The sequence below is a fragment of the Zalophus californianus genome, chromosome X (genome assembly GCF_009762305.2).
Source record: "Zalophus californianus isolate mZalCal1 chromosome X, mZalCal1.pri.v2, whole genome shotgun sequence".
Lineage (NCBI taxonomy): Eukaryota > Metazoa > Chordata > Mammalia > Carnivora > Otariidae > Zalophus > Zalophus californianus.
In genome coordinates this window covers 18,443,014-18,972,788 of record NC_045612.1, presented here as the reverse complement: position 1 = coordinate 18,972,788, position 529,775 = coordinate 18,443,014, and the positions used below count along the sequence as shown (strand labels likewise).

The 529,775-nt window shown below is 43.6% G+C and overlaps 3 protein-coding genes across 4 annotated transcripts; all 3 read right to left on the bottom strand.

Annotated features, from left to right (window-relative positions):
- Positions 1 to 137,113: 137,113 nt before the first annotated feature.
- HS6ST2 (heparan sulfate 6-O-sulfotransferase 2) lies at positions 137,114 to 420,888 on the bottom strand. Of its 2 annotated transcripts, XM_027609504.2 has the most exons (4): positions 420,330 to 420,888; positions 418,953 to 419,471; positions 218,539 to 218,571; positions 137,114 to 140,259 (listed from the first exon to the last, which is right to left on the bottom strand). In XM_027609504.2, exons 1-4 carry the CDS (start codon positions 420,755 to 420,757, stop codon positions 139,374 to 139,376), a joined length of 1,866 nt encoding a protein of 621 aa, XP_027465305.1. In that variant the 5' UTR covers positions 420,758 to 420,888; the 3' UTR covers positions 137,114 to 139,373. The 2 variants fall into 2 exon arrangements, with proteins under 2 accessions (XP_027465305.1, XP_027465306.1); XM_027609505.2 differs by lacking the exon at positions 218,539 to 218,571 and having other exon boundaries at positions 420,330 to 420,885.
- LOC113931482 (cytochrome c oxidase subunit 7C, mitochondrial-like) lies at positions 289,542 to 289,733 on the bottom strand. The gene has a single exon (XM_035725846.1). It carries the CDS (start codon positions 289,731 to 289,733, stop codon positions 289,542 to 289,544), a length of 192 nt encoding a protein of 63 aa, XP_035581739.1.
- Positions 420,889 to 475,554: 54,666 nt separating the features above from the next.
- On the bottom strand, positions 475,555 to 528,823 carry USP26 (ubiquitin specific peptidase 26). Its single transcript, XM_027608714.1, has 3 exons — positions 528,735 to 528,823; positions 521,740 to 521,802; positions 475,555 to 479,121 (listed from the first exon to the last, which is right to left on the bottom strand). Exon 3 carries the CDS (start codon positions 478,855 to 478,857, stop codon positions 476,083 to 476,085), a length of 2,775 nt encoding a protein of 924 aa, XP_027464515.1. The 5' UTR covers positions 478,858 to 479,121; positions 521,740 to 521,802; positions 528,735 to 528,823; the 3' UTR covers positions 475,555 to 476,082.
- Positions 528,824 to 529,775: the final 952 nt, after the last annotated feature.

The window sequence follows — 529,775 nt, the reverse complement described above, 5'->3', positions numbered from 1 at the left end:
AGCATTGTGAAAGTTATCAGGACAATGTGCAGGGACAGCGCCTGATACTTGGGGTAGTCATGGGTAGAATCCTAGCCTAAGTCGAACAGAAGGCAGGAGTTTCTAGTAATTTGGGGGGGGGAAGGGAAAAAAAGAAAAACTGATTTCTAATCCCCTCTGCCCACCTCCTTTTGAGCTTGCCAAATTACCTGCACTACTCTAAACGTCAAACTGGGCTGACCTGTAAGGAGTGGCTTTGGCAGTCCAGGAACTACCATAACTAAAAGCAGGAGGTGTTGGAAAGGCAGGGCTGACTTATATAACTTTATACCCAATGATCTAACAAATGAGGAACTGTTATCACAGTGAGTCAACAAAGGAGTCTTTATACTAAACATAACTCGTGTCAACACCAGTGCGTTTACCTCTGTCCACCACTGCAAACCACATCTCCTGTGGGGCACTCTAGGTTTCCTTAATCCCACACAAACTGGCTCAATTTTATTGTTACTGCGTTGGTGAAATAATTGTTTTATTATAAATGTAAGGTCATAAATAGGTCAATTTGCTAGCTCTCGGGATAGCATAGCTTCAACGTATTCTTTTGCTGGCAGCGTCTGACCAGCGCAAGTTGCAAATGAGACTTTATTATTCTCTCTTGTTCACGTTGGAGAGGAAGACAGCCTTATAAACAAATTTTAGCCCCGTAAATTGTCCTCCTTGTACCCAGGCTGGTACGGCCTCCACAAATGAAGCTAGGCAAATTTCCATGCCACCGGGTCCCTGGGGAGTGTTCTCAAAGACAGTGGGAAATTGCTATCGCCTCCCCTCAGCACTGTAAAAGGGCTTATTTGCTCTTTAGGGTGGCCTCACCTTGGAATTACTTTCCACTTTAGTAGTTAGAGCTACCCAACATTTTCTTTTCTTCCCCCTTAGGCATGATTGGGGGCAGGACCTGGGAAAAATCGAGTTGTGCACTGACTGAGCACAAGATGAGTTCTTAATGTATATACATTATAGTCTCTGAATTCTTTTTTTTTAAAGATTTTATTTATTCATTTGTCAGAAAGAGAGAGAGAGCACAAGGAGGGAGAACGGCAGGCTGAGGGAGAAGCAGGCAGAGGGAGAAGCAGGCTCCCTGATTCCAGGAGCCCTGATGCTGGCCTTAATCCCAGGACCCTGGGATCATGACCTGAGCTGAAGGCAGTTGCTCAACTGACTGAGCCACCCAGGCGTCCCTACTCTCTGCATTCTTACACTTGTTCCCCCATTGCATTTTGGGCTAGTCTCAGAACCACTATTCCTGAGGGATCTTCAACGGTAAGTACCTCCCAACACCTGGATTTAAATTTTCAGTCCTGTCGCTCTGCCCCAGCCAAACAGAGGTGTACAAAGCATACATTTAAATACACTCAGGGAACACGCTCCCGTACTCTCACTCTGTCTTAATGCTTGAGCATTAAGTAATGGACATTTACACAGACAGATGTAAGGCTAAAACTCTAGATAAGGATATAGCAGCCTCTCAAGTGACACATTCTTCCAATACATATAATTAACTTTGAGGTGGGAAAAGAATTCTCAAAGTTACATAATGGTTTAGTAATAGAAGGATTGTTATAATGTACAACCTAACGAATGTTGCTGTGTTTTCAAAGATGCTGGATGGGTGGGGATCTTGAACTCTCAATATATCCTACCAAAATTATCCTTTTACTCCTGTCAAGGCATATAACTCATTTATTCCCTTTATTTTATTTTATTTTTTAATTTTTTATTGTTATGTTAATCACCATACATTACATCATTAGTTCTTGATGTAGTGTTCCATGATTCATTGTTTGTGCATAACACCCAGTGCTCCACGCAGAACGTGCCCTCCTTAATACCCATCACCAGGCTAACCCATCCCCCCACCCCCCTCCCCTCTAGAACCCTCAGTTTGTTTTTCAGAGTCTATCGTCTCTCATGGTTCGTCTCCCCCTCCGACTTACTCCCCTTCATTCTTATTATTCCCTTTAAAAGACTGTCAACGGATACCATTGGCCATCCGGGCAGGGTCATGCTATGCCCAGAAGGTGAAGGATCTCCCTCCTCTTTAGAACCTGTAGAATTATTCTCACAGCCTAGCACTATTAGCAAATAGTTAAGTACCCTTTGCTGCTGCTCTGTTCTTGCAATGTCCCCACAGGCTGAAGCCCCACACCAGCATTTGTGGTCATTCCACACAGAACGCTTGGCCATTTAAGGGTGGTTGAATAGCTACAAGACATTGATTATTCATCCATTTCTGAAGTCTTTTTCATTCGGAGTTGGGAATTGGGGGTTTGGGATTCACACAAAGGTTCTGACTAATAAACGGGGTAGGGGGAGCAGAATTGGGTTGTCAAAAAGGTTTAGACGATCAAAGAAATGTTGGCTTCCAAGGTAAGCCCTTTGTACAATGATACAGCCTCTGTTTCTTACAGAAGAGAGAAGGCAGTGTGCTAACTGGTTGCACACCAAAATCATTGCAAGCCTAGGTAATAAGTTGATGAACAGTTCTCAGGTTGTAAAGAAAATTCCTGAAATTCGGATTTTTCTTTCACTTGGGCAAAATTTTCAGAATTCTCTGGACATGTTCTAATAAACACAGAAGACAACAGGAAAAACAATTATTGAAGAGTCTCATCCTCCAAACCACACTTAGGCCTGGTGGATTTGTAAAACAATTTTCCCCTCAAGTCTTTGAAGAACTTATCATACAAATTATCCCTGAGTATTGAAAAGTATGGTTTGATTCTTAAAATTCTCCTTAGAGGGAAATGTGGTAAGAAGGAGACAGACAAAATTATACAAAAATCTAAGGATAATACAAAAAGTCAGAATGATATACAGAAGAAAAACATAGCCTCTTATCACTTAGGAATATGACAGTTATAATAGCAACAGTTTAATGTGGAAATACTCCATGCCAGGCACTGTACTAAGCATTTTTGTAAGGTAGCTCATTTGATCCTCACAACAATTTCTATAAAATAAATATTATGCTTCCTTGTTAATAACAGAAAAATGAGGCTCATCCAAAGTAGCAAAGTAACAAAGCGATTAAGTGGCTGAACCAGGATTCAAAGTTAGTTGTCTCTGATGATAGGGCTCATGCTTTCAACTACTACAAAGTACCTGATAAAGCTCTTATAGGGCCCAGTTGGACTTGAACTCAGACACTTGCTCCTCTCATTGATGTGGTCATTTTTTTTTAATGTGGGCATTTTAATCAAAATGCTACTGATAAACTACAGCAACTTATTAAAATAAGTTTAAGCCTTGATCAAGTATTGTTTATCCCAGAAATGTACAGATGACTTCCGCCAAAAATCAGTATTATCGGGGCACCTAGGCAGCTCAGTTGGTTGAGCATCAGACTCTTGGTTTTAGCTCGGGTCATGAACTCAGGGTCCTGAGATCAAGAGGGCATGAGGCTCTGCACTTAGTGGGCAGTCTGCTTGAGGTTCTCGCTCCCTCTCCATCTAGCCCTCCCCCCCAAATAAATAAATAAATCTTTAAAAATCAATATTATGGCAACAATGCAGGACCATCTCAGTAAATGCAAAAAAGGCATTTGGTAAAAATCCAACTCCTTTTTATGGTCAACATCTTTTAAATATAACAATAGTGAACTACCTCTTTAACGTGATAAAGAATGTAAATTCAAAAAACCAAAGAACTAATCTACCAATTGGAAAAACAAAGTCACTTCCCATAAAAACAGGAGCAAAACAAGGGAGATTTTATTCATTTGTAAGTTCAGTGTTTCTGAGAAATTCTTATTTTGGTAATAAAGTATGAAAATAAATTTAGAGGTGAATATTGGAAAGGAAGACATTAAAGACAGAGAATATTTTAGACAACATTAGAATATACCTAGAAAAGCCACAGAATTAACTTGAAGTGTTTAGACAGAGCTACAGAGTTCACAAAATACAAGTTAAGTAATCTTGGAAAGCCAAGTAAATAATCTATCAATAAGCCAACAAAAAGGAGAAGTAACACATTTATAATAAAGCAAAAACATTAAAGTATTGGGGGGGAAGTCAGTATACACAAGAGTGTGAGAAAAAGAAATAATATGACACCATCATGGCAGAAATCAGGAAAAACTTGAGTAAGTAAAGTTACACTACATTTCTGAATGGGAAGCCAAGAGTATGGAGCTGATACTTCTTCACTGGTTGATTTATAGACGTAAACAATTCAAATAAAGACATCTCTTATTTCAAAAATGATACCACATCAATTTTCAGTAACAACTGTACATGACTATCCTAGGGAAACAGATGTCTAGCAGAAGTAGCAAATAGTAGAATGTATTATAAACTAACACCGGTTAAAATGGCAGAATTCTGACACAGATCAGAAAGATCAATCAGTAAATGCCCTAGTGAGACTAGGAAGAGGCTGTAACACATGCAAGAATTGAATGTTTGATGAACAAAACAATGGGGAGAGAACTAAACTACATACAGAGATGCTATAATTTCAAGACCGTTACCAGATCCCCAAGGGACAAAGGGTCAAAGAGTATCATCTCCCTAGAAGAAAGATATATATTTCCAGCTAGGAGGCACCATTTGATACTTGAGGTAATTGCCAAAAGTAATTTACAGAACCCAATACTATACAGGCTCTGGAAGAACAGGCTCATTCAGGTTGCTGATGGCATTGTAAAATGGGTCAAGAATCATAACAATGTTCATAGTCCTTGAACCAAAGAGCCCAATTCTGGGAAATTATCCTAACATAATAATTCAAAAGAAGAAGAAAAAAGCAGCCTTTGTTTTAATATCAAAAGCCTTAAAACAACCTAAATATCCAATAATAAGGGGAATGATTGAGCTATTTATTACATATTAATGCAGCGAAATTATTTGAACACTGTAGAAAAACAGAAAATTGTACAGGAAATAACATTAATGAAAGGTTAGGATGCAAAATTATATTTTCCCGTTGAGTGCATCCATGAGTATTCATAAGGATAATGATCTGGAGAGCCCAAAGATTTGTATCTAGGTTTTTTTTTTTAAGCTAATATTGGGGATATTTAAAGTTTTTTTTTTATTTTGGCAATCTTTCTAATAAAACACTATTAAATTGGAGAAATAATTATTTTGATGTGAGAATTAGACTTCTCAAATAAACTACTTCTATTTCTCTCACCTGCTGCCATTTCTTTCTATCTCCCTCTGCATTTCTCAACAACTGCTCTTTTATGGTCTACGAATATTTCTGTGGCCCTTTGTCTCTCTTTCAGCTATCTCTCTTTCTTCTCTTTCCTCAGCCCCCTTACTCCACCTTTCTTCTTTTTATGCTGAGCTCGTTTTGTGCTTCTGTTCTTGGAATGGTTAAAATATCAGACAGAAATGTATTTATCTGTTGAAGAAAACACTGCTTTTGTTCCTTTTAGAGTGGATGAGCTGAATTCATTATTTTAAAAAGGCACCTGGATTGGATTGTATTTTAATTATTTATGCATGGCCAAGGCCAAATCAAACGCTTCTGCAAGGCCCTAAACTATGTCAAGTGGAAAGCACTTCATATCCTAATTCCATTAGATTTGTCATCACAGAAAGAACAACGAACGTTTAATGTGAAAGATACATATTTGCATGTATAGGAAACCCTTGCGTTTCCAATTTTTGCATTTTCAAATATCTGACTTTTAGTCATGCCAAAACATGCTCTAACCTCCATGCAACACGCTGACACAATAATTATGATCTCACTGTATTTTGCATTCGCGATATTGTGAATGTAATATGGGTAGTGAACGGGGTACCCTTAATCATGGAACCAGAGAAGAAACTGAAGGGTAATGAACCAATGCTGAGAATGGGCGAGAAGTTAAAAAGTGTCCATTGGTAGTACAGTGACCTTGGGCAAGTTATTTAATCTCTCTCAATTTCTTCCTATATAAAATGCAGGTAATTCTAGAATCTTCCTTGTAGCATATATGGTAGGATTAAATATGACAAGGTTTTGAAAGCACTTACAGTGCCTGGCACATAGTGAGTGCCCCATTAGTGAGAGAAGGTAAAGGGCATTGCAGATTTGGAGGCACAGTGTGCACATTGGCTTAGAGGCAGGAATTCAGAGGGCATATTGGGGACAGAGAAGAGACTGGCTTGTCTGTAGTCTTGTGGAAGCCTTAATTTGGCAAATTTTCCTTTTCCTTTTAGAGAATAGGATTAGTCACACTTCAGGTGTTCCTCCTCAAACGCATTCCTTCCCATTTTGGAGTAGGGGGGACAAGGGAGGGTTTTCGAGGCAGTTCCTCGTCAATCTTGTGCAACACAGATTGCTATCTGGAAGAAGGAAGAAGGTGATACCAGCCCATGAGTAACTTAGACTCCTATTAGCAAGGTAAGAGTGCCAGGGCAGTGGCCTGTCTCTGCCCTGCTAAACGGGGGTATGGCCCCAACATCCTGGATGTGGGACGAGAGTGTGTGCCTCGCTGCTGAGTATATTGTGCTGATGGTTGGGTCTGGTCTATCTGCTGACGCTCTGTGGGAAGAGAGGACTTGAACCTGAGATACCGAGGGCTATAGTATAACGATTAAGGGCACAGATCCTAGAGCCACGCTGCCTGTGTTCACTTACTATGAGCGTGACATTGAGCAAGTTACTTGCCCTCTCTGTGCCCTGGTTCTTCGTTTGAAAAGGGATGATGATGGTACCTACTTCATGGGGTTTGTGGTGAGTATTACATAAGAACGCTACCTACCAGATCATGAGTGCTGGCTATTTTCATCACTGTCCGAATAGCCCATTTCTCAGCTTCTCTTGAGATCAGGAGAATTTTCTTCCTGTGTCCAGGGAGGACGTAGAAGGAGAACCATGCATTTTCTCTTTAAGCCAAGCTTGGGTGGGTGGGACATAATAAAAGCCATAAGACAGTGGCTTTGGCACCAAGGAGACTTTGCAAATGACCATCGAAACCAGAATGAAGCTAATCCTGAAAGCCTGGGTTGTGGGAGGCACTCTCTTCCTCTCTGGGCTGCAACGAGACCTGAAATTTTCTGCCATCATGCTTAATGTCTTCAAAAAACCCCTCTCGAAATGAACAAATTACCCAGGAAGAATAACACATTAACCTGCTGGCTGAATGAACACTTTAGCACAGATTACTTTTATCAGGTTACTTAGCTTCCGGAAGCTGGCCCCAAAAGCCAGCAGATGAGGGATGGGTAAATGGTATTGAGAGGGAAGGAAGAGAGAAGGGGCATCTAGGGGCAGCCTGATGGCTACTGAGGACTAAAGCTGAGCAAAGCCAGGGTCTGCACGGGCCCCTGGATGGAGCATAAAACTCCCTTACCCCTACTGGCCTCCCTACCCTCTCTATCCTGTTTCATTCTCCCTGTCTTTTCAGCTGTCATACATCACATAGCGCCGGGCCAGGCGCACAATAAACAGACATTTGTGAAGTACCCGCTGGGTAAATAAGTGCCTAGAGTGGACAGAAGTCTCCAACTGCTTCACAGATATACTATCTTGAACACAGCTAGGTATGGCTCTATGACTGCCGACCAGGAGGGGTCATATTGACCTCCTCCATAGGGTGAGGCACACACTTGAGGCTGGGGACATAACATGTCCTAAGAAAGTACTCAAAAAAGTACTCAAAAAATAAGTGGAATATAGTGATGGGCACTCAAGAATCAAAGCAGGGATAGAAGATCTGAGGCAGGATTCATTTCAAGAGCCAGGAAAAAACTGAATTTCGAAGGGAGAGGAAATTAAGAAAAGGAGCGGCTCTTTATCAAGTGCCTTCTGTATGCTGGCCACTTTTACTGACCTTTTCTATTTTTTTTTTTTTTTTTGCTCATGATAAGGCCAAAAGGAATGATTGTCTCTATTTTTTCATAAATGAGAAAACTGATCATCAGAAAATCTGGGCAGATTGTAGCATAGTGCAGTGGCTGAGTGTATAGACTTGGATCTGAACTACCTAGGTTTGGAGCCTGACTCTGCCCCTTATTAGCTGTGTGGTCTTGGGCAAGTTACTTAACCTCCCTGTTCCTGTTTCCTCCACAGTAAAAATGAGGGTAACAGAGACTACTTCGTAGAATTATTATAAGGTTTAAATGAGTTAGTATTTACGAAGCACTTAGAACAATGTCTGCTACCCAGGGAATGTTTTATGAGTGTTTGTGAAGTAAACAAAATAAACTTGCCCAAGGTTATGCAGCGAGAGGTTATGAGAAAGAGGCAGAATTTGAGGCTAAGGCCAAATCCATCAGTCCTAACATAATTCCTAACTCCTCCATGGAGGAGTCCCAATTTTCCTTGGGACTGCAAGGACTCTTGAAGTCCTCAGTCCCCCACGGAACTTTCTTTGACCCCTCCCTACTTTAATTCGCAGCTTCATAGCCAGTCACAGACTGCTGGCCTAATGATTTAAATTGTTTTCCTGCACATTATTTCGTTTCCCAAACCAGCTTGTAGGCCTCTTCTTAAGGACTTCACTTAACTTGTTTTCACCCTCCAGAGTGCCTAGCAATTCTCTGTGTTCTGAGCTGCAATTCTGCCCACAGCTCTTAAACGGACTGGTGGTCTTACAGACTTCTGAGTGGGACAAGCATCCTGCAGGTCATAATGGTTCAGGATGTAGCCCACATTTTCCACATCTGTCCATTCATTTTCACAGCTTCGGTTTCTCACTAACCAATGGCTGAAAGTCATGATATTACGGTTTTTGATTCGTTCTATATAAAGTTTTAGCCTGTCTTTTTGCTAGATTTTTTTATATGATTCTCTCAGCTGTCGTCATTTTAAAGCAGTTGCTGAAGCATCATTAATAAGAGATGGAGTCAGAGAGAGAAGCAATATGGCACCGCCAAAGTTCCCGTAAAAACATAATTTTCTACGTTATCCCTTTCCAGGCATATGGCACTGAGTCAGAAGAAATAATAGCAATGGAAAATGGCCAAATGCACAATGGTGTACTTGAGCTAAGTACAAAAGGCAATGTAGAGTTATTTTTAAGATACGATCTATTTCTAAAGTGCTTTCTGAGTCTTAAATATGCTGTACAGTCATATCTCTGAAGGGAAAGAGAAATGTACCTAAGTTCTAAAAACACTTGCTGAGACAGTAAATGAATATGCTCGGTTTCCCTGATCAGAGACCTTCATTCCAATTCGATGCAAGCCATAAATGAAATGACTTGGCTGATTAGAAGTCAGTCCCCCATGAACATTTGTTTACCTCTGAAAAGCACGACACATAATTGCTGTCTGCTCAGGGGAGGCCCAGCTGGGATTACAAGAAGTGTTGCAAGGTTCTACTGAGGTGTGATCACCAGTTACGGCATGAACCTGGCACTGCGTGTCCACACTCTGCCTTGGCAACTGGATCCATCAGTCTTTCCCCCTTCACACAACTCAAATTAGCCAAAACGACAGCAGAAGTATTGAGACCCCAGGTTCACTTTGTTCCTGAGTCATAGTCTGTAATTATGTGGCAGTTACCATGTTCCTTCAATAAGCCAATGATGATATATTTTCATGGTCATACAGAAGGACAGGGTTGAGGATAAGTCAGGATCGCGGACCATAGATACTGATTTCCCAGAAAAATGGAAATGGGCAATTTTTCTTAATCAGTTTCTTTTACCTGTTATTATTGTGAAAGTAATATAGGTTTGTTTTTTAAAAGATTTCTGGGGACGCCTGGGTGGCTCAGTCGGTTAAGTGTCTTCCTTCAGCTCAGGTCATGATCCCAGAGTCCTGGGATCGCGTCCCTAATCGGACTTCTTCCTCAGGGGAGCCTGCTTCTCCCTCTGCCTGCCCCTCCCCACTGCTTGTGCGCGTGCGCGCTCTCTCTGACAAATGAATAAATACAATCTTTAAAAAAATAAAAGAATTCTGGAGTTACGATTGCCATAAAAAACTGTACATATTTGATTGTACAGAGCTTGAGGAGTTTGGGGATAAGTATACGTCTGTGAAACCCTCACTACCATCACGGTCATAAACATATACATCAATTCCCGAAGTTTCCTCTTTATTATTATTGCTGTTGTTGTTGCTGTTTGGCGATAAGAACACTTAATATAAAATCTACCGTTTTGGCAAATTTTAAGTATAGGGGATTGGTAGCGCTAGACACTATGTGGATCTGCAAAACTGAAACTTTGTACGCTTTTAACCATCACCTCCCCATTTCCTTCTGCCCCTGAAAAACCACCACCATTCTACTCTTTGCTTCAGTGAGTTTGACTATTTTCGATTCCTTATATAGGTGGTATCACATAGCGCTTGTCTGTGTGTGGCTTACTTCATTTCAGCGTAATGCCTCCAGGGTCATCCATCTTGTTGCAAATGGCAGTATTTCCTTCCTTTTTCTTTTTTTTTTTTTTAAAGTTGAATAATATTCCATTGAATGTATACACCACATTTTCTTCATCCATTCATTTGTCGATGGACAAGTAGGTTGTTTCCATGTCTTGGCTTTTGTGAATAATGCTGCAATGAACATGGGGATGCGTGTATTTCTTTGAGATGCTAGTTTTATTTCCTTTGGATCTATACCCAGACATGACTTTGCTGGATCGTGGGGTAGTTCTATTTTTAATTTTTTGAGGAACCTCCATACTGCTTTCCATGATGTCTGTACCGATTTACATTCCCACCAATAGTGCACAAGGATTCCCTTTTCTCCACAGCCTCGTGCAACACTTGTTATCTTTTCTTGTTGTTGTTTTCAATAATAGCACACCCCGGCAGGTGGAGGTTTTGATTTTCAGTACCCTGATGATGAGTGAGGTTGAACACCTTTTCACATTTCTGTTGGACATCTGTATTGTCTTCTTTAGAGAAATGTCTGTTCAGGTTTTGACCATTTTTCACTCGGGTTATTTGGTTTTTGTTTGTTTGCTGTTGAGTTGTATGAATTCCTTGTGTACTTTGGATATTAACCTCTTATCAGATATATGGTTTGCAAATGTTTTCTCCCATTCCATAGATTGTTTTTCATTTGATTGATTAACCATGCAGAAGCTTTTTAATGTGATGCAATCCCACTTGTTTATTTTTGTTTTTTGGTTTTTTTGCTTTTGGTGTTACAGCTAAAAAGCATTGCCAACACCAATGCCAAAGAACTTCCTCCTTTTGTTTGCTTCTAGGGGTTTCATGGTTTCAGGTCTTAAGTTTAAGTCTTTAATTCAATTGCAGTTGATTTTCATATATGGTATTAGATAAGGGTCCAATTTTACTCTTTTGCATGTGGATATCTAATTTTCCCAAAAACATTTACTGAAGACACTATCCTTTCCCCATTGTGTGTTCTTGGTTCCTTGTTTTAAATTAGTTAACCATATTTGTGGGGTCTATTTCTGGGCTGTCTATTCCGTTTCACTGGTCTCTGTGTCTGTTTTTAATGACAGTGCCATATTGTTTTGATTATTGTAGCTTTGAAACATAATTTAAAATCAGGAATATATGATGCCTGCAGCTTCGTTCTTCTTGCTCAAAATTGCTTTGGCTACTCAGGAACTATTGTGGTTCCATGCAAATTTTATTTTTTCTATTTCTGTGAAAATTGCTGTTGGAATTTTGATAGGGATTGATTGAATCCATAGAACGCTTTGGGTAGTATGGACATTTTAATGGTATTAATTCATCCATTCCAGGAGCATGGGATATCTTTCCATTTATTTGTGTCTATTTTAATTTCTTTCATCAACATTTTATAATTTTAAGTGTACAGATCTTTTACATCCTTGGTTAAATTTTTTCCTAAATATTTTATTGTTTTGGTGCTTTTGCAAATGGGATTGTTTTCTTTATTTTTTAGATAGTTCATTGTTAGTATATAGAAATACAGCTGATTTTTGTGCATTGACTTTGTATCCTGCAATTTTACTGAATTCATTTATTAGTTCTAATAGCTTTTGGTAGAGTCTTTAGGGTTTTCTTTATATAAAATAATATCTACGAACGGAGACAATTTTATTTCTTCCTTTCCGATTTGGATGCCTTGTATTTCTTTCTTTTTTTTTCCCCCCTAATTGCTCTGGCTAGGACTTCTAATACTATGTTGAATAGAAGTATTGAGAGTGAGCATCTTTATGTTGTTCCTGATCTTAGAGGAAAAAAGTTTTTACCTTTTCACCACTGAGTATAATGTTAGAGAGTTGAGAGTTAACTCTCATCATTGAGAGATTTTTTTTTTAACTATGAAAGGGTGTTGAATTTTGTCAATACTTTTTCTGCATCTCTTGAGATAGTCATATGATTTTTAACCTTTATTCTATTAATGCTATGTATCACATTGATTTATTTGTGGATTTGATCCATCCTTAGGATTTCAAGCATCCTAAGAATCAATCCAACTTGACCATAATGTATAATACTCTTAATACATTGTTGAATTTGGTTTCCTGGTATTCTGCTGAGGATTTTTGCATCTATGTTCATTAAAGATATTGGTCTGAAATTTTGTAGTCTTTTTTTAAAGATTTTATTTATTTATTTGACAGAGAGGGAGAGGAAGAAGCAGGCTCTCCGCTGAGCTGAGAGCCTGATGTGAGGCTCTATCCCAGGACCCTGGGATCATGACCTGAGCTGAAGGCAGATGCCCAACTGACTGAGCCACCCAAGTGCCCCTGAAATTTCATATTCTTGCAGTGTCTTTATCTAGCTTTGGTACCAGGGTACCAGAGGGTAATGATGGCCTCGTAAAATGCGTTTGGAAGTGTTCCCTCCTCTTCAATTTTTTGGAAAACTCTGAGAAGGATTGGTATTAATTATTTTTTAAATGTTTGGTAGAATTCACTAGTGAAGCTATCTCGTCCTGGGCTTTGTTGGAAGGTTTTGGATGTCTGATTCAGTCTTTGTACTTTTTATGTTATTGGTCTGTTCAGATTTCCTATTTCTTCATGATTCAATCTTGTTAGGTCATATGTTTCTAGAAATTTATCCATTTCTTCTAGATTGTCTGCTTTGTGGGCATATGATTGTTCGTAGTAGTCTCTTATGATCCCTTGTATTTCTGTGTCTCTTCTTGTGTTTATAATTTCATTTGAGTCTTATTTCTTTTTTTTTAGTCTAGTTAAAGATTTGACAATTTTGCTTATCTTTTGAAAAAAAACTCTTAGTTTCATTGATCTTTTCCCATTATTTTTCTTTATTTTGAAGATTTTATTTACTTGTTTGAGAGAGAGTGAGAAAGAGCATGAGAGGGGAGAGGATCAGAGGGAGAAGCAGACTCCCCGCTGAGCCAGGACCCCGATGCGGGACTTGATCCCAGGACTCAGGGATCATGACCTGAGCCGAAGGCAGTGGCTTAATCAACTGAGCCACCCAGGCGCCCCTATCATTTTTCTAATTTGCACTTCATTTATTTCTGCCCTAAAATTATTATTTCCCTCCTAACGCTAACTTTGGGCTTAATTTGTTCTTCTTTTTCTAGTTCCTTGAGGTATAAAGTTAGGTTGTTTATTTGAGATCTTCCTTTTTTCTTAATGTAGGTGTTTATTGCTATTAACTTCCCTTTTAGAACTATTTTTGCTGCATTCCATAAGTCTTGGTATATTGTGTTTACATTTTCATTTGTCTCATGATTTTTTTTTATTTCCCTTTTGATTTCTTCTTTGACCCCTTGATTGTTCAAAAATGAGTTGCTTGCTTTCCACATGTTCTTGAATCTAACCATTTTTATTGGAAGAAATGAGTCTACTCCATTTGAATACTTATGGGAAATAAATGTATAACTGTTTCTTTCCTTTATTAACAAATTTGAATTTTAAGTAAACTTGTTTAATGTCTGTAGATTGGGGACATAATGTTATGTACCTCAGAAGGTAGCTATAAGGATTCAATGAGTTTACAACTTTTAGAAGTTTTAGAAAACTGTAAGTACATAGGAAGCCCTATAAAAGTGTTTGCCATATAAATTTTAAAAATGAGAAGAAAACCTTATAAATACCATCACAATCTCCTTTTATTTTCTACTGCTAGCATTCCCATGTAAGTGACAGTATGTAAAAAGAGACTTTTGTACAGTATTCCTCTCATTGGCCTCCTATAAAATGTAGACTCATGACACATTTATTTCCATATCTTTTTTTAAAGATTTATTTATTTATATTTGAGGGGGAGGGAGAGAGAGAGAATGTAGTGGGGAGCAGAGGGAGAGGGAGGGAGAGAATCTTTAAGCAGACTCCCCGCCAATCGTGGAGCCCCATGTGGGGCTCGATCCCATGACCCTGAGAAAATGACCTGAGCTGAAATCAAGAGTCTGATGCTTAAACGACTGAGTCATCCAGGTGCCCTGCATTTCCATATCTTATACACACACTTTTACTTTCTATTTGTATAATGTGACCCAAAGAAGTTAAACCCTGGCTTGAGAGTTTGTATCATTGCCTCCCCCACTACCAATTTATTGCATATTCTTAGATAAATCATTCACCATCTTATTCCCTCTGATATTCATATTTTACCTCTCAAAGGGATATGGGCCTATTTCATAAATATGCTTTAAATGTTCAAGGAAAGAGGTGAGCTAATTATTTCTTACCCTCGCCTTTATTATTAGCTAATAATGATAAAAGCAGATTACCAGATTGGGTCTGTTGTTGTTGTTTCTCTTAATGTTCAAGCCTTTGTGATATAAAACCTCTGATGAAGGCTTAGAAAAGGAGCCCTTGGAAATTGGTCATGTAAGTAACTCCAGTAACATTTCCAGAAGGTGGCATGGTTGCGGAATGAGGCATTCAGATTAATGGGGGACAAGGGAAGATTTTTTTCCCCTATATGCAATAAAATTGGTCCTTCCTGTTGCTGCCCCAGCAGAGTAGATTCTTTTTTACTCCCCGATGAGGGTGACATGTGCACCAACTGATCTAAGCTCTCAGTTAGGGATGTTTAGAAATCCAATTCTTTGCCGTCAATCCTGGTGACAACTCACTTAGAAAGAGGCTAATGAAGACTCAAAGTCCAGGCTGTCTTGGGTGACTCTGGCTGAGTAGAAGAAGCCTGAGGAAAGGGGACGGAGCACTGAATCTTTCTCTCTGATCATTCTCTCTAGCGTCCCACGCTCCACAGGAGAGGGTGATTTTGTTTCTATGGAGTTCTTTGAGTAAGTGGTTCAGGTATTTTTAAGTATTTACAGGGGCAAGGCCAACTTGTCACTACTGTGCTGAGGTGTGACTCCAAATTCCTTTATGACGATGGGAAGACGGTGTCAAATTCTGCTTCCACACAGACTGTGGGCAGCTCACGTCCGCTCTCCAGGCCTCGTTTTCTTCATCAAGAATGCTGTCACCTGCTCTTTGGATTATTATTATTTAAACTTACTCTGGCAAAAGTGACCATCCTCCCTTTTGGTGCGCTCACTGTACACTGGACACAACTCAGTCCCTTTACTTTCTACTCTGTCTGCTAATGCACTGTTCCATCTCTGCCTTCCCCACTCGGGTGTGAACTCTTTCACAAAAGGGACCATGTCTTACTTATGTTTGTATCACAAGCACCTTGAGTGTAGTGAGCATTCAAAAATGTTTGATGAATAAATGAGTGAAGGAAAGAACAAATGAAAGAATAAAACAATAGGGAAAAGGGTTAGACTAGATGTCTTTGGAGCGCTCCCCCACTATAGGCTGAATCGATACCTCCCATCCCAATGAAAACAGAATTTTGTATAGATTCAAGAATAGATAATGGAATGCTTCAGAAGAACCTAGGAAATTATAGGTGAATGTATTAAATCTCTCGTATTTCATATGCTGCCCCTCCCCATTTCCCCTGTCTTTGTCTCCTTTATCTCGTGGGCTAAGATCGGCTTTTCTGCTTCCTAAGACAAAGAGAGAAAAATTTGACATTGACAGTTCTCCAGCAGCCTATGCCGCTGTTTATTCTAAACAACAACAACCAACTAAACAGACAAACAAAACTTCCCAAAACCTTTCTAGTTCCTTCAAGACAGCTGGTGATTGGTGCAGTATTTCTTTGGTAAACGCAGCTCTTTTAAACTAACCTTGCAATCTGCATCCTTTCCAGATGCACAAAAACCAACAATGGGCCCCAACCAGCAGAGCAGAGCCACAGAATCCCATCACTTTAAAATACCACTGACGGCTACAATTAGCATACGTGAAATTTTTCTCAGCAACTTCAACCTCTTTCCCACTATGTGGGAAAACCTAGGTGGCCAGCTTTGGCGTGCAGGCCTCCTGGGTAGTGTAGACTCCCCCAGACTCCCCCTGCAACTGCAACTTCTGCCAATTGCTTGTAGCTTCTGGTTGCCTTGGTGACAATTAGGCAGGAGTGTGACTATAATCTGTTAAAACCTTTACATTTTACATAAGGCCAGAAGAAAAAGCAACTTTAAAAACAAATTATACTTAAGTGGTACATTATCAAACTTGCTTTTCTTAAGTAGGTCTGGACCTATGTGAAAGTTGAGAGGTCCAAACAGTCAGGCCCAAATAGAAGGCTTCGTAATGCAAGTGATTTTACAAAAAAGAGAGACAGTGAGTGCGAGTGAGAGACAGAGAGAAGAGAGGGTGGAGAAAGAGGAAAATAGGGAAATATAGAAGGACCGTTTGTTTCTCTTAGTACTGTTTTCTATCAAATAATTCCTTTAAAGAACGTAGAAAGGAGACAAGGAGAACGGTGTGAGGAAAGGCAGTGGAATTGAAATTGATGGTTCGTAATGATGCGTGATGAATGACTGAAGCTTAGATCAAAGCCCAAAAGGAGAAAAGCAGTCCAGCCTTGGCTGTAAAAGTCAAAAGTCAAAGCACCCAGTAAGGGCGGCCCTCTCTGGCCAGTACCATCCTTCTGCAGGGCTCTCTGTCTTTTAAGGAAATGTACACTGCAGCAGCGAACTCTGGTCACAAGTGGTCATCCTTTGAGATGTGCCTGTGTGCTCCTTACTGCATAAGGGTCCAAGAACTGAACTCCTGACTGTGTCACTGCATTACGCAATGGAAAAACCCAAAGCTGGTGGCCTGGGGTTTGTAGCTTCCACGAATCCTAACCAAAGTCAATTTTCGGACGCTCGCTCTTGCCAGACAACACATTATGAGAAGAGGCATCAGGGTTTCTCCACAAGACTATGGAAATCTGGTGACCCTCTGGAAAGGCATCGACCGTTCCCCTCCTTCTCTCTGTCCCACTCTTGCTGTGCCCTGTGCTGTGTGCAAGTGGGCTGTGTGTCCTGCCACCGAGAGTTGGCTGCATTTCAGTAGCAAAGAAGAAAGACACCACAGAACCATGACTACTCCTTGATACTCCCGAGTATGGTTTCTCCTGAATTAATTCCATTATGTATTTTCCAGCATGGTTCTGTTACTGGATCCTTGTTTCAAAGTCCCTTTTAACACTGTGGTCAGCCGGAATTAAAAGGATGTTGAATGTTGCCAATGACATGTGTTTCTTGGTCCTGAACTGAGCCACCATCCCTACCTGCACGCAACCAGGTTCTTTACGTTTGGAAGAGTTAAGGTAATTCACCTAACTTTTAAGATTCCTCAGTCCCAACAACAGAGGTACTTGTCTTCATGAAGATACTTCCTACATCAGCAGGACATTCAATTCATTCATTTTGATCCTAAAGGAATGCCTACTACGGGGACTGAGAAGCTAAGTGTTATTTAAGTAGGTGGGGCCTAGAGTTTTCGAAACGAGGGACCCCTGCCTAGTGGCTGAAGGCTCCATCGTGCCAAAGATGTGGTCAATGCAAGTACAACGATACTTAAATCTTCAGGGAACAGGCTGGTCCTCTACCCTCTAATAACCTCTGCCTGCCTAACAAGCAACAAGACTATTTTGATTCTACAAAACTCTCAACATGTACAGTATCCAAGTGACTTTTATCTTTCAAAGGCAGCCTCTCCACTGCCAGTATGTCACATTTTGGAATTCCTCCTGGGGAAATGCCTTTAAAGCCAGTGTCTGAGTCATACAAGAAAAGCACACCCATTCCTTCAGATCCACACCTAGTCATTGAACAAAAACAGTGTCATCTAGTTTGGTCCACCCCCCGTTGCTCATCAGACTTGGCTCTTGGAGATTATATGCCCTTCCCCCAAATTAAATCCACTCTCAAAGTACCACAGTTTCATACCACTGAGAGTCATAAGAATGGGTTGTGAAGGCAGTTCCCAAAGAGGATGGTCAAAGTGTTGGAAGCCCCCAAATCCCACTGGAATAAATGTGTAGCCCCCAAAGGGACAACACCTATCTATGTTTAATATATGGAGAGTTATTTAAAGAGTGGGGAAGGGTAAGAAAACTGAGTTTCAAGTGGATATAAAATCTAGGCTTTCTCATTTCTAAAGATAAAAATGGGGATAAAACCACTCATTTCAAAGGGCTGTTGGGATAAATAAATGAGATAGATGGATATATTTTATAGGTCCCAAAGTGGACATTCAAGAGTAAGACATCTGGGTATGTAGAAAAGTAAGCACAAGTATTTGCATATCTACACACTACATAAAATTAATGCTATTGTAGTCCTGTCTTTTATGTATAAGGCAAACATGAGGAAGAGCTAAAGAAGATGGAAATGAAAGGGATGAATAGTTGAGCTCAGATGGATTAAAAGAGCAGAAAGGTGAATGCAGAATTATAAGTAGAATAAGGGGGCTTGAATTTTCCTAATTATTCACTTTTTCTTTCTTAATACCAAATGACGCTATTTAAAAAAGGTTAAACCCTCTGAAGACAGGACTACATTTAAATACAAAGAAAGAGGCATTCTCAGTAACTGCTAATGGTGCCTAATTACTCCCAAATTGACTTAAGATTTATTCTTATTATTCTTATACTGGAATTTCAACACAAAACACATTTAATCAAAGGAAGTTAATGAACGAATTGAGAAGCTTAATTTTAGTTCACTTGAACAAAATTCTCCTAGATGAGTTTCTTTTTCAGAAATATAATACTGGATGCCACTCAAGACCCTTAAAATAAGGTTAAATATGGAATTTATCACTGACCTTTGAGTGAGTGATTAGTTTCAATGCTTCTCTTTTCCTTTCAAAATTATGTACTCAAAAGATCATGAGGCTATTTCTCTAGTTTAACTCGACACTCAGTTATTGATGGTAGGTAAAAACTCAGTTAACTGAAACTCAAACGACTAGAACTCTCACGTTACTGGAATGTTGCTGTCATTAACTTTTACTCAGAGAGAAGCAAATAACCAAAAAAGCAAATGAAAGGCAGCCAATTTAGTCAACAAATACTACCAAATGTTCTGGAAAAGAGGGTGTCTTCGTTTTATATTGAGCCCCGTTTCCTACAATTTTCCTCTGACAGCTGTATAAGGAAACAGGGAAAGCATTGAAGGTTTATGAAACACTTTCTATGTGCCCATATCTGTGATCTGCCCCCAGCTAACATTTTACACTTATTCCTTCACATATCCTCTGTTTTAGCCTTCCTAAGCATCTGCCATTTTTAAAATCCTGACAACAACCTTATAAAAGATACCGTATGTTTTAATTTTACAGATGAGGAAACTGAGGATTAGTGATGTTAAGTAACTTGTCCAAGGACATGAAGTTAAGCCACTTGTCCAAGGTAACATAGTTAGTAGCTCTAGGACTATATTTGGATCCAGATCCATTTGACATCAAAGCACATATCTGAACGATGACCCTTGAACCTTGCAAAATCTTCGGCCAACATAGAAATTTTCCACCACATGCATTAGTGTCTATGTCCTGAGTGGTCCACGAAAGTTGTTAGTTCATATACATAGGAAATATTTTCAGCAAGAAATGAAAAGGGGCTTCCATTTAAACTTCAGTTAACTACGGTTTCTTCTAATTCTAAAATACCAAGTTAAAAGAAAAACTTCTATCAATTAGCAGAATAAACTTATTCATATGGAGCAGGTGCTCAGATCATAATGCAATGATGTCAGAAATTAATAACAAAATTCTCTCAAAACTTGATACTTAGGGAAAAATTTAAATGTCTTCACAGAATGAATCAAGAAGTGACATCAGCAAAAATGACAGAGTGGGAAACTCTGAAATGGTTTTCCTAAAAGCAGTGAAAAAAACTAGCAAAAACTTTAAGAACAAAATTTTCAGAACTCTGGATTGTTGAAAGCCTTGTGTTAATTTCCAGAGTTCTGTAAAAAGATATACCATGCAAATGATAACAAAAACAGAGCCAGAATGGCTATCTTATATCAGACAAAATGGACTTTAACACGAAAATTGTTACTGGATAAAAAGAGGGACATTCCGTAATGATATATGAGGGCTAATTCCTCAATAAGATGTAATAATTATAAACATATAGGCACCTAAAAACAGAGGCCTAAGATACATAAAGCAAAATTGACAGAACTGAAGGGAGGAGTAATTCAATAACAGTTGAAGGCTTCAATGCCCCTTTGGCAATCATGGATATAACAACTAGAATAGATCAATAGAACAATAGTGGATAGATCAACAAGCAAGTAGGGGAGGACAACACTGTAAACCAACTGGACACCTATAGAACATGCCACCCAATTACAGCAGAATATACATTCTTCTCAAGAACACAGGGAACATTCTCCAGGATATACCATATGCTAGACCATAAAACAAGTCTCAATAAGTTAGAAAAAGATCGAAATCACACAAAGCACATTCTCCAACAAAAACGAAAAAAGTAGAAATTAATAATAGAACATTTGGGAAAACCACAAATATATGAAAAATAAGTAATGCACACTGAATAAACAGTGGGTCAAAGAAGAAATTAGAAATCCAAGTATTTTGAGATGAATGGAAATGATAACACAACAAGCAAAAACTTAATGGAACAGAACGCAGGCTCCGGGCTCAGCAGGGAGTCTGCCTCCCCTCCTTCTTCCTCTGCCCCTCCTCCTGCTTGCCCCCTCTCTCTCACTCTAAAATAAATAAACAAATCTTTAAAAAACGGGAAAGAACAAAAACAAATAACCTAAACTTCCAACTTAAGAACTTGTAAAAAGAAGAGAAAACTTAAACCCAAAGCATGCAAAAGAAATGAAATTTTAAAAATTAGAGCAGACGCTAATGAAATGGAGAAAAGAAAAATAATAGAGAAAATTAATAAAGCCAAAAATTGGTTTGTGCAATGACAGAGAAAACGGACAAACTGTTAGCTAGATTGACCAAGATAAAAAGGAAGACTAAAGTTACTAAGCTCAGGATTAAAAGAGGGATATTAACTACCATCCTTAAGAAACAAAAAGGATTATACAAGGATACTATGGACAATGGTAGACCAACAAATTAAATAACATAGATGAAGTAGACAAATTCCTTAAGAACACCAACTATAGAAACTGACTCAAGGCAAAATAGAGAATCTGAATTGATCTATAGCAGGTAAATAGATTGAATTAGTAATAAAGAAATACCACAAAGAAAAGCCCAGTCCCAAATAGCTTCACCAGTGTAATCTCCCAAATGTTTAAATAAGAGCTAATAGCAATACTTCACAACGATTTTCAAAATATCATAGAAGAGTGTACACTTCTCAAGTCATTCCATGAAGCCAGTGATATCAAAGCCAGACAAACACATCCTGACAAAAGAAAACTACATCATGACAAAAGAAATCTTTGTGAAGTATTGCTATTAGCTCTTATTTAAACATTTGGGAGATTACACTGGTGAAGCTATTTGGGACTGGGCTTTTCTTTGTGGTATTTTTTATTACTAATTCAATCTATTTACCAGCTATAGATCAATTCAGATTCTCTCAAAAGTTTGTTTTCTCAGGGTGCCTGGGTGGCTCAGTTGGTTAGGCGTCCGACTCTTGATCTCAGCTCAGGTCCTGATCTTAAGGTCGTGAGCTCAAGCCCTGTGTTGGGCTCCACGTTGAGTGTGAAGCCTACATTAAATAATTAATTAATTATTTTTAAAAAGCTTGTTTGCAATTTGAGTAAGCAAGAAAGGGAGAAAGGTGGGAAGGTGGGGGGCTCCTGCATACAACGGACAAGCTCCACACTAAACCCCTCCCCACCCATCCCACTCTCATGAGACTTCTATGCTCCAAAATTACAACAATTTGATTCAAAATAGCTTGCGTGTATTAAACATCCAATAGGAGCTAGGCCTGGAGCAACAAGAGTGAATACAGCCTTTTCTGGCCTCTGGGAATTCATGGTTCAGTGTGGGTGACAAGCCCATGAATGGAGAATTACCCAACAGTGTAATTAGGGCTCTAATAGATGTGTGAACAAAGTGTTGTAGGTTGGGGCCAGAAAGTACAGGGACATGACTACATCACAGAGGGCTGGTACTTTGTCCAGTACAAAGTCCTTGAAGCTTTATGAGCAGGGAAGTGACATGGTCAAAGGAGCTTAAGAGAAAATCTGGTAACTTTGTGTAGTCACAAGGATATGGGAGAAATTACAGGAAAGAACGTAAGTAGGAGACCACTTGATTAATCCTGGCATATTACAACAAAGATTTGAATGAAAATAGTACTGGTAGTAACGAAAATCAAAGAAGTCCATTCATTTAATGGAAGAATTGAAGTCAACATGGCTTGGTAGCTGAGTGGTCAGGAAGGACAAAGCAAAGAACGGTTCTGTGTCTCTAAAACTGACAGTGTGGTGGAGCCATAAATAGAAATGGAAAGCTTCTAAGAGGGGCACATTTTGATGGAGAGAAGCTATCTTGTGTTTTCAGCACTTGTGTAATTTTTTTTAAGATTTTATTTATTTATTTGACAGAGAGAGACACAGCGAGAGAGGGAACACAAGCAGGGGGAGTGGGAGAGGGAGAAGCAGGCTTCCCACTGAGCAGGGTTCCCGATGCGGGGCTCGATCCCAGGACCCTGGGATCATGACCAGAGCTGAAGGCAGACGCTTAATGACTGAGCCACCCACGTGCCCCAGCATGTGTGTTTTGAGCAGCAGTTGAACATCTAAGTGGAAATGTGCAGCACACAGCTGGATACATAGGTTTGAGCATAGAAATGAAGTGGTTATGAATTATACATGTATAGTAACAGCGTCACAATATGCATTATAATTGCATATCCCAAGCTCAAGAGAAGAAGGGAGGGGGAAAAGTTGGGGAGTATAACTATAATTTTTCAGTGATATTTTATTTCTTAAAGAGGAAGAGAGTCTGGAGCAAACTCGGCCAAATGTTAACATTTGTTAAATCTAGACAGTAGATACATAGGTGGTTATGTTCTTTTCTTTATTTTTTGTGTTTAAAATTTTTCATAATTAACTAAACAAAATAAAATAAAACTGAAAATCCTAGTAATCAAAATGTATAATCCCCAAATTTCAAGTACATTGATATTTTAACCCAGAAAGGCAGAATCTAATCGTTTGATTGTTACAATGTACAGCGAATCCAAAGTGTTATTGAAGTCAATCTATTGCCTCCAATAAATTACCACAGATTTAGTGGCTTAAAAGAATACAAATCTATTCTTTTATAATTCTGGGTGTCAGAAGTCTGAAATGCTTCTTGCTATGCTAAAATCAGTATGTCAACAGGACTGGTTCCTTCTGGAAGGTATAGGGGAGAAGCCCTTTCCTGCCTTCTCTAGTTTCTGGAGGTCACCTGAATTCCTTGCCTCTTGGTCCCTTCCTTCATCTTCAAAGCCAACAGAGTAGCTCCTCTCTCTCTCTCTCTCTCTCTCTCCCTCTTCCCCTCCCTCTCCCTCTCTCTCTTTCTGCTACCATAGTCATGTAACCTTTCCTCTTATAAGGACCCCTATAGTTGGGCCTACCCAGATAATTCAGAATAATTTTCCAATCTCAAGATCCTTAACTTAATCACATCTTCAAAGTTTGTTGCTATGTGAGGCAACATATTCTCTAGTTCTAAGGATTAGGATGCGGAGCTCTTTGGGTGAGAGGAGGGGTGCCTATTTTGTCTACTACATAACCTCTTATTTTTAAGCTTAAAATAATTATTAATGACATTTAATACAAAACAATAGGAACCTTTTTAACATAATGATTTTTATAGGTTATAATATTTACTTGTAAAATCAACAAATGGAAATAATAATGTTTTTCTGATCGACACAAAATGAGAAATAAAAATCTTACATTGGCTTCAACCTTAAATTTTAGATTTTAAAATTTTGGTTACACATTATCAAGGCCGTTCTTTTTTTTTTTTTTTTTTACAGCTTTACTGAGATATAATTGACATGTAACATTGTGTAAGTTACACAACTAATTTGATACACTTAGAGACTACAATCTGATTACAGCCATGGTAGGCTAATACCTCCATCACATCACATAATTATCATTTCCCCTTTGCTGTGAGAACATTTAAGATCTCCTCTCTTAGCAATGTTCAAGTATATAATACAGTATTAACTATAAACACAATGCTATACATTAGATTCCCCAGAACTTAGTCATTTTCTAACAGCAAGTTAGAAGTACTGTTTGACCTACTTCTGTTTATTTCCCTCATCCTCCAGCCCTTGGTAACTACCATTCTACTATCTGTGTCTACGAGTTCGGCTTTTGGAGATGCCACATAAAAGTGAGATCATACAGTATTTTTTTTTTTACTTTAAATTTTTTAAGAGATCATACAGTATTTGTATTTCTTTGTGTGAGTTGTTGCAGTTAGTATAACGCCCTCCAGGTCCATCCACGTTGTTGCACATGCCAGGATTTCCCTCTTTCTCATGGCTCAATAATATTCCAGTGTGTGTGTCTCTCTCTCTATAAAACATTTTCTTTATCTATTCTTCCACCGATGGACACTTAGGTTGTTTCCATATCTTGGCTATTGTGACTAATGCTGCAATAAACATGGGGGTGCAGATATCTCTTCAATATCCTGTTTTCATGTCCTTTGGATATATACCCAGAAGTGAGACTGCTGGATCATGGGGTAGTTCTATTTTTAATTGTTTGAGGCACTTCCATATCGTTTTCCACAGTGGCTGCACCATTTTATATACCCACCCACAGTACACGAGGGTTCCCTTTCTTCACATCCTCGCCAACACTTGTTATCTCTTGTCTTTTTGATGATAACCATTCTGGCAGGTGTGAGGTCATATCTCGTTGTGGTTTTGATTTTCATTTCCCTAATAGTTAGTGATGTTGAGCATCTTTTCATGTACCTGTTGGTCATTTGTGTATCTTCTTTGGAAAAATGTCTATTTAGGCTCTCTGCTTATTTTTTAATTGATTATTTCGTGGTGGTGGTGGTTGTTGGTATTGAATTGGATGAGTTCTTCGTATATTTTAGATCTTAACCCCTCATCTGATCTATGGTTTGCCAGTGTTTCCTCCCATTCCAGAGAGTTGTTTGTTTCCTTTGCTGTGCAGAAAGTTTTTAGTTAGGTCTGCGGTTTTCTTTCCCTGTAATGGCTTTATCTGGCTTGGGTATGAGGGTAATGCTGGCCTTGGAAAATGAATTTGGGAGTGTTCCCTAATAGGAAATGATTAGAATGTTACCTAATTGCTGCCTTCTGTTCTAATGATGGTGCTGAAGAAAAAGAACTGGTAGATAGGCACTATAGGGATTCATTAAGTTCTAGGAGAAGTCAGATCTAAGAAATCAACTTTGTAACCAAGCGGGGACCATGCTGAATTGATTATTATTATTTTGTTCTCAGTAGTAAAATATTCAAATTACTTTTTAAAGGTTTTTAAAAAATCTAATCAGAAAATGAAAGAATTGATTTATTTATATTGAAGGGAAAAGAGCTAGTCCTCTCAGACCGAAGGAGAAATACTTATTTGGAAAGCTATAGCTGAGTTGCTACCTATGATCATGTGTTCTGGAGGCAAAGACAATGATAGTGATTGGTAATAATGATCATAGTAATGAGCATTTATTGATTTATTGCCACGGGAAGGATGCTGCCAAAGGCTTTTATTTAACCTTTACAATAATCCAATGCAGTAATTAGTAGGGAAGGCCTTGCTTTTACAGAGGCGGAAAATAAATCTTAAGCAAATCAAGTGACATATCCAAGGTCACATCACTTACAAGTGGCAGAGCTGGGTCAAGAACCCAGGAAGTCCGCTTGCGACCACACGGACGGACCCTGAGGGCATTATGCGAAGTGAAATAAATCAGACAAAGAAAGACACATACAAAAGGCTACCAGAGGCAAGGGGTGGCAGCAACAGGAATTGGAGCAAGGTGGTCCAAAGGCACAGACTTCCGGTTATAAGACAAATAAAGTACTAGGATGGATGTGATGTACAACTTGATGACTATAGTCCCCACTGCTGTATGATCGATATGAAAGTTGTTAAAAGAGCAAATGCTGAGAGTTCTCATCACTCATCACAATATATATATATATACACACACACACATACACACACACACATATATAAATATATATATTTATATTCTTTTTCCTTTTTTGTATTTATGTAAGATGATGGACGTTAATAAAACTTACTGTGGAAAACATTTAACGATATATGTACGTCAAAGCATTACACTGTACACCCTAAACTTACACAGTGCTGTATGTTAATTCTATCTCACCAAAACTGGGCGGGGGGAACCCAGGAAGTCGACCCTAGAGTCCACACTGGATATGCACTTGTGAGCCGAATCTGCCATGGTCCCTGCTCTCGTGGGACACGCACTGGGAAACGTCCTGAGAAGAAAGTATGGAATGCCTGGGTGGCTCAGTCGGTTGAACGTCTGCCTTCGGCTCAGGTCATGATCCCAGGGTCCTGGGATTGAGTCCTGCATCGGGCTCCCTGCTCAGTGGGGAGCTTGCTTCTCCCCCTGCTTGTGGGCTCTCTCTCTCTGACAAATAAATAAAATCTTAAAAAAAAAAAAAGAAAGTGTGCCAGTCGCCTGAGACTGTACATAAGAGGAACTTGGCCGGTCTAGGGGATCAAGAAATACTTCGCTGCATTAAAATCTGAAGCATGAGCAAATGTTAAGCAAAGGTGGTACAAGACAGGGCCACATTTAGAGAAAGCCCTTCAAAAGGAAGGCAAGGTCTGGAATAATTTTTGGTTGTCACAGCTGGGGGTGGGCTGCTGCTGACATCTTGTGAGTAGAGGTTCAGGGACGCTGCTAAACCCCTTACCATGCACAAGACAGTGCCCCCGCTGCAAAGAATTTTGGACCTGAAATGTCAACAGTGCCAGGGTGAGAATAACCCTGTTCTAAGTGTAATGGGAAACTATTGAAGGGTTCTAAGTAGGTAAGTGGTCGAATCTTATGAGTATTTTAAGACTGATGTCTTATGTCTGATGTCAGTGTGGAGAACTGATGGTGGAGAGATAGAACTGGATATAGGTAAGCTACTTAAAAGACTTTTGTAGATGTCCAGGCAAAAGATGAGTATGGAATTGCCTAGGGTTGTAGCAATGTTAGCAGAGAAAAGTGAAAGGGTTCAACCTCTACTTTAAAAGTAGAGACTAGACGGGCTTGCCTGAGGATAGAATGGAGGTGAGTGCCGAAACAAAGAATAATCAAAGATGGCACCCACGTTTCTGGCTTTAGTTGTTGGGTGGATGGATGGAGGTACGATTAACTGAGAAAAAGATGGAGGGAAGCAAAATGTGGAGGGAGGCATCACTTAAGATTGCTCACAGTAGTTAGGAAGTGCCTGCTTGGTATATAAATGAAAACATCAAGAAAATAGGTATATGCGTTTAGAGCTCAGAGAAACTACACTGAAGAGATATATTCATGAATTTTCCATCTAGAATTGCAAATGGAAATGTATAGAATGTCTGGGGGCAAGTCTTTATCTTCTGAAATGAGTATCATGAAAGATACTCAAAGCTGTATCCTCTCCTCAAAGCTGTGTTTTGGTGTCACTACCAGAGACACTTGCTGTTGGTTGGGACACAGCCTCACATGGCTTATATTCTGTAAACCACCACTCATGATGCCTAAGTGGAAACCAAGCAGTTTTTGTTTTCGGAAACTACAAAGTGTCAAAGATGAACACGATTGTATGAGTTTTCCCTTTCATACTTGAAGATGATGATAAAGTTCTTTCACATCTGGTATCTTCCGTTCGTCTCTCACTCTAGAGCTCAATTCAATTCCGCTAGAAGCAGCTAGAAGAAATGCTGGGGCGTGATGCACTATTTAGCAAGGCAAAGCAGCCCCATGTTGCTCCAGATTTTGCTACATTAAATGATCGGTGAATCTGTCTATCGCTCTCCACCTCCACTGCCATTATGCTAGTGCAAACTACCTCCAGTTCTCTCTTGGACCTCTGCAGTGGGCTCATACTGGGGCTCCCCGTTCTCAGTCCATTCCTCAGACAGCTGCCAACACTGGTTATTTAAAAACGTTAACTAGAGCTTACTTCCTAAGTCTTTAAAACTTTCCAGAAATTTTCCATGACACAGCACAATCAAAATCCTCGCCAAGACTTGACATCATGTATAACTTGCCTGCTTCACCATCATCTCAGACACTCTCCCCTTCCTCACTGCTCTCCAGACACGCGATCCTTCTCTCTGGGCCAACTTGGCCCTTGCCTCAGGCTCTTAGTACCTGCTATTATCCCTGCTGGGCTGGTCTCCTCCCAACATTTCCGCAGCAGTAGCCCTCCCACCGTGGAGAGGGCCATCTCTGTCTCCACTCACTAGCTGTGTAGCACTGGGTAAGTTGCTCGACTTTTCTAAGCCTCAGTGTTCTCATCAAGGAAATGAAGGTAAAGAGAGTTCTTAACAAGAAAGAAATTTTAATAAATGGTTCTGAGAAAACTGGTTGGCCATTTGGAAGAAGTTAAACTAGGTCTGTTTTTTGTTTTTGTTTTTGTTTTTTTATTTTTATTTATTTATTTTTTTTACTGTGTGTAAGGATAAACTCTATATGCATCAGAGAAGGAAACTTGGGTGAATTCTTCTTTAAGCTGGGTGTAGGGAAAGGCTTGTAGACTGGCTTAAGATGCAGAGGCAGTAAAAGAAAAGGTTGATAAATTTGACTGCACTGAAAAAAACAATTTATGTATGTAACCTACCCTCACCACAAATAAGATCAAAAAACAATTGAGGGAAACTGGGAGAAAATATTTGCAATACATACCATAAAGAAAAGGCTGATATCCCTTAAATATAAGAAATTCTTAAAAATTGAAAGAAAAGCCTACAAAACGTGAAAGAAAAATGACACACAACATATTCCCTCCAATTTTTTTAAATGACCCTTAAACATATGAAGAGATATTCAATTTCCTTCATGATAAGAGTAATGTAAAGTAAAACTATTCAGGAATACCATTCCTTATGTGCCAGAGTGGCAAAAACTAAAAAGTATATAAAAAAAAAGACTGTGCCTCTTGTGTTGTTCATTTGAGCTATTCTGACAAGTGTGAGGTGGTATCTCACTGTGGCTTTGATTTATATTTCCCTGGTGATGAGTGATGTTGAGCATCTTTTCATGTGTCTTTTGGCCACCTGGCTATCTTTGGAGAAATGTCTGTTCATGTCTTCTGCCCATTTTTCAATTGGATTATGTTTTTTGGGTGTTGAGTTGTATCAGTTCTTTATATATTTTGGATACTAGCCCTTCATCAGCAATGTCATTTGCAAATATCTTCTCCCATTCAGGAGGCTGTCTTCTAGGTTTTTTTTTTATTTTTTTTTAATTTTTTTTTAATTTTTTTATTGTTATGTTAATCACCATATATTACATCATTAGTTTTTGGTGCAGTGTTCCATGATTCATTGTTTGTTCATAACACCCAGTGCTCCATGCAGAACGTGCCCTCCTCAATGCCCATCACCAGGCTAACCCATCCCCCTACCCCCCTCCCCTCTAGAACCCTCAGTTTGTTTTTCAGAGTCCATCATCTCTCATGGTTCGTCTTCTAGTTTTGTGTACTGTTTCCTTCACTGTGCAGAAACTTTTTCTTTTGAGGCAGTCCCAATAGTTTATTTTTGCTTTTGTTTCCCTCGCTTCAGGAGACATTTCTAGAAATATGTTGCTATGCCAATGTCAGAGAAATTATTGCCTGTGTTCTCTTCTAGGATTTTTATGGTTTCAGGTCTCCCATTTAGGTCTTTAATCCATTTTGAGTTTCTTTTTGTGTGTGGTGTGGAAAGTGGTCCAGTTTCATCCTTTTTCATGTAGCTGTCCACTTTTCCCAGCACCAGTTATCGAAGAGACTGTCTCTTTCCTCCTTTGTCAAAGATTAATTGACCATATAATTGTAGGTTTATTTCTGGGTTTTCTATTCTGTTCCATTGATCTATGTGTCTCTTTTTGTGCCAGTACCATACTGTTTTGATTACCACAGTTTCGTAATATAACCTGAAGTCTGAAATTGGGATACCTCCGGTTTTGTTTGTCTTTCTGAAGATTGCTTTGGCTATTCGGGGTCTTTGTGGTTCCACACAAATTTTAGGGTGGTTTGTTCTAGTTCGGTAAAGAGCGCTATTGATATTTTGATAGGGATTGCCTTAAGTCTATAGTTCTGGTGAGGATGTGGAGACAAAGGAACCTTCATGTACTGTTGGTGGGAATGCAAACTGGTGCAGCCACCGTGGAGAACAGTATGGAGGTTCCTCAAAAACTTAAAAAGAGAACTACCTTCGTATCCAGTAATTGCATAACTTGGTATTTGCCCCCAAAATATGGAAACACTAATTCAAAGAGATACATGTGCCCCTATGTTTATGGCAGCATTATTTACAAAAGCCAAGTTATGGAAGCAGCCCAAGTGTCCGTCAATAGATGAATGGATAAAGAAGAGGTATATGGAATATTACCCAGCCATAAAAAGAATGAAATCTTGCCATTTGCAACAACATGGATGGGGCTAGAGACTGTAATTCTAAGCAGAATGGGTCAGTCAGAGAAAGATAAATACCATATGATTCTACTCATATGTGGAATTTAAGAAAACAAATGAGCAAAGGGGAAAAGAGAGAGAGAGAAAGCAAGAAACCAACTGTTTACTATAGAGAACAAACTGATGGTTACCAGAGGGGAGGTGGGTGGGGGATGGGTGGACTACGTGACGGCGAGTAAAGAGCACACTTATGATGCTCACTGAGTCATGTATAGACTTGCTGAATCACTATATTGTACACCTGAAACTCATATAACACTGTCTGTTAACTACACTGGAATTAAAATAAAAAAACTTAATAAAAAAATGACTCTGCTGTTGAAGAGTGAGTGAGCAGGCACTCATACATTGCCGGTCAGAATGCAAATTGGAGCAACTCTTAGGGCAGGGAACTGTGCAGGACCTAACAAAACTACATATGCGGTGGCTTTTTGCCCTAACCATGCCACTCTACTGTGAAGGTTCACCTCCACCAGTACAAAAATAGGTAGGCACAAGGGACTTCATCACAGCATTGGTTGTAACTGCAAAATGTTGTAGTGGTTGAATAAACCATAGTCCATCCATATAGTGGAATACCATGCAGCTTTGTAATTTTTTTTTTAAAGGGAAAGATGTCTGTGGACTGATGTGGAGGGATTGCCAGGATACAGTGTTAGGTGAAAAAAGGCAAAGTGAAAAATAGCATGTGTAGTAGGCTTCATTTTGTTTAAGAAAAAAAGGGGAAATAAGAACATGTGCAGGCATCTGCTCATTTGTGCAAAAATAAAACACACAGGAAACACACACTAGGTACCAATGAGATCTGTTTCCTATGGGGCATGGGTGGGAACCTGGTGTGAATGATAGACAGCAATGAAGTGGGCGAGACACTTCTCTGAGAATTCCTCTTTGAACATTTCTAACTCTTGGAACCATGTTAATGTTTCACATACTCAAAAAAAGAAAATCAATAAAACCAACAAGGATTGGGGAAAACCCTAAAAGGGAATGACAATTAAAAAAAGAAACAAAACACAAATGAACTACACTTCATTTTTAAGTGCCGAACACAACAGCACTGAAGAGTAGAAAAAGAGAACTCATTCAAATAACTCTTTTCTTTCCCTCTTGAGACTTTATTGGTTGTTTGAGGATCGCTACATGGATATGATGAACAATTAGTTCAAATTTTAACATATGTACCCCAAATCTAAAAAGCCATGTAGCTATCAGTCGTTTCTAAACAATATCTCAGTGACTTTGCCGCTTAGAATTTGGAAGGGACCTTCCCTAAGATGATATGATTTGATAAGCTGCTACGTTGTAAGTTGCACTAATTTGCAATTTACTATCATGCATGCTGCGTGCATGAATTTTCAATCTTTTATAGCATAAAACAAAGTTATTAGGAAAACAAGACTACCACAACCAAATACACATCACAAAGTGCACAGAATTCTGACAGGCAAAGTCAAGGTGGGAGTGTTTTTTGTTTTTGTTTTGTTTCTTTTTAACTTTATTTATTTGTCGGAGAAAGAGAGAGCACAAGCAGGGAAGCTGCAGGCAGAGGGAGAAGTAGGCTCCCCGCCAGGCAAGGAGCCTGATGTGGGGCTTGATCCCAGGACCCTGGGATCATGACCCTAGCAGGAGACGCTTAACCGACTGAGCCACCCAGGTGTCCCAGGAGTGGTTTTCTTTAAGAAACAATTCTACTAAAAACCACCATGGAATAGAAATCATTGGAAGTGCTAAAGACTTAGTAAATGCACGACCATGACTCCAAATTACCGTTTCGCATGCTTTGTATTATAGGATATCAAAACAAAACAAGAGGGGAGGGCGCCTGGGTGGCTCAGTCAGTTAAGCGGCTGCCTTCGGCTCAGGTCATGATCCCAGGGTCCTGGGATCGAGCCCCACGTCTGGCTCCCTGCTCGGCGGAGAGCCTGCTTCTCCCTCTCACTCTGCCTGCCCCTCTGCTTGCTTGTGCTGTCTTTCTGTCGAATAAATAAATAAAAAATCTTAAAAAAAAAAACAACAAAAACAAAACAAGAAACCCAAACAGCAAATGATTTCCCCTCTGGAATGAAAGCATTTACACTTAACACATGAGGTAAAGTACATTCCCTTCTTAAAAATATTTCTGCAGCTACTAACTGGACAGCGTGCTTTTACGAAGTCGCTGATGAAGATGCTCCTGTGACCTGTGCAGGGATTCAGGGACCACTAAGACACGGTACACATCTTAATTAGACTTCGCTGCTTCTTTCTTGCATCATTAGAGGCTGGATTCCATGTATTTTCAGTTCTCCGTTGTCTGCCGGTCAGTGTTTCCTTTTGTCGTTAGCCACGTTGGCCTGTTTGCCCTTTGCTCCCCTTTTCGCTTTTGTTTGCACTTGTTTTGCCCAAGGATTTAGCCTTCCCTGCTCTCTTTTTGGGCTTCGTTTCTACCTTTGCAGGAGCAGGTTTCACAGACAACCTCGCAGATCCCTTGGGCTCTCCCTTCACCACCCCTTTGACTGCATTGACCTTCTTTGGGGGCATCTTGGCAGTGGGGAGCATGAGAGCCAGGCGCCTGCAGGCTGCTTGGTGCAGAGAAGCTTTGAGAAGCTGGGCTGCAGGGCTGCTGCCCCTCCTCCTGTCCTCTGATGACGTTCCAACACATATTTGGACAGTATGACCTGGGGCTGAAGACAAGAAGAACTCTAAAAACTATTGAACTCTGATTTGTAAGCTGCTTTTTCTCAGAGGCAGGGGTTGGGAGTACTGAACAACTTTCTATGTATTCTAGGATTCACCAAATATGTTGAGATACTGTGGATCAAGCCAGCCAGGTTTCTCATTGCCAGAGAAGGGAGTCGCAAATTTGGAAAATGGGAAAAATAGAATGAACTTGGTAGCACTGGATTGGATTTGAAGGTATCGGTGCTACCTGAGGGATGTGTATAGAGACAGAGATATGTGAATAGATAGAGAAGAATATGGATGAATATGTGGGTCTGCTTTCTCGCTTTGTTGGCGGAGGGGGCTTAGAAGCAATGACACCCAAGGTACAATGGGCACACCTAGTGTCAGATCTTGGTTTCTAAACACTCCGAGGAACCCGAGCTCCTTGAAGAAATGGCTGCTTTTAAGGCTGGGGCAGGAAAAGAACATGACGAGTCTGTAATATCTTGGTGTGTCAGAAAGTAACCATTCAAAGCACAAAAGAGGAGCCGTTGTAAGGGGCTTCTACTGAGCAAATGAAGGCTAGCTTAAGCATCTAAATAAATGACAGTAAAATATTTTATCCCATTAAATTAAATAAGAACCCGTGAGTCCATATTGATACAATAAAGAAAGAAAGAAGAAATAAAAGAAGGGGAAGGTCCTTCTTGGATACAATATACATGTATATTACATGTATACATGTAATATGATGTCTATATATTTTATACATATATGTTACATATACATATGTAGGAAGGTCCCTACCTTGCAGAGATATTGTACTAATAGAGGTACAAGCAATGACAGAGTTAGAAAAAATTATCAGCTGGCAACCCTAAGAGTATTAATATTTGCAGGTAAGAATCAACTAAATCTGGCATGTAAAATTTTGAGGATATTTACATAATTGCAAAGTATTTCCCCACATGCAGCTGATTAATGACAAAAATAGGTTTTGGTGAGAAAACCGTGGTGGTATCACCTTAGCCAATGACCAAAGTTAACATCACCAGTAATGAGCCTGATTTGTCTCCTGATCTAATGCACAGAGAAGAACCCGGCTGCACCTCAGGGTTACCCCTGCCCCAAAATGCATGACCTAAATATAATCAGGAGTCCACATCAGACAAACACAAACACATCTCTTTTCACTTATCTATCTATATCTATATGAGAATCCATTATGTTGCACTGATACCTCCAAATCCCAAAAGTACTGTTGAAATAAAAACATTAAAAAAAATGTCAGTGTCATGGGGCGCCTGGGTGGCTCAGTCGGTTAAGCGTCTGCCGTTGGCTCAGGTCCTGATCTCAGGGTCCCAGGATAGAGTCCCGCATTGGACTCCCTGCTCAGCGGGGAGCCTGCTTCTCCCTCCCCCTCTGCCTCTCCTCTGGCTCATGTTCTCGCGATCTCTCAAATAAACAAATAAAATCTTTAAAAAAGTAAAAAAATAAAAAAAAGTCAATGTCTTGAAACATAAAGGAAGATTGTGTTTCAGGATAAATGGACGCGACAATTGAATGCACCCCGTGTTTCTGTATTTTATTGCTATAGAGGACATTATTGGAACAATTGGCAAAATCCAAATGAGATCTGTAGATGGATAAATAATACTGTGTCAATGTTAATTTACTGATTTTGATCACAGTGCTGTTATGTCAGAGAATGCCTTTGCTTTTAGGAAATGCACACTGAAGTATTTAGGGATAATCAAGGGCCATCATGTCTACAGCTTACTCTCAAATGATTCCCCCAAATGGCATAATAATAGGATATGAAAATAATAAGCATGTGTATATTATATGTATACATGTAGTATGATGTCTATATATTTTATACATATATGTTACATATACATATGTAGCAAGGTCCCTACTTTGCAGAGATATTTTAAGGATTAAAGAGAACTGTGCTCCCCCCCTCCGCTTGTGCTTGCTCTCTCGCGCGCACACGTGCGCGCTTTCTCTCGAGTAATAAAAATAAATTCTTTAAAGAGAACTGTGCTTGGCACATTAGAGATGCTGGATACATGTTAGTGGTTGGTGTCATTATTGCAATTAGAACTTAGTTTCTTCACCTCTGAAATGGGATTACTTATGCATCCCCTAGAGCGTATTAACCAAGATAATGTTTGTAATAGAGATATGTGAACCTTTAATGTTCTCTGAAGAAGTAAAGATGTAATGACTAAAATTATTTTAAAATTTTCTGAATACGTCGGTAGTGTTTATCGTGTAGCACTGTTGACCCACTTCATCTTCGTAGCAACCGTATTGAGGTAAATACTATTATTAGCTCAGGTTCTAGGTGAGGAAGCTGTGGCCAGAGACAGGCACTAACTTGCCCACGGTCATACAGCTAGTAAGCTGTAGATCCACGCTTTGAGACAAGGCGGTGTGACTCTGGAGTTGGTATTTGTAACTCCTATGCTATGTGGATTGTCACTTCTTTTGCTATTCTACGTTAATGTTGTTCCCCAGGTTTTAAGAAGAGGCAATGGACTGGTAACATTCCAGGGTTTGGTGACCATCCCATGGTGGCCCTCTGTATACTACTTAACACAGTGTCATGTGGGGTCGTCTATAATTTTTATACCCTCTCTTTCTTTTCATACTGAAGGAGCCTTTTCTCTTTTGTGTATCATGCTTCTACTCTCCCTTATGTAAAACTACGAGGAAACTTTCTCATTTCACTTGTGTTTTTTTTTTTTTCTGACTCTTCCCCAGATCCACACATAGTGGTCCACGTGTGACAGAATAATGATTTTATACAAGAAATGGAGCATAATGTTTTCCATTTTGTTTCCAGTCCCATTTCTGAAAATGACCAGCCTTTGGTCAGTAATTTGAGAGGCTGAGCTATTAGGCCTAATAGTTTTGTCAGACCAAACTGGCACTCTCAATTCCTGTCTCTGGGCAAACTATTAAAATAGGACTCCGAAAGTGATTTAGGGGAGAGTCTAGAAATATTTGTTTCTCTTTGGTTTTACTTTTTGCTTTCTTTGGTTGGAGCTGGATGATTATTCTAACCATTCTCTGTTTTATATGTTTTTTAAAAGATTTATTTATTCATTTGAGAGAGGGGGAGAGAGAGAGAATGGGGGGAGGGGCAGAGGGAGAGAATCCCTAAGCAAACCCCCACGGAGTGTAAAGACCAATATGGGGCTCGATCCCACGACCCATGAGATCATGACCTGAGCTGAAACCAAGAGTTGGTCGCCCAACCGACTGAGCGAGCCAGGCGTCTCTCTCTGTTTTATATGTTTAAACATGATTTAATACCTTCTGGAAAGGTGATAGTAGATACATAATAGCTACTGGAGTTTGTTTTTTTTTAAGATTTTATTTATTTATTTGACAGAGAGAGACACAGCGAGAGAGGGAACACAAGTAGGGGGAGCAGGAGAGGGAGAAGCAGGCTTCCCGCGGAGCAGGGAGCCCGATGCAAGGGCTCGATCCCAGGACCCCGGGATCACGACCCGAGCCGACGGCAGATGCTTAACGACTGAGCCACCCAGGCGCCCCTAGCTACTGGAGTTTTAAAGGGACGCTGTAAGAGTGACATTTCTGACTCACCTACGATTCTAAAATGTGAATTAAATTTTGGCAAATTCGCTTCCAAATGCGAGCTTTAGAAATCTATAGCTTAGCTCTGCTCCCAAGGGATTGCTCCTTTAGTTCACAAATTGGCAAATAGACGAGGCAATCATGGCTGCAAGTAACAAACAAATCCTCTCTTGTTCTTTTAAGCCTGTCGTGAAGCAGTTGTGTTTGAACTCTTTCTCTTGTAGGAAATTGGGAAGTGTGACTATTTGTGTATTTTCATCCTCTCTCTTAAAGAAATAACCAGCATAAAATGAGAGCAGTGGGGAGACAATTAAAAACAACAACAACAACAACCGTAGTGGTTCGATGGACTGAATGAGGCTCCACACTTCTCTGAAGATCTGTTCGATTTTCTTCATTTTGAATTTCTCTCTGTTCAGACTGCATGCTGTGGTCCGAATGTTTGTGTTCTCCCCAAATTCACGTGTTCAAATCCTAACCCCCGATGTGATAATGTTAGGAGGTGGGAAGGGATTAGGTCAGGATAGTGGAGCCCTCGTGAATGGGATGAGTGCCCTTGTAAGCGAGAGCCGAGAGCGCTCTCCCACCCCCTCCACCATGTGAGGACACAGTAAAAAGATGGTGGTCTATGAACCAGGGTGTAGGCCGTCACCAGACACCAAATCTACTGGCACCTGGATTTGAACTTTCCGGCCTCCAGAACTGTGAGAAACAAATTTCTGTTGTTTATAAGCTACCCAGTCTATGGCATTTGGTTATAGTAACCCGAACAGACTAAGACATTGCACCGTAGTTATTGATCCCTATTCAAGTTCACTGACTCTTTCTTCTGGTATCTCAGACCTGCTATTGTATCCCTCTAGTGAATTTTCCATTTCTATTACTATAGTTTGCAACTCCAGAATTTCCGTTTGGTTCTTTCAAATAATTTCTGTCTCTTTACATTCGTTACTTGATGAGTCATTGTCATCATAACTTCCTTTAATTCTTTAAGCACGGTTTCCCTTCTTTGAACATATTTATAATAGCTGCTCTGGTATCTCTTTCTGCTGAGGCCAACACCTGGGCCCCTTCGGAGGTGATTTATATGGCCTGTTTTTTCTCCTGTGTATCGGTCACAATTTTCTGTTTCCTTGCATGGCTTGCGATTTTTTTGGTTGGTAACTGAACATTTAGGAGAATATTGCAGCAACTCTGGACCCAGGAGGTTGTTTTGTTGTTGTTACTGCTTGATCATTTGTGTATTTGTTTAGTAACTTGACAAGATCTGCAAAGTCTATTTCCCCTACAGCCTCTGATGTCCCTGCTCAGATTTTTCCCCTTCGTTTTTTTTTTTTTTTTTCTTTTAGCCTGGCCACCTGGTCCTCACCCTTGGTGGAGCTTAAACCACTTATAGGTCAAAGGTTGTGCTTAAGCACACTCAGCCAGTTACACCTTTTTTTTCAACCATTGGATGTGTGTGTGTGTGTGTTTGTGTGTGTGTGTGTGTGTGTGTGTGTGTGTGTGTGTGTGTGTGTGTGTGTGATTGGTTGCTACTCTCACAGTTCAGGGAGTTTACATTTTTTGGTCCATGGTCTACCAGGGACTAGTTGCTTAGAGTTTCCCTCTGATGGCTTCTGAGAAAGCACAGCCTTGGACATGCAAATCGTCTTACAGACTGTCAGGGATGACTGTGATATTATTTTTAGGACTGGCTTCCTAGGAGTCATGCCTGGGTCAGAGTAGTTTGCTGTTCAGTGTCTGGTCAGAGGTGTGTTTAAGGCCCTTGCACCAGTGAGGCTTCTGCCCTGTGTTGGGACATCTGTGTGTGGCTGGGGGATGCTTTCAAGTCTGCCTTACGTTCTGCTCGGATTGGTCTGAATGGGGGCAGCCCAACACCCACTTGCAGCCTTCCCAACCCACCAGATTTAACTATGAGGCTGGGAGGGCTTTTTTTTAACTGTTTCTCCAATTTTCTCTCTTAAACTTCTGGCTGCTCTGCTTTTTGCTTATACCATGGAGTTAGCCAGTCTCCTCTTATTCACCGCCAAGATTTCTATGGTTTTCAGTAGGGGTCTCCGTACTCCAGTCCAAGTAAAGGTAGTGCCCTGCAGCGGAGCTGTGGAGCTCTCTACCCTCCTGGCCTGCTTTCCCCCTGGGCAGAAACCCTATGGAGCTGGAGCCAGGGATCGACTTTTCCTGGAGGGACACCTCACCATATGAGATTGGGACTGCGCAGGGGCGGCAACCTCTGATGTTCTTCCTTTGCTGCTCCAGGCTTGGAACCTTTGTCCTGTAAGTGAGGTGGGGCAGGGATGATTCAGGCCAGTCTTCTTGGCTTGCTGTACCTGGGGTAGAGTTTCTACTCTATGAGTGTGGGCTTGGTGAGGGAAGAAGGACCCAGTCCTTTGGGCCACGCCAACCTGGAATAGGGCTTCTGTGTCAAGATGCTGGGGAGATGAGAACCACTACCATCTTGACCCTCCCAGGGTGAAACCATAGCCCCACACTGGAAACTGGGGAGAGAGGGAGCTCTTGCCTTTTGGGGTGCACATGCCCAAGTTAGAGCTTCTATAACAGAGCCAGGAAGGGTGGGCAAGTCTTTTGTTGTTCTAACAGAGCTTTAGTAAATTTCCTTAAGTGAATGTTCCTCCATTAGCTCCTTGTTCCATCGCTCCTCCCCTCCCTTTTTGAACAGGATGAAACTGGAACAGAAGTGGAAACAGAGAAATTTTGAATGGCTTACACAGTGATGAGGCTGAGACCAGAACCCAAATCCAGTGTTTTTTCCTCTATTCCAGGTGTTTCAAGCAAAATGGCCAGTGGTTTACATTTCTGCTTGTGTCATAATTGAGTAGATGTGATCCAAGGAAAGGCTCAAAATCACAGCTAGATCGAATTACCCAAGTTCAAAATTGGTTCATTGACGTAATGTGTTGTCAATGACCTTACTGTTTCCCTGATGCGTTTTCTTTGGATTCTTTTGTGCCTCATCGATCCTCCTTCTCCCCACCTTATCTCCCACCCACCCCTTGCATATACTACAGGCGGTCCTTGGGTAGTTGTGAAATTTCTAGAACAATTATGCTACTGAGAAGGCATACACATACCTTTGAGTCTTTCTGGTGAGTATTGGCTCATCAGTCACAAATTTTGAACTGGTGGGATGGTGTAGTAAATAGAATCCAGGTTTTGACATAAAACTCAGATTCAGAGCCCAGCTCGGCACATCCTGGTTGGGGTGTTCTCAGGCATGTTGGCCAATCTTTCTGAAGCTCGGTTTCTGCCTCTGAAAACTGGGAATAATAATGCGCTACAGAATGTTGTGAGGAATCAACGTAGTCAAGTGTGTGTACAGCCTGGTAGGGAACAGGGACTCTGTCTTGTGGTGGCTTCTTTCCATCCTCACTGTCACTGCTGTTGTTAAAGAGAAGTTGGTGTTGGGGTTTTCACTCACTACTTCTTTTCTGCAGATTGTTGCTTAATTTCTTGTTCTCCATGGTATCTCCTTTGGGCGTTAGGTTGTTCAATTGATGCACGTCCTTAGTACCTTACATAATGTTGTGCTTTACCTAATATTAAATTCAGTACTTCGCATATTATTAGAAGGGCAGAACTGCCATGGAGATAGATAGAGTCCGGATTTCTGGTCATTTTGTCCTAGTTTCTGATTTTGGGGTTCCCACTTCCATCCAGCTTCTTGCCTGCTGGCGTGGCTGTCCCATTAACCTTGGTTATCAGAGCATCTAGAAAGAGAGAAGTCATGCATTAAATTAGTAGTTTGGAGTTCAAAGGCTAAGTGTTTTATGTAAGTATTTTAAAAAATTCATATCTTTCCAAACGTAAGCAATTCAGTAAATCTGTCCAGTCTAAGTATGTTATGATTGGGCTGGATTAACCTCTTTCCCTTCCTCTTCCATGCAGAACTCTGGGTTGCAGCCAAGGGGACCTGGTTAATGTCCATCAGGGATCAACAAAGTAGTTAGTTCTAGACTGACATTTCGTTTCCTTTGGAGTTTGTTCGTGAAATTGGTAGGAGCCTGAGAGTGGATCAAAGGTGTGTGTGTGTGTGTGTGTGTGTGTGTGTGTGTGTGTGTATTTGCTTCGGGAGGAGGGGTCTGAATGAAGCCTTGGAGGTTCATAGAGAAGTCATGACAAGTCACCATGAATCACAATAATAATTAGAAATTACATTGTGTTTGTAATGCCGAAGCCCTAGTCTAAGTGCTTCATAAGTATTAATTCATTTAAGGCTCACACCAACCCTATGAGGTAGTTATGAAGATTATTCCCAATTCAGAGATGAGGATACTGAGGCCCAGAAAAGTGACTTGCCCACGGTCAAACAGAGTTGACTTAGAAACTAAGATGGCCAGCCGCGAAATCAATACTATCAATTACTTCGCCGCCTCTTGTATAATGACCTGGGCTAAGAAGCAGTCAGACGGCTTTTCGTTCTTCTTAAAGCTACATTCTTACATTCTTCTTTTTTTAAAAATGTTTTATTGTGGTAGAATCCACATACTGTAAAATTTACCATCCTAACATTCTGAGGTTCAATAGTATAAAGTCCTGCTTTCCTTTTTAAATTTCTTTTTGTTTCCCCCTCACTTTATTTAGTTATAATTGACAAATAAGACTGGTATATATTGAAGGTGTACATTCTTCATGCAAGTAGCGTAGGTAGAAGCTCCCTGGTAAGCAAACAGCAAGGTGTCCTCCTCCGGAGACTTGCCACTGGCAGTCAGAGCCTGGCTCGACAGGGGCCATCCTGGGAGGGTTCTGCCGGCAGTCCGAGTGGGAGAACACACATGTGCTGGACTCCCACACTCCCACGCCTCACCCCGTCAGCCCCTGAGATCAGAGCAGAGGCCACCATGAGGGAGGCTGGTGGTGCAGTTGACTGTGGAGAGTTCTCTGGGGAGCTTTTGAGTGAATTTTTCAGGGCAAGGAGCAGAGGTCAGGCTGATAATTTAAAAGTTTCCCAGAGCGGTGCTGAAGTGACATGGATGGGAAGGGGAGAGGGGGGCAGAGAGAGTGGGGCAGGCCAGGGCCCACCCCCAGGATCACGCCGAGGCCAGGTCAGTGGGAGAGCAGCTATCTCTCTTACGAGAACCTGGGAAGGTGTTATAGGGAAAGCAGCGGGATGCTGGAGCAACTCTTTCATCCAAACTGGACCTTAGGTAGGTCCACGTGCCAAGAGCTAGCCCAACTCTGGGCTGCCAATTTGACAGTCCCATGTGCTCTCCAACACGCAAGATATGGCTGTTTCCCTATTTAAATGGTGTCTGTAAGCATAAGATGCATGCTATGTGGGTTGAATCTTTTGTTCCTGTGGTGAGTTGCTTGTCTGTGGTACAGCCACTTTGGAAAACAGTGTGGAGGTGCCTCAAAAAGTTAAAAATAGAGCTACCCTATGACCCAGCAATTGCACTACTGGGTATTGACCCCAAAGACACAGATGTAGTGAAAAGAAGGGCCATATGCACCCCAGTGTTCATAGCAGCAATGTCTGCAATAGCCGAACTGTGGAAAGAGCAGAGATGCCCTTCAACAGATGAATGGATAAAGAAGATGTGGTCCAGGGGCACTTGGGTGGCTCAGTTGTTAAGTGTCTGCCTTCAGCTCAGGTCATGGTCCCAGGGTCCTGGGATCGAGCCCCGCATCGGGCTCCCTGCTTGGCGGGAAGCCTGCTTCTCCCTCTCCCACTCCCTCTGCTTGTGTTCCTGCTCTCACTATGTCTCTCTCTGTCAAATAAATAAATAAAATATTAAAAAAAAGATGTGATCCATATATCCAATGGACTATTACTCGGCATCAGAAAGGATGAATACCCACCATTTGGATTGACATGGATGGGTCTGGAGGGGATAATGCTACGTGAAATAAGTCAAGCAGAGAAAGACAATTACCACAATTTTTCACTTATTTGTGGAACGTAAGGAATAGCGTGGAGGACATTAGGAGAAGGAAGGGAAAAGTGAGGGGCGGGGGGAATTGGAGGGAGGGATGAACCGTGAGAGACGATGGACTCTGAGAAACAAACTGAGGGTTCTAGAGGGGAGGGGGGTGGGGGGATGGGTTAGCCCAGTGATGGGTATTAAGGAGGGCATGTACTGCCTGGAACACTGGGTGTTATACACAAACAATGAATCATGGAGCACTACATCAAAAACTAATGATGTACTGTATGGTGACTAACATAACATAATAAAATTAGAATAAAATAAAATAAAAAAGTATTTCTTTGCTACGATGTAGGCTCCCAAAGAAAACAGCTAAAAGAAACCAGTCACTGCAGACCTCAGAGTCAACACAAGTACATGGTGATAATTTGTTGACCATCAGTGAAAGATTTTTGTCGGCCATTTGCCCTACTGGGGGCAGGCTGGAGAGGAAGACCCCTCTGAAGATCCATCCTAAATTCAACAATCAGTAATTGTACCAAAACAAATGCAAGGAGAGGTATTTTCTACTCCTAACTTGGGCCTCATGAGAGACTTTCGCTCCCTTGTCTCCCCCTTAGGGAGTGTCTTTCTTGAAAGGATATTGTATCCTATGCCTTTAAGAGGAAAGGAGAAAAAAAAAGGTGTAATAAGCTAGAGTTACACGCATCTAGGATGCCATTCTCAGTGGTCAGTTCAAGCAGGGGGCTTATCTAGCTCTTTGTCTAATCGAATGAAGGCATTTGATACCTTGTCTATATCCAAATTGATTTTCTCTTACAAAATAACCAGTGCAAATGACTGCTCAACACAGATTGATTGATACCATACCCCAGAGGCCGCTGACTGAAGGTCCCAGTCATTGAGAAGCTCAAAACCCATTTTGGCCCATTGGCCCTCAGTGCAGTCCCAGCTGGGGGACACGGGAACACAGGAACGGGAGCACAGGAGCCCGCTCAACTCTCACTCTTCAGAAGGAAAACATTAGAGCGTGTTTGTGCTCCCTGATGTGTTGCTGGGACCCCACCTGACCCTGTGCTGATCGGGCTTTCTATTGTCCTGCTGCCATTGCCTATGTGCTCCCCCCTTCTCCTCTCACTCCTTTCTTGACCTTTGCCTCACTGTCTCCTTTTCTCCTCCCAGCTTCTTCTTTTCCCTTCAAGTTTTCTCTCATTGTCATGACAGAGCTTCATTTGCATTTTCCTCGTGGGTAACAATGTTGAACATGATTTCATGGCTTATTTGCCATTCGTGTATCTTCTTTGCCTATCTTCTAATTCGGTTGTTTTTTCTTTTGGTGGGGTTTGAGAATTCTCTCTCTCTCTGTCTCTCCCTCTCTCCCTCCCTCCATATCTATCCATAGTTAGATAGATAGTTAGATAGATATCTAGATCTGTAAATAGGTATTTAGATAGATATAGGTATCTAGAGATACATATACTGGATATAAGTTCCTTGGCAAATACTTGATTTAAAAATATCATGTTCTCCCATTTTTGTATTTTCATTTTCTTAACATTTTTCTTTCAAGGAACAGAAGTTTTAAATTTTGATGAAGCGAGATTTATCCCTTTGTTATTTTATGGCTTGTGCTTTTTGGTGTCATATCCAGAGCTCTTTGCCTCACCAAGATCCCACTGGTTTTCTCCTATATTTCCTATTAGAAGTTCTTATAGTTTTACATTTCACATTCTTGCTAATAATTTTGAGTTAATTTTTATGTATGGCACAAGGAATGGACAAAAGTTGATTTTTTTTTTTTTTTTTTGCGTGTGGCTATCTAATTTTTCCAGAACTATTTGTTGAATAGTCTATCTTTTCTCCACTGAACTGCCTTTGCACCTGTGTCAAAATCAGTCCAGTCTATGCGGGTAGGTTTATCTCTAGATTCCCTACTCTGTTTTCTCAGTCTATTTGTCTGTCTTTATGCCAATACCACACTGTTTTCATTGCTATAGCTTTATATTAAGACTTTAAAAACAGGTAGTGTTAGCTCTCCAACTTCTTTTTCAAAGTCATTTTGGCTATTCTAGGTCATGTGAATTGTAAAGCAGCTTCTCACACTCTGCAAAAAGCCTGCTGGGAGTTTGAGTGGGATCACCTGAAATCCATACATTGGTTTTAAGAAATTTGACATCTTAATAAACTCAAATCTTCTAACTCATGAACATATCTCACCATGTATCTAGGTGTTCTAAATGTTTTATAGTTTCAGCGTTAGATTTATTCCCAAGTATTTCATATTTTTGATGCTGTTGTGATATTTGAAATTTTTGATTTCATATTATCTGTTGCTAATTTATAGAAAGATAATTGTTTTGTATATTGATTTTATACTTTGCAGTCTTACTAACCTCACTTACAGTTCCAATAGCTTGTGTGGACGCCACATAAATGATTATGCCATCTGCAAGTGAAGACCGTTTTGCTTTCTCCTTTTCTAATCTGTGTACATTTTGTGTTTTTCTTGCTTAGTGTACTGAACAGAACTTCTAGTACAAATTGAATAGAAACATGAGGGTATACATCCTGCCTTTGAAGTAGTCTGTTACCATCAGTTATAATGTTAGCTATAGGTTTTTGGGATATGCTCTTTTTTTTTTTCCAGCTTACAATAATAGTTTTATTTTGGTCTTTTTGATTTTCTGTTTATAGCAAAACAGAATTGCATGATTATCTTGCCCAACAAACAAATTTATGGAAGTAAAACAGGTAATTTACTGGCAGATAAACCCATATTTCTGAAAATGTTGATAATTCTTTCTAGCTCTAAAATTCTATGAATTATCAAAGAAGTAAAATATATGAAATATGTTTCAGATGTGAATTAAATATAGAAAACTTCAGAATAAGGTATATTCAGTGGGAAATGGTATATGCTCTTTATCAAGTTGAGGAATTTCCCTTGTATTCCTCAGTTTGTTCAATATTTCTATCAAGAATGGATGTTGGCTTTTGGCAAATTGTTTTACTGCATATGTTAAAAGGAGCACGTGGTACTCATTTTTGGTTTAAGAGGGTGAATTACATTGATCGTCTTTCAAAGATAAAACCAAGCTTGCTTTTCTGAGACAAATCCCACTTGGTCATGATATGCTATCCTTTTTATATATCATTGGATTCAACCAGCTGAAGATTTGGAAATGATGTTTCTATTTATGCTTATGAGAGACATCCGTCTTTACTGTTCTTCTCTTATAATGCCTTTGTCTTTCAATATCAGGGTAATGCTGCTCGTGTAGAATCAGTTGAGAAGGATTTTCTCTCTTCCATTCCCTGGAGGAGGCTGGGTATCATTGCTATTATTTCGTCCTTAAATGTTTGGTAAAATTCAGTAGTGAAGCCATCTGGGCCTGGAGTTTTCTTCATGGGAAGGTTTTTAACTACAAGTTCCATACCTTTTATAGATACAGGGCTATTGCAGTAATCTGTGTAGACTTGAAGGAGCTTTGGTAGTTGGTGTCTTTCAAGGGATTTGTTTATTTCATCTCACCTGTCAAATGTATTGACATAAAGCTCTTCATGGCATGTCCTTGTTATCTCTTTAATATCTGTAGAATCTAGAGTGATGTCATCTCTCTCACTTTCGATATTAATCATTTATGTCTTTTCTTTTTTGCCTGATCGGTCTGGCTAGAGATTTACCTATTTTGTTTCTTTTCTCAAAGAACCAGCTTTTGGTTGCATTCATTATCTTCTCTATTGTTTTTCTGTTTTCTGTTTTAATTGATTGATGCCCTGATCCTTATTACTCTCTTTAGTCCCTTAACTTTGCTTTCATTTGCTTTGTTTTTTCCTACTCTCTTAGAACCGGAGGTCATTGATTTGAAGTCTGCTTTCTTTTCCAATGTAGGCATTTTGTGCAAGAATTTTCTCCTGAAATCCTTCTTTAGTGGCATCCCATACATTCTGACCTGTAGCGTGTTTATTTTCATCAATGAGATTGAATCTGTAGATGGCTTTGGGTAGTACCGCCACCTTAAAAATACGAAGTCTTACAGTCCACGAGCACAGATGTCTTTCTGTCTGTTGATTTACATTTTTAAAGAGATTAAGCATTTCCAAAGAGTATTTTCTGTGGGGAAATGCTTTAAAATTTTAGCTCGCTACTACAAAATGCACTGTATAATTGCATGTAAGAAAATGTAGATACATGAATGCAAAACCAAAATGTCCTCTGGTGCCATGACATATAGAAAGCCGCTGTTAATCTTTTGGGATAGGTATGGGTCCAAAATATTTTCTATGCATTTACACCACTAGGCATATGTTCCATTTTAAGAACTGGAGTCACTTCTAAATGCTGTCTGTATAACCTGGTCCATTACTTAACAAAGATCCATTAGTATATCTGCATATCAGTGAATACACATTTATGCCATTATTGGCAATAGCTGCAGTGTATATTCCATGTCACTGTCTCACCATGCATCTTTGATTCAGCCTTTATTTGGGGCATTTAACATTATTCCAATTGTTCATTTCCAAACAAATCTGCTGAAAACATTTTTAAAATAGATTTGACTTTACCTACTAATAATAGAGAACAGGACCCCAAATGCATTTGCATCTCGGAACCACAACCAGACACACACACATGTTATCAAATGCACCACATAATTGTGTGCCTCTTTTCTGGCATTTAGCTCTACTCTGCCCAGGTTCAGAGAATCTCCCCAATCAGTAAGATGTAAGCACAGCGCCAAGTCTCTGAAAAAAGAGATTCTAATGCCCTCCACTCCAGTGGAAAATAAGTAAATACAAAGCATAGATAATCCTACTATCATTCATGCAATCCTGAAACATACAGTATAGAGAAGAATTATATAAGAATAAAAACATATGTGACTTTTACTATTTTATTTTTTAAAAACCCTCTCTTAGTTCTTCCATGGGTTTGATTCTATTTCAACCTATGTTCCATTATTAACATTTTGTATGACCCCATCTCATAATGTTTAAAAGGGGGATTTCCGATCCAGGTTAAAATCATGACATTAATGTTCTTCCAAAGCACAGAAAATACAGAGATTTACCTTGGGAATATAAGGGGAATATAAGGTTAGTTTATCGCTTAAAAACCAATCATTATAATTCACCATCTTAATAGAGTTAAGGAGACATTTGTACAAACCTAATAGATGCAGCAACATTACTTAACAAAATTCAAACCCATTCATGAGTTAAAAAAAAAAACACAACTCTGAAAACTGGGAATAGAAGGGAACTTCTGGAACTTGTGGGAGATTTATGCAAGACCTCAGCTAACATCCTACTCAGTAGTAAAAGACTAAATGCTTCCTCCTAAGATTAGGAGCCAGGCAAGGATGTCCACTCTCAACACCTCTGTTCAACATTGTACTTGAAGTTCTAGCAAGTATAACAAAGCAAGAAAAAAATGAAAAAGCATCTCAACTGGGACCCCTGGGTGGCTCAGTCAGTCGAGGGGCCAACTCTTGATTTAGGCTCAGGTCATGATCTCTGGGCCTGGGGACTGAGCCCTGCGTCAGGCTCCACACTCAGCAGGGAGTTTGCTTGAGGGTTCTCTCTCCCTCTGCCCCCCCGCCCCCGCGTGCGCTATCTCTCCCTCAAATAAATAAATGAATCTTTAAAAAAAAAGGATCCCAACTGATAATAAATTAAACCATCTTTATTCATACAGAACATAATCATTTGCATAAAAATCCCAACTAACCTACAGAAAAAATTATAAGAGCAATAGTGAGTTAGCAAAGTCTCCATACAAGGTCAGTATACAAAAATCAATTGTAGTTCTGTATACTGGCAATGAAGCACTGGAAATAAATAAATAAAATAAAATTTAAAGTGCCATTGGTCTTACCTTCAACAGTGGCATAATTAGGAATAAATTTAACAAAATAAGTGCAGGACTGTGTGCTGAAAACAGTAAAACATTGCTGAGAGAAATTTAAAAAGATCAAAATAAATGGACAGATGGGAAGACTCACTAGTTTCAAGAAGTCAGTTCTCCCCAGATTTATCTCTAGATTTCAGACAATCCCAAAAAGTCCTAGAAGGTTTTTTTTTTTTTTTTGGTACAAATTTACAAACTGATAACTAAAATTTTTATAGTAATCAAAGGATCTAGAATAGCCAAAACAATTTCAATAAAGAAGAACAAAATGTGAAGCTTCACACTCCCTGATTTCAAGACTTACAGGAAATAAGTAAATAAGAGAGCAGACATTCAGATCACTGGGATGGAATAGGGAGTCCAGAAAAGGCTCAGACTTACACGATCAATTGATTTTTCACAAAAGTACCAATGTGATTCAGTGGGGACAAGATCATCTTTTCAGCCATTGGGGCTGAAACAATTGGTCATCCAGATGCCAAAAGGAGAGAGAGCGAGCCTCAAACCTTATTTCACGCCCTGTATAAAAATTAACACGAACTAGGGCGCCTGGGTGACTCAGTTGGTTAAGCGACTGCCTTCAGCTCAGGTCATGATCCTGGAGTCCCGGCATCGAGTCCCACATCGGGCTCCCTGCTCGGTGGGGAGTCTGCTTCTCCCTCTGACCCTCTTCCCTCTAGTGCTCTCTATCTCTCATTCTCTTGCTCTCGAATAAATAAATAAAATCTTTAAAAAAAAATTAACACGAACTATATCATGACCTAAATGTAGGAGCTAAGACTATAAAAACCCCATAAGAAAACATAGGAGAGATTTTTTTGTGACTTTGAATTAGGTGAATAATTTCCTAGGCCACAAAAACCAAAACCGTAAAAGGCTATCAAAAGACACATTGAACTTCATCAAAATTAAAGACAGCTGTCCTGCAAAAGTCCCCGCTAAAGAAAAGGCAAAACCACAGACAGGGAGAAAATATTTGCAATATATATACGGTCAAGGACTTGCATCCAGAACACCTATAAAACTCTTATAATTAACAGTGGGAAGACAACCTTAAAATTTAAAAATAGGTAAAATTTTTGAATAGACACTGAACCAGAGAAGATATACAGAGATGATCAATAAGCACATAAAAAGATGTTCACCTTCATTAGTCAATAGGGAAGTGCAAATGAAAACCCCTACTGCCACAGTGAAAAAACACTGCCGGTACGGATGCACAACAGCTGGAACTTTCTCAAACACTGTTGATGGGACTGCAAAATAGTAAGCCATTGAAATAAAAGCAATTTGGCAGTTTCTCATTAAGTTAAGCATAGAGCTGGGGCGCCTGGGTGGCTCCGTCGGTGAAGCATCTGACTCTTGATTTCAGCTCAGGTCCTGATCTCAGGGTCCTGAGATGGAGCCCCGCGTCGGGCTCCCCGCTGGGCGTGGAGCCTGCTTAAGATTCTCTCTCTCTCTCTCCCTCTGCCCCTCCTCCCACTTGCGTGCACAAGCTCTCTCTCTCTCAAATAAATAAATAAAATATTTTTAAAAAGCATATAGCTGTGACATATACATACACACATGCATATATATATATATATATATATATATATATATATATATATATATAATCAATCCAACTCCGAGGTAATTACCCAAGAGAAATGAAAACATATCTCAAAACAAAGACCCGTGTGCAATTCTCGCAGCAGCTTTATTCATAAAAACGACAAATTTGGAACAAATCAAATGTCCATCGGTTGGGAATGGGTGAACGATGGAATACTACTCAGCAATAAAAAGGAATGAACTATTAATAGGACAAAAGAAAAAGAGATCAAAAGCTTAGTGAGTAAAAGAACTCAGAAACAGAAGACTACATGTTATGGGATTCCTTTTATACAGTGTTCTAGAAAAGGCAAAGCTTTGGGACAGAAAACAAATCAGTGTTTGCCAGGGGCTTATGTTGTGAGGAGGGGCTGGATTTCAAAGGAGTCCAGACGAACTCTGGTGGGATGAAAATATGTTGTATCTTGGTTGTGGTGGTACTTCCATGATTGTGCATTTGTTTCTCAAAACCCACTGGTCTGGGTACTTTAAAAGAATGAATTTTACTTTGTGTAAATTATTCCTCAAACAAACAGATTAGGGCGCCTGGGTGGCTCAGTGGTTTAAGCGTCTGCCTTCGGCTCAGGTCATGGTCCCGGGGTCCTGGGATCGAGCCTGGCATCGGGCTCCCTGCTCCGCGGGAAGCCTGCTTCTCCCTCTCCCACTCCCCCTGCTTGTGTTCCTGCTCTTGCTGTGTCTCTGTCTGTCAAATAAATAAAATCTTAAAAAAAAAAAAACCCAAAAAACAAATAGATTAAAAAAAAAAACCACCTGTAAAGTACATAGGTTTGGTTTGGGATCCTGCTCTCCATCTCAGGCCTCTCCTATCGGTCCATTGTACCTGACTGTCGAAGGCTCACCGGGTGAGACTCCCATCATCGTGCTGACCAAGCCCAAGCCTATCCTGTGGAGCGCTCTGACCCTCTCTCTATCAGCCTCAGTATCCAAACTTACTTGCCTCACGTCTGCTTCCCACATTCCCTGGTTCTTAGCTAGCTGTTAAGGTGGAGATTTTTACCTCTGTTTATTTTTCAGAAAGGGATCCCCTAGTGAGCCCCTGGTGGTAGCTGCTTCTTCCACATTAAGGGAGGTCAGTGGACCCTTCTGAAGAACACACCTTCAGAGAAGATACTGGCTCTGATACAGGCAAAAGAGTAAGTTGTGGGATGGTCTCAGGACTCCTTTGAATACGTCATTCCGAAGACGATACTCTAGGTGCATTTTCCGTAAAATATGAGTAAACGGTCTCTGACTTTAGATGTGGAACGTACACGTGAGGAACACCCGAGACGGGCTATGTGTGGAATGTCATTTTCCACTTGACATGTAAACAAGTTCTTGCTTTCAGTGCATCGTTTCACCTAATGATGGATAACTGCAGCCCTGCTTCTCTCTTAAATTCCCAGCGGAAAGTTTGCGGTCCCACAATTCTTTACCCACCTTCCACGGACCTGTAGTAGCTTGGGTAGGAGCTAAAACTTCTATTTTAGGGGGTAGAATGCTAGCCTCCATGTGAAAGTTTAAAGGACATCTCTAGCAAATAATGGAACTTCCATTACAAAAATTTCAAATCTTTAGCCTTTAAGGATACAATACGGTGTATTATTAATGACAGGCGCTATACTGGAAGTACAAGAGCGCTCTGGGACTTCCTCATCTTGCATAACTGAAACTTTGCACCCTTTGACCAAGAGCAACCCATTTTCCCCTCCCCAGAGCCCCTGACAACCATTTTGCTTTCTGCTTTGAAGAGTTTGACTATTTTAGGTGGCTAATAATACTGTATTCTCTACTTCAAACTTTGCTAAGAGAATGACCCTTATGTTAAGTGTCCTCATCAGCTAAAGAAATAAATAAGTAGGGTGGGAGGAAACTTCCGGAGGGGATGGAGATGCTTATGGCATAGATCGTGGTGATGGTTCCATGGATGTATATGTATATCCAAACTCGTCAAGTTGTATATACATGGTGTATGTACGGCTTGTTGGGTGTCAATTATATCTCAATAAAGTTTGTTTTTAAAAGCTCCAGCTAGAGCTTATTTATTCCAAACAACAGTGGACAATAAAAAGACTAGACCCTCTGATTTCATTATCATTAGATTTGACCTGCGTGGTTTTTTTTTAAGATTTTATTTATTTATTTGACAGAGAAAGAGATAGCGAGAGCAGGAACACAAGCAGGGAGAGTGGGAGAGGGAGAAGCAGGCTTCCCGCTGGGCAGGGAGCCCGATGCGGGGCTCGATCCCAGGACCCTGGGATCATGACCTGAGCCGAAGGCAGCCGCTTGACCGACTGAGCCACCCTAGGCACCCTGACCTGCGTGTTTTCAGGACTGCTCTGAGAGAAAGGAGACTATTCCTGAATAAATTACTGGATTTCTCTGGAATGCAAGGAAAAATCCTAAAGGGAATATAACTATTTTCTCTGAAATTAAGATTTCCAATAAGAGTGATTCCGTGCTAAAAATATCAAAGATTATTATGTTCGTTAAAAAATTTTAAAATATGTACATATATAATATACATACTATCTATATAACATAATATATGCACATATATATGTGTGTACATACATATATATTAGATTAGGATTAACATACTAAAAAGCAAAACAAAATCCAGGCTACTTAACATACCTTAACAATTCCAGCAGCATTAAGCACCAAAACGTTCAGTGAACATAATACAGAGGATATTTATGTTCCATTTTATTTGATGTCACCTCATCCTGTTTACATTATTCTTTGATGTATTCATAGGATATATATTGCCTTCAAACATTCTTGTCAATAACATTTTCTAAAGAGAAGCCAGCGTTTTAGGAAATCACTATTGTACCTCGAGTTGCAGGAATGTTTTAATCTCTTATGACTGTTCGCCTCTGATCAGAAACTCCCATATCTTATGGAAGCAGACTCTGTGCAGATTCTTCTTTTATATTAAGATTTTATTTATTTATTTATTTGAGAGAGAGAGAGAGAGAGAGAGAGAGAGAGAGAGAGAGAGAGAATGAGCGGTGGGGGGACAAGGGGCAGAGGGAGAGAGAGAAGCAGACTCTCCGCTGAGCAGGGAGCCTGACTCAGCGCTCCATCCTAGGACCCCAGCATCAACACCCGGTCCGAAGGCCGCTGAACAGGGAGCCCTACTCAGGCAGGATCCCAGGACCCTGGGATCATGACCTGAGCCGAAGGCAGATGCTTAACCAGCTGAGCCACCCAGACGCCCCCTGTGCAGATTTTTCTTATGCCATTGTTCAGCTTGCACAATCCTCCAGCCATAAAAAGTTTGTTTTTTAGGGTAAGTGAATAAACATGTATTTCTGCTTAATTTACTCAGCAGTTCTACAAAAAGTCCAAACGTATCCCAGTTGCAGTTTTACAACCTTATCGATTTTTGTTCAATTTATAAAATTAGTATAAATAATTATAAACATATAATATAGCTTCAGAAATGATACATTTAGTATTTGTCAGTTGTTTACTATGCGAAAGGCACTGTGCTCTGTGCTGAGATGGGTGTCACAGAGGGGCATATACCATCCTCCTTGGGATCAAAGAGTCGTAGGAGAGAGAACATGTATGCAAATACGTGTAATAAAAACCCTGAATTGTAGGTATAGCTCCAGTGAAGTACGACCGAGGTTCAGAGAAGGGATCAGGAAATGCCTACTGCAGGAGGTGGCCTTTGTTTAGGGAATGGTAGCAGCACACTGAGGCTGATGTGGAGGTCGTTTGAAGGTGAATGGATGGCAGGCAGGCTAGAAATTTAGGTTGGTATCCGAATATGAAAAATCTGGGATACCACAATAAGGAATTTGGCACTTCAAGAAATGAGATGCCTTGCAGGAGGGGAGATACTCAACCCCTTCTGCTGCCATTGGCCACGGTCTTCCTTGTTCACTGGAGACTTACACTTACAGCTGCCTTCTCCATTCCAAGCCCTGTCACCGTCATCCTTGGTGATTTCAAGTGTCCACAATGGACGACCTTTCCAATACCCCGGTCTCTCTATTTCTTAATCTTTGTCCAATCTCCACTTCGGCTACCCACTGGCATGTCAACACTTTGGACTCTGCCATTACCCAAAAACGGTTTCCTCTTCGAAATCTTAAATTCAGATTTCCCATTCTAACAATGGCCGCTCATTTTTCCAGTTCTTTTATTCTGTTGCTCTCATTACACCTCTACTTTGGCAGCAACAAATCCTCTGTCAGTCCTCTCTCATTACTTCCACTTCAATGTAGCTTTGATCCTATCATCCATAACTTTTATATTCTTTTAGTATCCTCAGTTACTTGCACTGTAATTTTTTATTCACACCTCTTGTCAAAAATTCGACTTTTAAGTCAATCTATCTATCTGCTCTCTCTAGATCTATACAAAGGCTGATGAAAAAAAATCTCTCCAAAATACAAAATTACATGACACCTTCCTAATTTTCAGTCTCAACTGGGGCTTCCACACTATTCAACAGACCTGTATTTCACTGATCCGCTGCTTTTCTCATTTCTGTTCCAACCTTGTGCTCTCATTTTCAGAATATGACCTCAACTTCTGCTTTACAACACAGAAAAACTAGAAGCCATCTCAAAGAAATTTTCTCGACTTCCTTGTATGCCAACTATAAACTCACCAGCCTCCATAGCCACTACATAGCTGGTACCTGAAGCCATAGGAAAGATTGACATAGTTCAATAGATAGTGCGTATATAGAACATTGATTTTCAGTATTTAGAGTCTATCTGGATCACCTAGGATGCTGAATTAAAATGTAGAATCGTGGGTGCTGTGAGGTTCTGAGACAAAAGGGGCAATGACATTTACATTTTTACTGAGTGCTTTAGGTGGTGATGACGCATGACCCACATGTGTTCCCAGAACCAGACTTTGGAAAAATAATGATGTAGAGTGAGAATAGAAGAGGGCTGAGAGCAGAACCTTGGGGCATACCACCACTTAAAGAGGAATCCATATGGGTGATCAAGAAGGGGAGGGGAGGGGGGAGACCCGGGAAAACATTATACCACAATAAAAGGGGGGAGAAGAGGGAATATCAAGTGGGCAGGTGAGATCAATAATACCAACTATCCCAGAGATGTCAACAAATAAAACCAAATAGGTCTATTGGATTTATACTTAAGAAAGTGGGGGAGATAGCTGGGGGAGATTTCACTATGAGGGAAATGGTAGACCGCAGTGGCTTATGGATGGACTGGGAGATAAGGTTCAATAGACTTTTCAAGAAATGTAACTACAAAGGTGGAAACATTAGGGCAGAAGTTGGAAGAGATGATATTCTAGACTGAAGACTCTTGGAGGGTAGAGGCTGCATATTTGCTTTTATCCTTAGGACCCAGTCCAGTCCCACTAAATGTTTGTTGAATGAAATAATTCCTCCAATTGTATGTGCTTATGTGTTTCTCTCCACAGTAACAGTTTGATTTAAATAGTTCTCAAAGACTCCTAGTGGCAAAGTCTGAGGAGGCAATTGGTGGGTGCTCCCTAACTGCTTAAGCTTACTAGAGGTCGGGGAAGGAAGAAGAAGGAAGGTGTTTTGTTTTCAACAACTGAGAGGCTAACTGGTCGAGCCCCGACTGCTTTTTTTGTTGTTGTTCAATTAATAATTGAGTCAGAAACTATGTGAGAGTTGAAAGAAATGAGTCTAGAAATGTGGCTGGGGCCAGATCATATAGGGTTTTGAATTCCAGGTAAGAAATTTGTTATGCCAGGCAATTAAAAGTTTTTGAGTAGCGAAATGACAACATTCGTAGGTATTTAAGTGGATGTTTCTGACTTAATTATTTTAAAGCCTACCTGCCTGATAGGAAGTATACCTCTCTCTTTTGACTCATGGTATCTCTAGCCATTTGCTGAGATGCAGGGGAACGGACTGGTTAGTAGTCTTGTAATAAATTTGTATAGTGACAGGTGGTGACTAGACTTATGGAGGTGAGCATTTCATAAGGGTATACACATATTGAGCCGATATGTTATACACGTGAAACTGACATTGTCAATTATAATTCAATTAAAAAAACCCAGAAGCTTTCAAATCTGCTTACTCGTGGTGTGTCTTAGCTGTGTCTTGATTTTCTCATCTGTAAAGGCAGGTCGTGAGGATTTGGGGAGCTAATGTTAGCAAAGCATTTGACACAGGTTAAGCACAAAATACGTGTTGGCCATTATTACTGTTATTATGGAGAATTATGGGGAAGTCTTACTGGTGTTCTCTCTCTCCGACCAAAAACAAAGATTTTCTTTTCTTGGAGCTTTACACCTTTGGAGATGGCAATAGTCAGATCCTTTTCACTGTTACATTAAATGCTTTATGGAAATAGAAACCCAGGCAGCGTTGGCCACTGTTACTGTCCCTATCTCTGCAGACACAGACGTGCCCAAACTAAGAAAGTTCTAATGCCATCTTGAGTAATTTTGTTGATTGTTGAATAAAAAAAAAATACTCCCCTGCAGATGGTCTGTGCACTCCGCAGCTTGAGATTGCAAGGTAAGAATCCCTAGTGCCTTGCTTCCGTATTAGCGACAGAAAAGGAGGCTGGATCTATCTTTGCATTCAGTAGGACTTTAAAGAATCTGCTAGTTATCCATTGCCTGTCACCAAATTTTATGTAATTTTTCAAAGGATTGAGCTATAAAATGCCTTTTGGGGGTACACAGCACTTAAAGTGAGCATCTTGTTAATGATTTGTTTAGCTGATTGCCTTTAGCTAAGATGACATTACCCATCAGGCTTTGTTTCAAGCCCTTGGACATCAAATGGGAATTTTTCAGCAATTAGAATAGTAGCACCTCTTGCTTTTGAGATCCCTGAAGCAACAAATTGATGTTTAAACTATTTATAATTCAGTAGTGGCTGAGAGGACAATTTGCTGTGTATTTCTTGTAACACAACTACAGCAAGTTTTTTCTTTAGAAATTCTTCAGTTGTGTTAGGGTGGCTCCAACCATTTCTATTCCTGGTGTGGACTCTAAATCCTCAAATAGTACTTAATGAAAGAATTGATAGAGGTCTTTTATTGTAAATCCATTTTCAGTACCAAAATATTAGAAACTGGATTTTATGATGTGACTCATAAAAACAAACAAAACAAAACCTCCTAACAGTGAGGGAATGGGGAAATCTCAGACTAAGGTCTTTTCTCTGGGATGACTTTTCTAACACATGGACCATTAGTTTCAAGAACCGATACAGAAACCAGAACATAGGAATTAGAGCAACTTCCCATCACTTTTGTACTTATTAGGCTGTGTTTTTCTCCTTTGCTTCTCCTTTTCCCCATTCTCAAAAATTCCTTGGGTATGGACTTAGCCAGGACAGCTCTCTAATTTGTGTGGCCCAGTGCAAAATGAAAACGTGAGCTCACTTGTTCAAAAATTATTAAGAATTTCAAGATGGCGGGGCGCCTGGGTGGCTCAGTCGTTAAGCGTCTGCCTTCGGCTCAGGTCATGATCTCAGGGTCCTGGGATGGAGCCCCACATCGGGCTCCCTGCTCAGTAGGGAGTCTGCTTCTCCCTCTCACTCCCCCTCTGTGCTCTCAATCTCTCTCTCTCTCTCTCTCAAATAAATAAAATCTTTTTAATTTCAAGATGGCAACAGGCAAACATTAAACCAAGTGCATGGCTCTCCCAAGTGTGAAGCCCTGTGTGACTGCACAAATCACACACCCATAAGGCCAGTCCTGTTCCCAGCTTTATAGAATCCCAGACGGGAACCTTTGCGGGTAAAATATCACCTTTGTCTTGAGTCAGTGGTACAATGGTCTTCAAAATTTTACAATGTCTAGGACTTTTGTCACCTCTTTCATTTCCTGTCTTTTTCTTAATATCTTTCATGCTGTATCTTGAAATAGAGCAATGTGCTTATTTTGGTATTGTAAGAATCCTCCATGCTTTACTTCCTTTCAGATTTTGTCTTTGATCCTTGCTAAAATATCCCTTGGGTGTGCATTGAACATTGATGATAAAACACCCGCTCAGTGTTTACTCTCATTGGGACTGGTCTTCCCCCGAGTTGCAAGGTTTGTGCTGATCAATTTGATATTAGAGTGCATATATGTTTTTTCTGTTTGTTTTTATAATCAAGAAATATGCACAACTCTTCCTTTGTTTACGATTGTGGGGTTTTAAATTTGAATCTTAGAGCTACTTCTCTCACTTTTAACCTAGGAACTTCCTTTTTTTTTTTTTTTTTAAAGATTTTGCTTTTAAGTAATCTCTACATCCAACGTGGGGCTCAAACTCACAACCCCAAGATCAAGAGTCACACTACTGACTGAGCCATCCAGGCACCCCAGTTAGGAACTTCCTTTTGATACTAATCCTATCTCCATACCTAGCTTGATTTGCTCTCATTGTTACAGCCCAAAGCTTTGAGTTGATTTTCATCAATTATTTAATTGCTGGATTGAGGATCTGCTCAACTTTTCATATAACAGATTGGCTTAGCTGAGTATCTTTTTAAGGTTGTGTTCATTATCTCGTGAGGAGCTCTTGAAATTTGCAGGTTTGTCCACATTGGTATATTCATTTGGAGAAGACTTTGACTGCATTGCTTATCAAGAAAATAGGAGTGTTCTTCATTTCCCTACTAACGTGTTTTCCTCATGGACTTTTTATTTTTTACACATTTGTTTTAGAACTTTATTTACTACTTTTCTATTCCATTGTTATCTTCACACACACTACCTTATCATGTGTCTCAAGGTCCCTGAAACTTTTCTTTTTTATTAAGTCTCATTTATAGAAGTGCCTAGTACAAAGCTACACCTATAGAGAGTCATCTGGGAAGATTTCTCTTAAGGTATCCTCAAATTATGCAGTGATGCTCTCAAGACAGTCCTTTTGTGGGGACACTACTTATGAGAAGATGGGGTTTCTTGTTCTTCTTGGATTTCATAGCAAAGAACCCAGACTCCACCTTTGCTTCAAGTCTGAGACCAGACTCTGTAGGTAGTTAAGAATTCGTCATGCCTCTGAAGTAAAATCTTACTCACTGGTTTTTCTGAGATGAACTCCATCACTTTCACTTCCCAGTACCACATTTCTTCCTACCAACAGAAGAAACTCACTCGTAGTAGAGGTAGTAGAGCTTGGGCTGCTGGTCACAAGGGTGGAATACAAAGCCCAGCAGAAGTGGTGAGGTCTACAAATAAATCAGCCAGGGATTGGAGCTCCCTGTAAATGTTATGTGGCCCTAATTGATTGCTTACCAAACTCTTACAGTACACTTGAGGTTGTTTGCTCCCTTGCTGGCTGTCAGTTCAGCTCAGGTTCTGCAAGGTTCACCATACTTTTGGGAAGCAAGTGGGTCACAGCACATCGTAGAGCGAGTCTGATATTCCTCTAAGGCTGAATATATATTTGGCAGAAGCCATGTATTGGTGTCATCTAATAGCAAAGAAGCAAGGGCTCCAAGTTGCCCTTTGAAGATGGTCCACCCACCACACCTTCTTGTTTTCCCTGCCTGCTAAGCTCAGGGCTTGGGGTGAATGTTCGGGTGAAGATTGATTACACAGGAATTCCATCCATCGAATTGATAGCAAGAGCAGTCACCGAAGGTCAGGGAATTTCAAATAGGTATGAAAGATTCTGGGAACTGTTTACTACTCTGATTTCAAGGCAAAGCTACTGGAAAATGTCTAATTCTTATGACACTAAGTGAGATGCAGCATTTATGGTTCTACCTAATGCAATTTGTGGGATAAGCTGTCTGAGAGGGCTCCCAAGCTTGGCTCAACAGCTGTTGCTGATCATCCAGTGAAGCAGAGATGTCTCCATGGTGATCTTCCTGTTTCAGCCAGAACAGGGATTCCCATAGGGTTTAATGGCCTGGTATAGTTCTAGCATCCTTAATAAATAAAATACCGTATCACATAAGGGAAAATGTGAAACCTCCTTTCAGAGAGAGGGTGACAGTAGTGATTTTTGTTATTTTATGTCAGTAGGAGGTAGATAGTGAGAAGAGATTCAAATTGGAGGTTATTAAAACACCTCTATTCTTTGAAGTGTCTCATTTTCTCCATTCTTCAATCATGTAAATGACCAATGAACAACCTTCCCGGGGGTATGCAATTGATTGCACATTACAGATGATGAGAAGGATGCTATGTTGAGGGAGACAAATAGTAAAATAAGCAAATTTTATGGAGAGACATTTTCTCATTTAATGTCCTGTTAGTTTGGGAACATTTAGGGGAGGGGGAAAAATGACAAACATGTGACAATTTAGAGAACATCTGTAGCTGGGTATGGGTGACTGTAGGCCAGGGATTTGATGATTTAAAACATAATGAGAAAGATATTAAATCTTTCTCTCCCTCCCTTTCTCATCTATTCTATGATCTATTTCCCAGATGAAGCAACCAAAGTGGTACTGGTTTTGAGAAAGAGAAAGAGAGAGATCCTAAATAAAAGGCATGGTCATTGGAAGCCTCTGCAAAAGGAACATGTCCCATGGGGGCAGAGGGGCAACCTATTGGTACATCTCGGTGACAGGTTGTCTAATTGCTATCTTGAAGAGTGCGGAGGCTTAGCTCCAGAGAAGGGAACAAGAGACACTGCATTGGGGTAGTAACAAGACAAGTCAAAGATGGCAGTGGAGAGCAATGGGCAGCGGGCACGGAAGAGGGAGCCCAGACTGATGGAGTGCTAGAAGCCCCAGAAATGCAGTAGAACCGCAGTGAAATAAAATAGTCACATCCATGGCCAATAAAGAAGAGGACAGAGGCTCCTTGGAAGGGCATTAGACCCCAAGACAACAAAAGAATGTTGATGATGTCCATGAGCCATTCTAGTCAGGGCCTGTGGATCAAACAGAAGCAGTGCTTCCCCACCCTGGAGTTTTCGAGTTTTCGATTTAGCGGCCACGGATGGGAATCAGCAGTCCAGATTTTTTAAGGTCTTTAGGAGATTCTGACACTTGTCCAGGCTTGGCAACCACTGTTTCTAGAAGAAAGTAATTACTAAAATGACCTGAATTCTATCTAGGATATATTATCCTGCTGTTTTGAAAACAGAATTATATAATAGATAAAGAAGTTACAGATAATTCATATTTTATTATTTATTTTCAAAGATTTCATTTATTTATTTGAGAGAGAGAGAGAACGAGTGGTGGGGAGTGGCAGAGAGAGAGAGAGAGAGAGAGAGAGAGAGAGAAGCAGGCTCCCCGCTGAGCAGGAAGCCTGATGTGGGGCTCAATCCCAGGACCCGGAGATCATGACTTGAGCCGAAGGCAGATGCTTAACTGACTGAACCACCCAGGAGCCCCGAGGATTCATATTTTAAAATCTGTGTTACTTTAAAATAAATAAATAAATAAAACCTGTGCTATTTGAACATAAAGTCCCCTCTCTTTTCAAGACAAAGCATAACTTTAAGACCTTATAGTTTAACAGGTACCCACTGGGTCTATTCCTGTTTGGTGATAGAACACTCAAATATTCAGGGTTGTTTTTGCTTGCTTGTTTGTTTCTGTTGGCTGCTAGTGGTGGGATTGCGTGTGTGCGTGTGCATGTGTGTGTGTGTGTGTGTCTGTGTATGGGTTGTTTACTTAAGAGGGGAAAAAACCAGTTTTGAACAGTTAATCCTCTATCCCTTGAGTTCAGAAAGAATAGCAAACGTTGTATGTGTTTATATAAATGGATTAAGCTTCAGACGAAGAATACAAGTCAAAAACATTGACAGGCTCTACTCACAATATCTACCTAAGAGGTGGAAGCAGCCCAAATGCTCACCCTTGCATGAATGGATGAACAAAATGTGGCATATACAATGGAAGATTATACAGCCTGGAAAAGGAAGGCAATCCTGTCACATGCTATGATATGGATGAACTTTGAAAACCTTATGCGAAATAAAATTAGCCAGTCACAAAAAGACAACACTGTGTGATTCTACTTATATAAAGTATCTAACGTAGTCAAATTCATAGAAACCGAAAGTAGAATGGTGGCCGCCAGGGGTTGTGGGGCAGAGGAAAAGGGGAGTTAGAGTTTCAGATATGCAAGAGGAGGAAGTTCTGGAGATTTTTTACTCAACCATGTGAGTATACTTAACACTACGGAACTGTTCCCTTAAAAATGGTGAAGTTGATAAATATTATGTTATGCCCCCTTTTAAAACACAATTAAAACAAAACAAAACAAAACAAAACAAAACAAAACAAAACACTGGCAGTCTCTCACAACAAGCCAGCCCGGGCTTTCTTTCCAAGCATGTGATAATTTTGAACTCTGGCATACATTTGTTCTGAGCTTCCAATAAGTTGTTTTAAAATAGTCTTCAGACATCCTGTAAGTTATTACATGTACAAACTCCATTCAGTTTTTCCCTTGACGTCCACAGTTTTTCCATGGCTCCCCTTTCCAAATATTGAATGCACAATGGATTTATTTTTTTGCTTTTTCTATTCTGAATTTCATGGTGTCGTGATTGCTATGAAATAGGAAGTACCTGTGGGAAATGCAAATTTCCTGCTTTTCCCTACTCTAATCCCAGATCGGCCACTTCCAGCTCGTATGCAGCAAAATAATACTTCTGTATTCTTGGCACTTACATCTCCTAGGTAATCATGGAGCTCTCAGCCCCTCCCTGTTTCTCCCCTGTTGGTGCTTATTCAAACTCGTGTCCACTTCCATTTTCTTTGTAAGAAATCTCTATAATCCATCTCTTATTTAATCATGCCATCGCGCTTTTCAGAACTCTCTCTCTGATGTGTTCTGTCGTTCTGAACCTGAAGATCCCTGAACAATTTATTTGGTATTTCAGGGGTGGGAGTGGCTCCTGTAAAATTATTCCGGAATGCATTTCTGAGTGAGAGAATATTGTTTCGCATAAGGAAATGTTGTGTGACCGTCTAGTCCAGAGGTCAGTGGCCTTTTAGAGTGTGAGCATAAGGAAAGTTGTCACTCTCCATAATAACACTTTGAATGTGGGCTATCTGTTAAATGAGAAAATGCCCAATGACAAAAAAAACAAAAAACAAAAAACACCTACTATAAATTCAGTAACTACTGTTGAATCAGTCACAACATGTAGATATATTTGAAGAAGGGGAGTATACATATGCGAGAGACGTATTGTTTATTCAATCTCCAGACAACAATTACTGGGCATAGAACTCCAGGCAATTTCCCTACCACCATCCCGCCCACCACCCTCCAAGAGCTCTGTGATCTGAACTTCCCAGAGCTGCGGCGTGGACTAATTCCAGGTACATTTCACTTGAGCAACTCCGGAGAGAGGCTTATGTAACTGAGCCTAAGCACCTCCAACCAAGGAGATCGCGCGGGCTTGCACTTCCCATTCCACAAGCTAATGGGGCAGCACTTCATAACTCCTCTGTTTTAGGTTCCCTGCCAGCCTCACACATTTGTGTCAGCCAAAGGCAGTGACTTGTGGCAGTTCTTCATTTTTCCTGATCTGCGGCTACTCCCCAGCTAATCTATGCACTCAGGTCAGGGCATGGCCGAGGAGTCCCGCCCCCGTGTTGCAGAGGTAAACAGCAGGGAGCCAGTTACAGGGGTATGGATTTAGAGACACGCGGTCTCATGTCAAATGCTATTTATTATCACTTCACGTGTTAATCTTGGACAAGTTAGTTAAGCTCCCTGAATTTCTTTTTTTTTTAATTTTATGTATCTGATAGAGAGAGAGCGTGCGCACAAGCAGGGGGAGTGGCAGAGGGACGGGGAGAAGCAGGCTCCCCGCTAAGCAGGGAGCCTGCCGAGATCACGACCCAAGCCTAAGGCAGACGCTAACCCGACTGAGCCACCCAGGTGTCCCAAACTCCCCGAATTCCTATAACCTTTTTGAGTAAATGGAGGCAAAAGCAGTTGACAGGCTACTGTGGGCTTAGCTAATTAAAATAATCGCTCTGGATCTATGTTTTCTAAAGGCTTCAAAGCTGAGGAATAGCTGCCCTCCTCTTTAAAATCATTAATAAAGCTATTAAAGAAATTGTGCTCAGTGCCGACCCCTTGGTGGATAGCTTATACCCAGGTTAGAACCAAAGTGTGTAGCTATTAACTATGCTTATAGTCTCTGAGGAACTTCAAGACTCAGAGTCATTTTCTTTATTCAAGTATTTTGATTTAAAAAGTACTGTATTATGATGTGTGTGTGTGTGTGTGTGTGAAGGAAAATGTAGCAAGTAGCACCAGATCATGAAGATAGCACTGGACAATGCTTATGGCCACATTATTTACAAGAGCCAAATTATGGAAGCAGCCCAAGTGTCCAGTATCCATTGAATGGATAAAGAAGACGTGGCATACACACACACACACACACACACACACACACACACACACACACAATGTTAGAATATTATTCCACCATTAAAAAGAATGAAATTTTGCCATTTGCAACTACATGGATGGAACTAGACTACAATAATGCTAAATAAGTCAGAGAAAAACAAATGCCATATGATTTCACTCATATATGTAATTTAAGAAACAAAACAAACGAGCAGAGGGGAAAAAAAAGAGAGAGAGAGACAAATCAAGAAACAGACTCTTAACTGTAGAGAACAAATTGATGGTTAGCAGAGCGGGATGTGGGGGGATGGGGGAAATAGGTGAAGGGGATTCAGAGCACACTTATCACGATGAACATTAAGTAAGGTGTAGAATTGTTAAATCACTATGTTGTACATCTGAAACTAATATAACACTGTGTGTTAACTATACCAGAATTAAAAGAAAAAAATTTAATAAAATAAAAAAACATAACACTGGACAGCAATCAGATGATATCTACTATTGGCTGATTTTATGATCTTAGATAACACTCTTACCTTGTCTGGGCTTCAATTTCTTCAGCTATAAAATGAGGCGATGGAGGAGCTAGTCACAAAGGGCCCTTGTAGCTCTGCTTTCTCAGATTCTGTGTGTAGGTCCTCTTGCAGTCAGTTGAGATTAATGGCATGATTTTAGAAAACGTGTGTTAAAAATATAGTTTGTGGTAAAAACTATACAATCATATTAGGCAGTCACTCTCCAAACAGATATTTTAGACTGAGCATCTAGAAACTAATGATTTGTGAGATAATAAATACTGGAGGGGCGCCTGGGTGGCTCAGTTGGTTAAGCGTCTGACTCCTGGTTCCAGCTCGGGTCATGATCTCAGGGTCATGAAATCGAGCCCCATGTCGGGCTCTGCGTCGGGTGTGGAGCTTGCTTAAGATTCTCTACCTCTCCCTCTGCCCCTCCCCCTGATCAAACTCTCTCTCTCTCAAATAAATAAATCCTTTAAAAATGTGTTTAAAAATAAATACTGGAAATTTTTAAAAATCTGAGCCAAAACCCTGGTATATAACATCATTCTCCACCTAAAGGCACTAGGGAAACATGGAGAAATGGCTGATTCCAGCCAGGGCTAGGACAGGGAAGGGACAAGATGAGCCTGGGACATCTTGTCATGTCAGAAAGCAATGAATTGCTCAGAATATAACTGGGCTGGGGGAAACTGTCATAAAGACACACGCGCTAGCTTGGAGGAGCTCCCACCAGCCAAGGGACAATTTGAGCCTCAAGATAATTAAGTAATAATTATAAAATGTTGGGGGGAAAAGTGGAAAATTATGAGGCCGTATCCATAATAAAGAACTCGGGAGGAGGCAAAGCTCTTGCCTACGTTGGAATGCTGAATGCTGACTGCTAAATGTGGAGGAGGCACTGGAATTGAAAAGTCCTCACAATTAAGATTGGATAAAATGAAAATCAATGGATGTTAAATCTAGGTGGAAATTTTGGCAAGGAGCAGGATATTTGCATGGAATTAAAGTGTCCCCCTAGAGGCTGCTTATTAGCTGCAGGGGGAGAATCGTAATTATGTAGTGGAGAAATTGGACAACTATTTGGCCAGGGGATCAATATTAACATCACTAATGATGGACAGATCATTGTGTACTTTTCATATGATGCCCCAAGAAGATCACAATGCCTATGTAGTATTCCAGCCTAGAATGCATCATGGGTCAGACAAACCCCCAAAAAAGGAACACTGAACACGTCAATGTCCTAAAAAAATGAAGAAAGCTTGTGGAATGTTCCAGATTAAAGGAGGCTAAAGAAACAGCACAACTAAATGCAATACCTGATCTTAGACTAAAGTCTGTACTAGAGGGAAGGAAATGTTATAAGGATGTTGTTAGAGAAACTGGAAAAAGTGCAATGTGGGTATATGGATGGTAGATTGGATAAAAATAGTATATCTACTATATCAATGTAAATTTATGAAGTTGATAACTCCCGATAGAAGCATACACTGAAGTATTTGGGGTTAAAGGAACATGACGTATGTAACTGACCTCCAAGTGGTTCAGGAAAAGAGGGGGCAGGGTGGAGAGAGAGAAGTAAATGATAAAGTAAATGAGGTAAAATGTTGACAAGAGGTGAAGCCAGGTAAAGGTTGTTATACACATACACTTTACACTATATTTTGCAACATTTCTGTATATCTAAAATTATTGCCAAATAATAAGGTAAAAAAAACTTTACATAGTCAAAGATTTCTTGGATACAATCCCCAAAACCTGATCCATAAAGATATTGGGAAATTGGACTTCACCAAACATAAAAACTTCTGCTTTGGAAAGACACTGTAAAGAGAACGAAAGGACCAGCCATAGACTAGGAGAAAATCTTTGCAAACCATATGAAGGACTTTGAGCCAAATAAAAGACTCACATCCAGAATCCAGAAAGATTTGCAAGGTAATAAATGTTGAAAATGTTTAAAAAGCTGAGCCTCGATCTTGTTCTCTAACACTTAAAGGAATGAAGGTAAGGCAGGAATGGCAGAAAATACAGAACGATGGAGATATGGGCGAAGAAATTCTCAGAACGAAATAATGAAACCAAAACCCCAATAAAAATGGCAAAAATGCTTGAGCAGATACTTCACCAAAGAACATATACACATAGCAAATAAGTACATGAAAAGATGACCAATCCCGTTGGTCGTTAGGGAAATGCAAATGAAAATCATAATAAGACACCATATCAAGGGGAGCCTGGGTGCCTCAGTTGGTTAAGTGTCTGCCTTTGGCTCAGGTCATGATCCCGGGGTCCTGGGATCGAGCCCCCCATCGGGCTCCCTGCTCCCCGGGGAGCCTGCTCTCTCTCTCCCCCTGCTTGTGCACGCTGTCTCTCAAACAAATAAATACATCTTAAAAAAAAAAAAAAAGACACCATATCAACTGTTGGTGAGGATGTGGAAGAACTAGACCTCTTACATACATTGGCGGGAATTGAAAATGGTCTAACCACTTTGGAAAATGTCTTGACATTAAAAGTCAAACCTGAACTTATCATAGGATCCAGTCCCTCTACTCCTAGGTATTTCCCCAAGAGAAGCAAAAGCGTATTTCCACATAAAGACTTGCATGGGAACGTTCATAGCGGCTTTATTTATAGAGCCAAGACCGGGAAACTACTCACATGTCCACGATCGGCTTAAGGGATGAACAGAGTGTGGTAGCGAAACACTCAGCAGTGAAAAGTAATGAAGTGGGGATAGAGGCACCAAGTTAGATCATTTCAAAATAATTATGTGGAGTGAGAGAAGCCAGACGAATGCGAGTTCAGACTGCATGATTCCATTTATATAAAATTCTCGAAAATGCAAACTAATCATCGGAGACAGAAAGCAGAAGAGTAATTGCCTGGAGCAGGAGGAGAGGGGGAGGGTGGGAGGGAGGCGTTCAAAAGGTGCTTGGAGAAACTTGGGAAGGTGGCTAATAGGGAATATTAGCTCGATTGTGTTGATGGTTTCATGAGTGTAGGCATGTGCCAAAACTCATCAGAACGCATGCTTTAATTACGAACGGTTTATTGTGTGTCAGTTGTGTCTCAATAAAGTTGTCTGGAAAAGGGGCTGGCAGCATGGCTGGTCCCCAGGCTGCGTTCACTACAGGCAGGTTCTCCTCTCTTTCTTCTAGGAAGCCCTGCCCCCTGCTCACTGTAGTTCCTGGTGCCAAATAACATCAGTTTTTGTTATAGTAGGTTTTTTCCCCAAAAGTTTAAAGACAAAAATTAAAACAACAAAACACATACACAAAAGCCGAGCATCAGTCAATTCTGTACACAAAGGGGAGTGACAATTGACCACTTTTTTTAGACTTTAAGGTAGGTAGATTGATAAGAGAGAGATGCCTTCTCCTTCCTCCTTCTTCCGACAACTAGGCTTTGCAAAGATTTAATAGGAACAATGGTCACAACCTTGGGATAAGAGCTTCTGGGGCGATTAAAGAGCAAAAGCAAACACAAACACAAACCACTCAGATTCCGTCTCAAAGCACCAGCAACTCAAAAACTCCTGGGAATATAGGCAGCGACGTGTCTAGTAACAACAACCACGCATCGAAAAGGAGCTGTTTCTTATTTCTTCTTCACACAGACGGAGATTCAAGGAGGCAGCAAGTTATCTCTCCTTCTTTAGGGAATGTATTCTCACATGCTCATTTGAAATCCCATTCTCAGGTGAAGAATGGGATTGGGCAAGATGGGTTTGAGGTAGGAGATCAGAGAGGGGTTCCCCTTCAAGTCTTGACTTGAAATGAAAATAATGTCCTTGCTCCCAGACTTGGAAATTTGCTTTAAAACCCGGGCATTTATGATTTATTAGGTTTTAGGCTCAATAAAATATTTGCTCTCTGCAAATATTGACTCTCTTCTGAGTAGGAACTGACATTTGTACTGAGGAAGAGTTCCTGTCTGCACAGGTTCATCAGATACCACTGAGCAGATCCGAAGATGGATTACTGTCAACATTTCTTCTAACGCCTTAGATGGGTCCCCGAAGTTGTCATAGTAATGTGTTTTGTTAATGAGCAGCAGAAGAAAGGCAAAGGACTGAAAGATAAATGAATGAGCAAAAATTGTAAGGCAAATATTAAATCTAAGCTTTAACTTAATTCCATCCAACCAGTGGGTCAGGTACCCGTGAGCAGAATGATGTAGGCCTGTTGTGCAGATATTCTCTAGAAAATATGGTTTAAAACATTTTGGTGTGTTCAAGTAATCCTTTTAAAGATTTTATCTATTTATTTGACAAAGAGAGAGAGAGAGAGCATGAGCAGGGGGAGAAAGAGAGGGAGAAGGAGAAGCAGGCTCCCCGCTGAGCAGGGAGCCCAATTTGGGACTCGATTCCAGGACCCTGAGATCATGACCCCAGCCGAAGGCAGACGCTTAACCGACTGAGCCACCTAGGCGCCCTGGTTTGTTCAAGTAATTTAAAAGGCCTGAAAAACAAAATTAAAAGGATAAGCTCTTTTACAGCTTATATGATTTCTCATAACAGAGACAAGTTTTAAAATGTTCATGTAGTACAGATCAGTAAACCAGGCCTTTCTCTCAAAATTCCTGTAACTCTTTGGATATTGAGTGGAATTAAGAGGGAATATTATGACAGCATGAAATCAGAGGGCCCGAAAGGAGTACACAGTAGATCCATGGAAAGACTAGAGTAAGGCAATTTAAGGAATGGCACCCTGAGTAAGACAAAGTAGGCATTTACCAGATGTGGATATTCCTAAAGCAGGCAAGGTGTTTTCTCCAGGTGAATAGGAACACTTAGAGTTGGGATTAACCGTGGTAGGGCTCTGAGGCTATCCTGAGTGTAAGACCAAGGTGAGTCTAAGGAGGCTGTTGCTTAGCCAGGGAAGGGAACCCAGGGTGGGATTAATGCAGTATTTGGGACTAAAGAAAAACTCTACTATTTACCTATGGATTTTGTATCTTAAAATTCAGGTTCCTATTTTTATATTTATCTTCTGAAGGTAACAGCCACATCGTTAGTTTTTGGTCAATGGTTTTAGAGAAACAAAGAAAAGAAAAGGAGCAACATTTGATTACATTGCATCTTTTTAATTTGCTTCTCAATTCTCTCAAGCCTATAGGCTCCACTGACAAGTGGCACTAACAGGACAGTGACCTAAATAACAAATGGGGTACCAAGGAGACGCTAACCTGGCTCTAGAGTGTTGAGTGTTCCGTACGTGTCGCCCAATTCAGCGAGGTCTTACCAGAATGAAGATTTGCAATTCATGGAATCCAGACTTGAAAAATGCCTACTTAATCTTCAATGTAATTACCCGGTGTTTTAGTTCATCGCTGTATCATGTTTCTCCACGAGTGTCTATCTAGAAAAGAAAAGAAACAAAAAAAGCAAATAAAGACATACAAATAGAAAAAAAAAAAAAAAAGGAGGCTAAGAAGTTAACCAGGCAATTTCTTTTGGCCATAACAACAAGGCGTTGGAAGCCTGGCTAGGAAATTTAAAACACCTCCGAGATTCCAAAAAAAAAAAACCAAAAAAAAAAAAAAAAAAAAAAACCAAACCAGCGCAACACATTCTTTTTCACACACGCAAAGCCTTTCAGATCCTGTGACAAAATAAAGCCTTCTTTTTAAAAATTTTTTTAAAAAGATTTTATTTATTTATTTGAGAGAAAGAGCACCAGCAGGGGGAGTGGGAGAGGGAGAAGCAGGCTTCCCGCTGAGCAGGGAGCCCGATGCGGGGCTCGATCCCAGGACCCCGGGACCATGACCTGAGCAGAAGGCAGCCGCTTAAACCACTGAGCCACCCAGGCGCCCCAATACAGCCTTCGTTTTAAACTCAATTTTGAAATTTGAAAATAAAGGCGGAAATGTGATGTCATAATGCAGAAAAGAGAGTTTAAGTTTAGTAGATTTTTCTTTTTTTTTTTACCTGCTAAACGGCTCATCCACTTTTCAAAGGCCAGAGTCCACACCAAGACCCTCAGAGAATCCTTCCACCATTGGCCCCCGCGGTCTCCATCCCCATCTTTTTACCTCATGCCTTTGTTACCGTGCAAATATCCATCTCTTTGTGTTTCTCCCCCAATCCCTGTTCTAGTGTCACCTTCTCTGTTCCCTCCTTTGCCCGCCTTCCGTTCATTGGCTATCACACAGAACAAGGTTGAGGAAAAAAAGGTCATATGCAACCTTTTCATTTAAAAACCAGATGAATAGAAAATTCTACATTTGGTCCTCTTGGGGAAGAAAAAGATCGCTTTTTATTTAGGCGACTTTGAATTTTTTTTTTTTTCTCCTGTGGGTCAAGGGTTGGAAGAAAAAGCTCTCCGCCCTTGATTTATGGAGGCAGTGCTGGGCCCTGACAAGGAGAGCAGGATGAGGAAGCAGCAGGAGTCCAGGAAAACTTCTGTTCCATTCCCCGTTGCGAAGGCTGTTTCTTTATTAAACTCCTGCCTTCAACACACTTCCGGCACCGTGAAGAAACCTGTCCTTGGAATCGTGATGCCGCTGTTGCTAGGGAGAGCACTCACTGCTGTCTTGGTGGGAGGGCTTGGGCCCCTCGTGACTGCAGCGCGCTTTGGAGATGGAGCAAGACGGAGCCTTTACATGTCAAAAACAAAACAAAACAAAACAAAAAACAAAGAAAAGACAATCCAGCAAGCCTGGTGGGACTGGCTGTGGGATTTCCTATCCAGCAGCATCTGGGAGAGTTGCTAACCCTCCTGTTGTTTTCCTGGTCTCTCCACCTAATCCTCTGGCTTCCCCGCATCCTGTTGCCGTGTTGCCAACAATTCTACAGGCCCCGGGACACTGACCTTGACTGAAACGCCGTCCTCCTTGTGCTTGTTTGGGCTTTGAAGGCAATGAATGTCACATGGGCCTTTGCGATCAGGAGACGCCCGGTGGATGCTGGACATGTGAAAAGCCAACATTCCGTATCTATGCGGTTCTTTCTACAGGTGCCTGCGCTCATACTCCCCTGGCACCCCGGCTTCCTCGCTCTCATAAGGCTTATCCTAGAGGCTGACTCACTACTTGAACTGAGTGTTCTTAGATTTAGCTTATACTTGCTCCACTTAGAATTCTAACCAGCGCCCCACACTGCCCTTTTAACACTTCGTCATCATACGCGGTGAACAAAAGAAAGAGCATTAGTTCAATGGAAACCTAAGGCTTTGATAATCAGAGAGTCTCCAGGTTACACGAGACCTGGTGATGGTTGCCGGGCAAGGTTTTTGAAGAGACCTCAGAGCAACAGCCATAGGGCAGCCGATGGCCTGTGTGAAATGGCCACGGGGTGAAAGATGCCTTGTTTGTTTCTCCTGGCTTCTTCATCCTCAATTCTGATTTTTGGGAGGTATCCCCTCAGTTTGTACCGTGGCCTCTCCCGGCGACCTCTGGATATGGACCCTGGGTCGCTTTCCAACCCATCCTCCTAGACCACGGACTGCGCCTGAAGCCTGCTCATCCCTTGCTGGTACAGAGCCCTCTGCTCCGGATTTTGAGGCTGCCTGAGGGGCCCCCGGGGTCTCAGGTGGGTACCACCATTTAAAATGCATGCATCCTAGACCCCACCTGTAATCTCGTAGGTCTGGGTGGAGCTCAGAAATTGGCATTTTAACTCCTCCTTCAGGTGATCCCGTTAGAGTTAGATCTCACTTTGAGAAACCACAGTCGGCTGACACTGCGCTCGCATTTCTCCCCTCTCCCTCAGTCTTCCCTCTGACCTTTCCTTTTTGTATCCACTCTAGAAATAAGGAGTCCTCAAAAATATAGCTTATAATCTCGAGGGTGGGCCTGGAAGTCTGCCTTTGAAGACTACCCCTCAGGTAATTCTGATGCATGTTTTCTAACAGACCACATCTTTACAAAGATTGCATTAAAATGTCTTAAGCAGGGAAAGGGTGGGATTATATTTGGATTTTGAAAAACCACCCTGGTAGCAGTGTGGGGAGCACAAGGCAGAGCCGAAGTCTGAGCTTTGTCGCCTCTGCCTCTGTTACCCCTCTCTTTCACTGCCTTTTCCCTTCCCTCCCCTTCCTAGAGGAATGAATTCTGAGAGGCTCTGCCCGCAGCCTTTCTCTTGTCTGAGGATGAGGTAGCCAACTTCATGACTTCCAATATTAGTGGCATAAGGATGGTTCCAAAATCTCGACAGCTATCCTTTTTGCCATGCTAGAGGCCCTCATTTCTGGATGCCCTGCCAGGAACTCAGATGCAGAACATCCCCACATTAATTCAACATCTTTTCCCTGGAAGGCGCTCATCATCCTGTTGGCTCTCTCCGAATGCTCTTGCAGTTACCCCGAGTCCTTTCTTATCCCTTCCTGTCTCTTGTCCTTCACATTCAAATCTTCTCACTTCTACCTTCTCAAAATCCCCGGTTTTGATTCCTTTCTCTCTGCTTGCCATTTCCTAGTGCTAGTTCATTCCTGTGTTTCAGACACTTCCATGACTGTTGATTTTCTTCATCCGCTACATTTGGTAGATAAGCATTCAAGACCTTCCTTTATTTGGCCTCAATCTACTTTTCCGACCGCATCCTACTACTCTGCTTTAGGACTCTTTAATGACAATCCAATGGGATTACTCCTCCTTCTCCCACACAAACCTTGCCCCATCCCTAGGAGATGCTTTGGCTTATGCATTTCACCTGGATCATCCTTCCCTCCATTTCCAAGTCCTTTCACAACCAGCTCCATAGACACCCAACAAAAACTTTCCCAACCAGGGCACTTGATCCATTCCCATTCTCTGCTATTTAATGCATTCAACCATAAGTTGTCAGTAATTTACCCTACGTGGCTTATCCGCCGTGGAATACTTTAAGTTCCCTAAGGACAATACTTGGGTCTGATTTTTCTTTTCTTTTCTTTCTTTTTATTGTGGTAAGATATACATCCATGAAGCTTACCATGTTAACCATGTTTAAGCATACGATTCAGTGGCATTCAGTACATTCACACAGTTGTGTGACCACCGCCGCCACCACCATCCATCTCCAGAACTTTCATCAACCCAGACTGAAACTCTTAAACTCCTCCTTAAACACTAATTGCCCATTTCCTCTTCCCTCCAGCCCCTAGAAATCAACATTCTACTCTCTGTCTATGAATTTGACTATTCTAAGCACTCATACAAGTGGAAGTATACAGTAATTGTCTTTTGTGTCTGGTTTATTTCACTTACAATAATTTCTACAAGGTTTATCCATGTTGTAGCATGTGTCAGAATTTCATTTCTTTTTAAGGCTAAGTAATATCTGTGTGTGTGTATGTGTATAAAATACATATAATATATGTATATCTATATGATATATAGATATACATACCACATTTTGTTTATTCATTCATCTGTGAATGGGCTGTCTGAATTTTTAACTCCTATGCCCTCAGTACTTACACCAGTGCCTGTGCCCAATAGACGCTTGATGTTTGTAAATGAGATGACCAATCTTTGTTAAGTTTCTTCCCTTCTCTAGGCCTTAGTTTATCTATGAAATGAGGAATATGGATTACAATACCGTTAAGGGACACTCAGTCTCTAACATTTAGTCAAAACGTGTTTTGACTAGGAAGGCATTGGAACTCTAATCATTCTGGAGAGTACAATTAGGAGATACATTTTGGCCCCATATTTATTTAGATTAGAAGTTCATTTAAGGGGGATGCTTGGGTGGCTCAGTTGGTTAAGCATCCTGCCTCAGGATCTCAGGGTCTTGGGATCAAACCCCTCATCAGGCTCCCTGCTCAGCGGTGTGTCCGCCTCTTCCTCTAGATCTGCCTCTCCCCCTGTTCATGCTCTCACTCTTTCTCTCAAATAAATAAATCTTTAAAAAAAAGAAATTCATTTAAGTAAAAAATGAATTAATGGAATGGTATAAAATAACTCATGGTATCAGTGGAGAACCAAGCTTTCAAAAAAAAAAAAAAACCCACTAAGAAGCTTCAGGGGTAGGAATCAGGAACTACTGGATAGTCTTGTCAAAATAAGCACACTGAAATAACTGAATTTCCACCATTTTCCCACCATTAGGCATTTCTTCTCAAGATTAATATTCTTGGGACAGTCCAATTGACTCAACTTGGGTTACACGCCAACCCGTTGGGCAGAGGACACCAGGATAGCAGATCACAGGGTAAGAGATAATTCTCCATAAGAATATCAAGACCCTAGGTAGCCAAAACTCAACAATACCTTTTAATCACAGGGACTGAAGAGCCTACTAAAGGAAAATAATTTAACCTGTGTCCACCTTCTGGGTGGTCTCAAAGACCAGAATGGTCCTAAGTGAGGCCATATTGCAGGGAGAAATAAAACAGATTCCCAGAGAGATCGTAGAATTAAAAAGTAAAGAATCTCTAATGATGAGCAGGTCCCCAAAAGGTGCCTGCTTTTCAAGAAGAGGGACCATTGAAGATACTGCCCTGACAGAATCTGTGTGCCCTAGGGGAGTGGAAATTTGCTGTGGGTAGCTTCTCTGATTGAACTTAATAATGGAGAGAATGTTCTCATGTTGCAAGAGTAGTGATAGGAATCTTTAGTGTCAGGCTGCCATATTGTATTTCAGCATTGCCCACATCTGGTGTAGTAGATCTCCATCCCACCAATATCTTGGGGGGGGGGTGAGGTAGTGATGACGGTGATTATAACAAACAAGACTAGCTTGTCATCAGCTGTCAGCACTCGTGGGGATTCTCAGAAGAATTTGAGGTATCTGTCAAAGACTATTGGATGGATGGTCAAGTAAGTGGGATCTGGGAGAGCTCGCAAGATTTTTGATACTAATGATACAATCTCAGGACAATCTAGTTGGTGAAATCTGGGGAAAATAGCCTATATTTCAGTGAATCTTTTGAATCTAGGAGGGTTACAGAGTCTGTTAACAGTAAAGATGTAGGGGCGCCTGGGTGGCTCAGTCGGTTAAGTGTTTGCCTTCGGCCCGGGTCATGATCTCAGGGTCCTGGAATGGAGCCCTGCATCGGGCTCCTTGCTCAGTGGGGAGCCTGCTTCTCCCTCTGCCTCTGCCAGTCACTCCCCCTACTTGTGCTTGTTCTCTCTCTCTCTGTCAAATAAATAAAATAAAATAAAATAAAAAACAGTAAAGATGTAGAGCAGAGTGAGAAAAGGAAACCGTTTTTAGTCCATTCTCCTTTTTTTAGGGTGATGGAACCAAAATATAGCTGATATGTAGGGTTCACACCTTTCTCACCCAGCCTGAGAAGGAGCTTGCCAATTTTTCTCAGATGAGTTTCTCTGTCTATGAGTTTCTCATAACTCAGATATGTCACATCCCTATCTGAGATTTTCCTTGTTTATTTATCTATTTGATTTATTGTTTATCTCCCCCTGCTAGAAGGTAAGCTCTAGAAGAACAGGAATTTTTGTTACTATTGTTCACTGCTTTATCCCCAACACCACGGACAGTATGTGGCACATGGTAAGCCCTTGATAAAAATTTGTTCCATGAGGGTATAAATGAATATAGTGCACTCTTTGAAAGTTTGAACAACATTCAGAAAAAATAATTTAAATATTTGATGGGTGGCCAAAATATGTCCCCCAAATTCAAAGTAGTGGGTTTTTTGGGGGGCAGGGATACAATGAATTCTACAAGTATTATTTTACACTCATCTGACATTTGTGTGGGGTTCTTCCTTTCTTTTTTCCTTTCTTTCTTTCTTTCTTTCTTTCTTTCTTTCTTTCTTTCTTTCTTTCTTTCTTTCTTTCTTTCTTTCTTTCTTTCTTCTTTTTTGTATCTCAGCAACTAATGCTTCATAAAAGTATCACATAATCTGGATTTCAGAGAATAGGTCTTCTGAAGCATGAATCACCCTAAGCCTGACAAACTTTAATTAAATTTGTGTGTCTCTTGTTTCCACAAGGGTATTTAATAGTTTTTTTAGAACATTAACAGGAATTAGCCTTGTATTAAATTTCCTCGTACCTTCTATAGCATCTTGTTATGCATAGAGAAATCAACAGTAAATAATTGTAGAATGAATGAAGGAAGGAATGAATTGAACCTACCCTAGCACCAAGTGAATTCAGATTATTGTGAACCCTACATATCAGCTATATTTTGGTTCCATCACCCTAAAAAAAGGAGAATGGACTAAAAACGGTTTCCTTTTCTCACTCTGCTCTACATCTTTACTGTTTTTTATTTTATTTTATTTTATTTATTTGACAGAGAGAGAGAGAACAAGCACAAGCAGGGGGAGTGACTGGCAGAGGCAGAGGGAGAAGCAGGCTCCCCACTGAGCAAGGAGCCCGATGCAGGGCTCCATCCCAGGACCCTGAGATCATGACCCGGGCCGAAGGCAAACACTTAACCGACTGAGCCACCCAGGCGCCCCTACATCTTTACTGTTAACAGACTCTGTAACCCTCCTAGATTCAAAAGATTCACTGAAATATAGGCTATTTTCCCCAGATTTCACCAACTAGATTGTCCTGAGATTGTATCATTAGTATCAAAAATCTTGCGAGCTCTCCCAGATCCCACTTACTTGACCATCCATCCAATAGTCTTTGACAGATACCTCAAAATTGTTCTATTTTTAACTTTTTGAGGAACCTCCATACTGTTTTCCACAGTGGCTGCACCAGTTTGCATTCCCACCAACAGTCTGAGAAGATTGGAAGAACAAATATTGTTAAAATGTCCATACTACCCAAGGCAATCTACATCCCAACAGAGGGTTCCTTTTTCTCCACATCCTCATCAGCTCTTGTCCTTTCTTGTGTTTTTGATTTTAGCCATTCTGACAAGTGTGAGATGATATTTCATTGTTGTTTTGATTTGCATTTCCCTGATGATGAGTGATGTTGAGCATCTTTCCACTTGTCTGTTGGCTATCTGAATGTCTACTTTGAGAAATGTCTGTTCATGTCTTCTGCCCATTTTTAATGGGTTGTTTGTTTTTTGGTGTTGGGTTGTACAAGTTATTTATATATTTTGGCTACTAACCCGTCATCAGATATGTCATTTGCAAATTTCTTCTCCCATTCAGTAACTTGTCTTTTAGTTTTGTTGATTGTTTCCTTTTCTGTACAGAAACCTTTTATTTTGATGTAGTCCCAATAGTTTATTTTTGCTTCTGTTTCCCTTGCCTTGGGAGACACATCTAGAAAAATATTGCTATGGCCGATGTCAGAGAAATTACTGCCTGTCTTTTCTTCTAGGATTTTTATGTTTTAGGTCTCACATTTAGCTTGTTAATCCATTTTGAATTTCTTTTTGTGTATGGTGTAAGAAAGTGGTCCAGTTTCATTCTTTTGCCTGTAGCTGTCCAGTTTTCCCAGCGATATTTGTTGAAGAGACTGTCTTTTTCCCATTGCATATTCTTGCTTCCTTTGTCAAAGATTAATTGACCATATAATTGTGGGTTTGTTTCTGAGCTTTCTACCCTGTTCCATTGATCGGTGTGTGTATTTTTGTGCCAGTATCATACTGTTTTGATTACTACAGCTTTGTAGTATAACTTGAAATCTGGAATTGTATTATCTTCAGCTTTGTTTTTCTTTTTCAAGATTGTTTTGGCTATTCAGGGTCTTTTGTGGTTCCATACAAAGTTTGAGGATTATTTATTCTAGTTCTGTGAAAAATGCTGCTGGTATTTTGATAAGGATTGCATTAAATCTGTAGATTGTTTTAACAGTATTTGTTCTTCCAATCTTCCAGGACTTTTTGAAGGCTGTGCTGGTTTCCAGGATACTTTATTGGGAGAAAGTAGTTTGTAAACACTATTGAATATTTTCCTTTTAGAATTAAAAAAATCACAGCTATTATCTTAGAACCCTTAGTGATTTCATTAAGTCACTGGACCAGGTACCTTAAAGAAAAAAAATAAAAAGACAAGATCACACCTGTCACTAATAACATCAGAATTCTTTTCTTTACATCAAGAAGAACATCTGGTGCGGAGGAAGATGATTTCAATAGGAAGACGTTTGATGTACATGGTGGCATTCTTATTTTTGGAAAAAAAAGAAAAAGAAATAATTGAATTGGAATGGAAAATCAAGTACCCGTTTTCCTAATGTTTTTTATTGAGAGCCAGGGACAGAGACATAGAAAAAGAGGGAGGGAATGGGGGGGAACTAAGAGCAAAAGTTGGTAACATGTATTATATGAAAAGGAAAATGATAAGAATAATAGTTTTCCAAAATTAGTGTTCATGAAGAAACTACCACATAATTACATTGTCGATCTGATCTCAGATGGGTTTTGGTACTGAGAGTGGTTTTAGATGAACAGAATATTAAGGATGAGTTTTCTGAATTGGTTCTGGGGTTTCTGGAATTCACTCTCTAATCTGATTTGATTTAAAGATGTTAATGACTCTATTTCCAGTAGCAGAACACAGTCCGTGGTGTTATCTGGAGAGAGAGATACGCCAAATATTACCACTGGATACTCCTTATCAACCACTTAGAAGAAGCACAGAGCTAGGTGACTGTGTATATAACACTTCTAAACAATTTTTGAGAACTGAAAAGTATAATAATGTTGGTTGGTTGCTCCTAATGTCCCTGGACAAAGTGGTGAAAGAAAAGGATGAACTCAGGGATTCGAATTTCCAGCTCAAGTGCCTTGTAAATGACCTCCAGTCTTCAGTGTGTGCCCTGAAGGAGCACCCTTCACCTCCCCTAGCTGCAGGGCTGGAATTGCTGACAATCAAATACAGAACTTCATTGCGCAAATGGCTGAATGACAGCACGAGTTGAACTCTCAGTCTCTTGGGGTGTCTACTGTTAAAGTGAGGGCGCGGATTGGGAAAGCATGGCCTCCTAAAAGTTGAGATGAGAATGTGTGGAAGGACCTTGATGATGCTGGAGCTATTGGGCCCCTAAGCTCTGGCGAGTCTTTTTTGCACCAGCGGGCTAGATCTCTGCCCGCCCCCCGCCCCAGCGGCAATGGCCTCCCCCTGCTCTACCTGAGGAAACCTCAATGGCATCCCCTGAGGCATTGTCCTGCCCCTCATGAACTGGGTGCTCACCAAGCCATACAGCTGATGGCACACAGCAGTACTCTGTCATCAAATAGAAGTTGTATATATGTGATTGGGCCTGAGTAGGCCCTTGAAGGTACAAGTAGGAATAAATAAATCTTTAAAAAAAGGGGGGGGTGCCTGGATGGCTCAGTCGTTTAAGTGTCTGACTCTTGATTTTGGCTTAGGTCATGATCTCAGGTTCCTGAGACTGAGCCCCGTGTCAGGCTCCGTGATCAGTGGGGAGTCAGCTTCTCTCTCCCTCTGCTCCTCCCCCCATCCATGCTCTCTCTCTCTCTCTCTCTCTCTCTCACTTTAAAATAAATAAATAAATCTTTAAAAAAAAAGGCACAAGTAGGTTGTATGAAGAAGTGGACCCCACTCCTGCTATACTACTTTCCTTCTCCCAGCCTGCACCTATGGTCTCCTGGGGAGTTCTCTACGATCAGTTGCCAGAGGAAGAGAAGACTCAGGTCTGGTTTACAGATGGTTCTTTTTTTTTTTTTTTTAAGTTTTATTTATTTGTTTGTCAGAGAGAGACACAGTGAGAGAGGGAACACAAGCAGGGGGAGCGGCAGGCAGAGGGAGAAGCAGGTTCCTCACTGAGCAAGGAGCCTGATGCGGCACTCAATCCCAGAACCCTGGGATCATGACCTGAGCCGAAGGCAGACGCTTAACCTACTGAGCCACCCAGGCGCCCCTGGTTTACAGATGGTTCTGCATGATAGGCAGACACCACCAAAAAGCAGGCAGCTGTAGTACTACAGCCTCTCTCTGGGACATCCCTGAAGGACAGTATAAAGAGAAATCCTCCCAGTGGGCACAACTCTGAGCAATGTACTTGTTTGTTCACTTTGCTTAGTAAGAGAAAAGGCCTGATGTGCAATTACATGCCTCTTCATGGCTGTATCCAATGGTTTGGTTGAATGGTCAAGAATTTGAAAGGAGCATGATTGGAAAATTGGCGACAAAGAAATATGGGGAAGAGGTATGTGGATATATGTCTCTGGATGAGCAAAACGTGAAGATACTGATGTCCCATGTCAATGCTCACCAAAGGCTGACTTCAGCAGAGGATTTGAAAAATCAAGTGGATACCAGTGAGCCTCTCTCCCCACCCATCCCTGTCATTGTCCAATGAGCTCTTTAATAAAATGGCCATCATGGCTGGGACAGAGGTTAGGCATGGGCATAGCTGGCTTAAAGATGGAGGGTGGCCTCTGGAAGCTGAGAATGACTTCTGGCCAGCAGCCAGCAAGGAAATAAAGACCTAACTCCTTGTGAACACTTGGAAATGAATTCTGCCAACAACCTGAATGAGTCTGGAAATGGTTTCTTCCCAGAACCTCCGGAAAGGAGCACAGATTTGCTGGTGCTTTGGTTTAGGAGCAGGGAAATGAGTTCAGCCCATCAGGACTTTTGATTTACATGAGTGTGAGATAGTAGATAAGTGTGGCTTTAAGCTACTAATTTTGCGACAGTGTGTTACACAGCAACAGAAAACTAACACAGGTTGGGAATCTGAAGGCTGACTCAGCCTCAGTTGGGTGGAGGATGGAGGAGACAGAGTTATTATAGGCCGATTGGGTAGCATGCACAGCCCTGGGAAGGAAGAAGGTTGGAAAGGTTAGGACTGAAAGCAAACCAAAGTGAGTGGATCATAGGGAGAGGCAGGTGACTGGGACATGAGGTCGGGGAGAGAGGCAGAAGCCAAATCATGGGGGGCTTTGTGGGCCATGGTAAAAAGTTCAATCTGTTTTCTAAAACAGTGGTGATTCTCAAATTTTCAGCCTCACAGCCCGTTTATGCTCTTAAAAATTATTGAGAACCCCCACCACCACCAGAGCTTTTGTTTTTATATCTACAAGTATTTATTTTTTTAGAATTGAAAGCTGGAAAATGTTTAAAAAATATTTACTTACGGGGTCACCTGGGTGGCTCAGTAGGTTAAGTGTCCGATTTCGGCTCAGGTCATGATCTCGGGGTCCTGGGATCGAGTCCCGCATTGGGACTCCCCACTCAGCAGGGAGTCTGCCTGTCTCTCTCCCTTCGCCCCTCCCCCCTGCTGGTGCTCTGTCTCTCTCTCTCAAATAAATGAATAAAAAATCCTTTAAAAAATATTTACTTACTAATTCATTTTATAACAACAGTAAATCCAGTACACGATAACATTTAACTTGCTGTATTTTCTAGAACAAAATAAGAATAGTGAGAACAGTGGCATTGTTTTACACTTTTCACACCTCTCTTTAATGTCTGGCCAAGTAGAAGAGAGCTGGTTTCTCTTCTCTCCTTCTGCATTCAGTGTTTTGTGCTCTGTTGTCTTGGCGGAAGTATATGAAGAAAACTTGCTTCACAAAGATACATAGTTGGAAAACGGAGACGTATTTTAATAGCCATCTCAGATCATTGTGGATATTCTTCTTTGACATTACACCAGATCTCAGTTTCTAAAAAGTTAGCTGCGATGTGAAATCTGAAACCATGTCAACGAAATTTTTATACTTACTTAAAAAAATATGTCTACCTTGCACTTTGAATGGGTCATTGACCCACGCATGATTTGCAACACATTGCCTTGGTCATTTGAAAGATATTGGTTCAGTGATTTATGCAGAGCTTGCAAATGTTGACCTCATATAATATCAGAAAATCACATTCGTTGATATGGCTACCAATCTCATTGGAAAAGTCTTATGTATTGGAAATCTTTCATGCTCACAGTGGCAGATGTAAGTTTTCCAAAGTTCTAATTTCCACTTGAAAGCAGGAAGTTGTTATCATTGGCAAAAAAAAAAAAAAAAAAGAAAAGAAAAAGACTGTCTTTTCCTTGAAGTGACAGGCTCATTTATTTCATTTTTGAAAGAATGTCTGCAATACCCAAGCCTGAATAACCATAGTGTTCTGCCAGTAACTCTTTGATGTACAAATGGCGTTCCATGGGCAGGAGTGGCTAGGTCAGCTCACGACTCAGTTACACAGGTGCTTTTCCTCAAGGCAACCATCATACTTGAGGATAGAACAGAAATGCATTTTGCATATTTTTCATTTTCTAACACTGAATATTAAAAAGACATGTACTCAGGGTCAATACTTAATAAGAGTAATAATATTTACTGATTTAGCAAAGGCACTCTTACGTGAAAATGGCTCTGTTTTTTAAACAGACGTGTGTGGTGCTACAATTCCTAGGTAGCATAGTTTGATGCTCCTGCCTTGATTTCCGCTTCTGTCGCTTTGGCACCTTCAGTGAAAATGTCAACAAGTGAAAAAGGCTAATATGCCTTAGTGTTACTATGAATATAGTTTTGACCTAGTCAGCCCCATGAAAGGGTCTCAGGGATGCCCAGGCCTCCAACAACAACACTTTGAGAATGCCTGTTTACAAAAAAAAAAACAAAAAAACATTGTCTATTGTCTTTTAAGCAAGACAGAGATGTCATTAGAATCAACTATGACATAGAATTGACATCATTAGACTCGCCCAAGTTGACCCAAGCACCCAAGATTGTACAGTAGTAGGACATATACCATAAAGAGTACAATGGCATCGAGTTCTCAGAACCCTTGATTTCAACGGCATGTGTGCTTGCCAAACACCTTCTGTTATTTGTGTTTGGAAAAACAAAGGTGTAAAAAAGAAATGCAAGACTGAGTAGGGGTTTAAGACCGAAAAATAACCATAATGCTAGGTGAAGAAAGGCAAATTCTACTAAGAAAGGTACACAGTAATTTGCGTGTTCTGAAGAAGGAGAGAGAGCGATCATATCTAGCTAGGATTGCCAGGACAGGCATCATCAAGTAGCTGTCCCTTGAGATGAACCTCGAGATGTGTAGACCGGACACAGGTGGAGGAATGGGGTGTGGGGAGAGTCTAAGCTAAGGAAACATTATCAGCGAGGAGGGACTGTATGACAAGTACGGGGAATAACAGGAGGCTGGGGTCAGTAGAAAGGAAGCATGGGACAGAGGACTTGAAGGGGAATGAGGTCAGACTGTGGAGGCCCTTGAACTCTAGGCTAAGGCGTTGGCGTTTAAGTTGGCTGTCAAAGAGACCCATCGTATTTTCTTGTTGTGTCTTGTTTTGTGTGGTAGACAGCAAGAGATGTGATTTCTGTACCATGCAAAGTATCTCAGGACTTGGCTGACATGCTTCATTACCAGGCAAGGGTACAGTGAAAGACTTGCAGATGTGGAGTGGTTTTGTAACTATCAGGAAGTCAAGGGGAGGGTAAGGATCTTTACTAGGGTTACTTAGAGTTATGTGTAAACTAAGACAGGTAGCAAGTTATTTAACGACTAGCTCCTTCGTTAAATGAATGAATCCTGCCAATGCCTGCTACCTCGTATTCTTTGAAGAGAACGTTCTGGATGGATTCTGATTTTCCCGGCTTCCCTGGAAGGTAGTTATAGTGAGAGTAAAGTCTTTGAAGTGAGACCTAGATTGGAATCCCAGCTCTGCTGTTCTGTGGCTATTAGAGATCTGAGAAGCTGCTTTAAACGTTCGAGTCTCCGTTATCTCATCTATGAACTGAGGATGATAGTAGTACCGACGCTATGTGCTGATTGTGAAGAGCAAATGTAATAATGCAGGAAAACATGCTTAGAATAGTGCCTGGCTCATAGCAAGCACTCAATAAATGTCAACCATTATCATTATCCCTGGTTGAAAGTTCTAGGTCTTATCAGACTGAAAAGCCCGTTGAAGTGCACTTTATTCATTGGTGAGATATTAATTGTGCACTCACCATGTGAAAAATCATGCACAGGTGGCTAAATGCAAATGATAAGATGTTGTTGTCTCCTAGAACTTTGTTTAAGATGAGGAAGAACGCTCCCAAGTATCTGAGCCGACTCTTCCCCTCCTGTGCGCCCAGACTTCTGAGTACGGTACACAGTTTCGTGGATACATCCATTTTCTTCCCATCGGAGAAGAGATTCTGCAAGTCTTTATGAAAGGCATAGTTTATATATGCATGTCATGGCTTGTGATGTAAAATATATTTCTTACTGGAAAACCATGAAGAGATTTTGAAAGCTACTGGAGTAAAGCACGAGCTTCCTGAAGACAAGGACAGTGTCCTTTTTTAGGGCTATAGCCCCAGGGTCTAGACCATTGCATCAATATATGTATGGACTCGATTAGTGTTTGTTGACTGTGAAAACAAAATAAAACAAAACAAGCATATTTTAAGAGATTATATCATAGCTACATGTCGAATCCTGAAGCAGAGGGCATGAGTTCAACAGACCTGGGTTATAAATTCCCGCCATCTTACTTCCTAGTTGATTTATTCTGGACAAGCGATGTAACCTAGCTGAACCCCAGGGCTTTTTTCACCTGTAAAATAGGAATAATACTACATACCTAATAGAGCTGTTGTGAAAGCTAAATAGGATAGAGCTGATTTGGCAGAGGAAACGGCTAAATGTGTCAGCTCATTCTGTCACCAACTGGATTCATGAATACTAAGAAATTAAGAAGCAAGGCAGTTTCCTGAGGTTCATAAAATCTCTAGTTCAAATCCACTTTGCTTTCCATTTCCGCATAGTTAGGGACAGGTACATTTTGGCCTGATTTCGCTGGCAAATGGTGATAGTTCTCTGCAAACCCAGAGACACCCAGACTTTGCTAGAAACTTCACTGTCCCGTGTTTGGCCTCACAAAATAAGCAGTGTTCTCAATGTGTTGGCCAGGAGCAGATATGAAAATAGCATCTGACTTAAATTCTACAGCCCAGAGTTCTTTCCAAGGGACTCTCGTTGAAGGTTACGTATTCTGGAGTCACAAAACTGGTACTTTGATTTATCAGGAAGGATCTAATTAGAGCTTAATACATAAGTCTTCAATTTATAAAACTAATGATCTAATATTATTTGTAACCTCCTAGAATTGCTCTTTGCTTTGTGAGTTAATTATGGACATTTCATCATGCAGGATTGTGCAAGGCAGGAAGTACAATACGGAGAAGTTGAAAACGTGGAGACAGAGACATTCAATCTTGCTTGCTTAGCCCTGTTCGGTCCCGGGTCATTCCTCAAGCCTCCTACCCAGCACTCTTTTTCCAGAGAAAGTAAATAATCAAGTGAGTCAATCTTCTCCTTTTATTTTTGTTCATTTTAATAGAAACTATAGATTCTTCTATTAATGCATAGTTCATCTGCCAAAAAATTTTAATATCTTGAAATTAGGTCTAAAAAAATTTAAGTTTTTTTTTTGAAGCGTTGGTTTTGTTGATTTAATATCACGGTCAAGATTCTATCTAAAAATCACTTTATGGCTTTTCATAAGTCAGTTGGACATATGCCTGGTGCCATAGGGTGCAGCCTGTACTTTGTGCACTTTTAAAGCAAAAGGAGAGCCAAGCCTTTTGGGAATTTCCTTGGCTCACTTTGTGCAGGGCTGCCAAACTCTGTAACAATTAAACAACCATTGGTTCATTGATAGGAAGAGTTGTGTACTGCCCATGAAGTCACGTTTGGGCATGCTAGAACACGATCCCAATCTATGAGTGCTCGCTCCACCCCACATGCATGGCAAAACCTGCCCGCTTCTACCTGTAGGCAGTTTCTGCCAAGAAATACACTTTTGCAACTGTGTCAGTGAACTTAAAATATAGACTTTTAAAACTGAGAGAAATCTTAAACTCACATAAGCAACCTCTTCGTTTTGCAGATGAAAAACAGTGAGGCCCAAAGATGACGCTGAGTTGCCCAAGGACACAGAATGATCTAGAAAGAAGTAAAGCATCCTCCTAGCTCAGTGCTCATTCTTTTTTTTTTTTTAAAGGTTTTATTTATTTATTTTAGAGAGAGAGAAAGTGCGCAAGCAGGGGGAGGGAGAGGAACAAGCCGACTCTGAGCTGTGCACAGAGCCAGATGTGGAGCTTGATCCCACAGCACTGAGATCATGACCTGAGCTGAAATGAGGAGTCAAGCGCTTAACTGACTGAGGCATCCAGGTGCCCCAGTGCTCATGCTTATATGTAGGCTCCGTGAATGGGCCACGTCATGACACAATATTCAAAGTCAATAAAGGACAAGAGTTTTATAACCAGTAGTATTCCAAAGAAATACTAGTATTCCATGGAAATAAAAAGTAGAAGCATTGTTATGGCATATTTGCCAAGAAACAAGCTAAAAAATGTCAATAAGGAACTTGAGGAAAAAGGGAAAATGTCTTTGGATAGTTTTTTTTTTTTTTTTTACAAGAGCTGACCAGTTTGGTTACTACTTACTTAACAGGCGCAGTTGAGTTTTCTGAATCATATAGCATGCTAGACTACATTCTTCAAATTGGTCATTGAGTTCTTAGTCTTATTTTCTTGATTACTAAGTAAAGAAAAAATTAAACCTAGAAAGATAGTACGGATTATTCGGCCAAATGATTTATAACTTCCTGGTCACTGTATTTCTTTTGAGAAATAGATAAAGCCACATTGCTGGCTATTTTCCCAGGATGAGGTTTCATGGCATTTGGGCACATCAAATATTATATAATGATTTATATATTGTCAATTTAATTAAACATCATATTCTGTAGTTGATGGTATGGTAGCCTGTGGGCTGATGAAAAATCTTGAAATAGTATTGAAAAAAAATCTTGAAAAGTTATTGCACAGAGATTCTGAGTGTACTATAATATCCACATGTCTGAGTGCAAACAGAATTTTCAATAACATTCAAGTGACTTGCCAAAACAATTTTAATATGGGTGTGATCTAATGTAAATCTGAAATTATTTTGCATAAAAAGTTCGAATTCGGTTTATATGTATACCAATGTTAGAAGAGGAGCTAAATATTAGACATGCCAATTACAAAGTTAAATTTTGTTTGGGACAGAAATTACCATTGAACCTATACATAGGGGTTAAGTTAAGTCCATACACATCAGAATGCTGAAGGTAAAGGAAAAGGAAGAATTTTTCAATAAATAATATGGAAACAAATAGCTAGTCATTAGGGGGAGCAATTGAGTTAAATTCTACCTGATGCCTCAGGGCAAAATAAACGCCACATAATTTAAAGATTTAAATGTAAAAAGAAACACCGAAAGTACTTGAAGAATTTATAGGTGAGTATTTTTATACATAATCTTGTAGTGGACAATACTTTTCCAAAGATGACATGAAAGGCAGAAGCTATAAAAGATTAATAGATGTGAATACATAAAAATGAAAAACATTTATATATAGTAAAAACACCACAGTCAAGCTAAATGTCAAACTTGGGGAAAATTATCATCACATAAAACAAAGGGTTGCAAAAAGCTCTAACACGTAAATGACAAATGAATATCCCCACAGAAAGTAAGGAGACAATGTAAATCGCAATTCCGAAAAGAAGATACTATCCTGTTTCATGCATGAAAAGACAATCCCACTAGTACCTAAGACTTGGCAGAGAAAGTGAGGTTTTGGGGTTTTTTTTTTTTGGCATGCCAGAAACTTTAGTTTGTTTTTTATTTTGAAACACTCGTGTTTGCGAAAGGGAGTGTATTATTTGGGTTCCATTGTCATAGATGTCATCATTGTCATTTCATTTTCCATAAATAACCAGTTATCAGACTCCTTGAAGCCTGTTGTTAGGTGTTTGAAAAACTAAAGGCTGTGATTATTTTGCCAAAGCAACTTCTCTAACTCCTCTGAGTCCTGTGATATCGTGTAGAGCTGAGGAGGAGATGTTTCCAAAGTCTGGACCTTCATTTGGCCTACGCTCTGCATACCCATGGAACGATGTGCTCATTGGGGAATGAGAGAGCTGGCATGAAATTGTGAAATTTCCCCCACTAGTAGTTGGAGAGGCTGACATTGATAGTTCTACAAGAATACTCGAGACTTTCCCAACACAGTTGGGAATGTGATCAGTCTCCTCACAAATCAGCCGACCCTGTGATGGCACATATACCCCGCACCAAATCTGAGTCATCCGAGTCAATGTTTTTCTTTTTAATTTTTTTGTTAGGTTTTTCAAACATACAACAAATTTGAAAGCACCACGAACATCTACCACTTCCATTCAACAATTGAGACCACCATATTTTGAACACATTGGAGGCCTATTTCTAAACACCTTTCTAGATCTAAACACATACAAATATGTGGATACAAAAGTGAGATCATACTTTCCATGTTGTTCTGCAGTATGTTTTGGAATTTTCATTTAAAATATACCTTAAATATTTTCTCAAGTTTCACTGAATATTCTTCTACAAACTCATGTCTAATGGCCCCTTAGTATCGGTTATATGGCTTGATTATAATTTTCATAACTAATTCCCTATGATTGGACAGTGGTATATAGTTTCCAATTTCTCAGTATAATGAAAGAAAAGATTGGTGAAATTCATGTGTCTTTTTGCTTTTGGGTGAAAATCTGGTGGGGCGCCTGGGTGGCTCAGTCGTTAGGTGTCTGCCTTCAGCTCAGGTCATGATCCCAGGGTCCTGGGATGGAGCCCCGCATTGGGCTCCCTGCTCAGAGGGGGAGCCTGCTTCTCCCTCTCCCACTCCCCCTGCTTGTGTTCCCTCTCTCACTGTGTCTCTCTCTGTCAAATAAATATATAAAATTAAAAAAAGAAAGAAAGAAAGAAAATCTTCTGGTGTAATTCCTGGACTGGGATTTGAGGTATCAAAGGACATATGCATTTTACATTTTGCTTAGTCTACTATTGAGGCAAAATTGATGACAGACAACTCTAAAGGTCTGTTTGAGATTTGATAGTATCATTTAAATGCTACCATTGAGGAATCAGTAGTTCCCTGTAAATAAATAAAATTTACAAGTACCTGAAGCATACCTCTTTTGATACCAAATAATTTTTAGCTATTTGGGCTAAAACACATCTTTTAAAAATGTTTTGCATATCCCCCTGATTTCTTTTTCTTTTCTTTTCTTTTCTTTTCTTTTCTTTTCTTTTCTTTTTTAGAGAGAGAACACGTGTGCGAGCGGGAGTGGGGAGGAGCAGAGGGAGAGGGTGAGAGAGTATCTCAAGCAGGCTCCACACTGAGCGCAGAGCCCAACGCGGGGCTCCATCTCTTGACCCTAGATCATGACCTGAGCCAAAATCAAAAGTCAGACCCCCAACCGACTGAGCCACCCAGGTGCCCCTATCCCCCTGATTCCTTGCAAAAAATATGCTCAATAGAGTTTAGTCCATATTTGGTTATGTGAAGATTCAAGTCATGGGGAGTTTTTCTGGACTTTTGCTCCCACACTAAATGGCCCCAGATTCTCCTATCTTCCTCGCATTATCATATCTTCATGCGTGGGATACAACAACCCCCCTTCCCTTCTTTCCTCTGTCCCTCTCCTTACATCAATAATCAAATATAATATTGCAAGAACTGAAGAAAAAACAATAATCAAACTCAGTAAGCCATAACTTAAATCCAATTCTAAGTCAATAGAATCTGATCCGAGGCCTCTCTCACTCCGATATTGTACATCATTTCTCAGAATCCTTTGACATTGACTTCCTTGTTGACATCTATGTACAGCTGGTTGAGATTGGTAAGAATCTGACCTGAAGATTATCAAGGTGTTTTCTCCACAATGCAATAAGTTCTTATCGATATAATTATTCAGTCAAGGCCAGGTTTACAAGTTTATATTATTTGTCTTAACTCAACTTTGTCCCCAAGCCTAGCCTTTCCAGCAAAAAGAGGAAACTATTATTAGAGGCAGAAATGTCCACTCCTGAACAGAAGGTTTCATTAAGCCATTTCTTTCCAGTAACTGTTTCCCATTATATATTAAACAGCCAGTTCTACATTTTTGTTCTATAAAGTGGTGGTTTTATCATTGAAATTAACTTACAAACATCATGTGCAGGGCACATTTTATAGGAGGAAAAGCAAGATGTAAGGAATTATCTGAACCAGCAGCAATAATGGTTGCTTAAATTCGCTCACACTCAAGCATGAGCTGGGTCTACATAATCAAAGTGAAGTGGAGAATTAAAGTAATTTGAGATAATTCAGACCAGAAAAATCTACCCCAAACCTTTCACCTAATTGCATCAATTACCTAATTGAGGTAAACCTTGGGGAATTGGGGCTTGAATTATTCTGATAATTGATTTAATTTTCGTTTAGTTTTGTGTATGAAAATACACCCACATACACTCTACCTTGAAGCTTTCTATTTAGTGACAAGCTAATGCAGTCTTCATCGCTGCAACTGACATCATTTGTCACTTGTCATTTCCTCACACTGGCATATCCCCACCATCAGATTTCATTGACATGGTCATAATACAGCTCTAGGGGGAAAGTTTCAACTTTCTACCACGTACACTATGCCACTGGATGTTGTGGTTTTGGAAGTGAGGAATGGAAAATTCCTACATTTCTGATATGGGCTTGTTTATCAATTTTTGTTCTATTTTTGTTTTTTACAACATGATTTCTTACTTTTTTGGTCTGACATGTTGCTGGAAAACTTTAGTTGGAAAGAAGAGGACCAGGGGAGATTTTCACTGCTCAGTTCTGCTAATTCAACATGAAAGTATTGATATACTATGCTCATACAGAACTCAAAAGATAACACATAACACCAAATGTACAACTCCCCACATTAACTAAACCCTCTGAACTGGCATAGGGGCTCACTAGTTAGTCCCTTAGCTCTTGAAAGCAAAACACTCTCCTTCTGTTTCCTTGCCCAATCACTAGCAACTTCGGGCATTTCAGAAACATCAACCGTTTGCCTCTTCAGACTTTGCCACTGATGGATACCTAAAGACTATTCTATCCAAACCAGTATCACAAACAGAAACACACAGGGGTACAGAAAATTGTAGGAGTTACTTCACTCAACAAACATTTAGTGAAACTGAGCGGGCCCTAAAGATAAATATAGTCCCTGCCCTCTGAAAATGTTCAGCGTAGTCAAGGACAGAGACAGGTACAATGGCAAATTTCAGTCCAAACTGAAAAAGTGTTCTGAGAAGGTAACTGATCACAGGGTGCTAAAAACACACACACAGGGAGGCCCCGGGGGTCAGGAAAGACATTCCAGGCCATAGAGTTGGGCTTTTGTTTTAGGGCAATAAAATGCCACTCATGGGTTATAAACGGGGAAATGAAATGATGAGATCACTCTGGCTGTGTGTCAAAGGAATGGGTGGGGGGGTGAAAGAGATGGCAAAAGCAGAATCAAGAAGACCAATCACCAGGGCACCTCAGTGGTTCAGGTAAGAGAGGATGCAATAGAAGATGGAGATGAGTCGAGAAGGGTATTAGGAGTCAGAACCAATAGGATTTGGTGATTGACAGAGATGTGGGCCGGGGGAAGGAGGAGAGGTAGGGACCCACTAAAGACTCTGGTTTCTGGCCGGGGCAACCGGGTGGATGGTGGCACCATTCACGGAGTCAGAAAATACAGAAAGAGAGGATTTGGGGTTGTTTTTTAAGATTGTTCAATGGAACATTGCTTTTTAGCAGAAAAATCTTTAATATGACCTTAGGCTCACACAAACTTTTAGATGTCAATGAAGACTCACAAGAATCAGAGATTTTATCCTGTATCAGATTTAACTAATACTTCAAAGGATGGCAGGTTATCTAAAGGATAGAGGCAAATATACTAGCAAAGCGGAGACAAACATGAGGTCAGCAACCCTCTAGTGTAAGTGAATAATATTTCTCTCATACAAATAACTGCTGACTCTGATTTATCCATTTCATAAATCCAGATTTTATCACCTCAAATTTTTCTTAAATCGGGGTCCACTTCTAGTTATATCCACAGCTATTGTTAAAATACATGAGAGAGTATTATTGATGCCATCTTTCTTTTAAAGATTTTATTTATTTACTTGAGAGAGAGAGAACGAGCACAGGGAGAGGGAGAGGCAGACTCCCCGCTGAGCAGGGAGCCCAATTCGGGGCTCGATCCCAGGACCCTGGGATCACGACCTGAGCCAAAGGCAGATGCTTAACCAACAGAGCCACCCAGGTGCCCTGATGCCTTCTTTTTATTACCACTTTTAGGTAGATTTGTGGTAAAATGGATGTTTAAACTAATTACTATAAATATTGCTTGCTAGTGATAAGGTAATTGAACCTTTTTCTCTCTCCCTTTTCTACAAACATTTACAAATTTAGCCTGTCATGACTGAACCCTTAAAAATTAGCTAGAAGCCCCGAGGAAATCTCGCCTGCAGTGTTGTCAGTATTTTTGGAGTTGCAGATGATCACACTGGCTAATGTTTAATAAAAGGTAAAACATGAATGTAGCTTCCTGAGAGCCCTTCATCGTTGTGGGCAATCGGTTCACCTGCTGGTCAGGATACCCTGACCACTCTTTGGCAGTCTTGCTTGGTGACAGAACATGTATGGGGTCAGGTGGAGAGCAATTGGGTGTGCCAGAACAAGGCAGGCTAAAAAAATGCACAACAAACTGGAATACTGAAATCTGAAGGTTTGATTTCAATTTGAGAAAGCAAGAGAGGGAGAAAGGTGGGAAAGGGGGGCTCTTTCATACAAAGAACAAACACCGTACTGAACCCCTCACCACCCACCCCACTCTCATGTGACTTCTGTGATCCCAAATCACAACAATTTCATTCAAGTTAGCTTGTATGTATTGAACATCCAATACGAGCTAGGCCTAGAGCAACAAGAGTGAATACAGCCATTTTTGGCCTCTGGGAACTCATAGTTCAGTGTGGGTGACAAGCCCATGAATGGATAATTACCCAACAGTGTAATTAGGGCTCTAATAGATGTGTGAACAAAGTGTTGTAGGTTGGGGCCAGAAAGTACAGGGACATGACTACTTCGCAGAGGGTTGGTACTTTGTCCAATAGAAAGTCCCTGAAGCTTTATGAGCAGGGAAGTGACATTGTCAAAGGAGCTTAAGAGGAAATTTGGTAACTTTGTGTAGTCACGACAAGAATGTGGGAGAAATTACAGGAAAGAAAGTAAGTAGGAGACTATTTGATTAATCCTGGCATTTTACAACAAAGATTGAATGAAAATAGTACTATAGTTATGAAAATCAAAGAAGTCCCTTAATTTAACGGAAGAATTGAAATCAACATGGCTTGGTAGCTGAGTGGTCAGGAAGGACAAAGCAAAGAACGGATTTGTGTCTCTATAACTGACAGTGTAGTGAAGCCATAAATAGAAATGGAAAGCTTCTAAGAGGGGCACATTTTGATGGAGAGAAGCTATCTTGTGTTTTCAGCATGTGTGTTTTGGGCAGTAATTGAGAATCTAAATGGAAACATCCAGTACATAGCTGGTTGTGTAGGCTTAAGCACAGGAAGGAGGGCAGGAGTAAGGAGGGAGAATTATAAATAGTCCACAACCAGGGGACAATTGAGATGGGGGAAAGGATATATACTCTGAGGAAGTGAGTGGAATAAGAGATATACGGAGAGCCATAAGACAGAACTTTGGGAAATGCTTATATTTATGGGGTGAGAGTAAGAAAAAATGGCAAAGGGGAAAGAATAGTTTTTTCAAAAAGTGGTTCTGGGACAATTGGATATCCACCTGCACCAGAATGAAGTTGCAGCCTTACCTACCACTATCGTAAAAAATTAACTCAAAATGGACCAAACACCTAAATGTAAGAGCTAAAACTCGAAGACTCCTAAAGGAAAACATACAGCAAATGTTCAAGGCCTTGAATTGGCCATTTTTTTCTTCCACATGACACCCAACGCATAAACCAAAAAAGGTAAAATAGATAAGTGGAATACTATCAAGATGAAAACATTTTGTGCTTCAAAGAACAAACACCATCAAGACAATGACAAGACCACCCACAGAATGGCAGAAAATAGGGGCGCAGTCAGTGAAGTGACTGCCTTCAACTCAGGTCATGATCCCAGGGTCCTGGGATCGAGCCCCGCATCGGGCTCCCTGCTCGGCCGGAAGCCGGCTTCTCCCTCTCTCTCTTTCACCCCCCCCCAATTGTGCTCTCACTCTCTCACTCTCTTTCAAATAAATAAATAGAATCTTAAAAAAATAATGGCAGAAAATATATGCAAGTCATACAGCTGATAAGGGACTTATATCCAGAAGACATAAAGAACTTATGACTCAACAATAAAATTATAAATAACCCAATTAAAAGTGGGAAAAGGATTTGGATAGGCATTTCTCCAAAGATGAAAAACACATGCTTGCTAAGCACAGAAATAAAGCTCAACATGATTAGTCATTAAGGAAATGCAACTCGAAACCACAATAAGATACCAGTTCATTTCCACCAGAACGACGAGAATCAAAAAGACAGACAATAACAAGTGTTGTCAAGGATGTGGAGACATCGGAACCATCATACGTTGCTGGTGGCAATGTCGAATTGTGCAACTCTTTTGGAAAACAGTTTGGCTGTTTCTCAACAAGTTAAACGTAGAATTACCAAATAACCCAGCAATTCCACTTTCTAGTATGTACCCTAAAGAATTGAAAACAGGTATTCAAACAAGTCCTTGCACATGAATATTTATGGCAGTGTTACTCAAAATCGTCAAGAAGGAGAAACAATCCAAATGTCCATCAACTGATGAATGTATAAGTAGATTGTGGTATACCCATGCAATGGAATAATACACAGAATTAAAAAGGAATGAGGTACTGATTTATGATGTAATATGGAGGAATCTTAAAAACAGGCTAGCGAAAGAAACCAGCCACAAAAGGCAACCTATTACATGATTCCAGTAATATGAACAGTCCAGAGCCGACAAATCTCCAGAGCTAAAGTAGCTTAGTTGTTGCCTGGGTTGGGAGAGGGGCAAAGAACAGCCATTTAATGAGATTTCCTTTGGGGGTAATGAAAATATTCTGAAAATAGATTATTGTACTAAAAACTGCATAGTAGGGGCGCCTGGGTGGCTCAGTCGTTAGGCGTCTGCCTTCGGCTCGGGTCATGATCCCAGGGTCCTAGGATCGAGCCCCGCATCGGGCTCCCTGCTCAGCAGGAAGCCTGCTTCTCCCTCTCCCACTCCCCCTGCTTGAGTTGCCTCTCTAGCTATCTCTCTGTCAAATAAATAAATAAAATCTTGAAAAAAAACTTCATTGTATGCTTTAAAACAGGTGAAGTTTATGATATATAAATTATACACCAATAAAAAAACAAATAGCATAAGTAAAACCTGCATTCAGAAGAGAATCAGAGGTAATCCTAAATCTCAACGTCCTCTCCCACTGTGAACACACACACACACACACACACACACACACACACACACACACACACAACCACGCCCCTGTGGTTTCAGTTAGCACAAGCCAGGGAAGGGAAGAGGCGAGTAAAATGTCCGGACAGGACGGGAATTGGCACACGAGGGGGCAGGAATCCCACCCCAGAGGGCAATGCTGGCAGAAAGGCTCCCTTGCAGAAGGTGGAAGAGAACAGGTTAGGCTGCCGGCTTAGGGAGGCACTCCCAGGAGGCAAGCAGACTGGGTGGGGGGAGGGGAGCAGAGATGAGGTCTTGACAGGAGGCACATGGCCAGGGCTAAGAGAAAGAAAGTACCAGCCATGTAGGTAGAATAAGAACCCAGGGCAGGAGAGGGGAGAGAAAAGCAGCACGCACTCCCAGAAGTCAGCGGAAGACATGTAGCAATCGCCGATCTGAAGCTGAAAGAATAGGGCTGGAGATTGCAGAGGCAAATAGGGGAGCCCGGGGGGAAACTGCCCAGAAAGCATGGCACGGGACCAGGAAGGGCAACTTCTGAATTTTGCCGTGAGAATTTCTAACAGAATTCCTAGCAGCCATCTCAAGGCTTGCTATACCTGTTTCAGAGCGTGAGAAAAAATAAATAAATAAAAGTATGATCAAGTATCTGCTCATATAAGAAGTTCAGTCACAACACAGGAAAGATTCTAAGTGTCTGAAAAATCTAGTTTAAGCTATTTCCCTCATCAGCTCCAATAGGAGTTTGAGTTGTCATCGCCTTTGGCTATGGGCACTTCTGCTTAAAAGACATATTTCTTTCTGCCTAGAGGTCATTTTGAGATAACATCATCCATAAGGGAGGTAGCCTTCTAGATAGTTGAGATTTTTGTAATTACAAACGTGGGCATAAAGCAACTCAACATACGTAAATAGGGACAAAGGCACTGATTGCTTTAATGCAGTAGTATGTTTTGAGTTTTCTATCTGGATGGAAATTCGATATGTTTTGCCCTTTTCCTGGCTCTTCCTTCTGCTTGAACTCTTCTTTCCCCAGATATCTGGATGGCTAACTCCCATCCTTCTTTCAGATCTTTGTCCAAGTGTCACTTTCTCAGTAAGGTCTACCCCTGTTATCCTGTTCTGTAGAGCAACCCACCCAACACACCCCTGCATTACCAATCCCCTTAAACCCTGCCCAACCTTTTGTTAAAATTTCCAGATCCTTTATAATCTTCTTTTTTAAATTTTATTTTATTTCAAATCAATTAATTAACATATAGTGTATTATTAGTTTCAGAGGTAGAGTTTAGTGATTCATCGGTTGCATATAACACCTGGTGCTCATTACATCAAGTGTCCTCCTTAATGCCCATCATTTATAATCTTTTAAGATACTACATAATTTAGTTGATTTTATGCGTATTGCTCATTGTCTCTCCTTCCCTGCTAGAAGATAAGCTCCATGGGAGCAGGGATCTCTGTCATTGTTTGTTCCCTGATGTATTTCCAGCATCTAAAATAGAGCTTGACGGATAGCAGATGCTTGATAAATATTTGTTGAACAAATTAATGTATCACAAGTTATATAGCTGGTTTCATATCCTTTTGACAGTTATGTGATGTTTACAATCATCACATCATTTTTTCCATCATTTGGGAGTTTGAAATGTCGAAATCCCTCCTCCCTTTTCCTTGACAGCCATCCCCATCCTACACCTGTAACTCCAAGCTCTTTATTTGAAAAGAGACGAATCTGATTCTAGGTAGTGAGTGGAGAATTAAATACAGATCAAAAATCAAAAGAAAATGAACTCTCTGCTTCAGTGCAGGAAGATACAGCCAAGGCTGGATAAGACCAGATCAAGAATGATAGCACAGAACAGTCATAGATGCTTGAAGAAGGGAATAAGGTGTTAGTGTTCCTTTCTCAAAGATACATTGACAGTTAAACAGGAAGGCTTCTATGTAATTAGTGAGAAGCTAGAGGTAGAATCCCATGTGATTATCCTATCCCAGGAGCCTTCAAGAAAACAAAGTGATTAATGCAAATACCTTATTGCTGTGGTTAGCAGAATGACCTTATTCTGAATGACATAACCAACTCTTCCTGCTAAAGAAAAGCATGGAAAGTAAAAATACTTGGAATGAAGGGACCACACAGAAGAGGGGTTTGGACACTGAAATGTTAAAATGTGCGGAACATTTCCATTGGTTTGGGAAGACAACAGACTTGAACTTGGGAGGCAGCTTGATGTAGCGGACAGAACATGGGCCCTGGGGGTCTGATGAGGCATTAAATTCTGGCTCTGCCAATTATGTTTCTACCTTGAACGCAGTCTGAGGAAGAAAATGGAAGAGTGGCTTTTAGTAAGTTAAAGGAACACAGTTCCATGGTTTATAACAATGGACGTGGCCTAAGATGACTTCTTATTTTGATAGGGAAAAAAAGCTGAGGTTGTGCTAAGTGAGTGCAATATTCTACGTCAATATAAACTATTTAGAACCAAGCTGATGGTATCCAGTGATGCTTCAGAGATCATAAACCAGTTCCATTACTGCTTGATAGAATCAGGTGGAGATGTTCAGTGGCATCAGAAAGGGAGTATAAGAGATGTTTAAATGCTTTATCTAAGCATTAACAAGGACTTCTAAAAGCCTCTGGGCCTTTCCAATAGCCCTTGCTTACCAACTGGATGATGCAATTAGATTCTGGGTGAATTAAGGGATATTAAGTTCTTTAACTAAAACTAATCTTATAAAAGTATTGACAGTAAAGGGTAAATCACCCATGGATCTCTACTGCTATCTTTTGCTACATTCCTAGGCGTTGCTTTCCATGCTGGTAAGGAGTAGAAAGTAATCTCTTCTTGTCTTTGACATACACAGTGAGGCGATCAGTCTCGGTCTGAGACACTCAAAGATAGAGCTTCATAAAGAATGAGGTCTTGACTTCTAGCTAAATGTCCGTGACCATATTCATAAAAATACCAAATAAAAGTCAGGATATGCTATATGACAGAGGTGTTGTGAGCTACATCTAACTGTGAGAGAACATATAAGAGAAATAACTTGTACCTGGGAATGTTGGAACTTGGGGACCATTTTCATGATATATGGCCACAGAGAACAGGTCTTTGAAATCCAGAGTCTGTTTTCTATGGTAGGAGACAGTAAGGGTACATGGACAGAGCCAGACTTTGGAGTCATTGAGGGCTGGGTTTGAATCCCAGCCCTGCCACTTCCTAGCTAAGTAATCAGTACTTCCTTCACCTATCAGCAGTGACATATAAGTACATATCTTACAAGTTTGTTTTGAGGACTAAACAGATTGATATTTGTTAAGGGGCCTGGCCTATAATTGGTGCTCCACAAATATGAGTTCATTGATTCATTCAGCAAACACTGATTGGATACTTGCTGTGCTGGCCATCATTGTGCCAGGTATTGGGACTACAGAGACAAGCGAGATGGAGTGCCCATTGTTACGGACATCACCATTGAGACAAGGAAGCCCCTTCTTCCCTTCTTGAAAAAATCCAGAACATGTGTCTACCTTAGCTATCACTAGAGAACCAGAATCGTATTCCTTTCCAAGCTATCTATATGGTACATCTGGTAAACAGAAGGGCCATTTTGAGACCCCAGCCTCCATTATCACTTGGCAATTGGAGTGTTTGGAGGAAAAAAAAAAAACAAACCTCTAAGGCTCTTGGGTGGGGCTAGAAGACTCTAGCTGTGGAGTTAGGCCCTCATTGCAGTAGAGCTTTGGGGTTGAGTGTGGGCTCTAGATTCAGGCAGACCTGGGTTTTGAATTTTACTTGTTTTTTTTTTTGTTTGTTTTTGCTTTTTTTTTAGATTTTTTATTTATTTATCTGAGAGAGCGAGAGAATGAGAGAGAGAGAGAGAGCATGAGAAGGGGGGAGGGTCAGAGGGAGAAGCAGACTCCCTGCCGAGCAGGGAGCCTGATGTGGGACTCGATCCTGGGAGTCCAGGATCATGACCTGAGCTGAAGGCAGTCGCTTAACCAACTGAGCCACCCAGGCGCCCTTGAATTTTACTTGTTTTAAGTGTTACCTTGAGTTAGCTACTTAACCTCTGGGCCTTAGATTCCCCAGCTGTAAAATGGGTTTAATGAAATGATGGACATAAAGCACTTAGCACAGTGCCAGGCACATACAAATGGGTTACATAAATATGCTAGTGCTATTGTCTGAATACCAGCCACCAAAATTGGCATAAAAGAGCGATGAGCCTGAAATTTGGCCCCATTTTTCCCCAGTGATTATTTTCACCGCCCCCCCTTACCACTATTGCTTTGACTTCATTCCATTTGAATCTGACTTGACTACACTTCAGCGGGGCCCCCAAGCTCCAATATTGTCACACCTGTGACCATAACGACCAGGAACGTAGCAGATTACTCAGCTGTCAAATGGGAGAAGATAGTTTCTTCTTCCCTCTTCCCCAGGCTAATTCATGTTAAGGGAAGAACATCCAGGGAATCATCAAATTATCCCATGCCTTATCACGCAAATAATGGTCTTGTCTTATAGACAATGTATCTGCATATGATATTAAAATGTACAGATAGGAGCAATCATTTAATCTGGAGGCAAATTGGAGGATTCATATTTTTATATGAACTTGCTTTGAGTTTTAAATTAAACTTCACAAATGGTATCAAGAAAAAACTTAGCCTTGGTAGCATATTCATCTACAATCTCTTTAAATTCAAATAAACTTAAAAAAGAATGCTAAAAACCATGGCTTAAGAACTCATTGGCCAAAATGTTAAACATAGAGTTACCAAATGAGCCAGCAATTACAATTCTGGGTATATATATCCAAGAAAAAATGAAGACATATGTCTACACAAAAACTTGTACACAAATGTTCATAGCAGCACTATTCACAATAACCAAAAAGTAGTGATAACTCAAATGCCCATCAACTAATGAATGGATAAATAAAATGTGGTATATCCATACACTAGGCTACTATCCATCCATTAAAAGGAATAAAGTGCTGATATAACATGGATGAACCTTGAAGATATTATGCTAAATGAAAGAAGCTCGACACAAAAGATCACCCGTCATATGATTCCATTTATCTGAAATAGGCAGAATAGGTAAATCTATAGACACGAAAAGTAGATTAGTGGTTGCCAGGGGCTGATAGGAGAGGAGGTAGGGAAGTTACTGCTTTATAGGTATGGCATTTTCAATTGGAATGATACAAAGGTTCTGTAATTAGATAGTGGTGATGATTGTACAACTCAGTGAATATACCCCAAACCGAATTGTACACTTTGATGGTGAACTATATTGTATGTATGTAGTATGAACTATATTCTATCTCAGTAAAGCTGTGAGAAAACCCCACTGACACATTTCATGTTTACCATGGACCATCTGGGGATTTAGAATGTTTATTTTGTTCCTGAACAGCTCCCTTCTCTACCACTTCTGCTAACCATGTACGATAACATAACCAATCGAGCAAATGAAGGCAGAAAGGCTAATCATTGTTATTATGCTTGTAGGCTATAAAAACAATCCCTTTGCCTTCTGTTCAAAGGGCTTTCAGAATAAGTTTCTTACGATTTGTCTTTAGCTAGGTTAATTAATCTCCTGCATATTCCTGAGTGCTAGCTCACCCCAAGTGCCTTCCTGCCCAGTTTATAATTATGCCTAGATCTGTTGCCACAGCCTATCATTACTTCTGCAGTCAAGTATTAATGCCACTTTTCCTCCATTTAGTAGTTGAAGAATTTCAAATTGTTACTAATTACCACTGTAACCATTCCCTAAATGGGTATAAATAAAAGGCATGTGCTTTAATGTTAAATGAGAAATTAGGAGAATGAGGTATCTGGCTCAGGCAAGCACTTACCATTTCCAAGTTGGGGCTCAAAAATATTTTTCTCTCCCAAAGCTAGGTTTCAGAAAGTTCTGCCAGATCACTGTGGGACTGAGAACATCGGAATACAGTAAATGAAGTGAGAAAGGTCCATTCGTGGCTCTTAACTTTAAATGTCAAGCAAGGTCATGGTCGCCGAAAAATTTCTTCTCCCTTCTGATGAAAAGACTACCTGTTGGTGTTATGTAGGACATGACTTAACAGTTTGCAAATAATTTATCAGCCGATAAATTATAAAAAAGTAAATTATGACAGGAAGGGAAAGAAGCGAAAGCTAACATTCTTAAAACCTAGGCTGCCAGTTTAAAGGGCTCACATTTTGACACTTGGAGCTGTCCAACGGCCATGCCCTGTGTTTCGCATCAGATAATTAAGAGCAAAATCCTAACTTTAATTAAGCCCTTTTATAGGAGAGGGGTAGATTATACATTATTTCATACATTAGCCTGAACCAAAAGAGCTGCCTAAAAGCTCTGTTATCTCCAGATCGAATCCAATGAGATTATTTTAAGAAAAGAGACGTTCTTTCTGGATTCAGAGGTAAAGGCATGTTTTTAGCAGAGGGAAGAGCAGCTCACTCCTTCACTCCATGAGTCAGGACTTGTCAGCCTACCACCATTATGCTACAACATTCGCAGGCTGACACAGGCACGTGCCAAAGGGGTGAGACTTCACAGTCTGGAACTCATACCTGGGAATCTTCAGGAACTGGGTAGAAACTCAGATAGGTCCCAAGTATCTTAATAATGACAATGCCTATTAGGAACTCTCAAAGTCAGGTTTTTAAAAGATGCTTTGAACAAGGAGGTAGGGGAAGGATAAAGCAAGGGATCCTTGTAAATGAGTAATCCTCTGGTGTGTGGAGAGCAAGGTCCTTTTTTTTCGCCCAAGATTTTATTTTTAAGTAATCTCTGCACCCAATATGGGTCTTGAACTCACAACTCTGAGATCAAGAGTCACATGCTCTACTGACCAAGCTGGCCAGGCACCTCACAGCCAGGTCCTTAAAATAAGGACCAGCAGGAGAATCTAGAGAGATCAATGCTTCACCTTTTATAAATGGGTCTGTCTCTTCCACTGGACTGTGGGCTCCTTGAGAGCAGTCTATTTCCATTTGATCAATTGGTGAGTTCCTCAGTATATACCACGTTGGAGGTGCTCTTTAGATTCTTCTGACCCTTAATGCATCAGCAGAAAAGAAGCTTGAGAAGGGTTAGGAGTCTGTGTACCTGTGCTGTGAGTAGGTACCTGTGCTTGAGTAGCCCCCTTGCATCCCAAGGGGAAGTAGGGGAGCGGGCCCTACATCAGGGTTCCCAACCCCGACTGAACACCTAAAATCACCAGAAGAAGCTTTAAAAATGCAGATGCCAGGGTCTCATGCCCAGAAAACCTCATTTAATTGGTCTGGGGTAAGGCTGGCCATAGGTGTTTTTATTAGTCCTCCAGGTGATTCTAGTGTGTGCTGGCAGCTGAGAACCACTGCCCTGTAGTAATACAGGCATGGGATCCACGGGTGATTGTGGGTCACATATGTTAGTATGCTAGAGAGTCATCTTTTTGTTTAATATATGGCTTTCTCAGTCATACCCCAAGAGATCCTGAATCAGTGGGTTTGGCAAGATGCTTCGGCCAAGAATCTGCATTTGTAATAAGCATGTGATTCTGATGCGGTAGGTCCAAAGACCACACCTCCAGAAACAGTACCACGGAGCCCCTGAAGGCACCTGGGTTATCTCTGAGACTAGAAACCAAGTAAAGAGCATGTGTTCTATTCTTAAAACAAAGTGGAACTGTTTCCGTCCTCCAGCCATCAAGCATAAGCGTATTCATTTCTCTGGGGAGTGGTTCTATGGTGCCAAATTTTCACCTGCTGGAGCGTTGCTTAGCTCAAGACCTATCTGAAATACAGGCTAAAAACAACTAGTTGCTTTTTCTGCGATACCATTGGTCCTGTTAAGGTAATTGTCTCAAATATTTTTGGTCCAATGACATTAGGAGAAACACAGTTGTTTCCTTTGTACCTGGCAGCCTTGCAAGGAAGTATGAGAGTACAGTATTCCCATTTTGAAAAATAGACAGTTTGAGCCAGAAACTGACCCTAAGGCAGATCTATATTAGACTGGGGAAAAATCAAAGCCTTGGTTTGATTTGTGTCAAAAGCACTTTAACATCTGTGACCTAAGTTTTCCTTATTAATCCCCTTATGAAGCAAGGTGGGGCAGGTGTCATTCTCTTCCACCTTGAAGCCTCAGGTTCCAGCTTGAGCAATTATTCCTTTTGGCCTAAGTTTTGTCCTCTCCGTGGGTTCTTTCATGTGAAGATACTCTAGCAACAGGTTACATGGCGTTGGATTTTTTTTTTTTTTTTAAGATTCACCTATTTATTTGAGAGAGAGAAAGAGAGAACAAGCTGGAGGGGCAGAAGGAGAGGGAGAGAGAATCACAAGCAGACTCCCCGCTGAGCACAGAGCCGGATGCAGGGCTCGATCCCACAACCCTGAGACCATGACCTGAGCCAAAAGCAAGAGTCAGATGCCCAACTGACTGAGCCACGCAGGCACCCTGGCATTGGATATTTTAGCGGGTTTGTTTGCTAGGGGAGAAATCAGGCAGGGAAAGAGCAGTGAGAACCAGGTAAAAGGGGATCATTACTCAAAGGGGCAGGAGCCCCAAAAGAAGTAACTATGGAAGAAGGATGTTCTAGATCAGCTTTACTTATTTCTCAAGTCACCTGGAGCAGGCCTTGGTACCCCAGGGCAGATGAGGCGACTTGGAGACTTGACCATGTTTGTTAGGGCTGTGTTCAGGGACACATTTCTCATTGATAGCAAAAATATTGAGATGTGAGAGAAAATAAATTGCCTTCAAATTAAGATCCTATCCACCTACCATCTTCTCTTTTAAAAATGTTGACCTTTGGGGAATCTAAAGTTTTTTAATACTAAATCAATCTGGATGATATTGAATTATGCCCTTAACATAGGGAAGAGGCCCTCTTATTTTCCTCTTGGGAAAAGGAAAGCTGTTCTCTATAACTACCTCCTTTGTTAATTTGAAGATTTATCTTTGCTTTCCAGACTTTCTTCTCCTTATCACTATGATTTGTATATTCTCTGAAAAAAAAATAAAAAAAGAGAGAGAGAATGGTCAGGATCCAACCTTAGTAATGTGAGATGGAGCCTGGATAGAACCAAACAGAAAAATCTAGACTCAGAGTCCAGAGCTCGTGTAGTTTCTAGACTCTGGAAAAGTCTAAATATGGGAACTCCACTGTGGAATCTGCTCTATGGGGGATGTTTACGTGGAGACATGAGTTCACATGCCTAGTTCAAAGCAAACAACTGGACAATATGTGCTCTTCATGGAGGTCAAGGTAAGATACTATCTTCTTGTCCCTCCCTCTCCCCACTCTGTCAGTATTGACCCCAGATATCAGGCTTTGATGTGTCTGCTGGTGGGGCAAGTAGGTGTGGCACTAAGAGGACGATTGCCCCAGTCAGACCCCATATGCCAGTCCACCTGATGGTGTGCTGTATGCAACGTGTGTCAGTAGTCCTGATTCTGGGTTCAATGATCTCACTAGCTCTTGGCTTTGGTGGCGTTCCTTGCTCCATCAAATTGGTGGGTAGGGTTGCCAGTGACATCCACTCTAGAGAAATTCATGGGGTAGGGGAACCTGTTTTCATCGGGGAAGCAGGCCCTTAAAAGAAGAGAAAGAAACACTACTGGGGAGAAAGGATGGTCAATCCATTCGGGAAATTTTTCCAAGATTTCTAGCATGAAAATATCCATCTCACTTTACCTTCATGGTTTCATGAATAACCACTTTCTGTCTTAGACAGTGAGCCCTCCTTGTTCAGCACTGTATACCCAGGGCCTGCCACAGCACATGGCACAGAGTGGGTGTTCAGTGAATATGTGTTGAATGTATGACTGAATGAATGAACCAAGCAGTCAGAGCTACAGTTTGCTTAAAGGAAACTTATGGGGAATTCAGCAGGAGGAGCACCAGACCAGCGGGAGGCAGAGAGCAGGGAAGCAGGCACTGATTCAGTGTCCTTGTAGTCTCCTTTGTTGTTCTGTAATACACAACAGGATGCACCTGCCCAGGCACGGGAACTCTAGCTGGGTCACTAGGAAAGCTGATACAAAACCCCCGTTAATTAAAAAGCCTTTGCAAATGGAATTGTCTTCTGGCAAACACGAGTGCCCTGCCTCCTGATGGATTTAATGTCTACATGTGTTGAGAATATACAAGGGACAGTCTCAGCATCATCTCCTAATCCTGAAGCCAGCAAAGGAAGCAAGATGCAGCAAAGTCACCCACCCCTCTGCTCTTTATCATGTCAAAACAAAAAAATTAACTTAATGAACGGCCAGATGGTCAAGGAAATCAGGTATGATTTTTCTGTGGGTTTATTAATGAGACTAATGTATAAGCTTTTCAGCCTAATTTCCTCTGGTTTCTTATTCCTTGGTCCTACCTACCTCTGAATTTCTAACCAAGTATTAGCGCCAATGCCCATGCTAGAACTTTCAGAATGAGGTACTCAAGCAATTTACACCAAGCTTTGCAAACTCTAGGGGGCTTTCCATTTTGGAAGACGACACTAATTAAACCAGTGGAATGGATAGAAGGGAAGATGGGTGGGGACAAAGTGGAGTGGGGCGGGAGGGAATGCTCACGGATCATACCTAGAAGTCATGTGGGTAAGCCACCACACTTCTCTGCCTCATCCTGTTTACTAGGACCCGTCTAGCCCCACTATGCAGATTTGCCATCAGGAGATGAAACCGACGTGCCACGGCCAACCCAAATCCAAACGTTCTACAGTTGCTTTTTGGAATTAGCCTTGGAAAATCTCTCCGGCTGAAATACGGAGACAGACGAGAGCTGGTGGCTGTCTGGCTTACAGGAGGGTGCCTCTGTGGCCTTCTGGGCGCACTACGTGACCTAGCCCTCAAGTCAGACAGACCGAGGTCCAAAACGATCAGAGAGGCCCGCAAGTGTTTGGTGAACTTTCCACTGAGAGCTCAGTGTGCTCCCCTGTGACCAAAGACCGTATTGCAGCCACAGGGGAGGAGCTCCAGAGCTGTGGTTCTTCCTGTTAAAGCCTTCCCATAATTACCATGAGGCTCTTTCGTTGTCCAGGGCAGAGGCGAAAGGGGAGGATATTTAGAAGAGCTTCACAGGAAAATCTAAATTCTGCTCCCAGCATTACTAAGCTTCCCTTTTGAAAATTAGCAACTCTTTAGTAAAACCCTTGATAGAGCTCCATTAGGGTTTATGTGTGACAAAGAGTAGCTACTAATGGCCCTTAATGATGAGTAAGTGGATTGCTCAGAATATTACTTACTTAATGAAAAGTAATGGCTGTCTCACTGCAATGAGGAGAGAGATGCTAAGTGGCCTCTTCACATGTATGTTCCTTTTAGTGCTAGGCTTTGTCAGAGCATACACACTTGAGAGACTCTAAACAAAAAGGACTCATCTTCACCTGGGAACAGCCACTACAGATCACTCCCAGAAATTGCTTTCAGTCCATTTTCCAAATGCTCCTTGGTGCTTCCAACCAATTCTCCACCTCTTTGTGGTTCTAAAGGTTGGACACCATTGATCTAATGGAAATGGACCAGAGAGTGAGGAAGTCTGAGTTTTTTTCCCCCCCTCTGAATCAAATCTCCGCTAATAGCAGGATGATGTCAATGATGACATCTGTATCCTCATCCAGAGAATGAGAGGCTTGGGCTCAAGGGCCTTAGAGCCAGTCCTTGCAAATTCGGTGTGGCATGTTCATGAGCTTCTGCACAGTTTGTAAATGGCAAGGTGAGATTACTGAAGCACACACTTGAAATCTGAAAGCAATTGGCTGATTGAAGGTAAAAAACACTTGAGAGGCCGGCTGGCTCCTGCATGGATTCAGCAGGCCAGGGTGAGGGAATAGCGCCCTGGTGCTCTTCTTGCCCAAGAAGGATTTGTGAGCTGCTACCCCTCCATTATCTTATTGGATGATTCATGTCCTCATAACATAGCTTTCCTCAGCTTGGTGATATATGAGCAAACACGTTTTATCAAAGTATAATAGGAAGACTACTGAAATGGCTTCAAAGTCCAACAATAGGGAAATTATTAAGCAAATTATAATATATCAGCTTGGTAGAATAGTGGGCAGCCATTGAAAATGGCAGACAAGAAATTGTGTAGCAACAAGAAGGAGTATTTATGAAACATCAGAAGCTTTCAAAGGGAAAAGGCAGCATTGTGGATTTACCATGATTATCAGCATAAATTATGAAAGTATATAGATAAAGTTTGAAAGGGAATGGGGAAATGAAAATAATTATATTTAGTGGGTAGAGGTCAACAACATTTTATTTTAAAATGTCCTTTACTGTGGTTTTAACATTATTTTAACAATTTTTTTAAAAGCCAAATTATAAGTGTATCCTATCTTAAAAACAGATTACAAGCCTGAGATTCATTTGTAAGTCAGATGTTGGGCCCACCAAAATGTTATTCATAGTGGTTGTAGGCAGTCTCCAAGGATTGAAAAATATCCTACTGGAGCTAACCAAAATCTAACCCAAACACTATGAGTTTTCAGTTGAAAAATTTATATAAAACTACACTGTTGCAATAAAATGAAAAGGAGACATTTTTACTTCTCTTGAATACTGATGGCACTTAAGAAAAAGGAGGTTTAATTAAAGGAAGATGAGAAAGGTAGGCAGGTGCTTCTGTTGACATTCTGAAGGGGTCTTGGGATAGTTTCAAGGACATTAACAGCTTAAGGCTCTGGTTCTTCGTATAATTTCATATCATAATTTATAAATTTCTCTTTGATTCAAGTGCATCACTATCATTACACTTAAGCATTTTAGACCTGATGAAGGTCTTTTCTTTTTCTTTTTGACACACAAATGAGATGAGTATGGAAGGAGACCAAAAAAAAAAAAAAAAGAGAGAGAGAGAGAGAGAGAAAGAAAAGAGAGTTTCCTGAGATAAACTCAGAGTTGAGAAAGAAAGAAGTAACTAAAAGCACCTAAAAAGGTGGTTAGGCGGTTGAAGCAGATGTACCCAAAAATTCAAGTAAGAGACCGAAATGAAATTGCATAGATAAAGACAAGGCCAAGTTTATTTCTGGTGATCTAGCAGAGTGGAATAACTATCTTGACCAATCCTCCTGCCTTAAAAAAAAAAAAAAAAAAAATATATATATATATATATATATATATATACATACTAAACTAAAAATGTTAAATTAAATATTCTAAACATCTTAAAAGCATCAAGGAGCTGGAAAAAGAGTCAGTCATTACCAGCCCCAAATGTGAGTGAAGGTTGGAACACAAAGTTGTGGAGGGAGCATCCTTTGTAATTCTGAACTAAGGACATTTGTGCTCGCTTCGGCAGCACATATACTGAACTAAGGACATTTACTGAACTTGGAGACTCTCAGTGTGACTTTTCATGGCCTCCTGAGGTGTGGGTGACAGAAGATTAAGCTCAGAGCCATCCAGGGTGGGGAGTCTAATACTGATTATATAATTACAATACCCTGTGGAGTGAAAAGAACAGGACAGAACTAAAAAAATGTATACAGCAAATATTTCTTGATTACTCTCCATCAGAAGGAGAAATGTAGTTAGTGTTAGGAGGTCTAGCAATTGTCCACGAGAGTAAGAAAATGATCAAAGTGTTTTTGGTAGGTTAAACTTGCACATAGCCACTTCAAAGATAACCATTAAAAGCATCAATTAGAGCCCATAACTTCTAAATTAGTAGAAGAGAAAATGGAATGATAAAATATATTAAATCCATCTAAGATAATGGAAAAAGAAACAGAACAGGTGTATAATAAAAGAAACAGAAGATCTGAGACCATTGGAAAGCACAAAACAATGTGGTAGATAGAAATCCAAAAACATCATTAATTATATCAAATGTAAGTGGGCTAAAAGCTCTAGCTAATAAGAAAGATGTTCAGGTTAGATTAGTAAAACGATCAACTAAATGTTGTTTATAAGAGCCACATCAGAAACATAGAGACAGAAAAGTTGAAAGTAAAATATGGAAAGCTCTGCCACGAACGTGCTAAGACAAAGAAATTTGGTGTAGCTAGCTTAATATCTGTTAAAATAGACTTTGAGGCACAAAGTATTTCTAAAGATGGAGAGGGTCACTTTGTAATGACAATAAGCTTAATTCACAAGAATGAAATGACAGTTGTAGATTTGGATCTCTTAATGTCTCAAAAATATAAATGACCTATAAAAACAAATCGAGAAAAATCCACAATAGTGGAAGATTTTTAAACACATCTCTCTCAGTAATACATTGAACAAGCAGACCAAAAAGCAAAGGAATATAGAAGATTTAAATAATACACATAACAAATAGTCCCAAAAGACGGATAGAGATTGTAACACCCCCAAAACCGCAAAATACACATTTTCCCAAGCATACGTAGAACATTTATATAAAATCATACCCTCGACACATTTTCAATCTTCAAAGTCACACAGTTCACTTTATCTCATGGCAAGGCAATCAAGCTGGAAATCAATAACCAAAAGATCATTGGAAAATACATTTGTAAAGGAAGAAACACGTTAAGTGGGTGAAATCGTAAGTTACAATGAAACTGAGAAATTAATTTGAACTGAAGGATAATGAAAGCCACAATGAGACACATATGCATGAGATTGGCAAGAAGGGAGTAAGTAGTCTGACAACACCAAATGCTGGTGAGTCCCGGGGGAGCCCTGGGAACCCTCCTACGCTGCTGATGGAAATGTCAATCGGTACACCAGTGAAAAATGAAACAGTCACCTACTTGGACACGGTCTGGGTCCCGGTGATTCCACTCCTGGGTATGTACCCTGGAGACCTGAGGATCTCATGTGTCCCAGGAGATGAGCACAGGAATGTGCTTAGCGCTATGGTTCGTAATAGCTCAAAACTGGAAGTAGCCCAAATGTTGTTCATAATGACGTCGACAGTGATGCTGCTGATAATAATAATAACGGGGATGAGGACATTGTGGAATATTCTTAAAATGGAATGTCGCACAGCCAGGAAAGGGAATGAACTCCCTGTACGTGCAGCAACGTGGATCAATCTCACAAACAGAAAGAGGGAACCATGCCATTCATAAATGCATACTGTATCATTCCATTTACATAGTTTTTTTTTTTTTTAAGCAGGCACACTAAACTTTAGAGATGCATACCCAAGGGATACTACTAGAAACATAAGCAAGGGAATAATTAGCACAAAGTCAGCATGGTGGCTCTCTCTGTGAAGAAGGAATGTGACTGAAGCAGAGGGAGCTTCTGAAACATTGGCACTATTCTGACGTTCGGTTAGGAGATCCAAATCTACGACTGTCATTTCATTCTTGCGAATTAAGCTTATTGTCATTACAAAGTGACCCTCTCCATCGTTAGAAATACTTTGTGCCTCACAGTCTATTTTAACAGGTAGGAAGCTAGCTACACCAAATTTCTTTGTTTTAGCACGTTCGTGGCGTATCTTTCCATGTCTTACTTTCAACATTTCTGTCTCCATCTTTCTGATGCAGCTCCGAATAAACAACATTTAGTTGATTGTTTTTACTAACTTAACCCGAACATCTTTCTTATTAGCTAGAGCTTTTAGCCCACTTACATTGGATATAATTAATGATCTTTTTTGGATTTCCTATCTACTATATTGTTTTGTGCTTTCCAATGGTCTCAGCTCTTCTGTTTTTTATTTTTTTATACACCTGTTCTGTGTTTCTTTCTCCGTTATTTTAGACAGACTTAATATATTTTATCATTCCATTTTAACTGGGGTGAAAGTTGCATGGGTGTTCTCTAGGATATTATTCTTTAAAATATGCTGTTTCACATGAACTTCTGCAGGTGTGAGATACTTCATAAAAATTACATCTAAACAAATATATAAATTTTTAAAAGCATCAAGAAGGGGTCATTTCGTCTTTAACTTCCCTTTTCTCTCATCCATCAAGGACTCTCTGAACGAATATGGAGTTCCGACTCCATGTCAGGTGTTGTTCTAGAGAAAACACGGGAGATACAATAAAGAAGACGAAATCTCTGCCTGAAACATTTGTGTTGCAAATGGCAGATAAATCTACCTCAAACCGGCCACGTAGCTGAAATGCTTAGAGGCAGATTTGGTCTCCAGTAGGGCTTGATCTAGCAATTCAACGATGTCACCGAGGTTCTTTCTGTCCCTCTGTTCTATCCTCTGCAGTATCCATTTTATCTTTGGACGTCCCCCTCCTGGCCATAAATGGCCTCTTCACCGTCACGGAAGAGCAAATGTCCTGAGGTTTACCATAAGTGGACTAGTTGAAGCCTGGGTTATATTCCCATTTCTGAAACAATCAGAAGAACTTCAGGAGGGGGAGCAAAGTGTGCTGATGGGCTTGCAGTAGGTAATGGGGTTCAACGTAAGTCCAGGCACATCGCCGAAAATCATACCTGCGCTGTTCCCCAAATCGTGAATCAGAAGCTCTTGCCAGCAGAATGGAAGTTAGAAAGGCCCCTGAAATCATTCTCGATGGTGCCTGGATCGTGGAGCACACATTCTTTTTTTTTTTTTTTTTCCTTAAGATTTTATTTGTTTGACAGAGAGAGAGAGACACAGCGAGAGAGGAAACACAAGCAGGGGGAGTGGGAGAGGGAGAAGCAGGCTTCCCGCGGAGCAGGGAGCCCGATGTGGGCCTCGATCCCAGGACCCTGGGATCATGACCTGAGCCGAAGGCAGATACCTAATGACTGAGCCACCCAGGTGCCCCAGGAGCACACATTCTTGGGAGGGGTGGGGAATCAGAGAAGAAATAAGTAAACAAATAAACAAGATAAAAACAGTGATAAATGCTATGACGGTAATATAAAAGAATGTGGTCTCCAAGAAAACAGAGATTTGTATCTGCTTTGCTCATTGCACTATCCCACCTGCCCAGTCCGGGGCCTCGCACACGTGGGCCCAAAGTAAATACTTGTCGAGTTGGATCGAATTGAATCATAAGCAGGGTACAATGATAATCATTGCTCTGTATCACACCCTTGCTGCTCCCAGCCACATGCTCTCCTTGGGTTCCTTGTTGTTCTTCCCCCCAGAGCCCTCCCCCTTTTTCCCTCTGTGTGTCCAGGTCCTAAACATCTCTCCACACTTTGTTGAAATTCCATCTTCTTCAAGGAGTCCTCCGTGCCATACCTTCTGCTCTTTACCTGCCTCCTGACCATCCCCGATTCCAGCACGGCATGGACCAGTGCCTTTTAGCCCTAGGTTTTCTCATGCTTGGTCATTTGCCAAATGTTCTTTCATAACGTTGGCTGAAACAATTTCATCTTTACGTGTTTGTAAACCCCAAACAGAGGAAGATTTATCTGTAGATAGGCATGGGCTTTGTTTGTTTGTTTCCCCTCGCTTAGCTATTTACTAGTTATACATGAACTTGGGTAAATGGTTCGCTGCTCTGAGAATCATTTTCCTGATCTGTAACACGGGGGTACAGCCTCCCTCCTGAGGCTGCTCTGAATACCGAGGTTATGTACGCCGCTACCATGGGGTGGGTATTTGATAAACAGGAGTGATGATGAGGAAGGGGAGGTGGAGGAGGAGGAAGATGAAAGCGGCAGGCTTGCCCCCTCTTGCTGGTTTGTCACTGGTGGGGATGGAGAGCCAGCGCAAGCCCACGCTGACCTCGGCGTCAGCAAGAGGGAGCTCGCTGAGGCAGGCCCCGCTAAGTCACCGCGCTGCGGAAATAAAGAAGCGGGGAAGGAAGGGAGCAGCGGGGGCGGAGCAGCCCGTGCCCTGACACAGGCATCCCCTTAGGGCCACGGTGCTCACGCCGAGCTAACAAGCACCCAGCATCAGCGGGGGCTGGGCGGCTGAGGACACCCTCCGCCGTTGTTTCCTAATTGACTCAAAGGAGGGTATGTGCGTGCCTGGGTGCAGGCGGAGCTGCCGCCCGGGGGGCGGAGGCGCTGCTGTTATGCTAATTCTTGTGCACCCCATGGGTCAGAAAAGAGCAGATATTTCATCTGCCACGGGAGGAACGGCAGCGATTAAGGCAGTCACGATGCCATGAGGTGGTATTAGCGAAACAAATGAGGACTCTGTCTCTGGTTTTTTTGGGGGGGGAAGCCCTGCCTAAATAATTTCTGTTTACTTTTTTGCGTGTAGCTCATGACTGCTCAATTAGATCATTCATGAGCACGGGGTCCCCAAATGTAAAGAGCAAAATGGACAGGATTTCCTCTAATCCCAGCTTCTCTACCAGCTGGCTCGTCGGGCTTAGAGTACACCTGCTGCCTTCTCAGCTACAGACTTTCCAACCCCTCAGCCAAGTCCACCCCATCCAGCTCTGCTTCCCACCCCAGACGAGATCTGGGGTTAGGGGAGGTCACTACAGAGCAATCAGGTCAAGTGAGTTCATGCCTGAGGTCCTGATCTGCACCTATCCCTGGCTGGAAGAGCTTTCCTGAACGTGTTCCTGGTGTGCTCATTCTAGTAGTTAAGAGCATAGATTGTGAAATGACATTGACCCGATTTTAAGTTTTCCCATTTAGGAGTTATGTGGCTTTCAGCAAACACTTTACTTCTATGGTGGAAAAAAAAAATTAGACCTACCTTACAGAGGAGTTGTGAGAACCAAATAAGATAATGCATGCATGGTGTTTGGCACGGTGCTTGGTGTAAATTAAGCATCAGTAAATGTTAGCTTTTATTATAATTATTGGCAGGGGCAGTGGTGACATGGAGAGCAATGTCTTTGACCAAAGAGCTGGATGGACTGATGTTATCATCCAGGTAGGACTGTGGCTCCTCCATCAGGCTGGCCTTCGAGGAGAATCGGCTAGCTTCATGGACCACAAGTGCACCAGGACACCTGCAATTTAAAAGAAAAAAATTTACTGCAAAGCCTTAGTTGTCAGCATGGGAGAAGTAGACTTGGTTCCTGGCAGCCCCAGGAGGTTAGCTGGACCACACGGCTCTGACCAGGTATAGGTGGATCAGCACCCAGCGTAGTTCAGGAGCAGCGCGGGTCGGCATTCTGGTCCGACGGCTCGGGGGTGACTTTCAGGGGGATTGCTCACATGTAGAGTAGGCCTCTGACCCCAGCCCTCACCTGCTCCCCTGTTAATCTGTTTGTTAGTCGGGTCCTGCAAGAAACAGATACCAAGATGGGATTCAACATGCCAAGATTGCATCAGAGGAAACACCTGTGAGAGAAAATGGGTGGAGGGGGTCGGGGGAGTGGAGCCGAAGAGGCTGGGAGCAGCCTCAGGTGGCGATGTGAGTCTGACCCCACCAAGCGACGGAGAGAGGGCAAACTGGACAAAGGATTTCAGAACACCGCAGCCAGGGCCCTGGGCCAGTTATGTTTTCTGTGGTTGGAGGTCTGCGATGTGCATGATCGTGGCTGCCACGGTCAACAAGAGGAACAGTATCTCAAAGGCAAAATGATCAGATTGCAGATGACACAGGTGCAATGCTCGGAATCCTGCCCTCCCTGGGTTTGAATGCATCGTTTTTTCGAAGTGAGCATATTCACGAGCTCCCCACAGGAATGCACTCGTTTCTTGGGGTGCCTCTCTCTCCTTTCTCGTCACCACCATTTGTGGTTGTACGATCAGAATGACATTCTGACAAGGTACAAGAAACTATATTGTGGAGGAATACGCACTAACATGAAAAGCTAGTCAAGGTGTATTTTTCATTTAAGAAAAACAGATTATAAAACCTGCATTTACAGCATGATTTCCATTTTGTTCAAAGAACATACCGGCATCAGAAAGAACATCGAAAGAGATAAGCATAAGAATATTAATGGTGGTGGGGCGCCTGGGTGGCTCAGTTGGTTAAGCGACTGCCTTCGGCTCGGGTCATGATCCTGGAGTCCCGGGATCGAGTCCCACATCGGGCTCCCTGCTCAGCAGGGAGTCTGCTTCTCCCTCTGACCCTCTTCCCTCTTGTGCTCTCTGTCTCTCATTCTCTCTCTCTCAAATAAATAAATAAAATCTTTATAAAAAAAGAATATTAATGGTGGTTATATATTTGTGTTTTTTGTTAAACTTCTTTTTGTGTCTCCGTGTTTTCTGTTTTCCCGCGGTGAAGGTATCTTACTTCTGAGGCATCCCCAGTGCTTTGGAACTATCTTCTGAAGGCCGGGACACACCTCTCACCGGCTTGGCCTCTTTGTAAAGCATGAAATGATAAAGTGGTTTCTCTCAAGACTTGTCACCATTTTTGACTACCTTCTTGGCTTTTGGACTTTTTACCTGCTGGGACCTCTGAGGACTGCTAACACCCAGCCTCAGTCCCAGGGCCCTCCTATAGCAGCCAAATCTCTCGCCTGACTTAACTCGAAGCTACTGTGGGATGATTCCCCATTGGAATGATTAGCAGTAATAATATTATTAATAAGTTTGCCCCCACTTCCTCTGTTTCCTAAAAACAACAGCAAACATGTATTGAGTGCTTACTATGTGCCAGGTACTATAAGAAATATTTTAAATGGATTGACTGAATTCATTTTCTTGATAATTCCATGAGGTTGGTACTATTCCTACCCACAGTTTGCAGAGGAGGGAACGCGGCAACAGAGGTGAGTCAGGCGGGCCAATGCACGCAGTCAGTGAGGATATTTGCCCACCTTTGCTGATGTTTCTTGGTCCTGCCTCCAAATGGCTAATCCTTATCAACTGCCACTGACCCACACGCGAGTGTGAAAGATGTATATATACAACTTTTCTTCAGGCAGGGCACGACCTAAAGCATCCAGCTGGGACTTGGGACAACTCATTAAATCCTGTGAGCCTCAGTTTCCCCATCTGTAAAGAGGACTCATATACTTTTGCAGAGTTCTTAAGAAGGTTGACTAGTAGAGGGAGAGCAAGTGCAGAGAGGGAGGTAAAGAAGAAGTAGGAATTCTTACGTTCAGTTAATGGAAAAGAGGGGACTCTAATATGAGCACTTTGAAACATTCATTTTTTGAAAAAGAAAAAAAAAAGAAAGATTGTGTTCAGAATGAGTTTTTAGAGCAGTGGTCTCCAGAGTTCAGGCCTTTGAGAATTTAGTGGAGGAACCATAGGACTAACCCCTTGACAGGAAAGGTAGGGTTGCTCCGGTCAGCCCAGGGTGCGATGGAAGTGCGAAGGAGCTTCCACGAAGGAGGGGACTAGGAGACAGGACCTAGAAAATGCTGTGGGAGAGGTGGTGTTTACACTGCCCAAGAAAGGGGGTGAGGGCACGCCATGTGGAAGGAACAGCATGCACGATGGCCCAGCGACCAAAAGGCCATCACCATCATCATCGTCGTCACACCATTCTTTCAAGTATCTGCTGGGGTGGACGCATACAGTAGGTGCTTTCTATGTGTTATTTCAAATCCCCACACAACCCCGTAAAGGAGACATCCTTATACACATTTTCGAGATAAGCAAACTGAGCCTTTAGAGGTTCAGTGGAGTCGGGCAAGGGGTCAAGCGGGACCCGGAGAGCCCGGGCATGCGGACTCCAAAGCCCAGGCTCATTCTGCTGCCCTGAGGCTCTCCTTTGAGATCCTAAAAGCCAAGCCGAGTTCGGGGAACCATGGAATATTCAGTGGGGCAGAGAACTCTCTGGGGAGTTGGAGAAATGAGGCTGGAGGAAGAAGCAGGGCCCAAGTCCCACAAGGCTCTGAAGGCCCTGCTCAGACATCCCCACTTCATCCTGAGGGAACGGGGGATCACCAAAGCGCTTATGGTGTTGGGGCTGGGTGATGAGACTGGTTCTGTGGTATGAAAAGACCGCTTTGGCCGAAGCGGGGGGCACTGAATGAGAAGATCGATTTCGGAGGTAGGGATGCCCGTGGAGAAGCTGTTGCAGCAGCTCCGTGATGGCGCCCTAGGAAGCGGGGGGCATATGGCATTGATACACCTGCTGCTTTGCTGAAAGGGTTCACTAGAAAAGTTTCAGAAGTCTGAGTCACTTGTCTCCAGAATCTTCCCTGAGTCTCTCCTGTTTCCCTTTTCCTTTCTTCTTCGTACCCGTTCCTCAGGATGATTCTAGATTCCCAAAGCAGGAAGCTGTCTAGGAAGCAGATCATAAAGAGAAAGCTATTACTCATTCACGTTTGGAGGCCAGCCCCCACCATGCCGTGGCAAGAAGGAAATGTCTGTTGACGACACGGTGGGGACGGGAGAGCCGTGGCCGCCAGCAGCAATTCTGCAGTGCCACAGATGAGGCCATGGGGCCCGTCCGGCCCGGGGACCGGGGGGGCGCCTCTCGGCCCCGCCCAGCTCTCTGACTCAGAAGCTTGCGTGCTGACGAGGAAGCCGTGGGTGACACAGGGATCCACGTCACTTTAACAGGAAAGATGCACGTTTTGGTTGGTTACCTGCCAGCACTTTGATTCCACTTAGCTACTTGAATGCTCCAAAGGGCACAGATACGATGAGAAGAAGGGAAAGCTCACTCACGTGGATGTTAATAACAACTCTGTTCATTTCCTTGTTTCCGGGCCCGGACTTGCTCACTCGCAGGCAAGGAGCACCGTGTGGGCATGACTGCTTGGGTTCAAACGCCACGGTGGCATTTAACGTGGTGTGTGACCCCGGGCTAGTTAGCCGATCTCCCCTTGTCGGAGTTTCCCCACCTGTAAAATGGGGATCGTGATCACAGGGTTGTGATAAAGATGAAACAATTTAATATCTGTAAAGGACTTAGGATAGTGCTTGCTTAGTTTTACTGAGTCAGTGAGGCGCATGGACCAGATGTTGTCAAGTGTTTCTAGGGTCCTCTTTCCCTCTAACCCGAGCGTCTCCCTGACCATGGCTGGGTCCTCACCATAGGGCCACCCAAACCCTCTTAACGTAACTAAAGGGAGAAGGCCTCCTCCCTTTCAGCCCATCCTCACCCTGCCCATCCGTTAAAGGTTCGTTCTCCTCAACTCCTATGCAGAACTTTCTCCACCTACCCCCACCGTAAAATTTTCTTATAATTATTCATTATAATTATTTATGGTATGCATTCTGACATCTCTGTAATTTTGTCATGAATACAATTCTTGCTTTCTCCACTCCACTGTTAGACCTCCGAGGGCCGAACGGTTTTCTATTTCTCAGATGCCCACAGTAAGCCCATGAAAAGAACCCAGTGACTGCCTGACGTCAGCAGAGGAAAGCTAGAACCCTCTCTGAATACAGTCATCCCTGTGTGTTGGCAGGGTGGTGGCAGGCTACGTGGAGGAACCGGCCATGACCAAGAATTCTTCCTTGTCCAAAATAGTTCCCTCAGCAGGGCCAGGTACTCACCATCAATGATCCCTGTCTGTGTCTTAGGCTTTCCCTCTTCCATAACCCTTCGAAACATGTAAATACTCGTGGGATCCCTGTAAGATGCAAATGGTGGCAGGATTCAGCACGGGAGCACAGGGAACGGTGGTGGAAAAAAAACATGTAACTGGGAAGTCAAGTGCCCCTGTTTCAATTTCTGGCTCTCCTTGTAACTCCCATGGAGAACTTTCCCAAACCACAACCTCTTTGTGTTTCTGTCTATACAAAGAAATATTGTAATATATCGTTCTCAACATCCTTTTGGGCTTTAACCTTGTGTAATTCTACAAAATCAAGCAGTGAAAATTCAGACACACCTTCAGGCAACTAGGGAAATATCTCTTGCTTGAAACACATTGCTCATGCGCTGAGATTGTTGACTGGCGAAACCAGCTCAGAAATCCATCGTGACAGCATTTATCAAACACTTTAAAGAGGTTCACATTCTTTGATCCGGTCATTTCATTTCTGTGAAATCATTCAAAGTACAGCAGAGCCTTATGAACAAGGACTTTAAATGCAGTGATATTTATAATAATAAAAACAGAAACAGCCTAAATGCTACCTCATATGGAAAAGGCTAAGTACACCGTGCATTCCATTCGTTTGGGTTGATTGATTCTTGGATTACCAAATAGCCTTTAAAAAAGAATACGGCAGGGACAATGTTTATGCTATAAAGATAAAAATTTTAAGGTAGTAAAAACTGCATGTAGAATATTCTCACAACCGTGTAAAATAAACAAATCATTAAAAATTATGAACAAAAGAAAGATCAAAAGGGAATATATACAAAAACAATGGGACTCAGGTGTGAGTTTTTTCCCTAATTTTCTAATATGAGCATATAGTTTTTTAAATAACAGAAATGACAATGTTTTTTTAAAATACTTTAACAGAATTTAATATGCCATAAATTGTACCATGGATGGTGATTTCAAGGACAATAAAGTGTCACAAAAGTTATCTAAGATCCTTAGACTACCCAACTACAGTCCTACTAAAGGGTAGCCAACTCTGTGACTCCTTACCTGTGTGACTTTGGGCAAGTTGCTTAACTTTTCTGAACGTCCATTTACTCCAAGTATAAAAAAGGGACTATTTGCGTAAAACAGCTTAGTGCAAACCTCGGTTCATAGTAAGCACTCAATTAAAGTTAGATATTATTGGTTATAACAGTATTATTACATTTTTCCATCTAATTCTGATAGAGAGCAAAAATGAGTAGAGAAACCTTCCAGCAAGATTTATGGGGTTTGCTGGGCTTGGGGTTTTTTGTGTGGTTTTTTTTGTTTGTTTGTTTTGTCTGCCAAAATATGAAGATGGATTGAAGGTATACATGCATGCACGAAATTACTTCTCTAGTTTTTACACTTTACTTGCATTAATGAAAACGCAATCATAATACAAAGGAGGGGAAAATCTGAACAGCAAAGGCCAGACAACAGGCTCCTATTATATCTTTATGTTAAAAACCTTATTGTACCTGTAGAGAGAAAGCATGGGGTTTATGTAACTGAGGATTTGTCATTTAAACTCTGAATGCCAAGCCCCACTGTAGGATTAGAAGGGGCTTTCTCGGGCATTATCCCCTCCTCAGCACTATTTCCAGGAGCTAACAGTTGCAGTCATTGGCATAAGTGGATTGTAACAAAACTACCTATGTGAACATTTAGGAAGTAGATTTATTTCTTAATACCTTTCTCCTGCCCACAAAAGATGTGAAACAGCTACATTTAAAGATAAAATGGGGAGAGCCAAAGTGAGGAACAATAAGATCCTGCTAGCACCAGATGAATAGGAAAATATTATATATTGTATGAAAGGAAGAGAAGATAGGGTGGTTCTTTGATCGTGTAGGAAGGTAGTTGAAAACATGACACTAAAGTAAAAGGAAACTTTAATGTGCACACATGCGCGTGTGCGTGCACACACACACACACACACACACAGGCAACATGGACTCCCTAAATCTCCAAGTGCATAGAACAGATACTGAGTAATCTGAATTGATACTAAACATTAAAAACAGTCTCCTAGGACATTCATCTTAAAATGTTTAAAGAGGGGCACCTGGGTGGCTCAGTCGGTTGAGCGTCTGCCTTCGGCACGGGTCATGATCCCAGGGTCCTGGGATCGAGTCCCGCGTCGGGCTCTGCTTCGCCCTTTCCCCCTGCTCCTGTGCACGCTCTCTCTCTCTCAAATAAATAAATAAAATATTTTAAAAAAAAATAAAGCATTTAAGGAATCATCTCGAATCCTTGAAGAGCTACTGTACCACACTGGGAAATTCTTGGAAGCCAGAGTTCCGGGTGGTCAACGAAAGGACAAGGACCACATACCTTTTATGAAATGGTACAGGATCCACATACACATGAAAGGTAAGATAAACCCATTTTTCCTTGCGGGACAACATTTAAACAAAATAGTTCGATAATAAAACGGAAGGCGAGAACAGCACAGGATGATGAGTAACAATCAACACTACATTATGAAGAAGCAAATCCTGCTGACCCAATGTCATTTTTGTTGGTAACAGATGACAAGCCTAATGGATCTGGGGTAGCAAAAAACATAATATGTATTGACCTTAGAAAGGCTTTTGATTCTGCTTCTGGCCATGACCTGCTCATTAACTAGCTTGAAAACTACGGTTCAGACCATATACAATTGGCGCTGGAGGATGATATCGACAGACTGGTTTTGATAGTTCAGTAAGAGTAAGAGGGGGGAAGCACACTGTGTTGGTTTCTCAAGGAGCTGACCTAAGGCTGACACTACTTAATATTTTCATCAATACTTCCGTGGGTAGAAGACAAAATCTGCCTGCTAATGACAGGAAAATGCAGTAATGAAGAGTTTTAACCCAGAGATAAGATAGATGATAGGTGGGAAGCTGTTTTTCATCTCTACCTCCAACAGCCAAAGAAAACAGATCTAGAAAAGTGTATGAAAGACAGGCAGAGAAAACACAAAACACTAGATCGTTGACAAACGCTATCTTTGAGGATAAGACAAAAAGGAGGTCATAGAGAGTTAAGGTGGGGGTGCAAATAAATGAGGAGGATCGTTGAGAATGAGTTATTTATAGATATACAGAACAGGGAAGACAGTGGAAAAGGCTGAAAAGTCATTTACAAATATAACTGCAGGTCAGAATCTGATGGTGATGTGTGACTAGCAATCTATATGCCTGTTGGAAAAAAGTACGCCAGGGCACAAATAGCTCAATATGCCTTAGGAGTGTGTTTAAGGCAACCACTCAGCAAAGAAGGTGAAATAATCGGCTCAAATGGGTATCATTCATCACGGCAATTTTTCCTCTGAGGGTAAATAGTTAAGGAGGTGAATGTAGATAGAGCCTTGATGGATGCAAGAGCATATAGGATACTCCGAAATCAAGAACATTAAACAAAATGCAGTCTAAGAAGGCAAATGTTTTTAACAAACCAAAACCAGTATAGAAGGCCCCAGGTGGTGCAGAGGGAAGTGGGAGGTAATTCTCTGGGTCCAGGAACGGATTACATCATTATCAGTCCCTGGGAAGAAGGGAGAAGGGGGAGAGCGAGAGGTAGAGTTGGCTGGAGTAAGAACTCCCCAAAGCCCTGAAAAGCAAATTGGAATGCTTTTGACAAAAAAAAAAAAAATCCTTTTACAAAAGTCCCAGTCTAACCAGATCACGAAACTCTAATGACAAATAGTAAAAGTGTATGATTGTGTATAAGTGTGATTTGGAGAGCCCTAAAATAAAAAAAGGATACAAAAGGTAAAGAGGAAAACATTCTTCAATTAGTTAAAGCAACAAAGGAGGCCAAAGGAAAGAAAGCCCCCAGCCCCTCACATCATCCATTTGAGAGTTCCTGCCTCATGACAGCCAGGAGAAACTTGTGAGAAAAGCGAATTCTGGGGGCCTGCAAAGAACAAAATTAAGGGGTATTAGGACCACGCAGTTGTTAATCCCCATCTCATGTAGGTCTTAGCTTTTTGATTTGTTACTGAGGATTATCTGGGCACCTGCGAAGCTTTGAGAAGAGAAATTATAACTTTTCTAATCCGAGGAATATCTTTTAAAATAAATTTATTTTAAAATTTCATAATACGTTAATACCTGCTCATTATTAAAAATACAGAGGGGGTATAGAAAGCAAAATCTGGTAGCATTCCTTCACATCGCCTACCCAAATCCCCTCCACAGAGCTAGAGCTAATTAGTATGTCAGGTTGGATTACGTCCTTCCAGATCTGTTTCTGTATATTTGCACGTGTGCGCGCACACGCACACACACCCACACACCCACACCCACTCCTTAAATACATAGACTAGAGATTGGCTCACGGCAGAACATGTAGTTCTGCCTCATTCCTGGTAGTGGGAATGTAGTTTCTCATACCCCATAGTGTTGAGATGCCAGCTTACTGTTTTCCATCTTTTCTAGCATAAACAGTCCTGTGACGGTGTCTCTATATACATAAATTGGAGCACTTATGGAGTCTTTCTACAGAAGAGAAGGCAATATCCTAAAAGTGTAATTTCTTGGGATACACTTTAGAAGTTTTGATAGAAGCTGCCACATTGCCGCCCAGAATTGCTGTCACAATTTCCTCTCTCTGGAGTATTTGAGGGTATGTCATTCCCTACACCATCAGAGACCCCGGATGCTATCGCCTCCACTCCGCATTTCAGAGGCCAAAAACAAAAACAAAAACAAAAGCTATGTTTTGTTTGGATTTGCATTTCCCCATTACCATCCCCTAGGGCCTATTGTCTATTACCCAATGAGATCGAGCACCTTTTCATATGTTAATTATCCATGTAACATTTCTTCTGTAAATTGCTTGTTCAAAGACTTTCACTCATTTAGCTATTGGTTTATCTTTTCCTTATTGGTTTATACGAGTTCTTTGTACGTTATGGATATTAACCCTTTGTCATGTAGGGTATAGCTATTTTCTTCTAAACTGTCACTGGTCTTTTATCTTTTGTTACAACTTAAAACTAACTTTATATAGGGGTTTAGTGAAGATTACCAATACTTTTTAAAAATTATATCATTAAATTAAGTTTTTTTATTTTTATTTCTTTAAAGATTTATTTATTTATTTTGAGAGAGAGAGAGAGAGAGAGAGAGAAAGAGAGCACGTGAACAGGAGGAAGGACAGGGGGAGAGTGAGAATCCCCAAGCAGACTCCCTGCTGAGCATGGAGCCCCGACACAGGGCTCGATCCCAGGACCCTGAGATCGTGACCTGAGCTGGAATCAAGAGTCGGATGCTCAACCAACTGAGCCGCCCAGGCGCCCCTAAGTTTTACTTTTTAATCCAATAAAATTTACCCCATTTTACAATCTCTGTTGTTTACATGTAGTTGATCTTTCTGCTCAGTGTATAAACTAAAGCCCAGTCAGGCTTTACCTGTTGGATTGTGCTTTCTTTTCTAAAGCATTTAAAGCTAATGTGCAATCACTTGGAAATCCTATCTTCTATTACGTTTTAGCCAGGCCCTCCAGGTCACATGCCAACTCTTAGGAATCAAGCTGTTAACAGTACTAGGAACCCATCCACGTTCCTTAAGCCCCAGACAGACGAGAAAACAACACTTGGTTGAACTGAGACTCTTAAGCCAACTCGGACTGCTATTATTTTACTGCCTTGTACATGACATAAATGGCATACACTAAATGAATCTCATAATTCAGACCTGAAGAGAAAAGTCCATGGTTAGAGGGCTACAGACTCTTATACCCCATTCTACCCCACAGCCCATTGAGCGCATCTAGTGGCAACAGAATCTGTTCTATAAAAAAGTGCCAATTTATGCCCCAGTTTATTAGCTTGCTGTAGAACTGACAGAGCAAAGAGCTCATGATTAGCTGACAGATTTACAGATTGCATACCCGGTACCCATCTCTAGGATTTCAGAGCCAAGTATGGTTGTAAATAGGTTTTCCTCATTCTCAAACACAGAGGATAATATTTGGGAAAACATTCAAATTCCCTGGCTCCCTTCCACGTTTGCTCTCTTCCCAATGCTTAGGCCCCACATGAAAAAACAAGAAAGCTGAGTATCTGTAGGGCCTTGAGTCTCTCCTCCCCGCTCCCTCCCGCTCCCGGTGCACACCATGTGTGGTCACTACACCATCTCGTGGCCATTCGTGTAAACTGCACGTTCCCCGCCGGGAGGCAACTTGCCAAGATCCTCTTTGCTGCCTTGCAAAAGGTTCATCACCATCCTGTCTTCTCATTTCCTTCTTTCCCGCCACCAAATTGGAAAGGAAAGCCCATGCGAGCAGGGCTCACCCTCTGTGTTTCCTTCTGTCTGCCTGCGTGCGTGCGTGCGTGGGCGCTCATACACACGTCCTGCAAAGACCACCTCCATGCATCAACTAGCTCTCAGGTTTCTATCAGAAATCCCGAAAGTCAGATAAAGGGCCTGCCAGAAGAAATTCTTCCCCAAGGTGCTGTTCCTTTCCGTCACCGATATCACCTACTCCAAATAGCAAGTCCGTGTTTGAGTTTTGAACAAACAATACTGTAAACAATACCGTAATACTAAATCTCTGATGAACTATTAAAAGGTACAGGCGGCCAGATACATTTTGCTTCATCAGTAAAACCACCCAAGAAAGGGTCTCATTAAAAGCAACAGCAAGAAATCAATTAAAATCAGCTTGGACACTGTGGAAGGAAATGACTTTGTCAGGTTAGTAAAGTGACATCTCTCCGAAGGAAGTGATAATGTGACATATTTAAAGGAGTACCAGTGTTTGGACCAAAGTCCACGGGGGCTGAGTGAGTCAAAGGGGTAACTCTGGCACACACCAGCAGGGTTGACGGAGACAGGCGTTGGTTTTCTGCGGTAAGGGAGTCAAGAGCATTCGATAGCCTATAGGATGTGAAGACTGAGGGCGAAATCGAGGCTTCTGTGTTGGCTTTATAATGAGTCCACTTGCCTACGTTTCCCACTATTCCCTTTCTCACATTTCAGTTAGAGTGGTCTGTGAGATATTCTTGTGGGAGATTCGGAGGGCAGAAGGGAATCCGAAATTGTGGCGCAGTTAACGCGTCTTGTTGCTTATCTGCTGGCTCCCCTCGTTGGCGTGAGGGTGTGGCCGGGCCTGCGATGGCTTCACAGTCCTTGTGTCCTTCTTCAGCTTCTTCAACTTCTGGACCAGACATGTGTGTGTTTAGCTCTGTGACAAAGTGTTTTGGCCTCTGCAGGACCCTCGAGGACCCTCGTGACATCAAGGTCAAGGCAACAGGTATTGATAGGGGTTTCAGTTCATCCTCATGGGGTCCACAGCGTTCCTGTCCTCCCCCGCTTCACATGCGTCTTCCCTTCCCGACTGCTCACCCTGAGGACCTCAAGCTTCAGCATCAGGCACAAAGACAACTACCTTTCAGAGGCAGCTTAACCAGTGCCCACAATTGTGTGACGTCAGATCCTGGGAACAAATCTCTTTATGGATATTTATATGTCCTTATGGATCTGCTTCTCTGTTTGAACCCATGACTGATACAGCCGCATACAGATGGGCAGCACACAAGGAAAACCTACGACACCACAAACTGCCCTTGGACTTTAGTGAGGTTTTTCCAGGGATATAATTCAATGATGAACACCCCAAATTTCCTCACAGGAAAAATTTCATCCAAACATGCAGGCCTTGAGTGTCCATCGTGGGCAAGTCTAGAACGGAAGACAGAGAATGTCTAAAAAGCCTGCTTTCCCCTAAAGAATATATTTATAGTTCAGTAAGGGAGATAAGGCAGGCATGCAAAAAATAAAATTCAAGGCAATCTGTGATAAGCTTTGCAAGAGAGGTTCAAAGTGTTATCAGAGTATCTTCCGCACCAGGGATCCAATATCTAACTGTGTATAGAAATGACCACAAGCATCCTAGTTTATCACCTCCATGGACATGTCTACTGCTCTCAAGTTTTCTAAAGTGTGTATAAATCAGATAAAACAACATCTTAACTAGTCACACCCAAGGCTATTCATTGCTGGCGTAGCGCTGCTAAGAGAAGGGTTGCCAGGTTGGGAGGCTGCCCAAGGCCAGGGGCCAGGACACTGTGTCATGTGCATTGGGGCATGGTAAGCGGGCTGAGTCAGGGCCCTCCCTGCCATAAGCATGTGTCCTCTAATCCCAAAGGCTACCAGCCCAAGGACTGATGTGAGACCCCTGGTAGTCCAGGGCTACCTATAAAGGAAAATCCAATATAAAGAGCATGGGGTGATTCTTTCCACGACAAGTGGCCCTTTGTGACAAAAGCCTTTGCAGCAGAACGCAATTAAATATTCATCAGTCATTCATTCATTTAACAAACATTTACTGAGTAACTAATATGTGCTTCCTCTCTCTCCACACCCTGCCACTTCTCACCCTTCACGTTGAAATGTCACCTCTCAGAGTAGCCCTTGTTGTTGACCCTGAATACTTCCTCTTTATCACTTTCCTCTATATGTTTCCTTCATGGCACTCAGCACGGTTTGGCCTTCCCATTGACTGGTAAGATATTTTGAGTCATGTTGAGTCTCCGATAGTAGACCAGAAGCTCTACAAAAGCGGCTCTCCTATCTCTTTTATTCATATTCGCTATCCATCATGAGCATAGACCCTGGCACGTAGTAGGTTAGGTATTCGGTAAATATTGGCCAAACGAATGACGACCAAGACGCTGGAACTATGAAGATGACAGGGACAGGCCACATCCCCACTGTCCTGGAGCTCACAGTAAACCGGGGGAGGTAAGCAGGCAACCAAAAGAAGGAGAGATGGCAATGACCTCAGACAGCCTACCTTGTCACCTCCCAAAGAAACATCTCCCCCTATATCAAGTTTTGGGAAGTATGTATAAAATCAAAGAGGACAAGATCCTAAGTCGTCACCTGAAGGGCTATTTACTGTTCTGAGCTGAGCACTGGGATGGGGGTGGACACAGGGGCTGAGGTGAGCGCAGAAGAGAGGTTAACAATCCAGTTTGGAGAGGGTAAGGGAAGACTCACCGGAAGTGGTGACACTGAGTCTGAAAAAAGAACAGGACATGTGTTATTGGGTGGCAAGCATGCAGTGCTAACAGAGAAGGTCAGAATGAGGGGGATAAGCAGCAGTAGCATTTAAAGCAAAGAAAACAGCATGTGCAAATGCCCAGAGGTGAAAGGAGAGTCATGGGGAGGACTCGGATCACCCCACCTGGCTGGTGCATGGGGTGTGCTGAGAGCTGACCCAGGCAGATCGGCAGGGGCCAAATCACGAAAGGTCGTGAATGTCAGACTCAAGACTTTGGAATGACACTCAAAGGCCTTCACTGAGTGTGCTTTATTTACAAAGATACCATTTCGTTGGTTATACACCAGGGGTTACAATGAAATGCATGAAATCATGCTAACATGCAGTACTACTAGTGAAGCTAACCATAGTTTTCAGTTACGAAACTGGAACAGAGCCAGAACATATAGACTGACAATGGAATAAAATTGTAGAAATCATGATCGCCATGGAAAATGCAGAACATTTGGCTGATGTGTGGTTTTCCTGTACAGTATTCAACACACAAGGAATTCTGAGTACCAAGCGGAGTATGTCACATATGTCTGCTACATAGTGGTTCCTAGTATTGTTGAGAATAAATAGACATTGTTCTTATCTATTAAAGCAAAGGATATCTGCCAACTTTAGACAGATGTTACTATGTTCAGTGAAGTGCCCGCTATGTGTCAAATCCAGCACTGGACCCCATGAGGAGAGAATGGAAGAAAAGTATAAAGAAAAAAAAATCTAGTTTCTGTAGGGATGGAAATATTTCCATTTAGGATTGTTTATCCAATTACCAAGTAACTTACCAGAATACAATGGATGGGACGGGGGGAGAACATAAAACATTACCAAGGAAAACAGTGCCGGTGTTTCATAAAAATTTACTGAACGTATTAGTCACAAATAATAATCAAGTGCTTCAGTGCTAGACATGTTTCCCTGTATTAATCCAATCAAATCGTAAAACACCAGAACTCTGTTCTAAAACACTTGGCGTGATTTAACTCATTGACTCATTACCACAAATCTGTGGAGTAAGTACTGTTATAATTGCAATTTTAGAAATGGGGAGAGCTAGGCTCAGAAAGATGAAGTCATTGGCCCTAGGTCACATGGCTTATAAGGGGTCATGCCAGGATCATGAACCCAGAGAGTCTGATTATTACAGTAGGAATCCCAGAAAAGATTCTGCTTTGGGTTGAACGCCCATAGGCAATAGAACCAAGAACAGTAGAAAAGGAAAGTGGACGTTCTCAAAGTTTCTTATGAAAACATTAGGGTATTGCTGGCTACGCCAGACCCAGACAAACCTGAGATGGAATCTCAGCTCTGCCACAAATTACCTGTGTGACCTTTGGGAAGACACTTGCCCTCTCTGGGCCTCAAGGTAAACCTGTAAAATGGGGGAAGGAGGAATAGAAATGTGATATGGGCTTGCCCTGGTGGTGTTAGAGCTGGGACAAGTTTTTAAAAAGGCTTTCAGATGATTTCAAAAGCAGTTTTGCTCTTCCAGATGCATCTTACCCACCAAGTATGGAAACCACATGCTTTCTTCAATGTACACAAGTGCTGTGTATGTGTAGATTGCGTGCGGTGATGGTCTTCGACAAGAAATGCAGTCTATGAAATAGAGAGGGCCCAACGTGGACAGGAGGCCAAAACCATTTTGTTGGACATCGAAAACATTTTCTAATGCCCCAGAGTGGAATCGGGAATTATGCCTATGGAAATCAAAGCACAGAACTCATGGTCAAAAGACCTAAGACCAAGGGCCAAGTTTGGCCGCTTCCATCTGTGAGATTTAGATTTATGGGTCTAGTAATACTGAGTTCAAGGGTGAGGGGATCTCAGGCTGCCTCTCCAAGGGTAAAGGTACCAGGCTGTGAACTGGGTGTCTGTGGGTCCAGGGACAAGTGCTGAGCAGAGTGCAATCCGAAGAACCAGAAGGAAGCCAGTTGCTTTGTGAGTACTGCTAACAGGAAAAGAAACCATTGTTAATTAAGTTTCAGAGAAGCCAGAAATGGCTTCCTAGCTTATCTGTATCAGGAGCTCAAGGCCCTCGATTCCCAGCTGCTGTTCTGGAGGAAGCTTCTGCTAGAGTAGTTGTGTGGCCAGGGACCCACCTCTCGGAACCTCAGTTTGCTTCTCTCTATAATAGGGAACTAATAAAACGCACTTGTCTGTGTTTTTGGAAAAATGAGATGAAGCTTCTTTTATGGATGATGTCTGGGAATTGCTTCAAAATATCACAGATTGTAGGGCAAGTGAGTGAGGACATGGATGAAACAAGATTGGCCGAGACTTGATAACTGCTGTAGCTGAGTGATAGGGAAATGGGGCTTCATGATGCTGTTCTATTTTTGTAAAGGTTTGGATCTTCCCATAATTAAATGTTTTAAATAATGAATAAAGCAGAGAGATTGAGCCCTGGAGTTCCAACAAGGTTTGGTTTGGGCTCCTGCCTCTAAGTATTGAGCATGTGAATTAAGCTCTCCTGAGCCTCAGCCTATTCCTCTATAAAATGTGGGAAGTAATTATTCCTGCCTCACAGGGTAGCCGTGAAGATTAAGTGAGGTTGTGCATATAAGCGACTTAGTACGGCATCTGAGATATAATACAGTCCCAAAGATACTAGCTACTAGTTCTGCCATGCTTGTTGTTCTTGGTGTTACTATTATTTTACTGTACGAAGGACCAGGAAGAGCTGTAGGCATGCAATAGGTGTTTAACAAATGGTGTGGTTCATCATGGTTATCCTCACCATCATTAGGAGTTGAACTCTTCCCACCTGGTCGGAATGTACCGTTAAGCTGTGCTCCTAATCCGGCGGGGAGATGGGTCCGATGTGGGCATTGAGGTCTCTGGGCTGAATAAGAGCTCTTTTCTCTTAGTGGAGTGGAGCTGTTATGTAATAGTTCAGAAATTTCCACCCAAGAGCAGGACCAGCTAAGTAGCCTCAAGCTGAGCTGTCAGAACCTGCCTCTGCAGAGCTTCTGGAAACAGCAGGCGGTTGGAGATTAAAGACAGCTGGAGACAGGCAGCTCTACCAGGGGTTTCATTCATTCAGGGGCTTAGAGCAGGCTCTCGGTCCTGGGAAAGGGACTCAGCTGGGAATCATTTTCTTTTCTTAAATTTTTAAAAGTAATCTCTATCCTCAACATGGGGCTCTAACTCACGACCCTGAGATCAAGGCGCATGCTCCCCCGACTGAGCCAGCCAGGCGCCCTAGGAATCATTCTCTTGGTAACAGCCTTCCCTGACCTCCCCTGCTGGTTTCCTAACTCACAGCAAAGTGCTCAACGCAGGTTAGTCAGATGAATGGGCTCTAGGACAGAAATCAAGTTGCCAGAAGCTGGACATTGGGTCAGCAAAGCCAAAGCTGGTTAATCAAATGCATCCAGACTCAGGACCGGCTTACTTCCAGAGCCTGGGGCTGGCCTGGCCATGACGTGGGGCACCGTGACCCAAAGTAGGGGAAGCAAGTAGGCAATAAGAGAGTGAAGCTTGCAGCGTGACCCAAATGACCCATTTATCTTTATGCCTCACAGAGGCCCCACTGGCTTGAACCGGTGCCTATCTGGGGTTGGCTTCCTCTGCTCTGGACAGACGCTTTCAGGGTGGAAACGCTCACCTGCTCAACTTGCTTGCTCTAATTGGTTTCCACATGCTCTTGACCCTAGGCTTATTAGAGTTCATTAAAACTCTATTAAGATGGCAATCAGCCGACATAAGATTTTATATATATAGCTTTTTAGAGTCAATGATACTTGAAAAACTCCTATTCACATTCGTTTTGGAAATCTCCTGCCCAGGACAAGGAGTAAAGAACTTTAGCCTGAAGCAAAGGTTCAGATCCAAGTAGGGTGGCATTCAACGGTGAGCCTCGTGAGCCTCGGAAGAGTGGAGGTCAGATTATCGAGCGCGTTGTGCATTTAGCTGAGTGTGGACTCAATCTGCAGATAGTGGGGAGCCGCCAGTGCTTTCTGAGAAGGGCGGTACATTGATCAGACCTGTGGTTTAGGACGGTAGCTCCCGCATTTACCTAACCATCTTCGAATCCCCTTTGAATCATCTTCGAATCTCACCAAAAGGCAGAATCCCTTGCTTTGCACCCGAGATTCTGATTCAGAAACTTGGCAGTGGGGCCAGGGAATCTGCATCTTTAAAGAAACACATCACAAACACATTGTGAGACCACAAGTCCATGGAGGATGTTTTGAGACGCAGTTTTAGGAAGATGAGCGTGGTGGTCAAGAAAGAGGCTCAGGACGGGAGAACAGTATGGAAACCTAACCTTGAGTGGGAGTGGTGGAAATCAAAACAATGACCCATCCTGCCAGGTTCCTGGGGGCTTGGGGGAGAGCGTGTTTTCAACTCCAGTGGACTCTGGGGAGCCTTGGGAAACTACTGATGCCTGTTAGAGAGGTCAAGCTCACTCTTGATCCATCCTATTCATCTTGACTAGTCAGTGCTGAGGCTCCTTCCTTTAACTTCCTTCCTACCTGTTCAGGGTTGCAAAGCCTAACTCTGCCTCTTTGATCAAATGCATGGAGTCTTTACCATATAACCCCAAGGACCTTGATGGGCACATGAGCCTGCTCGAACTAGTTTCAGGTACAGAAGGCCTCTCTCGGGCTTGAGACAAAACCACTCTTGCGTTAGAATTAAGCCACAAAAAGGCCGGTTAGGGTTGGCTCCAGCTGGCTGGTCAGGCCGCATCAAGTTATGGTATAGCCTTCTCTTTGAAGACTTGACCGTTCCCCTCAGGTCCTCTTGAGTCACGTGAAATCCAGGAGAGCATTTTCAAGTCACAAAAACTGTTAAAGTTTTCTTAGGTCCAGTTAGGCATCATTAAATCCTACCCAGATTAGTGAAGTCACAAGATCTCACCAGGCATAATGAGAATAGAATTTATAAAACTTAATGAGAATTGATGAGGATTATTGAACCTTGTCCTGCCCTTAAGGCAACAAGATCAAAATTTAGAAATTCAAATGGGAATCGAAGCAAAGTATTCTTTTGCTTTTCTTTTTTTTAAAGCCAGGCGAGCTACCTGAAGTTACAAGACTTGCGTGGGCCCTTTGTGACCGCTAATCTTATAAACTAGTATGAGCCAACTTTTAATGGGTTCCTCTCCCTCCTCCCTCCCAGGTGGCATATATGCAGTTTAATAGGGTCTTCTGAACAGGCTGCTTCCACCCCGAGTAGAGACTTGGAGTGTGGAAATTCCAGGTGCCAACCCAGACCCGTGAGACCGGCAGCTGAACTTTTGGGACCCTCTCATATGTCATGCAAATAGGCCCACGCAGTGGCAATGTCGGGTGGACCGGTGGGTGGGAGAAGAAGAGGGCTGGTGAGCGAGTCATCCTTGCTCAAGTGCAATAAGGTAGGTCCCAAATCAGCCAGGGACGTCAGATAAATCAGCCAGGGACGTCAGATAATGTATTTTCGTTGCTGGAGAGAGTTATCAGTGACTCACTTGGCATTTTGTGGATTAGATCTTTCAGAATACTTCTGTCAGTGGTTGCACTTACTCAAAAGCAAACCTCAGGATAGGTCTTTATATATTTAATGATGTGACTATTGTAATATATATACATATATATTATAGTCTCAGGGAAGTTTTGAAAAATGAGTCACAGTGGGACATCACACTACTTTTTGCTTAGTTTCTTGCCAATAGTTTCAATTCTTGATCTCGGAAATCAGTGTAGAGCTATTAAAGACATGGGCATTCTCACACAACCGGCCCTTCATCCTAATGGCAATGATCGTGATCATGATAATACTATCCAACACATGTAAGGCTTATTCTGTGTCAGGCACTGTTCTAAGTGCTTTACAAATATGACCTCGTTGAATGCCGACAACAACCCTCTGAAATGGGAGCTGTTATTTCCTCCACTTCCAGGGTGGGAGGCGGGAACTGAGGCACGGAGAGGTTTGTAACTTCCCCAAGGTCACAGAGCTGGTAAGTGGTGGGGCTGGGATACAGACCCAGCCAGTGTGGACCCAGTTTGGGGGCCTAGGGTTAACCATCCAGTGCCAGTTGTGCAGGGAAAACCATGATATGCCACTGAGCTTTCAAAAAAAAGGGAAATTGAATAACGAGAATGACGTAGTTTCATTTTTGTTGTCAGTATTATGTGTGTGTTGGAGACACACACACACACACACACACACAGACACACACACAGCTGGAGAGACAGAGGGAGATTAGATCTGAATGGGAATAAGACAAGGAGGTCTGGAAGAAATCACGTAATTATACTAGTTACTTGGAGGGAGAGTTGTGTAGGTAATTTCACTTTTTCCTTCACATGCGTCTATTGTTTTAGATCGAACACACACACGGAGGAACTAATTAAGCTTTTAACTTAATGCTGCTGTCTGACACAGCACTTGCTTTAGATTCCCGTACTCCTGAGAGAAAAGATCAGTGTTCGCTGTTCTCAGGCTTAATGCAGTGACTTTCATGTAGTAAGTAGTCAATAAATGCTGTTTGCAGTGTTGTTTCATTGGGCAGTGTGTCGTTTGTATCATACCCCTGTATTCTCTCCGACGCTGGGCTCATTATAAACTCTGCCAGGATTTCACGCCTTAGGACGTTTGGACTGTTCTTTAGCTCAGGGGTTGCCCGATGTTTTCTCTCAAGGGCAAGGAGAGAAGTATTTCAGGCTCTTGGGGTCATCGGATCTCTGTTGCAATTTCTGCCTCCGTCGTGTGACAGCAGCCAGAGGAGATATGTAAAGAAACGGGCATGACTGAGTTCCAGTAAAATTTGATTTACAAAAGCAGGTGGAGGGCTGCCTTTGGCCGCAGGTTCGCAGTGTTCGGATGCCGGCTCTAGCTGGTCAGAACAGGGTCACTGGCCCCGAGAAACAAGTTGATTTACTTTGTTCTCAAGATAGTTTTCTCCTGCAGTTCTGAGGGCTTTGCACATATGCGAAGGTCTGATTGGGATGGATTATAAATCTACTTTAGAATTTTTCACGTGTTGATGTAATTGCTGTCGGGTTGCCTCATTCTTGCCATGTGAGAGATTAGGATGGCCCGATTCCAATATCCCATGGGACTACTCTTGGAGTCGGCATCCACTGTGTCTTGTTATATTTCGTACAAAACACCCGGGTTTTGTTTGTTTACTTAGTTGAATCCCTAGCGAAGATGAGAGAGAAGGAAGTCTTCTTTAGGACAGGGCAGGAGAACTGTGGGTCCCACGCCACCACCCCCGCACCACTTTGTCGCTCTTCTGTGTCTCAGGAGTGGGGAGACTAGGCTTTTTCAGAGCCTCTACTCACTGCCTCCCCCTGCCCCCAAAGATAGCTCCATTCTTACTTGGTTGTAACTCCTACTGAGAATTCGAAGTCCTTAGGAACTGGGACAACTAGTCTTTTCTTCAGTACAGTTCCTCTCTGGGCAACCACGATAGTTCATTTCCTACGAAGCCAACCCTGATCTTGTGCCCTGAGCATAGCACAGGGCTCCTATGGTTTACTCCCTTCAGTAAGACTGCCGGGCTCCCCAAGAGTACCCTTCTCAAGGGCAAAGGGAAACAACTTTTATTTCCTAACTATTTCAAGTTCTTGGCCTCTATGTTCCTGTTCACAATTCCTCCCAAGGAACTTATACAATTAGGACCGTTGGCCACCCAATTCTTGCTCAATAAATGGTTGATGGGCAACATTTTCTTCGTTTGCAGACCACGTAATAATTAAACCCTACAGACTGATAGCTTTCTTTCCCTCTAATCCATGCAACCAATATCTAAATTCTCTTTAGGAAATGGCAAGGGCAAATCATCCCCATCTATAGTCCTAACCATAGGTTTGTTGGGCAAACTACGTACCTCACACCTAACTAGATCACGGTATGCTCGTGACTTTAAAAGCCAGTATTTAAAAGCTTACCTTTAACCTCTATCCTGTGGACAGAGGGGATAGAGAAGAAACAAAGAGCCCCATTTTTCCTTCCTGCCTGCTTTTAGGCATGCAAATATCTATTTCAATAACTGTTAAATTAAAACTCACACACATTTCATTTGCATTGAGTAATGGACTGAATGTTTGGGTTCTCCCTACATCCCATCCATATGTTGAAACCTTAACCCCAAGGTGATGGCATCCGGAGATGGGGCCTTGGGGAGGTAATTGGGTCAGGAGAGTGGAGCCCTAGAAATGGACTGATCCCATTCTAAGAAGAGCATCCTTGTAAGAAGAGCAACCCTTGTCTTTCCTTGACAACTTTGTCTTAACCCGAAAGAGGAGACAGTGTGGGCCCCCAGAAGGAAGCCCCCAAAGCAACGGCCATTTTAGCCTGGTAGATTAGAAAGGGGTCATCTCATTTCCACACCCGGTGGCCATGAGTTCAAAAGGAAACTCCTTGAGAGAGGAGAACTCGTCTTCGGTGTCATGATGCCTAGCAGCTGCAACGCTTGAAATCACGAAATTACTCAGAGTCTGTAATTTAAACTTTATTTCATATCTGTTGTTAAATTACACAAAATCAGTGAATTGTAAAGCCACACCATTGAACGGATGTTTACAGTTGAAATCATGGGATTTATAGGATGATGACAAAAACGCGTATTTATAACATCCCTTATATACAATAATCAGTATAGACAGAGAAAATGCACGTAATCTCTGCAAGCCATGCACACCACAGCAATAACACAAAAGGTTTTCCTTTTTTTCCCCTGTAACAGACATTTCCACTGGCTCGGGCTCCATCCTGCTTTCCAAAGGTACTTAACCCTTTTAAGAGCAAACGTGTCAATTAAAATGAAACAAAACTGAGATACCACAGTGATCTACAGGATCTTTATTTTAAAAACACAATGTACACAAAATAGTTTCACTCTAAAACACGTGGACTTCAAGGTGTGTTTGAGTTAAAAAAAAAAAAATTCCTTTCAGTTCTTCAGTTCTCAGATTTCCCAGGACTGCAATACTGTCAGATAAAACACACTTCAGACAATAGTGATACAAGCTCAGCATCAAGAAAATTTATTTTTAAACCCAAATATGCAGCTTCTTGTCCGGCTTGTGGCCATAAGTATTACAGATGAGACTAGATCATGCAGATAAGCAACGGATTGTACAAGATGTGACTTTATCGTCATACTTCTAAGCATGTCGCTCCTGAAAACATCAATGCTATTTCCAGTTGTCTTGTCGGCTCGACAGCCAGGGGGTTAGCGTAGGTCCCTACAAAGTATAGCAAAACCCATAAAATGGAAACTGCCCAGAATCACGATGCTTGCTAGCACAGCGGGTGCTAGCATCTTTCTTCTCGCCCTGCTCGATTCTATAACTGATCGCCTACAAGTGTTTGTGCAGAGACTTAACATGAAATCACTGTCCTCAATGCATATGCTCCTGAGACTCAACCTCACTGCAGAACACTCTTTCTCTTTGTTCTTTCTTCAAACAAAACCGGGTAGAGGGTTAGCCCAAAGTATCGAGATATAGCTTTTGGTGTTACCGAATAACTGGCTATCCTAATGCTTATTCTATCATTTTCTTTTTTTCATATCGTAATTGTCTACAATCTGTCAACACAAAAAACAAATGGGCTAGAAGCAGCCAGCCCAACTGGAAATGGCACAATAAGAATGTACAAAAAGTCAATAACAATTCATTCACATTCAGGTTCAATTCTATCTGATCAAGAATAACTTCAGCAATATTTTTAGACACGTTATCCTGTTCAAGAGTTTCTTGATAAGGACCTCACTACACAAACATTGATAAGACAATTCTATAGAAAGAAAGTCCTGACTTTAATCCAGGATTATATATCACAAGAAACTCAGCAACACACCATTTAGATGATGAAGAAAGATTCTATAAATGGGTTATTTTGGAATGAGCACAACTCGGAGAAGCCTTCAAATGAATGAGAAGCAGCGCCAACAAGATTCCAGAACTGTTGAAATTACAGTGCCCAGAGAGCGTCTGAAAATTAGATCTCTACACTGGTATTTCATTTGGGAGAAAAGTGTTTTTGTTTACTATGAGATACACCCTGTTTAAAACCTTTAAACAGTAGAAGGTAGAAAAAGTTGAAAATTCTAAACATCTCTTAAATAAGATATGAATCCTGTTCTACTTGAAAAGCCAATATTTCTTACATAAAACTGCCCATGTTTGGGAGAGAAAAATCTTCATTTCTACAGTTTGGTAAGATTTACCATCAGTTCTTATTCCATTTAAATAGATTCCTGGTTAAAATCAGAAGGAAATAAAAGGTTTTGTGGTTAATTTTGGTTTTTTAAATGTGTATATTCCTGCTTACCCCTGGGAACAACTGTTTGCTTCCAAGAGCAAGTTTTAACAGTGTATCATGAATAATTTGGAGACGTTTCTTAGCCATAAGTTGAATGGCCACATTTTATGCTTTCATTTTGTCTCTATAGCTAATTTAAGAATTTCTTAAAATATCGAAACAGCAATTTCTGGCGAGTCTGGTTTGGCTTTTGGATTTTATAAATACTCCAACAAACCAAAAAGAGGCAATTTAATTACATGCTTAAAGTTGTTTTACCCACGCACAGTATAACATTTAATTGAAAGGCAACTGTAAAGGCAACATCTTAACTTTTTTTTAACTTCCAAACTTAAGGAAGCAGGATGTGTTTGGAAACTCTCATGTTTTAAGACTTGCCGTATCTCTACTGGCGCTTTGGGACAAGTGTGCAAAGGCCTCTGGGAGCCACTTAACGCCATTTCTCTACGCTGCCTATGTAATCATTGGTGCCATTGCTGGCGCTGCCATCGCTCGGCTCTTGACCTGGGTTCTGCTTCTGGCTTTCACGGTTCTCCTTCTGGCTCGAATTCTGGGTCAGATTCTGAATCAGATTCTGAGTCACATTCTGATTGGCATTCAGATTTGGGTTCTGACTCGGATTCTGACTCGGATTCTGGCTCTGGCTTTGGCTCTGGCTCTGGCCCTGACTCTGGAAATGGGTCTGAAGGAACCTCCCCTTCAGAAATTTGCGTTGTTCCTGACGCTTCTGCCTAGCTTCCTGATGCTCCTTCTGCCTCATAAACTGGTACCTTTGCAAAAAGAGGTCTTTTGCATAGCTGTACAATTCCATATCCAGAAAATTCAGTCCCTCAATCCGCTTTTGGATTTCCTCATTGATCTCTACGCTAGAGGCCCTAGTGGTATTGTATTGGGTAAATGGCGAAATAAAGTTCATGTTGAAGGTTTTCTCAAACAGGTACTGGGTCTTCCGCTGAAACTCAGTGAGGCCAAAGAATGCCATGTGCTTCAGATTCGATTTGGCACTTTCCAGGAGGACCTTGTTTCTTTGCTTTTCAGGCATGACGGAGAGGTTGTAGCAGCCGACCAGGGTCAGGTCGGAGAGCATGCGCACCTGGCGGTTATTGGCTAGATTATAGGGACAGTCCATGAACTCTTTTAGGGGGCAGCCAGACCAGTCATCCCCAGTGTAGCAGCTGGGCAGCTCTTCGGAGGTTGGGGGCCTTCCGTCACAGACGTGCAGGGATGCTTTCCATGTTGCCCCTCTCTGGACGTGCCTCCACTCACTCAAGTACCGGGACACTGGGTCTCGGAGGATGGTGATGTAGTGGAAGTTCCTATGGGCAAAGCACAAAGACCAACAGTCAGCGCTGTGGTGACATGAGTGCAGTCAGCGAGGTACATGGCGTATGTGATGTTCACTGATCAGTAAGGAGGGCAAAGGGGGAATGATGGTGATCTGGTAGCATTTGTCCTGTGAACTGCATTGTAGACTGCTGTCCGAGTCCTACGAGCCCATCTGGGAAGCTAACCCTTTCCCCCAATTTGCTGGTACCGCAGCGAACGAAAGTAGGCCAAGTGTAGGCCCAGCACATGGTCCTTGTCATTCTTCACTTCCTCTTCCCGCTCCTCCTGTTTCTCTTTCTCCAGCCAGTGACAAAACCCTCCCGACGACCTCAGGCGCTTAAGCAGGCAGCCATGTTATTTCATATCCCCCCTAATTATGTCATATCCCCATTAACTGATCACAAAATTCTAACCTTTCTTACTAAATATACGAAAGCATTTTCCCAATATCCAGCCTAATCAGGATACCTTATTAAAAAATAAAACCTCATTGAAAGAGTGTCGATATGATGCTTTGATTCTGCCTGTTGTCCTAACATCATGGCTCATTGGTTCTGGAAGCGGCGGGCAGAGATCGGCAGAGCAACCCGGGGCCTCCAGAAATAAACATTGTGGTTAGTCACCGACTGAAATAGACATGGTAACTGCCAATGGCACATATGCAGGCTACCACCTCGGTTTCAGCCTTAGCTCGCGTGATATTCCCGGCCCAGCAAAGTTAACTCTATCAGCTCCAAAATGCTCCCTTTCTTTACCTACTGAAAGGATACCCGGGTGTCAACAAGTGTGAAGGTTCTGCCATATGGCTATCTTCATTTTAAAGCTGCAAACTGAAAAAGTTCTTTGTTCAAGTAGTGGACTAACGAACACTGAACCCATACGTGCACGCACGCACAGCAGGTGAACACGCACGCACCGCACCCCAGAAATGTCAAAGCCTAAGATGTGATCAGACGTACTCAAGGGGAGAAACGACCCTGGGGTTGTGCTTTTTAATTAAGAAATGATTTTTTCCCCCACTGAGATTCAGTAGATGAAGGCTGAGGTCAAGGAAGGGCATATTGTGGGAGGAAAACAATAATGAACACTATTAGCATTTCGCTTCTTACAGAAAACCTGAGGAATGGCTGGCGGCTTTTGTGAAATCTATTCATTCCCATCTGAGAGAGTGGTGGTTCTGTACGCCTGCCAAAGGGAACCAACTCAACCACCGACGGGCTGAGTCTGTTGGCGGCAACGTTTCAGACGCAACCACCGACGGGCTGAGTCTGAAACGCGGTAACGTTTCGGGCTTCGAGCAACTCAGGCACCCCGGGGTCTATCCTGTATGCCTCTATTCTCTGCATGGTGTTTCTTCTGCTGGGCATGACCTTCCTTCTGTGACTGGAAAATTCGAAACCTCCTTCAAGTTGTAGTCCAAGTACAATCTCTCCTCTGAGAAAACGTAACCCCACCGCCTGCTGTCAGCCCTCCCCTCTTCCTCTGTGGCACCATAGTACGTCCACAGTTACTTAGCCTTTGTGAAAACCCTTTTGATACTGAACTGTGACTGCTTGTTTGTATTTCTGCTTAAACGGTGTTTTCCTGGACAGGGACTCTGTGCTCCTCTTCTAGAACTTCTAGGGAAGAGGAGGGAGAGAGCTGGGGACCGGGAAGGCCATGCCCCATCCTACAAAAACTCTGGAGAATCTTCTAAGTGCCTTGCAAATATCACAGAAAGTTTTCTTTTTTTTTTAAATTACTTTATATATTTTTTTCCGGACTAAACAAGCATGGGGCACAGGAGGCGCCTCTGGGAGTGAGGATGGAGAGGGCAGAGCGCCCACCTCACTGCTTTTCCTAGGACCTGACCTTGCTAGGGCCACGAAAACTCATATGTCTGCGAAGACCCCTTGCTTAAGGGCTGGCAGCTTCTGGTGCCCGGTAGCCTTTACCAACAAAGGTGACTACTATTCCCACGGGCTTCCTCCTTCCGCCCCTTGCTGTGGTATTCATTCACTCCTTCGTTCAGCACATTTTTATCGAGTCTTTATGAGAGGCCGGAGGCGATAGCTTAGTGGCAATTAGTCTGATTATTTGGAAAAAAAAGAAATTTATGAAGTCCAGTGACACATTTGGATTAACCTTTCAACCAGCTTTAGCAGGCATGCATTATAATGGGGGCTGTTGGGTAGCTGAAACCCCCATAATAAAGTCACCTTCATGCTTAGCTGACAGTCCTCCTGCCCCGCCTTGTCGAACTGGTTTAAGCCGACAGTGACATCTTCTGGTAAATCCTAGAGTGCAGCCCTGTGCCGGTCGGAGGCTCTCCTTCCTCAACACGCTCCCTTGTCTTTGGGAACAGATAGATCTCCACCACCAGGGTGAATGTCATGACCAATGTTTTGGAAGCACCATCCTCACGTGGAAAGAGGAGGCACCCCAGGGAGGCAGAGACAGACGCTGTAGGGATGGTCACGGCCACAGAGAAATGAGAGGCACCCACATGCACACATGTGCACACCCTGCCTGCCCTGGTGACCGCAGCTGTCCTACCCTCTGAAGATAACAGGTCCAGGGATTGCCCACAGCCCACGTCTTCCAGGGAAGACAGGCCTGGGCTCCCAGGTTGCCTCAACGGGAAACACTCGATGCTGCCGGAAAGAACGATCCCGGAGGTGGAAAGGCTTAAAGGTTGGTGTCCGGGAGTGTCGTCCAGTGGCCTCCCAGATACCATAGTGTGCTGGAGGTGGGAAGGCAGGTAAGGATAACACGTGGGAGGTTTGGTTGGGCAAAGGATCCAGAAGGCTCGTTACTCTGAGGAGAGTTGTTAGGGAACTGTCAGAGAAGCAGTCTCCCCAGCCAGGCCACCTGAAGATGTGACAGCCCAGCCCGACGGGAACGTGCAGGGGGTGGCGCTCCTCCCGTGGCCAGTTCAGTGCAAGCACCTCACCTGTGCCTGGCACGGGGTGCCTGCAGCGCCAAGACATGGTGTTTCGATAGAAGGTGTTCTTTTTTTAAAGATTATTTATTTATTTGACAGAGAGAGAGAGAGAGAGAGAGAGCACAAGCAGGGGAAGCGGAAGGCAGGGGGCAGAGGGAGAAGCAGACTCCCCGTTGAGCAGGGAGCCTGATTCGGGGCTCGATTCCAGGACCCTGGGATCATGACCCGAACCGAAGGCAGGCGCTTAACCCACTGAGCCACCCAGGCGCCCCAACAGAATGTGTTCCTAATGGTTGGAGCAAGCACAAGGTATGATGAAAGCACCTTGCTAGCCTAACAATATGGGCAACAGCTTCTGCTGCTTTATTTTGAAAACAAATAAGAATGAGAGGAGGCAGGAAGAGAGGAATGGAGTATGAGGCAGAAAGATGAGCATGAGCAAAGTCACAGGATACAGACTAGCCTGTTGTGTGTGGAAGAAGTGCACTGAAAACCTCTTACGGGGGTGGGGGGTGTGTGCCTGGGTGACTCAGTTGGTTAAGCATCTGCCTTCGGCTCAGGTCATGATCCCAGGGTCCTGGGATCGAGCCCCTGCTCAGCGGGGAGCCTGCTTACCCCTCTCCCTCTGCCTGCCGCTCCCCCTGCTTGTGCTCTCTCCCTCTGTCTGACAAATAAATAAATAAATAAATAAAATCCTTAAAAAAAAAAAAATGAAAACCTCTTACTGGGAATGAAGGGGAGTGGCAGGGGTTGTGGATGGAGGGGTAGCCACAGACCTGGCTGTGGAAGGCCTTAGGACCCCCCAAGAAAGGGTTTAGACTTCTGTAGCTGACAGGGAGGCCTCTGAAGGGGTTTCAGCAGGGGAGCGACATGATGAACTCGGTGTTTTGGCAAGCTCACAGGGTATGCGGTGCGGAGATGGAATTAGGGAAATTCGCCTAAGGTTACTGCAGAAAACAAGGCAGAAGAAGGAGGGAAGCCTAGAGACAGTTTTAGGAGGCAGCATTAACAGACTTGGTGTCAAAATGAACACAGAGGAGAGGAAGGAGGAGAGTTAAGGATGCCTCTAGTTTCTGGAGGAAGGCCTCCGGTCTGCTGGGACACCCAAAAGAGAGTTGAATGGACAGATACAGCACTCAGGGGGTGATCTGGCCTGAAGATAAAGATGTGGCGTTAACAGCAAAAAGTAGTCATTTCAAACCATGACAGCCTACTTGCAGATCAAAGTTTAATTCCACACGTGTGGCTTCAGCGCTTTGAAGACCGACTTTAAGTACCCTGGGGTAGCCCAAGGTTTCCCTTCTTAATGCTAAATATGGTTTTCAACTATTCTGGACACTGCTTCAAGTTCCCTCACTGTCCTCTTGTTGCCCCTGAATATATTCCACTTTACTGGAACGTGTCCTCCAGGCACAGTCTGACAAGTGACAAGTAGGGACAGTCTGTCACCTCCCTCATTCTCGACACCACTGCTCAGTGTGGCCTCGTATATCACATTGGCCTTTTAGGCAGACATGCCACACCACTGACGCACAGTCAACTAAACTCTTTCATTCTTTTACACATACACCATTTTGAAACCCAATCTACTTTATCCTGGACCTGGATGTAGTTTACTTGTGGCCCTGTTTAATTTCTTCTTGTTAGAGTAAGTCCGAGCCTGTCAAAACACATCTGGATTCTGATTATATCCCCCAGTATCTTCACCATATCTCCTTATTCCTTTTGGCAATGCTTGTATCCAGGCATTGATAAAATAGAACAAGATGCAGGCAAGAGCTGCTGGAAATCTACCTTCAGGTGGACATTACTCCGAAGGGTGCTGCTGAATGGATTGATTTAATTTTAAATGAGTGAGCCATTTAAAATGGCTCAGCCCCAAGAAAAACACACTCAGCCTGTTTTGCTTAGTGGTAATGGGACAGGAATATCTTAGGACAAAACTTGTCACTTAATTAAGATGAACAGGTGTCGCATCTTTAAAATGGAGTCATGACTCCCCATCAGTTACCTAGGTGAATTTAATGACCATTGTTCAGTGTGTCTGTATACCCCTGGCCCCTTACAGGCAGAACAACATGAAAGGTCAAGTCCGGACCAACTTTTTCCTGTCATTGCTAAGTAATTGTAGAAACAACAATAGCAACCAACGAAGAGTTGTCCAAGCATGAAAACTGGGGGCCACCCTAGACTCCTCGATCTTGCTCACCGCCACTATGTGAACTTCCCCCAAGACCCTTGCTAATTCTAGATCCTAGGAGCACTCAGGTCCATCCTTTCTACCACTGCCTGGGGCCAGGCCCTTATCATTTCTCTACCAGGTCACTGCGGCGGAGTCCTGGACTGCCTCCCAGCCTCTGGTCTCATGCCTAGCCGCACCCCGCACCCCGCCGCCCATATGGCCCACATCTGACCTGTCATTCCCTAGTTAAGACCTCTTAATCCCTATCAACTAGGACATGAAGTCAAAGCTCCTTCACACGCTAGACACAGCCTCGTGGGACCTGGTAACCACCACCTTTCTTTCCCTCCAGCCTCATCTCTATCAAGCTCCTTCTACACAAGCCTTCCTCAATCACGAGGGATTTTGCATCTCCCCCTCTGCTCCCCTGACTCTAGCTCATGTGGCAATCTCTGAAGACATTCTGCTTGTCATGGGGGGGGGGGCAGGGGGCAAAGGGGATGGGCAGCACGTGCGACCCGCATCTAGTGGATGGCGTCTAGTGGTGCTGCGACACATCCTACCGTGCAAAGAATTATCCAGCTCCAAATGTCAATAGTTGAAAAACCCTGCTCTATTCTGTATGCTCCAGGTATAGAGAAGTAATTTCTATTTCCAAATCCGTCCCAGGCAATGACCCTACAGGCCCCTTTCCTTCGGATACAGAATGCCCACTCTTTTTAATGGCTTGCATATTTTGTAGGTTACTTGGAAAACTTTAAAACTCTAAGATTGCTTCCTCCATGAAACCTTCCTTGACCTTCCTGGGCAGAGCAAAGGGCCGGTATTCCTCTGTTCCAGCTGTGCTGGAATCCTGCTATGTGCTGCGACTGTCTAGTGATCCGTCTGCTTCCTACACTGGACTCTGAGCTCTGGGAGGGCAGGGACCGCGTATCATCGATCAGTGTAAGCTCCTCTGGGCCTGGCACAATGTTTGACAGAAAATTAGTGTTTAATAAAGGACTGTTGAATGAACGTCTGCAGCAGGAGCCGCAGAGCTTAGGATAAGCTAATAGGAAAGGCATCTTTTTCTTTGATAAGGAAAAGCCACTAGATGTCAGTATTAAATAACAGATATACCACTTTATCCCCATGATGGAACATTTTAAGGAGATCTAGTTATACTTAGCAGTTGTCCCTGACTTTCTGTGCATTAGCCCCACATGAAAGAAGGCTGGAAAATTTAAGGATATTACAAGTAAGTAAATGGAGGAAAATGAGTACCATATTTTCATTTTTAACAGTTTATCCTGCAATAAGGACCCGAGTTCTAAACCACAGCATCCTAGGCTCATTAGAGCAAGAAGAAGCCTTTGAGATGGCAAATCACCTTGGTCAAACGCTTCTCTTTAGAGGGGGGAAAATCAAGGCCCTGAGAGAAACACGGATTTGCTCATAAGACCCACTTTGCTAACAGCCCTTGGGAATGGATCTAACTGCAAGGAGTATTCCTGGGCTGAAGGCCGATGTTTTAGCCGACCCTGCTTTGTGTCTGTTAGTTCCCTCCGATGGCACAATAAACCAGGACAGAGAGAACCCTCATGAAGAGGAGACGTTTGCTGCCGAGAAAGGGCACGGCCAGGAGCTGGGGGCACTCGGGCCTGGTGCTTACACATGAACTCCCATCCCCACCATGGAGCTGAGAGAGAGAGATGATTTGGCCCAGTGTCACATGGCAAGTGAAGTAGGGGTGCTGTGACTGAACACATTTCTTTCTAGAACCTGTGCTCTTCCCGTCCTCGGGCCGGGACCCAAACCCAGGACTTCCCCTTCTGGGAACAAACTAACATCGTGGCTCCAGAACCAGCAGCATCAGCACCACTTAGGAACTTGTTAGAAATGTGCATTCTGGGGTCCACTCACTGAAGAGAAACCCGGGGGCTGGGACATGGCCATCTGTATCTTAGGAAGCCCTCCAGGAAATTCTGTGGCACAGGCACACTTGAGTCTTGAGAACCACTGTCCAAGAGCAAACCCGAGCTCCCTGCAGCACTCCACAGATAAGCCAAAGGATGCCCACTGCTGTCCAGGAAAAGCCCAGGGCACTTTGCCTGAGCAAAGCTAGGAGGACCAGGCTGTAAACATTTACTTCCCTTTTAGGCCCCTGGTTCGCGAATAAGGTTTTTCCTGCACTACTCAAAGGAAAAATAAATATCAAAGCCATTTCTTCTATGGAAGAAGGCCAACAAAACCGTACAAGTGAAGGTCACAGGAGTGATCAATAAAAAGTTAATTTAAGAAAGGAAACAAATTCTTAGCCCAAATCAATGAGTGAACATATTATTATACCTGTAGCTTAATTTTGTACTTTTTTTTTTTAAGTTCAGCCTTTGAACATCTTGTTCTTGGAGGAATGATGAGTGGCGGAAAAATAGGAACCATGACTGGTGGTCCTACGCAAACTCTGCAAACAGGGGAAGGCATATGGGACAGTGAGTCATTAATGCCGAAGGTCTGGTCTCCTTCCCCGGTTAATGATGCCTAAACCAACGGCACAGACCCTCCCGTTGCACTTAAGTGGCTCTGGCAAAGTGAGGAGGACGGCGCTCAGATCAAACGACATTAACATGTGAGTGCAGACTAAAAGTCGAGTTAACTGAATCAAAGGCAAATACGCCTCCGACGGGACTGGATCCCTCAAGCCCCGGAGTTGTCATTTTAACTGCTTCTCTTGGGTGACTCAGACGCTGGCAGTCCCCACAGAGAAGCTCCATCAACGTTGTGATCAGCGGTGGCAGCAGCCTCGTAAGGAGATGTGGGATTTCCACAGGGGGCGACTTTGAAGTGGGTGGGTGCTCACTGAAACGTGTTGTGTCTGGTAGGTTTCTCAAGACCCCCTTGTGGCTCAGCAGTCGTGCGTTAGCTGGTGAGCAGAGGGAGCCCTCACATTTGTGTAGAGTGACTTCTTACAGCAGTGGCACCCGGGACTTTATCTGATTGTCCTCCCAGCATGAGGGAGACCTAAGCGATCTGGACGCGAAACATCTCCCTTTGCCCTTCAGATCGATGCCGTGGGCTTGTGACAAGGCCAGGCTCTTCTGGGCAACGCATGAGAGGTAGGGAGCAGGCCCAATCCCTGGGAGCCCGCTGATGGATAAGACCACCAAGACGCGGACAGAAGCATTCCAGGAAAAGCACCTGCTGGATGTAAAAACAACTCAGAAGAGACTGAAGATCTCACCTGCCAGACAAGCCATTCAGTTCCCCGTGCACAGACGTTCCTGCTGTTCTTCACACCTCACCCAAAGGAGCAGTGCTATGTATATAAAGTAATACCTTAATTAACACCTTAATTAATTATGCTTTTTCCTTTGGCTAACTGAAGGCTTTTTTTTTTTAACGTGTCTTCCTTGCGTTTATTTTTAAAAAAATAAATCTCTTCTTTTCTGCTCTGTGGCTCTCCCTCTGCCCCCAGTTCTCCCGCCTTCCAGAAGGGTCAGCCCGGTGAGGGGGAGCTGGCCTGGCTAGCAGAGGAGGACCTTCTGCCCAGTGGCCCCAGGCTCGGGCTGGGCCTGCAGCTGTGTGTGTGTGTGTGTGTGTGTGTGTGTGTGTGTGTGTCTTCTGAGGGCACACTGGAGTGATGGACTTTCGTTAAGCAGAAGGATGTTTTTCTAAGCCATTCTCCTCTTTCTTTCACCAAACAGCAAAATGATGTTTCCTTCTTTGTTGAAAAGGAAGAAAAGAAGATTTCTCATGCCTGTAAATTCAAACCCAACGTGAAATTCTTCACATAATCAGTCCTGGTGATATTTACTTTTTTTAAAGAAATCTAGCGCCCTTCCTTCCCAAAGCCCAGTTGGCTCCCAAGTACGTAAATCTAAGGACTTCTGCAAACAGTGAGAAAACAGAGTTCTTTAACAAGATGTGAAATTCCAGGCTTTATGACCCGTAGTCACCAGCCTTCACCCAGGGTCCACTCAATTGCTGGGTGGCATGAAAATCTCTGCAGCTTACACTGCCCCCCCTCCCCGACATGTTTTGCATTCTCAAATTATTCTGTGAGTCTCGGCTCATTAGTACTCAGTGTGTTTTTGAGGTGTAAAGAAGTTTCAGAGAAAAACCCCTTCAGTGTGTAGATGAGGGAGTGGGGCCCCATGAAGGGATATGCTCTGCCCACGTCACAGAAAGACCCATTCTGCCACTGGCTATAAAAAGCTCCAACCCTGAAGGTGAGGAGCTTGGCCTTGCATTGCAAGATGTGCATTTACTCAATCCACAATCAGTGTACCATCTCTGGGTGACCTGGAAGTTGCCATAATTAAAGCTGTGGGCAGAGTAGTGAGGAGGCCATATGTATAAGGGCCTCTGCTCTCCAAGAGCGTAAACTTTAGTTGGGGAGACAGAAGCACAGTTCGGTGGGGGGCGGTGTAAAGGTTGAACATAGTGAAGCGTAATTGTGTCATACAGGGGCTAAGTGCTCAATGAGTCGAAGAGGAGAGAGGTTATCGTGTGCTAGAGTCATCAAGGAAGGCTTCGTGGAGGAGGAGGAGGAGGAGAAAGCTGACCAAGCCCTAAGGGATAGAAAGGATTTAAGCAGGTGTGTGGTGTGGAGGGTTGGAGGCATTCTGACAGGAGCAAACAGCATAGCAGGGGGGATGCTCATCAGTGTCTGAATCAGTGGGTGCGGACAACGTGTGCCAGGCACTGTGCTGGCTGATTTCTCACAGAACCCCACTACGTAGGCAACAATGCCTTCCTTCATTTTAGGCCCGGTGTATGTACTGATGAAGAGGGTCCATTCTCGAGCTGGACCGTCCAAGATAGCCACTGGCCCCCTGTGACTGTTGAGCCTCTTGAAATGTGGCTAATCCAAAAGAAGTTGGACACTAAGATTTCCAAGCCTGGGGGGAAGAGAAAATATCCCATTAATTAATTAGGATTTATACAACTTACACGGTTGAGATGATACCATTTTTGATACATTGGGTTCAATACAATTTATTATTAAATTTAATTTCACTGTATCTTTTCACTTTTAATGTGGTTACTAGAAGATTTAAAATGACAAATGGGTCTTCCGTTGAATTTCTGTGGGACAGTGCTATTCTATCTATAGCCAGACTGCCTGGGTTCAAATTCTGGCTCTGGTGGGCCTGGGCAAATAACTTAACCTCTCTGCACTTCTGTTTTTCTCAAGTATGGCCTGGGGGAAAACCACAGGGTCTCACTGAAGATAAAAATTAGACACACACACACACACACACACACACACACACAAAGTTGTCAGAACCATGCTTGGAATATAACACTCTGCAGATGTTAATTAATAGGATTATTGTTGTTGTTATACAGGTAAGGGTATTCAGCTAAAAGGTATTAATTGAACCTTCCTAAAGTCACAGAGCTAGGTAGTGACCGTCTGTCAGGTCTGTACGACTCCTGAGCCCAAACTCTTGCCCACTGCCCTGGTTGATGCCCTGTTTTGTGTCTGCACCTTCACTAGCAGGGCAGTCTGAGTCTCCCGCTTGCGGACTCTCACTGTGCTGTCCAGCCTCCCGTGGGCCCGGGCACTGAGCTCAGCCTCCAGAGCCATCGGACAAGGGCACCACTGGCCTGTCTGGAGCAGAAGTTCAAACCAGGAGGTACCAGGGGCGCCTGGGTGGCTCAATCGGTTAAGCATCTGGTCTGCCTTCGGCTCAGGTCATGATCCCAGGGTCCTGGGATCAAGTCCCGCGTTGGGCTCCCTGCTCAGCGGGGAGCCTGCTTCTCCCTCTCCCTCTGCCTGCTGCTCCCCCTGCTTGTGCTCTCTCTCTCTCTCTCTGTCAAATAAATAAATAAAATCTTTAAAAAAAATTTATAAACCAGGAGGTAGCTGAATATGCCAGGATGTGAAGGGAGGTGCGGATTTCGTGGGTTCTGGTAGGGCTGTTACTGAGCCTTCGGGATGGAAATGGCCACATGAGACACGGAGGCCGGGGCGGGGGGTCCAGGTGGTGACCATTCTGGCCCCAAATTCCCATTGCGCAGACGAGGAAACCAGATAGCCAGCTCCCTTGCCATCCCCAGATGGTGAGAAATCCGGAGACACATGCAATCATTCCTTTAGGGACCTCCACGAAGAGAAGGAATCAAATAACAGGGCTTTTCCACATGGTAGACAGTCAATAAATATCACCGAAGGGAATTCTGAGCAGACGGTAACCAGTTGCACTCACTCACCTGGGCCTGCTGGACATGTGCTGTCTGGGAGGCGGCCACCTCAAGCGTGCTTTGGAGAAATCGTTAGAGGAAAACGAGTCAAGACAAATGCCGGCTCTCAGCATTGTGCGATTTTCCAGAACAGCGCGGAGGGAAAGTTTCCCCCTAAATGAAAGCTGCCCTTCTCGAGCCCCGGGTTGATTTTAACGAGCTCTAATATTGTTTTAAGGCGCTGAGAGAGATGAAGTGTAAACCCTGGCTTTTGGGGTGGGGGGGAAGGAGATCTCGTTTACCATTTCAACTGGAAAGAATTGGAGCCATTCAGAATTTCACGGGCTGGCAGGGTTGTGCCTCCTTTCCCCTGGGAGAGGTTTTGCTGCAGGTATTCAGGCTGCAAAAGGCACAATTATTGGATAACATCGCCGTGCTGTATGTGTGTGGAAATAAGCATTACAGCCTTGTTTCTTTATCATGATCACACTGGGAATGGAAAAATAACGCACTAATCCCACCCTCCCCAAACCCCTCTACCCGCAGAAGAATCTGGTGTCATGTTGGAGTGACTACAAGAAGGGGCAGCGAAGCCACGAAGATCCTGCCTGAGCAGAAGGAACTTTTTTGAAGGTTAGGTTGGCGCTAAGAGCTTACAAGAGTTCTCTTAAGTTCTGGGTGTCACTGGGCTTGTTTGTCATGTGTCGATGAGAGACTTTGGAGAGCCGTATTTCCCCTTTCGGGCAAAAAAAGAACCTACTATGGAATTGGTGGTGTGGCACTGGGGAGCCCGGGGGCCAAGTGTCGTCCCTATCCCCTCCCAGCTCCTACAGGTCGCCAGTGAGTATCAGATGGCAATGTCCTGAGTCCTAGAGAAAGAGATTTTTGTACTTGCCCACAATGTGACAGAGTGGGAAAACATAGTACGGGAAACCCAACAACTATGCATGTTGTCAAATTTACGCCACGGTTCCAGTTTGGCTGGTGAAAGTGGAAACATCCCACCATTTCTGACGGAGCAGAAGCTCTTTTTTAAAAATGGCGCTTCACAAGCACCGTCTTGGGCAAAATGGGGCCCGATTTTCTGAGAAGGAAAAGAACCATCTTCGAGTCACGGTGGGGAGCAGGTCACAGAGTAGGGAGCCATGTCCCATATGTGTAAACCGGCCCACCTGCTAGAAGGCAAGGCCCCTGTAAAGGGAACTGATGGAGGCCATGTGCAGACGAAAGCAACAGACCCATATTTGGAACAGAGTAGTCCAATCGCTTTACCAAAGAGAACGCCCAAGCCCAGAGATAAATATGGGCTTGTCTGGGGTCCCCTGGCCAGCCTGTGGCAGAGCTGAGATCCAAAACTAAGTCTCTGATTCCTTCCCCAGGTTTCAAAATATCATGTTCAAGGTGACTGACAAACAAGAATCAGCTTCAGGAAAAGGCAACCCCTCTGGGTGACACTCACTGATGTTCCACTGCAAGATCCGAAAGCCATAAACAAGGACTAAAAGTCAGGAGAGATGTCTGACTCGGATTTTCCAACTTAAGGTAAACTCTTGGGGATGACACCACCCTCTGACTCTTCCGTTAATCATTCACTCTGAAGACATGTCACTGGGGAGTCAGACTCACTAACGTGCTGCATGGGTCACCTCCACAGCCTTCCCTCCTGGCTTGGCTTTTCTCCCCGGAAATGAGGTTAATTCTCTGAGATAGTGACCCACGGTAAGTTGGATTTAAGGCCACAGATGATTACTCTAAATGACATTCGCCTTCCCACAGTGACTTTTCAGAAAGGTCATCTGAAGAAAAGCACTGGTATCACCGGGACAAGGAGAGAGGGAGGGAGGGCTAATAACAATTGGAAGTTTCATGGGACATGACGAATGGCTCACTGTCCTTATATTTTTAGTTCCTCACACAATCCCTCTAAGTATACAGGACAAAAAATAGAACTACCATTTTACAGAGGAGGAACCTGACCTTCAAACAAAGGAAGTGACTTGCCCAAGGATACGCACCTCGTCGGCAGTGGGTCTACGTAGGACCAGAACCCGGGTCTCCTAACTCCGGATTCAATCTTTTCCTCATGATTCTCTGCTGCCCGTTAAGCCCCCAAAGGATATCTGAACGTCCATTTCTCTTGTTTTATCTTTCTAACCCGGCTGTACACTCCTTGAAGGTCAATACTACCTCTCGTCTCTCTCGGCACTGGGCCCAGCTCCTGATGGGTCAGCTGATGTGCTTTCTGCTCCAAATCTTCAATCTAGAAAGAAAGCGCTTAGAGAGACTCCTTTTCATCAAGGGGTCTGCTACTTGGCACCACCAGAAGGATTTCCATTTTGGAGAGGCTTTCCCTGAGGAGCAAGGCGAGTCCTCTTCACTTATGGGAGGATTCCCGGCAGTAGCCCGGCCAGCACTAAGGGGCAGGTGCCTTCCTGAAATCCCAGCGGCTAGGCGACTGGCCACTGGGGTTCGGGGAAAGTCACAACCAGGATGCCTGATCGTTTCTGCTCAAAGAAAGTACAGGAATTGAAAATGAGGCCATTGGGTGACAGTTTTGATCAAACTGCTTTTCCTTTTCAGAATCATGAATCAGTCAGGAACACACTAAGTTAAAACAAGGTTCGATCTCCCTAAAGCTATTTTTGAAATCCTGTTGTTCCCCTAACACACCTCCTTCCATTGAGCGTTTCACGAGTCACGGTGTTACTAGAAACGGGTGCGGGCGAACACACTGACCTTCGCCTTGTGCGTGGTGGGAAGAATGTGTTGACAGTTGAAATATGGGCAGGTACCTTTCGGAGAGGCCAGTGGGGCTGCATTTCGGTGAAAAAGCACCCTGCAGGTGACAAGCGAGTCACCTCCGAGGCTCTCCAATAATGCGGAATATTTAGATTTCTCAGTTCGTTCTCAAGGATTAAAGAGCTACTATTCCAAGCCTTTTTGAAGGCATAACACCTCTGTCTTCTTCTAAAAAGTTCTCTGTGGCAAAGATTCTTTTTACAAAGCACATTTTCTCCCTCTCTTGTTAGAGCCTGCCAGTGTGCCAGTCCATTTCATAGATGCAGATATTACTGCTCAGAGGGGACACAGCTAGTAGGTGATCGAGTTACATATGTCTGAGACTCACGTCTAGACATCCAGACTCGTTTTGCTACCCCATGCCACTTTGCTCATTTATTCGAGAATGAAAGGAATGTTGCTCGCAGCAGTGCAGGGCTTTCTGCAACGTCCTGCGCGGTGTGCAACAGGGACCAGCCGTGTGGGGTGGCAAGATTTTCAGGGGTGCTGGGGAGCACAGCCCCTCCCTCTCACAGTTGGCCAGGAAACCACAACGTAAAGTTTACTCCTTTGGCTTAAGGATCTGCCCTCTTTGTGTGTGGCGGGGAGAGGGGGAGAGGGTCCTAAGTCGTGAAGACTTAGCGGTCATTTAGATGGGGGCGGCTTTAATAATCAGCTCCCGCACTGCGGAGGTGGAAGAGGGTGTGCAGAGACAGGCACCGGGTCCTGAGGAAGGATAAGGAGGCGGAGAACAAAAAGGGAGGACACCAAAGACAGATTTGGCTGCCTTCTAATTTTGCTGGGGCTGAGGACCTGTCAAGAGTCTCTGGTTTAAAAGTCAGTGTGAAGCAAAAATAGAAAGGGTAAAGCACAAGGCTTTGCAGAGAAAATTAGCAGACTGAGTATTAGGTGAATAATGGCCATGATTTATGGCTCAGTTACTGGTCCGGTTGTATCTTCCATCCTGGCACTGGCCCCCTGCGCACTGACTCCCCCACTCTGCACACCAGACTCCTCCCCTCTGGGCGTCACGCCTTTGCTTCTGCCGCCCCCACCAGGCACAACATCACCTGTTCCTCACTACTGGGCTCTCCAGACAGGGCTGGAGAGCTGTCTTCTCGAGGCTTCCTTCCTCCTGATGCCCACAGCTGAGGCAGCCATGCCTTCCTCTGAACCTCCAGAGAGGATTGTCTGGACTCTCAGGGGACCCCGTTCGTGTAATGTATTCGTGTTTAAGGGTTCTCTTCCCTCCAAGGCTGTGGGTGCCTCTTTGTATCTCTTCTCCTCTCCCGCTGGACCAGCTTAGTTGGCCCCGAGTCTCGAGAAACAGCCAGCCATTGATAAACGCTTTGTAGTTAAGAGCTCCGTCTCTGGAGCCAGAGAGTTCTGGAAGCCATCCCCAGCTTCTGTACCTTAGTGCAAATGAGTTAAGCTCTCTAAATCTTGGTTTCCTCATCTGCAAGCACCCACTTCCCAGTGGTGTGCTTTTCCAATGAGATGGCCCATGCCGAGAGAGGGCTTAGCACCGTGCAGGACGCTTGGGTCTGCATCCCACAATGAGTGGCTGTTAATATTATTTTTTTCTCTTACTGAAATGTGCAATCCTCTCAGGCTCCCTTTATCAATAACCCCAGAGAGCCGTTTTCCCAGAAGGAAAGGGAATCGTGTGTGTGTGTGGGGGGGGGGGGGGGTTGTTAAAAGCGCTGACTCCCACTATTTTTACAGTGACATCTACCCCCTCCCATCACCATGCAGGGAAAGACAGTAACTGGTTTCAGCCTGAATCCAATATTTCTGTGGCCTGCACACCGAATGCCGCCAAAGCCTCCGTTCCCTGAGCAGTGGTTTGTGGAGATGGAATAGCGGCAGTTTTTCATTTTCCAGAGTCCATTCACCCTTCCAAGAATCTCAATGCCTCATTGATTCATAATACAGTGCATAAAGATTTCATTTTTCCTGCCCACAGTGATACATTATGGAGGCAATCTGTTTTGCCACTGAAAAGTTTGCTTAGTAGAAAAATTTGGAGTTTTGACATTCAGGAAATTACAGTCATCTGTAAAACACGATTGATATGCCAAGGCTAACATTTTCATTGCACTTGCGGAGCCAGAATAACTATGGTAAAATATGTGTTGCCCCACACACATTTTGAGATCTTTTACAGAAACATTAGCACCGAGAAGCCCTCCCCAGGCTCCAGGACTGTAATGGCTGTGCGATCCACAAGGATTACCACCATTGACCAAACCAAGACTCTGGTTCTCAGACAAAGCAATGGCCCGACTTTGTGACCCCCCAAAGCTTCTGACCCGGGCTTGGGTTGGAGGCTGGAGCTATGGTTTTGCGTGCCACCGTGTTAGGCGTGAGAAAAACCCGAGAAAAATGAGTTCAAAAGTTCCACCTCCTTTGTGGAAATCAGTGTTCTATGTCTGCTTACATTGTAAATGTGCTCTCTCTATTTTTTATGCTCTTTGTCTCTTCCTAGGTACACTTTTCAGCGTTCAATGGCCTCAGCAGACCAAACCTCTGGAGCTATCCACCTGTTAAAAACTGATTGCATTTATCATTCTGAAATCAAATGTCGAAATCAATTGAGCTGGGGAGTGCGGATGATCTTTATGACCATATTGAGGGAGCTGTCCATCCAGAGTCAGGTTTGGCTAGGTTATGGGCAGTTTTTCCTTGGTCCTCGTCCACTGAGACCCATGAGAAGTACACACGCAAATCGTGTGGTTCGGGGGGCAAGGAGCCAGACGCCCATTGCCCTTGACGTTGGAAATGGCTTAGAGTGGTTCCCTACCCAACCTTGGGTCAGCTTCTTTAGGTGTTGGGAAAAGCATTCTGCACAAAACAGGTAAGTCTGACTCATGTATCAAGCACCCATAATTAATTACAGCAAGGGCACACTGACCCTTTACTATGTGGCAGGCACGAGTCTCAGTGAATAACCTGGGGTACTTCATTTAACGATTATCACCACTTATGGGGCAGGTGACAGTATTATCTTCCTCTTTTTATGGATGAAGACACTCAGTGGACAACTCTCCCAAAGTCACACAGCTCCTAGGAGGTAGAGCTGGGATTCAAACCTCCCAACACGGTGACTTCAGAGCTCATGCTCTTAACCTCTGTGCTACATAATGCCCTGCTTCAATGTTTTTTTTGGGGAGGGGGGGCAAGGGGAAGCCATCTCCTGTCAGACACATGGCCTGGATTCTTCAAGTGTCCCATGCCTGTCCCAAGCCTGTGGCTTTCTTGTCCTCTTGGAGCTCTTGGCAAAAGTTGATTTTCATATTTACAAAGCACTCTCCTCCTGTCTCCCGGGCCTCCTTAAGCTTCTTGCAGCTAACGGATTAGCTTCATTTCCTAACAGTGGTTGAACAGATGTGAGAGGGGCAAAGCTAAGGTCAAGGGTGGGGGGAGGTGGAAAGATGGGTGCCAAAGACACAGTTTGGCAGAGAGCATGCCTGCCTTGGAGCATTTGGACCCTCCAGCAGGGGAATCCAAAGGAAAAGTGACTTCTCAAAGGGGTGTTGAGGATTCACTTGTCCCCCACAGGGCTTAAGTTTGAGGTATCCCATATTCAGTGTTCCTGGGTCCTATTGCTCCCCTCTAGGCCTTATTTAAGCTGATCGGGCAGCTTAACTGAGGGAGACTGAGAGATAGCAGAGCAAAGAGAACTCCTCAGAAAAACAGAATGAGGAGAAGTAGAAGTAGGGAAGAAAGGGGAGTCCAGGGGTCAGTAAGGACAAGAAAGCATGAAGGGCGTGTGGGGCACCACCCAAAGGCTCTTACATTGCATGGGGCTCCATCTAGATGACCTCGCTCTTTCCCTTCTCTGAGCCCCAAATACACTTAGAGTGCGTACTTGACTCTTTTCCTTGAATTTTTACACGTGTGGTTTTTTGTTTGTTTGTTTTTAGTCTGGAACTAGGCTGTATGCTCTTAGGGGCTGGGGCTGACTTTTACAGCGTGATTTCTGTCCCCAAATCTCTCTCCACCATTTTAGGAAATCCTCTGTGCGTTAAGGTAACTGACATATTAAGCCTCTTACAGTCACTAGTTCTTATTTATTAGCCCGTATTCTTTTAGAAAGTAAATAAATATCCTTACAGGTATGGGAAGTCTTCCATGGGAGGAAGGGCACTGTTTGGAGAGAGCAGATGCTGGGGGAGGGAACCCAAAGGACACCCAGGGAAGAGCGGAATAAGTGCCCCAACACTTCACCCACCTAAGGATTCCCCCAGAGTTTTAACCTATTGTATAAACCAAGAGATCCCGGATATATTCATGTCCTTATATAATCATTTGTCTCTATTTATATGATACACATGCACTCAACTGTAAGAAATAGTGCTTAAATACTCCTAGGCATGAGTTAAGAAAGCCTTTTGGAAGTCACTTCAAATCCTTTCTGGAAGTAGGCGGGATATTTAAAAAAAAAAAAAGTGGTGCAAAAATAGAAAGCCTTTCCCCCTTTGTTTATCTTCAGGATGTCTTACAAATTGATTGAGAGGGCTCTATGACTCTGTGACTCACACATTTGGCTTACAGCAGGTTCTGAAATCCAGAATCCATAAAAGGACCTCACATATTATGAGAAAATGGCAGGGGCCCTCTCCCCCAGAGGGTTCCCGTGCTCACCACTGGGCTTGCCAGCCTGCTGATTCCACCAGAAGCATCGAGGATGCTGCCCCCCATTCCAGTGCCCGCTTCCCGCAGGGTGAGGCACGAGACTGTCACCCCCCACGGGGCCATTTTCAGATAAGACTCTCACAACTGCTATGGGTCATCCAGAGGGGGAAGGATTTGGAAGACAGGCAAAAAGATACGCATCCGTAGTGCCATGATCCCACTTAATTAAGTCGGGCTTTCCTTTTCAGTCCCTCCTGCCCCAAACCTACACTGACTGGGCCCATTGCTCTTTCATGGAAGACCTCAAGAAAGCAAGGCCTTTGGAGGGCTCTCTAGGTGCAAGCCAGGGGGCTGCTCCAACACGCCTCTCCCAGGAGCTTCCAGGCTGTTCTTTCTATCCCATCCGCCTCCACAGAGTCTCTAGCTTCATAGCTTCAATCCCTCCCTTACGCACTTAGCCATTTTCTTCATCCGGGTCCCTAGATAGTTTCTTTCACACCTCCTCCCCTTATTGGTCCGTTTTTTTCCTCCACCCCCAGGGTGATCCATGACCCAATAGGCATTTACATTTACAAAGCAATTGCATTTACATAAGATAACTCTTATTTACAGCCAAAGAGGCAAAAGTGAAATACATATATAATAGAGAGAACGCCTATTCATCACCCACATTTACAGTACCTTGCAACAGGATAGACTTGTAGGAACTGGTGGATGAGGGGAGAGGGCCCTGTAAAATTTATCACTAAAGGTAATCAATGACTTCCAACTAATGCGCTCCACGCCTCAAGGTGGGAAAATATACCACGAGTATGGGGAAAGCATATTTACTCCTTAAAGTTTGCTGAATTTCATTTGAGCTTTCATTGATTTCATTTAATACAGGATTATATACTCAGGAAGTCGGTAGCCACTGAAAATACCACGTCTAGTCTTCACCCATCAGGGTATTTTGGTAATATCTAGTAATGGCAGGAGACTCTAATTGAATTGAATTGGAAATGCAACATATATTAGCTTACAGAAACTTAATCAGTGTGATCAAATTGAAATGGGCCACTCAGACATACCATCCTGATTAAGGCACTTGCAAACACTCCACAATTACCAGAGATTTGTGGTGTTAATGATTTAAACTCGGGTTTTTTTCCTCTGGGGATTCAGCCTTGGAACTTTTTTTTACTAGACAATTAGAAAACTCCATCCTTTATTTTGAAAAATGTTACAATAACATTATTGACATTAATTCTCACAGAATGCAGAATAGTAAATAGCATGTGTTGGGAATTTTTTTTTTCTTTTAACATTCGTTGCCTTCTCTTTGGGATGAGGATCGTTAATCTCAAAGCTTTAGCTCTTAGGAGTGATAATGAAGTTTGGCAATGGTGAAGTGACCATTTTTAAATGTATTAGGGGAAAACTCCGCCTTTCTGCTTTGTGCAAAGCAGCTCTGGGTTTCCCTGAAAGGGGTTTGCTTATGGCCCTATTTGAAAAACCACTTTGGTTGAACTGGCCTGTTGTCCTGGTGGAAGACTACAGAATTAGGCTATTTCTTTTAAATGTGTTCTTAATAGACCATTATAAACACTAGCTTGGGAGATGTGAATTACCGCCGCCCCCCCCAAAAAAAAACTCATCTCCCCAGCCCACCGCCCTTAAAATGTTGCAGTAGTAAATTACCTGGGAAGGATCTCGTGTTTCCAGCTCCATTATTTGTGCGGATAGTGGTGATGGGGCGTTGCCCAACTACTTGTTTCTACTTTAGTCAGCAAAATCAGTCCCTTCATTGAAGGGCACAGAAAACGGAGCTTCAAAGGGTGACTTTCTCAAGGTGGCAGAGTTAGGGAGGATCAGTTCTGAGGCTAGACCCCCAGTCTTTCGACTCTCTGGGTTTTATTCCCCACTGCTGCTTGTCAAGTCCAGTTCAGTCTCGATGAGGACAAATTTCAAGTCACTGGACTCTGCCTTAAAAGGATGGTATACTATTGACTAAGAGACTCAGTTAATGAAGCTCAGGGCTACTTTGGGGTGAGGGGGAGAGGAAGATAAAGAGGAGGATGGGGATCGTGTGCTGAGATGGGGTGCGGGGATCTGACTCCCCACTGGCCTGGCAGCAGTCTGCTATGGCAAGATGGTCAGAAACGAGATGGTTCTGACATTCACCAAAAGCACAGTTTCCCAGAAACTAGATTTGGAAAGGCAGAGACAAGCGGTGGGTTAAAATAAAGAGGCTTGTGGGGTTAGGAGCTTTCTGGAAATGCTCCCTACACCTGTCTGTAATATCATGGGCTGGGGGTGGGGGGTGGTATGTAATGAGCCCTATGCTCGGTTCAATACTAAAATCCCCAACACAATGCTCTTTGTTTAAAATAAGCTCAGTGATCTTTAAGCCTCAAGGAGAAGAATTTCTTTATTTTTTATCTATTTATTTAAAAGTTGGGCTAAGTCATTTTAAGGTCTTCACCTCTTGAGTTACAGTGCATTCACTTTCTGCTCTTGCAATTCCATGAAACACAAGAATAGGTGGTCTTTCCTGAGGTGTGTTGAAGACACTTTATTCTGTTTGCTATGAACAATTTACAGAAGTGTCTCACATCAGTGCATATGCTGAGAGCCCATGATGTACTCTGGTACGCTCTGTGGAAGATAAAAGAATGACGCCCACTCTTCCCTAAGGAGCCATAGCGGTAAGTTAGCTGGAGAGATGAGCCAACGGGGAAAGGTAATAGTAAGAAAGCTGCTGTTTCCAGAACTTTCTCCTTCATTGCCCAGCAGCCACAGTGCTCCAGCCACGTCTCCAGTAGCCCCTTCCTTGAAGAGCATTCCACTTTGTTCCCTGGATTCTAGTTATCTGTGTACATGAGCGTTTTCTCTACTAAAAATAAGATGCTTAAGAGCAGTGACTGAATTTGTGCCTGTTTCAGCCCCCTCTCTCCCCTGCCTCCTCCTCTCGTGTGTACCTCGGCTCCCACCCCACCCCAGCATCTGGATCTCTGCCCATTGCAGACTAGACACGCAACAAGCACTTGCTGACTGACTTAATGAACACATATCAGTACCTGATTAAATGCTAAATGGATACTGTTCGAGAAAATGTCGAGGGGGGGGTGGCGCCTGGGTGGCTCAGTCCGTTGAGCATCTGACTCTTGATTTTGGCTCGGGTCATGATCTCAGGGTCCTGGGATTGAGCCCTGCATCAGGCTCCCCACTCAGCAGGGAGTGTGCTTGAGGAGTCTCCCTCTCTGTCTGCCCCTCCCCCTCAAATAAATACATAAATTTTATATGAAAAAAAGAAAAGAGAGGATGCTCTCAGGCTGCATCAGGAGAGACACAAAGGAAGGAATGGCATATTAATGGTGTTTTGTGATATGAGGAGTAACAATAATGCCATTTAATGAGCTTCAATAGGGACCAGAAGATTTGCTTAAGTTACCTCACCCAATCTCCAGTAGAGAGGGAGGTCCGATTATTATCCCCATTTTCCAGGTGAGGGAACTGAGGCTTGAAGAAGTTAAGTAACTTGTCCAAGGCGCGAGAGCTTGGCTATAAACCCATGCTGATCTAATTCGAAAGATTGAGTTCTTTCCAATAAACTAAGATTGAGACAGGTGTAGTTGAAGGATGGAGGTCACTGCAGATGGGCACAATAGTATCAACTAAAGGGCAGATGGCAGACAAAGAGAAGAGCATAACCAAGGGTGGGGGGTAGGGGCTGACGGTGACACAATACAGTTGGTGATAGGGTTGAATCTGTGAACATAAGACACTAGAGAGGGAGCTGTAAAATCAGAACAAAATTGGGTATAGGATTATATAAAACACCCACAATGAAGAAATATTAGGAAACCCATGCCTTTCTAATGGCATTCAAATGAGCGATATGGACTTTTCTGGAACACCCCACCTATTTTCCACGAGAGGATGGCTTATGCAACTAAAATAATCTCCCCAAGCTCATGGTCTTTTCTTTTTCAACAGGTTTCATTACCGCCTAGTGCAGAGGCCAGTTTAAGAAAATGGAGTGGAAATAGTGTGTGTTCATTCAGCCTTCAGAGCAGAAGCCAGTTGGGGGGCATCACTCAAAACCTGTGCACTATTTGCCCTCTGAGTATTTGAGGATGGGCCTGGGTTTAGGCTGTAGAGTCAGGGAACAATCACCTGTCGGTCTGACTCCTTTCATCTGCTCAGAGCAACGTGGCCACACAAGGGAAAATATTTCGATTTTTCTTGACTTCTCCTTCTTCTCCCCCATCCCCTTCCTCTTCTTCCTCCCTCTTTTTTGTTTTTAAGAGCTTGCAGAATTGAGAAGGGGGGGCTGCCAGACTACCCAACAGTCAGAGCTGCTTTGCCTCGCCTTGGGGAGCCGGGCCATGGTGCCTAAAGTCTGCTGTCCCACACTATGCACCCTGAGTATTCTCAGGCTGGGTCTCTCTCAGTGGTTATCAAACTCATGCTGAACATCAGCGTTTTGAAAAATGCACTCTAGCCAGACCTCAGTATATATAACAGACAAAAATGGAGTCACTCCGAAAGACATGGAAAGGAGGCTTGGCGTCCCATTATTTACCACTTCAGACTCCCCATCACCTTTATTTTCAGCAGGCTCTGAGGTCCTGCTGCAGAACCTAGATGGAAAAACCACTGATCTCCACAAAGGACGGGCATGGTGAGTCCACTGCAATGGCTCTGTGAGCCCAGGTAGCTCCCTTAGCCCTCTTTTAGCTTTTTTTCCCATCTGGTAGAAGCCAGAATAGGAATGGAGAATGGTGCTGGGCAGGCAGACCCCAGGAAACATTTGCGGGGTGGGGAGGGAGGAAGGAGGGAGGTTTTTTTCCTTGGTACTCCGATGCCAGTGCAAAATGCCTCGTCAGCCTTGTAGGCATTTGGAAATAAATGGTAACGCGGACTTCCATATCACAAGAAAGAAGAAAAAATAAACAGCCATCCACAATACTATGCATCTCTTCCTTGCCAGCAGGTGGGAGATAGAGAACCGGATACTCAGGTAAAGAAACCCACAGGCTCCAAACTGAACATGTTTACAAGGACAAAGCTGGTTATGTCTAATTAGTCCCTGAAATATGAATGCCCAAGGAGACTGGAGAAATGAATATCAGGGGCAACCACTGCAGACTTGGCGACTTTCTCAGGGAAAGACACAAGCTCGTCGACTTCCTTTACGTGGACTCACACTTTCTCCTCAAATTCCTGAAAACCACTAGAAAGTGTATGTGTGCCTAGTTATTTTTTGCAAGGCCTGCAGAGGGAGGATATTGCTTGTTTTCCTACCCTCCTGGCAATGCTGGGAGAGATGACAAGGATGATCTGCACTTCACAGAAGGAGGAGGAGCGGTGCAGGGAGAGTCATGTGCGTGGGGTTCCAGAGGCATGAGGAGGGGAAATGGAGGTAAACATGCAGAGGCTGGACAGAGCATCCCATTAAAGCCCAGGGAGCACACGTCTCTTCCCCAACACTGATGAGAAAGAGAGCTTGTCTCTGCCGAGGAGCCCGGACATCCACCCTGAGGGGAACCTGCCAAATCGGGTGTGACCCATGCCATGTAAGCCCGTGATCAGTTCCTGAACCAAGGTCATGGGGCAGTTTCCAGATTAAATGAGAAAATGCCTGCATTTAAAGCACTTCAAATAGGGCCTGATGCATAGAAAGCACCCAATAAATGGTCCTGCTTGTCTTCCCATTCCTGGCCCTTGTTACAGTTGGCAGTGTTTACTCATTCCTTTTGTCGGGAAAGAATTCTGTAAGTTTGCTACCTGCACATAAAGTATGTTTTGCCGGTTTTTTTCTTTTTCGTTCTTTTTTTTTTGGTCAGGTACCTCAAATTATTTGACTCTAATTTCCGAGTAGCCTGCTCTTGAGCTCTATGGAGGAGGGAAAATAATTTAGGATTTAGAGAAAAATGGGCCCTGGGTTCAATCATGTCTCCGCTACTTACTATCTCCGTGGTTTGGGGCAAAATATGTCATTTCTCTTAGCCTTAGTTTTCCCATCTGTAAGCTGTAGATATAATTTGTGCCTCATAGGGTTGCTGTTGAATTACATGAGGTAATGGATGAGAACGCTCTTAGTGCACTACGAAATGCTATACAAGTAATGATTTTTTTTTTTTTATTATGAGGCATTTCAGGCTTACTCAGACTGTCTTCCCTCCTCCCTCATATGTATCCCCCAGTTCAATCTGAGCTTGTGCAGACAGTCATGGCCAAACATCTATCAGGTCAGCCAGACTGTGCAGGACTAGCCAATTGATCATTTTGATTAAATTATCCAGTCAATTCAAATAGCCAGTTTTCTCAATTGTCCCGATCTCCTGCCACATTCCACCCCACTAAAGTGACCCACACAGTGGCTTGGGACATCATACACACATATCCTCCGAGCCACATGATGTTCCTCTTGGACCATCTTCCCCACCCGCAATCCTTCCAGGGATTCGAGGTACCGCACACTGAGAATTTGTGCTTCAAACGTATCTGACATCTTACTCATCTGGTCCAAATGCTACTTCAAGCAAGCACTGACAGATGGTGGTCTGGATCTTTCAGCATCACCAGCATTTTCCAGACAAAATTTACAGTTCCATCATCAGTGAGCTGAGTTCTGGCTGCCTCATTTTTCTTTGTCGTTTAATCTTTAGTAAGCAACCATCCTGAAAACCCAAGACATGTTGGGTAATGAAGTAATGGCCATTGACCAATGATGTAGTTTTACATTTGCCTTCCCCACTCATGATACAGAGCACAGAGTCATGGAAGGGTCAGCGCCAGGTGCTGGTGGTGGGGTCCCAGGCAAACTCATCCTTATCTTCAAGTTGGAATGCTGAGGAGGTGAGATTTCACCACATTTCATAGCCCCTGCAGAACCTTCTACCTGCTCAATACCCTTACCTCTGACTAACGCTCCAGCAGCAGGACCAGTCTTCCCATCTTTGTGAACTGGGGTCTACTGCAGTCTCTAAGTACACAGGGCATCTCCAGAAAAGATGGACAAGTGCAGACATGGTCAGAGTCTTGGCCCCATCACCTATAAACTATGTGACCTGGAACAATCCAATGTCATCTCAGATTCCTTGTCAGTAAAAGGAGCTAATAATAACCTTTGTTTTGTAGGCCTATTGTAATGATTAAACAATATAATGTTATGTAAAGAACCTTGCACAGTGTCTGAAACATTGAGAGCCCTCAATAAATTGTAGCTAATAAAAACATTATTACATGTTTGCAATATGTGAGGAATGGTTCTAATTCCTTTACATGGGTTACCTTATCAAATAAGTTAAATCTTTCCTCAAATGTCTCCTTCTGGTGAGGTCTTCCCCAACCACTTTATTTAAATTTACACATTTCCTGCCTGCACCACTCCCTACCCCCCTGCCATGTCCCTTTCCCGACTTATGACTTATTCCCTTCTAAAATACTGTGTATTTTATTTGTTCGTTTAATGACAGTCTTCCTCTACTAGAATGGGTAAAGGCAGGGACTGCTGTCTGTTTTATTTGCTGTATCCTCAGAGCCTATAACAGTACCTGGTACCTAGTAAGCACACAAAAAATATTTGAATGAATGGAGAAGTTCATCCTCTAGGAAATCCTGTGAAGCAGGCACTCTTAGTAACCTCTTTTTACAAGTGAAGAAAGTGATACACAGAGAGATTAATTTGTCCAGGGAAGTGTTGGGATTTTAAAGCAGCAACTGGGCTCCAGAGTGTGCCATCTTAACCATGATACTATACTGTTGTTTTTCAAGAACTCATGAAGGGAGAGAGGGGGCAGAGGGGAGAGAGAAGAGAGAGAGAAGGGAGAGGGGAAGAAAGCACAAATGAGAGAATGAGAATAATGGGAAGAGTGTGTGAGATTCTATGAACTTTAGGGTTTATTTTTCACTGTGTTTTTTGCTTTTTGTTCTGGACCTCCATGAATAGGATCTACTCTTTTGCTGATGCAATTTCTGTGCAGTAGTGTGGGAAGCTAGTTTTGGTCATGTGATAAAGGCAGCAATCGATCATTTGTCCCCAAAATAGCATCTTTAGAGAACACTATCATTGTTCAACTGTCTCTCCATTGTTAGATGTGTCTCTTTACAATGTTAAATTGGTGGAAATTATTTGCACAACAACAAAAAAATCATACCCAGTCAACACTGTACTAGAGGTTCTAGCAAGTGCAATAAGGCCAGAAAAAAAGGCATCCATATTGGAAAAGAAGAATCAAACTGTTTTTATTTACAGATGCCATGATTGTCTATGTAGGAAATTCAAAGGAATCTATAAAAAGCTCCTGGAACTAGTAAGTGAGCTTAGCAAGTTCATTGGACATAAGATTAATATAAAAGAATCAATTGTACTTGTATATATGAAAAATGAGCAATTAGAAATATAAAAAACAATACTATTTACCACAGCATCAAAAGTATGAAATATTTAGGGATACATGCAACAAAACATATGAAAGACATGTACACTGAAAACTATAAAACATTGCTGAGTGAAATAAAAGAAGATCCAAATAAATGGAGAAATACCCTGTGTTCGTGGCTGGGAAGACTCAATATTGTTAAGATGTCAGTTCTTCCCCAATTATTTTAATTGAGGTATAACTGACATATAACACTATGTTAGTTTCAGACCTACACCACAATGATTTGATATTTGTATACACTCCAAAATGATCACCACAATAATTCTAGATCCCCACATTACCACGTGAAGTTACATAATATATAATACAATATTATTGACTATAGTCACCATACTGTACATTACATACCCATGTCGCATTTATTTTATGATTGGAAGTTTGTACCTCTTGAACCCCTTCTCCCATTTTGCGTGCCTCCAAAACCTCCTTTGCTCTAGCAACAGTCAATATGTTCTCTGCCTCTGTGAGTTTTATTTTGTTTTGTTTGTTTCTTTCTTTTGTTTTTTTGATTCCACATTTAAGTACAATCATATGGTATTGGTCTTTCTCTGACTTATTTCACTTAGCATCATGCCCTCAAGCTCCATCCATGGCATTGTAAATAGCAAAATTTCATTCTTTTTGATGCCTACTAGGTAGTATTCCTTTATACAGACATAGATAGCACATCTTTTTTATCCATTCATCCATTAATGGACAGTTTGTTTCCATATCATGGCTACTGTGAATAATACTGCAATGAACATAGGGGTGCGTGTATCTTTTCAAATTAGTGCTTTTGTTTTCTTCAGATAGAGACACAGAGGTGGAATTGCGGGATCATATGATAGTTTTATTTTTAGTTTTTAAAGGAATCTCCATACTGTCTTCCACGGTGGCTGCACCAACTTACATTCCCACCAACAGTGCATGACAGTTCCCTTTCCTCCACATTCTTGCCAACACTTGTTATTTCTTGTCTTTTTGATAATAGCCATTCTGACAGGTGTGAAATGATATCCTGAGCATCTTTTCACGTGCCTGGTGGCAATTGAATATCTTCTTTGGAAAAACGTCCATTCAGATCTTCTGCTCATTATTTAATTGGATTTTCTTTGTAGTTGAGTTGTATGAATTCTTTGTATATTTTGAATATTAACCCCTTATCAGATGTATGACTTGCAAATACCTTCTCCATTCAGTAGGTTGCTTTTTCATTTTGTTGATGGCTTTCTTCACTGTGCAGAAACGTTTCAGTTTGATGTAGTCCCATTTGTTTATTTTTGCATTTGTTTCCATTGCCTTTGGAGTCGGATCCAAAATATATATATATATATATACATCACCAAAAGCAATGTCAAGAAGCTTACTATGTTTTCCTTCTAGGAGTTTTGTGGTTTCTAGTCTCATATTCAAGTCTTTAATCCATTTTGATTTAATTTCTGTGTGTGGTGTTAAGATAGTGGTCCAATTTCCATACTTTTGCATGTAGCTGTCCAGGTTTCCCCAGCACCATTTATAGAAAAGAATATCCTTTTCCAATTGTATATTGCCTCTTTTGTTGTAAATTAATTGACAATGTATGCACGGGTGTATATCTGGGCTCTCTATTCTGTTCTATTGATCTAGGTCCTGTTTTTATGCCAATATACTATCTTGATTACTATAGCTCTGTAACATAGTTGGAGATCAGGGGGTATGATGCTTCCAGCCATATTGTTCTTTCCCAAGATTGTTTTGGCTATTTGGGATCTTTTATGGTTTCATAAAAATTTAAGGATTGTTTGTTCTATCTCTGTGAAAAATGCCATTGAGATTTTCATAGACATTGCATTGAATCTACACATTGCTTTGGGTAATATGGATACTTTGACAATATTAATTCTTCTTTTCCATTAGCATGGAATATATTTCCATTTATCTGTGTCTTCTTCAAATTCTTTTATCAGTTTTCAGGGTACAGGTCTTTCACCTCCTTGGTTAAATTTATTTTTAGGTATTTTATTCTTTTTGATGTGATTGTAAATGGGATTGTTTTCTTAATTTCTCTTTTGATAGTTTATTGTTAGTATATCAAAATGCAACAGATTTTCATATATTAATTTTGAATCCTGCCATGTTACCAAATTCATTTATTAGTTCTAGCAGTTTCTGGGTGGAGACTTTAGGGTTTTCCATATATAAAATTATGTTGTCTCCCAATAGTGACAGTTTTACCTCTTCCTTTCCGATTTTGGTGTCTTTTATTTCTTTTGCTTGACTAATTGCCCCAGCCAGGATTTCCAATATTGTGTTGAATAAAAGCGGTAAGAATGGGCATCCTTGTCTTGTTCCTGATCTTAGAGTTAAAGCTTTCAGCTTTTCCCCATTGAGTATGATGTTATCTGTGGCCTTGTAATATATGGCTCTTATTATGTTGAGGTATATTTCCTTTATACCCACTTTGTTCAGAGTTTTTTCTTAACATAAATGGATGTTGAATTTTGTCAGATGCTTTTTCTGCATCTATGGGATGATCATATGATTTTAATCTTTCATTTTGTTAATGTGGTATATCTCATTGATTGCTTTGTTGATGTTGAACCATCCTTCATTCCTAGAATAAATCCCATTTGATCATGGTGTATGTTTTTAATGTATTGAATTTGGTTTGCTAATATTTTGTTGGGGATTTTTGCATCTATGTTCATCAGGGATACTGGCCTGTAATTTTCTCTGTTTTGTGGTGTTCTTGTCTGGTTTCAGTATCAGGGTAAGGCTGGCCTCCTAAAATATTTGGAAGCATTTCTTCTTCTTCAGTTTTTTGGAAGAGTTTGAGAATAGGTGTTAAGTCTTCTTGAATGTTTGGTATAAGTCACCAGTGAAGCCATCTGGTTGTACACTTTCGGGTCTCCTTGCTAGTAATAGATCTATTCAGATTTTCCTTCTTCATGATTCAGTCTTGGAATAGTATTTGTTTCTAGGAATTTATCCATTTCTTTTAGGTTGTCCAATTTGTTGGCATATAATTGTTCAGAGTAGCCTTTTATGATCCTTTGTATTTTTTGGTTATCAGTTACAACTTCCCCTCTTTCATTTCTGATTTTATTTATTTCAGCCCTCTCTCTTTTTTCTTAGTGAGTCAGCTAAAGTTTTATCAATTTTATCAAGAGCCAGTTCTCAGTTTCATTGATCTTTCCTATTGTCTTTTTATTCTCTATTTCATTTATTTCTGCTCAGGTCTTTATTATTTCCTTCCTTTTACTAACTCTGTGCTTTGTTCCTTTTTTCTAGTTCCATTAGATTGAGATTTTTCATGTTTCTTGAGGTAGGCCTGTATCTCTATGAACTTCCCTCTTAGAACAGTTTTTCCTGCATCCCATTAATTCTGGTATGTTGCGTTTTCATTTTTCTCAGCGTATTTTTTGGTTTCTCCTTTGACTTCTTTGTTGATCCATTGGTTGTTCAGTACCATGTTTAATCTCTACATATTTGTGATTTTTTTTCCAGTTTTCTTTTTGTGACTGATTCATACCATTGTGGTCTGAAAAGATGTTTGATATAATTTTAATCTTCTTGAACTTATGGAGACTTGTTTTATCGCATAACATATGTTCTATCCTGGAGAATGTTTCATGGGCACTTGAGAAGAATGTGTATTCTGCTGTGTTTGGATGGAAAGTTCTATATATATCTATTAACTCCATCTGGTCTAATGTGTCTTATGTATCCTTTAAGGTTGAAGTTTCTTTACTGATTTTCTGTCTGGATGATCTATCCATTGATACAAGCGGGGTGTTACCTTCCACTACTACTATTGTATTGCTGTTGATTTCTCCCTTTAGGTCTGTTAATATTTGTTTTATACAGTTAGGTGCTCCCATGTTGGGTGCATAAATATTTACAACTGTTATATCTTCTTGCTGGATTGACCCTTTATCATTATACCATGCCCATCTTTGTCTTTTATTACATTTTTTATTTTAAAGCCTATTTTGTCTGGTATGAGAATAGCTACTCCAGTTTTCTTTCCATTTGTTTGAAACATCTTTCTCTACCTCTTCACTTTCAGTCTGTGTGACCTTCTATCTGAGGTAGGCAGGATGTAGGTGGGTCTTGTTTTTTTATTCATTCAGCCACTCTATGTCTTTTGATTATAGAATTTAGTCCATTTACATTTAAATTAATTATAGATAGGTAGGTGCTCCCTGCCATCTTGTTAATTGTTTACTGGCTATTTTGTAGTTCCTCTCTGTTCCTTTCTTCTTCTCTTGCTCTCCTTCCTTGTAGTTGACAACTTTCTTTAGTGTTATGTTTAGATTCCATTCTCATTATCTTTTGTGTATCTACTATAGGTTTTTGCTTTGTCATTATCACGAAGCTTACGTATATCAGCCTTTATATGTATCAACATAGACTGATGGTAAGTTAAATTTGAACACATTCTAAGACTACATTTTTACTCCCCCATACACATGTGACACAATGATGTCACATTTCACATCTTTTATTTTGTCTATCCCTTAATTAATTGTTGTAGTTTAGTTATTTTTACTAGTTTTACTAGTTTTGTCTTTTAATCTTCATCTAGCTTTATAAGTGATTAGTCTACTACCTTTAATACATATTTACTTTTGCCAGTTAGATTTTTATATGTTTTTTTGTAAAGATTTTATTTACTTATTTGACAGAGAGAGACAGCCAGAGAGGGAACACAAGCAGGGGGAGTAGGAGAGGGAGAAGCAGGCTTCCCGCTGAGCAGGGAGCCCGATGTGGGGCTCGATCCCAGGACCCTGGGACCATGACCTGAGCCGAAGGCAGATGCTTAACAACTGAGCCACCTAGGCCCCCTGTATGTTTTCTTGTTACTAATTAACACCTTTCTTTTCAACTTAAAGAAATCTTTTTACATTTCTGGTAAGTCTGGTTTAGTGGTGGTGAACTCCTTTAGTTTTTTTTTTTTTTTTTTTGTCTGGAGAACTTTCTTTCTCCTTCAATTGTGAATGATAACCTTGCCAGGTAGAATATTCTTGGTTGGAAGTTTTTTGCTTTCACCTCTTTGAATATATCATGCCACTCATTTCTGACCTGCAAAGTTTCTGCTGAAAAAAAATCAGCTGACAGTCTTATGGAGGGGGGTGCGTTCCTTGTACATAACAGGTTCTTTTTCTCTTGCTGCTTTTAAGACTCTCTCTTTAGCTTTAACTTTGGAGTTAAATTTTAATTTATAAATTTTAATTTATAAAATGTCTTGGTGTGGCTCTCTTGGGCTTCATCTTATTTGGAGTTCTCTAAGCTTCCTGGATCTGGATATCTGTTTCTTTCCCTAAGTTGGGGAAGTTTTTAGCCATTATTTCTTCAAATAAGTTTTCTGTCCCTTTGTCTCTCTCTTCCTTCTGGGACCCCTATTATGTGAATATTGTTCCAGTTGATGTTGTCCCATAGGTCACTTAAGCTATCTTCATTTTTTAAAAATTCTTTTTTTTTCTTTTTTTCTTTTATTTATTTGACAGAGAGAGAACACGAGAGAGGGAACACAAGCAGGGGGAGTGGGAGAGGGAGAAGCAGGTTCCCCGCTGAGCAGGGAGCCCGATGTGGGGCTCAATTGCAGGACCCTGGGATGATGACCTGAGCCGAAGGCAGACGCTTAATGAGTGAGCCACCCAGGCACCCCTTCTTTTTTCTTTTTGTTGCTCTGTTTGAGTGACTTCTACTCCCCTGTCTTCCAGCTCCTAACCCTTTCTTCTGCTTCATTTAGTCCATTGTTGAATCCCTCTAATGTACTTTTCAGTTCAGTTATTATATTCTTCAGCTCCATGACTTCTGTTTGGTGCTTTCTTATATTTTTCTGTCTCTTTGTTGATGTTCTATCTGTGCTCATTCATTCTTCTCCTGAGATCAGCAAGCATCTTTATAACCATTTCTTTCAACTCTTTATTAAGTAAATTACTTATCTCCCCTTCATTAAGTTTTTTTTTTTTCCCTCTGGGATTTTATCTTCTTTCATTTGGAACATACCCCTTTGTTTCCTCATTTTGCTGGACTCTCCGTGTTTGTCCTATGTTAGGCAAAACACCCATCTCTCCCAGTCTTGAAGGAGTGGTCATAGGAAAACAAGGAGTGTGTCTCAGTCTGTTGTCTGCAGTTCCCTGGAGGCAGTAGCCTGCCAAGAACTGTCTCTTCAGTTGCTTCAGTTCTGTGGGGCTTAGAAATGTAAGCATCCTCCCCGGCCACCAGAGCCAGGTGTTCAAAGGGTATTCCCTATATGGACTGCATGCATCTACTGGGTTTGGCTGGGCCACGGGGGAGCACATGGCTGTGGAGAGCCCACCCAACAGGTCTGGTGAGGCAGGGTCATGGGGCACAATAGTCCAGGGCATGCAGCCCTAGCAAGGCAGAAAGAGAGTGCAGATATGGCATCTTCAAGTGACTCCATCCCCAGAGAGAGTTCCAACACATCCCTGTGCCTTTAGCAGACACTTTAAAATTAGCCAGTAAATCTCCTTCACACATGGTCTAGGCATTTTTCAATCTGCTGCTTTTGTCATGAGTCTCAGGGCAAGTGAGTCTATACCTGAACCTGTTAAGAGCAGCCTCAGTTTCCTCTAGCCCTTTGGGTCTCCTGGACATAAGCCATGTTGGTTTTCAACAACCCAATGGCTCCTGGACATAAGCCATGTTGGTTTTCAAAGCCAGATGCTTTGGAGGCTTGTCTCACTGGTGCAGGTCCCAAGGGTTAGGGTTGTCACATGTGGGGCTTGAACCACTCACTCCTCGGGGATATACCCGATATTTGTGAGATCCCACCTGCCCATGGGTTGCCATGCCAGGGGTGGGGTTTTGGGCAAGGTCATGTCTCTGTCTCACTCATCTCAATCTGGTCTTTTTACCCTTTGCTGTGGATGAGCTATTCAGTGTTTTCAGGTCTTTTTCAAAGAATTTTTCTATATGTAGCTGTAGATTTGGTGTGTCCGTGGGAGGAGGTAAGTTCAGGGTTTTCCCATACTGCCATCTTAAACCACCTTCTGCTAAGATTTGATACATAAATTCAACACAATCCTTTCCAAAATCCCAGCAGACTTTTTTTCTTTTCCTGTAAATGTATAGGCTGATTCTAAAATTCATATGAAAATGCAAAGGACCTAGAATATCCAAAACAACTTTGAAAAGAAGAATGAAGTTGGGGGACTCACACCATCTGATTTCAAGACTTATTATAAAGCTAAAGTAGTCAAGACAATGTGGAATTGGCATATGGATAAACATATCAATCAATTAAGAATCTAGAAGTAGACCCATATATATGTAGACATATATATAAATGTAGACATATATATATATATAGAGAGAGAGAGACCCATATATATATGTAGATCTATATATATAACATATATAACTGATTTTATGGATATAGATCCATATATATATATATATATAACTGATTTTCAACAAATATACCAAAGTAGGCCAATGGAAAAAATACTCTTCTAGTGAAATAGTACTGGAATGACTGGATATCCATATGTAAAACAAAACAAAATTTGATCTCAACCTTGCACCATATACAAAATTTAACTCAAATTGAATAATTGCCCTAAATGTAACACTTAAAACTATATAAAACATCTAGAAGAAAACAGGTAAAAACCTTTGCAACTTTGGGTTAGGCAAAGATTTTTTAGATATGATATCAAAAACATAATCCAGAAAAGAAAAAAATGATAAACTGAATTTAATCAATTTAAAAAGTTCTACTCTACACTCCAGATTTTTAGCCACTGATGGGTTCATAATAATAATTTAGATAGCACATCGGTTTTGCCCCATGTTCTCGTACTTTCTTAGTACTGGAAACCATAGTGGGCCACGTTTAATAGGTTAGTTTTCTGAAAAACACAGATTTGGCCTGGAGGCATTAGAAGATGCCATTTATTTAGCCTCTGTAATTCCCTCAGCTCAGAAAGAACTGGTACGAGGACTAACAATATTGGGGTGAAAGGCCAGATGTAGCATTGACGGATGGATGGACAGACAGACAAGAGGAGGAAGGGAAGGAGAGCAGAAGAAAGAGAGATAGAGACAGAGATTTATTACTTGGAGGAAAATAGGGGAGTCCTGTTTAACATCACTCTTCCTTGCTTGCCTGGGCTTTCTTGAGTGGGAGAGCAAGAGTGGAATTCTAGCCAGTACCTGGGAACTGGACATAACTCAGCTGTGCCAGAACAATGCAAGGGAGAGTTCTCAATCTTGTATATTTCAGAGGGGAAAAAAGTTATCAAGGACCTGTGTTCTAGGGAGCAACATGGTGGCTCCATGATTTTGTATGGCAGGCAAGAAGGTAGAAAGATGGCTCTTACTTTCCAAAGCTTGATTAGCAGAATCCCTCTTCCTGATGAAGCTGTAGAACCATGACCAGCAGGGACAGTCAGATATTTGGGGGGCATCTATTATGTTAATAAGTATACTCTTCATCATAACCATCACAGAGATGCATGCGGACCTGCTAGAAAATGTTTCCATGGCTGAACTATTTCTTTGTGGATCTACTACTAATTTCTTGTCTAACCTAATCTGCAGGAATTATTTAGGTGATGCTGGTGGTGCTGGGGCTTCTGCTTTCCCATTTCCAGAGCTGGCAAAGCAGATAACCAGGCAAGCTGCACCACCCAGAGCTCTCATTTGGTCAGAATCATACTGGCCAGGTCACAGTGTTCCCAGCTGCAATAGATTGGCAGCTGAAGCAAACATAATCACTAAGTGACATTATTAAGCACTTATCCTGTGCCAGGTACTGGGAGACCCTCACTTAGATTACAGCATTTCATCATCACAATGGCCCAATGAGGTTGGTACAAAATTAATCAGTGGTGGAGCCAAGATTCAAATCCAGGTCTCTCTGATTCCAAAGCTGATGTCTTTTAGAATACGCACAAGGTTACATGGTTAATTTATTTCAAGCGATCTTTGAACAGCCCTGTGCTGCAGCCATTACCTCTGGGTTAAACCTCAAAGTGTACAGCCTGTGTGCTATTTACCCCTTGTTATTGGAAGTCTTTTTCAAATGTCTTAGGCTACTTTCCTGCCTTATTAATGAATGCACTCTCTGGAACAGATCTGACTTTTTTTGTTATGACCAAAAGTCTCACACTATTCCGGACGGGGAATATTGGAGGAAAAGGCAATTAGGCTACAAACGACTCTCAAAGCCATTTTTAGGAATACATTCTGACATTAGTTTACGTTTTTGTGATTTGTCTTTTTCTAAAAAGGAGCAATTGCAGATACAGACAGAGACGGAGAGAGATAGAAGTCAGTTCAACGCTTTGGTTTGTCACAGGCCTTTGTGATATTAGACTTAGCCTCATAGCTAAATTAAGGCACTACTGACATCAGCACGTAAAACTACAGGGAATACTTGACAAGTTGAATACTTGGCCACCTGATGGTTACATCCATATCATACACAAACATTTTGAAATGAATGCACACACACACACACACACACACACACACACACACTTTCATATCAGAGACAAAACTGGGGGTGTTAGCAATAGGCACAGACTACTGTCTTAAAAGAGATGCATGGCTCTCAACTAGAGGAAAGGACATAACCATGAGATCATGGCACGCAGGCTTCGACCCCAGGAACGCATGTGTAAACAGCTGAATTTGCACCATATGCCGAGTCCATATAGAACAAGCAAGACTTCACTTCTTTTTAAAGCAGGAAAGGTTTACATTTGGCTCCTGCCAACCAAAACCAAGAGAGTGTTGGTGTGTTTATTTATGAAGCTATGTGCTCCTAACTGCTCTCATCTAGAGACTGCTGAATAGATAAACAGGTCTGCTCATCATGAGACAATTTTGGCCAAGACAGGTTGGAGTCCGTCTTCCTGGGGCATCTGCTACTAGGGTTGGCTCCGGGCAGATTTGTGAAGTGAGCAAGGTCGACTTGGTCCTCATATTTCCCTTCTGTCCTCCTTTTTCTCCATTTTAGCATCCCTGGCTTAATTCATTTAAGCCAACATTTATGGTACTGAATTTAACATTTACGGCAGCATTTACCAGGCACTGTGCTTGGGGTTCTCTGCCCTGGTCCTATAATATTCACGGCCTTCACTAGTATTTGAAAATGGAGCTTGGTTCCTGTCCTTCCATAGTCTGAGCCTATGTGGAAAACATTTCAGGCTGAGGGGGTGATTAATTTCCATCATCGTCTGCAACTGCCTACGATCTAATTTTTAAATTGGTGCCTCTGAATATTACACACACACACACACACACACACACACACACACACACACACACACCCTCAACCTTGGTTGGCTGATTTGAGGGAGATCTATGAGTTCTCTTTATTGCTTCCTTGAGGAAGGGGTGTTAAAGACTTGAGATCGCTCAAAAATAATGTTGAGAATGGGTGACTGCCCAAACACAACCAGAATGGTTAGTTTAGAGCAAAAGGAGAGTATTTGAAAAGTGCACACTATTTCCCTTCATCATCACTACATTTTTTTTAAAAAGTGGAATGATTTGAATTTCTCCCCAAAGTCTCCATTTTCACCGGGCTGACAGAACCCACCCACACGGGTGTCATGGTAAATGGAGGGCAGAGCACTCAGCTGGACATCCTGAGACCGGGCTCCGAGGCTCGTTTCGTGTGATTAGCTGAAGTACCTTGCTATCTGGGGGAAGAACTGTAACATACATTGTAGTAAAAAGAGCAGGGGACAAATGTCAGAAGACCGGGATTCTAGGCTGAAGTCTGCTACTAACCTAGATGCATGTCTTTGGGAAAGTGGCTGACCCTTCTTGAGTCATAGTGTCCTTATCTGTTCAGCAAAAGAGTTGGTCTCCTATAAAATGTGTTTTGATACAACATGAAAATTCATAACGGCTCCTTGCCACTGCCATCTATGCTCAGCCTTGACAGTTTAAGTGCCGGCTAGGAACAACCCAATGGTGTCAGCAAATGGGTTGATTCCGGCGTGATGTGTTCAACCGAGTAACAGATTCATGTTGCCAAAGGGAACCAAATCTGTGGTTAAATGGAGTGGCCCGGCCTGGCTAGTCACAGGTCAACCTCTGCAAAACCTATGCTTCCTGATACCAGAGTTATGGCTCTATGCTGAGTTTTTCTTTCTGCCTTGTCAATTTGGCTCACTGTTGGCATGGAAGAAAGTGCATGTATTTCCCTGAAAGTCATTGCCAGGGTAGTCTGGCTCTGCTGCTCAGATATATCCCATTCCATCTGTTCCTGCCTGAAACACAGGGCTGGCTACCCAGCTTCAGATCCAGGCAATGAAACAGAGTGAGCAGAAGCGACACAACTTTCAAGCTATAGGTTTCTTCAGCTACTCCGCATGCTTCCCTCCATCTCAGTTGGCCCCCGATACATTGAAGTCCCCCCAAAAGGGCAGAATTGGCCATGTGGTTTTAGTTTTGACCTAAGTCATAGCTTCAACTTGTTCTTATCAACTTTAGGGGATTCTGTCTACCTTTGTGACTACTTTGCATTTTCCTCTTCTGATCTATCCTGGCTACCTGAGGGGTAAGTGGGCAAATGAAAGGAGTCACTTCTCAGAAGCCTTCATTGATATCCCCACATGACGTCTTTCCCACCGCAACCCTGGAACTGGTTAGGGGTGACTATTTGGGCTCCAACAGTAGTAGCCTGTGACCGCTTGTCATCCTGTCTCCTCTTTTCTCCACAAGGAGACTGTGAGCTCCTTGAAGGCACATATTGTATCTTGTATTTGTCTATGAGACCCCAGGGTTTGGCACAATGGCACAAAATAAACGTTCAATGTTTTTCAGTTGTCTTAAAGTAATTAAATTTTAAAAATGAATTTACCAAAATTGTCCACCTGGAGACTCCCATGGAGTCACATACTATCCTCTCCAATTTCCTCATGTATAAAACAGAAATAATAATAATAGTGCCTATTTCATAAGCTTCTGGTGGTTGAGGATTAATGAGACAAAACTGTCAAGTGCTTGGTACAGAGGTTGGCTCAGAGCACTCAACACATATTAATTATGATTTCACATAACCAAGATATGTATCGGAGGCAGCTTGAATTCCGTATTTTTTGTTTCTTCAAAAAAACAGGAGACCTAATTTCTTTTCAGAGAAGAAAAAGCCCTGCCTTCTATCTCCCAGCTTGTTTCTGGCCTCAAAATAAAAACTGTTCCACATCACACTGTCATTAGGTCAAGTAACATGAGAAACCCAGCAGAAGAGCAGGCCGGATGCTGCCTGTTGTGACAGTGCATCATGGGAAAAGCTCGTTGTGACAGTGCATCATGGGAAAAGCTCCAAGGTGCAGAAATCTACCTCCCCACAGCGCACACCGCCTCATACTCCCAAACTAAGGAAGTACCGAGGGAATAACTACACTCTCTGAATTACAAGGCATAGCCTAATAGCGATACACTGGTGTAGAAAGTGTGGAAAAGGCCCCCAAACAGTCTCACCATATTGAGACTGCTCTCTACTGCTCCTGTTAACACAGACAGCCTGAGATGGGAGAAAATGTGCAGAGAAATCATTTTTAAAACCTCCTGAAACTGATGGCACCTAAGTCGGATCAAGGGACCCGACACACATATCCACGAAGAGGATATTGGAGAATTTTTTAATAATCAACAAAAATAACGAAGAATTACAAAGAACTACCTCAATCCATGAGTCACGTACATGGCCAATAAAAGGCACCTAGCTCAGAAAGTGCAAAGAGGGAGGCCATCATGGTGGCAGAAGCGTGGGATGTGTCCAAATACAGCAAGTGTGCTAGAAGATCACATTTATCTACTTAAGAATGTATTTATGTGGGCCTCCTACTGTTCACAACCTGGGTATGGTATCAGGTATGCATTCTCTGTGTCATCTGAACTCAAATTCGACCAACGCTCCCTTTGCGACTCACGCTGAGATTCTTCACTCAAAAGATAAGAGACTAGGTCCCCACAAAGCCAAAAGAAACCAAATAGTGCCCCTTTCAAAGTGTAAGAGCAATCACAAGGATCCATCACGATACATCAGGGTCTAGAAATGGAGACTGTGACCTGCAGTTGTCAGGGAGACAGGTGCGTACAAGGGCCCCAGACTTGGCCTGCATTTCTGCAAGCATGGCGCTAAAAGCGATTCTCCAATGTCCTATCTGCTCACTGAGAGTGCACGCTGACGATGAATCGGGACTAATTTGGAAACATTCATCTGCTTGGGACTGTGGGCATCAATTACCTTCCTTCATAATTTATGCAGCATTTTGATTGTGGTGTGTGGTGATAAATAACTGAAATGAGTTATAAATGCTTGGAGATTTGGTCTTATGTCTTCACCACCGCTTTTTATGTTCTCCAAGATAGCCCCCATTCAACTTTATATGCAAACCTGAAATGGTATTCAGGAGGAGAAGAAAAGGAAAAAAAAAAAAAAAAAGGCAGCCAGTAGATCTTTCACTTTGGGAACTGAATATAAGATCATATTCAAAGTGCAGCATTTATGGTCCAACGCTGAATACATAAAATACATGACCATTACAAATTCACCTTTCATTGCAAAGCCATGCTTTGCAATGTGGTATGTATATGTATATAAGACATATCGTATTGCTAGATTAGAGCTTTTAGCATGATGAAGGCATCTTTCATCTTCTCCTAGATGCAGGCTGGTACTCCTTCTGGGCTGTATTTCTACCTGTCGCAATGCCCCAAGCCCCTGAGAGATGTAGCCTACAGAGAACCCAAGTCATTCTCCAAAGCCTGCAGCCACTTTGGAGGGGAAGCACCTAATCGGAGGCATGTCCTCTGCATGGGACCACATTATTTCAGCCATGCTCTGCTGAATCCAATTGGCTGGATCAGCCAATACTGTTTTCTGGAATTAACCCAGAGGTCAATCTAACATCACAAATACTCAGCCAGTACAAATTTTGGCAATACCACAAAGACAGTTGCATGTAGGACATGGTACATGCTGGTTACTAGGAAAAGAATATACATACCACATAAATCAGTGATATGGTTACAGTGGAAATGTACTTAAACCAGGACATTCATGGAATGGCTTTCCAGGTTTTTCCAATTCAATCCTAAACTTTAACATATAGGTCAAAGACAGATTTTCATGGATTTTGCAACTCATATAATGATGAATCAGTGCTGCTGCTTCTTTCTTTAATTTTTGAAACACATAGTCCAAATCGTGCATTGCTTTAACTCCTTGACCTTCACACTTAGCCTGACTTTCCCGTCCCTCTCCTCCCGCATCTTTCATCCTTCATATACCCAATATTCTTGACACATGCTTCACTCATTTACCTTTCTCAGTGACTAGCCCAGTGCGAGGCACACGGAAGGCATTCCACAAATCTTTGTTGAATGAGTATGAATGAATGACAAAATGAGGACAGCACAAGTCTTGGTGATATGTTAAATGCACAGGGACACTTTTCACTTACTTCCCACTCTTAGATGCATTCCGGGCCTTTGTGGATGATGGAGAGTTGGCGCCTGGATTAGTGTTTGGAGAACCCCGTCTATCCTTACTATACCCACAGAAAGAATAGAAAAAAATATATACAGCAATGACCACAGAGACAAAAAGCAATTAGTCATTTAATTTAAATACTTTCAAGCTCGGTCTCTCTCTCTCTCTTTCTCCTGTCAAAATAGAGCAATGATCTTATCCAGTGGTGAGCCCTTCAAAGGTAAAGAGAGTGGGAACCACTGGTCAAGTTCAAAGAAAGCTATCCTTTTGGCATTCAAAGCTTGAGCTGGTGGATTCCATTAATGATAACACCATAGCCCAGGCCCCAAGGGAGGCTCCAGTAGGAAAAAAAAAAGTGTAAAAATAACTAGTCTTTAACATAAAATCCTTTCTTTTCAGTCTCTGGAGTGTCTGTATTACAAGTTCAGTTCTGAAGCTGCTGACTTTTAGTGAAGTATGTGGATGCCAAATGACTTCTAAAAGTCTTTGGGAGATACTATCAGATGAATTAATAATTTTCGCTCATAATGTTAACATGGGAAGGCCGTGAATTCAGATATTCTTTCAGGAAAAGCACCACCTGCTTCATGAGTAATTGAATTTAAACCTCCACCTTCAATAACTCCACAGCTTATGTCAAACCTTGGAAACAATTACGAAATAAATCACTTAGGAAGGTCTGCTTAATCTCATCAGGTTAATAAACGCAGACAAATTAATCACTCGAAGGTAAACAAAAAGGAATAATTGATTGGAGTCTTCTTGATTACTTTATTCTATTTTCTTTATCAAACTATTTTTACCATTATCTTCAATTCAGCTACTCTGCCTTGAAATTATTACTTTACTCCATCTTCAGATTTCCATGGAAACCAGTTCAAAGCCTTTCTTTCCACTTGATGATGTGTGGAATTATTTATCCCGATTTCATCAGAAAGATTTTTTTTTTTGTTAGTCAGATCTACGTCAGCATAACCTTTTATGAAAAGTGAAGGTAAAAAGAAAAATGCATATCTTGGCTTTCAATGGCGGTAATAGAGCCTTCCAAAGGCACAGAATATTGTCTCAGAGAATGTCAAAGAGCTTTCCAGACACTTACGAATCTTTTTAGTCCCTCAGAAATAAGTACCTGCAAGTCACTGTATTTATATGTGGGGTGCCATGGGGGTCACAAAAGACTGTCTGCCCTGCACTCATCAGCTTTAAATGGCGACACGGACGTGACTGGAACAAGAGAGAATCATAGGGATTCGGCAAGGTAACGCAGAAGGGTGTGGGCACAGACGAGGGCTAACCAGACAGATAGCAAAAGCTCCAACAGTTCTTTGGAGTGGGAGACACCAAGGTAAGCTCTGATCCTTCTGCTGGAGGGGGCAGACCTTCTAGAAAGAGCGAGCACACATTCCATCCTGGGGGAGATATCAGAAGCCTGCCAAGACAGAGTGCTGGGATTCCTGCACAGTGCAGGGACCACTTCATTGTGCTGCTCATGGATTCACCAGACTGTGGCTACATTCTGAGTGGGGTCTGTGGACTCCAATATGCCCCGGCCTATCTATTTATTATGACTTTCCAGCAAAAAAACTCCTTAGCCACACCTGGGACCATACCAGCTGCCTTCCTCATCCAGAGCCAAGCTCAGAAACTAAGAGATAATAACCAATGGGGCAAGAGACTGTAACTCAGAAGAATTCAAAACGGCCTCCTCCAGCAGGCTGGGGCAGTCCAATGCAAAGCACACAATATGCTATGGGTTGCAAAATTCAAGCCGGGCTCAATTTCCTCACTTCCACATCTTGGTCCCTGGCCACCGCACCTTCCTCCGCCTCGCCCCTCACTCAGACAGGAGGGAGTGGGAAACTTCAGGGGACGCATTCTGAAACAAGGGCTCTTTTGATCTTGCAAGTTACGGGCTCGGCTCGGACTAGGTGGTCATTTAAAGGTCCCTGAGTCACTAAGTTCAGGCATCCGCGTCCTTTTCAATGCAAGAACACCCATTCTCACTGCTCAATTCCCATGCCTGTGCCTTAGACACAAGAGTCCTTTATCATCTGCAGGACAAGTGACCCCATCTAAACTCCATGCAGGGCGCGGCAGGACGTCAGGGAAAGCCAGGAGCCGGCAGCTTTCTTATTGTCAACTGCTGCTCTAGGTGGGGGGCAGTCTGCAAGCAGTAGTCCTTTAAAAAGATAGGAATAAGGACCCCTCTGACCTCCTGCCAAATCCTGGACATGGAGATGTGCAGGGAATAAAAACAAAAACTTTCTCAGAGAAAAATCACATACGGAAGGTATGGCACCATGACTGGGGGTGAAAGTAATCAAAGAACTCAGAATGTTTCTTCTGGACAAATGGCTGATCCATTGGCAGTGATGAAGTGTATCCGAGAGTGGTGCAGGGACCAAGCACAGTTTTGTGGCAGGCTTGGATCCCAGGAGTTTCATCCTGTAGATCCACCAAGGACTGTCGTATCAAAAGGCTTGGTGGACACTGAGGGAAAAGAGTCACCAGTCTGCCCCGAAGTCCCAGCCTCAGTAGCTAAGTCTGAACAAGATGCTCTAATTCTGAAACCTCGAGACTTCAGGACCCTGAGCTTTCCAGAAGTGTCCCGCGAGCCAGAAAGAGAAAATCCTGCAGCCACTGGAACATCCAGCGATCTCAGGGGCGTACAGGAATAAGCCCTATCTGCTTGGGGTATACGGAGGATAATGTGGGGGCATATGAGATGGGAGGGGAGCTGCGTTGACTCTGAGCTGGTTTCCAACCCACACATCCGAAACAGACCTACTCCTGTTGTCATTATTTTGTCTCTAGACCGCTTGTCAGATCTCTTTACTCTGAATCATCTCGTTGGGTTGCGATCTTAAGGGCTGTGGCCTGGAATCCCTGAAGAGTGTGAATCCGGGCTTCCTCCACTCCTCCCGAGGAGTTATCCTCCACTGAGAAGATTCTTCCCGCCCTCCTCACACCCAGCCTCATCAAAGGCCTATGCAAACTCTTCCAGGTGAGCTCCTGATACGGAAAGTTAATGAGTGCCAGCACTCCTGTCCGCCTGGCCGGCTGTCCGGCTCCATCCATCAAGGAAGCCATTTTCCACAGGCTCCACAAATAATGCCTCCAACACCAGAAACTTGGGGAAAAACCTGCAGTATTACGCACATTGTATTCAGGTGGGAAAACTCTGACTAACCCAACTCTCCAGCATTTTCAAAGTGTTTCTGATTGAATAATTTGATGCTGAAACAGCATCCAGTGTACTTAACCCAAGATGGCAATCAGATCCACTCCAATCTGGATTTTTCTCTTAGATCAGAGAGGTACTTGAGGGAGGAGAACCTAGCAGTTTCAAACACACTCAACTCACTTTCTTGATGGGCAGCATACAGAAACTTCTGCATTTCCTATAGTACTTTGTGGGCTCTTTTTAGAATTAATTCATCTCAGACCCACGAAAATGAGTCACGCTGCTCTACCTACAACAGCACTGAAATTAAAAAAATTAATTGTCAGGGTCTTAGGAAATTGAATTTCAGGAGCGTCGGGCTGTCATACTGACTACCTACGTATCTTTTATTTGGCGCTGAGCATATGGTGCTTGTAGTGTTGTTTATATTTTATTGTTTTTCTATCCAGCTCTTAAGAGGGCACTCAGAAAAATGTTTGTTAAACAAACAAATGGAAAGCGCTGCGTCTGGGCTCCGGAGAAAGGAGTGCCGCGATCGCTGATCAATGTCTGGCACTGGTGGGAGAGAAGAGGTGCTGACGCACACGTCACACATTTTCCATTCCTAGAGAAGAATGGCCTGGGCGGACTGTATTCCAGTCGGATTCTGGTCTGGTTAGAATTGGCTTGATGGCTGATCATCACGTGGATCACAAGGAAAGGGTGCTCCAGCAAGCTTGCCTGAGTAGCTGGCTAGTGCCTGTGCATAACGAGAACGCTACTGCATTTGTACAGCTCTTCATCTTTTCCCGTGTGTGTTCTCGTAAGTGGTAACTGAGATGAAACTATCTCAGTTAAGTGGTATCTGAGATGAAGCTATCTCTAAGGGGTTACTTCAAATCTATCTGGGGAAATGGTAGCTAACTGCTCCCTAGGGATGACTCCAGGCTCCTTGAAGCTCACATGATGAGGAAATGCCCTTAAAATATATAGATTCTAACCAGGGATAGAAGCTCGTCTGATCTGCTTCCCCAACAGGTGCTTGAGCTCCCTGTATAACAGATCCACCCAGTGGTTGTCTTTTGAAGGGCTTTGAAATCATGGTCGCTTCCCCATCATGATTGCTTCCCTATGCAAACCGGCCTTCCTATTTTCTAAGAGGCTCACATTTCTGAAGTATTTTTGCCCTTGTTCTGTTACTGAGCAAGACATCTCTTCAAATATTGATTTCCTTCAATTAGAGCTGATGAGGCTTCTATATTTCATTTTTCTATCTTGCTAGGTTATGTCCTGAGTGCTTTTCTTTCTTTGCTCCAACCTTCTTTCATTTTCTTCCACCCAAAGTGTCTCAATTACTGTCCAGACCCCTTGAAGGGTCCCGTTCCTATTATCTATATTTCTGTGAATCATCAAGCAAAGAAAGTTCAGTTCGCTAACCTGTGCTTTCGGTTAGCTTCCTTCCCTAGCTTTTCTTTGCTTAACTGCGGATAATGACAGGTTTTCAGGGACGAGAACAGCTCATCTGTATTGCTAGGAAGTGCAGTGTTAACTGTGATGTCTCCAGAGCAACCTCATCTGTGCAAAGCATGTATTCAAAAATCTCAAGGTCTAATCCTGGCTGCCAACAAGGCACATAACTTCTTGCTGTCTTAGGATTCTCATCCACAGAGCAGAGGGAATTAAATTGATCGGGTAAACCATTCACACATACGCTCACAATTACTTTGTAATTGCAGAGCTCTTGGAAAAGGCAGCCGGGATGCTCACATTATCTTGCCCTCTCCCCTTGCATTAACTTTTCACTCTTACAACTCCCCACAGGGAGATGGGGGCCTGGAGCAATATGCTTATTGATTATTGTTGCTGTTTTGCTCTCTTCACCTCTTGGCGCACGCTGTTCCTGTCCAGGGAAGCCAGTCACAACACTGAATGCCTCGCTGGGATCAAGAAAGAACATGAATCGGTTCCTAAATTATATTATTTTCTCATTTAAATTGGCTATTCACTTATATCTTTCCCAAGAGCTTGGACCTGGGTTACAGACCACTGGAGGTCACTGGAACTATGTCTTACAGCGGTCGCATTCACATCTAGCTCTGGTACTGTGAGGTTTGGGGTGATGGAGCCCTGAAATATGATGGGAGCCTGGACCGGAACAGTAGTTATGGGAGAAGGAAGAAGGAAACCAGGCAGGGCATGGCAAAAAAAAAAAAAAAAAAATGACAGAACCTGGAGACTGACTACATCTGGAGAATGAGAATAAAGTCTACGCGAAAGCTGCTGAGAAGGTCTGGAAGTTGAATGGCTAGGAAAACAAAGGTGCCAGTGAAAGAGACAGATTGGCTGGGAGGGAATCTGGATGAGAGAAGATGATGGGTTCGGTTTGGAGCATACTGAGTTGGGGTGTTGATGGATAATGTCCAGCAGGTGATTAGAGAGATGGCACCGCAGCTTAAGGAGAAAGACAGAGTCAGATGTGTAGTCATTGCTCCGAAGTGGAAGTCAAAGCTACGAGGCTGGGGAGCAAGGCCTGACGGGACAGCACACCATCGTGGTTAATGAGCAGATGTTCTGGGGGGCCTGCTGGGGGACGGTCTATGCCATCATCTGCTTACATCCACCCTAGTTTATGGGGATTTACAAGTGTGTTACAAAGTCTTGTATCCCACGGGTCCAAACAAAAGAGCCCGAGCCAGTTGATTTAGTTATGTAGAGTTCAATGCTAAGCTTAACGTGGGAAAACGCAGACCTTGTCCCTTGTGCGGCCCAGTGACTTTCCTCATCCCATGACCGTAGCTTGCTTCTCCCCATCCTCCTAGCCCAGCCAGATGGCTTACAGATGATAAGGTGAGCTGGGCGCCAAGAGGTGAGGTGGGTGACAATCGCTGTCAACACATTCCCATGACAAAAACAGCTCACAAAGTACGGTCCATGCTGGTGGCAACGAGCAAAACTGAGCTTGAAACCTTGGTTTCAGGGCGTCTGGGTGGCTTGGTCGGTTAAGCATCTGCCTTTGGCTCAGGTCATGATCTCAGGGTCCTGAGATCGAGCCCGGCGTCGGGCTTCCTGCTCAGTGGGGAGCCTGCTTCTCCCTCTGCCTCTGCCGCTCCCCCTGCTCATGTGTGCTCTCCCACACCACCCCTGCTCATAAATAAGTAAAATCTTAAAAAAAAAAAAAAAAGAAAGAAAGAGAAACCTTGGTTTCACTCGCAGCTCACATCTTTTCCTTTTGGTTCCCCTTTACTGAGGACTAACCAAACGTCAGGGACTGGACCTCCGATAATGCTACAGTCTATTCCTATTTTTCGCCACAACTCCCTTTCCCGTGTTCAGTCTCTGCACTGTGCCTCACTAACTGGCACCGTCACCCACCGGGGGGGTGCAAGGATGTCCCAGCTAGGAGCATCACCACAGCGTGGGGTAGGAGTGGCCTGTCTGGGAGCAAATCAAGGACTTTGCCCTTGAAGAGCCAAGGTATCCCAGGCTTCATAAGTTGGGTTCACGAGGGCAATATTTAGGGGCTCTGACCATTACCTTTCCCAAACTGAGGCAAGCTGTCGCCTTTAGCTTTGGGTCTGTAACCCACCCACCGAATCACTTAACTTCTCTGGATCTCAGTTCCCTTGTCTGCCAGTGCCACTTCTTAAATCCCATGGTTTTGAAAATTCTAAAACGCTGCACAGTCTGTTGACTAAAACCCATTTACTGTGTGTGTGTTTTCTGTGTGCCCTTCATCGTGCTGGGCCTTGGGGAGACAATGATGCCTGTGACAAGGTCCCTGGCCTCAAGGGGCCCAAAGGCTAGTGGAGAAGGTGAGCATGTTAACAGGTGTGTGACCCAATGTATCCGCTCAGATGAAGCCAGTGTGAAAGAGTGCTAGGGAAACAGATCACGGAGGAAAACCACCAATGTTTGGGACAATCGGGGAAGAAAAAAGCTGAGTTACCACTAGGAAAATTATGATTTTCGGCGTGTGTTTAAAACACATACCTATGCAAAGCAGAGCGAAGTTATGCCTCTCCTTACTTTGAAACACCTCCCAACAGTGGCCTGTAGACTGCATCACAGCAGAATCACCTGGAGAACTTGTAAAACGTCGATGGCCGCGCCCCAGCCCCAGAGTTCCTGATTCAGCAGGTCTGGGCTAGAGGCTGAGAACTCACACTTCTAACAAGTTTCCAGGTGCCGGGGAGGCTGCCGGTCTATAGGGCTCACTTTGGGACCCACTGCCTGACAAGAAGCATGAGACAGCCCCACTTAGTTGCCACTAAGTGAGAGATAATAGTCGGCCGTATCCATTGTCCCTGCTTTCCAGACAACACGTCTGCTCGAATGAAGTGCCCCCTCCCCCCCCCCCCAGGCTACTGCTCCTGAGTCAGGAAAGCAGAGGACGCAAAAGGGCTGCAGACGTCCACCTCTGGAGAAGCTCCCCTTTCCTGAGGAAGTGGCAATTACTCCACAGAGTGGAGCCCGTTAGCAGGTGAGACAAAAATTGGATCTGACAGCATTAATTGAGCTTGAGGTTCTATTTACTGAAAATGATCTGGCATAATTAAAAATTCACAACTGGAGCCTACTTGGTGAACATTATACGTTAGGGAGTCCCCAGAGTAGGCCAGAAAAGTCTCAGTGAACTTTTTAGGAAAAGCCAGAGGCCAACTGCTATGGCAAGAATTCATACACAGAGAAGGAAAAAAAAAAGGAAAGTCGGTGAGCTCATTTATTTGGAAGTGAGATTCTGTCTTTCTACTGCAGAATGATATGAACCAAGGGCGTTGGCGAGGGAAGGGCCAATCATTTATTCATTTCCTTTTCTCTCGTGAATAATCACTTTGTTTTCACTTCCCGCTAAGTCTGTTCTTACAGATTTTCAAGAATGTCCACTCTGCATGCACATGATATGTTAAATTCTTTGAGGAGACAAGCAAATTGTATTCATATCTGTTCATGAAGGTTCTTGTAACATCTGTCATATAGAAGGTTATCAATAAAGAGGCATCTGGACGGCTCAGTCGGTTAAGCATCCAACTCTTGATTTCAGCTCAGGTCATGATCTCAGGGTTGTGAGACTGAGCCCCACATCAGGCTCCATGCTGAGCGTGGAGCCTGCTTGGGATTCTCTCTCTCTCCCTCTCCTCTGCTCCTTCTCCACTCTCACACTCTCTCTCTCTCTCTCAAAAAGTATTTAAAAAAAAAGGTTATCAATACCCATTGACCAACCACCATCCTGGTAAATCTGACTTCTAACATATGTTTGTTGAACTGAACTGACAGACAGACAGACATGTGGCTTTGGTTTTTGGGTCAAATTTTTGTATGCCTAGAAACATGGCAGTGGTAACTGTGATTTCTGAGCTCCAGTGCCCCCAGATATGAAACTCCAACAGGGTAAAAGCAGTGGGAATCATCAGCGCGGGAGAATGGCATTGCCAAACTAACGGAGGGCAACTCCGAAGTTGTGCAAAGAGCATGGGCGCTGGAATCAGGCAGAGCCAGGTCGTCTTCTGTCTCTGTAATAGCTGGAGGATCTGGGACAAGTTGGGTCATTGGGCCAGGGATGGTCCTGCCCAACCAAGGCCTCAGATCTAAACTCTAACTCAGAGCTTTGGGACCCAATTCTCTAGCTACATGTTGGTGTCCAAAGGCAGCAGCATTCACAGATATTCTTGTTGCTGAACTGGGCATCTTAAGAGCTTTCTAAGGGAGTGAATATATTCAAGATTTAAAAGTGTGGCTGTCTCCTTAGACAGCAGGTAGAAGGACCATGGCAACAATGGTGCTGATCATGCTTTGTGGGCTAGTGCAGAAAGAAAAGTTCTCTCAACTGTGCTCCAGTGTGTCTCTTAATAGTACCAAGCCTGTAAACCGAAGGTTCTTACACTTTTCATTTATATTTAGAGGTACAGTTAAAAACTTGAGAACATTTTCATTTTTAAACTGCTCAAATATCACTCATTTAGATATTTGTTTGAGTGCATGCTATTTCTAAATAGTATCTCCTTTTCAAACATTATCCGTTCTATGACGTGGAGAGACCATTAAGTTCCTTTCTTTTTTTTTTTTAAGATTTTATATATTTATTTGTCAGAGAGAGAGCACAAGCAGGGAGAGCGGCAGGCAGAGCAGGCAGAGAGAGAAGCAGGCTCCCCACTGAGTAGGGAGCCCGATGCGGGGCTCGATCCCAGGACCCTGGGATCATGACCTGAGCCAAAGGCAGATGCCCAAGCGACCGAGCCACCCAGGTGCCCCAAGACATTTGTGTGTCTTAAGTTTCCAGCTGCTACCTGTTGCTTTCCTTTAGAGCACTTTTCTGATGAGTTGTGGTATTTCATCAGTCATGCCATCCTTATAATGCCAAGAGTATTTGATAGAGAATAAACCTTCTTGATCACATGCAACCTGTTTTCATCAGTTCCTGGAAAAGATGATCAGCAGTATGCTGAAGGAAGCATCTTGTGCCAAACAAATCCATAGGTATAGGCTTTAGACATATTTTTTTTCCCAGTCTGGCCTTATTTGTTGCAACAAAGATCAACAAAATAAGAAATCGTTTTAGTTCCTGAACTAGATAAAGCAACTGTACTCAAGTTTATGCAAATACACCTCCCAAAGAAAGAGTTCGTTGTAATCTCCCAAAGAAACCATTAGTCTGCTTTTCGTCAGTGTTCCTGTTGTTTACTTCCTCTATTACAGACAAAACCAGAAATGGGACTTACTGTTCTCCTCTTAGCTTCGAAACTTCGAGAAAACCCTGGCTCTGTAATCATCAGAATTTGGGTCAGCCATATGCCAAACCCGCTTGTTTTGCACTTGGGAAAGACCGAGGCTTCCTGAGAGTCATGCTCTCATCTCTGCCACCTCTTTGTCAGACAGGCTCTGTGCTTTGAATTAACCGCCCTCTGGTTCTCCCTAGCCACTATCAACCTTCCTATTTGACAAATTCTTCAAGCCTGTATGAACTGAGTGTCCATACATTGCTCTACAGCAAACACTGGAACCACAGTGTGAGGTCTCACTGTTTGGGAGTACTTCTTGACTTAGGGGAAATGGAGAAATGGCTGAGGGACATAAAGAAGAGGGCAGACTCTCCCTGTAGGATCTGCTCCCGGCCACTGTGAAAGCCTAAATGAAGGAAAGAATAAAGTCCTTGTGCAAAATGTCCTCATCAGTGGCTGCGAGCACAGCCCGTGGGAAGAGCCTGCCTTCTTCCTTATGTCCCCCAACCTTTGGGAGAAAATGGCTGCCTTCACTCTGTTATTAACACTGTCTGTGAAGGGACGCCATTAATGTTAAACCACATTAAACCGTTTCCAGATCCCTCTCAGTGGGGGATATATGTGTGAGGACACCCCATTGATAAGGTGTCAAGAATGACTCTATGTGAGATGGATAACTTAAGCTGGGAAGGGCTAGAACCTTCACTGGGGCTCAAGAATGTCAGTTAATCATCATGCCCATGGGAAGAAGACCAGTCCTTCCGACTGCATCTGGAAAGGGAGGGTCCTGGAAGTGGCACAGAAGATTCCAACCAGGGAAAGCAGAGTTGACAAAGGGAAAGAAGACAGCATTTACTTCACAGAAACCTAGCATTTAGAAGAGAGGCACCCAGCTAGCTGCCTAAAAGGGTTATGAACAAATCATTTGTGGGTTAGGGAAAGAAGAAATGTTGAAAAACTTTTTGAAAAACTGTTCAGTGTTTCCCTTGGGATTCTTAGAATTACGGATTTGTGACCCTGTCTACTCTATGCTAATTATGTTTTCTTTCTTTGTTTTCTGTGTGTTTTATGAAATTTACCTTCGACATTCTTAGCTTGTCTAGGGCGCAGGGGAGGGCAGTTAACATTAAAGTTCCAGAAACTCAAGAGGGAGAGGAAACCCCGGAGGGAGAGTGTGACCCTCTTACTCTCAAAAAGCTTGGTCATTGTTGTTTTCTTTGAATTTCTCTTAGGAGCTTTGGCTCTACTCGTCCCTTGCAGGCCTGTGTGGGAGTTTTGTTTAAAGTAAGGGGACGTGTCCTTTACTGCCTCCTTGCCAGGATGTCAGAACTCAGCCAGGCCTTGTCGAGGCACATTGTCCAACTGCCCATGGTTCTAGAGAAAGGTCACCCATGGCCTATGCCCTACCATGGACTGCAGGGAGCCACCTGCTTGCAGGCCTGGGCCCTGACCCACCCAGTTATGGTTTCTGGGCACAGTACAGAGTCTTTGTTTTCTGGAAAACGCCTCCTCTGGGACAGGCTGTCCCTTTCAAAAAATGAGCAGACAGAGCAGAGTCAAGTTTTCATTCTGTCAAGTGACGGCCATAAGCTGAAAGTCAAGTAAGGCACCAACTAAAGCGATCCTAGCATCGGTCATCGCCACAGGTCAGCTGTCCCCATGCTGGAAGGTTCTGGTTTAAGTGGAAATTTCCTTCTCGCAGTTTTATACAACTGGCTCCAGAGATAAGGAAAAAAAGAAAAAAAAAAAAACCAAACCAACCGGCAACAGGAAGGTGCATGCTGCTCTGTGCATCCCCCTGTTTTCTGATACTTGGGGGCATATAGAAATGATGATTACAGATTTATATAGGGGGAAAAGCTTCCAATCTAGTGTGAGAAGGGAGGCTGTGACTAACAGAAACAGAATTAATTCCAGGGAGCACAAAGTCAGAGCCAGGAGCATGGGCCACGCAGAACGCGGGTTGGTGTTCGGCCATCACAGACGAGGCCACAGCAGTATTTCTTGTAATTGATGACCCACCACTACCCCAAATTCAAGGTAGCTTGTCCTAAAGGACACCTATAATATGACCCTGGGGGAAAAAAACAGGATCAATATAAAATACTTCAAAAAGATGAGACTCATTCTCAAAATCTTGGACAGCGGGGTTCCCAAAATTGAGTGCTAGCGTTCGCTCTGAGTTTCCTAGCAACCAAGGCCAGAAGGGGAACATGCTGGGTAAATAACCTTCTCAACGTGTGATAAAAAGGAAGGTATCATTTTGTCAGGAGAGTCAAACTTATTCCTGGTGCCGAGTCTAACACAGATTTTCCTGGAAATCCAGAAGCCTTTTCCACAGGCCGGTGTCTTATATAGACTTTTTAAAAAAGTCAGGTTGAATGGAGCGTAATTTCCATACTGTCAAGTTCACCCATGTTTAGCAGCTGAGGATACCACATTAGAAGGGAAGCCAGTGACGGCTACCTGCAGGCAGTTAAGTTAGGTGCAGCCTTCCTGGTGATCTAAGCTGATACTAGAGAAAAGCGTGGAAAACCTAGATAGAGGCATGCCTTTGGACGTGGGCCTTAGATCGGTGGTTCTCCAGACCACCCGCTCACTGGACAGCCGGAAGGACTGCTCCCGTTGAGTTGTCTTGAGTGAGTGGGCTTGGGGCTTTCCATGACTTTCCTTCCCTAGCGTGCCTCATCTGCTTGGATCTTTCCCCCGTATCAGCAGTTGTATCTGCCGCTGACATTCTTTTGGGAGCTACGGAGACTTGGCCAAGGGCTGCAGAGAAGCACTTCTCCTGATTTCCCTGAGGCCTCTTTCTAATTGTTTGTTCAGGATTCCTGGGGCATTGCTCTCTTGTCAAGCTCAATCACCAGTGATGGTTATCACTGTCTGCTCCTTCTGTGGGCAATTCTCCCTCTCCGCCTCCTGTCAGTTCCTCAGGGCAGGGCACTGGCTCATCACCTGAACTGCAAATCCAATGATTTGATGCTCTTTGCAGGCTCGGAGGCCACATTTTTCTTTCCTGCTCATAGGTTACCAAAGAAGAGGGGAAGGAAATAGATATCTTTTCCCAGTGGCATATTCACTTGTAATCAAAGAGGACATTAAAAAAAGGCATCAGGGTGAACAAGAAGGCTCCCTCTTCTAAGACCTTAACAAGTTAAACCCCACATTAATTAATTCTTTAGTTCTTTAATTGTTCCTGGATTAAACGTACTGGGGTGATTTTTCATTCCAGCCCAGGTTGTCACAAGCTCAATAATTCACTTAGAGAATTCTGACATCACATATTTGGCCCTCCTTGTCTATGGAGTCAAAAGGAGCAACTCATTACCGAGTAAGAGGTATCGGCTAGATTTTCATAAAATTACACTCATGAAAGATGGTAACTCCATCCAGACTGCTGGAAGGAGAACCAGGATCAAAGTTACTTGGCAAATGAGAAGTCAGTGTAGACGGTGTGACAGAGTCTTGAAACAGATCTTTAGCAAGCCAGCTAGGCCTGTATCATACCCAGTGCATGCTGGTCCTCTTAAAGTTGTCACCTGAAGACACTGTATAGAGATTCCAAGGGTGCTACTCGCATTCACATTTCCAGAGCTCTCCCCTGGGAACTCTGTCCACAGACAGCTAGGAAACACACGGGAAGCACAGTCACACCTCACTTTCGACCCCAACCAGAGGGCCCAGCTTGATCGTGCAATTAAGACCGCATAATTACCTTCTGACAACATTTGATGGATTCCAAAAACCGAAAGCACCCTCAGAGGACAAAGATGTCTCCCCACCAAGCAGGGTCAAGAACACATGCTACAGGTGTCAGACGTAGCAACATGGAAAGCTCGACTATGTTGAAGAAATGAGCCCCATTTTCCCATATATTTGTTCTGCTATGTTTGTTAAAAAACAAATGTGTTCCTTTCATGTATTCACTACAGTGTTTTGGCATCATTCTCCTTTTGATTAGAAATGATGCAGAAGGAAATAGATTCATATGTCAGTGCCTTCAAAGGTCCATTAAACATAATGTTATTTAAAAGCACATTAACTATCCTAACCGGAGTCAGACACCAACCAGGGCAGTGCGGGAGTTTGAAGACGAATGCAGAGTTTTAGGATGCCAAATGAGAATGTAAATCACAAGTCTCACTAATTAAAACTTTAGCCCTTTGATTGCTCCTGGATTAAGTTCACCGGGGTGATTTTTCATCCCGGCCTGGGTTGACACAGGCCTAATAATTCACTTGTTTGGCTCTGCTTGTCTACAGAGTCAGGAGAAGCATCTCATTAGGGAGTGAAGGGTATTAATTAGGCTTTTGTAAATAGTGGCCGTGAATGATGCTAGCTCCTGATTTCATCCAGGTTGTTGAGAGGAGCGCCACATGGAGAGTTGGAGAACTGGGGTTCTTGTCCCACGCCATCACACCGGCAGGCGCCTCCACTAACTCGTATGCCTCGATTCCCGTAAATGAAAAGTAGGGTAACAGCAAGGCAGTCCCGCTACCTGACTTCATGGAATAATGATGGCGAGAAATGGGAAATGACAGATTGTAAGAATTCAATTATTTTATAATTAATCTGTAATGATGATTCTGATCTTCTACTCATCATAGCAGTCTAGGCCTTAATGTCCAAGTTCAGAGCTCTAATCTACTAGTGATTCAACAACGAGCCACTGACCACCGGCTCGGGGCAAAGCTCTAGGTGATACAAAAGTATCTGTCACGTGCTCCCTACTCCCAAAGAAATTACTGAGTTGTCATATGGAATTCTAGGACACTCAAATGAGCCCTCTTCCTTACCCCTGGCAGCTCAGTCACGGTACATTTAGGAGCAATAAAGGACTCATTAATTCACAAAAAGCTGGCTCTCTGCATCCCTTATATGCCAAAACAAGTGGTCTGTTGTACCCACCGTATTGGAGGTTCTCCCTTCTCTTCCAGTCTTGGGCTTCTTTGCCCTGCCTCCTGGATGCTCTCTCTCCACCCGTCCTCTCTCCTTGCACGTCATCTGGAATAGGAGTTGAGGACAGGTCTCTTGGGGGCACTCAGCATTAGGGAATGGGAGAAGAGGGTGGCATGAGCCCCTGGACTTACTGCTTTCTCCCGAGAAGAAGCAGGATAATGCAAAGGGAGAGCCAGGGAGCCAGGGCTCATTTGGATGCAGAAGTTCCACTATGTTAAAGCAAGCCTCATTCCCTCATAGTGTTGCTTGGTTTAATGAAGGCCTTTGCTGGATAAACAATCGTACCTAGAGGCAGCATGAACATTCCCGGCCCATGAAGGACACTCTTCTGTTGGGGGAGGCAGGAATCGATGTAGTGTGATGGCTGAGGGATCAATACTTCTCAGAATGAATTTCATCCTAAGTGACACTCCTTGGGGATAAGGAACAGCCGACTGGAAATCATTCAAGGTTATCAACTGAACAACGGTATCTAGAGTATTCAGGCGAAAACATTTGGAATTTAAACTGGTGGTCACACAAAGCACCACGACAAAAGCTGCATTGTGTGTAATGTGCCCAAACGAAGACACCTGCTGGCCTTCCCGCTGATCCTCACGCAAGTCTCTAGTCTAGCAACCAGACCATCAGCAGATGGCTCTGTTTGGATTTTAGACAAGCCTCCCGAAACACAAATTCAAGCTGGCTCTGATGACTTTAGCGGAGCCTAAGAAGCAAGGGATGGGGAGGGGGAAAACTTTCTCCCCGACTTCACGAGAACCCGAAGCAAGAGAGCCACAGAAACCTGAGCAAAATGGCCAGATCTCCAGAACACAATGTAATCGGAAATGTTAAGGTCATAATTGTATGAAACTACAGACTACAACTCTAAGAAGCGAACGGGGAAATGCTAAGGTATGATCCTCATTAAAGAAATCTCGTTTCAAGGGGCAGTGGAGGGAAAGCGAAGCTGAAAGGCCTCTGACCCTCTTAGCTGGGAGAAGACATCATTTTCTCTTAGATCTAAGCTGCAGCGAATACAGGTGCTCAGGAAAGAGGCAGAAAGCCGAAAACTGCCTTCACTGTGCAGGCTTCAATGACAGCTAGTCAATGCAAAATATGTCTTTAAACTGCATGAGAAATGATGCGTAGGTCGAATGTCCCAATGTGAAAAATGTGCCTTCCTGACCTTCCAGGGCTGATCCTCAGCCTTTTCATTTATCTCCTGAGCCTCTGTTTCAAGCCAAGATCAGCCCCCCTCCATCCTCAGTGATGAGATCCAGAACAAAAGCTCTAGGTGAGTATTTAAATTCCTGCTTGAATGCCATTATTCCAAAACGTGCTTGGAAAGCCTGGCTCTGTATGGCATTTTGGTGAAAGATGCCACAATGAGTAAATGAGGAGTTAGCCAGAAATTGGTACAAGCAAATAACGGCCCGTCCCCACAATCTGCCCAATAGCAAAGCTGTTGTTATAGAGGCATTAGAATCTACAGCTTTCTTTCTTTCTTCTTTCTTTCTTTCTTTCTTTCTTCTTTCTTCTTTCTTTCTTTCTTTCTTTTCTTTCTTTCTTCCTTCCTTCCTTCCTTCCTTCCTTCCTTCCTTCCTTCCTTTCTTTCTTTCTTTCTTTCTTTCAGACTCAAATCGCTGACTTAACCATTCAGGCTTGAGCTACAGCTAATCAATACAAAATGTGTCCTCAAACAGCCTGCAGACCCCAAATTGCCTGCTGCTGGTTATACGAAGCAGGTCATTACAAAGGGCAAATGAAAAAATGTCCTGTTAATCTCATTTGGAATTATCAGAAAACTTAATATTACATTTTAGAAAATTTAAACATCTGATGTACCTCCACAACATACAATTTCTCGTTCGATTGGAAGCCTAAGATTCCATTTTTCTAATTTGATTCTAAAATATGGTGATTAAGAGTTCAAGTCATTGAATTAAGTCGTATTGAACTAGAATATCCCAGTGTCTGAACTCCCTTCTGGTTAAGAGCTGGGGACCAGAAGCAGTTATTTAACTCTTTCAGATCATGAAGCTACTTCCATTTAAAGTAGGAGGTGGGGGCACCTGGGTGGCTCAGTCGGTTAAGTAGCTGCCTCTTGATTTCAGCTCAGGTCATGATCTCACAGTCCTGGGATTGAGCCCATCAGGCTCCACGCTCAGCAGGGAGTCTGCTTGAGGATTCTCTCTCTCCCTTTCCCACTGCCCCTCCTCCCCCCTCTCTCTCAAATAAATAAATCTTAAAAAAATATAAAGCAGGAGGTGACTCTTCTTACATAAAGGGCCAGACAGTAGCATTTTCGATTCGCAGATTCTGCCACTGAATCTCCAAACCAGCCACAAGCAACATGTAAATAAATGTGCGGCCGAGTTCCAACGAAACTTCCTTTACAGACATTGAAATCTGAATTTCACATGATTCTGAAGCGTCACAAAATATTGTTTGTAATTTTTTTCAGCCATTTGAAATAAAAACCATTTTTAGCTCGCAGGCCATGCAAAAACATGCAATGAACTGGATTTGTCCCAGGGGCTGTAATTTGCTGACTCCCGATGTAAAACCCCAAATCAACAAGTTCCCAAAGAAATGGAAAGAGTCTTCAGTTTCCCAAGACACTAACTTCCAAGCAGCAAGCGCTGAGAGATTCAGGTGCTTTATTGTTCAGATATCAGCTGTTTCCCTGAGTGAATGCACGAGTCGGGGAAAAAAGAGACGCAACTTTTGTTAGTTCCAATCTCCAACAAAGGTTTCTCCTCTGACGCTTCCTTTTTCACCCTCTCACCTTCACCTTCTCTGTCTTTTTTTCAAGGTTTTATTTATTTATTTGTTTGTTTGTTTGTTTGTTTATTTAAGAGAGAGAGAGAGTGCACACACGTGTGTGCACACAGGGGAAGGGGGCAGAGGGAGAGGGAGAGAGAGAGAATCCTCAAGTGGACTCCGTGCTGAGTACGGAGCCTGACACGGGGCTCAATCGCATGACCCCAAGATCATGGCCTGAGCTAAAATCAAGAGTCGGGGGGCGCCTGGGTGGCTCAGATGGTTAAGCGTCTGCCTTCGGCTCAGGTCATGATCCCAGGGTCCTGGGATCGAGTCCCGCATCGGGCTCCCTGCTCAGCAGGGAGTCTGCTTCTCCCTCTCCCTCTGCCTCTCCCCCTGCTTGTGCTCTTTCTGTCTCTCTCGCAAATGAATAAAAAAAAAAAAAAAGAGTCAGACGCTTAACTGACTGAGCCACTCAGGTGCCCCTGTATTTCTTTCTTCCATTTTGCTCAGTGACCACAGTTTCTTCTCACGTTGTTCTGAGAGTTTAAGAGAAATATCTGGAAATCTTTTAGCAGCATTTATTCCTGACCTAGACTCTTCCACCGCCTTGTTTCCTAGAACGACTCCCTATACCTTCAGTCCATTCCAATCCTGAGGTAATTTGGTCTCACACACAGACTATTTTAATTTTTATTCACAGATCCTGTTGGAAATGACAATAACATAAATGAAAACCTTCTCCAGTCCTCTTTTTTTGTTTTTAAAGCAATTTAAACTCCTCTTCAGAAAAAGGATCCCAGTCTACAACATACTATCACTTAAAATGGTACCAGCAAAGCCATTGATAACACTAGCAGTCACGCTCCAGAGGTGATGGTGAAAAGCACTGTCCAAACTGTAATGTCCTCTGCCAGTGTTAGCTCTAGTTGGTGGGATAGTTAAAGTGAGTTTTTATGCCAACTTGTCCAAGTGAACTTTTGGGAAAGAGCCAGTGTTAGTAATTACTGGGCTACTGGGGCTGTTCCCAAGGAGCAGATGAAGGCCTGCTCTCACCTAACAAAGCAAACCCCTGGGTTGTGGACCCGACTGTAGCTCCATCTCGGTGGAGGACAAAGTGGAAGTCGCCGGACTTCTGAGTCCTTGTTTTGTAAAATGGAAGGGTTTGGAGAGATCCTTAAAGACCGTTCCCTGTTACGACTTCTAAGTGTTTTGAGCTGGAAATGATGGCAAAGGAGAAAAGGGAAGCTTGCTAGCTCTTGATGTCAGAAAAATGATCAGAGAAACACCTCAGGCTGCTCCTGTCTGGTGGTCTCTGCGCATCATGGAGAGAGGACAGTCGTGGCAATTTTCCCGCACAGCTTCATGGGACATCACGGCCTCGTTGCTGCCAGTCTTTCCAAACTGAAATCTAGATCTTACTTATAATTTACAACAACTTATTCCATGTCTGGAAGGTTAAGCATGGTGCAGTCCCAGACAAGAAAACGTCAATAAGTCCTAAGGTTGTTTTACAGAAAGACGCATCTCTACGGGCTCTAGTGTTGGAATGCCTTTAGCCTAGAATAAAACCCTTCAGGACAAAAATGACTTTCAACAAATCATTCGAACAGCAACTGTCTCAGAGGATTTTTCTCTTTAACTGTTCTTCATCTTGAACTCCAGGCATTTTCTCTCCTCGGTTCCTTTAAAAGTAAACCTCTTCCCCTTCACTAAACGAATCTTAATAAGTTGCCTCTTTTTTTAACAGCTCACTCTCCCTGGGTGTCTTGTCTCAGTCTGACAAGGTAGAACATGAGTGGTCCATATGTGAGGGGAGAGGGGGCACCGTGGCCCGCAGGCCTGGCTCTCTGACTTGTGTGTGGCTCAAAAACACCGGCTAAAACCCCCGGGAGGTCAAACAACAGGAAAAGCATCTGTTTTCAGGTTTGTTACTTGGGCTGAGGGAGGCAGGGGAGGCAGGGGAAGCTGGTTGTTTATAGAACAATTTATGGTTACAATTTCAGGGGTTGATTACTTGATTTCTTAATCCAGCTCCTCGTCACAGATCAAACACAGGTTCCAATAATGAAGTAATTTTAGGCGTGATTACAAGCAGTCTCCTACTGAGGGCTTTCTGCCTTGGAACAGGGAGCTCCCGTCCCATACTCGGTGTCACAGGCAGCGAGGGGGACAAGTGATGGGATGGCAGGCTCTTCTGCCCAGGCACGACGTCCCCTTTCCCTGCTCATGGTTGTCTCGGGGTGGTCAGCGTGCGGGTGGTGGGAGGGTGTAAGAACCGTCGCGGCCCTGAGCCACCCCCTCCCGTCTTCCGTGGGCGCCATTATTATCTGTGGACAAAACGGCCATTTTAGCCCTCCCTGCTGGCTCACTTTTGATGGCTTCTGATGGCCGACCAAATCAGGTCTGCATCTCGGCCTGGCATCCGAGACCCTTCATGACGAAACCCCAGCCTCACACATTCTCTACAGGGCACCGCACTGCCCTTCCCAGACCCCTCTGTGCTTGTCCTGCCTTCCGGGCCTTCACAAAGGCTCCCTCTCTGCCTGGGCTGCGCTTCTCCAGCTTCTCCTCCTTGCAAACTCCTGCTTCTCTTTGAAAACCGACAGTTGGGGTGCCTGGGTGGCTCAGTTGGTTAAGCGACTGCCTTCGGCTCAGGTCATGATCCTGGAGTCCCGGGATCGAGTCCCACATCGGGCTCCCTGCTCAGCGGGGAGTCTGCTTCTCCCTCTGACCCTCCCCTCTCTCATGCTCTCTCTCTCTCTCATTCTCTCTCTCTCAAATAAATAAATAAATAAAATCTTTAAAAATAAATAAATAAAAATATTAAAAAAAAAAAAAAGAAAGAAAACCGACAGTTGTTGCCTTTTGTGTCCTGTCGGCTGCTCTCCAGACCCAGGCAAAATCAATCTTTTCCTCGTGGCTCCACTTTGTTCAGATCTGATTTTATCACATTGAATCATAAGATCTGTCCACATGTTTATCTTTATTTCCACCTTTTGCGGATTATGGGCGCTTTGTGGGTGTGTGGACTGGGTTTCATCTGCATTTCCCCCATCTCCTTCCCATCCAGGCCGATGGACACTCGGCAAATGTTTGTTGAATGCATCCGGATGGCATACAACTGTTTAGTATGCATTTTTTGTTTGCTTTTTTAAAAATGATTTTATTTATTTAAGAGAGAGAGAGAGAGACAGAGAGAGCATGAGCCGGGGGAGGCACATGAAGGGGGAGAAAGACAAGCAGACTCCCCACCTCCCGCACTGAGCAGGGAGCCCGATGCAGGGCTCGATCCCAGGACCCTGAGATCATGGCCTGAGCTGAAGGCAGATGCTTAAACGAATGAGCCATCCAGGTGCTGCTAGTATGCATTTGAATTAGAGCAGAGGGAGTCACAGAATAATCCTCTTTCGTAGGGGTATGAAATGACCTCAAAGGGTGGTAGAGTGACTACCTATTCTTGGCCACACTCACGATCCCGTCTTTCCTCCCCTTAAAGGTAAAAAGACTTCCCAGCCACTGACCCGGAGGGCTCTGTCAGCCCATGCTGCAGGAGGAACCCTACACAATTCTCAGACAGCAAAGGAAAGCAAGGCTCTAGGAACAAAGCTTTGGTTTCGGGAAAGGCCAACCCTCTTTAACTGGTGTTTAGGGAAGGATCTCAGAGGTCAAAGCCTGAAAGAGGGAGTAGCATGTGAGAAGAAAAGCCATTCCCATGCTCCTTTTGAACTTCAGCACTGCTGCTAAATAGAGGAGGGAAGATAAAGGAAATGAACTTTGAACTCGGTTTAAATTATTGGGAGAATGTATTTAAATGTTGTTTTTTTTTTTTTTTTTTTTTTTTTTACCACCAGCTGAGTGTTAACTATACGAATGCCCCAAAGTCATTAAGATTTTGCTTAACCCCTGAGGATAGCTTAGGAACCTAAACAATCCTTCCAGTGTGTCTAAAAGGGGAATTTTCAGGGGCACCTGGCTAGCTCAATCGGTTAAGCATCCGACTCTTGATTTCGGTTCAGGTCATGATCTCAGCGTCCTGGGATCGAGCCCCGTGTCGTCAGGCTCTGTGCTCAGTGGGGAGTCTGCTTGAGATTCCCTCTCTCCCTCTCTCTCTGCCCCTGCCGCCCCCCTCCCACTAAAATAAATAAATATATAAACAAACAAATAAATAAACAATAAAATAAAAGAGGGGATTTTCAAAGGGAAGTGAGCTAGTTAATACACAAGCAGAGACTGATCTCTCTTAGCTCCCTAAGAGACCTAGGATGGTCTCAGCCTCCACTTCCCCAGCCCCGTGTGCACTGACCACCTCTAAATCATGGGCTTAGCACCACGTCACGTGTCAGGGCTTGGGGAACGGGGTCTGCAGTGAAGGCGCAGGTCTTCCTTTACAACCACATTCCCTGAAACAAACTGAGGCAGCCGTCACAACATTCAGCAGTGTAGTGTGTTTTCATCGAACCAGTTGTTTCAAAATAAGACTTGTGCCCTCCTTCCACAAATGCTGGCTGAAAACCTACTGGGTGCCAGGCACTGTGCCTGATGCTGGAGATGCCAAGGTGAATGAGACAATGGCAGGGAACTCAAGAAGCACCCAGTCTAATAAGAGACGCAGATGGTTAGAGAGCAGCCTGTCTCCTCTTCCAGCACCGGATGCAGCTGTTCTCTTCCAGATCAGCAGTGGCTGCCGGCTGGCCAAGTCCAGTGACCTCTTTTTAAGAATCAAACTTCTTGCCAGTCTTAGTCCTGTGACATCTGAGAAAAGACTTGATTCAGTTTAAGGCGTGAGCCCTGCCGATATCTAGGGGAAGAGCTCTCCAGGCCAAGGGAGAGGAGGAAAGGCCCTGAGGTAGCAGCCCATCTGGTATACGTGAAGGAAACCAAGGAGACCGGTGTGAGTGATAAAATACGAGGTCTGACCGGGAACAGGGGCCAGACTGGGCAGGGTCTTGCAGGCCTTGGGGAGGCCTCCATCTTGGACGGGTATCACCACCATAGGGTTTTGAACAGAGGAGTGACAAGATCTGAATTAACATTTTCAAAGGACCGTCAGCTTGGTTGTTGGGAAGAGAAGAGCCTGCAGTGAACCAGTGGGGGAAGCAGGGGAACCAGCCAGGAGCCTTTTACAGCAACCCACGTAAGAAATGACGGCATCTTGGACGGGGACAACAGAGGGGGTCAGACCCCAGCCGTACCATGAAAGCAGAGGAGACAGACTTTGCTAATGGATTACATGTGGCCTGGGAGAGAAAAATGTGAACGATCCCAAGGAACGTGACCAGAGCAACTGGAAGGACAGAGGTGCCATTTACTGAGATGGGAAAGATCAAGAGAGGGACACGTTTTCGGGAAAAGTCAGGAGTTTGCTTTGGGGCAGGTGAAGTGTCAGATCCTGATTAAGCTTCCCAGTGGAGGTATGGAGGAGGATGTCGGTCAGACGAGTCTGGAGCCCGGGGAAGAGGGGAGGCCGGAGACGCACACGGGACGCACAAGGTTGTCCCCAGCCTGTCAGCATCCCGGCCAAGCAGGTTCCACATGGCTCAACCGACACTGTCACCCAGATGGTGTAAGAGTCTGCAGCCGGCCTGGCCTCTTCACCACCGTCCTTTGTTCTTAGGACTCCCTTGACCTGCGAAAGTGGTGGTTCTTGTCATGGCAAAAGCTGGGTAAGAAAATACTATAGTGCTGGGTATGATATAGATTTCGTTATCCTGATAAGCTACCTTTCACCGAGGGAACACATTTTTGATGGAGTTGCTTTCCTTCTAACGTTGGCTAGAATCGGAATGTGAAGATCGGCATAAATACAAAATGGCGTCCTAGATGCCACAGAAGCTTCTCAAGAGATCAACATCGAATCAGATTCACCTGGAGGGGGACCTACTGTCAGGCCATGCACCCTCAAGCTAAATTCTTGGGCTGTTATTTTAGGGGGAGGTGGTAAATAAATTGTAAGCAAAGCAAGAGAATCACAGTGTTTTGTTTCTTGCAGAAACTAATGGAAGTAGAAAAAAAAAAAAAAAAAAGACCAGATACTAAAACCTGCCCGAAACCTCACCTTTTAGCTGCAGTCCGTTTGTCTACTCGGTACATTGTTAGCTCCTTACTAAAGTCATTCGCTGGCTGGAAGCCTGACAAGTACTAATTATTCTCATTGCTTCCCTAACCCTGCAAGTAAAATTCACAGAAGTTTAAAAGCAGTACAATTTCAAAGCCTGGGGAACACAGTGTGCTCAAAAATTATCCGTCGAGCTTTAGAAACATAGACAGGTATCCAGCCAGAATGCATGGTGGGTTACTCGGGTTTCCTCATCCTGAAGCCACTTTCTACCCTTCCCTCTGACAGAAGGTTCGCTGGGAAAGCTGAGGTAATGGTCACAATGTACAAAGCCTTGACATCCGAGGCCTCCTTCCATTTGGGCATCAGGGGTCATTTACAGAGCCTCAAAGGAGGAAAGAGGTGGCCAAACCAGTCAGAAAATGACTGTGGTGGGCCCCAGAAAGCGAGGCCGGCGCCACGCAAGGGAAAGCTGCCAAGTCCTCAGATGGCCATAGCGATAGCAAAAGCCATGGGACGATTTTGTGGCACTGGTCGGTGCTCTTCGTGATTCAAGGTCCTCTGGTCCCCCATAAGTTTTGGTCTGCTTCTAGTCTTAAGGTAGCCTATGCATGTAGTCTGTCTGTCTGTCTGTCTGTCTGCATGCCTGCCTGCCTCTGCATATTTGCTGCCTACCCACCTGCCCACACTTTCATTTCCCTAGCACTCCCCGGGGTAGAACTAGAGATTTGGTAAGTTCTCCAGAATGATCTCCTAACACACCCCTTATATGACAGCTGGAGAAACCGAGGCCCAGACAGAAGTGACTCATCTGGGGTCTCACAGTGAATTTAACAGCAGAGTCGAAATGTGATCCTCGCTTGGCTGATTTTTCAGCTCTTGGTCTCCGTCCATCTCTGGCTCAGCCTCTTGCTACTTCATTGGTCTTTATCTCTACATTTCTGCTCCTCTCTCAGTCTGTCTCTCACGCCTACACACAAGTTTGGGGAAATTAATCTTAGTTTGGCACATGTCCTACTTTTTTAAAAGATTTACTTGTTCATTTCGGGGAGGGGGGTTGGTGAGAAGCTGAGGAAGAGGGAGAGAGAAACTCAAGCAGACTCCGTGCTGAGTGCAGAACCCAACGTGGGGCTCAACCTCACAACCCATGAGATCACGACCTGAGCCGAAACCAAGAGTTGGACGCTTAACCGACTGCACCACCCAGGCGCCCTGACATGTGTCCTACTTTTGCACCATTTTCTCACAACTGATCACATCCTCATAACATAAAGACTTAGCTCCTGTTACTTCACTGCATCACCTCAGCTCCAAGCTTCGGTCATGTTTTGGTAATATCTCCTTTTGCTAAAAAGGTCAGACTAAGCGCCTTTATTATTCTACAGATGCTGCTTTCACCTGTGGGATTATTACAACTAGGAAATATCTCAAGGCTAGTTCCTTAAATTAATTTTTATGATACCTCTTCTACCTCCACGTTGACCCTGACCTTAGAGTATTTGAAATACAGCACATATTTCCCCACAGCAAATTGAGAATCCACTTTTAATTTGATCCATACTTTCCAGTGTAACTTGTTGATAGTAAAAAAAAAAAAAGAAAGAAAGAAAATAAGAAGAAACTGCTTGCTTGCTCATCCCCAATTTAAAAAAATAACCCTATAATCTATTATGTATTATATACTAAATAGCTTTCAACTTGCAAAGTCGCAAAAAGAGAGAGAATACTCTCCAGAGGCTTTACAAATCCTGCAGAACACGACATGCCACTTTCTGTTTTCTTTGAATTTATATTAGAAGGGAAATGAGCATATCAGGTGTGATGGATATTCTTTCCAGTTTGTTGTCTGTTTCAGATTATAAGCTCCCAGAAGACAGGGCTATCTTAATCCTCTGCTCAGGGCCTATTTACTGTCTTAGGTAAACAGGCAATGAACCTGTGCTTTCGGTGGCAGTTGCTGCTAGAAATGGAGATGGTGTTGCAAAAAGAAAAAAAAAAAAAAGAAAAGAAATGAAAATCAAGGCTGGCTCCTCACCACAGGTCAGCTGAGAGTTATTCTGACCCAGCTTGATTCCACATTCAAGGAGAAACCCTAGAATATTCCCTCTAACACCTACCTATTTTGAAGCTAGGTCACACCATTCTATCTGCCTTTGAAAAAATGGCAAATAGATTTAATACAGATGCACGTGAATGATGCCAAGGCTGCAAAAAGATTTATTGGAGGCAAAGAAAATGAGCGTCCCTGCTCCATCACTTGCTATAGCAACTCAGAGACGAGTTCCCCCACTAGCCCCTGACCCAACAACCTCAATCTAGGGCAGACTCTCCGAGGAAGCAACCGCGTACCTTTGGATTAGCATGCACCGGATTCCATCATGTTTATTTGTCTCCCCAATTCAGCTGTGAGTACCACAGAGGCAGGGTCTCTCTCTGATTCACCTCCGTACCCCCAGGGCCTGGCGCAATGTCTGGCAGTGCAGTTGTTCAAGTAAACACCCAAGGAGCAGATCAGTGCTTCTTGAAGTAGGGGACTAAAATCACACGAAAGATGCAATTAAACAGCAATCACTGGCTTCCTCCCATCTTACAAGACCGTCTTTGCTAGCTCTCCTTTCTGGGGGACACACTGTTGCTTATAAACATCTTCTGTTTTCGTACACTCAAATCGACTGCATCTCATCCAAATGGTGTATTAGCGCTCTACGGATTTATTTGATACAAAATGGCATAAATGAAGTGTCACTTTATGTGGACGAATAAAATGAAGGGACTAAACTACAAGCTGTCATCATCAAATTTCGTCTATTACAGCCATATTACATAGTTTGGGATATCTCTAAATGTTTATTTTATGCCCTGCTCCTAATCCTATGATAATTCTACCAACATAATAGTTAAAGCACATTTGCCCGTGCTGACAAGGATTGGCCGGGTTTAAAGAGAGTCAGGGTAGTAGTGCTGTGAATAGCTACAGATGTCTAAATGTTCATTGAAGGACATCACCCACTGTCCCGATCATTCCGCTGCATTTAAGAACACAAAAGTGCTCGTGACTACTCAGCATAGTATACATTTCATCGGCACTCAGAAATATTACATTAATTACATGTAACCCTCATTTGGCCCAAATCATTATCAATCAATTTGATCTTCTACTTTATTTATGAGACCTGGCTCCGTATCATTCTTGATGATTCCAAAAACCACATACCCCCACAAAGGACAAACTTTGTCCCCACCGAGTTTATTCCAAAGGCTACACATTCTCCTTGTAACACTCTGCTTATTTCCTTCATAACATCGATCACAATCTGGACATGCTTTTCTGACTTGCTTGTTTTGGATGGTCTATAGGCTACCACTAGACTGTAAGCTAAGAAGAAAATGAACATCCTTGCTCCATCACTTAGCGCTAAGAATAGTGCTGGGTTATGGTAGCTGCTCAATAAATAATCTATCTGTAATGACTGCATGGATTAATCAATTAATAGTAAATCTTCAACCACAGATAATCACCCAAGTTGGAGGTTCCCTCCTGGTGTCCCCAAATCTACTGAAGGCCATCACCTGTTTCCTTCGGTCTCGCTATGATTCAGTGCCAACCAACCTATGATTGCAGGCTATGAACAACCATGAACAAGAGTTCTCATTGCCAAGATGTGAAACTCCTCCTCCATAAGAAGAGGAAATCAGAGTTCTTGTGCTTTCGATTGTTGTAGGATGGAAGGTTGGGATAGGGGACCATCCCCTAGTTATTCTGCCTTCACTTTGCATTCAGATTAGAAATGCAATGCTCAGGTACTCACATTAAACTGTAGTTCATGTGGATTGAATTTCAAATCAACCTCAAGAGTATTCTTTTATTTATAAATATTTTACTAGCATTGTGAAAGAGACACTGAAGGTGCTCATATAAAAAGAATCAATGAAGCTTGCAGAACGTTCCTGGTGGATGGTTTAACGTTAGATTTTATGATCACTGAGTGTGAAATCACATGGCTCTTCAATGGTAGAGCACTGTATCCTTTTCAGAGGGTCTTCACTGTATAGCTCCCATCCTCCCATCCTATTTCATTTTCTCATAAAAGATACCAGCATTCACAGTTATCAGCAATTACTTTTTTGAGCTCTCTTAGTTTATTTCACCCTTATGGATTTCAGAAAATCCTCTGTGTTTCCTATGTACCCAGAAAGTAACTCCCATTAATTAGCCAAGAAAGGCTATTTGTGCAAAAGAATACCACAGTGACCCCTCTCCTCTGCATAGGTTCAGAAAGGAGGCTATCATATGAAAGGTGTGCGTGAGTCAGAAGACGGCTTCTGCCTAATGCATCACATAATGTTCATTTCTTCTCTGTAGCTTGTATTCCTTTTCATTCAAACAAGCTGCAATGGGCTTAAGAGACTCTTTATTTTGCTTCATGCATCATCTATGACATTGTCAGATCAATTCATACGGGAAAACATGAGGGAAAGACTACGTACAGGCTCTTCATAAAGTCTGTGCATTTCCATTTTAATATAGAAACAATCAGTAAAGGCCATTTAAAGGCCCATTCCTGCCAGTTTAGGATGACTCTGACATTCCACGGCTGTCCATGAGCAGCCTCCTTTTAGGGCTCCTGACAAATGAACAAGAGCTCCCAGAAATGAGAAGGGAAACCGTGCCCTGTGGCGAGCAGAAATCAAGTCGAAAATTGTAGAAGCCGTGAGAAGAAAGACCAATGTGCTGTCAAATGCCATTTACACACGGTCTCTAGCATACCTACAGCCCAAAGTATAAAAGTTTGAAAAGTTTTCAAACCACATAAGGCCTTGATGAAGCCCCTTATAATTCCAGTGTCTGGCTGATGAGGCAATTCTGAGTGTCTGGAAAATCAATGGAGTAAATTGGATGATAAGCCAATGAAAGTGAAGGGACAGGGAGCCCCATGGTGCCACGGTGACAGTCATTTTTTTTCCTAGTGCAATTTTAGGATTTCGAAGAAGGGCCATTTGCCAAGTAGGAAATATTTCAACTCTGGAAGGGGAAAGAAATAATCTAGTAATTTCTAACTTGTGAAATAGTGTTCTCCATTTTACGTGCACACAGGATCGCCAGTGATACATAGCTATAGTACAAATGCCCTGGGTAAGACATTGAGACGAAACTCATGGAAAATATTGCAGACAAAAAAATTCTAGAATAGTGAAATAGAAAGATAAGGCAGGGGCAACAAATATACCTGGAAAAAGGATTTAAGGAACCAAGAATCTAAAATCAAAGGCTTTTGCGTCTTTTGATGGAGAAATGAGCTCCAGCTGTAATCAAGAATGGGCGTTAAAGCAGTGATGTATACGTTTAATTGCAGATCCCCAGCCTATAGCCACAATCTCCCCTTCTGCATTTGTTTCTAGTGAATCTCGAGTCTTCGGCTCCATTTGCAACCCAGCCACTCTTTCCTCGATGGCACCTTCTACTACCAGCTGACCCCAAACCCTCCAAAGCGAAACGTGCTTTACCTATCGCTAAGGGATTTTACTCAACTTCATTGATAAAGTTCTTTGAGAATAACGAATTACAAGTGCTGTGAACAGAAGTAGCACCAAGGATTAAACAGCAGAAGCAAGCAAACAAGTAAGCAACCAAGAATAGTGAGCATAGGCAATTGCCAATCAAGGGGCCCGGCAAGATGCAGTTGACCGGTGTTCTTGTCTCGAGTCTGCTGCTAACCGTGTATACTTAGGTGAGTCCTTGTCTTGGGGGGCATCTGTGTCCTCACCTGCACAACATTACAGCCTTTTAGATTGGAGCCATATGGGAACTCCCTGCACTGTGTTCCTCGCCTTTTTCCATAAGCCCTTTTTCCTCTTCTGTGTCCAAATCCTGTGACTGGAAATCACACAGGTGCTTCCCGGAGTTTCTAAACCCTCTTGGATCCTCTTCTCCTTCAGACTCCCTTGCGAGTGCAAAATCACGGCCAGCTTCTCTCCAGAGTTTTAAGAGATGGCACTCCCCGCATCGCACTGTGTTTAGAACATGGCGGAGTGTCAGAATCCTAAGTGGGAGAGTGACAACAGAGAAGGGCGTTCCAAGGGTACTTTAGACGGTGGTGACTTTGTATTTGGTCTGCCTTCTCTGCAGCCACCCTTCCTGCTTCCCCATCCTCACTCACAAAGTCCAGGGCAGCAGATGCACGCAGATGTGGGGAAGTCCGGGAAGGCAAGCCTCCCAACTTGTACCTCAGTTCCTCACTGAGCCTCACCGGGAAGACAGCCCAGTGATGGCTGGAACCATCCCGAGTGGCTCCTTAAGAGTTAACATGCTTTTCTTGGCACCTAACTCACCAGTGGGCAACACCTGCGTCATGTCATTTTGAAGACAATTTAGCACGCTTTCCTTCATTTTAGTGGTATTTGGTTCTTTTTGAAGATTTCCTGTGGGCAAGCTGAAAAGACAGTGAACTTTCAGATATTCACATTTAAGAAGCTGACAGTTGCATCTGTGGTGTTAAATTGCTGCCCTAGCTGGCAGAGGTTAAAACAAGAAGCAATGTTTTAACTTCTTGTGACATTTACAAGAATTGTAAAGCTGCCTTTTGCCGGAAAACTTATGCTTAATCTAAGCAATTCTGATTATACTAGAAAATGTTCCTACATATCCACTTTACAAAATTACACAGAATGTTGGAAAGAAATCTTGGCCCGTGTCTCTGAAAACAACTAATTGTACCACTTTAGAGCTAGAAACAACCTTAGGGACCATCGACTTTGAACAGTGGTTTTATAGATGAAAAAACAGAGAGAGAGGAAGTCATCTGTCTTGGGTCGTAGAGATCATTTGTAGTGGTCCTTCCCATTCCCAGTCCAGGGCTCTTCCCTCTGCAGAAGTGGACAAAGCCAAATGCCATCACAGTTACTAACTTTCTTTTTTTTTTTTTAAGATTTTATTTATTTATTTGAGAGAGAGAGAGAGAATGAGAGATAGAAAGCACTAGAGGGAAGAGGGTCAGAGGGAGAAGCAGACCCCCCGCTGAGCAGGGAGCCCGATGCGGGACTCGATCCCGGGACTCCAGGATCATGACCTGAGCCGAAGGCAGTCGCTTAATCAACTGAGCCACCCAGGCGCCCACAGTTACTAACTTTCAATGCTTGCGTTTTTCTTTCGACGGGTAGTTTGCCTTGAGTAACAAAAATGCTTTGAGTGATCAAGCGAAATATCCCTGAGGGATTAGTAGGCCCACCGATGTTCTATGACAGAGGAGAGGGTGAACCTGCAGGATTCTAATGCTGACAAGGACAAGAAAAGTATGGGACAGAAGTCTAATAAGAGGGTATATTGGGTTATATTTCAGGACTAGCTAAGGGAAGGTGGTCCCAAGGATAGAGTAACCAGAAGCAGCAAAATGAGAATTAGTACCCAATCCACTATGAAATAGAGGAAACCAAAGGGCCCGGACCAAGTATTAGTGAGGTCTGTACAAAACAGATACAAGCAAAGCGCAAAATTCACCCTGATCGCTCCCCACCCATCCCATCATCGTTCATCCACTTTTTTTTTTATTTTCTTCATTGCACCTCTCTCTCTCTGAGACTACCTTGTTCATTTTCAGTTTCCCTCCAACATATGTGCATATACCCCTTAAGGAACACAAGAAAGTGGGGCGCCTGGGTAGCTCAGTCGGTTAAGCATCCAACTCTCGATCTCAGCTCAGGTCTTGATCTCGGGGTCGTGAGTTCGAGCCGCACATTGGGCTCCACGCTGGCCATGGAGCCTACTTAAAAAAAAAAAAACCAAAACACAAGAACAGGGACAGTGTCTGTCTTATTGTCCCCAGTGCCTAGAACAGTGCCTAAAATATGTAAGTACTCAGTAGATGCATACTGAATGAATAAATCTGATCAAGGTAAAAGAAGTCAGACTATGGCTGATGCAAACCATGAGAACAAAGACATCCGACTATAAATTCAAGTATGGTTTTATTATTCTTACTTCTAATCACAACAAGAGAAGTATACCAATGCCTTTAACTAATTTAGGTCAAAAAAACCCCACAAAAACACCAGTCAATATATGCATCATTATTACGAGAGCTTTCATGCCACGAGAGTCCTGAAGGCGGGAGGTGCTGACATAATGAAAGACAGTGGTGCCATCTACATATTCATAGCAGGAGGTCTGGGGGCATCAAAGTAGGTTTTTGGGATAACAAATGCCACAAGGATCTTTGAGAATTAAGAATGATCATGAAGGGGACTTTGAAATTGAAAACTGGGACCAAGAACGCTTGGATTTAAGACTTGCAAACAAAGGGTCATGCTAAATTTCAGAAGAGGAGGCTGGGGTACACCAATGAAGGCCAAGATCTCAGCCGATGTCAGAGGCCATTACAATTTGGAGGCTAAGATGGCCTCTGAAGATGCCATAGGGCAGTAACTCAACTGGAAGGATGTCAGTAATTTTGGGAATGGGGTCACCCTTCTTCAAAAGGAATACTGTTCCCTGTGCTGAAGCTACAAGCTGGGTCAGTAGTTGCTGTGAGAAAAGTTCATTTACAAAGAATTCTCTTACAAAGAATTACAAAGAATACTATATGTACTAACCAGGATCTGTCTATCCCTTTGCTCTAATTAAATTTTAGAGTTGGACATAATCATTCTTACTCTGCTGTGAAACACTGAAAGCTGGCTACAAATGTAAAATCCCAAAGTAATTCAATATTTGCTAAATTTGAAGGAAGTAATCAGTTTCTAATTCAAATTTATGCACATTCTTTTCCCACTTTAGCATTGTCGTATTTCCCTTAAGTTCCTCTTTGGTCATTAAGATTGTCTGCAAGGTTATAGTCATTGAACAGTTTGTCACATGCTGCAGATATTTCTAGACCAAATTAAACTCTCAGTGTACTTGCATATAACTAAAGAAAAATGTATTAGGCACTTAAGGACAGATACTTTATATGTTCTACATTCACAGCCCCATTGGTCCACAGAGAATGGCATCTCCACTAGGTATTCAGTAAATATTTGCCAAACGAATCAAAGAAAAAAAATTATCTACCCTCTGATAGAATTATGCTCACATATTCCAAAATCTCAGGCCCATCTGACCCAGCATGTGCGTATGTATCTATGCATGCACGTGCTCTTCAAATTCCCACGTGCTCATCCGTCGAGTTGAATACATTATTCTTCCTCCTGGCATGCGTGTCTATGGAACAAAACACCGAAGCAAGATTCACCATGAAAATCATCCCTAGGAAGATACTTTAACATTTCCCTCAAACATGCCATCCTTCCAGCACCTAAAAATTGAACTCAATTTTCATGAGGGAAGCTGTTCCCGTCTCCCTAGAAAACATATACTTTTAAAGTTTGAGCTCCAATTTACATCTCCAAGTTCATCATAACAGAAAGGCACAGTTTACTTGTCCCTGGAAAATTCATTTTGAACCACTTTTCCTAACACAGCCTCCTTTCATGTCTGCTTAGACTAATGCCCAGCACTTCTTCCATGTTTTCAACTCTTACTACTTCTTGAAGTCAGATTCCCCCATCTGTATTCCTGAGGCAGGATGACAAAAGCCAGACTACACTTCAGCCTCCTAGGATATCCTGCCCTGGAGATGCTCAGCAGGCAACTGGAAATTGGAGTTAGCCTGGAGCTCCGGAACGAGTTAAGGATTGGAGAGGTCAGTTTGGGAATCATTAGTGTAGAGGTGAAAGGTGAAGCTATGTGGGGAGATGAAGTTACCCAGAATGAGAACATAGCAAGAGAAGAGAAGCAGATCAATGACAGGACCTTGGGAATTGCTCCATTTAAATGTGTGGAGTGGGAGGGAGAGGCTGTGTGAGTGTGTGTGTGTGTGTGTGTGTGTGAGTGTGTGTGCACACGCATGCGCTTAAAAGAGATCCCAACAAAGGAAACTTAAGAAGCATTGAGAAGAAGAGAGGAGGTGAACCAAGATAAAGGATGAATGCTTTCAAGCTAGAGAAGATGTGCAAAACACCAGAACCTCCAAAGAGTTCAAGAAGACTGAGGCCACAGAAGCAGCCAATGGATTTTGAAACCTGGCAGTCATAAATAACCTTTAGGAAAACAGCCTTCCTCTGTCATTTTTGTGGACTTTCGGTGCCCACATGCGGATGTGGTTAAGTGTATATGCATGTACCCCAAACTACCATAAGATTAAATATTGGACATGAGTAAGACTGTACTGGGTGTGTCAGATAACAGTAGTAATAACCACTACCACGTACTGATGGCTTATAACGTGCCAGGAACAGTGCCAAGCACTTGATAGGCCTGATCTCAATTTAATTTTCGCAGCAAGTCTATAAAGTGGCTACATTTTACATGTGAAGAAACTGACAGCCCACAGAAGTTAAATAAGTTACTCAAGGTTGCGCTGTGAGAAAGTGGCAGCACCAGGACTGGACTGGAGGACGGACTGACAGTAACACTTGAGCCATAGTGACGTGAGCTGGGTCCTCTGTGCGCGGGGAGGAAAGAAAGAGCTGATAGTGGTTGACGGTCTCCCATTGCCAAGTGCTTTGCTTAGGACATCCCCCTTCACACATATACCATCAACACAATGGCTATGTTTAGGGTAACCTTACAAAGGCATATTTTTAAAAACTCTGATTCAGCTTTTTAGAAAAGAAGCTGAAGCCATAGGATTCTAAAGCATCCCGTTATAATTCAAATGTATTTACTATAATAGCTCCCAATGGTTTGAACGTTAAAAAAAAAAAAGTGTGGCATCATTGATTTGGTGGTTGTTCCTGACACCCAAATGACTGACAGTCCAACTCATTTGAAAAGTGAAGGAATTTGACAGGTGATCTAAAGGCCTCCTCCAGCCTTGAGCTTCTCTGATTCTCATGGGCGTGTCTCGTGCCAATAATTTTAAAGATATGGAGTATGGAGTGGAATGTCAAGTGCAGCAGCAGAACTGGCTGGTACATCAGCACCCTTTCCTTCCTTAAATGTATAGAGGCCTACGGTTAAAATCTTACAAAAACAGCCTTTGGTTGTTCAAACCATTGATTGCTAACTTAAGCAGAAACTTGGAAACTCCATCACAAAATGATACACTGAAAATCCAGCCAAATCATTTGCTTACAAGCAACTGCAGACCTTATAATATGGCTGGCGGTAGGAAAAAGAGAGAGAGAGTGACACTCCGGCAATTAATGTTTTTGCTGTCTATAGAAAAACAAATGAGGTTCTGGTCTGAAACAATTAGTATCACTGTTAATTGTGCATGTGCGTAGCAATAATACAAGGCATTTGGGATGGCTTCCACTGATTGTTCCCTTCTTTCTCTGGATTACAGAATCCATTCAGACAACTAAATAATAGCAAGCATTTATGCAAATTGTTAATTATGAGGCAGAGATCATCATAATCTTGTATATTTCTCAAACTGCATGCACAGTGGGGATTACCAAATGAATCGTTACTTTATTATTTTACTAGTGGATGAAAAATATACTAGCCTTGCAAATGGTTTTCATGTATCATTCAGCCCACCAGCATTAAAAATGGCCCCAGCGACATTTTCCAAAGCTGTTTCTTCTCCATCTCCCCATCTGTACCTCTCTTCCTTTCTCACAAACGAAGAGCAGGTATAAATTTCTCTGAGAATAACTTCTAGTCAAACTGATCAGTGCCATAATCAAAATAGAGCACGTCAAGATCCACTCTGTGATGCACCAAGACTGGTATAGATACATGCTTCTATTGTGCAGTAAATTTTAAAACAAAACGAAAACAAAATTCTCAACATTTCCTGTTAAAGCAATTCCTGGGATAATAGCCTGTATGTTATTGGCCATTGTCTTAATGGTCATTTACTATTTTATTTTACAGACGAGGAAATCAAGGCTCACAGCAGATGGGGCTTGAGCAGAGTCACTCCACTCGTAGTGGCACAATCTCATACTCTCGCCACCAAGCTACATCCAGTCTATGATCTTTAAATGCCCTTCCATACTCATATTGTGTGATTAGGGGTCTATGTGGCTCTATACCATTTGTCCCAAGGAACTGTAATCTGACCACAGAATTAAAGACTGAATTTACTATTCTCAGCTGTCGACTCCACTGAGGCCCTAATGAGAAAATGGAAGCCCAGCTACTGAAAGCCAAACTGGGCATTTAAGAAGTGGCCCATCTATTCTATTTGAATGAGAATCTGCCCCTGGTGAAGGAATCCCAAGTCTACCACCTTTGCTGCCTAACCCTTTTGGCCAGGGAGTATAGGATGGGGGCGAGGTGGACTAGAAGAGAAAGCAAAGACAACAGTAAATATTTCTGGTGCCAATAAGCCTGTAATAGTCCAAATACAGTGCTGGTGAGTATCGTGATCTTAGAAAACCACGTGCCAAGCAACTAGTGCACACATTTACAAATAGCTAATGATTCTCATTAGCCTCTTCAGCCCTGGTTGCAATATGAGGGTACTGCAAAGGTGCTGTTCTGGAGCATTCTCGATACCCCTCTACCCCCACAGTTAGGAACTTTCCTGTGTTTGGTTAGATTTGCTCTGCTGCAGAGTTCCTGTCATAAAGGCCCCTCACCTATGGGATTATTCTACCTTGCAAGACTCCATATTTACACACTTTAAAAGCCCTGATATTTTCAAATAATTGATTTTCCCTCAATGAAATGCTGGCCTTGTTCTTCCCTAAACTACCAACCAGCCTAAGTGACAGGCAGGCATGCCGGAAGCACTGAAAAACACTTTGTCAATGGTGACAGGTTCTTCGCAAAACACTCTACTAATGACCAACTGCCCAACTGTCTGGGATGCTGGCCCTGAACATCCATCCCACTTCTGCACTGGGTCAGCTTTACAGACCTGAGACAACATGCCTGGGCAGTTTCAGCTGTTTTAGACTTAAAAAAAAAAAAAAAAAAAAAAAAAAGAGCCCGAGAAAGAATGTGTCCAAGCCAAAATCTAACTATTCATTGTACTGAAATCAAACCAATAGGTGACTGTAGAGTCTGTTTATTCTAGCTTACTTGGGTTCAGTTGAACTGAAAATACATTGTCACTTACCTTGCTGCATCTAGAATCTGAAAAATCCTCCACCTGTTAAAGGAACAGTAAAACCAGGTGCTAGCAAGAGCTTGGTAAGAGATGAGTTAAAATAATAAAAGTCTTCCATTTTGCTTTGCTAGTGTGTATTTTTCCAGTTTCCCAAACCACAAGGAAACAACTCATGGATGGCTCCTCCACATTGCTCCCTATTTGCTCCTCTCCAGGAGTGGGGGATTATGAATCAGGGGGCTCAGATGGGCAAGGCAATGTGAGAGCCAGACCTCTGGCGAGGCTATCAGCTGAGAATGATAGATCCATCACTCGGTCATGCTCGTTCCTTGCCCTTCCCTAAAGTGATGGCAATCTAAGCAAAACACAAATGTCAATAAACCAAAAACCAAACCAAACCAAATGCTATGGCGTCACTAATATGGAAGCACCTGGTGGAAAAGATCTAGGAGGAATTTCCAGGATTTTTTAAAATATTATCAGTAATACATGAAACACGAACAGCAAAAGGAAAAGAAAAGAATGATTAGACTTTGCTGATGCTCTTCAAAAAGATGAAAACTCAAAGCGCACACACAGTCATCCATAAATTGTCACTCCAGTCCCTTCCACACAAACACAAGACATCCACCAAAGTAAGCAATGTTTCTCCATGCAAAAACAAAACAAAACAAAACAAGGCTTAGCTGTTTTCTTAATATATGTCTTAAGAGTCACAAACACTAATTCCATTACATGAATTTCTGATATTAGCAGGGACTGGGAATTTGTGCACACGTCAATTGCTAATTTGAGGGTTCAAGTGGACTCAAATTAGCTTTTCATTGTGTATTAAGCCAGAACAAGGGATATCACAATGTAATAACACATTTGTGCCCAAAGTGAGTTATACAGCCTGTACATTTTCTTGGGACAAGTGCTTCTTCATATCGGATATGTCTGGATGCTCCAGAAGTGAGTTAAGAGAGACTTTTAATTGCTTGGCCAGCAGCAGAGCCTTTGCCTCATCATTTGAGAAACAGTGTAAGACTCTTATCATCAGTTCCTGGCTAAGCACCCCCTTCCCTGGTTCTGTGAGTTAAGACTGTGGGAGAAGCTAATGTTATGAGAAACAAAAGTGATGTACTTGGTGAGCTTGACAAAAGCTCTGTTGGACAAGATACCCCCATTAGCTGACTTACCATCCAGGGCCCAATGTGCTCTTCTTCCATTCCAGCCGCAAGAAAGAAGTAATCTAGAATGTTCTGACCTACCCCATGACCTAGTTTCCCTACACGGTGAAGAGAGGCTAGAACCTCTTCCACTGCACTCAGCCTCATGAACAAAAAATAACACAACTTTGGGTGAAAAATTAAGAAAAAAAAAACAAGGAAACACAGAGCTATATGTTGATTCTCAGTACTAGAAAATTCCAAAGTCAAATATGTAGCACATTCCAGAACCATAATTTTCATTCTACTGCAGTAATAGAAATCCTCAAATAATAGAAGTATGTACATAAATGATTTATTATATGGGGACTAGACCAAATTTAACTCTGATCAGGGGAACTATTATCTCTTGATATTTTTAAAAAATTTCTATGTAAATTTCTCAACTGCCTATGAAAGTTTGCCTGATGGTTGCACTGAGACTTTTGGGAGTTCATTGCCTTACCTGGAAATCCAGGTTGCCAGAAGTGGAATATTCAATGGTGATCCAGGAAGATGTTACAGGTGCATCAATCAAAATGGTGGGCAGTCATCAGAAGTGAATCAAAGGCCATGGAGAGAAAAGGCAAAAAAAAAGGAAAGGCATACCGGTTAGAAAAAATGAATTAACTTTATGAACCCATTTTACCCGTGAGCGCGCGCGCGCCCGCGCGCGCGCACACACACACACACACACACACACACACACACACACACACACACACTTTGGGAATGTTCTTAAATGGAATCTTTTAAAAGGGCTCTTTTTTAAAAAGAAAAGATTTATTCATTTGCGGGGGAGGGAGAGAGAGAAAGAGAAAAAGCAGAGAGCGTGAGTTGGGGGAGAGGCAAAGGGAGAGGGAGAAAGAGAGAATCTCAAGCACACTACGCTCAGCGTAGAGCTCAAGGACTTGGGGCTCGATCCCAGGACCCTGAGAGCATGACCTGAGCCGAAATCAAGAGACAGATGCTTAACTGACTAAGCCATGCAGGCGTCCCTAAAAGGGCTCTTTAATAAAAAGAAGGGGTAATTATAAGATGTGACAGAGATGCTAGATATCACTACAATGGCAATCATATTACAATATATATAAATGTATTAAATAAACACAGTATACCTCAAATGTGGGAATGCATGGAGCACTGGGTGTTATGCACAAACAACGAATCATGGAACACTACATCAAAAACTAATGATGTAATGTATGGTGATTAACATAACAATAAAAATTATTAAAAAAAACTAATGATGTAATGTATGGTGATTAACATAACATAATAAAATTAAATTTAAAAAAATCTTCCACAAGATTGTAAATTTCCTCAAGGCAGGGATTTGTGTCTGTTCTAGTCAATGTTGTTGTCATTGTTGTATGTTGTATGTCAACAATGTTGTATGTCAAATACATTTACTAAAATATTACCCCACAAACAAGTTTGGTATTTCGTATGTGCCAAGCATTATTATAGGTATTGAGGATGCAGCAGTGACTAGAACAGACACAAATCCCTGCCTCGAGGAAATTTACAATCTTGTGGAAGATTTTTTTTAATTTAATTTTATTATGCCATGTTAATCACCATACATTACATCATTAGTTTTTGATGTAGTGTTCCATGATTCATTGTTTGCGTATAACACCCAGTGCTCCATGCATTCCCACGTACGTGCCCTCTTTAATACCCCTCACCAGGCTAACCCATGCCCCCACCCCCTCCCCTCTAGAACCCTCAGTTTGTTTCTCAGAGTCCATCGTCTCTCATGGTTCGTCTCCCCCTCCGATTGCTCCCCCTTCATTTTTCCCTTCCTACTATCTTTTTTTTTTTTTAACATATAATGTATTATTTGTTTCAGAGGTACAGGTCTGTGATTCATCAGTCTTACACAATTCACAGGGCTCACCATAGCACATACCCTCCCCAATGTCTATCACCCAGCCACCCCATCCCTTCCACCCCCACCACTCCAGCTACACTCAGTTTGTTTCCTGAGATTAAGAATTCCTCATATCAGTGAGATCATATGACACATGTCTTTCTCTGATTGACTTATTTAGCTTAGCATAATACCCTCTAGGTCCATCCACGTTGTTGCAAATGGCAAGATTTCTTTTTTATTTGATGCCTGCATACTACTCCATTGTATATATATACCACTTCTTTATCCATTCATCTGTTGATGGACATCTTGGTTCTTTCCATAGTTTGGCTATTGTGGATATCGCTGCTATAAACTTTGGGGTGCACGTACCCCTTCAATCACTACATTTGTATCTTTGGGGTAAATACCCAGTAGAGCAATTGCTGGGTCGTAGGGTAGCTCTATTTTCAACTTTTCGAGGAACCTTCATACTGTTTTCCAGAGTGGCTGCACCAGCTTGCATTCCCACCAACAGTGTGGGAGGGTTTCCCTTTCTCCACATCCTTGCCAACATCTGTCGTTTCCTGACTTGTTAATTTTATCCATTCTGACTGGTGTGAGGTGGTATCTCATTGAGGTTTTGATTTGGATTTCCCTGACGCCGAGCGATGCTGAGCACATTTTCATGTGTCTGATGGCCATTTGGATGTCTTCTTTGGAAAAATGTCTGTTCACGTCTTCTGCCCATTTCTTCATTGGATCATTTGTTCTTTGGGTGTTGAGTTTGATAAGTTCTTTATAGATTTTGGATATTAGCCCTTTATCTGATATGTCATTTGCAAATATCTTCTCCCGTTCTGTCGGCTGTCTTTTGGTTTTGTTGACTGTTTCCTTTGCTGTGCAAAAGCTTTTTATCTTGATGAAGTCCCAATAGTTCATTTTTGCCCTTGCTTCCCTTGCCTTTGGCCATGTTTCTAGGAAGAAGTTGCTGCAGCTGAGGTCGAAGAGGTTGCTGCCTGTGTTAACCTCTAGGATTTTGATGGATGCCTGTCTCACATTTAGGTCTTTCATCCATTTTGAGTCTATTTTTGTGTGTGGTGTAAGGAAATGGTCCAGTTTCATTCTTCTACATGTGGCTGTCCAATGTTCCCAAGACCATTTGTTGAAGAGACTGTCTTTTTTCCACTGGACATTCTTTCCTGCTTTGTCAAAGATTAGTTGACCATAGAATTGAGGGTCCATTTCTGGTTTCTCTATTCTGTTCCACTGATCTATGGGTCTGTTTTTGTGCCAGTACCAGACTGTCTTGATGATGACAACTTTGTAATAGAGCTTGAAGTCCGGAATTGTGATGCCAGTGGCTTTGCTTTTCTTTTTCAACATTCCTCTGGCTATTCGGGGTCTTTTCTGGTACCATACAAATTTTAGGATTATTTGTTCCATTTCTTTGAAAAAAGTGGATGGTATTTTGATAGGGATTGCATTAAATGTGTAGATTGCTCTAGGTAGCATTGACATCTTCACAATGTTTGTTCTTCCAGTCCATGAGCATGGAACGTTTTTCCATTTCTTTGTGTCTTCCTCAATTTCTTTCATGAGTATTTTATAGTTTTCTGAGTACAGTTCCTTTGCCTCTTTGGTTAGATTTATTCCTAGGTATCTTATGGTTTTGGGTGCAATTGTTAATGGGATTGACTCCTTAATTTCTCTTTCTTCTCTCTTGTTGTTGGTGTATAGGAATGCCACTGATTTCTGTGCATCGATTTTATATCCTGTCACTTGACTGAATTCCTGTATGAGTTCTAGCACTTTTGGGGTGGAGTCTTTTGGGTTTTCCACATGAAGTATCATAGCATCTGCAAAGAGTGAGAGTTTGACTTCTTCTTTGCCGATTCGGATGCCTTTTATTTCTTTTTGTTGTCTAATTGCTGAGGCTAGGACTTGTAGTACTATGTTGAATAGCAGTGGTGAGAGTGGACATCCCTGCCGCGTTCCTGACCTTAAGGGGGAAAGCTCTCAGTTTTTCCCCATTAAGAATGATATTCGCTGTGGGTTTTTCATAGATGGCTTTTATGATATTGAGGTATGTACCCTCTATCCCTACACTCTGAGGAGTTTTGATCAAGAAAGGATGCTGTACTTTGTCAAATGCTTTTGCTGCATCTATTGAGAGGATCATATGATTCTTGTTCTTTCTTTTCTTAATGTAGTGTATCACGTTGATTGATTTGCGGATGTTGAACCAACCTTGCAGCCCAGGAATAAATCCCACTTCTCATGGTGAATAATCCTTTTAATGTACTGTTGGATCCTATTGGCTAGTATTTTGGTGAGAATTTTTGCATCTATGTTCATCAGGGATATTGGTCTGTAACTCTCCTTTTTGATGGGGTTTTTGTCTGATTTTGGGATCAAGGTAATGCTGGCCTCATAAAATTAGTTTGGAATTTTCCTTCCATTTCTATTTTCTGGAACAGTTTCAGAAGAATAGGTATTAATTCTTCTTTAAATGTTTGGTAGAATTCCCCTGGGAAGCCACCCGGCCCTGGGCTCTTGTTTGTTGGGAGATTTTTGATGACTGCTTCAATTTCCTTAGTGGTTATGTGTCTGTTCAGGTTTTCTATTTCTTCCTGGTTCAGTTTTGATAGTTGATACATCTCTAGGAATGCACCCATTTCTTCCAGGTTATTTGATTTGCTGGCATAGAGTTGCTCATAATATGTTCTTAAAATTGTTTGTATTTCTTTGGTGTTGGTTGTGATCTCTTCTCTTTCATTCATTATTTTACTTATTTGGGCCATTTCTCTTTTATTTTTGATAAGTCTGGCCAGGGGTTTATCAATCTTATTAATTCTTTCAAAGAACCAGCTCCTAGTTTCATTGATCTGTTCTACTGTTCTTTTGGTTTCTATTTCATTGATTTCTGCTCTGATCTTTATTATTTCTCTTCTCCTGCTGGGTTTGGGCTTTATTTGCTGTTCTTTCTCCAGCTCCGTTAGGTGTAGAGTTAAGTTGTGTATTTGAGACCTTTCTTGTTTCTTGAGAAAGGTTTGTATTGCTATATACTTTCCTCTTAGGACCACCTTTGCTGCATCCCAAAGATTTTTCTTTAATTTCCTGGTTGACCCATTCATTCTTTAGTAGGATGCTCTTTAGCCTCCATATATTTCAGTTCTTTCTGACTTTCCTCTTGTGATTGAGTTCTAGTTTCAAAGCACTGTGGTCCAGAAATATGCAGGGAATGATCCCAATCTTTTGGTACCGGTTGAGATCTGATTTGTGGCCTAGGATGTGATCTATTCTGGGGAATGTTCCATGGGCATTAGAGAAGACTGTGTATTCCGTTGCTTTGGGATGGAATGGTCTGAATACATCTGTGAAGTCCATTTGGTCCAGTGTGTCATTTAAAGTCTTTATGTCCTTGTCGATCTTTTGCTTAGATGATCTGTCCATTTCGGTGAGGGGGGTGTTAAAGTCCCCTACTATTATTGTATGTTGTCAATGTGTTTCTTTGATTTTGTTATTAATTGGCTTATATAACTGGCTGCTCCCATGTTAGGGGCATAGATATTTACAATTGTTAGATCTTCTTGTTGGATAGACCCTTTAAGTAGGATATACTGTCCTTCCTCATCGCTTATTATAGTCTTTGGTTTAAAATCTAATTTGTCTGATATAAGAATTGCCACCCCAGCTTTCTTTTGGTGTCCATGAGCATGGTAAATGGTTTTCTACCCCCTCACTTTCAATCTGGAGGTGTCTTTGGGTCTAAAATGAGTCTCTTGCAGACAGCATACTGATGGGTCTTGTTTTTTATCCAATCTGATACCCTGTGTCTTTTGATTGGGGCATTTAGCCCATTTACATTCAGGGTAACTATTGAAAGATATGAATTTTTTTTTAAATTTTTCAAAAAGATTTTATTTATCTGACAGATAGAGAGACAGTGAGAGAGGGAACACAAGCAGGGGGAGTGGGAGAGGGAGAAGCAGGCCCCCCGCTGAGCCCAATGCGGGGCTCGATCCCAGGACCTGGGATCATGACCTGAGCCGAAGGCAGATGCTTAACGACTGAGCCTTATCTTTCAGGCATCCCGAAAGATATGAATTTAGTGCCATTGTATTGCCTGTAAAGGGACTGTTACTGTATATTGTCTCTGTTCCTTTGTGGTCTATGTTACTTTTAGGCTCTCTCTTTGCTTAGAGGACCCCTTTCATTATTTCTTGTAGGGCTGGTTTCGTGTTTGCAAATTCTTTTAGTTTTTGTTTGTCCTGGAAGCTTTTTATCCCAACTTGTATTTTCAGTAGCCTAGCTGGATATAGTATTCTTGGCCGCATATTTTTCTCGTTTAGTGCTCTGAATATATCATGCCAGTCCTTTCTGGCCTGCCAGGTCTCTGTGGATAGGTCTGTTGCCAATCTAATGTTTCTACCATTGTAGGTTACAGACCTCTTGTCCCGAGCTGCTTTCAGGATTTTCTCTTTGTCTCTGAGACTCGTAAGTTTTACTATTAGATGTCGCAGCGTTGACCTATTTTTATTGATTTTGAGGGGGGTTCTCTGTGCCTCCTGGATTTTGATGCTTGTTTCCTTCCCCAAATTAGGGAAGTTCTCTGCTATAATTTGCTCCAATATGCCTTCTGCCCCTCTCTCTCTTTCTTCTTCTTCTGGGATCCCAATTATTCTAATATTGTTTCGTCTTATGGTATCACTTATCTCTTGAATTCTGCCCTCGTGATCCAGTAGTGGTTTATCTCTCCTTTTCTCAGCTTCTTTATTCTCCAACATTTGGTCTTCTATATCACTAATTCTCTCTTCTGCCTCATTTATCCTAGCAGTTAGAGCCTCCATTCTTTATTGCACCTCATTAATAGCCTTTTCGATTTCAACTTGGTTAGATTTTAGTTCTTTTATTTCTCCAGAAAGGGTTTCTCTAGTATCTTTCATGCTTTTTTCAAGCCCAGCTAGTATCTTTATAATCGTCATTCTGAACCCTAGTTCTGACATCTTACTAATGTCCGTATTGATTAGGTCCCCGGCAGTCGGTATTGCCGACTTTTTCTTTTTGTTGAGGTGACTTTTTTTCATCTTGTCATTTTGTCCAGAGGAGAATAGATGAATGAGAGAACAAAATGCTAACAGGGTAACAACAACCCCAGAAAAATATACACTAAACAAATCAGAAGAGACCTTCCAGAAAGTGGTCACTTTTCTGTTCAGAGTTGCTGCTATTCTTTTCTTTGATCTCCTGTTGAGTTCGCAGGTGTTCGGAATGGTTTGATACCTATCTAGCTGAATTCCTGGGACCAGAGGAAATTTAGGTCTCCTACTCCTCCACCATCTTGCTCCTCCTCCGGAAGATTTTTTTTAAGCCATCTTCGTGGAAAAGAGTTTCACAGAAATATACTGTATGTTATTAGCCTAAGAGAAGAGCTTCTCCCCCATTTTATTTATGTACAGAGAACATATCCAATGGCATCGGATTCAACAATTGTATTAGAATGGATTCTCTTTTTGATTGGAGGGGCCGCCGATATTTGCATTTGCAAATTCTCCTTGTGGGAGGACCCCCTAAATGCTGTAAGACAGACTTCGTTTCAGCTAGGCCATTTGCTGTCCACAGAACTACACGTGCTTGCACTTTGCAATGCTGTAAGAACAAGAAGGCTCTAAATGGCAGCTTTGTAATACTGCAGTGTTATAGAGTTTTTCTCACTGGATGCTATAGCGTTCTGTGAAAGCTAGCCTGGGTGACACTCTGAGATCGGACTCATCACCCCTCAGCAGGTCACATCCTGGGAAAGCAACAGCGGTTGGTGGACAAAAGGAACTGTGGTTCTCATGCCTGTAACCCAGACACTGGATGGAGAAGAAGCAATAAAGAGTAACCATCCTCTGGGCTGGGGTTGGAGAAGATGCGACTAAATATTACTCAAGTGACAGCTACGGCCTAAATGTCAAATTAGCAAGGAAAGGAAAAGACAAAAATGAAGGGAATACATATATGTCATTGGAAAAATGGGAACTGGGGGAGACGTGGGGGCCCCGGAAACCCAGATGGTGATTCATGTTAACCAGAAACCTCCAATGATAACACCAAACCCCCTGGGATTTATATTCTCAGGGTAGGTGCCTAGGGCTTCAGAAATTAAAAAAAAAAAAGCTATCTATTCACTTTGATCTTAACGATCCGAATGAAGACCTAGAAAACCTGGAAAGCTGCAAAAATCTGAGATCCCTGGCCTGAACATCAGGATCCCTGGTTTCTAAATCCTGGTTTTACCAAAGACCCATTTGATCGTGGGCAAAGTCTCTTCTGTAATTCTCTAATAGTTTTACCATTTATTTTGGTGCCAAGTTCATTAAGAGTACAGCAATTTCTAGTCGCTTTCTCAGTGCAACATGCCATTAGGAGTTCAGAGAGCCCAGAGCCCAGCATTCTGAGGTGATGCATAAATGAGAATATGGCCAAAACAATAATAGCTGTGTTGAAATGCAGCTGATCATCATTCTGTCCAGGGAAACAGCTTTGTTTATGTGAAATATAGAATGGCTGCTTCCTTAGGATGGAAAAGTTGCACAAGGAAACTTAATTGAAAATGTAATTGATGCACAGTTGACCCCCCATTTCTCTTTCTGCTCATGTAGCTTCTTCATCTGCCAGGAGCCTGGGCTGTTGGTGATTGCTGTCAATCTCAGCAGAAAGATCCACACACTCCCAGATAAAGGCTACACAGATGCTCCGAGTTTGCAAAGGGTGGTTTGAAAAAAATACCAAACACACATACCGACATTGTTTTGGTCTGATTGCAAATCTGTGGCAGATAATACACTCTGTGGGAACCAATTACCTATCACTGTTCCAGAGCTGCCAAGCAAATGGTCCATTCACCCATTCCAATTTCTCACACTGGGTTGGTTTTCTCACCCTCTCACCAACTCCCACACCTGGAGTTGCTGGGCCCTTGATTTGCCACCTTCTCCCCACTTAGGGTGCCCCTCTGCCCTCAGCCTGGTGGGATCTAGTATACTGTTGCTCAGTTACCCACCACCTCCATGCGAACCTCAGGCCACATCCTCATTTGGTCTTTGAAGGCCAAATACAGTATATCCTAGTGAAAAAAGCTTATTCTGCATCCTAAATTGGGTCCCCTAAATGGGAAGAAGGCCCATGGCCACAAAGCCCCAGGCAAAGGATTCCTGTTCAAACCTGCCAGAAGCCCTACATATTCCAAGCAAGGGAGCTCTCCGGGTCTGCTTGAGGATACCGGAATCCAGGACATCCTTTCCAACTCTGATTTTAGGAGTCTTTGTTTCACCCCTGAAAGTCAGCCCTTGCCACAGCCGTGAGGTTTCCTGGGTTTGTCTTGACTGCTCCTTCCACAGTGTCCCCTTCCCCCAAGATACTAAACCTGGCTTCCAGGCCCATTTTCCACGCTGCGCCCACCTGAGAACCACTGCCTGGAGGCAGCCGGCAAGCAGGCATCCACACCGCGCTCCAGACACAAGCACACAACCATAAAACCCCTCAAGGTTGTTAAATTCTTCTCTTTCAGTAGCTGTTAAATTGTAAACACATTTTCCTAAGCCACTCTCTCGCGTTCTGTTCTCTGCCCCGAGGCGCTTTTACCGCATCACGTGGTGACAATCAGTGATTCTTAACATTCTTTTCATTTGAGAAATAATGCCTAATACCTGGGTCTGGCATTGCCAAAAACACCGACCACTTTTGGGAAACGAAGTGGATCTGATGAGGAAGATTGCTAAAACAAGGTTTTTTCAAAATAGTGTTTTCTCGTCTGTTGGTGAGCCTGTCCGCCCTCTGGTAGGATGCTTTCTCGTTTGTTCCTTGTCTGCAGCTCCTTACTGAACTGACCCCCTCACCCCACCCCCACCTCCGCCCACCAGTCTGTAGTAAAAATTCTCCAATTTTGGCATCATAAGAGTGCCCTCTAGTGCTGATCTAATTAAGAATCTGGAGACCCAGGGATTCCTGTTTGGGTGGGAAATGGGTTTAACTATTCATTTGTCCTTAGCTATGTCAGGATATATTCTTTCTGAAGGAATCTCTAAAGCACCTACTTGGCAATTTAGTCTTATAAAAAGCAGTGAAAGGAGTGTTTTGCCATTGAACAAACAAAACAAAATACCCCTCCCCCCCCCCCATGGAAGGCCATAAAAGAAAATCTGGCTTGTTCTCCCTCCTGAAAAGCATTCCTACTCATGATGTGGGGGCGCTGTCTGAATTATAAAATAAGGTGCACAAAGGCCAACTCCAACAATTGAAAGTTGACAGCAATTTTCCAATGTGTTTTAGAGTTCCCGGGATGGAAACACCGGCATTTGTATGGAAGGTTCCAGGAATATATTTCCTCAATTTGATCATATATATATATATATATATACTTTTCCTTTGAAGGAAAGATAGACCATTAAGAATCTCTTAGAGATTTTGGGGGGTATAATGGGGCTTGCTTTCTTGTTAATAAGGGCCTGAAAAAGTTTCACTTCTAATATAAATATAAATGTATGTGTGTGTTGTTCATTTTATCTCATTTTGCTTCCATTTTTCAGATTTTGGGGTCTAGAAGGTCCACAGTGAAAGCTAGTTCAGCACTGGTTCAAATCGGCAGGGAAGATTTCCACTCTACCTTTTACATTCAGCTCCATAAGGGGCTACTGCTCTATTGACCCCCGCGTATTTTATGCTGACACAGCGGATGGCAAGCTGCCAACGCGAGATATAACGGCTTTGTTCACATTGTAACATGTTTAAAACACACAGCATGAAAAAGTCCCCAACAAGTAATGCTTTAACAAGTGCGAAACTAAGGATCGAGATTATTCTTCGGAAATATTCAACCAAGTCCCTAATGGGATCAGACGAGATGGTAGAGACAGGTGGAATGGCATATCCTGGATCATTCTGGACCAACATGTCACCTACTCTCAGCAAGGAGTTTCCATCTCTGCTGAAGTCAAAGTATGGCAGGAGCCACTGGATTTAGCCTGAAACTTCCCTGGAGCCAGCCCCAAACAAAGAGTGAAATGGCAGGTCGGTGGAGGGGGGATGTGCCAGAGCGGAGGGATGCACAGGCTCTGGACTCAACAGAATTGTCTGCAAAGCCCAACTTCTCCACTTTCCTTGGGTCATTTCTAACCTGTCCATTTCATTTTGCTCAACAAAACTGTGATCTCCAATCACACCTCACAGAGGGCACAAACCAGGCGCTCGATTAAACCTGCTGAATGGAATATAACCAACAGTTTTGGTGAAAAATGCCCCTCATTATCCAGATGTGCCCAAAGATCTAAGTGTCTGGGGCCTAGCAAATGAAACATCCGTAAAATGGACTTCATTGTTAAAAGTCAGTGCTAAGTAAGCAAAATAAGTCAGAGAAAGACAAATATCGTATAATTTCACTCATATGTGGATTTTAAGAAGCAAAACAAATGAGCTAAGGGGAAAAGAGGGAGAGAGAAAGAGACAAAGCAAGGAACCGACTCAACTCTAGAGAACACACTGCGGGTTACCAGAGGGGAGGACGGTGAGGAGATGGTGCAAACAGGGGGTGGGGATGAAGGAGGGCAAGCACAGGGTGTGGAGGAAAGTACTAGATCACTCTACGGTACTCCCGAAACTGACATAACACTGTATGTTAACTAACTGGAATGAAAATTTAAAAATTAAAAAAAGTAAAAATAAAAAGTAAGCATAGCTTTTAACCTATCAATGGATATGCTGCTTTTTGAAACGTCATGACCCACTCAACATTTTCGTGGGCTGTGAACATCTTTCAAGGTGAAGGCCGAGACCCGCTGTTAGGGCAAATCCTTTGTTTTCAAGAGGACACCGATCTCCTTTTATTGCAGGATTCTTAGTTTCATGTCTTACCTGAAGTGGCAAAACCAGGTACCAAAAAAGACCCTGTGTGCTTCTGCCCCAAAGATTACAAAATACAGACAAGTTGGCCAAATCGTCAGGAGGAGCACACGGAGTATCTTTTCTAGAATTATTGGAAATGATTCCTAAGTGGCACACCATAACAATCTATTTAATGAGAGCTTTCTATATACCAGACACCATGCACTTGACAGCAATTGTCTCATTTTATCCTGAACGAAAGTCCACACTCATTGCATAGATAATGGAGCCTCCCTGGGGCTCACCCAACTCCTAACTCAAATCCAGAGCTGTCGGATGCCAGCACCCAAGCTCATTAGCCGCTAAAATGTACTGTGCCTGTGACAGAGGCATCCTTCTTCTCATTTTACAGGTAATCTGGTGCGGCCCAGAGAATGCTCAGTCTGCCCTGATTCTGCATCTTAGGCCTTCCCCACTGCCCTGCACGCTGCCCCTCCGCGAAGCACTGATGAAGGAAGGGTGACTATATAGAAGCTCTCCGTCCCACGAGCCGGGTGGCACTCCAGTTCCTGCACCAGCCTCTCAACTGCCCGGAAGTGATTCCTTGCATGCCTCTTTTTAAGCTTCTCATGGGACCGTTTTTCATTTTGAATTCCAGGATAGACTTGCAGGCTGTGAGTGCCAAGCACTTGAGTACACAAGGAAGAGAGGTCATAGCTCATTTGAAGATGAAACCCCGCTGTAAGTCTTCACCGTGGCTCTGCTGTGCCCCTCGTACATAAATCAGGTGGCGGTGGGTGGGCCGGGGGCCCGCGGGGAAAAGGAAGTTGGCAGGCAGATTAGGCCTCTCGCTCTAGAGCAGAAGTGAGGACTCTTTCTTGCTCTTATACATATATATATATATATATATTTATCTATAAGGAAATGTGGTTAAATTAGATGTAAACAGAATCCAGAAAGTCCAAGATGACCAACGCTGGGGGGAGGGGGTGGAACCAGGAAGACGCTACAGTACATGCCTCATTCCAAGAAGGCCCATGTAATTTTGGTGGTAAGAGGAGAGTTGTTGCCTTGGGAAAGAATCATGTTCCCTGAACAATGGAGTCCATCCTCAGGCATGGTGAGCCAGGCTGTTCATAATATGACCCTGACATAGCTGAAAGACCTATCAAAGTTGGAAGGTACTCTTAGAGAACATCAAACCCAACCTCTGCATTTTATAGGCCCTGAGAGAGAAAGGACTTATCCAAGGTCACACAGTTCCTACGGCCGTGGTGTTGCTGCTCCCCTCGGACATGGAACAGGTGGCGATGGGTGGGCTGGAGGGATGCGAGTTAAAAAAGATAGTTGGGAACCAGCAGCAGGAGATCCAGGCATGAGGACTGGGCTTTTTGTTTAATGAGAACAATAATCATGCAAGATGCTCTTTGCTCTCTCCTTGTACAGGTGAGGAAACTGAGCCTCAGAGACAGGAAGCCACTTGCCGAAGATCTTGCCGCTCTTTAGATGATGGAACTTGGTTGATCTGACTCCAAAGCCTATGTGCTTTTCACCCTATGTTTTGGCTCCCTCTTTCTCTGTAGCCATCTGCCAAACAGAAAGGAGGTCCCTCCGAGTTCCAAGTGAGTTGTGATGTGCTCATTTTTTTGCAACTGTAAGTGAAGTGGGGTGGCTCCCATCTGCAAACCCACATCCAATAGAACTTTGTCCAGTGCCTGATTCTTGGCTTCCCAGGAGCACCTTTGGACTGTTCTTGGCCTTGGGACCCAAGGCACAGAGGAAGCTATCAGAATAACCTATCAATTTCCTCATAATCACTGGCAGTTTCACAATCCCTATGCATGCATGCACGCGCGCGCGCACACACACACACACACACACACGAACTGGTGGTCCCACCTCAGGCTAACTGAGGCTCCCTGCCTGGGATCTAAGGAGCCATGGACTATGGCCTCCAAGCTGTCAGCTAAGTGGGATGATGCTGTGGGAGTTTCTGGGTGCCTAAGGGCAAGGGAAACAGTGAAGTCTGAACGTAGCCCTAGGCATTGCTCTTCTCCACACACAACTCCCCTCAGTCCCACTATGGGAGCCCTATAGCAGCAGATTGGTGTCTCTTCCTTCAAGAAAGCTGATAGGCACTGAAATAGTAGGGATAGACCCCAGGAGTAGGAGGAAGAATCTGGAACAACTTATTTGAAGCTGGGCTTGCTGAATTGTTAATTGTCCACATGGCCCATCATTAGGCTGCTTGCTCATTCCTCCTGATCAGAATGGGGGTGGGGAGGTGGGCAGTGTCTATCCTAGAGGCAGTGGAGAAATCACCAGGCCACTGGGTTCCTGTAAACTGAATCCTGGTTTGCCACCGACATAAATTCTGATCAATCTCTAACTGCCAACAGTTGGCAGTTGCCCTTCACACTCTGGTTTTAAGCTACTCTGCTCTCGGCCCCTCATCAGGTAGGTAATGATCTGGAAACCCCCATGAGTTGCTGCTGTAAGGGAAGCCCAATGTAAAGGAATCGTTCTTGGGAGAAACCCTCTGAATGCATCAGGGAAGTTATTCTAGGTCTTGGATGGAGATCTCTTCCCCAAATAAGAGCACATCTGTCTTGGATTCACATTTTATTCTTCACTCCTCCAACATATATCTAAATTTTTGACAGCTTTGTTGAGATGCAATTCACATACCACACAACCTCCTTCAAGTGGACAGACAAATCAGTGGCCGTCAGTGTATTCACAGATTTGTGCAGTCATCACCACAATTTTAGAACATTTTCATCCCCTCTAAAAGAAAGCCAGCACCCTGTGACTATCACCGCCATATCCCCCTCTCCCTTCTAGGCCCTGGCTGCCACTGATCTACTTTGTCTCTATGGATTTTCCTATTTGGGACCTTTCAAGTAAACAAAATCATATAATATGTTGTTTCATATGCCTGGTTTCTTTGACTTTAGCAGAATGTTCTCAAGGTTCATCCTTGTTACAACATGGATCAGTACTGCATTCCTTTTCATGGCCAAATAGCATCCCATTGCATGGATATCCAAACTTTAAAAAAAATGCATCAAAACAATTTCATCCCCACACACTAGACAAGTCTACCGATCTGTCCTGGGCACCGGCTGTGGTGGATCTATTATCAGCATCATGGGGGTACATGGAGATGAATGAAAAGATGCAACAGACACATCCAATCATTTGATCGACAAACATCTACTGAATGTCTCTGGCGTGCCAGGAATGTGTTAAGGCACTTGGAACGCAAGGATGAGCAAGACATGGCCGCTGCCCTCCATGAGCCAACAGTGGGAGCAGCGGTGTGGAAGGCCATGCATCATATAGAGTACCTCCACAAGTAGGACCTACAAGTTCTGCTAAGCCCATTTTCCACTCAGGAGGAGTTCATGGCCCAAGATTGGGTTCCTGATCCCACAAACATTTGGGAGTGAAACCAGCCCAAGAGAGGGCAGCACCAGGGATCCAGGTGGGGTTTTTTTTGTTTTGTTTTGTTTTGCATTGTTGTTATTGGCATGAAATTCACATAACGTAAAATTAACCATTTGAAAGTCCACAAGTCAGTGGCATTTGGTGCATTCACAAGTTGTGCCACCACCACTTCTATCTAGTTCCAATACATTTTCATCACCTTAAAAGGAAATCCAGACCCTTTAAGTGGTCATTCCTTCTTCCCCACTTCCCTCAGTTCTGCTTTTTGTCTCTCTGGATTCACTTATTTGGATAGTTCATAGGAGTGGAATCATACAATACGTGGTCTTTGTAGTCTGGCTTCTTTTACTTAGCATAAAGTGTTTGCGGTTCATCCGTACCGTAGCATGGATCGACACTTCAAAACTTTTTATGGCTGAACAATAGCCCATTGTACAAATACATCACAATTTGTTTATCCATTCAACTGCTGATGAGTATTTGTGTTGACTCCATTTTTCATTACCATGATTAATGTTGCCGTGAACATTCATTTACAAGCGTTTGTGTGGACATATGTTTTCATTTCTCTTAGGTATATACCTAAGAGTGGAATTGCTGTATCATGTAGTAATTCTATGTTTAACTTTTTGCGGAACGACCAAACCATTTTCCACAGCAGCTGCACCATTTTACATTCCCACCAGCAAATTGCAAGGGTTCCAATTTCCTCCAGAGATTCAGTTTTATTTCTTACTCCAGAGAAGAGTTCCCTTAAATTGGAGGCACCCAATTAGCCCAAATGATTGACCCTAATGCTGGGCATTTGGGGCTGGGCTTCTTAATTAATGCTTAGGCTGGTGGAAGAAATAAAGCAAATGAGGACAGAGAGCAGAGCCCCCCTCTGCCCTCCCCCTCCGGCTCTGGGAGTGCCTCTGTGCATGCTCACAGCCTAAAGGGAAAGTGGGCAGGTTGGCAGGATCGCTGTAGAACTGTCCTCTGACCCACATCAGTGGGATTCACAGCATCTTGACCAGCACAGAAGTGGGAGGAGAACATTCTCAGCTATAAGCCAAACCCAGCAAAACTCGGGAGATGATTTTATGAAATAAATGACATGAAATCAATAATGATTCTGACAGTAAGGGAAAGAATAGCACAGCCTTCTCTATTAGACAAGAAATTGGGAGAAGTGTCAATGGGTTGTGAGGGCACTTAGATCCTGCGATATTTGGCTTTGTCCCCTGGAATAAAGATCTGACATAAATCTAGGAAATAAATAATGATGATGAATGTCTAGCTCTAAAGATGACAACATATAAGTATATCACTGAAATTTGCCCTTAGGGCCTCTCTCCCCTCAGTGATCAGACAGTTCAGCAAACAGTGAATCCACTCTTCCTTCAGCCTGTATCACTCCCTGGGCAGGTCAGCTCCATGCTGAGGTGGCATTAAATCCCTCAAGCCATCTGATGCCATTTTCCTGAGCTGAGACTATCAGTATCAAGATGACATGCTACTGTGTGGTAAGAGCTGAAGCATGATCTCAAAGCCCCCTCCTCAAAGTCTGGGGGTTCGCAATCTCAGGGAAGAGGAAGCCCAGGGAAAGGATCTCAAAGACCCCAATCACCTCCCAAATCCTTGGGTCTTCAGTAACCTAAGATTGAGGTGGGTGGGTTTCAAACACTTTTAGAAACAGAACCCTCTTTTCAAACAAAGTCCTCTAATACCTCCATCGTATAAAACAGATAAAAACCAAGAGGCTCTGTTTGAAGAGGGGATGGGGTGAAGGCAGAGGGGGAAGAGCAGAGCCGCCATGTACCGCTCCACAGGATGGGCACTGCACAAATCCAGAAGACACCATTCATGCAGAGCAGCAGTTCTCAAAGTGTGGCATGAGGACACTGGTGGTCTCCAAGACCCATCCCCAGGGGTCCCCGAGGTCCTCCACTTTTCCAAATATATGTTCATGTGAGGCTGGATCTTCTTCACATAGTTCAACCAGAATAATATATTTAAAACAGCTCGAATGCAGACGCTGGTATGAGAACCCGTCTGTCTTCGATGAAGCCAGATATCAAAAAGATTTACAAAATATAAAATATTCCCACTAATCTTTTTTTTTTTTTTTTTGCTTTGGAAATCAGTGATTTTTCATAAAATATGTTACTCGTATTACTATGTAGTAGGTGCCTTCTTGTTATTTTAAATGAGTTAGTACCTGGTTTTGACATTTTCTCCGTTTTAAATCCAAATACAGTAAATAGCAATAGCTAGATCCCACATAAGTCAAAGCTCTTCGGGGTCCCCAGTGGTTTTTAAGAGCATCAAGGAGACCTGATACCGCAACGTTTGGGAACCAGTGACCTCGAGTAAGACGTGAATGGGAGGCGTGCAAAGCCCTGAGACCCTGAGGGCTGCCTTACAGGGGCTGTGTGCTACCTTCGTGGTGTCAACTCGCCTCCTCCCACACCTCCCCCGCCCCCGAGGCAGCTCTCCGGCCACCTCCTCAGAGCCCTGCAGGTGCAGGTGGTCAGTCCAGCCCCCTCAGCCTCAGAGACCAGGAAACTTAGGGAAGGCAGGGTGAGGGGTGCCAGCCGCGTCTTCGGCCCGCAGCTCAGGGTTCAGATTCTCTTCCCTGACGCCGGGCTGCCACTAACTGAAGGACAAACAGCTAGCACTTTATTAAAGTGCCGGGCACTTTATAAAATCCAGTCCGGGCCACCCCCCGGGCTGCGCTTCCACGCTGCAAGCACGGTTGGCCTGTCGGGCTCCAGGGTTGCTGAAGCAACAGAGAGAAAAGCAGGCACCAGGCGGCCCTCCGTCCTCCACCGTCCTCACCTCTGAAACCGGCCGGCCCGGGCCCCCTCAGTACGAAGAATTCAAGTTGGCACCGCTTTCCTCGGCACATCTTGAGAAGCAGCATGCAACCCACTGGCGGGGGGATGTTTGAAAAGTCAGGAATCAATTTAATCAGGTTCCTATACAGTTCGAGAAAGACCCACATGGCAATGACCGAGAATTTCAGAGCAGCGTCCTGGCGGCTTGCCACGTGGGGACCCCACAGAGTGTGTCTTGGGGCCCCTCGCCCTCCTGCCCCAAGGGAAATCCTGCTTGAGTCAGTCAGGGCTGGATGGTGAGGGTGCATGGCTGGCGGCGAGCCAGTGAGGGCCACAATCTCTCACTTAGCAGATGGGGAAACTGAGAAACAGAGAGGGAAAGAGCATTACCTAGAACACACAGAGCTCAAGAAACAGCTGGGATGAGAATCCAGATATCCTGACCCCTAGCCCGTGCTTTTCCCCCAATTCCAGGCTATGCTCAATCAAAGGGGAAAACTACTGTGCGTGTGTGTGTGGGGGGGGGGGTTAAGGAGCATTTAGAAATAACCCAGCCATTTTTATTTGATTCATGCTTTGCATTTCACATTCTCTCCCTCTTCTTCCAATTTGATCACTGGATCCAAGCCTCTCACTATATTTATAGATGAGGAACCTGAGGGTCAGAGTGGCTTAGCGTTTGATTCTGCCCTGGGTCAGATTTAGGACATGTATCTCTGTGCTTTCTGGCCTGTGTTCCTTCCCACTACGTTTTGACCCCTAAGTCCCACCCAAAGAGAAATATATTATCGTAGATTGTATCTCATTATCATTCCTCCTACGGAGAGGCAGACTTTGTTAGAAGCCAACATACTCCTTTCACTCTATATCGTTACCCTGCCCTGGGAGCTGCTCTCACTGCTTATTTCCAATCTAAGCTCATATTTCAGGGCCGCCCTGGAAATATTGGTAAAGCCAGCTCTGCTAATTTAGACAAATGACAGCAAAACTAAAGGGTAGTATTGCAATTAAATAAATTATTTGCATAGGTGGGACTTCTCTTTCAATTTTACTATTTTAAGATTACAAGTTGTTTTCTGGCCTTTATGTATAATTAAATATAGATGTTCTCTGAGCTTAATGTCAGTTTAAATTTCAGCCCTTGGAAAGTAATTTGTTTGCATGTTCAGTGAATAAACCATTTCTTATCGGTTTCAAAGACCCGGGCTCATGCATCATGAATCAAGGGTGTCTCTATCAAAGCTATAAAGGTCAGGCAAAGTGGGCTTGCAACTCCAGCTTAGCCACTCTTTCAAAGAGAAAAATCAAGCTTTTGGTTCTCTGTCTTAAATACACAAATGTCTTCATTTCATTAGGCATGCGAATGTCTCACCTGTGCCCTCTCCACACGCAAAAGCCGGGACGTAGTGTTCATATGCCTTTATGGCCTGGGCCATTGAGAGGAGACTGAACAATTCCCTCTACTCTCTGGGCCTCAGTTTCCTCTTACGTATCAGAGTCTCTCTTCTCCTGTCAGCTCTAGCCATTGACAGGCAATCCCTAGAGGTGATTTCAAAGGACACTGATTTGACCTAGAAAGCAGTTGATAAGCCTGGAGGTCCTTTAGGTTAAGAAATCATCAGGGAAATTAGATCCATGGGTCCTTAGGCGATCTTTTCCCTCTGGCTTTCCTGCCTCTGTCCTCTGCCTTTCTCCTCATCCAGAAACATGGCAGCCCTTCCAGCCCCTTTCTCAATAGCTGCAAGACGCTCCCCACTCCTTTAGACACCCCTGTAGTTCCAGAAATCTATTCTCTTAGTGTTCCTCTAGTAAATCTGCACATAGACTAGGGCTCATGAAGGGAACCCTGCTCATTGACAATACATGACCAAGATCTTTTATTTATTGGAAATCAGAGCAGGTCGTTAAATAGAAAATGTGGGATGATGCTAGTGCCCCGATCCCTGTAAGTAAACCAGTCAGCCCTCACTTTCTGATAGGGCAGAAGTCTAGACTAACTAGGCTCTGTTGTACTTCCCTGTCAAAGCTACCAAAGGAGAATTCTGGAAGTTATCCTATAAGTACTTACTAATGGGTTCTCTGTTTTATCTTTCTTTGCTCTAATCCAAGGTATTAACATCGACAGAAACTCTCTTTTTGAAACTGTGTTGAAACTTCGATTCGATTTGCCTGAATCCCCATAACTATATGCACGTACCCCATACTAACATTTCAATATGGGAATTCTGAACCAGAAAACACAATGAATGAGAAATATTCAGAGTCCAAAGCTTTCCTTATCTTCATAGTTGGCTCTTCCTACCTTTACCTGAACTCTTAAACTAGTGCTTGGTTTATAATTAAGTGCTGGACACATCTGTCTCCCCAACTCAGTTGTAAGTTCCTTGAAAACAAATTGTTTCTTTTTCATCTTGTATCCCTTAAATTGCTCTAATTATTAAAGGCCCCCAAACAAACAAACAAAACCCTAGTTAGATATGAATTCCTTAAATGATCAAGATAATAGGACTCAGAGCAGGAAAAGAACTTTGCTTCTAAAGGTTCCATATTAGAAAGACTAGATAAGATTTAACGGAGTGTGAAGACTTCCAGAAGAGTGTCAACCAACAGTGGTTCTGGAATCGAGGTGACAGACTCAAGCCAATACTAAGTGCTTTATGATATATTTCTCATTTAATTCTAACAATACCTTAAGATAAAGTCTTATTATTTCCATTTTACCAATGAGGCACAGAGAGCTTTAACTATTTGTGCAAGGTCAAATCTAGCGAATGGCATAGCTGAGTGGAGATTTGAACCCAGTCATTGGTTTCTAGAACCGATGACCTTTAGGTAATATGTCAAAAAAGCCGAAGTCTAGGAATCTTTAAAACTGGGTTCTAGGGGGGCCTGGGTGGCTCAGTCGTTAAGCGTCTGCCTTCGGCTCAGGTCATGATCCCAGGGTCCTGGGATCCAGCCCCACATCAGGCTCCCTGCTCTGCAGGAAGCCTGCTTCTCCCTGTCCCACTCCCCCTGCTTGTGTTCCCTCTCTCTCTCTCTCTCTCTGTCAAAATAAATAAATAAAACCTTAAAAATAAATAAATAAATAAAACTGGGTTCTAGTCCCTGCCTTACTCTTGACCCTTTAACTCTGCCAACTGATTAGATACGCAGACGGCAGAGAGGTGGTGGTGATGGAGAGTCCAAGATGACATGGAGGTTTCTATCTTGAAAAAAATGGGGGCACTCCTTTAACAAAAAGAAAGGACATGATGATGAGTTTGGTTTGAGATTGGTGGGTGGTATTGGAAGGCTGGCAACGCACGCTTATGGGAATGTCCATGTGGCCTTTGAACCAGAACTTGGGACCCGGGTCTAGGCTGGAGGCACTGAGGCTTTCCTCATAGCAGCGGTGGTTAAGGCGACCTTGAAATGAATGTAGACAGAAAGGCAGAGGGCACAGAACTGTGCCTCTGAGAAATCCCAGTTAGACGTATGGGCATGGAAAACCTTCAAACAAACAAACAAGAAAAAAACAGAGAAAATAGCACAATGTCAATCTAGCCAAGAGAAGACAAGATTTAAACATGGGAGGAGCAGTGAGGTGACCGGAGGTGGTGAAAAGCAGCTGAAAGACAAGTCACTCCCTCTTTTGAACCCTCAGGCTCTTCCCCCTTCTCTGAAGACACCTCTTTCCCTACACGGGCTCCCAGGGTGAGGGGGAGGCTCCGCTTTGCCCCGGATGCCCTGCATGTAGTAGACATTGCAAGTAGACTTGCGCTGGACTGCATCATACTGCCATGACCCGTTTAAGTGACCGCAGTCCTACAGACTGTCTCTCCACAGGCCAAGGCGACAGGCTGCCCGAAAAGCATAGCAACAGGAGCAAAAGCAGCTGCAAACCAAAGCACAATTTTTCTGAAGGAATATGCCATGTTGGCCCTTTCAACCAACCTGGATACCATCGTTAGCTGTGTCTTCTATGAATGAGAACAGAAAGAGTAGTGACAGAAAGACCTGGAAAGATACAGTATGTGGGTGATTTCTTTTCCAGAGAGAACGTTGGTGGGGAGATGGCGAGGGGTGGGGGAAATGAGGAGAGGCCTGAGAAAATATGAGAACAACAAAAAAGTAACTAAAGAAAAAGGCAATTTCATTATCATTTCAATTCGGGAAACCAAATTGTATTGTTTTCTTGCTTTTTCTCAAACACACTTGAAAGATGTAAATACAAGAGCAAAAAATAATGAGATCTTGTCAATGTCTTGAATCAGTTGTCAACTGAGCCACTCCTCATACACGGCTGTCATTGGTGCTTCAGTTTCCCAGGAGGGAGGCCTGGATGTGCCCAGAATGGTCACTGTCACACGGAAGGGGGATGGTATCAAGACAGCAGAAGTAAGGCAGACTAGGAGGTGGGCTCCATAAGCAAGACAGCTGTTTGAGAGCCTGTTGGGCAAGATGTCAAAGCAGAGGTCAGGAACATGTAAAGACTCCAGGAAGTTCCAAAGGAACGGGTAAGATATCAAGTGGCAGAATCCAGTCTGCGACAAGGAATTCAGGCAGTTAATCCTGCCTTCGAGGTCGGGCAGGTTGAAAAGGTCCGAGCACACGAGCAATCTGGAATAAAAGTATGTGAGGAGAGTTCTGGACACAATCATCAGAGCTTAAAGAGGAAGCCTCCTGCCATGGTTTCTTCCTCTGTTGATGCATTCTATGGACGTCCAAATGGAATTGGGGTATGGCTGGGCTTAGGCCTGAGGACACGGCCTAGAAGGAGCAGTTGGAGCTGGGCAGTGAGGGTCCCGTGGCTCTTCCTGATAATTCAGGACTGAACACTACTTGCCATCTCCCTAAAAAGAAGGCTTTGAAGCACTTCAACCATGTTCCGAGCAACCACACACCACATTAAAAATCACATATGGTCTCATTTTCCCTTCTGTGAAACGGGTAAGGGAGTAGGAATTAGAGGAGAAGGTCATTGACAGTGTCTGACTCCACGTTTGATCTATTGAATCCAAAGACAGGAGAATAACCCTATTAATACCAGGTCCGATACTTAAAATCTCCTAAGTGAGATAGATACATGGCATCAGATTTCACCATGGAAATGAAAACACACCCAGGTAGCTTCTATTAGCTTATTTGCACACCTTTTCATATGTTTTAGGTTAAACATTCTTCGAGTAATCTCTACTCCAGTTTGCTTAGGCTATAAATTAAATATTAAGAGTATTTGCAGTACTCTTAAATAAAGTAGCTGACTGTATTCCTAATGATATACTGTAGATTACAGGGTCTCCCGATTACAGACTCCAGCAGCGTTCATGGAAAATCACCTCCCATCTGACAATACTAACGGTGTTGCACGTTCTTTTTTTTTTTTTTAAAGATTTTATTTATTTATTTGAGAGAGAGAGAGAAACAGTATGAGAGGGGAGAAGGTCAGAGGGAGAAGCAGGCTCCCCGCTGAGCCGGGAGCCTGATGTGGGACTCGATCCCAGGACTCTGGGATCATGACCTGAGCCGAAGGCAGTTGCTTAACCAACTGAGCCAGCCACCCAGGCGCCCGGTGTTGCATGTTCTTATGCATACACATTGCCCAGCCCAGCTCCGGCCACAAAGTAGGCACACCATTGATATTGCTGAGTGAGAGAATGAATAAATGAATATACAAATGAATGAATGGCCAAGCAAACCTAAGATGGAAGATTGGTATCAGGTGATGGGTCTGAGTATCTTAGATAAATACAAGAATCCTCCTCGCCCTTCTTGAAAGTAAAAGCAGAAGACTCACTTTGTGAAAGAAACAAAAAGGGACCCCTATGTCCAGATTGGTAGGGGGTAAGGAACACAGAAAGAGTTAAGTTTAAGAATATGAGGAACAAAGACACTTGAAATACAGTTTGGACCAGAGGAGGACAAATCTCAACCCACAGAGTGAATATCTGAGCTGGAAGCCACCACCGAGCTCATTTGACTTGACTCCCTCATTTTCTGGATAAACACTGAGGCCCAGAACGGAGATGCCACTTGGCAAAGGTCAAGTAGCTGGACTCTGAGGGCGGCCACGGAAAAGCATCAGACTGAGGATAAGCTGGGCTCCAGGAAGCTGGATAAACTGATGGAACAGAATGAAAAACAAAAACAAAAACAAAAACATGGCTCCAGAGCTCATCTCTCGGTCCACACCTGGGCCTGAGAGGCCCTTCTCCTCAAGTCACTTGGCCCCTCGCAGACCCTGACATCTGCTAGAAAACCGTTGCTGGCGCTTTCAAGAAGAGACACGCATTACTGTCATGACAACTTGTTGAGCAAGGTTGGGGCTCATGGGGAGTGAGACAACAGCTAGCAGCTGGGTGCTTGCAAACGTTCTCAAAGCTCTTTCCGTCTCCACTTTTCATCGGGCGCCCTCCCTGTGGCTCCCGGCCCCTTCCACCTTTAGCAGCACGATGGGCGAGGCGGTGGTCAGGACTCTGGCATGGGCTCAGCCCTCCGAGCCGACCTTCCATCGTCAGTTCCGCCCAAACACCACTGTGAGGAACTTTCTAATTGAATCAACCAATCGCTTCTCTGAATCATGTCAGCGAGTCCCTGGTGTCAGTTCTGGGAAGAGAGTCAAAGCGGTGGAAGGGGCGGGCGCAGGTGTTTGGGCATTTCTCTGGCTAGAACATGCCCTTGCCCCTGGGGGAGAGTGGCGGCCCCAGACCCGGGCCAGGGCAGTGCCAGCTGTGGCGGCCAGCAGATGAGGTACCGGAGGGCGGCCGGGGCCGCCTGCCGAGTCCCAAGATGGAGGTCCTGGAAGGAGGCCCCGCTGCACCTGGCAAGAGGCCAGCAGGGTCGGAGCCGGACCTCAGCGTTGGCTCCCACGGCCGGTGCCTGTCCTGTTCTCAGACCCACTGAGCGAGTTCTGCGCGGACTCGAGCCGGCAGCCTCGGTGACTTAGCTCTCTCGGAACTCTCATTGCATACTGAGGAGTCGGTCTATACCGTCTCTTCCGGCTTGTTCTTCCCTCCTTGCACCTGCCTGATGGCCCCTGGGAAGGGAGGGGATGGGGACCACCTGTGCATGGGATAACCTAAAACGGACCTACTCGGCGTGCTTTGCCCGAGTCACAGGCACCCTCCCAAGGTCAAGGAAAGTTGTCTTCCTGCCTGTTGCTTTCTGGTGACCTTGACAAATCCGGACGGGTCTGTGACCAGACCTTGCCGTGCAAGCGTACAAATGCTTGCCCAGGGCAGGATGCGGGGCTGCGAGGAGAGAATGGAATCAGCCCGATGACAGCAATAAGGGGACCTCTGCATTTGGATCTCAACAGTTAATCTACTGTGTCACGTCTCTTAGGAAACGAAACGAAATGCGGTTACTGCCATGACATTGAAGCCGTGTTGCAAAAACGATTTTGTAGAGCAAATAACTATCTTATACTGGCTACTTGATGCCTTATTGAACAACCAGCAGTTTATGAAAACAACGTTTTCATAAATATGGTCGCAGGTTCCTGAGTGGGGATGCAGCAAGGACAGGTCACTGGTGTCCCCAACCTCCCTCTGAGCTCGTGCCACCTTTGCCCTACGCCGGGCCGGAGGGTAGCACGGAGCTGGCACCCAAGCGCATCTTCCCGAGGTAGCACGGGGAAGGGTTTGGGTTCTAGCAAGGCCGACAGAAGTTCAGCCAAAGGAGACACTTATATGAAACGAAACACCTGATCCTGCGGAGGGATGGAAACAGCCTCCCATTGGGGAGGCAAGACACCCGGTTTTCTGTCTGGTCTTTGCTACTGACCTGCGAGGAAACAAGTCACTTTATCACGGGGAGTCACTGTGACTCAAGATGCTCCTCTGGAAAATGCAATGCGGGTAATTGCATTTGCCTCTCCCACCTCCCCCAGTGGCGAGATAAAACGGTAACTGTGAGAGTTACTAGATGCACAAAAGGGATTATCACCATTGTTCGACCCTGAAGAAGCAGCTGCCAGAGGCAGTGGACGGGGTTTTCTCAAGCACTTTTTTTTAAAATATTTTATTTATTTATTTGAGAGAGCGAGAATGAGAGAGAGAGAGAGCACATGAGAGGGTGGAGGGTCAGAGGGAGAAGCAGACTCCCCGCTGAGCGGGGAGCCCGATGTGGGACTCAATCCCGGGACTCCAGGATCATGACCTGAGCCGAAGGCAGTCGCTTAACCAACTGAGCCACCCAGGCGCCCCTCTCAAGCACGTTTGAGGCAAGGCTGCCTAATAGGTGTGCCAGGATGTCCCGGAGGGGCTTTTGGGGTCATTGGTGGGGCTGACACTGGATGCACTCCAAGATCCTCTGAAGCTCCAACTGTGAGTGGGGAACGTACAGGCTTCTCATGAGCTCCTTGTGGTGACCAGGTGTTTCAGCTGAACGATCATTCTCCAAGCTTCGGGTTTTTTTTTTTTCCTACCAGTTTCTTTTTTCTTTTTTTTTTTTTTTTTGAAGATTTTATTTATTTATTTGACAGAGAGAGACACAAAGACAGAGGGAACACAAGCTGGGGGAGTGGGAGAGAGAGAAGCAGGCTTCCCGCTGAGCAGGGAGCCTGAAGCGGGGCTCGAACTCAGGACCCCGGGATCATGACCTGAGCAGAAGGCAGATGCTTAACAGTTGAGCCACCCAGGCGGCCCTCTACCTGCTTTTTCTAATTATAAAATTAACACACACTCTTTGTAGAAAACTTGGGTCATATAGGAAAGAGTAGAGAAGGAAAAAAATTCACAGATAACCCTCTGTCTTACAGATGATTGCTATTTATGTGGTATATTTATATCCAGTCATTTTTCTGTGCATTTTTTTCTTTTTCAAAATTGAGATAGTTTACAAAATGAGGCTAGGATTAGTTTTGTATCCTGAGGATTTTTAAAAAATATTATACCTAATAAGCACTGTTCTATAACCTAAAGTCCTTAATTATTCCCTAAGAACAGGGTTTTTGATAAATAGCTAAGTAAAATTCTAGCCGATGATTTAATTAACAAACACTTTTTAGACATTCCGAGTCCTATAGTTTTTTCTATTAGAAGTAATGCTTCAAAATAGATCCTGATACATAAATATTTGTATCTGATTGTTATTTTGGTGAAATTCCTAGTCGCAAAGCTATAGAGCCAATGCATATAAACGCTTTTAATGCTCTTGATCACATCACCAGCATGTTCTCCAGAAAGGCTGTGAGTAATCTGTGACTCCTACCAGCAGTGTATTTGGAAACATTCATTCCGCTGCGTCCTCTTCAACCCTGGGAAGTTTTATTTTAACATTTCTCACCCAACTTTACGTAAAAATAATTTCCATTGTTAGATTTAATTTGCAATTCATTGACTACTAGGCGAAGTTGATTTTTTTGCCTTTTGTTTATTAGCTATTATTTGTACATAATCCATTGCGAACTGTCTTTTATATTAGTCCCGTTTAGAACCTACAGTCCACATTGCTCTGCAGATGTAATCATTTCTGAGTCATCGGTACCAAAGGAGAACAGGGGTGTTTTGAATGAGCCCAACCCCATCAGGAGCTCCTAGAGCTTCTCTGCCTGCAAACCACTTACAATGGGGTGGGGGGGGGGCTGTGCCTAAGAGGGGGTGGGCACTGAAATCCATCAGTGATTTGTGTTCCCCTGCCTTTGTTTCTCCTGCTCTGCTTCTTGTATAAGAGCTAATGAGTAGCAAAACTGACAAAAGACTAGGAAAAAAGAGAAGAAAGGGCATGGTTAATCCCTTAAGTAGGACTGAGGAATGGAAGGGGTTTGCCTTTAGAAAGGGGGAAAAAAATACAAGACTTTTTTCTAACCCATGCAGTTCCCAGTTTGTACCACTTGATGGCAATCCTCCATTGGTTAGGCAAAAAGGTAAGCCTTACCAAGGCTAGGGAAACTGAGGAAGCCACTGTTGAAAGTGAGAGGCCCGTCAAAGCAGTTAACAGTTAAATACAGGTGGCCTTTAGACACCCCTGGGAACTTGGACCACTGGGGTGCAAGGGGATGAAAAGCAAAAATTCTGTATTATAAACAATGAGACTTTGGGGACATTGGCTAAGGAGGATCAGAACAGGGGATGGGGTGGGGGAATGCATTTCTTCCTACTTTGCTTCTTCTTTCTTTTCCTGTGCTCTATTTTAAGTATTGTTTGATTTACTTCCTTGTGCCTGAGAAGGCAAAATTATCTGCTTTGGCCTTGTAAATGTCAGTAAGTACTGCATGCTTGTTGGGGGTCGTAGGGGTAGGATGCTGCTCAGTAGAGACTCAAGCTGGGCTGCTAAGGGTGTTGACCAAAGCAGGGAACTAAAATTCCTTGGAGCAGAGAATGGGAAGTGAATTCACAAGACCCTTTAAGACTTGTTCCAACCCCAAAGGCAGCCTAGTAGAGTGAGAAACGGCGCAGGTATGGAAGCAGGGAGCCTCTGGTTCATTTCGGCTCGGATGCTTATAGGTGTGTGATCTTTTTTTTTTTAAGATTTTATTTATTTATTTGACAGAGAGAGAGCACAAGCAGGGGCAGCGACAGGCAGAGGGTGAGGGAGAAGCAGTCTCTCCACCGATCCAGGACCCTGGGATCATGACCCGAGCTGAAGGAGGACACCCAACTGACTAAGCCACCCAGGCGCCCCTAGGTGTGTGATCTTGAGCAAGTGCCCACACCTCTCTGAGCCTCCGTGTCTTCCTCTATGAAATGGAAGACAACTCACAGCATACAAGAAAAACTATTACAGTTATGATGATGATGATGATGACGATGTCCCAGTTCCACCCAGGATGCAAAAAACAGAATATGTAATAGTCGTGGAGAGCCTCAGATTTGAGTCCAACAGTCCTAGATCCTAACATGGGCCCACAACCTATCAGCTGTGAGTTACGACTCCCACATCCAGTGCTAAGATGGAATAGTCTAGGAGCTAGTACGGGACCCAATCCTGAGATGGAATCTATTTCAAACCATGTGCCATTAGCTACAGCGTGCTTTGTTTTGTTTTGCTTTGTTTTCAAAGGCTCAGGTTGAGATGTAAGTTTGCCCATGGATGCAGCTGTTTCTCCTGAAGTCACTAGAATAGCCAAGGATCAAATCTGAAGGGGAACCTTTGAAGCCAAACTCCTCTGGAAACTGAGACCCAGACATAGGCAATGGCTTGCCCCAAGTCACAGAGAGTTGTTTGCATTGTAGGAAATGGGTTCCAGGCTCCAAGGCTATCAAGAGGGGCTCTTCTCATGGCAGGCCACCATATGGCTGGTCCTTTACAGATCCCATCACATAAAGGCCAAACAAGGATCCTCCCAAATTGGGGTGAGCTACTGTTATGTAGCCTCATCTAGTTTCAAAGTCACCAGCCAAAATTTGCTCCCATGGCAGGTGCAAACATGGGTTTTGTCTGTGCTTCTGTTCATCCAAAACTTGACTTTCATCTGGTTAGGCACCAATTTAAGGAAACAATTACATGGTTAATCCAAACATCACACATGGACATCAGGTTTTCCACGACACTAAATAATTTTCCAACTGTATGAAGCCTGGGTCAATATTGAAAATCACCCACATTTCTCACATTCCTCAACACTTAAAAGATTCAGGGGTTCAAGGCAAGCCCTCTGGAGTCCTGTCTAGACACCATGGTAGCATTTCAGGTAAATGCCTGTCTGGGGGTAGAGATCCAGGTTTAAGTAGAAGCCGGGGAAGACCTGGCTTCAAAGCAGTCCCTGCGGTAGGATCTCGGAGCTACTGCTGACAGGAAGCTCAGCATCAGCGCGGGGATGCATGGGCTGGTGTCACAAGGAGGCCAGGCTCCGGGGCAGTGCAGTTCTAGAGTCCATTTTGTATCCCACACTCTCCGTGGGAGAAAATGACACGCTGAAGCATGACTGAATAGAAGGGACTAGAATGGTGAGGAGTGGCTAAAGAAGTAGGGCAATTTCTTAGCAACGATCCAGATGACAGTGGTGACTGATAATCATCATAACCATCACTTATTGCCCACTTATGTACCAGGCACAGTGCGAAATGCTCACATCACCTCACCCTGTGGCTGTGACAGAGGGCGAGGGAAGTGGAACCCGCCGATAGATTTTAACCTGATTTGCTCAAGCTGCTTCGTCAGGAAGTGGTAGAACCCGGGCCATCTGGCACCAAAGCTTGGGTCCTGTCCGCTGCACTCACTGCAGCATTATTTTTAGTAAAAATCATCAAGGCTTCCACCTGTTAGATGCTTTCGATGCATATGCACCAAGTGTTTTTCCTAAGCATTTTCCATGCCTAGTGTCATCGAACCCTCCCAATGGCCATATGAAGCTTATAACACGGATAGAGGAAGCAACCGAGGCTCAGAGAGGTTAAGCTAAGAAGCTGCAGAGCCTGATTCCAGAGCTGTGCTTCCCCTCTCCTTTGCTCAAGAGGAAATGTTGGGGGTAATGAGCTGCAGAGCCCCACAGATTTAAAGGACTGCAGTATGATGGGGGAGAAGATTCATCCATTCTCATGGTGCCCCAGGGCATTGGATGTCGCTCCTCCAATCTGGTTCCCATGGCTTGAGCCAACCAGGCTCCAAAATAATTGTTAAGCAGATGCTTTCAGCATCAGCTGGGCGTCTGGCTTCCCCAGCTACAGTGCTTTGGTTCAGCCTTCCTGAGTGACTCCAGCAGCTCAGCCAATCAAATAACCTATCCGTCAGACACTTGGTTGGCTGGATTGTTTTTTCACTCCCCTGACCTGTTGGACTGCACAGAATACACTGATGGGCTGCCTCAGGGTTATGTAAACACCACCCCCTCGCCCCACCCTGACCAAGAGCTCTCTCTGTAAGTCCCAAACCTCAAAAGTCCCAAAGTCAAAGATCTGCTTCTACCATGTGCCCACCACACATTCAGATCAAAGAGATGAGTGAATGGAGGGCAGGCAACAAAGAGAAATTCACCCACAGTTTAAAATCACTTAAAACTGGCCAGAAAACTGCTTTGGCCATGCTATTCTGAACGTAGTTTGGAAACAGTTTTCAAGTACACATGAGGTTCTGTAATCTGTGAGGACGAGCCAGATGCTCTGACGAACCCATGGAGTCAAAGACAAAATCATTAGTGCCTGGTGGCCTTACCTGGCATGACGAGAAGAGAATTGCCTCAGCCAGATACCTTTACCTTTACTCACATGCTTGATGCTGACTCAGACAAAACTCAGACTGAAGCAAAGCTCCAGGTGAGAGCAGACTTGGCATCTCTTTCAAACTCTGTAGTGTCTCAAACCTTCACAGAGTTGGGGGAAATCCTGAGAGTCCTAGTGTAAAGGATGACCTCTTTTTAGAACCCTCTAGAAAGTAACTGAGAATAAGGAGTGAACGCATTATCACCTTCTACTTAGGCGGGTGGTTCTCAAATCTGGCTGCACATTAGAATCACCTGGAGAGTTTTTCAAGAACTGATGCCCAGGCCTGACCCACAAGATTCCAATGTCACTGGTCTGAGTAGGGCCCGAGCACCATTTTTTCCTATTAACTCTGGTATCAGTTTTTAATATTTCTTGATAGAAATATTAAAATATTCTTAATAGAATCTTAGCTTAACTCCTGATTTTTTTTTAAATAAAAGGCTCCGAACGTGCAGTTAAGTGTTAAGGATGACAGGCACAGATGAGTAAGAATTTGAAAGCAAGCTACTTGTCTCCTGTGGCCCATCATCAGCTGTCCCTCCTCCTACAGCTTTGGCTACAGTGCAAAAAGGAGATGCTTCGCCCATTTCCCTGAAGCAAGTGAATCTAAGCCAAAAACACTGCCTCCGATGACCCAGCGTCCTGTAGGTACATGGCTTTTAGGAATAGCAATACCATTAAATGCAAACCTGTAGAGCTCACTAGAAGATCAGAGAACTCATACCTCATGTAGTTAAAAGACAGAATATGTTCTGACCTAAAGCTCTGGCCTCCTCATAACCAAGCCACCCCCTGCCCCACCACCTCTGCCTTGGAAGATGCCCCTCTCTCCTGGACTGTTTGGTGAAGGATGAGAGAATTCAGCCATTATGAACCAGCCCTATCCCGTTTCCTGAAGTCTGCAATCACAGGCACCCAAAAGAAACACTCCGTAAGACTGTACTGGGGTGCCCCTAGCAGGCACCGCCACAGAGAAAGCTATTCAGGATTTGAGCTAGAAGCGTCCCAGGAAATTATCATGGCCAATGAGTAACAAAGAGCTCATTTGGATTTCCTATTTCTCCCCCTGGAGTGCTTGGTTTTCTAACTCACCGGGGAGGAAACAAGAGTCAACCTTGGTAACCATGGGCAGCTAAGTCCTTGGTCATTCAAGAAACACTGATGGTCTACTTTGGGCCAGACCGTGCGCTATGCACTGGAGACATGCGGAGGACACAGTCCCTGTCTTCAAGAAGCTCACAGTCCAGTGAGGGAGACAGCTTTGTAAACCAGGACACACCGTGGAATAAGGGCAAAGGTGGGGAAGAGGTCGTGCTGCTCAGTCTCGGAAATCAGGAAATGCTTCCTGGAGGAGGTGATGCCTAAACTGAGCAGCCCCTTTCCTCCCACAAGGGAGGTTTGAGGACAAAACCTGTGCCACAGGAAGGCTTAGCTCAATAATAGGACTTTGTCCACCTGCCTCTCCTCTGTAACTGAGGTAGTTCACTGATGCTCTACTTAGAAAGCAGAAGAAAGAGGCAGCCATCTCCTGGGTAGGGAACGTGCCTAGAAAGAACCGAGGCAGTGTACCCGGGGGAGGGGAGCGGCAAGAAGGCCTGCCACTTCTCTCCACACCTTTCCCTACTGGTGGCAATTCCGGCACTGGCCTGCCCGTCCGGGAGAAGAATCCGAGGCTCCTGGCCGCGTCTGCGAGGGCCTGCAGCACTGGAATGAGAGAGCCCCAACTTCTCCTCGGATTGGAGGCTGACGCTCTGTCGCCAGTACCACGAGGCTGAGGAACCAGCAGGCCTGCCGGGTTTGGAAAATAAAGCCTCGTGACAGTCCTGCCATCCGTGACCAAGGTCCTAAAGTATTTTCATTAGTCTAAAACAAATCGGGGAGGGAGAAAAGGTTGACAGTTTTCAAAATAAAGCTGCTTCTCTGCCACGCTGCACGGGCCGGTCAGCATGGCTGTGGATCGGACATCAAATATTTCCTTTCTTCCCCCACGCGGCCCCCTCTGGGGCGAGCAGAGTCCCGCGTCAATAACGGCATTATGGGGGGCGACCCGACGACACAGCTAAGCTGCAGTTGCAAGCTGCCAATCAGAAAAAAAGCGACTCCAAATCCCCTAGCCATGACTGTCTCCCTCTTTTCTTTGGAGGCACCCTTGGATTTCTTTCTTCCTTTTCAACTTCTTTGGCTTTTCAAGCCAGCCCTGAACATGTCGGTGATACTCAGGAGTTCGTTAGGAGCCTGCCTCTTGTTAAGCCTCACTCAGAAAAGGAGCGCCGGTAATGGGACCAAAATAAAGCTTCTCGGGCTGAACTCCTCTCTCCCACAAAGCTGCTGTCCTTGGCTGCCACCACTGTTGCCACCATGTCAGGGAAGGTGGCTCCGTACCAGCCTTTGGCGCCCAAGGAGGTGCCGTCCACGCCTACACGCCCTCAACTACCCACAAATGCCGACCAGGGCGGGCGCTGGGTCCCAGCGGATCACGTCAGTGGGGACGAACCTTTCGACAGCCGGCGGCCCCGCATTCAGTCCATTCCCCGGGAAACCACCATCCACGGAGTGAGGGGGCTCTCGTCTCTCACCTCAGGCTCCCCCAGTACACCAAACGTGTGCGGGCCTTTCCTGACACACTTCTCCCGGCTTGGAACAGCTTTCCCATCTGACCCAGCTTAAATATCGCCTCCTCTGAGCAGCCTTTCCTGACCCTCTCCCTCCCAAGCACCAGTGATGCTTCTTCCTTTGGGTTCCCGTGGCACCCTTGGTTCTTGCCGCTATCACGGGACTTCTTGCATCAGAGCCCCCTGGTGACCTGCCTGTCACTCCTGAGAGACTGTGAGCTTCTTGAGGGCAGGGCCTACAGCTGATAGTGGGCCACTTCACTCTGGGCTCAGCCCATAGGAAGTTTTAGAACGTGAATCGAAATGGGGGGCGGGGGAGGGTAAAAGCAGTCTTCAGCAGTGAAGTCATAAAAGCTGTAAAATCCTATGCCTCTAAAAATGAAATGCGGACCCACAGGCACGCTTGATCTTGGGGCTTGGGAAGGTACGTGTTCGGGCCACATGAGACCATTAGATGGACAGGGGACCGGGCGTAAAAAGAACGAGTCCCTTAACCCACCGGATGCTCGAGCACGCGTTAGTTCAGGTGGACCGGCGGGGTGCGTCCATGCTAGGCAGACAGTTGACACAGGGACAGTTTGGAACTGGGCGATTCTCTATCATCACGGCAGCCCGGTGCAGGGAGTGCCCCGAGTTACAGTTGCTTGCCTGTAAATAAAATATCCCCTGGAACGAAGCATCTTAATTTGAAATGACTCTATGAGGAGAGCTGACAAACCTCTCAAGGAAAGCGGCAGTGTTAAGGGGAACCTCTACACTAATAGGAAAGGGGCCTAGAAAGGAGCTAATAAAGTTTTAGCAGTAGCCCTGAACATGAGCGAGGCCCGTTAGGATCCTGGTCAGTGGGTTTCAGCAACAAAGCAAATTAACCAGGGTAGGGGCTTAGGAGGCCACACTGCCCGGCTCCCTTCTTGAAGTTTCCTGTGAGACGCCAGCGGTCAACGGCCTCTTCCCTGCCAGCCCCCCACCACAGTCCGTGGGGACCGGGCCTTACGTCCAGACTGGACATGTATCCCATCTGGGCCTGTGTTCTTATAACACCCTCCTCCAATCCCGGGGCCTCGTCCAGGCCCCTGAAACTGGTAGGTTCTCAAGAGATGCTGACTGACTTGAATTTTTAGAGGAGGTGTTTTGTTCCTTGGAAGGAAAGATGCCACTCACCAAAAAGAGCCGAAGAAAGCCTGCAAGCCACCTTGCTTGGTGGGTATCAAGCCAACGGGAAACAGGGTAAGCAGTAAGCTAGTAAACCAAAAGCCACAGAATCTATTTTTAGAACTGTAACACTATGTGGGCTGCACAGTAGTACTGCAAGATTTGTTTTTATATACAGACATCTGTTTGGGGTTTCTTTGGCTCTGGTACTTGATTTCTGTGGCATGAGGGGCTGAGGGGCTGAGAATTGGGTAGAATAACTTGAATGTGTAGGCACAGTTCCCCAAACAGGCATAGCACTGCGGAAGGAAAAGGGAGCTCTCAAAATGCTGTGATTTAATAAGAACCCGAGAAAACTCCCGTCCCCAAATTCCCACCCCAACCTGCATCTGGTACCTAAAATTATACCATTAATGCATCAAGCCTTTGGCTTTAGGTATTCCTCCATGTGTTTGGAGGCTTCATACAGATCTCTTGAATTGTTATTCAGTGACGACAGAGAGTATATAATAAGCCACAGACACCAGGTTGCATGATCTTTTGCTACTCAGCTCCTGGAGGGCATGGCAACCAGCTCCGAGCAGGCTGTGGAAGAGACGGTGGGTTGGCCGGAGGATGAGGGCCACGACAGACACTGATCTGCAAGTGGAAAGGAGACAAATTGCAGGTACACGGGGTCCTCGTCGGGCAAGGCAGATGGAGCTTTCAAAGGCCAAGGATTTGTCTTGGAAATGCTCTACATGGTATGTCTCTCCCTCCCTCCCTTCCTTCCTTTTTCTTTTCCTTCCTTCCTTCCTTCCTTCCTTCCTTCCTTCCTTCCTTCCTTCCTTCCTTCCTTCCTTTCTTTCTTTTTCTTTCTCTCTCTCTCTCTTTCCTTTCTTCCATCCTTCATTTCTTTCTTCTTTCTTTCGTTCTTTTGTTCTTTCTGTTCTTTCTTTTCTTTCCCTCTACATGGTTTCTTAAATCACGGTCTACTCACCCACAGCTCAGCCCACCCTCGGGGCACACAAAGAAAAGATCTGGGTGGAGGGCAGCTGCCAACCTGGATCCATCCCATCCCCAAAGAACCGTTAAGAGGAGTGTGCCCCACAAAGTGGGGGGCTTGTTTCCAGTGGCAACAGATGCTTCTATCCCCCACTTTTCAATGAGGTCATTGGATCTTCAGCTGCACAATCCAAAAAAGTAAGCCCCTTGAGTTACGACTGTTATTAAAACGAAACTCCCATCAGCACACTCTCAGGACTGCACCTGGGAAGGCAGATGCAGGATGCCGCCCGCTCTCAGGGCTGCCCCTGACTCCTAGGGACCAGAGTGCAAAGCCCAGACTGGGGTCATCACACATTCCGAATGCAAAGAATGCAATATACAGCCTGACCGGGCCGGGGAGAAAGAGGGGCCCCGGGGGGGCTCCTCTCCTGTGTCATCCCCTTCGTGACCAAGGAGCCCTCCCTCCCTCTTATGGGCCCGGAAAAGGCAGGACAGCAACCGAGCTCCTGTGGGATACCGGCTTGGAATACCAGTATTTCCGCTTTCTGTCTCTTCCAGGATTGTCCCAAGAGCAAGATTCTGTTCCTGAGCTATTTCTCATTTACGACTCAGCAAGAAGGAAAGAGCCCTCCTGCAACATGTCTCCAGAGTACCTCCTGGGTCCGAACGCTAGCGGAGGTGCCCCCTCCCTCTGCCCCAAGCAACAGAGTTTGGGTGACGGTGACCACCCTCCACGAGGCACCTCTCCTGCACCAGGCCCTGGCTCAGCACTTGAAGGAGCTCCTTGAACCTCGCGGCAACTCTGCTGCTGTCACCATCTGACAGAGGAAGAAACGGAGGCTTCGCGGAGCCGCGTGACTTGGCCAGATCACACCGTTAAGAAATTCTGGAGCTGGGATCCAAACCCGAGTGTGTCTGAAAGCAGAGCCAGGGTTCTTGCACATGACACCGGATGGGGCGTCTGGCAGCCGCTTTCTAGCACTTGCCCCGCTAACCCCCCCGGCGGCAGAGCCGCTAAAGAACAGACAGCAGATCCAGGCCCTCATTCCACCGGGGATCACGCTGCCTGGCTCTGCAGGATCTTCTTACCGAGATGCCCACTGGAGTGGAGACGGGGCGCTGCTTTAGCGGCCGAGCCACTGGCTCGCCGATCCCCATTCCCCTCAAAACAAATCTTTCCACCAAAGTCAAGGCAGCTCAACATCGGGCTTTCATTGGTGCGGTTTCCGCCGAGGAAATAAAGGGAAAGCAGCGTCTCTGCCCAGCTCCCTGCCCCTGGCTGGCAGGCTCTCCGTCGCCCGGGAACTGGCTGGGGGCGGAGGGGAGGTGTGGGGAGAGGGCTATACTTAAGACAGCATGTCCTAAATGGATGCGTGTCCTCTCTTCTTGGTACTGAGGTGCAAAAGGAGAAGAGGAAAGACAGGGACAGGAAGGACGAGACCTTCTGGAACACGGGGCCCAGGCTTCCAGAGCTGTATGTGAGGGGCGGACCCAGGCAGCGAAGACGGGCTATACCTTTTTTTGAGGACAGCTTTCCTTGGTGGAAAGAAAGCAGCCATGGGAGAAAGGCTCTGGCTAACTGGCCACAAAACGACCACCTTTCTTGGACTACACGCTGTCTCTGTGGCTTATGCTTCCAGCCACTGCCCATCCTCGTCAAGGGGCCGCATGGCTGCAACCTTTGGAGGTGCACACTCAGCTTTTTCTAAAGCTGGTCCTTGTCAGAAGCGAAGGGATGGAATTCATTTTCCTCTAAGGAGAAGTTTCTGGAGGGAAGAGTACTATGGTTTTATTAGTATACAAATAAAGAGAATGTAGGCCAAGAGGGCAGTGAGCAGGGCTCGGACCCAGGAAACCGAGCACCAGGAAGTGTGTTTTGCACTCGAGAGCCGGGCAGGACTAGGGTGAGGTGAGTGAGGTGCTCACCTTGGGGGTATGATTTGAGGGGGTGTCAAAATAGCGAGTAATCAAGATACTTTTTAAAAATAAATGATTGTATTTTAGAATAGTTTCCGATTTACAGAAAAATTGTCATGAGAGTACAGAAAGTCCCCACACCACACACCCAGTTTCCCCTTAGATCCGTAAGGTACCTCTGTCACAGCCCATGAGCTAATACCGATATGCCATTATTAACCGAAGTCTATACTTCATTCAGATTTCCCTTAGTGTTGCCTCTTTTCTATTCCAGGATCCCACGTTACGCTGAGTTGTCAGTCTCCCTAGGCTCCTCTTGGCTGTGACAGTTTCTCAAACTTTCCTCATGTTCGATGGCCTTGACCATTTTGAAGGGTACTGGCCAGGTATTTTGGAGGATACTCCTCTATTTGACTTTTCCTGATGTTTTACTCATGCTTAGACTGGGGCTATGGATTAATGGGAGGAAGACCACAGAGGTCAAGTGCCATTCTTATCCCATCATAGCAGGGGTACGTGCTATCAACATGATTTATGACTACTGGATTTGGTCTTGATCCCCTGGCCGAGGTAGTGTTTGCTAAGTTCCTCTACGGTAAGATTGTTCTCCTTCCTCTTTCCACACTGTACGCTTTGGGAGGAACTCACTCTTCACCACTCCTACCTAAGGAGCTCAGAGTTAGGCTCCATCTCCTTAAGGGCAGGGAATCTACACAAATTATTTGGAATCTTCCTGCACTGCAGATTTATCCCTTCTTATCCATTTACTTAATCGTGTATTTATATCAATCTGGACTCGGATAATTATAATATTCTTTGGGTTATACTCCAATACCACTTTATTTATTTTGTTTCTCAAAATTTTCCGGTTTTGCCCATTGGTAGCTCTTTCAGCTGGTTCCTGTGCCATAGCCCCCTCAGAGTTTTGCTTTTTGTTTTGTTTGTTTGGTTTTTAGCCCTTCTTTACTTTCTGGCACTAGAAGATGCTCCAGACTCTTGTATATTTTCTGCCCCAGATCAAGAGTCAGCCATTTCTCCAAGGAACCCTGGTTGCTTTCGCCGGGGAACAGTATTGGCAACTAAGATATGGGTGCTGGTCGGATCACTAATGTTTTAATGCAATATTTTAAAAAATCAAATCGGCAAACTCTGGCCTGCAGGTCTGTCTGCCTGTTTGTTTGTTTGTTTTTCCCAAAAACAAATAATACACCCTTTATTCCAAAGCAATTCACTATCTTATTCATTTAGGGAATATTCTTACGATATGTGCAAATATTGGGGTATGATAGGAAATCTATAAAACAAAATCTTCTTTCTCTTGAAAACACATATTTAAGAACCCCAAAGCATATTATTTGTTGATATATTACTGATGTAGAAATAACTGCACTGTTGTACATTTGTTGTAAGAATCAAGAAACATTCCATCTTGAAGGGTACAAGTAAACAGAAAATTTCAAGTGCAGAAGAGAGAAAAACGTTTATTCCTTAGATTTGCTTTTGCTGCTGGCTTTCCTATTTTCACCGGCAGAACGTTATATCTGGTCACATGGGGAAAGCAGAAGTAAGGAAGGAGATGGTATGCACCTAGCAGGTGCAGAATCATCTTTGACTCTTGGTGGCAGCTTCTGGAAAGAAAATGCAATGGTGGGATGGGTTTCTCTTGGAATTATTCTTCAATATGTGTGAGGAAAAACTGGTTGGATTTTTCATTTCTGTATAAACATTGACTGTTTGCCTTCCTGTATCTAAATGAGAGAGGAAGAATGAGGAAAGAATGGATGTGAGGAATTAGCATCATCTGTCTGCCTGTTTTTGTAAATAAAGGTTAACTGGACCAAGGGGTAACACTGAGGTAGAGCGAGTGAGGCAGGGGTGGGCAAACGCAGGGTTGGGGATCGTCTTTATTTAAACACTTGACATTTTGCTCATCATGGACTTCTCTGCATTCATTTTGAGTCTTGAAAACAGATCCTTAAAATAGTCTTCATTTGGATTCCTGAGATTCTTGGCAAACCCTTCAAGTTTTGTACCCAAGGCGAGTGCCTCACTCACCTCACCTTAGTCGGGGCCCTGCTAGCGAACAATCAGGCTTAAGGTCAGTGACCCAGCTGAACTTGTGATTGCTTCTTGGTAAAGGGTACAGCTTAAGGCCTACGTCTGGCTGCCCACCAGAATCTCCAGTGGAGATGTGTATCAAAACTACAGATTTCCAGACCCCAGTTTAGCCTTCCTCAATCATACTTTCTGGGAGAGGGTTTAGGAACCTGCGATTTTCACAAAGAGTCTGTGACAATCATCCATTGCCATACCAGTTCTGATGCTTGGGAACCACTCAAGTTTAGCCATCTAACACAGGTCTGTGGGCGGGAAGGTGGTGTGACAGAAGCATACTCTAAAATTCTCATGCTCACCTTTGTGTTTAATGATGACATTTGTTTTATCATTTCACATAATAGGAATGAAGTGGGGAGGGTGTGTACGTGTGCCTCCACTTGCGATCTGGGTTTTTAAAGTGGTTGTCCCATATTGATCTTGAGCGCGTACGTCTGGACGTCCCAGAAGTTCCATTTTGGGTTTCTGGAAGCTGGACCAAGCCTGGGGCCTGAGCGTCTTCTCTTCCTCTCTCACTTACTTACCACGTTGAGGGGAATGGCTGCTCACTTTGGACTTTCTCTTCAGCAGCCCACGAATATGTGCTCAACTCTCTCGCTGACTCACGTGTCCCTGGAGCACTCACTCTGCCTTCCCTCCCGCCTCCTTTTGCAACCCCCCCGCCCCCCGCCTTGCTCCGCTCTGTGCTGCTTGCCCCTGTTTCTCTCTTTGCTCTTGCAGGCCCTCTTTTCTCGAGGTTGCTCGCCCTCCCAGGTGTGCTCCTGCCTGGGCTTCTTCTACCTTTCCAGTGCTCTTTCTCTGCCTCTCCCACGGCTAGCTAGCTTCCAGCTCTGTGCATGCACGACTATGATGTCGCTTTCTTCCTCGCTCTCTTGTGCTCTCCTCTTCCTCCCCTCCCTTCCACGTGGCTCTCTCGCGCACACTCTTGCTCTCCCATTCCCTTTTGCTTGTGTACCTGTGTCTCTTTTCAGAGCCAAAGAGTCATTTCCCTAAACACACAGGGTGCCCCAGAGCAGAAGGATTAGAGCAGCTCCACGGGTGGGGGCGGGGGGGACAAGAAAGGTTTTTGGGTTGTTTTGTTTCGTTTTGTTTTTCATCCACAACAGGAAAAATGCCACTGGGTCCCAGGCTCTTAAGAATGATCTCAGAAAAGTCTTAAAACCCTCGGGGCAAAAGGTGCTGTTAGGGATGTTAGATGCGCAAGCTAGCATTGTCTGTGATAGACAAAACAGGCAGCCTCATTAGAAGCAATCAAAATTACCAAAGGGGAAAACCACTTCACAAGGAGTGTCCCCTGGGAAGCCCTAACAGCTGGGGCTATGTGAGACTAATTGTCAAACTCACCCTTAGGAGCAGGAAGCTGAGGCTGCGGGGCGGAAGATGTTTAACTCACCTCAGATGTGTTAGCAGCAAAAGAACTTCCTCCAGTAGAAAAGCCAGAGTCTCTGAGAAGCAGCCAGCAGAGAGGAGATCCCTGAGTTGCTAGAGGATTTCAGAAACAAGCCTCAAGGATGGAGTCACTGGATAAGGCTTTGATTTCTGGCAACAAGACAGGCTGGGAGGCTTGCTTAATTACCTCTGGGAACTTCTCTCAGAGGCCACTCTCTGCCAGGAAGCAGAGAAGCATGGTTTGTGGCACTTGGGCAGATGCTGGGTGGAGTATGGGTGGGAAGAGACTGCAGAATGGGGTGGGGACATTCCTGGACAGCAAAATGGGGACGAGGGGGAGGGAGCCCCAGGTGGAGGCTGGCCTACTTGGGATGTGTGCAAAGGGGTGTGTGTGTGTGTGTGTGTGTGTGTGTGTGTGTGTGTGTGTGTGTGTGTGTGTGTGTGTGTGTCTTCGTCTTCCCTTCTCCCCTCCATAAATGAAAAGTTAGCTAACGACCCAGGTGGAGGCTGGCCTACTTGGGATGTGTGCAAAGGGGTGTGTGTGTGTGTGTGTGTGTGTGTGTGTGTGTGTGTGTGTGTGTGTGTGTGTGTGTGTGTCTTCGTCTTCCCTTCTCCCCTCCATAAATGAAAAGTTAGCTAACGACCCAGTTTTAGAAAGGGGAGATTTAGGCCATGCTCCAGTGTTTTTATGATACTTCTAAAAATCTTTTTGAGACAAATACACGCCAGGGGCCAAAATAGGACGTGGGCTGTTCAGAAACTTTCCCCTTTGTTTGGAATATTTGCCTTTTAAGAGAGATTTAACCAGTATGTTTGTGGCTCATTTATAGGAATCTATCTAACTGTAGCAACATAAAAAAATCATTCAATTTCCAAAATGCAGTCTGATTTATATTAAGCTCTTTCCTCCAGGACCAGAAAGGACTGATTCAGTGGGAGTCACTAAAATCTCCTGCCCTGTAAATAGGAGGCAAAATTCATTCCTCCCCAAATGAACGACAGGAGAAAACAAAAGTGAAACCTTCAGCAACTTCTATTTATTAAGACGGGTCTTCAAAAACACATTTCAAATTTAATCTTGTGGACACAGTTAAAACTAAAAAATGTTAAAGCTAGTCCTACAACTTGTTATTTTCAATAAAAAATAATGGCCACTTACTTAAAACCGTCTCAGTAAAGCAGGAACTACGTATGCATAAACAGAAATGCATGTGAAGCCCTATCTCGGGGTCACTCCTTCTCAGTGTAGCTTCCTGATACAACTTCAGTGAATAATCGGGTTAATCCTGATCCCTCCTCCCAACACAGGACTCCTGAGGTCGGTGTTTCTCCAAGTTTGGTTCAGAGACCAAGCACATGAGAACCACTTGAGCTGCTTGTTCAAGAGGTGTTTCTCTGGTTCCACCATCATTCTGATTCTGGAGGAGTGGGCCCCAGGAATCTGATTTTTGAACAGACACCCCGGGCGATTCTAATGCAAGGTAAAGTGTGAGGATCACTGACGTAGAGCAAGACCTGACAGAGAAAGCACATTCGATTTACAGGCATCTCTTAGGTGTCTACTTCTAGAATTAATATGAAAGGTTGCCAAAATATGTTTGTTTCCCTACTGCCTTTTCTGGTCTTATAAAAGCTATGGCAAAGTTGCTCAAGGCAGGGACATGTTCTCTTAGAAAAGATGATATAAGTGTCCTTCCACAGATGAATGGAAAAAGAAAATGTGATGTATATAACCCCCACACATACACACTGGAATACTAGTCAGCCATAAAAAATAAGGAAGTCCTGCCATTTGCAACCACATGGATGGACCCTGAGGGCATTAAGCTAAGTGAAGTAAATCAGACAGAGAAAGACAAGTACCGCAGGATCTCACTTACGTGTAGAATCTTTAAAAAAACAAAAAACTCACAGAGATCAGATTTTTGGCTGCCAGAGGTGAGGGCTGGGGGTGAGGGGAAGGGGGTGAAGGTGGCCCCGAAGTACAAACTTCCAGTTAGAAGATGAATAAGTTGTGGGAACATAATGTACGGTATGGTGACCACAGTTCATAATACTGTATTGTATATTTGCAAGGTGCTAAGAGAGTAGATCTTAAAAGTTCTCATCACAAGAAAAAAGATCATAACCATGCAAGGTGACAGATGTTAACTTATTGTGATTACACACACACACACACACACACACACACACACACACACATAAAATTCTTATGTACACCTTCTATGTCGATTGTATCTCCAATAAGACTGGAGAAAAATTTAAGAGTATAGCAACCAAACAGACCCGCCTAGAAGTCCTGAACCCCACACAAGGAGAAAACCCATCTCAGTGGTGACTGTGTCAAAAGCTTGCTGAGCAAAGGGCTCGCTCCTTTGGCTCTCACGGCCCTGTAAGGCAAAGTGGCCGACATACAGGGCCTTCACATACACTCACCATATCCAAGAGCCTTTCTGCCAATGTGCCTTCCTAAATGTTTGTCCTTCTTCCCACTTCTTGCTTGAGTACTGAGCCAACTGCAGCCCCCCTCTGTCGTCCTTGGCAGCTGACTTGCCAGTGCTGTCCCCTCCTCACACAGCCTGGTATGGGGGGGGGGCTCAGTACTGTCCCAATGCAAGGCAGCAGCTGGTCAGGCTGCACCTCAGTGCTGACAAACTGGGCCTCTCCAGCTGCAGAAACAACCAGAAACTTCAAAGGGTCGCGTTGTCCCTGAGGGTTATCTGGAACATAACTCCCAAGACTAAAGTTCCTCTCTTGGAATGGGGCAGGATGGAAAGTAAATGCAAAGAGGCTGACCTGCTAACCCTCTTCCTGGGCTTCTCCCATAATTTGTTTACGGGCTTTAGAAAGTCAAGCCCTCCCGTCATTCCGAGTCTCGAGCCCCTTTTCTCTTGCAGTCACCAGACAAAGAAAATAACGTGAAGTATGATGGACATGCATCAAAGGGACAATTTCTATGCTGGCCACAGTGAGAATAGAGTTCTTTCCGGCTTTCACACTGTTCTCTAAGAAGTCAGTCCTACAATAATCGAGTATATTTCTCCTATTTGGGAATGCATTTCTGATGGACTTTTGGCAAACTCTCACTTTCCAGAATTCACCTTCCTGAACTCCTCAGATTTCTGGAACGGCTTATGATCTGAAAGAAACACACTGACAAGCAAATAATTTGGCTGGCAGGGGTGGGATGGGGAATGAGGCATGATTGCTTAATGGGTATGGGGCTTCCTTTGGGGTGATACAAAAGCTTTGAACTAGACGGTGCTGATAATTTCGCAAAATTGTAAGCGTACCAAATGCTACTGAATAGTACAATTTAAAATGGTGACTTTTATGTTATGTGGATTTCCCCGCAATACAAATAGCAAATGATCTGGTAAAGGAGAAGCTCGTTCTGAGTCCTGAGCAGCACAGAAACAGAACCAACACAATGCAAAATCTTCAACAACAAAAACAGCCAAGACCCCAAAGCCCTGTGATGACAAGCCCACATTTATGGATTACTACGGGCTGGGGACTATGCTAAGTTAGCTGCCATATTTTATCGAATCTTCACACACCAGTCTTCTGAGGGAGGTTCTGTGAGAAAACTGAGGCCCAGAGAAGTGGAGTGATAAGCTCAAGGTCACACAGCTAGTAAGGAAAGACTTGGCTCCAACTCATGGCTATCTGCCGCCAGAGAGCACACTTGTCAAAGGAGCATGGGACCCGAGGGTTTGCGCACAGGAGGGAGCGTGTTCTCTCTACTCATAAAAATTATTTTTTTTTAAATTGAAGCATAGTGACACACAATATTACACTAGTTTCAGGTGTACAACATAGTGACTGGACGAGTCTATACATTACGCTGTGCTCCCCACACAGCGTCATTACAGTGCCATTGACTCTAGTCCCTATAAAGCTCAGGTTCTTCAGATGAAAACTGAGGAGTGTAGGGTGAGTGCCTTGAAACGGCGCACACCACAAAAGGCAGTGGGGTGGGTGGCGGGGGGTGAGGAAGAAATGAGAATGTGTACTCTAAGTGAAGAAAAGTTTTAGAAAGGAAAGCGTGTGTGTGTGTGTGTGTGTGTGTGTGGAGAGAGAGAGAGAGAGAGAGAGAGAGAGCGCATGAGTGTGAGAGAGGATGACATCTGTTGGATTCCAAGGAGTGGGGCAGAGTTGGTAAATGGCCACTTTCCCACTCTGCTCTCAACACATACAACTCACTCGCTCTTGAAGCCTGGACATCCCTCACTTCTAAGTGTGTCTGTGTGAGGGAAAAGGCAATTTGAGGCCCAGGCCGAAGGCAATGGCTTTTTAACAAAACGTTCCACATGTAACCAATAGAAATAAAATAATAAAACTTTGATAACTAACAAGACTTGCAATTATTCCATTTGGGGTGATGTGGCTGGTATTCAATTCAGCTTAACTAATAAACAAATAAATAAAATAAAATAAAATAAGGACACTTTTTCCTGGAGTAAGATCTGAGGGGGGGAAACCCCCATTTTCTAGCTAAGAATCCTCCATCTTATACAAGAAATAAGGGGAGAAAAAAACCCTTTGCCTCTGCTTTGGAGCTGGGAAGCCGGCAGAGCCCAGGCTAACTGACCCTAGAAACTTCGGGAAAGATGCAGGAAAAGAAGCACAATTACCCTTTACCTGTCTGAGCACAATGCACTAAATTAAAGCCCTCCACAGGGAAAGTACATCTGTTCTCCCTGGTGCGGCGTGGTCTGCAGACTTCCAGAGTGAAAAGAACTTGTGCTTCTTTGGACTGAAAAGACCCCGGGAAGTGAGTGGCCGGAAGTCCATAGGCCTGCTGCTGCTGTGAGAGGGGACAGGCTGCCACCGAGAGAGAAGCCCCGGGAACCAGCTCCGGCAGGGGGCAGGGGGCGAGCCAGCACCAGAGCATTCTGGAAAGCCAATCCTAGAAGTGGGCATGGAGTTCTCTGACCCCGAAAGTGTGGCTCTGCCACTTCCCAGGCCAATCATCCTTCAGCGGTGTCTCTACCTCCCCACGGGCAGAGGCAGGTAATGAAGTGCCCGTTCGGGCTCCCACTGCCGCTCGACAAAGGGAGTGTTCCGGTAATTGGTGCACGCAAGCACAGTTACTGCATCTTCTGAACCGCTGGGCCCCGGATGGCAATCCCGAAGCACAATGGCTACAGCCACCACCTTTGGAGACAGTATATTCATTACTACTTCCTGCAGAATGGCAGGGAAGCCAGAAATGGCAGAGCGATGCGGGCACCGGACTTAATGAAAGGCGCGTCTGAATCTTCTGCAGAAAATCCATTAAACATACCACTGCTTTTACTGCCTTTGAGTCCACACAGTAATTCCACCTAACCTTAATTTCCCGGTCTGTACAATGGGGGTCATTATCCATACATCATGGGGCTATCGGCGAGGACTGAAGAGAAGAGTGAATGCAAAGTGCTTAACACGGTGGCTGGCACATGGGGAGCTCTCCAGGAACATGAGCAGTTATGGACATAACATGATAATTTTATGTCAGTGACTATGCGGCATTTTATTTTATTTATTTATTAAAGATTTTATGTATTTATTTGACAGAGAGAGAAGGGGAGACACAGCGAGGGAGGGAACACAAGCAGGGGGAGTGGGAGAGGGAGAAGCAGGCCTCCTGCCGAGCAGGAAGCCCGATGCAGGGCTCGATCCCAGGACCCCGGGACCACGACCCGAGCCGAAGGCAGACGCCTACCGAATGAGCCACCCAGGTGCCCCGACTGTGCGGCATTTTAAACAAGCTTGCCTCTTCTCAAGAACGGGCATAACCCTATTTCTCAGATGAGCACTCACCACAGAATCCATCAAGTAACTTAATAGACAGTTTTTATTGGGAGTCCCCTCGGGTCCCTTTTAGAAGTAAGCACCACAGCCCTCTGCATCTCACCTAAAAGGGATAAGGGTGCCTGTCCCGAGAGGGGCGACAGTGTTCCTGAGGATCCAGAGGAATAGCACCAGGGAGAGTCAGGGAGGGGGGCCAGAGTGGTGGAGGCCACAAAGGACCCAGAAATGGGCCTGTGGACATCCTGGTCAATACTGGGATCGTGTCAGCTCCTGGTGGCTCTTTCCAGAAGACTGGCGTGAAACAGCATATCCCTGGGCCCCTGTTGCAGATATAACCCAGGAAATAAAGAGAAAAGGTTCTGATTCTTGATCTTTTTGGAAAGGGCAGGGCACACGGAGTTGCCCACGCCATCGTGGTTAAGAACCCGAAGTCGGACTGACCAGGTTTGAGTCTGAGGTCTGTCACTCACTCTCATGGAACCCTGAGCAGGTGTCTTAACCTTAACCACTCTGAGCCTCCTTTTCCTCCTCTATAAAAGGAGGATTACAGTAGTAATGTCCTCAGAAGGTTGTCGGGAAGACTCTGTGAGAATTCAGTAAAGCGGCTCTGGTTACTGGGTCTGCGGGCATTAGCTCGAGGCTTGGACGCGTGAACGGCCCCAAAAAGCAGAAAGAACCCTGGACTAGGAGCTGTGTGCTCAAATCTTGACAAGTGGGGGTGGGGTGGGGCCAAGGGTCAGAGATGACAGCGAATGGCTAATTCCTCAATCAGTAACATGGTAAAAGCATAGCTTCTATTTCCCATGATTAAAGTTCTAAGAATCAAATGAGCTGATGCACGTCAAAGTACCTGCTGAAAGGCAAGCATTCTGTGCAAATGTAAATGGTATTCTCCCTGGGCATTCCCAGAGCGAGGGAAACATAGCTCATCAATACTTGGGTTTTAATCCTTCTGGGGCTCCTCGGCTCTCACGCTGGGGTGCGGAGAAGCAGCACCCGGTCCGACCCCAGATGTCCTCTCTGCGAGGAGCTGCGCTCCGCTCGCAAATCTTTCTGGGTCCCACCCTGTACAGATGCTTTTAGAGGAGCCTGCTGCGTTGAAAGATTCTTGCCACCAAGCCATCAGTTCAGGAATCAGCTCGCAGCTGTGACACATCTAATCTCGCTTGCTGTGAACCATGCCTGGGCCACGACAGTGTGACGGAGGGTGCAGAGCTGACTGTCACAGCTAATGTCTCAGCCCACAGGACTTGGAAGCTGCCTGTGTCACCCCCTGTCCTCTCGGCAGATGAAGTGCTATAGAGAGTTGTCATCCATCACCAAATAGAAAGCAATCTCTCCAGATAGAGATAAAACAATCAATACGTTTGGATTTCAGTCAGAGAGAATATGTTTTCTTGGACCAGGTCTTAATCAGTGTATGCTCTGCCAGACAGCGTATTGGTGTGGAATGTGAGCTGGGCAGGAACCCATGTCACTTGTCACCAAAACAGATTTAATAGGGGAACATACTTCGGACTGCATCCTCCCTTCCTACCTCCTCACAAGACTCTGTGACACAGTTCTTTAGCACGGGTCCCCTGACTCGCCGGACTGCCAGCATTTCAACGTGAGGAAAGACTGGATTTTCCCAAAAAAGGGGTAGCACAATTCTATTTGTGGTAGAACCTCCTGAATTCAGAGCTAAAAAGGACCTAAAGATCTTCCAACCCAGTTTGCTCCTTTTAGAAAAGGAACTGTGGCCACAAGAGGGTAAGTGACACACCCAAGGTCACACGGCCTGTCGATGGCGGCAGAACTGGGGCTTAAACCCAAGAAATACTCACCATTTTGGAACAGGACGTGATGCAGGAAACCAGCCATTAAAGGCACTTGGGCAATGACTGAGGTTCTTGTAGACACGGTAAAAGAACACGGCGTGCGCTCTCTGCCTCTTATTCTAGATGATTGCTAAACTCTCTTCACGGACGGCAGTCCAAGAGTTGATGATGTGACATTTGCATTCCCTCTCTCAGACACCAAATCCCTGTTCTGTGAAGTGTTGGATCTGGAGGCACACGTTGTCCACAAACCCTGAAGCAGCCAGTTGAAAAGTAGAAAACTCAACTGACCTCCCGTTTCATGTGTCCTGAAGGAAAACATCCTTCCTTATTTAATTACCTGTTGAATTCTGCCGGTACAGAAATTCCCCCCCCCCCCACTAACAAGCCAAGCTGTCTCCCCGACCCACCAAGTATGGGCTTTTTCCTTCCTTGGGAAAACCAGACGTGCAATTTCAGGAAATGTGCTCTGCCTGTGATTTAAAAAAAAAAAAACAAACAGTAATTGTTGGGATGCTTTTAAGTGACGTTGATGCCAATTCGACTTCTTGTGGGCGTTTCCTCCCAATCCTAGTGCAGAAGAAACAAGCCAGAGAAGACCCAACATCTCCCAATCCTATTCTGCCAGCCCTGATTTGCTCCGGCCTTGAAGAGGAAAGAGGTTTCTGGTCTGGTCTCTTTCTGTTCAGGATCCTCTCACTTCAAGAACTTCAGCAAATGTGTTCTTGAGAACTCCTGAGTACTGAGCACTGCGCAGGAGCTGTGGCCGCCCATACTGGGAGTCCACAGCACCTCTGTCCTAAAGGAGCTTGCAGGCTGGGGAGGGGCGGATGCGTACTTCTTACTAGAATCTTCTGCAAAGCACAACGTCTTCTGTGGGAGGTACAAATGGGAGGGGTACTAAAGGAACGATGATTCTAGTTGGGGGGAAATCGGAAACACCTCAAGGACAACAGAGTGTCATCACTAAGCTTCAAAGGGTGACTCAGTTTACTTGGGGATGTTAATGCAGGGGCGATCTTCCTTTAGTACTAGTTACCATTTATTAAGCAACAAACCACCTCGTAGATTTTAAAATAATGCTAGCTAACATTTCTTGAGTGCTGCACGCTCAGCACTACACTAAGCGTCTCACACGGTCTCCTGTCACCATCACAGCAGCCTCGTGTTGCCTGGCAGTACTGTTATTCCCTTGGTAAAGTCGAGGAAACCAAAGGCCCCCGGATGTCCAGCAAGTCAGTGGCACAGGAGTTAGCCTGACTCTAGAGCTAAGCAGTTTCCCGACAGCGTGCTCTGCATACTCTTAGAATCGCCTAGAATCACTTGGTAAAAGCATGGATCCTGAGCCCCAGCCTGGACCCAGGATCCAGAATCCCGGTATGTCAGGCCCAGGGATCTGTATTTTAAACACGATTCCTCAGGTGAAACAGGCGCAACTGAAGCTTGAAAACCACCGCCACAGAGCATCTGTTGGTACCAAGAGAGCTGGGATCGAAGACCCAAGCACACCAATGGCAGTCACTACTATGGCTAAATGAATTGTTTCCTCATTAATTCACTGAGTTCTTCAGATTTCGCCCTGAGATGCTTGATGTCACGTCAAAGAAAGGCAGCACGAAGAGGCCGACCATCTGGAACTTGAGGGGGAAATGAGAGTGATAAATGGATGGCAGCCACTAGAAAAGAACGGATCGGGTTGCAGAGGCAGGGGCTCCGGAGGACGGTGTCAGGAAGTGGAATGCGGGGGCCTCAGTAGTCTAATCCCGGCCCTGCCACGAAGCAGGCCATCCGACCCAGAGCAAAATGCAGCTTTTCGAGGGCTCACTCCCCTCTTGGAAAAGAACATTACATGGTAATATATAACCCCAGAAACTGGAGCAGTGTAGCAATCGGTTAATAGTGATGTGGACATGGTGCCAATAAACACTGTAGCAATGACAGCCTAGGATGCGAAGCCGATCACTTAGGGATCCTATCTGGTTCAGGGGAACTGGGGTGGGGCCTTGGACCCTGCCTTTCTCCCTCGGTCTCACGTGATGCTCATGTGGTTGGCATATGGACCACACTTTGAGTAGCAAGGGTTTGGCCCTGTCTATCATGAATACATAGACCTTAATGGGCTATAAGGAACTCCTCTTTGTCCTTATAGGTTGGAAAACAAAAAGTCCTAAGCCAGAGAACATTCTGTGGTGATGTGGTTGCCATGTACATACCACTAATTTTCACATAAATTTCATTCCAGGAAACGCACTCAATTCTAACATGATACTGCATGTTGTGAAGTCTCGCTTCCATACCTTAGAAGATAACTTTGTTGGGCACTTGTCATGTTCCAGTGACACAGTGAAGTACCTTCACATGGATTAACATATTTCAATCTCTCAACAACACTATGAAGTAGATAATTGTTCATTACCATTTTACAACTGACAACAGTGAGGCCCTGAGAAGTTAAGTAACTTGCCCGGTGTCGCACAACTGGAAAATGACAGAGCCGGGACTGGAACTCAAATCTGTCTGACCTCAACGGCCTGATTACCAAGGCCTTCTATTGTAGTCAATGCAAGATCAGCAGGTTGGAGGCGGGCAGAAAAGGCCAGGGACTGGGAACGTGGCCTCCCTCAAAAAGAGCGCCAATGGCACTAACTGCTCCAGCTGACTTCAAGATGGCCGCTCCTCCCCCCTGCCCCCTGATGAGCCTCCATACCAGGCGCGCTGCTCTGTGCGGCTTAGCATATGTAATCTCATTTAATCCTCACTGTTCCCTTTGTATTCACACTTTTCAAATGATGAAATGGAATCACAAAGAGGTTAAGGGACTTGCCCAAGATGACACACCAAATAAACCGTAGAGCTTGAATTCAAAATTACTCCTGCCTGAACACAAAGCCTTTTTTTTTTTTTTAAAAAAACCACAACGTGGTGGTGTTTCCACTTAAATGAGTAGAGCCAGCCAGACTCTCCTGAAGATGAAACATCTTCCTCTTTATCCAGAGGGCTTTGGTAATGACCCAAGGCATCCACGCCAACAGTGGGCTCCGCTCAAGGTGAGCATGGGCTACTTGGTAAAAGAGATGTCAAATGCTTTATCACACCCACCATACCTGTGGAATTTAGACTCTAGTTTGAGGACATAAATAATTTTAAAAATATAAATAACATGTACTGGTCAGTGCTGTAAGAAAAACAGAAACAAATAAAATCCTTACTATCCCAATTCTCACAAACATCTTTGGAAGCAAGTATGACTAGCCCCATTTGACAGATGAAGAAAATGAGGACCAGGGCATTCACTAGCCCAGCAACTGAGCTACGCATACCCAAGACTCTGTCACCAAAGCTGGAACTTCTTCCATGGAAGTTGACTGACAATCCAGAACAAGGCACAGCATTTCAGCTTCTTTATCATGTTCAACCTTCTATTTCTCTCACTTTCATTAGGCTTGTCCATCGGTGTGATTCTGGTTTTTGTGGACCTTTATTCTAGGACATTCTAAGTTTTCTTTCTCAGAAGAAATGTATGCACACATAAATCCAAGCCACGGCCTTCTTCTAAGCGCTCCTTAATATTTTACTTTCCATCAAAATTCTAGGCATAAGCAACATTCAAATTTAGTCCTTTTATGTGATGTGATTAAAAGTCCTGAATAGTGTCTGTATGAATCATCAAGCCTTATGAAAGCTTTTCTATAATAGCATTCCCCCTTTGAATAATGTGCTGATCCATTGATTAAATCAGTTCCAAAGGTTGAATCAGTGAGGTAAAATTGGCAGGCAGGAAGGTATTACCAGACACTAATGCTCCTTCCTCGGGGTAAGCTCCATAAATGCGTAGCAATAGAATAGCTTTGCAATCTTCAGGGAAGTCTAGGGTGCCGAAATGAAACCCATCAGACAAACCCATCGTGGTTTTCCCAACCACGAATTACTCTGCACTTTATGAGCAACAGGTAAACAAGTAACTTTTGAAAGCAGAAAGACAATAATATTTTCCATTCGGCAAAGGTTTTATTTCACAAAGGCCTGCAGCTTTAGTATCTTAGAAGAACGGCTAATTTGTCCTCATTCTTCTTAAACCTGGGGGCTTTAAATGTGTGGGCTTCGGGAGGGGAGAAGTCAGTACACATCATCGAAATAGACCAGCTTCCACCCCGTAACAGAAGAATGGCTCAGGGGGAAAAGTGTGCTCATCAGTTGCATTCTGGAGACATCTACTGCAGCTTTTCCAGCCGCTGACTTCTTCTGTCAGACGCTTAGAGCTCTTGAATGCCCTAATTTCAAACTCCGAAAGCTATTCTTTACTGATGGCACAAGACACGAATACCATCCACTCCTGAAAAGTTTTGGGCTTGGTAGACAGTTCCAAGCAAGCAATAAGCACACCCTCAAAACTTCACAGAGACCAAATGCACTCCGGGTGCCTTGAACAAAGGTGCGAAGGTGCGTGCAAAAGAGAAGAGAGGTGATCAACAGCTTGAGTGGATCAGAACTGGCAATGACTCTGAGCAGCTGACCTTCCTAAGTCTCGGTGTCCTGGGACTGAGACAGCCAATCCTATCTTCAGCAATATGTTCCAAAACTCACCCCTCCAGTTGCTCTTCTATGACTGGTGTAGCTCACGTATGATGTGTTTTCTTGATCTTCCCCCAAAGGGTTGTCAATATAATTGCTACCTTGATGTTGGCGTAGTACTAAGTGTTTTGCATTTATTATTTCATTGAATCCCCGCAAAATCCTTGGGAGACAGGAAAAATCATTACCAAGCAATGGTAGTTAACATTTCCTGAGAGCTACCGTGTTCGTGTTCTCTGCCAGACACCCCGGCAAGCACTTGACACACATCATCTCATTTCCTTCTTACAACAACTCTGTCATTGGCCCCATTTTCCAGATGAGGAAACTGATGATTGGAGACATTATGTAACCCCCCCAAGGTCACTACTAATAGAAGTAGCAGAATCAGAATCAAAACCTAGGTCATTCCGATTCCAATGCCCACACCTTTCCCTGCTACTGGATATTAACCTTTTGAGGGCAAGAACTGTGTTCAGTTCATCTCTTTATCACTCACAGCACCTAACAGGCTCTGACACATAACAGAGAATCAATAACTATTTGGATTGCCTCTCTGAGTTTATGCCAACACCATCTCTCTAGCTCATGCCAACATCATTGCTCTAGTTCACTCCTAGCTCTGTAAAGGTAATCCATAAACTTACATAAACAGCCTGCACCATTGCCTCTTCTTGGCTCCAAATCACAATGCCACTTAACTGGGAGAGCTCTCCCAAGGGGTGTTCAATTCTCCTAAGCTAACCGGCTCCCCCCACCCCACAAGTGGTGGTGTCATTCTGACTCTGCTTGCAGGCAAAGGAATGGACTGGTAAGTCTTTCACTTCCTTGAGTCTGCCATTTTGTAATTCCCTTTAGCTGCATTTGAGAATGCACTACTGGTAGGTGCTTAAATTGGTAGAGATTTTCTGAAAGGCAGTTTGGCTAATATAACAAAAGCCATAAAAGTGGGTATGCCTTTTGACATGATGTTCAAACTGTGTTAATGATAATAGCAAAACATGTGAAAATATCTTAACTGACCAACAATAAGGAAATAGTAAATTGTGGTAGAACTAGGATGCGGCCATTAAAAATACCATTTACATAGACTATTTAATGACTGGTAGGTGGTCACAGTGTGGTGTTTAGTGAATACGATGGTCCCGGAGTTCAGAGATTAGGAGGGGAGATAGATATTAAACTGACAAATATAAACCAAATAATTATAAAGAAAATTAGGACCATGGGTATGCACAGCACCTGGCATACTGTAGGTGTTCAGGAAATATTTCTTGAGTGAAATAAAGAATGAATGAACGAACGAAAGTAAACAAAGAGTGTAGGAAAGTAAGTCAAAATGGAGCTGTCTGGGTCGTGAGACTACAGGGGATTGTTGTTTTCTTTACATTTTCTGGGCTTTTACATTTGTTTTCTCATGTATTACTTTTAATATCTGAAAAACTATCTTCCTGAAGAGATAGATATGATCTATAAAGGAGGTGGAGGAGCCAAAGCTGTTAGTGTGAAGGGAAAATGGGAGCGAGAAATGGAAGACCCGTCTGCAGGACCTGGGGATATTTTTCAGATCACAAGTTTTTTCCATAGAATGACAAGAAGCAGCTGTTGAAACTCCTCCTTTGTACTCTGCGTATAACTTTAGAAAGAAAGACAACTTTTAATTCTTCAGTTAGTCCCAAAAGAAAAAAAAATGGGAAGCAGATCACAAAAATGGGCTTCTTGTCTTTCATTCAATGAAGAATCAGATCTTAAGGTCTAAGTTGGTTGCTGGGGCTTGGGCCCCATGGAACCCTGCTCACATTGGAAGCCTTTGGCGTGTAAAACTGGCAAAAGCCTTGGGGGAAAATACTGTCACCAAATCATCTTTGAAGTAGCTTTTACAATGAGACTTCAAGATTTTTTATTTGCCTAAAAATAAAGTGTGGGGTGGGTTCACCATTTGTAATTTATGAGAGCCTTCGGCATATATTTGACATCTTCATTTTGATCTCCTCTTTGATGTGACATATAAATTGATTTTCTTTTCCACTCTCATTGTTCTTGGATTTGTACAACAGAACCCTTTATTTTCAGAAAAACGATTAGCATGAAATGTGACTTATGGTGGCCTAAACTATGTATTCTATAAATGGTAAATGGTTGTAATTACTATAAGATGAAAGTCATATATTGGATACATTCTTGTAATTATTATAAAGAAATGGCATGGTCATGGTCTCAAATCAAATTAAAGAGGCATAAAATTCAATTTCATTTTCTCAAGATCTGTGTAAAAGTTGAGCACACACAAAATGTGGTTCCAAATGTAACACACTGGCACAGAAGCGGTCTTTGCACAGACGTCATGAAATGACATATTTCTAGAATTTACCATGCTATCTTGAGGCCCAGGGTGTGTTCTCTTATGACCATCACACTCTGAATCAGAAAAGTGCTAAAATCTGGTTCAGCAGATCCCCGATCTCTTTTTCATTTCCTCTATAAGGAAATACAACACCACCACCTCAGAAAGATGCAAGAAGGAAAATATAGTATTGGCAGGGCCATTTCTGATGCAAAGAAATAACAGTTTAAGCCTTTCACACTTTTATCCCATAGGTATATTTATACCATACATTTATAATTCAAAAGTCAACATTAATCTAAACCACTAGGATGGCTATACTAAAAAAGAAAGGCAATAACAAGTACCGGCAAAAATGTAGAGCAATTGGAACCCTTGAGCATTGCTGGTGGGAATGTAAAATGTTTTCCATGTGCATGCACTATGGAAGACAGTCTGACAGTTCCTCAAAAAGTTAGACATAAATCACCATAGGACCCAGCAACTCCACCCCTAGGTATATACCCAAGAGAAATGAAAGCACATGTCCACCCAAGACCTGTGCATAAGCGTTCACAGCAACACTATTCATAATAGCCGAAAAGTAAAAACAACTCAAATATCCATCAATGGATGAATGGATGAAGAAAATGTGGTATATTCATGCAGTGGAATATTGTTACAGTCATAAAAAGAAATAAAGGACCGATACGTGCTATAACATGGATGAACCTTGAAAACATTTAGCTCAATGAAAAAAGCAAGACACAAAAGACCACATATTGTACGATTGCAGTTATATGTAATGTTCAATATAGGCAAATTTGTAGAGACAGAAAGCAGATTAGTGGCTGCCAGGCGCTGGGGAGGAAGAAATGGGGAATGCCTGCCATTGGGTATGGCGTTTCTTTCTGGCATGTTAAAATGTTCTGGAATTGATTGGTGGTGATGGTGGTACCACTCTGTGAAGACACTAAAAACCACTCAGTTGTACCTTTCAAAGGGGGAATTCTATGTCATGTGAGATACATCTCAATAAAGCTGTTATTTTTAAAAACTCGATATTAAACAGCCAAGCTGAAAATAAAGATGATTATTCGAATAACATCCATGTCAAAAGTTGAAAATTCATTAATTCAGCAGCACATTATTCAAAGGGGAAAATGTTGACGGTCTCATGTGTGCCAGACCCTATTGCTGGTGCTGGGAATACAGAAATGAGCATAACAACATCCCTGTCTTGACGCAGGAGACATTCTAAGGACGCAGCTTTACACATTCTGGCAGATGGGTGGGATTTTAGGTTTGGAGGAACTCCCAAGGAGAAGGTTTTGGGGGTTGGGGGAAGCGTTCCTGGGCCCCCTTGTTCACTTACAAAACAGTGCTATTTTCTCTCTTCTGCTCTCCACCCTATACATTTATTTTTAGCACCAAGTGCAGATAGTCCTGCTTCAAGAAAAACAGCTCCTACAGACAGTGGCTCAAAATTGCTGTGAAGCCAAATTCCAAGGACACCTTATCTGTATGGGGGAAGCCAGAGAATGAGTCACTAAAGGGATGGACAATTGAACTTGAGGTCAGTTTCAAGTACCTTCAATGAACTGATCAGCATGAGCCATAGCTACAGGAATCACCACAACTTATTTAAACTTGGGTTATAGAACTCTCTAGAAGTACTCCTATGTAAAAGGAGTTTCTCCCACAAAGTATCATTTTCTTCATGGCCCATGTCTGCACCATGGACTACACAGGGAATAGTCTTTCAAGACCCTACCTTTGGAGTTAGGGGCATCCTGTCCATCCAGCCTCTCACTATACTACTTCTCTCCTCCAACCAGGCAGGGCGTCCAGTCATTCCCTATAGACACCATGCTAGCTCTCTTCTTCTGTGACCCAAAGTGCCCAGACCCTTCTCCCCATGTTACTTCCCAAGGCCCAGTAGACGTCTGACCTCCTCCAGGAAACTTTCCACAGCCCTCCAGCCCATACTAGCCTTAGTCCGTGCCGCGCAGGACTTCTCAATGATCCCAGCTCTGCAGTGGGCTCCCTGAGGGCAAGGATCACCTGCTTGGCACTTTTCCTCCACCTCCCTTAGCACAGCAGGAGGCATGGAACAGATTCAGGGCCAGCACTGATACTGTAAGCATATTCTACATCAGATACATTAAAGGGCCATTGGGGATTTCCTTTCCTAAGTGAAATTACTAAAAGATTTCCTTATGGGATACAATCAAAGAGAGTGGGATATAGTGTCTTCTTCTTTCCTAAGTAAACAGAGCTTGAATAACGCTGAGGCCTTCACTGACACACCATCTGCTCGGGCCACATCATTCCATAATTATTATTTATTATTTTTTTTTTAGAGAGGGTGGGAGGGGCAGAGGGAGAGGGAGAGAGAATCTTAAGCAGGCCCCACATCCAACACAGGGCTCGATCTCACAACCTGGAGATCATGACCTGAGCCAAAATCAAGAGTTGGACGCTTAACCGACTGAGCCACCCAGGCGCCCCACGTGATCCCATTATTTAAATGAAAGGCCGACTGAGCTCAGATTCGTGGTACCAAACCACCAGGCTTCACTCTGTTCTCGTGCCACTTTCTATTTTCACTTTTCCATTTTAATAACTTTGTGCTTAGTTGTGATAGAAATCATCTCTATCATGTTTTGGCTAATAAAGCAAGTGAATTTTTCTCTGTCAGCTAACACATGCTTCAGTGACATGAGCCATAGTATAGGGCCCTCTCATTTTCATTTGTCATAGGTCCTAAAGGAAAAAGTCCTGGGATTTTATTGCTGCCCTACACTTTCATATACTCACATGTAGCTGCTGATTACATATAGATGGGCTACCAGACTAACCCCTGAGTCATTAAAATGTAAAGGCACACATGATGTGCCTTCTGAATGCCCTACATGCCATGAAATTGTTCATCTCGTCAACATGAATATTAGACACTTTTGACAAAAACAAGATATGAAAGACAAGTTTTTTTCGGGCGCGCTTTACAGTAGTATGATCACAATGGTGTGATCAATGGATCTGAACACAAATAATGTGTGTTCGTATTGTTGGAAGGAAGACAGAGTAGGTCAAATTGATTGAGAAAATTCCGGAAAAGGAGACAGGTACAGCATAGCTGGAAAGAAGAATTGTTGGAAGACACATTGCTGAAGAGAGACCTGTCTGAAGACTATGGATTTTTGCCCCAGGAGCTAAATCTAAAAGATCTAGCGAAGTATATGAATGTGAAGAACAAGACAATTCGTTTCAGGGACAAATCTGCAGCATCTACATCTTCTGAGCTCCAGCACTCAGGCACAGGAGAGAAAGATAAACAAATCTGCAGAGCCCATCCTACGATGTCAGTGATCTGATGCCTGGTGCTCACGCAACTAAGAGATGCCACTGCCGCCTTCGGAGTCCATGCTGTCTATTTCCACTTGCTTTGCCTTCTCTCTTTGGAAGAGTAGGGATGACGGTGGTTAGAGGCCTGCTCCCGTCCATCCTTCCTCCCACCCATCCTACAAACTTCAGCCAGAGTCAGATGTTTCCTGTCACTCTGCTGCCCAGAAATCCAGGGGTTCTCACCCATCAGCCTGTCATTCAACCAACCAACCCACCTCATCAGCCTCATCTCCCACGATCCGCTTTACTCCCCCATCCCAGCCAAGCAGTGTACTCACCAGGCCTTCCCACAAACCCAAGTACGATGCCCTGTGTGGACAGCTTGGGCCATTTTCTCCACCTGCAATAACCTCTCTGCTTACTGAAATCCTACCCAGCTTTTCCTCAGGTCCAGTTTAAGTCTCTGACCACTCCAGCCCCTTCTTGCCAGCGAATCCCTGCCCTCTCCTTTACTTCCTTGTTTGACAGTCACATACTACTTTGCATGACAAACCCCGTAAAGCCAGCCATCTTCAAAGGGAGGTGATTTTGCATCCCAGGGGAAATGGAGCAATGGCAATGTCTAGAGATATTTTTGGTTGTTATAGCTGGAGGGGGCTGCTGCCGGCACCCAGTGGGTTGAGGCCAGGAATACTGCTGAATATCCTACAATGTGGACATCCTACAATGTCCACAGGACATCCTCCTGTTGAGTTATCCCACCGAGAATGTCAAAAGCACCAAGGTTGAGAAACCCCAATTTACCCACGTGGAAGTGTTGTCTACTCAACTGGATCGGAAGCTCTCTGAGCCGCAACATTGTCATTCAGCGTCTAGCACAAGGCTGAGTACCTGTGATAACATTCTTTGACAAATGCATGTTGATTATATGTCACCATCTATCTGGTTGAGTCAAGAGAAGAAAATTTCATCTAAAATGATGTATTTGGTTTTATCCTACTTTTTTATCTAATGGAGTTTAAATATCACTTTTAAAGAATGTTATTCTAAACTAATGTTTAGTGTCCTTTCTTCTTCAGCCCTTTCGGAGATAGATGGCTCTTAGTAAGGAAAGGGGGACAGCAGTAGTTATGGGGCTTGTCTAAAATTGTCAATTATGATATAAAGTAGAGAGAACAGAATCTCAATCTCTCATTTTCCACTCAGTTGTGGCTGAGCAGATTGTAGACAATTCACCCATTGGACAGACATGTAGTGAACTCCTATTGTATATAGCAAGCACTGGGCTAGGCTCATTTCTCAAGTTTTGGTGTGAGGCATTCATTGCTAGAAGCCATGTCATTGTCATGGCATACATTTTCCCATGGAAGCAATGCTGTCATCTTGACTGGAGGCTCAGCATTAAGTACACCATAGATATGACTATGCATGTAATATAAAGGCAATCATAACCAAATCATAAGGTAGTCTCTATCACAAATTCACATAGAACATTGTTCTCCTAAGTTCTTTAAATAAAGAATGGCCTCTGGATGCAGTGATGTATGTATTCAACATACAAAATACAACTCCACTGAATTATAAAGTCAACTCGAACATAATACTGTAGCTATAAAAATGGATATCAAGGGGCACCTGGGTGGCTCAGTCGGTTGAGCATCTACCTTCGGCTCAGGTTGCGATCCCAGCCATGTCAGGCTCCCTGCTCAGCGGGGAGCCTGCTTCTCCCTTTCCCTCTGCCACTCCCCCTGCTCCTGCTCTCTCTCAAGCTCACTCTTTCTCAAATAAATAAATAAAATCTTTTAAGAAATGGATATCAAATCTTGGGTTGAGCAATAAATGTATTTACCTTCTAAGAACCTGCAAGGACTTAGGGAGTGGTGTGCAAAGCTGAATTTAAAGTCCTTGATCTTTTTAAAAAGTCATCTTAAGGAAGCTGGAGTTGGCCTTTTCTTGCTCTCCAGAACCTTCTTGACACTTGACAGCTATCAGAATATTTCACGCTTCTGGAAGAACATATATACAATCTCCCACATGTGGAAGGTGAGGCTGATGGAGTGGTTTGGTTGGCGTGAGGACCAGGCTGACAGGTGGGAACCACTTAATTTTCTGGGTGGCAGAGTGACAGGAGACATCTGCCTCTTGTTTGCAGAAGAGGTTGGAAGGAGGAGGGCCAGGAGCTGAGCTGTACCCCCCTTCATCCCCGCTTTTACAAAGAGAGGGTAAAATCAACATATAAAGGAGTGATCATCAGCACCGCTTTTCTTTTCTGAACCTGCATCAAAACACGTTTCAAAAAATCATAGAAATAAGGGTAAGGTAGTATCCTGGGGCCGAAAGATGAATGCAGAGAGAACTGCTGTGTGGGTGGGGGACTCAGCAGCTGCCACGTGGCCCAACAGCACAGGGGACTCAGCAGCTGCCACGTGGCCCAACAGCACAGGGGGAGGTACAGGAGCACAGAAGTGCCTGCACGGAAGTGGGCGGGGGGGGGGGGGTAGGAAAAGCCGCTGGAGCTCCTGTCAGGATCAGTACTGTGGGGAGCTAGGCAGTGGCTGTGATTTTGCAGCAGTTCAATCCATTCTAAAAACAAGAGGCTCCATCCTTTAAAACCTGCTTCACACCACATTGATGATACTTTACATCCTTTCCCCAAACCCACGAGGACCATCTAGTAAATGAAGCTGCTCTAAAGTAGATTAAATGTGCAGGCTGCATCCTTACAGTTAAACCCCATCTAATCTAAGAATTAGTGAAAACTCATAATTTTCACTAGATACAAATATCACATTACGATCATTTCAAGGAAAATGCCCGAAAGAGTACGGTGGAACTGTCAGATACTGATATCTTAGAGGATGGTTTTTAATTGGATCAAAACCTCTATAGTCTTTTAAAAAGCTCATTAAGATCTGAGCCACAAAATAAACTTGAAAGGAAAAAAGGCAAAGCTTCTTTTAATTAATGGAGGTAAATGCAATGTTTGCAGAAGTCGATTTAGAGAAGATTCATTTGGGATTGTTTCCGCAAGCTCTCTGATCATCCATGCTGGTCCCCCCAACCCACCATCTTCCCCCCACCCCCGCCACATCCAGCACACCCAATGATGATGACAGTGACTGTAATTTCTTAAGCCCTTACCTTGTACCTGGTCTGCGCTGAGTGCTTTACGTGGATAAATTCCTTTATTCCGTCCAATAACCCTATAGGCTAGGTCTTCTATCTCCAGTCTACAGAGTGGGGAGGGAACTGAGCCTCAGAGAGGTGGTGGGTAGCTCGAAGTCAAACAGCTAACAAGTGGCAGAATCACAATGCCAACCCAGGCAGACTGACTGCATGTGGTAAGTACGCTATAAATGGTAGCTATTATGGGCTGACATCATAGTTCTGCTCCCCTTTGGCCACCCACTTGCACCTGTACCCCTTCCCCAGATGGCCCGTCCATATTTGTCAGCTGTAGCTCTTAAAGGAGTGGGTGCAGCTACCCGTATAGGGAAGGCATTACAAACCAACATGCACATGCACAGTTCAGCTGCCCGGAGTACACACCCAGCCCACCCCTGATTTGCGCTGGGGCTGAGATTTACCAATCTGTTCCAGCCCCTACAAGGCTGGCCCTTTTCCCACCAAGAGCTCTTGTGCCTGGCTGCCTTCTCCCCCACTGCCCTGAAAATGGAGCCTCTTTTTGCCCCTTGAGAAGTGTGACCATCAGCCATTTGGGGAGGGGATCCCTCTTTGGTTCGCTGAGAAGTGTGACCTTTTCATAGTCCAAATAATCTCTGGGCTCAAACTCTCCTTTAACACAAAATTGCTCTCCTGTTTCCCTTCATCTTGGCTGAAAACAATGTCTCTGATGTCAGCCCATAATAGCTACCATTTATAGAGTACTTACCACATGCCAGGCACTCCGCATACATCCTATCACTGAAACCTTATGACCATTCCACCAGGCAGGCACATGTGTTCTTCCTATTGTGCAAGTGAGAAACTGGAGACTTGGCTAGAGTAAGTGATTTGCCCACAGTAGCACAGCAAGGATGTGCTACAGACAGGATCAGGGCCTGAAGCTGTAAAACCAACGTTGACGGGCCATTCCACTTTGCTGAAACTTCATGTCCTCATCTGCAACATGAAGCTAATAAGAGTTCCTATCTGACCGAGTCCCTGTAAGAACACAGTAAGATCATGCACGTAAAGACTCAGCACCGTGCCTACACAAAGAGAGCTCTCCATAATGGATATTTCCCTTTCTTTGTTGAGGAGTTGTCTTCATGGGGTGGGCTGCTACTCCCAGGCCTCCAGGCCCAAGACGACTGGAGAGAGATCCAGGCTAAGTAGCTGCAGGTAGGCCTTGAGCTTCTCTCATGGGAGCATGGGTTCAGGTGGCTTTGGGTTACATTTCTGCACCAAGGCATTATTATCTACTTTATACCTACAGTCAAGCCCATCACTGCACTGTCTAGGGGAGGCAACACACAGTGGGGCATGTCATGTAGCTGAACTCATTAGCAAGGACACTGCCTTTAGATGTGCTCTAGACCAGACCTTGTTATAAGGTTTCTCACATATGCTGTTTTTCCAAAAATGAGAAAGGATGGGACTGTTCCTGTTGGGTTAGTAATGAGAGCCCAAGCTCCCATCAGGAGACAAGGATGGTGTTAAAATGAAAAGATATAGAAAATAATCCAACTGGTTTGGATTATTCAATATTATATATTATATATAGTATATAACTTATATAAATATAATAAATAAATATAAATATTATATATTTTCGACTGGTTTGAAACATGCAAAGCTACAAAGCAATGGAATGATTTCATTTTTCTAAATGTAACGTTCAAGATGTATACAGACATTAGAAGTAAAAAAAGAGAAGTGACCAATTCTCCCTTGGAGAGGGTCAGAGAACTCTTCATAGAAGACAGCTGAGTCTTCAGTGATGAGTTGAAGGCAGGTAGAGGTGGGGGGGCGGGGAGAAGGGCTTTTTAGGCAAAAGAAAAGCACAAAAACACAATGGTGTGTAAGGAAGAAGGTACTCTCAATAATGATGAGAGCTGTGAGAGTTTAAGGGGGAGGGTTGGCTGGACAGGTGAGCAGAGGTCAAACGAAGAAGAACCTTATAAGCCATGCCAAGGAGCAGAATGTACAGACTGTGGTTTCAGAGCTGTTCTGCAGGTGGTTGTTGGCACACCCTACACCGAAAAATGTGAGCGTGGGGAGGAAGCGTGATTCCATGATGAAATCCATTTGGGATGCTGAATCTACAAAGTTAAACAGGATTTTAACTGGACGATTTCTCAGGACATCCAGTATGAACCTCCAAGGGGAGAAGAGCATATTATATAGGCTTTCCCAAAGCTACCTGACCACACTCCCATTTTTCACCGACCATCCTGTAAAACCAGGGTGCAATGGAATGTACTTTGGGAAATGTGGGTTCAACAGTTTAAAAAGGGCCTTGAAGGATCTGTCAGCAGCATGAAAACAGACTTGTGCAGTCAAGTAGAATCGGAGAGACATATTATGACGCTCTTGAAATACTCTAAGACATGCTCGAGTAAAGGAGTCACTGGCATGGAGAGAAGAGAGGTCATCTTTGAGAACACGAGGAATCCACAGAACTCGAGGAGGATGGGCCCAAGTTCCCAGCTTGGTAGAGCATATGGAAGGCAATATCACTATTAAACCAAGATAAGGAACATAGAGAGAAGTGCAGAATCGGGGTGGAGTGGTGGTGGGTGCTGGATTCCATTTTGGAGTGCGTGGAGTTTGAGAAACCTATGGGATATCTGAAATTTAACAAGTCCAGCAGGTAGGTGGATGGATGGGTCTGAAGCTCAAGAGAAAGGTCACAGCTGCAGAGGTTGATTTGGGAGTTGTCATCATATAGATGATACATCCATGGGAATGAATGAGATTGCCCGACTGAAGAGAGTGATCAGCAGTAGTGCTACATGCTATGAAGACAGGCTGGATATGGGTTGATTAGGGTTAGGTTTGACAATCTGGCCATCAGTGACCTAGGGGAAGATAGTTCCATTAGAGTTGTTGGAAAGGAAGCCAGATTTCAGGGAACCAAGGAAGAATGGAAAATGAGACTCTGGAGAGGGCAAATCTAGGAAACGTTCATTAAAAATAATCTGAAGAAACAGAAGGTGTTTATCTTAAAAAGAAGATATGGGGGAGGAGGGTCATGACAGATGACGTCAAAGAGGCAAGAAAGTTATTCCGTGTTTCCCAGGAAGGAACCAACTTCAATTACATGTTAGATTGACCTGGGTTCTTGTCCCGTCTGTGTGACCTTAGGCAAGTCATGTCAATGATCTGAGCCTTGGTTTCTGAATCCACAAAATGATAATCATAGGTCCCTCATGGGGTACTGTGAGGATTAAATTAGTTACTAAAGTAGCATATGGGTGAATGCATGTATCCCACTGCTTGGCACGTAGTAAGTGCCCCAAAAGAGTTCCATCTCGCTTTTTAAGTCACAGAGATAATGAAATAATGCCAGTAGTGCTTTGCAAACTCACAATCATGACACAGATGTCTGTGGAGGGTGGGGAGCACGTCGGTAAATCTCTCTTGAAATTTTCTCTTTGTCAGGAAGCTGAAACCTGCATAGACATGCGCTCGCTCCTTCCGAAGCCCCAGACCTTGTTTGCTAACGTCATTCATGGCCACCCGAAGCAGCCTGAGATGCCTTCCCCTTCGTCCCCTCCCTCACTCCCCCAGACCGGGCCCTGGGGTCCCTGGCAGAGCACAGTCCTTCCACAATAGCTTTCTTTCACCTAGGTGTGCACCTGGGCTTCCCGAGGGGATTCCCAGGGAGCCGCCAAGACAGAGAATTTCAGTCTGGAATTGCTGGTCTCCAGGAGCAGGCCCCCTCAGGCCCCACGAGCTCTGCCTTCAGAAATCCTCTCCAGGAAGGCTGGCCGGGGAGAGCAGAAGAAGGCCTGCATTGTCGCAGAGGGTCCCGGGAATGGAGCCTTGAATGGAAGGAAGATGAGGGCTTCTTTCCTTGGGGCCTCCTAAAAACCCCCGCTCCGCAGACTTTTTCCACACTGGGAAGTTACAAAGGCAAGCGATCTCTCTTAAGGTGTACAGAAGGCGGGGTTACCAAAAATGGGCTTTGGCAAAGCTGGAAATACTAGCTGGAAAAAGCAGCAAGAAATGGAGGCAATCCAAACCAGTGGCCGAAGGTTCCGAAGGGATTTGGCGCATGTATTCTGAGCACTGAGGCCACCAGACACACTTCTCACTCTCGTCACAATAAAGAATGGGATTCTCCCCCTAAATTGCAAAAGAGTGAGTGAAGCAGAGCAGGAAAATGCCCCCCAAATTCAATGAGACCCTCTAAGTCAGGGCTTCCCCACATGGGTTGCCCCTTTGAATCACCTGGGGAGATTTTAAAATTACAAATGCCCAGACCCCCACCCTCAACCAAATGAATCAGAATCTTAGGAGATGGGGCATGAGTCTGAGCACTTCTGAGAAGCTCCCCGGGTGATTCCGATGTGCATCCAGAGCTGGGAGCACTGCCCCGATCTATGTGAGGCACCCAAGCACAGAGTCTAGGACACAGTGCGGGTGGAAGAACCGAGAGAGCCCTTTCTCCACTCCCGCAGCAGACACCAAGCACAGCACTGAAGGAAACCACATTTGCGCGGGCTGGCATCACACCAAGAAACAATCCCACAAAATCCCGCCGTTGGCAACATGGTTAGACCTTGAGGGCATTCTGCTCATGGAGATAAGTCAGACAGAGAAAGACAAACACTGTAGGATCTCATGTATGTGTAGAATCAGAAAAAGCGAAACTCATGGAGAAACAGACGGGAATGATGGCTGCCAGGGGCTGGCGGGGGGAATGGCGAGATCCTGGTCAAAGGGCACAAACTTCCAGTTAAGAGGATGAATGAGTTCTGGGGCTATAATGTATATACAGCAAGGTGTCTATAGTTCTCAAGACTGTATTGTATAACTGGAAAGTTGCTAAGAGAGATCTTAAATGTTTTTACCACACACGCACGCGCGCACGTGCACAAACACACACACTGTAATTATGCAAGGTGACAGATGTGTTAACTAACCTAATCACATTAATCATTTCACTATATATGTGTATTAAATCATCACGTTGAACAACTTAAACTCGCACAATGTTATATGTCAATTATATCTCAATAAAGCTGGTGGGATGGTGGAAGAAACAACCACACGGACCATCAAACAAGGTCCCAAAGAAATGACCACATGGCATTTGAAATGTTTACGTAATGGACTCAGCCACCCACCCGGCACCAGACACCCCCCTCGAGAAGGCTCTGCGGTTTCTGTCCTTTTCACCTTCCCCCCTACTCCACCTCCTCCCTGGCTCAGTTCAGAAAAGGGAACATCTTAGGCCTTCAATATCTGATAAAACCTTCTCATTCAGTTACACTTTTCAATTTTAAGCTGCATTTGAGTCTTTCCAACTTAATTGAGGCAGAAGAAAATGATTAAATGTTGTATCAAAATCAAGCGTTCCCATGTGGCTCGCTACATCACGCGCAGAGTGCCCTCGCACAGCGACTCCATCGTACAAGACTTCAGGCTGATGCTGAGGCCCAAATGTGGCCCTCGGAAGTGTTCAGAAGACAGAAGTATGGAGAACTGAAGCATGAAATTGCTTCGAAATGATGAAGCAAAGATGTGTTTTTCTTCCCAACAAATCTTCTCTGGAAATCCTGATGGCAGGTTTACTCAATGCCCTTGAGATCCACTCGGTAGCATTGTTTTTCATACCCTGGTCTCCTGTTCAGCACATCACCCTCTCGTGCAGCCCATTTACCTTTAAATCACTTACACAGAGCCACGTTAACATTGCCGGACACTTGGAGGGTGGCTTCTGACGCGAGCGCGGAATTGAACTGAAGGGGTAGAGACACCTTCTGCCAGCTTCGAATCACTCACTGTCCAAACAGCAATGCCACGTTGGAGGGCAACGTTCTGGGCAGCCCAGCCCCCCCCCGCCCGCCCCCGGGGTGGAGTAGGTGGGGTTCACCCCCTCCCAGAGGTAGAACCATTCAAAACCAGACAGGGAGAGTGAAGAGTTTGTTTTCATACTTGTGGTCACTGTGGGATTATAATGTTATTTGGTCCATCGATGCTCCACTGAGGGGGTACCACAGAGTTCTGGTTAGCACAGGAGAAAGGACAGTGAACTGGGAGCCAGAAGAGCTGGGCTCCATTCCTGGAACTGCCCCCCAGACATCTATATGCTTTCGAGAGATGCAGACCAGTGATTATGCCCAAGGTCTGTGGCACGGCTTATGAGCTGTGTGACCAGAGGGAGGTCGCCGTACCTCTCTGGGCCTCAGTCAGTCCCTCGTCTGTAAGATGGAAATGACAATGGTTACTACTGCCCGGCGTTGTTCTGAGGATTCAGTGAGTTAATACAAACACTTAGAACAGTGACCAGCATATGGGCATCGCTTTGGAAAGTTTAACTACCAATACTGGTTTCAGCGGCAAAACGAAACGTGTCCTAAATGACTCTTAAGTCAGGGACCGTGTTTTGTTTATCTGTCATCTAGAACCTCTGTCAGATGTCGAAGTGGAAACAGCAGCATGAGTTGAGAATGTCCTGGGCCAGCCTGCTTGCCTTTCCAGTAAAATCCTGGATTTGTGGCATAAGTGGGGAATGAGTCACTGTGGTTAACCAAGTTCTCCAGATTACAAAGGTTTAGGACTTCAGACTTTCTCAGGAGTCACCAGCTGTCCCCCATCCGCCCTCAGCTTGCTGATTCTCCTCCCTACTGCCCTGCCATCCTCACAGCTGCGCCCTAATCCTTATCATTCTCTTCTTCACTCCCTCTGCTTCCTGTCTGTCTTTCTCTCTAATACTTCCTTATTCCCTTTGCCACATACTGCCTCTGCCCGGACCCTCTCCCCAGCTTGGCTTGTCTTAGCTCCTAGTCACTTGCAAGCCCTGGCTGAAACATGCACTTGATTCTTCCCTGTCGGAGTGCTCATCACCACTGAAATGACGTTCTCAGAAGGATTTCTGAAGGAATGGATGATATTTATTCATCTGTTTGTTCATTCTTTCATTCATTCATTCAATTCATCCTTTCAATCCTCCAAAGCATTCTTTTCTTTTTGGTCATAAAACTAATATAGGGCATCTTGCATAACCCTTGGAGTCAGTATTTGGCTCTTTTTCATGCTGTTCGCAGAATCATTCTTTGCAGCCACAAATGAATTAAGAAAATAGATACATATCTCTAAAAATACCACTGCTTTGGGTACCTGAGGGCTTTGAACGAGTGGCTGAGAACAAACTTCATAATGTATGCTGATTTTTTTTTAATTTGGTTAAATATTTTTTTAAAACCCTCTTCAAAGCAAATCTTATGTTAGGATATGTTCAAGCCCAAAGACATGGAATGGTGACTATCACTTGTCATTATTTAAGTACTTTTGGTAATCGATTCAGGGAACTACCTTAGGAAAAACGGGAGTTTTTTTGTTCTTTTTTTTTTTTTTTTTTTAAGGACTGATACCGTGAGTTTATTTACAAACATATCGGGTATGTTGAATTCAAGAGTTTGATCCGTTTTTCAAAGAGACTGCACCTCTTAAAATGCTCCTTTTCACATATGTTTAATGGACTAATTAAAACATCCTTATTTCTTAAGCAGTTGGTGTCTTACTATTAAAAAAGGTGCAGCGAATCCAGATCCAAAGTACACAGTCACCGTAATTAGTAACCACCACTTGTGTTGCACTGGAAATGACCTATTCTTCCCTGGGCCCTCCTCATAGTGGTTCCTACAGAGCACAGAGGTTGTGACCCTCAGGATGCTCTGTCCCAACATGGCGCTACTGGAAGTTCTGTGAAAGGCACAGAGACCCAAGATGGAAGAAATCAGGAAAAATGTTCTAAGTAGACCCATGGTCTCTTTTGACCAAAGCTTTCATTTTCACCTTCATTTTAAATACTTGATACCACCATCAATCTTTACTGAATAAATATTTTTAGTTGAATTAAGGGCATACTGGCTTTCCAGCATGGGCCTTTAGCGACCCATTCGTAATTTCAACTGTAATATAATCTTCCTAGAAATATGTGTTCATTGATAAGGTTTCATCCAACGATGGTTAGAAATCACCATCCAGTTTATAAGAAGAATATTTGCTCTTTCGGGTGTCCAAATACTATTTCTTCCCTTTAGACTGGTTGCCTTTAAAGTAGAAACCAGAAGTAGCTTGGGGATTGAACAGCAACAAAGTCTTTCTTTTCCTTTCTTTAAGTAAGCAGGAAAAGGAGCTAGTGAGTGCAGTGCACAGCTCGATTCTCAAGTTTGTCATGCTAAACCAGGGTTAAAAAATCTACCCCCCCTTTTTTCGTGGAAGTTACAATTTCCTGTATGAATCATAAAAAAAATGTTCTGTAGAAGCGTTCGTTAATAGAATCGCTGCACTCTTGTGGAAGAAAAGTCTCCAGGCTACTTCGATCTCACAAGGAAGTGACCTGATTTGGGCTTGGCAAGGCCCCAGGAAAACAGGAGGTTGGGAATAATTGGGGGCCCATCCTGACAGGAGAGCGCCTACCCAAGTGGGAGCAGTGGTTCTATGTAGACACCACTTGAAGCTGAAAGTCTTTGTCTCCCCTCTTCCAGAGCGTTCTTTGTTCTGGGTAACAGAGCTAAAGCTGGGGCAGTAGCAAGCAGGGCCGTGAAGAACCAGGAGATCCTACAATCTAGCAACGGGGTCAGGAATCCGAACTGCGGTGAGGATCTATTACTCTGGTCCAACTTCGGAATGGGGAGTGCACACCAAAACCATCGGAGAGAAACTTTTGTTGGTAACAGCTTTACAGAGATATGATATCATCCATATACCACACCATCCACCCATTCAAGGTGAACAATTCAATGTTTTTAGTGTATTCACCCAGGTGCGCAACCATCGCCACAGTCGATTTCAGAGCATTTTCGGCACCCCAAAAGGAAATTTCATCTTCTTTAGCTGATCATCTCCCAGTCTCCCTCCTTCCCCCATCACCTGGCAACAGCGGATCTGCTTTCTGTCTCCATGAATTTGCCTATTCTAGTCATTTCATATAAATGGCATCATAGAATATGTGGTCTTTTGTGTCTGCCTTCCTTCCCGTAGCATGTCTTCTAGGTTCATCCATGCTGTAGCATGGATCGGTCCTTCATTCTTTATTTACCCCTGAATCACACGCCATTGTGTGGAGGTATGTACCTTGTGTTGTCTATCCATTCGTCAGCTGAAGGACATTTGTGTTGTTTCCACCTTTGGGCTGACATTTGTTTTCAAGGTATAGATACTGACTTCTCAGTTAGGACCCCAAATCACGTGGACATTAACTCCAGGGGAATCCCTGGGAATGTCCTCTGGAGACAGCTTGTAAATCTTCAACTTAGCTCTTTCCACATGCCCCATGCTAGATGCTGGTCTAATAGGCAAGAATCATACATGGCCCCTGCCTTCAGACTGAGTATTCAGAGAGAGTTTGAGATTGAAACTGTATGTGTATGTGTGTGTGTGTGTGTGTGTGTGTGAGAGAGAGAGAGAGAGAGAGAGAGAGAGAGAGAGAGAGAGGTGGGGGGGAGAGAGAGTTTCCTCCTATAATGGCCCCATCTTCCTTCTTTATCTCGGCAGGCCTGCTAGGGAATTGATCAGAAGTTTCTATTTGGTAGGAGAATGCTTTAACCTAAATATTTACATAGGGACACTTGGCTTGACTTCTATCTTGGTCTTCTTACATTCTATGACATATCATACCCCAAAGCATGGAATATAGATGTTAAATCACACACCTTTAGAGTCAGGGTGAAAACATTTGATGTTTGACAATTCAACATTTCTCAGAGCAAGTCGCTATGTTGCCAACAGTTCACCAAGGAAGGGGCCTGAGAGAAAGCCAGCAAAAAGCAATCTAAATCCGACTTTGTTCATGTTAAGTTATTCCTTTTGGAATTTCAACTACTTAATTATAATCCTGGAATTGTGTTTGATTCATTTTTGACAAGACCATATGTGCCCGTGTTGCCAGATTCTAGTAAAATAGATATTCCGTGCCATGTTTCAACACTCTGCCATTTGTAAAATTAGCAATTTCAAGGAAGCAAAAGGCTACTTGCCATTTTGCTGGATCAGCACCTCATTTGATCTACTTGCATATGCTGTGAGTAGAAGTAAAGAATGCACGATTTTGTCTCTAGATAAATAAATTTGAATGCAAAATATATGCAAAGCTGTGTCTTGAGAGACAGGGTTCATTTACATCTCAAACTAGCTCTCAGATCAGAAATGTGGCGCTTGGGCTTCCTTCTGCTCTGGAGATGTGCTTTAAAGATGAGGAAGCTTGCCCACCAAGGGGGGAGGACAGCCCCCACCGCCTCTCATTTAAAGGACAATGTCAGGGGTGTCTGGGTGACTCAATGGGTTAAGCATCTGCCTTCGGCTCAGATCATGATTCCAAGGTCCTGGGATCAAACCCTGCATAGGCTCCTTGCTCAGCAGGGAGCCTGCTTCTCCCTCTCCCTCTGCCTGCCACTCTCCCTGCATGTGCTCTTTCTCTCTCTCTCTCTGTCAAATAAATAAATTTTTCTTAAATAAAGGACAATGTCAGGGGCACCTGGGTGGCTCAGTGGGTTAAGACTTCAACTCTTGATTTGGGCTCAGGTCATGATCTCAGGGTCGTGAGATCAAGCCCCGCATTGGGCTCCGTGCTCAGTGCGGAGTCTGCTGGGGATTTTCTCTCCCTCTGCCCCTTGCCCCCACCCTGTCTCTCTCTCTGTCTCTCAAGTAAATAAATAAAATCTTTAAAGGACAAGGTCAGTTCTGTGACTATCCTTTCTTAAGTTTCTCATAATCCCCTATACTTATGTGGAGCTTTAGGCTTTTGAAATTCTTTGACACATATCTCCCCTTTAATCTTTACAATGATCCAGTAACACATGATGGGAAAGGAGGAGGATGTTTACTGTACAGATGCAAATGTTGCAGTTACAGGACCTGCCTGCAGTCACTCATGCCTCATAGATGGTAAAGCTGGCCTTGCTGTTCCATCTTCTGACACTTCGCACAGGGTCCTTTCTACTGGCCCTGACAGAAGTCTCAGTTGGCTATTCCCTAAAACCCTGCGGGTGGTAGACTTCAGAGGGGACAAAGAGAAAGGAAGTGACACTGGAAGAAATGGAAATCTGTCTTCAGCTTCTTCCCCTCCCCTCCCCTCTCTAGCTGGGACCATCCCATCCTTCTACCCCACTGAGGCTGGGAGGGAGGGGATGCTGATGATGCCTTTCTGCAGGTGTGTCAAAGCCATCCCTTCCATTCCTCTTACCTTTTCTTGACTGCACCACTGGGGACTGAAGCAATGTGGACTGCTTGAAAACCTCCCTGTGAAGGAGCCCCGTGTGCTCCCACTGCCAGGGCTGCTTAGGCAGATCCGGCTGGCTACCGTAGACATGTGCCAAGCCCTTCCCCAGGAAAAGCTGTGATCCGTTGTCAAATTTACAAGTGCCTTTCCTTTCTTGCTGAACTTCCAAATAGTATAGAACAAGGGCCTGGAAGTCAGAGAGACCTGGAACTGAGTCTCAGCTCTGGGACTTCCTAGCTATGCAACCTCGATCAACTTAATGTTGGAGTTTTGATTTTCTCATCCGTAACACGGGGATAATATCTTCCATCTCACAGGATCCTTGTCAGAATGACGCGAGAGATGGTAAGTAAAGCCATTAACATGGTGCCTGGAATGTCGCACTTACTGACCATTGGCAGATATTATTTTAAATAAATTTGCAAAGCTCAATAATATTTCTTCAACATGTTCCGGGGGGGGGGGCAGACTCGGGTCAAGTGTGAGGTACAGTACTGAGAATCCTCTCCAAGTTTCCCGTCTGCTAGGCAGATCCTGCCTGCCAATGGACCTGCAAATCACATCTAACTTGTTTCTGTTCTCCTTATGAAAGCTTGTTAACGATAAATATTTCCCATCCCACCTACTGAATTCCTCCTGCCACCTGGATACCACTTTTCCCTTTTTAATGTCTGCTCTCCTTAATGGCACCATGACTTGGCCTAGGGTTTGCTCGAAGTACCCACCATATGTTTTCAGTAAAAGGGCAACGACTGTGTCCTGATTGTGTTGACAGTGGCAATCACACACGGGTTGGTAAATTTCACATGTAGTGTCCCCCACAGAACTTTCGTTTGCACTTCCAGTGCCCATTGCATAAAATGCAATGCTCAAGTCGGAACAGCAGTGCAGCTTTGAAATAAACAAATGTCCATTCATGACATAAGCCTTCCCTGAGACATCTTCTTCTGAGGAATCCAGCCAGACGGTCACGATTAAAGTCAATAGGCTTCCCATGGCAAGCAGAGCACCGGACTCCGGCAACCGCCCGCCCACAACCATTTGCTCCACGGATGGCAGGAAGGCTATAGATGCCGGCCCGGCCCACGAAGCCAAGGCAACAGACCTATTCAGGTCCCGGCAAGGGACAAGAGATGCAAGGACTTTTTGGAGTCAATTACCTCCTGGGTTTTCCGTGGCAGGGGTGGGGAGTGGTGAAGCTCTGGCATGCTTTCTTATTCTTTTTTCAGTCAACATTAAGGAACTGAGAGCCTCCCATAAACCCAAAGTGCTAAAATCACAGAAAGGAGAGGAAACCAAAGGGCAGAGGTAGGAATGGGGTGGGTTTGAAGATAAACCGTATTACGTTCTTTGAACCAGGAAACGTCAGGATGCCCTGAGTAGCTCACCTGCTCGTCCTTAAGGTGCAGATTCTGGGAAGGTAAATGCATCCTGATTGAAGGAGGGGATGGGGCTGAATTCAAAGGAATAAAAGCAACTCCAATTCCCAGAAGTCTGTGGCCCACCAATGCTACAAAGACATGAAGAGTCAATTAATCTGTCATGTCCTCACTCCTCGATTGCCATGGGTACTGGGTGGATGCGGAGAACTACGTAATCGATGAAAAAATAGTATGTTAACCTCAAAGTTCTACAGACGGAAACTGTAATACCAAGCCCCCCCCCTTTTTTTTCCAAGTCAGAGGAAAACTGAGGCCTTCAGACTGCCCAACTGCGGACTGATTACCTTACCACCCTGTGAAGGGTGCTTGCCAAGAACACCAGCACCATTAGAATTCTGGGCTCCTTCCCCCGTCTGCAACTTGACAAGGAGAACGGAATTCCATCTAATAGCTTAACTGTGTAAAAGTACAGCTGTCATTTGTGAGACTCTTGAGTGAGAAATAGGAGTCTCTTCTTTCTCTCCAGTACAGTGGGGAAGTGTGTTCACGTGCACGCGCATAGGACCACGCGTGCGCATGCATTAGGAGAGGGCAGGGATGGAGAAAAAGAGGCAAGCCCTCATTCATTCCTCCAAAAAGGCTGATCCTAGTGTTGCATTCCGGTTGGCCTTCTACAGGAAAGGGCCAGGAAGGGGAGGCCAGAAGGTTGGGACAAGTGGAGATGGGAAGCCCCATTCGCTAGGGGAGGGCTGCTTTTCCCTGCAGTTCATCCCCTTCCTCCCCCAAGTCTGGATGCTCCCGGGAAGGCACTTTAGTGACCTGAGATTCTCATCCACCGCACATTCTCCTGACCAGGAAACTGAGGTCTGGAGAGAAACAAGCACCTGCTAGGGGCACCTGGGAGAAGAGCCAGCAGGGACCCATGCCTTCCTCTTTGCAAGTAACTGTCCCCCATGCCAAGCTGCCTCTCTGTAGAGTTCACGATTTTTAGCATTTTGCTTTTCTTTATATTTTTGAAGGTGCAGTTTTTTGTGTGTTACTGATTCAGGCTTCGCAACACACTGATGTATTCCGATATTGTCCTATCCATGCTACTTTATAAAAGTATCCCCTGAAGCATGTCAAAACATACAGTTGGTTATTTTAAAGGGAAAAATGGTTCAGTAAATCTCTACAGAATACATCATATGAGTTAGCATAATAAAAAATTGATTCTGTTAAAATAAAATCATTTTGGAAGACAAGCATTTGGCCGGAGGCTGAATGTCAAGTCCAAGGTGGATAGGCCTCCAGATCTTCTAACAGGGCTGCCACCCTGTGGCAGGGTCAGTGTCCCGAGCACCCTCACCCCCAAAGCACTCAGGGGACAGAGTTGCAGATCTTCGTGGTAGCACTTGTCCAAGGACTTTGTAATCATCTGCTTACTTCTGTTCTCCCCCAGCTGACTGTGACCTCCTCGATGGCGAGAATTCCTTCATCTTTGTGCTCCCAACACCCCACCAAGGGGCCTGACTCAGGAAGCGTTCAGTAAATGTTGGTTAAATAAATTATCAGAGCAGGGGGGCCCCGGTGGCTCAGTGGATTAAGCAACTGCCTTCGGCTCAGGCCATGATCCTGGGGTCCTGGGATCGAGTCCGGTGTCAGGCTCCTTGCTCAACAGGGAGTCTGCTTCTCCCTTTCCTTCTGCCCCTCCCCCTGCTTGTGTTCTCTCTCTCTCTCTCTCTCTCTCTCACTCTCAAATAAATAAATAAATAAAATCTTTACAAATAAATAAATAAGTAGAGTGGCATCCTTCCATTTTACAAATCTCTCCTAAATCCATCCCCCCGCGCTGAATTATGAGCAATTTATGTCCTTGAGCCTAAGGACTTCTTGACTCTTTTTAGTAGCCCATCAGAAAAGTAAGGCACCACCTTGGGTCTTTGTGGTAAAATTTTTAAGAATCTTTAAGATGAGTATCAGGGGCTCCTGGCTGGCTCAGTCGGTAGAGCATGTGACTCTTGATGTCAAGGTCACGAGTTTGAGCCCCACGTTGGGTATAGAGATTTCTTTAAAAAAAAAAATGAAGATCAGCACCCTTAATAAGAGGTGAGTTTCTAGGTCTTGAAAGTCCGTTCAGAGAAACTAGTGGTTAGCATTTGGAATAATTATAAATGTGTCTGGAAATGTTTATCTGATTGGAAATATTTCTAATTACACACTAGTTAGAAAGGTGAGGTGCTATGGAGTGCGGTCCTATGAAGCTCTTAAACGCTGATTCTGGGCCACTTTATTTCATCCCACATATTTTCAGGGTCAATCTCCACGCAAAACACAGTGCCCTCTTTCACCTTTGAGTTGTGGATCTGCTTCTGCCACTCACTGGTTCTGGGGCCAGTATGTATGCCAGGATAACCTCTCTGTGAGCCTCCCCTTCCTTCATCTGTGATGTGAGGATCATATCACCATGCATCCAGGATGGGGGAAATGATTAAATGAGATAATATGTGTGAGATGCCCAGTGCATTTCAAAAGTTCTTGATAAATCTATGCTTTGGGGTGCCTGGGTGGCTCAGATGGTTAAGCATCTGCCTTCGGCTCATGTCATGATCTCAGGGCCTGGGATCGAGCCCCGCATCGGGCTCCCTGCTCAGCTGGGGAGTCTGCTTCTCCCTCTCCCTCTGCCTCTCCTCCCTCCCACCCCATGCTTATTCTCTCTCTCCCTCTCTTGGATGAGTAAATAAAATCTAAAAGTGAATGAATGAATGAATGAATGAATGAATGAATGAATAAAGCAATCTACGCTATTGTTCAACTTCTCTTGTGAAGCCCTTAAAGGTTACGCTGATCTCCTTACCTGCTGGCAAAGGTTGAAATGAAAGGCGTGGTAAAGATGAAGGTAAGGTGGAGTATGAGAGAGAACCAATTCTCAAGAGTCCAGAAGATGCCAGAATGGTGCTACAGAGCGTCTCCCTGCCACCATCCCCTATGCCTGCCTCAACCTCCCCCCAGGCTGCCTTGTGGTACAAGAGAATTCTACCCCACCAGGGTCTGCGATCACGGCCTCCAGAGGAACTACACAACCAGCCTCATCACTGGAAACATCCCAATGCCACAGACAGAAGGGCCACGAGAACTCTGTTGCTTTCTGAATACTGTTCCTGCCTCCTCAGTCTGGTGTTTTGAGGGACAAACCCAGCAGCCCCTGCCACGGCAGCCCGGCTCACACCTCCCAGAGAAGTGAACCCACGGGAAAGACAGCCCGTGGTTACCAACGTTCTCCTATTTTCCTGCTCTGCCCCATTTGCAACGTACTCAATTCTACCTCCCTTCCCTTGTGCTGGGTTCATCTGATATTTCTGATTAGTTTCACTGCCTTGAAAATGGAATATTGATTATGAGATAAAGTATGGAAAGAAATATTAACATTTTGGGGTTGAAAAAAGGACTCGTTAGAACTGTCCTCGGATGGATTACACAGTTAACTTCCAACAGCTCAAACCCCCAGGTCAGCAGGATTTTGGTGCCAAGTGGCTGCTATCTGTTTCCTTCCTCCCTTTGCCCAACGTGGGAAGAGAGCTTGAGGCGGCCTTCTCTTCGGGCCCTCGCATGCTGCAGACCTCCTGTCTCCCAGAGAACTTCCGCTGCCCACACTCAAGGGCACAGCATTCGGTAAGCTCTTAGCACGGTAGTTGAAAGGAAAACATTCAACGTGTGCATCCTACTGAAACAAAGGATGGTTCTGGGATGCTCTATGGAACCAGCCCGGCAAGCGAGGAATCCAACTCTTTTGTTTAATCGATACCTAAGGGATCCAATTAAACATGTGTCTTTTGTTTTTATTAATAACAAAAATGGTACATCAGAGAAATACAGGATGAGATAGTTTCCCGCTCTAGGGTAAATATTAATGCTAAGCTGTAAGGTAGATGGTGGAGCTTTTATAGAGGCTTAAACGGTTTATAGATTTTAATTGCAACCTGTTCTGAATGAATACAATTAAACATTGTTTGTAATACAAAACACCTGCATAACACGTAATTAGAGAAATCTCTTTAATGGGGACGTGTGTGTAAGGCTGGTGATGATGATGAATAAAGCCATACGTGGTACCAGAGAGCGATCGTGATGTCGCACAGCTCATGGAAAACTCGCCGAGTGAGCAGAAAAACAAAACCTCAGACACGCAAAAAGAATGACAGTCATTTATGTCACCTGCCTACCGCTTCCACCTAAAGACCGGGCAGCACGGTGATGGCAACATACCTCACCAAGTTGGTGTCACACTACCTCTAGCTGTCTTCGATTTGGAGGGCAAAGCAGATGCATCTTGTCCCTGTCCTCACACTTCGTCCTCACACAAGGCTGCCTGCCTTCCCATTAGATGCACAGATGAGGGCGAACCTGGGAAATAGTAACACCTCCCTGGGAAAACAAACCTTCCTTCCGAAATAAACTTCTCGAGTCGAAACGCAGCGCAGACCGGCTGTTCCCTCTCTAAGAAGACCTGTTGCTAGATTACTATCTCCAAGGATGGTGATAAGACGTGAAAAGTCACTCTGATGCTCCCAGGCCCAGGGCACAGTGGGGCACCAGGAAGGCGCCTTCAGCTCAGCGCCTGGTGTTTGGCGTACAAAAACGCTAAACTGGGCCGTTGTGTTGTCTCCAGACTCCGAGACCTAAGGAAGAGGGGCTCTGATCTACCGTGCAGTGACAATGACCGGAAGTAAAGAGGGCCAGGTCAGGGAGGGGAGATCGATCAGAGGGGAGAAGGGGGCTCGCACACTCTTCTTCCCATCTAGTCACACACCAAGTTTGGGATCTCCCTAGAAGATACAGCCTTACTAATAAAAACCTAACCTCCCCACCACCATTCAGTCCCTCCGCAGGATCGTGGCCGAGTGGTCCTGCACACCGGAGCTGCTTGCCTCCAGCCACGGGAAGGAAGCCAGGTGAAAGGGACGTTTAGAGGGAGCCAGGCTGCCTGCCCTGCCCACCTAGGGTCTTTCTGTCCAGTTCCTACGAGGCCCAAGGCTCTCTACTTGGTTAGCGAAGCCATCGGTTTCCCCCCCTCAGTCTTCCCTTCCCTGGCCCCTACAAGCTAGAGTTTCCTCTTTGGTTTTCCTGGTCTCCCAGGAAATTGTTCCCTTTTACCTGCGCTCCTGGTTTCCTGCTCTAGCTCCGGGTCTCCAGCCCTGCCAGGTCTGCAAGATACTTATTACCCCATGGACAGCCCTCCGAGCGAAGTGCCCCACAAAAGTTCACAATCGTGGTGCAAAGAAATGGGAGAGGAAGTCAGGCAGCTTTGCCTTAGAATTTCGAGAAATCCTTAGAATTACCGGCTCGTGTCCCAGACAAGTGAATCCCTGAGCCTCAGTTTCCCCACCTGTAACGTGTCTAAAAGGAGGAATCAACCTCACAGAACTACCAGTGGTATTAAATGAGGTCACGTTAGTAAACACTTCGACAATGCCTGGCACATGGTGAATACTCAGAAAATGGGAGCTTTTCTTCATCAGCAGGCATGACTTTAACACATGCTCCCCTCTGAGAAGAGACAACCTCAGAGCACAGGGCTCTTGCTGGCCAACTGTATAACTGCCACAGCAGAGCACAAAACTCCAGGCCGTTATTTTTATTCTTAAATCAAAACTCTATTGAGAATTTATACATGAAAATCAATGGCAAACTAAAATAATTGGCTTTATTTACAACTTTGAGCCTCTGCCTGTTATAAAAGTGTGAGTTCAGTGAATAAACATGGCTAAAGGACTAGTGACAGATGGTTTTCTTACTCAGGCTTCTTCCCTGAGCTCAGGAGGCTCAACAGTTCTGTGGGTGATGCCAACATTCCAGCACAGCCACAGAATCACAATGGCCCGGGGTCGACCGTGTCCACTCCCACCACCCACTGCTCAGGACCCTGCACTGAGTGGGCACACAGATCCCTGAAAACCGACCACCACCTGGTCCAAAGGAAACACATGCACTGGAGGCTGGAGGCCCAAGCGTTCTTCTTGGCCTCATCCTGGGGGAAGAGGCCAAAGCTCATGAGTCATTATACTTCACTGTGTTGACATCTCTGGCTGTGCCCACTGCTGTTCTCCTGCCTAAACCATTCACAAGACAGAGTCATCAGCTCTGTTGTTCGACTGGAGTGGTAGTTTGGGCATTCAAATTGATTACTTTATTGTTTTCAAAACTTTGTATTTGCATATAGTTGACACACAACGTTACATTAGTTTTAGGTGTACAACATAGTGATTCAACATCTTTATATATTATTCTGTGCTCACCACAAGTATAGCTACCATGTATCCCCAAACAACTCCATTATAATACCATTGACTATATTCCCTATGCTGTGACTTCCTCCTTCCCCTTGTGGCAGGCCATTCTCTCACACACACCCCCAACACACCTGTGGCTTCACAGCCTAGAATCCCTCTCTGCCAGAGACACCCAGATTGGTATGTCTGCATAGCTCAGCTAAACACATATCTTTCCCCCTAGGGGACCAAAACTTCCAGATTTTGCCTACCCCTTTCCCCAGCCTCATGTCTACCTCACCCCTACTGAAAAAGCATTTCATTAAGGCCACAGGCCGGGCAGAGGATAGACCAAAGGAGCAGAACCTGAGCATTTCTAGCCCCTAAACTGGCAACATTTCTATCCCCGTTCCCACAATTCAAAATTGGGCATTATGTTTATGTGTCTCTATAATTGCACATTTTGTAAAGCATATGAAATTTAATATCTTACAGGTATTCAAATCTAGTTCCAATACACAAACACCCATTAAAGGCCATCTTGGTCGAAAAGACTGAATGGACCAGAGCTTGTTCATTATACAGTATTTTGCCTTCAAACAGGATATTGTATCTATATCAGCAGAGAGATATTAATATGAATATCATCCCTGTAGATCTCCAAGGCTCCTTCCACCCTGGATATTCTAAGTTTTTCCATTTCTCTACAGAAATTGCCTTTTTTGGGAGAAACGGTGTCAAGGTGATATTTACTGAGATGAGACTTCGCCACATTCAGAACTAATGCCTCGGAATTACGGTACACCTAATAAGAGCAATTCAATTCATTTTACAAAGAGAAACTAATCATCCATTCTCGCCTCCTTGCAGAGAAGCTTCTGATGGAAGAAAGAAAAACAAGAGAACATGTAAATGCATCTAACCAATGGTGCCACTACTTTTAAATTCTTCCTGATCCTCAAAGACACAAAGCGACCCCTTAGTTTAAAATGTCACAGAAGCCTCACCTCATTTGTCCTACGGGAACCTATATCATTTCCTCCCTTGGAAATTACTCTGCACACACAAACACACAGAGAGTTCGGGGATGTGAGTGGTGAGAATCTGCAAGTAGTAAATACCGAAGCTTTCCAGGCCATACGATCACTGTCGCAAGCCCTGAACTCTGCTGCCGTAGAGTGAAAGCAGCCATAGACAACGTGCTGCTGAATGAGTGTAGCTGGCTTCCAATAACACTTGATGGAGGGACCCGGAAATACGGATTTCATATCTTCTTCCCTGTGCCATGAACAGTACTCTTCATTTCTTTCAACCATTTAAAAATGTGAAAATCATTGTTAGCTCACAGGCACGCTGGATTTGGTTGCTGCCCCCTGTCCTAGAGGAACAGTATGTCCTAGCACCCCGTACTATTCCTAATTGAGCAAGTCAAGGAAATAACAGTCATTATGATGACAGCTGAGTCCAAGGATTATGCACCACTATTTAAATAGAATCTCTTATCAAATCCTCACGATTAACCTATGATGTTGGCACTGCTGTGGTCACCATGTGTAAACAGGGAAACAGACACAAGAAAGGCGACATGACTGCCCCCAAGGCTGCACAGCTACTAAGTAGAGCGCAGACGGGAACCGTATGTGACTGACTCTAAGGCCCAAGCTCCTGACCGCCGCCTTGTGTTCTCTAGAATGGGACTGCCAGCTCCCCACAAATGCGGCTACCCCAGGAGTATGAACTCCTGTCCCAGAAGAGGCAAATACAATGGCCCCCAACTCAAACACTATCAAGTACCTGAACTAGTGGGCCTGAGGCAGCCATGATTCAGTTAAAGTCCTAAAGAGTTGAAATTTGCTTTTCAGTGAGTTTTCAAGCAAGCATTTAAAATGCTCGGTTCTTGGGGCACCTGAGGGGGGGGCTCCGCCAGTGAAGCATCTGACTCTTGATTTCGGCTCAGGTCATGATCTCAGGGTCGTGAAATCGAGCCCTGCGTTGGGCTCTGTGCTGGGCGTGGAGGCTGCTTAAGATTCTCTCTCTCCCTCTGCTCCTCCTCCCCACCTCCACCCGCGCCCATCTCTCCCTCTCCAAAAAAAATTTAAAAATAAACAAGAAAATAAAGTGCTTGATTCTTTTCATAGCTGACTGAGATAAGTTAATCAAGGCAGCCTAAAGAGAAAAGGTGCTGGATGGGCACGGTGGAGCGGGGATGAGCTCCAGCAGGGTGCGGGTTGGGGAAGAAGGAGTGGACAGTGGCAGGGTTCATGCTTCTAGATACTCACTCCTCTCTTGATTCAGTCTTAATAGCTCTTTATTGGGCTTGTGTCAGAGCAGGTAAAATTGCTGAATGTGGCAAAATTGAAAAGGTTGACACCTTAAAAGACATGAAATGATTCAAGAAACAGCTGATAGATCCTTTGCTCTGAGGAGCAAGCACACTGGGAATAGAAAAGTCATGAAGCATGATTTTGGCTGAAACCCAGGCAGGGCCAAAGGACAAGAAGAAAGTGACTCAAGACGCAGTGTTCCAGGCATCAGAGCAAAACAGCACTAGCACTAAAAGGCTCATGGGAAGGTAACGTCATGGCAGAGACTGTCTCTGCTTGCACTCCCTCAAGAAGGTTGGAAGAAACTCAGCATAAGTGTACGGCCATTTGTTCCCAGACAGAAGGTTCCTGAATCCTCTGATGCAAGCGCACTTGAGACTCCCTTGCCTACGAGACACTTCAAGCTTGGCTGGCTTGGTGCATTCACTTTTAGCATGGAAGGGTTCCTGCAGCCCTTCTGAAAATCGTACCCTTGTGGCAGAGAACGGCTTTGCCGAAATCCTTGTCTCGGGAGATCAGGCAGGTGAATTAAAATCACTATCTGAATAAGACACAGGATGAACAAAAATAAGAGAAACACACAAAACAGGAGATGTTCCACTCAAGCTCCCAACTACTCTCCAAAAACCTCTTTCACATTTCCAAATGTCACACTCAACACTTAAATAAACATGCCTTTCTTCCAGGCCGGGAAAAAAGCGTCCAATTTGATATTTTAAAACATTCCCGTGATATAAGTGATGCCTGTAATGGAAAATTATGGGGCAAAGGGAGATTTTTTATCTTGCAACTCTGCAGTTCCTCATGTCCAGGTCCCACTTGCCTGGAAGTGCCTTACTCGGTCACTCCAGTTCCCACGGCTCATTGCTCCATTTTCTCCCAAATCCCAGCACTCGGAAAGCCCACGTTGTCAAAGATACTGAGGCAAGAAAGCCTTCTGGAAGCAACTGACACTTTACAGCTCAGAACTCCACAACCCCAGAGCTGCTTTGAGGGTCAAGAGCCAACTCCCATCCCTTAGAATGAGGAAGCTGACAATACAGTGTTAATTTAAATCTGGCTGCCCAGGGGAAACGTTCACAAAATACAAACATGAGGAAATGGAAGCTAAATAGCTAAGAGATGCTAAATGACTGGCCCCGATCCCATATGAGCAGGGCTGGCCCGGCGGTGGTCTCAGATCAGTGTGCTGGACCACAGCTCTCCCTGTAGTGACTGTGCTGGGGCGAGGGTAGAGGATGGGAATCACACCACAAAACAAGAATCACACCTCCACACAAGACTGCGTTGGTGGCAGTTACACCTACTCACAGATTTCACAGATGTGGAAAGTAGGGTTTCTTTCTTTCTTTCTTTCTTTCTTTCTTTTTTTTTTTTTTAAGGTGGGGCCCAGGCATCCAATTTTAAACAAACTCTATAGGTGATTCTCATTCACATGGCTCAGGGACCACACCGTAAGGAACACTCTTCACCCTACTCAATCCAGATCTCTGACAGCGGATCCCAGGAATCTGCAGACACTCATTCAACACATATGTTTTCAGCCCTGAACACGCGGCAGGCACTGTGGCTGGCGTCAGGGGATCCAACAATATCCTGGTTCTCGCCTTTCTGAGCTTGCGCATGACCTGCATGGGGGCAGCCATCTTAAAGTTTATCTCTCATTCCACATTTTGACTAAGGGTCTGAGGAACACAAACTTCCCACAACTGGCTAAATAATTGGAGTTTCTTCTTACGGTTTCCTTTCTTTCCTGTACATGTTCTCATTGCTTGGCTTACTATTCTAAGAAAGGTCTTGTCCAAGCAACAGTCTCAACTTTATGATCCTATCACATGCCCCATAAACCACCTCGATGCTTCATTTCTATTATACGAGCTTCTCTGGGACAGAAATACATATTATAACGAGCAACACAAAACAAACCAACAATGCCTTCCTGACCTGCATGGAAAAATAATACCTTATCAGCTTTAATCCAACTGCATTGTTCTTTGTAAAAAGTAAATGACTGCATGAGATTGTCTGAAACACAGACAGAGCTTTAGTTAAGCCTCTGCCTCCAAGAGACAAGCAACCTGAATCATAAGCTGAAACTAAGGAAAGGGATATTTGTCCCCCAACTTGCAACCCCGTTTTATGATTGCAGTTCTGATCCTGGTGCCAAGAGACACTAGACAACATTTGTGAAAATGTTGTCCATGGATCACCCACATAAGAATCACTCTGGGAAGCTTGTTAAATGTGCAAGTTCCCAGGCTTTACTTAAGCATTTTGTAATAGATTAACTGCATTAATGTCCACAGTTAATGGCCTCTCTATAGCCTTGCCCTTTGCCCTGTAACTCTGTAGACCCCTCCCACTCTGAATGTGAACTAAGCCACGTGACTTGCTTTGGCCAGTGGGGATGTCAGCAAATGGGAAGTACGCAGAGACTTGAAAAGCTCATGTGTATTTCCACTAGCTCTCTTATATGATTGACTTGCTTGCTTAGACCTGTGTCACATCATAAGAACAAGCCTGAATTAATGTTCTCAAGGATGAGAGGCCACATGGAGTACATACAAATCATCCCAGCTGAGGCCATCCGAGAAAAGTCAACCCCTAGCTGACCCTCCAGCTGACTGCAACTGAGTCCAGCTATGATTAGCCAACCTTGGCCCAGATTAGGAGGACCATCAAGCCAAATTTCCCACCAGCAGTGCCCAAGGGTTCTGATCTCTCCACATCCTCACCAACACTTGTTATTTTCAAGATTTTTTGGTTTGGGTTTGTTTTTGTTTTTGTTTTTTGTTTTGCCATCCTAATGGGTGTGGAGTGTGGTTTTGGTTGTCATTTCCCTAATAATTAATGATGTTGAGCATCTTTTCATGTGCTTATTGGCGGTCTGTATATCTTTTCTAGGAGAAGGATCTGTTGGAGTCTTTTACCCAGTTTTAATCAAGTCGTTGTTTCCATAGGATTTTATATGGAATACATGGAGCAAGGTTTCTTAGACAAGAAGAGAATTCTAAATTAAAGAGGTAACTAATCATGAATGCCTCACACATTTTTTTCTGTTGAAAAAAAGCCCTACTTTATTGGTGCTCTGAGCATTCTTTCCTCCTAACCCCATCTCAGAGGAAGGGTTCAAGTCCACAGCTAACCTTCTCTCTGCGCACTGCCTTCCATTCTTTCCTGCTTCCTCCAAAATCTTTATCAATTATCTTCCAGTCTCTCCCCATTTATTAGCTGCCTCTTTAGTGACTCATTTCTCCCAGAATATGTGCTCAAATTTCTCCATCCTGCGGGTAATTTCCTAGGATCTGCTTTGTCCTCAAGATTCTGTCATCACTCTACACACTCAGTGTCTCCAGGTAACCACCTCAATTCAGTTTTCAAACCACTGCCACATGATTTCCACCTCTAATAGTCTACTTGACCTACTTCTTTTTCCTCAGTAACCTCTTCAATCGCTAAATGGAAGGCATATTTTTCAGTCTATCTGACTTGGCCATTCCGGAGCACCTGACAATGCCAACCACCTCTTCCTCATTGAAATTCACTTCCCCCATGATTCTGGTGATCTCGCTCACTCACTCTTGGTCCTCTTCAACAGCTTCCTCTGGGTCCGGGTGGTTTGCTGCATTTCTTCTGCCCAGAATACACATGTAGATAGTCCCCAGGGCTCTGTTCTTATTCTCCCCCAAGCTTCAGACCCACGTTAGCTACCTACTTCCTGGACTTTGACTGGGAAGACTCTGAGAAAGCCGAACTGTAACAAAACTCAGCTCACTTTCCTTCTTTCTCTAAATCCATGCCTCTGCCCAGGCTTCCTATCTCATTGAAGAGCAGCAGTGAGACCCACCAGAGCATACCAGTTGGAAAATCATGGCTTCATGGTTGGCTCTCCTTCTCCTTTGCGCTGACCACATCCTAGTTCAAGTCCCCCTGACCTTTCACCTATTGCCAAAGCTTCACAACTGATTATTGTTAGCCTCTGATCTCTCCTCCCTTTAAGCAAGCCTCTGCGTTATCACCAGTGAAAGCAAATAAATAAATGAACAAATAAGTGAATAAATAAGCTACAGTGAAAACGTGTTTCCTCCATATTCAAAAACCTTCAGAGCTCCCATTTTCCATAATGTCCAACTGGTACGCAAGTCCGAAGGTTGATGTGGTAGGTGGAAAGAGCCTGGGCATCAGGGTCGGAGAGTGATCTTAGTTTGAATCTGGACTCTGCCACTTGCTAGGTGTGATACTGATCAGGTTCTTCCACTCCTTTGCACCTGCCTCCTCAGGATGATTGTGAGAACCAAATGAGTTCCCTTATACATCTTCAGGACTCAGTATGTTACAGAGCCTGGTATGTAGTAGGTGCACACAAATATCAACTTTCTTCCCCTTTCCTACCGAGTACATTCCCAATCTCTACTTGCAGGCTCACCCCCTAGGAAGTCTCCCCAAACCATGCTCTGGACACATTCAACATTCATCCTTTCCCCAACCATGGTGACTACTTTCTTTCCTCTACCTCTGCTATGTATTACCCTAGCCTGGAACAACTTCTGTCATCCCTTTCAGCCTGATTTCAAAACCCATATCAAATGCCACTGCCCTCATGAAGCCTTTCCAATACCCTCGATTCTTCATGTATACTTCATTTGGGGCAGTTCCTGTTGCTTGCCTTGACTTATGGTTACTTATCTGTTCACCTGCCATTATCTGTTCACTTGACTGTGAACCTCTTAAGTACACAGACTGTTTCTTAAACATATTTTTATTATTTATTTTTTAGAAGATTAATTTATTTATCTGAGAGAGAGAGAGAGTCAGGGGGGAGGCAGAGGGAAAGGGAGAGGAAGAAAATCTCAAGCAGACTCCCTGCTGAGCACAAAGCCTGACGTGGGGCTTGATCCCATCACCCTGAGATCATGACCTGAGCCAAAAACAAAGGGTCGGACACTTAACCGACTGAGCCACGCAGGCGGCCCTTAAACATATTTTTATACCTAGCACCTAACACTCAAAAACACTTAGAACAAACTATTATTTTCACGTTGGAACGCAATGAACAGAAATTATGTATGAGGACAGTCAGGATTTAAAACCGGAAGAACAAATATGTAAAGCATATTTTAGAATCTAATGAAATATGTGTTTTCCTGTTCAGTAACTAAGTAATAAAATAATAATAACACCCACTTGTATAGTTCCCATTCTGTTGTAAACACCATTCCAAGTATTTTTACATACATTAGCTCACCTACTCTTCATAGCAGACCTGGAAGGCAGGTACAATTATTATTTCAATTCCACAAAAGAGGAAACTGAGGCTCAGAGAAACTAAGTAAACCTGCCTGAGGTGACACAGCCTATAAAAAGTAGAGCTGAGATTCAAAGCTGGGGAGTCTGGCTCTAGAATCCATGCTCTTAAATTGCAACAATGCTCCAAAATTTCACATCGTGATTAACGTTGCAGCATGCTAAGATGGCAGCATACGTGTGTCTTTGGGTAAATCGCTTCTCCTGTAAAAGACTCCTTCTAGAAGTTGAAATAACGCCCTTGCCAGCTTCCTTTCTTCTTGTCATAGACTTATCAAATTTGTTCTTTGCACAATTATTACCTTTCGTATTAGTGGAGGCTCAATTACAGAGGTTTAACTCTATTTCTGATCACAGTGTTCCCTGTTAGGCTGCCCATCAATATATTAAACTAGTGGCCAAGATTCACAGGTTAGTGACTGCTTTGAGTTCTTCGAGCCCTTGTCAACACTGTTTTCCACCTCAAAGGAAATCAACGAAGCCTATTAGTTACTGGGAAAACAGTCTGTGGTTTGTGCAAGAGTCTTCACCAGACAGCAGTTTTCTTAAAATATTTGCTGCCTTATAATTAGCTCATGTATCTGATTAATTTCAGAGGAAAAATACTTCAACCTGGAGACCAAATATTAAGCCACTGTGGTTGAGAAAACCCAACTCCAAGGCCAGTAACTTTGGCGTTCATTGCCAGCAAAGAGTCAGGAATCTTCCAGGCCCCAGGAAGTCCAGCCACCAGCTGGGTTCTGTACCTTAGCACAAAGAGGTCCATCAGGCTGGGAGGCTGGCAACAGAAGCAGCATGGACTCAGGGCTTTAATCGGCAGTGATCAGAGAACAAAATGAAAAGTAAAATAAGATCACAGCAGGCCAAATTAGGGGAACAGTGGAAGCCACAAAGTTAAAACTTGGAACGTGTAATCAAGGTGATTAAAAACTCGAGCCGCTCCACCTTGTTACTCCCCAGCCCGCCAGCTCACTGTGCCCTCTCCACAATCACAGGCAATCGTTCTGATATTTAAGAATGCTTCATTCTAGAAACTCAGCTACAGTCCCACTTGTCTTAGGGCAGTGGAACAGGATTTGTGTCTCTGTCCGCCCTCCCCTCAATCAGGCTGACATGCCATATAGGGACCGAGAATTGAGTCATGCCAGCAAGCGAAGGGTGTGGGTGCCTTCTGCTTGCCCACTGGCAAATAAGAGGCAGGGGGGATCATGTCAAGTAATCAGGACACGAAGTACCACATAGATGCACAGAACCTGCAAAGTCACCTACCCCAGACTTGGAGGTAGCTTACAACCACTTTGAACAACCTAGTCAGCCTACCGGAGGATGAATGGGCTTGGGATCAGTGCAAGAGCCTTTCAGGGAGCCCTGACTGAAAGCAAAGAGCCTAGGGACGCCTAGGTAGCTCAGGCTGTGATCTCAGGGTCGTGGGATCAAGCCCTGCTTCAGGTTCCATGCTGGGTGTGGGACCTGCTCAGGATTCTCTCCCTCTCTCTCTCAAAAAAAAAAAAAAAGCAAAGAGCCTATGCTTTGCCAAGCCACCCATCTTGAAAAACTCTGATAAGTTCTCTTCTGACCATGTTGGTTCTCTTCATTCATCCACTCAAGATTTATGGAGTCCCTACCACAGGCCTCAGACCCTTGAGCACGATTCCTAAGATGAAATCTACATGGAATGGGCAGTCTGCCAATCAACTCAATTCAACAAATATCAGTAAAATCCGCTATGTGTCAGGCACTGTGCTGGCAGACGTGCAAATGACTAAAACAGTGCATGCAGTCAAAAGTGGTTAAACGCAAAGATCCAGGGGCCACAGTGCTGGACTTCAAATCAGATCCATGCTGTCGCTTACTAGCTTTGCAACCTTGGGCAAGCTACCTCAGTCTTAGCTCCTCCCTCTGTCAAATGGGCACGCTAATCATCCCTCCCTCCCACAGCTGTGGTGAGAAGGTAACGAGTTTGCTTATACTCTGGTATATAAAGCACTATCTGCCTGGCAAACAGCAAGGGCCGCATGCACTACAGCTAGATATGGAAGCTACCAACCATCTTTATGTCATGGATTTCTTTAAGAAGCTGATGAAAATCGGCCCAGCATCCCAGAATACATGCATGTACATATACATCTAATTTTAAGGGCCTTATGGATTCCCCCAAGGTCCCACAGATTTAGGTGAAGGATGTCTGATTTCATGGGAGAAACTCCCCAAAAGTTAATCATTCCCATACTCTTGTGATCCCTACCCCCAGTTTTCTGAGCTGTATTAGGATTGCAAACCCCTCTGGCTTTCTCCAGAGACGAAGCAGAGTAATGGTTCAGAAGAAGGGCTGTTGAGTAAGGGAGCTCTGGGGCCACAAGCCTGAGTCTGGCCCTCACGAGGTGTGTGACTCGAGGTAGGTGGCTTAAGTTTTCTGAGGCCCAATTTCCTCCTCTGCAAAATAGAAGATCACCAGTATCTACCCCAGGGGATTGCTGGGAGACACACTACAGGCGACACTTTGGTGTGTGCCTGGGAAACACTCCATAATTGTCACTAGCACTCACGGTATCTACTAGGAATAGGCAATAGCGCCCACCAAAACAAAGAATGATGGTCAGGAATGGTTCTGCATTCGGATTAGAACAAGCATCTGAATGTCTTCTCTTTTGAAAACGACAAGCTCAAGTTTCCCACTTACAACTAAATCTCTATTCATCCCTAATGGGAACGTGGGCCAAACGCGGTCAGGGCTCGCTGTGGAAGAGGTTGGTGTCCAGCGACTTTCTCAATGAATCAAAGACAGTCTATTTTCTGTATTTGCAGAGCTAATGCAACACTCCAAGAGAAATAGGTAGGTGTGACCAATTGGGAGTTTCTTTGCGTACCACCAGGCTGCTGAATGTCCCACCACATCCTTTGTCATCCAAATCAGCAGTGAAAAGCACTGTCAGCCAACCCCAGAGCATTCAGCAGATACGTTGCTTAATTAAATATGCTACTGAATGGGCTATAGAATTCTATTGCTTATTCTGACAGGTCAAAGACAGAAGGGACAATTTCCTGGGTTTTTATTTAAGATGGATTTTCAATGTATCCTCCACAAAGAGTGTCCCAGGCTGCATTAATTTTTATAAGATTTTTTTTTCTAAACCCAACTTTACACAGAATGAGCTGATTGATGAAAACAAGCCTAAAGTCAGTAACGCTCCCATTGTCCCCACTCTGAGAACCAACGCGCAAACCGGGGATTAGGCCATGAGGAACGATTTGGACAACGATGCAAAGAGGTGTTGGGAAAACTGCCTCTCTTTCCGCCACTCTCGGTGTTAATGCCTTTTGGACTAGGAGCGGGGAAGCCTCCTTCGCCACCGGCTGGGAGAATGGCATCCGTGGCCAGGACCAAGTTCTAAACACGCTGGATTTCAAGGTTCACCGCATGTTAGTAAATGATGACTTGCTTCACCTGGAATTCACCCAGCTTTGAAAAAACAATGCCGGAGCCGAAAAACAAAACACGAAAAAATACAATCGTCTAGCTGTGCAGGCTTGCTGGCACACTGAGCTAGGAGCTCACCAGCGCCAGCTGGGGCCCAGGCCCCAACAGTAGGCACCAACTGTATGCGATGTGTGTCCAAAACACAGTGCTCAGAGGACTCAGAGCTGGCCCTGCACCCCCCTGGGAGCTGACCTTTCTGAAACAAACGTCAAAGAAAGGCGAGGTCCAGAAAGCTTTCTCTGTCAGACCAGTTTGAGAACTGGGAAGAAATCTTCCCTCCCATTTTCCCACCTGGAGACAGAATGGTAGTTGATATGCTCCAGGTCACCTGCATTCCCAGAGCCAAGCACTTGATCTGACAAGAGAACTTACAAAGGAGCCCTCTCCAGCACCTGCCCCCCCTTCCTCTCTTCTTTGGTTTAAGCCGCTGAATATGTGATAACACAATCCTTAATGCTGGGATGGCAACAAACATGCTGATAGGACCCACCCAGTAGCTTAGCAACTGTTTTTATGTCTTTAGGCTTTTTTTTTTTTTTTTTTGAGAAGTAGAGAAAAGGGGGAAAAAAAGCTTTGTCAAAGTGAATGTCACGCCACCGTACTTCTTTCCACTTCAGGGGCGTAGGGGCAAGGAGGGGGCTTGGCCAAATGGTCATTGTGAGCTGTGAAGCCTTTCATTCTGCGGTGGTGTAGGGGATGAGGCTCCAAGACAACGGGGCGGGGAGGGGGGGGGGCTCTTCCCTTCTCTTAGAAGGCACCTTGAGCCTCCCCAGCCTGTGGTCGATTGAAAGTAAGCAGGCTCTATGTCTTCGAGCCAGGCATTTCGGAAATCGCCTGAGAGATCTCACTCCAACGGTCCGAAGGTCCCCCGCTGCCTTGTTATTGTCTTTGTATCAAACAGGCAGATAAAAGATTTCAACAGACAGGGCCCAAGCACAGGTGACCACCCTTTCCTTCAAGGCAAGAAAGTTGAGCACTGCCATGGGTCTAGCCTAAAGCTAGGGGACCAGGGGACCAGGGAGGAGCCCCACAGATCCCAGAACCCAAAGGATAAAGACAGGAAGAACAGAAAAGTGGCCTTCCTTGCAGACCTGGGGAGAAGTCCGTGTCACACAGGAGAAAGGGGACAGAGAGCAGGCTGAAGGCCAGAGCACAAGACTAGCATGTGGAGCTATTTGGGGGGGGGGGGGGGCAGGGGGCAAGGGAGCTTCAGGTGACCGCCATCATGAATCAGTGTCTCGGACTACATCCATGGCACGACGTAAGGATAAGTGCCTGCTCTGATCACTGAGGAATATTTGGGGTGTACCGGGGCATGAGCACTGGCCTGTGATCTGCCACGAGTTGGAGCAAGGGCCTGAGCCGCCCTTCCCTTCAGTCAGAACTGAGTGGTCATGAGGCTGGCGGCAGGGTTTACAGTGTTGCTGTGACCACCTAAAGGGCAGGATGCTTATTCTCACTGCACCCCTGTGGGGAACTGGGACCATAAGGGTGCCCCGTTTCCCCGTGCCACAGCTCATGGCGCTCCGTGTCACCGTGAGTGGGGAACACTAGCATCCACTTTGGCAGCCGTCCCCCTTAACAATTTCAGGTTTGATGGTGAAATTCAGATCTCCTCCTTGTCAAAGTGACTTGACTGGTAATTCTTGTCACCTCCCACCCCAAAAAGCCTCACTGATAAAGATATATACAATTCCTTTTAAATAAAGGACCATTTCTTACTTGTAATGAGTGCAAGTCCACTCATCATTGGGGAAATGCAAATCAAACCTACGATGAGATCCCACCTCGCACCTGTCAGAAGGGCTAAAATCGACACCACGGGAAACAAGTGTTGGCGGGGATGTGGAGAAAGGGGAACCCTCCTACACTGTTGGTGAGAATGCAAACTGAGGAAGCCACTCTGGAAAACAGTATGGAGGGTCCTCAAAAAATTAAAAATAGGGCTGCCCTATGACCCAGCAACTGTACTCCTGGGTATTTACCCAAAGAACACAAAAACACTAATTCAAAGAGATACATGAACCCTTATGTTTATAGCAGCATTATGTATAGTAGCCAAATTATGGAAGCAGCCCAGGTGTCCACCGATAGCCGAATGAATAAAGAAGAGGTGGTATATATACATACAGTGGAACATTCTTCGGCCATCAAAAAGAATGAAATCTTGCCATTTGCAACAACATAGATAGAGCTAGAGAGTATAATGCTGAGCGAAATATGTCAGTCAGAGAAAGACAAACACCGTATGATCTCACTCCTAGGTGGAATTTAAGAAACAAAACAAATGAGTAAAGGAAAAAAAGAGAGAGACAAAGCAAGAAACAGACTCTTAGCTATAGAGAACAAACTGATGGTTTACCAGAGAGGAGGTGGATGGGGAATGGGCAAAATAGGGGCTGGGGATTAAAGAGTACACTTATTATGATGTGAAAGTCAAAAGTAGTTTTTCCCGACTCTAATGAAATCATGGTTCCTGCTTCCCATTCCCAATCTTTGGAGGCAAGAGGAGAGATCTGAGCGGCTCCCCACCTAGACCCTCCAACCCCCCAGGAGCTCAGTTTTCAGAGTCCAACACTGGGGCTGGAGAAAGCCAAAATGAAGAGGCTAAAACAGTCATGTTCTAAGGAATATAACAGCTAACAGTAATAAAGCACCTGCTCTATGCCAAGCCATCTTCTAGCACTTGATGATACAACCCACTTAATCTTCATAAGAACCCGAGGAGTTGGGTACTATTATAATAGGGCATTTTACAGACGAGGGAACTGAGCCAGAAAGTTTAAGTGACTTGCCCAAGGTCACAAAGTTAATAAGTGAAAAAGATCAAAATACCAAGAGCTCAGCTCCAGAGTCTATACACTTATGTCATGGTATCTCAGAAGAGCTGGCTCTGTTCAGTAGGCCAGAGTGACCTCTGTCTCCCTTCCCCCCCACTGGTCCAGAGTTACCTCTACCTCTACCTTTGCCTGTGGTCTTAGAGAGGACCTTGTACAAGCACCCCTCATGCTCTGGCTAGAAGGAAGGGATCGTGGCAACTCCCCAAGCTCTGCCTGGCCTCCCGATATGTGCTCTATCACTTTCAAATATACCCAGATTATTACCCCAATACTTCACCTGAACCGTCCTAATGAAATATGAGTGGATATTAACTAAGCTGTAAAATCCATAAAACTGCTGCTTTACAAGAGACATTTACTTATGAATCAGCAGTTGGGTTAATTCATTATTTAGTAGGCTTATTATTTATAGCATATTACAGCTTGGTAAATTATTTATATGTGCTTGTTTCTGTGCGTGATTTTCCCTTAAGACAGGGAAAATGTTTATCAACCACACACAGGGAGGCTGTTTCAGTCAGAGGCCTGTTGTTAAAATAGGTTGGGCCAGTTTCTCTGTCTTACTTCCTGCTCAGGTCCAAGGGCAATCAGTCGGTCAGTCAGCCATTGAGGGGAGTCACTGTAGGGCCGCATTTCCCAATGGATATGGGTTATCAAATAAAGACTCTGTAGGCTGATCAGTTTGGTTACTACTAGGTTAAAGTCAAAGTTTCAAAGCTGCAAGACTTCTAAAAGCCTCTAATATACCAGGGAGTCTCTTAAATTCCCGAGTGGAGGGCACCTAATGAATTATTTGATGACAGAGTCCTTTTTATGCACAAAACTCATGGGACTAGAACATACTTTACAAACATTCCCCTAGGGGCACCGGGATGGCTCAGTCGGTTAAGCATCTGACTCTTGGTTTCTGTTCAGGTCCTGATCTCAGGGTCATGGGATCAAGCCCTGTGTCAAGCTCCATGCTCAGTGGGGAGTCTGCTTGAGATTCTCTCTCCCTCTCCCTCGTCCCTCCCCCGGCTCACTCTCATGCGCGTTCTCTCTCTAAAATAAATAAATAAATCTTAAAAAAAAAAAAAAAAAGGAAAGAAAGAAATATTCCCCTAAGAAAAAGTATTCCTCATGCTTAAAGAGAACTCCCACTTGGTAAACTGGGGGTGAACTCCACCATCATGTCCTTCTGTAGAAACGAAAAGCAAATGGTCAACGCTGACCGATCTACAGACATAACACATAAGCTATCTAGTCCGGTTATACCTAAGATCTGCACCACAACATTCAACACACTCTTGTATTGCTTTTGTTTGTTATTTGCTTTGTGTCTTCTTTCTGCTCTCTAAAATGACAATGCTTAGGGGCGCCTGGGTGGCTCAGTCAGTTAAGCATCTGCCTTCGGCTCAGGTCACAATCCCGGAGTCCTGGGATCGAGTCCCGCATTGGGCTCCCTGTTCAGCAGGGAGTCTGCTTCTCCCTGTGCCCCTCACCCTGTTCGTGTTCTCTCTCTCCCTCTCAAATAAATAAATAAAATCTTTACAATAAAATTAAAATGACAATGCTTCAATATGGCAGCAACTGCTTCTGCCTCTTCCGGTCCCCTCCTCACACTGCATGACCAACACCGGTCCCGGCAGACAGGAGAATAAGCAACAAATATTAAGTAGCAGTAAGTAGCAACCAGCTATTTCAGGCCTCAGCTGTCTGGGCTGATATGTCTTCCAGGGAAAGTAGAAAAGCAGACAGTATATCACGGGGCAAAGTCCATAAAGTTAAATGGTGGCAGAGGTCAGAAGGAAAAGGGAATTAAATGTGGTAGGACCTTTGGGGCCAGGCTTCAAGAGCCCAGCCAGCCCACGCTGTGAGCAGTTTGTCAGTCTAGGAAGGTAGCTGGCATACCGGCCAGAAACCTGGCCTCCGTTCTCTCTTTTTTTTTTTATTTTTAACTCTAAGGATTTTTTACTCTATGATTTGTTCTCCAACTGGAACCACATTCAGAGTAAGGTTTTCACTGAAAAAGCCAATGCTTTTCTTAAATGTGAATTTTAAAGATTTGCTGCATTCATAAGCCCAATTTTATTCCATTCAGCAGGGTCAACATTTTTCCCATTTGAAGGACACCTGATTTTATCAAAATTCATAAGACTATAGCATCCACTTACCAGAAACTCATTTTATCACCATCGCTGCTGAAATCCGTCTCTCAATTCAGGGCTACCTATCACCTATGACAAAGTTTTTCAATTGTTAAAGAACCATAGACAGCTAAAACAATTACTCAGAGTAATTGAAATACACTTCCTAATCTGAATATGTTGCTTTCTACTGAGGCCTTTAGAAAACGTTAGCATAACTCTCTGGATGGAAAGAACCCTGACAAGCTTGGCCACCTCTAAAATTGTGTGATTCGGAGCAAATCTCTTCTCTGGGCCTCTTTCTTCTTTCTGTCAGACCAGAGTATTGACCTAAAAGGTGTTTGAGATCCCAGTATTCTAGAATGACCTTGAAGTATTGAGAGAGAAAGGAGAAAACCAACTAACAGGACACTGGCTTGTGAAGACCTGTGTTTAATGACATCAGTCAACAACAGAGGCATCATACCAACCGGGCCCATTAAGATCTGTTCCGAAGAAACACACTGCAAGGAATCTTTGGCCTAGAGCTCCTCCACTGTGTGTCGAGGTGGCACCTCAGCCCCCTGCAGTACCTCTGTCAATAGAGGTGGGGGTCTCCCCTTACACAACGCACACCCATCACCGCCCCCAGCATTCTCAGGAACCTAACTGCTAATGGTTAGGGTGAACGCTCTGGGCTCAGATCGACTTAGATTCAAAATTTTGCTCTGCCAACTTTCTAGACATGTGACCTTGGACAAGTCCGTCAGTCTCTCTAGAGATTCAGCCTTCTCCTTTGTAAGATTCAACGACATAATACATAGAAAGCACTCAGTAGAAGAATTGACCCTTAAACACTCAAAACCTAGCTGCTCTTATTATTCTCACCATGTTATTAACCAAAGCATCTTAATCATCTCCCCATACCAAGCAAATCTACCCCATCTTTCCAACACTTCTGATACTTAACCAACCCTAGACTGTTGGCTTGAAGCTGTACCCACGGCCTGAACTGTTTGTCCTCCAGGAATTATCCCTGACCACTTCAACTAGCAAGGATTGTTTTCTCCTCTAAATACACAGTCCTCTACTACCTAAATCACTTGCTTGAGAATGAATCACAAAACTGTCTTGTGGTCGGACATGTAAATTACAAGCAGAAATGGCTTCACTTTTCACACGTGACTACCATGAGACCCGAGGCTGCACTGCTATCCTCTGGCTCGCCCTTCAGGGCCTAGCATAGAGCAGGGGGTCCAATAAATACGCTGGGCTTTTTTATTTGCCTATGGACAAACCTAGCTTCATCTTCAGAGGAAAGATTCCACTGGAAGTGTCTTTGAGCCTGTGCTGTCCAATATGGTAGCCAGTCGCCACATACGGATGGTTACTGGGCACCTGAAATGTGGCCAGTCCAAAACAAGATGTACTGTAAGTATAAACTGCACACCTGATTTCCAAGCCTTTGTACCAAAAAAAAGAATGTAAGGTATCTTTTATCTTACTTACACGTTGAAACGATAGTATTTTGAATATATCAGATTAAATAGAGTATTAAAGTCAGTTTCACATGGTTCTTTTTTCACACGTTTGTTTTTACATTTTTAAAAAATCTTATATATATATATATATATATATATATATATATATATATATGTATGTATGTTTTTAAATAAACTCTTCACCCAACGTGGGGCTCCAGTCTCATGCTCTAGTGACCGAGCTAGCCAGGCACTCCTCTTTTTATATTTTTTAATGCAACTAGTAAAATTTAAAATTATATATGGGGCACACGTTGTATTTCTATCGTACAGCACTGCTGGGGCCTTTTGAAAATATAAAGCATGTGAACGCACTGATCATTCGATGCACTAATTATTTTACCACTGTTCTTTTCAGAGAACACCTACAACAACCTGCTGGTGTTGGAATTTCATGTCTATTCTAATCTAGCACTGTAGGTGTGAACGGTTCGCGGGTCTGTGGAGAATGGGAGCTCCCGACGCGCGTGCCAGATGGGGATCTGTCGGCAGAGTATGCGGTGAAAGGATGCACTATGGTCAGGCCATCTCTTTCCTGCTTGAAATGTTTTCGTTATTAATTAAGAAGCTTGAAAGCTCCCTGGTGAAGTACTAAAATAAAATATGGTCAAGTGGTTTATGCATGCAAGCGAGGAGGATGGCAAAGGAACAACCTGAGTGATCGGTGTTGGATAATGATATTGATTTTAAGGTAGTAGCTGGGGACCTAAGGAGCTTCCATTGATCAGAAATCACTCAGGAGCTCTTGGTACCATCAGGAAGACCACTGTACCTTCACGACAACCATGGCTACAAAAGCAGCCTTCCGAATCGGAACCTCGGCTTTGTCACAGCATTATTCAAGCCTGGAAATTGAATGCTGTGTGCGTGCAACTTCTCCAGGTGCTGTGGGGGCTACAAAAGACATCAGATAGAGCCCCGACACCTGATGGTCATATGCTCATGGGCTTCCTATGGTCCACGGTGTCAGGGAAGGCTTCACAGGGGAATCAAGGCTAGAGCTGACCCCAAAGAGGCATAACCCATAAGATAAGGGACCGTTCGTTATGGCACAAGTTGTTACAGCAAAGGACAAGAAGGTTGAGAGGGAGAAGGAAAACAGAAGGATGTGCATCTTGGGACATATCATTGGTGGGAAGAGAGGAAGTGGCAAAGAAGAAATACAGCTGCGAGACTTTGGACGGGTTTCAATTTTCTTATCAACAGAGGGGGATGATAGCTGCACTATCCTATCGCAAATCTTAAATGAGTTACTGCACATGAAAACACCCAACGTCGTACTTGGTCCGTTGGAGACACTCCATCATTGTTCACTCCCTCCTTCATCTTTCACGTTGGGCTTAGATCTCTTGGTTTCCGACCCAGACACCTGGATTTATACCTGCCACCCCTGCTGAGCCCTAAATTCTAGCCTATGACGTTCCTAACCTTGATGTTGATCTCTCTCTTGCTACTAGAGAGGATTTCAGGTGCTTGTTAACCCATGAAGAGCCAGTCCATCTCAGTAAAGATGAAGGTAGCCGAATAAAGCTCCCACGGAAAATGAAGAGCCATGATTTTCATCACAACCGAGAGCAAAATGACCAATTAGTCTCAGCAAGTGAGTATTCTTTCTCTGAACCCACATTTCAAACTGGACTGACCGACACAAACATACCATTTCCTCATCCAATCCATCTCACCCTAGGAGACTCCATTTTAAATCTATTTCCTAGGGATTTCAGTCCAAAGCGCAATTCTGCCTTGGCAAAGTATTGTGAGATCTGCAAGGCAAGCGCTTCACACCCCCTCTATTTTAACTCATCTATAGAAAACAGCCAGGAGCATTGGGGGGGGGGGATTATTTCTTTTAAAGTCAGCATCACTCCTGCTTTATTTCTGTAACACACCTTCTTTATCACCCCTACCTGCCACCTCACGTGGTTCAGAACAGATGGCAGTGGTGCTGTTCTTTCGGGAGCGGGGTGGGGGGATAGCGGATCTGTTATGTATGGTCACAAAGTGATGTGGGCACAGAAGAAGTTAAACTCACAGAAGAAGCTAAACAATGGGACTGCCAATGGGAAGAGGCAGAAGTCTGGGTGGCTCGGAGGACATGAAGGTCTTCCCTCAGAGATCACCTGTCAAGTCACTTCAGATGGGAGGAGAAACTCTCCAAAATCACTCAAAAATGAGGGACGTTGGGGCTCCTGGATGGTTCAGTCAGTTAAGCATCTGTCTTCGGCTCAGGTCGTGATCCCAGGGTCCTGGGATCGAGCCCCGCATTGGGCTCCCTGCTCCGCGGGGAGTCTGCTTGTTCCTTTCCCTCTGCCCACCCGCCCCCCCAGCTTGTGCTCATGCGCACGCTCGCTCTCTCGCTCTCTCTCGCTTTCACAAATACATAAAATCTTTTTTAAAAAATGAGGGACTTTTAGAAACCATAGTGACCTCAGAAAGGGGGTAGAGATACTACCTGGGGCAGGAGGGACCCTTCCGTGGTAGATGGAAATGTCATATCTGTCTAAATCTACATCTTGATCTGGGTAGTATTTACACAAATGGACACACATAAAAATTCACTGAAGCTTTGTGCACTTTCCTGTATGTCAGTAATATCTCGTTTAAAAAGGATTTTTTTTTTTTAAGTATTAAATGAGCCCATGGACAGGCAAAAAGGAAGCCTTGCTGCTTCAGAAAGCAATTCGCCACCATGTACCAGGAGCCTTAAAATAGATTCCAAACCTCTGACGCAGTAATCCCATTTCCGGGTGTCTCTCCTAAGGAAGTAATTTGAAACATGAGAGAAACTATGTGCAGGCTGGTGGTCAGACAGAAAACTGAATAGAAGATGTACTTGCTTGTGAGACACTAGGCTTTGTCTGTGGATATCAGGTTTAAACAGCAGGATATAACACCTCGTTTGTACATGATCACTTGTCCTGACCAAAGAAACACAGGGAACAAAAAAGAGGAAACACACTCCACAATTACAGCAACATTTAGGTCACGATCATGGAACAGCAGGTGAGGCCTTTATGAGTCTCTGTCCTAAGGCTGTCTCAGAATCGCTTTGTGTCTGTGCACAACATGGCTACCGTCTGTTTTCTATGTAATGTAATATTATTTTCTCCCCAAAATCAAGGGATGGGGAACCTAAGGGTCTCAGGAGGGCTCCGCTCTTCACAAGAGCACCAGCCAGAGAGATGAACCTTAGCTTAACAAAATGATGCTTCTCACAGTAATACCACACCCTACCTGGACTTCCTTATGTCAGGACCATGCTTTCAATATTTTCCACAGCACTTTTACGTAAATACATCAAAATCTGAGACAGAGGCAATAATAAAAATGCCGATGTGTAAGGAAGCCACTGGATGTCCCAGATCACACAGGCCTCGCTAGGCTGGATGTGAGACCAGGGGCCCTGGGACTAAAAAGCGGTGGTGAGCACAAAGGTAGCACATCAGCTGACCAGCCGTGTCCTTCAGATCCCTGTGTTTCCTACGAAATTTCGATCCGGTCTTGATTTATTCTGGTAGGTGAGTGATCCAGAGGCAAGCAAGTTGAAATTCACATTTTTTTCACCGCCTATAATAAAAACAAGCCTCTTCAGGTGTTTCTCATCATTCCTTGCTACTTCTTGCATTTCAAATCAAGATTTTGAAATTCCTGTCACTTCTCAGAACTTCTCGAGATTTTTCTCCTTTCTACCTGCATGATGTTTGAGGACGATTTCACTTTTCCCCTCTAGGTTTTCCATTAGCTAAGGCCATTAGAAAGAGCCTGAACCCTGTCTTTACGAGGCCTCCTTCAAAGTGGGCTGTCACTGGGGTTGATGGTCCGGTTACAAGATTGAAGACTTGGACTCTGTAAAGAACTCTGCTCTTGAAAAGTCATTAGTCTCTTCAACAAATGGTGTTGAGAAAACTGAACAGCAACGTGCAAAAGAAAGAAATCGGACCACTTCCTTACACCATACACAAAAATAAATTCCAAGTGGAATAAAGACCTAAATGTGAGACCTGAAACCATAAAAATCCTAGACGAGAACCCAGGCAGTAACCTCTTTGACATCTCCCACAGCAACTTTTTTTTTCCCCCTAGATATGTCTCCTGAGGCAAGGGAAACAAAAACAAAAATAAACTATTGGGACTACATCAAAATAAAAAGCTTCTGCACAGCGAAGGAAACAATCAACCAAACTAAAAGGCAACCTACAGAATGGGAGAGGATATTTGCAAATGACATATCCAATAAAGGGTTAGTGTCCAAAATATATAAAGAACTGATACAATTCAACACCCCAAAAACAAATAAACCAATTAAAACATGGGCAGAAGACATGAACAGACATTTCTCCAAAGAAGACATCCAGATGGCCAACAGACACGTGAAAAGATGTTCATCATCATTTACCATCAGGGAAATCCAAGTCAAAGCCACAATGAGATATCACCTCACACCAGTCAGAATAGCTAAAATCAAGAACACAAAAAAACAAGTGTTGGCGAGGATGTGGGGGAAAACGAACCTTCTTGTACCATTAGTGGGAATGCAAACTGGCGTAGCCACTGTGGAAAACAGTATGGAGGATCCTCAAAAAGTGAAAAATAGAACTACCTTATGATCCAGCAATTGCCCTACTGGGTATTTACCCAAAGAATACAAATACACTAATTCAAAGGGATTTGTGCACCCCAATATTCATAACAGCATTCTTTACAATAGCCAAATCATGCAATCAGCCCAAAAGTCCATCAACTGATGGATGGTATGTATGATACATATATATATACATATCATATATACACGCACAATGACATATTACTCAGCCATAAAAAGAGTGAAATCTTGCCATTTGCAATGAGATGGATGGAGCTAGAGAGTATAATGTTAAGCAAAATAAGTCAGTCAGAGAAACACAAACACCATACAATTCCACTCATATGTGGAATTTAAGAAACTAAACAAATGAACAAAGGAAAAAACAAAGAAAGAGACAAACCGAGGAACAGACCCTTAACTCTAGAGAACACACTGATGGCTACCAGAGGGGCGGTGGGTGGGGTGGGGGACGGGGCAAATAGGTGATGGGGATTAAGGAGGGCACTTGTCGTGAGGAGAACCAGGCGATGTATGGAAGTGTTGGGTCACTATACTGCATGCCTGAAACTGATATAACACTGTATGTTAACTGAAATTAAAATTGTTTTTAAAAAGTCATTAGCGAGATCCCCGGGCCCAAGGTTTTACACCCAATGCAGAAATTCCCAGGGCATTTTACCTCCGGTGAATACATAAATTCCATTAACCCGCTTATACTTTTCTAAGGGTGGGAAATTCTGCACGTGGGAATGGTTGCGGGTGCAGGCTACAATCAGTAGAAGGTGGCGGGGGAGAGGAGGACGCTGGGGGTGATATTGTTTTATTTTAAAGGTTTTGAAGAATAAGTGTCAAGAAACTGTCGCAGGATTTTCATTTATCCAGAACTTTTCTTCCTTTTAGTTCTCCAGAACCTCACTATAAACCCGGTGATCACATGTATACTTCACTTCACCTCACTATAAACCCCAAATCATAAACATGAGGAGGAAGAGATTTTCCCCAATCTGACCAAAAGCGGCCAGGACACAACTCGGAGATACCGTGACGTTATTATGCAGAGAGGCAGACAAAATGCCACCGCCTGACTTAGTTAAAAGCTAGACACTTAGCTAACCTGGACAGCAGTCCCTTCATCTGTAAAAGGAAGGGTTCTAACAAAAGAACCTTTCAGTTTCCAGATTCTCTGGGACAAAATGGGAGCCAAATAGGGGATTCAGGAGGCAAGGCTCTACCTAGGAAGCCAAGCTGCTGGCTCCTCCTTAGTGAGGCTCGGCCATTGAGACATTCCATGGCGCACAGGCCTTGTCCAACTACATTCTGGACCCTGCTCCTCGGTTCTCAGAACCGAGAGGTTTCGGAAATGGTTCTCATCTACTAAAATGTCCCCAACAGCTGTACTTGAGGGCTGGGAGGAACGCACACGTTCTGTCCCAGGGGCAAAGGGGTCAGGCCCGTCTCAGGCAGAAGCCACCCAAGGCAACAGTGCTTCTCTTCACATGAGCTTTCCCACCTGTCAACAGATGCTTAAAGCGACAGGATGAATATGGAACAGCTGAGTTGGACACCGGAGTAGAGCGAGGCAGCTGTTCCTTGCCTTTGAGTATAAAAAGCACAGCATTAATGTGGAAAAGGGTCTGGTCACGTATAAATATGATCACTTTGCACATTCTCTTCTCTCCACACATTTTAGGACTCGAGTTATTTAACTGAAGAAACTGTAGACCAACCGAAAGCTTTACATATGGCGAGGCCGAAGAAGACAAAATTACAGGAGACGAAGGACAATAATGTGTTACCGTGGGAAGGGGAGGGAAAGCCAGGGGATCACAGCCCTTCAGAATCAAACTTCAACGGAAAGACTGGATTTGATCAAATTGTTCAGAAAAAGTTCATCTTCCCACCAGAACCTAAGCACTAATCAGCTGAAGATCACTTACTTATCTGAATGTTTAAATAAAGGCTAACACAATTCTTGCTTAAATTTAGAAAATGGATTTTAAGCTCCTGACACGTAAATTTGGGCTGCATTATGACTATGAAGGGGATCAGAATATGCCACCCCAAAATGTGCCACTTTGATAGAAGGATTGTACTGAGCTGAAGACCACTGAGACACAGTAGACACAGAAGGAGCTCTCTGCCCTCCCCCTTTCTGCCTAAAAGCAGGGCATCGATTTCCCATCGTGAAGGTGTTCTCTCTCCACGTTCCTGCAGCAGGAAGAGGAGACAAAGTCAGCACTGAGGTGAGTCTGCACAACAAACCTTACTGAAATAACCTTTATCCTCCTTAGTTTCCCCCATATATTTACCTTCCCATAATTAACCCCCCCCCGATTGTCCAAACCCCTTTTCCTTTGTCTTGCCACTTCTCCACAAATATACCACCCTGTGTTGAAATGGCACATAAGCCCCTGGGTTTACCCACCTCACTGGGTCTTTATTTCTTTTCTACAAAGGCCCCCCCATGCACATAAAAAAATAAAATATTAACATCAAGTAAAATATGTATGCCTCTTCTCCTGTTAGTCTGTCTTCTGGTCAGTCTAATTTGCAGGTCCCAGCAACAGAACCTAAGAGGATAAAGGAAAAACCTGTTTCCCTCCCCCATAATTACAAAGATAATTTTTATCTTACATTCTAAAACCTCCAAAAGCTCTAAATCTAAACCATGATGGACATCAATTCTGAAAAAACAATTATTAAGATTATGATATTTATCGCTCACTTCTGCTCTTTCCAATATTTATGGCTTATGTTTTGTATACACCATTATGTTTGACGATTTTATTAAAAGCTAAAATATTAATGGAAAGGCTGAGTATTGACATTTAATCCAAAGTACACAGGGCCATACAGTGTATGCTAAATTTTCATTTAGTGTAAAAATAATTTTCATCCCTTACATTTTATCACTTGTATTTTAAATTCTGTGAGCTGAAAAAGTTGATAGTAATTCACTTTTATTTATAAGACCTTTAAATAGTTTTTTCGTTATAAAATGGTGAAGTATACATGTGATCACCATGGAAAATGAAAGAAAATATAGAAAAAAATAGGAAAAAAAAAAACCCAGCCACAATTCACCACCAAATCATATCCACTGTTAGCCTTCTGGGAAGTATCTTTCCATTCTATTTCTCGATGTGTAAGGTTTGTTGGTGCTGTTTTTGGTAACAGCTTTATCGAAATATAATTCGCATTAACATACCACTCACCCATTTAAAATGTACCATTCCGAAGTCACAGAGATAAAAGGGACATGGTGACAGATGGCGGCTACACTTGTGAGCACAGCAGAACGTGGAGACTCATCGAATCCCTATGCTGTACACGTGAAACTAATGTGTTGTCTGTACTTCTATTAGAATAAATAAATAAATTTAAAAATAAAAAAATGTGCCATTCAATGTTCTTTAGAATATTCACGGATACGCGCAACCCTCACCACAGCCAATATTAAAGCATTCACATCATGCCCAAAAGTAACCCCGCACCCCTTCCTCACCCATCATCCCCCTCCCATCCTAAGCAACCACTAATCCACTTTCTGTCCCTGTAGATTTGCCTGTTGTTGTGTTGGTTTCAGTTTCTAATGATACTATACATTTTTATGGGGGTTTTTTTCAGCTCACATTATAACATGTGTATTTCCTAATGTTAATTACCAAGTTTTCGTTTACAAAATAATGACTGCGTAATAGTCCATCAAGTAGATTTATGGTAATATATTCAGCGAGTTGTTATTGGAAATTTAGGTATTTTCCACTTCTCTTTGTTCTGATCAGTTTAAGCTACACTGATCCTTGCACAAAAACAATTGGTGGGAGATTCATTGTGATGAATTCCAGTCCCCGCCTGTGACATTAGGGCAACACCAGCCTTCCCGCCAAGCCTCTATTTCTCCCTCTCTGTCAGGCTTTACTGCTCAGCTAGAATTCTGCCCACGGAACCCGTGGCATGAGTGGCTAACCTTGTCAAGGGGAAACTAGGGCTCAAAAGTGCCCCATGTGACAAGCTGTCAGATGCCGGATGCCTGGTGTCCTGTGATCGTCCCGATCTGATCACTATCACACACGGAATACCATTCCTCCATTCCGCTCTGCAACCTGATTCCCTCAGGCTGCAGCCAGAAGCACGCGGCAGTCAGGAAACCTGCAAGAACCTAGTCCCCACTCAGGAAGGAAGTAGGCAAGAGGCTTCCAGGAGCATTCACAGGAGGGGAAGGTGCACATGTCACCCTCGCCTAACATGAAAATTGATGGAACAAAAAACCAGCAAATCTGGAGGGGGCCTGAGTTTTCAGGTCATCATCTGCAGTAATCCAAAACCGATAAGGAAGGACGGCCGTTAAGGACATCTTAATACTAACTGCAGGAAACACTCATCAAGCAGTGACATGCTTTTATATGCACTATCTCATTTAATCCTCACAACACAAACTCGAAGGTACACATTTCTATTATTTATCCCCATCGGGCAGATAAAGAACTTGAGGCTCCCGTGCTCAGTAGTTTGCCCAGGCTCACACAGCCTACTGTGTCCTTCCCCTCCACCCGCCCCCCAAAGAGGGGCAGAGGCAGAATTCAAATCCAGGCCTTCCCCACCCCCAAGGTCGAGCCCTCTGATTCATTTAAATGTCATCTAGTTGCTACAAAAGATAAGGGAAAAGGTACTATCGCCTATTTATTAGAACGCCTCCTATATCCCAAGACCCGGGTACCATACTTCCCTTACACCTCTGTGACTGAAAGCTACCTCCATTTTACAGTTCAACAAACCAAGACTTTGAGAGGTTAACAGATTTGTCTCAGATCTCATAGCTACCTGTGATGAACATCCTGAATTCCAACCAAAAAATTTTACTGCTAAACCCCAGCTTAAAGAAAAATGCCTTCATTGATAAAGTCAGGGCCCACGGTAACAACACGAATGGAAGACCCAAGTCTCAGGAAATTGCTCGTTGGTCACACTGAAGGAAAGCAGGTTAAACGTGGCTCAGGGGGCAATAAGTTTTGAATACTTGGTTTCCAAATGTAAGATAAACTCAATGGAAATGATATAATTTTCTTCACGATTGGAGAATTGCACATCGCACGTAAATGTGCACTTTGTAGCTCACCTCTTACACTTAACAGACCTCTCGGGAAGCAGAAAAATATGACAATTATGCAAATAGCAGTGTTGAGCCAATTACATGGAAAAGTGGGTGTACTTAAAAGAAGAAAAAGATTTGCCAAAACGTAAGCTTCCCTCCTTAACAAATTCAAAGACATTTTTGGCAAACAGGAGGGCATAGGTGGCTCTTGCTTTCTCTCTCTAGGTGTTATTTGCACCAGAGGGCTCCTCATCCTTTGTTTTCCGCTTTTAATAACCCAAGTGCTTTCTAATGGTATTTTAAGTGAGTTGCTAAAATGTTCAGGATTCATTTCCCCATGTTGAGCTCCACAGAGATGATTTTCAGTGGGCAAATAAAAATAAGCATTTAAAAGATTTCTTTGCTCATCAAATGGTGAAGAAATCCATTCCTTTTAGCCTGCTCCATGCTTGAAAAGGTTAGTGTGGCCTTTGGAAAATACCAGGTTGTGCATTCCGTACACTGTTAATGATTCCCGGGATGCGCTGACACTTGCAAGTACATCTTAACCTTTTTAAAATGGGGCCTCCATTGTCTTACCTTAATAAGCAGTTTGTTCACCTTATGTCTTACAAAGGCCACCGCAGTGGAAAATACATATGAGATGTAAAGCCGCAGGTGAGCCGCGGAACAGAAAGAGGAGGGCAGAGCGCGGCTTACATCACACACAACCTGCAGGGGGCGCCCGCCCCGTCTCCGACCACAGCCGGGAAGGACAGCGGCTCCAATCAAGCCCCGATGAGGACTCCTCAGCTCCCTAACTCCCTGGAAGTCCTCATCTAATGTAGCTGTGTGCATTTCATTCTTGTACCTCTATGTGTCCCGCAGTAGCCACCCAGCTCCAGGCTCACCAAGCGGCCCCTGTGGTTTAGAGAACCAGACTGGGAAGACACCTGCTGTATCCACTGGACACTCCCGCTTCCATGCCTCCCACAGTCTGGTAGCAAGGGCCCTGACCTGCCCGTCTCTCCGATTCTAGATCTCATGAAGCCCTACACATTCTTCAGCACAGCTCCAGAGGCCCCTGTGTTGGGGGAGCTGGCCCCTCCTCCAGACTCCCAGGGCACTTTACTTCTTCCAGCAGCTTGAAAGAGTTATTGGACATCCATCATCGGCGGACCTTGGGCTGGGCTCCGTGGTGACAAATAGATTCCCACGGTCCCTGTCCTCAGTTGAGCTCAAGACCAGGTTCGTTGCCCTTCTGTGGAGTTTCTGTGACGTTGAAACAGTGAATGCAGAAATCTTCTTTTCTGTGTAAATTGCAATTTGTCCCTCACCATGGCTGACTCTCCAGGGTCCTGGCACCAGACCACTTTGAGGTGGCTGGAGGAGGGGGCATGTGTCCACGAGGGGGAAGACGGAAAAAGAATGTATGAAGACCATTTTGGAAGAAAAGGCCTTTCTGGAACTTCTCCGGTCTCTCCCCCTCGCAGGCAGAGAAATTTTCCTTTCCAGCCTCCCTCACCTCAACACGGGTTCGACATAGTTTACAGGAAGTAGCCACGGGCGTGTCTGTCTTGCCCAGTGGCCGCTGAGCTGCTTGAAGGCAGCATCAGATTCCCGCACCCCCTCTAGCAGCTAGCCCATTGCATGGCACATCCCACACCCTCCCTATTACTTGCCGGAGGAACACATAAATAAAGGCAAGTGAGTGTTGGTTAGTGGCAAGTGTTGATTATTAGACTGAGGAATTTGAACTTGGTCATGCATTCCTTTTTTCATGAGCTAAGTCAGAAGAAATAAAGCCTCTAAAAGGAAATGTATATTCATTTGTGTTTCCTATAGAATTAAAAATTCCAGCTCCCGTGGTCTAAAACGAGATATTAAAAACTCTATTGGACAATCTGTTTGTGGGAAATGAGGAGCCATTTAGGATTCATCAGAGCAAAGAGGTTTACTGGAGCCTTGAGGTGGAGAGAAATGGTATTATAAATCCATTTTAAAAAGAAAAGCCAAAAACGCCTAGAAAGCATTTTGCAGTACAAGAGAAAAGCAATTCGCTTGTTACTGCTTCAATTTCTTAAATCATCTGGCTTCATAGATCAACACTAACTCTCTTTAAATCTACCAAATGAAATTCCATCCAATGACTCATTACCCAGGGCGAGCTGCAAATTGTGATTTGTGACTCCAGTAGTTCCTCCAGGAAATGCGGGAAAAAGGATTGGCCAGGAAAACAGCAGAGCCCCTGTATGTGTGCAAATAGATGTCGTTTACACGCCTTCCTGATTCTGCTCCATTATGTCCAGAATTGGGAAGATGAATCCAAAATGGCCCCATGACTTCTCGGACAGGTGTTTCTAACCGAATATTGACTCCTGGCCAGTGGGTGGCCACAGGATGCAGGAAAGTTTGCAGAATGCAGAGAGTCTGGCTTCACTGTCATCGAGTTCCAGGCAGTAGGCCTGAGTCCCTAACTCAAATGGGGACCCTTTACAGCAGTTTCATCTGGAACAGTCTTTGTGATCTCTTCCTTCATTCACACTTCTCTCATACATCCAGGCAAACCATCCTTTACAGGGTAGAATTTGGGCAAAGAAAACCCCAAAACTCAGATACAATCTCTCATTCAAACTGATCCACACAGTTCTATCCTAGAACTGTGACTGCAGATGTCCAATGGGGGGGTACAGAGAGTTCCTGGCTTGACCCCATTTTGCAGAATCATCCTCTCATCTCGAAAATGGCTGGCCTTACTCTGTGCAGTATGTGATCCAGTCCTATCTTGTTCGGATTTATTGTTTAATCAATGGCTTTACTGCCAACAATTAACATGAGTATGCAAACAGACACGGTATCGGTGTTTTTTCTCCGCACCAAAAAACTGGGTTCTTTATGGCATGGGCACACTTAGAGTCATCAAGTGGTGATCCGGTCCAATGCAGCAAATTTTGCAGTAATTATGTTTTTGTGGCTGTATTCTTCCACACTTCCACAAAACATCATTTGAATCATCACAAGTTCTCTAACCATCTTACTTTTCTGTGAACACTCGTCCCACTTTCACCAGATTCTGGAAAGCCTACAGCAAAGTTTCACAACACACTTTTCCTCCCTCCCTCCCGATACAATCCGTGTGTCCCCTGCCCTCCCCACCCTTTTCCTGCCAGGCAGGGTCATCAGTGCTGTTCTCGAAAATGTCATTCATCCAATGAGATCCTGAGAACCATCCCCTGGTTTCTGTGTATCCAAAAGCATGTAGGTCATTAGTGACATTCTCGGTTTTGCCAGATGGTGTTTACAGACAAGGGAGCTATGAGAGCCCCAAGTGATAGGCCTGGATTAAAGGGGGTAGTCGAAGGGGGCTTTGCCTCCTAGGACGTGGAATTAGAAATTAGAATATATGAACTGAAATTAGACTCCACTTGGCAACACCGAACTTAGTATCTTATCATTTTACCTTGGATTTTATGTTTTCCCACTAAGAAAGGGCTTACAGAAATTCCCAAATCACATATATTCCTTTCAAAAGAATGCAAAAAGGTTTGTTTTTTTTTCTTTTTTCTGAGTCCGACTTAAACGTGGAAAAAAGTGATTCTGGATTTCTAAACCATTAGCTGAAAAATGCAGTTGTAGGTGATAAGTTAAGGGTAAAGAGCATCTCACCTCCTACCACTGCTAACTCTGTTGCCTACAGGAAGCAAGAGTTGTTCAGAAAAATAACATTCTGGAACCCACAATAGGAGGAGACAAAACAGATCCCCTCAGAAGTGTGATAATCTCCTTAGACGAGGGCTTCTGTAGGGCTAAAGAGAGCAGCCAAAGAGCTGTGAACTGTCTCTGGTCCCTTTGCTCCTGACCGTGAAACATGTCTTAGTTCTTTGTTTTGGGTTTGTTTTTTTTTTTTTTAAGGTTTTTTTCTAAGTCATCTCTACACCCAACGTGGGGCTCGAACTCACAACCCTGAGATCAACAGTCGCGTGCTCTTCCAACTGAGCCCGCCAGGCACCCCAAGTGTCTCTTAATTCCTATCCACATCATACCCACAGAGATCCAATTGGTTTAATAGTTGGTTTGAGTCAGGCGGAGGAGGACTCAGAATAATGAGATATAAAAAAAATAAAAAATAAAAATAAAAAAGAATAATGAGATAAATAATGCAGGTTCCCAAAACTCTGAATGTTTTGAAACGAGGCCGACTCTGTGGCTCCTTCCCTCCCTCTTGCGTCTCCTCCTCCTCTTCTTGGTGTGTGTCTCTCTCCTTCCCTTTCTCTCTCTTAAAAGAAGTACCCAGCACATTTTTTATTCATATTATTGGAATTTTTAACGTGTGTACAACGCAAGGGCACTGGGTGGATTAAATGAAATTAGGTGTACAAAAAAATGCCTAGGGCAGTGCCTGACACATTTGGGGTGCTTGTGAAATCTATCAATTTGACTCTCCTTTTCTCCTTCCCTTGCCTTTTCCCCCCTCTCCACACCCCCAATCCCTCCGCCCCCCCCTCCCAAGTTCCTAATTTCTATAGCCATTGTGCCCTTCTCTGGCCACGACTGGCAACTGAAGCCAATTCTAATACACATGCAGGCACCAAATTGCATAAATATCAGGACTTAGCCTTACATCTAGCTGTACGCCCCCTCTTCTTAATAATAAAATGGTTATGTTGAACATTTTATACTTCGCTCTCATATAGAATGTAAACCGTGTTTGTTTTTTATGAACTTCACGGGGATGGCTCATAAAAATCCCAAAGCAATTTTCAAACTGCAGCGGGTCAGTAGAAAGCGATAGGCTTTACAGAGCTTCATTTTTTTTTTTTTTTTTGAAGTGCAACAAAGTTGCTCTTAGGTTCTAGTTATAAATGATGTGAAAGCCCTAACAGGGGAAATAAAATCACATGATCTCACACGCTCACCAGATTTCATACTTGGAAAGAAATTCAGTCCCTAAGTTATTTTTACAAGAAATAATGAGCCAGTCCTCTTACGTAGAACCATAGTAGAAACTTGTGATTTACCAGCTTTCAGAGAGTTCCAAAGAAGCCTGTTAGATTTATTGCTCATTTTGCCAAAGGTCTCCAGTGAGGCTGCTCTTCTTATCTGGAGTTTGGTTCCCCCTCCCCTCCTCCCCGGATCAAGAAAGTATCTAAAATCAGCATAAATATTGCTTGGTTGTTCCATCCTTGGGCCCTCACATATCCCACAAATCCTTGCTTCTTGTGGATATTCTTAACAGCTATCAAACTGGGCACCAGAGGGACCTCTGATCTTTCTGTAGGGAGCCACCACAGGCACGATACTGATTATGGAGTTCAAGGGTATAGAGGCATTGCTGGCCATGAAACTCATTATCAGGACTGGACAAGGAGCCTTCTTGCTGGCAATGAAGCTCTCAATAAAATTAAGAGCAAACTGAAGCTAATTCCACTAGTGGGTATTTACCCAAAGAAAACACTAATTTGAAAAATATCTGCACCTCTATGTTTATGGCAGCATTATTTACCATAGCCAAGACATGGAAGCAAAGTAAATCCCTGTCAGTAGATGAGTGGATGGAGGAGATGTGAGATGTATATATTAATGGAATACTATATGTGTACATAAAGGAATATTCGCCATAAAAAAGAATGAGATCTTGCCATTTGTGACAATGTGGCTGGAACTAGAGGGCATTATGCTAAGTGAACTAAGTCAGACAGAGAAAGACAAATATACGACTTCACTTCTATGTAGAATCTAAAAAAAACCCCAAACAAACAAATAAATAAAACTGTAGAAACAGACCCATAAATACAAAGAAGAAACTGAGGGTTGCCAGAGGGCTGGGAAACATGGGTAAAGGGGAATTTTTTTTTTTTTTAAAAAGGGCAAACTGAAGGGACACTGGCCTCAACAGTCAACTTGGCAATTGATCCACCACATAAAATGGAGAGCCCCCCACATAGATGATTCTCGGAAGCAGGCTTCCATTTAAATTGATACTCAAACAGCCAACTGAAAAATGAAAGAGGCAAGCAACCCTGTGTTGGGTTTTATTAAGACAAAAACAAAAAACAAAAAAAACCCAGCTTTATTGATTTTTTTCCCACAAAGCACAGTTTTTTTTTTTTTTTTTAATGACATCAGCCTGTTCTTATCATCTATAGCCCTACCATAATGCGTTCCACCTTTTGTCGAGTATTTTCATAGACACGGGTGGGTGAAACTGCTGGCCACACTCACACCCCCACCAGGGGAAGATGAAAGGAAGGATGAAGTCCTTGGAGCTCTTAGAGTCTCCGAAGACTGCTGATGAAAGACCCTGGGTCCAGACACCAGCTATGAAGACCCGCGACCAAACACACACGATCAAAGCCTGGGAAAACTCAACCTAACGCACTTTGAGGTTTTCTTTATGGGCAGGGGCAACCCCAGAAACACTGGAGGAATCTGGTCACTCCATCAACCAGTTTTGGCTGAACACATCACCTCAACCTACAGCGTGCCAAGAGCCAGACAGCCTTCTCGGGTGTTCCATGCAGGGCCACAGGCAAGAGCCCAGGCTGGCTGACGCCCCCCGACGAGGTTGCCCAACTCTCTGTGGGGACCGCATAGGCTCAGCTGGGGTTTTGTCACAATTATACGCAGCCTAACTTCAGCACATTCATTTTTCCCACCGTGGTTTTATTTATTTACTTGCCGTGTTCTGCAGATTGATCCCTAATCACCAAACAGCTTGCGAGCAAGTACCTTTAAATATGTTAAGTCTAACCCCTGCTAACTCCAATGCACTGTGCAGCCACGGTGACTTTCCATTACCACCTCTAATTAAATGTTTCTCCCAACTCTCAGGAAAAAAATATTTTAATAAATATATATGTATTTAAATATATTAAATATATATATATATTTTTTTCCTTTTTAATCCCAGCAACCCCCAAGAGAGCAGGGCGGAGAGAATACAGCGCTTCGAGGCTGGCTTGCCCTCTGCCCTCTCTCCCCACATGCTGGTTCCGACGGCTCTGCCATTGAAGACGCAGACAACTCTGAACACCCTCATCGGGAATCAGTGCGTCCGATGGGGACAGCCGCTGCAGGATTCGGATCCTGGTGACTCTATTCCCGAGGGTCCTGTCACACCCGGGCTGATTAAACCTGCCCTGTCCTTACCCACAATTCATTATAGATTTGGCAGCAGAGGGAGATCTCCAGCTCCATTACAAGTCTGTGGATCTATAGCTAATGATCTAACAGCATGAGGAAAGAACATAGAGAAAACATTCTATTTCTCTCAGGAGCAGAGCCACCCCATGTCGGCACAAGGTTCCTCTGCCTTACACCTACAGCTGTGTGTATACACATGGCGCAGCACGGGCTTCTTGGCTCCATCCCATTCCAGGCAGACCCTAATGGCGGTGGCCATTTTTGACATCTGTAGACGGGTGGGGGGGGGCAGATATCCACCTCCTACTTGGCTCACAATGCCTTCTTCATTTTATAAAGGACAAGTGACCATTTTCTACCACAAAGAAATTCCTCACAATGATTATATCCACTAAAAGCCCTGAATGCTACCCGAACTGATGTTCACCACTGCATTCCCAGGTCTGTCCAATAAAAAATGCTACAAATTCCTTCAAAAACAAATAATTGATCATATAATAAATAAGTCACTTACGCATTTTCATGGCTGAACATTCTTACTAAACACTGTACCCCTCATATGGGTTTGCTCTTTAGTGTTTTTGCAAAGCAACGAGACTAATAAAGGTAAAATGAGGGCTTTTTTTTTCCCCTAATTCCTGAAAGGAAGCTTACCCATCCACATACATGGGCACAAGTGCCCCAATTTGGGCATCAACGGGATGCCTTTTTTTTTTTTTTTAATCTAAGGCAGTGGGTATAAACAGACTCATAAGCCAAACCTACAAACAGGTTGAAGAACATGCTGGCAAATCAACACCTCCTCAGGAATCAGCAGTATGAAGTGGCTACCACGAAATGAGTTAAGTAGGCATTAATAGAAATATATTATCTAGAACAATGAGGGTGGCGGTGGTATTCTGACTTGGGCCGGTCAGAACACCCGTGGAACGCTATCTTCAGTTCTAGGTGCCATGACCTTACAAGGGACGCTGAAAACTAGACCAAACAAACAACATGGGGAAATGCCTGGAAGCTACAGGTAAATGACAGGAGTTTGGACAGGTTCTTTTGCTTAGGAAAGCCACCTTGAGGAAGGCATACAAACTTCTTCTATTCAAAGGACTTCAGCACAGAAGAGGGGGGGAACCTTCTTTTCAGTTGCTTCCGGGGGCAGAAACCAAAGCAATAAAATGAATTGTGGGAAAGTTACACAGAGATAAATCACCACTCGATGTGAGGAATACCTGCTTCCCAGGCCCAGCTGAGCAGGCTCAGGAAATTGTACATTTGCCATCACTGAAAGGTTCAAATGAGATTGTTCAACCACTGTTTATCAGGGGCCCTGTGAAGAGTTCACATTATCTTCTAGAGAGGGGTTTTTTCACCTTTTGGGGGGGGCAGTGTCCTCGACTCCTCCCAGAAAATAATGAAAGGTCCGACTTCTCTCTCCAGAGAAAGGTAACAGGCAGACACCTAGCTTTTTCAGGGAACCCATGGACTAACCAGCTTAAGGGCCTCTGCGCCAGGGGGCTGAAAAACAGGGTCCAAGGTTTCTTCCATCCTGACCATTCCATGATCCTTCTGGACTCTGGGTCTTGATCTGCAGGTACAATCGTGACATTTCTCATCTAACAGGGTATGTAAATTTTGAACCCAAGGACTAGATCGAAATTTTACGAAGGGTCTGCCTTCTTCAGCCAATTATTCCCTTTCTCTTCCTCTCTCATTTGTCTTAGCACCACTAATGCCTAGCCGTTCCTCTCCACTTCCAGATGGGATACTCAGCCAGGGTAGCTGTCCCCAGGGCGGGGGTGGGGGCACAGAGAGGCACCGATTCCCCCAGCCAACCACGCTTTACTCCTCTGACCTCTCTCTACACCACACAGACTCCAAAAGTGAATTCAACATCCACCTGCCAAATGCAGATCAAATATAAACCTGCCCTTGACAATATCGGTGGAACTACAGAGAGATTTTCATAGGATGCATCTCAATCACTGATTAATCTCATCCTAAGGATAAAAATTATGTATGTGAAGAAATTTCAAGGATATTCTTTCAATTAAAGTCAATTGAGTTCAATTCAATAAGCATTTAATAGGCATCTACTATGTACTGACTACAGTCTTTGAATGTTGAGAATACAAAGGAAAACAAGTAATAGTCTTTGCATGTAAATGAACTATGAAAATAGAATATTCTGGGTACTATAATAGTCTCTCTAGGGCTTAAACCCTGTTCCTGGGAGAAAATAAATACAAATTATACAGAAATGTATATATATATATAATTATAATATGTACAGTTTTATGTGTAATTGTATTATATCTATATAGATATATACATAGATATAAATACAGATATAGATTTATACAGATTGATTTAAAGGATGAGTCTCAATTACTGAGTAATCTAAACCTGAGCATAAAAATTATATGAAGAAATCTCAGGGACATCGTCCCAATTAAAAGTCATTTTAGAGGCACCCGGCTGGCTCAATCAGTAGAACATGCGACTCTTAATCTCAGGTTCTTGAGTTCAAGCCCCACGTTGGGTGTGGAGCCCACTTACAATTTAAAAAAAAAATTGAAAAAGTCAACTTAATTTAAATCAAAAATTATATATGTGTGTGTATATAAAAAGGGCAGCTGATAGTTCAAATTTCAAATTCCTCTACGGACATGAAACAGACAGCTAGCCATAAGCCAAGAAAAGAACAACATAACTTAGCATCAGGTTAACTGCAAAGAAACTAAGAAGTCCCCCAAAATTCCACATCTAGCAAAAGCTCTAGGAAAGGTCTCCACACTGGCACACAGAAAGTGCATAAGAATGCTGTTGAATGAATGTGACTAATGGAAAAACTCTAAGATCTAGAAGAAGGAGGCAATCCTTAAAATGCCTTGAATATCAGAAGTTACTGTACAACCCCAGATTAAGAGATTATTAAGTCTGCATAGAAAGAATCCAGAAACACCCAGCCCGGCAACTTCACTGAGCTTCTTGGAATATTCCTTCCAGTTCCAAGTCTGTGATTTTATATATAGAATTAGATGTCTTATTTAGCAGTTTGAAAACTCCCCATAGTTCCTTCTTTGAGCCCACATTCAGATACCAAAAGACTCCTATTAAAGATGCTATTTATAAAAAGTTTATTTTCCCAGCCCCCAGCAGATTAAAAGTCACAAAATGAAGAGTCCTCTACAAAAACTATGCTCTAGACCAGGTTTTGGCAAGGTTTTCCTGTAAAGGGCCGGACAATAAATGTTTTTAGGTTTTGTGGGTACTCAACACTGCTTTTATTTCAAGAAAGCAGCAGGGAATACGTAAAAACGGAGGTGTGACTTGCACTCTAAGAATCCTTTATATATGGACACTGAAATTCAAATTTCATATAGTGTTTACATGACCTGAAATCTTCTTTCAACTTTTTTCATCCAAATAAAAATGTAAAACCCATCCTTAGCTTATGTGTCATAGAGAGGAAACAGGACAGCTGACCTCTGTTCTACGACCTAGGCACCAAAATTGCACATTTGGCCCTTGGAAGCAAAACATTTCCATTATCTGTTCATTTCACTCAAGTGGAAGAGCTCATTCTCTGGCGAGAACCAATAAATAAGACATCAGAACTGCCTTAGTAGGATTCTTATACCAAGCTCATCTCGTGTCATTTGTTCGTGGGATATAACATAATTGAAAGCTGAAATGAGAGTCTGATGATCTTGATTAGCAGTGGAGACAATCTGGTCATTAAGCCAGCAAGTGGAACATTGCTCAGCCTGATGCAGAAATCAGGATGAGGCAAGAAAGTTTTCCTTAAAACAGATCACAACAGAGACCGCAAGATCTGGCCACCATTACCAGTGATCCTCCATCTCTGTCTAGGAATAGTGCTTGGAGGGAATGCATTTTGCTTTTTGCCAAATAACCATTAAGTCCTCCTAGTCCCCGCCCCCCACCCCTCCGCCTGGTTTCCCCAGGCTCTATGGAGGTCAATACTTTTCCTTCTGCTGACACGGCATTTGGAGATTCCATTTGCAGAGCAGTGGTGCTTAGCTAAACTCTCTCTTGCTAATCTGATTGAACAGGGGTGGCTACAAATGCCATTCTAGATCACACCAGTTCTCTGCTAGGGAAATCTGAGAGTACCAAGGAAGGAAGGAAGGAAGGAAGGAAAAAAAGACAGACAGACAGAAAGAGAAAGATGAAAGAAAGAAAGAAAGAAAGAAAGAAAGAAAGAAAGAAAGAAAGAAAGAAAGAAAGAAAGAAAGAAAGAAAGAAAGAAAGAAAGGAAGGAAGGAAGGAAGGAAGGAAGAAAGGAAGAAAGAAAGGAAGGAAGACAAAAGAAGAGAAAAGAAAAGAAAAGAAAAGAAAAAAGAAAGAAAGAAAGAAAGAAAGAAAGAAAGAAAGAAAGAAAGAAAGAAAGAAAGAAAGAAAGAAAGAAAAGAGGAGACTAAGCACAGCACTTCCTAATGATCGCCAGCCCACCTGCCACAGAAGCTTGTGTCAGTCCAGGACACCAATCTGTATTAGGTAACAGGGAAAGTCTCTGAATGTGGTAATAACTGTTCCTCAGAAGCAAGAGAGGCTCATGGGTGCAGCTGGAAGTACTAAAGATGCGCTGGCTGACAGTGTCTCAATCTGGCCAGGACAAACAGATCTCAGCACACTGTAGCAATGGGATTTCTAACCACATGAAATTAAATAGTTATAAATGTAAGGTCCTGACTTGGGTCAACAGAACTACCTTCACGAGTGCAGCAAAGGAATTTAGAAGGAATGCGGGCATATGTGGCTTAGAGGAATCGTCAGTGTGGCCAGGCCATCAGTAGAACACACAGGGTCTTGGGGCTGCATTGTTAAATCAAAAGGGAGTATGAAGAGGAAGAAGATGACCAGAACAAGTGAGACCGTATCTGAATATTGTTAAGAGCAATATGGAAGAACTGGAGCTTATTTCCATCAGAAGGACCAAAAGGGAGAGGAAAAATCGAAAACATGTTATTGGAGGAAGGTTTGTGCAACTCTTCACCCCACCCCTTTCTCTGATTCAGGTGAACCAACCACACTCTGCTTGGCAGGGAAAGGAATGCCCCTCTCCTGTTATCTTGAAGGCATCTTTTCATCCTTCTTTGCTTCTTCTCTACTTCATTAGAAGGGATGTCAATGGAAAAGGACTCGAACCAGACGAGAGAGTGGGAGTGGGGTGTCACACAAAGTTCTGACAGGCTGGCATTCTGCAGAACAATGAGACTTCTTTTGTGCAGTTCCTAGAAGCCCCACTAACACTGATGGATGGGAACAATAGGGAAGAAAGTTTCAACTTCGGTATATGGAATGGGTTCTGAGGCCCCCGTCTCTGAGAGCATCATGCGTAGGCAAGGATGACAACTTGGTTGTAGAGGCAGCTGGGGCATCAGATGGGGGTGGGTGGGTGGAGTAGATGACTTTTAAGAGCTCTTCCAGCCCCAAGATTCCAGCAATGATGCAAACGGAATGCTGCCAACTCTGTGCTCCTCCCAGAGGAGGCTAAAAAGGCAGCATGCTAAGCCATTCATACTGAAGATACCCAGCACTGTACTTCACATGGGATCGTGAAGATCACCTGTCCCCATGGCACCTTTGGAAGAGTGAGGGTCTGTCCAATAATTAAACACAAAGCACCAATGAGCAGGGCCTCCAGTCGACCTCCCTCAGTACCGCCTCCATACCTGAAAATGTGGCCCTCCAGGGTAGCTGGGATGGCAGTGAGCCGATCGTAGGACGCTGTTTGGCACTAGCACATGCCCAACACCTATGCAAACAGAAACATGGAGAAAATCGTTTTCCAGATCCTTTCTGCTCAAAGGAATAGCGTCCTTTAGAATTCCAAGGGCAGTGCCTTCTCCTTTCCTGGCACTGGGCCTCGGTGGCACTCAACATACATTGACCTGGCTGTCATGGGGCCATTTTCATAGATGTGTGCCATGGACTCTTAGGATTGCAACTGGGAGGTCTCTTCACTCCCAAAACATAAGTAAGAGGTCCACAGTGTACAACTTAAAATCACGCAAAGGGGACTATCAAGAAAATTCTCTGCAGATCCCAAGAGCATCCTGACTGAAACCCGTAACTGAAAGCCAACAGCACTCTGGTAGGAAACCCAAAGGTGGTGGGAACACGGAGGTGTCCAACAGTGGAAACAGCCCCCTCCTTAAACAGCAACATTCCCACAAATACAACGGTCAGTCACAAGCAAGTGGACAGACAGGCCAACTGTGATTAGAAAGATGCATACAGACTCCTTGCTTCTTTTGAAAGAACACCGATGAATGTAGCTGAATTTCACACACTTAAATGTGTCCAGGATCCCTTACAGCCTATCTTTAAAGGAGAAAAAGAGAAACCTCCATGTCCTTGAGCTAGATAGGCAAAGGAAAAAAAAAAAAAAAAAGAGTGCACATGGGCAGAGGGAATCAGTAACCAGATAAAATTCAGATGCATTGGTTTGGAGAGGTCTTCTTTTTCCTTCTTCATTAAAGGCTGATAAATCTCAGCGAGGTATTGAGACAAAAAGCAAACAAAGGTAAAAATCTCCTTTCGGTGTCCGCTTTTCTCTCTGTTATAATTTGTGATAAACTCCTTCTGGTAATTTCTGATTGCAGAAATAATTTGTGCTTTTATTCCTTCAGGCAACACAGCAATATTAACTCTCCAGTTCTCCCACTGACAATGCAAAGACACAGTCAAAAACCTGGATGCCAGGAGCAGAAGACATTCCAGCTACACATACTATACCGCATGGCTTCCAAGGAGCCAGACAAAGAACTGGATATGGAAGAAATCAAGTGGGGAGGTTGCCAGCCAAACACAACTGTCTTTTCAAATCCAAATCATTATAATCACAGAAGCCTACGTGAGATCACAGGGCTTACGCTAACAATATCAGACAATCATTCCTACCTATGGGAACCGTGCTATACCGTAAATATCTGGAAAAGGCAGAGAGGTTTCAGCAGGGCGTACTGACTTTATAAATCACTCACCGGGCAACACCATGAATATCAGCAGATCGGCTTGAACTAATACACAAATAATCAGGTTTGATATCACTGTGTGTATTGTACCTACCTCTTGTCATCCAGGGACACTTTATTATCTACTAAATGATCTTTGTATACACAACCACCGAGCGTGGGGCACCGGGATGGTTCAGTTGGTTAAGCGTCTGCCTTCAGCTCAGGTGATGATCCCGGGGTCCTGGGATCGAGCCCCGCATCCTCCCCCTGCTCGTGCTCTCTCTCTCTCAAATGAGTAAATAAAATCTTTAAAAAAACCACCTATCGCAAATCAGAAAACTTTTACAGCGATATGCAGAAGCTAGAAAATAGTGCTATGGAACCATGTAAAACATCATAAGGCTACAAACCATGTGTCTTCCCATTTGCAGAGACGTATGGAACAGCGAGGTACTTTAGAAATCATGGGGTTCAACCCTCTTATTTTGCAGAAAAACACCTCAAAGTCCAGGGAAGTGATTCGACTTGACCAAGGTCACACGACATGTCTGTGGAAAAACAAGTTAGAAGCTCTCTCCACAAACACACACACACAATGACTCCTCACTGTCTACATCAAAACGGGTTGATTTTTGGCATCCCAGAAACCAAATGTCACCTTTCAGTGGGATTTTGTATCCGGGAAAAGATGTGGTGTACGGTTTTTATAATATTCTCTACAAATCTTATTATAAAAATATTTTTGCCAGAAAGATCTTCATCTTCTTTGAGTCAATTTTCCAACCAATGTATCATTCTCTAAAAAATGCCACGCTCTGGGGAGCCAACTTTCCCCACTCTCAATTCTCCTTGAAGTTTACCTCTGGCTTAGAACTGTTCTCTGGCCACCAGATGAAGCTGCCAACATATATCTGCATTCTCTCTCTCTCTAAGAAGCCAAGAGTCAGGGAACAATGACAGCAGACTGACGACGTGATGTGCCACATCCGGCCAGGCAATCTGAGCTCCAGTTTGCGCGGCTTCTAACGACCTCAATTTCCGCATCTTTAAAATGAGGGGAGCGCCTATCAATCAGTTACTCACTGTTCAGGGACCTCGTATTCCTAATTTGGTTTACATGCATCACTGCCAAGAGGGGAGAGAGAAAGGGTTGGGGGTGTGTTAAAGGGGAAACATCTCTAAGAGCTCAGGCGGGAAATCTACCCATAGAGATGTATGGATATAATTTACTTTAAATATAAAGGCTGAAGTCCAGATAAGAAACAGCTATGTTTCTACATCGGCATACATACATTTCCACGTGGTACCCACCAGCGTGGGCTACAGCCTGATATATTCTCTCCCCAGAGCTAAGAAGAAGGAGCCTGGTTTTATGTGCATAGCTACTTCTCAGGCACTGCATGTTGAAAATCAGGGTGTTTTTTTTTTTTTTCCTCTCTCACTTTCTTGAATCCTGTGCAAAGGATCATTACTCTACTGCTTGCCTAATGCTCTCTGCCATCTATCGTCCTCTTCAAACTCCACACTTGGGGAAGTCAGTATTTGGTAAAATTAAGAGCCATTAATCTATGCAGAGATTAATAGAAGATCTACAAAATCTGTGTTAAAAATATAATATCGTTTAAAGAAAAAAAAAGAAAGAAACCACATCACTGACCCCTAAGTGTTTCCGCATAGCTGTCAAGGAGGGATGGGCTGAAAAGAGGCAGCAGAAAAAAATATTTTCCTATCAATGACTGATGTCAATAATTACCTGCTTATCATGCAGAGGTGAGGAAAATGAGGATGGGGAAGAGAATATCCCTGGTGGTTTTAAAACCCAAAGTGATCAGGGAGCCAAAAGACATTGGTTAGTGGCTATCTGTGATAGAATAAACTTTTCTTCATGTCACCATATCACTCGATGTCAGTCTATTCCATAACCTTGAGAGGCATGTTTCTCCATGAGCAGATCTGCAGCAGAAACATGAGGCCTTCTCTCAGCACCTCTCAGGTCTTTCCATTAGGTTGTGTTTACCAGGGAATCTATTTCCAGCCAGCTAGCCTTCATAGTCAACAGTTAACAAATGAGTTTGGCAGCTTAGTGATAGAAACCTAGACTCAATTAACAAGCAATACAAAAATGCAGCTAAGACAATAAAAGATTCTCCCAAACATGAGGGAAATTCTATGTTTAATAGCTTGTGTAAACGTACTTCTATGCTGTAAAAAAAGAATAGAATACTATTAAACCATATTCAACGTGTGCAATTCACTGATGTTCCTAGGATCACTGCCCATATCAAGCAGCTAAGGTTGTTCCCATATGACACTAAGGAACACATTTCAAATCATGGGGGTGGGGAAGAGAGAGACAAAATTTAGTTCTAATCAAATTTCTCTTTTCTGTTCTACTCCAGTAGCCAAAATGCAATCCAGAGACTCCAAAACTGACTTGAGAAATAAATACCCCTCCCCTCCTTACTACAGAGACACACCTTGCAATGTGCCCTTTAAAAAAAAAAGTAAACATTAGAGGGGCACCTGCGTGGCTCAGTCGGTTAAGCATCTGCCTTTGGCTCAGGTCATGATCTCAGGGTCCTGGGATCGAGCCCCATTGTCGGGCTCCCTGCTCCGTGGGGAGCCTGCTCCTCCCTCTCCCTCTGCCTGCCTCTCTGCCTACTTGTTCTCTCTCTCTCTCTCTGTCAAATAAATAAATAAAATCTTTTTTAAAATACAAACAAAATAAGTAAATGTTAGAAAGATCAAGGTCTCTGGCCTTAGAAAGGCACATACGTGAGTCTGGTTCAAGCCACTTACGTGAGTTTGGGGAGGTCGCCGAACCTCTCAACCTCAGGGTTGTTGTGAGGACTGAAACTATGCCATGTCCGAGAAGGATCTTACACGTAGTAAGGACGTCACTGACACTACCGACCTCCTGGTGGAGGCTACTAATGTGGGTGATGGAAACAATATCCATAACGAGAGACAATTAAACATCACTTCAGAAATTGTCCGGTTTCACAGATATATATCATGCATTTTCAATGGGGAATGTCACCCACAAGGGGAAGAAAACTGGTTCCTAGAGAGGATGAAAGACAATCTTAGATGTCACAGTGGTTTGTGGCATTCACGGTCCGCTTCTACCCCACTTACACCCCCCCTACCAAATCTCATTCCTTAGTATTTCGTTTCTATTGGTAGACATCAGTTAAGTTGAATTTACCTTCCTCCTCACTGGAATGATCATGAAAAAAGGTTGAGAAACACTGATCTGTGTCCTTTGCGTTGTTGAAAAGATACACTCTTAGACATTGTCATCCTATTTCCCTAGCCTGGCACCCCACCCAGACTGCAGTGCTAAGGGCAACAAGGGCTGAGAGTAACCAGAGGGGCATTATTAGCATTATGTATGATAAATTATGGTGTATAAACGTAACGCCATTTTCTGTTTTTAATATAATAATAGTAAATTCCATTTGTTAGCATCTACCTTGATAAATTTTTGTCTGTCCCTCTTCCCAGCTTCTGATTTCCCTATTTTTAATCCATTTCAGAAAGACAATATTAATACACTACTTTCCTTTTCAGTCAGGATTTGGGATAAGCGGTACTATATCCAAGCATTCTTGGAGCAGATGCAGATTAAATAGGAAGCTTCATTCTTGTCTATTTGCATTGCGCTCCACCCATAGAAATTCATCAAGTTTCCAAGGGTGACCTCTTAGATATAAATCCATCCAGCTATCTCTAATGAATCTGTATGTGTCAGAGTCCTCTCCAATTTTGTCATCAACTAATGAGCCTGGGGACCCATCCCAGTATAGGATTTGGATTATGGCCCTGTAGTTACCTAGGGCCATTCTATAAAATGGATAAATGGATGCCACTGCCAGCTTAGTCCCTTAAGTGTCAGGGTTCTGATTAAAGTGGGAGCAGGGTTCCGAACGGGAGGCCCCCCCACAGCTGAGAGCCCCAGGCTCCACCGCCCGTCCGGGGTCTTCCCTGCAATCCTGGAAACACTACATAACTTCAACTCAAGATTTATTTAGTCTTTCATTTAGAGCCAGCCTCTGATCATTTGTAGTCCTCGGGGACAGCATGAGCACAGATACTTGAAATCCACAATCTCCCAACACACCAAGCTAAGAATGCCAGCCCCTTCCTCCTTTACCTATTTCACTTGCAAGAGCTGTAAAATAGAAATTAAAGCTGCCTCCATCCACCTGTCCCCTCCAATCCTACACAGACACAGTATCTGGAGCTTACAAAGGTGAAAGGTAGGCATGCAGGCAGCAGGAAGCAAAATGAGGCAGATTATTCCTCAATAAAAACAATCAGACTGTGAACAAGAGTTGGACCTCCTGTTACCCAGAAACACCACATCTTCTACAGGCACCACGTCTTCTAAAATGTTATAACGTGGGGATGAAAGTACTGTGAGCCTTGGGCTGGGACTCTGGGACACATGACCCAGGAGCCCAGGAACCACTTAGGGGCTTAAGTGCATCCAGAGCACAAACAAACCCAACAAAGCACATTACCATCCTCCCTGCGTGGGAAGGGGACCAGCAGCCTGGTTTAACAGCATTCTGGAATCTGTGCCGTTCTCACAGCTTGCTTTCCATCGCTAGTCACAACACTACTCTTCGCTGGGAATTTTTTTTTTTTTTTTTTAAGATTGCCATCTTCGTGGTCTTACAACATCCATCTTTTTATAGCTGGATATCTTGTTTGAAGAGGCTCAGACTTAATTACTTCTCATCTGTCTGAAAGGATTTGGGTGCTAACCTATTCGTGTCAGTGTGAGTGAAAGAGCACAAAGCAGGTGTGGTGGCCGAGTGCTGTGCAAAAAGAAAACTATGCTCTAGCCCACTCTCTGTCTCTGCCAAGCAGGTTCTTGACGAAGTGTCTGCATTTCGATGTCTTCACCTAGGAAGTTGACGTAACAATGCCAGACCCACCAGGCAGAGTAAAGTGAGAGATGTGTAAAAGCATTTTAAAGAGCATAAACCGGGGCTCCAGGGTGGCTCAGTTGGTTAAGCATCAGACTCTTGGTTCGGGCTCCGGTCATGATCTCAGGGTCATGGGATCGAGCCCCTCGTAGGGCTCCGCACTCAACATGGTGTCTGCTTGTCCCTCTCCCTTTGCCCCTCTTCCCGCTCTCTCTCTCTCAAATAAATAAATAAACTCTTAAAAAAAAAAAAAAAACAAAAAGCATAAACCATTATATGTTTGTGACATATTTCGAGACCCATGACTCTACCTGTTTGGGTCCCCCCCCCAAAATTCATATCTTGAAACCTAACCCCCAATGTGATGGTGTTTGCAGGTGGGGCCTTTGAGAGGTGATTAGGTCATGAAAGTGGAGCCCTCAGGAATGGGGTTAGTGCCCTTATTAAAGGGACCCCAGAGAGCTCTCTCCCCTCTCCTGCCATGTGAGGAGATGGCGAGCAGATGGCCATCTAAGGAAGTAGGTTTTCATCAGACTCTGAATCTGCCAGGACCTTAATCTGGGACTCCTCAGCCTCCAGAACTGTGAGAAAAAAAATGTCTGTTGATTGTAAGCCACCCAGTCTGTGGTGTTTTTCCATCATAACTGCCCGAACAGACTAACACAAAGACATAATGAATTTGTGGTCCCTTCTAATCTATGATGATATGACCATAAATAAAAATAATTTTAATGGGCACAGGGAAACCACCATTTTTAAAAACTGCTGTAAGACTTTCTTTTATAGTACAAAAACTCTCTAAAACTAGCCACCTTAAAATGCTCATTATGGAAAAGAAATAACATTGCTTTGTCATCTCTTTACAAACCTTTACCATTTATTTTGGACTCAACTGACTAAAATGAACAGCCAGAATTATTTTGATTTGTTCTAACAGAGATGAACAGGTTTTCAAATCTGTCAACCTCACCTATGCTCTCCCTCATTCCTGGCAGCTAAGAAGGAAACGGCTCCTTCCACTGGGACTTTTGTTAATTTCCAAAATCTAGAGTAAACACCCACCTTTACATTTCCCATGGCTAGTTCAAGAAATAGAACACCTAATGTACTTTGCCCTCTCATTCAAATGTATTTGAACTGAGTCTTTCAATGCCCGTGTGGGAGCACCTGGGTGGTGCAGTCGGTTGATCATCCAACACTTGATTTCAGCTCAGGTCATGATCTCAGAGTTGTAAGACTGAGCCCCGCACTGGGCTCCCTGCTCAGCACGGAGTCTGCTTGGGATTCCCTCTCCCTCTCCCTCTCCCTCTGCCCCTCCCCCCCACTTGCTCTGTCTCTAAATAAATAAATAAAATCTTTTTAAAAAATGCCCTGGTGGGAAAAGGGGGCAGTTCAAGATGGCAGCATTGGAAGACCCTGAACTCACCTTCTCCCATGGACACGCCAAATCCACAGCTAATTATAGAACAATTCTCTGTGAACAAGACTAGAAAACTAGCCCCTCCACAACAGAGGAAAACAAGGCCACACTGAGATAGCTAGGCAAGGCAGAAACACAGTCTCACCAAAACCCCACCCCCAGTACAGTGACCCATAAGCAGGAAGAATCTCACAAACCTAGAGCATATCCCTGAAACATTAAGGGTTCAAGCTCCTCACCAGGAAACCCAAACCTTGGAACCTGCACTTGGGACCCAAAACATCTGGCTTTGAAAACCAAGGCTTACATCCAGGAGACTCAAAGACCTGTAGGAAACTAAGTTTCCATTCTTAAAGGAATTATGACTGCACAGATTCACTCTCCACAAAAGCAGCAGGTTGAAAAGTACATAGACCACATGTGAAGGAGATTCATTGGCTAATGGTAAGGCTTCTGCTAGAGGAGCAGGGGTCTGTTGGAACTCTCTCCTGGAATGGAGGCACTGGAGGCCATTTTTCTGCTCTTCTACCTTGCCATTACCAGCACTCAAGAGGGCCATCTTGTACTCTCCTTCTACCTTGCTAGAGTCACAGGCTCTGCCCCGGCACTCACCCTCACTAAATCCAGCAAGCAAGTTCGCCCTGGCCCAATGCTTCCCTGTGGCCCCAGCAAAGCCAGTGGATGCACATGGTCCACACAGAGGATGCCCCTTGAATGCCTGGCTCTGGTGGCCAGGGGTGCTTGTAGTTCTGAGTCCACAGGACTAAAACTACTGGAGAGAGTTCCTGGGAGGCTACCACGCCCAGGGCACTGCAAAGACAGCCGAATGAAACACACTTAGTCTTCCTACGACCACTCCTTCAAGATAAGATTAAGCTGTTTCACTTAATACATAGAAACAAGAGAGTGAAGCAAAATGAGGGAAGAGGAATATGTTCAAAATAAAGATAAAGATATCTTTTTCAAAACAAGGTAAAACCCCAGGAGAAGAATTAATGAAATGAAGAGAAGTGAAAGAGTTCCAAATAAGGGTCATAAAGATGCTCACAGAGAAGAATGGAGGTACACAGAAAGAACTTCAACAAAGAGATAGAAAATATAAAAAAAACAGAAGTCACAGAGCTGAAGAACACAGTAACTGAACTGAAAAATATGCTAGAGGGGGTTCAATAACAGAACAGATGAAGCAGAAGAATGGATTAGTGGCCTGGACGACAAGAGAGTGGAACTAACCCACACAGAGCATCAAAAGGAAAAAAGAATTCTAAAACATGAAGATAGCTTAAGAGATACATAGGATAGAGGCGCCTGGGTGGCTCCGTCGTTAAGCGTCTGCCTTCGGCTCAGGTCATGATCCCAGGGTCCTGGGATCGAGCCCCGCATCGGGCTCCCTGCCCTGAGGGAAGCTTGCTTCTGTCTCTCCCACTCCCTCTGCTTGTGTTCCTGCTCTTGCTATCTCTCTCTATAATAAATAAAGAAAATCTTTTTTTTAAAAAAGAGAGAGAGAGAGAGAGAGAGATTCATAGGATAATAACAAGTGGAACAACAGTAGCTTAATAGGGAAGCCAGGAGAAGACTGACAGAGAAAGGGACAGAAAGCTTATATGAAGACATAATGGCTGAAACTTCCCAAGCCTGAGTCAGGAAAAAGGCATCCAGATCCAAAAGAGCTAGAAAGTTCCAAATAAGATGAACGTCAAAGATCCTCAGCAAGACACATTATAATTCAAATGTCACAAGTTAAAGATAAAAACAGAATCTTAAAAGCAGCAAGAGAAAAACTTATGTGCAAGGGAACCCCCAAAGATTATCAGCAGATTTTTCAGCAGAAACCATGCAAGCCAGAAGAAAGTGGCATGATATAGTCAAAGTGCTGAAAGCAAAAGTTCCAACCAAGAATACTCTACCTGGCAACATTATCATTCATTTTTGAAGGAGAAAAATAAAGAGTTTTTCAAAGAAGCAAAATCTAAAGGAGTTCACCAGCACTAAATGGGCTTTACGAGAAAGGTTACAGGGACTCCTTTAAGCTCAAGAGAAAGGACCCCAATTAGTAATAAGGACACATATGAAAGTAAAATAGTTCATTGGTAAAGGTAAACAGATAGCAAAGGTAGTAGGCTAATCATTTATAAAAAATAGCATGAAGGTTAATAGACAAAAGTAGCAGAAATATCTATTATTACAAAAATTAGTTAAGAGATACATAAAAAGATATAAAATGTGATAACAGAAGCATAGAACTTGTGAAGGAGTAAGAATGCAGTCTTACAATGCATTCAAAAGTAACACGCTATCAACTTAAAATAGATTGATATATTAAACCTCATGGTAACCACAAAGCAAAAACCTATAGTAGATACAGAAAAAATAAAGAGAATGAAATCTAAATAACAACACTAAAGAAAGGTATCAAACCACAAGGGCAAAGAGCAAGAGAAGCAAGAAACAGAAAGGAGCCACAAAACATCAAGAAAACAATTAACAAAATGGCAATGAGTACATACCTATCTGCAATTACTTTAAATGCAAATGAACTAAATTTTCCAATCAAAAGACATAAAGTGGCTGAATGTATTAAAAAACAAGACCCATCTGTACGCTGCCTACAAGACAATCACCTCAGATGGAAGGACACAAAGAGACTGAAAGTGAAGGGACAGAAAAAGATGTCTTGCAAATGGAATCCAAAAGAAAGCTGGAATAGCTATACTTATATCAGACAAAATATAATTTAAAACAAAGACTACTAAAAGACAAAGATGGGCATGGCATAACGATAAATGGGTCAATCCAGAAAGAAGATAAAACAGTTGTAAATATTTATGCACCCAACATAGGAGCACGCAAATTATATAAAGCAAATATTAACAGAGTTGAAAGGAGAAATCAACAGCAATATAATAATAGTAGGGAACTTTAACACCCCGCACGCATCAATGGATAGATCATCCAGACAGAAAATCAATAAAGAACTAAATTCATATCTTTCGATAGTTACCCTGAATGTAAATGGGCTAAATGCCCCAATCAAAAGACACAGGGTATCGGACTGGATTAAAAAAACAAGGCCCATCGATATGCTGTCTGCAAGAGACTCATTTTAGACCCAAAGACACCCCCAGATTGAAAGTGAGGGGGTGGAAACCCATGTACCATGCTCATGGACATCAAAAGAAAGCTGAGGTGGCAATCCTTATATCAGACAAATTAGATTTTAAACCAAAGACTATAATAAGAGATGAGGAAGGACACTACATCATACTTAAAGGGTTTATCCAACAAGGAGATCTAACAATTGTAAATATCTATGCCCCTAACATGGGAGCAGCCAATTATATAAGCCAGTTAATAACAAAAGCAAAGAAACACATCGACAATAATACAATAATAGCGGGGGACTTTAACACGCCCCTCCCTCAAATGGACAGATCATCTAAGCAAAATATCAATAAGGAAATAAAGGCTTTAAATGACACACTGGACCAGATGGACGTCACAGATATATTCAGAACATTCCATCCCAAAGCAACAGAAAACACATTCTTCCCTAGTGCACATGGAACGTTCTCCAGATCACATCCTGGGTCACAGATCAGGTCTCAACCGGTACCAAAAGATTGGGATCATTCCCTGCATAGGTTTAGACCACAATGCTTTGAAACCAGAACTCAATCACAAGAGGAAAGTTGGAAAGAACTCAAATACATGGAGGCTAAAAAGCGTCCTACTAAAGAATGAATGGGTCAACCAGGAAATTAAAGAAGAATTAAAAAAATGCATGTAAACAAAAGAAAATGAAAACACAACTGCTCAAAATCTTTGGGATGCAACAACGGTGGTCCTAAGAGAAAAGTATATAGCAATACAAGCCTTTCTCAAGAAACAAGAAAGGTCTCAAATACACAACTTAACCCTACACCTAAAGGAGCTGGAGACAGAACAGCAAACAAAGCCTAAACCCAGCAGGAGAAGAGAAATAATAAAGATCAGAGCAGAAATCAATGAAATAGAAACCAAAAGAACAGTAGAACAGATCAAGGAAAAACTAGGAGCTGGATCTTTGAAAGAATTAGTAAGATTGATAAACCCCTGGCCAGACTTATCAAAAAGAAAAGAGAAAGGACCCAAATAAATAAAATCATGACTGAAAGAGGAGAGATCACAACCAACACCAAAGAAATACAAACAATTATAAGAACATATTATGAGCAACTATATGCCAGCAAATTAGACAATCTGGAAGAAATGGATGCATTCCTAAAGATGTATAGGCTACCAAAACTGAACCAGGAAGAAATAGAAAACTTGAACTGACCCATAACCAGTAAGGAAATTGAAGCAGTATTCAAAATTCTCTCAACAAACAAGAACCCAGGGCCGGATGGCTTCCCAGGGGAATTCTATCAAACATTTAAAGAAGAATTAATACCTATTCTTCTGAAGCTGTTTCAAAGAACAGAAATGGAAGGAAAACTTCCAAACTCATTTTATGAGGCCAGCATTACCTTGATCCCAAAACCAAAGACCGCATCAAAAAGAACTACACACCAATATCCCTGATGAACACGGATGCAAAAATTCTCACCAAAATACTAGCCAATACGATCCAACAGCACATCAAAAGGATTATTCACCACAACCAAGTGGGATTTATTCCTGGGCTGCAAGGTTGGTTCAACATCCGCAAATCAATCAATGCGATACAGTACATTAATAAAAGAAAGAACAAGAACTATATGATCCTCTCAAAAGATGCAGAAAAAACATTTGACAAAGTACAGCATCCTTTCTTGATTAAAACTCTTCAGAGTGTAGGGATAGAGGGTACATGCCTCAATATCATAAAAGCCATCTGTGAAAAACCCACAGCGAATATCATTCTCAATGGGGAAAGACTGAGAGCTTTTCCCCTAAGGTCAGGAACACGGCAGGGATGTCCACTATCACCACTGCTGTTCAACATAGTACTAGAAGTCCTAGCCTCAGTAATCAGACAGCAAAAAGAAACAAAAGGCATCCAAATCGGCAAAGAAGTGAAACTCTCACTTTTTGCAGATGATATGATACTTTATGTGGAAAACCCAAAAGACCACCCCAAAACTGCTGGAACTCATACAGGAATTCAGTAAAGTGGCAGGATATAAAATCGATGTACAGAAATCAGTTGCATTTCTATACACCAACAACAAGACAGAAGAAAGAGAAATAAAGGAGTCGATCCCATTTACAATTGCACCCCAAACCATAAGATACGTAGGAATAAATCTAACCAAAGAGGCAAAGGATCTGTACTCAGAAAACTAGAGAACACTCATGAAAGAAATTGAGGAAGACACAAAGAAATGGAAAAACGTTCCATGCTCATGGATTGTTAGAACAAATATTGTGAAAATGTCTATGCTACCTAGAGCAATCTACACATTTAATGCAATCCCTATCAAAATACCATCCACTTTTTTCAAAGAAATGGAACAAATAATCCTAAAATTTGTATGGAACCAGAAAAGACCCTGAATAGCCAGAGGAATGTTGAAAAAGAAAAGCAAAGCCGGTGGCATCACAATTCCGGACTTCAAGCCCTATTACAAAGCTGTCATCATCAAGACAGTCTGGTACTGGCACAAAAGCAGACACACAGATCGATGGAACAGAATAGAGAGCCCAAAAATGAACCCTCATCTCTATGGTCAACTAATCTTCGACAAAGCAGGAAAGAATGTCCAATGGATAAAAGACACTCTCTTCAACAAGTGGTATTGGGAACATTGGACAGCCACATGCAGAAGAGTGAAACTGGACCATTTCCTTACACCACACACAAAAATAGACTCAAAATGGATGAAAGACCTAAATGTGAGACAGGCGTCCATCAAAATCCTAGAGGAGAACACAGGCAGCAACCTCTTCGACCTCAGCCGCAGCACCTTCTTCCTAGAAACATGGCCAAAGGCAAGGGAAGCAAGGGCAAAAATGAAATACTGGGACTTCTTCAAGATAAAAAGCTTTTGCACAGCAAAGGAAAGAGTCAACAAAACCAAAAGACAACCGACAGAATGGGAGAAGATATTTGCAAATGACATTATCAGATAAAGGGCTAGTATCCAAAATCTATAAAGAACTTATCAAACTCAACACCCAAAGAACAAATGATCCAATGAAGAAATGGGCAGAAGACGTGAACAGACATTTTTCCAAAGAAGACATCCAAATGGCCAACAGACACATGAAAAAGTGCTCAACATCGCTCGGCATCAGGGAAATCCAAATCAAAACCTCAATGAGATACCACCTCACACCAGTCAGAATGGCTAAAATGAACAAGTCAGGAAATGACAGATGTCGGCGGGGATGCGGAGAAAGGGGAACCCTCCTACACTGTGGGTGGGAACGCAAGCTGGTGCAACCCCTCTGGAAAACAGTATGGAGGTTCCTCAAAAAAGTTGAAAATAGAGCTACCATACGATCCAGCAACTGCACTACTGGGTATTTACCCCAAAGGTACAAATGTAAGGATCCGAAGGGGTACGTGCACCCTAATGTTTATAGCAGCAATGTCCACAATAGCCAAACTGTGGAAAGAGCCAAGATGTCCATCGACAGATGAATGGATAAAGAAGAGGTGGTATATATACACAATGGAATATTATGCAGCCATCAAAAGGAATGAGATCTTGCCATTTGCAACGACATGGATGGAACTGGAGGGTGTTATGCTGAGTGAAATAAGTCAATCAGAGAAAGACATGTATCATATGACCTCACTGATATTAGGGAATTCTTAATCTCAGGAAACAAACTGAGGGTTGCTGGAGTGGTGGGGGGTGGGAGGGATGGGGTGGCAGGGTGATAGACATTGGGGAGGGTATGTGCTATGGTGAGCGCTGTGAATTGGGCAAGACTGTTGAATCACAGATCTGTACCTCTGAAACAAATAATGTAATATATGTTAAGAAAAAAAAAAGAAGAAGATAGCAGGAGGGGATAAACGAAGGGGGGTACATCGGAGGGGGAGACGAACCATGGGAGATGATGAACTCTGGAAAACAAACTGAGGGTTCTAGAGGGGAGGGGTGTGGGGGGATGGGTTAGCCTGGTGATGGGTATTAAAGAGGGCACATTCTGCGTAGAGCACTGGGTGTTGTGCACAATGAATCATGGAACACTACATCAAAAACTAATGATGTGATGTATGATGATTAACATAACATAATAAAAAAAAAGAAACAGAAAAAAAAAAGAAATGGGCAGAAGACATGAACAGACATTTCTGCAAAGAAGACATCCAAATGGCCAACAGACACATGAAAAAGTGCTCAACATTACTCGGTATCAGGGAAATCCAAATCAAAACCTCAATGAGATACCACCTCACACCATACAGAATGAGTAAAATTAACAAGTCAGGAAACAACAGATGTTGGGGAGGATGCAGAGAAAGGGGAACCATCCCACACTGTTGGTGGGAATGCAAGCTGTTGCAGCCACTCTGGAAAACAGTATGGAGGTTCCTCAAAAAGTTGAAAATAGAGCTACCCTACGACCCAGCAATTGCACTACTGGGTATTTACCCTAAACATACAAATGTAGTGATCCGAAAGGGCACATGAACCCCAATGTTTATAGCAGCAATGTCCACAATAGCCAAACTATGGAAAGAGCCTAGATGTCCATCAACAGATGAATGGATAAAGAAGAGGTGGTATATATATATATATATATATATATATATATATATATATACACAATGGAATATTATGCAGCCATCAAAAAATGAAATCTTGCCATTTGCAAAGATGTGGATGGAACTAGAGGGTATTATGCTAAGCAAAATAAGTCAATCCGAGAAAGACAAGTATCATATGATCTCACTGATATGAGGAATTTGAGAAACAAGACAGAGGATCATAGGGAAAGGGAGGGAAAAATGAAACAAGACGAAACCAGAGAGGGAGACAAACCATAAAAGACTCTTAATCTCAGGAAACAAACTGAGGGTTGCTGGAGTGGAAGGGTGTGGGAGGGACGGGGTGGCTGGGTGATGGACATTGGGGAGGGTAGGTACTATGGTGAGCGCTGTGAATTGTGTAAGACTGATGAAATCACAGACCTGTACCCCTGAAACAAATAATACATTATATGTCAATAAAAAAAATTTTTTTAAGAAAATCAATAAAGAAACATCAGCCTTAAAGGACACATTAGACCAGATGGACTTAATAGATATAGGCGGAACATTCCATCCAAGAGCAGCAGAATACACATCCTTCTCAAGTGCACATGGAATATCCTCCAGAATAGATCATATGTTAGGGCACAAAACAAGTCTCAATACATTTAAGAACACTGAAATCATATCAAGCATCTTTTCAGACAACAATGGTGTGAAACTGGAAACCAATCACAAAAAGAAGACTGGGGGAAAAAAATCACAAATTGTGGAGATTAAACAACAGGCTACTAAATAGCCAATGGATCAACATAAAAATCAGACAATTTATCAAAAAATGCCTTAGGACAAATGAAAATGAGGGGCACCTGGGTGGCTCAGTCAAAATGGCTCGTATCAAAATGACAAGAAATAGCAAGTGTTGGCGAGGCTGTGGAGAAAAGGGAACCCTCGTGCCCTGTCGGTGGGAATGTTAATTGGTGCAGCCACTCTGGAAAACAGTATGGCGTTTCCTCAAAAAAAACAAACAAACAAACAAAAAAAAACCCTAGAAATAGAACTACTATGTGATCCAGTAATTCCACTTCTGGGTTTTTATCTAAAAGAAACAAAACCACTAATTTGACAAGGTAGGTGTACCCCTATGTTCACTGCAGCAATAATAGGCAAGATATGGAAACAACCAAAGTGTCCATCAATGGATGAATAAAGAAAGAAGATGTTGTATATACAGATACACAGACACACAGACACAATGGAATACTACTCAGGCACAAAAAAAAAAAAAAATAGTGAAATCTTGCCATTTATGACAACATGGATGGACCCTGAAGGTATGACGCTAAGTGAAGTAAGTCAGACAGAGAAAGACCAACATCATATGATTTCACTTATACGTGGAATCTAAAAAACTAAACAAATGAACAACTAAACAAAACTCACAGATGCAGAGAACAGATTGGTGGTTAGCAGAGGGGAAGGGGGTTGAGGAACAGGGGAAGAAGGGGTCAAGACATACAAACTTCCATTCATTAAATAAATAAGTCATGGGGATGTAAGGTATAGCACGGTAACTACAGTCAAGAATATTGTATTGCGCATTACGTAACTTTATACTAGGGCCCTCCAGGACTCACAATGATTATACGAGCTGCCATTGATTGAGGTTCTACAATGTCCGATATGCCAAGCATCACGCTGGTGTTTTAGAGATTGGTCTCCTCTCATTCCCACAACAAGCCTTCAAGGTAGGCATTATGCCTATTTTAAGATGGTGACACTGAGACTCAGAGAAATTAAATGACTTAGTATTTCATTTCCTAAATTGCTTAAGGAGCCCGGATGGTAAGTTTCATGAGAAGCCATGTCTGTTTTGTTCACCAACATATCCCTAGTGCCTAATACAGTACCTGGCAAATAACAGGCTTGCCATAAAGATTTGCTTCCTCATTGATGTGATGAAGTGGCACCATGAACAAATGGCCACATTAACGCGCAAAATCCAGCAGGGCTGGGGGATTAGAGAAGAGATAATGTACTGAAGTATAACAACTGAGTTTTTAAAATACTAAAAATGATAAGCCATTTACTATCTAGAAATTTGTGAAGTTGTTGGACTGGCTTCAGCTCTTCTCCCAGGCACTGCAAAAAGACACTGCCCAAATCTTGAGACCCATACCCGTTGCCAAGTAGAATTCATTTGAAACAGCTTCAAGTGACTTTTACTGTGCTTTGCTTATGGAGAGAAGCATATTCAGAAATAAAGCATTTCCTTTCCATTCCAGGTAACTGTATGTGGTGCCCTGATTTGGTCAGCGCTCTCCTTATCGCTAATTATAATGCTCACAGAATCTTGGAAACGACCACCAAAGACAGGCCATTATTAGAGTTCTCACGTAAATTCAAACTTGACATGTGTGAAATTACGGTTCGAAAATAGAACCTTCACCTCCTTAGACCAACCCCATCTAATAATTAAACCTGAATCAGTACACATTCATAGAAGAATGTATTTAGTTGCCTTACAAGATAATACGTTGCTACTGATCATACCTTAGGATCTTGAAAGTGAAACTTACATAATATGTGAATGATCACTGGGCTGAAAACACTATACACATCATATGGGATGAAATTTATCATATTTCCTTAATATTTTAAAAAATTAATCACATTTTTTGAAAAGTTACAATTTTTTTCCCTGATAAAGACCAAATCAAATGCTACTTCCAACAAAGAGGTTTCCTGAGAGGTAATTACTATTAGTAAACTAATATTACTCCAGGAAAGTAACCACAGTCCTGCTGGTAGCCAGGCAAAAAGACGTAACGACATTAAAACAAAGCTATTGTGGGAAACTCATTATAAAAGAAAAACGATATCCCCAAAATAAACACTCAAGCTGCATCAAATCAGATACCAAATTATTTGGAAATGAAATTATCTTTGAGAGGATATTTACTATAAGCAGTCAAGATTTAAACAAATAAAATTATAAGAGAAAAAAGACCCAATTTTCTCCTGAGGATTTATCAAGGTTAAACAGGCAATCTCCTGCAGCTCGAGAATGCAAGGCTGTAAGTCCAGGAGTTGCTCTCAGGACAGAGGACGAAAGTATATAAACACAAGAAGGTTGATGCTGTGTATTGAGAGGAAATCTAAAGTAATACTTAAAAAGCTGAATAAAAGCTGACTGTGAGCTGGGTCCTCAAGGTAGAAATAAAACAGCCACTGTCTTTGGGCCAAACAAATCCATCCCAGGGGAAAAAAGGAAAAAAGAATGATCTAGGCCATATTTACCTATTGGTTATTGCTACCCCAAAATGTGAAAACTTTACACTCAAATCGCAGATGGAGAAGTGATTTGGTGGAAGCCATACCGAGCTAGTAAAAGGCAGATCTGGACAAGAATAGCAAGCTCCATGAAGACAGGGACTTTGGTCTGTTTTATTCATTAGAACAAAGGCTGAAACACAGTACATGCTCAAAAAATACCTGTTGAAGGAGAAGGGGGAGGGAAGGAAGAAGGAAGAATCAATTCAGTAGAACTCAGAAAGTATGATATAAGATGCCCTGCTCAGAATTACAGGAGTATACCTGGCGTGGTACCTGGTTCCAGAAGTTTGCAGTCTATTTGGGGTAAAGAAGATGTATTCAAGAAAGGTGGGACGGAACTACAAATGTTACATGCTGAGAACCAAATGAGTGGTGTGGATGTCAGCCCTGCCGGGAGGTTGATGAACTGCTGTGGTCAGGGAATTGTTGATCACAAAACAAGAAGCTCTAGGCGCCACTAAAGGCACTAATTTGACTGGAGTTCCAAGGCCATTGACTACCTAATGCAACAGGACCTCCTCACACTTTCCCACGTGCATTCAGTTGGCATTATTTCCTACGGTCCTCCCAAAGCACTAGGTGGTGGCCAAGCAGTGGGGGGGCTGATCTCCTCTGAAAACAAGAGAAAAGACACATTCTCAGAAATGAGAATTCACTGGACACAGCGCTGTACGGGATGGCACCTATCCATGTCCAGGAGGTTGGGGATCTTAATGTGGATGTTTGTTGCATATGTACGATGAGAAGATGCACGGTGGCCACAGACGAGTTACGAAAAATTGTTGGGTGGTGCAGCAGAATCAAAGCCCAGCTGAGAAACGTGGAGATGCCGGAGAGAAGGCAAGCACTTCTTCCAGCACACAAGCTGAGCCATTCTCCTCCTTGTTCCATAACAACCATTTGGAGAGAAGCCACTCCACCTGCCCCCCCACCGGGGATGGCTGGGGCTGCCCCTAGCACATATGGTGCCTTTATGTAGAAGACTGAAAGATGCCCTCTCCAGGCACCCCCTTCCTCCAGGATGATAGGGCCCCCTTCCAAAGCACAGGGCTTGGAGAGTGAAGCACGGGGTGCATTTCAGCTCCCACGCCTTTCCTCCGCCAGGCGCAAAGGCAGTTGCACACCCAAAGATGCCGATCTTGGAAATCGCCCATTCTGTCTCTGACCTGCCATATTAGAAGGCACTTCCTTTTGCAGAGTCTAAATCCACCTCCCACTGGGATGTGTCGGGTTCTTTCCAGCCAGGTGGAAACTATCGAAGTCCCTTTCCCACGGACGGCCCTTCAAACACAGACACTGCTTTTGTGCCCCTCTTCGATCAAGCCATGGCACGGGGCGCTCTCCTTGGAAAGAACCCCAAACAGCCCCAAAGCCACAGCACGGCCACAGTGTCGCTGAAAGCATGCTTACAGCAGAGCTATCATGAAGGGACTGGAAATACCAGGAAGAACTCTCTACAGACAAGGATCATGACAAACTTATCAACATTTTAAAGGAAGCAGTCAAAACATGAAACGTGGGGGAAAGGAGAAGTCGCCGAATATGCAAATACATGCACTTGAAGGAGCCCCAGAGTCTGAACAAGGAAAAACCAAAAGAAGCCTGAGAGGAAGGAAGGGGAGAGTGTAGGGCAATTATAAAGCATTCCAGAGATGGGGGCTTGAGGGTGGGGAATAGAACCGCTTAGGAAAAGAAGGAAAGAAAAGGCAGGTGGGAAGGATGGGGAAGGGGCGGGGGGAAGGAAGGAAAGAAGGGAGTGGGGGAGAGAAAGAGCTTATACCCAGATGTCCATCTGGTTGTCTGGTTCGGGCGCTAGAGTTCACCAGTAAACGTGACTCCAGAGAAATCAAACCCAACGCCTTCTTATTAATTCCGCATTTATCATAGTCATTGAAACAGTAGCTCTGTCTGAGGCATCTGTGTGTGCGTGGGAGGGGGTGGGTAGTTTGTTGATTTTTTTTTTCCCCTAAGGGAAGCCCACGTAGAATGTGGTCTGCAAAATCTGGCCTGAATGATAATCTTCTGGGTCATGGGCATATCTGAGTGTATGAGGGGCATATTGTCGGTCTGTAGTTAATTTGTTTTAGAGTGCTTCAGCTGGGCTTTTCCCAAGTCTACCACATTTGGATTTTCTTCTCGTATTTCATGTTCATAATATGCCATTTAATTTGCCACAGCACATTTGACCAGATGGCCCCCCTCTTTCATTCCCACTACCTCTGCCGAATCTGCCCAGAGTCTTTGTACATCCTTTCTCCTGCCAACCATCACAGAATAAATCTCTTTGCATAAACCAGCACTTTCCTCTACTGACTCTGTTCTATGGAAGACTGGGTAATCCTGATTGCTTGCTGCTCACCTAAATGAAGAGTAGGTGTCTGAGGGCCACGGGAGAAAAGGAGCAGCTTCCAACAAGCAATGATGCTCAATGAAGAGAATTCATTTCTGCGACAGCTTGTTCGGGTTTTCAATTCTATTTTTTTTTTATTTATTATGAAATAGGATATAGGTAGATAAAAATAAAAAATAAATCACCCATAAGCCCATGATCCTAATATACCAACCGTTTTCATTTCCCGGAGCTCCCTTGCTAGAGGTCCACATGCGTATCTTTGAACATGGTCGAAATATTATAGCCCAGATACAAAGGCACATCTTACTGTTTTCTGTTTGCCATTATGAACATTTCCCACGCTGCTAAACAGTGGTCATAATGATTATTTTAACAGATGTATAATATTCCAAGGAGTATGTGTAGCCCCCTAAATGGGTATTTTCTATTTCTTCCTTTTCTTTCCTTATTAGGGCCGACACTGTAAATGTTTCATGATATGGTGGTAGAAGGAGGTAAGTTTCATGAAATTTCCTTTCTAAATCAGAGTAATTTTAGCTGCCATTAGCAACATATGAAAACACCAGGTGTACCACCTCTCTCCAACGCACAGAAGCATCGTTTTTCTTAAATTTTGGTAATTCAAAAGGTATGAGATGCTGTCTTGTCGTCATCTAGGTTGTACCTCTTTAAAAAGCCCCATTTCTACTGCTCCCTTATAGTTCATTCACTAGTTGTATCCCCTGATCTGTGAATTGTCTGTCCAAGTTCTTTTCCATTAACTTACCTGGGTGTCTTAAGGCAAATATTCCCCAAATCTGTTTTCCCTTTTATTCTAAGTATTTTTTTTTATTGTTCACAAGTCTTTCTTTTTTTTAAGTTTCTTTATTTATTTTAGTAATCTCTACCCACAACATGGGGTTTGAACTCACGACCCCGAGATCAAGAGTCACATGCTCTCCTGACTGAGCCAGCCAGGCACCTCTGTAAGTCTTTATTTCTTAGGCAGTCAAAATCTATATATTTTTTGCTTCATGATTTCTTCAGTTCAGAACTCACCACATAACAGATGGTTCCTCAAATGAATTTTCCACTGTTTTTTTTCTGTGATTTGATTTTTAAAATAAGTTTATTCTTTAATAATTGAATCATATGCCATTTGAAATCGATTTTCATATAATATATCAGGTTAGGGGCTTATGTATATTTATTTGGTAGCCAGTTTTCCCCAAGCCATCAGTTAAATAGCACTTCCTTTCCTTATTTTTTGGTGATGTCCAGTTCATCACATATTCAATTCATATATATGAATATAAATATAACACACAAACATCTATTTTCATTTTTCTATATTTTTTCAGCTTTATTGAGGTCGAATTGACAAATAAAATTGTAAGATATTTCAAGTGCACATCATGATCTGATATACATATACATTATGAAACTGTTCCTCCCATCTAGTTAATTAACACATCCATCATTTCACAGATTTCTCTCTCTCTTTTTTGGCGGGGGGTGAGAAGATTTAAATTCTATTCACTTAGCAAATTTCAATTTTATAACACAGTGTTATCTCTTTTCATATCTATATACTGTTTTTTCCTGTTCCATTAGCCACACTATTTGGGGACCAGGGTCATGCTGTTTTAATGACTATTGTCCCTTATTGTGTATTTATCAGCTTTCTTTCCTTGTATGGTTAATTACAAGGGTACTGGAGGCGTCTTCTCACAAATCTGGACACAACAGAAGTAGGCACGGTCTAAGAAATTGTCACAGAAGAGTGAGATAAGGACACTGGCGTCAGAATCAAATCCCTGCTCTGGCATTTGCTAACTCTGTGACCTTGAGAAAATTGTTTAGCCTCTTTGATCCATAGCCTCTTTATACCTCATATCCACATCATCCAAAACTGGAGCTACTGGCCATATTGTCTATTTACATCTTAACTCATCAAAATCAAAGCTGATGAATTAAATCATCTGCTCCTTGGTTGCACCAGAAACATTTCAAGGGCTCAATATTCACATGGGCTAGTGGCTGCTGGAGTTAAATAGTGCTGGTATTATAGAACATTTCCATCATCTTGGAAATTTCTACTGGACAGACGCACATAGGGTTGACGTGATGACTAAAGAAGATACTTCATGGAAAGCACTTAGCACACAACCCGGTGCACAGTAAACCCTTGATGGTAACTATAGTCGTAGTAGTAAAAGTGTGAGATACAACCGTTTTCAGATAAGTATTAAAGTACCTACTACCTAGTAAAATGGAAAGGGTCTTCATCAGAAGTTATAGTCGCCCCTCATAGTAAGAGACTACTTATAAATCGGTGGCTGAGGAAGCAGAAGAAATTGATCAGTCTCATCAAGGTGGACAGACATGGCCTCAGTCCTGAATTACAATTCCAAAGGTGCTCAGATTCTTTGGGATTGAGATGTGGCACCTCAGTGAAAAGATCTCTACCGGACAAAAGATAATATACGTGGAAATATTTCAACACTGCTCTCCCTGGAGCACTCAAGAGTCTAGACTTTGGTGTCCTGAGTGGAATCCCCCACTAAAGGGTATATCTTAAGGATCCAAGCAATCAGGGCCAATTGTCAGTATAATTAGTAAGTGAATGAAATGGCACTTGATAATTACAGATCAGTGTCTTATATACATTTGGTTAAAATCATTCCTTCAAAATCTGATAAGCTTTCAGTGAACTTAACATTCCTTAAGTTATCAACAGTGTAAAGATGCCTACCTTGCCAACAAATGGGTTTAAGCCCTGGCTACTATCTTCTCTTGCCCCCCCCCCCAACACCTGTCTAGTGGTCACTTCACACCACGATTGGTTGGTATATGGTAAAGATGTGAACACATGCCAGCATTATTCTGGGCAAAAAATCTGCAACTCCTGAGTGGAGGTGGGAGAGACCTTCAAATGACCCACATCAATTGTCCTTTATTGGTGCAGAGAACAGAGAGTTGGTCATAGTCTGACACAAGGAATCAGCCTATCTCCAGGCCATACTCATTTTATAACTGGAAGTTTCTGCCTCTGAATCCCCTTTGCCTCTTTCACCCATCCCCTTGGGCAACCACTGTATTGAAAAGTTTGTTTGTTTTTGTGGTTGTCGTTTGGTTGGCTTTTTTATGTACTGCACAGGGAATATAGTCAATAATATTATAGAAACGATGTTTGGTGACAGACAGAGACCCACTTACAGTGAGCACTGTGTCATGTACAGGATTGTCAAATGACTGTGTTGGTATACCTGAAACTAATCTAACACTGACATCAACTATACTTTAATAATGAAAAACTAAACAAAGAGAAAAGAAATCAGTTCAAAATCCCATAGAGATAAGGTCCTTGTACTAGATTTTGGAAGTCAGCCTTTCAACTACATTTCCATTTGCTTCAACAACTTTCTGTGAATAGGCTGTCTTGTATGAGCTTTTTTAAAACCTTCAGATGTTAAAGCTGGTGAGAGATCCAGTGGGGACTGAGACCCCTCCTCTTACATATCAGGACAGCAAGTAGGAAGAGATGGGAAGTGACTAACCCAAGGTCATAGCTAATTATGGGCAGAGTCACTAGAACCCACATGCACTCATTCCCAGTGGAGTGCTCCTGAAACAAATTAGGGGCCTCAGGAGTATTTTGCACGCATACTAACAAGTCTTGTCATTTAACAGAATCCCTCAATATGATCATATAAACTCTTGATGGTTTGCTAATTATTTAATAAAGTTAATGTTCGTGACCCAAAATGTTCACTGAGAAGCTGCTCTAGACTGAATGCTGGTGTCTTCCCCCCAACCACCAACCCCTCCCCGCCCCCGCCCCCCCCCCCCCCCCCCCCCCCCCCGGCCAAATTCAGATACTGATATCCTAATCCCCAAAGTGATGGTATTTGGCAGTAGGGGTTCTGATAGGTGATTTGGTTATGAATGAGATTAGCATCCTGATAAAAGGAACCCCAGAGAGCCCCCACACCCCTTCTGCCAGGTGGGGACACACTGAGAAGACAAATGGCCAGGAACCAGGAAGCAAGTTCTCCCCAGACACCTAATGTGCCTTGATTTCCCACTCCCCGGTTTCCAGAACTGTGAGAACTAAGTATCTGTTGTTTATCAGTGCCCCCCCCAATCCGGGATCTATAGTGTTCTGTTACAGCAGGCAGAGGCTGACCCCCTGCCCTTTTGGGATACTAAGCAACTATCCAGACTGCTGTGTTTTGGAAAGTAGGAAAAAAAAATAAATCAATGTGAGATCGTTCCAGAATTATATTACACAAAGAGGCTTTACAACAAGATATTTTAAACAATGAAAAAAAAAAAAAAAAGATGGCCATGAAACAATCAATAAAAGTCTCTCTGGAGAGGCTGATCAAAGCTCTGCAGAAGCCCAGAGCTTCCTTCCCAGAGTCCTCAGGAGCAGAGGTGATGCACTGCCGATTCCCAAGGCTGAGTCATGTGAACATCAAGCCATCTTCCAACTCAGCTCATCAACTCCGGCAATCACCCAAACTGCATTAAGGCCAATTAAATGTTTCGGGGATAAAAAAAAAAAAATTAGAAAGAAAAGGGGGAAAGCTTTGGCAGCAGCGAGCCCTCTGACACGTAACACGGAAATTTTGTGACTGGTACACGGTGACAAGTCTCGGTGAGATACCAATTACTCTGCCTTGCTGTCTTGCCCCTATTGCAAAACCACAGGATGAGGGGCGGCACGCTCCGGACCCCGCTTTCTGCCAGGAGACAGTTACTCCGTGAGTGACAATGAGAGGTTCTGGGTCCTCGTTCATGCATCCGAATATTATGTTGATTCCAGACTTTTCATTCCCGACAATGGCCCCTTGCCATCAGATCTCTGGTGAGGAGAAGATATTCAAACACTTTAGAAATGGAAGCCTCGGTGGCCAGCTTCATGTAACTGTCTCTGCTCGAAGCAGGCATTCACTCTTATGGAAACCATAGGCCCAGCATACAAGTAATTTCAAGACGCATTTGTTGAATGAACAAGAAAGCGAGAGAGTGAATTAAGAAATGGCTTTCGTGACCTGGGCCGCCATCAGTTAAACAAACAGATGAACTGGTTAAGAACCGAAGTAGCCGCATACTTAATGACCAAGGACAAGAATTTCGTTCCGGACTCAAAGAGAACAGACCCTGGATCCAAGGTGAAATTGTGAGCAGCCCCCAATTCAGCCTCCCTGCAAGATGAATCCAAAGCTTCACCGTCCTAACAGCAGACAAACTGCCCCCCCCCCGAAGTGATGAGACATTGTCTTTATGCATCTGACAGCTTTCTAAGGCTCCCTCCTACTTCCTGAGAGTAGCCCTCCTCCATAAATTTGCCCTCTAGCAGCCAGAGGCTTTGTCCACGGCTCTCTGCCAGGTTTATCAATAACCTTGAAGCTACAGAGCTGCCCTAGATCCAAGAGGGCACTTCCCCAGCATTCTCGCACCGGCCTTGGGGATTCTGTGTGTGTACTTTGAGACAAACAAGTGATCCATAAAAAACTGGCAAGAAGAATTTATCCTAGAGCTGCCCTGGCAAAAAGGAAGGATTTGAATCAATAAACAGAACCATCAATGCAACTTTATTTCAATTTTGAAACACTTTTCTTAGGGCACAAGAGAAACCAAAGCTCCGGGTCGTGGTCAAACCCTCCACACCAACAGCCCAGGATGCCAGATGCCAGCAGGACTAGGAGGTGCTGATGGGAACACGCGGAAGGCCCAGGGCCAACCCTTCTCCCGAGTGCTACCAACAGGAGGACAACACTCCCTTAAAGAGTCCTCGGAACCCCACCTGTGCTGCCACCCCCTCAAACCGGCTATGTGAGAATGGAAAACCCAAATCCCAGCGCAGTCTTGGGCCAGCACAGTATCCGGGCCAAGGCCACTGCCAAAGGCCTCCCTGGACGTGGCTGGCTGTTCCACCACGTGGGAGAGGCTCTCCCACACCTCCGTCTTCCAGAAGGGAAATCCACGGCAGAACATGGACAGCAGAGAGTCGGGGATGCTCTTCCTCTGGGCCTCTGCCACCCCAGGGAGGGCCATGGATCACAAAGGAGGAGTCCAAGGGTCCAAGGAAATAAGATCCACTTTCTAGAGACAAGAAGGCTGCTGGCTACTCTCTACCAAGAAGCCTGACTCACTAGCAGAGGGATGAAACTGCCGGGGGTGCCAAAGCCTGGGGCAGGAGACAGGTACTGGGGTAGGAGAAATATGGTCCCCGTAGACAGAAGGTGGCACACATTGTCCATAATAGAACTACCGAGGTGCTAACCTGTCCCTGGGAGAAGTAGAAAGTGGGGGAGAAGTTAAGTTGATTTTAAACGTGGCGTTTACTTTCCTGCTCCCTGCAGTCCAAGGTCCAAGTGCAGCATTTAAAGGGTTTGGGGACCCTGAGCTCTGCTCTAGAGATGGAGCCCTGGTATCTCCCCGCCCAGCCCTGCTGGAGAGGCAATGAGTGGTCTCCAAGTCCCCCATCAGCAAAGGCTAGCAGGCTGGCGTGAGAAACAAGTCAGGAACGAGCCAACTCTTTCCTCTTGTGTCAGCAGCACCCAAGGTGCCTGAGCATTTTGTTATGGGCTAGGGAACTGGTTAGCTTGCAATTAGCACAGACCTTTCTGGAAAGCCCCTCCTGGGGGGCCCTTGATGAATGGCAGAGGAGACCTCGCATGAATTCATTTTCATTAGCTGATAAAAAACGGGGGTGTAACACATCTGTAGAAAGACACACTTAAGGCCTAAGTCTATAGTCCAAGGCCAGGAGGAGAAGTGGAGGTTTTATTTTAAAAACCCAGCACACTTTTAAGATCACAAAACTCTTTGTGGGGGTTTGGGGTGGCGGGAGCGAGGAGACACTTGGTTTTACACCAACATTCTGTTCTCCGTTAGCCCACAAAAGTACTGCCTCGGGGTCTCCAAAAGGATGTGAAGTGAAAATCCAAAGGTAGGGTCATTAAAAGAAAAAAAACTCAACTTCTGTGGAAAAGATGCTAGAACTGAAAGTTTTGCCAGCTGGTCATTTCAATGCAGGAGGTTGAAAAACAACCGCAAGCCTACCAGGAGGGGCTCCAGTCATGAGAAAATCCTGAAATACCTCTTTTCCAAAATGCAGGTCTATAATCACGCCGGTGACAAATATGGGCTTGCTTAGGTAATCCTCTAAGCACCCCCAGCCCCTTTGTGGTGAAAAAAGCAAGGGACAAAGGGGACTGGAAGATGGGTAATTTATGTGAGAATGGAAGGCCTAATCCCCTGCCACCTTAGGCAAACTTCATTAACTGGTCCCCATTTACTGAAGAGCTGAGACCCATCCAGAGTTCCGCAGGCATCAGGTGCTAAATGAATTGGACTCTGGTGGGATCTGGATCTCCTGACTTCCCCCTCTCCCTTCAATAGTTCTTTGAATGGTAGAGCTTTAAATGAGGCCATTTGTGATCTGGAGACAGAATAACAGCTTATTTTCAAGTAAGCCACATTGGCGGGGGAGTGGTGTTTACACTAAGGCTTGCCTTTCCTCGCAAGTTTTCGTTTTGAGGCTTGATTGCTTCTGGTCCCAGGAAAGAAAAATCAGCCATGGGGTAGAGAGGTTCTGGGAAGAAGATGTGGAGCAAAGGGATAGAGGGAGGATGGCATGTGCACCTACTCCTTTAAGGGGGAAGGGAGGTGAGAGACAGCTTGAGGGGGGCAGAGGAGTGAGTAGCTGCTGAGAAATCAGCTCCGTTCCAGCCTGCCAGGGGGGTGGGGGCTGATAGCACCTTCATTTTAACCCTTGGTTTCCCCTGGCAAAGGAAAAACCACACTCTGGGCTGGCGTCACTGTTCCAATACAGATAACACCTTGCAGTGGAAAATTCAGAGAGGGAACCATTTTTCATAGTGTTCTCCTCCAAATCTGAGGCAGGAATCTGGGCAAGCAAATAGGATATTTCCCCCCTACATCAAGGACATGAATTCTAAAAGAATAATATTTAGCCTGTTTTGTTGGCTGCCATTCAAAGACCTGGAAACATTTACTAGCAAATGCAATTACTTTGCATTTTAGGGCTGAGGAGCTGGAGCTAACAAAGCTAAAAAAAAAAAAATTTTTTTTTTTTTTTAATTTTTTAAGTCGTGTAATCCAAGATACAAGCAGTCCGTCTTCCACTGGGAAAGCCCCCACATGAGGACAGTCCACGGAAGCCAATTCATCCCCAGGCAATATTTATGAAATACCTCCCGTTTGCTAAGCACTTCCACATCCGTTATCTGATATAAGCCTTGCAATAACCCAAGAGGAAGGTGGGCATTAATCCCTCCATTTTACAGATGGAGAACTATGAGGCTCTAAACATGGCAATTCAGTACATGCGTTTGCACTCACCGTTTCTAAAATGTCTACCCATATATGTGTCTCTTAACCCTCACGGCACCTTTTCAAATGATGTACATCAGGTATTGGTAAGTTTGGAATGTAGAAAAGGAGACCAAGCTCAGAAACGGGAGGTAACTGAAGATCGCACTACCAACTGGTAGCAGGTCTGGGGCTTAAATAGGTCCTGGGACTCTAACCTCCCAGATCTGGCCACCAGCGATCAGAACCTTTTTCACCCTGGCCATCTGGCCCAACCAGTGCCCCCTGAAAGGATCGGCTCCACATATTAAGGAAGGTTGTTCGTGCAACAAACCTGCACTCCCCAGGCACTGTGCTCCTGTATCCTTACTGTGAGGGAGTCAGGTGCAAACTGCCTAGCTGCTTTTCTCAAGTATCTGCCAGTCTAATGGCAACAGTGTTCTAGAAGCTCACTGAACTCTACAGTAGGCCCCACCTTGGCAAGAGGGTCAGAGAGGCGCTGACAAAGCCCCATGGCACCAAAAGTGCCAAAGCCACCAGTTCCAGATGTGGAAGGAAGGAAGGCTGGGGAGGCTTCTTGGAGGAGGTGGCCTGGAAATCGAGTAGGAGATGGAATTAAAGACATTCCAAGACAAGGTAATCACAGCAGTAAGAATATCTGAAAGAAGTTGGAGGGGCCAGGGAGGGCATAGCCATTTGGGAGTAGGATATAAAACCCTTTCTAGCAAGATATATTCCTCTAAGTAATAAGCGTTTGTAAACTTACTGCTGCTACCAAGGCTGTAGCAATTGGTTCGGCTCATAGTCAACGTGAACTTTAAAATGAAGAGACAGGGCGCCTGGGTGGCTCAGATGGTTAAGCGTCTGCCTTCGGCTCAGGTCATGATCCCAGCGTCCTGGGATCGAGTCCCGCATCGGGCTCCCTGCTCCTTGGGAGCTTGCTTCTCCCTCTGCCTCTCTCTCTCTCTCTGCCTCTCATGAGTAAAAAAAAAAAAAAAAATTAAAATGAAGAGACATTCTATGCCACACAAAGAATGTATTTGCTTTTTTTTGAATACGCAAAGACGATGAATTATGGCAAATGCCAATGAAATGCTCCTAAATGGTGTTAGGAAGCCAAATAGAATCTCAAAGACGGCACAAAATATTAATTTAAAGAAAATAAGATCATTTGGAATATAAATCAAGGATAATCAACCCATCACATTGTCAAAATCTGAAACATTTTCACTAAGGTACCACAACCTAGACACCATATACAATCAGACAATTTTCTTGGATATTACAACTTTAATACAGAGCACCACAAAATCCTTCCCTGGCACCCTGAACCAGTCCCAATCCTGAAATAAAAACCAGAAGATCAGTAACGATGCCTGGGAAAGCAATATTTGAAAACCCCATTTCCAAGATGAAGAACGTCATAAAAAGAAATTAAATAAACTTCACCAAAGCCAGCAATGCTCCAGTTGCTTCAAGCTCCCCAGATTGCTTGACAAAAAAACACAAATCATGAGAATTACTAATTATACACATTTAAGGAATGAACATCTATGTTTAATTAGCAAATTGGAATGGAAAACCCAGTTTCAAGGGCTTTCAGCCTCTTCTCTCTAAGCAGGAGAATAGTGAGTTCTTTGGTCCTGGCTTAAACCACATGCAAAGCAGCTAACAGCGCAAGGGCTAACCCCTTGAGGAATGCCTCCTAGTAACTAGAGAGTCCTGCTAAGGCGAGCCCAGGTTAGCAATGCCCCCCTCCCACTGCGTATCAGCCGCCGCCCCATGAAGAAATCCTGTGCATCAGAAAGAAGAATGTCTGTTCTAAAGAGCAACACATTTTCTGAACATGGTATGTACAGCAAGTGTGACTATCCCTCAACTCCCGGAAACATATTGTTTGGGTCTTATTTGAAATTCTCTCACTTTCTGGTAAGTACGACAGGAAATTGACACCCTCCCAGGACCTGATTGAAAACCTATACTATTCAACCACAAAGAGGTGGTCAAAACAAAGGAAGCACAGGATTTCCCTCCAGGAGGCTTACCCAGACCTGTCATGGTTGAAATCAGAGGAATTCGAATTTTCGGGCTAGAAGGAACATGAGAGATCAGGTTTTGAGTTCAGTTCAATCTTCATTTCAATTTTGTTCTTAACTATGACATGTCAACTGAACACCTCAAGCAGGCCTCTGTTCTGGGCACTGGAAATACAAATCGAAGACTCCGACGTATTGTGGTGATCGTGTTGCAATATACGCAAATACTCAATCATTACAGTGTACACCTGAAACTAAGATAATGTTATGTGTCAGTTATGCCGCAATCTAAAAAAGAAAAGATAAAAAAAAAAACTCTATGCTGTTGAAGCACACACTGGCGGGCAAACAGTCAACAAAGAAGCAAAAGGCCCTACAGGGCCATGAAACTCTTTTTCCATGGTTTGGAAGCTGAGCACCTACAATATTCACCACTGTTCTCTTGGCGCATCTCCACTTCCTGTTCTTGCCCATGAGAACACAACACTCCAAGACGTACACTGAGCTAGACTTCAGGGGCCACCCTGTAGCTAAACATAGGAGCCCCTCTTCAGAAAGAGTGCCAAGTGGTTGGTGGCCAGCTTCTGCTGGAACACTCCAGGTGTGAGCCAAAACTTCTCCAGGTTTTGCCACTACATCACAGATGTTAACAAAATGTTTATTCACCGATATATTTCTTTCTCTTGGACACACCTTCACACCTTCTTTTCCCCTTCCGCATCCTTCCACCTCCCTCTACCCCAAAATTAAAATAAACGTGGTACAGAAGTTTAGGGAGAAGAATCTCATCTGAGAAGACATGTCGTAAATTTAGTAGAGAGTCAGTTTCATCAACTTTTCATGCTGCCTGAATCCACAGCGGGGGGTGGGGAGAGGTTTCCAGTGGGGAAGGGCTTCTGTTCTGAGTCAAGGAAAAGGGCATGAAGACCACCAAGTCCTGGGGGTACCAAGAGCAGACTCGGTAGGGGAGAAAGGAAGAGATGGGTGTAGTCAGTGATGGATGTATCTTCAGAGTAGAACCACCACGTACACAAAGTATAAGATCAAATGTTCTTAAGGCATGGCGACTAATGGTTACAAGTACTGGATTGTAAACTTGAAAGTTCCTTAGAGAGTAGCTCCTAAACATTCTCACTACGAAAAAAAAAAAAAAAAAGGTAACTGTGGGGTGACAGATGTGTTAGCTTACCTTACTGTGGTCCTCATTTCACAATATATACGTGTATCAAATCATCACATTGTACGCCTTAAGCTTACGCGATGTTCTATGTCAATTATATCTCAGTAAAGCCAGAAAAAATAAAAATAAGAAATGAGAAAGACCAAACAGTCATCAGTGTGCAAATAAGGAGGTGATGGGTGGAAAGAAAGACTATGATCAGTAACACAAAGGTTTTGTAAGGAGTTCAGGTGCCTAAGCAACAATAACTCCTCGTACCCCATGCACCTGTTAAAGAAGACAATACTTTTGGCCTAGAGACTAATACTAGCAGCTAGTACTCAGTGAATACTTACTGTGTGCCCGGCATTGGGTTGTGTGCTTTACAGAGATGATTTCATTTAATCCTCAAAACAACCTTATGGTCAGTACTATCAGTATTACTAGTGTTATTCTCGTGTGGCAGGAAGAAGATACTGAGCCTTGGGGGAGACAAGTACCATGTCCAAAGTCATGCAGCTGTTAAATGGGACAATTACATTTGAATCCATGCAGTCTGACTCCAGGGCCATAGCGCCAAACTTTCAGCTTCATGAAAAAATATGGAAATATGAAAATGGAGGGATGCTGGTTTCAATGTAGGCATTCACAGCCATTATCAGGACCAGAGCTGTTTCCAGGTTGACCCATCAGAATGGCTTGGTGTGCTTAGAGTAGCCTGAGCTCATACACATGTAATGTATTTATGACTTCTGATTTTTTTTTAATTCTGTAATTACCTCCTGGTTGCTAATCATCAAATATTGATCAAGCTCATTTTGTGGTTACACAGGTTGAAAGTGCAGAGACCCGGGGTAAGTACTGATGAGCCTCCCCTCCACCAAGCTGCTGGGTGAGGGTCTTACCCATACAGCTCTAAGGCCAATCACAAGAGTGAGGGAGGGAAGCTGAAGGTCACTGGCTTTCAAAGCCAGGGAAATCAGGGAGTACTTCTGCCTGGGCTTTGGCCAGCAGTCATCAGGAAAGTTATCTAAAGGGTCTAGTGCATTTATTTTTACCTAATTATAGCTATCAACTGGCATTTTCAAAGGGCTTCAATTATGTAGTCAGCAGCCTGGGAACTCACAGCATCTGATACAAATAAATTGCATACATTACTAGGGACCCTTCTTAGTCAAGGCTTCAGTAATGGGGAAATTCCAGAACCATTTGCAGGAGTGCACATTTCTGCTGGAGCAGTATTTCTCAACCTACTTTAGTTCACGGGTTCAAGGAGAATGTGATGAAAAGTTCTTTGCTCAGAAAATGCACATATATACACAGGTGAATGATTTTATATATAATCTTTGGCAGGGGGAGTGTAAAAACTTTCTGAAGCACAAAGACCCCTGCTTCGAAAGTTACTGATGCCAGGCTGAAGTCAGTGAGCAGGGCAGGAATGTTATAACCTGCTGCATTCCCTCACCTAAATTTTTACACAAATGTTGTCAACTGGAAGAACAAAATATTTTGTCAATACAACTTAGCATCATATGGTCTTTAAAAGCAAAAGAACATTTTATCATGTAATATCACTTCAGCAATATATTTTTGTTAAAAATGCCCCATCAGGTGATAATATTCTTGAGCTCCCTTATAGTTCTAAGAGTGGACGCCCTTGCTGATCAAAATGTGGTCTGTGGATCAGCAGCACCGGCGTCCCCTGAAAACCTAGTAGACACACAGAATCGCCAGTCCCATCGCAGAAGTACTGGATCTGAGTCTGCATTTTTGTTAAGATTCTCAGGTGATGTATGTACACACTACATTTGCGAGGCATTCATGTACACGGCAGAGACATCAGGGCAAAAAGACACGGTGAGATGTGGCAGAAGGAGGACCTGGGCTCTGAGGTCAAGCTCTCATGATCTTGGGCAAATTTTTGAGGATTCTTCCTCAACTCTATCCATATGTCAAACGGCTTTTGTGCCTGACTTAATAGTAATCACTTGACAAATAGTACGTCATGTTCTTACAGTTAAGATTTTGATTACGTTTTCACAAATGTCCTAGCTCAGTGTTTAGTAAACTAAAAAACCCCAGAGACATAAACAGACGGAAATGAGTGGGAGCAGCGTGCAACTGATCTAAGTGGGATGGGTGGACCAGATGGCTCCCAGGGCTTATGCATGCAAAATTAGGGGTCTGGGGCTCTACTGACCATCTCTCTGATGTGTGCCTCTGGGCACAGTGGGGAGGACTCAAGCAAAGGCCAGGCTATAAGCTCAAATGCCAGGGGTACAGCATTGTCCATAAAGCCCAACAGAGTTCTTTCCAGGCTGGGAGACACCTAGGGGCTGGGGGGCAGTGGGGAAGGAGGAAGGGGGTGTTACACCAAGATGGTCTGACTAAAACCAAGGAAGACAAGAATGGAAAAGAATGAAGATGGTGTTGTGGCCTATCAACTGCCACCAAAGAGGGTGTCCATTTACTACAGGCATCCCGGTTGCTGTGTTTCCTAACTACAGAGCCCCGAGACTAATTCCCAAATGGTAAAGGACCAGGTCAGGGCCACAGTCCGGGCATTTCAACTCCAAATCCAGTGCTCTCTCTACTTCATTGCATAAGTTTCATTCAGAACTCACCAAGGACCTAGGCTATGTAACATGCTGGGGCTTCACCTAACCTGGGGCTGTTGAAATTCACTTGTGGCCCCCCAGCAGGCCAACACTGGGGTGCTTCTGAGGGAATCACAGGTTACGCTTGTGAAGTCCATTTTGAGGCTACGGCATCACAACACAGTCCCAATCACCTCCACATTACAAGAAAAAATAAACCTATTTTCGTAATGGAAAAGATTACTGGGAAAGCCACATACCTCATCTTCAAAGATGATACAGTTTCCAAAGGGATAATAGAAGAGGCTGAAGGGCAAGAAGTCCAGTTTCATGTGAGAAGCAGATTACTGCCACCCAAACCAAGTGATTGTATATTTTTAAATTTCACTTCAAGTGTAGCCAACTTTATTTTACCTGTAAAATCAGAACACCTCTTCCTTCTTCTTGTCACTCAGTTCAAATTCCATCACTGATCCCTTGGGTTTCACTATTCCAATAAACTACTAGGAAATTACCATTTTCCTCCTCCAACCCATTACCTTTTACTGTCACTTAAATTTAACACAGAGAGCCTGCCACCAAGAAGGTAGCAATTGCATTATCTTAAAGTGTTCTCATTAATCTGACCATGTAGAGAAAAGAAATTCTTATTTTATTAAATACGATGGGCCCTCATTTTTCTAGCCTCATTGGAGAAAACAGTGTTCCATTCTGATAACTAAAGGTATTTCTCGATGAACGAAAATGATTTTTAAATTCTAAGTACTTCCTTGGAAATCATTCTAAAAGGTTATACACTCCTCTCACTTCTTTAATGTATAATGTATATACTGGTATATGTATAAAGTATAATAATCACAATTTAGCTTTTTCATCCATGTATGTGTGTATATAATGTATATACATACACACACACTATATTTAGCGCTTTTTATGTGGCAGGCATTTGACGAGGGCTTTATACACATATTGTCTCAGGGTCTTTAGGAATATCCATTACTACACTAGGTTATCATAATGTGATGCTCGGTGATATCGACATGGAAAGAACTCTCTGGAAGCTGGCCATACTTAGTAGATTCACCTGTCTCCCCCTTCTGCTATCCACTGTCCCTTCTGCCTACTGACACTGGACTGTGGTTTCCAATCTGTTGCTCTAGGTCTTATCAATGGACTGAGAGTGATTCTGCCTCCCTAGAGTGTACTGAGCCTGAGCTTGATGGGAACTATTTACACAACTCGGGTGTCTCTTTTGCTTCTATAGGAGAATCAGTCTCATGTTGTCACCTGGCAGATCGTAAATAATTGGAGGAATAACAAACATTAAGAATGGAAAGACTGATTGCCTTAAAGGAGAAGGGTAATGTTAAATTCAACGTTTGCTCATATTAGGAACTCAATGAATATTTCATGGTAGGAATTTGGAGGAAGTTATAATATAAACAGAGGGGTGCTACATCCTAAACAACTAGAGAGTCAATGTACCACAGGAGAAAGCCAGACAGACCGTGTAACCAAATCCAAAGCAAGTGCTGCTGAGTCAAGTTTCAGAAGGCTTTCTGCCAGATCTGATCCATCAAAAAAGATAACATCGAAGAGCTGAGTCTTGAGCTTTGAAGGAGTATTTAAAGGCAGAAATGAGCAAGGTCTAAGCAGGAGACAATAAGGAACTCAACCACTTAACACAGAAGGAAACAACATGACAAAACCATAAAATGAAACTCAATCAGAACACGGAACATTTTAGAGATTGAGACGTATCTGTTGTTCAAAACACCCAGGTTCTTCCTGGGCCAGGAGTAGTCTAAGACAGATATTGGGGGGAAGGATACAAAGAATGCCAGATGATGCAGAAATTATGTGGAAGAACAGGAAATCCCTAGCTTTTTTAACAACTCAGATGCAGATATGAAGGCAAAAGCACAGAGTGTGGCATCTAAAAGGCCCAGGTCCAAGCTCAGCCAGTTACTAGCTGCATGGTTTTTAAGTACACGAGTAAACCATTCTTTAAAAAAAAAAAAAAAAAAGATTTGGGGCGCCTGGGTGGCTCAGGCATTAAGCGTCTGCCTTCGGCTCAGGTCATGATCCCAGGGTCCTGGGATCGAGCCCCGCATCGGGCTCCCTGCTCGGCGGGAAGCCTGCTTCTCCCTCTGTGCTCTCCCTCCCTTTCTCTCTCTCTAATAAATAAATAAAATCTAAAAAGGAAGGAAGGAAGGAAGGAAGGAAGGAAGGAAAGAGAGAGAGAGAGAGAGAGAGAGAGAAAGAAAGACAGACAGACAGACAGACTAAGAGAAGGCAGCTCCAGGAGTAGGGGACAAAGAAGGAAATGGGACTGTGTGGGCTCTCCATCTATGCTGATGTTCACCACCTCCCTCTATCTTCTTCCATTTACAACCCTGGTGACAGATGAATTTCAATTCTTACTATTCTGGACCAGGAATCACTGGGTTCATTGTATGGTCTCATATGAGTCACTTCTGCTGCTAAATATCGTGTTAACCATGATATTAGTTTGAGTGAGCTAGTGCTCTAAATGGATTTACATCTTCCCAACCGTTTCAAAAACCAAACGTTTTATCTACTAACTATTGGGCTCACAAAAGGTATCCTTTTATACATATTCTCTTTATTGACTTAGGGAAAATACATATAAATTGCTTTGCATTTTAATAAGCTGCTTGAAGGACTAAACAGTGCAAATCCAATCTGACATCTCTAACATGTATTAACAAGTTCTGCTTCCAACCATGATGGAGTAAAAGAATCAAATTTAAAGACCAGAAAATGACAGAGTCTATGAAAAAAGTGGTTTGCAGACGTTGAACAAGAGGCAGTGCAGGACCCCGATCCCTGAGAGAAGGGGGACAGATAAGGCCAACACAACAACTGCCCTGGCTGACTGCCTGGAGGAGGTTCCTATGCTGCAGCTCAGGGGGGTGGGGTACAAACAGAGCCCGGGGATCTCTGTGTGCTGAGATCTTTAGAACATTCCCTTCATGTCTTTAGCTTAGTATTGATCTACTCATGTATGGGAAAGAAATTATCCAAGACCAAGGAAAGAATTACTTTAAAAAATCAAGCAGGAGGGCGCCTGGGTGGCTCAGTCGGTTCAGCGACTGCCTTCGGCTCGGGTCATGACCCCGGAGTCCCGGGATCGAGTCCCGCATCGGGCTCCCTGCTCGGCGGGGAGTCTGCTTCTCCCTCTGACCCTCTTCCCTCTCGTGCTCTCTCTCTCTCATTCTCTCTCTCAAATAAATAAGTAAATAAAATCTTAAAAAAAAAATCAAGCAGGAAGTAGGGCGCCTGGGTGGTGCAATCGGTTAAGCCCCCAGCTCTTGGTTGTGGCTCAGGTCATGATCTCAGGGTTGTGAGATCGAGCCCCATGTCAGGCTTTGCACTCAGTGCAGAGTCTGCTTGAGATTCTCTCTCCCTCTCCCTCTGCCCCTCCCGCTCATGCCTGTGCTCTCTCTCCGTCTCAAATAAGTAAATAAATCTTAAAAAAAAAAAAAGCAAAAGTAGGAAGAGCTAGCCCCAGAAGCTCACAAAGGGAAAGCAGCAGAGTGGAAAGACCTTGTAACACTTGGGGCATTAATTAGCGCCCTCACGAGTGTATTGCCTCAGCAGTGAGATAAAATTAGCCCTAGGCTAAAGGCTGAAGTGATATTACCCTAACAAAGCATAAAGCAAGCTTCAAATGATCCAACTGATTCTAGTTAGCTGCATCCCAGGTCAAAGTTCAACAATATTTAAAGGAACAGAATAAGGGCACCTGGGTGGCTCAGTTGGTTAGGCATCTGCCTTCAGCACAGGTCATGATCCCGGAGTCCTGAGATCGAGCCCTGCATCGGGCTCCCCGCCCAGCGATGAGTCTTCTTCTCCTTCTGACCCTCCCCACTCTTGTGTTCTCTCTCTCCCACTCTTTCTCAAATAAATAAATAAAACCTTTTTAAAAGGGACAAGATAAATCCAGCACCCAATAATATAAAATTCATAATATCAAGCGTCCAGTGAAAAATTATCAGACATATAAAGAATCGGTAAGATACTACTCTTAAACAAGGAGAAAAAAACCAACAGAAACAGATTCAGAGATTACACAAATCATATAATTAGCATATAAGGACATTAAAAGAGCCACTATAAATATAGTCTATTTGATAAGAAAACAGGAGAAAAGAATGAGCATGTTAAATATAAACATGGAAGATATTAAAAAGACCCGAATTGAACATCTAGAGTTGAAAACTATAGTATCTAAAGTGAAAAATACATGGGTTGGGATTACTCATGTACTAGACATTGCACAAGAAAAGATGAGTAATTTGAAGACAGAGCAATAGAAACTATCCAAAATGAAGCAAACAGAGAAAAAATTGTGCAGAAAAGAGAACAATGCATCAGTTAGCTGTGGGAAAATACAAGGGGGCATCTAATGACATACCAGAAGATTTGAAGCAACAAGGACCAAAAGTTTTGAAATTTTTATGAAAACAATAAATGTACAAATCTAAAAATTTCAATGAACCTTAAGTAGAAAAAAAGAAAACCACACCATGTCAAATCATAAAAAAGTTAGAAAAAGTTTGTTCAAAGGAACAGCAATAGGAATGACAGCAGACTTACCAGGAGCTATGCAAGCAAAACAAACAAACAACAACAACAATGAAGTGACATCTTTGAAGTACTGAAAGAAAAAGCTAACATCTTATAATTCTATTCCCAGGGGGGGAAAAGTCTTTCAAAAATGAGCTCAAAAATTTTAAATGAGGTGAAATCAAGGAATAACCTTAGAAAATTAGAAAATTTATTGCTGTAAGTCAAGCTATTTTCAGATCAGTTATTGGTGCAGAGAAATACTATTGATTAGCCTCAGCTTGATTGTAATCTTGGGGGAGACCAGAAGAGTCAGCTAAGTCATGCCTAAATTTCTAACTCACATAAACTGTGAGATAAGTATTTGTTGTTTTAGTTACCACATTTGTGGTTAATGTTGTTATGCAGCAACACATAACTAATATAGTTATAAATTATGCACTCTAGAGTAAACACTAAGGAAAAACACAAAATAAAGAGTATAACCAATGAGCCTCTAACAGAAATAAAATGGAATCTTAAAAATAATTATTCCAAAGGATGGCTAGAAAAGAACTGAGAGAAACAAATGTGTATTGAGCATCAACCATAGTAAAGGAAAAGGATCAAATGCTAAGCACGGGGAGTCCCTGCCTGACCTTAAGAAATTTTACTTCTCAGTTCAGGACAGGAACACAGGGAAGTCCAGAGAGGAAAACAGTCCTAGGCATGGTACCCAAACACCCTATGCTTTGATGGTGTAAGGGCAGAACAATCTCTCAAGGATGGGGGAAACCAGGAGAAGAGATGGGAGATGGGCCTAGAAGACAGCGAAATTTTCAGCAAGCGGAAATGTGGAAGAGAGGCAAAATATCCCTAGCAGAGAGTACACAGAATCAAAGGCTCAGTTTAGAAAGCTGGAGGGACGTGTTGAGGGAAAGAGTCAGGGGAGGGAAGGCCAAAAAGTTTACAGGAGTCCTGGAATACTGCTTTGTAACAGAGACCTAAGGAAGAGAAGGTTGTAGAAAGGAGTATGGGGCTATGAGACCAAATTCTGCAGAAGGAGCAAGGAGAGCAAAGCCTGAAAAAGAGACACTGGAACTGACAGAGGCACAGGCAGAGCCTACTCCAGGGATGGTATCTATTTGCACACTTCCCTACAACCAGACCAGTGGCAGACATCGCTAATTAATGACAACATTGAGAGTGTACAAAGCCTTAGATTCCTTCTCAACATAGTGCTTCAGGAAGCTAATACCAAAACATAACAACTGGCATAGGAGATGAAATTTATTAGTCACCTGTGGCCTAATAATTTAAGAAGTCTGGTCCATAGGATTTGGAGGATCTGAAGTGCTGATTTTGCCATCTAACATGGAGGCTTATTATTTGCAGCCTGAAGCACAAGGACAGTCCTGCTCTAACTGGAAAGTTTGCAGTCTTTCCAAAATCATGAATCCCTCAGAGGGATAAAATGGAACAGGCTTTATTTTTTTTACAGATTTTATTTATTTATCTGACAGAGAGAGAGACACAGCGAGAGAGGGGACACAAGCAGGGGGAGTGGGAGAGGGAGAAGCAGGCCTCCCGCGGAGCAGGGAGCCCCATGCGGGGCTCGATCCCAGGACCCTGCGACCATGACCTGAGCCAAAGGCAGACGCTGAACGACTGAGCCACCCAGGCGCCCCTGGAACAGGCTTTAAGAAAGAAAGCTGCAACTTCCAAAGTAGCAGGACTTCCTAAATCCACCCTGGTGATCAATGGGTTAAAAAAGAAAAAAAAAAAAAAAGAACTTCCTCCACCCCATAAAGAGTAAGCACCCAGGAAAAATCTTCAGCTATTCAATCCACTTTTATTCAACATTGTACTGGAAGTTTTAGGCAGAACAGTTAGGCAAGGCAGTGAAATAAAGGACATCCTGATTCAAACGGAAGAAGTAAAACTATCTCTATTTGCAGATAACACCATCTTGTACCTAGAAAATCCTATGGAATACACTAAAAATCTATTAGGATAAACAAAAAATTGGGGTACGTTGCAGGATACAAGATCAATATGTAAAAATAAATCATGTTTCTATACAGTAGCAATGAACACACTGAAAATGAAATTAAGAAGACCATTCCACTTATAATAGCATCACTAAAAATAAAGCACCTAGGAATAAATTTAATAAAAGAAGCACAAAATATATACTCTGAAAATTAAAATACATTGTAGAAAGAAATTATGGGACCAAAATAAATGAGAAGACACCCCATGTTCACGTTCATGAATCAGAAGACTTGATATAGCTAGGATGGCAGTACTCTCCAAATTGATCAACAGATTCAATGCAATATCTATTAAAATCCCAGATTTCTCTGCATAAATAGACAAGCTGATCCTAAAATTCACACAGAAATAGAAGAGACTCAGAATTTTCAAAACAGTCATGAAAAAGAAGAACAAAATTGAAGGACTCATATTTCCCTATTTCAAAACATTAACCCAAACAGTGTGACACTGGCATAAGAATGGACATATAGTGGCACCTGGATGGCAGAGTCAATTAAGCATCCGACTCTTGGTTTCAGCTCAGGTTGCCATCTAAGAGTCATGAGATCGCGCTCTGTGTCAGGCTCTGTGTTCAGCACAGAGTCTTTCTCGCGATTTTTACTCCCTCTCCCTCTGCCCCTCCCACTCATTCTCTCTCTCTCTCTCTCTCTCTCTCTCTCAAAATAAATAAATCTTAAAAAAAGAATGGACATACAAATCAATGGAACAGAACTAAGAGTTCAGAAATAAACCCTCATGTTTATGACCAGTTGATTTATTTAAAAAATTTTATTTATTTATTTTAGAGAGAGAGAGAGAGAGCACACAAGCAGGGGCAGAGGGGCAGGGAGAAGGAGAGGGACAGGGAGAGAGAATCTTGAGCAGACTCCGGGCTCAATCTCACAACCCCGAGATCATGACCTGAGCTCAGCTACTCAACCAGCTGAGCCACCCAGGTGCCCCTATGATCAACTGACTTTTTTAAAGATTTTATTTATTTATTTGAGAGAGAGAGGGCACAAGCCAGGGGAGGGGCAGAGGGTGAGGGACAAGCAAACTCCCCACTGAGCGCGGAGCCAACACAGGGCTTGATCCCAAGGCCCAAAGATCATGACCTGAGCTGAAGTCAGAGGCTTAACCGACTGAACCACCCGGGCACCCCTGATCAATTAATTTTTAACAAGGGTGCTAAGCCAGTGGAAAACAATCCAGTGGGAAAACAACAGCCTTTTTTATCATTCCAATTTTTATTACATAGGATTTATGACAATTATTTTGCAGTACAAAAAGATGACCTTCTGTTTGCATGCTGATGTCTCAAAACCTATAATATATATTTTCTTAGAAGATAAACTCAAAGTATTTTTAACCACAATTCCACTTCTTGGCTTAAAAACATTACTGTGTATTTTCTGTCATAGTAATTGACATGCTCATTTTACCCACAGATACAAACTAAAGATTATAAAACAAGTGCCTCATGTGGCCATGGTTCCAGTGTAGCTACAGGACACTGGTCATAGCCCTGAAGTCCCCGGAGCCCACCGGTAAGTCACATCCCTCGCACACCCAAGGGTGGCCTCATCCTAACTCCTGTGATCATTACGTCCTTGACTCTTGCTACAGCTGTACCATCTATTACAGGTGAGTTTCCCCTGTTTATGAACCAGATATGGAAATGGAATCATACTTTATATATTTTTGATTTTCCTCTCTCAGCCGATATTGTACAAGTCAGCCTCAGTGTGATCTGAAGCTTGCTCATTTCACTGTTGTCTAGCATTCCATTGTATGAATATGCCACAAGTTGTCCACTGTCCTGTTGATAAACATTTCCAGTTTTTACTATTACAAACGATGCTGCTATGAATTGTCTCATTGGACATCTCATGGGGGCACTATCTAAGGTCTCTAGTTAGAAGCGCCATTGCAGGGCGCCTGGGTGGCTCAGTTGGTTGAGCGACTGCCTTCGGCTCAGGTCATGATCCTGGAGTCCCGGGATCGAGTCCCACGTCGGGCTCCCTGCTCAGTGGGGAGTCTGCTGCTCCCTCTGACCCTCTCCCCTCTCATGCTCTCTCTCTATCTCATTCTCTCTCTCAAATAAATAAATAAAATCTTTAAAAAAAAAAAAAAAAGAAGCGCCATTGCGGGGTCATAGGGATTTGCATATTTTGAATTTTATTAGATAATGTTTTCCAACGCCCTTCTACCACCTTACACTCCCACCAAACCGAGTAAGACCATTCCCACAGTACTGAGTCTGGGAGTATCACACATTTTTATTTTTGCTAATTTTATGGTAAAATGGTATCTCAGTGTGATTTTTTTTAATTTAAATTCAATTAGCCAACTTATAGTATGTCATTAGTTTCAGATGTTGTATTCAATACTTTATCAGTTTCGTATAACACCCAGTGCTCAGTGTGGTTTTCATTTGTATTTCTGATTACTAATGAGGCCGAATAATTTTTTTGTTTATTGACCATTTCGTTTTGTACTTTTGCACAGGATTTAGCCGTCCTTCACATGTTTTTTCTTTTTCTTTTGCCCCCCCCTCCAATGTTGTTCTCTGTATATTCTGGATATTCATCACTGTGTGATGTTTTTGCAAATATCTTCATCCAATTTGTGACTTGTCTTATCATCCTTATGGTATCTGTTGATGAACAAAGTTACCTCCCTTCAGTGAAGTTGAATATAAAACCTTTCCTTTACACCCTGAAACTAATACTACACTATATGTGAACTAACTTGAATTTAAATAAAATCTTGAAAGAAAAAAAAAAAAACTTTCCTTTACAGTTAGCACTTTCTAAATGGCTTGTTGAATAAATGTTTTTCTACCTTGAGGTCATGGAGACACTCTCCTATAGTATTTTCAAAGGGCTTTTCAGATTTGCTTTTCACCTCTAGGTTTTTAATAAATTTAGAAGTGATTTTCTTGTATGATAAGGTAGTAATCTGGGAAACTTCTTTTTTTCCCCATATGGATATCCAATTGTCTTACTACCTTTACTGAAGAATCTATCCATTCACCACTGATGTGCCATTCCCCCTCTAGGGACTGTCAAAATCCACGTGTTCCTGTATCTACTTCTCAAATTCTGTTCTCCTGCTCTAGACAACTACTCCAGCATTACGACACAGCCTTTTTTATTACAGCTTGACATCTGAAAGGGCAAGTTCACCCAGTTTACTGTTGTTCAAGAATATCTTGTCTTTTTTTGGCTCTTTCCATTCCTCTGTAAGTTTAAAAAATCAGCTTAACAAATCCCACAAAAACAAATGGGATTTTGCTTGCAATTACACTAGATCTGTGGATCGATAAGGAGAGAAGTACCAGCTTTATCATATCAAGTTCTCGAATCCACATATGCAGTCTCTCGTTGGTAGGTCATCTTAATGTTTCTCCATAAAATTTTTACAAACTTCAGTGAGGTCTTGCACAGCTTTTTTTTACTTTTCATAAGCATTTAATGTTTTTCAAATTTTATTGTTTATATGTAGAAATGGAATTGATTTTTATACTAACTTTATATCCAACAATTTTGCTTAACTTTTATGAATTCTAAACATTTATTTGAAGATTCTTGTGAACTTTCTATCTGTGTAATCATACTTGTGCAAAATGGCAGGTTTTTTCTTCTTAATTCTCATATCTTTTTCTTTTTCATGCTTTACTGTGCTGTCTAGGATTTCCAGTAAATTACTAAAGAAGAGCTGAATGGAGACAGCCTTGTCTTGTCACTTTCTGAAATCTCCTGTAATAACCCCAAGTTTAGCAGCTAAAGCAAGACATCAAAATTCTGGGGCAACAGGCAAAGCTGTGACATACCATTCTTCACTAGACACTGAGTCTTCCACTTTACCCATAATGTGACCCATTAACTCTCCACCACCTACCTCTGCAACAGTGAAATACTCTGGCTAAGGAATTCTGTAAGTTTCTATAACTTGATCCCAGTTAACACTGTTGAGGTGAAGAGGTCATTGCAGGTAAAGATTTGGAGAGTGGTTATTGTGCTGCCTCCACCAAAGCGAGCTCACCTCGACTCCACATCTCCTCTGCTGGAAGTCCCTAGAGTGAGGCTGCTGCAGGGTGGCATTGGGAACTGCCAGCAATAGCCTTGCCAGGTGATGGTTCTGGGTCACGTCAATTGCCACATACAAAAGAATGAACTTGGACTCCTACCTCACACCACATAAAAAATTAACTCAAAATGGATCAAAGACGTAAATGGAAGAGTTAAAATGATAAAACTCTTAGAGGAAAACATAGCTGTAAATCTCTGTGGCCTTGGATAGGCAATGGCTTCTTGGATATGACACAAAAACCACAAACAACAAAAGGAAAAATAGATAAACCAGACATCATCAAAATTAAAATTTTTTGCACTTCAAAGAATACCATCAAGAAAGTGAAGAGACAACTCACAGAATGGGAAAAACATTTTGCGGATTCTACAGCTGATAAGAAATCTGTAACTAGAATTTATAAAGAACTATTACGACTCACTACCATAAAGTCAAATAATCCGATTAAAAATGAACAAAGATTCTGAATAGACACTTCTCTAAGGAAAATACAAAATGGCCAATAAGCAGGTGAAAAGATGACAAATATAGTTAGTCATTAGGAAATGCAAGCCCAAACGACTGTGGCATACCACTTCAGACCCGCTAGAACGGCTATGATGAAAAAGACCAGTAATAACAAGTGTTGGCAAGGATGTCGAGAAACTGGAACCCACATGCATTGCTGGTAGAAATACAAAATGGTGCAGCCGCTTTGGAAAACAGCCTGGCAATCCTGCAACTGATTAAACACAAAGTTACCATATGACCTAGCAATTCCATTTCAAGGTAGATACCCAAGAGAAATGAAGGCACATGTCCACACAGAGTTGTCCACAAACGTTCATAGCACCGTTATTCACAACAGTCAAAAAGCAGGAACAATCCAACTGTCCATCAACTGATGAAGAGATAATAGGTGTGCATCCATACAGTGGAGTATTATTCAGCAATAAAATGAAATAAAGTACTGACTGATGCTACAACAGAGATGAACCAAGAAACTCGTCACAAAGGACCACATATTGTATTACTCCATTTACGTGAAATGTCCATAATACGCAAATCTGTCAAGACAGAAAGTAGATCGATGAGTGGTTGCCAAGGCTGGGAGGAAGGGAAGATTGGAGGTGAAGGATGAGGACGGTGGGGTTTCTTTGGGGAGGAATAAAAATATTCTAAAACAAGAAAACAAGAGACTTGTCAAATCACTGTCCCCAACACCTGAAACTAATGAAACATTGTGTATCGACTATGCTTCAGTTTTAAAATAAATTCTAAAACTGTGGTTTTGGAGGCACAACTTTGTGAATACACCAGAAACTATCGAATTGTACCCTTTAAATGGGTGAATTATATGGCATGGTAATTATGCATCCAAAAAAATGGTTTTTTTAAAGGAGAATTTAGGAGAGGTCTTGAGAGGCCTATCAAAGCAGCTGAGCTCTACATGGGTCTGTTTGGGCCCCTGCTTTCCTAAATTAGAAATCATGGAAATGGTTCCAAGCCAGGCCCACAAAAGAACCCCACCAGAATCCCAGGTCTGGGATTAAGCCCTTGCAAAGCCTGCAGTGCTTTGGACCCCAACCATCACAGAGCCAGTCATCAGGCTGTCTTTTCTGATTAGAGACAACGAGTCACCATGAGGTGTTAAAGCCAGGTTAACATATAAATGTGATTTTCTGCCTGAGCAAATTCTGCTCTAATTAAGTAAAATACTTTTAAACGATTATCAAAACAGGGCTACTACTGAGTGGTCTCAAAACATGGAAATGCCAGGATTTTGATGCCTAAGGGTTTTCCAAAGTAAGTTGTACAGGCTCTTGTTTTCTGAATCCAGGCAAGAGAGGTTTTTCGACTGTCTGCTCTGCCTTGATCTGCTTTCTCTCATGGCCCAGTGGCTACACACTGGTGTATTTCCCACCGCTAAAGTGGAATTCGCAATACAAGACCGTAGAGTAAGGCCAAATGCAAAGACATAAGCAAACACGGTGACTTTACTAAGAATCATTGATTTGAACTTTTTTTTTTTAAACACAACTGAACTTTAGGCAAATTGTTTTTTGCTAACAACATTTATGAAAAGAGAATGCTTTCCTGAGGCTGAGGAAGGTCGGGGGAAGGAGCGCGCATTGTGAAGTCATTCCTCAAGCCATAACAAATTGAGAGCTGTGGTTTAATCTATGACCCAGATGGTCAGTTTTGCAATGATGTGAAATTTACAGTATCTTCCCTTTTTTTCTGGGGCATTATATTTCACTCAGCAGTAGTTCATATCCCGGTTTCCCGCCACGCACTTTTCAAAGGCAAAAATGTACATTACTTCATCTTGTGGTTTAGTCCTGGTCTACGGAGCATTGCAGCAGCGGCAACAATTTCTTGTGACCACCTCTGGCATGGAGTAAGATCCTTAGGGAGGTAGGAGTTCATGCAACCTAACTTCACCACCACCAAGAATGGTCATCCCTTGAATAGCTAGAGAGCTGGTAGTAAATGAGGACATCGGGAACTGCCAGCCATCCCACCCAAACGCCATTCTTCAGGGGAGAGAAGATGATGATGTGATCGTGAGTTCCCAATATCACACATTCACTCCATTTGTCCTCCCAGGATCCTGAAAGCCTTCAAATTGGGACCTATGCCTTAGGATAGGAGAATGTTCTTCCCTTCTAACTCTTGTGGTAACGGACTGCTATGAATCTTGACTGTCACCAGCACTTCTTGGAATTTCAGGCAGAAATAAGCTACAGATCCAAACAAATCTAAGGATCCCATTTTAGTAAAACACTTTCTGCTTTGTGGCTGGGGCCACTGATCTCAGAACCAATTCTTGGTCACCAGTTTTGTGTGGCCAACACTGAATATCAAAGAACGTGACCTTGAAAAGCATCACCATGAAAAAAAGGAGGGGGAAATAAGAAGCCGAGATCTGGGTTCCGTTATCTTGTCTCCATCGGCAACCCTGATGATCCATACCATGGAGAATTTGGATTTTGTGAATGCCTTCATAAACTCTGCCAATGAGAGTACAATCGTGTCAGAAAGGAGAAGGATGGGCATTTTCTGCGTAGCACAGATAAAGTGGAAAAGTACAACTTGCAGAGTCCAAGGCCAGTCGATTCCAGAGCAGGAAGGAAAATCCTGGCCGTGCGTTGCTTTGTTCCGGGGCCGAGCCCACACAGGGATGGTTTTAGGTTTCCAGCAGCAGTGGTTCCTCGCCTTTGATCCATGTGCCTCTGTAAATACAAGCCTCTGACGGACACAGGAAAAAAATACTTCTAGGAATCCTATAGCATGACATGTATGAAAAGTCTCAGAGGGGAAATATTTGCCAGGATTTTCCCAGGAACCTGGTCCTACAGGCACTTAAAAGGCCATTCCTAACTAATTTCCTTCCCACTACTCCTGGCCCCCTATTAGACACCAGTGATCCATCCTGCTCTTACCAAAAATCCAGCAGGTCAACAGACAAGTTTTCAGGGGATTTCATTTCATGAGCCTCTAGTGCAAACTCTTGAGTTAGATATGTCAGCAAAGGAACACCCGTCCAGTGGGTCTGTCAAAGAATTACCTCTGAAAAGGACTTATGCAAAGAGCTCGTCAACATTCCTCGGAGCGAGTCAACCTCAGGATCTTCGCAATTGTGATTCTGTCAGCGTGAACTATGTCCAGCTACATCCAGCTTGTCCGTGGCTAGTTCCTTCCCATTATTCTCTGGGATTTCAGCTCAAATGCAACCTCCGGAGGGTAGCCTTTCCTGAGCATCCCTCCTCCCACAACCAAATCCTCTTTCACACACTCCTGTAGTTACGTCCACAGGCTATAAATGACACAGAGCCTGGCTTCTGCCCCTCACTAGTATGACTGTGGCCAAGTCGCTTAATTCTCTCTCCTGACCTTCCTCTGAGTGATCTCCATTGCAAAGTCACCATGACATGTAAAGGGGGACAAACTCTAGATTAAGAATGGAGGGGGGGGGTACTCTTTAAGTGGCCGACTTGATTTCGGCTCAGCTCATAATCTCAGGGTCATGAAATCAAGCCCCTGCTTGAGATTCTTCCTCTCCCTCTCCCTCTGCCTCTCTCCCCTCTGTTCATGCCCTCTCCCTCTCTCTTTCTCTCTCTCTCTCTCTCAAAAAAAGAATCAGGGGGCCTCCCCTTCGGTGTTGATTCTGCAACTCACCCGGTGGGTGACCTGGGACAAGTCACTTCCCCTCACGGAACCTCCGTTTCCTCATGGGTTCATTGAGGGCACAGGAGTCAATGAAGTCTGTGGGCCCCCCTGATCTAAGAGTGGCTGCTTCTACGTCTAGACAGCCTGCATTGGCACGCCCCTGTCCCCAGGTTAGGCCCAGGTTAGGCTTTCTGGTGGCACCTGAGCTATCCCCTCCCTCTCCCTCTCAGCTATCCCCCAGACCACTCAATTCAACTCAATAAAATGCGCACTTTAATAGATGCAGGCTGTGGCACCCCACTGTGCATGGTGCTGGAAAGGTGTTTATTTTACAACCAACAAAGGGGTCAGGGTCACCCGTGGTTTGTGGCTCAGAATGTGACCCTCTAAAATTGCGCTAACATTTCTCTTGGAACCTTCTTGCCGAATCCAAACGTTCATCTTTGTGCTCCTCCATTTGATGAGCACTGTCCCTTCCCTTGGCCCACTATGGAAACTCTTAACCCATGGCTTTTCCTCTGGCCTCTGTGTCTGGCCTTTCCTGGTGAACTGCTAGTCCCCACCAACCTTTGGGGACATCCTCCAAAGCTCAGTCCTCCATTCTTAGTCAGTGCATGAGCCCCAACCCTATGCCAGGCCCTGCACGAGGATCTGAAGATACAGCAATTAAAACCACCCCAGGAGCCCCTGCTTTGGGACCGAGGAACATGTTAGGCATAAAAAGCCTGTTCCACCAAGTCAAACATGATTGTATGTCATCCTGGCAAATGGTGGCTGATTAACCATCTCCTCTTTCTGCCTCTACCCCTCCCTCAGGCTCCGTACTGCTTGCTCTGAAATGCTGTCCTTTTACCCACCTTTTTATTTACTTTTTTAAAAGATTTTATTTATTTATTTGACAGAGAGAGAGAGCACAAGCAGGGGAAACAACAGAAGGAGAGGGAGAAGCAGATTCCCCGCTGAGCGGGGAGCCCAATGTGGGGCTCGATCCTGGGACCCAGGATCACGACCTGAGCCGAAGGCAGACGCTTAACCGACTGAGCCACCCAGGTGCCCCTGCCCACCCTTTTAAACTTTGGCTTAAGTCGTCATGGAACCATCTCAGTTGAATTCAATACAGCCCACTAACTAACCATCTTCTCTGAGATAGCATGTGAATTTTTTGCTTCAATAGTAAAAACAGACCTTTAAGTTTACCCCCATTCTGCTCTCCCAAAGGGAAAAAACGATGATTAAGGTGCCATGACGTTGCTAACATCACATCCCTGACAGTGTGCTTTCTGGATGATCTCATCACTTTAACAACCCACATACGAATGCTTCAGTTGACCAGGGACTTACGGAATCCACAATTACCAGCCTGATAAACCTACCCGAGCAAGGCGAAGCTGGGCCCTCATCTGACAAGCACCACATCCTGTAACAGGCTTCTGGCTCTGAAGCCAGTCTCTGTTCAGAACTGAGGGAAATCACACTCTGTAAAATTTCAGCCGAACCACCAAATGTTATTGAGGGTGGCTAATATTTGCAGAGTAGTTTACTTACGAATCGGGTGCTTGGCTTTTTTCCCCCTTAAACTAAGTGAAATTAACATCGTAGAGTTCTCTAGATGGAAACTTCCTACTCAGCCCCAAAAGGGAAACTCCCAGGAGTGGCATTTTCCAGGCAGCCAACTCACCAACTCTGGCCCTGGCCCGGGGCCAGGACTGAGAGGAAGGTTCAGTTTCTTGGAGGGACCGAATCGTTGTCCTCTGCACCTCGACGGACAACCGAAGGGCCTGCGGAGTCAGGCCTGCCCTCCCGAACACAGAGCTAGCCTAGCACCAACGCACTCACGGAAGGGACCACACGAGTGGGGAGGGGGGTTCTTCCTTCCCATTATATTTTTTTAAAGTGTTAACATTTATAAACATTTCTATGCCAGCTTAAAAAAAACGATCAGCTTTCGAAAAATAACGTCTCATCCAATTTTTTGAAAAAAAGATGTACTTGAAAAGGGAAAATTGCAGCAGACCGAGAAGCAGCCAAGTGCAATGAGTCCTTGAGGCTCTCCTGTAACCAGCCTGAACTGGAGACAGATTACTCAAAGCTACAGCTAATCCTCACATTAGCCATTGGACCGTTGTCAGCCTTGCCCTTTGGGGCCAGCCTCAGCTCCTCCCTGGCCTGGGGCTCCCGCTGGTAATGCAGAAAACACTGCCATTGGCCGTGAGCCCACTGGTGACCCTCAGCCATCTCTGTTACCACAAACACCGAGGCTCAGTAGAAGGCAGTCCTCAGGGCTCGGGCTATGGCAACAACTTGCAGGTGAAATCGCCTAGTGACCTGATGTTTCTGGGATCCTGGTGATTCAATCCCCCTCACGCAGTCGAGCTGCTTCCATTGTGAGATGATGTCCCAGCAAGATGAAACACAGCTGTGGACAAGAGGCACGAGGACACGGTGAAGAGAATTTGCTTAGCACTCCAGAGGCCCAAGTTCTAGCCCCAGCCCTGCCAGGAACTAACTATATGACCTTCACCTCTCTGGACCTCCGCAGAAGCAGCAGACTGGATGAGGTCAATTTTCAAACTGTGCAGGAGCAAAAATCTGTGAATCATGATGAAATGAGATTACATGAACTGTATCTGTGAGCCCCACAGAGGAAGCAAAGAAACAATGTCTTTCCAATGGTGTAAACTTCCACTGTTTAGCAGAAACCATTATATCTCCTTCGTTTTCAGCTGCATTGTATTTAGTCATAGTTCACATTTAAAATAGGATGGGTCTTAGAAGGATGGTGTCCATTCTTTTAATCTTCCCGAAGTGCCGGTAATAAATTGATGCCAACTACAACTAATGGCATCTTAGCATCAAAGACTGATGATGTTTTGGAGATCCCCCAACCTTCATGTCCCTTCTCCAAATAGTTGGAATCCGGAGGTAATGTAGTTTGAAAACTACTGGAACAGAATGTTTCTAAGGGGCGCTGGAAATCTGACATGCTGGGGTTTGAATACCATACGTACCTATTAGAAATGGTGGCAAGGTCCAAGCATATCCAGCGAGTGGCCCTATTGGAAGAGGTTTCCTCTGTGCCTAAAAAGACCGGTTCTGAAGGCCATTCTCAAGAAGGGCGTTCCCAAAACCTTAAAGCCACCTTTACATAGTTGGAAATGCCAGGTCCTCCCAAGGTGACTTTTCTAAAAGCACACACCTCTTATTTGAGCCCTCATTGATGAAATGGAGCCACATGTCCCTGTAAGAGAGAATATTTCTTTCCGCATTAAGGTAGGAAAAGTTTTAGCAGAATCCTGGGCCTGCCTAGTCACAAGCAAATGGGGAAGGCCTTTACTATGTGCAAAGCTCTTTTACGCCTGTGACCTCCTCTGATGCCTCAACACAAGCCCAAGAAGTAGAGAAGGCAGCCACTGTCCCTTTCTCATCTTAGAGAGAAGCAAACTGAAGATCAAACAGGTGAACTAAATTGCCCAAAGCTGCCTTGCTAGCAAACGGCAGAGTTAGGATTAGAACCGCTTCATCAGGACTCAAAGTCCGCAACATTTGCTACTGTACCTGTCTGCTCACAGACCTTAACAGCATGGAGTCCCATAGCCACCCCAGCTCTGCCCGGGAGCAGGTTCACTTTAACAGAGGGGCTTCAGGTGGTAGTAATTTACATGCCACTCTCCCTTTGAAATCATCGGGAGCTCTGAAGATTGTGAAGGCGGTCCGTTCGGGAAGAGCCAGATGACAGATACATCAACAGCCCGGGCAACTCGACTCAGCCGAGGCACAATGGTGGCGCAGAGCCTGAGAGGCTAGGACACTTGGTGCTGAGAGCCAGTGATTTTTTTTAAAACAGGCCACAAACAGCCATGATCTTCCAGATAGGAGGCATTCCCCCCCGCCCCCACTCCCTGAAGAAAGCCTTCAGAAGTACAGCTCAGTTGAAGCCCATCTGCCGCCTCCTTGGAATCTGGTCAGGTAAGACATGGTCTCTCTCATTGGGTGGTCTTCAGTGAAGGAAGCCTCTTTGGCTGCCCTGTTGGCTCTGAAAAGAGCCTCCCCCCTCTTGCTGACAGCCAGCCAAACACTCACGCTAACTTTCATGGTCCCCCTTCTGGATGCACATGACAAGGTGCCTCAGAACAAACGACCTGCTCAAGGCAAGAAAGCGTTGCTAACTGGTCCTATCACACCTTCAGATTGACCCTAAGTCCACGCAGCTTCTTTATGCAGTCAGTCCTTAACTTTTATGCTGACAGAGGGGACCAATGTCAAGAACTGTCTAGAAAAGGATATAATGAAGGGATAATTCATACGGGATGGTGGACCATTTTGGGTGATGCTTTACAAAATTATCTTCCTAATTACGTCTTCTTTAAGGGATCGTGGAAATAACTTGCTTTTCCCTGCTTGGCAGTGGCAGGGAGTCCTCCAAATGTGCAGAACAGGGAGGGGATGCCTCTGGCCAATCCCCCAGAGTTCACAGCTAGCCGACTAGACCCCTGCGGGACCTAAGACAGCCGGTCACGATGTAAAGGCAGGCCAATCTCTTCACGCCAGTGGCTAGAATATTCACTCCACCCTCCAGACCTGACCACAGTTAACGTCATAATCGAGGAGAAAGGGACAAGATGTGGTTTCCCCATTTGCTACACTAGGGTCCTACAAACTCTCTATTCTAATGGTGTCAATTTCCATGATAAACTTTTTCACAGCGGGACTTCTAAGAACCGGGAGATCCCCAGCCTTGAGCTCTAAAAGCCTAAGCCACACCCTCTGAAGTTCTTCCTGAAATACAATCCAGGTTTCAGGTCAGTTATTTCTTAAGCCCTATAGGAGCTGAAAAACTCGAGAAAATGTGAAATGACTGAAAAGGGGGATTTTGTGAGGCTTCCCCCCTCCCACCATCCTCTCCCCAGCCCTCCCATAATGCACGGGAAGGTACAGTTTTTACAACTTTGATCTTCCATTAGCAAATTCCTTCAAGTCAAAGGCACTTCACTTCCCCCTCGCTCTTGAGTTTTCAACAGTCATTTGAAATCTAAGCAGAACCAGACATGGTCCCGGGTGGGCGTCATTGCCCCGCTGCCATCCCGGAGGCACTTCATGGGCAAATTTCTGTCCTCAGAAGCACTTCATCTCACTGAACAAAACAGAAGCTGCCCGAACACATTTGAAAACCTGATTGACCCTCTAAGATCTCCTTGGATTGATCTTCCCCGTACTTCACCCTAGAGAAAGCCAGCTGTGTGCATTAGTCAGCATACAGAAAACCCTGGAAAGAGGAACAAAGAACAACCCCTGCGATGAGATGCTCAATTAAAGGGGGGGAGAAAACAAGTTCTACCAAATGTCAACATGGCTCGGTGTTCTCCCCTGAATGCAGCCAAGCTCCAGAGGTGGGGGTGGGGGGTGGAGGGCATCTCTGGCTGAAGACCGGAAAGTGGCAAGGAGCTGAGAATTCCTGAGATAGATGCCTACCCCCACCCCTGCATTCATCCCCCCAAAACATTGGATGCCTTCCTCATCTCCCTTATCTCTCCACCTCAAGTCTGGCCATCCCCGATATAGTAGGTCTCAGCAAGCACAGGTGGGCTCCTTTGTTAAGGCAAAATCAAATGCCGAATCCTGGAAGTGTGACACTATGCGGTAGCCACAGCCACCCTAGGCGCTGTGACAGGACCAGATAAAGCCTACACCTGCCCCCCCACCCCCACAGGGAAGGCTTCAGTATCAGAAGGCTTACACGTCACTGAGAATGTGCACACACTAACCATCTACCAAACCCTGGCTGAAAGCAAGGCAAGAGAAATCGGAGAGAAAAAGGAAATTGCAGATAATCTTTTAGGTATGGGATTTGTAACAAATTGCTATCCAGGGTACAATAAAATCCTCAGTAATTCAAATGAAAAAAAAAAAAAAAAAAGAATGTGAGCAGGGGATTTTGGACTGACTGGGCCCAGAACAGCAAATATTTTGACTAGAAAACATTGAGGTGTCTCACTGCCAGAGATTCTGAAACAATGGATATCAAGTTATTGTGGTTTTACCATAAATGACGTGAAGAAGCTTATCTGACTGTCTGGTCCAAGAGGCAACCGTCTTAGCAGGTCGGGTGCCCTGACCAGCTAGTTAAGAGACTGGATGAACAGATGGACGGACGGATATGGATGGAGGGCTAAATGGATGGGTGGGTGGGTGGGTGGATGGGTGGATGGGTGGGTGGGTGGGTGGGTGGATGGGTGGGTGGGTGGGTGGGTGGGTGGGTGGATGGGTGGGTGGGTGGGTGGATGGGTGGGTGGGTGGGTGGATGGGTGGGTGGGTGGGTGGATGGGTGGGTGGGTGGGTGGATGGGTGGGTGGGTGGATGGGTGGGTGGGTGGGTGGATGGGTGGGTGGGTGGGTGGGTGGGTGGGTGGGTGGGTGGGTGGATGGGTGGGTGGGTGGGTGGATGGGTGGGTGGGTGGGTGGATGGGTGGGTGGGTGGGTGGATGGGTGGGTGGGTGGATGGATGGGTGGGTGGGTGGATGGGTGGGTGGGTGGGTGGGTGGGTGGATGTGTGGGTGGGTGGGTGGATGGGTGGGTGGGTGGATGGGCAGGTGGATGTGTGGATGGATGGATGGATGAGTGGATAGATAGATGGATGAATGGATGCAAGGAAAGAACAGCATCTGTAGGCAGCCCTGTCTGCATGAGTTGGCCCCTAAGACTGGTCCACCACCACTCTAAGCCCTTGGCTCCTCAAGCCTCACATTGTTTTGCCCCTGCCTCTCCTCCTACCTAATATAAAGACAAATCTAGCAACAGATGGGGTTGTTGCTTTATCCTACACAGAAGGCTGCAAGGATGAGCACCATCAGAAGTGTATTTGAGAACCATCATACTGGTTATGGTGTGTATAGAGAATGGAGTGGAGGTGACAGAACTGGGGAGACTAGATGAAAGCTATTGCCATAGTCCCCACAAAAAAATGAGGAAGGGTTCCGCTAAAGTGGTGGCAACAGGAATAGAGATGAATGGTCAGAGTTGGGACAGAAGGGGTAGGGTCAACAAGGCTTGATGATGGACTAAATTTTGGAGATGAGACAGAGACCAGGGTCTAAATCCTTGCTATACAGACCAATAGCATCAGTATCACCAGGGAGCTTGTTAAAAAGGCAGAATGATAGGCCCACCCCAAACCTACTGAATCAGAATATGCATTTTAACAAGATCCCTAAGTGATTCGTGCACAGTAAAGTTTGAGAATGCTTTAGAGAACATTCAGGTTCCTTGGGAAGCTGGCTACGGTACCACCCAGTTAAAGACAAAACCGCATTTAGCTTTTGGAAGATTGGAGTTAATGATGTTTGAAAGTTATTTTGCTTATTCAACAAACATGAACTGACTACTACGGACAACGGCTCTGCGGAGACAGACGTGAAAGACAGTTCCTGGCCTTAGAGAACTCACATCGGGTGAAACAAAATTTTTTTTTTTTAAAGATTTTATTTATTTATTTGAGAGAGAGAGAATGAGAGATAGAGAGCATGAAAGGGAAGAGGGTCAGAGGGAGAAGCAGACTCCCTGCCAAGCAGGGAGCCCGATGCGGGACTCGATCCCGGGACTCCAGGATCATGACCTGAGCCGAAGGCAGTCGCTTAACCAACTGAGCCACCCAGGCACCCGTGAAACAAAATTTTTAAAAAGGCAATTTTATTACAGCATGATGAGTACCATGTTTGAGGTATTCACAGGCTACAAGTTTGTTACACTATTCAAAGGACAGGTCCAGCTTCCTACATTCATCCTGGGCTCAAGAGCCAGCCAGGAGCCCACCCGGGTGGGCTCAGGTTGAAGGGGGAAGTTACTCAGCCAATGAGAAGCCCGCATCATCCTTCAGCCAGACATGTCAATTACATACGGCCCTAGGGCTTCTTTCCTTCAAATCATGTGCTTGGAGGTAGGAGGCAGGAGAACATTTTATGGAATGAATAATTTGGCTCAGATGCTGATGAGCAATCATTTCCATCGGCTGCCTTATAGGTCAAATCTCTGAAAAGAGTAAAGTCAGAAAGCTGTAGACTGAAGCAGCGCAGCATTCTAACAATTAAACACTCTCAGAAACGCACTAGGAGGATTTGGAGAGTATCACTTTGGCTCAGCTAAAAAGGCTTTTCTCCATTCACCGGTACTCACTAATGCTGGTTGCCTCCATTTATCACACCCCTCCAAATTCAATTCATTACCAACAAGTGAGAAAAGGCCACTCAAGCCACCGGGCCATGGACCTTATCTAAATCAGACCAGCATTTCAATGGCTCCCTTCGCTTGGCAGAGTAATACTTTCCTCTTCCCTTTAACATCATCTTTTCCATCTGTTTACTGATGTCAATAACCCCTGTTATTTGGTCTACATATTTTGCTCCCCCGGTGATTCATTTTTTGACAATATATTGATACTTAAAAAACCACAGGCTACTTTATTTGAGAACAAGGTATTTCTCAATAGAACTCAAAGTGGTTTTAAGGCATGACCTAATTAGCAGTCCTGCATCTCTTTTTTTTTTAAGATTTTATTTTTCAGTAACACGCGGTGTGGAGCTCGAACTCACAACCCCGAAATTAAGAGTTGCATGCCCTACTGACTGAGCCAGCCATGTGCCCCCAATCCTGCATCTTCATGAGTTCAGTGACAGTGTTATTTTCCACTTCGCCATTAAGGAGACTGAAGCAGAGAACACTTTAGGGGCTTTGTCCAGAGTCAGTGTGCTGAGCTGGGAATGGAACCTGGGAACCTTTACTCCAAGGGATACTGCCATCCACCGCAGGCCCTCCCACTATGTAACAGCATTCATAAATAGATTACTCAGATGTGCAATAAGAAAACAAATCTCCAGGCATCAGGAAACGTCTGTAGAGCTCCATAAAACTTTTGCAGTGGCTGGATTTCCGCAAAAAATGTAATTTTCCCCTCCAGCATCCAATACTAGTTTAATACTTTGCAAAGATGACGAGACTTCTTATGAGATAACTATTCCCCAGTTAAAATTCATCATCACTGGGTAAAGCCTTGTTCTTCAGATGTCCCACATCACCAGAGGCAAGCTAAAATACCTAAAATCCTTCAGACATGGCACATTAGCTGATCTTCATCTCTTCCCCATATATCCAACTCAAGTTGGAAACCAAGAATATTTATGGGACACAACGAAAGCCCTAATAATTGCAAGCTTTGACTAATATACGCAAAATTCAAATAATACCAATGTTTGGGGATCATTAAAGCATTTCAAGCTAAAGCAAAGAACAACAATAGCTACAAAATCATACAAGTTGATGCATTTTTAGGTTTTACATAAGCATGTTTGAAACAGTGGATGACTCATCAAGAGATACCTTCAAATGTGTTCTTATAAGATTGGGGGGAAGTCTGGGCAGAATCAATCCTTGGTTAGCCTGAGATTCAGAACATAGACATATGGACACCAATAACTTAATGATATTCTTTGTTATTAGGGGAAAATGAGTTAAAAGAGTTACTTTTAAGTGAAGCAACTCATTCTGATATTAACAACACTCTCTCACTCCCCAGGATCCACACATTTCAGCCACACATTCTTGCTATTCTTCCTCCCAGATACTTCCTGAAACCATGCACCCTTCCATGTGCCCCTAGCGCAGCCACCACCCCATCTGCCCTAGACTTCCACAGCCTTCTAACTGGGTTCCCTGCCGTGTTCTCAGCCCTCTCCTGTCCCCTCTCCACACAGCCACGGAGGAGAGGGGTTAAAACACAAATCGGATCATGTTACTCCTCTGCTTGACTCCCCATGCCCTCTGACAGTGCTCAGGATAAAGTCCCAAATATGTTCCATGCCCCACAAGGCTCCATGTGCCCTGGCTTCTAGTTCCGAGGTCACGGATCTCATCCCAGCCCCTAGGTACAAGCCCTACACACTGTTGCAGCTATGCGTTTACTTGTGCTGAGTCCTCAGGTTTTCCCCTGAGCCTTGGGGACTTAGTCCGGGTGTCACCTCCCACAGCAGAGCCCTTGAGGGACCCTCCTCTCCATCCTCACGGCAACGTGTGCTCAGCTTTATGACAGTGCCGATCACCTATTTGCTTCCTGGCCGCCCCTCACTAGTCTGAGAACGCTCCAAAGTCAGTGTCTCTGGCCCGGCAAGCTCTGTCATCCTAACACCCGACCCAGAGCCTGGCTCACAGGAGGCATTCGGTACCTACGAGAAAGAGTCCAACCTAGTCAAAGTAGGTCGTGTTACCGGTCCTACATCTTAGCGTGAGACAGACAGTTTTTTGTTTCTGTTCATGCTGAGCTTGTGGCAGCAGACAGAAATGTCTAGCTCCCACATCATCCCAACTCTCCAAAACCAAATGCCTCCACAGGGAAAGGAAAAGGAGAGATGGATGCAACCAAAATAAGAAAAGGTGGGGGCATATTTAATTAAAAAGATTTGGACTTCAAGAGTCTGATCCCTGGAAATGAAGAAAACAGAGCCACTACAATGCTCGATGTACAGAGAAGTTGACTTAGTAACATGGGATTACTGTGCTAAAATCAGGAAAGTGCAACACATAGCCGCGATGCCTTAAACAGCCAATCCAGATCATCCGAGCAAACAGAAACAGGTGAACTATATGTACTTCCAGTTCTGGACAGGGTAGAGTATACACATTTCTCTCTATTCCTCCAAGTAATTACAGATATGTATGGATACATTAAATAAGCATTAGAATGCACTGAGGGGTAGAAAGAAAGATATATCATGCACTCGTGCACACATCAGTCAGAAGAAAGCATAAGTGGCTATATTCATGTTAGATAAAATAGACCTTGGAACAAAGAAAATGACCAAAACCAAAGGGAGGATATTACATAATGATAAAAGAGTCAGTTGACCCAGAACACATAGCAATCCCAAATCTGTCTGTAACAAACAACAGAGCTGCAAAATATATAAAGCCAAAACTGATGGAACGGAAAGGAGAAACAGACAAATCCACAACTATGGTTGGGGACTCTAACACCTCTCTCTCAACAACTGAGAGAAACACTAGACAGAAAATCAACAAGGATATTACAAAATCTCCACAATACCTTCAACCAACAAGACTTAATCAACATTGACCCAAGGGCAGGATCTAATGAACTCCACCCAACAACAGAATTCTTCTCAAGTGCACTTCTAAATAACTGATGTTTAGGGACAATAATGTACTGCTGGCTTTGTAAAATATAGATGTAAATTTCATAATAATAACAGCACAAAAAGGGAGATGAAGGAATAGATTAAGGGAAACATTTCTAGAAACTTGCCTAACTATAATGTATTATAAATATGAAGTCGATTCTGAAAAGTTACAACGTATAGCTTAAAAATACATGAAGTAAAAACAGAATTAGAAAGAGAAATAGAAAATTCAATAATAATAGCTGGAGACTTCAATGCCCCAATTTCAATAATGGCTAGAACAAGTAGAAAAACAGCAACAAGGACACAGAAGTCTTGAGCAGTACAATAAACCAAGACTTAGCAGTCATCTATAGAACACTCCATCACCAACAGAACATAGTCTTCTCAAATGCACACAGAGCAATCTCTAGTACAGACCATATGGTAGTCCATAAAACACTTCTCGATCTATTTTAAAAGACTGATTCACATAGCGTATGTTCTCTGACCACAGTAGAATGAAATTATAAATCATTTAAAGAGGATATTTGGGAAATTCATAAATATGTGGGACTCAAACAATGCACTCTTAAATAAACAATGGTCCAAAGAAGAAAGCAAAGGGAAATTAGGAAATCGTTGAGATAAATTAAAATAAGACAAAACATATCAAAACTTACAGGATGCAACCAAAGCAGCTCTTAGAGAATATTTTATAGCTGTGAATGTTAAAAAAAAAAAAAAAAAAGAGAGAAAGATCTCAATCAATAACTTAATTTTCACCACAAGACACTGGAAAAGAAAAAGCACACTAAACCCAAAGCAAGCAAAAGAAAAGAAATATTATAGATTGCAGGGGGAATTGAGAGTTGGAAAGGATGGAGAAAATCAATGAAGCCAAAAGTTGGTTCTTTGAAAAGATCAACAAAATTGACAAATCATAACCTAGACTGACCAAGAAAATAAAAGACTCAATTGCTAAAATCAAGAATGAAAGAGGGGACATTAGAACCATCCTTTAAAACTACAATGAGGGGTGTCTGGCTGGCTCAGTTGGTGGAGTGTGCAACTCTTGATCTCGGGGTTGTAAAGTTCGAGCCCCACGCTGGGTATAGAGACTACTTAAAAATAAATTTTTTTAAAGATTTTATCCATTTATTTGACAGAGAGAGACACAGCAAGAGAAGGAACACAAGCAGGGGGAGTGGGAGAGGGAGAAGCAGGCTTCCCGTGGAGCAGGGAGCCCGATGCGGGGCTCGATCCCAGGACCCTGGGATCATGACCTGAGCTGAAGGCAGACGCTTAACGACTGAGCCACCCAGGTGCCCCAAAAATAAAATATCTTTTTAAATGACTATATAGATGGATAGAATACAATTAAGAATCCAAAAATAAATCCACACATTGATGGTCAGTTGATTTTCAACAAAAGTACCACAGCAATTCATAAAGAAAAATGTCTTTTCAACGAATGATGCTGGGAGAACTGATATCCACGTGGAGAAGAATAAGTTGGGCCCCCTTCTTACAATAGGCACAAAAAATAACTCAAAATAGCTCATGGACCTTACTTTAAGAGATAAAACTTAAAACTCTTAGAAGAAAATATTGGGGTAAATCTTTGAGGTCTCAGGTCAGGCAAAGCCTTTGTAAGAGACAAAACAAAAAACAGTTAAATTGGATTTCATGAAAATTTAAAACTTTTGTGCTTCAGTGAACATGATGAAGAGATGACTCACTGAGTGAGATGAAAATACTTGCAATACATAAATCTGATAGGAGACTTGAATCTAGACTCTATAAAGAACACCTAACTCAATACTACAGAGGAAAAAAAAAACAAAATTAATAATGGCAAAGGATCTGAATAGACATTTCTCCAAAAAAGACATTCAAATGGGCAATACACATATGAAAAGACGCTGGACATCATAACCCTTGAGGAAAATGCAAATCAAAACCACAATAAGGTGCCATTTCACACCCACAAGATGGCTGGGGGAGGGAAGAGTGGTCAGTGAGTGGAATTTGCCAGCGGCAATGATCTCATAACTTTCTGAATATATTAAAAGCCACTGGACTGTGTGCTTTAAAAAGGGTGAATATTATGATGCACGAACTGTATCTAAATAAGGAAATAATTTTAAAATGTACCATAGACTTAAAAGTAAAAATTAAAACTACAAAATCTTTACAAAAAAACACAGGACAAAATCTTCAAGATCTAGGGCTAAGCAAAGAATTCTCAAACTTGACACCAAATCGTGATCTATAAAAGGAAAAACTGATAGACTAGACCGCATCAAAATCAGAAATTTCGCTGTGCCTGGGCTCCTGGGTGGCTCAATCGGTTACTCCGCCGACTCTTGATTTCGGTTCAGGTCATGATCTCAGGGTCATGAGATCAAGCCCCCTCCCCCATCGGGGTCCACACTGGGTGTGGAGCCTGCTTAAGATTCTCTCTCTCCCTCTGTCCCTCCCCTCCTCACTCACATGTGCACTCTCTGTCTCTCAAAATAAAAAGGAAATTTTGCTCTGTCAAATGCCACATGAAGAAGATGAAAGGCAGGCAATGGACATAGAGAAAATATTTGCAAACAATGCATCTGACCAAAGACTAATATACAGAATATATAAATAATACCCAAAACTCAACAGTTAAAGAAAAAAGAATCCCGGGGCGCCTGGGTGGCTCAGTTGGTTAAGCGACTGCCTTCGGCTCAGGTCATGATCCTGGAGTCCCGGGATCGAGTCCCACATCGGGCTCCCTGCTCAGCAGGGAGTCTGCTTCTCCCTCTGACCCTCTTCCCTCTTGTGCTCTCTGTCTCTCATTCTCTCCCTCTCAAATAAATAAATAAAATCTTTAAAAAAAAAAAAAGAAAGAGAAAAGAAAAAAGAATCCCATCAGAAAACGGGCAAATAGCATCAACAGGCATTCCACCAAAGAGGACGCACAGACGGCTGGTCAGCATGTGAAATGATGCTGAATATCATCAGCCATCAGAGAAAGGTAAATTAAAACCACAATGAGATATTACTACACACCTATCAGAATGGCTAAAATACAAAATAGTGACAACACCAAATGCTGGCAAAGATAGGGAGAAATTAGATCACCCATGCATGGCTGCTGGGAATGTGAAACAATATATAGTCCTTCTGTAAAAACAGTTTGGCAGTTTCTCATAAAACTAAGCACATAATTACAAAGGACCCAGCAATTGCATTCTTGAGCATTATCCTAGAGAAATGAACACAGATCATTCCACAAAAGCCTATACATGAATGTTCATAGCAGCTTTATTCGTGATAGCTAAAAACTAGAATCAGCCCAGATGTCCTTCAACGGGTGAGTGGTTAAACAAAACTGGGGTTCATACTTACCATGGAAGATTCTTCAGCAATAAAAAAGGAACGAACTGTTGACACAAGCAACAGCTTGGATGAATCTTGAGTGAATTATGCTGAATCATCAGAGGCACCCCAAACCAGCTCTCACCCCTAATCCAGCAGAACCATGGTGTCCCAGAATTCCAAGTTGACAGCCACCAGTGGCCCTGAGACCTACGTGATTACTATTACAGCTGGCAATTTTCATGGCGCCACTGCCTCCCTCTAGGGCCCTGAAGCCTAATTGAGCAACTAATTGTCCCCAAAGCTATACCTGGGAGGGGGAGGTCTAAATCATTAAGAGGCAACCTGCCATTTAATTATGACAATAATTTATCTTTTTTCCCCCCAATGGTATGTCTCTTCCTCAGACCCAACTTGAGCTTCTGACGTTTCAGCTGGAACTCCTACTACCATTTTGTGAATATTTCTACCTGCATGAAATTGTGGGAGAACATTCGTCTTCTTCCTTCTAGGTTTCTTGTGCTAAGCCAAATTCAGAGACCAAGAGCCAAATAATAGAGCTGTGCATACCTTAGGCTTTGTGGCACTCAGATCTCTCCATCTTAGCAAGCTTGCTACATACAAGAGCTCCTCTCCGTTAACCAGACAGAGCTGCATCCCAGAGTCAGACCCCAGCAAACCAGAAGAGCTGGATTTCGTGGTCCCTGGCCTGTCCGCGGTCATCATGGAAACCTGACCTCTGCGACATTGTCTAGAGAAGATATTCCCAGCCAAAGGTCACAACCTGAGCCCCCACATCCTGTCCCTAGACACTAGAACCTATAAACTGCCTACAATGAATAGTGGTTACGTCACCATGCTTGAAAAGCAACACAAAAAATGACATTCAATGGGGAGCACCGCACTCGTGCTCATTCCAATCCAACTATATTTTTTAAAAGGGGAGAGACTGTCAATGTAGCTGCTCACTTCCATGCACGCAAATCCCATATGCAGCCTTTCACTCAGCATTCAGCTGAACTCCAGAAAATCATGAACCACTTTCCTACAACAGGGGTAGATGAGGTGCCTGCCACACAGGACTCCTTCCTTGAGATGAGCTGAGCTCATCTGGCTTCACTGAACAGTCTAGCTAAGCCACATACATAACTTTAGCGCCCATGTCAAAAGTATACCCCCCTCATACAGGAGAAACTGCTGCAAACCCAAGTGTGATTTCCATCTCATCATAATGGATCCTGTGACATCCAGGTCTCTAAGGCCCTCGGTAATAATTTTTCAAGGCCATCTGGAATAAATAGAAGTCTCGCTCAAAGCTGCATGTATGCAAATTTCTGCACTTTAAATGGATTCTGTCCTTAAGTGCATAAACCAAAAAGCATGGAAGCAATTGGATTAGAAAAGCAAGGGTTTTTTTTTAACCACCCTCTAATTGGCATTAAGTCACCAAACATTGTCAAACACATATCACTTGCTTAATTACTTTGTGTGCACATGTGTATATCTTTATAACTTCATAAACATATAAATGAGAGGGAGATATGCAGATTTAATGTACACCCATATGGTGATAAATACAAAAGCTGCCAGAAGATTGTAAAATGCTATACTAACACTAAAATGGTATCTTTTTTATCTTTTGCTTTGCTTCCAAGTCACAAAGAACAAACTAAGAGTGGTAGATGCTAAGCATGGATCCTTACCTTAAAGGAGAAATATGCACAGGCCATTTTGTTCAATAACGCAAAATATTTTTAAAAAAGACCTTGCTTCAGGTCCAGTCACATCTTAGCGTAATTGTCTTTTATTAATCTTATGGTGTGTTTATGTGTAAAATCGTTTCTACATGTCCATTAAAGTTTGTATTGAAGTGACTTTTCATAAACAGCCTACTATGCATCATTCACCCCAGTATGCTTCATTTCAACAGTGCTTTTATGAGTTGGAGTTGACCTATTACGCTCCTAGAACATACTGTACCACCCTCAGCAAAACCAATCACAAAAATAATAAGTAGTTTTGCCTCTAGTGTATCTAGTAAATAGGCTCCATTTTCCAACCTTCGGGATGTCATGCCAGTTAATTTTCTACTTAGCAAAGCCTCAGCAGTGAGGTATCTGCCAAGATGGCCACCATTCCAAGGTCACACTGGCCTCTGGTTATCGTGGGCGTCTTTTTCCCATGCTTCCAATGCCGTCAACCTAATTTCTTGGCCACCCACATTAATGTCTGCCAGGCTGGTAGGCCCATGCTAATTTACATATTCTCTTTTCCAAAGCCACCTCTTCCAAAAGAGAGAGAAGTGTGACTCCTCTCTTCGTGATGAGCCCCCGGGGATGAGAGCAGGCTTCAGGATACATCACTTGGTTTTGGAGAAAGTGTCCTTATTTGACAGGCTCCTTGTGTTTTGGGGCTATATGAACTGATCTGGCCAAACTCATTCACACTACCCTCCAAAGGCTGTGTCTACACAGACCAAATGCAGCAAAAAAAGCAATGGTCATTTATAGAAACAGGCTGCAGTCAAGAGCAGTGCAACTGACATTGCTAATGAACCAACTGCCAACATTCCAGAAGGACTAAGATGCTTTGGCCTCTTACAAATCTTATCAAGTGTGTGCACCATATTTTAAGTCCACATGGGGCATAAATTAAAATACAGTTAAGGTCCTCATTTTCCTTATCTGAAAAAAAAAATCTTTCCTCTAACGTAACTCCTTTCTTTTTTTATTTCCCCTTAAACAGCATTCTTCTGTGTACATCAGTGTCGAAAGCATTTGCAGTATCTTGGATATCTACTTATTTTTTTTATTGTTGGATATCTAAATCTTTATTTAAGAAGGGGCAAAAAGAGCTGCAGAATTCACCCTTGAAGAGTAATTTTTACTGACCTTTCTAAAAGATGCTTTGAAAAAAAAAAATCAGTTAACAGGTCTCCATTTTACTTAGCTTGTATAGTAGACACGGCCAAAAAACGGGTAGAGGCTTTTGGAGATTTGTCTGCAAACTTAGCAGACGTTAAAACATATCAGACAGGCCATGCAGCCCAGCTGATTTTAATTGCCAGCTCTAATATTGGCTGGCTGCGTAGATTTGGGCCCAATTCTCTGGTTTTGTTTGTTTGTTTGTTTCTTAACTTTCAATGGGTTTTTAAAACATCTACTTTACAGGGCTGTTTTGAGGATTAAATGAGAAAAATACATGATCTGCCCTTGGCATAGGCCCTGGCTTAATAAGTACCCCAAAACCTTAATAGGTCTTCAGGGAAAGTCAGGCCAAGCTACCTGGGTCAAACCATCATTTTCCAGGACTTCTCTTTGCCAAAGTCTTGGAGTTCTACACTCTTGCATATGAATTAGGAAGCCTGATGTAGTCGGTGAAGGATTGGCGATACTTCCAAACATATCAGACTACTGATGTTCCTTCTCATGCACTCAGATAGAGCCTGATCCCTTGTTCCTGCCTGACTGGTTTACAGCATCTAGTGACTAAGCACTGCATGGGCAGATCGTATGGTCTGTAAGATATTTACTCACTGAAGTTTTTCCAGACTAACTTTACAGCTTAGTATATGGTCTATTTTTACAAGCGTTCCATATGTGCTTGAGAAGAATGTGCGTTCTTCTAATTGGGTGCAGGTCCACTGCACTGAGCTTGTTAACCAAATCTTCTGTATCCTTACCCATTTTTGCGTTTTTTTCATCTGTCAATTTCTGAAAGTGGTTAGCAGATTTTACAATGTCTCCTTATAGCTCTGTCAATTTTTGCTTTATATATTTTAAAATGGTATTGTGTACGAGTTTAAACTGCTATCTGAAAAGTGGAACTTTTTGCCATTATTCAGTGATCCTGTTGATCCCCAATAAAGGTTCTGCTTCAGTCTATTTGTCTGATATCAGTTTAACTACTTCAGCTTCCTTCTGGTTAGTATTTGCATAGTATATCCTTTCCAATCCTACCTATATCCTTATGTATTAGCTTTGTCTCTTATACACAGCACGTAGCTGGATTTTCTATTCTCCTCCAGTGTGATAATCTGTGTCTTTCAACCAGGGTTTAGTCAATTTCTATTTATTATAACAACTGAGAAGCTGGCTGCCAAGATCAAAAGACCTTTTTAAAGTATCTCTGAGTTTCCTGGCTGTAACCTGGTTACCCTGGTCAATTTCTAAATACTCTGCTTGCAGTCATTCTCCTGTGGGAAGTTAGCAAAGTCCAGTGATCTCCATCAGTGAATTGGAGCTGGTACTATACTGAAGACTTGTCTTTATTAGTACAGTTATGGGAGAAAGTCAATTAACGCAAGGAATGGTGCACAAAGACCTAATCCATTTGATGTAAATCAATGCATTACACATTTCAATTGCTCTGTATTCCTTCAGAAAAGTGCATGGAAGTGATTCATTAGAACTAAACTCTTCACAAGAAACAGAGCAATTCTCTTAGGCTCACTAGGGCATCTCTGCTAGTAAAATTTTAAAAAGCAATCAAACTGAATAAGAAGTCCTTTTTGCAGACATTTACATCGGGGAAGAACATGATTCTTGACATTTCAGAGTAAATGAAGTGCAAATTATTCTCTTATAATATATCCCAGAATTCAAGCTTAAATTGTGACTAAAAAAGAATCCATAGTTTAATCAGAAAAATATATTTATTGGAAATTCCCATGAGCTCCTATTTGATACATTTATATCAGGATAACAAGTTCATAACTATTGCTAAGTTATAAATATGAAATTTATGCAGAATTTGCATGTATTGAATTTTATTTTGAATTTGCAAGTGTGCCTATATTTGAATATTTATAATATTCCAGAAAAAGCACAGTGGAATGTGCAAGACAGATTTATTTAGTGTAATGCTCTGAAATGTGTCAAAGTCTTCAACACTGTTCTTAGAGGCAAAATGGCAGAAATAACAAATGGGATGCAATAAGACCAACAGAATAATCTGTGAAGTCCAATACCCAGTAAAACTAGAAAAGCTCTTTTGCCAATAAATATTTTACTGAAGTTAGACAAATATTTCTGGAAGCTTACAATGGCATTGTATTAGAAGATATAGACCATTAGTTGGATTGTTCATTATGCTTTAAGGGAAAGGAGAACATTCCCACCCATATTTTTCCCCCTAAACTCAGTGACTAGATATTTTATTTGTCATGGAATGTCGATATTAGCTTTTCCACTGTGAAGCACATTCTTTACACTGTCAAAATAACCAGTACCTAGAACGGAGTTTTAGCGGAGTTTCAACAGCCGGATTATGCACCTCAGTGTACCTAGTAGCCCCTCAGATATCCAGAGCAGTTGAGGAATGAAGTGTTCTAAGCAACTTAATGCATAATTTATAAATTTAATTCATAAGCATATTCATTAATTTAAAAGCATAATTTAATTTATAGATAACCAGCGGAAATGCTCTTATGAAGGAAAACTGCTCTGGGAGGAGGCTGCCCCAGCAAAGTGGACTCCCTTTCCTTCCAGAATGAGGGCAACTCAAGCACCAACTGACCTAAGCTCTCAGTGGTGGCTGTTTAGAAAGAGCCCCAAGACTTGACTCTTATAGCCAGACCATTAGCTCTGGTAACTGCTCACTTGGAAAGAGGCTCATGAAGATTCAAAGTCCAGGCTGCCTTGGGTGGCTCTGGCCAAGCCGAGCAAGTCTTATTATTTCCAACTGCGTGCCATTATTAATTTCCTGTCCCATTTAATTTTTAAACAGAGAAGAAACAATAGCCATATACTCAAATATCTCTATGATGTACTGGTGTAAGCGTTCCATGGTTTCTTTGGCATATGATAACAGCCACTCATCAAAAAAATCAACAGCCGATTCCTGACTTATCACCTCCGCCTTTCAGTCTGAAAGTTTATTTAGCTGAGACTGCTCTCCTCATTAAGAACTCCCCCAGATACTGGGGCGCCTGGGTGGCTCTGTCAGTTATGCGTCTGACTTCGGCTCAGGTCATGATCTCTGCTCAGGGTCCTGGGATCGAGCCCCGCCCCATCTCCACTCCGCAGGGAGCCTGCTTGTCCCTGCCCCTCCCTCTCTTCCACTCCCCCTCCCCCTCTCCCTCTCCCCCTGCTCTCTCTCTCTCTCTCTCTCTCTCTCTCAAATAAATAAATAAAATTTAAAAAAAAAAGAACTCCCTGGATATCAAGAAGCTAATGAAATAGCCAGCCATGGTCTTCAGGAACCAAAACGTTGACCTGAGTATAATTTATCACAGCCATGATAAAACATCATTTTAAAAACTGTTAATGTTTACTTTTATTATAAAAGTAGTGCATACTCATAAAGGAAATGCAAAACCCCCAGAGAAGCAGAATAAGAATAAACCGGGGCGCCTGGGTGGCTCAGTGGGTTAAATGTCTCCCTTGGGCTAGGTCATGATCCTGCCCAGTGGGGAGCCTGCTTCTCCCTCTGCCACTCCCCCTGCTTGTGCATGCGCTCGCTCTCTCTCTGTCAAATAAATGAAAAATCGTTAAAAAAAAAAAAGAATAAGAATAAATCACAAATTGATTTACTAATATCCTGGTATTTTTCTTTCATTCTTTGTCTTTTACGCTTAGATTGGGGGGAATGGGAAGATGTGTGTGTGTGTGTGTGTGTGTGTGTGTGTGTGTGTGTGTGTCTCCATCTCTCCCTCTCCCCACTCCCTCTCTCTAACATAGCTGTCCTTATACTGGGTCCATAATTGTCTATCTCTTTTTCCCTTAGCTTTAAATCACCAGCAATTTTCCATACTCTCTGGAAAGACATTTAAATGATTTTCTAATAATCCTTCAAGTGGATGTACTGAGATTCCTTGAACCATTCTCCTCTATGTGGATGTCCAGATTTTTCCAATTTGTTGCATTTATAAAGAACTCCAGCTAGCCTCCCAGTGTACCATTATATCATCCTATACCTCCCCCTCCCATGGCATTTCTCACAATTTTAAGCCATTAATTGTTGGTTTCATGTCTATCTTTCCCATTCCATGAAGGTAGGAACCACAACAGGGCCCCCAGCACATAGCCCAGTGATAGGGGACACAAAGTAATTATCTGTTGATTAAAAAGTGAAGAAAGAAATGAGTGAGTGAATGAAAAACACATATAGGATTATGGTTTTCAGTAAAATCCTGGAAAAGAAATTATGGGTCAAAGAAAATATTTTTAATATTCTTCATTTATGTTATCTAATTTATTTCCAAAAGAATCGTTCAAACATATATGACCACTAACGATGTATGAGAATTATGAGACTGATGGTGGTGGTGATGTATGTCGAGGTTTTTTATTTTTTGTGTTTTTTTTTTTTTTAAATCAGGGCTAATAAAGAGGCAAAAGGTGTTCCTACACTTAATGACTTAAAGTTGCATACCTTTACTCCCAGTGGGACTGAACGATTTTTCCACATCTGTAAACTAGCTGTGCGTCCCCTGTCGTAACTTGTCGGTCCGTATCCTTTGTTTTTCTAATCAATTTGTAGGAGTCCCTTATACAGAAAAGATGTCATCTTTTTCTCTGTTTTATTTGTTGTGTCTATTGTCATCAGTTTGACAATATGCCATTTCATTTTGGCTACTTTTTGACAGATGAACAGTTCTTGTTTTTATGCAATCTAACGGTCTATCTTTTCCTCCCTTCAAACATCCTTTGCCTTGGCTAAGAGTTCCACGTGTGAATTGCAGCTATCATTTAAATAATAATGCCAATTGTGAAAGCAGATTAACTGGGTTCATAGACTCCCGCATACACAACTAAGCCCTCATCTGCCCCAGAGTGGTTTTCCCTTCCCTACGAGCCCTGGCCACAACACATCCAGGCAACATAGACTGGCCACAACTCTGTAGTATGTAGAGTGCCCACCCCGCCCACACTAGATCCCCTTCTCGACCTCTCTGATTTGATCACTGGTACCACCTCCACTCCAAACTAGAAATCAGGGAGGGGCATTCAACTGGACTCCAGCCTTCGTTTCCTTTTGTATTTCTTAGATGCCTTCCATCCAAGGGCTTCTCCTACTCACTGGGGTTCAACTTCCTCATTGCCATCCCAGGACCTCAACCATGAGGCCTCACCCCACCTCCCTCCTTCACCCTGTCCCAACCATGACCTTCTCAGTTCTGGCCAGCCCTGGCTAGGTGAGGCTGCTGAACCGCACGATGCCAGGAGGATGCCATGCCCACCCACAATGTCTCTTTTCTTCTAAATACAGCCCACATATTCCCAGACGTGTTCCTGAATACATCTCGCCTTTTTCTGGCCTGTTCCTCATTGTTTAGAAGGAATGGGCCTGAGAAAGTATCTTGGTTAAATCTCCCATTCTACAGAGGAGGATGGACCTGCCCCAAATCACAAGCCCCCCCGCCACCTCTACCCCCACTCTGACCCACAGTTCTGCACTTGGGCCTCTAATCTTTATGGACTTGAGGCTGAAGACGGTGACCTTGGCTCTTCTGGCTTTCTCTAGGCTCTAATCGCCCCCAACTTCTAGCATTGTGCAGAGGTCACAATTCTTCAGAGTTTCCTGATTAGACATCAACTTCCCCATAAACAGATGGACTTTTCTCTATGTTTCACTATATTCCTGTAAAGGTGTGACATTTTAAAGACATGCTTGATATTCAAATCATTTCCAAACAAAATTCATCTCCTTTATTAAATGTCTAAAATACCAAATTATTTTGTTCTGCCGTAAACTCTGCGAGAGCAAGGATGACATGCCTTCCCTGGAAGATAATGGGCAGTTTCACAAAATTTTGCTTAATGAATAACGATGGAAAAGATGACTAATCTTTAATGTCACTTCATACTACTGAAGTTGACAACAGACATCTATAAAAGACAAGCTCTGACATTCTTCTTGCTGCATAACACCACTTCTCTAAAATTACTATTAAGAAATGCTAAGTCTGAAGAGCCTTTTATACTACCCCGAGAACTGAGAGGTTTTTAAATTTTGTTTTATTTATTTATTTGAGAGAGAGAGTTCGCGCGGTGGTGGGTGGGGGTTGGGAGGGGCAGAGGGAGAAGGGTGGGGCTCGATCCCAGGACCCTGAGATCACAACCTGAGCAAAAGGCAGACACTTAACCCACTGAGCCACCCAGGCAGCCACCCGAGAACTGAGAGTTTTGTCAGGACTCCAACAACACGTCTGCCATCCATGTGGCCATGCTAACAAATCCTGCTCAGGTTCGACAGATATGACAGCGAGTTTCTCCCCTTCTCCTGCGAAATAGGTGGGAGAGTATAGCAGCTCCCCTCAAAGGCAGCTGAAGAAATGCACGCTGGACAATGAAGCTGCCCCCCCCCCCCCCGTGAGATCCTGGTGGGCCACAGCCCGAAGGGCCACAGGGGGGCATCGCTGCAAGCCGGGCCTATTAGCCCCCCTCACTACCAAATCCCAAACGGGAAGGAGTGTGAGCGTGGGCACGGGAGGTGTGATGGGCACAGGCACCATGGGGTTCCTGCGAAGATGGAGCTCATTCAAAATAGAGACACCTTTTCAGAAGAAAGGGAAAGAAAAAGAGAGCTTTTCTCCCTATAAAATGCCTTTTAGTCCTTTCCCGTCAGGGATAGCCTACTGGATTTTAGATGACAATTAATTACTCTTCCATATGGCTGCTGGAAAATTCAGAGACACTAAAAGTCTAGGATGCAACAGGAATATCATGCTCAGAGCCTTTGACCTGTAGAGCCACAGACCCTGGCCCATGCCCCCTGTGTGTGCCAGCCAGCACAGTACCTGGCAGAGAAAAATGAGGCCAGCGCACGTTCTCTGTGCCCAATTCAGAATTTCTCCCACAGACAGAGTGGTGCTCTGGAGTTGGCTACAAACAGAGGGAATTTGGCCTGAGAAAAGCCTGCAGAATTTGGGAGTTTTAACAGCTGGTAAGCAAGAATGTTTTGATACATTTTCAAAAAATGGTCTTAGAAATTCTAGAATGAGCAGGACCCTTCTCTGACCCCAAACAACATATTGGCAGACAGATGCATGAAATGCAATTTCTAGTTTCTGTCTTCTTTTTTTTTTTAAGAAATATTATTCTCAAAAATAAACAACTTGAACCTTTTGCCAGCCCAGCATTCTCTGTCTTTGTCCTCACCAGGCAACGTGCTCACAGTCATTTCTATTCAGCAGTTATATATCACCCGAGCCCGCTGCCATCCCCGGAGGCAGGGAAGCATGGCCAAAGTAGCACTGGGAGCAGGATTCAGGGTCTTGGCTCGCAGCCACGATGGCCTCTCACACCCCCTGTCATGTGGATAGATGGCTGCGAGTCAGAAGGTGGCCCTTGTTGCTGCTGGTGCTTATCCACCAGGCCCCCAAGCGGGCTCCCATCCTGCACAGCTTTGTGGTGATTTCCAACATGGCAGCCACCCAGCCACGAGACCCCACTCACCCACCCACCCCCAGGGAGCAGAGAGCCTCAGGGAGCTAGAACTCTCTTCTCCTCCCCAGGGGTGTGGCAACCCCGGTCCGATCCTGCGTCCAAACTCACATGGGTAGCGCATCCTGAAACCAGGGACGATGTGGGTGGTACCACTATCAGTTCTCGTTTATCCAGGACTCCCTCTGTGAGCATCACTGCCACAAAATGCCTCACTGGGCTTGGGCCAGGACCCCGTTCATCAAGGCGCACTCAAGGGAGCAGACAGAACTGAAGCAAGATTCCTGCTGGGCCACCCCAGAGCTCGACAACCTTGAGAAAGTCCGGCAGCCCCTTTGGCCTACACTCTCATCTGATAAATGGGGATGCTTTTGCCCACACCACCCTCTCCCCAAAGATACTGCAAGTTTATGGCGAAATACCAGAGATAAGTGGATGTGAAAGCTCAGCAGACACTGGGACGCACACTCCATACATACAAGGCCTGGACAGGCCCCAGTCCAAGGTCACACAGCTGGTTCATGGCTAGCCTGGAGCGAAGGCCCAGGTGTCAGGACTCCCAGGCCAAACAGGCGCGCCCCACTGTTCCCCTCGGTTCAGCGGAGCACAGAGACCACCAGCTGGCCCAGAAGGCCACTCCGAGCGGGAACTCTGCTCGGCTGACTCTCATCCCCCGAGGCGGGCTCCTCACCCCCACATGGCACTGCTGCCCCCGTGTCTTGATTTTCACCACACACACACTCACACACACACACTTCACACATACCTTCGCTCCTCTAGATTATCAGCACTCACTGAACTGGTCCTGAAGGCGGGGATGTATCAACACCCTGGGAAATTCTGGAACCCTCAAGCTACCGCTATTCTTCAAGATGAAGATTTCTGGAGGTGGGTGGAAATTAATGAAATAAAAAGATGCCTTTGGGGTGGCAATGTGTTTCTCTGGCAAATTTTATTTCATTTGTGCAAATGGTGTAAGATCCGGTAACTCTGACTCTTTAAAAAGTGGTTCTTCGATTAGACTAGATGGCACTGTGGTATCGCCCTTTTACGACCAAGTAAAATCTCATTTCATGTCAGATAATGTCGCTTCTATTTGGGACCATCCAAAAGGGACCTCCCCTTGAGGGTACTGGTTACCTAATGGAAAATTTCTGAGGGAATGTGCCAGAGGATAGTGGCCACCAAATACATAATCGGGATCACATTTGTAAGGTTTGTTTAGGGACCGCGTCACACCCCGATCTACATGTCCAGGAGGATTTTCAAAGGCACATGTGTCCTGTGGAGCTCTACACCTACAAGCTCCATCAGCAAGTGAGATTATTTTCAATATTCCCAAATTGTTTGGAATCTTCTTAAATAAACCCCAGTATCTTAAGGTGACAATGACTTACACAATTCTTACAATGGACTGAGGCGACAAACCTTCCTGGAGCCAAGGTTCTCTTAGGATGAAAAAAAGAAAATCTATTAGGGCTGTAAAGGCACTGAACATTCAACAGATTCTGCCAGAATCCCAGCATTCAAGAAAGGCCGCCGTAAAGTGAGGGAAAGGAGCGTGAGCAGGGGTGAGCAGAAAGTCAGAGGGCTCCATTTGCCTGCGTCTGGAAAGAAGAAACTACACTAGCTTTTGCATTCCAGGAGCCCTCTGCAAGGCATCTCCTTGTCCAAGGCACAGAGTACCCCGCGGCGCCGGGGGGGGGGGGGGGGGTGGTGGCGTGGAGCGGTTGAGGCAGCAGAGGTAGGAGTTAGGAGCGGATCCAGGTAGGCAGCTGCTGAAAACAGGGCCCCTGGGGTCGCCTGATGGAGAGGCAGAGAGCACAGCCCACAGCCGTGTCCTTGCCTGCTCAAAGACCCTTCCAGAGGCCCCCTGGCAATTAGACGCATCCAGTGCATTCCCTGGACTCCTCGGCCAGGCCCTGATGTGTTTTAGGGACAGTGGCATAATCCGGAGCCCTAGCTGGAGCAACTCCAGCCCAACACGCCCTTCTCCCCCTCCCCCTTTTATGGCACTCCATGACCTCCAGCAACCAGGCATTGCGGCTCCATGAAGGAAAATGCCCTAGCTTCAAAAGCAACTGGCTACAGGCTCTTCATAAATCACCATTTTCCGCATCGGCCCTGGGGTTCCCAGCGCGTGGGCTGCCGGCCCCCCACGCTGGGGCTCAGGATTTGTACATGTACATCTGGAGAGGTTTCTCAAGAGCGACCCCCCACACGGGGTCAGGGCAGCGTCCCAGCTCGTCCTTCGGCACGCAGGGTGCCCCCTCGCACTCGCAAAGCGCTGCGGATGACCCGAGGGCAGCCAGGGGCGGGGGACGTAAGCTGGGTCCCACCAGCTCTCTCCGGGTGTCCCCAAACAGCGGCAGAGGGATACCCACTTGCCCAGGGAGAGCAGAACCAGAGGACAGAAAGGAGAGTGGCAAAAGTCAAAGAAAAAGAGAAAAATCAGAATGGGTAAAAGAGAAAGAACGAGAAGCAAAGTGAGAAGAGAGGGAGAAGGCAAGAGCGAGCGGCCAGGGACCCACAAGTACGGGAGCAAGAGAAAGAGAGAAAGGCAGATAGAGGAAGTGAGAAAAGGAGGTGAGGGGAGAATGAGGGAGCGGGAAGAGGAAGAGTGGGCAGAAAGGAGGCTTCGGAACCAGGGTGCAGAGAGAGACAAGAGGGACTCAGGGACCTCACACACCGAGACCGGTTCTTGCCGGCGCTCCAGCCCGGAGTCCGCGTGCGGTACCCTGTCCCGGCGGCGGCCGGGGGGGGGCGCTCGTTCGGGGCCTCCCGGACGCCCCCCCTCCCGCCCCCCGCACGCACTCCCAGCCACCAAGCAGGCCAACCCGCCGACAGACAGACGAGCCGTCCCGGGCCGCAGCGGACAGGCTTCCTGCGGCCGCCACCGCGCCATGAGCGTGCGCGCCAGGGAGTCTGGCGCCCGCCCAGTCCGGGCGCACCCGCCGGGCCCAGAGGTGCGCCCTGGGGCGCCGGCCGCGGCCAGCCGCGCCTCCCCGCCCTCCGCCCGCCCAGGCCCAGGTCCGCTCCCGCGCTCCAGGGTCCGGCTCCCCCGCGGGCGCGGCGCACTCACCTGGACGGTCTCAGTCTGGCGTCGCGCTTGCCGTCCACCACGGCGGGCACGCAGCTGGTGAGCTCGGTCCAGTCGGCGTGCAGCCCGCAGCTCCAGCCCGTGGAGAACCTGGAGAAGAGCCAGGTCTCCCGCTTACCCGGCCGGTGGCAAGTGCATTTCTTCTGACCCACGCGGCACTCGCACGGCTGCTCCAGCTGGATGTTGCGCACCAGGTGGCGGCCGAAAGTGGTGCCTCCGGTCTTCTGAATGTGCAGGAACACGATCAGGTCATCGCCCTTGATGTCGAAGTCTACCTTGCGCAGGAGGTCGCCGCGGCTGAAATTGTAACGGGGCACGAACCTGGCGGAGCTCTCATCCTCCGAGCGGTACGGGTCCGGCATCGGGGAGCTGAATGCCTGCAGGCGGAGGAGCTGACATTCTGTGCCGGGGCACACGTACTGGAGGACGATCACGGCAAATAGGAAGAGCATCACCAAAGCCAGCAGCAGCTTGTTGGATTTCTCATCCATGTTCCCGACGCTGGGGGAAACCCAAGCTCGTTACGTCAATCCCGCAGTTCAGCCCGCGCTCGCCTTGCGCCCGCACCGCCCCCTCCCCCCGGCGCCGCCGTTGCGCCCCCTTTCCCCTCCCCTCCACACCGAGTACTCCACGGCGGCGGCGGCGGCGGCGCCCTTCCCCGCTTCCTTCCTTCCCGGCAGGCTCAGCGCTGTGGCTCCTGCCGCACACCCCCCCTCCCCCCGACTCCTTCCCGCTGGCCGCCTGCCCTCTCCCCCCGCCCCCCCTCCGCCGGAGCTCTCCAGAGCCGCGTCGCGGGCTCTCGTCCCCACGGGACGCCGCCTGGCCCGGTCGCCTCCACTCCCCAACTCACACCCTGCCCCCCGGTTCGAGCCCCCGCGCGTCCCGCTCCACTCTCGGCGGCTCCCATCCCCGTCCCGCTTCGCCCACCGGACTCTCCCCGGCGCCTGGGCACCCAGTCCCCTGGGCGCGCACGCCGCCGCCTCCCCGCCCGCTCGACTCGCGGGCTCCCTCCCCGTGCGCCCCGAAGCCCTGCCTTTGCCCGCGCCCGGCTGCCCACCTTGGAGGCCGCCTCGAGTGAGCTCCGAGCCGGGCGTTCGGAGTTTCCCCGGGGGGACGAGTCCGCCGGCAGCCCGACTAGCGAGCGGAGACGCTGCGCTGCCGGTGCCCGCGGAACGGCGGGGAGGGAGCCGCAGCGTGGCCAAAGGCGCGCCGCGCCCCACCGGAGCCCCCGAGCCCGGCCGCCACCGGCCAGCTGGAACTTTGCGCCCTTTCCTTCCCCTCACGGTTGCCTTCCCTCCCCGCACGGCTCCTGCGCTCCCCGGCTCGGGAGCGCGAGTCCCGCTTTCGCCTAAAACGTACCTGGCTAGGGGTCCGAAAATCTTGGAGAAGATCGCACCGAGCACGTGCTTCAGCGAGTGGCCCAGGGCGGCCAGGCCCCGAGTGAGCAGGGCCCGGCAGAGGGAGCCCAGGTCCCAGCGTCTCCTGAGGTCGTGCATCCGCCTGCGGCGGCCTCGGGGCAGCAGCGCGAAGAGAGGGGTGCGCGCGGCTCCCGCCACGGAGGAAGACGCCTTTAGGGGATCGTCCAGGAGCGGCTGGGAGTTGAAGCCGCGAGACACACCCCTAGGAGGGCCCGCGCGGACTGAGGCGGCGACTGCTCCGGGCCGGCTCGCTGCCAATTCGGCCTCTACTCTGGAATGCCGGCGGGGACAGGTGGTGCGGGCGGGCGCTCCTCGCTCCGGTTGCAGCGGCGGCCCGAGCGCCCGGGCTGCACACGCAGGCAGTGCCATTCCCCCCTTCAGGCAACTCAGGGTACTAAGGATCGGCAGCGAGCTTGAATTTATGTAATAACGCCTCGCGCCTAAGAGCTCGAGCTACTTCACAAGCAGAGGACCTGGGTTTCCGCCTGTCTTGGGGAACGGAGGTCACTCCAGTGAGCGCATCACTCCACTTTGGCTGGCAATTTCAACCTCCCCTAAAATAGCAAAGGCGCAAATTGGACCTTTTCCCTCTCTCTTTGCCAATTTCTATTCTCCAGCGGAAGCGGGGGCATTTTCTGAAAAGGTAAGTCAGCATGAGGGAAAAGCATGAGCAGAAAAAAACAAAAACGTTGCAGAATGGGAATCTGAGCTTTTTCAGAGCAGAGACTCACCCTTACTCCTCTCTTCTTGCTGAATCCCCGGCATCCAGCCCCGTGCCTACAGGAAGGCTTCACTCCTTCCTATACGGTTTAGTGAAGGAAAGATACATGACTAAATACTACATCAGAGTGGGGCCATCGAATCCAAGATGATGTGGTAAATGAGGAAACCGAGGCCCAGAGAGGGAAAGACGTTTGCCCGGGGTCACACAGCAGAGCCCCAGGGTTTGGACCCAGAAAACCAGGCACCATCCAACCCATTCCCTGACACTGACGCCACCTCCTCTCACAAATAGGTGCAGACCATTCTCAAGCCCTGGTGTTGAAAGGCACTTTTTGGCTGTAGGGACCACAGATGTAAGGATGAGCAAGGAAAGAGGGGATGTCCCTTCAGGACAAGGTCCCCGGGAGCTCAGGACTCAGACTGTTCCTATCTGATTGATCAGGTGGGGCTTGGTGTCTATCAGGAACTGATGTTTCCGCCATGGAGCCCCACGGCTGCAGAGCGGGGCATGGGTGGCACAATGTTTCAGAGCAGCGCTGTCGGGGCTGAGGGAGAGGGGCACAGTGAGACAAGTTAGGGGGGTGGGGGCAAGTCCCTCAGGGGCAGGCTTGCGCAGTATCTCCCTCAGAACATTTGATCCCTCTGTGCAGTGAAGCAGCAAGCACTGGTCTGAGAATCTATCACATCCTTGCTGGGCAGCCCTCAGATAATCACTAGCCCCTCCTGAGCCTCAGTGTTCTCTTCTGTAAAATAGGACTCATTCCTTCTTGTTAACCATCTGGGTCACCGTGAGGATGACCCTTGGGCCATTTTACCCGCTGTGTTAAACCTGCTGCCCTCAGCTCGGATGTGCCCACTGAATCAGTCACAGGCCAACTAAGGAAGGGGTCCTTCTTGGGCAATCTCACAGCTGCGCCCCCTGCCCTTACCTCCCCCCATACTTCTCCAGTCCTGGCTGGACTTCCGTGTGCCCCCCAAACCTCCCGGGGACACTGGGGGACCTTTGTCTGGCTCCAGGCGGGAAGGGTTTGGGGGAATCCTGCATTTCAGGCATTCCACCTGTCCCAGGGCTCCAGGGGGACATTCTAACCGATGAACTTATGTAAGGAGCCAGACACAGCAACTTAAAAGGTAGACATCTTGGCTTCCCTGAGAGCTCCCCGGCTCTCCCCCCGCCCCCATCCCAGCAGGCTTGTGGGACCTACCTGCTGCCCCTGAGGATGGGTGAGCGTGTGAGTCAGAGTGAGAAATCCTGGGGGTGGCCAGGGAGCTCAGCTTGCCGGCCGTCCCCCCCATTTCTCGTTGGCCACCCACAGCCGTCGGCCTCTTTGGGCCAGCAGGTGGCTCTCCTCACGGTGCCTGATGATGACTCTCTGCCCTCACACTCTTACAACGGCATTCAGTGGGTCCCTGGGAAAACAGTTCTGGAATGGGTGGGTCACACGTTCATGCCCCCAGCAACTACTTGGAGTTTCTGGGATTGGAACCAGGGCAAGTGCCTCGGGTAGAGATGTGGGGAGGGAAGACAACCAGTACAAGGGAAAATCGGAATTTACTCTTTCAGGTCATGAAAAGGAACACACGCGGGCGTGTGCACACAGACACGCACACACTTAACACTCTGACTCTCAGGGAAAGAGGCAGTCAGATTGGTTGTTGCAGAGCATAAAGGAGGGACAAGATGGTGCCATAAAGCCCAGGTTCGGGATCTAGTAATGAATCCACACAATAGCTCGCCGGAGGATATTTGCCTTTACAAGCCTTTCCTCCACCCACCTCATGCTCTAAGAAAAAGAAATGAATCTCTATATCAGGGCTCCTGGAAGTGGAAGGAAGTGTCTTTGAGGGGAGCAGGGGCGGGGGCCCCACAAGTCTCCGAGGACCCCTCCTGGGGCGAAGAGGCTCCTTGCTAAGAAGAGGGAATTCTTCCTGTGTGTGTCCCCAGAGCCTTGTTCTGCTGAGGCCAGGCCTGGGCCTTGGCAGGAAGTTCCAAGGCCTCTTGCAGTCCTGGGCTGGGCCCACCTCCCAGAAGCCGGTTCCTCTTAGGAACTGAATAACAAAGATCCCAATACTCTAGAATCAGCCCTATTTTGGAGCTCCGGGCAGGGGCACAGAGGGTGGGGGGCGGGCAAAGAGGAAGAGAACAGGCTGGGTTATTGGTTCTTTGGTTAGGCCTCTCAGTATTTCTTAAACCAGCCTGAGTTTCTACATGTGGACATATATTTGGGATTCAGTACTTGGAAGGTGAGGAGGACTCTGCAGCCTGAGCCGGGCTTCTGGTTGTCTCCACAGTGTGCTTTGCTTTTCATTATTTTTCCAGAACTGTCCTTCCACGGTTTCCACAAAAGGTTGAGGATTCTGGGAGCGTAAAGGTCAGCCTGGCTTGCATACTAAGCAGTGCACTTCCAGACATCCGTTTGGTTGCTGGAGTCAGAGAGGGCAGCAGGGAGAGTCGGCAGAACACGGGCCCAGGAGTCTAGAGACCTGGGTTCTTGTCTCGCCTCTGCCACTCACAGCGAGGAAGCCACTTGCTGGCTCCGGGACTCAGCTCCCTGTTTGTAAGAAGGCCAAGTTGATGCTGTGATTCAAAGGGCACGGTTCTGCTCCTGACTTTTAAGTCGCGTGATTTCTGGTCTTCCTCAAGGGCCAAAGTGCTGCCAAACCCTCAGTGCCTCCTCCCCGGGGGGGGGGGGGGGGGGGAGGTGTCAGTGGCGGGGGGGGGGGGGGGGGGGTCGTAACCAGAGGCTAGTCCTTGATTCCTTCCATCTAGTTGTTAGAGCCCACCAGGCAATCAGCAGCTGGACTTGTTCTGGGCCTGCGTTACACGGGTGACAGCAGGGTCCCCTGTTCGAATTAGAACAGAAACAGTGAACATTTCCGGCCGAAGAAATGCTGGCAGTCTTTATAGAGAGCATAAAACACTAAGGAAATGTGCCTTTCCCCCCTTATCCTGAGCATTCTCTTCCGCCCTGTTTCTGCAGCTGTCTCTCATTTTTTTCAAGAACGTTCATACTCTCAATAATAGGCGATTTTTGTCACAAAGATTGAAGGCATGCAAACTATCAAGTCAGTTCGTTTCTGTTTTGATGCGTCTCTCTGAACTGAGTGAACAGCAGTACTTAATGAACGCGCCGTTCTGAAATTTAAGCTCTGATATTATAAACAGGTTGGGTGTGTTGGATACATCACTGTCAACAGCCAGCCCCACAAAACACTGAGTTTTCTTTGTTTAGCCTTACAGAACATGGGGCTCAAGGAATGAAAAGAGGAGGATAATGCCGGGGTGCCGCATACACATTCGGGGTGCTATGTGAACACATGCAAACCAGTGACCACGCGTCCCCTGAGGAGGGATCCCCACTATTTCTCTAACGGCGCCATTCTCACTTCTCGCTGAATGGAGGAATCCGTTCATGCGGGCAGGGCCTTGAAAGCTAGGGAAGCCAAGGCTTGGCAACCATAGGCAGCAGGCTCCACTCAGCTCCCGTGACAGCCACTTAACTTCTTTGTGCCTCAGTTTACATCCTTATAAGACAGCCTGACCAGGTACCTTCAAGAAGCTGGTTTAGGGGCAGAGTAAAGAGGAATGCAATCTCCAGTCGCTTTTTATTAATGAGGAGAGAGCAGAGATTTGGAGAGGACATTGCTCTGGGATTTAATCAGGGCCTCAGTTTTGTCATCCGTGAAAATGGGACTAGTGACAGCCACCTCACTGGGTTGTCAGCCATTGAGAACGCTTAGTCTAGTTTCTGGAAAAGTAGATCTTCAGTAAATGTTCATTTCCTCTCCCTTTTAACTCGGAGTATCTTTGGTTCGAGCTCTTTGTTATCGTTTCCACAATAATAACATACACAGATTTGTTTATTTTTTTAAGATTTTATTTATTTATCTGAGATAGAGAAAGAGAGAGAGCATGAGCGGGGCGGGGGGAGCAGAGGGAGAGGGAGAAGCAGACTCCCTACTGAGCAGGGGGCCCACCGCCAGGCTCGATCCCAAGACCCCGGGATCATGACCTGCACCGAAGGCAGACGCTTAACCGACTGAGCCACCCAGGCGCCCCAAGCTACACAAATTTAATGACTGACCCTGGGTGGCAGGCGATAGGCCTAATTATGACCCAGGGTGGCTTTGCTGCCCCATCCCATTTCTTTATATGTTCCTTTTTCTTCCCCTACCTCTCTCTACCTCTCCAGTGTTTCCCGCAGCCTGTATCCCACGGAGGAGGAAGGCCTCTGATCCATTTAATCACATTGAGGAGTGGGACATGTACGTGTGACCCCTCCCCGGAGACACTTACAAGGGAGGAGGAAGATAGCGATGCTTAGCCCTAATGAATGCTCCCTCCAATGAGATACCATGAACTACATAACATGGGATGCTACATACCGTTGTTGACCCTCAGACAACCCAAGGGTTTGAGGCGTTGACCTCGCACAAAGTCAAAAACCCACATATAACATTTAACTCCCCCAACACTTAACTACTAAAAGCCTACTGTCGACCCAAAGCCTCACCAATAACATAAACAGTTGGTCAACACGGATTTTGTATGTTATACGTATTTTTCTTAAGGATTTTATTTTTTTAAGTCATCTCTACACCCAACGTGGGGCTCAAACTCACAACCCCAAGATCAAGAGTCACACGCTCCACCTACTGAGCCCGTCGGTTGCCCCTGTTATATGTATTATACTGTATTCATACAACAAAGTAAGCTGGAGAAAACAAAATGTTATGAAGAAAGTCATATGGAAGAGAAAATATATTTACCGTACTGTCCTATAAAAAATGTGCATATAAGCGGACCAGCTCAAACCCAAATTGTTCTAAGACCAACTGTATAACAGGGCACGGAGGAGAGGCTTGGGATGCTGAGGGGGAGAGCAGAAGCGGGTTTTAGGTGAGTGGAAAACTGAGCAGAGAGGTGAGTGGAGAACCAGCCCCACTCTACACTATTAACACTAATTTTTAGCCCCGTTCCCTTCCAAACTTCACGGTTGATCTGGCCAGAGCAGTTTCAACTTGACCAGCTGGTCAAATCACAGCAGTCAGATTGAGAAATAAGGTCGGTTTTGTGTTCACCCTGCAGGAGCCAGAGCTGGGCGAGCCCATCCATCCACTGAGCCCTGGGCCGGCAGCACCAGCTCTCAGTGGCAGAATAGAAAAAGCACCAAGCCGGATGCCAAGAAAACAACGTTGGAGTGTCAGTTCCGCCTCTGGCTCACTGTATGACCCTGGGCTAGTTGCTTGCCGTCTCTGGGATTTAGTTGCTGACCTTGGTAAAATGAGGGGCTGCGTTGGATGACCCTGCCGGCCCATCCCAGCAGGAGCTTTCTGTGATCTAAGCTGTGCTGGTTAATGAGAAGGGCTGGGGAGGGACACCACTCTGTAGCCTTTGTGTCGGCAAAAATGCACTACCGAAGATGATCCTCCAGCTAGTAGCTGAGTCAAAAAAGCAGAAGGACTTAAATGAGGAGCAAACTTCCTTAGATCGTACAGGTGAGACAGAAACGTCTAAATAAGCCTTCTGGGCTTCTCCTGACTTGGATGGTAAAGATTGGGGGACAGTGTCAAAACTGACTTCCAGCTGACCCAAAAGCCCTAGGTAGGTTTTAATAATGATAATTTTAAAAAAGCAAGAATAGCCTTGCCTGGCCCTCAGTCTCCCACGTGTTTCTGTGCTCTGGGGTCTTGGCAAAAGAACACACCCATTGCTGATTTCCTGACTGATCTCCATGGGAGCTCTAGTTTTGAGTAATAAAATAAAGAGCTAAAAATTACACCTCAGATCAACATGAAGGATTTGAAGAAAGCTAGCCTCGAGGCCAAAGTTGCTCCCAGGAAAAGGATTTCTTTGTCACTCAAACAGCTTTGACAGGGAATAACCCAGGAAAAGACAAAATTAGTTTAGAGAAATCATACATGTCACAAACTAAATGAAAATTAATTTTTCATAAGGTGGAGCCAGACTAAAGGCTACTAAAGCCCTTAAACTGGGCTTGATAGCAAAACCTGTAAAAGGATTTACTCTGTATGCACATATTTTCAAAATTCACATTTCACCAAATAGCATTAAAATGCAGAAAGCTACAACATTAGAGCAGCATGGGGTGGGGGAGGGAGTTAAACTTCGTAAAACACACTTTGCACACTCATATCCACTGAAGAAAGTCATCTTTGTGGCTATGATCTTATAGAAGATTCACCTGAAGCAGAAGGCAATATTCAAATCCCCCGTGAAAAGAGACAAAATGTGGTTGGTGGGGCTGAACGAAGGGTTAGAAATGCAACGGGGTGGTTGAGGGGAAGGCAACATGTTGTGCAAGATGGCAACTTTGATGCTCTGCACAGTGATCAGGGTTGGCTGGCCATGGTGATGTCTCGTGTAGGTTGACCCTAGAATGCTTAGCAAGCAACGCCAAGAACAGCCCCCATACTGAACACCTATTATGTGCCAGGCACTTGACTAAACACTTTCATGCCCTCTCTCAATTAGCATTCCCAGTAACCCAATGAGGTAGTTACTTCTGTTGCACTTATTTTATAGATAAGTAAACCGGGGTTCAGAGTTACAGCCACAGAGCTAGGAAGTAGTAGAGCTGGGACTTGAACCCAAATCTGTCTAACCACACAGCCTGAAATAACTCTGATGCCCCAGTGATCCTCATCTAGCTCCAGGATGTCTGGGCATGAGCTGCAGAGTATGAGAGCTCCTGTCCCAAAATGAGTATCAAGAGACTTCGATAATCCTCATCCTAGGCAGGAGAGCCGGGCGGGGAGAGACTGTGTAGTGTTGCGCGTGCGTGCACCTGTGTGCGTGCTTGCGTGCACCTGCGTGCCCGTGCACGCACGTGCTGTGAGAGCACTGAAGGCCATAGAGGGCAGGGGCCCGGAGTCTGAACGTTAGTAGAGAGGGAAGTGGAGATGGAGACGCTGCTGCCTGGGCAACTCAACACATACACAACCTTGGGATTTCACCCACATCATCTGATACTGTTATTTTTTTTGGAAATGTCATAAGCCACTTTGCTCTACTAAGCAATAGCTTTCTGGAAGGCTGGAACCTTGGCTTCTTCGTTTTTTAAAATTCCCCATAGTGCCCAATAATAATAATATTTGGGTCTAAGGCTTCTCAGTATACCAAATACTTTCACAGACACTGACAGGACCTTCCCAACACCTCGGCGAGGCAACTGTTATTGCCCTCACTTTGTATATGAGGAAACGGAGTCTCTGAGGGCCGAAGGAACTTGGCTAAGGGCACACAGCTTGTGCGGAGTGGCCTCTGCTGGCCACTCCCTTTGTCCCCCTCCAAGCACACATGTCAACATGAGGTAATGGCAAGGCACCTCACAAAGGATCTGGCACAGAGTAGGTGCTCAAGAGCTATTAGTCTTCCCCTTACCCAACAATTTCTGACCAAAAAAAAAAAAAAAAAAATATATATATATATATATATAGTTTTCTGCCTACTTATTATATCCTACCAGGTACCCCAATATCTCCAACAGAGACGGGCCCACGTTTTCAGAGAACTTGCCATCAGTGCAAGGAAATCCAGCTAACGTGCATGAGCCTGAGGACGGCGAATGACCGACCGGTCGGTGGCACTGCATCGAATGCCGCAAAAGCTCAGAGGACCCTGGGCCGAACTGGTCAGAGAAGCAAACACTGGAGGGGCCCGGAAAAGCCAGTCAACCCACTCTCCCCTCCTTTTTGTCTTGGTCCCAGAAAGAGGAACTTAGGCTGACAGAAAGTGTTTTGATCGCTTTTCCTTGTGCTCAGCGCACCCAGTCCCCTCCTTGTTGATGAGGTTGCATAAAAAGGGTCCTCGCTCTCCCCATCTACAAATCCCACCCTCAGTCTGTGGCGCCAAGAGCATGACATTGTGGGGTCTTTCATCAAGAGAGCAGTGTGTGGCCTCACAAGCACAGTACAGCCTGTGTCCACATCCACAACCCCGCTGGAGAACAAATAGTTGATTTTTTAGACCCAGTCAGTAAGCTGCTTTTTGCAGGGAGAAGAGAGAGCAGGAGAGACACAGTTTAAGTAAAATAAAAGACACTCTGCATTTCACCCTACATGTTTCCCTAGTTCCAAGATCTTGCCAGGGGTTTGGTAACAAGTCGAAGCAGAAACTGACATTTGGTGTTCCAGAGTCTTCTGGAAGAGAGCCAGATAATGAATTACCAAATGAACAGTTTCTGGCCCTCTGATCCAGGACAAATCTTAGGCCAGCTGAGATGCTAGGATGCCATGGCAAACTAACGACAATGACAACAACAATAATTGGCCAGGACAATGCAAGTCCGGAACGCAGGACAAGACCATTTCCCTTGTTGGCTGTGATCTGGAAATACGGCTGGATGTGATTTCTCGTCCACTGAGATGCTCACACCATGACATCTTCAACAGAGACATTTCATGTTGCAGATCAATTGAAAAATTTTGTATTCAACACTAAATTCGTCAAAAACTTGATAGCGGATCAAGCCAGATTTGGTCAAACGATGAGGGAGAATTAGTAAGATGTAAAAAATTCACTACAAAGATGTTCTTCTGTTCTCCCAACCTCTTTTGTGCTCTATTATGTACCAGAGTTTGCAGCCTAATACTTACAAACTGAAGGTAGGAGATTCAGGCTGAATTGTGCACACGCCCACACACCCCCATACCTCCACAACAGATCTGAAATGAGAAGGCAGGGGTCCCTCTTAGGAATATTTACGGACCATTCTTCATGTAAAATAATGTAAGAACTCCCCCAAAAGCCAAAGCAACAGGAGGACTCTGAGCAGGTCTTTTTCCTGCCTTGCCCTTCTCAGAAGTCCATGGCAAAGGCTCCTGGTCAGTGCTGCGGGCTGCTTTTTATCTCCGTAACCTGAGTGCCTTTGCTGACCGGGCCGCAGGTCAGGTGTCAGGCCCCTCCCTCTCTGGTATTTAGTGCATTGCCAGTCAAGTCCAGGCTCGAGTCAGCTGCCTCCATTGTAAGTCTTTTGCAATTGGATGGATGGCTTGGCCCCCATGTCTTGAGGATTGGAATCTCCTGTGCGGGGATTGGGTTCCGCTTTCCATGTCTGCAGTGCTTGTACCAAGGTTATTAATATAGTCTATACAGGGAGATCATATTGACAGCAAGCTGGAATCCACATAATAAAGTCTGTGGCTTGAAGCTAGGCTGAGCCAAGCCCCTGGGAGGAGACTGAGTCACCCTAAGCAGACAGCCACCCCTGGGGAACTTTGAGAGGTGTCCAAGCCAACTCCGTCTGGGACACAGTGTCTTCCTTTCTCTGTCGACTCCACTCTCCCAGACTCCCCACCCATGCCTGAAAGTGCCCTGCAGCACCTACCGGGGAAGAATGTAACCCGAGGAGCAATCATTTCCACCAAGGTGTGAGGCGCTCAGAGGATTCCCCTCCCCAATGCTCAGCTTAAAATGAATGAATGTATCCTAATACTGTGACTTCTACCAGCCTAATAATCAATACGACCATTGGAGGAACAGGCAACGGTCTGGGAAAGAGCATACTCACTGGAGTCAGACCGAGATTTGGATCTCCGTTCTGCTCCTCCCTAGCTGTGTGGCCTTAGGCAAGTACTTAGCCCTCCAGAGCCTGTTTCTTCCTCTGTACGATGGGGATGATACTCATTAACTATCTCAGAGAACACGTGTGAGAAATGAGAGAGAGATAATGTATGTCAAGCACCTTTTACAGGACCTGGCAGAGAAGAGGTATCTAAGAAATGGCAGCCGTTGTCATTGAACAAGGCAAGAGAGATGGCTGGGTCCTTAGTGTCCTTCAAATCCTGGGGGAATGTCTCCATGTGCTCCAATTACTCTGTTCTAACAAGTCAGTGGATCTATACCATATGCTTTACTATTTCTTCTACCTTCATGTTTTCATTTACCCCAATAATTGATGACTGAAAACTCCATAAAAGTTGTTTGAATATCATAGACAACACAGAAATTCTCTTGACCTCCATTCAATTCCCTTCTTTTCCCCTGGGGTGATTACTATTTTCAGCTTGTTTTGTAGGTTGGTCGGCTTTTTTGGTAAGCAAGTTCATGTATGAAGATGCACATAAAAATACACAGTGTCGGGACACCTGGGTGGCTCAGTTGGTTAAGCGTCTGCCTTTGGCTCGGGTCATGATCCTGGGGTCCTGGGATCGAGCCCCGAGAGCCCCAAGTCCGGCTCCCTGCTCAGCAGGGAGTCAACTTCTCCCTCTCCCTATGCCCCATCACCACTTGTGCGTGCTCCCTCTCTCTCTCAAATAAACAAATAAAATCTTTAAAAAAAATACACAGTGTTGTTTTGTGTGGATTTGAAAAAAAACAATGTGCGTTTTAATATTTTATTGGAGCGTGTATGGAAATAAGCATATGGAAAAGTGAACACAGGGTAAGTGTACAGCATGGTGAATCTTCACATACTGAACACACATGTAACCAGCACTTGTATCAAGAAATATTACCATTATCCCAAAAGCCCTTCTTGTGCCCCTTCCCCGTCAAGAAACTCCCAATGGTGGCCATTATTCTGACTTATATCAGCATAGATTAGTTGTGCCTGCCTTTGTACTTTATGTAAATCGAATCACACAGTGTATTTGTTTCATACTGCCACGTAACAAATTACCACCAACTCCCGTGGATTTAGACAACGCAAATCTATCCTCTCACAAGTTTCTGTAGATCAAAAGTCCAGGCATAGTGTGTGTGGCTGGACTCTCTTCTCAGAGCCTTTAAAGCCTCAAATCGCAGGCTTGGGGTCTCATTGGGACTCAAGCTCCAATTCCAAGCTCACTGATTATTGGCAGAATTCATTGCCTCGTAGCTGTGGGACTGAGGCCCTGTTTTCTTGCTGGCTGGTTGACCAGGAGTCATTCTCAGGGACCAGAGACCCCTCGCACTCCATGTCACGAGTCCTCCTTTGCCTGAAAGCCAGCAACAGAGAACTTCTCTTCTGTCAGTCTCCCTCGTGCTTCTACGCTCTGACTTCCTCTTCCGCAAGCAGCCAAAACATGCTCTGCTTTCAAAGAACACATCAAATGAAGTCCAGCCCACCTGCATGATCTCTCTCTTAAGGGTCACTGATGTGGGAGTTTAGTGAAATCCGCAAAATTTCTTTACCATATTACCTAGATTTGTGTTTGACTGAATGACTAAGGAAGGTATGGACACCAGGCTCCCGGAATCTTGGAGGGTGATTTTAGATGTTTGCCTACCACGTGCAGTGTTTCCTCTTTTTTTTTTTTTAAGATTTTATTTATTTATTTGTCAGAGAGAGAGAGAGAACACAAATGGGGAAGACAGGCAGAGGGAGAAGCAGGCTCCTCGCTGCACAATAAGCCCAATGCAGGACTCGATCCCAGAACCCTGGGATCATGACCTGAGCTGAAGGCAGATGCTTAACCGACTGAGTCACCCAGGTGCCCCAGTATTTACTGTTTTATGTCTGGCTTCTTTCACTCAACATTATGTTGGTGAGATTCATCCATAGTGTGAGGGACAGGTCTATGGGTGAACATATGTATGTAGGTATAAGAAATAAACATTTCTTTGTTATAAGGAGCTAAGTTTTTGTGTTATGGAACCTGGACTGGATCGCCTGATGGAAGAACCAAGCGGCACCCGGAGACCTTGGAGGATAGGAGGTTTATTTAACGCCGGCAGGCTCAGAAGAGAGTGGTCTCCAAAGGTCTGAGCCCCGAGCACAAAGGGGGTAATTTATACACTTCTACTTCCACATACTGGGCACTTTTCGTGCATGCACGAAGCAGGGCAGGGAGAAGGACCCGGAAGAGCCCCGGGGCAGGGGCTGGGACTCCCTCGCTGGCCCGGTCGGCCATCTTAGGACATAGATTTTTCCTTATCATTTGGAGTCCTTTTACCACAAAATACCCAGCCTGTCCTGACTGACACAGAAATTTGGAAGTGGAGTTGCTATGACCAAGGACAACAAATTAACTGCCCTATTGCCCTCCACTGAGGCAATCTCATGAATATTGTAGGAGTGCACCTTGCTGGGCATATCCTTACCAAGGCATATTATGATATAATTGTGTGAGTATATATGAATTTTGGCCAACGTGGGATCTATTCTGTACACCTATAAAATACGGATTTTATCCTGCCTAAGGATCTAGGAAAACATGCCTAGCCCCCCCTGCCTGCTTGAACTGCTAACATTACCACCAAGCGCTGTGGATATCCCATCCTGTGCTCTATTTTCTTATGGAACGTATCCCTCCCAAATATTCCACATATTTATGCATTTATGATGAATATTGTTTGCTTTCTATTTGCTCCCACTAGGATATAAGCTTCTGCATGGCAGGGATCATTGTTCATGTATTGATATATTCCCAAAGGCCTAGAAGAGTGTCTGCCACATAACAGGTGCTTCAAAATATTAGCCAAATGGACAAATAAATGCTAACCCAAGATATAAACTTTACATAATTATTATTATTAATTATAATACATTTTTACAGTTATAGTGATCATATTTTCTAAATCAATCAATTAAGACATTGCAAAAAAATTATTTTCTGACGTTAAATGTGGGAAAAGATTTAATTATGCATTTATCTCCACTGAAACGCCCCTATCTCATTTTTTCTTTTACTTCACATGGTTGTATCAGACTTTTTTTAGAATACCCTAAATTCTTTCTGGGTATGCCTATAAAATTGAGAGTTGAGAAAATTCTCCAAAAATTGAGAGAAATGAGAAAAATGCTGTCTTCATAGAGCACCGTAAATCCATATCAAAACAATAAGCATTTGTTCCTGCAAATTCTGTCCTAAAATATCTTCCCTTCTCACCACAACTAATGAATATGCTTCTCCGCCTTCAAGACTAGAGTCTGTTGGGGTCTCGAGCAGAGTTGTTAAAGAGAACCTTCTGCCACAATGGAAATATTCTTTATCTGTGTTCTCTGATACCACAGCCACTAGCTACCTGGTACTTGAGTGTGGCTAGCGGGACTGAGGAATTATCTTGTAATCCAATTTAATTACAAGTCATTGTTATTCAAGTTAATTTCAGTTCAAATTTAGATGGCCACATGTGGCTGGTGGCTACCATGTTGGAGAGCAAAGCTCTAGAGGAAAGAGATGGAAGAGTGGAATTCATTTTTGATCCTTTGGTTGTGAGAGCTGGAAGGATCCTGCGACTCATAGGTGGGAGAAGAAGGTGCCAGGTCTGGTCTCTTTCTTCACACCCCCTTACCCCAAGTAACGAAGAAGGAACAGTATACTCTTACCCTCTCTGTTCAGGCAGGGGAGCTTGGACTGGGGGACAGAAGGACTCACACTCTTATAGTCATTGGACATCACCTTGACTTGTTCTTTCATGTGGTCATTGGCTTAGGCTGTGTCTCCACGGGCCCACAGACTCAAGTTGGACCTCTGGATGTGAAATGGGACTTGTGGAGACATGGATTACACAGCTCACACGCAGTTTCCCTGCTCCTACTGTGCTTTGTGGAGCTCACCCCGGGGGCACGTGCAGAGAGGCACTCAATCAACCCGCTGGAGGATTGGACATTTCAGAGGAGGTGGTAATTACTGAAGCAGGTAATGGATCATAAGGAAGTAAAGTCTAGATAGGTTATCCAATAAAGAAAATAACCAGACCCAGGGTTTCAAAAGAGCAAAGAGAAAGAATATTACCTACTTCAAGTTACTTCTTGGAGCAGAGAATATCTGGCTCTACTGTGCTGTTATGAAATTAATTTGAAGTTGAGAAACTGTAATATATTACAGCTATCAGTCTCTCTGGACGGTTTTACAATCAACATGTAGGATATGAAAAAAGAAAGATGCCAATAACATATTAATGTGTATTTGGTGTTCAATCTTCTTTATGCAGCAGAATATTACAGCTGGGCAAAAAACGATCAAAAAGTTCGTTCTCCTTTATACAAAGAAACAGAAGAATATAACCTGAACTTTAAATTATCCCATTTGTCACTTTCCATTGATTGAGTCTTGCTCATTAAGATAAATTCCAAGCCAGAATATCATTTTTATCTTTTGAGCTTTCCAGAATGTATGCTTCCCAGCTGCCCCGATTTCTTTCTTTCCTTCATTTTCCTTTCACTTTTTTTCTATATTGGTAGCTGCCAAGGAGGGATGGGACACTCTGTCCCACAGGTGTTTCCCTTCCTGTTTCAGTTCCTCTGGAAATATATGTACCTGTCATGCAACACCTGATGTCCACCTGCAGATATACCCAAGCCAAGTCAGACATCCCCCCTTTCTCCCTTTCACATGCCATGTTGGTACAAGAAGGGTGTGTGTGTGGGTGGGGGCACCTGGCTGGCTCAGTCGGTAGAGCATGCAACTCTTGATTTCGGGGTCATGAGTTTGAGCCCTACATTAGGTGTAGAGATTACTTGAAAAAATAAATAAACTTTTAAAAATCCATAAAATGTGCCTTAAGAAAAAAGGAGGGTGTGTGTGGGTTCTCTCGGGCAGAAGAGAACCCAAACTCAGCTCTACCATAAACTGGCTGTGGGGTCTTGGGGAAGTCACTGACACTGATTCTCAGCTTCACAGGGAGATCCCCACCCTGTTGGGAGGGAGATACTAATGAAGAGGACAGGAGGGCTAAGTGAGCTTGCTTTCTGTCTTTTGGCTCATTCTCACTCTCTTCTTCTGACTTGCTTTCCCTTCTCTCTCAGCGTGCCCTGGTTCTGCTCGGTGAGTTATTTCAGCCTTCTCCAAGAACTAATGCTGAGTGGACATGGACATGCCTCGTAACTGGCAGCTAGCAGGTGCTCAGTAGACATGAGTTCATCCCTCCCTCCCCTCTATCCTCAGCAAAGCAGCTAGAGCTGGATGTTAAACAGCAGCCCCTTGTTCCTCCCCCTGCCCCTTCGTTGCCAGGGATAAAGTGAAGCGACAGCCGGAAGCACTCAGGATTCCAGCATGTTTACAACGGTTACCCAGGTCCAAGTGGACCCTGTGAAAAGTGGAAAGTCCGAAGCTCATGTTCAGACGCCTCTCCACACTCCCCCGACCCCCCGTGGATCTACACTTCCCTACCACCCCTACTCGTGGGCTCAGTGCCCTCCTAAAACCCACCCGCAGCTCCTTCATTCACACCACAGTGTGGGTGAGTGGGAATCCTCCTTGCTCCACGTACATTTGCACACGGATCAGAATCTTCAGTTAAAACAGATTGTTCTGAGTCTAAAATCTTGGGCATTGAGCACTGGGAGAATATCTTCCATTTCAAAGGCATGTGCAAAGGAACTCTTTTCTGGAGCTCTGGAAATATAGCGTGTAATTACATGCCCACGGGGGTGAGCGAACACCACAATGCGTTCTTGAACCACAGGGCAGCCAACTATTTTTCCCAATGGAGATTGCCCAAGTACTACCCACACGAAAGAAATCCGCCTAGGTTCCTGTCAGTTTGAACAAGGGGGGGCAGCAGAGAGCAGTCTGCCCGAGCCCCAAGAGCAGAATCAGCCACGTGTTGGGATAAAATGCTGCAGTTGGAAGGGAGGTTTTTGAAAAGGCAGGTTGGAAATGGGAGCAAGGTTGATGCCAAGAGAACAAACAGAACCGGGGAAAATAGGTCTAGGCTTGAACAGACGCTTTTGGCCCTGGGGGGCAAAGAACGATGAAGAGGTCTGGATCTCCAAATAAAGTCTCTAGGCAGGAAGCAAAGGATTCTCCAAGAGACGAGAGCAGCCCTCTCCAAACTTTGGTGGGTTATGAAAGAGCCCAGGTTTGAAAATCTGATGAAATCCAAGGGACTTCCCTGGAGAAAAGTGAACACAAACACACATTTTACAGTCAAACCCAAGGGGTCTCTCACTCCAAACCCATGCATGGGCTCCGGGTCCAAAATTATTCTAGGTTCTCAGAGACAGTAAAAGTGGGGCCATTTGGTCATTCATGTTTCTGGTCCTCTTGGATGTGTAGACCTGGGACTGCCTTCTCACTCAGGAAGAGGTCAGGGCCTGTCTTCAGAACAACTCGTGTTTGTATTGGTTCTAGACCAACGCGAAGTAGTCTTGGGCTCTGGACTTTATTAAAGATCCACATATAAGATTTGGAGGTTCTCCTGCTATTCTCCACCTCTATCCACTGGCTAACATACGGAGATATTCATAATGGCTAAGGACTTTGCATTTCTTACCTAAATACGGTCTTACAACAATAAACAGTTACTCTCATGCCCATTTTATAAACAACAAAACTGAGGTTAGGGGCACCTGAGTGGCCAAGTCAGTTAAACATCTGCTCAGGTCATGATCCCGGGGTCCTGGGATGGAGCCCTGCATCAGGCTCTCTGCTCAGCGGGAAGTCTGCTTCTCCCTCTCCCTCTGCCCCTCCCCCCCACTTGTACTCACTCACTCTCTCTCTCTTTACTCTCTCTCAAATAAAGAAATAAAAATCTTTAAAAAAAAAAACCTGGGGTTAAATTACTTGCCAGGTTCACAGAGCCAGTCAGTTACAGAACTGGGATGGGCATCCAGCATACTATGAGCCTGAAGTCTGGGTAGTCAACACTGTCTGTGCTGATGATCAGATCCAGCTCAGCCTTCAGAGCTTTTAGAACAATACTTAAATATTGCTCTACATAGGAACATTGTTCAGAAAGTCAGTTTCAAGTCTTCTCTCTCTTTTTTTTAATTCTTAAAAAAATATATATTTTTTTTCTAAGTAGGCTCCACTTCCAGCATGCAGCCCTACATGCGGCCGGAACTCATGACCCTGAGATCTAGACCTGGGCTGAGATCAAGAGTCGGACACCTAACTGACTGAGCCACCCAGGCCCCCCAAGTCTTTGCTTTTCTAATGGGTAATGAAGCTCTCAGTCATTGAGCTCCTTATCCGATATTTGGTTAAACAGGTAACATGCCCACCTGGGGATGAGAGGGATTGTGGGGCTTGCTTTCTCTATACCCTTAGTTCACGTGCTGCTTCTTCAAACACATGAGCCCCAGCTAACTGTCCAGGTTTGTGAACGCAAAACCATGTCTGCACCAGAAATCCATATAATATGTTGAATTTTGTAGAGACAAACTGCTTTCTTCCCTTGTATTGTGTTCTCTTAGATTTTTAGTTGATGAAATGTATCTGTTAAAGGAGAGAATATGTTTTAGAAATAAAAAGTAGAGGCCCCCGTAGTGTGGGCAACTTCTTCTCCACTTAATGGCAGACATTTGAATCTAGTAGATTACGTGAAAAGGTAGCAATGAAACATGGGTCGAGAACATCTCTGCTGTAGTAGTTGGCCTGTTTAGAAAAAATAAATTTCCTTAAATAATTATTTAAAAAGATCATGTTTGTTAGCTTACTTTTTGAACTACCCCACAGAACACAGATATGATCACAAATAGCAGGCATATTACAGAATCATGAAGTCAGACACTGCATCATATAAATAACAGGTTCCTGTGGGTTAATTTAACTTGTATTTATACAAAAAAATTATGCTACCTTCCCTATTGTTCAATCTGCTGTCATCTGAGATATACAGGCTTTTCACCACCTTTGTAAATAAGCTGGATCAAAGCGTCCTAGAATAAAATGGAAAATAATTAAAAATGATGTGTTTCTCAACTTCTGTGCAATGGCATGGCATTATGGCTGATATCCATGAAATATTCAGTGTTCTGGGGTTTGTTCTACTTCCCATATTAAAGCACATTTGTAAAAGACTTTTATTTATTTCTTACAGCTACCTCGAATAATGAGAGGGCCCAGTCACCCACTCTGATATTTTAGCTCTAACATATACTTTCCCCAGCAAAAAAAAGAAAAAAAAAAGAAATTTTAGTTGACACAATTCGCCGGCATGCCTCCAAAGAATATGGCGGTCTTCCGATGACACTCTCTGTTCCGCCATGCGATACAGACAGCACCACCCACCTGTCCAGGGGAGTTGCTTCCTGCGAAACGTCACAGTCCTGAAGAAAAAGCAGGAGAAGAGGAAGAGAAGTAGGAAGGGGAAGGGGAGAGGGGGGAAGAGGAGAGAAGGAAGAAGTGAAGGAGGAAGACAGAAGAAGGGAGGAAAAGGAGGAAGAGGAAAATTCTTGAGAGTAGCCCTGATACTGAACTTGGAATGAACCGAGTTGAAATGCAAAAGCAGTGAGTAATTAATTACCCTAAGTGATTTAGTTTTCAGCCAGAAGATACTGAGTCACCTTAAAGGGGCAAGGTTTCATAATTTCCTCCATCCATGGAAATGAGGGCTCACGAGCAGGTTGAGATCAGTCACAGAGAAAAGAAAGAAAGTTACATTTGTGCACAGATGAATTAAATGAAATCACAAATCTGCTAGAAGGTGCCAATCCCCACAAAATTTCCAAGTGACATCAAAATGCTTGCAGGTCCTTTGGGAAGTTTCTCTTAATCTATAGCTGACTCCACAGAAGAGTGATTTCACAATACATTATCAGCTATAACATAAAAGGAAGCGCTCTGCGGTCAAATAAATGTAGGAAAAGCTGAGTTAAATAAAAGAAATAGGTACTTGCAATTGCGGGGCTTCTTAAAAAAACTTTTTGTTAGGCTTCTTAAAACCTTTAGTGCTGGGATGCCTGGGTTGCTCAGTCGGTTGAGCTTCTGCCTTTGGCTCGGGTCAGAATCCCAGGGTCCTGGGATGGAGTCCCGCATCAGGCTCCTTGCTTAGCGGGGAGTCTGCGTCTCCCTCTGCTCCTCCTCTGCTTGTGCTCTCTCTCTCTCTGACAAATAAATAAATAAAACCTTAAAAAAAAAACTTTAGTGCTGATTGGCATTGCATATATCCCATAGGAGGATACAGCATATTATAGAGGGTTTCCCAAACATACACACATATCAGGGAGTGTGTTGTTCACAAAAAGCCTATTAAGGAGCTTATTTATTTTTTTAAGTAATTTCTACATCCAACATAGGGCTTGAACCCACAACCCCGAGATCAAGAGTCGCTTGTTCTTTGGACTGAGCCAGCCAGGCGCCCCAATGTCTTTTTTTAAAAGATTTTATTTATTTATTTTAACAGAGAGAGAGCACAAGCAGGGCGAGGAGGAGAGAGAGAGAGAAGCAGACTCCCCGCTGAGCAGAGAGCCCAATGCAGGGCTCGATCCCAGGACCCTGAGATCATGACCTGAGTCAAAGGCAGACGTTTAACCAACTGAGTCACCCAGGCATCCCCCAACATCTTTTGATATCTCATTGATCTAGTGTTCCCTGAAAGAGTTTGGGAAGTACGTCTCAATAATTTTAGGTGCTTTCCATGGTATCTGGGCTGAGGATACAGAAGAGAAAAGATGAGGGGTCCCTAAAGGTTGGGCAGAGGAACCACAAAGACAAACTTGCCCTCCTTCTTAAGTTTGCCAGAGCTAGCCCTGGGCTGGTCATGGTAAGAACTACTCGTTGGTTTCTCTGAGGGTAGTGGACAAACCTCTGGGCTCCACCTAAGTACAGCTTCTTTCCAAGCTTTCTCTGCAGGTCTAGCTGTGAATAGGGACTATGCTGGTCTAGCCCGACTTCTGGACCAAATTCAGAGGGCAAACAGCTGGGGTCTTCCAAACCACCAGGGGACCCCAGTCATGTACATGATGTCCAAAGACTGCAGCCTGAATTTGTCATAGCTGTTAGGCATTGGACCAAGAAGCAGTGACCAAAAGGATGGGGGCAGGGGGTGGAGAAACAGAGCCAATGAAAATGGCAAAGAAAGGATTTGTCAGTTCTGCAGTTAAGAGTCATGGTTGCTGGGGTGCCTGCGTGACTCAGTTGGTTAAGCGTCTGCTTTTGGCTCAGGTCATGATCTCAGGGTCCTGGCATCGAGCCCTGCATTGGGCTCTCTGCTCGACGGGGAGACTTTTCTCCCTCTCCTTCTGCTGCTCCCCCCTGCTTGTGCGCTCTCACACACACTCTCTCTCTCTCTGACAAATAAATAAATAAAATCTTTTTTAAAAAAAGAGTCATGGTTGTTGGAATTTTTATTTTCTTTTTACCAAAAGAATGATGCCAAGGCTCGAGAATTTCAACAGGTTCTCGATGTTGGCTGAGACATCAAAACCAGAAGAATCCTGCCATTTCAAGTTTCTCTGACCTTAACTTACCCACGGATTATCTGGAAAGTGACATTTACTCCAAAGCCATTTTATTGTGCCTTTTCATGAATGTGGAATGTCCTGCTTTCCTGGAAGAGCTAAGTTGCTGTCAAAACTCCAAAAGACAGGAAGTTTGGTAACAGAGTATTAGGTTAGTGAAATGTAATCTTTCTGCCCTACTTCTGAAGCTCTCTGCTGTTTTCCCATGTAATCGTCTCTGACATTTAATTGAAAGCACCACGTTTTTTACTAAGCAACTCATTTGAGCCCTTGGTGGTCACTTAAGACCCACTTCATTGCCATCTGGCACTCATCCGAAGCCAGGATTATGTAGTCACTGCATGGTTCAGTTCTGTCGGCTGTAGTCATCTATCGATCTTGTGGTTCTTGGAGAAGTAGCATCTTATTCATATTTTCAAGTCCTAGGTTATAATGGAGGTTCCTTGGCTTCTCATGGTTCCATAGCTGTGAAATCAATTATGACTTCGGTATCACTGACAACGTACTGTATTTGTGAAAAGAAAGTTGAAAAATTATTACCTGGTGGATGAGAAATGATTTTGACATTTAAAAACAGAAAATGCTTCTCCATATCTCTTATAAATGATGTCTGGTGTTGACACTAGCATTTATGTAATTCATCCAATAGTGGGAGCCATCGTGTACTAATTCTTAATAGCAGTAAAACCTATTACAAAGGGGACTAACATGCCTTCAAAAGGTTTTAGTCCAGTTTTCTTCTTCTAGGCCCATCATATCAACTCTGTAATAATTACCTTATTTTGCTCTAGTTCTGCTGCAAGAAACCTTGAGGAAGAAGTAACGGGGCACCTAGAACTAAAGCTGAAATAGACAGGGCAATAGGGCTCAGTCCAAAGGTTTGCATACATTCAGGAAAGGCTTAAAAGGACAAGATTAAAGATTGAAAGGTTTCAGGGGTTTTGTTTTGGTTTGCTTTTATTTTAATTTTAGTTTTGTAATGAGGGCCAAACCTTTCCTTAATTCTCCAAAGGCAATTTTGATAAAGAGAGAAACAAAATATAAGGCTTATGTTTGGGGTAATCTTAACAGAAAACTATAATCTGCCTCGGTGTGATGAGAACAAAGGAAAACGTTATTCTACCTCCATTTTTCCCTCAGTGGTCAGCTTCGGAAGGCTGAAGACAAAGGGCTTCAAAAATGTCCACGGATGGAAGTGAGTGCCTGTTGAGAAGCCATCTCTCTATGGAAAAGACCTGGGTAGCAGAACCACATCCTGTCAGGTCGATCAGAAGACAGAGAGTGGTCTGTGCTCATTGAGCTCACCAACCTGTGTCTGCACCAGCTCAGAGAGCTCTGTGTTACTAAAATGTCCTCTTGCCCTGGGTCACCTTGCCAAGTTGAAAACAGGGTGATGAACATTGCAGGTGATGGGAATCATCCATGCAAGGGAGAGGAACTGTGAGTGTGTTCTGGAAATACTAAGAAACATTCAATGAGACAGAGTATGTGACCCGAAGAGTCCCATGGGTAGTCTGGGACCATGTTTTATTTTATTATTTTTTTAAAATTTTGTTTATTTATTTAGAGAAAGAGAGAGAGAGCAACCAGGGGAGGGGCAGAGGGAGAGGGAGAGAATGTCAAGTAGACTCCCAGCTGAGCACGGGGGGAGGGGAAAGCCCAACACAGGGCTCAATTTTACGACCCTGAGATCATGACCTCAGTCAAAGTCAAGAGCCAGATGCTTAACCGACTGAGCCACCCAGGTGCCCCCATCTGGGACCATATTCTAAAGAGCTTCCCATGCCACACTGAATTTGGACCTAATTTTAGAGAAAGATAAATCCCAGAGCAGTGAGAACAGTCTATAAATGAGGAAAGATTGGCAAGATGTCTTTCTTCCTTTTCTTTCCTTGGGGATGCCAATTCATCAGTACAGACTTAGCTCAAGCACCACCACCACACAATCTCTGAGACCCTCTGCCCAATCCCACCATTCTACACACACACACACAACCAGCTAATACGTCATTTCACCTTGTAATTGTCATTACCCTGACACCTAACACAATCTAGTGAATAAACTTGTATACAAATCCGCTTCCTCAACTAGAACATGCCATCTGCTCGGTGTGTTTTATTCATTTCTATACATCGCCTGGCACATAGTAGGATTCAATATATATTGTTTTGAATGGAAGAAATTGCCATTCTCTTTTCTGCAGACAACTCTGCAGGCTCAGAGTTTGATTCTGCTCCTGTAAAGACGGTGTGGTATTAAGATCTTCCTCCTTAACACATTGGGAGGATATTACACATGCTTCTCACAACCATTGATTTCTATTCAATTGTGATTTGTGCAAAACCCACTCAGGGGGAGTTACATTTGTTATTTGCTTACAGTACATTACAGAGAGTGCTTTGGTATTCAAAATCTGCTGAACTTTTGACTTATTTACTTCTAAAAGAGAAGCCAGGAGTTATTTTTTTTTTCCTCTTTAAGTAACGGGCATGGCAAGCCAACAAAAATACATTGAAAGACATGTGCCTTCAATTTTCATTTGTCTTAGATCAAAATTAGATGTTTCTCCTCCATTATCTCATAAACATGCATGATTTATGAAAGAAACTGAAGCGAGTGTCATTAAAACTGATTACCATAAGTGAGGAGTGACGCGCATGTGGGGATGCGCTTGTGATTATGATGTTAGGAAAAGTAATCTAATGATCAGTGGAATAATGTCATTCTGCGGTGTTGCTAAAAGACTAACAGCAGAAGCCCTTGGTGAAATCGCACCTGCTGATCCAAAATGGGCCCTAATCATGACCAAGAGGACGTTCGTCTTTGACTCTGCCCACTGACGCGTCCCCACCCCCCCGGGGGTGGACAGTGTCCTTGGGGGCCGCCCCAGCCACTGAGAGACCACACTGCCCCAGACCTCAGTGACACCTGAGCCTTCCTGTCTTCTGCAGAAACCGGGAGAAAGAAGGGAGTCCAGAACAGGAAGCAGAAGGAACATTCTCTCAGGGAAGAGCAGCTTTCTACAAATGCTCCCAGCCCCAGCTGGGGTCCCCGCTCATGCCTTCCTGTGCCCGGCGTGCCTTTGATCACCGTGTCCCACTTGCTCAGGGGCCGGCCGCCTCAGGGATGTGCCCCCTTCTTACAGAGCACCACTGTCTCCAGCCTCCAGCGGATCCCCACTTCCCAGAGCTTCTCAACCTCAAAAAATCTTCTAAGCAGCCCTGTCCTTCCTCTGTCCTTCCATTCCCCATCAAACCCATGGGCAATGCGCCCTGTCCTGGCTCCTCTCCTTTCTCACTGTCCCCTGATCCCTTACTCCTGAGTCTGGGTCTGATCCCCACCCACCCTCAAATCCTCCCATTGGCCTGCTCCTGGTGAGTGCTCGAATGACCTAAGTGGCCATCTCCGTCCTAAAGGCCACCGCCTCTTCTCCTGTCTCCGGCACAGCTGGAGAAGCACCTGCTGACTTGGTGAAATTCTCTCCCCACTTCGTATCCCCAGGATTGATGGCTGCTGGCCTCTGCTTACTCTCCAACCAACCCCTTCTCCATTGCCTGCCGCCTGCGCGTGGCATCTTCAAGACTATCCTCACCTCCCCTCTCCTCCCCCTCACAGCTGTCTGCTTTCGCCATGACGGAGGTGACCGCCCCTGTGGGGCTGACTCTCACATCGGTGACTCCAGCCCACCATGCTGGCACCCAGACACAACGCCGTCTCCGCGGCAGGCCACGGCGAGTCCCTTCCTCACTGCGGTCCACAGTCAGAGCACCAGACAGAACCAGGCCCAACCTCCAGCTCCGCCACATTCTGCCCGTCTGACCTCTGACAGCTTCCGCAAGCAGTCTGAGCCCTGCTCTCCCCATCTGTAGAATCAAAGATATTAACTCTCCCTGCCTCATGAGGTCATTGGGAGAATTACAAGAATTCCTGTAAATCCCCTGGCCCATAGTAAGTATTCCTTAAGTTTCAGCTGTTATTATTAACATACTCAGTGCATGTTTATTGAATGAAGGAATAAACTATGGAGATGTTTCAGGCACCATAGTAGGAAGGTGGGAAGGGGACATGAGGTCGAGCCCCCTCGCATCCTACAATATGGACTGCAGGGCACCTCCTCCAGGTAAGCCAACGCGACCAGATGAAGATGACTAACATTTGCAAAATATTGCTTTTAAAAAAATATTTGCGGCTGGGGCGCCTGGGTGGCTCAGTAGTTAAGCGTCCGCCCTCGGCTCAGGTCATGATCCCAGGGTCCTGGGATCAAGCCCCGCATCGGGCTCCCTGCTCCGCGGGAAGCCTGCTTCTCCCTTTCCCACTCCCCCTGCTTGTGTTCCCTCTCCCGTTGTGTCTCTCTGTCAAATAAATAAAATCTTTAAAAAATATATTTGCCATACAGAAAGCATACAAATAACAGTTGTGTTTCAGCTCAAGCTGTTTATCCACTGTAGCTTAGTGTATACAAACCCCATCGTGACGTTATTCCAGTTTTTGCTGATTAAATGGAATACAATTACCCTCAGTGAAAATTGCGCAAACAGAATGTGCTATCAAAGAAGAAAAGCATCATTTCATTTTCCTGAAATCAAAGCATCCTCTCCTCCCCATCCTAGCCAGGTTATAATCTGAGATATAACAGGCTTTTTTTCCGTGAAGTAACTTTCTGACCAAATCAAGCAGTCACCTCCCTAAAGGATTTTCCCCCCAGTGTGGGAGGAATCAGCACTTTGATTAGCAATTTCTCTTTGCTTCATTGACTGCTCTGGTTCATTCTTACCTGAGCCTCTTTCCTAAACAACCTTTTTATTTGGCAGTGAATTTATATCTACGGAGAAGTTAGAGTTCCCATATACCCGTCATCCAGTTGCTCCTAATGTTAGCATCTTAGATAACAATGGTAAATTTGTCAAAACTAGGAAGTTAACATTGGTAAATTATGATTCATTAAACCACAGACTTTATTCAGATTTCCCTAGTTTTTCTGCTAATGTCTTTTTTCCTACTCCAGGATCCAAGCCAGGAGACCATACTGCATTTAGTCATCATGTCATCTTAATAAATATTCCACTGATATTGAATAATGCCAAATAATTACTGGCAAAAGTTTCTCTGCCCCACTGCAGTATATAAAACCTGTGAAGTTCAAAGTGAGGTGGGGAAAGCTGGCCAAAATGGGCTTTGGGCCAGTCAGCCAAATAAGCAAAATTAGTTGCGAAAGTTTGTTCCATATAGCGTCAAAGTGAAATGTTAAAACGCTTTGTTCCTTCCTCCCCTCCCCCAGAACTTTCTCTAGTTTTGTTTCTCCCACAAGGCTACGCATCTGGTGGCCCCTCTACATTCGTGGGCTGAATTTTGCAGCTACCTCATTTTTCATCAAATCAGAAGACACAAAGAGTCGTGTTCATCTTCACTGAAAACACAACTGTGCGACCTTGAATGAATCCATTTAACCTTGCTTGGACTCACTTTCCCCATCTACACAATCTGTGACTTGTCAGGGGCTGCCGAGTGCTGGCAAGCTGATCTGTCACATCAGAATCACCTAGAAAGCTGGTTGTTATGCTGATTTGCCAGTCCTACCCCACTTATGAATATCTGGGCAGTTGGGCCTGGGGATCTGTATTTTCTCTCTCTCTCTCTCTCTCTCTCTCTCTCTCTCTCTCTCACACACACACACACACACACACACACACACACACACACGCTCACCCCCGTGAAGTGGATACACAACAGGGTCTTGGACACCCTGGGTTAAACTAGCCACATACTGCCTTGTGTTCAGAGGCAAAAGTGCCCAGGGAGGTGCCCTCTAACAGGAAGCCAAGAAAAGAGATTAGCCTAGTTGTGGAAGCAGATCTGGTGCTTCCTGGGCCCCCCAAGACCATCTTATTAAGAGATAACTCCCCACGTCCTAGGCTTCTGTTGCATTCCCCCCCGGGGCATGCAGTGGGGAAATGTACATGTAGCCCTCCATAGTCCAAGCACTGGCCTCCTATGCATTCTATTTAAAGCAATTTAGGAGAAGATATTTGCAAATGACATTATCAGATAAAGGGCTAGTATCCAAAATCTATAAAGAACTATCAAACTCAACACCCAAACAACAAATGATCCAATCAAGAAATGGGCAGAAGACATGAACAGACATTTTTCCAAAGAAGACATCCAAATGGCCAACAGACCCATGAAAAAGTGCTCAACATCGCTCGGCATCAGGGAAATCCAAATCAAAACCTCAATGAGATACCACCTCACACCCGTCAGAATGGCTAAAATGAACAAGTCGGGAAACGACAGATGTTGGCGGGGATGCGGAGAAAGGGGAACCCTCCTACACAGTTGGTGGGAATGCAAGCTGGTGCGGCCACTCTGGAAAACAGTATGGAGGTTCCTCAAACAGTTGAAAATAGAGCTACCCTATGACCCAGCAATTGCACTACTGGGTATTTACCCCAAAGATACAAATGTAGGGACCCGAAGGAGTACGTGCACCCCAATGTTTATAGCAGCAATGTCCACAATAGCCAAACTTTGGAAAGAGCCAAGATGTCCATCGATAGATGAATGGATAAAGAAGAAGTGGTATATACAACTTCTCTCTGTTATATTTGAAATTTCTGCACTTACTACTTTTCATCCCTCACCTGAGAGCACAAAAAAAAAATGAAAATGAAATTATTTCACATGACATAGTAACTTAATCTGCTTACTTTACCTGCATTCTGCCTTTTAAGAAATTTTCTTAGGGGCGCCTGGGTAGCTCAGTCGATTAAGTGTCTGCCTTCGGCTCAGGTCATGATCCCAGCGTCCTGGGATCAAGCCCTGCATCAGGCTCCCTGCTCAGTGGGGGAGTCTGCTTCTTCCATTCCCTCTGTCTCTTCCCCAGGCTTGTGCTCTCTCCCTCTCTGTGTCATATAAATAAATAAAATCTTTAAAAAATAAATAAAAAAATAAGGTAATAATCAGAAATTTGGAAAAAGGGGATGCGTGGGGGGCTTACTTGGTTAAGCATCCAACTCTTAATTTCAGCCCAGGTCATGATCTCAGGGCTGTGGGATTGAGCCCAGCATTGGGCTCCAAGCTCAGCAGAGTCTGCTTGAGATTCTCTCTCTCCCTTTCCCTCTGCCCCACTCTACACTCACATTGCCCCACGCGCTCTCTCTCTAAAATGAATAAAATCTTTTTAAAAAGAGAGAAATTCAGAAAAAGTTTATTTGAAAAAGTACTTATTGCAATAGTACTTAAAAATTTTTTTGGAAACTAAACATTCAAAATTAGATAATGAGTTAAATAAATGATGGTTCTTTATATGCCATCGTGTCACACAAGCATTAAAAATGGTATTTTAATGACACAGGAAACTATTTATAATATTGTAAGTGAAAAAAAAAAGCCTGATCAAAATATTGTGTGTGCATTATGATCCCAATTTTGTTGAAAGAAAAATATATGCCTATGTAAAGAAACGTAAGACTGAAAGGAAATATATCAAAATATTTTAAAGTGTCTTAAAAATAAAAAAAAAGCATTCAAATGTTTCTCTCTGCATGGTGAAATTAGAGTTCATTCTTTATTATCTTCTTTGTGCCTTTCTGAATTTTGAATTCACTTCAGAGGGAAATGAACCACTTTTATAATCAGAAAGAATACAGTGCTTTTTTTTTAAAGAAATGAAAAAGTCAGATTACAAAAATAAATACATAACATAGAGAATGCTATGATATGTTGAGTGAAAACACAGAAAAATTGCATACACAGTAGACTTTATGAAAACACATACATAAAAAATTGTAACTCTGCAAAGGAAGGGCTAGAATGAAAATACAGCAAAATATTTAAAGTATTTGGTTTTAGATGACAAAAATAAAGTGGATTTCGTCTACCCTTTTTTATTTTTAAAAATCCCATTAATTAACAAGGTATTAAAAATTATGTTCAAAAATTCCTCCATCTCCTGCCCCACCCCAATAAGTATCATGACAGCCCAGGGCGCTGTGTGAGTAAGAGCACACAAGTTCTATAATTAGACATGCGTGCACTCCAATCTTGGCTCTGAAATTTACTAGCTGTGTGTCCTTAGGTAATCAGCTTAACTTCTCTGAGAAATAACATAGCACCTAGCTCCTCAGATTACCATGAGCAGGAAGGGAGATGATAGATGCTAATTGCCTGTCACGTAACCTGTTGAAGTCACTAAAAGGGTTTTCTGGCCATTAGGGTAGGGAACATGATGTATTTGGAGCTTTCACTACAGTATCTTCAGCTGCACTCTTGGTCTCACTTCACCAGGCCTCAGAAAAGCGAGGGTAAAGTCGACAGGTCTTCTGGCCCCTATGCATAGCGTGAGGAAAATGCCCAACAGTGTGGACAGGCAAACTTGGAGGAAAATGTATTCTTCCAGTCCTGCTAATAATCTAACCCACACTGGGTTAGGTGGTAGATCTCCTGTCAGGGAAATTTCCACTTTGGTCAGTGTGCTCAACCTCTGGTTATTAGACTTCAACTCAAAGATGTGTTTGTTTGGGGCACCTGGGTGGCTCAGTCGGTTAAACGCCTGCCTTCGGCTCAGGTCATGATCTCAGGGTCCTGGGAGTGAGCCCCGCATCGGGCTCCCTGCTCAGTGGGGAGTCTGCTTCTCCCTCTCCCTCTGCTGCTCCCCTTGCTTGTGCTCTCTCTCAAATAAATAGATAAAATCTTAAAAATTAAAGAAGATGTGTTTGTTTGACTATTTGTCTTATCAATGTCTGTCCCTCTTTTGTATAAGTGCCTTTAAGGAATAATGATGGGTGCTCAGACAGGTCATGGAGAGGGACACACACAGGCACACACAGGGACATACTCCAGTATCATCCCGCTGGCCTTCCCTGCAATCTGATGACCCATAATTAAATTCAGTCCTTTGGGTCAACTTCACACTCTCGTAAAATGGAGTATTTATTCATTCAATCCCATGTCAATGCCATTAATTTGTTAGGAACTTCCTCTAATCGGATACCAGGGAACAAGGTCTATGGTAAAGTAGATTTTGAAGATAAAAGAGAATTTCAAAATTGGGGGCCACTTGACTGAAGGCAGCCTAAGTGTGGAGTCAAAGGTGGGGAGGCAAGGGAATCAGGGAGGCTCCCCAGCTCTGTGGTGGAAAAGAACATCTACCCTGGCATCCATTGCCTTCAGCTCTAAAGCGGCCCAAAGGCTCAGGCCTTCGCTACTTGCCGAAACCATCACCTTAGTTTTAGAATCAGTGGAAACAAGTCATTCGAGGTCTGGGTCAGTCACACATGAGCTCCAAGTCAGAATCCACCCTGCAGCTGTGGAACCGCAAAGAATATTACTTGAGATGATATCTTCCACCAACAGGTGATGCAGTGATTAAGTGAGATGAGATGCGACCAATATTGAACAGCACAGCACCTGGCACCAAAAAAATAAAAAGGTCCTCAAGAAGTGGGAACAATGATTTCTCTACCCCTTGAGGTCATTCTTATTCCTAAAGATTTCTCTAGTTCCAAAATTCCTCGCTGTCGTGGAAAACGAAGACACAACCCTCTCCCTGATCTGTGGAAATAGCAATCCCCCTTTGGGTGTGCCCCAGGCTTTCCAAAACCATCGTTACCTTAGTCAAACTCTCTCATTCAAGAGTCAGGCCAAGGGAAGATGCTATACACTTGGCCAGTTTCCCCCACCTGCTGGGGGCCAGTGGATCTGGACATGGCAAGCTTCATCTGAACTGTGACAAAGATTCATTACCAAACTCTCATTAAGCTTGAGAAGGTGTTCCTAGCCATTCCCTAAATGTCACCAACCATCTGCTCACCTAACCCCTAAGTCCCTTACAAACTGCTCACCAACCAGAAGAGCTTTTCTGAGACTCTCTGGGGAGAGGGACAAGGGACGCACACTGGGGGGACAGGGTACTGTCTGCGGTGAGGCTGAGCATAGCTGGGAAGGAGTGGCTCCCAGCCCCATGGACAACCCATTCCTTAACACAGAGAGGGTAATAACGGGGATATGTAGAAATACAGTTCCAGCTGCCGTGGGAGACCGGGAGGGGAGGTGCGTTGCACTCCGCATGCTGAGGGCCCCCTCCCGCAGAACCGGAGACGTTGCAGCTGGGGCCCCTCTTGACTGGGCGGCAAGAACTGAGCCGCTCACGCCCGCAGCCCAAGATCCTTATGAAATCCCAGGGAGAGGGGCGCCTGGGTGGCTCAGTCGGTGAAGCATCTGCCTTCGGCTCAGGTCATGATCTCAGGGTCCTGGGATCGAGCCCCGCATTGGGCTCCCGGCTCGGCGGGAAGCCTGCTTCTCCCTCTGCCCCGTCGCCCTGCTCATGCTCTCTCTCTCTCTCAAATAAATAAATAAAATCTTAAAGAAAAAAAAAGAAATCCCAGGGAGAGACCCATGCCCCACTGCCCCAGGGGACGCATCTTCAGGCAGAACAGATGGCCACAGTCTTGCTTTCCCTTCCCCTGGGGCGGGGGGGGGGGGGGGGTTGATGACAGTGATAAGGCTATTGGACGAAAGTCTGAATCATGGTAAGCTGTGCAGAGGACGTGCGATTTTAGTTCATTGGAAATGTTATATAAGTAGTGGGAAATGTACTGATCTTTTTAAGGGACAATGCCACAAATAATCATCACTGACCTGCCTCTCCGAATCCAGCCCTTACTAAGGCTTTCTAAGACCAGGTAGGGTGGTATAACAAGAAACACCCCCAACTCAAGGGGCCAATGTTCTACTACAGGCTTGACCCAGTGTTTACTCTGTGCCCCTGGTTGCTGCCGGTCCATGTTCCCATGACTTCTGGACTGATCTGCTGTGCCATGTGGGTCAGCCATTCCTCCAGCAGGGGCAGAAGATGCTCCTACCACCCCCAGGATCTCTGAATATGTATTTGTGGACTTCACGAAGTGGCCACTTCTCATAGAGAAGCATTAGATTACCTACTAACTTTTTTACCATAACAAAAGAGAAAACTTCATCCCTGGCCTGGCGACCCCACAGCTTGCCACAGAATCTCTGTCCTCAGTGCATCCATTGATATAACTGTGAGCTCTGCCCTGGAACACTGGGTGATGTACTTGGCAGAGCCACAGGTCTCCTTGATCACGCTCGTATTCATTGTGAATAATAAAAATCTACAAGCGGGAGCTTCATGACAACAACAGAAATCATCGGTAAGACACGGGCATTTTTTAAAATACAAAAAAAAAAAAAAGAAGAAGAAGAAGCAACAAATATGCTTCACAAGCACAGAAACAAGGGGGGCTCAGGAGAACTCAGTGGTAGGCCTTCTCAATCATGTTCTCCGTAATAAAAGAGCATTAATGAGACTTAGCAGGCTATGTTGCTTGGGCCTGTGGTCTAGTTCCAAATTCCAAAATTAATATGACAAATGCTGAGATTGGTTCAACCAAGGTAAGTGACAAATATCAAACCAAGTAGCTGTGGCCAGTGGGACTCAGTGATACAGAAAACTGAAGGGAAGGGCTCAGAGAAAAGGTGTCTGCTGGAGAGACCAATCAGCCTGAGATGACTGCCTTCCACCCTGTGGGATCCAAATACAGTACAGACACATTCTGTCCCCATACGTAATATTCTTCATGTAAGCACAGGTGCACCTATTAAAAGCAATGAAAACAATTCCATGTCCCCAAGCTAAGGCCAAATCCAAAGGCTCAGCACCCAAAGGACTGATGTCACAAGGCCTCCTTGAGTTGAGGTCTTCTAGGTGAGGTTCATGGCTTCTGTACAACTGCTGTGATTCTTTGAGATTCAAAAACCTATGGACTAGGGGTACCTGCCTGGCTCAGTCGGTAGAGCATGTGACTCTTGATCTCCGGGTTGTGAGTTCAAGCCCCACATTGGGCATAGAGCTCACTTAAAAAAAAAAAAAAACAAACCTATGGGGACACCTGAGTGGCTTGGTTGATTAAGCATCTGCCTTTGGCTCAGGTCATGGTCCCAGGGTCCTGAGATAGAGCCCCACATTGGGTTCCCTGCTCAGCAGGGACCCTGCTTCTCCCTTTCCCTCTGCCTCTCCCCCTGCTCATGCTGGCTCTCTCTCTTTCTCTCTCAAATAAATAAATAAAACTGTTTAAAAAAAAAACCCTATGGACTAAAGGACTAAAAAAAAAACCCTATGGACTAAACACCACCAATGCAAAATATTACATACCAACTGGAGGGTCAAGGGCAAACAGTGATATAGAAGCTGGAAGTGGCATTTCCCATTTCCTCTAGTAGAAACATTCTTCCTTTTGGGTTCTACAGTCCAAAAAGATTTGAGGGGAGGACTCATCTGTACTCACTGGAGGTTCAATTCTCACCTCTAACCCCAGGTTCCCAAATCCATCTGATACCAGAGTGGTGCCTGCAACAGACCCTCGGGCATTCTGTAAGGACCGTTGTATCTAACCGATGGTGTGGATTGAGAAAATCAGAGACTCTCGTGGGCATGAGGCCACTCCAGTTCTTTGGTCAAGTTGATAAGAAGCAGTACAGGTCTTATCAACATTTCAAGTTGATAAGAAGTAAAAATGAATGTGAAGGAAGAGGCACGAGAAGCTCAAAAATCCGACCCAAATCCAAAGTATTAGCTGGCCTGCCTGGCGGCAGTCACTAATTCTTACACTGTGCTGTCGGAGTAAGCACAATGGACTCGGGGAGCAAACCCAAAACCAGAGGCATCTAGAGAAGAGCATTCCAATTGCCATTATGTGTTACATACATGTGTACATGTCACATTCAGGAAAAGCCATTAAATGACCCCCACATCAGCCACCCTAAAACACACTAAGGGCTGCAGTGATGTTTGAGTTAGTCATAAGCCAATAAATGCATGAGTACAACAAATCCTGTCCCGTAGGAACCCCTCAAATTACCCCCAAATAATCAGCCGAGTAAGGGCTTGAGGTAAATTTGAAGTAATTCATGAGTAGATAAGAGTGTAGGGAAAAAAAAACAAATTAAACATCAGCATCATGTGGAATCCCACCCGAAAGTCTTTCCTTTTAACAATTGACATAAACACCCTGAAATTTGCTCAGGAATGTCGAGATATCCAGCAGTCCGCCACTGGCAGCTTTACAGCATGGGCAGTTTGACAAACAAGAAAATTGGCCTCCTTCAAGACGGAACAACAAAGTAAACAGAGGACCAACGTACAACACCCTAGCAGTCACACTGCCCACTTGAGATGCAAGACCCATGCTTGCATTGAAGAGGCAAAGAGAGCCCCTGGGGCTTCTAGTTGACCTCCCCAACATGATGGCCTTTGTTGCATGAGTCCAGAAGCCAGGGCGAATTTTGACAAATGCTTAATATACACGCACTTGTTTGTTTCTATTATGCCTTAGATTACATCAATGAACTACAGATTACAATAAATACAGAAAATACTTGGAGGAACTGCAAACTTCCTCCAGGTAAGTGATTCTAAATGTGCTTTGGGTCTTATATTTCTTGACAACCAGATGTGAAAAGAACTCCAGAAAAATCCTAAGTACCCATAATTGCATGTATTGTATAGAATTGCAAAATAAGAGCCCAAGATCTGGAAATGGTATACTCAATTTCCATATCCCTCAATACCAGAGATTCTAAGAACTGTGTGTAATATCCTCTTCCCTGCAAAAAAAAGAAAGAAAAAAAAAAATGAAAAACGAAATTTTAAAAATGCACAAAAAATAAAAGTGACAATTTTTTATCTTCTTTCAAGAAACTTCATTGCAGGTTGTGTGCATGTGTCCAAATTTTGTGCATGGATTAAACATAGTATGCCAACTTCCCAAATTTTACATTTCATGCTCTACAATTTCTCAGTACAGAGACTATGACGAACTTAAGAAATGAAAGCCCTCAATTTAAAGCAAAATGACCAGTATAGATTTCTCCACATATAAATTGAGACTATCAAAGACATATGTTCACAGGTTAAGAAATGTATCAAATTTGAACAATTGATATTCTCTTCCGCAAAATGATTCTTTTTTTAAAATATTTTATTTTTAAGTCATCTTTACACCCAGTGTGGGGCTCGAACTTACAACTCCAAGATCCAGAGTCGCATGCTCCACCCACTGAGCCAGCCAGGAGCCCCCAAATGACTCTTTACTTAGACTAGATGGCAAAAACTTCAGTTGAGTTCAAAAGAAAGAAAGGAAGAACATGAACTATTTTGTAATTCATCTTCAATATTTTAAAATGTTTTCAAAGTGTAGAATTTTTCAATACTTTTAAATATTAAGGATCTTCAGGGTGCCTGGGTGGCTCAGTCAGTTAAGTGTCTACCTTCGGCTCAGGTCATGATTCCAGGGTCCTGGGATCAAGTCCCGCATTGGGCTCCCTGCTCAGAGGGAGGCCTGCTTCTCCCTCTCCCTCTGCTGCTCCCCCTGTTTGTGCTGGCGCTCTCTCTCTCTCTCTCTCTCTCTCTCTCAAATAAATAAATAAAATCTTTAAAAAAGTAAACATTAAGGATCTTCAGTATAGCCACGTTGACCTCCAAACAGCACTAATATGATGTCACAAGGGTAATACAAAGTCACATTACCACAAAATGAAGACAGTGGAAAGTAAAAGTCACCTAAAAATGACTACTGCTATTATGCTGCTGTATTCTTTTCCAGACTGTGTTCTACACATATACGAGCTTTTTATTAAACTGGGATCATACTATGCTAGCTGTTCTACAACTTCCTGTCTTCATTTGATATTCCTTTAATATTTTTCTGTAACTTGAGATCCCGATTTGCCTCAGTCTTAATGGCAACATGGTTTTCTATTGTCTGGCTGCCCTGAAATTTATTGCACAGCACCTGTCAAAGCATGGCTGCCTCAGCTAGAGCCCAGGAAATGCCAATCTCTGCTCACCATCACCCAGCAAGTTTGGTATTTTAGAAACTAAGCAATTTCTGATATGGAAGGCAATCAAAGTATTCTACCAGGCTTTGGAAACAACTTCAACCACACCCCGGTCCCCAGTTGTCATCTTCTCTTTCTGATCCTTCAGATTTTTTCTTTTTTGTGGGGGAAGGGCAAGGGAGAGGGAGAGAGAGAATCTCAAGCAGGCTCCACGCCCCAGCACAGAGCCCGATGCAGGGCTCCATCCCATGACCCTGGGATCATGACCTGAGCTGAAACTAAGAGTCGGATGCTTTAACCCACTGAGCCACCCAGGCGCCCCAACCCTTCAGATATTTTTGAAACCTAAATTATTGTGCTCCTATCATCAACTCCTCCATTCCCCTTCTCCCATAAATCTCAATTACCCTCTTACCCTGAAGTGCTTTCCGGTACATACCAAATACCCTGAATTGAAAGAGACATGGCCAATTTATTTTAAAGAAAAGCATCGGGATTTTTTTCCCCTCTCTTCTCCTTCTCCACAGTGAGGAGGGAGGAGGCTTCTTCCCAACCCCAGTGCCTCCCATCTCTCTATGAAGAGAGGAGGCTGGTGAGCACTTAACACATGTACTTAGGATTGCAAAACGGCCACCAACTGCACGATTTTAACACACGTAGACAATACGCCATTCACCTTATTGATTCAAAGCAATCCAATAAATATTTCACAGGAACTTGAGCTGGCCAGGTGCCTATAAAACACGCTGCCCTGCCCACAACTCACAATGAGTCCTGTGCTCTAATTTGGCTATCAATCCCAGAGTGTGATGATCTGAGTTCTGCGCCTCGAACACGCACCTTCATATTTCTACCCTGCGTGTGCCAACTGTCTGGCTTCTGATTTGGGTTTCTGGCCTAGGCCATGGCCATGGGTTTATTCCCATCTACAAATAGAACAGATGGGCCACAGATCCGGTAATACCACCCAGTCCTCAGGCCTGGAGCACCCTGCCCCTGGAGGGCCTGCTTTCTTTGAAGGATAACTAGGAAACCATTTATTGTGTACAAAATACTGTTTTAGTACCATCTGATAATCCATCTGTCTCTACTTTGAGGCGTTCACAGCTGAGTGAAATAAAACTAGGAAGTGTCAGTACAACTCTAATTCTAATACAGATAAGAATGTATCTGTTTAGTATTTTCTCTCTTCTCCTAGATATGTCTGCATAGTCCTCATCTCCATCAAAAGACACTGGTAAGCCCCTCCCTTGACAGGGCTTTTCTAGTTTTATCAATTTTCTTTGAGAAAGGTAGTTACTATGCTTCATGCTTCTAGAGAATTTCTCACTAGGAAACACCCGCAGGTGGTTTCATTTCCAGTGAACACGCACCCTTTTCTTTACTTGCTTCAATAAAGTGGTGCTGGCGGTAACATCACTACGTGTGTGACCTGGTTGCGAAGCCACAAATGGCCTGCTCTTGAGCCCAGGCAGCCGACTAATTAGCCTTCCCATGGAAAGTGTGAGTAAGACTTTCAGTCGTGCCTGAGCAAGAGCTGGGTTATTAGATGGGAAATAAGGAATCACTGCAAAACACGACAAAGCCTGGAATACAACCGTTGTTAGGGCACTTGGTCCAAGATTGGCTTGTATGCGTCTGGAGCAGGAAACACAACAGTTCCACAAATGGAATGAGTTGCTGGGAAAACAGGTTCCAGTGCCCTCTTCTGAGATAAGATCCTCCACCTGTTTTCTGCCAATAAACCATATATGACACTGGTTGGCCCGTTAAGACCTAGTTCCTTTTGGAATAGAGAAAAAAGTCTTCGTGCTTCGAAGAAACACTAGAGTCGGTCTAGTTCAACAGCTTTATTTGACACGTGAAAAACACACCCATGTAAGCTAGGGCACTTTCTCTGGTAAAACTGCCTCTCAAAAAGAAATCACACGGCTCATGTAATCCATGGCATCATTAGAGAGCAATATCAATTCAAAGGTTTTTGTTTTTCTTTCTTTCTTTTTTTTTTTTTTAATTAGGCTCCACACCCATCATAGAGCCCAACGCAGGGCTTGAACTCATGACCGCCGGGATCAAGACCTGAGCTGAGATCAAGAGTTGGGTGCTTAACCGACCGAGACACACAGGCGCCTCCAAAGGTTTTTCTTTTTCGATATAACTCTTGTGGAAGCAAATCTTTTATTTTCTGAAACTAAATAGCACTAACTTACATTTAACTCAGACCGAATCACCAGGGAATTCATATTTGCATATGCATAATGTATATATGATGTAAATGGATTTCTATCTTCCTGTCTTGGCCTTAACTTGACGTTTGGATTTGGCTGTACTTCTCTGTAAGCACCAACTAGCAGGAAACGCTGGGCCTATGGGAGGAATATACCACCTACCACAGTGCAGTCTGGAGCCATGGCAGCCTGGGTCTGTGCAGATGGCACCTCACACCATACCAAGCACAAAGAGGGTCTAAATAAAATTCAATCTCCCTTCCATGAGCACCTTAGCAGCCATGGCCGACAGAAGCCCCTCATCTCTTATCGTGTCACCGAATCAAACCTTACCTGAAGATTATTCTATTCTAGAAACTCCTCTGGAGGAGAATGAGATCAAGTATCCACCTAAGTAGCTTATGACAAAGAGAAAGGAAGCTACTCCAAAGCGGATAACCGTCCCAAGCACGCATGCCGCAAAAGTGAACTCAGGGTTCCAGTTTTCTAAACAGTGTGGTATACTCCAAACCACAAAAGCCATGATAGAATCCAACTCAAGGACAAGCAAAACAGCATCACGTGAACTTGCCTGAGCACAGAAGCACTGGGTAAGCGGCATGCTGGCAGAAATAGGAATTCTCTGTTGAGCAGCAATAAGAGTATAATCACCTGCCCTGACTGCCCTCATAATTCCCATGCCCGCAGTCCTGGAGACCACTGTATACACATGGAAATGGAATTATTTCCCAGTCTCTGGGGGAGCTGCATCCCCCATCCCCAAGAGCAGGGTAGGCTGACCATTTTGAAAGCTGGATGTTTATATGTCAGCAAGTACCTATATTCATTTCGGCTTCCTGAAGCATTTATGAACATAAGTTAGTCATATTTCAGCCACAATATGGGAGATAAGACAGCCAGGAGATCTCTTAGGTAGGTTGTGAGGAATAACTAATGAAAAAGCACTTTGCAAAATATGAAGTATGATCCTAATGCTCAGTAGTAGAGGGTATTTTACTTGACCATTAGCCTACTTAATCACAAGCTGCCTAGGAGGAAGGTAAATGCTAGACGTCATCAGCACACCCTCCAGTTATGGATTAGGTCATAGAAAACAAAGTCACTTCGGTCAGAGTGGTCTCATCCCACACGAAACCAGGTCATTAAATTTTTCCAGAAGACACCCAGTTCTTGGGGTCTTATGACCCCCATTTACTGTTCAAAAATAAACTTTGTCATAAGGCAAAAGCTGATTTAATCCATTCATTTCTTCTGGAAAAACACCACTAACAATGTATTGATTTCTTTTTTCTTCACAAAGAAGGCAACTTATTACCAGATACTTGAGCCCAGGATAGTCTAATAAAGAGGCAGGACAGAGTTGGAATTATAAATGAGGGCCTCCAACTTGCAATTCATTTTCCAATTCTGAAGCCCAGAAACTAAGGCCATTTTGAAACACTGGTATACAACAGATAACACGGACTAAATGATGAATATGAGGCTGACACCACAGCGGGGGGGGGGGGGGGGGGGGGGCGGACAAACAAATAAACAGGAAATGACACAGGCCTGGAGTTTCTGAAAAACAACCAAACCTTCTTGAAAAGCTAAAGATACAGTGTGAATAAAATAAGCCTTTTCTGTCCTTATGGAATTTATAATCAAGAGGAGATGACAAATAAGTATGATATAAAGGACAAAGCCTTCTGTAAAATGTTATAGAAAGAAACTGTCACTATTCTTCTCCCACCCCACCCCCACAAAGAAAAAAAACATCTCTGCCTTAAGCAGCTACTCACTGGAAATTGCATATTCAATGAAAGTCATTCAGGAAGGTTCCTGTTCCTTCTTTTAAAAAGCAAGCTCCCATTTGAATTCACAGATGCTCCAATGAAATGTTACAATGTCTGGAATTTGCTTCAAAATAATCCCATGGCGCTAGGATGGGGGAAGGGGCAGACATCAAAACTGATTGACATGGGTGGATGCTTATTGTATATAGATTATGGGAACTCGGAAGTTTCCTTGAGCTACTTGTCAACTGGCGTGCGTTTGAACATTTCCAGGATAAGTTTATGAATTGCAATCTGCCTTGGAGAGCAACCTTAAATGTGGGTCATCATGAACAATAACCAAACCAACCTGCCCGCTGAGCCCTGGAAGGTGGCCCCAGACAGGAAGGGTCAGAGGCTCTGGAGGCGTGACTCACCAGACGCATCACCACCTGGCCAGGACTGCAGATGTCAGGAGCTAAGGACATTTGATTCCTGACAGGAGACCTGACCCAGGATCCCACAGAGGGTTACGGAAGCATCTGGATGTGAGTAACACGGGCAGCGCTAGTGGCTCTGTGATGGCCTCTCCAGAGACTTCCATCCCCAGTCACAAATGTGAGACAGAATCATCCTATGCAACTAACACCACGCAGTGGAAGCCGGCATTAGAGGAAATAAGGATATGTTCCACGGAACCCATCTGAGACTACAACTGTTTCTAGAAGAAACAAAGGAAAAGCAAGCACAAGCCCATTTCATGCTTTAACTCATTCTTTGTACTGTAGTTGCTAGTATCAGGAGTCAAATAACCACAAACAGATTTGGGGCTGATTTCTCCCCCTAAATCTAATCCCATCCAGCTTTTCTATTGCTTTTCTCTTTCTTGTGCAGATGTTGAAAAGCTAAACACACCTTTGCCAGGACATCTTGCAGCGATTCGCGGCCATGTGCGAAATGTATTGTCTGGGGGTGTCGCACCTGGATTGAAAGGAGTACCCATCAGACCGATATGCTAAGGAAGACAAAGCTGAACAAAGCTCCACAATACCTGCTACGAGACAGATATGCTTACATTATTATTCAGTTGGGTTTTCAGTTACGTGCAGCCAAATACACTCTTATCTGGATCAGGAAGAGAATCAATGTCTCTCCAAGCAGAGGAGAACCCAAAAGGGATATGTGTGCTCGTGTTTAAAAATCATCTCTCTCAAAGGTAAAGAGAAAAGACCTGATTCGTAGTATTTGCCAATATCTGTGGAGTAAACACACCCACCATGGCCAAGTTGAAGCTACCAATGGGCGTCATTAACTGTGGAGTTGGGAAAGAAGGCGCATCCACCTCTCCTACCAGTACAAACCTGCTCCAGCCCACCACGGCAGATGTCCTTTTTGGACTTCCCCAGAAGCCAGGTTCAAGCAGATTGCTTAGAAACTGCCTATAAACCCATAGAGAAATGGTACCAGAAGGGGCTGGGTGGCTCAGGGTAGGGGGATGGGAAGGAAGAGGGAAATGGGAAAAGCCAAGTGGAAAACATTAATTTTGACTCCTAGCTCTCCTCAGGGAACAAGAGCTTTGGAAGTCAACAACCTGGGAAGGAAATGTTTTGGGCTATTTGGTTATTCCACTTGACTTTTAAATTTGTAGCCATCATGGAACCCTAAATAAAGTGCAGGCACTCCCACGTTTAAGACCTATTTAACACTCAAGAGTCTACATGCTATTTTCACATAGGTTATCTCTTTGAATCCCCACAGTCATCCAGGGACAAAGAAATGATTTTGTGTGTGTGTTTTACAGATTAGGAAACTGAGGCACAGACATTAAATAGCGTGTTCAAGGTAAGGCAGCTTCAGAATTTACCCCTTCGGGGAATAAAAATCTGTGATGACTCTTCTCATGACAATCCCCAACCAGTCTGGGGCAGAGTCACAGACACAGAAAAGATTTCTCTTAGTGGCCGTTGGACCCTGACTTCTGAAAAGATGGTGGTTTATAATTAATACAAACATAGCAGCACATGTTTTTTTCTCCCCTGTATGGAAGTCATGTCCCTAACACAAACAAGAACAACACCCACGGGGATGGTGTGTGAAAAGTATTATCAGTTCTTACATTTATTCTTCAGACTCTGTGGGCTTCAGTTTTCAGAATAACAGCTCAGGTTCCTGGCACTTCAGTTGTACTTATAGGTAACCACTTACAAAATGAAAAGGGCAAAAGAAAATTAGAAGCTTCTAAAAGAGGAAACTGAAAATCCTACAGAAAAGACAATCATTTTCAATAATGGTCATAATTATCACTGAAGGAGAGTCTCTGCTTGGCAAACTTTTCATTTCCTACTTGTATTTCTCTCTGCTAAACTCCAGCCTCACTCTCAGAATTATTAATGTAATCCCAAATGGGGAAAAGAAAATAATTATGGCCATTAGAGCACATTCCAAGTGGCCCATATGACCAAGTGAAAAATGTCTTAGAATTACCAGACACCAGAGTGATTTCAGAATCCAACCCCATCTCTTCACCACGAGACCCCAAATGTCCCCAGTGTGAGAGGGGAGAGGAGCTTTGGTAGGTAAGAATTCACCTGGACGGTGCAATTGCTATTACAACACCTGAGGGGGTAACCAGCCTCCTGAGGAAAGGAAAGTTTTGAGGTACCCTAAGGGAAGGTGAAAAGGAGGGAGAGAGAAGTAAGAGAGGAAGAGGCAGTATGGGGAAAGGCAGTCTTGGGGGTAATACCGAATGGAGCGTGCCAATAAGTGCCTAAGGTGAAGGCAGACATAAAGAAAGGTGAGCTATGAAATATGGGAGGAATTATCCAAATCAAAAGTGGTCTATTACGATGTAATGGTGCCCATGCACCAGGCTGTTGCATACGGAGGGGCTGCGGAAAAATGGGCTTGCATGTTTGAGCAGAGTGGAAAGCTATCTGCCACCAAACCACGCAGAGGCTTATGGGAATTGAGAACAACCCTAGGGACATCTGGCGGCTGCCCTAGGCCTTCTGGGTAGACCCTGCTCAAGGGATAGCAGTCATGTGCAAGAATATCCGCTATGTACTAGAGGACCTACGGATGGCCCAAGCCATCTAGGAAGCTGCTTGTTCCGTTCCCACCATGCCCCGCGGCCCCGGCCGGGTAGCCGCAGTAAAAGGTAAGCTGCAGGAAGCCACGGCTGCATCAGCTACTTTCATTAACCTCAGCTACTCTTTCCTAATGCAAATCAGCCAACCTTCTCTGCACCCCAAAGACTGGAATATAGAGGGGCATGTTAGTATAAAAACTCCCAATACCTTTCTTTGGTGGAACCTTAAAGCCTTAGGTCTGCGGATGAGCTGTCCAAATTGCCTTTCTGGAGCTGCCAAGACTGTAGAAAGAATGTATAACTTGTTTGAAAAGTTTTAAGTGGAGCAAGTCTTCCGTGGGCGTAGAAAAAGGAAGGCTTGAGAAGTTCAGGCAGGAATCTGAAGCGACCTATTTACTGTCAAGTATTTATTAAATATGTTGCTGAAAACATGCAAGTAGTAAGCCTTCAACGTTACAGCTGGATCCAGGGGTGGGAAATATGTCCCAAGGGTCAGAAAACTGAGGCTCAAAAATGTACTAGCTCAATGGTCACACAGGATTTTAATCCAAAGAAGCAGAGGCCTGGTGACCCCGAAGTGAGGCGTCCATGCCAGTTATCGATGTATGGTCTCTTGGCTCCAAATTCATCTGTCAATACACGCTCGGAGGAAAGGGCCGGAATTGGCATACGCGGTTCTCCTGCGCAGTGAGCGCAATGTTGGCCTTTGCCAGGAGAGGGCGCCAGAGAGACACTGCAGGAGAAAAGGGGCCCTCGGCTGTTTCCGGCAGTGGCGCAGTCGGTCAGCCGGGCGGCCGTGAGGAAGTTTGGGGAAGAGGTCTGAATAGACGACGCGGAAGAAGCGCGGGATGTGAAGACGTCCGCCGGCCTCTTCCTCCAGCCACCTGACGGCTCGCTCAAGGAGTTTATGACCGAAGTGGCTGTGGTGGCCGGCATGGAGGCGGCGCCTGGGCAAGACAACATCAACGTCCGCTCACGGAGGCTGCGGTGGGCGACAGCCGTGGCTGAGGGTGTGACCTGCCGACGACGGGAGATCAACCCTGCGCCCCGGATGCGGCGCCATGGCGCGCTAGGCCCAGCCAGCCACCTGTCGGGCCGCTTCCGCCATGGTCGGGGGGGGGGGGGCAGCTGTGTGTCCCCGTCGAACAAGGAACGGCTTACTGAAGACTCCGTCGCAGGGCCCACTGGGGGAAAGAAGATCCGTTGCGAGGAGGGAATCGAGTCTCACAAAACGCAGCTTATGCTTCAAACCACGGGCCATCATGTGGTGCCCAGAATACACAGGTCCAGGCATCTGGAGAGTGGGGGAGGGCGAGAGGGGCTGCTTTCACTATTACACCTCATAACACACTTCCCGAAATCTTGCTTTCCGCTCCAGGCCTTTTGAGCTCTACTGATTTGGAGAGAGTAGTTCCCAAGGGAGGAATGCTTTCACCTGAGGCCACACAGGTGTCTCCCCTGGTCTCCCTGTGCCACTCAACAACCTGGCATAAAGAAAGCTTAGTCTGTTAACTGGAGTGATTGGTCCCCATTACCAAGGAGAAATCCGTTTACGGCTACACGCTGGAGGCAAAGAAGACTTTGTGTCCAAAAAAAAAAAAAAAAAAAAAAAATCTAGACCTAGGTAAGGAGAGATTGTATTCTAGGGGACTATTGTTAACAGGAGGAGGGGACTGTTGCCATAGAGAGAATCTTCCAACCATAAGATCTGCAAGTGTCTCAAAGGTCAGGTGGAGAGGGGTTTTCTTCTATAGGAAGGAGTAAATAAGGCTAGAAAGAACTGAATGTGGGAGAGTGGGATGAGCATGTGGTACATAATTGGACAAATGATCAAGGAATCTCTTTGTTTGCAGCCAGCTGATTTTCGGGAGGGGTTGCTAGGCAAGCCTGCTGATGCTCATTCAGGCTGAGAGTGAGTCACAGCTCAGGGGCCTGTGGGGAGGGGAGAAGTGGGATTAAAATTTGGTCAAGTCTAGAGTTAACTGGTATTGTGTTCAGATTGGTCAAAGGGAGCAGACAGTTCCGTTCAACTGATGAGAAATGGGACTTTGGAGAGGTCTGTGTCTGGCCTCGTCATAGGTAAACAAGGGGGTCATGCACATGTCTTACCTAAGTCCCGCAGGGAGGAGAGATTCTTTGCAATAAGCCATTTCCTAGAACACAAAAGAGTGGGGGAGGATTTCTTTTTTTCCCCCCCAGCTTTACTGAGATATAATTGACCAGTAATATCGAGTAAGTTTAAGGTGGGCAACGTGTTGATTTGATACACGTATATATTGCAAGATGATTACCACCATAGCATTAGTTAACCTCTATCCTATCACATAATTACCATTTGTTTTTTTGTGGTGAGAACATTTTAGATCTCCTCTCTTGGCAACTTTCTAGTACATAAAACAGCGTTATTAGCTGTAATCACTATGCTCTACATTAGATCCCCAGAATTTGTTAATCTTATAATTGGAAGCTTACACACTTTGACCAATATTTTCCCCACCCACTAGCCCTTGGTAACCACCATCTCTCCAGCTCTTTCTCCCTGTTTCACTTTTAAGGATCATTGTGATTAGGTTGGGCCTACTCAGATAATCCAGGGTAATCTCCCATTTCAAGGTCAGCTGATTTTTTTTTAAGATTTTATTTATTTATTTCAGAGAGAGAGAGAGAGAACACGAGCAGGGGGTGGGGGGAGAAGGAAAGGGAGAGCCCGATGTGGAACTCGATCCCAGGACCCTGGGATCATGACCTGAGCCGAAGGTAGACGCTTAATGGACTTAGCCACGCAGGTGCCCCTCAAGGTCAGCTGAATAGCAACTTTGCCATGTACCATCTTTCAGGGGGACATGTATTCTGCTGCCTACACTCAGGATATCATGACTGATGGGAATTGGGATGCGTTTCACTCATTCAAAGAAAAAATGTGTCTTTTGGTGGGGACACAGTGTTGTCATTTTTGGAATGCAAGAAGGTGTTTATCTCCGTGGTTGGACGATGGATGCCTGTGTGGCAGTAGGGGCGTGTTCCCAAATATCTTGTTATGTCTATAGTCACCTCTCTCCTGGGCGACACTGCCCAATTGCCAGCCGTTCTCCTGCTAAATGTCGTTCAGCTGGAAAGCCACCATTTATACGCTGGCCAGCATCTCAGGGACATGGTGTTGGCTCTCGTGAGGATGGATCGTGTGTGGAATCCAGCACTGCTGTGAAAAAGTAATCGGTGTAGATGAGCACAATGTGTTGTTTCAAAATTTCACATGACCCCGATGCATCTGTCTTCATCTGAGAACCTGTTGGCATACTTCAGTGAGATCATTATACAATTTGTAGAGGTCACTGGACATGTAATAAGGAAGGTGGTAATACAAAGAGCGAATTCCCAGTGGAGAAAGAGCTGATTGGTGCTCATTTCCTTCATCTCAGTTATCTGCCACAAAGATGACGGTGCTGGGGCAGGTGAGGAAGGATGTCCTATGTGGGTAGGAAAGTGCAGAGTTACATGTATATTCAACAGTGGCCTTTTAGGTAGAATTAGTTTCTAAAAGATACAGCAAAGGGGAGATTTTTCTAAGACTTAGCTTGCATATTTGTCCCGGAGAATATTGTGTGGTTGGTGGGAGGTAAGTTGGTACAGGTTTTATAAACAAACCAGAGATGAGTCACATTATATTAATTCTTAAAGAATGTCACAAAGGCATGAGTGAAGTGTAAAATCTCTTAGTATGTTCTTATCATGGACTCGGATGGCACCTTTCCTTCTTCACATTGCATTTGCTTCCCTAGGACGCCATTTTGCAAGGCTTACGCATGGGCTATCACTTGCTGCCCTCCCAGACATTCAGGATTCTGTTCTCTTTAGCTAAGTAACAGTCTCCCTGGGTACAAGAGACCTTTAATCAGTATATCTTTTCACATTAACTAAATGTAAGTGAGCAATCTAAAGATGCTCAGCCAGCTCTTCAGTGATCACATAGCTTGGGTATGGGTCTGGTCACTGTTCTTGATGGCCCATTTCATCTTTAAGGCATGGAGTCTTAGATTCTGCTTTAATGCCACAATGTGTTGAAATATAAGAATGAGGCATTCCATAGTTATGCCATCACTAGGCCCATCCCCTCGCTTGAGATGCTCCCTTTACCACACGTCTGATTTCCGTGCCACATGCAAGGCTCAGCTCAGTTGCCATGTCTGTCTGTCTTGAAGTTTTTCTCATCAGCTGGGACCGCAGCAACCCCCTTTTTCAGAAATTTTATCCCTTTTCATGTCTAGTTGCTCCCCCCTTTTTTCTTATTCACTCATTTGACACAGAGAGACAGCGAGAGAGGGAACACAAGCAGGGGGAGTGGGAGACGGAGCAGCAGGCTTCTCGTGGAGCAGGGAGCCCGATGCGGGACTCGATCCCAGGACCCTGAGATCATGACCTGAGCCGAAGGCAGACGCTCAACAGCTGAGCCACCCAGGAGCCCCTCTAGTTGCTCCCTTTAGCACCATACGGTTTCATCAGTTATGTTGTGTTATAGATATCATAGACCCAAAGGATTGTTAGTTGACTGAGTTGATTGATGACAGTCTGGTCTAGGCTGGAAGCACTGGAAATGAATGAAAAGAAAGAGACAGGATTGATTGGATAGACGAGGGGGTTGAGGAAGAGGGTGGAGCTAGAGTTGATGCCATTATTTCAAGGTTGGTAGCCCCCACCCACCTTCTGTCTGCTAGGATAGATGAGGCGCTCAGTTATTCCTTGTTGAAGCTTGTTGAATTCACTTCAACCAGAACCTATCTTATTGGTATTTATCCAAAGTCTCAGTAAAGTGCTCTCTGTGCCATTCTTCCAGGTTTGGGCTTGTCCTTCTCAGATGTTGCAGGGAATGGTATCCACACAAGTCAGCCACTCCATGCTCCCTGTTCTCTCAATGTACCCTATGTGGGTAAATTGTCTTCACAGCCACCCCCACCCTTGCTCATGTCCTCTGCTCTACAACACCTCTCAAAGCCCCAACTTCCTCTCTCCCTCCTCCTATCACTGTGTTCATTTCTGCCCTAGGCTAAAATTTGGGAGAGAAAAGCATCTGACCCTATGAACCCCGGAGTATTTTATCTATCCAGGGCTTTTTCCTTTACCTATAGGAAAGTTCCCAAATGATGCCTTCCTAACGGGGAATTTCAAGCACTAGCAGAACGGTAGTCTACAGAAGAGTAAGCTTTCTCTTTAAAGGACAAGACAGGGGCTCCTGGGTGGCTCAGTTGGTTAAGCATCTGCCTTCGGCTCAGGTCATGATCCCAGGGTCCTGGGATCGAGCCCCGCATCGGGCTCTCTGCTCAGCGGGGAGTCTGCTTCTCTCTCCCCGCCTCGCTCTCCCCCACTCGTGCTCTCACTCTCCCTCAAATAAATAAATAAAATGTTTAAAAAATAAAGGGCAAGACAATAAATATTTTAGGCTTTCCAGGACTTCTCACAACTACTAGACCAGGCTGCTATAGTTAGAGAATATATAAATGAATCAGCTTGGCTGTGTTCCAGTAATATTTACAGAAACAGAGCAAGCCATATTTAGCCCACAGACCACACTTGGCTGAATTCTGGGCCACAGGTTTATTTTTTGGCATTCCCAATATTTCTCAAATCATAGCGTAAAAGCAGTGGCCATTTTCCTTTATCCATCCATCTACCTACTTCCTTACCTCCCTACCTTGCATTTCTGGGGCAGAAAATTTTGGGATATGCAGAAAAGACAAGAGAATATGCGTTGCCATTGAGAACCCTGGTTGTGAATGTTACAGGTGCTATTGTGGCAGAGAGAACTGCCGACGCACCTTCCAGAGACCCCAGGGGTTGGTGACTCATAGGTGTAGAATTAGAGACAGGAAATTAGGAGTGTCTGTCAGATGCAAAGACTCTATTCTTGGAAACCTGCTTAATTTTGTGCTGCAAAAGTGGTTTAGAACAATGATATTTTTTGCAATAATGAAACCGAATAGATAGCTGCTTGAGAGTTTTATTAAGTAGCCCAAGGAACAATTTCTGTAGGCAACGGGTTTTGTTTTTTTTAAAGTAAACTCTGTGCCCAACATGAGGCCCCAACTCACGACCCTGAGATCAAGAGTTGCGTGCTCTACCAACTGAGCCAACCAGGCGCCCCTGGTGTTTTGTTTTGTTTTGTTTTTTGTTCTTAATACTGTCTAATAGAATTTTTTTTCCTAAAACTCTTTTGTTTATCTTATAATGGTTTAGGATTATAACACAAAATAGAGTGTGCTTTAACCAAACTGACATTTTTACTCATGCTTTTCTTCAGGTACACTAAGTTTGTGGATTTATATAACACGTGTGACATTTTAGTTTTACGCTGTCAACTTGCATGGGCCGTAGTTCCCAGTTACTTAAACAGCAATCCAGGTGTTGCTGGGAAGGTATGTCGGAGACATGGCTAACATCTACGATCAGTTTACTTTAAGTAAAGGAGATTACTCTTGATGATGTGGGTGGGCCCTGTCCAATCAGTTGAAGGCCTTAAGAGCAAATCTGTTTGCCAAAGAAGAAATTCTGCCTCAAGATTGCAGCAGTCTCCAGCCTGCCAGCTGGCCCTGTAGATGTCAGACTCCAGACTGCAGCACCTGCCCGAGTTCCCGGGTGGCCAGCCTGCCATACAGAATTCAGAATTAATAACACATTCGGGTTAAAAGAGTAGCCTGACTAGTGGTAATCTCAAGTATGAAACTTTCCGATTTTTTTTTTTTTTTTTTTTTGAGTAGAGAGCCTGGTTAATTTCTGATGCAGGTGAATCTCGGGACAGGGGCAGGTTCTGGGATGCAGGGGGTGGGCGTCAGGCAGGGGCCGGGACTAGAACTGTACCTTGCAGGCAGGGGAGGCCTCGTCCTGCATGGACATGGTGCTGTTGCAGCCCAGCACTGTGATACCCAGTGCCTGGTGACGGATGTGAACCTCTTTGTCCCACTCACGCATCACCACTGAGTCAAAGTGACAACCAGGGTCCCCTGGAGGTCACCATCTCACTGCTGCTGGCAGTGAAAGTGAGAAACTTGCAGTGGGGGAAACAATCCACTCTGCTAGTTTCCAGAAACATACTTTGCTAAGAATTCTCTTGTGAAAGGGGCACCTGGGTGGCTCAGTTGGTTAAGCATCTGCCTTCGGTTCAGGTCATGATCTCACAGTCCTGGGATCGAGCCCCGCATCAGGCTCCCGGCTCAGCGGGGAGCCTGCTTCTCCCTCCCCCTCTATCCGCCCCCCCCTCCCGCTAGCGCTCTCTCTCTCACTCTCTCAAATAAGGGAGAAATCTTAAAAAAAAAAAAAAGAATTCTTTTGTGAAATACGTTTACTGACTGGAGTCAATGTGGAGAGCAGAAGTCTAACCAGGTTGATAAAGGATGAATGTAGACACTAGAGAGATGATGTGGCCCGAGGTCCCTGTCATTGACACGTGTGAACCTGTCTGAACTTCAGTCACCCCATAAAACCATCTAGCGGTTCTTAATGTGTTATCCACACAGCAGAGGGAGCATTAAAATAAGAGGTGCTTTCTTGATATCTTAGCCTCTCTTCCCAGCAACTGAAGGATTATGGTTCTCTGTTCAGCCTTCTTTGCACCAAAAAGCAACACTAAATAAAATCAAAACAAAGAATCTCGCATTAAAATCTTTGGATTTAAATGGAATAGTAGAGCTAGAATACCTGACATGCTCAGCCTCTATATCAGTGTGTGTCCAATCAGGAGATAGAAACTAGTTATTTAAACAGGGGTTTAATGTAAAGAATTATTAACCTATGGTACGAGTAACTATAGGATATGAGAAAACTCCATATTATATTCTAGGGCTGAAGGAGAGTGCCCAAGAAAGGACAGATTTGAAAAGGGGCCCCGATCTCCAGGGCCAGGGTTCAGATCTTGTGGATGATGTAATTGCAGCCTACTGGATGGCAGAGAAGTTTGCTGGCTGGCCTGAGCCAGACATGGTCCCCAGTCCCTGGGCAAGGAGGAAGTGACCACCCAGAGTACAGTGGAGCAGTCAGGATGCAGACCAGCCTCAGGCAGTGCATGGATGCAAGGCCATGCAGAGAGAGCGGGGTCCCTCCAGGGCACCAGTAGGGCTATAGCCAATGGCCAGGTACACAGTCATGCAGAGGGACTAAGGGGGCTATGGCAGGAGGCCTGCACTGTGTGGATTCCTGTCAAGAGGGCTGGGCATTAGAAGGGTGGTGGAATACAAACCTGGGAGGGGCACAGGATCAACGGAAATCAGGGCATGGTTGCAGGCAGGAGCCCTGGAAATCATGGCGTCCAGGTTGAGATGGCATCAAGAATGTCATCACCAGACCAAGTTGGAGCTGTGACGTCATGAGGGACCACACATTCTGGTTCTGTGGCTGGGTTAGCGCACCCCGAGATAGACTCACGATCACAGCTCACGTTGCTAACCCACCTCCACAACTGGAAACAGCCAGAGAGCCCCTTCCCCTTGCAATGTGCCTCTCACATCGTCTACTGAAAAGCTCAACATTGGTTCACTATAAGGAAGGAATGCCTGAAGGAGTTCTGTCCATTGCTGCAGAGTGTGTACTGAAGGGTAAGTTTGGAGCTGAGAGGCAATATGTTGATAACTGGCACAGCCCATCCCTTTGGTTACTCAGCTTTCCTATGTACCTGTCTACACACATTTGAATTCTTAGAGCAGCAAAACAACTCCTCTTTCCACCTACTAGATAGATGTACCCATCCTTTTATATGTTTTCACTGTTCCCCCAAATTAGATGACTCAGAGCCCCAAGTCATTGGTGTCCATCACGGGCTTTATTAATAACTCCTCAAATTCAGGCAGGCGCCCATTGAATATTCTGTTACCTCAAGACTAAATTGTAAAGTTAACCTCCAATAACTTGTGCATAAAATAAAATATAGGAAACAGGATAGAGAAAAGGAGAATGGTGAGTATAGACAAACAGATGTATACATAGAATAGAGAAAATCTGCAAAGCTACTGTAGTCCTTGTTTCTGTAATTGGTCTCAAGCTGTTGGTTCTTCAATGACCAATTACAATTTTCCCTCACCTTTGGCCAAAACCTTAGGTGCTTTGGGTTCTTTACCTGGTGGAGTGACCAAAATCATTTCCCAAAGGTTTGAGTCCTAAATCAGTTTGCTTTTTTAGTTGTTGGGACAAAATAGTTTTCCATTGACTTTACTATTAGTAGGCAGAGTAAGGGCCCCACAAAGATGTTCATATCCTAACTCCTGGAAACTGTAAATCTATTATTACGAAACAAATGGGAATTAAGGTTGCTAATCAGCTGATCTGAAAGTAGGGAGATTGTCCTGGATTATCTGGTTGGGCCCAGTAATTGTCCTGGATTATCTGATTGGACCAGTCTCACCATGATTCTTAAAAGTAGAAGAGGAAGGCAGAAGAGGGCGAACCAGAGATGGCAGTGTGAGGAGTCAGCACGACATTGCTGGCTTAGGAGTTGGAGGAATGAAGCCATGAGCCAAAGAATGTGGGGAAGCCCCTAGAAGCTGGGAAAGGTGAGGAAATGGATTGTCCCTTCAGAGCATCCACAAGGACTGTAGCCCTGCCAACATCTTTTTTTTTTTTTTTAAGATTTTATTTATTTGACAGAGAGAGACACAGCGAGAGAGGGAACACAAGCAGGGGGAGTGGGAGAGGGAGAAGCAGGCTTCCCGCGGAGCAGGGAGTCCGATGCGGGGCTCGATCCCAGGACCCTGGGATCATGACCTGAGCCGAAGGCAGACGCTTAACGACTGAGCCACCCAGGCGCCCCGCCAACATCTTGATTTTAGCCCAGTGATACCCATCTTGGACTCCTGCCTTCCAGAACAGTAGGATATTAAGGCCGTGTTGTTTTAAGCCCTTAGGTTTGTGGTAATTTGTTTCAGAAGCCATGAAAAACTAATACACTGTTAAAGAAAGTTTTTATATCCATGGATTACTTAGAAACCTGACGTGGGGGCACCTGGGTGGCTCAGTCAGTTAACTGTCTGCATTCAGCTCAGGTCATGATCCCAGGGTCCTGGGATCGAGCCCCATGTCAGGCTCCCTGCTCAGTGGGGAATCTGCTTCTCCCTCTCCCTCTGCCGCTCCCCATGCTTGTGCTCTCACTCTCAAATAAATAAATAAAATCTTTTTAAAAGTAATAAAAAAAGAAACCTGACCTGGGGGTGCTTGGGTGGCTCAGTTGGTTGTGCACCCGCCTCTTGATTTCTCCTCACGTCACGATCTCAGGGTCATGGGATCAAGCCCCACCCCCAGTGTGGTGCCCACTTAAGATTTTCTCTCTCCCTCTCCCTCCGCCCCTCCCTCCCCCAAATACGTACATACATACATAAAATCTTAAAAAAGAAACCCGATCTCTAAATTAGAGAACTGATAAAAATTCACTAATAAGTAACAGCCACCGAGTCACTTAATAATTATTTTAATCTTTTATTTAAATAACAGTATAACAGTATACAGCTGCTCATTGTGCACTCCAAACTGCTTCTCAGAGGGCAATGATGGGTTCCACCCAAGCCCTCTGTCCAGAAGGACAGAACTTCCCTGTCATAGATATCCCAACCATCTTCTTCACCTTCTGACTTACCCTGCATTTTGGAAGTGCTACATGCTGAAGAGCAGCATAGTCAGGATGTATCATACTCTATACTCCACACCATCCATTCCTAAATCTCAAAACTGCTGGCATCTCCATGCTCCTTTCAAAGCAAAATAACTTTTCACTCACTCTTCCCAAAACTCCTGCTTTGATGCCTATGTGACTGAACTCAGACTGAGCTCTTCTAGAGAAGTCAAAAGCCTGAAATTTCAAAACCGAACTAGCACTCTTCTCCTCGTAAGTCTAACTCCAGCCTTATCCTTCAACCACCGCAGCTGCTAAAGAACTACACAAGTTGAACAAGTTTCTCATCATTGTGTCTGCAGCACTTTCTTCCATGAGACTGGTTAATTCAATCTAGAAAGCGCCCCCTCCCACATTTACCTCAATAATCTCCAAGTCTCATTCAGACCTCCTTCTCGATACACTGTGCTGTGAACAACAGAATTCCCTAACTTTTGAATCTGGTTTTCCCCTTACAGGGCATTTTCTAACTTTCCCACGCCACTACGTTCCAGCTCACCTCTTTAAGGGTCTCTGGGATTAAAAGCATCAAGAAGCTGTTGGATTAATTACAGCCAGACCAAGACCAGACCCCATAAAGGGGGACACCCACGCTGGTAATGATGGAACCAAAAATTCAGTCCCTCCGTGGGATGTGAGAAATCCTCTTAGTATGAGTAATTTATAGGTAATTTGTTCCGAACAAAGGTACAAGGTGTTACAGGTTCCCTGCCTCAGAGGTGGAAAAAGACTAGGGGACAGAGATGGCACCTATGTACTATCAGAATTCCAAATTCCTAAATCACATGGAGTTCCAACAGTATATGACCACCTCGGGATCCATGAGGTTTGACCCGGAAGCAGATCAGCTCCAGGCACACGTTTTATGACATTGTATTAAAGAGGCACAAGTTGTATGACATTGTATCAAATAGGTGCATGTTTTATGACATTGTACAAAATCAGTAACAAGTAAGACTTCCAAATCCTACAAGTCCACTTTAAAGTATGCATTGTTTGTTTATTCCTTGAAGGAATAAGGCCAACATTGCTAAAAGATACGGAGAAATAAAAGAAATCTAGAATTAGCCTTGCAATGTTGAATGCAGAGGATTGTTCAAGATAAAGTTCTGGTAAATCAATATTCCTTTGAGGCAAAGCAAGTGCCTCTCTGAGAAGACCAAAATGACACCAAGAACAGCTTGCTAGCAAACAGGAAAGATGGGTCAAGTTCTTAAGGGCAAATAAGTTCTCCATCCTTAAGGTTTATAGCTTGAGCGTATATAGCCCCTTTGGTACTGAGGGAAAGGAGGAGTTTAGCAAACAATTTGGAGACTTGACCCGGTGTTATAGTCTCATTTGCATATGCCCAAAAGGATTCATGAGTTACCAACTTCATTTATTATTTATTGACAGGACCACAGCAACTATTTTTTTTTAAATCGCTAGGACCTCAGCAGTTGGTGTTTTTGTGGGTTTTTTTGGTCAGGACTCCAGAAACTAAATTTTTTTCATCAAATCACTGAGTATGATCAGAAGAGTGATTTCTGTGTGTGTGTGTGTGTGTGTGTGTGTGTGTGTGTTTTATAAGTTTCTGAAGGAAAGGCATACATGAATATAAGAAACAAAAAACAGGGGCGCCTGGGTGGCTCAGTCTGTTAAGCGACTGCCTTCGGCTCAGGTCACGATCCTGGAGTCCCGGGATCGAGTCCCGCGTCGGGCTCCCTACTCGGCGGGGAGTCTGCTTCTCCCTCTGACCCTCTTCCCTCTCGTGCTCTCTCTCTCTCAAATAAAAAAATAAAATCTTTAAAAAAAAAAAGAAACAAAAAACAATCAAACCCCTTTAGAAATATACGTAATTCAAATATACAAGAGCAAAATCCACCAGGATATTCTAGCACATGGCAGTAGTTCTCTAAATTTCTCAAGCATCAGACAAAACCTCCATCAAATCGCTATTCCCTACCCCAAACCCACCTCAACCACAGTTTCTGAATTACTGGGTAGGGATGTGGTGGGACCCAAGAATCTACATTTCTAAGAGGTTTATCCATGCTCCTGATGCTGCTGGTTCAAGGATTGCACTGAAAATCCACTGCACTCAAATATGGAGGGCACAATTCTAGCCTAGTAGAAAAAGAACGCTTATCAGGTGGAACGGTGGGATTGAAGTGTCTGTATTAGGGTTAGGAATGGAGGTTTCTCCCTAAGTGTTTCTGCTTGAACTCTGGTCCTAGATGCCAACTGCCTCTTCATCTTTGGCTAGCATTCAGAGTTTTTCTTCCATGGAGAAAGTGATGACCAATTAGGCAGTCAAGCAGATGTGTACAACCAGGAGTCCGTTCCACTTATTTCTCCTGAGGGGTCTCCCCTGTCTGCGTGCTACGAGACTGGGAGTTCTCTTCCCTTTTCAACAGCTCTTCAAAGATCTCATTGTGCATGTAAAAGAAGATGTATCCGGTGCAAAGCCTAGCTTCCTGCATCACAGCTTCTTGGATACTTGATACCTGGAGATCATTGTAAGTGAACCACACTTGCTTCTCAAAGTCATAGGCATCGCTGATATAATGGCCTGAATTTGGGGTCTTCCCGAGATGGCTGACTACAGCGACAAGCCGATAGGTGTAGAGATCTTTCATCTCGGCATTTCCTTTTGGTTTCTTGGCTTCCGTTTCTGTCTTCTCCGTATCTAAAACTTGTTTGTTTCCAGGGCTTTTATTGGAACCCGATGCACCTAGGGAATTCACATTGGCCCCCTGGAGACTCAAGTCTGTAGGTCTCCTGAGGTTCTCCGTGTACCTCTGGGCACGTGGCTTCAAAATGGCTTTAAGCAGTGCCTGTTGAAGGGCTTCTTCGTAGAGCCTCATCCTTTCATCCTGCTGGGTATGTTCAGCCACTTTTTGGAATTCATTTGAAATTCTGTTTCTCTTACCACCATAAAAATCTTCAGTGGTGTCAGCAACACTCTCAAAATCTACAGACATATTAGTTTTCTCATATTTCTTTTGCTTTAGATTTTCAGACGCTTCTTGAAGATAAATGTCTGCAAGGCGTGTTTCTGGACCACTGGTGGGTTTACCTTCATTGTCACGGATCAGAGAATGGGACGTTTCTTCCAGATCCATCATTAAGCCAGCGGCCAATAGCTCTTTTTCAATGACGGCTCTATCTCCTAGGTTCATCAGTTTGGACTCTGTTGTATTCAGTCTGGAACATTTTCCCAGGTCTTTTTTCTGCTGTTCTCTGCGTGACTCTTCATAGAGAATCTGGCATTTTTGTGGTTCAGGCTCTTTGTCTGGCCCAGTGTGTGGAACCGGGAAGACACTGGATGCTGAGGTCAATTTTGTGGAAAGTGCTGATGGACAGAGGTTTTCAGCACTCATATTCTGAAAGACTCTTAGGACTTGCAAGTCCCTATTATGCGCATTCTTGTTCACAGGAAGAGGTGGTTTGGTACTTGCACTGCAATGAGATGATAACTTTAAATACTTAGAAATAACAACTTCCCGTTCATCCTTCCTTAGCAACCAAAACTCGTTAAAGATATAACGTTTCAGATGAACAATGAGAACCCTGGGGAGCCTACTGAATTTGTGCACTGCGAGAGAACTCCTGTGCTGACATTTCTCACATCTGTACTCAAGTTTCTCTGCTCTGAAGAAGAGATCAAAAGCAGACTGAATAGACAAAGGGAGAGCTTTCACTCCCTGGGGAAGGTTGACGGAGAGATAATTACTCACTTCTGTCTTGAGAACAACCTGACCACAGGCTTGACAAATAATAGAGCGCAGCAACTCAAACTCAAAATTAGTGATGACGGGACAAATGAGCACTCTGGTGGCAGCAGTGCCAGCAAAGACCTGTTGAGCTGAACTGTCCTCTTCGGATTCAATTTTCATCTTCCAAATTGTGTTTAATTTCTCCATGTTCTCTTTCATCTGATCCAAACAGTGGCTCAAAAACTCATGAGCATCATTTTGTATGTTGCCGGAGAAGATCCCTGCAACTCTTGAAATGTTTTTTTTAATATGCACAAGTAACCTCTCCTTGATTTTTATGTTATAAATATTTTTCAAAACAAACAGCTGTGCCAGGTACATGCTAAGAGCATCAAGGGAAATTTTACCCCATGGGAAATCCTGACTGAGTAAATCATCAGCAAATGATGGAATCGAAAATAAGGACTGTAAAACTGCATTCATGTAACAGGTATTTCCCAAATTGGGGAGGCCTTGCCATAATTTCTCTGGGTAGAAGTCAAAGGTCATCTTGAGTTTGTCCCACTGTGGGTCATCTGCATTATACTTTGGTGCCAACAGAAATGACAAATATATTTCCTCAGACAGCATCTGAAGAAGACCTGGGCCATCCAGGTGAGGCTTTCCAGGAGAAACGGTCTTGGTTAACGCCTTAGCCTCTAATTTCTTAATCATTTTTAACACTCTTAACCTCAATTTTTTCTCCTCATTGTGGCTTACATACCTCAAGGGGTTTGTCTGGGATTTCTTCTTTCTTGCAGAGTCACTGTTTTTCAGGATTTTCCCATTCATCTTTGAACCAGATGAGAGCATACTTTTCCTCTGCCTGTATCCATTCTCTAGTAAATCTTTGCAACTAAGTTTTGATAACTCTGATGCAAACAAAGGCATCTTCTGAAGGTCAGGTGTTCCACTTCCTTCTCCTGTTTGAAAAGATCCACTATTTGGCTTCTTGCATGCTTTGTGGAATGAGATTTTGTTGATTTCCTTTGGTGGTGTCATGCTGGCAAAGATACCTCCATCCCTCCCAGGTCTCATGGATGGCTGAATATCATTTTGATGGACTCTATCCAGGAACATCTTCAACTCTTTAGCATCTCTGGAAGATAATCTTTCAATAAACAAGAAGCTATTGTTTTGTAAAGTTAAATGCAGGTGATTTTGCTTTTCTCCATATGATCTAAGGACCACATTTTTAATATTATCCCTTAGTCGAAAAGTTATATATTCTCCAGTGGTGAAATATACCACCAGTTTGATCTTCTTCTTTATTTCTACTGTTTCAATGTATGCTTCTTTGGACCTAGACATCCCCATCTTCCTGCTCCATATTTGGACAAAACCGTGTACCGTTTGAGTGGCCATCTTTCCTTCACAGATAAGTTACACGTATCCTGAATTATTGACAATCTCGAAGTTCCAATTTGTTTTGCAAGGTCACTTTTGGAGACAGCACCAAGAAATGATTCTTTAGTTCTCTCTAAGAATGGTTCTATTTTAGTATTGGTTTTCTACTACAGTTTCTTCACGTTCTGGATGTCCAGCTATTTAGTGATAAAACCAATACCCTTCAAGAGCTGTACATGATGACACGAGGGAAGAATCTTGATTTCTATGGCAAGGCAGCTACTGGAAAAAAAAATCAAGAAAAATCATTTAAGCTATCAGAAAAATGCTTGGATAGAACTCAAATTCTACTCCCATACACTAAATCTCCTTTCCACTACAACACAAGATTCCATTCTGATTAATTTCTCCACTTCAACTGAAATCATTAAACACTTGGAAGACTTTCAATACATAGCTGAAGAGCATAATGAACAGTGTCTCAAGCGTAGGCATATAATGTGCTAATCCTCCTGTCATAGAATGACCCCAAAGGGCAATTGTAATAAGTGAATAAGAGAGTGGAGGCACTAGGCTGCCCTCAAACCAGTAACAGGTGAATAGCTCTTAATAGCTCCAGAAATCTACAGGACTTCATACACAGGCCACTAAATGTAAATCAATCTACCTCTTTCCAAATCCAGTTATGTTCCTTTCTTTCACGTGGCACAGTGTGAAGTCCACACGTTCTACCCCATGTGAGCACCTAACCTACCACTGCTTAAAGCAGGTATCAAAGAATTTGCTATCTCCAGCTCTAACAAGCTAAGATGACCTGGTATGCTCTAACCAATCCCGATTCTTATGATCATAAGTGTGAGGTAACTGAAAATTTAAAGCCATGTGGAGCAAGACCATAAAAAACTATTTTGAAAGTTAAATTTATGACTGAGACTAAGCTCAAGATTGTGTTTACTGTGCTTTACTATTGAACAAGCAAATGCAGGTAGTATAAATAATTTACAAGAAACAGGATATGATGAGTGGAAAGTTTCTCATGGGCTCCAATGCTGGCTTCACTGTTCCTATGGAGGCATGCCCCAAGTTTCAAGGTTGGTATCATCCATGCAGAGTGAAGAATGCCCCAGATTAAAAAAGGAAACAAACCCATGGTCCGGTGCCCTTTTGGCCATTATACCAGGGGTAAAACCAAGTCAGCATTAAGGGTCTCTTATTAACATACACAAATTTCTTACTAATTCCCAATTAACTTTTTTTTTTTTTTTTTACTTTTCATTCCTTACTGCATCATCATATGGCCTAGAGAAAAACTGGTTATGCTCAACATGGCTGAATTATGTACTATACAACACCATCTCCTGGATCGTTAGTCTTGCTTTCCTCATACCTGCAACTATGCTCACATTCACCTGTCTAAAGTAAAATCACCAGTAGATCGTCTGGGTCAACTGGGCTGTGGAGAACTAACATAAGGCCTTGTAGTATAACTGGACCACCAACCCAGGCAATGGGAAAATCACATGCAACAGCTTCTAGTAGGCCTTAGGTCTTATTACTCTCTTTTCCAGAAACTATTATCTGAACACCTTTAGGGCATATCTAGCCATCCATGGACAAGTACAAGGCATTTTTATCCAGGGTTAATTATAGGATGTGGACAGTGAGTGTGAGATCTGTTTGTCTTCCAGACTACATGGAAGTAAGACTGTAAAGTAACCATTTTTATAATTAGTCTAACACTGTCCTTCTGATTGGCTAGAATTGCTTCCACATGCCCCTCCAATTGATTACCTCTTGCAATTGACATGAAATGCCTGATGTGCACTTCCCACAAGCTAAATTAGGTTGATTTCTTGAAATAATCCCATCTTTCTACTCCCCAGGTGCCTTGCCTACTAAACCACGAGTGAAACATGTTTTTCAACAAGTTAGGTCTACCAAATTTACCTGACTCAGGCCATTTTTGGCGTGAGAACTTCACAGCCATCCATTCTGAACTTCAGTCCAAGAACTCCCCAAACAAGTTCCAAGGCTTTGCAAACACATCACTCATGAAGGCACCTTAGCAGCTTTTAATTAGTTTCACAAAGTGATAAATCTATAACCCTAATACTTTACATATTAACACTTCTAAGCACACACTGCCTGCTTTGGGACAAGCCAGATACTCCTGGCTTTTACCCTACTGGGCCCCTAACATCATCCTAGCAGAAGGTAAGTAAAAGGAAACAGTCAGACAGCAAATCACTGATGTAGGGAAAGAGAAGTTCCCAACAGGTTACAAGGAACAGCACCGGGACAGTGCACTAAGATCACCACAGCCTACATGTAAGAAGTCAAAGGAGAACTGAAAACTTAACTTAAACCACTAAGTGCCCTAAAATATGATGGGAAAATATCAATTTAAAAAAGCCCCACCATGGGTATTTCTGCTTGTCATCCTGTATCAGCTACAAATAACTCATGGTCAAAAAATATAGCCAAATGTCCCAGCTTTCCAAAAATGTCTCACACATCCTATGTGAACACTCACTAAGCTTATGAGATGTGTTCAAGGCAAGGACAAACTCCTGAATACTAAATAAAGAAACCATTCCCCAAACCCTAAATGTTCTAAGATGACATTAGAATGGACTTTGAACAACCAAGACATCATCTATTGGTAATGAACATTTCTCTCTAAAATAGAATGGATCCTCTCAATGTGCATCAGTATATGCCCATCGGTATTGAGCACTGTACAGATATGTTAAAAAAAAAAAAAAAAGACAAAGCTTAGTAGTCCTCCTGACAAATATTTACCATTAGGCCAAGCCAAGACCTTAAACTATGAGGTATCAGAGATCAGTGTGCTGTTCCCCCCCACCCCACCTGCGTCTTCCATTCTTAGCTCTCCACAGGACACACCAGTGACTCCAAAGAAGTTATATTAGTTTTAAAAAAAGGAAGTTATATTAGTGATTAGCATCCCACTGACACCATAGTCAACTCTAAAGTATTGGGCTCACTGACAAAAGTAAGTCTAAGAATTTCTTGCCCATTGTATGTAAGCTAGAGAGGATCCTATAGCCAGCTTTGCCCATAGGGTCCACATAATCTGAGCTAGCTCCCTGTAACTCAAAACCAGCGAGGAAGGATCAGATGTACATAGTCACTCAAAATTAAAATTTTCTGAATAACTCTATAGGGGGCCAATCTGAATTAATGAATAGGTAAGCACTTAGCACTACAAATGTTTGTTATCAAGAAGGCATGTGCCAGTATTTATGGGAAGCTGTATTTTCTCCTACATAGTTAAATACTCTTCCTAAATCTTGTCTATGTTATTAACTTGCTCAGCAGACCCTGTCTTTATGGATAATGCTAAAGGAAACTTCTGCTTGATCTGGTCCCTGCCCAAATTATCAAAAACTCAAAATTGGTGGAGCACAAGTTAGGGAGATTTTTGTTTTATCAAGTATTTATCTGTCAAGCTCTGTTCAGTGAAGAAGGGATTGCACCCATCCATACACAGAAGTGCATATGCATCCAAGTGAGAGAACGATCATATTTATCATGGTGGAAATGGGGCCATAAAAACATTCAAGCACAACAGCAGATTCAAGTTGTCTGGATTATTTATAGTTCACTGTCCTACTGTAGATGCTAAGTAAGAGTTTAAACTATTTCCTCACCACAAAAAAAAGAGACAAAGTCTTCATTTCTCCTATTTCAACCACTTGAGAGAACCTACAACCCCAGAACGATTTCCAAGCTGCATTCAAAAATTTTGTGATCCCAGTTGATCTGTATTTATCAAAAACTGTTGTCTGTTTCTTCTAATGATAGCTGAAATAATCTAAGACCCTCATGGCATTTCCACTCTCTGCCTTCAAGAGGGCGGCTAAGAGACATGTGTTTCCAAAAATGATGTCTCCATTCATTGCTCTCTCCTCACATTTCAAGGTGCGTATATTTCATTCCAGAATAAAGGCGACTTTTTTGTGCCCACTGAGCAGGGAAAGTGCAGATTAGGAGCCATCTTGCTGATGGACAGCCAAGGGGTCTAACCACTGCTCACTTTCCTAGCTAGCCCATCTTAAGTTGAAATCGTCTTTTTGATTCTGCCTTGTCACTCAAAGGCTTTTAGGGCTTCTTTGCTCATTTTTAGAAGATTTTAAACTAAAATGTATCCGTTTTCTAAGACTCCACTGAAGAGTGCTATGTGACTATTCTATGCGGACTAAACTAGGCTTCAGCAGTAGTGATATTCCAACTCCATTCCAAAGTTGTGAAAGACAAAGTGTTTTTCTCTCGTTTTACCCACAAACTCAGTCCATTCAATTTGATTGGTCACCTACTAGTGCAACACGCTAGGCGAGCTGCTGATCTCAGAGTACAGGCAAAAACTCATAGAGCTGCACTATTCTTGTCAGATTGGGAGGCATCACCTCTGGTGTCAAGAAAGTGGCTGTATGGTTAAAAACTCCTGGTAGAAATGTCTGCTTCATGGTTCATTTACTAATTCACTTTACATCGATCTTCTTGGTCATTGAGTATTTGCTGAGCATTTGCTCTATGCTATGGATTATGATTTCCTGTGTGTCGGCTCTATGCCGTGTATCCTGACCAGGGCTCTCAGGCACACAAAGGACGTGAGTATTCACTGTACCTAAGCAATGTAGACTGTAAACATCATCCTATACACAACACAAATGAAAAGAGCCTTGCTTCAGGTGGGGACAAAGGATCTGGGAAAATATCCTTTCAGTGCCATTTTCTAGTGCTTGACACAAAGTCGGGGTGGGAGCAGTGTTTTGTAAAGGAGAGAATCTTCTGGAGTGAGATTTCCCAAGCCCTCCTGCAAAGAAATTGGCCCTTGGGAAAAACGCCTGCAAGTCCAAGAACCCAGAAGCCCAGTTAATAATTGTGTATTAGGGTAACTTTAGAAGGATTTGTGAGGCTTTTGGAGTATTTACTCTCTGTGTCCTGTATTTCTATTTCCCACCATTCCTGCTTTCATTATTTCAAAAGCAAGAAAAACCTGAAAACCTGAAAACCAATACATCCTTCAAATTTGAATATGCATTTTTCATTCCCAAAGCACTCATTATAAAAGGAGAAAATGTGGAGGTATTTACCACCTGGAGGCAGAAGAATAAACCCTAGAAGGCCCTTTTGGCTTGTGGCTATGAGAAAGAAACATCTCTAGTGTCCGATCTTTTCCACTGACATCTTATTACACTTGGGATCACCTATATAAACTCAAGTACATGTTTATTTCACTGAATAGGTGCGGGGCAAGGTAGAGAAGGTGATTTGGTAGAGGTGGTGAATTTTAATTATCATTTTATTTCACAACTTTAAAAAAAAAAAGATTTTATTTATTTGTGAGAGAGAGCACAAGCCCGGGGAGCGGCAGAGGGAGAGGGAGAAGCAGGCTCCCTGACATGGGGCTCGAACCCAGGACCCTGGGATCATGACCTGAGCTGAAGGCAGATGCTTAACTGACTGAGCCACCCAGGCACCCCTATTTCACAACTTCTCAAGTTTAAAAACATGTGGAGTGAGGGGCGCCTGGGTGGCACAGTCGGTTAAGGGTCTGACTCTTGATTTCAGCTCAGGTCATGATCTCAGGGTTGTGAGCTGGAGCCCCGTGTCTGGCTCCACACTCAGAGTGGAGTCTGCTTAAGACTCCCTCTCCCTCTGCCCCTCTCCGCTTCTCTAAAATAAATAAATACATCTTTTTTAAATAAAGAAAACGTGTGGACAAAGACACATCTAGCATATGGTGAGAAATCCTGCCCAGTTACCGTAGCAAGTCTCACTGGATAGAAATGAAAGACCCATGAGCTAGTGTGTTAGACTCTGTATGCAGTAAGTAAGACAGGGCCAGACAATTACCACAAAGGTTTCTAATAATTTCTGGGTATCTCTCATAATCCCAAGCAAGAGCCCTAAAAAGCCAAACAACTTCAAGTCACGTTTATTTTAAACTAAACATAGCTTAGTGACCTTGGATCAACCAATTCCACTCTCGGGGCCCATTAAACTAACTGGAAAATGATCTTCTAAGATTCGTTGGAAACTGTGATGCTAAGTAGGATATACCTAATCATCACATTGAATTTCCCAAAAAAGTCCAAGTAAAAGATATTCTCTCCACCAATTAGATGATGTGCATCGAATCTAGGCTTGGAAACTATGGTCACCATACAAAAAATACTGGAGGGTGAGTAGGTGAATCTGCTGGGTTTGGCAAATGGGAAGAGGGGACCCTCAAAACTCAACAGGCCGTCTTCTATCCACTCGGTTCTTAAACAAATATGTATGGCATACTAACAAGCACTGTGGTAAGCTCTAGGTGTGGAAGAAAAAAAAACCCATGGCCTCGCAAGACGCTCATTCTCATGGGAAGATAGAAAATGTACACACCAAAACTACAAACACCAGATGGTAGTAACTGCTCAAGAGAACATAAAGTCAGGGGCTCAGGGTGCGCTGGTGGCGGGGGGGGGGGGCGTCCTTGCTGCCTTCTACAGAGTGGCCGGCGCAGGCCCGACTGAGGACCATGACGTTGCATAGCAGGCTCTTGAAGGAAGTGAGGGAGCAAAGAGACAGATGCAGGATGCTCCAGGCAGGAGGAAGAGTCAGTTCAAAGCCCCGCACATGGGAGTGTGCTCGGCGTGTTAGCAACACAGAGCAGACCCATATGGCCAGAGAGCAGGGAAGAGATCTGAAGAGAACGGAGGTGTGCACGTTGTGAAAAGCAGGAGAATGAATGGATGGGAGCCCTTGCAGGGCAGCACGAAGGGCCAACTTAAGGCTCATGGTCACAAATTCACAGCGGGACCGATCTGCAGATTTGTGTTTTCCTCCAGCTATATTCGGCTGCCCGGCTGCCATGGAGTGGACGTGTAATAGGCAGAACCTTGCATTTCACTTTACTCGCAATGCTGCCATTCGTGAGGAACCACATACAAGGAGTAAGGGAGCCGAAGGTGTAGAGGGGGGAGTAATTACAAATATGGACCAGAGAGGTGGAAATAGGGACAGAGAACGGAAAAATGGAAAGGCCTAATCCCATGAACTATGGGGGGGGGGGGGCAGAAGCATCAGGGGACCAGGAGTTCAGCTCTCATTTCAGACGCTGTAATTCTGCCCCCTGCTTCTAAGCAGCTGTCAACTGCTTGTAGACTTCCTCCTGCTATTCTCCTCCCGCCTTCCTTTCTGTTCTTCTATTCATTCCCACCCTGGCCCCGAAGCTGGAAGTAACTAATAGTAATGGGGGGGGGAGCTGCATGTTAGGGGTATGCAGACAGGGTTAGAAACAGGCGCAATCAGATTGCGGAGGGGGAAAGGGGCAGGGAAACCGTCCTCTCTCTTTTTCACCCTCCCAAGTCTGGGTTAAAGGTCAGCACATCAAGAGGCACATTGCCTCTACAGCTTTAGCAATTAAATCCTGTCATTATGTTTGGTCCCAGCTTCAGTGCGCATGGCTTTTCAAAATGATTGGATCAGGGCAGACTCTGCTTCTTTCTCTGGTTTAAAGGTGCATTTCTGTACTCAGCAAATGTCCGAGTCATTGTATAGCAGAGAAATGCCATTATTTTGCCTCTTGACATACACTGCACATAAATCTCTCCATAGGAGGCCCTGACCAAAATGGGAAGAATTCTCTAGACGAGCAAATTGTTCCCATGAACTATTCAGGCTTTGAACCTTTTCTGAGAGACAGATTTGGCAGGGCATTTTTTGGTTTTTCATTCTTTTAGAATGATTGTGTTAGCGCTATTTATAAGCCATAGTTGATTGGAAAGCAGAATGCAGATTATTTTCCAGAAGTTAAATATGATTTCATTAAAAAAGAGTGGTCTCTCATGAGGAAGTGCATGCTTATTGCATTGAAATTATGATAAACGAGGCTTTCTGAAAATTAATTCCTTTCCCCCTACTGCAACTCTCCTAGTATTTGGCAGCCCTTTCTGCGAAGTACTGGGTTCGCTTGTTTATTCACTTACTAACCAAAATATTTGTTGATACCTAGTCAACTGTGGACAAGATCCAAAGATGAAGCAACAAAATATTCCTGACCACAGATCAGGTGGAAGACAAGTACACAAAACATGGCAGCCCAGGGGAAAATGTATTAAGTAAGATAAGGAGAATTCAGTTAGTGATATCTAAGAGTCTCCGTGTTTTCTGCCACCTCAGCTGCTCGTAGCATTTCCTCTCTGCCTGGATTCCTTCATAATTGCCCTTCCTTTCGGCTCGGTTCTACCCTGTCTTTAAAGACCCTGTCCAAGTCTTGCTTCGTTCAGAAGGTTGCCATGCCTGATTTTTCCTACCTTAGAATTCACAAAGCATTCACCTTTTGCAAGACTTGTCACTTAGCCTGTGCTACCTTGTATGGCTGCTTCTATGACTGGGCCACCAAGCGAATACAGAGCAGGGAGCAAAGCTTGTTTTCGATCTGTGTGGAGTGAAACTTTCCTTTGCCAAAGGAAATCATAAAGCTGGACAAGCAGGAGTCTTTTAAGGGTTGAGCCCAAAAGATTCTCACATTCCTCAAGACAACAGTGTCCAGAGTCTTAAAATAAGGGCTGGCTGGGCAGGAAGAGGGGAAATGAAATGGGTTGGTCCTGTTACTGGAACAGCAAGCTGACCAGGACATGAAGACCAGGTTAAGGGAGACAGAAGACTGCACAGGTATCTATCTGTCCCATTTAAAATACATATACACACAAGGGCACCTGGCCAGCTCAGTTGGTGGAGCTTGCAACTCTTGAGCTCAGGGCTGTGAGTTCAAGCTCCATGCTGGGCATAGAGATTACTTAAAAAAGAAAGAAAGAGAAAGGAATAACAACAAAAATAAAATGCACACACACATTAAGGAGGGCACTTGTTATGATGAGCACCGGGTGTTGTATGGAAGTGTTGAATCACTATATTGTACACCTGAAACCAGTATCGTGCTCTATGTTAACTAACTGGCATTTAAATGAAAACTTAAAAAAATAAAAATAAAATGCATACACACAAAAATAAAATGCGTACACACCTCGGTGAAGCAATTCCATTAAGGTTTTGTCCTATAGGTATAACAACAAAACAGTGGAAATCTTTTTAACAATCAGAATCTTGTAACTTATATAATTTTTTAATTAACATATAATGTATTATTTGTTTCAGGGTACAGGTCTGCGATTCATCAGTCTTACACAATAACTTATATAATTTTATTATTTTATTTTTATTTTTTTAAAGATTTTATTTATTTGACAGAGAGAGACACAGCGAGAGAGGGAACACAAGCAGGGGGAGTGGGAGAGGGAGAAGCAGGCTCCCCGCCGAGCAGGGAGCCCAATGCGGGGCTTAATCCCAGGACCCTGGGATCATGACCTGAGCCAAAGGCAGACGCTTAACGACTGAGCCACCCAGGCGCCCTAACTTACATAATTTTAAAAACAATCTATAAAATGAGACTTTTTTTTCTTCTTGCAATATTGGCAAAGGTGCAAAATCGGTAAAAAGAACCACATTACACAAGAATTGCCATGCGTGTGAAGCATTTCGATAATTATCAAAGATTATTGAAGTGAGGAAATTCACTCATAGGGAGCCCCGTGGCATCTCCCCTACTCCTGCGCCCAAGTCAGGAGTGGGGAGGGGACTAAGACTAGGGAGTTGTTTCCAAGAGAGACATGTCATTGCATCTCACACCCTGGCTGCATGCTTACCTAGCGGCCAAAATGTTAAAGTCCAAGCTCGTGTACCAGGGAGAGCATGAGACTCTTGGGAAAACTTGGCAGGTTTACCCAGGAGGTGGGAGGTTGGCAGCAAAGAAAGTGGTGCCTGGGTCCAACTGAAAGGTCATGCCACAGGATGAAGTGGCCCCCATGACTGGGCAGAAGGAGGCAACAGCAGAATCAAATTCCACTCTCCCGTGATGTGGAGACGAAATGGTAGAAGATTTGATGTACTAAGTGGAAGATAACTACACTACAACGTCATGAGGAAAATCATCCCAAAGGAAGTGTTTGCCAGAAAAAGGTGATGCTCCAAGAAAGAGGCCCCTGGATATACTGAAGGAAGAGTAGGAAATAAGGGAAAATCACAAGAGATTAGCTGGATCCCCCCACCCCACCCGACCCCGGTCCTTCCCGCCCCCCCAGAAAGCCTGGAGGAGACACTTTCAAGATACTAACGGAATGGATTCGGCAGCAGGGGCTCCATCCGGGATGTTTTTGGCCTCACACGACACAAGGGGGAGCTACAGCATTTTCCTTTCCAAAGTAAGGAGGGCAGCGATTCAAAGCATCTTTCGCTTATTTAAGGCTGCACGTGACACAGGGAGGCCTAGTGAGAGCTGTGCGGGAATGTGACACAGCCACTTTTGCGGGGGAAATGAACTTGAAAACGTACTAAATGCCACAAGTGCTGGGATGAAAATCCCTCATAACGGCTTCCAAACACCAATCTGTCTTCTCTGAGCGATCAGTTCCCTCAATACGAGAAATGCAAAGTTGCTTTAATTTGTTCATTATTATTTTTTAACTTGTTCTGAAATATCCTTAAGAGTGGATTCCCAAAACCGAAATCATACCTCTAACCCTTAAAAAAGTGATTCTCATTCATCTCCCTACTTAAGTGCTTCCTCATCCTGCATACCAGATCTTTTTCCTCCTTGTTGTTTAAAAAAAAAAAAAAAAAAAAGGTGTGTGTGTGTGTGTGTGTGTGAGAAAGAGAGGTAGGGGAGGGGGAGAGGGAGAGAGAGAGAGACTGATAGCAGTCCAAAATCAAAAAATGTCAGTGTTTCCAGTTATCTGGAGCTTTACAGCTCCGGCTTCTGGGGTCTCTACCCCACTGACAAAAACAAGGCTCTGCTCTCAGCTCGCTCATCTTGGAAGGAAAAGGAGCGCACAAAGCACAAATAAGAAAATGAGCAGTTGCTCTGGACTTGCATCCTCAGACAAGTCAACAAACCACCTCAGCCCTCCCTCATCTCCCTACTGGTCTTTTAGTCATGTTTACGGGGTGCTAATGGAGGCCATCCTGAGGGTAGAGAAAGCAGAGAACTAAGAAGCTCTTCTCCAAGTTCTGAGGTCCATTTGTAAAAAAGCACAGGCAAGGACACACGCCACCTTGCTTCAGAGAGAGAGCCCTGCCCCTTCAAAAATAGGGCACCGAACCTCACCTGATGACTGCTTCCATTTCCCCCCGCAGGACTATGGCAGAAGGGGAAAGTCTTTACTTGCCCTGAATGAACTCTTTTTCTAAGTTTTTATTCAAATTCCAGTTAGTTAACATCCAGTGTTCTATTAGTTTCAGGTGTATGATATAGTGATTCAACACTTCCATACATCACCCGGTGCTCCTCACAAGTACCCTCCTTAATCCCCGTCACCTGTTTTCCTCATTCCCCCACTCCCCATCCCCCTTCCCGCTGGTAACCACCAGTTTGTTCTCTAGAGTTGAGTCTGTGCCTTGATTTTTCTCTTTTCTTCCCTTTCCTTGTTTTGTTTCTGAAATTCTGCACATGAGTGAAATCGTATGGTATTTGTCTTTCTCTGACTGACTTACTTCACTTGGTATTATATTCTGTAGCTCCATCCATGTCGTTGCAAATGGCAAGCTTTCGTTCTTTTTTATGGCTGAGTAATATTCCATTGCATATATACACCACTTCTTTATCCACTCATCAGTCAGTGGACACTTGGGCTGCTTCCGTATCTTGGCTATTGTAAATGATGCTTGTTACAAACGTACGGGTGCATGTATCCCTTTGAATTAGTGTTCTGTATTCTTTGGGTAAATACCCAGTAGGGTGATTGCTGGGTCATAGGGTAGCTCTATTTTTAAATTTTTGAGGACCCTCCCTACTGTTTCCCAGAGTGGCTGCACCAGTTTGTGTTCCCACCAACAGTGCAAGAGGGTCCTTTTCCTCCACGGCCTCGCCAACACCTGTGCGTGCCCTGAATGAACTCTTAAAGAAGAAAGGAAGTCATGAGTAGCCAAAAGCAGCAGTAGCCTTTAGCATGAAAGACCAGGTTGTCCCGCAATCTCTCGAAAGGTACAACCAATGATCAGGGCCCAGCTCAAATGTTACCTCCCTTTGTGAATTTGTCCATCCTTCTCCCAACCTAGCTGTAGCCCTCTTCCCTCAATTCTTGCTTCTTATGTCTGTGGACTTTAAAATACGTAAGAGAGTTGCAGGGCACGTGTGTTCTCCCAGTATGTAGGCACCGAGAACCAAAATCACGTACCCCACACAGCCTACTGACTACATTGACATGAGTCTACCACTCCACTATTCTCCTCAGTGTGACTGTACTATTTGAAAAGACTCTTGCCCAGGAAGATACAAGTTGCAAATAGCTTCACTGTTCATTCCAGCAACTCTTCAATAGAAAGCATCAACTGTCAGTTTCTACCCTAAGACTTTCTGAACCTTTTGCATCCAGACCCCTGTTTTGCCAGGCCCACCTACACCCAAACCCTAATCAAGTTCCCCACTCCTGGTAGGACAGACTTCGAAGTCTCAATCCCCCAGTCTTTCCCTTCTTCCCTTAAAACACGATTAGACTCTCTCAATATGGAGTTCCCCCTCACAGTGGTGGGCAATAAACTCAGCTGCTTTTTTTCTTGACAACAGGTTGTCCCAGTGATATTTTGGGGAGCCAGTGTTTAACATGCCCACTTGACAAATGTGAAACCAAGTCATTGATTCGTGGGGTGAAATGACAGGTTGGATGAGGCAGGCATAAGGCAATTGTAAAAAGAGTTCTTACACTGGGATTGACTTTGAAGCCACCGAAAGGGATTTGAATTTGATTGGTTTTGATGTCCCTATTTTCATAATTGCACTCTTATAGGTTTTACTTTTCCATGGCTTTGACTAGACACATGAGAGCACATGTAACCAAGCCCACATAGCCTAGTGCCCCACACAGCCTAGTTGCTTTCTTTTCTTTAGAGTCTACTTATTTCTGCTCGATATGCAAAATACCTTTGGAATTTGGGGAACTGCCTATGCTAACTTCTCTGAGGAGCTGCTGGACAACTGTGCAGACTTCTGCTAGATGTTCACCATACAGACACATTCACCATACAGGTACAGAGACTGCAAAAAGGAAAGAAAAATCGATTCATGACAGCAGATCAATCAATAATACACTGATTTACTCAGTGCCTTCCAACAGAGGCTGGAATTCATGAGAATTTCCTCAGGAACTTGTAATTTCCTCATTGAAAGAGCCCATGAGTTGTACTGGGAGTTTTCTACTACAGCTGTTTTCAACAATTTCCAGTGCATTTTTTTCATCTGTGCCAAGGGGTGGCATCTTTAATGATTTCCAAACACTGAGGGGCAGCGATATTTCCCACACAGAATCAGAAAATTTGTCTCACAAAAAAACTTGTCCAAGCTCCTCAGTTCCAAATGAGGAAACTAAGCCCATAGATAACTTGCTCAAGAACACAAATCCCCTAACGTTCTTTAAATATCAGTATATATGCTGTCAAAACATACAACCTCATTACTAAGACCTGAACGCAGATTCTCCATTGATCACGTGGGTGGTATTCTCCCAAGACACAGGAGGATTTCCATTTATGTCTCCTGGATATGTGAAAACAAACAAAGCACAGATCTAGAAGGAACCAATACCTTCTCGACCTACAGATGCTTAAGCTGGTTACTTACATCCGAGCCAAGGGCTTGAAAAACATGCACAGAGGCTGCAGGGACCAAGGGAATAAGCTATGGGAAAAGTTGGATTTCTTTGGGATGAAAAAAACGAGGCTCATACTCAAGAATACTGGATATGGCCTCACTAATGCACTAGAGTGGGTTGCTGCCAAGTATTTGGCTTTCAGTGGTGTGGTTTTCTGAGTTAGAAATGAAGGCCAGCTACCAGAGGGAGATGTGTATTCTTCTGAGATGCCAACTTTCAACTCTGGCTGTAGCCACAAGGCGGTTAATGATGGATAGCTAATTGAGGCAGTACAGGCAAACCAACTTAAATTACCTTAAGAAATCAAGGATGACAGCAATAAAGCAGATAATGTGCTCATGCAGGTTTATTATCAGTTTCATATTTTCCATCTACTACTTCTGGAATAGCCCAGTTAAGTAAATGATGACCCACCTACCCCTAAAATCAAATGCATGGCTACTCTTAATTACTTCTAATATTCTCTATTTTTCTAACTAATGCTTTTTCTTTTGTCCCCCTCTATCACCTAAGACTATTTACACATGCTTGAAACCAGTTGTTTCCATTTCTACTTGGCTATTACCTCGAATCTACGTGATACCAACCTATCTCCTCTTTGTTACTCTTAAAACAATCTTAGCTTCTGGACTTTTCTCCTCCAGTCTAGCCCTTCTCTAGGCTGAGGATCTAAGAAGGTTTTCAAAGGGTATGCAACATTTTGTGCCTCTAGCTATTCCTCATTCACTCAGTCTAAACCTCAGAAGCGTGTGATTTTATCATCTGGTTTCTTAAAGGGGCAATGCCTTTTAGCTATCACAGAAAGTAAAAAACAGAATGAAGTCCTTCACAATTCTTACCTACTCTCAACGGACTTCTTTATGGTCATTTAGGCCCTTGCTATATTGTAATGTTAAGTGGCCTGATGTATTAGGAATGAAAACACTGCAGGATACCCAGGTCGGCATTTTTAGGTACTCATTTATACTAGAGAGCATAAAAGAACAACAAAATACAGATATAATTTTTTGAAAATAAAAAGCAATATGAAGAAGAAAGAAATCTACAAAAAACCATGCTGTCTACTTAAAAGAATAATAATCTGAACATTAGAAACCCAGGTATTTGGTCTCTGCTTCACCACAGGCCAACTCTGAAAACTGGGAGTTAACCCTGTCCCTTCACTGACCCTGTTCCACCTAGCAGAGCATTGTGCAATGGAACTTTCTGCGGAGACGGAAATGTACTGTATTAGTGCGGTCTACTATGGTAGCTATCAGCCACATGTGGCTATTGAATACCTGAATGTGGCCAATGGAACTGAGGTCCTGGATTTTTCATTGTATTTAATTTTAATCTTAATAGCTACAGTGGCTATGGCGACAATTAGCTACCATATTGGACACAGATCTATGAAATAAGGTGATTGTAAGCATAGCTTAACACCTTGCCAGTTGTGGGAATCCTATTATAATATTTACTACCACGTGGCACATGGGTTGGCTGACCCCAGCCCCATCCACAATATTTCCCTTTCTGACCCCTCTTCCAGAGTGTTGAGGACATTTGACATAGCTGCCAATAGAGAGCAGCAGGAGTCTACTGAGATGTGTACCTGATCAAAAAATAAATAAATAAAAGAGACAGAGAGATGGCTGGGAAGACTAGTTTTGCCATTCAACATCCACTCCTTCCCTTCTCACCAACTGAATACAAATATGACAGCTGGAATAAGGAAGCCTTCCTATCTTGTATGACAATAGTATGAAGTTGAACACTGCTATAAAGAAGGCTTATTAGTTCCAGGAGACAACAAATATGAAGATGAAATATAACCAGAATTGAAGAATGAAAAGATCCCTTAAAAACAGGGTTCCTTGAAGATGTCATTGAGCCACTGTAATAACTATCCTACTTATTTAAGCAACTGTAGTTCTGTTTTGTTACTTGCAGTTGAAAGCCCAGGACTACTGGATATGGAATACCATGAGGCTTAAGTCCAAAGGTTGGGAGAGGAAAAGTAATTTTACTTTTTACTTTTTACTTTTTATTTTTTTTGAAGTACTCGAACTCATGACTCCAAGATCGAGAGTCGCTCGCTCTACTGACTGAGCCAGCCAGGAGCCCCCGAGAGAAGTAATTTTAGATTAGCTGAATTGGAAAGCTAACCAGTTCAGGATGGCAGAATAAAATGGAAGGTCCTAAGAGCACCGATCCTTAACGATCTGGAGCTACTACGCAAGGAGGGAATTTACCACCAACACACTTTCTGTGCTGTGAACTTGTAGTTGTGGTTACACACAATAAAACTTTTTGTTACATGCAGTCAAACATGCCTGAATGATACCTAGTTTTAATCATTAATTCCATACTCCTGTTGGGGAGAAGCCTGAAATAGAAATTTTGGCAGCCCAAGATAGAGTTGTCATGTGAAAAATAATTAAAATAATTAAATGCCTACTTATTTAAGCCACTAGGGCCACTTCCAATGAATGGTTTCCTAATAATCTGTTTAAGTATTTCACATTCGTGTCTGCTTTTAGTATGAAATGCATGGGATTTTAACAGCCAGTGGTGGAGTGATAAAAAACAGAGATGAAACTGTAGAAATAAATGATCAGCATCCACAAGGGTAGGGCAGTAGCAAAGCATGAAGCATGTTGCAAGAGCAGTTAATATCCCCTTTGGATGGTGAGCTTGGTACTACAAGTCACTAGGATGTGGAATTTAGTGAGTCTAAAGTATGGTCCTAGAGATGGAAGATGAAAAAGTGTTTTATGACAGTGGAGTGTGAGTTCAAGTGAGATTGAAGTAGATAATTGGTTATACATTGAGGCAGTTCAGACAGCACACCTGGGTGGGAATGAAGATGACATTCAGATGCCATCTTTGTGAACATCTGAACGCAGTGGGTTCAAATATTTATAGGGTTTCAGAACCACTTGAAGAGCTGACTTAAAAATGCAGAAAAGGGAGTGAATGTGTCTGTGACTACCAAAAGGTGGGGAAAAAAGTGCAAAATTTGATTTTTATTCCTGTTAAAGACTTCACAAAATGAATTCCACAACTGGGGAACGAAGTCCCTCCACAGATATCACTGGAGACATCAACTTGTGTGTCTTTTGGTTATATTCACAGTTGGAAAGAGAGTGAGCGTGTGTGTGACTTCAGCCAGGGGGTTGTTTGTACAAAGATTCCCAGGAAAAGGAGGGAGACTGGCTTGCACATTTCGGTGGCAGTGTGAGTGCTGAGTGGACCGGGAAGAGAATGCCATGGACTGCTGTTGACTGTCAGTCACGGTAACCCATGTCCCCTGCCCACCAAGATCTGTGCAGGTGATGCATGTAAGCTATGTGGGGACAACTGGACCCCCCCGAGTCAGAATCTCTCTTCTTGGAATGCAGACAAGCATGAGCACTGGTAACTGTCTCCTCTTGTCACATGAGAGGGCCTTTCTGTGTCAGGAAAGAGCCAAGCCTCGGTGAACAAGAGAAAGCAACGCTGAAAAGTAGAATGAAAACGAATACTAGATGTGAAACCAAGCGCTACCACAGGATTTCTCAGTAACATGCCATAAATTTCCTTTCTTGCTTAAAAGCTACTTTGAATTGCTTTTCTTTTGGACACCTTCCATTGAAAGTGACTCCACTAATATACTATGTATACAGTACTTGGTTCAGAATACATTGTCATTATCTGAGGCTCATGACAGGGATATGTTAAGAAAACAGGATATTAACCATGGATATAGTATGAGCTCATGTCTTCTTTCAAACATGCATAGGAAAACCATAGAAAGCTAATATTTTCTACTGCTGATATAAAACAGATTCATACTTGAGACAAGCCAAAAGTAAGTAGGCTTTATCTTTTAATGTGAACATTCAGGAGCTGGTCAGTGGTCTATTCTAGGTGGCTCCTAATGCCGAAGGGTCACAGAGCAGGAATTGCTCTGAGGTTGGTAAATGCACAGACTTAAGGACTTTTGGTGCTGGTGAGACATAAAAGGTCATAAGCCTCACAGCCAAGTTCATCAGAGAAGGACATTCAGGTCAGAGAGACTTTAAAGTGTTTGAGTCTAGTCTAGAACCCAGAGCTCCTGCCTAAGTACCTACCTATGCACAGTCCCTTCCTTTCCAGTCTATTCATTAAATGAAATGAGGGGTGCACTCTGGGGATGAGAAGCAGCACAAAGGTCCAAAGCACAGAGAGTCATGTCAGGTTGGAGGAGAGAGCTGGGGGTAATGAGGATATTATTTCAGTAACTAAACTCCCCTGGATAAACTCCAAGAACTTCTGCCTTATCCCGATTTCTCTTTTCTAGTGCACAGAGTTAGAGTCTGTCCCAGGGGTTACACTTCCAACATGTGGGCAAGAGGTTAACAGCCTTCTAGAGATTCAAAAGAAGTGACTCATTCAGAGTCCTCTAGACAGCATTTAATTCTTTAACTATGGATGCGGCCACGGGGTGGGAGTGTCATTGGTCTCACAGCTCCAATGAATTTTTTCCCACCTTCCTCTTTTCCACTCACTTTACATTTTCCCTCCTGAGTTTTAATGACGAAAACAGCACCGAGGCGCCATCATCTTCAATACCTAAACTGAAATGGATTCACATAATAGTTTTACAGCACTAGGCATTCAAGTCACAATTGCTGTCTGGTTTGCCTTGCTCTGTCTTAATGGCCAACAGAAAATACTCTCAGAGACCTTTATAGGAAAGCAGAGAACTTCTTAACATAATAATAGCATCTTAACAATTCACTGGAATGCATTATGGGCTTAGCTGGTTTTAAGATTCTGTTCCTTTCCAAGCTTCTGATGCACTTTTTTCTTCTCACTGCCCATAATGAACCTCATTCTCTTAATTTATCAGCCATTCAAAATCTGAGTGACTTGCAAATTGAAGACCATCCACTGGATAAATTATTTGGTGTAATAATGCTTGATGATACAACCTAAATAGCCTCACCCTCGAAATCCTAGTCCGACATTCTATTACCCCATTCAACCTACCCCACAGAATAAGTGGTTCTTAGGTACTGTCACTGAACTGCAATGTTGACAATAAAATTACAGGTGTTATTTATCAGCTAAAACATCTGTTACAGCCCTAGAACACAATCACAGGGATGACTGCTGCTTACACGCAGATGGCTGAGACTCCCAGTTTCAAAGATCATCCCGAAGCATGGTAGCTAGTTAGGGAGCTCGGGTACTAATGACATCCTTAAAAGAATGTATTTGAAAATTTCAACAGAGACATGCTCATGAATACTTGAAGTGAAAAAAGAAAAAGCCTAAAGTTTCAATGATTGATTGCACAGCCAAGTTTGCATGTACTGAAAGGGGGAGTGAGATAGGAAAAATATTGCTTTCAACTGAGTTTCTAAGAGAGGCGATGTGTAGCAGTCGGTGAGGTTGGGGTAAAAGGATGTAATTAATTACACACAGCACTAGTTTCTTGATTGAATGGGGGTGGGGTAGCCCAGCTCTCAGACCGTTGCCAGTGACAGGTTGGAGCTACACAGACACAGCAATGGCCCTTGTAGTGGAAGTCATTACATTAGGTGTCAGGCAATGTAAATCACAAGCAAAGAATGCAACCCCCTCCCAACAGACCTAGATTAGAGTCGGCTGCGGAGTTGAATTATTACATGAAATGACTTTCTGCTATTAAAACACAAAGAAACAAGCCAAATTGCCCTTTAAACAACTGTAAACAGCAACCTTCCACACAGGGAATTCCTTTATCCGTGCTTTACGTGTGGGCAATACTCTAGCTGTTGTCCCCACTGATCCTCCATAGCTAGAGAGCCAAGGCCGGAGGATGTCTTAGTCAGCTGGAGCCGCTCTAACTAATATCATGGACTGGATGCTTGTAAAAAAAACAAAAAAAAAACAAAAAACAAAACAAAATTTCTTCTCTCGCGGTTCCAGAAGCAGAGCTTGGCTTCTGCTGAGAGCAATCTTCCTGGCTTGCAGATGGCTGCCTTCCTGCTATGTTCTCATATGGCCTTTCCTTGGTATGTGCGCTTGGAGAGAGAAAGATCTCTCTCTCATCTCTCTCTGTCCCTGTCTCTCTCTCCTTAAAAGGCCACCAGTTCTATCTGATGACTACCCTTATGACTTTATTTAAACTTAATTACCTCCTAAAAAGCTCTATCTCCAGACAGTCACATTAGGAGTTAGGGCTTCAGCGTATGGATTGTGGGGAGACACGATGCAGTCCACAGCAGAGAAAATGTTCTTTGGGTCTGTAAGCGTGACTGTTTTGTTCCAACAAGACCTGTTCTCTCTACATGGGAATAATCCACAGGGTCTAATAAGCAAAAGAGGGGGTATAACCAGGGTCCTGCAGATGTCTATCAGAGACACTGTCCCTGTGTAACATAATGAGTAAGTACTCAGCAGCATTTGGTACTAGTCTTGGAAAAGATTATGACTAGAACGAGTCTTGGCAGTAGCGTTCAGGCGCCATCAAACTGCGGCCACTTGAGCTCTCCTTTCCAAATATCTGAGCACTCCTGTTTTCTATGTCTTCTCTCCCACAGTCTCTTGCTGCTGCGGTAGCAGTTGGTTTGGGCCTTCTTCCCCTCCCCCACCCCAGCCTGAACCTCTTCACAGCCCTCCACCTTCCTCCTTTCTGACCCAAATGAATTTATTTCCCAAAAACAGAGCTAGAGATTCCTAGGAAGAGCCAATTAAGGGATTTCTCTTTGTTAGGAGCTAGACTAGCAGCCCAGTGACTCAGAGGCAGAGATTTGGTATAGGAACTCAGTATTTGAAATTGCACATAATCATAAGGTTTGCCTCAGGTGAACCATTCGTAATGTAAATTTAAAAAGCCATTCACAAGTGATTTTCTTTTTTGCCCTTGGGATGTGCTGACAGGACCCCGGCTTAGGCAGTTTAAAAACAATAGATATGCACTGTTATTACAACTGGCTAAAATGATCGTTATCATTATATTCAATCTTTCTGCCTTTTACTGACCACAGAAGGCCCATTTCCCTCAAGGAAAAATGAAAGGCAAGTCAGTCTCAACCTTCAGAAATTTTGCCTCGGTTGAGGTGAACACCCATATTAAATCAACAGTGTTCCGGAGATGAGTGAGTGACAATTCCATGTGGTCCCCAAATAACAGCCACAGGCCTGACTTAAGCCACACTCTTGTATCTTTCTCCCACTCTCCACTGTAGCCAGAGCAGACTGGACACTGACCGCCAAACTCAACCAGGCCTTCTGTGAATTGATCATCTGTACAGAAGCCCCCAGCCTTCAGCAAACCCCCAATCATTCTTCATTTTTAAATTGTATTTTGAATAGACTTTATTTTAGAAAGTTTTAAGTGTAATGCCATCAGATCTGTAGTGATACTCTTCTTTCATTTCAGATATTAGTGATTTGTGTTTTCTCTCTTTTATCGAGTAAGCTCTACACCCAACGTGGGGCCCGAACTCACAAGCCTGAGATCAAGAGTCGCACACTCCATCAACTGAGCCAGCCCCCCTTATGTCTTCACTTTTTTTTTTTTACCTTCATTACCCTGGCTAGAGATTTATCAATTTTATCGCTCTTTTCAAGGAGTTTCCTTGATCTTCTCTATTATTTTCCTGTTTTTAATTTCACTTATTTCTCCTCTAATTTTTACTGTCTCTTTATTTCTTTTCTTATGTTTGCTTGAGGCTCAAATTGTTCTTCTTTCTCGTTTCCTAAGGTGTAAGCTTAGATTAATTGCCTTTAAATCTTTCTCTTTTTCTAATATATGCATTGAATGCTCTAAATTTTCCTTCAAGTACCGCTTTTGCTGCATCCCCACAAATTCTGATAAACTGTATTTCCCTTTTTTATTTAGCTCAAGATATTTTTTAATTTCTCTTGAGATTTCTTTGATCTATGTGTTATTTAGAAACGTGTTGATTCATCTTGAAATATTTGGGGCCTTTCTAGCTATTTTTCTGTTATTGATTTTTAGTTTAATCATATTGTGGTCCTAGCACATACTTTACATGACTTCTGTTCTTTTAAATTTGCTTAGGTGTTTTCATGGTCTGGAACATGATCTATGTTGATGAATGTTCTGTGTGAGTTTGAGAATATGTACTCTGCTGTTGTTTAATCTATAAATGTCAATTAGATCAAATTGACCGATGATGTTTTTCAGGTCAACTATACCCTTACTGATTTTCTGCCTGCTTGATCTATCAATTAATAAAAGACGGGCATTGAAGCTGCCAACTCTAAGAGTGGATTTGTCTATTTCTCCTTGAATTTCTATCAGCTTTGCCTTACATATTTTGACAAACTGTTGTTAGGTGCAAGCATGTTAAGGATTGTTATGTGTTCTTGGAGAACTGACTTCTTTTTATTTTTTTTTTTAAGATTTTATTTATTTATTTGAGAGAGAGAGAATGAGAGATAGCACGAGAGGGAAGAGGGTCAGAGGGAGAAGCAGACTCCCCGCCGAGCAGGGAGCCCGATGCGGGACTCGATCCCGGGACTCCAGGATCATGACCTGAGCCGAAGGCAGTCACTTAACCGACTGAGCCACCCAGGCGCTCATGACTTCTTTTTATTGTTATGTAAGGCTCCCTTTTATCCGTGGTAAATTTCCTTGTTCTGAAGTCAACTTTGTCTGAAAATAACACAGCTACTCCAGCTCTCTTTTATTTAGTAATAGCATCTTTTCCCATCCCTTTCTATAGGAACTACCTAAATATTTATATTTAAAGTGGGTTTTGAGGCACCTGGGTGGCTCAGACGGATAAGTGTCTGGGACTCTTGATTTTGGCTCAGGTCATCATTTCAGGGTCATGAAATCAAGCCCCATGTCAGGCTTCACCCTCCACGTGAAGTCTGCTTGAGATTCTCTCCCTCTCTCTCTGCCCTCCCCCAACTCGTGCTCTCTCTCTCTTTCAAATAAATAAAATCGTTGAAAAAAAACAATAAAGTAGGTTTCTTATAGACAACATATAGCTGGGTCTTACTCTTCCATCCATTCTGAAAATCTGCTTTTTAATATTTGTATTTAGGCCATTTACATTTAAAGCAGTTACTGATATAGGTGGATTAATATCTACTATGTTAGTAACCATTTTATCCCCTGCTTTTATTTTTGTCTTCCCCTCTATTTCTGCCTTCCCTGATTTTAATTGAGCATTTTATACAATTCCATCTAATCTCCTCTCTTAGCATATCAACAATACTTGAAAAGAAAATTTAGCGATTCCCCTAGAGCTTACAATCTATATTTACTACTAATCTAATTTCACCTTCTAATAACACCATACTGCTCCACAGGTAGTGCTGGTATTTTATAAAAGGCATTCCCGGGGCGCCTGGGTGGCTCAGTTGGTTAAGCGACTGCCTTTGGCTCAGGTCATGATCCTGGAGTCCCAGGATCGAGTCCCACATCGGGCTCCCTGCTCAGCAGGGAGTCTGCTTCTCCCTCTGACCTTCTTCCCTCTCGTGCTCTCTATCTCTCATTCTCTCTCTCAAATAAATAAATAAATAAATAAATAAATAAATAAATAAATAAAAATCTTTATAAAAGGCATTCCCAATTCCAAACTCCCATCCTTTACAGTATTGCTGCCAATAGCTCATTTATTCAAATGCTGTAATCACCCACTATTCCATTACTATTATCAGAACAGTTACTTATTAATTAATAACACTTAAATTAAAATATGTTATTTTATCTTCATTTATTCCTACTCCAATACTCTTCCTTTTTTATGTAGATCTGATTTTCTACTGAAATCATTTTCATTCTCCCTTAAGACCTTCTTTTAATATTCCTTGCAGGGCAAGCCAGCTAGCAATAGGAGACTAAAAACTTCAGAAACTCCTCAGACGTATACAAGCATTGCACTGTGGCAGGAGACACTATGACACACCTAGGTGTTAAGAGCATCTGCTCTAGTAAGTGTGGAATCACTAAGTTGTACCCCTGAAACTAACATTACACTGTATGTTAACTAACTGGAATTTAAATAAAAACTTTAAAAAAGAAAAGAGCAGCTGCTCCAGAATAAATTGCTTTGGTTTGTACCCAACCTCCATGGGGTAAGCAAAAACTGAACTGCTTTAAGCCTTAGTATCTTTATCTCACATTTATGCAGTGAGACCTAGTGCTCCTCTCCCAGGTAGCTGTCAAAATTTAATGCCATTTACATTTTGGTTGAAGCATACTAAGCACTCAACAAATGCCGACTGTTGTTGTTTTGGGTGCCACTACTCACAGAACCGAAACATGTGAACAAAGTTGACAATGGAAAAAATAATGTTCCGAGGATTATAGATTTGGAGGCTCCCTATGATCACCAGGACCATTGCAGTAGAAAAACAGTCCACTAAGTTAGTTCCTGTAACTTCTCTCCCCCTAAAGCAAAGATCTGGGACTGCCACTCCTTTGAGTGCGCTCAACCCACAAGAGCCAAGACTGCTCCGCAAATAGTCCAGAACCTAGCTAAGGACTTCTCTCAATAGAAGCATATGGCACATCTGTTTGTTTGATCCCCACTCCTCCTCTTCCTTAAAAGCACTGACAACAATCTCCAAGAGATTATGACAAAGCAAAGAATGATCCAAGATATAAGATACAAGAAAGAGGCCTGTAGAAGTACATGAGTCCTAATAATTCCTAAAACTCTATCATTCTGCTCTGTTGAAATGCATCCTGTTGAGCAGATTAGCGTAAGAGCACAAAAGAACGACAACAGGCCATGGCCAATTCTTTCCTTGTGACCCAGCACTTCCCAGTTCCAAGATGTTGAAGGCTGTATGACAGAGAGGGGTATTAATCAAAATGGAATTCAATCTTGCAGTGAAATGGAGATTTAGTGCATGAGAGGTTTGGGGTTTTATGCAAGCATTTCTCTAAGACCTTGAAGCACTCTTCAGGTGTGGCAAGAGACAGTATGACCCACAGAAGAAGTCCTAATAATTCCTAATACTCTATTATTCTGTTCTGCATTGAAATGCAATCTGCTCAGCAGATTAGTGTAAAAGCGCAAAAATATGACAACAGTCCAGATATTGGTCTTGCCTTGAAATCAGACAAAAATTTAAAAAACTTTATTCACTACAATAGGAACATTTTACTTAAATGATATTGTCTTAATGCTAACTATCTAAAAACTTATGTTTTTCTTCCTGGATTGTAAATATCTTTCTTCTTATAGTTGCTTTGAGTGTTTATCACACTGCACTTGTGGTTAGAGTAAAAATGGGTGATTTTTTTAAAAGTTGCATCAATTCATGGAAGATTCACTAATAAATGTACTGGGGTAATCTTAAAGGCATACCATGTCCAATCCTGTACAAGCTAAGTTTATCTTAACCTTGCTAGGATGGTTTAATATCCAGCTTCAAAACACCGTAAAAATACACAGTTATGGTGATTTTCTAAATATGAAGTACAACAAGAAGTTTGCTCTATTAATAACCTTGACACATGTTAAAAGGAGACTAAAGAAGGAATCTGTGAATTGATTTGAGTTGATGGCTTTTCAAGTCTTAAGATATTGTTCTGGAATTCCCTCTCTGCTTCTTAAATCCAGATATAGAGAGGCACATTCTTTGAGTCTTTCATGAATGCTCCAGTGAGGCAGAATGAACAGCAATGTGTGTTTAGGGTCTTATTTCCCTCACTCACTTCTAAGTATGAAAGACATGACCCCATCTGTCACTTCTAAAATTACAATCTGTATATGCTTTCACAGGTTGTGAAGTGAGGAATGGCATGTGAAACTTCTGCCCTAATAAAAGCAGCTTAAGTGAACAATGAATGGAAAAGAAGATATAGAAAACACTTCTTCAAAGAAACAGTGCTCTCTAGCTCCAAATTCTAAGATCAAAAGCCTCACCTTTAATCTCACAGTCTTGCTTGGGCATCTTGAGATAGTTTAAGGGTTGGAAAAAAAACACCTTTTTTCATTTACCCAGTGCCTGTACCCAATGACAATATGGACCCTCAGCTTGAAAGCAGAAGAATTTGGTTAATTACCAGGCAGTAGGAACTGGTAAGGCTAAGTGGGCCAAAAATCTTGCAGCAAGTGGGAGGCTGGATGAACCCATCATCTGGAAGGTTTCCACTTAACACAAAACATAACATTATTGCAACAAAATTCTCAAGAATTTCTGTGACAGAAGGGATGCTATATATTTGGAAGAGTGAAGTTAAGTGCAGAGCTTAAATAAGTGACTTGTTGATATATATTAAAGCAACAACTATTTGGATTATCAAGGCAGTATTTTGGAAGTGTTCTGCCAATTAAGAATGAGCTAATTAGCAACTCATATGAATGCAGTGCTTACTATAGACTTTTAAATTTATAATTTTCTGGATAGGGAGACTCCTACACAAGTAACCTCCCTCCTTCCTTTGTTGCTTAAGATGTTTTTAAATGGCTCATTTAATGCATGACCTTGTACTATTTTTATTTACCCAGATTCAAAAGTAAAAGGTGTAGAAAACAGCTGTGGAACAAGTCACAAAATAAATTCTATTCAAAGCTCAGGCATGGCATTGTGAAAGGCAATCTTCATGATGTTTTGTCAAATAGAGAAGTCTATAATTGATGCCTTATGCTGCATAATGACATTCCAAGGGAAGGAGAATGTACATTTCCATGAGAAATCAAGGGGGGGGGTGACAGGGAAGAAAGAAAGATGATTTTTTTTTATGTATTAGAGAATACATTTGAAGATTAGAAATAATGACATCTGTGTCTATTATCATCATAGTTGGAGTCACCATTATGAGTGAAAAGCTTAACAGGGTCCATCAAGAATAGGACCCAGGAAAGACCAAGGGAATGAGGGCGTGTGGTGCCCACTGTGGCCTAGAAAAGGGTGTCCAATGAGTCATGAGTTTCACAATATTGAGAATGCGTTCCCAGAACATACAGCAAAAAGTCAAGGAGACAGATATACAAAGAAATATAAATGTCACAGAGGTTTGGTCCAAGAGATCCAATATCAATCTGACTAATGAAAGATCCAAAAAGGTAGAAGAAATGGAAACCAACCAACTCTGGGCCCATGGTTTTGAGCCTAGAATTGTATACCAAGTTATCAAGCAAGTGTGAGGTCTGAATAAAGATTTTCAAATAATTAAGAGTTCAGAAACTCTCTGCCATCTGCATACCTTTCTTAGGAGCTGACTGAATGATTTACTCCAGCAAAATAAGGTGATTATAAAAAAAGAGAGAGTACTTTTAACAACCCTGACGATGGAAAGGCAAAGGTATATCTGACAGAGTGCAGAATGTAAAAGGGAAAGAAATGAAGGGAAGGATGAAGCACAAAATAAATGTCCTTGTCACATATGGAGTCTTGACGCAACAAGAGGTAGACACTGAAGTACAGTGGCCAAAGTTGCAGAGGTAACCAGTAGAGAAATAATTGTCTTGTAAATTTCAGGGAATGAGAAGAGGGAGAAAATGAGGGTAGGGTAACTGAGCTATTAGAGCAGAAGACAAGAGACAATTTCCTAAGATAGAATTTTAAATAATAGCTATTAAGATAGTGTATGTAAATAGGGAAATGGTCAGAACAACTGAAAATAGGTATTAGGGTGGACTGGTAGAGAAACACAAACTCATCCATATGTTTGAAAACATTTCTGTTTTTTATTCCAAACTGTTTTTAACTTAAATAAAAAGAAGTAAGGTCAACTTTTATGGTATCTGTCTTCTTCTCCAGTGTGCTGGCATATTCTAGACCTAGCTACCCACTTGTTATGAATCTGGACACTGGTGGGCTGTCCCTCTTTCCACCTAAAGACCCTAAGGGAGCTTACTCATTCATCATACCTGCCAGCCTAGTGTGTCTGCACTTTCTCACAGGTCTTTAGGAGATGGTGTTGGCAGCATTCTTGGTGTGTCAGGAGTATCTTTGTTGCTCTTCTAATAAAATTCTTTCCCCTATAACATTTAATTACTCTAATTTTCCAGTTGATCTGATGTGTTTAAAGTGAGTTATATAAATTTCTCTTATGACTGATAGAATGTGGATAGTCTGATTTATCTTCCAGACATATTAAAACCAGCTAATTTTCTCAGAAAATCATGAGTGTTTGGGTGGCATTTGATGATTATTGGCTGACAAATTGAAGCTCCAGGATGAGTATAAAGATATTTTCAATTTAATAAGTTGAATGTGTCATTTTTCAATGTTGATGAATTTCTACTGGTTAGGAAAAAATCTCCCAGGATTAATGAACCTGTTTGGACACCCTGATACAAGCTTGAAGCCTCAGTTATACAAACCTTGATTGTAAAATTAAATCATATTGAATAAAAACTAAAACACACATTCTGACATGAGCAAATGAATATCTGAAGGCTGAATAAATACAGACATAAGCAGCCTAAGGACAAGTTTACTAAGAGCTTTTGAAATGTTTTTCAGTAGCGTCTGTGATAACATAAACATTTTAAGTATAATTTACTTGAAAAGGTTTGTGTGGAAACCATTCATGACTTCCTCACACCAGGTATCAACTCCCCGACCTCCCGTGAGTCCAAGGGGGCAATGTGACCCATTAAATACTTAGTTGAAAGGGATTCAACTTAAAAAAAAGTTTAAAAGCAACCCACCAATAAAGTAAAACAACTGTGCAATAGCCAAAAAGTATTAGTGACATGAGAATTATTATACTAATATCAAATGCCACATATAGAGGCAGACGTGGTGCTGCCATTCCCTCATATGAGTGAGACAGTTTTTTTTACCTGTCTGGGCTTCAGATGGCCTAATAGGAGCCTTTGTTCCCTCTGTTTCTTGTTTTTGCCTGGTTCTGGTCACTGGCCTACCTTATTGGATGCTTGGGACAGTGCATCGCCTTTTGTGCTTAGAACAAGGCTGAGTAAATAAAGCACTACAAGGGACTTTAGGAATCATCCCATTGGAACATTATAGTATTAATTTATTAAAAACTTGAACTTGGGGAGGTAAAGGGATGGTCCGAAGTTTACATGGCTGGTGAGGAGGGAACTGATACTAGATAGGTGTCTTGCATCCAGCACTGGGCCCAAAGTACATGGTAGGTAACCAAATGTCTTATAATCAAGTAAGGAAATAATTGCTTAGATAACAACAGGATTTCTTAGCCTGGGTAATATGTTGGACTCCTGAGGTAGTCCTTGAGCCCCTAAAAAATTATAAAAGTCTATGGATATGTGCAAAAGCCTATTTTTTTTAACAGATGGTATAAGATGTCAACAGGTTATCAAATTGATCTGTGACCAAAAAAAAAAAAAAAAATTAAGAACCTCTGCTTTTGAACAAATAAAATGCATCCCTACAAATAGAAGTCTTGGCCTTACAGATGGTATGGGCTACCATATGGTCATCCTGCTGTGTATATGCATGTGTGCACGTGCAGACACTAGATAGGGATTAGCATTCTCCACAAACAAGCACACTATCAGGTTCCTTTAGCTTGCCATGCAGCTGTGGAGTAGGAAACATTTTTAACTACCCTTTAAGATTCTTTTGGCTGTTCTAAGAATTAATTGACATGAGACAGATTAACAGGAAAAAAATCAAATTCAATTACATACCTACAGGTCTCCATAAGAATATGAGACCCACAGGTTAGGGTTAGGCAACTGAGGCTTATATGCCATCCAGGGCTAACGAAAAGAGCACAGGGTCTGGGACTTCAGAGGGAAGGAAGACAATTCACAGGAAGATGAAAAAGAGTAAATGTTTTGTAAACAAATGTTTGCTGGGCCATCCAGAAACAATGGGACACAAAGAGGAATTTTAACAGACTTTGCTAAATTCCTCCCTGCTTACCAACCTAGTTCGTATTATAATGTAGTTATCTATGGTGACAACTCCCTTCCTGGAGCAGGTCCTTTATCTAAAGTCTTTTAGGAAGTTAGGGGGTAGGTCAAAGTTTCTTCCTGAGCCTTCTGTTTCTTAAAATAATCAGCCTAAAATAATCCACATGCCAAAGAGACACATTTTGGGGTGGCAAACTTTGCTCCCATACACAGCCATTCCAAATACATACATTCACATATACAGAACCTCTGTGAAGTCCTTGTCTACTTTTGCCCTTCAATATCACAAGGGTTAGGCATGACAGAGCAGTCTGTAAATGGCACATAAAGAAAAACTTATTACAATTTAAAGCAATAGCATCCTGAAGTTGAACATAATACTCTATTATTTCAAATCCTGTGACAAATGAATAATGACTACCATAAACAAGAAGGTAAGCTGTGCCCTTTGGCAAGAATTTTGACCCTTACTGGCTCCAAGAAAAAAAATCCAAAGCCCTTTAAATGTCATTTGCAGATGGCTTCTATCCAATCTACCACCAAATCATATACTCATGAGGTGGAAGAGACCTTATAGGTCATCTGAGCTAATCTCCACCCTCTTCAGAAAACCCTTTCACAGAATTCTTGACACAGATTGGTTTGAATTGGAAAATCAGTGCAAATAACAGCCAGCCAACTTGGTCATGATTGTTTTCACACCACCTTATGAAAGGATTTGGAATATAGTTTTCTAAAAAAAAAAAACCAAAACAAAACAAAACTACAAGCACTTATTATATTGTTGATTTGCATAGAATTTCTTCAAAACCAGGATGAATAATTCAAATGGAAAGACTGTCAAAGAAAGTGCAATTAAGAGAGGGTGATATTTTACTGCAAGCAGTATGGTAATCAGTGTACAACATTCAAACTAATTGTAGGTTTTAGTGGGAAAGCTGAGATTGGAAACTGTTTCTAAATAGCAAACTGGTAGTCCAGGCACAGAGTTAACACTGGCTTTGTACTTCACTCTCATTGCTCATTTGAATTATTAAGTGCCCCCCATCTATTCTATTAATATAATAGAAATCAATACTTGTTTGCTGAGTTAATGAAGGAAGGAATGATGGTTGTCCCAACTTGTTTCTTAGGTTCCAAAAATAAATAAATAATATACTTTTCTCCAAGGGCATCTAATGGTTCTCTTTATTTCCTATCTTGTCCAGTGATTTCCCACCTTCACAGAAAACATGTGCCTAAGAAAGATACTCCTTTGTGTCTATGCCTTCTAGTAACAATTTTGAGTTCAGATTTAAAGCATTAGATCCAGATCCAGACCTCAATCATAGCACTTACTACTTTCTACCTTCTAATTACATGCTTATAAAGGAATTAGAAGCATGTAAATTATAAAGCATGCTTATTACATGCTAAGAAGCTCCTGGAAGGCTAAACTCCTATGGGATTCCACTATGTACACTGCATCACTATCTCCTCTCCACCCTTAATACTTCAAACCTAAGCCTACTCTAACTGTGGACACAGGCATATAAGAAATTGCTATAAAACTCTGGATTCTGGAAGGATGGCAAAGCCTTCCCAATGGTTGAATGTAACATGCAGTACCTACCAGTTGGCCTAAGCAATAAAAAATTAACCACCTAGTTACATGACATTTCTTCCTAAATATTGATGCAGTTATCAAACAGGGGTGTGGCCACAGCATAGTGACACGGATTCTTGACCTAGTCCTCTCTTTGGCCTTGTGACTGTGGATAAATCATTTAAGGTCACTGTGGTTCTGTTCCTCCATGTGGAAAAGGGGTTGATTTACTGCCTTTGTTTAACTGTCAGCTACCTAGAGATGGGAATTTTGAGTTGTCCAGAGAGAAGAGGTACATAGTGGAACAAAACAAGGGACAGGATTGCAGCGTCAGTTCAGTCACAATCTGTGTGGTCGTTGCTAAGTTGCCATTTCTTCCCTGACACAGTGGAGAGAGCTCCAAGGGCCCACCTGTCTCTGACAGTCTGAGACTAAGGACTAAATATTAGGGAAGAGTATTAAGAAGCCCCTGAATGTGGCCTGAACTGATCTTACGAGGAGTTCCATGTGAATGAGGACACAAATTGTCCTGTGTGTTCATTTCCCAGTATTGGATGCAATGCCTCTTCTTTACATGAATACACCTCCTTAAGCTTTAGGCACACTGTACCTTTTTCATTTCTAGGGTGCACTGGAATAGTTCACTGAATACTCTGTTGAGGGATCAATCACACACACACACACACACACACACACACACACACACACACACACACACACACACACCTCTCTAAGAAAATCTCCTTTGCAAAAGGAGCTTGTTTAAATTAGTAGCTGGTTTTGGAGTACCTGAGTGGCTCAGTTGGTTGAGTGTCTGACTCTTGGTTTTGGTTCAAGTCATTATGTCAGGGTCATGAGATTGAGCCCCGTGTTGGGTTCTGTGCTCAGTGGGGAGTCTGCTTGAGATTCTCTCCCTAGCCCTCTGCCCCTCCCCCAGCTCAAGTTCATGCGCTCTCTCTCAAATAAAATCTTTAAAAAAAATATAGTAACGGGTTTCATTTCCATATTCAAAAAGCAACTAGTATGTGGCATAAAACAGCCTTTCCATTTCTTTAAGATTTTATTTTTTTACATAATCTCTACACCCAACATGGGGCTCAAACTCTCAATCCCAAGATCAAGAGTCACATGCTCCATTGACTGAGCCAGCCAGGTGCCCCATAGCCTTTCCATTTCTGAACTTGCAAAATAATCAATGTTACAGCTGTGTGTGCATATATACACAAGCATCTGTTTGATAGCTTTGAGCAACATTAAAATGCTCTGATCAGATATTTTTCTCGCCAATTCCTCTGGGGAGAAGTGCAAAGTTTAATGCAAAATTCAGCCCGAACTCTTAACACAAAGTGTTTCTAAACAACTCTGGAGATTTAGAGCCTGCATGTAGAACTATTCCCTGTTCTTTTACTTGTCCAAGTGCAAAGAAATTAATTTTCTGGTCATAATTTCAGTACTTCTGGGACACTATCAGGACAGAAGTAAAAATAGAACATCATTATATTGTCAGGCCCTATAGCTGAGTGTGACGAATAGCTGCAGTGTCACAGACAGAACAATCCAATAAAGCCGCCCTGTACTCAGGGCCAAGTGACACAAGTGCTGGGAAAGATGTAAGTCTTGTGCCAGGAGCAGGTTTCAGTAGGCAGTTCAGCTTTAAAGATCAGAGCTCTCTCTGTGCCCTCTTACTTCTATCCCCTTGCTCCATACCTTTCTCCTCTTTTGAGTACTCTCTCCCTCTCCTCTGTGGGTTCTTACTTTTGCTTTATCCTTGAAAAGCTAAAACAAGTTCCACCCCACTATTAAGATTTTCTAAGACTGGGCGCCTGGGTGGCTCAGTTGGTTAAGCGACTGCCTTTGGCTCAGGTCATGATCCTGGAGTCCCGGGATCGAGTCCCACATCGGGCTCCCTGCTCGGCGGGGAGCCTGCTTCTCCCTCTGACCCTACCCCCTCTTATGTGCTCTCTCTCTCTCTCTCTCTCATTCTCACTCTCTCAAATAAATAAATAAAATCTTTAAAAAAAAAGATTTTCTAAGACTTCTCTAAATTGCAACGTTTCCTTCCCCACAACTATGACATGGATTAAATGAATCTAAGTTAGTTTTGCCTCTCTAACTAGGCAAAGGGTCATTTCTTTGCCATGGGCTTTCACATTCCCTTCAATGTCCGGCCTTGTCCTGAGTTTATATCAAGTACATGATGCATTCTTTGAATCCCGGGCAAATCTATCTTCTTCATTGTTTTTATCTCCCAAATGAGATAGGAAAATTACTATGAAGCCTCTGAGGACCCTTCCAGTTCTCTTATTTCATCATGGTCCACACTGGTACTCCAATGGTCAAATATGACACTGCAATGAGACTATAGAGAGTCAGGGATCAGCAGACCAAGGATGGCTAAGACCAGCATTCCAGGCAGAGGAAACAGCAAGAGCAAAAGCCCCGAGACAATAAAGCACTTATCATGTGTATGAAACAACAAAGGGGCCCAGAGTTATGGGAAAGGGTAGGAATCAGAAAAAAATATGTCAGATAGGTTGTCAGACAGTTCACCAGCACTAAACAGCACTGCAATGAACAGCTGTTACTTTTTAAGCACAGCTGTTTTATCCACAGCCCCATACCTATAGGCGAGAGAGAAATAAGGAGAAGATCCCATAGTGGAAGGGAATTAAAAAAATAATAATAATAGGCAATCAAGACTATTTGAGTACCTTTACTTATATTATCCCTTTCTTTTGAGTTGTGTTAATCTATTGAATTACCTGTGAAATCAGAAGCCAGGTAGACTAGGTTGAGGGTTATTTACATGGTCCAAGTCTGAGAGTTTCAGATAAACATGTGCAATAACATAAATACAGCCACATGCAAAGGTAGAAGGGCAGGAATTTATCAACTCAGTGGATTAACATATGCTATCAGAAGCCCTAATTAATAATCTCCAGGTGGAGATTCAAGGACAGTGCGGCACTCAGAGAACATGGAAGCCCCCTGACCCTTCCCACATACCTTGCCCTGTGCATCTCTTCCATCTGGCCGTTCCTGAGTCATATCCTTTTATAATATGGTAGTAAACTAGTTTTAAAAATTTCCAATGGCAAAAATTTCTATGTGATGAGGACACAAATGAACATTATTAGTGTTACTACTATTATTAAATGTAGTTTATCTGGTTCACACAACATTTTCAAACATGCAATCCATGGGGAGAACGGTCTGTTTCTTGGTGCTTTAGATGCAGGTGATGCCTGTAGTATTTCTAGCAAGAAAATAGGATGAATTTATAATTCTACTAATTCCTTCTTATACAATGATGACAGTCTCCTACAAAGGCTACCTCCTCAAGTTCACAAGATTTCATAATGAAGAACACTACTGATGACTGCTGGGCCTTTGAAGTAACTGCAGGACTAAGTCAGGCTTTGTGGTAAGCAGCTTCAAAGATGGCACTCAAGGATTCCCACTGCCTGGTATTCACAACCTTGTGTAATACCTTCCCCTTGAGAGTGGGCTGGACCTAGTGCCTAGCTTCCTTTAAATTTTTTTATTGTTATGTTAATCACCATACATTACATCATTAGTTTTTGATGTAGTGTTCCATGATTCATTGTTTGTGCACAACACCCAGTGCTCTACGCAGAACGTGCCCTCTTTAATACCCATCACCAGGCTAACCCATCCCCCACACCCCTCCCCTCTAGAACCCTCAGTTTGTTTTCCAGAGTCCATCATTTCTCATGGTTCGTCTCCCCCTCCGATTTACCCCCTTCATTCTTCCTCTCCTGCTATCTTCTTTTTTTTTCTTAACATATATTGCATTATTTGTTTCAGAGGTACAGATCTGTGATTCAACAGTCTTGCACAATTCACAGTGCTCACCAAAGCACATACCCTCCCCAATGTCTATCACCCAGCCACCCCACCCCTCCTACCCCCCACCACTCCAGCAACCCTCAGTTTGTTTCCTGAGATTAAGAATTCCCTAATATCAGTGAGGTCATATGATACATGTCTTTCTCTGATTGTCTTATTTCACTCAGCATAATACCCTCCAGTTCCATCCACGTCGTTGCAAATGGCAAGATCTCATTCCTTTTGATGGCTGCATAATATTCCATTGTGTATATATACCACTTCTTCTTTATCCATTCATCTGTTGATGGACATCTTGGCTCTTTCCACAGTTTGGCTATTGTGGACATTGCTGCTATAAACATTGGGGTGCACGTACCCCTTCGGATCCCTACATTTGTATCCTTGGGGTAAATACCCAGTAGTGCAATTGCTGGATCGTATGGTAGCTCTATTTTCAACTTTTTTGAGGAACCTCCATACTGTTTTCCAGAGGGGTTGCACCAGCTTGCATTCCCACCCACAGTGTAGGAGGGTTCCCCTTTCTCCGCATCCCCGCCGACATCTGTCATTTCCTGACTTGTTCATTTTAGCCATTCTGACTGGTGTGAGGTGGTATCTCACTGAGGTTTTGATTTGGATTTCCCTGATGCCGAGCGATGTTGAGCACTTTTTCATGTGTCTGTTGGCCATTTGGATGTCTTCTTTGGAAAAATGTCTGTTCACGTCTTCTGCCCATTTCTTGATTGGATCATTTGTTCTTTGGGTGTTGAGTTTGATAAGTTCTTTATAGATTTTGGATACTAGCCCTTTATCTGATATGTCATTTGCAAATATTTTCTCCCATTCTGTCGGTTGTCTTTTGGTTTTGTTGACTGTTTCTTTTGCTGTGCAAAAGCTTTTTATCTTGATGAAATCCCAATAGTTCATTTTTGCCCTTGCTTCCCTTGCCTTTGGCGATGTTTCTAGGAAGAAGTTGCTGCGGCTGAGGTCGAAGAGATTGCTGCCTGTGTTCTCCTTTAGGATTTTGATGGACTCCTGTCTCACATTTAGGTCTTTCAACCATTTGGAGTCTATTTTTGTGTGTGGTATAAGGAAATGGTCCAGTTTCATTCTTCTGCATGTGGCTGTCCAATTTTCCCAACACCATTTGTTGAAGAGACTGTCTTTTTTCCATTGGACATTCTTTCCTGCTTTGTCAAAGATGAGTTGACCATAGAGTTGAGGGTCCATTTCTGGGTGCTTTATTCTGTTCCATTGATCTATGGGTCTGTTTTTGTGCCAGTACCATACTGTCTTGATGACAGCTTTGTAATAGAGCTGGAAGTCTGGAATTGTGATGCGCCCCCCCGATAGAAACTTTAAAATAAAGTTTTGCTTTAAGCTGCTAAGTTTTGAAGTAATTTCTTATCCATCCATCCATCCATCTCTATCTATCCATCTGTCTGTCTATCATCAATCTATCTATCTATCTATCTATCTATCTATCTATCACTACTACAGGTGTCCATTTGGAATAGTAACCAATACTAAGCACTGGGAAAAGCTTCTTGTAGCCATTTCCCCCTCCACTTCAAACACTCAAGAACTCTTCAAAGTTAATAAACTAATACACAAGCTCTAGGTCACTAAGAAGCTATAACATATGCCAAAGGATGATACTCTTTCCTCTGTATCCATTTATTTTCTACAATATCAGAACCATTAGGAGGAAATCACACAATTAAAATAAGATGAGTCCAATAATACTGATTCGATGTTTATATAGCATAGAGATAATGGACAATGCAATAACTATCTCAGGAGAACCAAATTTTAACTTTTGGCCCAATGTTAATTTAATCTTCCTATGATCTTGTACCTGTATCAGTATATGGGTTAAACAACCTCTGCTCTAGTTTATGGCCAATGAGTTTTTAAAAATAATCGATGTATACCATGTACCTGGAGTTAACTAGCGAGCCAGAATGGAAGGCCAGAATGGACGCTAGAAAGAGAAGACCTACCAAGATTTCACTTTCAGATAAAGAAACAGAGGCTGCCTTGAGTTGGATATGTGAGTTTTTTGTTTCACCCAACATGTTGGAGTATATCTGTCCCCAAATATTTTATCCAGTTTTGAAGGATTAACCTGAATTAAAGCCTCCTAAATTTGTCCTTCATTATTTTTTGTGACTAGTCACTTTCCAGAAGTGTAGATGAAAATCGTACAGTGGTTACACACTTGACTTTTTCAAACTAGGCTGGGCCCAGTCATCGAAGTAGAGCTAAATGGCATTTCAGAAGCTTAGTCATTTTGAATAAAGATTCCCCATCCTACTGAGTTTAAGCAGAAAAAAATATTGCATTTAGGTAAAAAGGCTGAGAATCAAAAGCAAGTTAAACACTATTAATACCACCACAATCATTTGTATAGTACTTACCATTTACAAGTGCTTTTGTATATTGAGAACTAAAAGCATCTATCCCCTCACAATGCACTGCCTACATTAACGTGATTTTACTCTTTTACTGTCTTACCAAACATTATTTCACTATTCTGTATTCATCAACATGACTTTCCTATTCCAGGTAACTCCTGCTCATAAAGAAAAACGTTGCAACTAACTCTGTTGTTTGGTCCAGAAACTTACAGAAAAAAATTCAAGTGAACAGCAAACAGGCTTTCAAGCAAATAGGATTAAAACCAAAGCCCTTGTCTCAAAAGCCTCCCCTTGTTGGGTCCACCAATCCTAAATTATTATATCATGATCCTTACCCAATCCTAACCAAGCTTCCATACTCAAACAGCCACCTTCAATCAGATTCCCAAACCTCACAATTACCCACACATTTTGCCTTTCCCCCTCCCTGACATGCTACTAAGGCTCTCCCAAGGTAGTGCTCTTCCTTACCACAGTAAGGATAAACTCAACTTTGCCTTAGCAACAAGTTATTGTGGTGGTATTTCTGGGGACCCGGCATTCAACCATGCTTTAATTTCGGCCCTCACAACAACCCCTTTAACGAGATGGGACAAATTTTATCATCTTCATTTTATATTTAGGGAGGCTAAAGTTCAGAGAAGTTAACTAATATGCCAAATCAAAAACATAAGCAGCAGAAGAATTAAAACACAAGATTTAGTTCAAAGTAAGCATTCGTAAGTGTGAGATCTTAGAAGTCAGCTTGTGCAAACAGGGGAATATGAGATCTTGAAGACCAGAAGGGACAGATAAAAAGAGAAAAGGGCATACACCCAGGTCTACATTCTCTTCAAGAGTGTATGCTAAAGGGGCGCCTGGGTGGCTCAGTCGTTAAGCGTCTGCCTTCGGCTCAGGTCACAATCCGAGGGTCCTGGGATCGAGCCCCACTTCAGGCTCCCTGCTCGGTGGGGAGCCTGCTTCTCCCTCTCCCACTCCCCCTGCTTGCGTTCCCTCTCTCGCTGTGTCTCTCTCTGTCAAATAAATAAGATCTTTTTTTTTTTTTTTTAAAGAGTGTATGCTAGATAAAGAAGGGTGTTTAAAGATCACATGGGTGATCAGGATCCAAGAACCTGAGAATTGATGAGAGACAAGAACTCAATGATCAGAATGGAACCAAGAGATAGAAGACGATTAAGAAGCACAAAGTGTGCAGTAATAGCAATTAGGAAACTATCTCTTAAGGATCAAGACCAAAAATGTTTAGATGAATTCTAAGAAAACTCGAGTAATATCAGCATAAAAAGCTAACAGACTTACTGGATGATTTTCCAGTGACAGTTACTGTAAGTGGGTTGGCATATAGGGACTGCTTGTTTCCTAAGGGCACACGGCAGAGAAATGTATGGAATTAGGAAAGGCACACCAAAGATGAAACATGATGAAGTGTAGCCAGGCAGGACAAAGACAGAGAAAACCAAAGCTTGGAGTGGATTTGAGAGAGCCTGATGGTGTTCATGGAAAAGAGACAGGATTTAGTTGAAGAATGGATGCTTTTTGACAGACACAAAACACATCCGTTTCAGAAGTGTCATTAAAATGAGAATGTGTTAAGAAAACAAAGGTCTGGGCCAGAAAACAAGGAGAAATCGGGTGGGGGTGGGGGTGGGAAGAGTCCCTGAAACCCAGCACACAGAACTAGGCCAAAATAAGAAAGAAAAAGAAACAGACGAATGAAAGGAGTTAGAACTTAGAAATTTAGCTGAACCCTCCTGAAAATCACAATGTGGGACCACAAGAGGGGAAAGAAATCCTACAGGCAGCAACCCCAAGTGCAGATTACAGTATAGCAGAAAGACAGAGAATGCAGAGAAGTGGAAGGAAAACACATTGGAGCAACCTCCCCCTCAAACAGTAGCTCACGTGCTAAAGTCTGTCCCAGATAGCCCAACTCTCGAAACAAATGAGAAGTTGAGAGGCCACCTATCCCCAGAGCCATTTTTCATCCCAGAGCTATTTTTCACAGGCCCAAGAAAAATCCACAAGAGGCAGAGGCAGCCAAGCCTATAGTACTTAGAAATACAGACTTCATAGGGAAACTGATAAACACATTTCACCAAACTCTCAGCTTGGCCAAAGGGCAGTACTCTCTCATGTACTCAGAATGGGCATTGGCTCTGCTTCTTCCTTACACGTATTTGGAGCATTGTATTGAGGACCCTTCAATCTCTATAATTCTGAGATGCTCCTCCCACATGACTGCAGATTTGAATAGACAATCCAATTCCAAACTACTCATTTTCCATTGAGCTCAAGGTGGTCGGAAAGAAATCAGTCAAATATACAAACTAATTCTGAGAATTGAAAGGTTCCTAGATAATGGTCTCCTTACAAATGGGCTGATTGTGAATTGTCTGTTGAGTACTTCCCAGCTTGCACACTTTCCCTTCACTCCTTTCCACACTGCCTAATGTGGCCTGTTTTCTTCCACCCTTCTGTGGGCTCTGGAAGCATATGTATACACCTAAGACTTTCCGCTATCAGTTTTCCAGGTTGAGAAACTATCACCAAGAAATTAGTATTTAGAATACCTACAGCAGAGCCCAGTATTTTGGTGGATACAATAGATTTTCAGGACTAAAAAAAAAAAAATCATTCTCAGCCTCTAGGTGAGAGATGATGAACACTATTTACCAGCCTTTCCTCGTGTGTCGAGAACAATCAGTCTGTCACTTTAATAACACACCAAGAAAGAGGATAGTATTAAGAGCGTGGAGCCACCAGCTCCTCGCCCAAGTGTTTACAAAAGAGACCATAGATGCAACATATATTTAAATGAAACATTTAAAGCAACTGATGCTTCCCAAATTCAGATTACATCTTCAAGGACACTAAAATTTAAAGTCTCTCCTATACTGATCTCTTTGCCCAATAAAAATCACCTTTAGGTATTACTCATCATCAGTGGAAGCAAACCACAAGGCGGAAGGTGGGAAGACATGTGAAAGTTTAAAAAACGCCAGCGGCAACGGCGCCACACATTTCTTTTGAATGCCCATGTTCTGAAGCTGAAGCCTGTAGGGAGAAGTGGTGTTTGCAGAGCGTCATGGTTTTCTCTCAAGATACGTGTCTATCTCCTTCCATACTTGCTGCCTACATCTTGGGCCACAGTAATGTAACTCCCAGATCTGTGATATCCCTTAGGTTGCTTATCCAGCTGGGGAGGTGTTGAAGCCCAGGGAGGAGGGGAAGGGGGAAGGGAGCAGGAGAAACTCACCTGAACACACAATGCCCATGACACCTGTCACACCAAAAGCTCTTGTCCTTCGAACTGTCTGCTTTGTTCTCATCCTTGGGAGCAGCTCTATAGGGCACTGCTGTTCTAGCCCTACCCCCCCACCCCCATGCTGTAGGCCCCTGGAAGGTAAGAGACCGTTTCCTATTTGTCCCTCCTTCTCTCCTGGTCCCCTTTCCGAGGATTTATCCTCTGTAATTCTTCTCCCCTTAGAAAGACAACCAAAGTGGCCAAAGAACCCCATCTTTTTTTAAAAAAAGATTTTATTTATTTATTTGACGCAGAGAGAGAGAGAGAGAGAGAGAGAGAGAGAGAGAGAGAGAGAGCACAAATAGGCAGAGTGGCAGGCAGAGGGAGAGGGTGAAGCAGGCTCCCCACTGAGCAGGGAGCCAGATGCAGGGCTCGATCCCAGGACCCTGGAATCATGACCTGAGCTGAAGGCAGCTGCTCAACTGCGCCCCAAAGAACCCCATCTTAAAATGTTTTGGAGCTGGGCACCTGGGTGGCTCAGTCGGTTAAGCATCTGCCTTCAGGTCAGGTCATGATCTCTGGGTCCTGGGATCGAGTCCCAAGTTGGGCTCCCTGCTCAGTGGGGAGTCTGCTTCTCTCTCTCTCTCCCTCTGCCTCTCCCTGCTGCTCATTCTCTCTCAAATAAATAAAGAAAATCTTTAAAAAAAATGTTTTGGAGGTCTCACGGTTTTCTTTTTTTTTTTTTAAGAAGGTAAATCTTAGTAGGATTTTTTTTTTTTTTTTTGTAGATTTTATTTATTTATTTGACAGAGAGAGAGACACAGTGAGAGAGGGAACACAAGCAGGGGGAGTGGGAGAGGGAGAAGCAGGCTTCCCCCTGAGCAGGCAGCCCGAACGTGGGGCTCGATCCCAGGACTCTGGGATCATGACCTGAGCCGAAGGCAGACGCTTAACGACTGAGCCACCCAGGCGCCCGTCTCATGTTTTTCTGAGCCGGTTTCATTTAGCACCAGTTACTTCTACAATCGCAAGATCTCATGGTGCTGCCTCAGGATAAACACGGTGAGAAGGCAATGGAATGGTGGTAGGTTGTTATGAGCAAACCTTATGGAGTTATTTGCTTCTTTAGTTGTCATACTTGTGTTAAGTTTGATAGAAATAAAAACACTTCTCTTTCCTGACTGGTTTGCACACCCAGTGAGGAACTAGCTAAATTCTACTGGGAGGAGCCCCACACAGACACACTGCGGGACATGCATGTCAGCCCCACAGTTGGACAGTCAGTGACCAAGGAACAGTCCTTTCGGACTCATTAGAACACCATGAAAAATATGAATTCCTGCAAATGCCTGCATGTGATGAGTAGACTTTATCATGCAATGAGACAGGAGGGTCACTATACTGTTAAGAGAACCCCTTATTTTAATAAAATAGCATTACATCTCTTAATCCTGCCAAGAAATGACAAAACAAAATAGCAGGAAGGGAGGCAGAGCTTTTCAGGACAAGGGTAGTCTTTATGTCATTAAGATGCACCAAGTTACCTTCCATCCTGGGTATCTATATATGTGTGTATGTATATGTGTGTGTGTGTGTATATATATATATATATATATATATATATATATATATATAAAATGAATCCAGGCAAACCACCAAACAGCAACATTTGGAAATTAGACAAAATTGATTCCTAGACTCAAGCAAAAGTTCAAGGTGAGGGAGAGAAGGTGAGGAGCAGACTCAGGTGGAAAAGTTACCGGCTCCTCTGGAATACCAATAAACCTCAGTTTTGTGAAAATGTATTTTTTTATGGAATTTCATAAACATCCCCCTGTGGTCCCTTGACATTTCAACCTAACTACATGTGCAAATGGAGGGCATGTTTATAGAATAGCCAAAAATTAGAAAGACTGACAAGAGGCAGCTGGAGAGTGTTTTTGCTTAAAAAAGGAATGAAAATTTTCACTGGGTTGAATGAAGTACCCGGATGATCTATGCTTATACAACTAGGTGTGTGGGGGGGGTGACTTTGTTTTGGTCAAAAGTCCAAGGGAACAGATAGGTTTGGGGGTCTCCGGAGGGCTGGCTTCCAGCCCTGCCTCTGACTGCTAAGAATCAGTTTCTCTGCCTAAATATTTAAATTAAACAAGCCCTCTCGCAACCAAGGCTTCTAACTGGTTTCTAATTAACACTTAGGCCAGGGTGAAAATCTTCACCTGCAGCCATTTTGTTTGTTTTGTGAATCAAAACAATATATTATCAAAAATGCTTCTCTTCTGTGACTCTCATATATCCTCACCTCCACAAGGATTCGAAGACAGGCAGGCACTTCTCAGCCCAGGTGGAAATAGCGAAACCAGATCTGTTGAGAAGAGATCAAATTGGGAGAAATTACTCTCTGAGCAGCAGGCTACACATGTCCCTTTGTACACTATGAACAATCCTTCTTTCTTCTTTGCTCTCTTCCCAGCACACTTTCAGCTGGCAACCCTTGCCATCGCTTGCCTCTAGTGAAGTCTTTCCCCAGACATTAATCACTGCATCATCTGCTAGACAAAGACACAAGCAAGGAGAGCAGAAACTCCACTCTGGGCTCTGGAAGAAGAGCTCCAGCAGAAGCTCACAGTTCTGCTCTTTGGGGATCGGGCAGTCACGAGGCTCTCCAGAGGCACTCATGATTATCCAGAGTCCTTTGGCTGTATTCTACTAGAGTGACCTGGAGATTCTGCCTGATCCAGCCACAGTGTGGCAACCTCATCTGCTCCTTCTGGACCTCAGACAGAACTTCTTAAATTGTGTATCTACACAAAGACACAAAGCCATGCCTCTTGTACCTCTTGACACTTCACCTAAGACCTAAGGTCCTTCACTAGGAGGCAGGTTTTTTCCCTAAGACCAATTCCGGACCCTGGGATTGCAAATAGGAACAAGCCAGAGAAAGTCTCTCTCTCTCTCACTCATGTTTATGGTCCCATGGGCCAGACCTATCCTCAGTCTGCATCAAGCCATGAGAATGAAGTACAACTCTTCCTGGGAGGACCCTGGTCTTCTCACCATTCCTACATACGCTGTTATTGAAGTGGAGAAGCACGGCCTCCGCATTAACCACGCCAACTTTTTCAATGCCACACTGTACAGTGCTTTTTGGATCATTAGGTTTAACAAAACTTCGAATATTTAAAATAAATTCACTGAATCATTATGCCCTTCCTAAGTGTGTACATAATATTTGAGTTTGGAAACAAAATGGGAGTGAAATATCTGAATGAGAAAACATAGATTTACTTACCAAAAACCCGTGACAAGACTCTTCATCAGAACCAATATGGATGTTTTCATAGCAAGACTAGTTGGCAAAACACCAAGATGTTGGCAGTGGTTGTAACTCTATATAATTGGATTGCCACTACTTTTTAAATTCTTTCAGTTCTGTCTAAGAGCTGGCTCATAGGAGGGGAGAGTGCACAGTTTATCCTATCTGCATTCAATGATGACACATCTGTGGCTTAAAATTGGCCATGATGGGAGTATTTTCACCTCAGAAATTGGCAGATGCTATATATCAGAGGGCTTTCTCTTCTCTTAGAGAGCCAGTTGTTAAACATTTATTAGCATACCCCTTTTTGTAGTCTCTAGACCTTCTCTGCGAGCACATATTATAATTACAATTTGAAGTTATTTTTAAAGAAAATAAATTGTGAGTATATTAACCTTTGTGTACATGGTGCTTTTTCATCAAGTACTAAGAAAATTGATTTTTCCTACATAAAAGACCCATAATCCACACAGGCTTGCCCTTAAGTTTCCACTAAAATCCAATCTCTCTCCAATATCCATATAAATAAGTATGAAAACACATTTAATCTAAGCATGAGTTTGAGGCAGAAAAATCAAACCGAGAATTTATAGCCCATTAAAATTAGCAACCATTCACAAGTAGGCCCCACTTGAGTAGCAGGGCAAAAGACTGAACTCATTAGGATTCAAGAAGCCAGGCTCCACTTTAAGTTTTGAATAGAGTCACTTTCATGTCTCCTAGGTTCCTGAATTCTGGGGAGATCCATCCGAATAGGTATTAACCCTTTTGGATTCCTATGCCTTGTGACCAGTTTTTAAATGCCAATGCTTAGTGAAATTACCCACTAATTTCCTTCCCCCAACAAAGAGACCCAGGATGGCTGACATCTGCGGTGGGTACAAATGTGTGTGGATGAGAAGGAGGTGGCAGAGTTCTAGTTAGAGTTCTAGTCTTTCTCGGACTCACACGGAAGTTAAAGACACCATCATGTTACCCGGTGCAGGAACTTGGTTGGCACAGCGCCACTAAGTGGTTTTGGCTAAAGCTTTTTCTAAATACCTCAGGCCTGAGTTTCTCACTTAATGGGAAATAACAATGACCCCAGGGTCCAGGGCTTTAAACTAATTTCATCAATTACAGGGATAAATCAAAAGGCTTTGAAACGTCAATGTGCTATGTAACAGCTAGACACTTTAGTTTCTAATCAAAAAGAAATGTGCGGATTTTTTGACCTTGGGTGGGTGAACTTGAGGTTCCATGATCCTACCAAAATATAACCTGGGCTACTATAAAAGTAGAGAAACCCGAGATATCGTTTCTTTTTAAAGATTTTATTTATTCATTTGAGAGAGCGAGACAGAGAGAGAGAGCATGAGCAGAGGAGAGAGGCAGAGGCAGAAACAGACTCCATGCTGAGCTGGGAGCCCCATGCAATGCGGGGCTCGATCCCAGGACCTTGGGATCACCACCTGAGCTAAAGGCAGACGCTTAACCATCTGAGCCACCCAGGAGCCCGTCGAGGTATCTTTTGAGACTAAAAGTTAACAGTCCCTTTGAGATCATCTTAGGATAGGGCTTATTTATATTTAGCGTTTTGTCCCATCTTTCACACTGTTCATGTTTTCACCTAATCTTAAATGAACTAATCACAGCCCAGAAGGAACTTGTTATAGGGGAGAAAAGAGAGGAGAACTTTCTTTTCTTTTCTTTTTTTTTTTTTTGAGAGGAGAACTTTCTGGGGCTGCCAGTGAACAGGCTCCCTCCAGCCTGCACAGCTTGACAAATCCTAGGATGTCATTCTGGGTGCTGAGCCAAGTCAGCCTCGGTGTAAGGTGTCCAACTTGGCCAGAACAGAACCCGGCTCAGAAGAAGCGAAATCTCAGGTCCCTGGGCCACCTCTTGCTTCAAAGCAAGATCACAGAGGTGTGCTTTCCAAAGAGAAGCCAGTGTAACCTATGAGGAATTTGCTGTAGCTGCCAGACGAAAGGAGATAAAAAACCGTCAGCAGAGAGGAGGGCTGGGCCAAGCAGTGTAAGGTCCTGTTCAAGTATATACATTTAGGAAATGGGGGACCAATTCCTTGAGCACCTCCTGTGCACGGGGTGCATTACGAAGTGTCAAGCTTCATTCTCACAACATCTCTGATAGCAAAGCATGAGGGCTGTTTTGCAGAGAAGGAAGCGGAAGCTCCGAGTGTTAGGACAAAGGATAGACAGTTACTGGTGGAGGCAGGTTTGAACTGAGGTCTGACTGACCCCACTAGGCAGGCTAGCAAGCACCGAGCCTTGGGGCTACCTAACCCAGGCCTGTACTCTCCAGATGATAGTAATAAGTACCATTCCTCAGGCAGGAAGTACTGTCCCATGGCTGCTGGGGAGGACCACATTCCAAAACATATGCCCAAGAGAGCGACACCTCTTAAAGTGTAGACTGGTGAGAAAATGGCCCTACTCTGAGATCGGGTGCACACGTGTTCTGAGAGCTTCAGCCCCAAATTGATAGGAAATCTCATCCCTCATCAGAAAGGAATCCTGACCCATATACCTCACCAGAAAATCGACCCCTATCAAATAAATGTCCCAGGGAGGACATGGAGTTAGTCAGCAGTGCCCAGGAGTGACTCTGCCACCGTTCCTATTTCTTAGACACCCAGGGAAAAGGCTTCAACGCCATCTTTAAGGATGACAGGGGCACAGCAGAGGGGGGCTGCCCTCTGCCAGACACCCCTCACCTCACACTACACAGAGATGCACTTGTTCATCTGGCTGGCTCTGACTATTGGTTCTCGTTCCATTTTCTTCCCATTACAGGCCCACAGACCGATCAGTACTGGACTTCTCCATCACAGGTCCTGAAGCAGGTGGGGACTGTATGAATCTGCGAGGAGATCCGCCTGTGGGTGGAGAGCTTTAGTACCACTGCAAGACAGTTACTTAACTTGGAGATTCAGGTGGGTGGCTGGGACAACTGTCCTCTTTCCCTTATCCAGAGGAACTTCTGAAAATGGTTGGTGGGGTTAGGGGACCCAATCATGCAGAGGGAAAGATAATGTAAAACAGCAGGGGGTGAAGATCAGATAAGACTGCTGCTTCTGAGGTTCAATGACCCCTTCAAAAGGAACCAGTTATCCTGCTTCAATCAAACATCACAGCGGCGTTATGAAATATTAGGCTGACAGTGTCCCTTAATTTCTTTAAGGGGGAGTCTCAAACAAATCAGTTTATTCTATTCAATACCCTCGCTAAAGATTCAGGCAGGGTTACGGGTAATAAACCTTTGAAATGGGTGGTTGGGTCGTTCACCGGGTCATACAACAGCATTTCATGGTGTATTAGTGTCAGTAATGGGTAACACAGTAACTCAGAAAATCATGGACATCAGAAAAAAGCTAATATCGTTTAGAGTAATTTCATGAATAATTTCAACCATTAAGCAATATTGTCACTGTCTTGACACTGAGCATGGACACGGGGCACAGGAAATAAGAATGGAAGAAATCAGGCAGTTACTAATATGGGCTTTTGTGGATGTGGGCTTTGGGAAAGATCCCCTCTAGGACTCTCTGAGCAAAGCGGATGCAATGAAGATGCCTTCAAGCTTGACACCTGGACCTAAATCCCAGAGTCAGAAATTGATCAAGGTTTAGGGCTCTGCTTGAAACAGTAGTATTTGTGAAACTAGTTAATGTCCCTGTCCCTAAAACCTTGGTTCCTCAGAGCAACAGAAGCGGCAGCAGCTTTCAATCCTACTAATAATGGATCTTTCTGATTTCTCAGTATAGTCCAGGAAGATAGTATTTGGAGAATATCAATGTTCCACCCATAAAGGTGTCAGTAAGTCATTTACATAATAAACACTATATATAATTCAAGTCAAAATCAAGAATAAACCAGACAGATTCAACCAGCACCCTTTTTACCTCAAAGCAAGAATCAGGTTCCTCTCAGTGATCAGGGTGATCGGGTTTTTGAGAGAGGGAAGAGTTTTCCTTTCAATCGAGTCTCGCCTTGAATACACATTAGATGTCACATAACAGAAGCGTGAATTTTAAATAAGCCATCTGTCAGGTTCAAAAGCCTGCGCTTGGCGATTAACTGTTTAACCCAGCTTAATGCGCGGCGCGTGGGGCCTAAGGAGCGGGGCCAGCACGCGCCAGCAGGGGGAGCAGCATCGTATTCCCGCCATTTTCTGTCCTGACTAACCCGCTACTGCACAATGTTGTTTCTTGTTGGCAAATAGAAACTATACAAATCTTTTTTTTTTTCCTGTGGAATAACACCTGGGAAAGAGAGCCTAGGGGAAAATTTTAAAATTACTATTATGTTAAGTACACAACTATAGTGTAAAGTAAAATTCAGAACGAGGTGACGTGACTTCCAATGGCTGCTCACTGCCTGAAAACACAATTTCGCTGTTCCTTTCCTAATTTATATCCCACACTTGTCAAAGGAAATGTGTGCAAAAGACTAGGGGCAGGAATGAATTGAATAACATGCTATTAAACATCCAAATTTTGCAGAAAATAAAATCCTAAACATCATTCAGCGGTGGCCAGTGACGGGCACTTTGGGGCATTCACTGTCCTGAAACAAGCTCTCGGCCACTCAGACTGTGAATGTGTGTGCATTTTTACACTGAAAATACTACAACACCTTCTTTCAGTTAGAAAACTTTTTACCCTACTTGTGAACTGAAGATAACACGTAACTTTTTTACACAAAGCTAATGAAAAGGACCAAGAACTACTTTTAATGTAATAAAACGAAACTAAAAATACAATTCCTCTGTAAAACGAAGCGCCAAACCGTGGTAAACCGCAGACCGTGACGGACGTGTTGTAAAACATTACGGACTGAGCCAGATAATTAAATGCTGCGTTTGGAAATCCGAAGTACCCCAAAATGTTTTTTAAGGAAATCCATGAAGTTAAAACACCACAGAATTTAAACCAAGTGAATTTATACCAAACACACAATTACATTACTAAATAAAAGGCACTCAATCTGACCATTAATTTCCTCCACGTAACTCGAAATTTGCACAAAACTTTCCATAAGAAACCTATGAAAGCCTCAATACCAAAATTTAACTGACTGCAATGAGGATGAACAATTGTTTTCTAAAATTAAACATCAAACTGCATCCAATACTGGCTGAACGGAAGCTTAGAAGCATCCACAGTGTTTGTAAAACATCAAGCGCATATAAGACCAAATTTTAAAGGAAAATGCACGAGAAGCGTAAGGACCACTTTTGGTTAAATACAGTGATAAAAAATGCATACCGGTGTTAAGGTACCTGAAGGCTCTTTTAAATTTAAGGTCGTCAAAGAACAAGTTCTAAGCCGATCAGATCGTCAATTTCCTCATTTTTAAAGTTAAAAATATCGGGGGACTTTTTATTTCGTTTTTAAATTAAGTCAGCGTATGAGAGGACTGATTCTAAAATTTAACCGCACCAATGATATTTAAGGGGGGAAAACCCTATAAAACTACACTCGAGGGAAGCCAACAACCGCTAGCTGTCCTAATCCCACACACGATCCCTCAGCATATGACATTTCTCCTTTTCAGCTTGAAAATAACAGAAACAAGGAGGCTAAGGCCAAGGATTAAACAAATGTAAAGGCAATGATCATCCAATAATTTAAAATAAAAGACAAAATCAGCTCCCTGGCAACCGCCGAACTGTCCTGCTCCTGCTCAGACAACAGCACCATCTATTTCCTCATTTTTAAGTTGAAAACAGCACAACACCGTAACACCACATATAAGAGGGGACCAAGACCAATATTTAAACAAGTAAAATATCAAAGTTATCCTGTCGTAACATAGGGCACGAAACTGTCCATATTCAACTAAGGGACCCACACGGTCACAAATCGAAAGCCCTCTAGACTACTAGAGTATATTACTAATTATAATATTATTAAAATACATTATTACATTTACAAACAGCCAACTATCAATGACAATTAAGAATTAAATTATCCTTACGCTGTTACGATTGTATGTGGGAGCTGCCGCCATGTTCCCTCATCACTGAGGAGAAGAAGGCTCTACCACACACTCGCCGCACCAACCCAAGACAAAATGGGCACCGTGACTAGCCCGCGTGCTCCTTTTATAGCCGGTCTATGGCTCCGCCTTTAAAGATCCTGATTGGTTGGTGTGAGAATGATTGACAGGCATGCTATCTACTCACTCCTCTCTCTCTGGAAAACCTATCCGCATTCTAAGTGTCTGCCCCCTATTGGTGGAAAAGATTTGCGCTTAGAATGTTTGCGCTTGAGTGGGGGTTGCAGGAACTCCAGGCGAAACTAGCGGCTCGGGAACTCAAACCAGACTCCCTGATTGGTTCCAACTTGAATTTAAACAATTCCTCAACCAGTTTTTTCAGATTTACATACCACTGTCTCCTTCTAGAAAGTTCTCTCCACAATTTTTGGTCTTGGGATCAAACTCAAACCAGATACTTGACTGGTCTTAGCACGGAATTTTATCCCCATAGCAGCTGTATTTGGGAGTGTTTACTTGGATGCCACATATACTAAAATTGGGAAAGAGGAATAGGGGTGATACTAGGGATCTGTCTGGAGTGGAAAGTGAACCTAAATAGCTGCCCACCTGCATTAGGGGCAGTAAGTGGGGAGTTGTCCAGTCATTTGAAGACCAGATACACAGAATAGGTAACTATGTGACTGAACATGGGCGGTCAGGAGAGCATTCATAGAACAGGGAGGATGGGTGTGGGGTGAGACAGGCCCAAGGGATGGGATCATAAGAAGAACTAAGAAATGGCCAGACTAGACTTTGAACCCATGGCCCTCTAGCGCCAGTGCCCATACTTTAGACCTCTATACTAGGGATCTCACCTTTTGTGTGGTTGCCTCTTCCTGGAATGTCCTTTTCCTCCAATGCCCACCCTTCAGGGCCCAGCTCAAATGAAGCCTTCAGCATGAAGCCTCCCTGATCTTCTTTTCCCACGCCCACAGGCAATAGGTTCTCTCCTGCCGCTACGGGGTGAAGAATATGGGA

What these genes read in the sequence shown, in the direction of transcription:
- LOC113931482 (XM_035725846.1), bottom strand. Translation starts at nt 289,733, where the DNA reads ATGTTGGGACAGAGCATCCTGAGGGTCACAACCTCTGTGCTCTGTAGG.
- HS6ST2 (XM_027609504.2), bottom strand. Translation starts at nt 420,757, where the DNA reads ATGGCACTGCCTGCGTGTGCAGCCCGGGCGCTCGGGCCGCCGCTGCAA. An exon ending in ATTTTCGGACCCCTAGCCAG is followed by an intron (nt 419,472 to 420,329) that starts GTACGTTTTAGG and finishes GGTTTCCCCCAG; the next exon opens with CGTCGGGAACATGGATGAGA. An exon ending in CAGATTCTAGATGCAGCAAG is followed by an intron (nt 140,260 to 218,538) that starts GTAAGTGACAAT and finishes CTTTGCCCATAG; the next exon opens with GAACTTCCACTACATCACCA.
- USP26 (XM_027608714.1), bottom strand. Translation starts at nt 478,857, where the DNA reads ATGGCCACTCAAACGGTACACGGTTTTGTCCAAATATGGAGCAGGAAG.